At 40.3% G+C, this 448,133-nt stretch overlaps 8 protein-coding genes across 27 annotated transcripts; 4 read left to right on the top strand and 4 right to left on the bottom strand.

The window, feature by feature from the left end:
* Positions 1-12,260: 12,260 nt before the first annotated feature.
* tmem120b (transmembrane protein 120B) lies at positions 12,261-45,889 on the bottom strand. Of its 2 annotated transcripts, XM_078421658.1 has the most exons (12): positions 45,792-45,889; positions 41,122-41,240; positions 39,779-39,895; positions 36,892-36,951; positions 34,023-34,115; positions 29,901-29,990; positions 26,464-26,529; positions 24,097-24,158; positions 21,611-21,703; positions 20,662-20,726; positions 18,371-18,439; positions 12,261-14,831 (listed from the first exon to the last, which is right to left on the bottom strand). In XM_078421658.1, the coding sequence occupies exons 1-12, from the start codon at positions 45,852-45,854 to the stop codon at positions 14,718-14,720; spliced, it is 1,011 nt and encodes a 336-aa protein (XP_078277784.1). In that variant the 5' UTR covers positions 45,855-45,889; the 3' UTR covers positions 12,261-14,717. The 2 variants fall into 2 exon arrangements, with proteins under 2 accessions (XP_078277784.1, XP_078277785.1); XM_078421659.1 differs by lacking the exon at positions 18,371-18,439.
* A 415-nt stretch (positions 45,890-46,304) lies between these two features.
* Positions 46,305-65,142, top strand: morn3 (MORN repeat containing 3). Its single transcript, XM_078421656.1, has 6 exons — positions 46,305-46,436; positions 52,144-52,455; positions 53,996-54,153; positions 54,770-54,929; positions 59,856-60,040; positions 62,592-65,142. Exons 2-6 carry the CDS (start codon positions 52,311-52,313, stop codon positions 62,694-62,696), a joined length of 753 nt encoding a protein of 250 aa, XP_078277782.1. The 5' UTR covers positions 46,305-46,436; positions 52,144-52,310; the 3' UTR covers positions 62,697-65,142.
* A 1,154-nt stretch (positions 65,143-66,296) lies between these two features.
* Positions 66,297-84,262, bottom strand: LOC144605950 (calcium release-activated calcium channel protein 1-like). Its single transcript, XM_078421657.1, has 2 exons — positions 83,661-84,262; positions 66,297-71,836 (listed from the first exon to the last, which is right to left on the bottom strand). Exons 1-2 carry the CDS (start codon positions 83,772-83,774, stop codon positions 71,279-71,281), a joined length of 672 nt encoding a protein of 223 aa, XP_078277783.1. The 5' UTR covers positions 83,775-84,262; the 3' UTR covers positions 66,297-71,278.
* A 219-nt stretch (positions 84,263-84,481) lies between these two features.
* Positions 84,482-263,606, top strand: kdm2bb (lysine (K)-specific demethylase 2Bb). Of its 11 annotated transcripts, none has more exons than XM_078421645.1 (23): positions 84,482-84,644; positions 97,615-97,673; positions 107,621-107,759; positions 108,584-108,662; positions 110,475-110,521; positions 145,512-145,690; positions 149,028-149,134; positions 156,908-157,001; positions 158,712-158,865; positions 160,971-161,086; positions 171,908-172,034; positions 174,744-175,219; positions 194,109-194,195; positions 223,310-223,534; positions 230,314-230,457; positions 232,321-232,409; positions 242,623-242,893; positions 243,496-243,534; positions 245,292-245,959; positions 250,025-250,188; positions 255,421-255,582; positions 257,431-257,649; positions 260,824-263,606. In XM_078421645.1, exons 3-23 carry the CDS (start codon positions 107,681-107,683, stop codon positions 261,003-261,005), a joined length of 3,708 nt encoding a protein of 1,235 aa, XP_078277771.1. In that variant the 5' UTR covers positions 84,482-84,644; positions 97,615-97,673; positions 107,621-107,680; the 3' UTR covers positions 261,006-263,606. The 11 variants fall into 11 exon arrangements, with proteins under 11 accessions (XP_078277771.1, XP_078277773.1, XP_078277772.1 ...); XM_078421647.1 differs by lacking the exon at positions 97,615-97,673 and adding an exon at positions 84,885-84,972; XM_078421644.1 differs by lacking the exon at positions 84,482-84,644 and adding an exon at positions 84,906-84,972.
* A 1,309-nt stretch (positions 263,607-264,915) lies between these two features.
* On the bottom strand, positions 264,916-294,957 carry rnf34a (ring finger protein 34a). 2 transcript variants are annotated; one of them, XM_078421653.1, is made up of 8 exons: positions 294,786-294,957; positions 280,065-280,169; positions 277,700-277,918; positions 274,330-274,716; positions 271,992-272,048; positions 266,554-266,767; positions 266,443-266,475; positions 264,916-265,704 (listed from the first exon to the last, which is right to left on the bottom strand). In XM_078421653.1, the coding sequence occupies exons 2-8, from the start codon at positions 280,113-280,115 to the stop codon at positions 265,520-265,522; spliced, it is 1,146 nt and encodes a 381-aa protein (XP_078277779.1). In that variant the 5' UTR covers positions 280,116-280,169; positions 294,786-294,957; the 3' UTR covers positions 264,916-265,519. The 2 variants fall into 2 exon arrangements, with proteins under 2 accessions (XP_078277779.1, XP_078277780.1); XM_078421654.1 differs by lacking the exon at positions 280,065-280,169.
* Positions 294,958-298,320: 3,363 nt separating this feature from the next.
* On the top strand, positions 298,321-323,754 carry anapc5 (anaphase promoting complex subunit 5). 2 transcript variants are annotated; one of them, XM_078421117.1, is made up of 17 exons: positions 298,322-298,837; positions 298,925-299,004; positions 299,985-300,094; positions 302,038-302,242; positions 309,029-309,095; positions 309,438-309,539; positions 310,135-310,325; positions 311,047-311,128; positions 311,297-311,389; positions 312,887-313,068; positions 313,587-313,722; positions 315,583-315,657; positions 316,751-316,872; positions 319,564-319,671; positions 320,990-321,137; positions 321,794-321,956; positions 322,780-323,754. In XM_078421117.1, exons 1-17 carry the CDS (start codon positions 298,625-298,627, stop codon positions 322,983-322,985), a joined length of 2,283 nt encoding a protein of 760 aa, XP_078277243.1. In that variant the 5' UTR covers positions 298,322-298,624; the 3' UTR covers positions 322,986-323,754. The 2 variants fall into 2 exon arrangements, with proteins under 2 accessions (XP_078277244.1, XP_078277243.1); XM_078421118.1 differs by lacking the exon at positions 319,564-319,671 and having other exon boundaries at positions 298,321-298,837.
* Positions 323,755-325,570: 1,816 nt separating this feature from the next.
* On the top strand, positions 325,571-393,857 carry LOC144605940 (calcium/calmodulin-dependent protein kinase kinase 2-like). 6 transcript variants are annotated; one of them, XM_078421632.1, is made up of 17 exons: positions 325,571-325,694; positions 329,443-330,004; positions 349,330-349,377; positions 350,023-350,076; positions 351,241-351,292; positions 355,277-355,410; positions 357,846-357,882; positions 360,142-360,163; positions 362,748-362,836; positions 364,509-364,708; positions 365,675-365,728; positions 365,856-365,929; positions 366,151-366,238; positions 367,842-367,970; positions 368,798-368,895; positions 370,534-370,584; positions 376,469-378,601. In XM_078421632.1, the coding sequence occupies exons 2-17, from the start codon at positions 329,495-329,497 to the stop codon at positions 376,539-376,541; spliced, it is 1,713 nt and encodes a 570-aa protein (XP_078277758.1). In that variant the 5' UTR covers positions 325,571-325,694; positions 329,443-329,494; the 3' UTR covers positions 376,542-378,601. The 6 variants fall into 6 exon arrangements, with proteins under 6 accessions (XP_078277758.1, XP_078277761.1, XP_078277759.1 ...); XM_078421637.1 differs by lacking the exon at positions 325,571-325,694 and adding an exon at positions 344,883-344,939 and having other exon boundaries at positions 329,870-330,004; positions 350,023-350,113; positions 376,469-378,604; XM_078421635.1 differs by lacking the exons at positions 370,534-370,584; positions 376,469-378,601 and adding an exon at positions 393,596-393,857.
* p2rx4a (purinergic receptor P2X, ligand-gated ion channel, 4a) lies at positions 383,498-413,729 on the bottom strand. Of its 2 annotated transcripts, XM_078421638.1 has the most exons (12): positions 413,390-413,729; positions 408,378-408,525; positions 406,429-406,500; positions 402,008-402,080; positions 397,162-397,249; positions 395,260-395,340; positions 395,040-395,181; positions 392,372-392,505; positions 391,584-391,677; positions 387,529-387,594; positions 386,639-386,734; positions 383,499-384,507 (listed from the first exon to the last, which is right to left on the bottom strand). In XM_078421638.1, exons 1-12 carry the CDS (start codon positions 413,521-413,523, stop codon positions 384,484-384,486), a joined length of 1,152 nt encoding a protein of 383 aa, XP_078277764.1. In that variant the 5' UTR covers positions 413,524-413,729; the 3' UTR covers positions 383,499-384,483. The 2 variants fall into 2 exon arrangements, with proteins under 2 accessions (XP_078277765.1, XP_078277764.1); XM_078421639.1 differs by lacking the exon at positions 408,378-408,525 and having other exon boundaries at positions 383,498-384,507.
* Positions 413,730-448,133: the final 34,404 nt, after the last annotated feature.

Raw genomic sequence — 448,133 nt, 5'->3', positions numbered from 1 at the left:
ACACAAAATGCTGGAGTAACTCAGCAGGTCAGGCAGTATCTGTAGAAAAAGAATTGGTGACATTTTGGGATGAAATCATCAAAAACATAGAAAATAGATGCAGGAGTAGAGATTCGGCCCTTCGAGCCAGCATCGCCATTCAATATGATCATGGCCGATCATCCAAAATCAGTACCCCGTTCCGGCTTTCTCCCCATATCCCTTGATTCAATTAGCCCTAAGGGCTATATCTAACTCTCTCTTGAATACATCAGACAGAGTGAGGGGGGTAGGGAATCTAGAGGTATGAAAAGGTTCAGAACAAATCAGAGCTGGCACCGATGGCCAAGGAAAGGTGGAGCCCCCAATGGTCCATTGTTTTCTGTGGAAGATGTGATAGCGAAGGGAAGAAGGAAAAGTCCACAATGGGACCAAGGAATCGCTTCTTCCACAGTTTCTTTTTGGTAAGCCAGATTCTGCAGTTTCTTGTATCCACCTTGCAACATGTTCTTTCACGTGTTCATTTTCTCTCCCTGATTCTTTTACCAATCCTCTTGCATCAGAGCTAACAAAGGTGGTCAGACTTTGGGGTGTGGAGGGAAACCAGAGCATGGGGGGGGGGGGGGGGGGTGGGGGGCTCCAATGAAGCAGGTGTCTACTCTGCCCCAGCGGCACCCACGATCAGGGTTGAAGCTGGGTCACTGGAGTCGTGATGCAGCATCACTACCATCTAAAACCCTGGACAGCCCTCAATTGTAGGGCAAAACGTTTAAGGGGGATAAGAAAGGAGAGGGAGAGGATTTTGTCAGACCCTTCAATCCATTTCTGATCGTAGTTCATTGACTTAGAAACTCAAACCTGCTTTTTTCTTAGCTCCACAGATGCTGTGTGTAATATAATACACTTGATAGGGAAAGGTTTTACAATGATTGCCAATGACTATCACAAACACTCAGTCCCTGAAAATAAGCATGCAGGTACAGCAGGCAGTGAAGAAAGCCAATGGAATGTTGGCCTTCATAACAAGAGGAGTTGAGTATAGGAGCAAAGAGGTCCTTCTGCAGTTGTACAGGGCCCTAGTGAGACCGCACCTGGAGTACTGTGTGCAGTTTTGGTCTCCAAATTTGAGGAAGGATATTCTTGCTATTGAGGGCGTGCAGCGTGGGTTTACTAGGTTAATTCCCAGAATGGCGGGACTGTTATATGTTGAAAGACTAGAGCGACTAGTATACACTGGAATTTAGAAGGATGAGAGGGGACCTTATCAAAACGTATAAGATTATTAAGGGGTTGGACACGTTAGAGGCAGGAAACATGTTCCCAATGTTGGGGGAGTCCAGAACAAGGGGCCACAGTTTAAGAATAAGGGGTAGGCCATTTAGAACTGAGATGAGGAAAAACTTTTTCAGTCAGAGAGTTGTGAATCTGTGGAATTCTCTGCCTCAGAAGGCAGTGGAGGCCAATTCTCTGAATGCATTCAAGAGAGAGCTAGATAGAGCTCTTAAGGATAGTGGAGTCAGTGAGTATGGGGAGAAGGCAGGAACGGGGTACTGATTGAGAATGATCAGCCATGATCACATTGAATGGCGGTGCTTGCTCGAAAGGCCGAATGGCCTACTCCTGCACCTATTGTCTATTGTATTTGAAGTTAATGCCTGCTATTCAGAAATTTGTCCTGATCTTTTCCCATTAAGTTAGCTGGCCTTTTCACTACTGTTTATAGCTGGAGCCATGAGAGACTGCAGACACTGGAATCCTGAGCAAAACCAAATGCTGAAGGAACTCAGCTGGTCAGGCAGCATCTGTGCAGGGAATGGGCAGACAACATTGCAGATCAGGATTCCTCTCTCCCCCTCCCTGGAGCTGAGACCCTCTAATCCAGGCAGCATTCTGGTAAACCTCCTCTGCCCCCTCTTCAAATCTTCCACACCCTACCTGTAATGGGGACAACCAGAACTTCACGCAAGAGGTCCTTCTGTAGTTGTACAGGATCCCGGTGAGACCGCACCTGGAGTATTGCGCGCAGGTTTGGTCTCCTAATTTGAGGAAGGACATCCTTGCTATTGAGGCAGTGCAGCATAGGTTCACCAGGATAATCCCTGGGATGGCGGGACTGTCATATGAGGAAAGATTGGAAAGACTGGGCTTGTATTCACTGGAATTTAGGATGCGAGGGGATCTTATAGAGACGTATAAAATTATAAAAGGACTGGACAAGCTAGATGCAGGAAAAATGTTCCCAATGTTGGGAAAGTCCAGAACCAGGGGCCACAGTCTAAGAATAAAGGGGAAGCCATTTAAAATTAAGATGAGGATAAACCTTTTCACCCAGAGAGTTGTGAATTTGTGGAATTCTCTACCATAGAAGGCAGTGGAGGCCTATTCACTGGATGAATTTAAAAGAGAGTTTGATAGAGCACTAGGGGCTAGCGGAATCAAGGGATATGGGGAGAAGGCAGGCACCGGTTACTGATTGTGGATGATCAGCCTTGATCACAATGAATGGCGGTGCAGGCTCGAAGGGCCAAATGGCCTCCTCCTGCACCTATTTCCTATGTTTCTATGTAGGATCCTTCTTCAGACTGATGGACGGGGGGCCGGGGGGGGGGGGGGGTGGAGGGGGGGAGAGAGTTAGAAAAGAAAGGTAGGGGTGGGGAAAGGCCTGACAAGTGATAGGTGGATATGGGTGAGGGGGAGGGTGCATGGCATATGGGTCGACAGAGTGATAAGTCTAAAGATGAAAAGGAGACAAAACGGCATCAGGTATGGGGAAAAAAAGATGTGAAATGTGAAGCCGGATGTAAGGATATGTGTGGAAGGAGATGGGGGTGGGGGGGGGGGAGGGGGTAAATAAGAAAATAAGGGACAAAAGGGTCCCTTATAAGCCCCTGACACAAAACCTCATCTGCACATTCTCTCCTCTGATGCTGCCTGACCCGCTGAGTTCCCTCCAACACCGTTTCATAACCAGAGCCCAAGACACTGCAGATACTGGAATCTGGAGCAATACATCCAGTAAGTGTTTTACTGTTTGGAGCTGAAATAGCAAATATGCAAGCAGCTTTTTACGGGTAAATGATAATCCTTTGTGGCACTGGAATTTAGAAGGATGAGGGGGGATCTTATTGAAACATATAAGATAATTAGGGGATTGGACACATTAGAGGCAGGAAACATGTTCCCAATGTTGGGGGAGTCCAGAACAAGGGGCCACAGTTTAAGAATAAGGGGTAGGCCATTTAGAACGGAGATGAGGAAGAACTTTTTCAGTCAGAGAGTGGTGAAGGTGTGGAATTCTCTGCCTCAGAAGGCAGTGGAGGCCAGTTCGTTGGATGCTTTCAAGAGAGAGCTGGATAGAGCTCTTAAGGATAGCGGAGTGAGGGGGTATGGGGAGAAGGCAGGAACGGGGTACTGATTGAGAGTGATCAGCCATGATCGCATTGAATGGCGGTGCTGGCTCGAAGGGCTGAATGGCCTACTCCTGCACCTATTGTCTATTGTCTATTGTCTATTGACCTGGATGGTTGCTCAATGAGCAATGAGATTCAATGCTGCTCAAAGGCTGAATTAGAAAATTGAGATTGTGAGGCATTCTATAAACTAATCACATTATAGGAATGCAGTAATGTGCAGGAGACAGCATTGTAAAACGTGCCCCCGAAGTGGGAAAAGATGAAAAACAGGATCAGCGAGTTGAGCTCGTAACCACAGAAACTAAAACACTGCACAAGATCAAATCTGAGAGTTGCTGAAGGACAACCTCAGTTATCTTAATTCGGCTGCAAAAACTCACGTCTCCGTGTTCCTCGTTTTTGGGAATGCCAATCACTCACATAGAGATCTAATCTTCTTAAATTATTTCAGTAGTTCATCTGAAAGTTGTTCATTTATTTTGCAACAATTTTTTTTGCAACAAGGTTGTGACAATTCTTTGTGACGGTCTATTCTAACAGTAACAAAATCGACAGCATTTTCCAAATCTTAATTAAAAAAACAAAATACAAAGAATCTGTTGTCACTTTTATAAAATACTTTAAAAACGGAGGACACTGTTAAGGGAGCATCAAATTATCAAAAAACAATGAATTAAATGAAAAGTGACCAACTTTCAATCAAAGAATTATAATCAATAAAAATAATTAATCTTTACATGAATGAAATATCTCCCTAATATTAACCTACATTCAGGCAAGTGTAGATTTTTTTGTTTGCATACTTGATTTCAACACGGGTTGTGCCCTTTCAACATTCTTTTATCAGAACATAAAAAAAGAACAAAAAAATCCATCTTGCTCACATGTTGAAAGTTTAAACTGACACACCCATGTGAAGAATGCTTCAGGGATTATGTCATAGTTCTATGTTATGTGAATATACCATTCACATTCCTTTTCAGATGTTTAGGCTTGATTTCTGCCAAGCGATCTGATCTCACCTTGTGTGTATGAGGGCCACTACAATTAACTACTGAACCCTAGGATAAGGAATGAGAATGGTTGAAGTGCAGAAAAAATTAGTATTGTTTTCATTTTTGCTCAAGGCCACTTCATGTCCAACATCAAATGTGGGCAAGATTGGCACGCGAAAAAAACTAACTGTTGGAGGTACTCAGCAGGTCAGGCAGCATCTGTGAAGGTAAAGGGACTCTTCTTCAGACAAATCCCTTTGCCGCACACCTTCCTCTTTTTTCCCCTCAGCTGTCATCCAAGATTCCAACATTTGCAGTTTCTTGAATCTGTAAGATTAATTTAGTTTATTGTCATTTGTACCAGTGAAAAGCTTTTGGTTGCATGCTATCCAGTCAGCAGATAGATTATACCCAATATAATCAAGCCGTTCTCGTACAGATACAGGGGAAAGGGAATAACACTTAGTGCAAGATATAAAGTCCAGTAAAGTCCAATTAAAGATAATCCAAGGTAAGTGGTATGTCAGAATCACTCTCTAATTGGCGATAGGATGGTTCAGTTGCCTGATAACTGGGAAGAAACTGTACCTGAATCTGGAGGAATGCATTTTCCCACTTCTGTACCTCATGGCTGATGGGAGAGGGAAGAAGAGGGGGTGTGACTCATTCTTGATTACACTGGTGGCCTTGCCGAGGCAGCGTGAAGTGTAGATGGAGTCAATAGGAGTCAATAGTAGGGAGATTGGTTTGCATGATAGTTTGGGGGGTTCCCACAATTCTCTGCATTTTCTTGTTGGAGCTGTTCCCAAACCATGCTGTGATGCATTCCGATAAAACGCTTTCTCCGGTGCATCTTTTGAAGTTGGTGAGAATTGTTGGAGACATGCCGAACTTCATAAGCCTTCTAGAGGAAGTAGAGGCATTGATGTGCTTTCTTGGCCATTGCTTCGATATGGCTGGTCCAGGACAAGTTGCTGGTGAAGCCATCCAGTGGATTCTTCCGGCCAGCAAAATAATCTGGTAATAAGGGATTCTTGGATATGAATAAGAACATTTAATTTTTTTTGAAGTCAGTCCCTACAGGGAGGGAGAAATTTGTGGTCATAAATTTGGGAAGTCATATTTGAAGGGAGCCTGTTACAAAATTTCCAGAGCCCAACATAATGATTATCACTGTCAAATGCTTACAGGCTGTTTATAAGTTTGACTTTTATTCAAATATCATTAGACAACAGGGTCAAAAGTTCACCAATTTTGGCACCAAAAGTAAAATTTCCATCCTGAACACAATCTATTCCAAAATAGGAGATAATAAATAGGAAGTATTGATAAAAGTAAATTTTTAAAAATGAAAACGGAGCACTACATTTTAAAGAACATATTTAGAATTGCACTCAAAATGAATGTGTTTATTCACCAGGTTATTGCATGAATAAAATTATTCATGATATCATGAGCCTGTATCAAAATGGAACTGTGCAGTCAAATTCTATTCTAACGCCATTTTCAAGTTTGCAGATGACACTACCGTAGTCAGCCAGAATTTAAACAATGGTGAGATGGAGTACAGGCAGGAAATAGAGAACTGGTGTCAAGAAAACCACTTCTCCTTCAATGTCAGCAAGATGAACAAGCTAGTTACTGACTTCCAGAAACCAGGCGATTTACCTGCCACAGTTAATATCAATAATGCCAAACTGGAGATGGTTGGGCGCTTGAAATTCCTCAGCTTAAATAGGTATGTAGGTTAATTGGCTGGGTAAATGTAAAAATTGTCCCTAGTGGGTGTAGGATAGTGTTAGTGTACGGGGATCGCTGGGCGGCGCGGACTTGGTGGGCCGAAAAGGCCTGTTTCCGGCTGTATATATATTATATGATATGATATGATATGATATGATGATTACCAACAATTTGTCCTGGACCAGCCACGTTGAAGCTACAACCAAGAAAGCACATCAATATTTTTACTTTCTCAGAAGCAAAGAAAGTTCAGCATGTCTCCAAAGGCTGTTACCAACATACACAGATGCACCATAAAAGGCATCTTATCAGGGTGCATTACAACTTGGTTTAGCAACAGCTCTGCCGAAGACCATTAAAAAATTGCAGTTGACGATGTAGCCCAGTCCATGACACAGACTAGCCTCCATTAATTCCATTTGCACTTCACGTTGCCTTGGGAAAGCAGCCAATATAATCAAGGACCATTTACACTCCAGTAATTCCCTCTTCTCCCCTATCCAATAGGCAAGAAGATACAAGAGTTTGAAATGCTTACCACCAGATTCAGGAACAGCTTCTTCCTCACTATTATCAGACCATTGAATTGATCTTTCATGAGCTAAGAATGTAGCCCCAATCTCTCTCTTTGCAACACATGGACTTTTTAAAAAAAACACTTACTCTGTAGCTGTAACACTATGTTTTGCATTCTGGTATTTTTCTCTTTGCACAACCTGTTGTACTTCTGTATGGCTTGATAGTACTCGGGTGGTATGATTTGCCTGGATAGCACGCAAAGATTTTCTGCTGTTTTGAAGTGCAAGCTATAAGAATAAACCAATACCAAATTAAAGAGTTGAAAGAATGTATGAATTTGATAATCATTCATACATATGCAACAAAGATAAATACGGAAAATAAATAAACCCACAATAAAGTAATACATCCAGAATATAAATATTACTGCCTGTTTTTAAATTCCTGCCTCTATGTTTCTAGATAAATATTTTGGACTAATACTCTACCTGGTGGATGGTGAATTCTTTAGACTCCTCACAAGGCTAATAACAAGCAAAGAGGCTACCAGGGACACAAAATATTGGTAATGGACAAAAACTTAATTGAGGGGACTGAAAATAGTTTTAAAGAAAGGAAGAAAAAGAAAGGAAGAGAAATTTCAGGAATTAACGCTAGACCTTTGTTCCTTGAAATCCAAAGGTTGATTAGCAAACGTTTCGCAATGAAAATCAGAGTTGTACTTACAATCAGAACAAAGAGCAAAAGATAACAGCCCTAAAGCAGTTTAGAGATATAAAATGGGCGAGGGCATGGAGTGTTAGAAATCAAGATGGGAAATTAAAAAAATCAAGCAGTTGCGACCGAGGAGCTAAGGTGAGTCAACAAGAACAGGGATAAGTTGTCGAAACAGGAACTGCAGATGCTGGTTTACACAAAAGGACACAAAGTGATGGAATAACTTAACGGGTCAGGCAACATCTCTGGAGAACATGGATAGGTGACATTTCCAGTCGGGACCCTTCTTCAGACTAATATGTTGATGTGCAGTTAAGAGTTTTTTGTAACCAAATAAAGGATAGAATGAGGAAACCGAGTCAGGAATAATCAAAATGAAATGAAGGACTGGAAGAGGATTTCAGTAGTGGTTAAGCTGATGCAGAGACAGAACTGGCAAGATATAACAATGAAGGCATTGATGTGTACTGCAAAACCTCATTACAGGGAGAAATAGCCTTGTAGGTAGAGAACAGATAACGCAATGGTGACAAAATACATTGAATTTGATCCTTCCTATATGGAGGTTTCTTCTCATACTGATGCCCATCAACAATAGAAAGGCCAAGCAATTAAATGGAGACAGTGTTTTTAGATTTGAGAGGGATAAGCTACACGCCAGTTACAATGGTACAATAACCAACCTACAAACAGCCCCACCCATCCCTCTCCCCTCTCCCCTCCCCCCACCTTTTCCATGCGCCCCACCTGGAAATGCACCCATAGTGGGAGAGTCCAAGACCAGAGGGCACAGCCTCAGAATGAAAGGACGTACAAGGTATGAGCGAGGAATGGTTTGGTAAATACACTATGTGGAGGTGGTAGGAAGCTAGTCTTCCCATTATAGACTAGCTCAGGAAGAGCTTTAAAAGCTTTTCGGTCAACATAGCTAACCAGTGTTTTCTTATCTTATAATTACCTCAATAGGGAGTGCGCGCCAGTTCAGGGTCTACCACAGCTGCACTTCACTTGGGGCATCGCCCTTGAACAAGCCATTATTTAGCTCATTTACAGTAGTCCTCCCATGAAGAGAAATACCTGGTGGTTAACAGTATCATATTTTTGATTCCAAGAAACTACTTCCTAACATGTGTTGGAATCGCAGTGGAGAATGAAGAATGAAATGCAGTCTGAAGAAGGGTCTCGACCCGAAACGTCACCCATTCCTTCTCTCCTAGATGCTGCGTGACCTGCTAAGTTACTCCAGCATTTTGTGATACCTCCTAACATGTGTAGGTCATTATTGGCCAAAATCTATTTTTATTCCTCTGGAAACCAAAGGTTTTTAGGAGATCTTGAATCCTACACTGTGATCCAAAAATCATCTGCACATCCTATGATGTTTCAATCTAAGTGGTAGAAACATTTGACAGGCATTCAATTCAGATAATTATCATCTAACATTGAAAACTAATCCATAAATTAAGTAAGGAATAGGTAGATATAATGAACACAGCCAAAAAACTTGACAAAACTGACAGCATGCAAGAAAAAGGGCGGCACGGTGGCGCAGCGGTAGATTTGCTGCCTTACAACGAATGCAGCGCTGAAGACTCAGGTTCGATCCTGTCTATGGGCGCCGTCTGTACAGAGTTTGTACGTTCTCCCTGTGACCTGCGTGGGTTTTCTCCGAGATCTTCGGTTTCCTCCCACACTCCAAAACGTACAGGTATATAAGTTAATTGACTGGGTAATATGTAAAAATTGTCCCTAGTGTGTGTAGGATAGAGTTAATGTGCGGGGATCGCTGGGCGGCACGGACTTGGTGGGCCGAAAAGGCCTGTTTCCAGCTGTATATATATGATATGATATGATGATAAAGGAAGAGAAATTTCAGGAATTAACGCTAGACCTTTGTTCCTTGAAATCCAAAGGTTGATTAGCAAACGTTTCGCAATGAAAATCAGAGTTGTACTTACAATCAGAACAAAGAGCAAAAGATAACAGCCCTAAAGCAGTTTAGAGATATAAAATGGGCGAGGGCATGGAGTGTTAGAAATCAAGATGAGAAATTAAAAAAATCAAGCAGTTGCGACCGAGGAGCTAAGGTGAGTCAACAAGAACAGGGATAAGTTGTCGAAACAGGAACTGCAGATGCTGGTTTACACAAAAGGACACAAAGTGATGGAATAACTTAACGGGTCAGGCAACATCTCTGGAGAACATGGATAGGTAACATTTCCAGTCGGGACCCTTCTTCAGACTAATATGTTGATGTGCAGTTAAGAGTTTTTTGTAACCAAATAAAGGATAGAATGAGGAAACCGAGTCAGGAATAATCAAAATGAAATGAAGGACTGGAAGAGGATTTCAGTAGTGGTTAAGCTGATGCAGAGACAGAACTGGCAAGATATAACAATGAAGGCATTGATGTGTACTGCAAAACCTCATTACAGGGAGAAATAGCCTTGTAGGTAGAGAACAGATAACGCAATGGTGACAAAATACATTGAATTTGATCCTTCCTATATGGAGGTTTCTTCTCATACTGATGCCCATCAACAATAGAAAGGCCAAGCAATTAAATGGAGACAGTGTTTTTAGATTTGAGAGGGATAAGCTACACACCAGTTACAATGGTACAATAACCAACCTACAAACAGCCCCACCCATCCCTCTCCCCTCTCCCCTCCCCCCACCTTTTCCATGCGCCCCACCTGGAAATGCACCCATAGTGGGAGAGTCCAAGACCAGAGGGCACAGCCTCAGAATGAAAGGACGTACAAGGTATGAGCGAGGAATGGTTTGGTAAATACACTATGTGGAGGTGGTAGGAAGCTAGCCTTCCTATTATAGACTAGCTCAGGAGGAGCTTTAAAAGCTTTTCGGTCAACATAGCTAACCAGTGTTTTCTTATCTTATAATTACCTCAATAGGGAGTGCGCGCCAGTTCAGGGTCTACCACAGCTGCACTTCACTTGGGGCATCGCCCTTGAACAAGCCATTATTTAGCTCATTTACAGTAGTCCTCCCATGAAGAGAAATACCTGGTGGTTAACAGTATCATATTTTTGATTCCAAGAAACTACTTCCTAACATGTGTTGGAATCGCAGTGGAGAATGAAGAATGAAATGCAGTCTGAAGAAGGGTCTCGACCCGAAACGTCACCCATTCCTTCTCTCCTAGATGCTGCTTGACCTGCTAAGTTACTCCAGCATTTTGTGATACCTCCTAACGTGTGTAGGTCATTATTGGCCAAAATCTATTTTTATTCCTCTGGAAACCAAAGGTTTTTAGGAGATCTTGAATCCTACACTGTGATCCAAAAATCATCTGCACATCCTATGATGTTTCAATCTAAGTGGTAGAAACATTTGACAGGCATTCAATTCAGATAATTATCATCTAACATTGAAAACTAATCCATAAATTAAGTAAGGAATAGGTAGATATAATGAACACAGCCAAAAAGCTTGACAAAACTGACAGCATGCAAGAAAAAGGGCGGCAAGGTGGCGCAGTGGTAGATTTGCTGCCTTACAGCGAATGCAGCGCTGGAGACTCAGGTTCGATCCTGACTATGGGCGCCGTCTGTACAGAGTTTGTACGTTCTCCCTGTGACCTGCGTGGGTTTTCTCCGAGATCTTCGGTTTCCTCCCACACTCCAAAACGTACAGGTATGTAAGTTAATTGACTGGGTAATATGTAAAAATTGTCCCTAGTGTGTGTAGGATAGTGTTAATGTGCGGGGATCGCTGGGCGGCGCGGACTCGGTGGGCCGAAAGGCCTGTTTCCGCGCTTTATCTCTAAATCTAAATCTAAAAAGGCTTTCATGATGTTATTTTGGTCCAGATCCAAAAATTAGATCCTTCATCTATTATTAAATGCATGACAGAGACCAAATGTTTTGGTTTCTTGTTCACAATCAAAAAGAACTTTCATTCTTGGAGAAAAAGTTGAGTGCCTAATATCTTACGCTAATTGATCATTTCTTTGTTTTCTCAAGAGAGATTGTTGCATGCATTATCACCAATATAGATCATTCTAAAAAAGGAAGAACAAGTCAAGTTGAATTTCTTATTAAATAATCACGTACACAGAAACCATTCGGGCTAGGTACCAATGGAAGCAAGGTGTTTTGCAACTGCACTTCAACCAATAACGCAAGTGGGAATATCTAGAATACTTCTTTGTTTCCTCTCTCAGTTGAATTATCACTTGCGATAAATAATTTAAGTTTGGAAAAAAGGATATGGATGTTTGAAACTTTATATTGGGTGGTTTCATTGCTTTGTATTTGGAGCCAAAGAACAAAATAAAATAAAAGGCTTTTACGGCTCAATATTAGTAAAACTTGATAAAAGTAAAATTAGTGGAGAGATGAAAATGAAATATTGAAGCTTATTGCTAATATGACGAGCTGCAATTTGAACATTTAGCAAAATGTCTGAATGGTGCTTTTCATCAGGTTGTCCTGAAGGAAAAAATAATCAAACAGCAGAAGATGTTTGCATACTGGTTAATATACTGGTGAGAATTCTGAGAACACTGTTAACACGTGTAGAGGAGGTTCTCCAATCATGAAAGGTCCTTTTCAATGTTGGGCATTATCAACTATTAACCCATTGATTTCCATCACACAATGACCAATCTGTATAGATTTCAGTTTTGTATAGTTTCTGTTTGAATTATATTTTGTTAAAACTGTCAATCATACAGCAAGGAAAAGGCTGTTCGGTCCAACTTGCCCACGCCGACCCATTTTGTGGAGAAGTAAGCTCTCTGACAAGACATACAAAGCAACTATTTTAAGTTGCATTAATGCAGTATCTTAGTTGTCATAATGACAAAGGCTTACAAGCCACTGTAGCAGACCCATGTTAATATTCATAGATACATAGCCAGAAAGTGGTTTTCCTGAAGTGGTTTATTGTAAATGAGCTTTCCACACAAACGACAGTGTAGTAGAAGTTAACACCCCACATAGAAGGTCAAACCTTCTCACTGAGTTGGTCACATCACAATCATAGAACTCCAGATTGTTTCTTTCAATTCTATTTCACAGTAAACTTTACAAAGGAAGTGCAACTGAAAATGTTTAGACAAAATGACCCAGTAAACACACATTCACAGTCAGCATTTGCTTAAAAAAAATTCAGCTGGGAGATACAAGGTTGAGGAGCTTTTTAATCATGGCTTGCATTTCTGTGACTGTTCCATTTAAAAGTTTCTTGCTATTATTATATTATGGAAGTTTTCATCAAATATACACGACTGGTTTTCCACAAATATAATTACTTCAAGTTTAATTCTCTCATTATTTGTTCTTTTTCACCTTTCTGTAAAATAAGGCATTAATTACACTCTAATGTTGCATACTTGTATCTTCCTTACACCATGTGTTACATGCGACTAATTTTAAGCCTTTAAAATATTCTCCTGGAATCCAACTGAACTAAGTTATTGAATATTTGTGGATACCATGGTATTGCACATCGGTAACAAAATATTTCAAATGACATTTGATAGCGTCAAATAGCAGGCAGACCTTCGGTTGTTCCTATTTTGCAAAACAAGGTTTCAATTCTATTCAACAAAATCATTAAATACAAAATTCACTAATGAACAATATCTTTTTCAAACGCCATCAAATAAAAATACAGATTTAACTGCAAAAAAATTAAGACTTGCTAATTGGAGGTTGGTTTCCAATATGCAGACGTCAGAGTGACAACGGGACATGATTTTGTTTGACACAGGCCTTTGAAGCTTTTTGCACAAGTTACAAAGTTAATATTCAGCTTTAGGAAGTCCAATAGGAATGTATGCTTCTCATCAAAATTGCAATTACAAGTATGTGCCGTTCACAATGTCACAGGTTCTCATTAATGCTTACAAATCCTCTTTGCTCATAAATGGTGTCTAAGCTTTGACTATTTTTGCACAGATTTCATTGGAAAGTGTAGATGTTTCTATACAACATTATTCACTCCATGATTCAGCTCGAGAACAAGTCAATTTCAGCGTTTGTGATGTAGCTGCAGTGTATGACACTCAAATCAGTACGTTAACCATTCTCCACTTTGGAGGAATAACATGCCCTTCCGAAGAAATTATTAAATTTCCAAGTGGACATAACTTCACTCGCACATGCTGCCTGACCTGCTGTGCCTTTGTAGCATTTTCCGTTTTTGTGGCCCAATTTCGAGTTATTACATTATCCATGTATGTGCTCACTTAGCTGAGAAACAAATATTTCTCTTGATTGTTCATTATAGGTGTTGTATCAATTTCAAACAAATTCAAAAGAATCTAGTTATTTTAGGGCTTATGTCATGTCCATCTTCACTAAAATGAGACAATATTATGGTCAGCTCATGCTGCAAGGAAAGAAAAATTCCCTTGGATCGAGTGCAAAAGAAAAACTAATGTTCAAGTGGGGTACAGGCTCTTCCATGATTACAAATGTCCATTCTTTCAGAGTTCCTTTATCAACAGTCAGCATTACATCAATCCCAGGCACTTGGCCAATTTTAGAGAGGCAATTTAAAAAAAATCAGTTACCCTGAGTCACTCTAAATACCTCCAACTAGATCATGAGTGGAACTAGTAAACATTTGAAAAGGAGGTAGTTTGTCTGAAAGTAGAACTGCTTGTTTGGGAAAAATAAAAAAACATCCTTAAAAAAGAATCCAAGGAAAAGAAAGTAAAATGGGAGACAAATTAATGAGTGGGTTTTTAAAAAGCAAATGTTATCCACAGAGCAGGACAATTAAGTAATTTGAAATACAATCTAAATTACAATATACATTTACATTATAACATTACATCCACAAGGGCTGAACACAGAGTATGCATGCATAAATAATGTGAATATTATACTTAGTATTAAATTTTCACTTGGGTACCAACCCTTTGTATTAGCCAATTGAGACTAATGTTATATTTCAATCAAAATTTTAACATTTGCTGACAGCCCATAAAATATCTCACAAGTCTAATCATTATGAAGGTTGAGCCAAATTACATTCATTTCACAATTGCATCCTATTTTGCACCCAAGTGCCCCATGGCAGTAGAAATCGCATTTAGACAGTAACATCTCATGGGAGTGAAAGACTAACACCGAAATGAAAAACCACAAACTTGTTAAGGATAATGAGCCACGCTAACTTCATCTAGTCCATTTCTCTCACAATGAATAGAGAGAATGCAGCTACCATCAGGATTCTTGTAAATATTTGTGCGACCGTTGTAAATCCTGCCTCACTGATTGCAAGTGTTCAGGTTCAAATCCAGCAGCAAAAGTTAAGGGGATTGGAAAATATTGCCACCTTCCCCAGCAACACTGTTTACTCAGCAGGATTCAGGCATTCACAGCTTTTTCAATTTATCTTTGTTCTTCTGAAATTTTTGATGTACAACTTTCAGAGTTGTAAGGAAGTTCCCGAGAAATAGCACCAGGAATGTGAGGGCCAAGACAAAAACCTGAGACAAGAGAAAAGTGAATCAAACAGACCAATAGAAAAAACAATACAAATAATAAAACAGAAGCCCTTCACCTGTAAACATTATCATTTGCTAGGTATTGTACCATCTCCCACTTTCTCTCCCCTACTATGATCAGTCTGAAGAGGAGTTGGACCTGAATCATCACCTACCCATTCCCTTCACAGATGCTGCCTGATCCGCCGAGTTACTCCACCACAATCAATATGCTTGCCCTATGTTTCCCTTTTATTCCCCCTTCTATCCATATTCCTCTCTCCAGCTTTATATTTCACTTTCCTTACCCAATACCCTTCTGACTACTTTTCATCTCTCACCTTTTCACTTACTCCACCCATCTGCCAATCACCCACCTCCCTCACCTGTATCTACCTATGACTTGCCAGGCTTTGCCCTACCCCCACTCTTTTCCATCTTTCTCTCCCCTACACCATCTGTCTGAGGAAGGGTCCTGACCCAAAACGTAGTCTGTCCATTCCCTCCATAGATGTTGCCTGACTCGCTGAGTGTCTCCACCACTTTAAAAAAAAACTAGGTTCAGCAGTTATTCAAATTGTGACTACCCCCACCAACTTCTAAATGCAAGAAAATTAGTTTCTCCACAAGAAAAATTGAAAGTGCATTGAAATAGATTATTAAATACATTTGCTAGAACCTTCATTGCTCACTTGGGGATATGCAAAGCTTCAGTCAGGCAAAATTCACGTCAGATTGATTACCATGCTCCAGTAAGAGCTTATATTCATGGATGCATGATTTTCAATTAACTGATCACAAAAGTACTCTGGCAGGAATTCTGAAGAAATTCAGTCAGACCTTGTAGTAAATAACAGCTTCAAGATTCTCTAGTCTGCCCATCTGTAACTCTCTTAAATTTAAGAGAACACAAGGTAATTTTTATTGGAACAAAATTGTGAGAGTGCTGTGAATGACCCACTGGGGTGTCAGAATATAGAATCAGGGGGAAGATTCAGGTTAGAAAGATACACTTTACGCAGTGGCACAGTTGGTAGAGCTGCTGCCTTACTGCGCCAGACTCCCACGTTCAATCTGGACCTTGGGTGCTGCCTGCACAAAGTTGCACATTTTCCTTGTGACCACATGGGTTTGATCCTAGTGGGCCAGTTTCCTCCCACATCCCAAAGATATGCATTGGCCCTATAGTGCGTCGGGGTGTGGATGAGAAAGAGGGATAATATAGAACTAATGTGAATGGGTGATCAGTGGTTGGTGTGAACTCAGTGGGCCCAAGGGCCTGTTTCTGTGAGAGACAGAACTACAGATGTTGGTTTAAACCGAAGAAAGACACAAAAGCTGGAGTAAGTGGGACAGGCAGTATCTCTGTCTGAAGAAGGGTCTCGACCCGAAACGTCACCCATTCCTTCTCTCCAGAGATGCTGCCTGTCCCGCTGAGTTACTCCAGCATTTTGTGTCTATCTTCCATTAACTTTCTTTCTTTGATTGAGTTATAGGACATAGGTTGAACATATGAGGGGACAGATTTAATAGGAATCAGAGGACCAGAGGGTGGTGGGATCTGAAATGAGTTGCCGGAGGTAGTTGAAGCAGAAAGTATAATAACATTTAAAAGACATATGGACAGGTACATGGATAGGAAAGGTTTAGAGGGATATATGCCTAATGCGGGCAGGTGGGATTAGTGTAGTTGGGGCACCTTGGTTGGCATAGGCAAACTAGGCCGAAGGACCCATTTCTATGCTGTATGACTCATGCAAATCTTCTCTCAGGGAATCAGTGAATCACAGTATTCTCTGTCCTAGACAACGGGGAAAGTCAAGCCATGATGAATATTCCACCCAGAGGTGGCTCCTTTTTTAGACTACGGGTTTAATCAATAGTCATTGGTGTAAAAGAAAGCGATCAAGGTTATAATACTGGGCCTCCTCCAGTGCCATAGTGAGGCCCACCAGAAATTGGAGGAACAGCACCTCATATTTCGCTTGGGCAGCCTGCAGCCCAGCGGTATGAACATTGACTTCTCCAACTTTACATAGTTCCTCTGTCCCTCTCTTCCCCTCCCCCTTCCCAGTTCTCCCTCTATCTTCCTGTCTCCACCTATATTCTTCCTTTGTCCCACCCCCTGACATCAGTCTGAAGAAGGGTCTCGACCCAAAGCGTCACCCATTCCTTCTCTCCTGAGATGCTGCCTGACCTGCTGAGTTATTCCAGCATTTTGTGAATAAAAAGGTTATAAATAATCTAAGTGACAGCATCACTGGCTCACGGTTTAATGGCCTACTTCTGATTATGTTCTTATGGTCTAAGTTATATTCTTTCTGTCAAATGGAAAATCTAGGAGAATATTTGTAGTGTAGGTAGTGTGGGTTTGAGGATGTGGAGATGAGATTTTAAATCCCATGGAAAACACAAAGTGCTCGAGGAATTCAGCAAGTCCGGCAGCATCCATGGATGGACAATGATTTGGGTGGGGACCCTCCTTGGTTGGATTGAGGGAGGGAGAGAAAGCTGTAACAGAGGTTTTCCAGCTTTCTCCCTCTTATCCCATCAATCTGAAGGATCCCAACCCGAAAAAAACAGCCGTTCATTCCCTCCACAGATGCTACCTGACCAGCTGAGTTTCTCCAGCACATTATTTTGCCTCTGCAGTCTTTGTTCACAAGATACTATAGTTTAAATCCCACCGTTGGAGATTAAAAATTTTAATCACAGTTAATTAAAACAATTCTGAAATTAGATACCTAATAAACAATAATGTAGGATTGTGACAAAAGCTCAGTTAGTTCATTGATGTATTTTTAGAGGAAAGATATCAGTTGTTCTGATTGAGAATTTGGGAAAGATTGGACAGTGTTGTACACTGTGTTGTACACTGTCGTTTTGAGGAGTAACAAGGAATTGGATTGAAACAAAGTTCTGAGGAGTCTCGACAAGATGGTTGGTGAGATTATGTTCTCTGTTTTGGGAGAATCTAGAACTATTAGTCACTGTTAAAAATAGAGTTTAAGTAAGACAAGATGAGGTTTTCTGAGAATTTAGTGTTTTTGGAACTCCAAAGGGTGAAAACAGAGTATTTGACTATTTTAAGATTGATATTGAGATGCAGGGGGGAGGATGGTACAGGTTTAGGTAGGAATGCAGAGTTGAGGTTAAAACCAGATCAGCCATATCATATCATATCATATATATACAGCCGGAAACAGTCCTTTTCGGCCCTCCAAGTCCGTGCCTCCCAGCGATCCCCGCACATTAACACTATCCTACACCCACTAGGGACAATTTTTACATTTACCCAGCCAATTAACCTACATACCATGATATTATTAATGGCACAGAAAGCTTTAGGGACTGAATGGCCTATTCCTCCTCCTAATTTGTATCCTAATATGTGAGGGAGGCTTTGTTTTGGCATTTTATGATGATACAATATGGAGCATCATGTAAACTCTCACAGTTTGCAGCAAGGTCTGGACTATAATTGGAATCTGCTGGAGGTCAATCTTGGAACAACTTCATAAAAGCAATTTTACTGTACTCACTTGCCATTCTTTGCATCCTTCATGTTGAGAAAGTCCAAAAAGTGTGAGTGAATTGTACAATTGCCAAAACTAAAAAAAAAAATTTTTTTAATTTAATACACATGGATAAACTGGAATTTTATGTTGCCGTTTTTTCTCTGCTACGATGTCCACATTCTTGCTGGAGATTTACCTTTTTCCTCTGGCAGTTTCAGAAGCAACTAATGAGCTCATCTTGTAACTTGCAAAGACAAAGTGACAGGGGACATTTTCCTCGTCCAACTCTGCCATCCCTCAACATGCACCCATGCGAACGTCCAGCTGAGATCAGTGGGAGCCAAGGATAATAACTTGATAATAACTCTGATCTAATTGCAAAGCTAAGAATGCCTTTGTTTTAACTGCTAGATCTGCAGATACCAGAGCCCAGCTATCGTGTAAAGCCGATTTATTTGCTGGATAAAATTCTAAGCCATCATGGGATTACTATCACCTTAAGGCAGCTTTTAATGTGAACTTGCTTTTAATGTGAAATTTAATGTGAAATTTATCTCCACACATTTATCTCTGTGTGGAGATAAATCAGCACTATTAGCATATCATATCATATCATATCATATATATACAGCCGGAAACAGGCCCTCCAAGTCCGTCCAAGCAGCGGTAATAATGCTGATAAATTTAAGCAGATGGTATAAATTCCACACAGTTCCATCTCATGCAAAATGATATTCCATTTAAGAACTTAGAGTATTTCAATATAAGGGGAACAGTAAATTGGAACCAGTATGGCCTGTAAAACCGTAATTGAACAATCTTCAAGGTGCAGATATATTTGTAGCAGTCCAGGCACATTCCTATGAGAGACGGGTAGTTACCAGCGGTATGAACATTGACTCCTCTAACCTCAAGTAACCCTTGCATTCCCTCTCTCGCCATCCCCTCCCCCTTCCCAGTTCTCAGACCAGTCTTACTGTCTCAGACTACATTTTATCTCTAATTGCTTTGTTGTTACCTCCCAACTAACAATGATCGATTCTACATTTTCCTTGATCTCCATTCCTTTTGTCCTGTTTTCACACCTTACACTTCCTTACCTATACACTTCCTTATCTATGTACCTCCCACTCCCCTGACATCACTCTGAAGAAGGGACTCGACCCGAAACGTCACCCATTCCTTCTATCCAGAGATGCCACCTGTCCCACTGAGTTACTCTAGCATCTTGTGTCTATCTTCGAGAAATTAAAGTCAGCTTTAATGGACAACCATGAAGTGGGCACGCAGTGACGCAGCCGGTAGTCCTGCCAGCCTTACTGCACCAAAAACCCAGGTTTGATCCTCCCCTCAGGTGCTGTCTGTGTGGAGATTGTATGTTCTCCCGGTATCCTCCAACATCCCAAAGATGCGTGGGTTTGTAGGCTCATTGGTCTTTGCAAATTGCCCCTGGTATGTAGAGAATGGATGAGAAAGTGGGATAACACAGAACTAGTGTGAATGGGTGAGTGATCATCGATGTGGAATCTGTGGGCTGAAGGGCCCATTTCCATGCTGTGTCTTTCAATCAAATAAAAACATTTTTAAAAAGCAGTAAAGAAAGTGTGACAGAGGCTAGATTGTTAACACAAACAAAAATAAAGCTAATACAGAAAATTCAGAAGTAAAGGAGGAAAGAGTCAAAGAGAGAGCAAAACAATAGCAGCAAATTGAAGAGGGAATCTAAAAAAATGTATGGATGTGTGAACAAGAAGTATTGTAATAGGAGTTAGGGCCTGGCAAAGGAGAGAAAGAAGATTCAACAAAATAGTTTTAGGGATAGAGGGCAAACATGGATAGACTACTGAAGTTGGAGTTATTGTCTATGAAACAGAGTAGGTGGTGCGAAAATCTGATCAGGCTGTTTAGAATCACGGTATGGACAGAATAGGTAGAGAGACACTGTTCTCCCAGGCACAGCCATCATTTAGGGACACAACAGGAGGGCGACTGGCAAGAAAATTCTAAAAAACGTGAAGAAATGTAGTTTCTCATGAAAATCCACAGCAAATGATGAGTAGTAGGTGCAGAGATAGACCTCAACATTTATAAAGGGCATTGGATAAGTATGCAAAAGGAAAATATTTGTAGGGGGTATGGTGAAAAGGGTAGGGAGCGGGTGGGGACTAGATGAATTATGGTTGTAGAGAGTTAGTACAGGCTCAATGGGCCAAATAGCCTTCATCCATGTTGTAATCTCCATGTGTTTGCAGTGATACCATTTCAAAGCCTTTTTCCAATCTATTATTAACAAAGATTAATTTTGTTTCACTTACATGACCAAAGAAAAGAAATGGAAGTAGAAACGTCAAACCTCTCCACATCCATGACTGAAATCCTTCTGCAATAAATAAAAATAACCAACACACAGAAGTGAGATATGAGATAGGTATGGGGGAAACTTGCAGTGAGGGCAGAATTCACTGTAAATAAAATAAAATCCTGCACACATGAAAAATATACAAAGCCAACAGATTTAAAATGCAAACTACTGCATGCATGCTTTCTAAGTTAAAATCATCAAATACAGCGGCACAGTGGTGCAGCGGTAAAGTTGCTGTCTGACAGCACCAGACACCAGGGTTTATTCCTGACTACGGGTGCTGTCTGTACAGAGTTTGTACATTCTCCCCATGACCACATAGGTTTTCTCCCACATTGCAAACACGTACAGGTTTATCGGTTAATTGGCTTTAGTAAGAATTGTAAATTGTCCTTAGTGTGTGTAGGATAGTGCTAGTGTATGGGGATCGCTGGTCGGCGTGGTCTCGGTGGGCCAAAGGGCATGTATCTGTATCTCTAAACTAAACTAAACATCTAACATTATGGTGGAATAATCTTCATCACATTGATTGCAATATTTCAAAATTACTCGAAGGCAGCTACGAACAGACAATAAACATCAGCTTTGACCACATTGATAATGAGCAATCTTTTTTAAACAATTAGCTGTGTGACTCTTACTTAGATCAACAGGTAACCCATGAAAAGTACCAGGAATTCACTCAATATGAAAAAAACCTCCCACACATTGTGACAGCCAGCACCGACCGATAAGTTAGTGATTGGGGAGTAAAGAAAGAAAGATAGAGCCGATGATGCCCACATTCCCTTCTCTCAAAGGTATGGGGACCACAGAATGCCTTTTTCTTTACTCAAGACAGTGTGGTTAGATTGTAACCATTTAAGGTCTTTAGGTAAACAAATCAAGGCTAAATCACATACCAACGGTAAGATCCATGTGATCCCTCTCTCCCAAAGCCCGCAATCTATAAAGGCAGCCACTTTGGTAATAATACTGCAAAAACTGCACACAACCTAAATGAAAATGGAGTGAAGATTAAAATCCAAATCATACATTCTCGGCAGACAATATGTTTTTACAATCTTTAGCAGGTTTTACAATTACTTTGCTTACAAAATACCTATATTGTTTCAAATCTTCTTTAGGTTCTGTTCCAAGTAGCCTGTCCTGCCGAGGTAATATTGTTTGACCCAAGCTGGTGTTCCAATGCACAATCCTCCAAAAAAACATGCAACTGCTCCAAAGTGCAATATTGCCATTAAAATACAATTTTCCATCAATATTTTCCTTTTGTTTTGCTGAGGAAATTGCCTTTGCACTTGACGGCTACTTGGTGTTTATGTCCAAAAAATTCACAGTTTAGTTTATTGTAAAGTGTACTGAGGTACTGTGAAAACCTTTTGTTGCATTGTAATCAGTCAACGGAAAGACTATACATGATTACAATCAAGTCATCCAGTGTACAGATACATGATAAAGGGAAGGATGTTTTGTGCAACGTTTAGTGGAACTTCTCCAATTGTCATGTTTAACAACCACTGGGATTTTGAATGCAATGCTGTGAATACCACTATTAGTAAAAGGGGGGGAGAGAAGAAATTATAATTCTGGCAGAAACTAAAAATTATCTTAAATTTGGAACATTTTGACCTAGCCCATTAATAAGTTCAGCTTTTCCTCTGGACATTTCAAACATTCCTACAAATCAATTTTTTAAAAGGAAAGAATTTAGTAATCGTGTTAAATTAGAATCAAGATTCTTGTTAAATTCAAATCAAGAATTTAGTAATCTTGTTAAATTTTAATTCAACAATTAGAATCGACTGGACTTTAGAATACTAGTAAGCAAAAAAAATCTTGGTAACTTATATTGTTGATCTGCATTACTGGTAATATATTAAAATCTTAATTCAAACAGGCTTAAAAAGGTGGAAATTCTATGAATGCATATTCCCTGAAGCTAGAGTATTACTGGTCAGAGAAGAACAATCACAAACTGAAATAAATAGCAAAGGATCTTTCCTTACACCTTTTATTTCCAATCAAGGCAAGTCAGAGACTTTGCTGCAGATATGGAATAATAAATGGGTAAGTATTAACAAAAAATTGATTCGTTTTCAGCTGGTCAACTATCAAGATCCCAATGAATTCCACTGTCTAGCGTACATACATGATGTATATCCTCTGCAGAGGAGACAGCAGTATGAGAACCAAATAAATAGTACAATCACTTGGAAGTAATACATGACTAGCTACTTCATCTCAAAAGACGGTCCTGGCTGAGCCAGTGTTGGGTGCCTAGAACTTGCTCCTCGGGGTGGTGGTGGATACAACCCTATACAATACTGGAGTTTCAGATGTTTTTAGTAGACACATGGATATGCAGAGAAAGTAGGGATATTGATCTGGTGCAGCCAGATGAGATTAGTTTATCTGACATAGTGTTCAGCATATTGTGGGCCATAGGGTCTGTTCCTGAGCTGTACTATTCTATGTTCTACATTAACAAGGTAGAAACTCCTGTTTTAGGTAAGAGCAGAAATTCAGGAAATCGAGCAGTCAAGGCTTTGTCAGCCATTGTTGAAGGATACCCACAATTAAGGCAATAGATACATCATAACAACTGGTCTGAAGGAATAGAAAAACTGGGAAATGGAATGAGTCTTTACAAGATGTGTGGGTGAGACAGTGAATAGGAAGCACAGTTGGGTCAAAGAAGAACCGCAAAGGAGCAGAACAGAAACCAGGAACAAAAAAGAAAGCCTATGCATGGACAGAAAGTGGAAGTGATACTGTCAGTAAATATAACGGAAAGAGTGATGAAGGTGGGACTTTGGCACTGAATTCATCAATTTCATATAAACAGCCATTCAACCTCACATTCTAGAAGTTTTTCATTTAAAAAAAATTAAAAAACACCCCAACCCGATTAGATCTGAAATTATTCATCACCTGTAATTTATACCCCACCAGACATATCTCTTCTTATTTTCAAGCCTTTCAGCTGCCTCCATCAACAATGGCTGCTATCCCATCATAGTTCTACCTTTTTCGTCTTTCTGCTCTTCTCCCTTCAAATCGGCAGGCAAAAGCTTTTCTCAGTTGCGATGGATAGGCAATTAACCCAGAAGATCAATTGTTTCTGTCTCCATGGTTGCTAATTAACATGGTTTCAAGTATTTTTCATCATATAATCATCCCATTATTCCCGATGCACCCACCAATTAATTTACCTTAAACTCTACAGGAGAATACACAAAATTTCTATTTTGATGCAAGATCAATAGGCAACCTTTTCTTAATGGATACATCTCACAGTTAAAGCTCCTTCCTTTCCAAGTAGGTGAACAAATCTATCAGTAATAAATTTCAAAAATCAAGAGAAAGAAAAAAATCAAATACTTACTCTGATAAATAGAAAATGCTAGAAATTGACTGCGAAACATTTGATACATTAACCCATTTGGCCTTAAAAACAAAAAAAAGTAAAAATAAGGTTCAGAAGGATGCATATAAAATTTGCTATCAAACTGAAGTGTTAATTACATTTGTATGCAAGTAATACGTGCAATTCGGAATTTAATACCAAGATAAAACAAAACAAAAATAACAAGTAGTTTCTAATCCTGTTTTTGCCTTGAAAGCATGGTTTAATAGTGAAAGAAAACTGATTAGTGAATTGTGGACGACAGCGCAATTAAATCTTAGCATTGAAATGGAGCAGGCCATTCAGTGACAATCCAAATTTTCGAATTCGTTCATCATAGTTGATGTCTTACCATTCACCGATCTGATTCCTCATTCATCTATATACTAAAACTCTAATTTGTTTGTTTGTTTGTTCCTGAACTACAGTCAAAACAGTACACAATAGCGCAACAATTTTAGGCCCACCTTACTCACCATCGTTCCTTTGCTGCTAATGGAAGAAGTTTCATTGAAATCGGTGTTATATTTTTTAAGTTATTCACATTTTAAAGTTTAAATCTATCTCCTAGGGAGGGAGGTGGAGAGATGGAATGGAGGGGGGGGAGAAGGAGGATAAGGGGGTTGAGGGGGCTGGAGAGGGGAGGGGAAGAGAAGGGGGGAGGGGGAGAGGGGAAGGGGGAGAGGGGAAGGGGAGAGGGGAAGGGGGAGAGGGGAAGGGGGAGAGGGGAAGGGGGAGAGGGGAAGGGGGAGAGGGGAAGGGGGAGAGGGGAAGGGGGAGAGGGGAAGGGGGAGAGGGGAAGGGGGAGAGGGGAAGGGGGAGAGGGGAGAGGGGAAGGGGGAGAGGGGAAGGGGGAGAGGGGAAGGGGGAGAGGGGAAGGGGGAGAGGGGAAGGGGGAGAGGGGAAGGGGGAGAGGGGAAGGGGGAGAGGGGAAGGGGGAGAGGGGAAGGGGGAGAGGGGAAGGGGGAGAGGGGAAAGGGGAGAGGGGAAGGGGAGAGGGGAAGGGGGAGAGGGGAAGGGGGAGAGGGGAAGGGGGAGAGGGGAAGGGGGAGAGGGGAAGGGGGAGAGGGGAAGGGGGAGAGGGGAAGGGGGAGAGGGGAAGGGGGAGAGGGGAAGGGGGAGAGGGGAAGGGGGAGAGGGGAAGGGGGAGAGGGGAAGGGGGAGAGGGGAAGGGGGAGAGGGGAAGGGGGAGAGGGGAAGGGGGAGAGGGGAAGGGGAGAGGGGAAGGGGGAGAGGGGAAGGGGGAGAGGGGAAGGGGAGAGGGGAAGGGGAGAGGGGAAGGGGAGAGGGGAAGGGGGAGAGGGGAAGGGGGAGAGGGGGAGAGGGGAAGGGGGAGAGGGGAGAGGGGAAGGGGGAGAGGGGAAGGGGGAGAGGGGAAGGGGAGAGGGGAGAGGGGAAGGGGGAGAGGGGAAGGGAAGGGGGAGAGGGGAAGGGAAGGGGGAGAGGGGGAGGGAAGGGGGAGAGGGGAAGGGAAGGGGGAGAGGGGAAGGGAAGGGGAGAGGGGAAGGGAAGGGGGAGAGGGGAAGGGAAGGGGGAGAGGGGAGGGGGGAGAGGGGAAGGGGAGGGGGGAGAGGGGAAGGGGAGGGGGGAGAGGGGAAGGGGAGGGGGAGAGGGGAAGGGGGGGAGCGGGGAAGGGGAAGGGGGAGCGGGGAAGGGGAGGGTGGGAGAGGGGAAGGGAGGAGAGGGGGGGGGGGAGAGGGGAGAGAGAGGGGGGGCTGCACCAATGCAGGAGAGGTTTGGGCCCAATGGGTCCACTTGGTCTAGTGTGCCATAAAAATCTACCAATTTTAGCCGGAGACTTTCAATTCACTTGGCCTCAACAACCTTTACACACAAAAAAAAATAGAGTTCTACTCTCCCACTAATCTTTAATGTGAAAAGTTTCCGACATCATTACCAAGCAGCTCAGCTTTAATTTTAAGGCTGGAATACTTAGTATCATACTGGCAAAGCTATACTGCAGGCTTGGTGAGAAAAATCCTTTTGGGTCCCAGAATGGAATTAAGTTGCCCACTCTGGTTTAACTAGACCTTTACACGACCATGACATAACTTCCAACCCTTTGTATTCCAGTCCCCTTGTACAAGGGCTAACATTTAATCTAATGTTTGCACATGCATAAATCTATATTTGTCTCTCAGTATCACAAATCAGGCTTAGAGATGCACTTTGCTTTCTGCAAGTTAACTGCTGAGTCAAGACTGATTAACACAGGGCATACCAGAGGTTGGACCTTTGAGCCATTCTGATGCAGGACAAGTATATAAGTAGTGATCTGTAATCCACTGAATAATTGGGGAGGGGAGCAGGTTGCTATGAATTTTATGTCAATGGCTTGAAACTTACCATGTTAACATTACCCCCGAGAGAAATGTGGACACATAATGATGAGACACCCACCAGCCTTTAATTCTATCAGATAAAAGAAACAATATAGGAAAAGATAAAATATTAATGCTTCGACTCTAACAAAAACACTTCCAAGTTCACTTATAATGCAGTGTGCACAATCGAGAACAAAAGGCATCAAAACAGATGCAAGTTCTCTGATAATGCACCATGAAAGTTTTAACAACTTAAATAATTCTGTGAATAAGGAAACAAAATGTAAATTTATTTTGCCTACCCAGTAAGAAATTTTATTTAAAAATCTGCAGATGTTACGATGGCTAGATTTGTTACACCCATGCCATTTCTGAATAAATGCCTGTTATATCTCTATTAAAATCATCAATCCAAACTGTTAAGTTGTGCACATTCATATTCAAATCCCAGACTTTTAATTTTAAATAAACGTGTAGGCCAATTATCTTTCCAACCAAATAACTTCCACATCCACAAGTCCATAATTAAACAAAATTCAGAAATTTACTATCACTGGCAGGTCCATGAAAAGGGAAATCATGTTCACTTTTTAATCTAACTTTCCAATATATCTTTGGGTGCAACCAACCACGTGGCTAAAACTGATACTGATCAAAATCAACAAATAATTGATGCCCTCACAGAGAGAGTCATGCAACGTGGAAACAAGCTCTTCGGCCCAACTTGCCCACACTGACCAACATGTTCCTTCTACACGAGTCCCACCTGCCTGTGTTTGACCCACATCCCATTAAACCTATCTTATCCATCTACCTGTCTAAATGTTTTGATATTACCTGCCTCAACTACCTCCTCTGGCAGCTCGTTCCAAATGCCTATGTGTAAAAAAATTACCACTCAGGTTCCTTATAAATGATTCCCCCTTCACCTTAAATCTATGTCTTCTGGTTCTCGATTCCCCTACACTGGGCAAGAGACTGTGCGTTTACCTGATCTATGCCCTCATGATTTTGTACACTCCCATATGATCACCCCTTATTCTCCTGCGCTCCAAGGAATAGATTCCTAGCCTGCTCAACCTCTCCCTATAGTTCAGAACATTATTTCTCCACATAACACTGATAACGCTAGGGTGTGGCAGACTTGAACAAAGGACTGTGTGTCAGTTGTTATTCATGGGATAATTTTCATTGTTGAGAAAGCAAAGGAACAATGTGAATGTCATTTTTGAACAATCACGGTTCATTTGTAACTAACCACTCAGTCCTCTGAACTACAAATTATGACCACAGGGTTGTCAGGTGCTCTGGGGGGACAGGGCTTTCTCCATCGCTGCTCCCACCCTATGGAACTCACTACCCCAAAACGTTAGAGACTCCTCCACACTCACCACATTCAAAACATCGCTGAAGTCTCACCTGTTCAGTACTGCCTTCAACCACTGAAGGTCACCTCACCTTCTGTCTCCTTTCTCTGTTCGTCTATTTATTTACTTATTTATCTATTTATTAATTTCCCTATGTTCTCTAAATCTCTGTAAAGCGTCTTTGAGTATATGAAAAGCGCTATATAAATAAAATACATTATTATTATTATTATTATTAATGTAAAATAGGAATGAATAGTTGAAGTATTGAGGTATTGTAAATTTGTTGTAGATGAATATGCATTGATGAAAATGCCCCAAAATTGACATAATTGAGAAAGTCATTTAAACCCTGTAAGCTACAACATTGTGATGCACTTGAAATCAACTGGTTCTAAAAATTCAAAAGGTTTAGTTTAGTTTATTGTCACGTGTACCGAGGTACAGTGAAGTGCTTTTGTTGCCTGCTAACCAGTCAGCGAGCAAAGGTACAAGTCAAATTGCAACATATGCTATTCAAAGTCAGAGACTGTGACTACATCATTTTCAGCTCTTGTTCGACACTCATTTTTGCTCTAATAGCGCAGACTAGTTGCAGAACAATCCTGTTACAAAAATGAAAGCAAGGCAAACGTGTCACAGGGCGGCCCGGTGGTGCAGCAGTTGATTTGCTGCCTTACAACGCCAGTGGACCCAGGTTCGATCCTGACTATGCATGCTGTCTATATGGAGTTCGTACGTTCTCCCCGTGACCTCATGGGTTTTCTCAGAGATCTTTAGTTTCCTCCCACATTCCAAAAACGTACAGGTTTGTAGGTTAATTGGCTTGGTTATAAGTGTAAATTGTCCCTAGTGTACATCGGATAGTGTCAATGTGCGGGGATCGCTGGTGGGTGTGGACTCGTTGGGCCAAAGGGTCTGTTTCCGTGCTATATCTCTAAACTAAACTAATATGGGCAAACATTTACAATCTGAATGCAACGTGCAATTTCCACCTTCCTTCAAGATGGAACAGAATTCCAAATGTTTGTTGTTTCTTTGCAAGTTGATAAATAACTTGTACTTTGAATTCCAATGCAGATATTTTTGTTTTAGAGTAACAAAATCGTCTTAGGCTGATGCAAACTATGCCTGAGTGAGTTACTTTCTCTTGTTGTGGATGATAAAAATCAAATCAAATATTTTTCTCGTGAATCAAGAACTACTTACTGCCATCCAACTGAATAAGGTTCAACAAAATCTTTGAGATGCTCGAGACAAAAAAAGGTGTAAACTAAAAAGAGAAAAAAATATTCCTTAGGGAATTATTGGGTTCGATATAACCAAAGGCATTAGTGTGAAGAAAACATAACATTTTCTGTACTCTCCATTGGTAGAAAGCATTTAAAGAACATCTTATAGGTTATATGTGCAATAAATTCTTGATGACATGATCTAGCAATGCTAAGCTTCAGTAGAGCACCCTGTACTGTATAAGCTGAAGCTTGCCTCGGTGACCGTGATTACAAATGTGATTGTGGGCTACAGGGACCCGAGAATCTGCATCATTGTTCTCCTTTTCGAAGCATGTGTATAACACATTCAACTTGTCCAGGAGTGGTGCCTCACTATCACTGGAGCTGCCACTTAGTTTTCCCTTGTAGGAAGCCATGGCATGCAAGACCTGCCACAGCTGCTAAATGTTCGTCTCACTCTCCAATTTAGAATTTACAAGTTTTAAAACCTTATGGGTAGTGAGCATGTACCTATTGGCTGATTGCAGGCTAAGCAAAAAGTAATTTTTGAGAGTGCCTGGCAGATTAACGCAAAACTGGGAGTGGGTGCAAATATCATCCACAGCATCCACATAGCTGATTGTTGTGAACGTGATACCACATATAGAAATTCCCCCTGCCTTCCAGTAAAAGAGATGAGTGTAACCAAGTCTTGACAATAATTCCTGGAATGATAAGTTGAAAAAATAGAAACAGAGCATGTTATGTTGTTAGTGTCAGGGGAAATAATGGGTGGGTGGGTGGGGAAGACATTTGCAATGTGTAGAATTCTCGTTTAAATGTATTAAAAAGGTATCAAACACCAAGTGTCATCTTACCTTGATCCATTGCTGATAAGAACACTCTCCCTTATTGTTAAGGTGCAGTAATACCAGACCAACAGGAAGTTAAATATTTCATCAATTACCCTGGGGAAAAAGTGTAAATGTTACCAAAAATAGTTCAATTTACTCCGGTTCTTACTACAACAGAAAAAGATTGCATGATGGAGAATAAACTTTCAAAAATGAATTTGAAAGATATGTTCAAGTTTCCCCTTAACACAAATATAGGCTACAATCCATTCTAATCTTCCATTAAGCAACATGGTCTAATTTCTACCAGAACATGCAGTACATTATGGATTGGACTAGTGCCAAAAAGTGTAGATGCTTCTACATCCTCGCTTATCAACAGTTCTGGAACAACTTTTCCCACCCATGTTATAGTTGTTCTTTTCTGCCTACTCAAGTGAAGTTCATCATTGAAATATTCTTACTAAATGTGTACTTTCTCGTAACAAAATATTGGAGCCAAAATACTTGTCAGCCTTAGCACTGATATGAACTTGCCTAGAGCATATCATTAATAGATGTGGTCACCTTAAGAAGGGGGGTGCATATCAGGGAAAAAATGTTAACTGTAATACAGTACTTTTGTTGAACACAGAACAGTTCGGGTACACACAATTAATAAACATGTCATGTGGCCGGAAAATTAAATAATGTTGTTTAACTTTTTTTTATAAAGATGACGGTACGCCGTAGTCATGTACCATTACAAAAACAATTACCGATAATACCTATGAAATGAATTTATGGGGTTTCTTCTGTTGATTTCTGCATCATAGAGGAATTTCCTTTATCTGGGTTACTCCTATAATTTCTGTCTATCTTCCTCTTAAATTATTTCAGCCATCAGGAGAAACAACATTGAAATTCCCAGCAATTCTATTTAAGAGGATTCAATTGTCTTTTTTTTGGCTCAACACATACAATTTGATATTGCCACATTGAGTATAACATCAGGGATAGGATATCACTGCATACATCCAACTCTGGTAGTTCCAGATGAGACTAAAGGAGATTGCCATTCCAACCTTGAAAGGAGAAACTGATCTCCCTGACAGCACTGCCAGGGTTGGAAAAGCAGCAAACCTATGACAAGATGTGACTGGCAAGGAAGGAATAGGGATGACCAACTGTAACAGCATACTTTTGATAAAGTGCCTGAGCATGTCCTTGCGTTTAAAAATGTTCTGTTGCAGAAAAATAAGCACAGGACATCACACCAATATTTGTAATGTTCTTAGGAGTGGGAGGGGGGGAATTATTTAAATGATGAGGTGGGAAGTATATTTTGTAGGACAAGTTGGTGGTGTAATGAGAAACTGATAATTCGCAACCTACAGGAACAGCAAGGTGTCTACAGCTCATTGGGCTGCCACCTACACAACCACCAACCATGAAAAGATGTTGGAGATGAATAATCACAATCCATCAGGTCTGATTTGTCGAGAATTACTAGGAGCTAATTAACAAAACACGGTGCTCCAAGTTTGCAAGCTTTATCTTCCCTCAAGCGAAAAGAAACCACTTGTGGACAGCCAAAGTTAGAGGACCAGCATAAACTTGGGATCTGAAAATGAGATGGTGGCAATCAAGAGCACAGGAGTCTCAGAAAGCTGCCAACAAATGTGTGGGCTCTTCAGTACTGTTGAAGCCATGTAAAATTCCAACATAGGTGAACTCATTATGGACAGAATGTCTGTCAACTGCCCTTGGATATAACACTCCAAAGACTTCCTCAACATAAACACACAATTTTATCCCCTAGCAGCCTTGCTCCCACACCTGACCATCAAGAATGGCAAGACAGTCATATTCCAAATGAAAAATAATAGCACCTGAGGAGCCAAACGTTTCTCCACTGAAATCCAGTCTCAGGAATGACACGACAGGCACTAAACAAGAAAAACGAGAGTAGCAACGACCACCATACAGGGTCTGTTTTGACCTCAAAGCCTTTGACCCCATCAACTGGGAGGGCATAAATACCCTTCCTAAATTCAGCTGCCCTCCGAAATTCATCTTTATTACATACTTATTCCATGACAGCATGCAAGCCAAAATATTTGCATATAAACAAACTGCTAGAGAACTCAATGGTCAGGCAGCATCCGTGGAGCGGAATGGAGAGATGATGTTTCGGAACAAGGACCTTCTTCAGGACTGAGAGTGGAAAGGGAAGATAATCAGCATAAAAAGATAAGTGGGAATGGTAAGACAGGGGCCAGTGGGTGACTTGTGGCTCTGAGTCACTTGCATACTTGATACCAGACTCCCAAAACAGACAATCTAGACTAAGCAACAAACAATCTGCTTGAGGAATTCAACAGATTAAACAGCATCTGTAGTGAGAAACAAAAATGTTGATGTTTTGGGTCAAAATCCTGCTCAGGACTAACAGTGAAGGAAGAAGATAACTAGTATAGAGAGAAGAGGGGGAGCGATAAGACAGGAGCCAGTGGGTGATTGGTGGATAGAGGTGGGGTGAAGGATGCAGGCAGATGGAGCCAGATCCAAGGAGGGGTGAAGTTTGGAGACAGAGGCAGATGAATGATTGATAGAGGCAGACAAAAGAAAGCAGACAGACAGAACCAGGGGAGGGGAAGGTGAAGGTCAAGACAGTTACTGGAGGGTGATGAAACAAAGGCTACTAATGCTGGAAATCTAATAAAATAGTCCATACTATGTCAGGGGAAGAGATTACCAGGTGATCGAAGTAAACGATTCGAAAAAAGTGAAACATCTCCACCAACTCCAGGGAAATTCTGGCCTATTACTGGCCAAAGTGGAGTAGGAATATTGAAGATGGTGTTCAAAACAAAGGCTTTGCACAAAGAACACATAGAACCCTGCATGTGCCAGGAGGAGTGGACCACTTCAAATACTAGAGTGATAATTATCACAGGTGCAAACCATTCATCTTGGTGTATAATTCAGATCATGTTTTTTCTTCCTCCCCCACAATGGAAGTACTGTGTGAAAAACTTAATTTATTGAATGGTTTATTTAGCACATTTAAGTTCCAAAGCACTGAAAGATCGTTTATTTCTAGTGAGTTGAAATTCCAAGGATAGTGGCAGTCCAATGGCATCTTCAAGTAGACAGTGTACAGGGATGAACCTAGATACAGCCAGACGCAATCTCTTTCACACCACAACTTTTCATGGATGGTTGCCCAGTCAGCTTCCTTAGCTTAGAATTCAGAGATCAATTTTATTGACTCCATTGAACTTCAGGTCACATCAATTATTTTATATGAAGAAACGTGCAATTAAACACAGATCACATTATTGCCCAAGAGATTAAAAAATCAATTTAAATTGCAACGGGTAAATTTCCAATAAAATGCTGATAGTTGAGATTTGCCCGCCTCTTATGCACTTGCCCAGCTTCTATTTTTGTTGCCTTAAATAACAATAAAATTAATAAATTGTGCTCTTTACATCATACTGAAGTTTGTGTTTAAAATTGATTTAATACTTATTTAAAAATCAAAAAAAATAAATTTCAAATTAACTGGCCTTTTCTACATTAACATTATCCATTACTATCAAACTACTTGTATATCAAAGATCTTTTACACAAAAGTGTTTTTGATGGCAATCCTATCAAGAAAAATTAAATAAAAAAATTGATTATTTTCTTTGCACAAAATTGGAAACTTATTCTTTTATCACAAGATCCTCAGTTTAATTTTTGTCCAGACTGCAGCAAAGAAATTCTTCTCCACCTGGCAAGTACAGAGTAGACAAAAAAAAATTCAGGTTTGTATGGGTAAGAAGTTATAATTATAATGTTCCAAAATGCTGAGAAAACTCAATGCAGTAATATGGAACGCCATTTTTCCAATTGAAAGTAAACCAGTTTGCAGGGTGCAGTAACATTTCATACTGGCACCTTGAAAAGTTAGATGACATTATTTTGTTTTAAAGCCACATGGCACGCATGTTTATTAAAAGGTGCCTTTTGTTTATAGACAAAAAAAGATTGGCATGATGCACGAGAATTTTGACTGTAGCTGGCCAATGCAGAAAGCTGCGACTAGGCCCAAGTTAAAACAGTATGTTTATAGTTGCCCTCCAATTCAAGGATGGACCAAATAAAAAGCCTTACCTATTCAGCAGAAACATGCAAGATATTGCACCGAGCAACAAGATAATTGTCAGATAAAGTTTGAATTTTTCATATTCATCTTTGTAAGCAAATCTGTGGAAACAAAACGATTAGCATTAATGTAAATGAAACAAGTTTTTGTTTATTTGACTATTTTTTAAATCTGGTTTCTGATGAACAAATTTAAACTCATTTATACATTTTGTATAAAATTTAGTTTTTATTGATACAAATGAGCATACATTTAACCATAGAAATCCATTTAGCAATATTTTCAGATCTTTGGGAGTGGGTGATACTGTACATAGAAACATAGAAAATAGGTGCAGGAGGAAGCCATTTGGCCCTTCGAGCCAGCACCGCCATTCATTGATCATGGCTGATCATCCACAATCAGTAATCTGTGCCTGCCTTCTCCCCATATCCCTTGATTCCACTAGTCCATAGAGCTCTATCTAACTCTCTTTTAAATTCATCCAGTGAATTGGCCTCCACTGCCTTCTGTGGCCGAAATTTCCACAAATTCACAACTCTATGGGTGAAAAAGTTTCTTCTCACCTCAGTTTTAAATGGCCTCCCCTTTATTCTTAGACTTTGGCCCCTGGTTCCGGACTTCCCCCAACATTGGGAACATTTTTCCTGCATCTAGTTTGTCCAGTCCTTTTATAATTTTATACGTCTCTATAAGATCCCCTCTCATCCTTCTAAATTCCAGTGAATACAAGCCCAATTTTTCTTCATATGACAGTCCCTCCATCCCAGGGATTAACCCCGTGAACCTACGTTGCACTGCCTCAATAGCAAGAACTTCCTTCCTCAAATTCAGACCAAAACTGTACACAATACTCCAGATGTGGTCTCACCAGGGCCCTATACAACTGCAGAAGGACCTCTTTGCTCCTATACTCAAATCCTCTCATTATGAAGGCCAACATGCCATTAGTTTTCTTCACTGCCTGCTGTACCTGCACGCTTACTTTCAGTGACTGGTGTACAAGGGCACCAAGGTCTCGTTGCACTTCCCCTTTACCTAATCTGACACCATTGAGATAATAATCTGCCTCCTTGTTTTTGCCGCCAAAGTGGATAACCTCACATTTATCTACATTATACTGCATCTGCCATGCATCTGCCCACTCACTCAACCTGTCCAAGTCACCCTGCAACCTCCTAACATCCTCTTCGCAGTTCACACTGCCACCCAGCTTTGTGTCATCTGCAAACTTGCTAGTGTTACTTCTAATCTGCAAACTTGCTAGTGTTACTTCTAATCTGCAAACTTGCTAGTGTTACTTCTTTTGATACAATTTGATTAAGGTGTTGGAAACAACTATCTCACATTTAGACAAGTTGCCTTTCACTTTAATTCACCAACCACTAACAAGGCCTCTCTTGTGGTCAAATCTTTATTGGGCATAGCTACAAACAGTGTAATAAATATTTTATGTCCAATCATTGTTTAGTGTGTTAATACCAATGATAACAAAACAAAATGAATTAGTATTAACAGAGTTGGACTATTCACCTACAGAGATGTGGGGGTGGGGAGAGAGAGAAAGAAGAGTTTTGATAGCACTTTGCATGTCCTGGGTAAACTGAAAAACAGTTAAACTATTAATTTACATGATTTTGAAAGTTCTCAACCACATGTAAATAGTTCTATGACACATATTTAACTTTGACCTCAAGTTCTGTGTGGACATTGCATCATCTCTTATGACTGCATGGGTTTCAGATTTCCTCCAAAGAGAGCTGGTTGTTCAGCAAATTACAAATGCAAATCACGACGCGGGGGCTTCGACCACTGGCTGGGGGAGCTTCGATCGCCCCGACTGCAGATGGTTCGACTGCCCCGACCGCCGGAGAATAAAGAGGGAAGAAGATTAGACTTTATTGCCTTCCATCACAGTGAGGAATGTGGGGAATCCGCTGTGGTGGATGTCTATGTTACCTTTTATGTAGTTGTGTGTTTTGTTACTTTTTTTTTTAGTATGGCTGTACGGTAATTCGAATATCACTGTACTTTAATAATAATAATAATAATAATAATAATAATAATAATAATGCCTTTATTGTCATTGTATTTAGAGATACACCGAAATTAGGAGAGCTACTCCTGATCAGTGCAACCAAAACAAGTTAAAACAAGTTAAAAACACATCCAATATGTAATTTAAATGCTTAAAGTAGTAAATGAATATATATTTATCACACCTAGGTGGAATATTGCTCTTGGGAGAATATTGCACTTTAAAATGGTACACGTGACAATAAAAGACCTTTGAACCTTTGAGTGTTTGGAAAATTGCTGGGAAAGGGTTGGGTTTGGCTATTAATTCAAATGAGAAAATAGGTCAAATGAAAATAAATTAAGAATTGCTGTTATTGGTATTACTCGAAGAGTCAGCACAGGCTGGACTTGTATGGCCTCCTGTTGTCCGAATGCCAAATCCCTCCACAACTTAAAATCCTCCCACACCTGCAACGTATTTCAGTCCTACAAACCTCACATCTTTAGTTCCTCTTTTCTGGCAGAATTGTAAATGGGAATGTCAGCAGGCAGCTTCACCTTTCACGGCCCTAGGCTGAAGAAATCCTTTGGCAGGGGACTTGAATAAATAGGTAAACACAAACTGTAAATCTGGGCCAACAATTACAAAAATGTTGGATTGGTCTCATTTGTGGAGCTATATTCAAATACGCCACTGACATACTTCTAACTCAAAGATCATTTCATGAACAAGATGCACACAATAGATTTTTTTAATCTATAGAAATATAAACTAGAAGCTTAAAAAATTATATTTTGCAAGTGTTCAAAAAAACATGTTAGCAGTTGCCAATGGAACAAACTACAAATTGATATTACTTAGCCTGTTTGCTGAAGAGAGTTACATTCACGTTTCCAAGCACCAGGTTTAAGTACAACCTGAAAAAGAAAAAAGCAATAAAACAATAAAATGTGCATGATTTTACTGGTCACTAAATATTAGCATTTTCAAAGACAATAAAAAACACAGTATTCAATTAATTTACACAACTGATATAGAATGTAACTACATGCAAAGTAATGTAAGAGTAAAATTCTTTATTACAACGAGTCAAGAAATACAGGTTTTGTGATATTTACATTCAAGATCAAAGAATTTGTGCACGTCATCACAAAGAGCTCAAATTAATATTCCCCAATTTCTTCCCATTTGCCTCTTGGAAGAGCAAATTTGACAGTTGGATATTAAGACTGTCCATTTCACTTAGAATGGTAAAAAAAATGCTCATAAATCATAAAGTAAGGGGAAGGAGGAAAGAGGTTTAATTGCAAGTGAAATGATGAAGGTACTTCCACAGAACTGTTTGCTGGGGAGTTCCAGAAAATAGATCAGTGACAATGAAGCAGCAATGATATATTTCCAAATCATGATGAAGTGTAATTTGGAGAAAATTTGTGCACAAAGTCCTTCTTGATAGTAGAGGTCAAATGCTGTTGGTTTTCAGAGCAATATATTTTATGGACAGTACACATGGCAGCCACAATGCTTTGGTGATAGACAAAATGGATGCTTAGAGTGATTAATGGGGTATCTATCTAGCAGGCGGCTCTATCCTTGATTGCTTAGGATTGAATGTTTGAGAATTGTTGGTTGTACTGGATGCATCAAGTGAAATGCATTCCGTCACACTTCCCATTGCGTCTTGTGGCCAGTGGGGTGTCAGGAGGAGGGTTCCTTGACACCACATTTGGTTAAATGCTAACTTGTCAAGAAATATCTTTCCTATTGTATCAGTCCTGTACCACTTGATTTTTTTAAAGTTTATTTTAGAGATACAGCGCAGAAACAGGCCCTTCGGCCCACTGAGTCCGCACCGACCAGCGATTCCCGCACATCAACACTACCCGACACACACTAGGGACAATTTACACTTGTGGGCTGAAGGGAAGCCAATTAACTACAAACCTATACATCTTTGGAGTGTGGGAGGAAACCAAAGATCTCGAAGAAACCCACACGGAGAAGGTACAAACTCCGTACAGACAGCATCCATAGTCGGGATTGAACCTAGGTCTCCGGCTCGGCAAGGCAGCAACTCTACCGCTACGCCACCATGCCGCTCTTCAAAAACCAACTTTCAATCCATCAATTTTCCTCAGTCATCACCCCCTTTCTTACCTCCATGATTAAACGAGAAAGGAAAACCTATCACCTTTCATATCATCGATAAATCCCAAAGTGTTCACTGTTAATTAAACTTATTCTCAAGTCCAGTAACTGTTGTAATACAGGGAACTGATACTGCTAACTTTAATATCATCAAGATCCCCAACACACCTGAGGTTGAATACATTAAATGGCATTGGTCTAGAGCAGAATATTAACCACACAGTTTAGTACATTCCTTAGTCACTAAAAGTGAGTGCACTTTTATTTTTAAATTCATGTAGAGAACATGGTCATCTAACACATTGCCTTTGTCCAAATGCCAGTGAACTGAACAGCTTACAGGTCAGTAGTTAAGAGTTAACTTGGGCATGCTCTCAAGGACAGAAGACTTTTTCCCTTCTTGATGCACATCTTCCCTTAGATGCCAAATTAAAAACCAGGACCACCTTTTGCTGAGAATACAGGCACGCTTCCATCTAATCCAAATATTCATATTTCCTTATTAACAGTCAGAGCACAGAAACAATCCCTTCAGCCCATCAAATCCATGCCGAATATCAAGCAGCCACTTAAATCCGCCCTATATTCAAATCATCACCCCAGATTCTACCACTCATCTACCAGGGGGAATTGGATGGCCAATTAAACTAATATCATATAGGCTTGCAGTGTAGAAGTATTAACATCTATTTAATAATGTAATCCCACTAATGTTTTTGAATTTTAGTCACTTTTCTCAGAATTTTGGTTTAAACATTGGACAGCTACAGCTAATTCAGTTGCACTACAAACAGTTATTTCACTCATTACAGGGTCGCATCGGTAGTTGCTGCTGTACAGTGCCAGTGACCCAGAATCAATCCTGACCATGGGTTCGATCTGTACATTGTTTGTGTATGTAGTTTTCTTCCTGAGGTCATGGGTTTTGGTTTGGGTTGGTTTGGTTTGGGTGCTTTGGTTTTCTCCCACATTCTAAATATGTGCAGGTTTGTAGGTTAATTGGTTCCTGTAAATAGTCTTTGTGTGTAGATTAGAACTGGTGTACAGGTGATCGCTGGTTGGTGCGACCTCGGTGGGCTGAAGGGCCTGTTTCCACATTGTATCTCTAAACTAAACAAGATTCAGCCCATTATGTCTATTTCAGCTCTCAGACCTCTTCCCGTTACTCGTTCACACATACCCAAAATGTGTCTGATTCCCCAACCGCCCACTTCTTCATGGGGTAGGTTATAGTAGCCAACAAACTTATTGACCTATTTGGGAAGTGGGAGGAAACTTATGCAGTCACAAGGAAAATGTGAAAACCTCTCACAGACAGCACCAGAGATCAAAATTGTACCTAGGTCACAAACTGCAAAGTTGTATTATCTGTGGAGAGAAGGAATGGGTGACGTTTCAGGTCGAGACCATTCCTTCTCTCCAGAGATGCTGCCTGCCCCGCTGAGTTACTCCAGCATTTTGTGCCATACCTTCGATTTAAACCAGCATCTGCAGTCCTTTCCTATACAAGCTGTATTAGCTGCTGTGTCAATGTGCTACCTACAGCTATAGTCATTTATTATTTAAAGGATTTTTCTTGTTCAGGGAAAAACATACCCATTTTTCTTCGGTAAAAATGCTTCCATATCAAAGAAAACATTGCGTCGCTCTTTAATATCATCATTAATTCTCTGCATGACTTCAATTTCTTCTGCATTAGCTGAAAGCTTACATCTGTAAGGTGGAGAAAAAATTATTAGTTTTTAAGCAGTCAAATGGTAGTCCTTATTCTGATTTTTCTTGTAAGTACTATACAACAAATTTCAAATATTTTTCCAGACTTTCCACTATGGCATAATGTTTTAATTGTGAAAGCCAAGTCTAACATTGTCTTCTAACTGTGACCTTAAGAGGCAACTTATTAACAAAATTTGTTTGACTGAAACTTTGTTGCAAACACCTTTTGCAATCTCTATTCTTCCATTCTAGGCAAGACCCCATTCAAGACTACACTGGGGAAATGCCCTTCTTGAGCCACTACAGTCCATATGTTGTAGTTACACTCACTTCAAATTTTTATTCTATCAGTTCCCCAGTGGTACTTTCCCCAGAACTATTTACTAACACTCAAAAAACCCCATAAAATACAGCAGAAATTATAGCTAAATCATTGCAACTGGTTGATAAAATGCAATTCATTAAAAAATATTTCAACATAAATTCTTAATATTCTGTACAAGACTGAATTTAGGAATTTTTGTTCGAAAGAGAGTATTTCTAATGAAATCGGCCTTTTTTAAAAAACTAGTTACTCAGATTTGTTAACATATTGAAACCTTAAAGGATAGACAAGTAAAGAGCAGAACTGGGAGAGTGTACATGGTGTATGTTGGATAATGTTTTTCTAAGTTATGCCACGTACATTTTTTTCACGAACCCTCTAATACAGAAAAGATGTTGTAACAACATATTGACAGAATAATTTATAACAAGATAAGAAAATCAGCATCTTAGGCTTCTGTACAATGAAATCTGCAAAATATCTCCTAAATCAACATGATTAAAATAATTGAAAAAAAACCTGAGGTAATCAGGGTGATCTATAGAGAGCAAATTATGGTGTCAAGCCCAGTACAAAGCAAATAAAGAGAAAGGATTGGAACAAACAAACAACAAATTTTCAAAACCTTCACCAATTCATTGAATGAGTTGATTAGCTTTATATTATTAAAGGCATGCTCAAACTCTTAATTACCAAACTGAACGTGCCATGGCCAGATTAATGTGGAAAGCCAGCAAGTTATTTTTAATTACAACAGGAGTCCAAAGATAAAATACAATCTGTGCAAACCAAAATACAAGTTCTGGTTCCAATCCTAGTGTCACCATTCATCAAGAAAAATAACATTGGCACTGGAATTAAGAAGCTGTTCAAATAGTTGTCATTTTCATTTTCTTACCTTCGGAGACTGCACGCAAGGTCTTTTAGTCTTCGTTTTTGTTTACTTATAGAGTTGCTACATATAGCTTGAAGATTTGTAAGTTCATCCAGTTTATGTCTATACACTTTGTGAGTTTCCTAGGACGGGAAACAAAACAGAAATTGTACAAAATGACCCAGAAAACAAAATAAGACTAAAGCAAAAGATAACACAATGATAGTCAAAGTACAGATATCTGGACAAAACTTTTGTCAACCCCCAGCATTTGTGAGTGTGCAAGGTTCATTTGTGTGCACAAGATAAGCTCTGAATATTTCTGCAGAAACTTGGCTATTTCTTCCTTCACTTTAAACAATATAGTCTAGTAAACTGACTTTCTTTGTTCAATAGATAATTGTTTGATGTGCGTTATATGCCCTATCCACCTTCAGCTTTCATCCCAGTTCTCCATCAGTCTGAAGAAGCGTGGCACAGTGGTAGAGTTGCTGCCTTACAGCGCCAGAGACCCAGGTTTGATCTTGACTATGCGTGCCATCTGCACAGAGTTTGTACATTCTCCCTGTGACTGCTAGAGTTTTCTCCAGGTGCTCCGGTTTCCTCCCACACTCCAGAGAGGTACAGGTTTACAGGTTAATTGACTTTGGTAACGGCGCATTGGGCCAAAGAGCCCGTTTCTGTGCTGTATCTCAAATGTCTAAAGGGTCCCAATCATGACACTGCCCATTCCCTCCACAGATGCTGCATGATGTGCTGAGTGCTTTCAGCACATCCTGTTTTGTTCAAAATTCCAGCATCTGCAGTTTTTTCTGTATCCATTTTACTGAAGGATGGGATTGTCTTTGGAGCCACCTTTTCTAATGTGTTGCTTAGTTGCCCATCACACAGCAGAACTTTCATTGACCTGCTAGTTGTTAGTTGTGCCCACTGCATGCTGTGTCTTGCACATGAATAAGTTTATTGGCCAAGTATGTGCATATACAAGGAATGCGCCTTGGTTCTCCGCTCACAAATAACAACACAAACATACAGTTAACAATTAAGAATAAAGCATAAACACATCAAAACAATAAGGATACAACATTACGGTCTAAACGAGGGTGAAAATAAACCAGAGCAAAAAAAAACTAATGCCTTTGGTTATTACATAGAACTACCACTTGTGGAAAAAAGCTGGTTCCACGTTGGAGCTTCATCACATTGGCTCCATATTTATAGGCACCGCTCCTGGCACACCCTTCTGCACTCTTTAACCTCTTTCCTTTTTCTATTTTAAGATGCATCAAAGTGCTATAATAAATGCTTGCTAGGCCATGCTAGAAGCAAGTTCAGAATCAAGCATAATATTGCAGTTCGGGAGTCATTGTCATCTCAGCTGATTGAGGATGATAGATTTCCCTTCCTGAAAATGAAATAGGAAAATAGTTTTTTTTTTAAGTGGCAATTTGATGGTTTTACAGTCGTCTTTACTCAGTGGTATGTTTTTAATTTAAAAACAAGATTAATAATGATCAATTTAAAATCCTATGATTGTTTTGGATGGATTTGATGTCATGCCTCCAAAATGTTCATCAAAATACCTTGGTTAGACGTCTGTAAATTTTGCAACCATACGGTGACCATTAGGAATCTTTCTCATGTATTTAATTACATACAAAATTCAGCTTTCATATATTTTCAAGGCTGGTGGTTGATTCATTTTGATATTAGTACTTACTAAAAATGTTAATTTATAAGTCAAGATACTCCAGACCCAACCCTGTTTCCAACCCTGAATGCATGTTCATTACGATAATGTGGCTAAATAGATACAAAATAATGCAGTAACTCAGCGGATCTGGCAGCATCTCTGGAGAAAATGGATGTGACATTTCAGGTCGGGACCCTTCTTCAGTCTCAAGAATCCAGACCCAAAATGTCACCTGTCCATTTTCTCCAGAGATTGCTGCCTGACCTACTAAGTTACTCCAGCATTTTTAGATTTCTTTTTAGATTTAGAGATATAGCGCGGAAACAGGCCCTTCGGCCCACCGGGTCCGTGCCACCCAGCAATCCCCGCACATTAACACTATCCTACACACACTAGGAACAATTTTTACATTTGCCCAGCCAATTAACCTACATACCTGTACGTCTTTGGAGTGTGGGAGGAAACCGAAGATCTTGGAGAAAACCCACGCAGGTCACGGGGAGAACGTACAAACTCCGTACAGAAGGCACCCGTAGTCAGGATCAAACCTGAGTCTCCGGCGCTGCATTCGCTGTAAGGCAGCAACTCTACCGCTGCTCCACCGTGCCGACTTTGTGTCTACCTTTGGTATAAACCAGCATCTGCTATTCCTTTTTATTACATGATACCATTACATGTCTTGCTGGCCAAGACCAATAATTATGATTTAGATTGACCTTGATGACAAGTCATCCCTTTGCATATAAGAAATCCCACTAAAAGGAATTTATGGAATGGTTTAAGTATCTTTCTTAGAACATTTCTCTAGCCAAAGGGCACGCTTTACTGGACTTGGTGATGTGCAACGAAATAGGATTAATTAATGACCACATAGTGAAAGCACCACTAAGTATCAGCAACCGTAGTATTATTGAATTTTATGTTCAGCTCGATGGAGAGAAGAATGGGCAAAATGTCAGTACATTAAATTGAGATAAAAACAATGAGGAAGAGAATGGCTAACTAAAATGAACTGGCAAATTAGATGGAGAATTAGTTAATCAAGACGTAGTGGCAGATATTTAAGGAGGATCTTTCAGAGCATACAGAGTACATAAATTCCAACAAGAAAGAAAAATTCCAAGGGGGGAATCCACCATTGTATGAACTAAGAGCTCAAAAAATGTATCAAACATATTGAGAAACATATGATAGTGCACATATATAATAGTGGGGGGTGGGGGGGAGCAGCCAAAATATCTGTTAATTGGCAATTGAAAAGGGAGAAGTTTAGGAAAATCACCATAATCAGACAGGTGACACTAACCCAATTGTTGAAGCAGAGGACTGACAGGTTCTTGAATCCTGATCGACTCTATCCTGACATCTTAAATGTGACCGATGAGATGGCTGATAATGCATGTCATGAAAGGTGGATGTACCATATTTAGATTTTGAAAAGGTTGTTTATGATTTATCTTCTCTGAAAAATGTTTCACCGGATAAATAATTGACTCTGCCTTATTGCATGTGGCCAGATCCGAAATAAACTGTTTCCTGATCAGTTGCCCAATACAATATTCCAAAGGAAACCAATCCAAATATTTTATGAATAAATCCCCATAGATCCTTTGCCAATCTGACCTGTCCAGTTTAAAATTATTATAGTCACATGATTTTTGCAGTATTTTCTGCCTCTGCCCCATTATCTCCCAATTTATATTGTCCTGCAGTACAATTTTTCTAATGTTGTCTGCCAACTGCCACCATAATCTCTCTCCTTTGCCATTTCCCACATCTTCTTCCAAATTGATTCTACCTTGATCACAAAAGTCAAGATCATTTCTCTGAGCCCATGTCACCCTTCATCAACTACCCCACCTTTTTTTCTCCACCCGCTATGTGTAGGATCCTCAAATACAGGTTCCTAGCCTTGGTCATCTTATAACCATGTCACTGTAGAGAGCAATCAGAGAGCAGTGCTGAACTATTATCTACCTCTTTGACGTCCTCAGACTATCCTTGATCGGAATTTGCTGGCTGTACCTTGTACTAAACATTAGTCCCTTATGTATCTATACGCTGTAAATGGACTGATTGTAATCATGTATTGGCTTTCTGTTGTCTGGTTAGCATGCAACAATTATTGCAACAGTGGTTGTACTTATCCTAAAATGTACATCACATTTGTTTAATATTTTCAAACCAAACTTTGGTCTTGAAACAATTAACAAGAAGTTATGCAACAAGTCTTAAAATATGTGCACCTAATTTCAAGATCCTGTTCCTATTTTGTGTGTTCTTATATACACTCACAATTTTAGTGTACCAAATTGATAATTAAAATAGAGTACTTTAAACATTACCTTGAAACCTTTTGAGTGCAAAGGACATTCAGATTTAAAATTTGTTCTCACTCTTCACTGAACAATCTGGCAACAAATTAAAAACCCTCTGGCCACAACCAAGGTTTAAAAAATATATAATTTAGTGTCACTGACAGCACCATATCCTGACAGACAATTAAACCAACACAAATTGAACTGTATCTTTTTCTATATTTTGACAACAGGGAATTTATGGGCGCTGTACAGAAATTATATTCTGATAAGTGACTTAATGAGATTTATTGACACTAGGAAACTTAATTGTACTGAAATGTTATTGTTTTAAGTAAATGGATTTGTAAGACCATAACCCTAGAGGGTATTATTTTTATAATAAGGAAGAATTAATTACTGTGGAGAAAATGCACAATATCATGTACCCTGTTAACCGCAGTAAGCGCAAATTTATGAACTAAAATATTATTTCAAATCTGGTCAAATAGCTTTCCAGCCCAGGAATCTGCCAGCAACAGAGAGAGACAAAGCCTAGGGGAGGCAATGTGATTGGAGCTCCAAGCAGCATTGCAAAACTAAAAAGTCGCGCAGAAAAGCTTCGGCGAGACGATGTCACCGAATGAAACCTATCGACATCTAATTGATTCTCCCTCCCGGTTAACGCAGGCGGTGCCATTTACCTGCAGCTGGTTAAATTCTTTGTCCAGCTCTAGCCACTCGGCATGGAAGCGCTGCAGTGACATTGTCCAGCCGGCTCCGTGCTGCAGGGGCTGCTGGGAAACGGTGACGTCTGCGACCCGCTGCAGCAACGCGAGGATCCGGGCGCGCGCCGCCCAACCGCCGGCCCACCTACGCTCTCTCTTTCGCGCCGCCTAGCCGCCGGCCCGCCCACACGCACTCTCTCTCGCGCCGCCCACACACACTCTCTCTCTCTCTCTCTCGCGCGCGCGCCGCCTAACCGGCCGGCCCGCGCTCTCGCGCACCGCCGGCAGGCCGGCTCGCTCTCTCTCTCTCTCTCGAGCAGCGCGGGTCAGCCGCCCGGGACGAATGGCCGCAACGGACAGCAGCGCGGGTCAGCCGCCCGGGACGAATGGTCTCGGCCTTGGTGAACATCGATCACCCATTTAACATCTTAAAACAATTGCAAAGTGCACGAATAACCGTCCTAGCGGATCAGGCAGCATCTGTGGAAGGAATGGACGAGGTTTCAGATCAAGCTCCTTCATCAGAGAGTGTGCAGTAAAGGGTCAAAAGATACTGGTGCTCCACAAACTCTGGTTCTGGTTGATAAACACCTCATAAGTGGTTATCTCGCGCAGGTCGGAGTGAGTAGAGTAGTGATTAAATTTTGAAGTGGGCCTTTTTGACCAAGTTGAGATCTAAAGTTGCTCAATCCCCTTTTTAAATGACAACATCGTGTGTTGGGTGGTAACATATTCCATTCCCTTATCGTCCTATGGGCAAAGGGAATATTGGTAGCAAAGTTTATTGACATTTAGCGAGTTGATGTAGGGACCGCTATTTTGTCTTGTTTCATGGCAGTTGGTGCTCTGGTGCCTGCAGGGTTTAGTATTTCCATCATTTTTCTTTTAGGACTTCCAGCAAGAGGAGTAAAAGGAAAAAGGATGTCTTGCCTTGCACGTCCTTATTGAGGCCACAAAATTGGAGTATTGTGTACATAAGAACATCATAAAACGGGAGCAAGAGTAGGGAGACTTCAGAGGGCGAATGGCCTATTTCTGCTCGATGTCAAAAGTATTCAATTCCCAGTTGTACCCACAACAGAATAATGAAAATTTTAGTTGCTGTAGGTCTGTATACGCAATCACACAAGATAAATATTAATTATTTTTAAAATTAATAAATTAATATCTAATACATGCAAACCCTAAATTCCTTAATGCCATCAAATACATGCTCATAGCTATTGAGGTTAGTATTATATTATTATGTTCTAATCAATAGATAGGGTGGAATAAATTGGGTCAATGCACAGTCTTTATCACAGGGTAGGGGAATCAAGAACCAGAGGACATTGGTTTAAGGTGAGATGGAAAAAAAAGAATTTGAGGGACAACTTTGTCTCTCAGAGGGTGATGGGTATGTGGAACAAGCTGCCAGAGGAAATAGTTAAGGCAGGTACTATAAAAGCATTTAAAAGATACTTGGACAGACGGATATGGACCAAAAGTAGATGGATTACCTTGGCTGGCATGGACGAGTTGGGTCAAAGGGCTTGTTTCTCTGTTCTACTATAATTCGTAGTACTTTTTATTTCAAAATATGACCTATAACTTTTAGAAACACCTCTGAGTAACAATTTTAAGTTGTATGTTTCAGTTGATGCATATATTTGAAAAACAAGAAAATAGCTGGACAGAAATTAAAAGAAAGAAACAGCATTGATCAGTTTGTATAAAAATAGAAATTGTAGGAAATCCTCGGGCATCAGATGTGCTGTGTAAAGCAAGAGTTAAGATGGCAGGTCAATGACCTTTCATCAAAAATGAGAAAACAATACTGGTGCTTCACAGCCCCTGTCTGATTGTTTAGTTTTTCCAGCCTTTTTCTTTTGGATTTCCGGCAAGAGGACTAAAGGAAAAATGACGCCTTGTCTTATATTGGACCTTAATGAAACCACATTTGGAGTATTGTGTACATAAGAACATAATAAAACAGGAGCATGCCCCTCAAGTTTGTCCTTCCATTCCATGTAATCATGACTGATATGCCCTAGATCTCATGTAAACTCATCCCCAGTATATTCCTGTTTTCTCCTATCCCTTGTGTATTGGCACAATTTCTATATCCTAAAAGCCTGTGCAACTAGAGAATTTTCTTATGTTGTGGTGTCACTCCAATTCTGAGCCTATCACGTCAATGCACCAATCACCATTAAAACAATTAATGTCTTTAACTTTGGTCATTTTCCCTGTAATAGTCCTCATCTGTCTTTGCTCATGAGCAAATGATTACCTCAACCATTCACCTTAAGATCTGGTTAGGTCATATTAGGCAATATTGGTTCTTCCTCTCACTAATTGGTCACCATTACGTGACCATCCTTGATTGCAAAGACACCCTTCGGCCACTTTACTGTAAACTGCCTCTTGAAACTCTTTTCCCTAAACCTCTACTTCTAACTGGTGACAGGAGCTTGTGGACTTGTATTGCCACCAAGATTGGCACTATATTGTCTTCTGCTTCTGCCATTTTCCTTCCTTACCACCCCACTGGTCCAAACTTCGATTGTTTCCCTATCTCCAAACTCACAACCTTCTCTAGTTTTTCTTGTTTGTCTCACAAATTCTGCAAATTCATCTCATACAACGAAAGCAACCAACTTCTTCAAACCAGTTCCCACTTAATTACCAACCATGCAACTTCCCTTCCTGGTCTGTATGTTAGTTGATATAGTTAACAATTCTCTCTTATGGAGTGCTGCTCTCCTCTCCTTAAATGAAAATAGGAGCAGGAACAGGCCACTAGGGTCTCTTAATCCTGCCCTGTTATTCAATATGTTCATGACTGATTTACACTGGCCACAGCTTCTCTTCTGTGCCAGTTCCCTAGAGCCCTCAATTTCCCAATGTTTTGAAATTTTATCTACCTCTACTCTAAATACTTATGATCTGGGCTCAATAGCCCTCTCAGGTAGAGAATTCTAGATATTGATTACCCTCTGCAAAATGTCTACACACATCCATTTTCAATGGCAAGACTCCTGTGACTTTCCTCTCAAAAATCTTTGATATGATTCTACCTGAGAGACATTCTTGAATTCTTGAATCCCTTTGATCAATAGTCTTTGTTTCTGACACAGTACAGGACCAATCAAAGTCTGGCTCTGATTGCATCACCTTTTGGTTCATTTACTTCTGAATCTAATGGGTGCTTTTAAACAAGTAAACACACCGTACTCTTCGAAAGCCTCTTTATGCTGGATGAAACTTACCTAGTTTCTGTCTTGCCTGGTTCTAACGCGAGATTCAAAATAATGGCTTCCTATCCCGTGCATACACCCTAGCCACTGGTATCCCCAAGGATCAATCCCATCTACATGCTGGCCTTCAGTAACATTGATAACACAACAAGAGTTTCCACATGTACAATGTTTTACATCATCTCTCTTTACTCCTTTTCTGTCTCTATACCGTCAGACTATTTTTTCAACAGTAATTTCCTCAAATATCAGGAAGACCAAAGCCATAATCAATTGCAGAAACAAGGAACTGCACTTGCACAAAGTGCTGGAGTAACTCAGCATCCCTGGAGAACATGGATAGGTGATAATAGGTGCATATCCAGGTGGGCCACAGGAGAAGGGAAGGAAAGAAGGGGTGGGGGGGAGGGGGGTGTAGTTAGAGATTACCCATAATTGGATAATTAAATGTTCATACCAGGTAGTGTAGGAAAATAACTGCAGATGCTGGTACAAATCGAAGGTATTCACAAAATGCTGGAGTAACTCAGCAGGTCAGGCAGCATCTCAGGAGAGAAGGAATGGGTGACGTTTCGGGTTGAGACCCTTCTTCAGACTGAAGAAGGGTCTCGACCCGAAACGTCAACCATTCCTTCTCTCCTGAGATGCTGCCTGACCTGCTGAGTTACTCCAGCATTTTGTGAATAAATGTTCATACCAGTGGGTTGTAAACTACCCAAGCAGAATATGAGGTGCTGTTCCTCCGGTTTGCATGTGACCGTACTCTGGCAATGGAGGAGGCCCAGCACAGAAAGGTCAGTATGGGAAGGGGAGTTAAAATAGCTAGCAACTGGGAGATCCGTGAATTGCACGCAAGTGCTCGGTGAAACCTAATCTTTTGTCTTTATCACAAACCCCATTCCATCTGTAATATCAAAGCAAACTTAGCAATTAAAAAAAAAAAATTTTAACCTCGTAATTTGAAACAAATATTTATATCATCTCCATAAGCAGACATTGGGATCTTTAAAACAGAGCCAGCCTCTACTAATCCGTTGCTAGAATGCTAATTATTGTGACAACTTCATCTAATCTAATCATCTAATCAATCATGGTATGCTTTACTATCCATAAGCTTAAAATTAACATAAGTGTGGTCATAACACATTTTCCATTTACTCATTATCCCCATGTTTGCTGACATATCCTATCTCTTTGTCAAACAATGTTTTGATGTTAAAATTCCTATTTAATTTTCAAATCCCTCCAACTCTAAGTTTAGCTTGCCCCCCTTAGCCTGACTAACCTTCCAAATGCTCCACCTTTGTTGCTGAGGCTCCAAACCAAGTATTTATCTCTCTACCTCTCAACCTTTAATTTACTCCTTTGAAAAACTAATTAAAACCAAACTCTTTACTAAGCATTTTGTCATATATCTCATTGCCTCACTCTGAACCTTATTGGCCACTCTTCTATTGAAATGCAACGGAATATTTTTGTTACATTAAATGTGTTCTATAATTGGAGTTATTATTGTTTGTAGACCTCTGTATAATTTCTACTGTGGGCTTGTAATTAATATAAAGAAATTGATAATTTTCCTTCTTTCTTTTTTACTTATGGATTATACTTAAATGCATGATTTAATTGCAACATTTAAATATAATTGAAGAGACACAAAAAGCTGGAGTACCTCAGCGGGATAGGCAGCATCTCTAGGGAGAAGGAATGGGTGACATTTCAGGTCGAGACCCTTCAGACTGGTTAGGGATAAGGGAAACGAGAGATTTCGACGATGATGTGAAGAGATAAAGAACAATGAATAAAAGATATGCAAAAAAGTAACGATGATAAAGGAAACGATGATAGGGTGAAAACGAGCAGTTAGTGTGAGTTGGGTGGGGGAGGGATAGAGAGAGAGAGAGGGAATGCCTGGACTACCTGAAGTGAATTAAATCAATATTTCTACCAAGCGACCCAAGCGAAATATATGCTGTTCCTCCAATTTGCGTTTAGCCTCACTATGACTTTGGAGGAGACCTAGGACAGAAAAGTCTGTGTGGAAATGGAAAGGAGAATTAAAGTGTTCGGCAACCGGAAGATCAGTTAGGTTCAGGAATTCCTTTTTATTCCTTTGAAACATTGCTCCGCTATCTTATTGGGTAATGATACAATCATCACTGTTAGGCTGAAAATTATTGATTCATGACTGCCACTAATAAGTTATCAAGTATCAGTAGCAGAAATGTACCCGATGTTCCAGAAGTACCTTCCCTCTTTCACCATAAAGCAATATATCCATACGCAAGTGTGTAGTTTGCAGAGATGTTAACATCCAATAGATTTTTTTCCGTTTTGAAGGCGTAATTTTATCGTGTGTGGCAGTGGAGCTGGGCGGATTCTATAGACGATCAGCATAAATTGAATGCTATTACAACCTATTGGAGGCCACCGACTTCAAGAAGTGAAATTCAGTTAGATTAATAGATAAAGTGTAACACGGTACCATTGTTCACAAAAACAATTCGCATTAAATACTAAGTTCATAAAATGTGTAGGAAGGAACAGCAGATGGGTCTTGACTCGAAACATCATCTACTCCTTTTCTCCAGGGTTGCTGCCTGACCCGCTCAGTTACTCCAACATTTTGTGTGTATTTTCACTTAAGTTCAAAAACTTTGAAGATCGAAACTCTTCAGGCACTCGAACCTTTAAATGTGTTATTTGTACCTTATTAAAGTACATAAAAAATAATTTTAAAGTCGGTATTTCACATTCAATGACATACACATCGAACCTGCAGACTGCGAACTGGACAATTCTCAGATGGGCAGGGCTACATGACAAACGATAACGTAGCCCACCTGACTTTATTGTAAAACATTATTTTTATGAAACAGCTTAATTTTACCACGTTTTGTGTTTTTTTATTGTTGTTTGTTTTAAAATTAAAAAGCAGGCTCCACGAGTGGTAAAGCGCAGGGCATACATCAGTTGCCCTAGTAACGAGGCGCACATTGTAGTCCCTTAGGAGCGTCAGTAACTACATGGATTGTTGCTAAATATCCTGCTGCTTTGATGCTTGAATTTATGAAATGATTTGTTGCCAGGTCTTTCAAGTACTGGTTTCTGAACTTTTCTACTTTGAAAACTGGTGTGACGCATTTGCAAAAAAAAATAGCCAAACCTGTTGCCTTGGCAACATACAAATCCTTTAACGCACACATGGTCGGAAGTGTGCAGGCTACATCCTTACCTAAAGCCCCATCAATACATTATGCCTTTTCTGAGACCTCGAAAGCCTAAAGAAAGTCGTTGGAAAGATTGGGATAAAATTGCGCAGAAAAACGGATTGAAAAAAACCGTTTACACAGTGGACGGGAATGAATACACAGGAGAATGGCGGGACAATAAGAAACATGGTAAGATTATTAATCTTCCGATACATTCCATTTTGAGTAGAGTGTTAAAAAACAAACTGAACAACATTTGTAGCAAATCTGTGTCATGTTTCTTTCCAGACTTTAAAAAAAACAATTATCGGGACCTGAGTGGATCTGGTAACATAAATACTAAACTACAGTACCGTAGGAATATATATAAGGATAGAAGTTTGAAGAGCTAAAACCAGAATAATTAAAGGAAAATTGTTCACAGAAGTGGATACCAATAGAAACAGAACATTTTCTACTCTTACCCCTGGGAAGTACTTACATAACACATTACGTGTGTTCCCTTCAGAAGAGGTCAAATATAAATTCCTCTCGGTCTCATGTACCCAGGTCTAAATTATTAATTTGGTGATTACTTTTTTTATGTGTTCACAATTCAGCAATAAATAAGATTCCTTTAAATCAACTTTAACGTTTTTGTCTTAACTATGACCACTGCCCTATTGCCAGCTCACTATCATGCTGTTAAAACCATTCTACACACAATACTTAAGAAATGTGAAAATGTCACCAAATTCAGTTCATCAAAAAAAATTATATGGTGCAAAGAAGATATCTTCAGTATCTATTTTTCTGAACAATTTGCCATTTGACAGAAGATCCTTTGCACATTGGAAAAAAAGTATTCGATTCAGTGCCTGCATAAATTAAAACAACTAGATTTTGCTAATATTTAAAAATCGTAAATAGGAAAGCAGTTGCAACTACTCCATTATGTCAACAGCAGAAGTGCTGTAGTAATTAATTGCATTTTTAAATTTATTGCAGCGCAATAAGCATTTTATCATCAAAACCATGTTTTGAGCCTGGAAAACCTAGAGAAATAGGCCAGTAAATTTGTTCATTATTTTGGAAAAAAATCAATCAAGCAAATAATATGGTGTTTTTTGTTTACCGTTTGTTCAATTACTTTAACCACTTTTATGTTTTCAAATTATTACAAATTTAATATTTCCATTTTAAATTTATAATCTAGAATCTATGGGTCACCTGATATTGCGTCAGTGGGGGAATATTAGGGGAAAGCAGTCAGTGGTCTATGAAGCTTTCTTTAAAATGCTTGACACTTCTCTGCATCTCAGCCCTAATGTCAAGAAATTTAAATATTTTTTTGTAAAGTATTGGCTTAAGTTTTTAATTATATGGTCTAAATTTCATTTCTTCACAACTGGTTGTGTTTGCTTATGATGAATCATCTTTTGATATAATTATAGAGCCACAAAGCATATTTTAAAAAACTCCAGCAAGATATTGGGTTGTTTTTGATGCGAAAAAATCTTTCACAATTGCCCCAAAGGGATGCTGTATCAAAGAATAATGTAATTAAAAACGGAGAACCTTTTTTAGCACAGTAACACTTGTGGTGAGTGTTGTTGGTTGTTGTAAATTTGGTCAATGTTACAACAGATGAATTTTGTTTTTAAAGATTGGTTTGAAAACTGCAAAAGAAGAAAACATTAATTCCCAACTCTTAAATCTTTTCCCATTATTTATATTTTATTGCAAACAGGAAAGGGGACACAGAAGTGGAAATCTAACAGAGCCATTTATGATGGTGATTGGCAGTATGGAAAAAGAAATGGCTTTGGAACCTACAGTTTACCAGATCCAGTCAGTGGAGAATATAAAAAGGTTTATTCGGGCGAATGGAAAAATGGGAAAAGACATGTGAGCACAGAGTGATTTCATAATTTACTAATTTCATAATTCACGGTTTCAATTAATTGCTCTGTAAGGATGATCATAGCATGTCTTTAATAACATATTAAGGAAAGAAAAGTATAGAGTGAGAGGAATCTAAGCAAAATTTAAAAAAATAGCCAGTAATAGATTCTACAGTTTGATCCAAATATTAGCAAAAGTTACATGTGTCCTTTACACACTAAGTTAGACTGGGGAAATTATATTAGGAAATAAGGAAATGGCAGAGCTATCAAATAAGCATTTTGGAACTGTCATCACAAGAAAAGAGATGGAAAACCTCAGAAATCGTGGAGAAAACAAGGAGCTGAAATAAATTAGGTAGCCACAAAATGCTGGAGTAACTCAGTGGGATAGGCAGCATCTCTGGAGAGAAGGAATGGCTGACGTTTCGGATCAAGACCCTTCTTCAGACTGATGCTTTATTAGCTTTAGAACAAGGTATAAATGGGACTGAAAGACCTTCAGATGACTTTTAAAATTTGTTACCTGTATTTTCAGTGGACGTGCAAGTGTCATTAGTTATTTTTCTTGCAGCACAATTATTTCGATTTTGATCTTTGTTAATACTATACATTTGCAGGGCTTGGGAACCAACTTTTACTCAGATGATGACATTTATGAGGGCCATTGGTATTTTGACAAGAGAGATGGCTGGGGTAGAATGTTTTATGCAGATTGTTCTGCATATGAAGGTGAATGGTTTAATGACTTGCCCAATGGTCAAGGAATGCTCCGTCTTGGTAAGTAGTGTTTTACAAAGTACTTACTCAGATTATTTGAGACTGTCACAAATTTTCTAATGACAAATTGGCTTGAATACAGTAAAAAAAAAGTTTGCTAAGAAAAAAAGTTCTGCTGATCAAATCAATCCAGTTCTAGAGCTCATCTATGTTTGATAATGGATTGTATTTTACCTGCTCTCCACTAACCACTAATATTGAACCACTAATATTTTTTTGGAATACGATATTTATTTCTAAAACTATCCTCAAACTACAGTTAATTTATCATATTTATATCTCTATACTCTCCAGTTCCATTTTGTAACATAAGATATTTCAACTCCTTTTTGGGTTAAATTTTGTGAAATTAAAATCGTACAATTGTACAGCATGGAAACATTCCATTTGGACTGACTTGTCTGTGCTGACCAGTTGCAATCCTTTTAGTTTTAAGTACCTCTGATATGGGGAAAAGTTTCCTGCACTCTACCCAATCTATACCCATCGTAATTTTATATACCTGAGTCATGTCCTCTCTTAATCTTCTCGGCTCCAGGGAAACAAACTTAACTTCTCAACCCACATCATATCTCAACTGTTCTATCACAGATAACATCCTGGTGAATCTTCTCTGCTCCTTGTCCAGTGCTATCACATTCTCAGCAAAGTGATACAACCTTTATAATCTCTATCCATATGGCCTCATTTGAGGAGTGTTCTATTTTATTCATCAATAGTGAAGTAATGCAATATTTGACCAAGAGTTCAATAATACCTCTTCCCTTTTACTCCTGCTCTGTCTCACCAAAAAAATCTATATCCTGAAGAGTTCTGTCTTACAGCACCAGAGACCTAGGTTTGAAACTGTCTACAGGTGCTATCTGTACAGAGTTTGTACATTCTTCCTGTGACTGAGCGGATTTTCTCCGGATGCTCCGGTTTACTCTTACAGTCCAAAGACGTACAGGTTTGTAGGATAATTGACTTCTGTAAATTGTAAATTGTCCCTAGTGTTTAGGATAGTGCTAGTGTACAGGGTGATTGCTGGTCATTGCGGACTCGGTAGGCCAATTGTTTCCATGCTGTGTCTCTAAAGTCTAATGTGTCTTTTCCTAGTTCCCTATTGTACATGTTGGGAGGAAAACTTTCATTAAATTCCCAAACTAGCCTGAGGTTTTTGAATTGTGTTCAACTTAATGCTCATTACTCCAAGTTAAGTTGTTTACTTTCAAGCCATAGCCATTTTACTATTGTCAGTAATAAATTGCATCTTGTCATAGAGTGAAACAGTGTGGAAACAGTGTAGAAACAGGCCCCTCGGCCCAACTTGCCCACACCAGCCAACAATGTCCCAGCTACACTAGTCACACTTGCCTGCGCTTGGTCCATATCCCTCCAAACCTGTCCTAACCATGTACCTGTCCAACTGTTTCTTAAATGATGGGATAGTCCCAGTCTCAACTACCTCCTCTGGCAGCTCGTTCCGTACACCCACCACCCTTTGTGTGAGAAAGTTACCCCTTGGATTCCTATTAAATCTTTTTCCATTCACCTTGAACCTATGTCCTCTGGTCCTTGATTCACCTACTCTGGGCAAACACTGTACATCTACCAATCTATTCATAGAATAGAAACATAGAAAATAGGTGCAGGAGTAGGCCATTCGGCCCTTCGAGCCTGCACCGCCATTCAATACGATCATGGTTGATCATCCAGCTCAGTAACCTGTACCTGCCTTCTCTCCATACCCCCTGATCCCTTTAGCCACAAGGGCCACATCTAACTCCCTCTTAAATATAGCCAATGAACTGGCCTCAACTACCTTCTGTGGCAGAGAATTCCTCATGATCTTATACACCTCTATAAGATCATCCCTTATCCTCCTGCGCTCCATGGAATAGAGACCCAGACTACTCAACCTCTCCCTATAGCTCACACCCTCAGGTCCTGGCAACATCCTCATAAATCATTTCTGAACCCTTTCAAGCTTGACAATATCTTTCCTATAACATGGTGCCCAGAACTGAACACAATATTCTAAATGCGGTCTCACCAACGTCTTATACAACTGCCACATGACCTCCCAACTTCTATTGACTGATGAATGCCAAAGTGCCAAAAGCCTTTTTGACCACCTTAACTACCTGTGACTTGACCTTCAAGGAACCATGCACCTGTACACTTAGATCTGCTCTACAACACTGCCCAGAGGCCTACCATTTACTGTATAGGTCCTGCCCTTGTTCAACGTCCCAAAATACAACACCTCACATTTCTCTGTATTAAATTATATCAACCATTCCTCCACCCACTAGGCCAATCGATCCAGATCCTGCTGCAATTGTTCACAACCATCTTCACTGTTTACAAAACCACTAACTTTTGTATCATCAGCAAACTTGCTAATCTTGCCCTGTATGTTCTCATCCACATTATTGATGTAGAAAATGCAAATAATAATGGGCCTAGCACCGAACCCTGAGGCACACCACTAGTCACAGGCATCCAGTCTGAGAAGCAACCTTTCACCATTACCCCTGCTTCCTACCATGGAGCCAATTTGCTATCCATTCAGCTATCTCTCCTTGGATCCCATGCGATCTAACCTTCCAGAGCAGCCTACCTTGCAGAACCTTGTTGAACACCTTACTGAAGTCCATGTACACAACATCTACAGCTCTGCCCTCATCAACCTTTTTGGTCACGTCTTCAAAAAAAATCAATCAGATTTGTGAGACGCGACCTCCCACGTGCAAAACCATGCTGACTATCCTTAATCAGCCCTTGCCCATCCAAATGCCTGTATATCCTATCCCTCAGAATACTTTCCAGTAACTTATCAACTACAAGTGTTATGCTCACCGTCCTAAAGTTCCCAGCATTTTCCTTGCAGCCCTTCTTGAAAAAGAAGTACAACATTTGCCATCCTCCAATCTTCCGGCATGTCTCCTGTATTTAAGGACGACTCGTAAATTTCAACCAGGGTTCCCAGCAATTTCCTCTCTGGTTTCCCACAATGTCCTCGGATATATCAGATCAGGCCCTGGAGACATGTCTACCTTCAAACATGGCAGTACCTTCAGTACTTCTTAAACAGCAACCCTGACTGCTCCCAAGACCACTTTTAGTGACTGCTCCAATTTAATCCATTCTACTGTCATTCTCCTCGGTAAATACGGAGGAGAAACTAATTTAGGACCTTGCCCATCTCTTGTGACTCCACACAGAGGTGACTGCTTTGAGTCCTGAGAGGTCCCTCTCTCTCTCTAGTTACCCTTTTCCCCATTATGTATTTATAAAATCTTTTGGGATTGTCCTTAATGCTACCCCCCAGAGCTATCTCCTGGCTCCTTTTTGCCCTTCTGATTTCCTTTTTTAGTTTACTCCTTAGCTCCCAAAACTCCTCCAGGGATGCACTTGATCCCAGCTACTAAAGTCTGTTATCTCAATCTGAACAATCAGTGGAGGAATTATTCTGATCAATTGTCTCTGAATTGTAAAAAGCTCTACATGTAGTCTGTTGATCAAAATAACTTGCTAAACTTAATGTGCCATCATTACAACATATGTTGACATATAACCCTCTCCTTGCAACATGATATGTATTATGTCACATGAATGATTGCTGTATATTGTACAGTGACCTTACAAAGTGAAGTCATGGAATAATCCCAGATATTTAGGTAATTTGGCGGCTGATGCAATTGCCAATCAAGCTTCAAAATAGAGATCAGAGAAACATGAAACTGCAGATGTCAATTTACAACCCCCCTCCCCCACAAAGTTCTGGAGTAACTCAGCGGGTCAGGCAGCATCTCTGGAGGACATGGGTAGGCGATGTTTCTGGTCCGGACCCCAAAATATCCACTTACAACCCTTTCTCTGGCTTAATATTTCACTCTGCTTCTCTCTTTATCTTGTACCCTTTTGTCTAATTTTCATCTCTAACCTTTGTCTACCCATCTCCGGCCAAAACCCCCCTCACCTGGATCCACCTATCACTTGTCAGGCGTTGTCCCGCCCCATCCTCTTTCCCAACTTTCTCCCCTCTACTGCAATCAGCCTGCAGAAGGGTCCCGACCTGAAATGTCGCCTATCCATATCCTACCTGATCTGCTGAATTCCTCCAACACTTTGAGGTTTGAAATAGGACCATGACATTTGTTTATTGTTTGTTTTTCAAGCATGAACTTTTAACATGAATAAACATAGAAAATCCTTCAGTCTTGTACTTATCTGAGAAATTGATCCAAATAGCTTTTCAAAATTAACAGTTAGCATAAATAGCATTGTCTACACAAAATGAACGGAGACTTTGCTTAGTTATTTGTCTCTAAATCAAGGCATACGAATTGGGTGGTAAGTTTTATTACATATGCTTGTGTCACAAAAATCTGCAATACCTTTACCTTTTCTGTTAGGTGAAATATTCAGTTGTGAATTACAGCAGGACATAGATGAACAATAATTATTCATTCTTAATTTATTTAATTTATCTGTGTATTGTTGGTGGAAATCTATCAAATTTCCTTTGCCATTTCCCGAGTTTGCTACCAATTGATTAATGGTCTCTTAAGTATGATGGCGATGTTTGTGTAGTATAATGATGCTGCCTAATTGAACAGAATTCCTGCCATGGTGTTCAGCATAAACATTCATTTAGTTGGATCCCCGACACAGGTTTACACCGAAGGTTTACTATTGGCCAAACACCTCCATGTACCTATTGTGGATAGAACAAGTTAATGGTACAGCTGGTTATTAATGCATGATTGAAAATTAATAGTTAATGTCACCAATATTTTATTGACATCATAGAATGCTGAAATTCTAAAGAATACCAGTGGGATACTGTTTTAAAAAAAAAATCTTGTAGCTCTTGAACTTGTAATGCAATAAATGATTTAAAAAAATTGTATATCATTTTAATCATCCTCTATTTAGCTAATGACAGTCGCTTTGAAGGCTTCTGGAAAAATGGAATGAAACACGGGGCAGGAAAGTTTTTCTTCTTTGAGAAAGGTCAACTATATGATGGTGTTTGGATAGATGACATTCCAAAGTGTGGGAAAATGATCGACTTTGGCCGAGAAGATGCTATTGATCCTACTCTCTATCAAATACCACAGGTATCTTTTACAGCTGGTTTATTTGAATGAGTATCCCTCCCTCCTCCCACCAAAAAACACACACAATTTACCTTCATTTTTAGAAACAGGAATTAAATGGCAAGATGCCATTCAGTGTATTTAATTTGCTGAAATAAAGTAGCACATACGGTTAACTTTGGTTACTTAGACATTCTAATGCACGTTAAAATTTTGAACGTTGCCATTATCCTTTGTCCCATCTGACATGTCATGCACTATTTAACATTGACCTCAGGGCCATCCTGGTCCAATCACTTACAGTACAATGGTTTCAAAGGTCACTTTTAAAAGAGTAAGTACCATTAGATCAAATAATATCAAATGATGAGCCTTAAACCATAAAATTCACAGTAGAGCGAATTTTCCACAGATAGCTCACAAATGTAACTGACTTTACTTTTTATTGTTTTTTTACACACTTTTGTGGTATTTTACTTCACTCCTTTGTTTATCACCAATGTCCAAAAGATATTCTTGAACGTTCCTTTACTTACATAATCAGATTCTCTAATATTTTTAAAGATGCACAATTTTACGTCTTTTCAAGCACCTCATTGTGCTTCTTAAAGGCTTCTTTAATTGAAAGATAGCGCTTGGAAATGGGCCCTATGACCCACCGAGTTCACACTATCGATTGCCCGTTCTGTTATCCCACTCTTATCCCATTCCCTACACACTAGGGGCAATTTACAAAGGTGAATTAACCCATAAACCTGCACATCTTTAAGATGTGGGAGGAGACCGGAGAACCCAGATGTAACCTACGTGGCCCCAGGGAGAACATGCAAACTACACAGACAGTGCCCGAGGTCAGGATCAAACCCAGGTCTCTGGTGCTGTGAGGTACTGCGCCACCCATTTCTGAAAGCTGTTATTCTGGAAGTTATTTCTGCAAGATTATTTTAGTGGACCCTCTCTAAGCACCTGTTTTGGTCATTGCATCATTGACATTCATATTATTTGGATTACGTATTTTGATAAAATGGGCTGCACAATGCTTTCTAATGTGTGCTTTTTATTTCCTTGGTGCTAAAATTTGCTCAACTTTCCTTTTAATTTCTTAAATTATCTGCTGCCACCATTCTGCTTTGCTGTATTTTTCTGTGTGTATAACAATACGTCCTCCTCGGGTTACACATGCCCGGCTTACAGGCACCCAGACATATGATCGAATGTTTGGGAGACCAGTGGGATGGATGGCATGGGTCTGCCAGATGCTATGGGGCTGCAGGCTGGCAGATGGGAACAGAGCATTTCGCTCCCCACCACAATCATCCCCCACCCCACCTTGAGCCACAACAACCGGGCAGGTCAAGCGCAGCAGAACTGGAGGTGCTGAGCAGATGTTCACTCACTGAGTCGGGGAGATTGCTGGCAGCCGATCTTCCCATGCCTGCTCACACTCTCACACACTTTCATTTATTTTCAAGTTACAGTTTGGGTTATGAACAATTCTCAGGAACAGTACCCTATTGTAACCTGGGGACAGCCTGGGGATCTGCACAGGCATTGGTTTTGTATTCTCCCTGAAAACCAACATGCAAGACGCATCCTTGTCACTTTGTGTAACATTGTGATTACCTTCAGTTCTTCATTCCAAAATCTACTGATCTCATACAATCTGTAAATTAACCTTCCTAGGCAAAACCTTTGGAAACTTTTAATAAGAAATGAATTCTTCCTTTTGTTTCTTATTGTCAACAAGTTATGACATTCATTTCTAGCTGAACACATTTGTTTATTTTTGTATAGTACTTCTGAATATAGATTGATTTTATTTAGCATATTCGATTCCAAAATATATAGGTAGCCTTCTGAGTGGTGATTGAGAATATCGGCCATGCCTGTATAAGAAATGTGAGATAGAGCTCTGGTTTTACAACACAGGCAAAGAATGATTCTTCTGTCTGAAGAAGGGTCCTGACCCGAAACGTCATCAGTCCATTCCCTCTTCAGATGCTGCTTGACCCACTGAGTTCTATCAGCACTTTCTGTTTTGCTGTATCAGTAGGTTACCCAGGCCACTAACAGTGAAATACAAGACTGCAGATGCTGTAAGCTAGAGCAAAATGTAAAATGCTAGAGGAACCCAGTGGGTTAGTGCATCTATGGAGGCAGAGGGGTGATCAACATCTCAGTCGAGAACATGCATCAAGGCATAGATTCAGGGCACAAGTAGTAACTTGGAGTATTCACTTGGCATTCCATCCGTTTGAGTTCTCCCGATTTATTTATTATATTAACACAACTAAAAAATATTAAAATATTATTAGATTGCTGCTTCATGTACCATATTAATTCCTTGGATCTTATTTCAACCAAATGTGTGATCTCTCAAACTCTTTGTAAAACCTTTTAAAAAGTTGCCTCACCTTTGCTTTTTATAAACTAAGATATGAAATCTTTGATCTAGATGTATTCAGTTTAACAGCCACTCCATGTGTTAACCATGGTTAAATTATTCATTTAAAAAAATATTTTGCACAAGTGTTGTAACTGTTGCAATATATTCCTTTTTTTTAAAATGCAGTTAAAACTACGAGACTCTACTGCTGTATTAGAGGCAGCCAGATCAAAGTATCTGGATGGCATCAATGAGAATATCAGTGAACATTTAATATCTTCTACAACTTAAAGATGACACGTTTCAACTTTCGCAACATTCCCGGTGAATGCCTGGCCTTTTCAGAATGACTTGCATAATCATTCTTCAAATAATCATCTGTTAGTGATTAAATAATCAGCTGTTAGTGCATCTGCAATTTGTAAAGATCTGAAATATTGTTGGCAGAACATTGTAGCACTTATTCTGGGTCACAATAATATGCATAATTAGAATACCCGATGGTTAAACATCAACTGCTTTGTAAAGGACTCTCCATTGTGGTGGTCAGTTATTTTGCATCCTTACTGGTAAACTTACTTTATTGATAATCAAGTAAAAATTTGATCCGCAAAGCAAGAATTTGTTTACATACTTCCATTTCCACCCGCCTTACCTATTCCATCGCGTCCACCAAACTTACCATCAGCAGTTCATGAAATACCATGAATATATTGAGGTTTCCAATTTTTGTGATGCTTCATATTTTCTTAAGCCAATTTCACCCGACATTTATAGATATCACAATTCTATTTCTCAGTCTACCAAAGCAAAAAATAAAATCCCAAAGTTTTTAAATGCGCCTAAATATTTACTCATCTCTTTATGAAGATCATCTTGCTGGACTCTGGGATTTCTTTTAATTTCCAGTTTCTGAACTTGTTTGTGTTTGCAATTAACACAAAATATATTCCAGCAAGTGATTCTAACAAATGTAACCGTAATAGATCGTTTTTAATACTGAAATAGATCAAAACCTAAAACCATTGCACCAATTTTCATCTGGGGAAACTATATGTTTAAACTTACTAAATATAAATTTGGGGGAAGGGTGAATAGAAACAAAAGATTCCTTGTGTGTCCAGCTCAATAACCAGTTGCTGTTTGTGTGAAGACATCTGTGGACAAGTGTTACATTACTTGACGCGGTAATCGTCACGTATCTAGAAATCACTCAAAGTTCACACTTGGTGAGGGTGCCAGGACTTGTAAGATCAAGTGTGATCACTTTGAGGATATTATTTCATTTAAAAATAAGTTTGTTCCAGAAACTGGTACAGTTTAAAAGGGAATGTTATTTAGCCTCAAGGCAGCTGAAGATTAAGTAGAATAATTTGGGCATACGCAAATACACTGTTAAAAGTTGACAGATTTCCAATGCTTATAGCTAAGATGGCTCCAGGTTCTGAAAATCATCTCAAGGGGAATTGAAGGCAGCAATACAGCAATTCAGGGAGCATGTGCAAACTTTTCAGAGACAACACCAGAAATCAGGATTGAACCTGGGTCACTGGGTGACAGCAACATTACCACTGTGCCGCCCTATAGTTCTTTATAACTTATCTACCAGATTACTTGGTGTATATTTCAGATGTTCTGTTTTTTTTTAAACCAATTAGAAAGTAAGATTAACGATATAACAAGGAAAAAAACATGTTACTACATTAACAATTGTATTGCACTACATGTTGATAATTGAAAACATAGCAACTTTATATTTAAAAAATAGATCAATATTAAATATTTTAATAAGGGTCCTTTAGACGGACCTTGAAGGCCTCAAGGGTAATTTCTATTGTAAGTATAGTTTCTATATTAACATCCCTTTTGAGCTGGATTGAGTTACTATAACGAGACCATAGTAAAATCTATTATTCGGAATGATTATTTTATATCATTATTCAGAAATCCAAATGGCTCTGTGTAATGTCTCAAAAAGGTGAATTAAATATGCATTGGGCAAATCTACCCGTCCAGCATCAGAGATCTGAGCATGCTTCACTGTACAGTGAATGAGAAGTTCATTGTACAGAAACCGATTATAATGATGTAAGAAATAATAGCTGTATTTAATATTGAAGTATTTACTAAATAGTAGAAAATTATGCACATTATGAAGCATGTATTGGAAATATAGTACAAGAAAAGTGTCCTCGAGCATTTCCACATTTATAACAATTTTTTATATATTCCAGAAATGCTCGAAACACTTGAGTCAAGCAGCATTTGTGCAAAGAAAAAAGGATTAACATTTCAGGTTGAATAATCTTTGACTTCAAATGTAAACTCTGTTTCTCTTTCCATAGTTGCAGCCTGTACTGTGTTTCCAGCTTTTTGTGTCTTTGTTTGGTTAACAGCATCTATAGATTTTTGATTTCAATTCTCAACTTATTTTATTTTGTTATATTATTGTATTTCTAATAAAATTCAGATGATGAACAGCAGGCATGACTTGTTATTAGATTAAAAAAGTCAGGGTCATCTGTAAATTGGAAACATTTTAAACTTTTAGTAAGCAACCCTTAACTGAAAATCTAGGTGGAAACTGGAATTCAAATGATTAAACATGTATGAAATTCCACTGTAAACATTGAGAATGTTTATTTTTAATTGTTGATGTGAAAAATAAATTAGGAAGTGTTTGTAGCTAGGTGCACACACAAAAAGTACTTTACACGTTGCAGTTTTTATAAAATGTAACTACATTTTGATATCTTAAGTATAAAGATTATCTTGCTGTAAACCTATTTTACTTTTGTGAACTTAAATTCAGATACTATCAAAAATTATTCTATTTTCTACTGATTAATTGCATGTTAAATTGCCAAAAATGTACATCTTGTTGAGATGGTCTAGACTCCCACATTTTGTGTTTTAGTTTTGGTTGTATTGACTAAAAAGGTATGTGTAGATATGGGCTGAAGTGATATAGGAAGTTGGGAATTAGATGGAGAGGAAATCAAACAAAAACTTTGTTATGCTTTCAAACAAAAAGACATACCCTAACCATTTTGCTAGAAACAGCAAAGCAGAATTGTTTGTTCATGAAAACCAGACGAATTCAAGAGAGTTAAAACTGCCATGTCAGTTGAGTTAGGTTCAACATGCAAGCAGATGGAGGCTCGACATCTGTGTTATGTAAACCTTCTTGCCTAAATAATTAAATATCCAACGTGCCAATTTTTCTTCAGCATAGAGACATGTTATTTTTGTGTGGTAACATCTGTTCATAAACTACCGATGCAAAGGAAATTACCAATGATTTTTTGCAGCCAAAAAGGTCCAATATATTGATATATATATATCAATTAAAAATTAACCTCCATTTATCAATGATCTTTTTCCATCAGCATACCGTCTTGATTTGGTGATGAGGTTAAACAAGTGGCAGATGTGTTAGTGGGGACCAGTTTGGAACTACTGTAGTGACCATAATTTTAATAGTTTCAAGATAGTTATGGAAAAAGGTAGCACTGGTCAAAAAAATTAAAATCCTAAATTGGGGTAAGGCTAATTGTGATGACATTACACAGGAACTTGAAGTTCATTGGGAGAGACTGTCAGCAGATAAAGAGACATCTGGTTTGGAGGACGCTTTTGAAAGTGAGATCGGGTAGTGTTCAGGGTCAGTGTGGTCCTGCTAGAGTGAAAGGCAAAGCTGGCAAGATGAGTGAACGCTGGCTGACAAGGGACAATGAGGCACCAGTCAGGATACAGGTGGTCAGGTATTAGCAGCTGGGATCAAGAAAATCCCTCGAGCATTATAAGGAACTAGACCAAGTGGACCCATTGAGCCCAAACCTCTCCTGCCTCCTCTCCCTACTCCTCCCTCATCCCCCTTCCCCCCCCGGAGATAGATTTAAACTTTAAAATGTGAATAATTTGAAAAATATAACACCGATTTCAATGAAACTTCTTTCATTAGCACCAAAGGGACGACGGTAAGGTGGGCCTAAAATTGTTATGCTATCGTGTACCGTTTTGGCTGTAGTTCAGGAACAAACAAACGAGTTTTAGTATATAGATGTAGGAGTGCCCTTAAGATAGAAATCAAGTCGAGTGTATTGTCATGTGCACAAGTACGGTGAGATACCAGTGCAATGAAAAGCTTACATGCAGCAGCATCAGTCATAGACTCAGACAACACAAAAAACATAAATTACAGGTAAATGATACATAAATTCTATGAGTGAAAACAAAGACGGCATTAAAAGCAAGATATTAGTGCAAAACCTCAACTGGAAAAAACAAGTCCATGGTTGTGCAAGAGGTAGTCTGTAATGTTCCTTTGCTGATGTTGGATTAGGGTTGCGCTAGTCAGTTCAAGAACTTGATGGTTGTTTGAAAGTAGCTGTCCCTGAACCTGGTGATGTGCGGATTCAAGTTTCTGTGCCTCCTGACTGTAGCAGTAAGAGGGCATGACCCGAATGGTGGGAATCTTTGACGATGGATGCTATCTTCTTGAGCAAGTACTTCACATAAGAACTTTTGATGGTGGGGAGGGCTGTGCCCATGATGGACCAGTTTGAGTCCACCATTCTCTAGCCTCTTGTGCTTCGGAATTGCTGAACCAGGTCATGATGCAACCAATCAGGATACTTTCCAATGTAAGTTTGTGTGAGTATTCAGTGACGAGCTGAATTGCTTTAAATTACTAGAAAGTAGAGGCGCTGGCACGTCTCCTTTGTAATTACATGTATGTCTTGGGCCCAGGATAGGTCAACAGGTTAACACCCAGGTATTAGAAACTTTAACTATCCTACAGAGATCAAAAAGGGGACACAAGGCAAAGGAGAATCCCAAAAGATTCTACGTATATTAAGAGCAGAAGGCAAGCACGGAAGAGTAGGTCCCCTTAAAGATTAGAGTGGGGATCTATGTAGAGAACCACAGGAAATGGGACAGGTCATAAATTAATACTTTCCATCTGTATTTACTGTGCATAATACAATAGAAGCTAGGATAATTCCAATAAATCACAGATCAGTGATGCAGACTCCTCTCGACTAAACAGAAGAGGTACTGATGGATTTGAGCCACATAAAGTTGATAAATTCCTGGGGCCAGGTCAAATTTGGCCTAGGACATTGAGGGAAGCAAGGGAAGAAATCACAGGGGTCCTTGAAAAGATACCAGCATCATCTTTTGGTAAGGGTGGGGTACTGGAAGACTGGAGAGTGGGTAATGTGGCCTTCAAGGACAAGACAAGGAATTACATACCAGTAAGCTTACCATCAGTGGCAAGAAAGTTACTGGATGCTATTCAGAGAGACAGAATTATCTACATTTGGAAAGGCTAGGACGGATTTGGGATGGTCAGCAAGGGATTGAGTATGGGAAAATAGCATCTCACAAATTTGCTTCTTTGAAGAAATGATCAAAAGAATTGACACGGTCAGGCTGGTTGACGTTGTCGAAATAGATTTCAACAAGACCTTTGACAAGGTCCCAGATGATAAGTTGGTCTGGAAGGGGAGATTGCTTGGGATACAGAGTGAGCTGGCCAATTAGATACAAAATTGACTTGGTGGTAAAAGTCAGAGGGTGGTCTTGGAGGATTGATATTCAGATCAGATATCTGTGACCAGTGGTGCACTGCAATGATCCACTGTTGTGATATATTAGTGATTTGCATGAGAACGTAGTTGGCAAGGTCTTTATCTTTTTAGATGACACCAAAATTACTTATGGCGAACAGTGAAGAAGTTTGTCTCGGGCTACAAACAGATCTTGATCAACTGGGAAAGTGGGCCAAGGAATGGCAGATGGAAGTTAACTCATAAGTGATGCATTCATGCAAGTTAAACCAAGGTAAGACATGCAGAGTGAATGACAGAGCCTTAGAACATTGTTAAGGGTGGTGGTGGTGGAGGAAGACACTTTAGTGGCATTTAAGTAGGTTGAAGGTGTGAGGGGAAAGATTTAAAAGGGACCACTTTTTTCCCCACACTGAGAGTGGTAGGTATATGATTCAAGTTGTTTTTGGAAAGTGGATAGGTACATTTAACAGATATTTGGACAGGTACATGAATAGAAATAGGAAAGCTTTTGGGGAATCTAGACTAAATATAAGCAAATGGGACTAGCTCAAGCAACCACCACAGTTAGCATGGCCAGGTTAGGGTGAAGAACCCTGCTTCTGTGCTGCATAACTCGGACTTAATCTTCCTTGTGGTTTTTCCAGTCACCTCCATTCTATTTGTAGGGTCTTTAACTTGAAATAACTTCATTTCACTTTCCACAAATACTGCCTAAACAGTCAAGTTTTTGTTTTAAAATCCTATTTTCAGCATCTGTAGTTGATTTATCATTATTCCAAATCCCAATCACTAACCCTACACAAAGTATCGACCCAAAGCACCGTCTATCCAATCCCTTCAGATGCTGCTCCATCCACTGAGTTTCATCACTTCGTATTATGCTCTAGATTTCAGCGTCTTCGGTTCCTTGCATATCCACACTTCATTTTGTGAGATCCCCTTATAGCCACCTTTGTTTGAAGGAGAACCGCTTCGTTTTTTCCCTAGTCAGTGAAGTTCTTCTGCATTCTTTCAAATGTTTCAGAACCGGATTAAAATGTTTTTAATCCACATTGGACAGACTCACGTGGCACATGCATAACCCCCCCCAAAGGCTTTCTGCATCCTTAGCAAATTTGGAATTGTTATATTTGGCCCACAAGGTACATCACTCATGTTCATTGTCACAAGTTGTCAGTGATATCGGTGGTCACAAGTTGGGGCAGAAGCACCAATCATTGCAGTAGTTCTTCACAAACCACAGCCACAGATTGTTTGAACCCATTTATTCCCACTCAGTTTTCAAACCATTAACCAACTCTCAATCCATACAAGGGCATCAGAGATGTCCTCATTCTTTAGGAAACAGGGTTTCCCCTCTTCCATTATCGATGAGGCTCTCACTAGGGTCTCCTCAATATCCCGCAGTTTCGCTCTTGCTCCCCCTATTTGTAACAAGGACAGAGCCCCCCTTGTCCTCACCTTCCACCCCATCAGCCGTCGCATACAACGTATTATCCTCAAACATTTCCGCCACCTCCAACGGGATCCCACTACTGTCCACATCGTCCCATCTCCACCCCTTTCTGCTTCCCGCAGAGACCGTTCCCTCCGAAATTCCCTGGTCCACTCGTCCCTTCCCACCCAAACCACCCACTCCCCAGGTACTTTCCCCTGCAACCACAGGAGATGCAACACCTGTCCCTTTACATCCCTCCTCAACTCCATCCAAGGACCCAAACTGTCTTTCCAGGTGAGGCAGAGGTTCACCTGCACCTCCTCCAACCTCATCTAATGTATCCGCTGTTCCAGGTGTCAATTTCTTTACATCAATGACACCATGCGCAGACTCGGCGATCGTTTCCGCTCCGCTCAGTCCGCCTTAACGAACCTGATCTCCCGGTGGCTCAGCACTTCAACTCCCCCTCCCATTCCCAATCTGACCTTTCTGTCCTGGGCCTCCTCCATTGTCAGAGTGAGACCCAGCACAAATTGGAGGAACAGCTCCTCATATTTCGCTTCGGTAGTTTACACCCCAGCAGTATGAACTTTGACTTCTCTAACTCTAACCCTGCTTTCCCTCTCTACCCTCTCCTCCTTCCCAGTCTTCCCACTAGTCTTCCTGTCTCTGACTACATCCTATCCTTGTCCCGCCCCCTCCCCTGGCATCAGTCTGAAGGGTCTCGACTGAAAAAGTCACCCATTCCTTTTCTCCAGAGACGCTGCCTGTCCCGCTGTTACTCCAGCATTTTGTGTCTACTATCAATTGAGATTGTTAGATCATTCCCAATTCTACAGGAGCTAACCTTGTTCACCAGTCTCCAAGAAGGATATAAGGCCTTCTGAGAATCTAGTTACACCACTTTCCTGGTTGTCCCTCATCTATTCCATTAGATAGAATAGAATTCTACTGGTTCTCCATCCTTAACTCAATAGTTCCCAGAGCAATCTGCCTGCCAGTCTTTTATCAAACTACATTTCCTTTCTCATTTCCCCTAAACAACATGGTATCTAGTAACAACCTTGAATAGAGGGGGATATACTAGACTGGTAAACAATGCCAACTGACTAAAGTTAAATGAAAGATATTTAAAGGCTTGACAGAGAATACACCATACACCAACAGGATGGTCGGTGATATGTGGCACAGATTTAAAGTGATTGGCAATAAAAGAGAGAGGAATGGGATGAAATAAAGCAGTGTGATTTAGTATGTTGTGTTCAAAAGAGGCAACTTAAATCTCTCAAAAAGAGGGCTGGCACAGTGCTGTACACAAGGACAGATATTTGTATGGATAAAGGAAGTAGTTAGTTCTTGGACAGTCAAGAGACACTTTATCACACAGCGCAAATTGTCAATTATTTGTTTCTGACCAAAGTAAAAAAATTCCCTCACAACTCAATCACAGGTTAGCTGCAAATGACAGCTGTTGCTTGAATGTCACTTCATATCCTATAAATCAATGCTTTATAAATGATGAAACCTGTATATTACATTAAATCATCTTATGGTTATCAAGACACTCCATATAACACACATACACGCCATCTCTTTAATAATGAAAGTTTCAACAATCCAATTAAAATTCTGTACAAATCCAAGTAAATGCATGCACTTTGTCATTTTAATTTTAGCTTATAAACGAGGGACAAAAGTAGTGGTTTTCTCCACTGGCTATTGTCCCAACATATCCAAGAGTAGTATTGAGGATTTGGCAGTTCCTGTAGACTGATTGTACAACAGTTCAGTCATCTCACACACCGAGTACTGTAAACTAGTCATAAGGCTATTCCTCCAAGAGTGGACAACTAATCCTATCCAAAGTGAGAACCAGTAGGGTGCAATGTGTCCCCTCTGTCCAGCTGATCCTGCAATTGCACAAGTACATCTAATTCTCTTTCCACTCGCTCAGTTTTGTGGCTCACCAACGACCGATAGAAGTGAACTGCAAAAATGATAAAGATTATTCCAGAGGGCACCATAATGACCGTGGAGGTAATAGCTGCTGCTTTTCCAGGCGATATTGATGTAGAATTACTTTCTATATTCTTTTCCACAGGATGCGTCTTTAATGGAAGAAACTTAACCCAACATAGCAGTACGACTTCCGCAAGGAAAAGAAAGGTCCCGATAACGGTGGAGAAGGCCCACGCAAGTTCAATGTGCCTGTGCATTCGCTCGTGGGGCGACTCGTGGACAGAATTGAGATTGTGGACGTTGCTGACGGCCTCGATGTTCGGAAGGATGCAAGTGCTTATCATCAGAGCAAAAAGGTGCACTGCAACAAGCACAGTTGTGCAGGCACTGAAAGCAATCAAAAGACCTGGTGGGTAATTGTGCCCAGATTCAAGTTGCACTTCCACCATGGCTACCTACAAAGAAAAAAGAAAACAATTATTTGTAATTAATCCTGCAGTACATGAAATAATTGTTGAGTTAATAGTTCTGGGTGTGTTTCTGTGCTGTACAACTTTATTTTCTCTGGGCTTCGCACCTCATTTATAAAATTCAAATTTTACGGTCGCATTCACAATTCTTTACTGACTACTGCATAATAATCCTGAACTAAAACGTCTCGTCCCTTCCTGGGATATTAGTTCAGTCCAAGACAATAACTAGACCCAGTTAAAGATCTTTAGTATTCACATTTGAGAAAAGTATATATAGAGTGGGCCCATTTGGATAGGGGAATCTTTTCTCCCCTTCAGGATGGAAATATCAAAGAGTAGGGAGCATTACTTTAAAATGAGAGGGACAAAGTTTAAAGGTGATGTGCAGACAAATTTTTGTTTTTACACAGAGGTTGGTGAATACCTGGAAAATGTGGCCAGGGGTGGTGGTGGTGGAGGCAGATACAATAGTGGTGCTTAAGAAGCTTTTGGATAGGCATGCGAATATGCAAGGAATGGATCATATGTAGGCAGAAGAGGTTTGTTTATCTTTGTCATTTATGTTCAGGACAGAGAAGTGGGCTGAAGGGCCTGTTCCTGTGGCTGTATACTTCTATGTTCTATTATTCCCACCAAATGGGTGAAATATTTCAATCTTTATTAATTTTCTTGGAATTAATCCTGAATGGCAGGCAGTAACTAGTGGGGTACTGCAAGTCTCGGTGCTGGGACCGCAGCTATTTACAATATACATTAATGACTTGGATGAAGGGATTAAAAGTACCATTAGCAAATTTGCAGATGATACAAAGCTGGGTGGTAGTGTGAACTGTGAGGAAGATGCTATGAGGTTGTAGGGTGACTTGGACAGGTTGTGTGAGTGGGCAGATGCATGGCAGATGCAGTTTAATGTGGATAAGTGTGAGGTTATCCATTTTGGTGGTAAGAATAGGAAGGCAGAGTATTATCTGAATGGTGTCAAGTTAGGAAAAGGGGACGTACAACGAGATCTGGGTGTCCTAGTGCATCAGTCACTGAAAGGAAGCATGCAGGTACAGCAGGCAGTGAAGAAAGCCAATGGAATGTTGGCCTTCATAACAAGAGGAGTTGAGTATAGGAGCAAAGAGGTCCTTCTGCAGTTGTACAGGGCCCTAGTTAGACCGCACCTGGAGTACTGTGTGCAGTTTTGGTCTCCAAATTTGAGGAAGGATATTCTTGCTATTGAGGGCGTGCAGCGTAGGTTTACTAGGTTAATTCCCGGAATGGCGGGACTGTCATATGTTGAAAGACTGGAGCGACTAGGCTTGTATACACTGGAATTTAGAAGGATGAGAGGAGATCTTATCGAAACGTATAAGATTATTAAGGGGTTGGACACGTTAGAGGCAGGAAACATGTTCCCAATGTTGGGGGAGTCCAGAACAAGGGGCCACAGTTTAAGAATAAGGGGTAGGCCATTTAGAACTGAGATGAGGAAAAACTTTTTCAGTCAGAGAGTTGTGAATCTGTGGAATTCTCTGCCTCAGAAGGCAGTGGAGGCCAATTCTCTGAATGCATTCAAGAGAGAGCTAGATAGAGCTCTTAAGGATCGCGGAGTCAGGGGGTATGGGGAGAAGGCAGGAACAGGGTACTGATTGAGAATGATCAGCCATGATCACATTGAATGGCGGTGCTGGCTCAAAGGGCCGAATGGCCTCCTCCTGCGCCTATTGTCTATTAAATTGTATGGTCTTTTCCTGCACTATTCATCTGCACTTCTTTCACTATTTGTTTTTCTCTGGAGTTTAATATCTTTTTTGTAACTTGTGAATCTGCAATAGCAAATGACTATTCAGTACTTCAACTACTTGAATACAAACAGCAACCTAGTGACATCCAATTGCGTACACGCCAAAGCAGATCTCTTCATTAAAGGGATATGATACGAGTGTTCAGCATTACGGAGAATTTAGATAGAGTAAATAGATGAATGGCAATAAGAAAAATACTGGGCAACAAAAAAAGGGGTAAAATGGATGTACTCTTTGGAAGTGATCAGATTCAATAGCCACTTGCACTTTACCGCGAATCTATTCCTGAATTGTAGAGATAAAGGTTAATGAAAGCCAAAGATAATTAGATATTAACCTGGACCTGTTATTTCCCCACCAAAGTATAATTGCACTAAAAAACTGAGCCCCAAACAACATATCAAACTATCTTGATCTGTTCAGTGTTTGATCTTTCTCCCCCCCCCCCCCCAATATCACGAAAGATCATAGAACAATGAACAAGGAACAGGCCCTTCAGCCCACAATGTCTGTGCTGAACATAATGCCATTTCTTGATTTCCTTTGCCTGCACATGATCCATATCTCTCTATTCCCTGCATATTCAAGGGCCTATCTAAAAGCCACTATTATATCTGCCTCCACCACCTTTACCACTCTGCGTTAAAAAAAAACTTGGCACACACATCTCCATTAAATCTTGCCCATTTCACCTTACAGCTCACATTTCTACACAAGTAAAAGGAAGTACATAAAATATTTAGAGGGATATGGACCAAACGTGGGCAGGTGGGACTAGCGAAGATAGGGCATCTTGGTCAGCATGGTCAAGTAGTGCCAAAGGGCCCGTTTCCATGCTGTATGTCTATGGCTAAGCACAAGTTGGCCTTCCATTTCCAGGCCCATTTTGTTTTTCATTTAGGTTTTTAGCTAATCTATTCTTCACTAACACAAATATTACTCCTCTTCTTTCCAATAGTTGTAGCCCACTGCCTCCGACACAGATCAACTGTATCTAAATGTCTACGCAAAATTTGGGACTGTATTTCCCTACCTTTAAGAAAAGCTGGACTTCAAAGTTATGGCACTGATCATGAAGTTCCAAAGCTGCAATGATGCTAAACAAATGCAGCTTTCACAAGCTTCCTGTGAAACCGGTTTCATTTTGAGTGCAGTTTCACTTGCACAAAACAGTTTCCTGACTTATGCAAGCTGCCACAACAAACCATGGACAGAACAGTAACATGAAAATCAACCGCCATTCCAAGATCAGCTGGCGATGATCACAGCCAAGATCTCCAAAGCAAGTGAAAGGCTTCTTGCCAGCACTAAACCACCGAGTTAGATGGTTCAAGAATACTTGTTTATTTAAACAGATGTGTTCAAATCCAGTGACTGAGAAAAATATGCAGTTTTATTAACTTAAAAGCAACTTCATTTGGTTGAGGGTATACAGCACTGACTTATTCTGCAATTAGTTCAAGCAAGTATCTTTCCAATGAAAGCATTCATCGAGTAACAAAAGGCTGCTCCATTTCACAATGTTATCCACTGCCACAGATGTAATTAGGCTACAAAACAAAAACACCAATGCTTTAGGGGACATTATTTTGTGTAATGATTTCATTCCCATTGGATTATTTATTCCTTTCTCAGTGTTTATCTCTAATTAGCCCCAAGAAGAATGCGTGAGCTTCCTTTATGAACCACTGCAATCTTTGTGAAGATACAGCCAGTGCTGGTGAGTAGGGGTGTATATTTCCAAGACAGTCCAGTGAGAGACATGGGTAAGGACTGTTGGAAAGCTTCTTGGTAGAATCTCCAAAACTAAACTCAAAGATAACAATAAACAATTAACTACAGTTTCAATTGTTATAATGATCTAAACTTTAACATTGAATGCAGATAAGTAACTTTGCAGAATTATATATTTACAATGAGATGCGCTCTAGGTTCCAAGACATATCTGAATGGTCAAACATCTTTGCTGGGACACAGTAATTCGAATGGATAAAGGCTTCTGAGGACAGAGAACCCAGATGCCCAAAATTAGTGTTATGAGGGCAGACTCTTGAGTATAGAACTATCCCATTTATTGACAGATTTACCAATTTACCAATGCCATTGCTTGATGTGTCAAATGACAAATAAGTCTGGTCTGGATGTTGCCTCCATCTCTATCACAAAGGTGTGAAATAACTTAAGTTGGAAGATCTCCGGTTGGATGCAAGACAATAAAGACACAAAGTAGTCTTTAGCCAGAGGATGGTGAATCTGTAGAAATCATTTCCACAGACAGCAGTAGAGGAAAAGTTGATTGGGTATTTTTGAAGCAGAGACTGATAGGTTCTTGATTAGTAAGGGCGTCAAACGTTACAGAGAGAAGACAGGAGAATGGGGTTGAGGGGGAAAAAATAGATCAGCCATGATTGAATGGTAGAGCAGACTCGATGGGCCAAATGGCCTAATTTCACTCCTGTGTCTCATGAACTTAAAAGTGCTGGAGTAACTCAGCGGGTCAGGCAGCCATCCCAGGGTTGGGACTATTCTTCAGATTCAACAGATAGTTGACTTTTCGGGTCTGAAGAAGGATCCCAACCCGAAATGTCACCTATCCTTGTTCTCCATGGATGCTGCCCGAACTGTTAAGTTGCTCCAGCACTTTGTATATTTTTTTGTAAACCAGCATCTGCAGTTCCTTGCGTTTGACATTTTCAATGATCTTAGTAGATAGTCTGTCTGTTTGCAAAGCTGTCCTTTTAATTTCAAGTTGATTACTGCTTTTGAAATGCATTGGAAAGAACTGCCGATGCTGGTTTAAACCAAAGGTAGACACAAAAAACTGGAGTAACTCCGTTTTTGGTTGAGACCCTTCTTCAGAAGAGTCTCAACCCAAAACATCACCCATTCCTTTTCCCCAGAGATGCTGTCTGACCCGCTGAGTTACCCTGGCTATTTGTGTTTACTGCTTTCAATGTACATGACAATATTCTGAAGACTAGTTCTTGTTTAGAATTAAAGAATGCTACTTTCACGTAAATTTATAACCCCCCAAATAATCCCCAACAATATTCCTGTGCTCCTGTTGTCCTCAATCTTGAAGGTTGTGGGATTGGAAGATTTTGAGTAGCCTCAGAAATAAAAGCAATACATTTTGTAGCAGCACATGCAACAACCACGTGGTGCTCATAGCAGGAAGTGCAATAGCTGCAGTGTTGGATGTTTCTAAAAGCCAGTTAATGGAGAAGATTATTAGAGGTTTTAAATCATTGAGGGAGGTAACATAGACAAAGGCTTTAGAGAAGTTACCATGGGCAGGGAAGTACAAGAAAGAATAACTAATCTCAGAGGGGGAAACAAGACTAGGTAAGAATAAGGAAAGTTACCATGTTGGGACAAATATTTGAGCATAATTGTGGTGGCAGAAGCCAGAAAATGTCATGAAGGGCAAGAATCAAGATTCTGAAATCTACCACTGTACGAGGAAGTTCCACTAATTTGCAGCATATAATTTTTCTGTAATTTTATCTTCAACAGTGGAAATTTGAGCTGATTATTGTGATCAAGACTTTGAGGGATCTTAAGGGAGTTTAATTTGTGTCCATGTTTTTTTCATGCTTCTTCCACAAGGCCCGTTTTACAGGGGGTGGGAAGGTTACATTCCCACTAAGCGGTCTGTATCAAGATTTTGCCATATAGTCCAGAAACACAAGGCAAGAAAAGTACTTTATTTGCCTCCAAACCCGCCACCGCCCCTCCCCCCTTTCCCTGCATGTAAATTCAGTGAGTGTATTTATTTCACATGAGGGGAATGGATAGGGTGGATGGAGAGAGTCTTTTACCCAGAGTAGGGGAAAATCAAGAACCAGAGGACACAGGTTTAATGTGAGGGGAAAGATTTAATAGCAACCCAAGGGGCAACTTTATCCCCCACAGAGGGCGGAGGATATATGGAACGAGCTGTCGGAGGAGGTAGTTGAGGCAGATACGAAACAACATTTAAAAGACATTTGGGCAGGCACATGGATAGGAAAGGCCTAGAGGGATATAGACCAAATGCAGACAGGTGGAACAGATGAAGCTGGGGCACCTTGGTCAATATGGGCAAGCTGGGTCGAAGGGCCTTTTTCCTTGCTGCATGACTCTACCTCAGATTTCTAGGTAGCATTCTGTGAATTCTGCAAGGGAGAATTTCTGTTAACTGAATGGCCGTAATGCAGGAGCCGCCTACACACTATTTGAAGAAGTAAACTTAAGTACATCAAAAAAGTGGACACAACTTAAATGTAACTTCAGATTCCCCAAGCCTGGATCACAAGGATCAGTCCAAATCTCTAGCACCGACAATAAACTGACAGAAAATGTCTACACTCCAGAAAAACTTTGACACTCCAAATTAGTTTCAAATAATTAAAAATCTCTTTTTTGATTTGAGAAGCATTAAATGCACAATATTAAGTGCCTAATATTGGAGCCCATTTTGAGTTAATAAAAACATTGGAGTAAAGCACTGGTCAAACAGATCACCAAGTAACAACAATGGTAAAAGATCAGAATTAATCATTTGACAAAATGCACTTTGACACAAATACACTCGTACCACACAAACAACTTTGTAAACAATGGCTTGCTACTTTGGTCAGATGCCCAAGCCAGCTTGAACATTAGTTTATTTCTTGTTAGAAAAAAAAGAAACCTCAGTAAATAACATTCTGACCACCACATACAATACAAAATGATAAAGTTCATTCATCCGCAGAGGGAAATTGGTCTGCCAACAGTCACAACACACAAGGTACACAAATTTATGTTCGAGAGAACGAACCAATCCGCATAGGTTTCAGAAGTTATTGAATGCTTCGTTTGAAGAGCAGATATGATTGGTCAAATCATGTCCAGTTATGCTATTTGATTCAAAAGTAGGTGCAGGGGACAGGAAATGTCATTTTGGCAGAATCCTGGCATCAAGTAAGCTATTAAAAAAACCCAAATCAAGACTATACTTGAAAGATTAACTTGCTATGATTTTTCCTTCCGCAAAACTGCATGTGCTTTAAGATTTTAGAATAGATTTAAGTATCAATACAAATACAATTTGTCTGAAGAAGGGTTCCGACCCAAAACATCACCTATCCTTTTTCTCCAGTGTTGCTGCCTGACCCATTGAGTTTAGACTTTAGAGATACAGCGTGGAAACAGGCTCTTCGGCACACGTCTTTGTTGAGTCCGTGCTGAGCAGCAATCACCCAGTACACTAGCACTATCCTACATTCCAAGGACAATTTACAATTTTTACCGAAGCCGACTAACCTACAAACCTGTACATCTTTGGAGTGTGGGAGGAAACCAGAGCACCCAGAGAAAACCCTCGCGGTCACAGAGATAATGTACAAACCCCATACAGACAGCAGCATTGTCAGGATCGAACCCGAATCTCTGGTGCTGCTTCTTCTTCTTGCGTTTGAGGCAGCAGAAGTTATGTAATGTCCTCCAGGCGCTGTAGCCAGTGCAATGTGCTGTTGTCAAGGGCCATGAGGTCTACCCCTCCACCAGGGGGGCGGAGGACAGCGCAGTCAAAAATGACGTGCTGCGCCGTTTGCTGGTCTGCTCCACACACGCAGGCTGCTGATGAACGCAAGCAGGGTGCTGATGAATGCAAGCAAGATGAACGCAAGCCCCAACGATGTATGTTGGCATTGAACCGGCCGACCCCTAGGCGGAGCCAGTTCAGGGCGACCCACTCTGGTGCTGCAAGGCAGCAATTCTACCGATGCACCATTATGCCACAGTAAAGACGTGACTACAGCACTTTGAGTCTATCTTAAATGCCATTTGCTTTCAATCTTCTCAGTATTTTATAGATTGTGTGGTTCAAATACAATAAACACTCGGTACAACTCCAAAAAGTTATGGAAAATCAAAACTACTATGAAAATGAGATGTTTTGAAAATTTGTTAAAATAAAATGCATCATTTAATATCAAATTCTGACAGCATTTGATGTTCTACCAGCAGATGGTGCCATGACAAACGAAAATAATTTGTTTCCAGGACTTAACTGAAATAATGCTCATGCCCACTGGACCCTGTATTGAATCAAATAGTGCAACAGGACATGATTTAACTAATCGTACTTGCTCTTCAAACGAGACATCCACACAAACTATTTCTATTTCTACTCCCTAGCGTTTGAGGCTCATTGAGGAGGCGCTGTGAACTGTTTGCGTGCTACTGTATGGTTCATTTTTATTTTTTTTAATTTATTTTTTTCCCCCATTGGAACCTAATCAGATGTACAGCACTTTGGTCAACGTGGGTTGTTTTTAAATGTGCTATACAAATAAAATTGACTTGACTTGACTTGACAAACCACTTACATGGGACATAAAGCCTGACACCATGGACAATTTCAAATGCGGCTGTAAAGTCAAACATCATCATGAAGAGAAGCCTCACATACAGATGTCAGAGGATTGACGTATTGATGGTAGAAAGAGGGGGAACAGGATTTTCTGCCATAGAACCTGGGGGAAAGGGTGCCAGTAAGGCAGGCCACAGAGTATGCTGGTTATATAAAAAATCAACAAGGTACACTCTGCATGGCTGATCGTACAGAAACACTGAAGAATGACTATCCCTACCGTCCAACGACTGCAGGAGTAAAGGAATAACACAAAGATGGAGAATTAGGCTGTTTCTGTGCACTGAAGAGGTTCAAACTTCAACTTGGAATATTAAAGGAGAAAAACTATATTAGAGGCAGGTTAGAGGCAGGTTAATGCCGAACAGTACAACCGAGGAACAGCTTCATCGGCCCACATTGTCTTTGCGGAACATGATGGTAGGTTGATGGATACACAAGGAACTACAGATGCTGATTTACAAAATAAAAAGACAAAGTGCTGGAGTAACTCAGCGGGTCAGGCAGCATCTCCGGAGCACGTGAACAGGCGATGTTTCGGATCAGGTCTGAAGAAGGGTCTGACCTGCTGAGTTACTTGAGCACTTTGTGTTTCCTTTTAAAAAAAAACTAGGTTAAACTAATCTCCTCTGCCTGCAAGTGATCCATGTCCCTTCTTTACCATGTGCCTATCTAAAAATCTCTGAAACTACACCCATAGGCATAAACAAAAAGCAGGGAAGGATCTTTGGGTAGTGGATAATTTTGACAGTGAGTCTTTTGTACTTAATCCCAACATACATGGCAGTGAATGGTTAAACTATTTCTGCAGCAAAAAAAACAACTAAAAGTCTGTCTCATGCTTTAGTTGGTTGATTTCATCTGAGTCGTGCAAAACCAGAGTACAAAACTCAGTTGATTCTCCAATACAATAAATACCATTCTGCATTATCAAGCAAGATACTAAATCAAGGCCCATCAGGTCCTTTCGTGAATACCAAAGATTTCAGGGCACTATGTTAAAGAATAAAGATCTATCTCCTGGTCAATACATCGTTCATAACAAAAAAAGTCTGTCCATTATTTCTACTTCTGATAAAAATTCAACAATCTTAAATGTTACTCGTTTTGCCCTCCACACATGCAACCTAACTTGACAAATATTTCCAGCATGTTGTTTTTACATGCAGATTTTCAGCACCTGCAACTTTTCCATTTTCAAAGGTAGACACAAAATGCTGGAGTAACTCAGCGGGTCAGGCAGCATCTCTGGAGAGAAGGAATGGATGACGTTTCATGTCAAGACCCTTCTTCAGACTAATGTCAGGGAGGGGGCGGGACATTGCCTGTTTTTCAATTTTCAATTTACATCCTTGTTGCCTTCCTCATTTCCTCCATTACACACACTGAACACACTTCTAAAGCACCTCTTTGGCTACTAACCAATTTAAGATTATCCAAGTACACAACAGGTATTAAAATAAAGGCAGTCTTTCCGAAATTAAAAAAAGCAATTTGAGAGGAGGAAACTACTGTACTATTTTAACTTTAGTCAAGATTTCATCTTTTTGGTGGTGACCATTTAAAATCAGAGTACAAGTACAATTAGGTTTGATAAATTTCCCAATCGAATTAAAATTGTGAATGGATCAAGTAGAAACCCTTCTTCAGCCTGTCCCGCTGAGTTACTCCAGCATTTTGCATCTATCTTCGGTTTATACCATCATCTGCAGTTCCTTCCTAAGCACCGTCTAGTGACTGGAGGAGATTAAAGAACACTGCTAAAGATGGATGCAAATTCCTTTTTGTATTATATTGATTTGGTGTATGAAAGTATGTTTTATCTTTAGAACCATGAACATCTGAACATCACAGTGGCGTAGCTGTCAGAACTGCTGCCTCAAAGCACCAGAGACCCAGGGTTTGTGTGGTGTCGACACGTTCTCCCTGTGACTGTGTTGGTTTCCTGCGGATGATCCAGTTTCCTCCCACATCCCAAAGATGTGCGAGTCTGCATGGTAATTGCCCTCTGTAAATTGCCCTTTGTGTGAGGAGAGGGTGAGAAAGTGGGATAACATTGAATTACTGTGAATGCGTGAGCATGGATTCAGTGGGCCCGTTTCAATGATTTTTCTCTAAAACTAACTTAATTATTAGCATGAAGTTATTTCCACAGATTTGCTAAATCCAAATTTTGATTCAAATTCACAAAAATATATATTCCGTATAAAATACTGCAGTTACTTAACATCTGAAACAAAAGGGGATTTTTTTAACAGCTCCTACAACATTACTAACTGAAAGAGTTAATATTTCAAGTCAACAACTTTGACTTCTGTTGGAAGATCACCATCCAAAATGTTAACTCCAAATCACTCTCCTTCTACTGATTGCAACAAAAATATTTAAAATAAATACTGTTTTTAAATCATTTTAATAGTAGGTTACTGAAAGTCTAGAATTCGTAAAGAAGGAGGCAACCAGGTACCAGTTTTCACTATCTTTAAATGATCCACAACATTGCTAAGAACCTTAAAAACACTCGTTGATGAGGTATATTCACTTGTACCAATATACTTGTGTTCTCCATAGAAACGTGACACAATTAACTTTAGAGCACGATGGGTGAACGGTGTAGAGGCGCGGGGTTAGAATTCTAAACCACAATTGCTCTGTACAAGGTGTAAAAAATATAAAAGGACTGGAAATTTATTTTTCATGTATTCTTTGACACGAATTATAAACATGTATTAATGGGCAATTTTGCACTGGAACGATTAGTTCTAATGGGAACATCTGTAATGTATTGTATCCAACTTGCAGAAATAATACACAATCCTCCGAAAAATAAAACCCTCTTCTCCCCTCGTAGATCTTTAGCCGTTGGCATTCAATGAAAACGACTTATGTAAAACGCTCCAATTAAAAACATGCATTAAATTTTTTTTTAAACCTTTCATTTCAACGGTGGAGTTGAAAAGCAAAAGTTGAAATAAATTTTGTGCCCTTGAAAATATATTTAACATTTGATTAGAACAGCCGTTTAAAAAAAGCATGTATACACGCGGAAATATACTGCAGTACTGCAGGGTTTTTCCTGGAAAGGGAACGCGTGAAGATTTACAAAGAAAAGCAATTCAGCAAAACGGTATGTTCGAATTATTTTTTTAAATTATCCTACAAATAACATTACACGCAGCGTATTAGAAATGAAAAGAAAAATGTTGCTGATGCCATTATTTGATTCCACCTTTCATTTCACTCCTCTTGTGTAACTGAATCGCACTTTTGCTTTGCATATATTTCCAGTTTGAAGATACAGTAAATTTACAGACATTTACAATCCAATAAAATGAGCTTTAAGACTCCTGCGCGGGAATCATCCACGGACTGCACTCAACGCAAAACAAGTGTGACCATGTTAATTTGTGACATTATTAGTAGCGCGTCCATCGCTACTTATAACCGGTCAATCTACAAAACACTCGCCAAGGAAGATTATTTTGGTGGTCGGTCGTTTATAATTAAAAAAAGGGAACAGATAATAAATGTTAAAATAACACTGGGATCACTTGATGGTAAACTGACATAACAACTCAGTGAATTTTTCAATCGTTCTGCGGTTGTAGAAACTTACCATGGCGAAACCAGACAGTAAAGCTGACGTTCTGCTGGAAGCTTTGAGTTTTGCCCTGCTTAGGTAGAGCTTCCTCCAGGACAGAGCTTGCATTGAATGCTCGTTCAAACTCATTTTAAAAACAAAACACTTTCCCCAATTCAATTCAGGTTATTTTTTTTTCTCCAGGCTTTAAACCACGGATAAAATGCAGTCCCAGCTACAAACAACACCAAATATCTCAGCAGGTGAGGTTTGCAGTGCGGTTGTTTTCTTTTTTCCTCTTTAAGGCGCAAATGTTAAGAAGAAAAAAAAAAGTTCCTTTGTGGCGAATGTAACTCCCGTTCCATGCACACCGGCTCCGTAAACGTGCAGCTATCAATTAAAAATAAACCCCCCACACACACACACTCAGGCCCGTAGCAGAATGGAGCGCAGCTATTAAAGGGGAACAAGCCCAGCCTCTGTGTCCGTCGCTAGTGAGCCAGCCGAACCCAGACCACGGCTGTCAATCAACCAGTCCGGGGCTCCATTCCAGGGTCGCACCGCCCAGTATCAACGAGATCGATGCAAACACTGACCCAGATTGCAATCGGTTCGCTGCACAAGGCACCAATGAATCCTTCGCAACCTTACTCCCCCCTCCCTCCCTCCCTCCCTCCCTCCCTCCCTCCCTCCCTCCCTCCCTCCCTCCCTCCCTCCCTCCCTCCCTCCCTCCCTCCCTCCCTCCCTCCCTCCCTCCCTCCCTCCCTCCCTCCTCCTCCCAATCCAGACCCTCTCACTGCTGCCGCCTCTGCCGGGTTGCAGTAAGCAGCATGCAGAGATGATGGTAGGAAGGACATAAAAAGTGTTTTGCATATAAACGGCTCCAGGAGCCGGTAGTAGCGGGGGTGGACTTTTTTTTTGTTTAATTCCATAACCTCTCCCCCCACCTTCCCAACCACCACCACACACAAACCTCCCATTGCAGTTCTCATATCAGAAGGAAATCGAGCCGATATCGAAGTAAGTTAGACCGATTCATGCGCTTTGCTGTGGTTTGTACACAGGCCTATAGTCAGTGTCACTTTAAAGATTCACGTAATGAGGGTTGAGAGGGTTTACAATGCAAAAAAAACCAAAGTTTATTATAAAGCAGTTTTCATTTTTGATTTATCTTTGCATTAAAGCTGCGTGGTAAGAATTTAGAGCCGTGCAAAAAAAAAAAGTTGCATTTGATCGTTTTATATTTATTACTAAATATAGTGACTGCGGGAAGAAAGCATGGCAGGACTTGGTGAAGAATCGTGAGGCCCCGGTGGAGATCATTGTGGGAGGCTCTTAACGTTTTCATGTAAATTTATTTATCCTTTTAATTTTATTGAAGCCTTGGCCTGTCTTGTGAATTCATCTCGAATCTGTTGAATTATGTTGGTATTCTCATAACTTAAATCTGTTGGCTGTTTTTGTGACTGGACATTTCAGCATAATGTTCACTCATATTCATGATTGCCTGTAATTTTTGCTGCCTCGTTAGACCTCACATGAGATCATTTTAACCTGCACCCTTCCCTTAATTATTCTCTTCCTGTTTTTAAATGCCACAGTGGCGCAGCTGGTAGATCCTGGTCTCAGGTGCTGTCTGTGCGGAGTTTGCACGTTCTCTGACCGCGTGGGTTTCATCCGGTGCTCCCACCCCAAATGCTAAAGACACGTGTAGATTAACTGGCCTCTGTGTGTGGTGAGTGGATGAGAAGGTGTGATAACATAAAACTATGATGAACGGGGGTGTTCGGTGTGGCCTCGGTGGGCCGAAGGATCAGTTTCCGTAGTGTATCTTCCAATCAGTCAATTAAAATGTAGTACAAAGGGCATATAGGTAAATGCCCACATTCAGATGTGTGCCATCCCAGTAGTGGGCAACATAAGACGGCAGCTGTAAAGGAGCCTGGAATAGAGGGTAATGCGGGATTGATGATGGCCGTAAACTGATCTCTGTGGGATTGCAAGAAATGAGTTATCAATAATCTATCTTTAAATTTATCTGTGGTTCTTTTTGAGTGAAAGTGTCAAAAATGTCAATCAGAAAGCAGTTGCATTTCAACCTCTGATTTTTTTTTTCTTGGCTTTTATTTGGTTTTTTTTTTAAATTGAAGAACATCGAATTTCTCTGGGTATCTGGGTAACTCTGGGTATTGGAACACGTTTGGAATTTGCAGGATTTGCCATTCTTGTGGTTTGATTGAATTAAACAGCTAGTCAGAGATACCCCTCTAAATAAATCTATTCAATATATATTTATATACTGAGCCTCTCTGCTACTCAAATGCAGTTAACAGGGAGGAGTTTAGCAACAGATTTCAGAACATAGATACTGGTGAATAAGGCAAATAAATGGCATGAGATTTAAAATTAACAAGTGCATAGTGGTGTATTTTGGAAAGAATGAATAGTGATAATATGAATATGACAGCTTGAAGATAGGTCCTGATCCAAAATGTCACCTATCCATAGTCTCCAGGGATGTTCTTCTGACCTGCTGAGTTACTCCAGCTCTTTGTGTCTTTCCAAGGTAAACTAGACAAGGGGCCTTTGCGTCCAGCTGCACTTAAAGCAATTTGGACTTTGAAAATGTCGCCAAAACCTGGCGACTCTTGTATATTGTCTCAGTGGACTATTTCCATACACTTTGTAAAATAATCTAGGATTGTGCTTATGTATAATAATAATTAGAATTGTATGCAAAAAAAAAATAATCTCACAGCACCTCAGTATATATGACAATAAAGAACTGTTGAATTAAAGAATAACAGTTTCAAAGAGGGTGTAGGAACTGAGAACTGGGGGGGTAGGTGTGCATGTACGTGAATCTTTGCTTTTATTAAGTTATACTACAATCTTTGTCGTATGTGAAGAGAATTAGTACAGATATCAAGGAATTATACAAAATATTTGAATCACTGGTTAGGCTTTGGTTGTTTGCACATTTCTGGCTTCCACATTGAAGGAAGAGGGTAAACAGAGGGTAATGAAGAATGTATTTCCAGGGATGGCATAGACCATAGTTCTTTTCGTCATATAGAGAACAGAAGCTGGGGTAAATGATAAGAGTTATAATTAACAAGTATTATGAACATCTAGGGAATGGACATCGAGAGGGTGGATTCTTATAAGTACCTGGGTGTCTACATCAACAATAAACTGGACTGGACTGAAAACACCGATGCGCTATACAGAAAGGGCCAGAGCAGACTTTATCTGCTAAGGAGACTCGGGTCCTTTGGAGTGCAGGGGGCACTCCTAAGGACCTTCTGGTTGCATCGGCCATTTTCTATGGAGTGGTCTGCTGGAGCAGCAGCATCTCAGTGGCGGAAGGGAAGAGACTCGACAAGCTGGTCAGGAAGGCCAGCTCTGTCCTGGGTTTCCCCCTCGACTCAGTGCAGGTGGTGGGAGAGAGGAGGAGGATGGCAAAACTAACATCGCTGCTGGACAACGACTCCCACCCCATGCAGGACACTGTTACTGCACTGAGTAGCTCCTTCAGTGACAGACTCCTTCACCCCAAGTGCGTGAAGGAGAGATATAGGAGGTCCTTCCTTCCCGCTGTTGTGAGACTACACAAACAGCACTGCTCCCAGCAGACGAGTCAACAATAGCAGCTAAGAATACACAGAAAACTGATTACAATTTATGAATCTTTTATTTATAATGAATGATCTCTTGCTATCCACTTTGCTGCTGTAACACTCCCCGGTGTGGGACGAATAAAGGAATATATATTATATATTATATATATATATATATATATATATATTATATCATATTATATATACATATATATATTACATCATATTATATATACATAGATTATATATATATATACATATTGCTTTATACAATGGCATTAAATTGTGTGGATCTAAATAGCTGGGAAAGGATAACTTTCCACGAGGGATTGAACCTGAACATATGGATAAACATGCTGAAACCTAACTAAAGGAATACATCTGCTTCAATTTGTGGATTGAATACAAATGCGTGGAAAAGATATTTAAACATCAGGATAAAATAAAGGTTAATTTTCATAATCATTAATAATTCAGATGCATGACTTCAAGTCAGTCACAACAGTTATTGAATTTAAGTTGCTTAATAAAACAAAAGTATCTAGAGAGTGGGAGAAGGTGCTTGGGAAGCTGAAAGGGCTGAAGGTGGATAAGCCACCTGGAGAGGATGGACTGCATGCTAGGGTTCTGAAAGAGGTGGCTTTAGGGATTGTGGAGGCATTGATAGTGATATTTCAAGAATCACTAGAGTCAGGAGTGGTTCCAGATGTTTGGAAAATTGCCAATATTACCCCACTGCACAAATAGGGAGCAAAGCAGAACAGTGGGAACAATAGGCCGATTAGTCTGACTGGTGGTTGCTAAGATTTTAGAGTTCATTATAAAGGATGAGGTTACAGAGTACTTAGAAGTTCATGATAAAATAGGCTGAAGTCAGCATGGCTTTGTGAAGGGGAGGTCTAGCCTGACAAATTTACTGGAATTCTATGAAGAAGTAAATAGCAGGACAGACAAATGAGCGTCAGTAGATGTTGTTTACCTAAATTTTCAAAGCCTTTAATGAAGTGCCGCATGGGAGGCTGCTGAGGAAGATGAGAGCCCATGGTATCAAAGGGCAGTTACTAGCATGGATAGCTCATTGTCTGGATGGCAGAAGGCAAAGAGTGGCAATAAAGGCGGCTTTTTCTGGTTGGCTGTCAGTGACTTGTGGAGTTCCGCAGGGATCGGTGCTGGGGCCGCTGCTCTTCACATTGCATATTAATGATTTGGATTAGGGGATTGAAGGCTTTATGGCAAAGTTTGCGGATGATATGGAAATAGGTGGAGGGGCAGGTAGTGTAGAGAAAGCAGGGACTCTGCAGAAGGACTTGGACAGGTTGGGAGAGTGGGCAGAGAAGTGACAGATGGAACATAGTGGAGCAAGGTGTGGAGTCATGCATTATCGTAGTAGGAATAAAAGCGTAGACTTTTTTAAATGGGGAGAGAATCCAGAAATTTGAGGTGCAAAGGGACTTGGGAGTGATGGTGCAGGATTCCCAAAAAAGTTCATCTGCAAGTCGAATCGGTAGTAAAGAAAGCAAACGCAAAGCTAGCATTTATTTTGAGAGGCCTTGTATACAAAAACAGTGATGAAATGCTGAGGGTCTATAAGGCACTGGTCAGGCCGCAATTAGAATATTGTGAGCAATTTAGGGCACCATATCTGAAGAAGGATGCGCTGGCTCTGGAGAGGGTCCAGAGGAGGTTTCCAAGAATGGTCCCAGGAATGAGTAGGTTAACATATGATGAGCGTTTGACAGCACTGGGGCTGTACTCGCTGGAATTTAGAAGAATGAGGGGGGAACCTCATTGAAACGTACAGAATAGTGAAAGGCGTGGATAGAGTGGATGTGGAGAGGATGTTTCCACTAGCGAGAGAGTCTAGGACTAGAGGTCATAGCATCAGAATTAAAGGACGTTCTTTTAGGAAGGAGATGTGGAGGAATTTCTTTAGGCAGAGTGGTGAATCTGTGGAATTCTTTGCCACAGAAGGCTGTGGAGGCCAAGACAGTGGATATTTTTAAGGCAGAGATAGATTCTTGATTAGTCTAGGTGTCAGAGGTTATGGGGAGAAGGCAGGAGAATGCCATTAAGAGGGAGACGTAGACCTGCCATAATTGAATGGCAGAATAGACTTGATGGGCATTCTCTGCCACAGAAGGCAGTGGAGGCCAATTCACTAGATGTTTTCAAGAGAGTTAGATTTAACTCTTAAGGCTAAAGGAATCAAGGGATATGGGGAAAAAGCAGGAACGGGGTATTGGTTTTGGATGATCAGCCATGATCATATTAAATTGCGGTGCTGGCTCAAAGGACCGAATGGCCTACTCCTGCACCCATTTTCTATGTTTCTATGATTGGCCTACTTCTGCTCCTGTCACTTATGATCTTATGAGTGAGTAATGTTTTAGATTAGGGAAAACAATTGATAATTATCTGAATACATGTTCCTCGCAAGGATTGTTGCCACTTTTGCATTTTGGTGATGGGAAGGAAAAAAAGATAGAGGCTGAAAGATATTTTTATCTTGATATAACCTAGATATTAAGAAATATTCAAGTAGTCAGGAGAGTGTCAAAATGCTCTCTGCTTTGTTGTTCAGAATAAATTCATTGCTTGTGAGAAATTAATATATGTGGGAGAAAATAACTGAATTGTACTTAGGTTTTCTTTTCTGTCTGGCTTGATTAGTGAAGTATTTCAGTCTGAATTAGAATCAGTGCTTACTTGTAGGCGAGGACGGATTACACTGGGGATCAAGTTTGAAAGGTGCTTCAGTACATGCGTGAAAACATTTGTTCTCTTTGCTATTGACTTTAACGTCCCTAACTTTTCATCCTATTGCAATCTAAAGGAAAGTGGTTGTCAGGTGAATTAACAACCGTATATTACCTCAATGTGGTTGCGTGGTGAGCGTATCAGGGAGACTCGATGGGTTTATGAGAAATAAATGCGATTGTCCCGAGAATCATCAGAGACTCACTGGGCCAAATGGTCTCCTGCAGTGTCGTATATAATATGATAAATATATGAATGTGTTGTGCCCTGTTTATGGTGTTGAAAAACTTTCAACTAGTTTACCCCCAATTTGGTATTTAAATGGGTTCAAGTTAAAGGAAAAATACTGTTGGGTAAAAATCACATGTTAAAGATGCACAATCAATATAATGTAGCAAGCAAACAATATGGTGATTGCTGAGACAGAGACTTGCATATATGTAGTACTTCCCAAACCACTTTGAAGTAGCTTGCATTTTGTACAGTATTCTTAAAATGTAATAGAGACACGTGGCTGCAGATGCTGGAATATGCACCAAGAAACAAGCTGCTGGAAGAACTTGGCAGGTCTGGCAGCATCAATGGAGGGAAGTGGATAGTTGACATTTTGGGTCAAGACTCAGTTTTAGATGAAAGGTCGTGACCAGAACATGTCGATTGTCCCCATTTCTCTCCACAGATGCTGCTTGATTTGTTGCATTTCTCCAGCAGCTCGTATTTTGCTCTTGACATTAAGTTACTGTTGTGCTAATAGACAATAGGTGCAGGAGTAGGCCATTTGGCCCTTCGTGCCAGCACCACCATTCAATGTGATCATGGCTGATCATTCTCAATCAGTACCCTGTTCCTGCCTTCTCCACATACCTCCTGATTCCGCTATCCTTAAGAGCTCTATCTAGCTCTCTCTTGAATGCATTCAGAGAACTGGCCTCCACTGCCTTCTGAGGCAGAGAATTCCACAGATTTACAACTCTCTGACTGAAAAAGTTTTTCCTCATCTCCGTTCTAAATGGCCTACCCCTTATTCTAAAACTGTGGCCCCTGGTTCTGGACTCCCCCAACATTGGGAACATGTTTCCTGCCTCTAACATGTCCAACCCCTTAATAATCTTATATGTTTCGATAAGATTTCAGAAATATGGCAACCAATCGTGTAGAGCAAATTCTACAAACAGGATTGTACTGAACAAGTAGTCTGAATTGGTAATGTTGACTAGTCATGGGGAATAAATCCTTTGCTTTTCTTTGCAATATTTAAGGGAGGCACTGTTGCACAGCTGGTAGAGCCTTTGCCTTATAGCTCCAGGGACCCAGATTTGATCCTAATCTTGGGTACTCTGCGTGGAGATTACATGTTCTTCCTGTGACTGCGTGGTTTTCTTCCAGGTGTTCTGGTTTCCTCCCAAATCCCAATGATGCACAGGTTTATAGGTTAACTGTTCTCCGTAAATTGCTTTTAGTGTGTAGGGATTGGATGAGAAACATAGAATTTGCGTGAATGGGTGATCAATGGTCGGCATGGACTGTGTTCTGAAGAGACTGTTTCCAAGGTGTATCTCTCAATTAATCAATGTCCATCTGAGAAGGCAGGCAAGACCCGGTTTTACCACAAGACACCATTTCCAACACTGTTACATTTCCTCTATAAAAAACTAGAGTGTCATATTACATTTTGTGCACCAATTACAGAAAACAAAGAGGCATTGGAAAGTTACTGAGACTTTTATTCATGCAGATGTTCATCTACATCTCCATGTCAATGTGGTTCATGTAGAATGATGAAATATAACTATGCCACAGACACTCATTTTCCATGAAGGAGATAATGTAAAGTCATCCTTGTCAGATGATTAAACCTCACAGCAGTTAGTATTCATGTGGAAGTACAAGAGGAGGAATTGAGGGAACGTAAAGCAGCATTGAATCCAGATTGCGACACAAATTGCTGGAACAACTCAGCAGGTCAGACAGAATCTCTGGAGAACATGGATAGGCGATGTTTCAGGATGACTCCCTTCTTTGGACTGATTATGGAGGTGGGGGGAAAAAAGCTGGAAGAGATGAGGGGCAGAACAAATCCTGGCAGGTAATAGGTTTATACAGGTGAGGAGGATTTTTTGATAGGAAGATAGTTGGGTAAAGGGCAGACATGGAAAGATAGAAGGTGTGAGACAAAAAGGTTGAAGAGTTGTGAATTGTGAAGCTAAAGGAATAAAAATTATCCACTGCTGTTTAGAAATAATTGATTATGAGGACAATTTATTTTGGAGTGCAGTTTGATTTAAACTTTCCTTGCAAAGAATTCTCACTTCCAAAAGAGGTCACAATGTGAACAGTTCAATTGAGTTGAAGAATTGTTGAGATGGAGGTGGTTACTCAAATAGAAAGGGGAGGGCACAGGGGAATTTGAAAGCCAGGATAAGAATTTTAACATTGAGCTGTAATTGGGAGCCAAATGAGTGTTGTGATGATGGTTGATGGTGTGGCCTAGCATGAGGAGAGCAGTTTTACACTTACCCAATTTTATCGAGGGCGGGGAGACTACATTGAAATTCAAGATTGCATTGAAATTCAAGATTGCATTGAAATTGTCAAATCTGGAAGTACCAGGCACGAAGGGGCACTTCAATAGTAGATGTGCTGAGGTAGGATCAGAGTCTGGCAATGTGGCCGAAGTGGCAATTGAGAATGGTAATCATGGTGCAATATCGAAGAGATCCCCCTCCCCTCCCCCCACTCACCATCAACAACACCATGGTCACATCTGTGGAGTCATTTAAGTTCCTTGGAACCATCATCTCCAGGGACCTTAAATGGAGGGCCACCATCGACTCCACAGTCAAAAAGGCCCAACAGAGGATGTACTTCCTGTGGTAACTGAGGAAACACAATCTGCCACAGTCAATGATGGTCCAATTCTATACTGCTATCATTGAGTCCATCCTCACCTTCTCCCTCATGGTCTGGTTTGGCTCAGCCACCAAGTACGACATCTGGAGGCTGCAACGGATCGTTCGCACAGCTGAGAAGGTTGTTGGCTGCAACCTTTCCCCCATTGACGAACTGTACACTGCAAGGGCCAGGAAGCGAGCGGGCAAGATCATCTCTGACCCCTCTCACCCTGGCCACAAACTCTTTGAAGCACTTCCCTCTGGAAGGTGACTCCGGACTGTCAAAGCAGCCACAGCCAGACATAAAAACAGCTTTTTTTTCCACGAGTGATAGTTCTACTCAATAGCCAAAGTCTGTAGTCCCTTTTTTGCTCTGGTTTATTTTAGACAATAGACAATGGACAATAGACAATAGGTGCAGGAGTAGGCCATTCAGCCCTTCAAGCCAGCACCGCCATTCAATGCGATCATGGCTGATCACTCTCAATCAGTACCCCGTTCCTGCCTTCTCCCCATACCCCCTCACTCCGCTATCCTTAAGAGCTCTATCCAGCTCTCTCTTGAAAGCATCCAACAAACTGGCCTCCACTGCCTTCTGAGGCAGAGAATTCCACACCTTCACCACTCTCTGACTGAAAAAGTTCTTCCTCATCTCCGTCTAAATGGCCTACCCCTTATTCTTAAACTGTGGCCCCTTGTTCTGGACTCCCCCAACATTGGGAACATGTTTCCTGCCTCTAATGTGTCCAATCCCCTAATTATCTTATATGTTTCAATAAGATCCCCCCTCATCCTTCTAAATTCCAGTGTATACAAGCCCAATCGCTCCAGCCTTTCAACATACGACAGTCCCGCCATTCCGGGAATTAACCTAGTGAACCTACGCTGCACGCCCTCCATAGCAAGAATATCCTTCCTCAAATTTGGAGACCAAAACTGCACACAGTACTCCAGGTGCGGTCTCACCAGGGCCCGGTACAACTGTAGAAGGACCTCTTTGCTCCTATACTCAACTCCTCTTGTTATGAAGGCCAACATTCCATTGGCTTTCTTCACTGCCTGCTGTACCTGCATGCTTCCTTTCATTGACTGATGCACTAGGACACCCAGATCTCGTTGAACTCCCCCTCCTCCTAACTTGACACCATTCAGATAATAATCTGCCTTTCTATTCTTACTTCCAAAGTGAATAACCTCACACTTATCTACCGCCCACTCACACAACCTGTCCAAGTCACCCTGCAGCCTTATTGCATCTTCCTCACAATTCACACTACCCCCCAGCTTAGTATCATCTGCAAATTTGCTAATGGTACTTTTAATCCCTTCGTCTAAGTCATTAATGTATATCGTAAATAGCTGGGGTCCCAGCACCGAACCTTGCGGTACCCCACTGGTCACTGCCTGCCATTCCGAAAGGGACCCATATATCCCCACTCTTTGCTTTCTGTCTGTCAACCAATTTTCTATCCATGTCAGTACCCTACCCCCAATACCATGTGCCCTAATTTTGCCCACTAATCTCCTATGTGGGACCTTGTCGAAGGCTTTCTGAAAGTCGAGGTACACCGCATCCACTGACTCTCCCCTGTCAATTTTCCTAGTTACATCCTCAAAAAATTCCAGTAGATTTGTCAAGCATGATTTCTCCTTCGTAAATCCATGCTGACTCGGAATGATCCTGTTACTGCTATCCAAATGCTCAGCAATTTCGTCTTTTATAATTGACTCCAGCATCTTCCCCACCACTGATGTCAGACTAACTGGTCTATAATTACCCGTTTTCTCTCGCCCTCCTTTCTTAAAAAGTGGGATAACATTTGCTATCCTCCAATCCACAGGAACTGATCCTGAATCTATAGAACATTGAAAAATGATCTCCAATGCTTCCACTATTTCTAGAGCCACCTCCTTAAGTACCCTGGGATGCAGACCATCAGGCCCTGGGGATTTATCAGCCTTCAGTCCAATCAGTCTACCCAAAACCATTTCCTGCCTAATGTGGATTTCCTTCAGTTCCTCCATCACCCTAGGTTCTCCGGCCCCTAGAACATTTGGGAGATTGTGTGTATCTTCCTCAGTGAAGACAGATCCAAAGTAACGGTTTAACTCGTCTGCCATTTCTTTGTTCCCCATAATAAATTCCCCTGCTTCTGTCTTCAAGGGACCCACATTTGCCTTGACTATTTTTTTCCTCTTCACGTACCTAAAAAAACTTTTGCTATCCTCCTTTATATTATTGGCTAGTTTACCCTCGTACCTCATCTTTTCTCCCCGTATTGCCTTTTTAGTTAACTTTTGTTGCTCTTTAAAAGAGTCCCAATCCTCTGTCTTCCCACTCTTCTTTGCTATGTTATACTTCCTCTCCTTAATTTTTATGCTGTCCTTGACTTCCCTTGTCAGCCACAGGTGTCTCTTACTCCCCTTAGAGTCTTTCCGCCTCTTTGGGATAAATTGATCCTGCAACCTCTGCATTATTCCCAGGAATACCTGCCATTGCTGTTCTACCGTCTTCCCTGCTAGGGCCTCCTTCCAGTCAATTTTGGCCAGCTCCTGCCTCATGCCTCTGTAATCCCCTTTGCTATACTGTAATACTGACACTTCCGATTTTCCCTTCTGCCTTTCCATTTGCAGAGTAAAACTTATCATGTTGTGATCACTGCCTCCTAATGGCTCTTTTACCTCTAGTCCCCTTATCAGATCAGGATCATTACACAACACTAAATCCAGAATTGCCTTCTCCCTGGTAGGCTCCAGTACAAGCTGTTCTAAGAATCCATCTCGAAGGCACTCTACAAACTCTCTTTCCTGGGGCCCATTTCCAACCTGATTTTCCCAGTCTACCTGCATGTTGAAATCTCCCATAACCACCGTAGCATTACATTTGTGACACGCCAATTTTATCTCCTGATTCAACTTGCACCCTATGTCAAGGCTACTGTTTGGGGGCCTATAGATAACTCCCATTAGGGTCTTTTTACCCTTACAATTCCTCATTTCTATCCATACTGATTCAACATCTCCTGATTCTATGTCACCCCTTGCAAGGGAATGAATATCATTCCTTACCAGCAGAGCAACCCCACCCCCTCTGCCCACCTGTCTGTCTTTTCTATACGTTGTGTACCCCTGAATATTCAGTTCCACATGTTTAGACCGTAATGGTGTATCCTTATTGTTTTGAGGTACAATATGCTTTATTCTTAATTGTTAACTGTATGTTTGTGTTGTCATTTGTGAGCGGAGCACCAAGGCACATTCCTTGTATATGCATACTTGGCCAATAAACTTATTCATTCATTCATTCATTCATTCAGAAGTGCAACATCAGGAATGTGAGCTGTCTGGTTGAGCCGTGATACCAAGGCATGAAGTCACAGTCCAGTGAACTGGGTTTGTGATGGAGATAACAGGCTTTGAGTTGGAGGAATTTCATGTTCATTTAACTTTGGTTGTCAAGCAAGAAGTGATTTAGATTAAGTGCAGGGTTTGTATGAGATGGTGGTGATGGTAACTCTGTGTTGTCAGTCAACATCAACAGCATAATGTGTTTACATATAATGTAATTGAGGGGCTAACTAAGTGTGATATAGTAGAGGGTACACAGCCAGACACTTATGGATTACCAGAGATGCCAAGAGAACCAGAAAGAGAAGCCCATTACGCGTGATTCTGTAAATGTCAATGGAAGCTGGCAAAGTAGACAAACTGGATAACGGGAGAGTCATTGAAAGAATTTGATCTGGTGAACACTTTCTAGTTTCACCTTATGTAATAAGGCAAATCGGGGTGATTATTACTGTAGGTTGATCAGGAAGTAAAGTAAGAACTTGCATTGCCACAACACCTTGTGCATCTTCATTACATGCACGTTTTCAACAACCAATGAGGTAGCGTGCTGTAAGCAAACATTGGAGCCTTCTCTACAGGGCTACTTGAGCTGCTGAGTGTGTTTATTTTCTTTTTTTCCCCCTCTGTTCACTCCATCAGTTTTACAAAGCAGAACACACAAGGAACTCCATGAGTTGAGCAACATTTTGTGGGGGGTGGAAAGGAGTTTCGCTGTTTCGGGTGGAGGTCCTGTATCAGGGCAGGTATTCTGTAAATATTCATCAACATATAAAATATCCTCAATCTTCTAAGAAAGTGGAGGCATTAATGAGGTTTCTTTGTGATTGTAACAATGTGCTGGGCCCAGGACAGATTTTTAGAAAAACACAGGAACTAGTTGACTCTCTTCACCACCAACTCATCAATGATGACAGGTTCATGGATCCTACATTTTCCCTTCCTGAAGTCAACAATTAGATCCCATTGAGAGAACGATTGTTATTCTGCCACCATTCATTCAGACTATCAATCTTCCTCCTGTACTCTAACTCATTGTTACCCATTATTTGTCCAACAATGTTGGTATTGGTGGTGAATTTAAAGATGATGTTGGATCTGTGACTGGTTACAGTCATGGATATAGAGTGAGTAGAGCAGGAGACTGAGCACAAACCTTGAGGTGTCCCTGTGCTGATGGTCATTGAAGTGGAAGTGTTGTTGCCAATTTGTACTGATTAAGTTTGCTGATGAGGAAGTCAAGAATCCAATTATATAGAGACGAGTAAAGACCCAGTTACCTGAGTTTGAGGATAAGTTTAGAGGGGATGATAACATTGAATGATCTGTAGTTGATGAACAACAGCGTTGATGTATGTGTTCTTATTGTTCAAGGGGTCCAGTGCAGAATGGAGAGCCAGTGCGATTGCATCCACTGTTGATCTGTTGTGACGGTAAGTGAATTGTAATTGGTCCAGGTCCTTACCAAGGCAGGAGTTGATATGCGTCATAACCAAATTCAATAAGGTAACCTCTCATTCTTCAAACTCCAATGGAAGATTGTTCAACCATTCCCCGTAATGGCCCCAATTGGTATTGATTCCATTGAAGCCTTTTCCTATCTACTCTTTTTGAACCTTATATTTCACAAATTATTTTGTATTAATTAGTTTTAAAATAATTAGCTGCTTTAAGCAATTTGGATTGGTGCTTCAGTGACTTTCTAATCTGTTTTGTCAAAAAGCACTTGGCCTAAACTCTGAAAATTGTTTTACAGCTACACATTTTACAGAATACATTTTTCACCACTGCCTGGAGGAACAAGTATTTTCACAAGCATGTTTTTCCCTCTCCTGATAGCCCAGTTAAGTTCTAAGCAGCAGAACCACACAGATGTTAAGTTACATTTCTGAAATCACCAAATACATTGCTTGTGGCAAATGTAGATTAGGAACGGCAAATTACCAGACTATTGCTTCTCTTGATTTGAGGTTTGAAATACATATTTTGAGTTGGTAAAGAAACAGTGGGCTCAATAATGGAGTCTTCATGTGGCAATATGGTTGAAAACAAGTTATGGGACAGTTGTGCCATAGATTAGTTCATATTCCATTGAGGAACAATTAGATATCTTTAATATTTTGTCATATATAATTTAGGAAACATTGCAGTGAGACACAAAGTGCTGGAGTAACTCAGTGAGACAAGCAGCATCTCTGGAGGACAAGGATAGGCTATTTTTCATTTTGAGAAGAGACACAAAAAGCTGGAGTTTACTCAGCGGATCAGACAGCATCTCTGGAGAAAAGGAATGTTACGTTTCGGTCGAGACCCTTCTTCAGGCTAAATGTAGTTTGGGGGGGGGGGGTGAAAGCTGGAAAAGAGATGAGGGGTGGATCAGAGGCTGGCTCTGGTAAGTAATAGATGTCCCAAACAAAAATGTTGCCAATCCATGTCTTCTGGTGATGCTTCCTGACCCAGAGTTACTCCAATGCTTTGTATTTTACTCAAGATTCCAGCATTTGCAGTTCCTTGTGTCTACATTGCTGGTATTGCGGTCTTGTCAATTCGTAAAGCCTCTATAAAATTGGGTGCACCCGTGCTATAAAATTGGGTGCACAGTTTCAGATGGGGGCATGTAATAGGTTTATCATTGTGTTGAAAATGAATATGTAATTCACAGTGAAATATCCTGCGGTACCAACGAATTTCATTGAGATAATTTTCCCCTCTTCTGGAAGGCATTTTGCCCAGGAATTTATAAGCTTTTGTTTTAAGGAATAAAGAAAGTTTCCTTTAATACAAAAGAAACTGTAGCTGCTGGAATCTTGAGCAAAACACAAACTGCTGGATGAACTCTGTGGATCAGGCAGCATCTGCAGAGGGAATGAAGAGACGATGTTTCAGGTTGGGGACCCTTCTTCAGACTGAAGATTGGAGTCAGAAATTGCCAACTGTCCATTCCCGCCATGATGCTGCCTGACACACTCAGTTCTTCCAACATTTGTGTTTTGCTAAAGTTTTCATGGTTACTGAGTTTTGAGTTCGATAGAAAATTATTAGCCCTACTTTTGGACTGAACAACAGAATATTAGGTTCTTGACTTGCTTAAGACCAAAATTACAAAACTGATAATCTTTTTGAAGCCAATTCGATTCACTGGCACATTTTTTAAAAGTAATTAGGGAGAGATTTGAGCATTGATCTAACAATTATCCTAAATTATCTTTTGATTTTTTTCTTTGATGTATGAACAATTTTGCATACATCATTTAAAAAAATGCAACGTGATAGCGATGCAAAATTGATATTTACCAGTGTGTAGAAAGAAACTGCAGCTGCTGGTATATACCGAAGATAGACACCAAGTGCTGGAGTAATTCAGCGGGTCGGCAGCATCTCTGGAAAAAAAGGATGGGCGATGTTTCACGTCGGGACCCTTTAGAAGGATCTATCTTTGATATTTACCAGTGTTTATTAAGGGATAAATATTGGCCAGACTCCCCTGCTATGTTTTTATTAGCAACATGGAATTCTTTGCGTCCATCTAAACAGGCAGATGCAATTTCCATTTAATATTTCAGCTGAAGATGACATCTCCAAAAGTGCAATTCTCCCTCCATCCTGCACTGTTAACTCTCTGCAGTGGGATTTGAATCCACGGCCTCTTAGGTATGAGACCTACTACTGACTGAGGATGAAGTTCTCGCAGAAAGGAATTTACCCGCCTTTGTCTGAAAGACCCTCTGAAGTTAAGAGTCACACAGAAATACAGCAAGGAAACAAGTCCTTCAGCCCAACGAGTTTTATGCTGTCCTCCAACCATCCATTTACACTAATCCTATTTTTTAGTTTCTCCACTTTCTCATCAATTCCTCTCAGGGACAATTTATAGGGGCCAATTAAACTACCAATCCTGACATCTTTGGGATGTGGGAAGAAATGGGTGGAACCCCTGTGGTCCCAGGGAGAGTGTGCAGACTCCACACATACAGCACCCAGGGTCAGGATCTCTGGCACTGCGAGGCTTTCCTAACAGTACCACTGTGCTGCCCGATTGGTCAGCTTTAAATTTGTGAATGATTTTCTTTCTGCATACTTCAGAAACTTTCAGTCTTTCTTTTTCAGCTGGCCAACTCAATAAAGATTCGACTTCTGAGCCCATCCTAAAGCTCTTAATTCCAGGGACTACGGCTGTTAAACTGGTGAAAATTTTCTAATTGTACTGTAAATGTCTGTTAATGGAATGGACCAAAACAGGCCTAATGTTTATCAGGGTTTTTCTTAAGGAATCTGAATTGGTGCTTCATTGGATTTCCAAATCTGCTTTTCTTTTCAAAAATCAACTGGCATAATTTTTTTAACTGAATTTAATTTACTAACAATCTGATGGAAGTTACAATGAAATCCTTCAACCATAATGTGCCAATTAGGCCAAAGTATATCATTGGCTACTTCTGGAGAGCTTTAAACTAAGCATGAAGAAAACTGGTATTTTCAAAAGCCGTACCTAAAAGAAATTGGTTTCAGTCTATTCCTTTAGCACATATGTTGTCCGGATGTGCAAAGTTTGAGCATGGACTGATTCATTATTCAGTTGCCTTATGGACATATCATCAGATGGTGCTGAATCTGTCTGTTACTCTCCACGTTGAAGTTTAATCCTCAGCTGAGGCAATAGTAGCTGCTTCTCCATCATCTTAAACAATTTGCTCTTTTGGCATGCATCATGAGTAGGCCAGGATCTAGGTACTTGGTTCAACTTGGACAATCCAGAAATTTCTCTGCTTAGTCTTTTGAATAAGACAATGGAAGTATTCCAAGTGAATTGTCCTACAGTTATTTGTCCCCCAAAATAACTCGGAAGAGTTCACTAAAAGATCCTCGCATCAGTCTGAAGAAGGGTCTCGACCCGAAAAGTCACACATTCCTTCACTCCTGAGATCCTGCCTGACCCGCTGAGTTACTCCAGCATTTTGTGATACCTTCGATTTATACCAGCATCTGCAGTTATTTTCCTACTCACTCACTAAAAAATCTGTACCCTTCCATAGATATTACTTGAGATATTAAATGAAAGTTACATCTGCCTGTTCAGATGGACGCAGAAATTCCATTGTTATTAAAATCATATCAGGGGAGTTCTGATACTCAGGGGAATGTTACTCCAAGACTACCAACATTCAATATACAGTGGAGTGTTACTCCAAGACTACCAATATTCTGAAATGTTCTGGCAAACTGCTCAGGCAAATTTTGTAGATGGACAGTCACCTATTCCTTTTGTCTAGAGATGCTGCCTGACCTGTTGAGTTACTCCAACATTTTGTGTTTATCTTTGGGATATACAGTGGCCTTCTCTTTGATATTCACATTGCATGAACCAATAAGTAAACCATAACATGACCTTGATTTTGTACATTGTGTTTAAAGCCATGGATTCTGATTGCTTTTATTCCAGTAACTTTGTCACATATGGTCCTGAATGTACTGTTATTGAAAATGCTTCTTAAATGTTTATGTGGGACAGCCAAAACGTTTTGAGAGATCTTGGCTAGAGAGGTTTTTCTGTGCTTTTTTTTTTCCTAATAAGAAGGATTTAGTTTAGTTTAGAGATACAGCGTGGAAATAGGCTCCTCGGTCCACTGAATCCATGCCGACCATCAATCACCCTACACTAGTTCTATCTTACACACTAAGGTCAATTTACAGAAGCCAATTAACAGAAACCTGCGGGATTATGAATGTGGGAGGAAACTGGAGAAAAGCCACATGGTCACAGTGAGAGTGCACAAATTCTGTACAGGCACATGTAGTCAGGATCGAACCTGGGTCTCTGGCGATGTAAGGCAGAAACTCTACCATTGCACCACTGTGCCTTGTTTCATAAGGTCTGGACAAAAGTGGCAGCAATAATCCATAGAAACATAGAAAATAGGTGCAGGAGTAGGCCATTCGGCCCTTCGAGCCTGCACCGCCATTCAATATGATCATGGCTGATCATCCAGCTCAGTAACCTGTACCTGCCTTCTCTCCATACCCCCTGATCCCTTTAGCAAAAAGGGCCACATCTAACTCCCTCTTAAATATAGCCAATGAACTGGCCTCAACTACCTTCTGTGTCCAGTGGAAGCTTGTTTTGTTGAAGTTGTGTTTTGTATTCTCTAGAAATTGATTTATGTTAATAGTTTAAGGATCTGTTTGGGCAAAGCAAACTCATCCTCACATTGAGCATTGTGGGACATGGAAGAGCTAGGTTCACCCCTGCCCACAAACATCTTACCACTATCTGGGAAAGGGCTTAATCTTAAAATTTAGATTTCTGTTTTGGAAAAAATGTGCTTCAACACATGCCATGAAGAGCCTTTAAAGACTGAGAACAACAACTGATTCATTTTGTGATGTCCAGTTTGTCATTCAGAAAAATGAAAAGAATTACAAGTTTAACATTCCTTTAAATTGCATAATGCACCGTGGTAGTGTGACTGTCTCTACCGGGTATCATCAAGTGGGTGTCTTACTCATCGTAGAAGGATGGACAAACATGTATTTTCACCCACCATTTCCAATGGTATTTCTGTTTGGAGCTGGAGATTGTTTGTAAAATGTATAACTTATTGGAGAAAAGGATAACATATCACTGAGTAGGGAAATTGATGCAATGAAATGATCCATCAAGAGTCTTGGGCTCTTATTTAAAACATACACTGCCTTCACACTTTATGGCTGGGGAGGCAGAATTTTCAGTCCAGCGGTGACATGAAACAAGCGGACATTTATCCTGAAAAGAGTAGTGACATGCTAAGAATAGGTTTGCAGGCTGTAAAATTAATTGAGGACTTCAGAAATATAACTTGCTGTTTTCAATGAGGACTTTGTTGTGAAAAGTTAAAATGACTGCTGTCGTTTATCAACAGAGAGAAACCTCAAGTTATTGCCATTCCTTTCACAGCTGAATTAATTACTGTAAATCAGATGATCATAGGTTACCAATATTAAGATAATTTCTTCCTGGGAATTAAGTAAGGCATGGAGGGAGAGAACATGTTGTTTATACTTAATTGTTTTGTACAATCATTTAATAATATTGTAATTCTAATTGAAGAAGGCTGTGGCTCACCCAATAGTCAGTGAAGATATGGTCCAATCAGGTTGAGAAACGCCACAGATTTATAGTAGGTTGCAGGCTTGACCTTATGATTAATAACAATGGATATGTTGCACATAAACAGGAGAAGGGATAATATTGTCAGCGAATGGAATGGATCTTCAAGAACCTGTGTACATCAATCAAGTCATTTTATTTCCCTATTGCCTTTCATGGTAATATGTTCTAATTTGCCATTCTGATTTGCAGTGATATAATTGATCTGTCCTGTCAAGATTACGACCCTTAAGACAGTGAACTTAGATAAGGTCAGATTAGTTTATTGTCATATACATCAGGTTTCAGTGAAATTTCTTGTTCACATTAAGCTCAGAGTAAACAGTGTACATACAGTGATCATAAATACAACAATGAGTGCAAATCAGCTGAATGGTGCAAGATTGTTGTGCAATTTAATACAATAAATATTAATGTTTGATATTGCGATAACCGATTGAAGCAGAGATGAGTGCACGTGGCATCAATTCTGGGTAGGGAGTGTGATAAAAATGATTGGTTCCGGAGTCTGATAGCAGTGGGGAAGAAGCTGTTCTTTAGTTTGGATGTTCAAACTCCTGTATCTTCTTCCAGAAGGTCGAAGAGAGAAAAGGGAACAGCCAGGGTAACAGGCTTTTTGACAATATTGCCAGCCTTCCTGATCAATGCACCATAAGAATGGACTGGATGGCAGGAAGTGATGGGTCTGTGATGGACTGGCTGTGTTCACCACTCTGCATGTTCATGCAGTCAAGAGCAGAGCAATTGCCATATTGATGCTTCTCATCAAAATACTTTCTGTAGTGCCTGAAAAACTGAGAGAAAATCATTGTGAACATGCCAAATTTAGTTTAGATTGACAGCAAGGAAACAGGACCTGTTTACACTAGTTCTGTTATCCTACTTTGTTCTGCAATCCCAACGCATTAGAGGCAATTTACAGAGGTCAATTAACCGACAAACCTGCATTTCTTTGGGATGTTGGAGGTAACTGAAGCACCTGGAGGAAATCCATTTGGTCACAGGGAGAACATGCAAACTCCATACAAACAGCACCCAAGGTCAGGGTTGAATCTGGGTCTCTGGCCCTGTGAGGCAATACCTCTAACAGTTGCACACTGTACTGCCCTCAAATCGTCTAAGAAATATGCTGACATTTCTATCGTATGTGTGCTGCCACATCAATATCCTATATTTTCCATTTAATTTCATTCCCCAGTGAAGCAATACTTATGACGTAGATGGAGTAGAAAATTATGTGAACTATGCTTAATTTCTTTATAGAGATTTGTTCATTAGTATCTATTATGACTGAATATTTTATATAATGGAAACTTGCAGAATTTTAAAGATATTCATATTAGTAAATAGCCTTTAGTGAAACTGTGCAAAAGGATGGATTTGTTAGCTCTGTCAGACATCATTTTATTTGACTGGTAAATTAATCAGCTTTTGTTTTGGCATGGAGACAAAAATATATATTTACGTAATAATTGATACTTTTATAACAATTTACAGCAAGAATATCATTACAAATTAATTATAAGTAAATTTAAATACACTTCGTGATCATGAAAGTGGTATTCTCAGTATGCTCTGCTCGAGATTGCACTATTATTACTTAAGAATTTGAGACTTGAACATTTAGAGTGAAGTGAAAAACTTCGGATTCTCACAAAACAATGCAGTATACAATATAATTTGTCTTTATTGTCATTGTACAACGAGATTGAGAACGCGCCTCCCATACGATGCAATAAATTAATTAGCTAGTTAGTATTAATTTAAACAACCCAATGAAACAAATTAGAACCGTTTTAAAACAGAATAAAGTGCAAGTAGATCTGTGCCGGTTTGAATTGAATGCGAAGATTTACCAGTTATGTGAAACATTGTCCCCGTCTCACACATACAACCTACACGTCTGTATTTATTTGCGGCTATCCAAAAGGGAAAGTATTTTCCCTGTGTCATTTAGTTGATTAATTGACTCATTCCACCGACAACCCAACACACACGATCAGTTGCATGCAAACACATACATCCAGGTCTGCGATCACACAGGGTATCTATTCCTCTCATCTCCCGAAGAGGATGTACCGTGCGCGAAACAATCTCTCCCGTACCATGATGTCTGCAGCTCCTTGGTCTTGGAGAAAGGGAAGGATGCGGGCGGGCAAAAGAGCCGGGACGTCCGCAGCTGGCGCCTTTTCATTCCGTGCGGCATGCGGACGCGGTGGGAAGGAGGGCGGGAAATACATTCGTCTGCGGCTCGAGCGAAGTCAGGAGGGAGGGAAGTCAGCCGCGTGCGTGCGCGCGCGCGCTCTTTCGAGAGCGTGCGTGCGTGTGCGCGCTCTCCCGTCCCGCGGGGACGCGCAAACCAACCCCTCTGATGCAAATTTGCACGGGAGGAGGTGGAGAGAGAGAAGGGGAAAAATATATGGTTTATTTACAACAGCATGGAAAAATGGGGAGGATTTAGTGTGACTTTATTTTTGCACGTTGGTCACGGATAGAAAATGCTTTATTTAATAATAGGGAAAAAAGGCGTGACGTAAGGTGTTTTCTGGCTTTGGAAATGTATGACGTCATATGCAATAGAGTCCTTTAGAAAAATGGTGTCTTTTTACACGGGCAGTAGAGTGACTGAAAGTTATTTGGATTCACAAAATCCTGGGTGATGCATTGGTGATTTAGAGTAATGGTCTCTCAAAAATGGATGTAGAGAAAGAGTCTGGACGAAGATTGGTCTGTAGTTTTTTGTAACGTAACGAGTTTTTGTGCCATATTAAAGCAGAGAGAGAGAGAGAGAGGGGATCTCTGCAGCTACTTGTAGTGATATCGAGGGGAGGGGGAGACGAATCACCGTGTGACTGAAGCTGAAATGGCCTCTTGTTTTTTTTATTTTATTTTCTCTCTTGAGTAGTGACTTCCTGTTTGAATTTTTTTGAGGGTGTGGGGTGGGAGGGGACTTTATATTAAAAATATTTTTCTCTCTTCTCCACACCTCCTTTTCCTTCGTTTGTTTATTTTTTTTTCGTGTTCCCCCCAGCTTCCAAGTTGTGAGGGAAGTGGCTGGAGTGAGAGGGCTCGGGTATGTTGACAGTGTCTGCGACTGCGGGACGGAAGTGCTGCTTCCCGCTGGCCTCTTCCATCCCACCACCAGGCTCTTCGGCCTAGTCCTGCCTCCCTCACCCCCCAAACCAAAACATTTTACAGTTCGCCTCCGAGTGGGGTTTTTCTCCCCAGTTATTTTCAAAATATATTTGGGAGAGACGAGCGGAAAAGCCGAATACCGAAGATTGGGTTGTGCTTTCCGAACTCATCTCGAAGCGGACGCCTAGCGACGAGAGAGCTGGGCACAAAACAAAAAAATATTGTGTTTACAAACCTCTGGCGCCTAAAATATACAGCTTAAAATCAGGAAGCCGAAACTTCACCTTTCCGTTTTGATTTTTGTTTTGCATGAAAACTCACCCCGCCTCTCATTTATGTGTGATTTGTATTAAAAATAATTAAGATCTTGCTGGGTGAAAACTCGCTTCGGTACAGTTACTTGGACCAGACGACCAATTGGTTCCAAGACTTTGATGTTTGCAAATGTTTTGCAGAAAATTGAATTCCAGTACCGTTTGGATCTTTATTTTTGTTTAGATAAATAGCCGATCACTTAACGGACGAGCCAATTATCCTTATTTGTAACACAACAGGTCTGAAAGGTTACTCGGCAGCAGGAGTTTAATACAAGGTGTATCCGAGTTGCTTTAAAAAAAACTGGACCGCCAGTTGTGAAGTCGTTCCAACAATTGTAATTTTTTGTAACCTTAAACGCACTTTAACCACGATTAAAATATAATTTTACGAAGAAATAACTGCGGTGGGACGGCTTCATTAAAATTCATATTTGCTTAAGTGTTGTAAATGTCTTTGAATTGATAAATGGACGTTTATGAATCTATCATGTTAAATGCACTTCTAATTCATCTTCAAGGAAATTAGTGCTAATCGTGATATATTTACATAGCGAGTTCGTTGTGTTCCACCTGTCAGTGCCTCCGTCTCGTCAACAAATGTAAACTTTAGTTCTTTGTATAAGGTGATACTGTTTTCGGGAGGAAGCGTGCACATTCATAAGGTTAAATTTAATATGTAGGCAAAACACATATAATGTCTCATTTTTAATCTATTCTTTGAATTGGCTGTAGATTCTACACTGGTGTCGCGTTACATATAGGTCTGGTTCTCTTCTGTTTATAGCGCACATTTTGTAGAAGGCGGTATGACAATGAGGACCTCTCAGACGATGACATAGCCAGCATGAGGACTTTTGATGTGGAGGAAAAGCTTAGTAGTGACTCATACAATTCAAGTTACGTGCACTTTATGAAAGGAAAAGGTAAGAATTGCGAGATAGGTGTGCTTTGTTTTTTTTTTAAATGTTTGTGTATCCAGTCCACATTGCGAGTGCAGCAGCAGTACTGCAGCTTGGCTGGTCACTGGACTCTGCCTCTCGAATTTCCCGCCGTTAAGGCAAGTGATGACTTTGACGAGTTTCGTCATGATCTCAAATGCAACTCTTGTTTCCCGTGTATAAAATATTTTGTCATGTAAACCATTTCAAAATGAAATGTCATCCGAAGTATTGGGAAATCGTTGAGGGATGTATTTATTTCCTTAATAAAAAATACAACGCATGCCCGTGTTAAGGGGAAAATGTTCTTTATATGTAGCTGTGTGGATTGTAAATTATCGTAACATAGCCACCAAATAAAATAACCACAAGTAGACCTACTGATATCGCTTATTTTCTTTTGTAATTTGCATGTTTGTTATCTGACCCGTTTGTATTTACAGAATTTTATCCAACAGGGATTTGGCCAGCATTAGATGGAAGCGGGGTGGAAGGGCGGGGGTGGGAAAGAGCGAATCAGCCAATGCCAATTGTTTTTTTAAACAAATGGAAGCCAACTTGCATTCAATGTCGAGATATTGTTAAGCAGCAGTTGAATTATTCGCTCCGCGGATTCCCGAATCATCACAAATATTATTTGGACTTAATATAGTAAGAGTAAAACCTAAAATACGAGCCCTGGGTAAATCCCTGTTCAATAACATGGTAGATATGTGAAGCGATTACATCTCTTGTTAATAATTATATTACTGTTGAGATTTTTTCTCACTTCTCGTCCTAAAGTTGAGTTTTACTGTATGTTGCAACAGATTTTACCCTTGAATATGTGCAGAGAGAGACTATCAAGGTCCCCATTATCTTCAGGGACAAAGATGGTCTAGGAATCAAGTAAGTTTCCTAAAAGCTATGTTTTGATTGTATTTATCTGCTACTGTTTCTTAACTTTTCAGCCAATGCAATCGATATGTTTGTATTCAGCACGTATTGCCCTCATTTATTATACTTTCAAAACCAGAAATTGCCCGGAACCGACGGAATGGAGATTGAGCTGGTGTGTAAATTTCTGGACCGTTAACGAAACAGAATTGGTCCCTTTAAGCCTGCCACAAATTATTCTCGACATAAAGGAAGGAGAAACTCTAGTATTGGAGCAACGACCGAACAAATGAATACTATCATTTTCAGAGCAATATTGAAGTTTTACTTTCTAGATTATGTTATATTTCTTCTGCGTGTATGTCGAATAATAAAACCAATAAACGCTAGGATTTACTACTCCCTTAATGAAGATAAGTATTTGATCCCCATTCGAGTCTTGTTGAGGTCCCCTAGTTCAGTACCCACCGTCCAGAAACTCCCATTAACCATTCCCTCCACAGATGCTGCCTGACCGGCTGAGTTCCTTCAGCATTTTGTGTTTTGCTCAATGAGATTATGTGTCCTCATTAACCTCGTGCCCCATTAGCTCAATGAAAGAATGCCAAAATGAGGCTGAAGTGCGGAAACTTGTCCGCGTCTCTCCATTTTCAACGGAGTCAGCAGTTCTAAAAGTTTAACTGCTCTTGCACATTGGCGGAATGTGCACTTGGTCCCTTAAACCGTGAAGTACGTGCCGCTTCCCGAAAATAAAACGGGAACGTGTTTCTGGAGGAAAAATACAGATGTATTTTCTTTCTGTGATATTCTTCACGTGTATCACACCTAAACCATATACCCCGTTGCGTCATTTCAGCCGAGGCCTTTTGAGCGTAACAGTGGGCTTTGATTTGTTTCAAGACGGTGATTATTTCGGAATCTTATTTCAGTCTGGGAAATTCAATTGCTTGCCACATCATATGCCTGTTAGCATTACCGAGGGGAAACTAACTTTAGCAAGATACAGTTAACGTCGATCCCCACGATCCTGAATTAAGGTTGAGAAAGATCGTGTCACATGCAGTCTTGCTATCACGCCTCGCAAGCATTTTCGTCCGGGAGACGAAATCTAGACGAAAATCCCTTTAAACACATTAATTAAAGTATTCAAGGTGGTTGGAGATCATCGTAGACTTTAGATGCGATACAATTGAGCACTTCTCATATCCACTCACCAGGTCGTTTTTAATTAGAAGGGTAACATGTCGACCGCTGCTGCAGAAGATTCCACCTAAAAACGCGCTGATCTCGTAAGATCTCAATTTCAAAGGGGGGCCTTAAACAGGACAAAACTATAGTGATTTTTAGCATTGAAACAAACCATAAAGGTATAAAGTGGAGGATCGCTAGCAACCGCGGTATTTTACCTTTGTCAGTGAAAGATCGTGTTCATTATACAATCCTTGCCCTTACCGCGATGGACATCGTTAACAATGACCAGGATAACCAAGCAGAATTCTTGTAACCACGATACCACCGCACAAATAGACAGGTGGACTTGTACCAGTAGCTGGGATGGTACCTTCGTGGCCAATTCTGAGTCATTAAACAACATATAATTCCCTGGAGCTCAAGGTTCAATCCCGGGTCCGAAATGGAAACCGCCTATTGGACAAAACTGAACAGCCATTCGTGCAATGTAAAATAATAATATAGACGCTTTGTAGGTAAATGTGCTTACGTTTAACTGTAAAAACCAGCTATTGGCACGTGGCGTCGCTTGTTTTAAAGCATTTTTTTTAACGGAAAGGAGACTGAAACTGATATCTTGTCTTTTTACCACAGAACACCAGATACCGATTTCAGTATTAGGGATGTAAAACTCTTCGTTGGTAAGTAAAATTGGAAATGCATGAACTTGTATTATTTAGTGAAATATTTTTTAAGTTTGAACATTTGAACGCCATTTGCAGTAGTGAGAGAAAAATAAATTATTCTTAAATATTGCGATATCCATATATGCGATATCCACGATAAATCATTCGAAGCTTATTTGAACAATAATCAGGACTAGTAAATTCCAAAATATTCGTAAATACTTATCGCAGCTCTGGTTCGAAAATATTATTTGTTTTGTAAATTATGCCTATAAATAATTTACTGGTTATTTCATGTTTTAAGTAGAGTTTTAGTAAATGTATAGACCCTGGGGAATATATCGACATAATCTTGTTGATATGCAATGTTCAGTGAACAATTCATTGGTTTGCATGCCCTTGTAATCTACCAATTATGCTTTCAGATTTATATCAGTACTATAAATAATTTGATTATAATTACTGCAGAGTAGGCTACAATTAAATCAGAGTTTTGTGATCATGTTGGAATACTTTGTTGTGTATTGCCAAAAAATACAAGACTGGAGTAGGCAGTTCAACATCTCAGATCTATTTTTCTTTTTATTTAGCTGAAGGCTTATGCTTCATCTCTAAGTTTCACTTCACTGCTACTATTCTTACAAACTCAGTATTGAAAAATCAATTCATCCAGAATTCGTAGACTTTCATTGCAATTTAGGTGGAACTAACTGCCAGTATCCACCCCAGGGTGGTAGAGCTCTAGTTCTGAGACTATGATGGCATGTCTTGACACTGCATATTCCTCCTCCACTATCATCTCCACCACCATATGTATCTGTCCTACCAAAACTTTAAACACTCTAAATTACTGAATTAAATCCCCTCTCAAATGGCTAGGCTATATTAATGCAGTCAATCCTCATACATTTAGCTTGGTATCCTTCTGGTGAATTGTACTGTACTCTTTACAGGTAGTGAATTATTCCTGAGGTTTAGCATCCAAACTGAATGCAAAGCCCCACATGGAATTTAATGTAGGTTCTATGAACTTGAGGCACCACCACCTCAGTTTATTCACAAAATGCTAGAGTAACTCAGCAGGTCAGGCAGCATCTCAGGAGCGAAGGAATGGGTGATGTTTCGGGTTGAGACCCTTCTTCAGACTGATGTCAGGAGGGTGGGACAAAGGAAGGATATAGGTGGTGACAGGAAGCAGTGGGAGATCTGGGAAGTGGGAGGGGAAGAGAGGGACAGAGGAACTATCTAAAGTTGGAGAAGTCAATGTTCATACCACTGGGCTGCAAGCTGCCTAGGCGAAATATGAGGTGCTGTTCCTCCAATTTCCGGTGGGCCTCACTATGGAACTGGAGGAGGCCCATGACAGAAAGGTCAGACTGGGAATGGGAGGGGGAGTTGAAGTGCTCAGCCACCGGGAGATCAAGTTGGTTAAGGCGGACTAAGCGAAGGTGTTGGGCAAAGCGATCGCCGAGCCTGCATTTGATTTCGCCGATGTAAAGAAGTTGACATTTAGAGCAGCGGATGCAATAGATGAGGTTGGAGGAGGTGCAGGTGAACCTCTGTCTCACCTGGAAAGACTGTTTGGGTCCTTGGATGGAGTTGACGGGGGAGGTAAAGGGACAGGTGTTGCATCTCCTGCGGTTGCATGGGAAAGTGCCCGGGGATGTGGTGGTTTGGGTAGGCAGGGACGAGTGCACCAGGGAGTTACGGAGGGAACGGTCTCTGCGGAACGCAGAAAGGAGAGGGGATGGGAAGATATGGCCAGTGGTGGGGTCCGGTTGTAGTAGCCATGCCCTAGATTGTCAGAAGAATTTGTATTAATTCATTGTTCCTGGTCCACCCCAGGAGAGAGCTGGCGCCAAGTAAGGTAGATTTTCTTGCATCACTCTGTCCCCTCAGAATCTTATCACCATCTGTAGGACTGTGCTATAGAACTGTAGTGTGTAATGACACAGAGTTTAAGAAATGGGAAAGTCGTTAATTGATCCTCTTGGGATCTTCATAATCTATTAAAATGCATTTTCCAAATAATCAACTTTGTGCTCTTTATGCTTGTAAATATTCTGCATTTTTAAGCGAGAATCAATTGTCCATTTGTTATGTAACCAGAACATTTGTAGAAATGAAGGATTTCTTTTATTTTCTCAGTTAACTCAATTGCATGATTCTATGTACATGAACACATTCTTTATTCCATTATTTTACCAAACATGGTTTTTTTCTTCCTCAATCTTTCATTTATTCTTTTCTTTGAGTATTTTTAACAGCCCTGTCACATTTATGCACAAAGAAACCAATTTTGAACAGAGTAAGAGGAATAAGGTGAAAGCAGATGAAGTTTAAATGCTTGAGAATTACATGAGTAAGGGATGGGGAATATGCAGATACATAATATTCACAGCACTCCAGGAAATAATTCACCACATGAAGTTCTTTAAGATGTTCCAGCATAGCAGAGCAATGGTAAATGCCACTATTGTTAAGAATATTGTTAAGTGATAAGTTGCCCAACACTGCAAATGGAGAGAAGAACAATCTGGTGGATGGCGTATTAAAGTTTAAAACAAAAAGGAGAGTAATCTTTCAAGGAACAGTGACTAGTTGATATTCAATGCAGTACAATTAGATGTGGGTGAAAGCTGATTAAACTTCATTTTTTAAAAAAAAGGAACAGCTTCGATTTCTTTGGGAATAGGTCAGGTAATTAACTTCAGTCATTTGGGACAAAGTGTTAAATAAGAGTATCTGTGAATTTACTTTTGGATAACAAACAGAACCTGTTGTATTAGAATTGAAGCATGTAGTCAAGATATCTGATTTGTGCTTGAAATTTTGAAACAGTTTTCAGCTGTTTCGTAATTTCTTGCAAATATTTAATCAATTTCTCAGAAGTCTTGGTGAATGTACACAATATTGCAGGGTCATCATTATTGAGAAAATGACAGAACAAATATGATTTCTATATTTCAATGTCAAAAAATTTTGAATTTCAAAATAAGCATGAGGGGAATGACCATATGTTTGGTAATATGGACAGGAAGCTAAGCAGATAGAATTAAAATCATTTTCCATATGATTAATATCTGAAATAATGACCCCCCTCCTAGATGATCTGCTGATGTGGACAATAATTTTACCTCTAGTTTGTAAGTGTGTGGCTTCTTTCTATGTCTTATAGAAAAGCAGATAATATGTTACTACAACCAGCGGATTAGAAACACCTTTAATCACTGGAGACTACAGTGAATATAAATAGAGAATGACAATGGCACAGCCAGCCACTCTTCCTGCTAGCTAATAAGTATAGCATACTACTTCCTCTAGGGGAACAGCTGTTGATAAAAAAAATAGAAATCTTTTGTGCATTTGCGTTCTTTGTTGCATGATGGGGCTTACCTTGTAGTGCAAATGAAGTGGTCTTCACAGTGCTATTGCTTGTTAAAGAACTATTTTTACTTCAAACATTCTTCTAATAGATATAATGTGTGGATGAGGAGGGGTGAAAGAACTTCCTTAAAGCTTAAATGGTGCATTGTTCAGTTTTAGGAAACATCAGTAGCTCAGCTTGGGTGTAACAAAATTGGTTAATCATGTGTCTGTTTAAAAAAAATGAGGGAGACATCTGTTTTTCCTATTATAAATACTAACAACCAAAAGTAAGCTCTGACTATTCATAAATTGTATCTGTCCAAGCTTGTTTGATCCATTCTCAATATTTGAATCTTGAGATTATTTTCTGGGTGGCAGCAATTTTTGAGTAGATTCTTGCAACAAATATTACCATGTTTTCTGTGTTTTTTTTTTCATGTTATAGAAAAGATTTCAAGATCTTTACGTGGCTACTTTATGTGATCACTTCACTTCACGTTGCAGAGTGATTTCAATGCTCTGGAAAAAGTGCATAGGAGATGTATATGGAGTGGAAAATTGTTCCTACGTAGAAAGATTGGATATGCTATGATTATTTTCTTTGGAACAGAGGAGACGGTAAAGGGTCGGGGAAGCAAATTAATTGAGGTATATTAAAAATTATGAGGAGTATGGATAAAACAGGAAGGAACTGTTTCAGAAAAATAATTTTCTATGTCTTTGCCATGTATAGTGTTTCAATAGTTAGGTACAGGTCCTGCACCTGGAAGGTAATGTAATCAAATCTCAACATAGCACTATGCAAACTTGAATACAGTGGTATTTGTAATATAATCATTCTTATAATTTGTATGTTAGCATTCGGAACAAAAAATAGATAATGGAAGGTGCCGATAGGGTATTTTAAAAAAAAAAGTTCACTATTCTCTTTTATCTACCCACCCTATTACACTCGTATTACAACTTCTGATTTACATTATTATACCTGGTTGACATTTAAATATCCAATGTGGCTTAAATTGTCACGTGCCTAGGATGGGTGGCAAGTGCTAACTTTACTCACATCCCAAGAATGAATTGTGTATATGTGTATGTATATATGCATGTACATATGTATACACATATAATCACAAATACATATATGTATGTGTGTATATATTTTGTGTGTAAGATTCAACAGCTACTTTTCTGAGACTAAGTACTATTAATGGTTTTATTGGATACCATACCACTTATTACTATCAAATCATTTCTATGACAGGTACTGGATGCTGACTTTGCACTATTTTACTTATAGCAGTTTAGCATTTGTTCCAAGAACTACATTCATTTGTAGTGCAGATAAACTGTCCAAATTAAATTAACACCCGTACGGTCTGGGCGGGAGACGGGGGTGGTTGTGTGAAGAGTGAGGGTGCAGAGGGGGGGGGGGACAAGATTATTTTGGATATCAGGCAAGCAGATTGGAGACAGCTGGTTTGCCTGAACGAAATGAAGAGAAAACCAGTGAAATAAATGTTAAAATCAGGAGCAATAAGGTCAGAGAAGAAAATGTAATCACTGTGCAGAGAGTGACTTCAGCCTGCATTCAGAAGACTGAAAAGCCAGGAGGAAGGGAAAGTGAAACAGGACAATGATGCAACAAAAACACTGATTATAGATGCATTACTGAAGATGCAACAAATCTCATAGCGCATAAACCACACAGTGGGGGCAAAGCTACAGTAAGTTGAGAGTAGAGGCAAAGCTCGGGGAAATGGTAGGTAGACCGCAAGATGGATTTGGAATCATTTGGGAGCATGAGGGAAAATGGCAGAATAGCTGATGACACTTAAGTTCTACATTGGAGCTGGAAACAACAATGACATGGTCATCTTGCTTGGGAAAGAGAGATGAATGGATGGTGGTCAGAGCAGAACTGAAACAAGGTTTGTTCCACTTATTCCTCAAACATTTTGGCATAGTCTGGACCCATGCCAGGCCTTTCATTTGGAGAAAGTGAGTGGAATTAAGCAAATTGTTCAAAGTGAGAACAAGTTCCGTTAGGCAAAGGAGGGTGGTGGTGGTTGGACGGACCTCTCATCAAGATGGAATGAAAGGACCTTCAGATTGTACCAGTATAGAGGGACTGACATCCTTGGTAAAGATGAGCTGGTTGGGACTGAAACAGGAAGATTTCAAAATGGCTGAGCCAGATAATTTTATAAGTGGTGATCTTTGGGATGTTAAAGCCAAAGGACTGAAGATGTTTCTTGTAGAATTCATTCAGAGAATGTATCTTCATTGAAAATGTGAAACATTGAAATGTTTTCCAGAGTCTTTTATTTGGCAATTACATTTTTGGTAAGCATTGTGTATGATTGTCTGCAGGTCATTTTTCAAAATAATTATTTTTAAAAATGGTTTAGCTTTTGATAGTTTTTTTTGCATTCTATCTTAATATCCTCAAACTCCAAGCAATTGGGCATAACCAGCATAATTAATTTACATTAGCTATTTTGGACCTTAATTCCCTGTTTTTGTGTTTAACTGTATCACCAATTTAGTGAGCAAGGGTAAAATGTTTATTTGTTCATATTATTGATTAAATCAAAGCTAGAATTCCAGAGTCACAAGATGGTTTAGTTTAAAAAACATCTTATTATATATATATATGTTTGGAGGACTTTTAAAATGGTCCAGGATTATGTATTTAACAGTTAGCATTTTTCCAATATGGGTCCAGTAGTTCACTGACCTCCTTTGATCTGAAGTAGTATCTGAATTTCATCCAAAGGTTTGCTATGCTATAATATTTTGCTTAAGCTATCACAAGGTCTCGGCAGTTTCCACATTTGTTTCCCAGTGTAAATTTCTTCTCAGCCACAAAATTGATTCACTAGCTCTCGTGCATGGAAATAATGCAGTTTGTCCTGATGTGGATTGTGGTTGAGAGATGCTTGGCTTAAGAAGAAATATTTGATTACTGTTGATTTTAATTTCATGAAGGGATTCATTTTCTCTGCCTTGCATAAGCACTCTTCCGGGACTATGTCAGCAACATCTTGAGAAAATCTAAGAAATAAAAATCATCCACAGTTATCTATGAAATTAAAAAACATAAACACTTCATGTCCTCCGTTGCCCAAGGGCGTCCAGCAGCTCCAGCTATGTGATGCATTTATAACGGTTTGAAAGCTATGATATTATAGTACATGGGGTTAGGCTGATGGGTTGACTTTTTTTTAAACCGTTCTGCACAGTCCTCCTTGTACTTTTTAACGATCTAAGAGAAAAAAGAGTGATTTCCTGCTTTAAAGTCACAGGGCATTAGGCATAGAAAGAGTCTCTTTGAAGATGATCTCCAAATAAATCATTGTCCATCTTTTTCTCTATAGTACTAATTGTTTGAATTTCTTCAGTCATGCAAACTGACCACATTTGAACTCATGGTCAGATTTGAATTGAATTGGGCAATGTTGCCTGCTCGTGTCATAGTCATATGATATCCTTCTGCTATTTTAACAAGCGTGTTTCGATTGAACCTAGAAAAGTGAGGAAAAAAATTTAAAAAGCTGATGTGGTCAGTGATGATATTACAGAGTATCTAGTCAAATCGGTTGTTACCTGTCACATTCAATTAATAAGTTTACATTTTTTTTTACCCTTTCTCCCAAGAAGGAAGCAACGGCTAAATGAGGTGTTAACCAGAGACCCCTAAATGTCCTCCCAAGGTGGATTTAAAGGAAGCCACTGTACTGCTAGTGTTTCAAAGAGTGACGTCAGATTCTTAAGAGTCTTGACCAATTGTTCATTCTCAATTGACACCATTGTAACAGATGGTAATTAAACGTCAAACAATAAATATTGGAAACTAAATTGGAATAGGCTCATTATATCAAGTTGGGTCCTAATGAGACATAATTAAATATCTTGAAGTGAAGGATCTTCTGGGTAGAAGTTGAAATGAGGAATTGCAGATGCTAGTTTACTTTTTTTAAAAGGCACAGTGCTGGAGTGCTGACCCATTGAGTTATTCCAACACGTTGGGTCTTTGGGTAAGAGTGTTCAATTTGTGAAAATTCAGTCAGACACCTTTGCCTTAAAACAAAAGTAAATGCAATTATGGTGCCATGCAAGCAGAGTGGCTTGAAGTAAACTGGGAAATATATGTAATGTTGCGAAATAATGGAGAAGGATGACCCATTAATGGTATAGGTTGAGTGGGCAAAAAATTGACAGATGAAGTGAGGAAGGAAATGTGAGGTTTGCACTTTGGTACGAAGAAGAAACCTCTCCATTGTTTCCAGCTATGCTTCACGCTGCCAGCATAATCACAGGCTTGTTCCACCCCTGGTCATCCCTCCGTCTCCCTGCTTCCTTTGGGCGGAAGATACAGAAGCTTGAAAGCGCGCACCACCAGACTCGGGAACAACTTCTTCCCCTCTGTTATCACGCTTCTGAATGATCCTTCCATATTGTAAGGCTTCCATCTTTTTTGTGATTTCTCTTATAGCACTAAAATAATTTATCACCAATAAAAAGGTATCTTTATGCCTATCTCTCTTTTTGCCTATTTAATTGGAACGAACTGGGTGTCCATGCATAAGCAATACTAGGTGGTTAGCAGCATTTAAGCAAATAATGAGGAGGACATAAGGAATATTGGCCTTTCTTATAAGAGAGTGGAGTACAAAACCAGGGAAGTCTGTATAAAATGTTAATTATATTTTTCAAGGAGGAAAATGCTTGGTTTGGAAATAGTGCAGCGAAGGTTCACTGAATTGTGGACATAAGGAACTGCTGATGCTAGAATCTTGTGTAGAACATAAAATGATGGAGTGACTCGGCATCTGTGGAGACAATGGACAGATGACATTTTAGATTGCGATCCTTCTCCCGACTCCAAGGATCCTATCTGAAGAAGGATCCAGAGCTGAAAATTTGTCCTTCCATTCCCTCCACACTTGCTGCCTAACATACAGGTTCACTGGATTGTTTCCTGGGATGAAGGAGTTATGAAGAGAGGTTGAGTAGATTGGGAACACATTTTAAAACTTTTATAAGAATTAGGGAGATTTTGTGAAACCCATTCTAAGGTGGCATGACAGGGAAGACCCTCTGAGGCTGGTGGATGAATCTGGTATAGTCTCACGATAAAAGGTTCAGATATTTATGGCTCAATCTTCTCAATAGATTGTGAAAAAGTTCATAAGTTGTAGGAGCAGAATTTGGCCAATCAGCCCATCAAGTCTACTCCGCCATTCAATCGTGGATGATATATACCTCCCATTCAACCCCATTCTTCTGCCTTCTCCCCATTACCTCTGACACCTGCACTAATCAAGAATCTATCAATTTCCACCTTAAAAATATCCATTGACTTTGCCCCCACAGCCTTCTGTGGCAATGAATTCCACAGATTCATTACCGTCTGACTAAAGAAATTCCTCTTCATCTACTTTCTAAATGGCCTCAGACTCTCCCAGTAGTGGAAACATCCTCTCCACATCCACTCTATCAAGGTCTTTCACTATTTGGTAAGTTTTAATGAGGTCCCCCTTATCCTTCTAAACTCTAGTGAGTACACACCCAGTGCCTTCAAACGCTTTTCGTCAAACGAATCTTTGGAATTCTGTGCATCAGGGCAATGTTGATGCCAAGGCACACTTTTAGATTACAAGATCAAAGTGGGGGGTTGTGGAAAGGCCGCCAAACAGCTTAACTAATATTTTATTGAATGACAGAGCAGGCCAGGCTTGAAGGGCTACAGGGCCAACTTCCCGTATTTCTTACGTACCCACCTTTCTTCTGTTTGCGATATGCAGTTTTGTCTTTTCTTTCATTTAACTTGACTCTTGATTCACTTGTATTGCTTGTTTAGCATACATTTATTAATTTTATATATTGCCCAAGAATGAGGCAGATTAGCCATATGAAGATGGGATAAGTTTTGTAATTTTTAGATTGAGGCAGAACACTCTGGGGCAAAACTGCTGACATGTTAATGTTCAAAGGTTGCTGGACTTGTATGGCCATGTCAAATGAGATTCAACGTCCATATGATGTAAATTCTACTATATACGCGCGGTCCTCCCAGAACACTGAAGTATGTCTTAACCAGATTTAACTAGTTTAGCTTTAGCCTGTGCTAGTTAAAAGACTCAATTTTATCTGTGCTGCTGTCTGGAACTCTTGGAGGCATCCATGTTCCTCTTTCTAAGTGGCTTTTTGAACTTTGTATTGTCACAGATTTCTCTCAATCTTAATCTTCTCAAACCGACCCTACCTGCCAAGTGTTTGCCAAATACTTTTACTCCACCTCCAACCCCATACTTGTTCATCCTGATCTATGACATTTCTCTCCTACGACAATTCTCCGCAAAAGGGCAACCTATTTCCTATTGAGCTTCAAGTGTATTAGAATGTTGAAGTTTCCTTCTTTCAAGGAAGCTCCCTAACAGCATGTTACCCCAGTAGTGGTCGTGGGCTAAAAGGTTCTTGGATTCCTGGTCAACATGAATCAGTTTACTCATCAGTTTACTTCACTGATCTCTACAGAGAGCTATTTATGTATATTTCGATCCGGCGAAAAAGGATTGGAATTATAGGAATTGGGAATTAGTTGTTGAGTGCTGGCTGGGATTTAAACCAGCTTAAGCATGGAACATGTTCCTGATGTGAGTCTCATGGATGTTATTAACTTTAACTCAGTACTTGGGTTGTTCATAATGGCAGATGGAGGTCAGATTCCAGGATGAACACATTATCCTTTTGGCACAGCAAGCAAGATATCTGTCACGTTGGCAGTCCAGTTGCAATCAAACATAGTTCTGGAGTGTAAGGAGATGATTTCATTCATTGTTGTTTGGCAGCCACAATTGTCATACTCCCTGCTTTGACAACACCCTTTAAAAATTTCCTGTACTAAGTCAAGCCTGCAATCTGCTGCAGAGCAGCCACTCGGTTAAAATAGTCCCCTGGGAAGGAAAGCTTCAAAATACAGAAAATACGCAGTGTAAGAGTTTACATTCTCACAATGTGTATCCCAACCAAGTAATCTGAAAGTTGTCCAAAATTTTCAGCTCCCTGAGGAATCTTTTCAAATGAATTTGTAGATGTCTTTATTCTCCCATTTTAAAAGATCACTCGGACAAATGTTTACTTTGGTGGAGTGCAACTGATCTTGTTGGCATATGACTGTAATAACACGCAAGAGAAAAATAATAAATATAAAATCAGTACCAAGTGTCCAATATGGATAACTGACAAAGTAAATAAATGTAACCAAGATCCACTTGTCTTTATGAAAGTAAAATATGGACAAAGGAAAATAAAAGTTTTATTCCTGAGACAGTTGACAATTGAAACTAGCCATAAAGTTGACTTTTTAAAAATGTCCTTGGCTCTGAGTGTTGCTGACTTGGCCAGCATGTATTGCTCATTCCGTATTGCCCTTGGGAAGGTGGTGATGAGCCACTTTATTAAACTGTTCGATCTTTCTGGTGAAGTCACTCGCACAGGATTTAGACCTAGCGATGCAGGAACTACAGTATATTTCTAAGTCAGGATGGTATGCATCTAGGAAGCAAACTGTCATCATATGTCAACAATACCTGTCTCACTTAAGGGTCATTTATTTGGTTGGTTGTGTTTGAATAGGCTGCAGTGCATTTAGTAGATGGTAGATACAGTAGACACTGTGTTCTATTGATGGATGTATTGAATGTACCAATGCAGTGGGCTGCTCTGTCCTGGATGATTTTAAACTGCCTCAGAGATGTTGGATCTGCACCTATTCAAGCAAGTTGGGAGTATTCCAGTACACCTGTAATTTGTGGTTTATAGATAGTGGAAAAGCTTCAGGATGTGAAAAGGTAGATTGCTTGTTACAGGTTACTCAGCCTTTAACCTTGTTTTGTGATATTTAGCTTGCTGGTCTAGTTGAGTTTCTTGTCAATTGTGACTCTTACATTGCTGATACTAGGGGATTTGGTGAAGGTAATCCCATTGAATGTCAAGGTTTAGACACTCATTTATTGGAGAAAGCCTGGAAGCTTTATGGTATGAGTGTTACTTGGTATTTCTGAATGTTGTATAGATCATGCTGCGTTCAAGCAAGGACAGCTTCTTTTGCTGAGGAAATGTGAAAAGAATTTAACATTGAGCAATCAGCAAATAACACAATTTCTGTGAAGGAATGAAAGTCATTGATTAAGATGTTGAAGATGATTGGGCCAAGAACACTGCAAAGAAGGAGTGCAGTGAGTGCAGTGGTGATGTCCTGAGACTGGAATGATTGATCTCCAACACTACCATTTTTCTTTGTCTGAGTTATGCCTCCAAATAGTAGACTGTTTTACCTTTGATCCCCTATTGAGTTCAGTTTTGCCAGGATTCTTTGATGCTGCTTCGATCACTGCTGCCTTAATGTTAAGAACATTCATGCTTGCCTCATCTCTAGTGTTCAGCTTGGTTTAGACTGTAAAGTCTGACATTCAGTTTTACATTGAAGGTTAAAATCACATTTTCCCATGTTAAGTAGCAGGTAAATGATCTGTAGCAAAAACAGAAAATACCAGGTGTACTCAGATGGCCAAGATCCGTGGAAAGTGAAAATGAGTGAATATGTGAAAATCAAAATCCTTCGTCAGATTTAGGAAAGAGGGAAATTAGTTTTAAGTTTCTGAGAAGATTGTTTTGGGGGGGATGAAAAGAACAAAGGGTATATCTGGGATAATATGCCAGGTCAAATGGATTAATGATTGTAATAAGAGAGTGATTACACCACATTGCCAGTGTTATGTGTTGACAATTGCAAGGATATGGGAGGTGTCCTAACGGGTCAGGCTGTACTGATGTAGAGAGAAAAACTGAGCCAATTACACGGTTGGAAAGAGTCATTTCTAATACAGACAATGAAAGTGAGTTACCTAAAGTTAGCGAATTTGATATTGAGTTTGGGAGGCTGTAGCATATCCAGATGGATAATGAGATACTGTTTTTCAAACTTGTGTTATATCTCCCTCTTCTTCCATGAATGGAGACCCAACCATAACCATGTAAGTTTCCACAGCTATGCCTGTGGAATAGTCTTTGTTTCAGTCCGTCAATACTCTATCCAATACATTGGTCCTGTTTCCTACACTCGTACCAGATTTGAAGTTTTCATTACTTTTGCTGACATTTTTCACTCTGCTCTCACCTTCACATGACTCTGCTCTGACTCACTTTCCTTTTTGAATACCTCCATCTCCATTTTAGGAGATACGTCAGCTATAAACAGCTATTGCAAGCCTACAGACTTCCATGGTATCCTGAATAAACTTTATCCCACCTGTCATTTCTCAGTTCCCCAGTCTCTGCTGTATTTATTCTGATTAATTCTCAGCAGTGCCTCTGAAATGTATTCTTCCTGAACTGTTGTTTCCCATATGTTACAGTGAACCAAGCCCATATCCACATCACATCTAATTCCCTTGTTTCTACTCTTGCCCTCTCCCCTCTGGATAGAACAAGAACTGAGTTACCCTGATCCTCACCGTACACGCCCCCTCACCCCCCACCCCATCCCCCAAGTCTCTATATTCTACAAGTTGTGCTTTGAAATTTTGCCAGCTCCATATGGATTCCTCCCTCCCACTCTCTTTCTGCATTCTGAAGAGATTGTTCTGTTTGCAGGTCTCTGGTCTGCTCTCTTGTTCCCGTCATCTGCTTTTTTGAACAGTATTTTCCCACACAATTTTGCTCTTTCCATCTCTTTCCTTCGGATCATCCTGAAGCCCAAATTGCCTTTCCATGTAAAGTAGTATTTCACTGGTGTGTTTTCCTTTTAGTGTTCTGCATTCAATGTGCACAATAGAGAAACAAAATGCAGGTTAGATTAATACAGGAAGCTACTTTAGTTCCCCTTCTCGCCTCTATACTGACTTATCAGTCCGTGGCTCTTATATCATGCAAACTTGCCTTTTTCTTGGAATACCAATCTTGCGTCTTTTTGTTTAATTTTTTTTTCTATTGTGACTAAATCTATGGGGTATTTATAATCCTGGCATTTTATATTGGCGAAGGACCATATTTGTCAGCCACATTGGTGATTGTATTTAGTTACATGGTGCTAACTCACAGTGATGATTGTTGATCAAATTCCCGCAGTGGACCCCATTGACTCAATCAGTCCTTCATCCTGGAAATTGATGTAATTTCCTGAAGTTCAAGTAGACATGCATTGCAAATTGTTTAAGATGATTTTAATCTAATGATGATTATTTAAGTAACATCATCAAAATGCTACTTTATCCCTGCTATTAAAGCAAACATGATTATCACAAATATTAGCAGATGTTAAACGTTTTTAAAAGTTTAGATAGTTTATGTTTCTTTCCCAAGAAATAAATAAATATGCCCATTAATTTTTCTATATTACTGCAATTAATTGAGTTAATGGTTTCCTCAATTTTGTGTGTCTCGTGAGCAGGTCGTTCATAATCCTTTAGTTCTTGCATTTTAGGTAGAGCCTTAATGAGGAAGGAATCCGAAAAAATTGGTGGATTTAATGTAAGAGATGAGCTTGGCAAAGGGAGGAGAAAAAAAAAATAGAAGTGGCAGATGCGAATTCAATGGGAAGCTGAGTTGATGTTGGGCAATGGGGAGAAGGAGGGAGTAAGTTGTTATAGAAGTGGATTCATTAATATTGTCAATTTTAAATATGAAAAAAATTAGAGACTTTTCGATGCAGAATGCAATGATTGACATGTAAGATTCATCTCAAAGTGAGTGCTGTCACATTGTGTTGGTTTGAAAAAACAAATAAACTTGTATAATACACTCATGACTTAACTCGAGCTTTAAAAAGCAAATGAGAATTCTGGGATAAGTCCATTTTGCCAACAGCAGATTGATCAACAAAAGTGTTCATTCTTGTTGGCCATGACCGAATTGTTTTTTTCTTAACTTTCCTACAAGATTTAGTGGAAGTACCAAATATTTAAGTACGTAAGATTTTACATCTCTTAAATTTTGTGGTTGAAATTTCTTGCAGGCAAATGTTTGTTCTCTACGCTGGTTAGGCTAAAATAATGCCAAACAGAACTCTTAATCTTTCATCTTGTTATTTGTTGCATTTTCCTTGCTTGAAAGCTTTAACTTGGTAGTATTGTAATTTTCTAACCACTACAAACGTCAAGGCTGATTCTGCATTTGTCTGTCATCTGTGCAGAAATATTGGAACAGATGGCCTTTTGTAACTTGAAAAAAATTAGTTTTTTGTTTCTCTAAATAAATCGTACCTTGTGCTTTCAGAATTTATTTATTTATTTTAAGCTTCACTTGTTGGTGGTAAATCGAGCCAGGATGTTTAGGCGCTAAAAATCTCTGAAATAGGCAGGCAAATAAGCATTATAAAATTGCAAAAAAAGGCACGAAAAAGGCATTTATTGACCAAAAAAGGCATAAAAAACATGTATTTCCACCACCAAAATATGGTTAAAAATAATAATATAAAGCTATACTACATTAAATGACCAAAATTGCCTGGTTGCACACAGTTACCAGCATTTTTTGTCAAATTATCTGGTGTTAAACTATGCCGTCTGTCAGACAGAATATGCTTCAATGAAAAACTTCTTTCTACCCCAGCTGAGGTCACTGATGCATTCTTGAAACAATCTACAGACTCTATATTCATGTCAATATCTTGTGCATAACAACTACCTTGGAGAACTTTAGCTATGTTTTGTATTTCTTCAAGATCTTTGTTACCAAAAATCACTCTCTCACATTTTCCTTGTATGTTTTTACCTTCATCGCCAGGAACTTTACGAATATCGTCAGTTACCTTGTTGAAAACCTGCAAGTTATTCACTAATGTTTTGCCACGTTTCTTAAGGGAAGTGATAGCTTGTGGGAAGTTTGCAAAGTTGGAAGCAATAAACACAAGATCGCGGTGGAGGGACCTTTTCTGCATGATTTCACTGACAATCCTGACTGCAGCAGATTCTTCTTCAAGACAGTTGACGATTTCTTTTATCTTTTCAAAATTTGCAGCATAGTAGAGTACAGCACAGAGCCATGTACCCCACCTAGTCAAAACGGGCTGAGGAGGTAGCGGAATCTCGGGTGCCATTTCCTTGAACAACTGCACAACTGCTTTGAGGAAGATTTTCTTGACATTGGAAACTAGGCGATCGACATTTGGAAACAAGCTACGTATGTGCTCGGCAATTCTATGGAGTCCGTGAGCTAAGCATGTCAAATACAACATGTTGGGGAATAAAAGAGCACGAGCAGCTTTTTTCATGTATGGAACAGCATCAGTCACAAACAGACAAACATTCTCGTGTTTTATATCTTCTGGCCAAAGTACAGCAAGTGAAGATGTAAACAACTGAGCAATAGTTGAGCTGTTTGACTTCTCCAATACTTCCAATGTCAACAAATACTCCTTTGATGGTTGACCTGCCTTCAGGGTACCGATGACTACATTGGCAACATATCTCCCCACAGCATCGGTTGTCTCGTCTATTGAGATCCATATTTTGTTGCATGCATCTTTATCTCTAATTTTCTGCACAACAATGTTGAAGTTGCTGTCAACATAATTTTTCTGTAATGATGACTTGCTCGGTATATGTTCCTCTGTGCATTTCTCTAAAAAACTTCTGAGAGATTTGTTTTCCAATTTCCACAGTGGAATTCCAGCATCAATGAATGTCTTGTACAGATCACTCGAAAACTCAGATTTGCGACTGGAGCCAGCAGTAAATGTAGTGAGGAGACAAGCTTGCATATTTCGCACCTTCAGTTTCTCTGCCGCCGACTTGTGTTTAGCTGCCTGTACATGCTGGGAGACAAAATATTTCTTCTCATGATTCACTGCTTTCTCACATGCTTTGTAAAACAGCACATAGTTGTCTGTCGAGAATATATCAATCACGTATACTCTCACCAAATCGTTCAGTTTTTTACAAGGCGTTGACTTGACTTTAGGCATTTTGACGCTTGCAGCGGTAGCTCCTACAGGAGCGGGGATGCAGACCTCTACAGGCAGGCCAAGTACAAGCTGAGAAGAGGAATCAGAGCTGCCAAGGAAAGGTACTCTGAAAAGTTGAGGAGCAAGTTCTCAGCTAATGACTCTTCAGTTTTGAAGGGCTTTCAAGAAATCACAAGCTACAAGAGGAAATCCCCCCGCTCCTTGGACCAGGTCAACTCCTTGGTCAGCTGGCCAACGACCTGAACGAGTTCTCCTGCAGGATCAATAAACAGAAACTTAGCCCTGGTACCCCCTCCCCCCCCCTCCCCAACCAACATTTCACACCTACTCACAGCCTGACTCCAGTTTGAAAAGACTGGACCCTTGCCCTCCCACCCCTCTCCAATCACCACTTAACACCCACTTATAGCCTGACTGCAAAAGACTGGGGCCTCGTCCACTACCCACAAATGAACGACCGATGGTTTTGCCCCAGTGGTGGAAATTTTCTTGTAAGTTACGTTAACAGGGCAAAAAAAAGGCTGATTAGGCACTCGATTGTGAAAAAGGCATTATCTTGCTGAAATCATCAGAAAAGGCACTTATGGCAAAATCCTGGCTCTAGTGATAAATTTGTGTGTTCTGCCCAACGGTATATAAATGTTTGATTCACCCTAGTTCAGTGTTTCTGCAAGGTTCAATGTGTGATGGTCAATGTGTGATGTTATTTTTGATGTAGCTGATGGTCTGCAGTGAGTAATATCTCTTGCTTTCTCAGCTAATCTGCTTTCAGAGAGCAAAGTAGCTGACTCAAGCTTTCCAAAATTGGATTGTGGTTAACAAGAAGCACTCAACTAGCATATTAATATTTTTCTTTGTCTTTGTTGTCCAGCGGATCTTATCAGCAACTTGTTACAACTCCCTCCACTTTGCAAAGTGCCATGGGATCTTTTGGATATCTATCATGACAAATTGAGTTTCTGTTTTACAAATAATTTCAAAAGGTAGAATTGCTAACATTACAGCAGGGCTTGTGTAAGAAAATAACTGCAGATGCTGGTACAAATCGAAGGTATTTATTCACAAAATGCTGGAGTAACTCAGCAGGTCAGGCAGCATCTCAGGAGAGAAGGAATGGGTGATGTTTCCGAAACGTCACCCATTCCTTCTCTCCTGAGATGCTGCCTGACCTGCTGAGTTACTCCAGCATTTTGTGAATAAATACCTTACAGCAGGGCTTGCTCAGTACAGTGCTTGGGTAAGAGTTTGGCTAATGAGGTCTATAAAATGGGCTATCACAGAAATAAATGTGACATTTGGCAATTGGGATTTCTGCAGTGTTTGGTGGAGAGAGGCCAATGGCAGTGTGGCATCATGGGGTTGAAAGAGGAGTGACAAAGGAAGATCACCAAACTGTTTTTAGTTCTGATGAGTGAGGACAGTGGCAACTTATACATTTAGGGTGCAAAAGGGAATAATGTTGTTTTTTCTTATATTATGGTGAAGGAAATATTGATTCAAACAAAATGCTTGAAACACTCAGCAGATTCAGGCAGCATCTATGGAAGGGGAAATAGAATTAACATTTCAGGTTGAAGACCCTCCGAACTGAGAAAGACAAAACAACTTGGTTTTCATGTGTAAGAGTTAACTTTGAAACATTATCTGTTTCAGCAATTTCTGTTTTTCACTTTATATGTTCAGCAAGTGCAATTTAAATTTTTTTATTGAAATTTTGATTCATCTTGGTTTTGGTCATTTACAGCCAGTGGCATAACCAGTAGAGTTTCTGCCTCACATTGCCAGAGACATGAATTCAGTCCTGATCTCGGGTGCTGTCTGTATGGAGTTTGCATGTTTTCCCTGACCATGTGAATTTTCCTCGGGTTATTCCAGTTTCCTCCCGCATCCCAAAGATGTGCGAGTTTGTAGGTTAATTAGACTGTGGAATTGCCCTTAATGTGTAGGGAGTGGTTGAGAAAGTGGAAAAACAGAACAAATGTGAACAGTTGAACAAGGGTCGGCATGGACTCAGCGTGCCAAAAGGCCTGTTTCCATGCTGTATTTCTAAACTTAACTAAACATAAATAGGCCATGAGGAGAGGGGAGATGAAAAAAACCCACAATGTGTTTAACCAGCATCCTGTAATGTATGCGCAGGGCATAATTCAAGGTCAACTTGCTTAATATAATATCAGCATAGTGACACACTAACTTCTGTTGGTGGAGTCAGATGCTTATTTTTATGTAGGATGTCCAAAATCAAAGTAATGTTGGGCCACACTCATATGAACATGTATTCACATCCTCGTTGTTCTTACCATTCGATTGATTGATTACTGCATGGACACTATGTTACACTAGTTATTGCCTACGTATCAGTTGTGCTTCTACCTAATGATATGAATGAAAACATGTAGAAGTTTTCCAACATATTGCAAAGTGCCGACCTGCAAGTGGTAGAGGTTCCATTCATGATCAATCAGACGTCCTTGGTTAAAATACTTAGTGTGATAGCACCCCCAATTGCTTGACTGGTCTGCTTGACAGTGAGAAGAATTATTTGCTGTACGGAGAATGTTAAGATTGTTCATCTTCAAGTGAAAAGGTGACATTTCACATTGTGACAATCACGGGTAAATTATCCCTGCTGTCAGCAGCCAGAAAAATTCTTGCTCGAGTATATCACAATAAGCTATCACAACAGGTTTTCGATGAAGTAGACTATTCTGAAGAGTTGGTGAGGATTACAGGCCAATAGAGACACAGCAAATAACATTTTCAAGGCCAAACAACTTCAGGAAAAATGTCAGGGACAGAATTGTTACCTCAGCAACATTTCAGCCTACCTTACAAAGGTATTGAGTTTGCAGCAGGGTTGGTAGTTCAGATGAAACGCTGTCCAGACAAATTCATATGCATTTTGAGCTCAAATGTATATTAACAAATGTCATGAATGCTGAAAACATTTCCAGAACTTTCAGTGAGAGTTATGGAATCAAACAAAGCCATGTGTTCGTACTCTGACAGTTCAGTATCTTTTTTGTATTAATTAAAATGCTTTCCATAATTATAGCTACAATATTGTAGTTGTATTAATTACAAATGGCTCAGTATTTAACTACCTAAGTCTGAATGAGAACCAACACTGACTTGGTTTTGGTTGAGGACACTTAGCTTGCGGGATACCTTGTAATAGATATACAAAGACAATTGGACTTTACCTCAATTATGCAAAGTCTTTGATCACCATCACCTGGAAAAAGACCAAAGCATTGTTCTAATTGGAATATTTGGCTCTAGCCATGACTTACTATGAAGATTGATGTTTATGAGTAGCGAGCAATAGCTAAGCTATCTGCAAAACACCAGATGTTTGGGTCATCATTAATGCTGACGTTAAAGTTCTTTTAACAAGTTTTTTAAAGCAGTCATTGTTTTGCGATATTTCACCAAAGATCTACAGAAAATACATGACCTAATTATGAAGACCAAAGTTGATGTCTGAAGGGCCGTTGTGCTAACAAGACCATTTACTACCTGTGAGACTATTTATCGCTACCACATTACAAAACTCTGCTTTTGATGAATAAGACCGATATTGTCACAGGACAGAATTCCAAACACGGCTATTTTGGAATTTTATATATTTTAGCATTGCCAGGATAAAAGTATTTAGAATTTGTATATTCCATCATTACAGCAAGGACGGTACTCCAAGGGAGATCTGAAAAAGAGGTACAAAGGCAGCTCAGAATTGATCTGAAGCCTTGTAGAATGGATGAAAGGACAAGGGGAGGAACGGCAAAGAACATAATTACTTGGCACATAATCTATGTACCTCATTTGTAGTTTACAGGCACTCCCCAACTTGCATATGGATTACGTTCCATGAACCCTTACATAAATCAGATTTTACATAAATTGGAATTGCCCTCCCCAGCCTGAAATGACTCACTGAGAGTATTAACTGTCTCAGTGTTGGGGAGTGTCTGTACAACGTTAAAAGTAACCAAGTAAAACTCCTCAAAGAAAAATAAGTCCATTTAATTTTTTCACAATGAACTGGTGGAATATGTCCCAAGATCAGTCTGAAGAAGGGTCTCGACCCGAAACGTCACCCATTCCTTCTCTCCTGAGATACTGCCTGACCTGCTGAGTTACTCCAGCATTTTGCGAATAAATACCTGGTGGAGTATGTCTGTTTGTGGATCATGAGTTGGCTTTACATTTCACGTCTAAAGATCAATGAAGATCTGTTTTATCAATGGCTCAGTCATTGACTTTTCAGCACTACTTTTAGTTGCTCAACCTTTGACCCTGATCTGGAGACCAACTGGTGACGCTTCTATCCACTTATTGCCCATGGTCCAAATATACCTTCCACGTGGGATAGTAAAGTTTGCCTGCTCCATCTCACTCACTGAATTATATTTATTGTTCAGGGTACATTTTCATCTACATTAATGATGCATAAAAATACAATGTAATAGAAATGAACCGTAGATGCTGGTTTACATCAAAGAAAGATGGAAAATGCTGGAGTAATGAAGTGGGTCAGGTAGCATCTCTGGAGAAAATGGATAGATTCTGCGAAGGGTCACGACCAGAAACATCACCAATCTATTTTCTCCAGAGGTGCTGCCTGACCTGCTGAGATACTCCAGCATTCTGTGTCTATCTTTGCAGAAAGATACAATTGTTTGCTAGGCACCTTCACTCTGTTTGCATTTAGAAAGGTGTTTTTCCTTATTTTACCTGTGGTCAAAATGTATTAATAATTAGGATTACATCATATTATGTCGATATCTCCTTACATTCTTTAAATCCATTAGGCTTATTATAGTCTATTGTCTGACACAATGAGATAAACATCATAATTTCCTCATTAGCTCAAATGACGAAACAGACTAATCAGTTCAAGTATAAATAAAGCAAGCAGCTGGTCAAAGACTAAGATCTTGCATAAAACTAATTCAGTTGCTAAGATATCAATCTGCTAGAAACAGCTGCCATGTAATTTATCAGATATATTGTTCAATTTATTTTATAAATTGGTCTCAACCATTTTCTCGCTTTGTAATCTTATAATCCAACTAAATATGCATCCACAAAAAAAAATCCATGTGTAAATCTAAGAGTATATCAGTAGATAAGGCTAGAAATTACAAAAGTAATAAAAGGATAAAATTGGGGCTCTGCACCTGAACATTCAGAGCAAAATAGATGAACGGAGCTTAAATAGAAATAAATATAGCCACACAAGAACATGATATAGATTGGAGATAGACACAAAATGCTGGAGTATAGATATAGATTGGGATTTCAGTTTTGAAAGGCTGACTTTTAGGTAAAACAGAAAACTATGAAAAGGTGGAAGAATGGCCCAGTTTATTAATAATGGTCTTTCGTAATAGATGAGAATGACTCAAGCTCAATTAAACAGAGTGGGTGGAGATAAGAATAAAATAAGTCGCGTGGAAGTGAAGTATTGATCTCATAACATAGATCATGTGATAAGAAAGGATACAAAAGAGGAAATACTGAGAATTTATTGGAAAGTACATCCCGTAGTGTTTTGGGAGTGGATGTGAAAATGGGATAACATCGAACTACAGTAGTATGAATTGTTCAATGGTTAGTGTGGACACGTTGGGCTGAAAAGTCTGTTTCCATGCAGTATTTCTAAACTAAACATAACTATTTTCAGTGAGGTGGAGAACTATCTAACAGGTCCATAGCTTAATGAAAACAAAAATGCACTAGCCAAATTGTATAAATAATTAGCTCCTTGTAGTTTTGAGAAGGAAATAGTGACCATGGCAAGAGAAATTTCATTTAAAATTGGTGTCAATGAATATTTAACATCTACCTGATGTAGCTGTATAAAAACTAACTTAGCATATTTTATGAAGGATGAACTTTCTACAGTGTCACTGACCTTTGCTGTTAGATTAGATTATTAAACTGGTTTCATATGGGTAGTGTACTCTTCTCAGAAGCAAGTGTCATAAACTGAGCCAAGCTGATTAAAGACTTGCATTTTGCTATATTTCCGGGTTCAACTTTTGACTGACATGGAAATGATTTCCAAAAACATCAATTAAATGTGAGATGGAAACTTGTAAAAGGATAGGACAATCACTTGTTAAGGATAGGCAGAAGTTGGCAGTAATATTTACCAACATAAGCATGTTTTACCCTGATGACCTTAATTGTTCCTGGTGCAAGCACAGTCATGTCAAGCAACTGAAAGATGACAATTCATTCCTCCTGTAAGCTTTATTTCACTAATTTGATACAAAGTTCCCTTGCACCCATCACTAATTTTTGCACATCTTTCTGCTTCCCTTATTTTCATTCAGAGAGTTTTTCCCACAACTCCCATAACTTAACACAATTTTCCCTGCTAAAAGTATTTTAGAGCACTTTTATAGAAGAATTGAATCTGACTGCAGGCCTCATCGAATGATACATGAATCACCAATAGCAATGCAATTGATAAACTATTAACAGATTATCAGCTACATTGCTTTTCACGAGTACCAAAATCTAAGAAAATATATTTTGGGCATCACAATTATTTGGAATCTGTACTAAAGATTATACCAACTTTTGGGCCTCAATGTTTGAACTAGAGGCGCGATACATGTAGAATTACTTATGTGGAGATCTTTGTAAAAACAAATGCCTGTGTGAGAACCTTTTTTTTTCTCATTTCACACTGCTGCTTTACAGCGAATGCAGCGCCGGAGACTCAGGTTCGATCCTGACTACGGGTGCTGCACTGTAAGGAGTTTGTACGTTCTCCCCGTGACCTGCGTGGGTTTTCTCCGAGATCTTCGGTTTCCTCCCACACTCCAAAGACGTACAGGTATGTAGGTTAATTGGCTGGGTAAATGTAAAAATTGTCCCTAGTGGGTGTAGGATAGTGTTAGTGTACGGGGATCGCTGGGCGGCACGGACTTGGTGGGCCGAAAAGGCCTGTTTCCGGCTGTATATATATGATATGATATGATATGATATGATATGATAGGGGGAGAGTCTAGAACCAGAGGCCATCGCCTCAGAATAAAAGGACGTATCTTTAGAAAGATGATGAGGAATTTCTTTTGTCAGAAGGTTGTGAATCTGTGGAATTCATTGCCGCAGATGGCTGTGGAGGCCAAGCCAATGGATATTTTTAAGGTGGAGATTGACAGATTCTTAATTAATGAGTGTGTCAGTGGTTATGGGGAGAAGACAAGAGAATGGGGTTGAGAGGGAGATAGATCAGCCATGATTGAATGGTCAAGTCAAGTCAAGTCAATTTTATTTCTATAGCACATTTAAAAACAACCCACGTTGACCAAAGTGCTGTACATCTGATTAGGTACTAAGGAAAAAAAATGAAACGTACAGTAGCACGCAAACAGTTCACAGCGCCTCCTCAATGAGCCTCAAACGCTAGGGAGTAGAAATAGGTTTTGAGCCTGGACTTAAAGGAGTCGATGGAGGGGGCAGTTCTGATGGGGAGAGGGATGCTGTTCCACAGTCTAGGAGCTGCAACCGCAAAAGCGCGGTCACCCCTGAGCTTAAGCCTAGACCGCGGGATAGTGAGTAGCCCCAAGTCGGCCGACCTGAGGGACCTGGAGTTAGTGAGGGGGGTTAGAAGATTTTCGATGTAGGGGGGGGAATGTCCATTTAGGGCTTTATACGTGAATAGGAGGAGCTTGAAGTTGATTCTGTACCGTACAGGGAGCCAGTGGAGAGAGGCCAGAATCGGGGTGATGTGGTCCCTTTTATGGGTACCCGTCAGGAGTCTCGCTGTGGCGTTTTGGACCAGTTGCAGGCGGGACAGGGAAGATTGGCTAATCCCAGTGTATAGGGAGTTGCAGTAGTCTAGGCGCGAGGAAATGAAAGCGTGAATGATTTTTTTCTGTCGTCGAATTGGAGGAAAGGTTTGATTTTAGCTATGGTTCGAAGTTGGAAGAAGCTGGCTTTTACCACAGCGTTGACTTGCTTATCAAATTTTAATGCAGAGTCAAATATCATGCCGAGGTTTTTGACATGCGGTTTGACTAGGCAGGATAGACTTCCAAGACTGCCTGTTATCGATTTGACGGAGTCGGGGGGGCCGAATAGGATGACCTCAGACTTGCTCTCATTTAATTGGAGGAAGTTCTGTGCCATCCAACATTTTATGTCCTCAAGGCAGTGTAAGAGGCTGTTTAAATTTGACTGGTTGTTGGGTTTCAGGGGGAGGTAAAGCTGAGTGTTATCGGCATAGCAGTGGAAAGAAATGCCGTGCCTTTGAATGATTTGGCCAAGGGGGAGCATGTATAGAGAGAAGAGAATGGGGCCTAGGATGGAGCCTTGTGGAACTCCGCAGGAGAGGCTAGCTGGAGCAGAGGAATAACTGCCTATGTTGATGGTGAAACTCCTATCTTTGAGGTACGAAGCGAACCAGCTCAGGGCAGTGCCATCAATGCCAACCGCGTACCGGAAACGGTCAATAAGGATGGTGTGGTCCACTATCGAACGCTGCGCTGAGGTCGAGAAGGAGCAGGATTGCACAGTCGCCGGTGTCGATGGCGAGAAGCAGGTCGTTGTGTACCTTCAACAAGGCAGACTCTGTGCTGTGGTGGGCTCTGAAACCTGACTGGAAACTTTCCAGGATGATGTATTGGTGCAGGTAGGGCACTAATTGGTTTAGAATTGCCTTTTCAAGGACTTTTGACAGGAATGGCAGTTTGGAAATGGGTCTGTAGTTGCTAGGCAAGGTGGGGTCTAGGTTAGGTTTTTTCAGTAGGGGCTGGACCACCGCGTGCTTGAAACTGGTTGGAACAGTGCCAGTGGCCAGAGAACTGTTGATAATAGAGAGGATGCTGGGACCGGCTATTGCAATGACATCCTTCAGAAGGGCAGTGGGGGCAGGATCAAGGGGGCAGGTTGCAGGTTTCATAGCGGAGACAAGCTTTGCAAGGGAGGATAGAGTGACCGGTTGGAAGCAGTCCAATTTAGATGAACAGACTAGTGAGACAGCTAGGTCACGGGTGGGAGGGGAAATGTTCATTCTAATGTTCTCAACTTTGTTGGTGAAAAATTTAGCGAATTCTTCGCACTTAGCAGGGGACCCAACTAAGCTGGTACTGAGGGCGGGACATATGACAGAGGTAATTGTTCTAAATAGGACCTTGGAGTTATGAGAGTTTTTGGAAATAAGGTCGGAGAAGTATTGTGCTCTAGCAGACTTTACTGCTTCCTGGTATTTAAGAAGATTGTTTCTCAGAATTTCGAAGGAAATTTGAAGCTTGTCACATTTCCACCTCCTTTCTGATTTTCTGCACTCCCTTCTTAGGGCTTTGGTAGTGTCATTGAGCCACGGCCGACCTTTGGGCTTAGGCTTTTTCATTTTAAGGGGAGCGATAGAATCCAGGATGGAAGAGCAAGTGATATTAAATAAAGAGGCGAGATCTTCAGTGCTGAGATGGGGGGGAGAGGCCTCAATAGTGCAGATGTTGGGGGCAGCTGTGAGAGCCTCGGAGAATTTACTGGCAGTCAATGAATTTATGTCGCGGGAGTAGCGAACAGGGAGATGAGATTTTGCGGGAGATAAAGGCAGAGATGCGTCAAAAATGATAGCGCTGTGGTCCGATAGACAGGCTTCAGTAGTTTCAATGTTGTTGATTGGGAATCCGGACGATAACACTAGGTCGAGAGTATGGCCTAACTTGTGAGTGGGTCCCGTGGTGTGAAGAGTCAGATTGAAGGACTCAACCAGGTGCATAAATTCACTCACAAGAGGCTTAGTGGGACAGCAAACATGAATATTAAAGTCACCAAGAATCATGATCCGGTCAAATTTGGGCAAAATGCTAGAAATCAGATCAGCAAATGCATTTTTGGTGGGCGATACACAAGAACAATTAAGAGGGGATAGGCTAGGCCTACTTTAATTAGTTGCACCTCGAAACTGGAGAAATTATCAGCGTTCAGGAGGCGGCAGTTGAAATGTTTCTTAAACACAGTGGCTAAGCCCCCACCGCGTCCGGAGAGCCTAGGCGAGGTGAAGAACTTACAGTCATCAGGACAGAGTTCCACGAGTGGAGCAAGCTCACCAGGGTTAAGCCAGGATTCTGTGAGCAGTAAGAAGTCCAATCCACGGGTGGTGAAGAAGTCGTTGAGGATGAAGGTCTTGTTCTGTAGGGATCTTGCGTTGATCAGGGCCACTTTAGCAGGGACAGCAGGGACAGCAGGTGAGCTTCGGTCTGGTAGTGGCTCCCACGCCAGCGGGCGGAGGTTCAGGGAGACCATGCCGCTGCGCTTCACAGATGGCCTTGCTGGGAGCCCACGGGCCGGCAGTCCAGGGACCGGGATGATCGGTCGAAGAGCGGCATACCTGAGCTCGAGGGAGCGCCGGTGGATGGAGCAGTAAGGTCGACCAGGTCCGACTTCGCAGCGCTGGGCGAGGTAGGCCGCTGTTGGATGAGCGCGAGCGAGGTTTTATAAATTTTCGAATGTTCCCGCGCGTTTACCCCGCCTCCTAGCGCGGTGCGTGCGGCGGTGGATGTAAGGCTGGGCCCGCACATCTACCGGGAGTTGATCGAGGAGCGATCGCTGGAAGAAACTTTGTCCGGGACCTGGACTGAAGAAGTCGACGACGGAGGGTCGGATCAACAGGAGGGTTCGGCGGTCGTAAACCAAAGTGGCTTTGGTGGAGTAGACTTGATGGGCCGATTGGATCGACTCAAAACATCACCCATTCCTTCTCTCCAAGAGATGCTGCCTGTCCCGCTGAGTTACTCCAGCATTTTGTGTCTTTCTTCGGTGTAAACCAGCATCTGTAGTTCCTTCCTACACATGTGATCTGTTGGCTTGGTTATACCACAGGGTGTCTCAGGAATTAGTGCTGGAACCTGAATTATTTACAATCTCTGTTAATGAATTGGATGAAGGGACCATCTGTACTTTGAGCAGATTTGCTGATGTTACGTAGTTGGTAAAGCAAGTTGTGAGCAGGATAAGTGGGGCAACATGTTTTGGAACATAAGCATAGGTAAATGTAATAGGGAGAATAGACAAGTGGAATATTGTTCAAATACAGGGAAAATGCAGATTGCTTTAGTACAAAGGGATCTGGATGTCACTGAGCCATAGAGAGTCATGGAACTGTACAGCACGGAAATGGACCTTTTGGCCCACCTTGTCCATGCCAACCAAGTAGGTGTATCGGGCAATTCCCATTTGCCTACATACGACCCATAGCCTTGTCAACCCTTCTTACCCATATATCTGTCCAAATGTCATTATATTCAATTAAATTGCTTCTTCTGGCAGCTCATTCCAGATTCAGACTTGTCCTTGTATTAGTAACAAGTTCTCATGCAGTGCAACAATTAATTAGGAAGTTAGTAAAGTGTCCACCATCAGTTTAGATGGTCATTCCTAAAGTTTAAATTTCAAAGAAGCATTGTAGAACAATTCCATGGTATACTATCAGCTGAATTTACGAAAAACAATCAAGGTGCATGTTGTTTGACGGATTGAATGTTGGTCTCAATAAAATAGGGATTACGTATAAAAGAAGGGAAGTCTTGCTACCACTAAACAGGGTATTGGTGAGATTAGATATGGAGCACACTATGCTGTTTTAGTTACTTTATTTCAGAAGGAATGAACTCTGCATTAGAGGAATCCAAAGAAGATTTGGATGTTTCCAATTCCACACAGCCATCCATGGTTTTTGGCAGATGTTCGCCTCTTTGCTTTAAAATTCCCATGCTAAGTTAGTTCCCTTGTCTGCAAAATGTCTGCAAAATTTACATCCTCAAAATAACCAATTTTTTATGTTCAGATATTTCTGTTAACCCGCCCACTCCTGTTGTGAAAGAGGGCAAGAAGAATACATCACCCTTTTAACTACTGCAAAGATCAGTTAAGAGCAAATTTATTTTAGGATTCCTGCCTGAAGCATCTTATTACAGCGTTGTCCTGCCTTCTGGTCACACCAGTTCTTCAGGAGATTAGTTTTGGAATGCAATGTAACTAAGTCCCCATCTGCATTATTGGCTAAACCAGGAAGTGTTCATGTTCTTAAGCATCATGGGAAAATATTTTTTGATGTAGAACTGGATAATGTTCCATACAATTTGAGTACAGTCATTGGTTCCTTACTTCATACTTTATCTTGTAATAAAGAAAGGGGGGGAAAATATCATCCAGAATCTTAGATTTCAGCAGCTTTTCCATTCTGAATTCCACATTTTTCACACTAATCAACTTCTGTGATTTCTACCATGTGTTATTTTATTTTTTTGTCCCTGTAGTTAAGCTGTGTAGCATTTACTCAAATGTTATAGCTGTGAGGATGTATGTTTAAGTTTCACGGTTTGCTGAGTTCTATATAATCTACAACATACACAAATATAATTGTTTTATACAATTGGCAAAGATCTGAGAACTTTCTTCAATTTTATGTGTATGAAAACTTGAGGTATTATGAACTCAATGTATAATCTTCCAGAAGCCACTTTTGTTTAAACATTTTTTTTTCTTTAACAAGTTCATGCAGCTGTGGTCGAAGGACTTCAATTTATCTGTCCCTATTTATGATACGTTTTTGTAGCTTCATTTTCTGATTGATCTGTGAGAAATTTGCAGCCATGTAATGTGGGTCATTTGGTTTATATAATCAAATTATGCTTCTCAAGGTCAAATTGAATGGTTCTCCGATTATCATGCAGGTGGGGAGGTTCGTGTTGACAATCAATGCTGTGGCACACAAAGGCTTTAGTGGATTGGAATTTGAGCAACAGAACTGCTGTATGAGTTGCCTCCAATAAAAGTTTAGTTATTCCATACCACTGCTCTCTGAAGAAGAATCATTTGTTGATATTGTCAGCTCCTATTGTTTATACTGAAGCAAATGGGGCATAGGAAATATTTTTTATCCCAAAGCCTTTTCTGTGCTTAACCCTTAAACCCCAACTATTGTACCTTTATAGTTTCATGATGCTCCTAAGCAAATAAACACTTGACTATAGAGATATGGTTCCTAATTCACAATGTATTTGTTTCATGCTGCAGCCTTTAGAAACCAAATTTAAACATTACAGATCTGACAAATAGCAAGACTTAAAGTCTTTTTAACTACATCAGAAAATCAATCCTTTACAATGTTCAAAGCAAAAGAAGTAAGAATTGCTGCATGACATTAAAAGCTGTTTAAAGTATATAAATTGTGAGTGTTTTTGAAAGCTACTTTTTTTTTCCCAACATACTCCGCTTGTTTACATACCTGTTGTGCTGCTGCAGAATTTCAGTGTTTCGGAACATATGACAATAAAACATTCTTGACTTGATGAATACTGCATACTCTTTCAACATACTCCTCCATAAATAAGTGGAAAATAAAATAATTTTGTAATTGCTTTAATAGCTTTATTACAGATGTGTACACAACAAAGCTGGACTGGATAAACTATTATTAACATACTGCAGTCTATTAAAGATGTTTTGGGAATTTATTTATTCCTTATAAAGTTCTGAGTGATTTGTAAATTTGATTTAGATAAAACTTGGTTGGTTTGCGGTTTTTGTTGATGTTAAAGTTGAGCTTCCTAAGCGTGACTTCAAGCATACATTGTGTCTAACTGAGAAAAAGCAAATCATTCACCATAACTTCAATGCCTGACTATCCCAACAAAGCATTAGAGTAAAGCTAGTTTGTAGTGTAATCCTGCGCAGGGATACAGCTCACCATGTCCATGTCAACCTTTCAATACTAATCCATAGAGTTGTACAATATTAAGCATGTTAAGGATACATTACGCATGCATACAATACAATACAATATATCTTTATTGTCATAGTACAGGGGTACAACGAGATTAGGAATGCACCTCCCATACGATGCAATAAATGCTGTCACCGAACTGTATGCAAAATAAATTGTATAATGTATTATGTGATGTATAAGAGTATAAGAATGTATTATATGATGTATAAGAGTGTAAGATAGGACTGTAAGATGGTAGACCACACTGTCAGTACACAACAGACTTTAGGTGCCATCTATTTGAGAATAGAATATAAATGTTGCAATAATCACAGTAGGGATTTTAAAAAGTATATAATAATACTAATAAAAGTATATAAAGTATCTTATAAAATCCTAATATTCTAGGCGTTTTGATTCAAATCAAAAGCATTTGGCCTTAAGCTTTCAACATGGATGTGGTGAAGAAATATGGTTGAGGTGTGTTTGTGCAACTGCCTTCTGGTTATTCCTAGTTATTCATTGACCTCTTGTGGCCATCTTCAAAATTACAGCATTTCCCTTTTTCTATCATCCTCTGAGCTTTTGAGACTAGATTAGAAACAGTGTTTTGTCATATCCATTGGAAATTAACAGGAACCATTAAACTTTTGTTTGCTGCAGCTTTATAGACACATTAGAAATAAGCATTCAAAGAATGATCAGTTCATTAGATCATGGTGGTGCAAAAACCAGAGTGCATAGAGCAACCATAGAAGTACACTGTAGTACTTTGGTCCTGAGGGAGGGTAGTGGTTTGTGTTGCGCAGGGTAGTTCAAGTGGCGGATGGTTGATGGGAACAAGTTGTCCTTGAACCTGGTGGTAACAATTCTCAGGCTCCTGTGCTTTCTTCCCGATAGCAGTGCGAAGAGAGCATGGCCGGGGTGGTGAAGGTCTTTGATATTTTTGCCGCCTTGAGGCAGCACCTGTAGATCTCTTCCATGGTGAGGAAATTAGTTCCCATGATGATCTGGGAAGTGTCCAGCACTTTCTGCAGCCTCCTTGGATATGATGGCATGAATTACTGAACTAGGCTGTGACGCAACCAGTGTGATAGAAGTTCGATGGAGTATTTGGAGACGTGCTTAATTGAGACATAGAGCATGGAAACAACCTCTTTGGTCCAGCTTGCTCATGCCAACCAAGATGCCCCATCTCCAAGTCCCACCTGCCTATGTTTGGCCCATATCCCTCTAAACATTTCCTGTCCATGTATCTGACCGAATGTCTTTTAAATGATATTTTAGTGCCTGCTTCAACTACCCCCTCTGACAGTTTGTTCCATAAAAAGTTACCCCTTAGGTTCCTATTAAATCTTTCCCAGCTTGCCTAAATCTCTTCAATCGTGAAGTTGAGGCATTAGTGTGTTTCCTTTGTGATTGCATGAATGTGCTGGGCCCAGGACAGATCAGAGATCTGCACCCTGAAACACGCAGGTGTTGACCCTCTCCACTACCATTCCGCCAATGAAGGCAGATTCCTCGGCTTTCCCTTCTTGAAGTATATCGTGTACAGTTGATAAATCCTATAGTTGATAAATATATATCAACCCCGAATGTTTGCATTTATAGCAACGTTTGAAAATCTAATTCTGATTGCGGATAGGGAAATTCATAATTGAGCTCTTGAATACAACAGTAAGTGGTGACTGGATTAACATAACTCAAATGCAGCCATTAAATTGATGCCTCATTTTTGTGAACCATATAACTTGCAGATTTATGAACCACACACTGGCAGCCAGATAAAAATAGTGGTAGATATTATATCTTCAAATTGGTGTATCCACCACCTCTTGGGGTATTTTTCTTTTGTTTTAAAAACTATACTTTCAGTGCAATGGATGTCAGCCCAGCTGTTCCCTCAGAACTTGTCTTCAACTGGCTGAGTGTATCTCTGAACCATATTGCGCTGGTTACACGACCCTTTATTCTAATTGCTCATCGGCTTTCTTTCTTGAAATCCTGATTAATTTTAATTATCTCTCTACCTAGACTACCTATCTACAGAGATATGTTTTGTTACTCTGCTACATATCACATATTCAGCTTTGCTAAGTGTTTCTGCACCTATTTTTCTGTCTCCAAGATATAAGCATTTTGGGCAGTGCAACAAAAGGTTGTTTCATAATGGACCTGTCATGATATATTCAAGAGTTGTTTATAGTTTTGCCAAGATTTGTGTTTATCAAAAAAATGAGACTAGAAATATTCAAGTGAGTAAGCACTTTGACAGGAAGTACGCAGCAAATGTTCCACAGATGTCGAGTGTCTCGCTTTTATTTTTGATGTTATTTAATGATTTTTTCCATCTATTATAGCTATAATTTGCAGTCATACAATTTATTTGCTTCTTTGTTTCATAGGACAAATTTTAGGCTGTTCATTTCGGTAGAGTGCAAAGATTTTAGAAAGTAAACTTTTATCTTTTGCAATATCAAGGTTGTAGGTGGAGTTGCAGTTCTGTGAAGTTTTTACAATAAGCAGTTTAAATGAATGTTAATATGGTTTTAATCTACCAAATGTTAGGAAAGTCTTACTCATAAATTGTATTCTCAAGTGGATAATTAAATTTTCTAATATAACTTTTTTAATGTTTAATTTTATTAGGTGTTAGTTATATTTAATTCTGATCACCCTCCAAACAGCTATTGGGTTTTGCGAAGATTTGGATTTACACGCCAAATGCTTTTTTTAATCCTGGTGACTAATGTTCAACATGCTCAGTACTATTTTTCTTTTATTCCTTTCTAAGTTATAAAAATAGCAACACAACAATTGCAGTTAAATAGGAAGTAATTTCAGATCTAACTAAAAGATGTTTAATGTTTGTGCCTTTACATTCTCTCAAACTAAATTATCTGGTGGAGTAAATGTCATGAAGAATGAAATTGTTTTCAATTACTGAAAATACATTGTGCATTTCAGCGAGTAGCTGGCTGCATCATAAACTTATGCTTATTGAATTGAGCAGACGTGTAAAGACAATTAGATGGCTGATCCATATGCCAAAAAGGTACAATTACACTCAGGAAGTGAAAAACAAAATCAACTTTTTGTACTGGTGTAAATGCTCATTATAATGGATCAATTATTGTTCCATGTCTTGCAGCTTCATTTAAAAAATAAAACCTGCTTTGAGCATGTTGCAAGATACTCCATCTCATCATTGTCACTAATGCGGGAGTGCGATATGAAAGTGTCAGACAAGCAAAGGGACATTGGAGTATTATATACAGTATTTTCATTATGTTTTCAGTGAAATACCAATTGCAGAGTTTGGAAAGAAGACCTGATTCTGCATTCCTAATATTGAATTAGCTGCTTGCCAGGTTGATAGCTAAATGGAAATCGCATCATTCAGCATTGTCCCAGCTACATTTCTTGCACCTCAAATAGAACATTGGCTTTCAAAGTGAGCTGTATTTACCTGGCCTCCCACTACTGACAGGTGACATAGGCAAAGGAATGTGGGCGTTGCAAAATTTAGAGAAGGAAGATAAGACCAGTAGGTCATTCTACCCATGTCCTCCACTCCCAGAAAATAAAGGAAAGGGGAAAAAATCTGAGCTAGTATTATAGATGGATGACTTTAGGTAACTAGATTTTTCAGTCATCGATTTGTAGTATTTGCTTTTTTTCCTTTTTCTCCTCTTTGGGAGTTGATGATATGTCTAGCCTGACCTGTTGGACTTGTCCTCCTGCTCTACATTTTGCAATTACCACATTATTTTGTCGAGGTTTACACCCCTCTAATTACTTCAGTCACACATTGATCAGATGACCTTGTTTACAGTTTATCTTCATGGTCACCGGTTTTACCCAGTTTGAGACATTCCCCTCCCTGGCATCTCTGAGGATTTACTAGCTGCTTATATCTCCTTTACAGTTCTGACAAAGAGTCTCCAACCTGAATTGTTGAATCTGTAGTTCTTCCCACAGATGCAGCCTGACCTGCTGTGTACTTCCACCATTTTCTGTTTTTTTTTTTGATTTCCAGCAACTACTTTAAAAAAAAATCCTTTAAAAAAAAAAAAAAGACCCAGGTGGTTGGAGTAACGTTCACAAGATTAGAATAATGGTGAAGAGACAGAAAACAGGATAGAAATAATTGGATCATATTGTTAGGATTTGAGTGAAAGAATGGTGTGCAGGAAGATCTAATATGCTAGTTCATGGGCAGAGAAAATAAATATGCAGTGCAACAAGTGATCGGGAAGACAAATGTTCTGTTATCCTTTTTTTTTGCTAGGGAGTACGCAAGTAAAGTTGTCATGTTTAAATTGTACAGGGCTTTTGTGAGACCTTATTTGGTGTGTAGGTTTGGTCTCTATTGAAAGAAGAATTTACTTGCCATGTGTGTGTGCATCATAGATTTAATTTTCCTGGGTTATGGTGGGTTTTGGTTTGTGGGCATTCTATATACAAGCAGACATTTAATGGAAATTGGAAGAGTGAAATGAGATGTGATGGATGACAGGGTAGATACTGTTTGATGAAGATGGTGAATCTAGAACATGGTCTGATGAGGAGGCAGTCAGTACTGAGATGAGATTTCTTTGCTCAAATGGTTGCAGATCTTTGGAATGCTCTATCTCAGTATTCTGTGGTTGTTTGGCTCCCGAGTATATTTTTGAAGATGAAGAAAATTGATTTACTTTAGGATTAGACTGGAAAGTGAACTTGAAATGCAAAATCAGTTGCAATCTTACCGATGACAGAATACCTTTGAGGGGCATATCTCCTAGTTCCATTCTTGTATTACTGAGATTTCTGTTTGCATTACTAAATAGTAATTGTGTTTATAGGTTTATTATAGCAATGATAAATCATGAGTGTTCAAAAATTGAATTGAAGTCAATAGAGATGATTATTTGTATGTGATTCAGGGAGTCGTCGTATCGTCGATGTCATGGATGTGAATACACAGAAGGGGATTGAAATGAGCATGTCACAGTGGGTCAAATACTACGAAACACCAGAGGTTGAAAGGGAGAAGCTCTACAATGTCATCAGCCTGGAATTCAGTCACACAAAACTTGAGAACCTGGTCAAGCGGCCTGATGTGGTAAGGAAGTTATATTTGTGACAAACCTATATTTTAATAGGATCTGAAGCTGATTATTGTTTGATGACTCTTGCCCCCTTTTATCTTTCGGAAGACAATCTTTCTTTACAGAAATGTTATAACTAGTATTGTTTTAACAACATAAAGTCTCCATGCACTAATGTAGTTTGTGTGATCTTATTTTTTTAGAAGGTGCATGAAGAATGTTAATTCTATAAGTTGAAGAAATTCACTGACAATATATCAAGAATTATCAATCAATAATGTCAATTATATTTTAACTCCATGCTTTTTCACTAGTTTCTAAAATATTTCTAAGAAATCCAATTGCTTCCTTTTGTAAGTACTTTAAATTTGTTTAAATTAATTTTTGAAATGAAAGTTAGCATTTTTTCAAAATTTGCAAATGTGTAGATGACATGAAACTTAAATGTGTGAATCAGTGAGATAAGTATTAGACTTGAATAGGCTGGTGGAAAGGGCAGGTCATGAAATCTAATGGTGAGATGCATAAAATGATCAATTTTAAATGAGAAATTGGCAAGCCAATATACACTAAATAGCATGTTTATAAAAGAAATGTAATAACAGAGGAACCGTTGTATGGAGACATGAGGAACTGCAGATGCTGGTTTAAGGGAAAAGACACAAAGTGCTGGAATAACTCAACAGGCCAGACAGCATCTCAGGAGAACATGAATAGGTGACATTTTGGGTCAAGGCCCCTTTTCTCACTGGTTATGGTGTGGGGAGGAGAAAGCTTGAAGGGAAGTGGGGGTAAGACAAAGTCTGGCAAGTTACAGTTGGGGGTTGGGCGGAAGGTTGATTCGAAGATGGTTGGACAAGTGCCAGGGATGGAAAGACAAAAGTGTGAGATAAGGAGAGAAGAGGTATGAATTGTGAAGCCAATGGAGGGTGGAACGGGATGGGAGAGAGGGGGAAGGGGGGAAATGTGTACGGTGGGGCTCAGGGGAGGAAAAAAGGGATGGAGCAGAAGATTATCTAAAATTGGAGAATTCAATGTTCATACTGTAAGCTATTCGTGCAGTTTTTCCAGTTTGAGTGTGGCCTTGCTTTGGCGACAGAGGAGGCCAGGACAGAAAGATCAGTATGGAAATGGGATGGGGACTTAAAAATGTTTAGAAACCAGGAGACCCTTGACCATCAGAGTGCAAGTGTTTGGCGAAATGGTTGCCTAGTCTACGCTTGGTCGTGCCGATGTGAAGATAAGACTGTTTTGAGGAAGGACATTCTTGCTATTGAGGGAATGCAGTATAGGTTCACCAGGTTAATTCCCGGGATGGCAGGTCTGACAGATGATGAAAGAATGGATCGACTAGGCTTATATTCACTGGAATTTAGAAGGATGAGACGGGATCTTTTAGAAACATCTAAAATTCTTAAGGGATTGGGCAGGCTAGATGCAGGAAAAATGTTCCCGATGTTGGCGGAGCCCAGAAACAGGGGTCACAGTTTATGAATAAGGGGTGGGCCATTTAGGACTGAGATGAGGGAAAACATTTTCACCCGGAGAGATGTGAATCTGTGGAATTCTCTGCCACGGATAGCAGTGGAGGCCAATTCACTGGATGTTTTCAAGAGAGAGTTAGATGTAGCTCTTAGGGCTAACAGAATCAAGATATATGGGGAGCAAGCAAGAACGGGGCACTGATTTTAGATGATCAGCCATGATCATAGTGAATGGCGATGCTGGCTCGAAGGGCCGAATGGCCTACTCATGCACCTATTTTCTATGTTTCTATGTTTTATATTTGCATGAACCTTTGATAGTGACAGGGCAGGATAAAAAAAATGAATAAAGGATGTGGATCCCTGGGCTCCATAATTAGGGACGCAGTACAAAAACTAAGCAGTAAAAAACAAAGTGCTGGAGAACTCAGTGAATCAAACAGCATCTGTAGAGTGAAACGGACATACAACATTTCGTGTCTGGTACCTGTCTGTTTCGCCTGCCTCACTGAGATCCTTAACCAATGTGGTTTTTACCCAAGATTGCAACATCTGCTGTCTCTTGTGCTGACAAAAGTAGATTATTTGAATCTATATGGAACTAGTTAACTAAAAGTTGTTTGTTACGGTTGTAATGTAGGAAACAGGACAACCAATGTAATAATCAAACAGCATGTTTTAGTAATATTGAGTGGGAGATTAATAGTTTCCAGAAGAGCGGGTTAACTTTGCTAGTTGTAATGTGAATGCAATTTTCTAGCCGCTATTACACCAGGGCTCAATATAATTAGAACAAGGTCATTTTACAATAAATGCCAATGTACTATTTACCTTTAAAATTACTTGCCAGTGCTTCATATTAACTTAGTGATTCATGGGCAGGGGCACCTTGGTCTCTGTGAACATCAGCATTTCTCACCATTTAAAAAAAAAGCTCTATCTTTCCATTTATTCTATTAAATAGTTAACTTTGTTAATTAACTAAATAGTTAATTTTTTCCACATTTTATTCCATGCATCATGTCCTTGCCCATTTATGTCGGCAATCCATATATATTGAAACCTTTCTGTGTGTCCTTTGCAGCCCACATTATCATCTAGCTTTGTAGTATTTGTAATGACATGGTCAGCTCCACAAGTGCAGACAGGTTACTGGGATAAATCCGCCCAAAGTTTATATGTGTGGAATGTAACCAAGATGGGGTTTGTGTGCAAATGGAATAATGTTTCTAACTTTTCTATCTGAGAGATTTGTGAAAAACATGATGAATCACAGTTTAACTTTTAAAACACAGAAAAGTAATAATTATTACTGCATATTAACATTTACGTGCCAGGGGTAATTATTATGATTTGACTTTTATCTGATATTGGCTACAACTAATTGTCCATACCGTAAGTTCAAGGTTAGTGCTTGTAGACTCGGAGAGACGTCATAATTTGAACTGAGGCAGAAAGAGGTGTATAGATTCCTTGTGGGCTTGTGGGAAGCTCTTCTGCCGACAAAAACATTTACAAAATAACCTCCTTTATTGGCTTCTTCGTAACTAAACTGAGTTTGGGTTCAAATGTAACGCAAACTGACAATTGTGCAAATTAACTGGATGTTTTAATTTGTCAGAGGTTAAAGTCAGTAAATGCATTCTATTCATTCCAACTTGAATTAATATCTGGAAAAATTTCTTGACAAACATTGTTTTGAAAAACGTTTACTAAGCATTAATTGGGTTTCTATTTTCTAATAAAATGAACTATGTGGAGTGATCTGTTAATAAGTTAAAGGTTTAATTTTTTACTAGTTTCTTGGGTCCGCAATGCCGAATATTTGATGTAAGATTTAAAAAAAAAGATTCATCGGTTGTTTCAGGTGGACTTGGTAGACTGGGTGGATAATATGTGGCCACGACACTTAAAAGAAAAGCAGCTGGACTCCACAAATGCAATTGCAGAAATGAAATATCCCAAAGTTCAGAAGTAAGTGAAAGTGTTATTTATCATAGTGAAAGTGGACATTTGGAATCCACGTTTTTGCTATCGTTGTAATGTCACGAAGCAGAATTGCAGTATGTTTTCTTTTTAGAATTTTTCGAAGGATCTGATTGTGATATTTTGCACTAAATTGATGATGCAACTGTTTGGAACAGCTGCAATGATTCTCGTTCATGGGTCCTATTCTAAATCCGAAGAATGAGATTAATTACAAGGGGAGAGCTGAACTGGTCATTCAAGGTTTATTCTCATTCTTGATTGCAGGTGTTTTTCATTGAGTCATTGTGCCCACTGACATTCTGATTAGCATTTTGATAGAATTCATCTAACTCTTAACTAACAGCAGGTATAATGAAGAGGTGCACGTGAATCTCTGTCTCATCTGGAAGGGCTGCTGGGGTCCCGAGTCATTTTCATTTGTCGAAACTGTCTGCAGATTTTCTACTTGGAGTTGCAAAGCGTTATCTTGAGCATCTTCCACAAATTGAGAGACTTTGAGAATGCTTGTCAATGAGTTACAAAGAAGTACTGTAGAGGCATTTCCATTATTAAAAAATAACATATAATAGGCAACCCCAATATCTTTGGGCAACCCCCACATTGTCATCAAGTCTATTGACAGAGGTAGTGTTGTTTGGTATCTACTTCACAGTGACAGCATTTAACATCAGGATATTGTCTCTCAGACAGTCATTGTCCCCATTTCCTCCTTTCCGAGGGCCATGAACAGGATTGGCCTGGTAGACCGATCGTTTCAGCCTACTTTGATGAAGATATTGGTGCTATTTTTTTACTCTTTTGTAAATAACTCAAGTTTCATTGACTTTGTTATTAATGTCCATCCTATTTGACTCTTCCCTTTTTTGATTTAAAAAAAAAAAAGCCATCTTGGATAAGTTTGTGACCATTATACGTTACAAATTAAAAGAGAAAATTCTACTAATGATGAATAGACAGCATTTGTGGAAAAAGAAACAGTTATAGGTTTCAGGTCAAAGACCGAAGCATTAACTCTAATTCTCCTTCCGCAAACATTGTCTGACTTTCTGCGTGTTTCCAGGATTTTCACATTTTATTTTAAATTTCTAGCATTCATAAAGTAGTTATAATAGGGAGCTCCAAATATTCCAATGTAAACTGCGTCGACAACATTGTTAAGGGGAGAAGCTTAAGAGCTTTAAAGTGTCCACTGGATAATTTTCAAGAACAATATGTTTCTGATCCAACAAGGAAGAAGGCATAGCTCGATGTGGTTCTGAAGAATAAGGTGGGCCAAAAGCACTGAGTTTTAGTATGGGTACATTTAGGAGATAATAATCATAACATCATAATATTTAGGTTGGCTGTTGAAAAAGAGGAGCAATACAAAGTAAAAGTAATTAATCGTTGGAAAGCCATTTTCAGAGGGGCGAGAGAAGGGTTGATAGAGTTAAATTGGAACCAAATATTGGCAGGCAGAACTGTAGCAATACTGTGGTCTGTTTCGAGGAAGAGATGCTTCAGGAACCATTGAAGCACATTCCCCTGAAGAGCAAAGAAAGACTAGACAAATCCAGCACACCCTGAATTATAAAAGATATGTAGAGGACACAAAAGAAAGTTGCTCATAAGGTTGTTAATCGGGTTGGTTCCAAATGAATTTGAAAAGTGCAAACCAAAATAGGAGAGGAAAAGAAAACATGAAAAATGGTTAGCTGCCAATATAGGAGGAAATCCAAAAGAGTTTTAAAAACATATAAATAGTAACAATATGTGGAGGAGTGGGTTTTATTAATGACAAAAATGGGAACTTGTGCATGGATGATGAAAGCTCTGAAGGTGGTGGATTAATATTTTGCATACATCTTCAGGGAACTAAGTAATAGTTCCTGAGTAATAATGATGAAGGAGATAGTTGAGATACTAGATACATTAAAAATAGACTGCAGGGAGGCATTAAAAGAGTTAAGTGAATTTGAAGTGGGTAAGTCACCAGGATGGGATGCACAGACTGAAGGAAAATGCAGGAGGAAATCGTGAGGGTATTGATCATGATCTTTCAAGGCTCTTCGGATTAGGGAGTGGTGTCAAAGAACTGGAGAGTGGCAAACATTACTTCTTAATTGGAGAAAGAGTAAGATAAAGCCCAGGAACTAGAATGTGGTTAGTTCAACCTTGATGGTTTTTGGAGACATTGAAGGAAAGTAGTAAAATTAAGATAAGCCAACATGGAAGGCCAATTTGTATTTAATGTACTTAAGAGTTCTGATGAGGTTATGGATGGAGATGCTGAGAGTAATTCAGTTAATGTGGTTCACATGAACTTCCTGAAGGCTTTTGATAAGGTGTCACATAGAAAGCTTATTAGCAAAGTTCAAGAATATAGTTAAAAAAAGGATACAGTAAAAGGGATACTGACCTCAGATATGAAGCTGGTCAAGTTGCAGACCACAGAGGGGCAAAACGAGTAATTATTTTGAGCTGTTGGAAGATGAATCGTGGCACTCCCCAGATTACTGTTAGGACCATAGCTTCTTTGATCTACATTATGGGTTGGACTTGGGGGGCCCAAGACACATTTTCTAAATTTGCATGGTAAATGGTAAAGCATGGTAGTATTGCATAACAAAAAAGATGATTGTGATTGCTTGCAGTCGTATGCAACAGACCAGTAGAACAGTGAAGCTCAATGAAGGGAATTGTGGGGTGATGCATTGTAGTAGGAGGCAATATATAGTAAAGGAATGTATTTGAAAATATCTGCAAGGGCAGAAAGAACTGTGGGTATTGGCGCTCTAATAATGGAAAGTAACAGGTCTGATTGAGGAAGTGGTTGAAAAGGCATACATAGCTTTCTTAAGATTTTTTTTAGATTTAGATTTAGAGATACAGTGCGGAAACAGGCCCTTCGGCCCACCAAGTTCGTGCCGGCCAGCGATCCCCGCACATTAACACTATCCAACACACACTAAGGACAATTTTTTTACATTTACCCAGTCAATTAACCTACATACCTGTACGTCTTTGGAGTGTGGGAGGAAACCGAAGATCTCGGAGAAAACCCACGCAGGTCACGGGAAGAACGTACAAACTCCGTACAGACGGCGCCCGTAGTCAGGATCGAACCTGAGTCTCCGGCTCTGCGTTCGCTGTAAGGCAGCAACTCTACCGCTGTGCCACCGTGCCGCCCTTAAGAGATACAGAGTAGACAAAAGATGGAAGGTCGCACTGAAATCTATATAATTTGGTGAAGAATTATGTTCAATTTTGTATTATTGATACATAATGTTCAAATTGTTCCTACCCATGTGCATATTGAAAAGTCAAAGTAGAATAAATAGTTTACTGACTTTTCTCGGTTATGCTGAGATGTGAATGATGAGATTGTGCAATTATAACTGAAGCTCTTCACTTGAGTTTTTAACTTAGCAGGCATACCATCTTCCCCCAACATTATTATTATTTTTTTGCATGATATGGACTTTCTAGCGTCAATCTAGAGTTGTGGCAAGCTGGACTGATTTGGCTGCTGTGAGATGGAGTCAAGGACACCTCTTTATCAAGTCACAGCCCTTCCAGTGGAGGTTGACTGCCTCTCTGTCCTTGGTTTGTTCACTCCAATCTTGTTTCTTCGTGGGATTGGGCCTTGGATAGTGGTGTTGGATTGTAGATGGCCTCAACATCCCTAAAGAATCTGTTTGTGTCAAGGTTGTCAGCCATTTGCTGGGTCTCTTGATCTCTTTCCACCCACTATCTGTCCCTTTTGGTCATGAGTTTTCTTCGGCCTTCAGATACTGAGAGAATGGTTTACCTGGAAATCTTGCACTCAACGTTCGCAAGATAATGCTCCACAACCATCCTGAACTTGCTGTGCAGTATTGCCCATTCACCTGTTCATGCCAGTACCCCAGAAATCATGGGTCTCTTCTGTATCTTGCAAGCTACTTCTCAGCCAAGACAGGCATCAATGACAATCTCCTTCAGTATAGCTTTTTAGCTTTAAAAAAAGTTAACCAGCTCTCATACTCTTTCTGTTACAATAAATACAAACATATCTAAAGAAAATCAATTAGAATGACTAATGCACCCAATACTTCAAGGAACAAAACACTGAACTACAAGTCAATTGGGCTTTTTATCAAATCCAGGTGTCAGCTAAAGAACCATGGGCACAGTAGGAGAACATATTATCTCCATAGCAAGGAAGGAAAGACATTAGGAATTCCAACACATTTATTTAATGAGGACTATTTGCATGTCATTCCTTCTGAGCGTACACAAACATATTATCATGGGACCATTTATTTCATGATTTTAAGAACCAAAACATTTATTCCAAAAAATCCACACTGAGCTCGCTATCCTCGGTGTGACAGATGGAAAAGTTAGTTTGAAGATCAGAACCTTAACACTGGTACGAAGTGTGTGACCAATCAAGTAACAGTGATCCCTAGCTGCCTTTGAAAAATCCTGAAATCCTAAGAATTCCTGGCCCACGATTTCTAAAAAAAATAGTAATAGAGTCATACAGCACGTAAACAGGCCCTAAAGCCCAACTCATCCATGCTGACCAAGATGTCCCATTTAAGCTAGTCCCATTACCTGCATTTAGTCCATATCCCTCTAAACTTTCTTATCAAGGAGGATAAGCATTCAGGATGGCTCTGAGAACATTGTGGATATGTGTTGGGAGTATGTAGAAGATCAACTTAAATGGAAGTAGGAATGCATTACATCACAAACTACTTGATTGCCCTACAGTCAGATGCCGCCTGCCATGCCTGTGTAAAGGTCTCAAATCACATGTTGGCCTCATCAATTACCTCGCAGTCCACTGAACTGGAGTGGAAGAAAGTCATCTTTGATTGCTAAGAAAATGTCTAATTGAAGGAATTGTTCTCCAACTCAGCCGATTGCAATTTTCCATCTGCCACACAGAGGATAGCTAGCTCAGTGTGGATTTTTTCGAATAAATGTTTTGGTTCTTAAAATCATGACTTAAATGGTCCCATGATAATAAGTTTGTGTACAAGCTCAGAAGGAATGCCATGAGAAACCCGCAAATAATTCTCAATAAATAAATGTGTTGGAATTCCTAATGTCTTTCCTGCCTTGCTATGGAGATAATATGTTCCCCTACTGTGCCCATAGTTCTTTAGCTGACACCTGGATCTGACAAAAAGCCTAATTGACTTGTAGTTCAGTGTTTTACTCCTTAATGTATTGGGTGCATTAGACATTCTAATTGATTTTCTTCAGAAATGTTTGTATTTATTGTGACAGGAAGAATGTGAGAGCTCGTTAACTTTTTTGAATTGTGTTATTAGAGTCTTAATCCTGTTGCTGACATTGATGGATTCATTGCTTGATAGCCTACGTGTGGGAAGAGAGTATATTTGTATGATGGAACCCTTAATTTCCATTTCTGGCTATGGAGAGTTATTAAATTATTAAAATACATTGTAGATGATCAAATGTCGAACATTATGTAAAATGATCTGAGTGATAAGATTAAAGGCAGCATAAATACTAAATACTAATTGTCTTCATTCAGGCTTCGAGACCCAAGTCAGATGTTAGAGTGGCAAATGTTGTGGATTACAATGAGTTAACAAACATGAATACAAAATATATTCCAACAAAAATGTTGAGTTTTATTTTTATGCGAGTTCTGCATGTGCATTTTTCCAGTTTTCTTTCAATCTAGATCAGTACATATAGTTGTGATTACCTTTTTCGATGGTCAATGCATTTTCTTAAAATGTTGATTTTTAAATTCATTTTTTCGAAATGGGCATCATGTGAATCAGAAATTGCCCTTGAGCAATTGCTGAATAATTTGTCAGCACATATTTTAAAAACTAAATTCTAAAAATATCATTTTGTGAAATTAATGCCATCTGTGAATTTATTTTGTTATTCTGATTTCCATTTAAAAAATAGTATTTTTACAAGTTTATTTGCACCAAAATTCTATGTTTAGAAATATTATTTCTTTATCTTTTAATATGAGGTATTATATTCCAATTTGAACTAAAATCTCAAACACTAGCACCTGCATGCTTGCATAGAGAGTCTGACTGTGTTTGATAGAGCTGAACCACATGGAGGCTGCCTCTTTAACAGTGCAACAACAGAACCTAAAACAGATGATTATGTAAGCACTAGCTTGTTTCCTGAAATAGGTTATGCAGGTTCACCACAAGTTGTGGTATGGATGGGCATCAGGGCCTCTCTGACAGTTGCTCTGAAAGAAACATGGAGGGTCTTGTTACCATTGCTGAGTCAGGAGAACTGTAACAGTAACAATGGGGAACAAAGACTATTAGACCCTGCAAATTGCCCAAGCCGTCTTCATGACATCAGTGCATATCTTTCTGTCAACCTCAATCCTGGATCCTGTTGCTAGGCAGCGGACTTCTCCTTAACCAGAAGCAGCTCTGATCTGCAGACTGCTGCTGTTGCCACCTGGTACAGTCCTTCACAGCCTATCAGCGGACGAGTGTGTGCATTGCCTGCATACTGCTTAGATTCTATCTTTAAAATGAAGGCAATAAATGAAGAGGAGATGAGGCAATAAATGATCCTTAGAAGAGTTCACCAACGCTGACACAACATAACCCACAAAAAGCAACATCGGCGTAATGGTGGGTTCAGATTAACAGCTGAATTGTTTGTAAGGTGCATGAAACATCAGTATGATTCAGCCATTAGTTACAGCTGATGGCTGCTGCTGAATCTAAAAGGACTGGGGTTTCATGCAGTGAGTGGAAAGCAACAAATGTTTGCAGCAGATTTAATTGATTGACCTACAGATTGGGAATCAGATTTTGATTAGTTTTGTTTAGAAATACTTGGGTATAGGTGTTGACCTCTGATGGTGTTGGAAATGCTTTTGATGAGTGCTGGAATATGATTACATTGTGAATATTTTGCGTGGCTGTGAAATAATGTAAGCAGGACACTAATTGACGTTTTTGCTTCATTTATGAGACTGAGTGCAGCGGCTATAAGATATGCAATAGAAATGCAGGAAATTATTTTCCTCACAGAAAAATGTGTAACAAAGTTCACATGCTTGTAAGCCAAACATTTTCAGCTGGATTCTTAAACTAGTGGAGGCATGTACAAGTAGAATTTGTATGTTAACAGATGGAAGTAATTTTATAATAAATTTGCCCTTGCCATTTGAGAAAGCATTACAAGAACACTTACTCAGTTTTCTTTTTCCAAGAAGAGGCATGTTAAAACTGAGTATTTGTTTTTATTTGAATGTTTCGTGACTGAGATCATTTAAGGCTATTATCTCTTTTGGAAAATCAAGATTTATTGTATAATTTTTAAATGTTAAATTAATTTAAATTCATCTCTTTAATCTAATTACTTGTAACCAGTAACTAAATCCCATTTGCAAGTTGGTTCATTATTGCACTGATTTTATTTTGTAGCATGTCAGTCTCACTCAGTCTTTGAAACACACCTGCAATATGGTTCTCATTGATGCAGTGAGGGGTAAATGTCATTTTCTGTTTTCTTTAGAGGACAACAATGTATATTGAAATGCAAAACCAAAAAACTGAAATGTCCTGATATTTGTTAGAATTAATAATTTATGTTCAAACTAGGCACCTTGGAATGGTCCATTCTTGTTGACCTCCATTATGTAATTGGAGGATATAACTTGCTGTTGTTCTTGGTCATGATGAATCCTCATTTGGGCCAGCAACTTGCTGATTGTTAAAGCATGGAATTATTAATTGTTAAATGTTTTCTCTGCAGGTACTGCTTAATGAGCGTCAAAGGTTGCTACACCGATTTTCACATTGATTTTGGTGGCACTTCAGTCTGGTACCACATTCTTCGAGGAGGGAAGGTGAATAGTGCTTGTTTTTTTTCTGCTTTCGAACTGTTATTTCAGTTTGATAACAAATATTGAGCAATATTTTATTTTTTGGATCAGTAGCACCAAAATGGTTAATTTTATGTACAGCAAATCAAAACCAAAACTGTAGTGGTTTATTGCCGATTAAAGGCTATGCCTAGAGTAATTTTGAACCCCACAAATTCTTATTTGATTCATGGATTCTGCAGTGTTCGTTGATTTATAGCAATTTCATTTACTCTCCAGTTCCTCCTCTTGGGAAGTAACATGTTTTGATGTCAAAGTAATAATAGAATGTGCTTGAATAAGATATTCTGCAGGGTTAAGAGTGGCGAATAGCTCTGGTGCTTATTGTTTAGGTTCTCACCTGCAGAATGGTAAGTTCAATAAGGTCTTTGCTCGGATCAGTGGATGCTGGGCTGAGTAAATTGTAACTCATTGTGGATCAATCTCTGCAGGGTTAAGAAATGGGTAGCCAAAATTCTGCTTAGCAGCTTAAAAGGTGACAGTTGTACAAATAGGCTTTTCTAAAGAATGCCTCGCCTACAAATCAGACTCCATAATGACATGACATCTTTTGGAAGAACATTTTCAATATTTTCAATATAGTGAAATAGTCATGCTGTATGGTTACACGACAAGTAATAAAAGTGGAAATTTTCCACCTTTTCTTTTCAAATGTGTCAGAATGTTTCTCCTGGATTTGAAAGCATTTAATAAATTTAGTGTTTTACTTTCAAAGGATGGAGATAAATTAATATAACTTGCAAAAATCAACAATAAGATATCTTACTTACCATCAAATTGGCCAATACAAGGTTCTTTGCGCCAGTATTTTTCGGTGCATGCATCGCAGAGAATTGTAAACTTTCTTTTATTTTTTATTAATACTGTCTTAATTTATATTCTCTACCCTTTTTTGAAATGATATAAACTGTGTGCGATTCCCCCAGAAAACAGATTTAATATGTAACCTTTATTGCAGCTCTGCTGTGAGTAAAATCTTGAATGAAGAGGAGTAAATTACTCTAATTTTTTATATTTTTTTCGCTCCATTCCTCAAAAGTACCTCCCCATCAAGATAGTGGAACCGAGTTTGGATCTCATAGTGGACCAATGCAAAAATCTGTGACATGTTTTCTGATGCATCCACAGACTTCCTTGTTTTGGAAATGGCATTATTCAGTAGCTTGGTGCAAAGTTGTGGGATTAGGGAATAATGTTATGATCTTATCATTCTATGTAATTATATTTCCAAATCTATTGACTTTAATTGATTGCTCTATTTACCCATAACTATAAAAAATTGGAGCGATTCAGTATTTAATTACATTTACCGCTGCTGAAGTTGACCTTGGGTAAAATCACCTGAAATGCTTAACAGTTGTGTTTTCAGACTTACATTAGTGTATATCTGAATATTGGTATTTTGTCAACATATTTTCAGTTATGCTCCGGAACAATTTTGAACCACAGAAAATAATTAAATTTGTATAAAGGATTTTTAAAACTTGTTGAGCAGTTAGTTAGTAATTTGTTCAGAGGAGTTGGAAGAGTCTGTATTTTGTTATGCATGATTTGGTTGTCATGATGTCCATGGACATCAATATTGCATTCCTCAAATTTGAGCTCAATTTGTACTACAATGGGAAATATGAATGCTCCAAATACGCTCGTTTTACAAGGAGTCTGTCTCATCAGGTGTTCTGGTTAGTCCCACCCACATCGCACAATCTGGAGATTTATGAAGAGTGGGTTCTTTCAGGAAAGCAAGGTGATATTTTCCTTGGGGACAGAGTGGATGGATGCCAGCGAATTGAGTTAAAACAAGGATATACCTTTCTGATCCCTTCAGGTAACTGAAGATTGTTGCTTTTTTGTTTATTATTTTTATATTATTTACATAAATAGATTGGAAAGTAAAATTGTTTGCACAATCTTATTAAATTTGGAAAGAGAGCTGTTTTATGGGTGCAACCCTTTTTGTTTTTGTGTTAAATGTGTAGGGGATTGTGTATTGTAAATAATTTGGAAAAATCTGGATTATTATCTTCAAGCCATTTATATTTGAATAAATAACTTCAAATATCATTGGCAATATAATCATAATTACTTTTGCTGTACTTATGTGTCTATCATGCACTTAAAATCTTAGTGATATGCATTTTATTTGTGATATTCAAAGCATTTTCATTCAATTTAATCTATTTTCTAGTTGGAGGGTCAACCTCTTACTTTCCAGTGGCCGTTTACCTTGAAATTTAGTTTTAAATTAAACTTCATCTGTCGTATTCCGTTTATGGAATTTTGGTAAACTGCCATTATCATCTGTAAGATAGATATTTGATGTGTTTTTAAGTGGCTTATAATGAACAATTCCAAAAGATGCTGCTGCTTTGGTTCTATTATCTGCACTTCATTTGACATTACTGCAAAAAAATATCTCCTTATTCCTCCCCAACAAAAATAAATTTCTAGCTACATATCTTCAACATTCATCTTGCTGTGGCAGTGGCACTTTCTACAATAGTTATAAGAGCGGTTGAAACATTTGAAACGTTTGCAGAGAACGTACATCTTTTTACCTTTTCTGATAATGTGTATGGTGTAATGGTAAAGATTATCATACAGCAATACCCTGTATATTTTCTACATTACCAAGATACTGGTGTGCTTTGCTTATTTAAAAGAGGTGACATGTTCTGAAAACATGTCGAAAGTCTGAGGCAATACCAACAGCTCACACTGGCAGTTTCTGTGCATTTAAGGGAGAATGTTCCTTTTTTTTAATTCAAGGTTTTTGCTTTCCTATTTATCTTTATTAAAACATGTGGCTGTATAGATTGGGGAATTAGTTTATTTTACACAATGTCATATTGTTTTTACAAGCATTTAACATTTAGAAGATTGCGTCTAAATCATGGTGGCCAATTTTCATAGTCTTGTTATTGAATTGAATGTATTTGCAAAGGAAGAAGTACACAGCTAGTATACTCCTGGTGTGATATGCTGTTGGAGTTGCATACAGGTCCTGCCCAGGTTATGGCTGGAGTTCGGGTCTATGAACTGTTTGTAACCTGGAGAGTTCGTAAATCGGAAATCAGTCGCGAACTGAGTTACCAGGCAGCCGAAGATGCATTTGGCAACTGGTAAATCCACCCTACCATTCTCCCAAACGATCAATTCTATGTAAAGGCTTTGAAACCTTGGAAAGACGTATCCATATTGCATTGCTGTGTACTGTCGAATTTATTTTCATCAAACATGGACTTAATCAGTGGCAATATAAGGTATGTTGTTGAAAGAATTTTGAGGGAAATAAATAGTAATCAGCAGGGACTAATCAGAGATGGATAGCTTGGCTTTGTCATGAACAGATCTTGTCTGGCTAACCTGAATGAATTTTTGAGAGGGCAATAACGTGTTCTGATGAGGACAGTCGAAGATGTAATTTACATTGACTTCAAGTTCCCATGTGGTAGACTGATCCAAGAAGTTAGGGCCTGTGGAATCCAGGGCAAGTTGGCAAATTCGATCCAAAATTGGCTTGGTAATAGGAGACAAAGGATGATGGCAATTGATATTTTTTGTAATTGAATGCCTGTGACTAGTGCTGTTCCACAGGCAACTGGGCTGGGACTCTTGCTGTTTGTAATATACATGATTGATTTGGTAGTGCGTGTAGGTGGCTTGATCAGTAAGTTGACACTACAATTGGAGTTGTTCAATGTGTGGAAGGTAGTCTTAGCCAACAGGGTGATATTGATGTGTTGATGAAATGGCAGAAAGAGTTTAATCCTGGTAAGTATGAGATGAAGCATTTTGTAAGTACTAATGAGCCTAGGGCATGTATCATGAATGCTGAAGTCCCAGAAAATATTTAGGAACAAAATGCTCCCTGGTGTGCAAGTTCAAAGATCCTTGAAGGCTCATTACAACAAATTATTAATTTATTTTCAGGATGGATCCATGCAGTGTACACACCTGTAGACACATTGGTTTTTGGTGGAAATTTCCTGCACAGCTTTAATATTCCCATGCAGCTTTATATTTATGGGATTGAGGATCGAACTCGGGTAAGTCATCTCCATGGAAATTCTATAATAAGTGGCAATTCAAAGAACATTTTCCCCTTTTACTTATTTCCTTATTTCTTTTCAGGAATAAAGTTCCATAGTACTTGCAGTATTCATATTATCTAGGCTGTATTTCCGTACATTTGGCGGCACGGTAGCGCAGCGGTAGAGTTGCTGCTTTACAGCGAATGCAGCGCCGGAGACTCAGGTTCGATCCTGACTACGGGTGCTGCACTGTAAGGAGTTTGTACGTTCTCCCCGTGACCTGCGTGGGTTTACTCCGAGATCTTCGGTTTCCTCCCACACTCCAAAGACGTACAGGTTATGTAGGTTAATTGGCTGGGTAAATGTAAAAATTGTCCCTAGTGGGTGTAGGATAGTGTTAATGTACGGGGATCGCTGGGCGGCACGGACTTGGAGGGCCGAAAAGGCCTGTTTCCGGCTGTATGTATATGATATGATATGATGATATGATATATGATTTCGTGACTGTTAGCAAGCATCTCATTCAGTGGTGAGGTAGATTGCTTTGTAGTGAACATTGATCCTTTTCTTAGTATAAGTCTATGTAAGTGAACTTTCTTGCGTGTCATTAATGCTTGCAAAATTTAATTGTTTTTAATCAAATAATGGGAACATTCGGTGAACTCCATTGACAGGCCAACTGAGATCAACAAATGATATCTGTCGAAGAGCTTAATATGTGATTTTCATATTTTGTTATGCTGCAGCTCGTTCCATGTACTCACCACGCTGTGTGGAAAAAGTTGCCCCTCAGGGCAATCTTTCACCTTAAACACATCTTCTGGTGCTTTATTCCTCAACTGTGGGCAAAATTGTTCATTCACCCTATCTATTTATAATGCTCATAATTTTGAGGCTTTGACTTCAAGTGGTCATACAAATACTGTTTAAATGCATTGAGGAATTCCTCCATAGCTCTCCTTTTATTGTGTGAAGAAAAAAGTTATTCAAGTACACTATTAAATTATACAGTTGTAGAGCATGAAAACAGGCCTTTCAGCCATCAAGTCTGGCTGGCCATTGTCCGCCCATTACTTCTGCAAATTACTTCACATTTTGTGATCCCAGATTATTGGCCTCTTTACTATTAGAAATAGATATCTCCTAATAATTCATTGCAGAGATAGCACAGTGTTGTGCAACTCAATTAAATCTTTTGGCGGCCTCATGTTTAAACGAAAACAAGCCCAATATGTCTTCTCACCAATAAAACTGAGGTGAGAAGAAACCTTTTCACCCAGAGAGTTGTGAATTTGTGGAATTCTCTGCCACAGAGGGCAGTGGAAGCCAAATCACTGGATGGATTTAAGAGAGAGTTAGATAGAGCTCTAGGGGCTAGTGGAATCAAGGGATATGGGAAGAAGGCAGGCATGGGTTATTGACTGGGAATGATCAGCCACGATCACAATGAATGGCGGTGCTGGCTCGAATGGCTGAATGGCCTCCTCCTGCACCTATTTTCTATGTTTCTATGTCCGTGGAACTAAGATTCTCTTGATGATATATTTGAAAATCTAATCTACAGCCGCTCTCCATAATGCTGTCACATCCTTTCTTGCTATAATTATACACGGTCCTGTTCAGACCACACCGAGAGTATTGTGTGCTCATTTGGTCTCCTCATTCAACAAAACATATATTTGCTGTAAAGAAGCAGTTTACATTTTCATTCCAAATCTGCTGTATTTCACTTAATATCAGAAGTGATGTGCCAGTGTTGCATACACTGCTCTGATCCCCACTTCAGGTCGCTTTTCAGATATGTATGCATGAATGTGTGGTGAGAATGCAATACGGTTCAATTGCACCCTCTATTGTCATTTATCATCTGGGCTCTTGCTTGGACGGTGACTGTTTGATGAAGTACCAGAAGGCTGCTGGCACCCATTCATGGTGAACTGAAGTTAACATCGCCTGGGGAAAAGGCTATAAATGAAGATTTTGGATTTTGTTAAAGTAATTTCTGAGAATGATCGTTTTGATATAGTACTTGCGAAACTATGAGCCGATTCTTGAATTGGTAACCTGTCGCATCCTTTCCAGTTATGGATATAGAAAGTATTTCTCTGCTCAAGGAGCTTGGAACTTGCAGACTAAAATTGGAAACTTAGCAAAGAATTTTGTAATCTTTACGAAGAGTCATGAAGTCATTGTATAGTTGCTTATGTAACAACATTTAGCAGCTTCATTCAGAAAATTCAAAAGCTTGGAAAGTAAGATACAATGTAGAAATAGGCCCTCTGGCCACTGAGTCCACGCCGGCCAGCATCATCCACACGATCACCCCATACACGAACACTATCCTACACACTAGGGGCAATTTACAATTTTTAACGGCTAATTAACCTGCGATTTTGGAGTGTTATAGGAAACCGGAGCACCCGGAGAAAGCCCACAGAGTCAAAGGGAGAACGTACAAACTTCGTATAGACTGTACCCCTAGTCAGGATCGAACCCGGGTCTCTGGCACTGTAAGGCAGCAGCTCTATGCCACTGTGCCACCCCAATTTTATGCCCCTACAAGTCAAGAACTATCAATGCCTCCCATTGCATTAGATGATATTGAGCATCCAGAAAATATGGCACTGCTTTGATCTACATTCTTTGGTAAGTAGGTTCTTGACAATGTCATTGGCGGACACGCAAAAATGTATGCCTTTTTCCAAACAAGAATGGAAAATTATGAGATGGGTTTGCCTTTTTAAATTGATTACCAGTCTGTCATTAATCTATGTGCATGCCAGCTGAGATCAGGGCTGCTGGTGATGGCTTTTGCTGCCAAACAGCCGGCCAATAATTGTTAGCAAAGTTTTGAATGTGAGGAAGGATGACGAGTTTTGGTAGCTGTGGAATTGCATCTTGCTGTGTATTGGACAGGGAAAGTCTCCTAAGTAGCACACATAGAACATTTCCAATTAAGACTTGTGATAACTAGTGATGTAGCACAGTTTTGACATCAATTATTGCAGTAAGGTATGGAAGGAAATACTTGCACTGAGACTTTTTAAAAAATACTACAAGATTAAATCCATCAGTGCATTGAAAATAAAGTTAATCAATTGTTTTAATTGGAAAAAATAGCTGACATTATTCTGATTTTTTGAAGCATGGTCTGCCACTCACACGATCTTGGTGGCACGATCTTCTAGCTCAAATATCATATTCCCGTATACTCACTGTATCATTGATGTCTTTTGTCAGGAAATCTGTTTACCTTCTCCTTACATATGCTCAGCGACTTTGCCTCAGCTGTCTATCGATATTGAGCTCTGAACATTTACAAATGATTTAAAGAAAGGGTTTGTGACCATTACCTTTCCCCTTGTTTTTTATCTAGATGTTGGGGCAATGAGATTCTAAGTAAATTCAGAGAGGGAAGAGTAGAAAATTGGTTGGGAAGCTTGCCTGCATCATTCTTGACCTTGGTTGGATAGCTCTTTCATGATCCATTTCTTTCATTAGACTTCTAGTGGACCAAATGAACACCCTATATCTAGGGGAATAATTAATGTTTTAAATAGCCTGTCAGGTGATACATTTAAAACTAAATGCCAGCCATCTAAGAACATGCCTTTTTTCAGCGTAATGATTTTAAGAGCATTTTTCTAAAAATATATATTTTTAGAGTTGTGCTGGAAGATTGACTCATTGTTGAAATCAGATAAGAATAGTCCATTCACTAAATATAAATAAATGTGGTTTCTTGTTTCACAAACTCCAACATTTTCAGAATTATTTGACTCAGGAATGCAGATTTTCAAGAAGAAGAAAAAAGTTTGGTTATCGCCAGCAGTCATTGGCCCTGTTCTATGTCACCACCACCTGCCACTCCAAAGAAAGCAACAGAAAAGGACAGATTCAGGGGGAGAGAACATAAAGAAGCAGACAAATGTAGGTGGGGTGCTCATAAGGTGATATGAATATGACAGATGTGTAAGGGAGGTTAGCAACACCATGGGAGATCCAACAGTATGTATATTATCTTTTGGGAGATGGATTTAAAAGCAGAAATATCACGTTCACACTGTGAAAATCAATTCCTTGGTATAAAATTCCTTTCAGCTTTTAATATGCTTGTGAGATGGGCAGCCTGGTGAGTCTTTTTGATTCTAATCTTCCCATGGGATAAATGCACTAAAAATTGTGATAGATCATCGTGTGAAAGGTAAAATGGAGGCAGTGATTATCCTCGCTCCTTAGGGTGCATGAAACCGATTACAGTAGCTAAGGATCATAGATAAGACTGCTTTAGCTTATTCACAGGATTATGATATTCTAAATTTAAAATTAAGGATCTTTTGCATAACCTAGAGTCTGATTCTGTATAAATTCTCATACAATACAATACAATACAATATATCTTTATTGTCATTGTACCCAGGGGTACAACGAGATTGGGAATGCGCCTCCCATACGATGCACTAATTTAGGTAATTTAGACAGCAGCAACCCAACGAAACGAACAGTTGTAACAGTTTTGGACAGGGTAAAGTGCAAGTTGATCTATGCGTTGTGGCCATCCGGCTCAGCAGGACCGGTTCATAGCAGCTATGGCCCTGGGGATGAAGCTGTTCCTGAGTCTGGAGGTGCGGGCATAGAAGGCCTTGTATCGTCTGCCCGATGGAAGGAGTTCGAACAGACTGTTGCAGGGGTGTGAAGAGTCTTTGTGGATGCTGGTGGCTTTTCTGAGGCATCGTGTGTTGTAGATGCCCTCCAAGTCTGGTAGCTGTGTTCCGATGGCCCTCTGAGCTCTATGGACTACCCGCTGTAGAGCTTTCCTTTCTGCCTCCGTGCAGCTGAGGTACCACACAGGGATTCCATGCGTTAGGATGCTCTCTATGGTGCAGCGGTAGAAGGTCTTCAGCAGCTGTTGGGGTAGACCAGACTTTTTCAGTGTTCTTAAGTAGAACAGTCTTTGTTGTGCCTTCTTGACCAGCGCAGCAGTGTTATTGGACCATGTTAGGTCCTCCGAAATGTGAGTGCCCAGAAACTTGAAGCTGGACACTCTCTCCACACTGACCCCATTGATAGAGATCGGGGCATATTCCCCGTTATGTGACCTACGGAAGTTGATGATCAGCTCCTTGGTCTTGGTGGTATTTAGGGACAGGTTGTTATCCGAGCACCAGTCCGCCAGGTTCTGCACCTCCGCTCTATAGTTTGTTTCATCCCCGTTGGTGATCAGCCCGATCACCGTTGTGTCATCTGCAAACTTGACAATGGTGTTGGTGTCGAATGCAGGAACACAGTCGTGTGTGAAGAGGGAGTAGAGCATGGGGCTCAGAACACAACCCTGTGGTGTGCCGGTACTCAGGGTGATAGTGGAGGACAGGTGCGGGCCCATTCTCACTGCCTGCGGTCGTTCCAGCAGGAAGTCCAGGATCCAGTCACATAATGACGAGCTAAGGCCTAGCTGGTGGAGTTTGGTGATGAGCTTGGTGGCATAATTAAGAAAGGAACTGATTAAATATCTGCAATTTCTGAAACATTCGTAAATCTATTTTGTAAATACTTTAGAAAATGCAAATACATTTATACTGTTATTGTGCTGCATCAAGAAAAAAAAAAATTAGATTTTAACATTGTTCCTTCGTCAAGTGTAGGGATGTTTTATCTCTAGTTTTGTATTGGATGTGCATATGCAATGTAGATTCAGAATTAAAATGATTTTTAAAAGCTTATAATTTTTAGAAACCAAGAACTGCAGATACTGCTTTACAAAAAAAGACACAAAGTGCCTGTGTTCCTGATGTGACCTCCTGTATATTGCTGAGACCAAACACAGACACGGCAACTATTTTGCTGAACACTTGCACTCGATCCGCCAAGGCCTTCTGGATCTTCCAATTGCCAACCATTTTAAATGCTCTTCCCATTCTCATATTGACCTTAGATAGGCACAAAAAGCTGGAGTAACTCAGTGGGACAGGCAGCATCTCTGGAGAGAAAGAATGGGTGATGTTTCGGGTCGAGACCCTCCTTTAGACTGAAGAAGGGTCTCGACCCGAAACGTCACCCATTCCTTCTCTCCAGAGATGCTGCCTGTCCTGTTGAGTTACTCCAGCTTTTTGTGTCTATCTTCGGTTGAAACCAGCACCTGCATTTCCTTCTTACCCTTTTTGACCTGAGCCCCGTCCGTTGCCAAAGTGAGGCCACACGCAAACTGGAGGAGCAACACTTCGTATTCCTCTTGAGTAGTTTACAACTCAAAGGTATGAACACTTTAGGTAACCTCAACCCCCCCTGTCCTGTTCTCTCCCCCCCCCCCCCCCCCCCCACCTTCCACCCCTCTCTCTCTCTCTCTGGTCCCAACCTGAAGCATCACCTATCGATATTCTCCAGAGATGCTGCCTGACCCACTAAGTTACTCCAGCACTTTGTGCCTTTTAGTTTCAATTTTCTGATGGTTTACTGTAATTAAGGGATAGAGACCAACGTAGAGACATTGTTCCAAGGTGTAGCTGTTTAAAAGTCTTAAATAATGGTTCTACAGCTTTTATTCATCATTGTATTCAAAAGCGGACTGTGCCATAGAAATGAACAGTAGTTGATGCCTATCAGTAATTTCAAGTTCTCCGGCACTAAATTCCAATTTAGGCCAGTTGTTGTTTTGGAGGCTTTGAATTAATGCACAACATGAAAGGACAAAGGCAGGAAGACGAGTAGGAAAGATCATTTGATTGATGGATGCTATGTTCATTTGTCTCTACTTCACTAAAGATAAAAAGTAATCTTAATTTTGACTTCATCGGGTACATTAGTGGCATTTGGAGCCATTGGTTAAAAGCCTCCTGGAACAGAGTTCTGAGCCTCTAGATTGTAGAATGTGAAGATGGTGCATGTGCATGGAATGTGAATGTGAAGATTCAGCAGTCCCAAGAGCATCTTTGGGGAGAGAAACAACAATGTTTCTGGGTCAATGATTTTACCTCAGAACTGTAAAAAGTAGAAAGAAATGGCTTGTAAAATGCAGTAAAAAGGGAGAAAGAAAGAGAGGAGCAAGGGAGGAAGTCTTAGGAAAATTAAAGTAACAGCAGGTGCTGCAAATATAAAATATATCCAGAAACTGTTTGAAATGCTCAGCAGGCCAGGTGGCATCTGTGGGGTGAAGACTTTTTGGCAGAATTGGGAAGGAGGGAAAATAAGGTAATTGACCTACATGGGGGGTGGGGGTTATCTAAGATGGGGTAAAACCAGGGCGATCATGACAAAACACTGTAAACAAAATTATCTGGTCAATGTTTAAAGGGGAGCACTTAGCAGTGAGAACAAAGACAAAAGAACATAAATATTAAAATACATTGAGTTGCAAAACGCAGAGCAGGAATATGTATCCGGCAGGTCAGATGGCATTCACCCCTCGCCTGAAAAAACCCCCCAAAGATGAACTAATATCACAGGTAGATCATTGATAAGGACAGAGAAATCAGTTACCTGAAGTTGTAGAATTCATTACTGAATTCATTATCCATGCCTGGACAGAAAGTGAGGTGCTATTCCTCAAGCTTGCATTGGGCCTCATTGCAACATTCATATAATTGGGTAGAGGCGATTTCAGTTGATCTAATTACAAGACTATCCTTGTTTTTTCGTATCTTACTCTGCATTGCCTATCTTCAAGCAACCTTCCCCTGTCCTGATGTGCCTGATATAGGTATTTCCTGAATGTTCTGTTTTGTTTTTAAGATTTCTGTCAGAGAAACATAGAAAAATAGGTGCAGGAGTGGGCAAGTCGGCCCTTCGAGCCAGCACTGCCATTCAATATGATCATGGCTGATCATCTAAAATCAGCATCCCGTTCCTGCTTTTTCCCCATATCCCCCGATTCCTTTAGCCCAAAGAAAATTCCACAGATTCAAAACTCTGGGGGAAGAAGTTTTTCCTCATCTAAGTCCTAAATGGCCTACCCCTTATTCTTAAACTGTGACCTCTACATCTGGACTCCACCAACATCAGGAACATTTTGCCTGCATCTAGCCTGTCCAATCCTTTAAGAATTTTATTTGTTTCTATAAGACCCCCTCTCATCCTTCTAAATTCCAGTGAATAAAAGCCCAGTCGACCCATTATTTCATAATATGTCAGTCCTGCCATCCTGGGAATTAACCTGGTGAACCTACATTGCACTCCCTCAATAGCAATAATGTCACTCCTCAAATTAGGAGACCACAATTGCACACAATACTCCAGGTGCGGTCTCACCAGGGCCCTGCTCAACTGCAGTAGGACCTCCTTGCTCCTAACCGCAAATCCTTTTGCAATGAAGGCCAACATGCCATTAGCTTTCTTCACTGCCTGCTGTAGACAATAGACAATAGGTTCAGGAGGAGGCCATTTGGCCCTTTGAGCCAGCACCGCCATTCAATGTGATCATGGCTGATCATTCTCAATCAGTACCCCGTTCCTGCCTTCTCCCCATACCCCCTGACTCCGCTATCCTTAAGAACTCTATCTAGCTCTCTCTTGTACCTGCATGCTTACTTTCAGTGATTGATCTATAAGCCCACCCAGGTCTCGTTGCAACTCCCCTTTTCCTAATGTGCTTGGTTTTGTTTCTCTGTCATCTCATTATTTGTCTTCATGAGTTTTACTTGATGAGCAACTTGTGTCAGGATTTTCTTTGACATCTTTGAGCACTATTGAGAGAAGCCTAGGAGAGCAGAGCTTGCTGACCACTTGCCAAGTTGCATTTATTAGCTTGACACATACAGGACAGATAAATTAATACTAGATTTGTATTTATCATAACCATGCTTGTAATTTTATGAAGAGTGGGATTTGAATGTTATATCTCTAGATTAAAATTGTGGAATGATTGTAACTGCTGTAAAGAATTGAATCCTCCAGATGTAACCTTGAAACAAATTCCTTTTAATACCTGTTTTGCAACAGTTTAAGCTGAGTGTAACCTGCTTTGATGTTGTGATACAATGTTACACTAATATTGATGACTGTCTCTCTTCGGGAAGATAATGAACCCTCGCATGATTCTAGGGAGGCAAAGGGAAGCATTGTGCAAAAACCAGGCAATAAATTTACAGATAAGAACAGACAATAGGTAGGAGTGACACTTGCACTTTGAGCAATGTTGTTACAGAGCAACCTGTTGGTCGCTGTTCCCCTTGGCTCAGCTGCTCATCTGGATATAAAGTTGAGTAAACTTTTCAAGAGTTGTCACCTTAGTTCTTTATCCTGTAGATGCTTTTTTGGGAGAAATTTAAAGATCTTAAACTTAAAATTAAGCTTCAAATAAAAAATTGCTTCAGATATTAAACCTTCAATTAATTTATGGACCCATCTGTAATTAATTCTCAGAGGGCAGACTTTCTACTTTTGTCCATTTGTGGCGAGGTGTCAATTATTAATCACAACTCCAGTAGTGCGATTCGCAATTCCTATCCCAAAACATTGCATATGTATTCCCGCCAGAGATTCTGCCTGACCTGCTGAGCTATCCCAGCACTTTTTTTTAACAACTCCAGTAGTTATGTCATTTAGCTTCTGGGCCACAATTACAAAAAGGATCGTGTGGCCCAATGTTCTCAATTATTGCTGCCATCGTCATAATTTTTGGAAGTTTGCATTGGATGAATACAGGGTTAGGCTTGGCTGGTTTGGTGGCTAAGTATTTAAATAATTTGCTGAAGCATATGAAACAAAGCTTCCTTAATATTTCTGCCAAACACTAAAGAGTAAGTCAGAATCTTTAAACCAAAGCCTATTAAGTAAACAATTATGGGAGCAACAAGTGAAAAATAGAAAATCTAGATTATATATTAATTAAAAGTAATCCAAAGTTTTTCTTAAAGGATTCATTTCATCAGTATATTAACACATTTTAAAATTTGGATTTTCTGTTTTATATTGTTTAATTGGTAGTCTTGGATATAACACTTGTTCTGGAGCCACAGTCAATTAACAAAATAATTGGTATTAAAAAGAGACCACAAAGAGACATTTCAAATAATCTGTGAAGGTGCTGATGAACAGCAATTAGTTTCATTTGGCTGGAAATTGTAACGTTAATACAAGTAATTAATAAATGTTCTCCCTTGTACAGCTTTGTCCACAGCTTTGTAATTTATGCTCCTCTTGAACAGGAATCTAATGCAACACCTCTGGGAGAACCCATGAGAATTCTCAAGCTTTCATCATAATTTTGAGGACAACTCCCCTCAACCATTGTAATAAATCTCTTTCACTCTCTTACGTAATGCTTTAACTGAATTTAGTCGGATAGACAAATAAATGAATTAAATAAATGACATTATTTTCACTTTGAACTTTCTGTTTCTCTCCATCTATACCCCATTAATGTAACCCCTCTACCTATTCCCACTTGAATACATAAGGTGGCACCTTGTTGGATGTGTTTGAAAAATGACAGACTGCATTTTAATATCCCAATTTTTGTTTAGCTATATGTTATTGATGTGCAAATCTCATCACTTTGTGAAATATGAATGTTGTCTAATCTGGGCACTGGATTTGAACAATGTGACGCCAATTTGCATATATTGTTGGGCAGCGATGTCTTCGGCATTGTTTGATGTCCAACATCTTAAAAAATGTTGAATGGGTTTTAGGCTTAAAGAAATTGCTTGTAAAAATATAACTGATTTATTTTTTGGTCCTGATAGAATTATTTGCTGGTGTAAACTGGCAACCTAAAAGAATATATATGGGAAATTTTAGCAATTTGGCTATCTATTAATTTACACTTAACATCATTGCGTATTAAAGTGCATATTATTCTATACCGCAATTTGTATTTGGTACATTTTCCTTGTTTTTCAGGTTAATGCCAAGTTCCGTTATCCTTTCTACTATGAAATGTGCTGGTATGTTCTGGAAAGATATGTGTTCTGTTTGACAAAACGGTCTCATCTCACCAAACAGTACCAGAGGGAATCAATGTTAATTGGTAAGCAACCAATATTAATGCATATAATCACGTGCTGTGTTGCAGGCTATTTATTTTGTAAGTATTTGTAAACAGTTAAATGGTCATTAACAATTCATAATAAAACATGCAGCGTCTTTAAGTGGACTAAAAATAGCTTGATTGTGTGGAAATAATTAAATTCATCCCTTATGGCTCAGCTGGTTTATCATGTGATAGCAAATCCATTTTAACCAGTAAGGTTCCTGAAACATCCTGTATCTGAACTAGGAAGTGTATAATCAGCCAGAGTTCCTGCTCATTGATGAGTAACCACTGCTAGCAAGTTGTATCCCTGTAATTAGAGTGCGAATTTTACTGGACTTTAGAAAAAACCCCAACTTGTTCACCTTAAAGACGAGAGAGTTTGTTTCACTGGGAATGGGATAAAAGCAGTAGAGAGGAAGGATCCTAGGTCAGTCAATTTGGTGGTTAAGAAACATGAAGTGAATACCCTTGTAGGGGTTTTATATAGGTCCCGAAACAGTAATGATAATGCCTACAATATTGGGGAGTATTTAATCTATACATAGACTGAGTAATTCACATGAGCAGAAATAGTGTGGGGGATGAATTTATCAAGTGTATATGAAATAATTTTCAAGATCTGTATCTAGAGGAACCGATGAAGGAACAGTCTATATCTTGGGTCTAGTATTGTGCAATGTGAAAGGGTTAATTGATGTTGCAGTTCCGGAGACATTTGGGAACAGTGATCATAATATATTAGAATTTTATATACAAATTAAATGTGATTTTGATCATCATGAACTGGAATCTTAGATATGAATAAAGTTGACAATGGAGGCATGCAACGGGAATGACCTTAATCAGGAAATTACATTAAAAAGTAGACACATGCACACACACATGTACACACATATATTTACAATACGATACAATAGAACTTTATTTATTCCAGGAGGGAAATTAATTTGGCAACAGTCATAAAAAACACAAAATACATGAAACATGAAATTAAAGTGATGTGGAAAAGCTTTGGGGATGTGGAAAGATTGAGGAGGTGGACGTGGGGGGGGGGGGGGGGGGAGGGATGGGGGGAGTCAGTCTCTGTCTGCCCCATGACAGAAGGGGGGGGGGGAGTTGTAAAGTTTGATAGCCACAGGGAAGAAGGATCTCCTGCGGCATTCTGTGCTGCATCTTGGTGGAACCAATCTGTTGCTGAAGGTATTCCTCCGGTTGACCAGTGTGTCATGGAGGGGGTGAGCGGTATTGTCCAGAATGCTCTGCAGTTTAAGGAGCATCCTCCCCTCCAAGACCACCTCCCATTAATCCAACGCCCCCAGGAGGGAGCCTGCTTTCCTACTGAGTTTGATTAATGGAAACTATATATTTTTCATTCATTCCTTAAAAAGGATATGGATATTTATATATATCCATATTCTGTTCAAGGCATAAATCCTCAAAAGGTTGTGTCATTTTTTTATAGAGAAGTTTAAAAATGGACCTGAATCAGAGGAAAAGGTTTATAACATTGCCAGAAAAAAAAACAATGAGCCTGATGCAAACGTTTCAGAATTTAGCATTGGATGACCAGAGCATTTATATAAGAAAAGGGAGAGTGGGATATGAGAATAGACCAGCAGGAAACATTTTAAAAAAAACAGATTGTAGGTACTCTAGGTATGCAACAAGGAAAAGATTAACTAAAGTTAATGCAGGTCCTTTACAGACTGAGTGAGACTGAGAAATTGTATTGGGAAGTAAGGAAATGGCAGGGAAATTAAAACAAATATGTGACTGTCTTCTCAGAAGGAAACAGACAATTTCCCAGATCAAAGGCGAATGAGGAGTCAAACAAATTAGCATGTTTAAAAAAATAGTTCGGGGCTGATGATAAATCAGGTTGATCCGATGAAGCACATGCTTGTGTTTTGAAAAAGGTTTCTACGGAGAAAGGATGTACTCATCAACCTGCAATCAAGGAAATGGTAATAGAGCGATCAAATTAAAGGTCTGAAGAAGGATCCCAACTGGAAATGTCGTCTATCTATGCCCTCCAGTTATTGCCTGACTACCTAAGTTACTCCAGCAATTAGTTCAGCGCATTATTCCAGCATCTCCAGTTCCTTCTGTTTGCATTCGGAATCAACGTGAATTTATGGAAGGAAAAATTAGATTTGACACATGTTAAGAGTTTTGAGTTTGTAACTAAAGGAAGAAATCAGTTGTGATGCTTTTGCAGTTTGAGAAGCCTTAGATAAGGTAGGACTGGTTTTCTTTCGCAGAAAGGTCAGTAACATGTATTTAGAAAGTATTTAGAACATATAACAGAAAGGACATGTATTTAATATAATTTATTTTAAAAATTAGGGGGAAATTATAGGTGTGTGTCACCCAAAAAGCGACGGGCATTTGTAATGCTCTCTGAAAGGAAACTAATTGCAGAAATGCTCATACATATTCAAAATATTTGGACAAGCATTTGAAATGTTGTGACCTCCAGCGGTAAAGATTGCAACTGGACAAGTGAAATGATCCCAAGTTGTTTCCTCTTTGACTGGCGTGTGCATAGTTAGCCTGTACGTGCTAGAAATTTGTGGTTCGAATTGTGTTTCTAGTCTCCTTATAGTAATTATCTATCAATGTAATCCATTATATAATAATATTAAACATTTTTATTTTCTCAATTAAGCTTGACATATTACATTTGAGTTTAAATGTTCTCAGATACAGAGAAGAAACCAAATACCGAGAGCCCTTCATCAGATTCTCGACTCGACATGGATGAAGAATCTTCTGATATACATGTCAAGGAGGAGAAAGATGAGACAAAAGATAAAATGAGCACACAAAACACAAAAGGATTAGGTGATGATTCGCCTTCTCCAGATAGTGCACATTCAGAAGGAAACGAAAGCACTGGAAAGACACCAAAACTGATGAGGCATTTAAAGAGGACTTTATCCAATGATTCAAATGATAGTACAAAGTCACCAATGCTAACGGACTGTCCAAAGACCCCAAGTGGATCTCCAGACCCTTCTCAGCCAGTATCTGAGGGGTCTAACAAATGGATTCACCTTACAGAGTTCGAACTGAAAGGGTTAAAGGCACTTGTGGAAAAACTAGAAGCCTTACCAGAGAATAAGAAATGTGTCCCTGAAGGGATTGAAGATCCTTATGCCCTTCTGGAAGATATGAAGGTTAGTTTTGTAAAATATATTCAGAGGCCATGACGCAGTTGTTTGTCTGGAGAGCATGGTTTTAATCAAATGGGAGTCATGTTGTTACATCTAGTTATGTTGCATTTATCTTGTTTCTATTTAAATTTTGATAAAGAATATATTTTTAAATTGGTTAATAAATAAAAAGCTTAATATATTAGTCACTGTTGGGACCCAGGGGTTTGACAAAATGAATTTTAAATTCCAGCAAGAGCTCCTTAAATTTGATACTTAGGACTTAATCTGTCAAGGATAATTAAGAAAATCCCATCAATATACTAAAGACGATAAGGACCTTCTCCTGGTTGGAAAATTGTTAGCCTTGACTACTTAATTATTCCATTTGATTTGCACCAAAGTTGAATATATGTATCGGATTTCCATGACGTACAAAATAGGATTATTTTTTAATACTGTTGAGGATGTATACTTTTAGATGTTATTTTATAACTATGACTAGTGGTGTGCCTCAGGGTTCAGTGCTGGGCCTGTTATTGTTTGTCATCTACATCAATGATTTGGATGCGAACATTCAGGGCAAGATTAGCAAGTTTGCTGATGATTCAAAAGTTAGTGGTTTTGCAGATAGTGAAGATGGTTGAGAACAATAGCAGCAGGATCTGGATCGATTGGCCAGGTGGGCGGAGGAATGGTTGATGGAATTTGATACAGAGAAGTGTGAAGCGTTGCATTTTGGGACGTCGAACAAGGGCATGACCTACACAGTAAATGGTAGACCTCTGGGTGGTGTTGTAGAGCAGAGGGATCTAGGAGTACAGGTGCATGGTTACTTGAAGGTCGAGTCGCAGGTAGATAAGGTGGTCAAAAAGGCTTTTGGCACTTTGACCTTCATCAATCAGAGTATTCATTATAGAAGTTGGGAGGTCGCAATGTTTCAGTTGTATAATAATGTTGGTGAGACAGCATTTAGAATATTGTAGGTATCACAAAATACTGGAGTAACTCAGTGGGTGAGGCAGCATCTCAGGAGAGAAGGAATGGGTGACGTTTCGGGTCGAGACCCTTCATACTGATGTCAGGGGAGGGGCCGGGACAAAGATAGGATGTAGTTGGAGACAGGAAGACAGTGGGAGAACTGGGAATGGGGAGAGGAAAGAGAGTGACTGAGGAACTATCTGAAGTTAGAGAAATCAATGTTCACACTGCTGGGGTGTAAGCTGCCCAAGCGAAATATGAGATGCTGTTCCTCCAATTTGCGGTGGGCCTCACTATGACAATGGGGGAGGCCCATGACAGAAAGGTCAGACTGGGAGGGGGAGTTGAAGTGCTGAGCCATTGATTTCTCTAACTTCAGATAGTTCCCCTGTCCCTCTCTTTTCCCTCCCCCTTCCCAGTTATCCCATTGTCTTCAACTACATCCTATCTTTGTCCCGCCCCCTCCCCTGACATCAGTCTGAAGAAGAGTCTCGACCCGAAACGTCACCCATTCCTTCTCTCCTGAGATGCTGCCTGACCCGCTGAGTTACTCCAGCATTTTGTGATACCTTCGATTTGTACCAGCATCTGCAATTATTTTCCTACACACCTTTAGAGTATTGTGTTCAGTTCTGGGCACCATGTTATAGGAAAGATATTGTCAAGCTTGAAGGGTTCAGAAAAGATTTACAAGGATGTTGCCAGGACTGGAGGGTGTGAGCTATAGGGAGAGGTTGATTAGGCTGGGTCTCTATTCCATGGAGCGCTGGAGGATGAGGGGAGATCTTATAGAGGTATACAAAATCATGAGAGGAATAGATCGGGTAGATGCACAGAGTCTTTTGCCCAGTGTAGGGGAATCGAGGACCAGAGGACATGGGTTCAAGGTGAAGGGGAAAAGATTTAATAGGAATCCGAGGGGTAACTTTTTCACACAAAGGGTGGCGTGTGCATGGAACAAGCTGCCAGGGAGGTAGTTGAGGCTGGGACGATCCCACCATTTAAGAAACAATTAGACAGATTTAGAGGGATATGGACCAAGCTTAGGCAAGTGGAACTAGCGTAGCTGGGACTTTGATGGCCGGTGTGGGCGAGTTGGGCCGAAGGCCCTGTTTCCACACTGCATCACTCTATGACTCTATGACTCTTAACTGGGAGAAATGATGCTAGTTTACACCTAATCCCTTATTACAGCAATTAACTAAGTGTGAATTTATTATTTTATAACAATGCAATGTGGGAATAAGCTACAAACTCATTGAGTCATGTCTTATCTGTGGCATAACTTTGTCAACCTGTCCCATGCCTCTTAATACCTTTGGTTTACAAAAATGAACAATTGACCTAATATAGACACAAAAAGCTGGAGTATCTGAGCAGGACTGGCAGCATCTCTTGAGACCCTTCTTCAGGGTCTTGACCCGAAACGTCACCCATTCTTTCTCTCCAGAGATGCTGCCTGTCCTACTGAGTTACTCCATCTTTTTTGTGTCTATATTTGGTTACTGACAATATAATTAAATGGGATTTTTAGGCTATTTTCTAAATTATAATAGATTCGTAGGCTTTTATTCTCCTGTGCCTATTCATAAACTTTATGTGGAGAATCTACCTGTTGTCTTTTTGGTTTTTAAGGGCTTTGTGCATAGGGATAAATTAGGCATGATGAACCAGCAAATTATATTTTTCCCCAGGATCAGATATGAGGATCTAGCTATTTTCCAGTCCTATTGCTTCTGGGGTAGTTCAGAGTCACTAGGTAATCAGAAAATCACCAGTGTCTTTGGGCAAAACACCAAGTGTTGGAGAAACTAAATGGGTCAGGCAGCATCTGCAGAGGGATTGGACAAATTGTTCCCACTTATCACGTGCCAGTTTTGCTTCATCCCCACTTTTTCCAGGTTTTTTCCCCCACTACTTCATCAATCGGAAGAAGGGTCCTGACCCGAAATGTCATCTGTCTATTCCCACCACAGATGCTGCCTGATCTGCTGTTCCTCCAGCACTTTGTGTTTTGCTTAGGATTTATGCATCTGCATTTCCTTCCGTCACCTTTATCTTGGATAATGCGTGCAAGCCAACCAAAGGGTCTCGACCTGAAACATCACCTATTCCTTTTCTTCAGAGATGCTGTCTGACCCACTGAGTTACTCCAGCTTTTTGTGTCTATCTTCAGAGCAGATGACCATCTAGAATGCACCTATACATGCAGGTACCCATTTATCCCTTCCAAAGAAATGGGCACCCACTGACTGCATGGCCAAACTCTCTCAGCAGAAAATAGCACTACATCATTAATTGGGTGGGTGGGGGGGATTTGCCAGAAGTACTCAGCTACCAAAGCAACATTCTAAAGAGAGCAGCAGTCAATATTTCAGACCAATAACTCTTTATCAGAATTGAGTGCTTTTAGCATTTTCTATTTTGGTTTGGAATTTTAGCATTGCAGTTTTTTGCCCCAAACTTGTTTGGCAAGTTTGTTTCAATTGTTCCAGATTTATTTGAAGTTTTGTTGTTAAATGTACAGGAAGTAGTGTTTTTGATCATCAGGGGGAAGTATAGTCTCCTGATATCAATCCCTACATCCCTCTGACATTCTTGCAGAATATAGATGTGGTGACAATGAAAAGCAGTGATTGAGTTCCAAATCAGTCCAGTGTACAGCTTAGAGAGAAAGCTGCAGGTGATGACCCAGGTGTCGTCTACTCCCCCTGCCTAGCGTAGTCCAATTCTATTCACTTCTCAGTCATCTACTGACAATTTAGATTTAAAAAGCCATGGGTCCTTGATTCACAGTGATAGTTAAGTATGTTTCAATGGGGTTTAATGTATTCCTATGAACGTTTGCCAGCATCCTTATCTCCCCGCGTGTATGGGGACCAGCAATGGACATAGTATTGTAGATGTACGGAACAGATAATAGAGCAAAGTTGGTGTGTTGCACAATAATCTACTTTGGCTATAGACCTGTAGTACTGGTTGTGATTTTTTAGGGACGCATTTTACAATATGTATCCCTCTCATCAGACTTGGATGCCTTGCCAGATGCATTACACTACATTTATCCAGATTAAATGTCTATGATACATAGGTCCATTCTCCAATTGCTTCTAGATCAAATTGACTTTAAAAACTATTTCTCAACATCAGCATGGACTTCTGTGCTACTACTGGCAGTAATCCTGGTATTTTTCTATGTCGCTGACATTAAAAAAAAAGAGAGGGTGCTGATCGTGCCGAAACTGCACTAGCAACTCTGTTTTATACAAAGGCTGTATCACTAATCATGGTCACTTTATTTGGAATGTTACCAATTCCTTCTCGGACCCAGTATGTGTTTTGAGGATGGGCAGGGATGGAGATGCACAATGTTATAATGATGGAGCAGGTACGTAGTTAAAGCTCTTCTCAAAAAGAATGTCAAAGTTATGAAGTACCTGGTTCAGTGCCAGACTGGCAAAGAAGAGGGATGGAGTTGATGACTAGGGAAAGAAACCTCTGGCAGAGAACAATGACATTGGTTTCAATGTTTACACTGTTTATATAGAAGAAGCATCACTGGTGGAATGAAGAACTTTGCCAGGGCTTGCAAATGAGTTTCACCAGGATGTTGTTTGGAATGGAACGGTTCAGTTATGAGGAGAGACTGGAGATGTTTGTTCTCCCTGGAGCAGAGGAGGTTAAGAGGGGACATGATTGAGCTATTTAAAATTATGAGTATATGTAGGGTAGATTGCAGGATTGATCTTGACGGCATGTATTTTCTGTTTCCAATGTTGGTTGCTGTCAGATATCATTCAACAGCAAAAACACTGTCAAACAGACTGAGCAGCCAATCAGGTTGTAGATATAACACACAGGTCATAAGTGATAGGAACAGAATTAGGCCACTCGACCCAACAAGTCTGCTCTGCCATTCAATCATGGCTGATCTATCTCTTCCTCCTCACCCCATTCTCCTGCCTTTTTCCCCCACAATCCCTGACACCTGTACTAATCAAGAATCTATCTATCTCTTCCTTAAAAGTATCCATTGACTTGGCCTCCTCAGCCTTCTGTTACAAAGAATTCCACAGATTCACCACCCTCTCCTCATCTCCTTCCTAAAGGAACATCCTCTAATTCGTACAATGTACAAGGTTATGTCCTCTCGTCCCAGACTCTCCCAGTTGTGGAAAGATTTTTTTACTGATGATGTTAAACAACTTAGACCATTAAATAAAATTTGGAACATGCATGTGAGAGGAAGATCAAAATTGAAATAATATGAACTTTTTAATAAAAGCAAAATTATTTTTTAATAGCATTTAAACAAAAATTGGCATGCAAATATTCTGGCTTCCCAGGTTGATCTGTCCCCTTGTCATTGTTTAGTGCAAACAATGCTTATTTTCTATTCATATTTCTTAACGTTATTTTGCTTCACTGATGTCCTTGATGAGAATTATATATTCTTTAAAAAACTTCCACTGGTATTCCTTAGGATATCAAGTGCTGCATTTTAAAACAACACCAAAACACCTGAAAACATAATATTGCACTTACCATTGTTAAAATAGATTACTTGAAAGAAACTCGCATGGATTTTGCAGTAATTGATTGCTTTTTCTCCCCAACATTCAAGTGACGTGTGAAATGATGTAATGTATGATCTTCAGCTGGCTGCTTAACCAACATATACTTTTGTTAGATATTAGACATCTTGTATGAGATAGTGAACTTTCGAGATGTACAGTCTGATGAAGGGTCTCGACCCAAAACATCACCCATTCCTTCTCTCCAGAGATGCTGCCTGTCCCGCTGAGTTACTCCGGCTTTTTGTGTATCTACAGTTTTTGCCAGTTTGTGCGCAATTTCTCCTACTTTTGATTTATTGTCGAGGTTACGGTTCTATGGTTGCTGATAGTTTGACAGAAGATTGTAATTCATTTGTAAGCCTGGAGATTTAAAGTGAGGTGTACATCAGTGAGCATACATCACAGATGTGTCTGACCCTGGGCTTGATTAATAGAGCAATGTACATGATTGCTTTCTCTAGCCATATTTTCCCTCCAAAGGTAGGAAAACTGTGGCCGATTGCCTCTACTGTTCCCTTACACCTTAGCTAGCACATGCTGGAGTTACTACATGGGAAAGTATGCTTTTTAGATTTGATAACTCTGGGAATCATAGGGAATCAACTGGGAATCATAGGGAAACCTCCTATCTTTTTGGCTTCTGCGTGTGTTCAGACCCAAGATCAAACTGGGGCTTGAGAAGGAATTGTGGCATTTTGCATAATTCCCATTATCGTCCCTCTTATTTTCTTAAACTGGCTCAGATTCTGAAGAGGACATAGATTAATTTGGCAATATTTCAAATATTTTTCTGAAATAGTTTAATGTTGGGTGTAGTTGTCAGATTGTTTAAAAAGTTACCCAAATTCTTAGCAACTGAATTATTGGAAAAAAAAAGAAATAGTTACAGACTCGTCACAGGAAACCTAAATTCCATCACCATTTTGTTCTATAATTCCATTTATATTCCTTTATAATTACCATTATTTGATCTATGTTCAGCCATAACTCGCTTGATTGCACTCCTGTTTCTGAATCAGAAGCCTGTGGTTTCAATTCCTCCTCCAGATACTTGAACGTAATAATCTAGCTTGGTAGTTCTCAGGGAGCATTGTCAGAATTGTTGTCATTCAGATCGGTGCTAAATTTAACATGTCCCTGCTCTTTTGCATGGATCCAAAAGATCTCATTGCATTATTTTGAAGATCAGGACAGATATTCCAGATGTCTTGTCCATAACTAATCACTAAATAAATTGTAATAAACATTATTATTATCTGTGAGAGATTGTTGTGCACCGTTTGGCTGCTGTGTTTCCGATGCTCCTTGTATTTCAAAAATGATTCCATTGTTGCAAAACATTGTTCCAGCATATACAACAAATTATCCTCCAACATTTCCGTCACCTCCAATGGGATCCCACTACTGGCCACATCTTCCCATCTCCTCCCCTTTTTGCTTTCCGCAGAGACCGTTCCCTCCGTAACTCCCTGGTCCACTCGTCCCTTCCCACCCAAACCACCCTCTCCCCAGGTATTTTCCCCTGCAACCGCAGGAGATGCAACACCTGTCCCTTTACCTTCCCCCTCGACTCCATCCAAGGACCTAAACAGTCTTTCCAGGTGAGGTTCACCTGCACCTCCTCCAACCTCATCTACTGTATCCGCTGTTCCAGATGTCAACTTCTCTACATCGGCGAGACCAAACGCAGGCTCGGCGATCGTTTCGCTCAACACCTTCGCTCAGTCCGCCTTAACCAACCTGATCTCCCAGTGGCTCAGCACTTCAACTCCCCCTCCCACTCCCAGTCTGACCTTTATGTCATGGGCCTCCTCCGTTGTCATAGTGAGGTCCACCGCAAATTGGAGGAACAGCATCTCATATTTCGCTTGGGCAGCTTACACCCCAGTGGTATGAACATTGATTTCTCTAACTTTAGACAGCTCCTCTGTCCCTCTCTTTCCCCTCCACCTTCCCAGTTCTCCCACTGTCTTCCTGTCTCCAACTACATCCTTTATTTGTCCTGTCCCCTCCCCTGAAATCAGTCTGAAGAAGGGTCTCGACCCAAAACGTCACCCATTCCTTCTATCCTGAGATGCTGCCTGACCCGCTGAGTTACTCCAGCATTGTTACAAAACATTTTTTTTTAAACCCAAGGACGTGAAAAGGAAAATTCCTCTTTTGCTGTACTTCAAAGTCAGCATTGCACATTAGGGATCATGGAGTCAATTGTTGCAACCCAAAATTTCGAGTCCTGATGCAGGGTCTCCATCCAAAATGCAGACCATCCCTTTGTTTCCACAGTTGCTGCTCAACCCACTGAGTTCTTCCAGCAGTTATTCTTTTGCTCAAATTTAAACCTCCTGGAATGTCTGGAAAGTACAGGTACTATCTGGGGAGGGGAAGGGAGAGATGATCAATAACCACAAGAAACATTTTTGATTCTCCAGTTAATTGTAATAAAGCAGATCAACCAAGACAATGCCGACCAAAGTTTGAGAACAAGATGATCTTTGAACCAAACCTAAAGACATATATTGAGGATCGGGTTAAGTAGTTCGGCAGTTCAGTAAAGCCTACTTTGAGAAATAGGGACCATATCCTATACTGCCTGGGTTCTTGTTGTTACTTGCAGGCAATCATGCACTTCCCACAGCAGCAAGCTTATGTATTTTTATTTATAAAGAGCCGGCCCAGTCTGATCCAACTTGACCTGGTATCATTCATTTTGATTCCTGACCCAAACCAAACAGTCATGACACCATATTGCAGGCAATAAAACCTTTATCAAATTTGAACATGGTTTCTCCAATGTGCTCTCCATGTTAATTTGTACATCTTCCTGAAACAGTTGTGGTATAAAGCTGTTGATCTCCACAAACGCTATGACTATACCCCCACAAACACAATAACGATCTGAACAGGTACATGAATAGGAAAAGTTTAGAGCCAAACGTGGATAAATGGGACTAGCTTGGATGGTCTTGGTCGGCATAGACGGGTTGGGGCGAAGGGCCTGTTTCCATGCTGTATAATTCAGTCTACGTGCAACAAATTGTAATTAATAGTTTGCAGCTTTTGTTTTGAAAAGTGTCGGGCAGCATTATATGCAGAACATTTTAACACTGAGCAAAGCCACTGTGACCAAACTCAACATTTTCATTGTTACCATGACAACAGTTTTTTCCACCGTTTATCTAGAGAATATAAAACCTCTCAGTGCTTGCTCCATTAAACGACCACTTGACGAAGTACAGGCAACAAATAAGCTTTGAAGCAGCCAGCTGGTTGTCAAAATGAGCATATTACTGACTGGTATAATATCTCAAGAAACAAAAGGCACCCCTGCATATCAATTTTAACTTCCCTTTTAGGATGTCCCACAGCACTTGGATATCAGTTTTGTAACATAGGAAACATAACAGCCAATTTGTGTCACCAAGCTGCGGCAAAGCAGTGTGATAATGATTACATTGATTTATAGAATTGGCCAAAGATGTTTATGTGAGTAAAGGTATGAAAAGCTCTTGGGCGTTGCAGGGGGTGGTGTAGAGAGGAAATCCCAAAGACAGATAATGGAGTGGCAGCCTGAATGCTACTGAATTTCAGGTGGAGGCACAGAAGTGTGAGGTGGAAAGGAAGTGATTGAAGGAGATGGATTCTCCATGACCTGGGTGGAGTAATGCATTGAAAAATAATCGGTGTTCCGTGGGACAGCATTTGGAAGGAAGCTGCCCATAATATAATGGTTGAATCTTCTCATTTGAATTGGATAGGAATAAAAATATTTTGTTCAGTTAATAAATAAATGCTTGGAATAAATTGTTTTAAAGACTGAGGAAAATGCCCGGGTAACAAAGAAAAAAATGGTTCTAAACAAAATAGGGAGCACCTCATTGTTATTGAGTTTTGTAAAAAAAAAACATTATTTTAAAGCAAAAAATCTACTGTGTGCCATTTGGCTGCTCGTGCTGAATATCTTCTTAATAATTCTTTGGTTGTTGAATATAATTTGTATCCTGTGGGCACAATAAGACAGTTTATAAATTCAGACATTCTCATTAAATTTTTTGAAAAATAATTCAAATTGCGATTTGTAGCAGGGGTATTGAACATTGAAACAAGAATGTATAAAACCATGATGCGAGAAATGGCTCAGACACTGACCTCTGCTTCACAGAGTTGAAGCAGTGGCTACCACCCAACCAAATAACCAGCTGCAAGTTTTTGTCAGCTTTTTGGAAGGGTAGAAATTGCAACCATATCCAAGCTCAACCAAGGAATGCTAGCTGTAAAATAAATGTGGCCATGACAAATAATTTTTAAAAGACAGGCAGTCAGTTTCAATCAATGCACTGGTGAAGATCTTAAATTGAATATGATACCCGAGGAAGAAATTGGAATTTTAATTCATTTTTCAGTAATGTTATTAAATGATCTGAGGAATACAAAAACTGAGTTGTGTTGCTTTGGCTTACACATAGTCCTGTATTTCCCTTGATCCAAAATCAGATTTGTGTCTAAAATTGTGTTTTTATACATAATTTTAATACATGCGATTTCTGCTTCAGTATAATTTGACATACACTTGGATTTGAATAGACAGATCTCAAAATTGACTCAAGCTGAAAGGAAAAAGCGCAAATCCAGATAGAAGTGTGTGCTGTCTAGAAATAGATGGCTGGACAAGGACAGTTTCTTCCCAGCTGTTGTCAGGCAACTAAATGGTCTTCTCGTCAGTTGGAGTGCAGTTCTGACCTCCCGTCTACCACATTGAAGACCTTTGAACTACCTTCAATTGGTGTTTATCTTGCACTAAATGTACTCTTTATCTGTAGCCGGCTTGATTGCAATCATGTCTTTTTGACTGAATAGTACTTAAACAATAGCTTTTCACCGTACCTCTGTAGGGGTTATGGGGAGAAGGCTGGAGAATGGGGTTGAGAGGGAAAGATTGAAGAGCCATGAATCTAAAAATTGGCGATGGCTTTAGTACTGATCTTTTAAAACATAATTTTATGAGGAAAAAAAAAGAATTTTGCAAAATGAATAGAATGTGTAGGAAATGTAATTAACAGTATAAGTAAATGGAGACAAGATATCTGGATTTTCAGAAGGTATTTGATTGGATACTAGCCAAAATTTGGGCTACAAGTTAAAAACTTGTGTGATTCAGGGTAACGCATTAACACGGATAAAAGACCAGTTTAAAAAATAAAAAAAAACAGAGCACGAATTTTAAGATTGGCTTTTGCTATTGTGGTGTTCCACAGAATTTGACTTGTCCCTTCTGCTGTTCGCAATCCATTGATGAAATTTGTTAAAAACTCAAAAATAATATATTCAACATTGCAACAGATATAAAGTTAAGTGGGTGAGTGAAGTTATAATGATGGGGGGGAGGATTCAGACAGGTTATTCATGCGAGCAAGAAGGTGGCAGATGGAATACAACCCGACAAAATGTGAGGTAGAAAGAATCAGCGAAGGTTAATAAGTACTAGACCAAGTGGACACGTTGGGCCCATTCCTCGTAGAGGGGGAACAGGGAAGGGGAGAGGATGTGACTGAGTGAGCCCTGGACCGAGTGAGCCTCTCCTGTATTGTAGCACCCTCAATCCCCCCCCCTCACTCAATACCCTTATCCCCTTCCTCCCCACACTGACCCACTCCATCCCCCTAACCCCAACCCCACGTGCCTCTTCCCTGCCCCCACCCCCACTCCCCCAACCCTGCCTCCACCCCCATTCCCCCCTCCTCACTCCCCTCCCCCCCATCCCCCTCCCCCACCCCCACTCTGCCCTCCTCCCCATCCCTACTCTCCCCTCCTTCTCTCCCCCACCCCCCGTTCCACCCACCCCCACTCTCTCCTCCCTCACCCCCACTCTCCCCTCCTCCCCACCCCCACTCACTCCTGCCCCCCACTGTCCCCCTTCCCCTCCACCCCCACTCTCTCTTCCCACCCACCCCCACTGTCCCCCTTCCCCCCCACCCCCACTTTCCCCCGACCCCTTCCCCCCCACGCACACTCTCCCCTTCCTCCCCCCACCCCCACTCTCTCCTCCCCCCCCACCCCCACTCCCCACCTACCTCCACCCTCCCCACCACCCACTCGGCCCCGACGCCCGCTCTTCTCCGTGGACCCGTTGGCGGCGAAAACCACTTACCAGTGCCCGTGCGTACAGCGCTGACTGCCGACGTGCGAGTCTCCCCCGGGGCCAGGAGAGAGGAGAGAGGAGAGGGGTGAGGGGAGAGGGACCCACTGACCCCGGGTGGGCGGCCCGCTGCCGGTGGCCATCTTGTTTGGCCGAGTGAGGAGAGAAGTGCAATTGAAGTCGTACCTGCCCCATTGTGACGCTGAGCACTTTCAAGAAATCAGTTAGAAAGGAAAAATTTAAACTTTAAAATCTCTCTAGCTTTAAAAATGTAGCTTCAATTTGAATGAGAGTCGTTTCAAATTGTGCCCAGGATAATGGTGAGTAAGGTGGGCCAAAAATAGTGGCGCTATGGTGTACCGTTTTGGCTGTGCGGAACCACAGTTATGGTGCACACATACACGCAAACAAACCGAGAGTTTTAGTAATATGTATGTATATATATATATACTAGACCAAGTGGGCCCGTTGGGCCCATTGCACTCTCTCCTGCCGCACCCCCTCCCCCCCACTCTCCCCTCTTCCCCTTCGCCACTGTCCCCCTTCCCCCATCCCACTCTCTCTTCCCCCCACCACCACCCCCCTCCCCCGCCCCCCACCCCCACTGTCCCCTTCCCCACACTCCTCCTCCCCAGCGCCACTCTCCCCATCCCAACTCTTCCCTCCTCCCCACCCCAGCCTGCCCTCCTCCCCAGCTCCACTCTCCCCCCCCACTCCCACTCTCACTCTCCCCACCCTTTCTCCACCACCCCCTCCCCCTCCCAAAGCAGCCCTCGTCGACGACGCCATCGGTGGAAGTGGCCGCTGAAGGAGGAGGAGAAGAAGCTGCCCGCTGCGGCTTGTGTGCGGTAATGGGCGGCGCGCTGGGGACGCTCGAGGACGCCATGGGTTGAAGGGACGGAGGGGAAGGATGAGTGGACCATCAGTCCGACCATCTCCCTCCTGCTCGGAGTGTCCCCCGGGTGTGGGAGAGTGAGAGGAGAGGGGAGCCCCTGATCGCGGGCGGGCGGCTCCGCTAACGGCGTCCATCTTGTTTGTGCGAGTGAAGAGAGAGGCCGTGCGTGCTCTGTGGTGACGTCATACGCACAGTACTTTGAAAAATGTGTTTAGAAATTATAGTTTTAAACTTTAAAATCTCTTTAACTTAAACAATATACGACCAATTTAAATAAAACTTGTTATAAACAGTGGCCAGGAGAGTGGTGATTAAGGTGGTGCAAAAATTGTGGCGCTATGGTTTACCGTTTTGGCTGCAGGGATTTGAAATGCATGGACAGCACTTAGGAAGACAGACATTATGTTGGTCTTTATTGCTAGGGGATTGGAGTGCAAAATTCAGGAAATCTTGCTGGAAATTGTAGGGGGACCTTGGTTTGGAGAAGCATGCAGTTTTCATCACTTAGTGTCAAGGGTGTTCAGATTCATGAGATTGATTCTTTAGATGAGGCTGTTACATTTGAGAACATTAGTCATTGGGATTTAGGAGAACGAGAGATTAACTTCTTGAGATGTGCATGTTTTTTGAGAGGGAATGACATGGGGCATTCTAAAAGTCTGTTTCCCCCCCAGATGAAAAGTCAAAAACAATGGGTGTAGTCAGAGACCAGGGGTTGCTCCTTCATTTTTGAAATGAGGAAAATCTTATTTTCAGAGGAATGTAAACCATTACAATTCTTTATCTGAGTGGCTGCGTATGCTAGGTGAAAACCAAAATTGTTGGATTTTTTGGATCCAAAGATGAGCTGGGAAAATGGACAAGATGTAAAATCAGTCGTGATCTTTTTGAATAATGGATGAGACTTAAGAGACCACATGACCTACTCCTTTACTCTTTTGTGTTCTTGTGTAACTAGATCAGGTTGGATTTATGGAGAAAGCAGGAACGGGGTAATGATTTTGGAATATCAGCCATAATCATATTGAATGGCATCGCTGGCTCGAAGGGCCAAATGGCCTACTCCTGCACCTATTTTCTATGTTTCTATTTAGCAGCATTTACATTGCAGCACATCCCAAGGTGCTTAACACAAGTGCAATTAATTTAAAACAAGCTACACTGAATCACAGAGAGGGAAAGTGATCAGCAGCTTGTCAGTTTGTCAGATGCAACTTACAATGGAGAAGTTTGCGGTGAAGAGGGAAGGGTTCTTGATAAACAGAAGGTGAAGTGTTAGCAGATTTGGTGGGAATATGAACTTGATGTTACTGTTGGATAAGCTATGATCTAATATGGAGAGCTGCCTTCTGCTAGGAAGTTGAATGCATATTGACACTCCTGATGTGTCTTGGATACAGTGTCATAAAAGGAAGGCACACAGACTGGCAAAATAGGTTTTGATCTTTGTTTGCATTATTTGCCAAGCAAAGGCTGAGAAATTGTCCGTCGACACAAAATCCTGAGCAACTCAGCAGGACAAGCGGTATCTCTGGAGAGAAGGAATGGGTACTTTTCGGGTCGAGACCCTTCTTCAGACAGATGTCAGGGGAGTGGGCGGGACAGAGATTGAATGTAGTTGGAGACAGTAAGACTGGTGGGAGACCTGGGAAGGGGGAAGGGATGGAGAGAGAGGGATAGCAAGGGCTATTTGAAGTTAGAGAAGTCAATGTTCATACTGCTGGGGTGTGAGCTACCCAAGCGAAATATGAGATGCTTTTCCTCCAATTTGCGCTGGGCCTCACTCTGACAATGGAGGAGGCCCAGGACAGAAAGGTCAGATTGGGAATGGGAGGGGGAGTTAAAGTGCTGAGCAACCGGGAAATCTGGTAGGTTAAGGTGGACTGAGCGGAGGTGTTCAGCGAAACGATCGCCGAGTCTGCGCTTGGTCTTGCCGATGTACAGAAGTGGATACCTGGAACAGTGGATACAATAGATGAGGTTGGAGGAGCTTCAAGTGAACCTCTGCCTCACCTGAAAAGACTGTTGTGGTCCTTGGATGGAGTCGAGGGGGGAGGTAAAGGGACAGGTGTTGCATCTCATGTGGCTGCAGGGGAAAGTATCTGGGGAGGGGGTGATTTGGGTGGGAAGGGACGAGTTGACCAGGGAGTTACAGAGGGAACTGCGGAAAGCAGAAAGGGGTGGAGATGGGAAGATGTGGCCAGTAGTGGAATCCTGTTGGAGGTGGCGAAAGTGTTGGAGGATTATATGCTGTATGCGACGGCTGGTGGGGTGAAAGGTGAGGACAAGGGGAACTCTGTCCTTGTTGTGAATGGGGGGAGGAGGAGCAAGAGCGTATTGAATCTATAGACTATATACTAAAACTCGTTTGTTTGTTCCTGAACTACAGCCAAAACGGTACTCAATAGTGCCACAATTTTAGGCCCACCTTACTCACTGTTGGTGCTAATGGAAAAGTTTCATTGAAATCGGTGTTATATTTTTTAAGTTATTCACATTTTAAAGTTTAAATCTATCTCCTAGGGAGGGAGGGGAGAGGAGGGAGGATAAGGGGGGTTGAGGGGGATGGGAAGGCGGGGAGGAGGATGGAGGTGGAGGGGAGGGGGGAAGGTGGGCAGAGGGGAGTGGGGGAGGAGAGGGTGCTGCACCAATGCAGGAGAGGTTTGGCCCCAATGGGTCCAATTGGTCTCGTAGTATTTAAATTGAGATGCACAAGATGAACAACTAAAGAAAGCATAGACGGAGAAAGGGCTGTGAGGAAAATCCGTCAGACCATTGTGAACAGAGGAATGGAAAAGCAAATGGGTACTTTGGTGAAAGAGGTAGGGTGTGGTTGAATTTTACCTCTTGTGAATTGCCGGTTCCAATACTCTTCACTCTTGATAAATGCAGGGACACAAAGTTTATTCGATTGTTGTGAAAGGCTGTGCATTGGTGTACGAGAGTGAAAGAGGAGGTTAGAAATACAAGACACCATGAGTCCTTATTGCTGACAATATTTAGTGTAACCTTATGCCGGCCGAGCAAGTGTGATGGCTTTGTTTCCTTTTGTTAACGCCGCAGAGGTGGAATTTCAAAATAAATGTTATGTGCTTAGCAATATGGATGCTTAGTTTTTATAAACATGTTCATGTGAATGATTAACAGTTCTGAAGTTTCGAATTATGCGTTTCCTCTCAACCCCGGTGTATTCAATCTGCTGGGGCAGGGCAGTTGCTTATTCTTTCAGACTCCCAGGAGCCAGTTCTCTCTGTTGCTTAATGGAATCTGGAAAATAACATGTGATGAGCCCTGGAGAATGTAATAATGCAGTTAACCTTTTCTTCCCCGCTACATTTATGATTATGGTAATGTTAACCAATTGGCTGAAACTGCACATTTTCATATATAAATGAGTACATTTTGAACAAATGGACAAAGTTTATATTTATCCTTATCTGGTTGATTTTTGAAATGAAAAGTTCCCAAAGCAAATACTTGGCAACATGTGGGGGAAAAAGAAAATGACTTTAACATTTAACGATAACAAGGTGTGATTAAGAGCCACTCAGTCTCGCTTGGATAACTCAACTGCTTGTTGAGGCATTTCATTTGTGGCATTCCAAGGCAATTGAAGGGCATTGTTCCCCCAACTCCTGTATGTGGAATTTTATACTACTTGTTGAGTTGACTTTATGTAAAGAAAAAAGATCCAAGCCTACATCAGTACCATCTTCTAACCTCAAATTACATCTTAATTCCATTTTTATTTTTCAATTGAGATATTTTTTAAACTTTGTGCACTTAACAATTTTGTCAACATTTGAAATGTATGTCTAGCGTTGTCAGCCTTGGCTTTGTTGGTAACCCCTGAGAACGACTGTTGTAGGATCATTTCCACCCTGGAGACTTTACACAAAGACCACAGCATATATTTTGTTGCAATGCCAAGAACCAACTGCACTAAAGGAAGTGTTTCTTTTTGGCTGAGATATTAAACTGGGGTCTTGTCAGTTCTCTCAAGCAGATGAAACAATCCAATTCCACTATTTTGAGGAGATGTAAAGAAGTCCTTGGAGTATCCTAGTCAATTTATACCTCTTAATCAGCTTCACGGTCTGGAGGACAGATTACCTCATTGTTATTGCATTGCTGTTTGTGAGACCATTCTGTGTGCAGGTTGACTGCTGCATTTCCCAAATTATAATCATCATAACACTTAATGTGCTTTAATGACTGTAAAATTCTTTGTGGCATCCTGAAGTTGTGATAAATGTTCTGTTAGTAATTTATTTTTGATCACCATTTATTCACCCAATTTTCAGGCAAGTTTCTATTCTTAAGTTGAATGGCTGGATTAGTCCGATTGCATTTCTTTCTGATTAGTCTGATTGCATTTATAAGTAACTGCAAAAGCTAGTTTACAGAAATAGACAGTGCTGGAGTAACTCAATGGGGGTCAGGCAGCAACTCTGGAGAACATGGATAGGTGATGTTTCAGGTCAGGACCCCTCTTCAGACAGACTTTTTGGGTCAGGACCCTTATTTGGGTGTGAAGGGGGTCCCAGCCTGAAATGCCACCTATCCATACCCTCCCGAGATGCTGCCTGACCTGCTGAATTACTTCAGCATATAGTGGCTTTTTTGCATTTCTTTCTTCTCTGTCTTCAACATTCGAATGCCTCTTTTTGATAGCAACTTGATGCAGCTTTTAAATGCAGCCTAATAAGCAGTAGTGTTTAATTATCATCTAAGCTAGTTGACATTCCAATGTTTGACCATGTGGTTCTCCATCATGTTTGGTTTGCTGATTGCTGTTCTGCATGAGCTGGACTTGCTCAGTACTAAATCTACAGAATTCTCAAAATCTTTTGAGTTTCATTCATAATTGATATGGCTGGACTATCATACCTTGACCTGCATATGGCTTTAGTTTCATCTGTATCTGATTACTTTTGTTCTGCTTCCTTTTCTAACTCTACATATCTATCAATATAGAGCAACCTCATATACCACCTTTGGAATAATTTGCAAAACTAATCAATTTACATTAGCTTTCAAATTGTGGTAATTGTGTAAATTAGAAATACTCCCAGCGTCTGAAACCTGGGACACCAATAATATTTCTTATCCTGAAGATAGACACAAAATGCTCGGGTAACTCAGCGGGACAGGCAGCATCTCTGGAGAGAAGAAATTCGACCCGAAACGTCACCCATTCCTGCTCTCCATAGATGCTGCAATCCCGCTGAGTTACTCCAGCATTTTGTGTCTATCTTCGGTTTAAACCAACATCTGCAGTTCCTTCCTACATATTTCTTATCCTTCTCTCTCCTGCTCTATCTCAACTATCACAAGGGCATTCTTTCTCATTTGTATTCTTGCTTTCTCTTCATCAGCTTGTTCATTACTTATTTGTGGTGTTTACCTTTTGAGTTAAAATTAACTTTGTCAGAGATTTATTTTTAAATTTGGACTTGCAACAGTACGGTCGCAACTTCTTGGCATTGAAGAAACTGATCAGAATTTTTTCTCCCTATTTAACAAACAATTCGCTTGTGTGTCAGGACCACATGGCCTGCAGTGTTTATGTATCACTAGCAAAGTGCCAGGGTCCAGTTATTAATCTTGCCTCAGTGATGATCCAAGCCAAAGGAATAATTCATATTCATAATAAAACTCTAAGCAGTTGCAAGCAGACAGAATGGCTTGCATGGTCCAAACAGTTTCCAGATGGGGCAGGAGAGGGGCTATTTGACCTTCAAAGGAACTGCCTAGGTTAAACATAGCTCTATTATGAAAGCTAAACTGTTTCCAAGTCACATCCAAGCAATTCTTTCAATGACTTACTAAATTATTTTTTTAAAGCAACAACAACACTTGCTTTTGTGAAATGTAATAAAATTCCGAGACACTTCACAGAAGAAGTATCAAACAAAATTTGATACTGACAAGACACCGGAACGGATTAGATAGGTTTCCAAGAACAGAAAAAATGAGAGTTTAGTATGTGGAGAGGTTTTTGGTTAGAATCTACAATTTAACATCTTAGTAATTGAAGGCATGATAGACAATGTTGTGGCACTTGAAATTGAGGAATAAATTCAAGAAGCAAAGCTTTCCAGTGGGGCTTTTAAAGATTATAAGCTTAGACATAGCTCTATTTCAGAATAGAAGCATTGTTTAACCAGGTAGGAAAAAAGTTAATCCAATGACATCACAGAGACTGAAAGAGACATTTAATTTAGACTTACATTTAATTTTGTTTTCCTAACTAAAGACAATAGAAATCAATCAAATTTATTGTGGTTTGATACCAAAATATTCTTTTTTCTTTTGTGAATGTAGACCGTGCTGGAGGAACATGCCGATGATGATCAGAAATTGGCTATCACTGGGGTCCCTATTGTAACATGGCCAAAAAAGACAGTGAAGGTAAGAAAAATGTCTGAATCTTAAACTGAAAGTAATGCTCAATTATGTGTTTTTTCATTAATTGTTGTCAATTGAAATTTTGATGGTTGCAGAAGTGCAAATGTTTAGTTAATTTAACCAGGACCTTAAAGAACAAATGGCCTGTTTACCATCTCTAGGATTTTCAACTAATTTAAAGATGTTATTTTTGATCGTTCTTTCCAATAATTCTTAAGCCAGTTATGATGTCTTCATTTAAGATCTAGTGCTGGGATTTATGAAGGAAAGTTGAACAGTCGTGATTTCAAGTATCAAGCTGCGTTGCATATTAAAACCATTTTTTTTTGGTAGTGCAATTTTGCCTTGGGAATTTGTAATCCAACGTGATTGATATTATCTGTTTATGCAATTTTGAATTTTGCATGTATTGACTTGTCCCAGACTCCCAACCATTGCAATTTTAATATAAATTCAGCTCTCATGTTATCCATGTACAGATTGGAAAAAAAATTGGCTTTGTAAAGATTATTAGCTTCAAATAAAATCAGAGTCATAAAGTTGTACAGCAAAGTGGTCCTTTGGCCACCATTTCCAACCTATTTGCTCTACATTGATCCTATTTACATTAGATTCAGATCCATCTAAGACTTGCCTTTTCAAGAGCATGTCTAACTGCCTCATAAATGTGATTGTATCTGATACCACCACCTCTTCTTGTCAGTAAGTTCTAGATATCAACCACTCTCTGTAAAAAAAAAAATCACTCAAATCCACTTAAAAAAATTCTACCTTTCACTATCAACTTATGCCTCCTTGTTTTTAACACCACTACCATGGAGGAAAAAAAAGATTGACTATCTTCCTCTATCTATGCATCTTCTAATTTTATATACTTCCATTTGGTAGCCCCTCAACCTCCTTCGCTTCTGAGAATACCAATATTTTGGTTAATCTCCTTTACACAAAAGGGTGATAATCAGAACTGTACAAAATACTCCAAGTGCTGGAGGGCCGAATGGGTAGGTAGTATGGGACCTGGTGTTGTCGCCCTGCAAGGCTTTCAAGTGATTCCAGTGAAGAGACTCAAGATCCTCGCTTCCATTTTAGATGTCCCTCCATTTTGAGGGGTCATGGGCTGGGATTCACACAAGTTGGCGGGGTTGTTACATCTTCAAGAAGGCATTGTTTTTCCCCTGTCCTGCAGGGAAATCTGTGAATGAGGCAGGATAAATTGATAAAGCAAGATAGCAAATGAAATTCTTGGCTTTAAATATAGGACAAAAGTTAGAAATTCCATAAAACCTTGGCTAAATATCATGTCCTTTTCTGTTCATCACAATTTAGCAAGTATATGAAGATCTTGTTAGCCTGTGGAATTTTGGTTTTCTTTTAAAATACTGAGGTTAGGAAGAAATTTAAGAGGTTTTGAAAATGATTTAGTTAATAGAAAGATTATTTTCAGTTGCTGAAGGATCAATAACCAAAGAACAGCATTTAAGATGATTTTGGTAACGAAAATTATAGTGTAAACAATTATTTATTTCACTCTGCTTGATCTGGAGTGCACTGCTGGTAAAGATGTCAGAAACAGAGTCAGATTATTTTTAACAAGTAACTAGGTATATTCTTGAAATAGGCAAAGAAGGAAATATTGAAGGAGCAGCACCAATTGGATAGCTCCATCAAATACCCAATGCTGGCAGGATGGGCTGATTGGCCAGCTCTAGTGCTGTATCATTCACTGATTTTATGGTAACGGATATTGTATCATGAATCCTAAAGTACATCCAATATATCCTCGAAGAATGTGCTGGTGCCAAGATAAAAGATGGCTTCCACCTATTGGATTGTGGCTCGAGGTTCCAGAATGAAAGGTGAATGTCTAACCCAGCATTTCTCAACCGGGGTGCCCCGGAACACTAGGGTTCCGCTAGAGGTCTCTAGGGTTCCGCGAGAAATCCCCCGCGCCCTGGAAGTCTCCCCAAAAATGTGGCACCTAGGCCGGGCCTCAATCTCAACTTCATCGGGACTTCCATGGCCGATCGGTGGGTTGAATTTGCAACCTGCGGCCGGGGCTCTGGAACTCCAACCCAGCTGGAGCCAGCACATGTATCCCCATAGCCGACCTCCTTGGCCGGCTTTGTAGGCCGGTATCTCGCCTCCTCCCCCCAGCAGCCTAGGTGGAGCGTTCTAGTACCGTTATACCCCTGTCGGAGGCCGTGACCTCCTTTGGTCAGGTAAAATAGATAAACCATTTTCTGATTTTCTGGAACCAAGAGTGCCAGAAAATCAGTGGTGGAAAACTGCAATGAGAAAATATTAAATTTAAGTGCAAGATTATATAACTATATTAATTAATTAAGATATGGTTAAAATATAAAACATAGCAGAAAAGCCAATTGCCACCTTTTTGGGCTGATTATCAATTTATGTGTGAATTTACTTCAACAAGTACTTCAATATGTACTTTTATAAGCAAGATGACATTATACTCTAAGTTACTGCAATTAGTGGTCATATGTGGGTTTGTTATCCCCAGGACTAGAACCAATGTAGAGCAGAAATGCACATCCTCGCTAATCATATGTAAATGCATTTGAGTCATTTTTATGTTTAATTTCATATTCGTAATTTTATTATACACGTACGGCATATTCTTGGAAAATTCTTATTATAATAAAGTCTTATATTATTATAATAAAGTCTTCAACCTGTTATGTAATTTAAAAGTATAATAATCATAGGGAATATATTTAGCGACGTCTATATGGCGCCAGTGTGAAACGGCCTTTAGTGGTCAGTGGGCAGGAGCTGTACGTGATGAATTTTTATGTAGGGGTTCCCTGAGACATGAAAATTATTTCAAAGGTTCCGCAAGGGTAAAAAGGTTGAGAAACACTGGTCTAACCAATCATGTCCGAAGAGAATTAAAATCTAATTCCTGACTTAACAGAAAGCAGTTAAGGTTCTACTGTCTGTGGCAAAAGTAAATTCACGTCAAGTTTGGCCTTTGCGGACTTTTTAAGGAGGGATACATATTAATACTCTGCTCTCTTAATGAGGAGAAATTGTAGATGTACTGATTGTTGACATTGTGCTTTGGATAATGTGAATGTTGAATATATGTATAAATGAGAATAAATATTTGGTTGAGGAAGCTTTGTGAACTTGGGGATGAGGTCTAGATGTGGGAATGTGAAGAAAATGGGCAGTTCATGCAGCAATTTATGCTGATGCTATTTTGCTATTGATGCCAATAGTATGGTACAATTTTTGAGGTTTGATCAAACAGGAAAATTATGTTCTATGTTGTCTGTTCTTTAAAGAGGAATGGATACTTAAAAACATGTGGAGAGCTTAATCTACAACTTTCTTCTGTCGTTGCAATCTAAATACTAGAATGCACATGGAAGAGATTGTTGGAAGTTAGCAAATAATCCTCTGTTGATATTTATGTGTGTGCATCCTCACTTCTAGAGCTCTCAGCTCCATTGTTGCTTATTTAAATCCCACTCATGGATTGGGGGAGTATTACCTGTCTTTCATTCCTATCTATGATACTCTACACCTATTAGCATTAAATTTAATCTGCCTTTTGATGTTTTTATCTTTCCCTTACCTTAAAAATACCTTATTGTTTTTATTTTTAAGCTCAGCCCAAATGTTAACCTCAATACCAACATTTTCCTCCTTTACTAAATGTGAAGAGTAGGAAGAAAGGCAGAGAGTATTTATTAGATTGCGTTCTTCGAGTTGTGAACTGACCCTTACATGTGGCTTTTACTAATTTGTATAAAATAGAATCCTACACAGACTACTACTGGTAGTTCATTTGGTGTATCTCTCAATCTTTCCTCACTGTGGATATAGAATCATAGAGGATAGTGCCAGTCTTTGTAGTGAAGGTGCACATCCCAATTGTGAGAAGGACATTCCTTTGACTTGAGTCTCCTTGTGATTTGTAGTCTGTGTTTTTAACTTAGCTGTCTGCTACTGCTTCATCTGTGAACATTTTATTTTCTACTTTCTGTATCTGGTATCTTTCATCTTCATATTACTTTCATATTACTTTTGCTAGTTTTACAACCTGTAACCTTTTTAGGGGCTGTTGCGCCATTCAATATATACCGTCACTGGTTATTTTCATATGAATGAGTTATGTTTGACATATCTATTATTGAAAGACCATTTGTGAAACAAAGGATTTGATGTTTAAGAGAGGAAGGAGCCAGGGGGGGGGCCCTGACATCAGTCTGAAGAAGGGTCTCGACCCGAAACGTCACCCATTCCTTCTCTCCCGAGATGCTGCCTGACCTGCTGTTACTCCAGCATTTTGTGAATAAATACCAAGGATTATATTACAATCATTACCCATTTCCAAAATTTATGTTTAGGTTCACTATTGTCATGTACATAGGTACACTGAAAAGCTTTGTTTTACCTGCCATCCAATCAAATCAGATAATCTTCTTACTTCTTAAGCCCTTTGATCCTCGGGAGCATAGGCCTTTGACAAATGTCCTCCACCTCACTCGGTTGTTGGCGGTTCTTTCGAGGTCTCCCCAGTTGAGCCCACTCCCAGACATTTCTGCCTGGACACCTCTTCTTCAGCGACCTCTTTTCCTTTTTCCTTGGGGGTTCCATTTCAGGGCTTCCTGGATGATGTTTGTGGCAGGTTTTCTGAGGGTGTGTCCAATCCAACTCCATTTTCTCCTTCGAATTTGTAAGTCAATGGGATCCTGGCTTTTTCTTTTCCACAGGTCCACATTGCTTACTTTGTCTCCACCAGATGTTTAGTATTCTCCTGAGGCAGGTGTTAGTGAATGTTTGCAACCTGTTTGTTGTGTGTTTTGTTTTCCACGTCTCTGATCCATACAGCATTACCTGCTTCACATTTGAGTTAAAGATGCGTATTTTGGTGTTGATTGAGATGTATTTTGAGCTCCAGATCTTCCTGAGCATGTTAAACACCACCCTAGCCTTATTGATTCTGCTTTTATGTCTGCATCTGCCCCACTGGTGGTGTCCACAACACTGCCTAGGTATGTGAATGTTTCTACCTCCTCCAAGGCAGTGCTGTGCATGAGGATAGGGTTGCTGGTTTTGGAGTGGATCTTCATCACCTGTGTCTTTGCTGTATTGGGTGTAAGACCAAGTTTTGTTGCAGCTTGTAAGAGTCTGTCCGTCTTCTCCTGCATTTGTATCTGTGTGTGTGAAAGGAGAGCTATGTCGTCTGCAAAGTCAAGGTCATCTAGCTGCTCCCACTTTGTCCACTGGATTCCATTTATTTTCCCTTCAATTGTTTCCATCATGATGGAATTTGTAAATTTCCCCGGTGTGGGACGAATAAAGGAATATATTATTATTATTATTATTATTATGATCCAGTCAATTGCCAGGAGGAACAGGAATGGTGACAGTAGACATCCCTGCTTGACGCCCGTCTTGACACTAAAGCTCTAGGAGAGCTAGCCTGCATGCATAACTTTGCATAAGGTTCCATCATACGAGTTCTTGATTAAGTTTATGATCTTGGTGGGAATTCCATAGTGGTCCATTAGGCGCCATAGTGTTGTCCTGTCTAAGCTGTCAAACGCTTTCTCAAAGTCGATGAAGTTGATGTACAGGGACGTGTTCCATTCAATAGACTGTTTAATGATGATGCGTAGTGTTGCTTTGTGATCTGTGCCTGAGCGATCCTTCCTTAATTCTGCTTGCTGGTCCCATAGCCTCTCGTCTACAGCTTCCTGTAGACGGTTGAGGATGATCCGGTTGAGAATTTTACTGGGTACAGAAAGTAGGGTGATCCCTCGGTAGTTGTTACATTTTCTTAGGTGACCTTTTTTTGGCATTCACAAAGTATTCCTCTGCCCATTTTGTGGGTGTCTTTTCCTCTTCCCAAATTCTCCCAAAGAAGCCGTAGAGCATGTCTGTTAATGAGTCTATATCTACTTTAAGGGCTTCAGGTGGAATATTGTCAGGGCCAGCAGCCTTGCCAGTTTTCAGTTGCTTGATTGCAGCCTTTATTTCTGATATTGTTGGTCTACCACACTTAATATGTAGTGGTATCCTGGTTTTGGGAATATGTGGCTGTACGGTGGTGGCCTGTTTAGGACTTCTTCGAAATGCTCTACCCATCTGTCGAGCTGCGCTTCCTGGGTTGAAAGCAGTTGGCCGTTCTTGTCTGTAATTGGTTTATTACTGTGCAGGTATGTCCCGGACAATTTCCTTGTGATGGTATATAACTCCCTCATGTTCCTTTGAGTCGCCGCAATTTCTGCCTCCTTAGCTAGCCTCTCCACCAGTGTTCTCTTGTCCCTCCTAATGTTCTTTTGCACTTCTTTGTGGTATCTGTTGTACTCCTTTTGGGCCAAAGCCTTTTCAGCTCTTGTTCTTTTGTTCACTTTCTCTTTGAACTTTCTCCTCTCTTGGATTGTGTTGAGGGTTTCTGGTGTTATTCATTCCTTGTGCTTTTGGGTCCTTCTCCCTAGGGCCTCCTCACAGGTTGAGCTCCAAGCAGCTTTTAGGTGTTCCCACTCCTCATTTATTGTCCATCCTTCCTTCCTTCCTCCTCAGATAATACTACACATAAATACAATCAAGCCAAACTCGAGTGCAAAGGTAAAGCAAAGGGATATTTCTAACCCTATGCCTTGATAAATCTTTTGAACACCCATACTGATATATAGAGTGCAGCATATAGTTCTCGGCATTGTCGCACGCCCAGGGCCGGACTCAGCTAGTGCGGGGCCTGGAGCTAGGGTTGCCAACTTCCTCACTCCCAAATATGGGATATGGTGATGTCACCGCCCCGTGCCCCACGTGACCTCACCCAGCCAGCAGCCAAGTGCTCCCGCTCCACCAATGGCGGCTGCCCAGGCTGGGAGGCGAGTTGCTACACAACCTCTGTTAGGCGGCGCCTGGGCCTACAGTGTCCGGAGATAGACACAAAATGCTGGAGTAACTCAACGGGTCAGGAAGCATCTCGGGAGAGAAGGAATGAGTGACGTTTCTGGTCGAGACCCTTCCAAAGGCGGCGAGGACTTCGCCATGGACGACAAGACCGATGAAAATATCCACAAACTGAAGGAGAAGGCGAAAAAGAGGAAGAGTCGAGGGTTTGGCTCCAAGGAAGGCGCTTGATCAAGGCTGCGAGACGACTACAACTCTGTGGAGCAAGACGGCGACGAGCCAGGCCTTCAACACTCGGTGGAGGGTAGATCCTGTTTATGACCGGGGTCCACGAGTAAGCCACTGAGGAGGACATCCACGACAAGTTTGCCGAGTTAGGTGAGATCAAGAGCCTGCACCTCAACTTGGACCGGCGCACCGGCTACCTCAAGGGCTACGCCCTGGTGGAGTACGAGACCTAGGCTACAAGGAGGTGCAGGCAGCCATGGAGAGTTTGAACGGATCGGTGCTGGCCGGGCAGCCCATCAGCGCGGATTGGGGCCTCGCCGGGGGCACCCTAGGTGCAATAGGCGGAGTGGCCGCAGGAGAAGCTGGAGCCCGGACCGGAACCGTCACTGAGCCGGGAAGGAATGCGGAGCGAACGGTGAGACGGAGCATTTGGTGCAGGACCCTGGAAAATGCAGGGCCCGTAGCCTATGCTACTTTTGCTACTAGGTTAATCCGGCATTGAGCACACCAATTCTAGAGACAGAGCAAAATATCCAAAATGGGGTAGAGGAGAATCAGGCAGTCCCCTAGCTTATGGAGGGACCATTCAGAAGTCTGGTAACAGAAGGGCAGAAGCTGTTCCTTAGTATGGTGGTGTGTGCTTTCAAGCTTCCGTATCTTTTGTCTGCCGGACGTGGGAAGAAGACGACGGAGTGATTGGGGTGGGACAAGTCTTTGATAATCTTGGTTGCTTTTCCAAGGCAGTGTGAAGTATAGATCAGGTTTAAATTTTACTTTCCGTCTCTAAGGTATGTCAATTGAATATTTCACTTTCTAGTCTGTACAATCCAATTCTCCACAGAGTAGATATATTATAATAAAAAGGTTCATTGTCAAAAGAAAGTTTTTTGTTTCTTTTTGTTCTTAAAAAAAAGTGGTTTTCAATAAAATAAAGGTAAATTTAAAATATTTTGAGACTGAATGACCTTCACAATTTTATTCAAATGTTATTTGCATTCAGGTGACTACTTCCCATTTAAATACTTTTATCTCTCTTTAATAATAACTCCTGTCACCACTTGCATTTGGCCTTTGTGAACATTATGCTTATAATTGAATGTTCAATTTGAAAATGGGAGTGGGGGGATGAATGAAATATTGTATGATTTGAAATTTGTGGTCTAAAACAACCATTCCAGCTCTGAGTCCAGCTAGCTTTTCTCTTATTGTAAATATCAGAAAACAACCTGCACAACTAAACATGGAAATCTGGAAAGTCTTCTCTGAAATATCCTGTTCCACCAATAGATTTGCCACAAAGGCACCTTTTCGAGAGACTCAACATTGTTATTGTACTAACATAATAGATCACTCCTCAAAACTGGCTAGAATGTAACAGTTTGTCCATGCCATTAAGTAAGTAATTCATGTGTAATGCAAAACATCTCTGTTTAGCCTGCAAGGGTGATCCTTTGCTTCCAGTTGTCTGTCACTTTAATTCTCCACCCCACTCTCACTTCTCTATTTTTGGCTTCCTGCACTATTTCAACGAATCTCAATATCAGCTCGAGGGAACGCATGTCATCCTCTGACTTGACACGTCACAGCCTTCAGTACTCAATGTCGAATTCACCAATTTTAAGTACTCATTCAGTCCAGTCTTGAGAACATAAACATAAGAAATAGAAGCAGTGGTGAATCATTAGTATCTGGTTCCTGCTCCATTATTCAATAAGGTGGTATTGAACTTTTAATTCAGTGCCATTTTCCTGCAGACACCTTCATTTGCTTATGATCCTAATATTTACCAATCTGACTTTCATTCCACATTTGCAACATTCAACAATATTTTTATTTCTTGCTTTTTTTGGATTCCATTCATCTTCCAGACATACCATAACCACACTCTTTCTGCTGGTGCCATGATACAATAGCGCAGCTGGGAGAGCTGCTGCCTCACAGCGCCAGAGACCAGCGTTTGCTCCTGACCTCTGATGCTGCCTGTATGGAGGTTGAACGCTCTCTCTGTGACTTCATGTGTTTCTTCCGGATGATCTGGTTTCCTCCCACATACCAAAGACATCCAGGTTTGTAGATTAATTGGCCACTGTAAATTGCCAATAGTGTGTAAGGAGTGGATGCAAAAGTGGGATAACATAGAACCAGTATGAATGGGTGATCCATGGTAATCACGGACCTGTTTCCATGCTCTATCTTTCAATCGATCATTCAATTAGTATATAATTGAGTTTCACCTGGTGTTCATCCTGTCACAGACTCCTTTTATTTTCTGTCTCTTCCCCCTTTCTCTGCAGTTTAAAATTTGTTTCACTTTACACAGTTTTGACAGTTTTATTGATCCAAAGTATTAATTCTGTTTCTCTTCATTTTCACAGTTCTTTTCCCCCCCATACTCGAAATTGTGATTTCTGTTATATAGGCCTTGAGTTGTTTAAGTCCCTCCCTGAGCCTTTGCATATTTCTAACCCTTTGCCTTGATAAATCTTTTGGACACCCATACTGATTTCTGTGTAGCTCCAAATGTGTCTGATAATCCTCTGAAATGTACGACATTTTATGCAGTTAATGTAGAATATTTTTGAGGAGATGGATCTTTAATATAGTGTATTTTGATCTGCATGTCTAACGCCCTTCATTTTTCTGTGATTCCACCACCATCACTTCCACATATGCATATAAAAATAAACTCGACTTGACTTGGCATCATCTCTTAATGTATTATATTAGTTAGGCAATATGATACCAAAATATTTTGCATGTTCAATCCCTACTGCAATTTTAAATGTTCTCCTTTTCGAAGCAAGCAGAGAAAGCATTGAGCTTGTCTGGGAGTGATGGCTTGTTGTCACTTCAACTATTATTTGGTTGTGCCTGTTGGAAATGATGACTTGCAAGCCCTGTCACCAGCCACCCCATCAAACACAAAGTGCCCTACCTATGGCACAGTCTGCAAATCCACCCTGTTTAGGTCAGTTGAATAGGCAAAGATTAAAAGACTAGTAATCTGGAGTTTGAAGTAACAGTCCATGGACCAGAGTTTAAATATCACACTGCAGCTGTGCAACAAATTAAATTCGTTATGTGTTATTTTTATTGTTAATAATAATAATGATCATAGAACTGCTGGATTTTGTGAAGTCTGGTTCATTTTTCACTTTTGATGAGACAATCTACCATTCTTCAAATGGCATATACCTCATTCCAGACCCAACTCTCTTCCCTCTCGTGGACAAAATTGGGATTTGGGCAATAAATGTTGCCATTGCCAGTGATTACCAGTTGTCCAAAGAATTAATAATAAGCTAACTCAGAGCCACACAATTAGAGTGGTAGCAAATCACACCCAACCCTGAGAGACAGAGCCAGAGAGAAACTGCGTCCAAGATGAGACTACACTACGTTCAACAATCCATTATTGATGGAGTGCTTCGCGCCACGTTGAAATAGTTTTCAATTTATTTAGTTCATTTTTTTTTGTCGTTTTCTCATTTTTTCAAAATCTGAAATTGTCCATTGCCATTTTAATTTCCAGACTTCAAAATAAATATGCTGGCTCGAAATTGTATTGTCAGCATTTGGCAATAAACTGCTTTCTAAACCTCAGGCACTTTATTTTTTACATTAACCTCGCAGTATATTTCGCACAAAAAATAGCCAGGCTGCATATTTTGGTCGTCCGTTGAAATGTAATACTTGTTTGAGTATCGGTGGCTGTTTCAGGCAGCAAAGGCGTGTTTAGATCCGGGCTGAATCAGCACGAGAGTATTGCATAAATGGAAGCCGAGATATAGCTGTAAATGAAGTGTTCCTACAAAATACACTGTGATTACATTTCACTCGTTTTATTTACTCAGTGCATTAAACTCTTTGAGGCTCATTTGTAAATTAGTATTAGTAATTGTTGGCTATGGAGGGGGTTGAGGGAAGAGCTCTAAACTAATTTTAGCAGGATGATTTGTGAACGTGACGCGTGTGTGCCCTGGCAATGTCATTCTTCCTGCTGACTGCGGAGTCTAATCACAACCAGCAGCAGCTCTCTTGTAGGCTTTTCAAAATAAAACATCTGCTTATTTTTGATTGGTCAATTGAAACGGTTCAACCCTATCCTGACCTTCCCTTATGAATATTGATGAGCCTTGAATGTGAAAGCTGGGTTTATGGTGGAGTCTCGTTACTACAGCAGTCCAGCCATGTCAGTTTGTTTCTGGCTGGGCCCAGACTGAGAAATGGCCATGTCCCTGAGTGCAGATGATGAGGAATATGACTCAGACCCAGAGCAGGTCAGCTTTCAGCTTTGATTGTCGGCACAGTGGAAACATTTTCAATTTTTTTTAAACTAGAAAGCCCTTGTTGGGAAACAATGTGAGAGCCTAAAGTAGCTTAGCTGAATCCAGGCTCTGTTGTGCTGAATAATGATGGTGGCTGTTCATGTTTTTAGGAGAGCTGCCAATAGCTTGTTTTTTCCCCCTTCTCCTTCTGATACTGTTACTTTTAAAGTTGAAGCATGTGGCATTAAATCCTGTCTGTTTACTGAAGCAGGTATCCGTTACTGAGGTCACAAAGTAAAGTACTCTCCATATGGCATTTTGAGCTTCTTCCTTAAAGGCATTTAACATCCATTTTTAGTAGAACTGCTGCTTTGAATTCATAGGCAATGCATTGTACTGATCACAACCAAATCGACACATGCTGTTGCCAGGGATGTTTTAATATTCTCGTCACTATGTTTACATGCTTTATTAGCTCCTTATTTTGAACAGTGTGCCTGAAGGGAAGAATGAAATATTCTACTGTATTCATCTTTATTTATGGGATCTGAATGTGTGTCTTCATGTAAAGCCAGTTTTGCACTGCCGCCTGGCTCAAAGTACAGCAGTTGTTAAAATGTCAGACTTGTGGTTCTGTAGCCTGAAGTGCAGGTACAGTTTTCATTAAGGATATTAGCTCTGAGGAGTAGACCAATTAAACATGATTGTGCTTGCAAGCTAGATCTGTCTTGTTCGCTGCATGAATAAAGTGGGGGGAGGGGAGAGAAGAACCCTTACGTTTAACAATGAATAGTTCTTTAAATGGCCGTGGTTGTGTGTATTGTCCGAATGACGAATGCTTGAAGGTACTTTGGCTGAAAAATGTTAAGTAGCTGGGGTGTGTTTACCCAAGTTGACCCCGCCACCGCCACCCCCACACATATACACACTGTATCAGTTTGCCGACTACTCCGGCCTAAAAGAATCTTGTGCAGAAATAATTATTTCTCTAACTTGACTGTCTCGAAGGCATAGGTTTATGGCTACATTTCAATAATGTGGGTACTATGGGATTCGGACTTCAAACGTACAAGTTCCAGTTGATAAAATAGGCCTCTCACTTGACTGTTGTTCTAGTATCATTTAATATCCGTACCGATTTCATTGAAACGTTCGCCGCAGTGTAAGGCCTGGCCTCATGCAGTGTATAATAGTTTCTTTGTGAGTGCCAAAGGAAGTCTAATACCGAGCGAGCAACAGCGTTCCTTTGGCCTCTTTCCCCCCATTGGATTCAGTTTCCTCAAGCACAGAAGGTCCGGCCTAGAATATTATGACTGTCTTTAAATGTACTGTGTGAGTAGCGAGATGTTGAGGTTGCTAAACTTAATATTTCCATTAAAAAAAAATCTAGAACCTTTTAATACCTCATGCGGGATAAAACACACAGTTGTGACATCGTCGCACATTTCTGATCCCAAATTAAGGTCTGACTGTTTATATTGTAATGGCCTGTGGCGGCTGACAACCAGGGGGGATTTGTGTCTTTGTTGACACGGAATCACAGAGTCGATGGAAACACTCTAACTCATTTCTCCACTTTGTGCTCCTAGTTCACAATTCATTTCTGGATCAAGGCTATCCTCTGTGCTGTAGTTGGCACTGTGACAAATAATGGAAAACCTTATATTTGTATGTTTACTTTTCCCGTATACATACGTTGCATGTATGCACAAGGAGAACCCGACTGACCACCCGACCCCAGCTCGACAGAACAGTGACGGGTCGGGTGCTTATTCTGATCAAATGGTCAGGTCTGGCGGTGCAACGCAGCTCGGTACTTTATCCAGGTCAAGCCAAAAGACTTGTAGAAAGACAGACAAATGAATTTAGTGTTCCTCTTTCCCCCACCCCACTCATCCAAACCTCTTGAAAGTGCTGACATTTTGCTGTGAGGAAGTTGGGGAAGCCACTAGCAACTGCTTAAATTTTAAAATTAGTTATATTCCGTCATAACTCTTCAAAATGTGGCAGGGGGGGAAGTTGGGCATCCAGCACCGATGAGCTATTAGATAGCGATGACTGCTGTCTTCAGGCGACAGTGGTAGAAGCCACAGAGGTGGAGATATGCACTGTGGAAGTATGCCTGGAAGTATTACAGCAAGCCAAGTGGGAATTTATGAACAAGAACAAGGAGAACAAAATTGAGCAGTGGGATGACAATGAGGTGATAAATAAATGAGATAAGATGCTTCTGCAATGAAGAAACAAAGAACTGCAGTTTACAAAATATGACACAAAATTGCTGGATTAACTCAGTGGGTCAGGCAACAACTCTGGAAAACATGGATAGATTACTTTTCTGATAGAGATACTTCTCAGAGAGTCTGACTGATAGAAACATGGAAACATAGAAAATAGGTGCAGGAGTAGGCCATTCGGCCCTTCGAGCCAGCACCGCCATTCAATATGATCATGGCTGATCATCCAAAGTCAGTATCCCGTTCTGGCTTTTCCCCCCATATCCCTTGATTCCCTTAACCCTAAGAGCTAAATCTAACTCTTGATAACAGCCAGTGAATTGGCCTCCACTGCCTTCTGTGGCAGAGAATTCCACAGATTCACAACACTCTGGGTGAAAAAGTTTTTCCTCATCTCAGTCCTAAATGGCCTACCCCTTATTCTTAAACTGTGACCCCTGGTTCTGGACTCCCCCAACATCGGGAACATTTTTTCTGCATCTACCCTGTCCAATCCTCTAAGTATTTTACATGTTTCTTTCAGATCCTTCTAAATTCCAGCGAATACAAACCCGTCGACCCATTCTTTCATCATGTGTCAGTCCCGCCATCACAGGAATTAACCTGGTGAACCTACGCTGCACTCCCTCAACAGCAATAATGTCCTTCCTCAAATTTAGAGACTAAAATTGCACATAATACTCCAGGTGTGGTCTCACCAGGACCCTGTACAACTGCAGTAGGACCTCCTTGCTCCTAAACTCAAATCCTCTCGTAATGAAGGCCAACATGCCATTTGCTTTCTTCACTGCCAGCTGTACCTGCATGCTTAATTTCAGTGACGATGTACAAGCACACCCAGGTCTCGTTGCTCCTCCCCTTCTCCTGATCTGACGCCATTTAGATAATAATCTGCCTTCCTGTTCTTGCCACCAAAGTGGAAAACCTCACATTTATCCACATTATACTGCATCTGCCATGCTTCTGCCCACTCACCCAACCTATCCAAGTTGGCCTGCAGCCTCATAGCATCCTCCTTGTAGCTCACACTGCCACCCAGCTTTGTGTCATCCGCAAACTTAGAGATGTTACATTTAATTCCCTTGTCTAAATCGTTAATATATATTGTGAACAACTGGGGTTCCAGCACGGAGCCTTGCGGCACCCCACTTGTCACTGCCTGCCATTCTGAAAAGGACCCATTAATTGCTACTCTTTGCTTCCTGTCTGCTAATCAGTTCTCTATCCATGATCAATGCCCTACCCCCAATACCATATTCTCTAATTTTGCACTCTAATCTCTGGTGAGGGATCTTGTTAAAAGCTCTTTGAAAGTCCAGGTACACCACATCCACTGGCTCTCCATTATCCATTCTACTTGTTACATCCTCAAAAAATTCCAAAAGATTAGTCAAGCATGATTTCCCCTTCATAAATCCACACTGACTTTGACCGATCCCGTCACTGCTTTCCAAATGTGCTGCTGAAACGTTCTTTAATAATCGACTCCAGCATCTTCCCCACTACTGATGTAAGGCTAACTGGTCTAAAATTCCCCGTTTTCCCTCTCCCTCCTTTCTAAAAAAAGTGGAGTTACATTGACTACCCTCCAGTCCATAGGAACTGATTCAGAGTCGAGAGAACATTGAAAAATGATCACCAATGCATCCACGATTTCTAGGGCCACCTCCTTGAGTACTCGAGGATGCAGACCATCAAGCCCTGGGGATTTATCTGCAGACCATCAAGCCCTGGGGATTCAGTCCCAACAGTTGAACTAACACAATTTTCTGACTAATATGGATTCCCTTCAGTTCCTTCCTCCCACTAGATCCTTGGTCCCCTAGTATTTCCGGGAGATTGTTTGTGTCTTCCTCAGATGAGTCTGAAGAAGGGGCCCGATACAAAATGTCATCTCTCCATGTCCTTCAGAGATGTTGTTTGGCTCATTGAGTTCTCCAGTACTTCCCTTTTTAATGAAGTTGTGCATAAATTAGAGTTTGGGATTTTGCGTGGAATAGATAAATTATGCTACTACTGTGGGTAATCTAAATAGTTCAGAAGGGAAAAGGGTTTACTTCAAATATCGCTGAGACATGGAATATAAGAACAGGGAAATAGCTGCTTGATATGTGTAAAACATCAGTTAGCCTCAGCCAGAGTCTGCATACAATCCGGGTCACAACTCTTCAAAAATGTGAGGATATTTCTGTGAATGGTGAATATTATCTCTGAGAAAAGATTGGATTGACTGAGATAGTTTTCCTTGCAATAGTGAAATTTAATTGAGGTATATCAAAGTATATGAGTTGAATAGAATGAATGGAAATGACCTATCTTTCCTGGTAGAAAAGTCCATTACTCAGGAGAGTAATGTAGTTTGCATACACATTAGAAGCGGCACAGTGGGGCAGTGGTAGAGTTGCTGCCTAACAGCGTCAAAGACCCGGGTTCGATACTGACCAACGATGCTATCTGTACGGAGTTTGTAGGTTCTCCCTGTAACCACGCGGGTTTTCTTCGGGTCCTCCGGTTTCCTCTCACACTCAAGACGTGCAGGTTTGTAGGTTAATTGGCTTTGATTAAATTGTTCCTTGTGTGTAGGATAGTGGTAGTATGCGGGGTGATCGCTGGTCAGCGCGGACTCGGTGGGCCAAAGGGCCTATTTCCATGCAGTATCTCCAAAGTCTAAAGTTAAATGGCGGATGTAATGAAATGGTAATGTCAGAAGCTTTCATCACATGCAAGGGTTGATTCTTGATTAGTAAGGATGTAAGAGGTCACAGGAAGAACGCAGGTGAATGGGGTTGAGAGGGAAAGATAATTTAGACATGATTGGATGGCGGAGTAGACTCAATGGGCCGAATGGCCCAATTCTGTTTCTATGACATGAATGTATGTAAGTCAAAACTGCATGTTCACTTGAAATGTTGTAGCTAACTGGACCAAGGAAGTGGGATTAAGATGTATCATTGTTCTATAGACATGAATATGATACACTGAATCGACAAAACCAGTGACAGGGCTTAATCTGATGAAATAGGTCAGATAGTGCCGGCCTGGCTGGGCTCAGTACTTTATCCAAGTCACAATAAAAAGAACTTCCAAAGAGAAATACTCATACAGGTGAATTTAGTTTTGTTTTCATCCCTTCCACGCCCCCATTTCCTATTCTGAAAGTGCTGACATTCCTCTGAGGTATAGTTCAGGATGCTTTCAGCAACAGCTTAAACTAATATTGGTGACGCATCCAACGGTCTGACATGACAATAAACTTCTGTGATTCTATATCTAAGTGGGGAAATAGCACAAATATGGAAATAATAGCCTTTTCTGAATCATTTGGGTGCCAGAAAGGATGCTGACGTTTTTTCCAGAGTGAGCAGTGGGATGGAATGGTTGAGTAGAAGTAATAATTTCAGGTTTGTTAATGTTCATTAGATAAAGTTAGGGAGGGTACATGTACATTCTCCTCACCCGACTTGAAACCTCCCTTAACATCACCGGCACAGCCCTATCCTGGTTCAAATCTTACCTCTCTGACAGACACCAGTTCATCTCCATTAACAACTGTAAATCCCCCACCGCTCCCCTCCCCCAAGGTGTCCCCCAAGGCTCAGTCCTTGGCCCCCTCCTCTTCATCCTCTACCTGTTCCCCCTTGGTCAATTAATCCGCCGTCATGGTCTCAACTTCCACTGCTTCGCCGATGATATCCAGCTCCTCATCTCCACCAAATCAATCTCCTCCACCACACGCTCTACACTGACAAACTGCATTACTGAAATAAAATCTTGGCTTCAATCAAACTTCCTCAAACTCAATTGCAACAAATCTGAAATCATTATCATTGGTCCAAAAATGCTCACCAAATCCACCCAAAACTTCATCCTCAACATTGATGGTCTCCCAGTATCCACCTCACCTCACATCCGGAATCTTGGAATCATCCTTGATCAAACCCTCTCTTTCGACAAACACATCAAACACATCACAAAGACAGCCTTCTTCCACCTCAAAAACATTGCCAGTCTCCGTCCATCCCTCTCCTCCACAGCTGCAGAAACCCTCATCCACGCCTTCATCACCTCCCGTCTGGACTACTGCAACAGCCTCCTCTATGGCGCACCCTCAAAAATCATCAATAAACTTCAATACATTCAAAACTCTGCTGCCCGTCTACTCACACACACCTCGATCCGTGACCATATCACCCCCGTCCTTTATAAACTCCACTGGCTCCCCATCCCCCAGAGAATCCAGTACAAAATCCTCCTCATAACCTACAAAGCCCTCCATAACCTGGCCCCATCCTACCTGACCGACCTCCTCCACAGGCACACTCCCACCTGCACCCTCCGCTCTGCCGCTGCCAATCTCCTATCCCCCCACATCCGGACTAAACTCAGATCCTGGGGGGACAGGGCTTTCTCCATCGCTGCTCCCACCCTATGGAACTCACTACCCCAAACCGTTAGAGACTCCCCCACACTCACCACATTCAAAACATCGCTGAAGTCTCACCTGTTCAGTACTGCCTTCAACCACTGAAGGTCACCTCACCTTCTGTCTCCTTTCTCTGTTCATTTATTTATTTACTTATTTATCTATTTATTCATTTCCCCTATGTTCTCAAAATCTCTGTAAAGCGTCTTTGAGTATATGAAAAGCGCTATATAAATAAAATGTATTATTATTATTATTATTATGTAATGTTGCCAGATTGTCAAGACAACAATCGGAATGTCAAGATGTGTGGGAAGGAACTGTCGATGCTGGTTTACATTGAAGATAGATGCAACATGCTGGAGTAACTCAGCGGGATAGGCAGCATCTCTGGAAAGAAAGAATAAGTGAGATCCTTCAAACTGAGAGTTAGGGGAGAGGGAGACACAGAGATAAAGAATGTAAGATGTGAAAACAAGACATCAAAGGGGACGAAGCTCAAGGAAAATGTAGAATAGATCATTGTTAGCTAGGGGAAGGTGACAACAATGCATACAAAGATAAAAATGTAATCAAGGGGATAGTCAGACTGGTCGGAGAACTAGGATGGGGAGGGATGGAGAGCGAGGGAAAAAAAGGGTTACTTGAAGTTAGAGTAGTTGATATTACAACCCAGCTTACAACCCAAACTTACAACCAAGCGGGATGACTTTTTTCAAACTGCTCTCCAGAGATGCTGTCTGACCTGCTGAGTTACTCCAGCACTTTGTGTCCTTGTTGGTTAACTTGGGGGAAAGGCTGTGGCTATTCACATTATCCTTGCCCCTCATAATTATATATACCTCTCAGCACTCTGCTTTCTTCACTTCAGGAAGAAAGACCTAGCGCATCCTTGTAATTCAAACCCTCCAGACTCTCGTGTCTTTTTGCTCCTATTCCAATTTTCCTTCCTATAGTTGCGGAATCAGAACGGCCAACATCTTGCACAGCTGTAACGTGAAGTCCCAACTCCTATACTCAATGCACTGACTGATGAAGGCAATGTGCCAAATGCAGCCTTCAACACCCTGTCCAACTGTATTGTCGCCTTCATGGAACTATGTACCAGCATCCCTAAGTTCTGTGTTCTATAAGACTCCCCAGAACCTTACCATTTACTATGTGTATCTTGCCCTGATTTATTTTACTAAAATAAAACACCTCGCATTTGTCTGAATTAAACTTCATCTGTATTCCTTCACCCATTTGTCCAGTTGATCAAGATCCCGCTAAGATCTTAGATAGCCTCCTCCTTTAACCATTATACCACTAATTTTAGTGCCATCCGCAAACCAACAAACCTTGTCACGTATGTTTACATCTGAATAGTTAATATAAATAACGAGTGATAGTGGACCCAGCTCTGATCTCTGGTGCACCACTTGTCACAAGCCTCCAGCATGAAAACAACTTGCTGCCACTATTCTTTTTCTATCTTCAAGCCAATTTTATATCGCCCTCGATCCTATGTGATCTAGCCTTCCAGTCCAGCCTGCCATTTGGGATCTTGTCAAAGGCCTTGCTAAAGTCCATGTAGATAAGGTCTGCTAATCCAACTTCATCAATCTACCCAATCAAAACAAAAACGAATCAATTTGGAAAGATGTGAATTTCCTATGCACAAAGTGATGCTGACGATCCCAAATCAGTCCTTGCCTTTCCAAATGCATGTAAATTGTCTCATAATCTTCTCCAATAACTTCACAACCACTTTTGTAAGGCTTCACCTGTTTCCAGGCTGTTTCTTGCTGCCTGCATTCGAGGCTCAAAATTAGATACTCTCCATTCTTCTGCACCCCACTTGTGGCTATAAATGACACGAATATCTTTGCCAGGGGTTCCACATTTTCTCCCCTAGCTTCCTACATTTGGCTAGGTCCCGGGGATTTATCTACCTGAATGTGTTTTAAGACCCCAGCACTTCCTCTTCCATGTGTTTCAGCTCATCTACTAATGCAATTTTCATCCAGGGCTCTGATATGAAGGCTTGACTATTCCAATACCTTCTTGATCAGCTTCTTAATTTCCTCTGTGCTTTTTCATCCCTGTGTTCTGTACATCTCTATGCATTGGCTGCCTCCCGCCATATTTTAATTTCTCCCCAAGGTTTCAACCATCTTTCTAATTCTTTAATCTACTTCAGCCCGACAATTACATAGAAACATAGAAAATAGGTGCAGGAGGAGGCCATTTGGCCCTTCGAGCCAGCACCTCCATTCATTATGATCATGGCTGATCATCCACAATCAGTAACCTGTGCCTGCTTTCTCCCCATATCCCTTGATTCTACTAGCCCTTAGAGCTCTATCTAACTATCTTTTAAATTCATCCAGTGAATTGACCTCCACTGCCTTCTGTGGCAGAGAATTCCACAAATTCACAAATCTCTGGGTGAAAACGTTTTTTTCTCACCTCAGGTTTAAATGGCCTCCCCTTTATTCTTAGACTGTGAGCCCTGGTTCTGGACTCCCCCAACATTAGGAACATTTTTCCTGCATCTAGCTTGTCCAGTCCTTTTATGATTTTATATGTCTCTATAAGATCCCCTCTCATCCTTCTAAACTCCAGTGAATACAAGCCCAGTCTTTCCAATCTTTCCTCATATGACAGTCCCGCCATCCCGGGGATTAACTTCGTGAACCTACGCTGCACTGCTTCAATAGCAAGGACGTCCTTCCTCAAATTCTCCAAGATCTCTCCATTCTTTACTTCTCCTGTCTTTCTCCACCATTGTTCAGTTATGCTTACTTCTATGATGATGAATGTAGTTGCAAAGTAGGCTCAGCAACCAAGTTTCTTTTTATAGATTGACTTTGGCAGTGGTTTTTAAATGTGCATCATGTACCCTGATGGCTCAGCGTGTGGAGATAATTGGTAGCTTATTAGTTTATCGATTGAGCAACAGAACCATAGAATCATTCCTTTGCACTTGCTACTTATTGCTTCAGTGACCCAAGGTCATTGCTGACTTCAGGTGGCGCCTTTTTAGAGCTTACAAATTTTCCCCATAAATGCATTTGCATCAGAAGTCACAGTTTCCTCCGATATTCTCATGGCATGCTGGATTAATTTACCACTGTAACACAGTAAATTGCCCCTGGTATGTAGAAGAGTATTGGACTCTGGAGGTGGGGGGTTGTTGGGAATATGGTAAGATTAAAATAGGATTAGTTTAAGTGGGTCCTTGAAGGCTGTAACAGACTTGGTGGGCTGAAGAGCCTGTTTCCATGCTGCATTAATTTATGACCTTTCTTGAGTTGGTGCTAAGTCAACAACAGATGCTCGGGTTAAGGGAGACAAATTCAGGCAAAACCTCTGGTTTACTTGTGATCCTTTTGGAAAGTATAAGTTTTGTTTGTTGTCTATGATCAGGATTTAATTTGGTAATGATTGTTGAGTGGAATTTGCTGTTTGCTATTTAAGGATGGATATTGATATAAGTCAAGTTAAATTGAGTTTATTGTCATATGCACAAGTGTGGTGAGGTACGATACAATTAAAATTCTTTCTTGCAGCATCATTAAAGGTATATAAACTCAGACAAACATAAATTATACAAAAATCACACAATTCTGCAAGACAGTAAAAAAAGAAGATAGTCTAAAAAAACAAGACAATAGTATAAAACAAGAAGAAAAGAAAAGTCCATTGTGGCGTAAAAGGTGGTGCAAAGTGTTCTATCGTCGAAGTAGGGTTAGGATTGGAGTTGTAAGAAACTGCATATGCTGGAATCTAAAGTAAAATACAAGGTGCGAGAGTGCTCGGCAAGTCAGGCAGCATCTGTGCAGCGAATGGACAGGCAATGTTTTGGATTGGGACCCTTCGGACTTGGAAGAAGGATCATATTCGGAGACATCGTCCGTCAATTCCCTCCAAAGATGTTGCTTCGCCCGTTGAATTCCTGCTGCTTTTTGCTTTTTTGGATTAGATTTGTGTGGGTTGGTTCAAAAACTTGATAGTTGTAGGAAAGTAACTTCCTGAAATTGGTAGTGTGCGACATTAGGCTTCTGTACCTCCTGCCTGATGCTAGCAGTGAGAAGAGAGCATGGTTCCGATAATGGGGATCCTTGATGACAGATTCCTCCTTCTTGAAGCAGTGCCTCAAGTAGATGTTTTCAATGGTGAGGAGGGCTGTGCCTGTTATGGACCAGGCTGAGTCCTCTACTCACTTCAGCCCCTTGTGTTCCTCTTCGTTGCATTTGCTATACCTGACCCTGAATTGAACCTGGGGGAAATCCTGGACAAAAGTAATTGAATAAAGTTTGCGTAAGGAATGTTGCGTAAATTGAATGCGTAAGGAAAGTTTTAAAAAAAATGTTGAGAATTGAATGAAATTTAAAGCACTGCAAGCACCTATTCTTTGTTTATGGTTATTATCTTGCATATCTAATATAAAAATTCCTAGCTTTGTTTGTAGTTAATATTACAATGGATCTTCAAATCATACTCCATGGGGACAGAGCACTCTTCAATTTACATAGATGTCCAGGTTTAAAGATGTAATTTTTGTATTTGTATATAATACTGTGCTCCCTGTAGCAATATGTGTAACTTAAAACATGTAATTTATTTACCCAAATATGTAGGATCCAGCAGCACATAGAAACTCATGATCCAGAAACATGCATTTCATTTTAGCAAGAATCCAAAATGCATGTGTATTCAGATTTAGGATATTTTTAACCTATGAATATGCTTACTGGAGAATTCTAATATTCTACTGAATAGTGGAAACGAGAGAGAGAGAGAGAGATGTATTTATACATTCACAGTATTTTTGAGAGCAAGTGTTCAGTATCCACAATGAAAGTTGGATGTAGTCAGACTAGACTAGTTGGGCCAAATTCTGCTCCAATGTCCCATGGAAGTATAGCTTGAAATTGCCAGTAATAACTTCATAATCAAATGGATATTAATGCATTTTAAATAGTGCAAAATTCTAGTTTAAGTTGTTTGAAGCAAGAGAAGAACATACGCAATGGAAAAAATTTAATGTGAAAATATGAATATTGCATGTTTTTTACCTGATTCAGACCTCCCAACCCTTCCGAATTTGGCGGAAAGTTTCCGCTTTCTTATTTCAATTCCGCCATTCCGATTTCGTCTCACATTTTTCCGCAAAACACATGCCTCGCCGCTCGCCCTGCCTCTCGCTCTGCCTTGCCTCGCCGCTGGCCTCGCCTCGCCACTGGTCTGGCGTCGCTGCGTAGCGTGAGGCTCGTTGATGTTGAATGGGGATTGTGGGGTGGGTTGGGGTGTGGAGAGGGGGGCAGGGTCAGGTGGTGATGGGGCCGAGGAAGGGAGGGGGGTGGGGGCGGAGGGGAGGGGGGAGTGGATGTGGGGGGAAAGGGGGGAGGGGAGTAGGGGGGAGGGGAGGGGAGTAGGGGGAGAGGAGTGGGGGAGGGGAGGGATGGGGGAAAGGGCGGGAGAGGTGGGGGGGAGTGGGAGTAGAGGGGTGGGGGGGAGGCTGGTGGGGGAATAGGGGAGGGGAGGAAGGAGGGGACATAGACAAAGGAAAAAATTCTTTGTGTTGTAAAATATTTCTGTTCAATAACCTTTTCATAAATAGCAGAATAAACTCATGATCGGCCTGACATTGCATATGTAGTCCAAGAATTACAGACTGTTGGAAATAATAGTCGTTTTTCACACATGAATGTATGTGCATTTGGCGTGCGTACTTTTTGTTGCTGAAAAGTTGCATTACGTGCCATATTGTGAATTTTGACGTAAAATTCTGAATTTTGGACATCAAAGTTATGAATTTGTAAAATCAAATGTTGGGAGGTCTGCTGATTTCCCAAGAAAGCAGACTACCCACAAGAAGCAGCAACACTTTAAATATTGATCGTGGAGGCAGTGGTTTGCTGTTTTTAATTTGGCTTTTTCTTTTTAATCGTGGGGTGTGGCGCTTAGATCTTGATCCTTCTCATGTCTTTTTCATTGTGGCAAATCATTTCATTCCATTTACTAGACCATTTCATCTCAATTCATCTTTCTAAAAATGTACATTTACTCTTTTCTTTGGGAAAATAATCAAATGTATTTGCAATATTATTTTTGAGAGTCTTTAGCACAGGGGCCAGCAGCGGTGCAGCTGGTAGAGCTACCGCCCCACAGCGACAGCGACCCGTGTTCGGTCCTGATCTCGGGTGTTGTCTGTGTGGTGTCTGCACATTCTCCCTGTGTCTGCATGGATTTCATCGGGGTACTCTGGGTTCCTCCTACATCACAAAGATGTGTGGGATTGTAGGTTAATTGGCCTCTGTAAATTGCCCCTAGTGTGTAGGGAATGGATGAGTAAGTGGATAATGTAGAACAAGTGTGAACAGGTGATCGATGATCGGCATGGTCTAGGTGGCTGAAGGGCCATTTTCCATACTGTATCTTTTTCATCAATCAATCTATCAAACATAGGTAAACGTGGACTTGGAATTGAAATTAAGAAATGGTCCTGTTTCCACATTTCAAGTAGTACCAATTCTGTAACCATTCAATCCACTCTATCTTCCAGAGAGACTTGAGCTTTAAGAAGAGCCAAGACTAGTCTGGGCTCTTGAGCCTTGACAGCTACATCTCAAGAACATTTAAAACATATATTTGTGTAGTTAATGAGATAAAGTAACTCTAAAGTAAAATAACTTATTGGCAAGACGGTGTAGATTTATCACTCAGTAAGGCAGTTCTGAGATACACGTCAGGATCCTTTTTTGATAGGTTGACTGCTGTTCATGCAGGTGCCAGGAAGCTGACTTAATTTGAAAGAACAAAATGTTATAACGAGAAATCTTGGCATTGATAGTAGTTGCAAATTGGTTAAAAGATCAGTGGCAGGAAGTTGAGATATTAAATACATTATGAAACAGATATATCTAAATCTTTAGTTCCTGCATCTGGATAGATAGGCTGATTAGGGATAGGATAGTCAGCATGGTTTTGAAAGTGGGAGATCATGTCTTATGAATCGGTGTGTTTTTTAAAGAAGTGACCAAAATGGTTGATGTAGACATTGTCCATAGGAACCACAGCAAGGATTTAATGAGGTTCCACATGGAAGGCTGTTCTAGAAGGTTGGATTGCATAGCTGACCGAATAGAGAATGGGCTTCATGGAAGGAAGTGGGGGTGATGTGATGATGAAAGGTTTTTCGGATTCAAGGCCTGTAACTAGTGGTGTGCCTCTGGGATAGGTGTTGGGTCCATTGTTGTTTGTGCGCTCCAAGGAATAAAGTCCCAGCTTGCCCAGCCCCTCCATATAGCTCAGGCCCTCAAGTCTTGGCAACATCCTCGAATCTTCTTTGTACCCTTTCCAGCTAAACAACATCCTTCTTACAGCAGAATGGCCAAAACTGACCACAATATTCCAAATGTGGCTTCACCAACATCTTGTACAACTGTAACATAATATCCCAACTTATATACTTAATACCCTGACTGATGAAGGCCAGTGTACCAGAAGGCCAGTGTACGAGAAGGTACCAAACCTTCTTAACCACTCTGTCTACCTGTGTTGCCACTTTCATGCATGGCATGGTCTTTCAAAAACCAAGGTAGCAATAACCAGATTTTCTTTCTCAGTTGATTTTTAGTATTTGGGAGATATCAATTCTCTTCTTTCAGCAGTGTCTTGAGAACTTTACCTGCGAGGGGTCCGTGGTTTAAAGAATCATTTGAAAAATTGCTTCTCTTACAATGTAACACTCAATGCTAAACTGGCAACAAAAATATTCTGAGCTCGAGGAAAATAATGGGTAGTCCTGAGTGCTTCTGGCTGTGCAGTTGAGTATCTAGGATAGCTGAAGAAGATGAGGACATTGGCAAATGATACTAAGCCTGTTAGTAAAGCACTTGGGGAAGGAGCTGGAGTATCGATAGGTGGGAGAATATGATTTGTGTTTTTTAACAAAAGCTTTATTTAAAAGGAAGGTGGAAAAATAAGAATGTAAAATTGATGTACTGGTCATCAGGGTTTCCATCTTGAGATGTAGGAGAAGGGAAAAGAATGAGATTGGAGAAATCATCCAAAGAAGCCAGATGCAGATTGAATGACTGTTTTCCAGAATTCCTCCATTCAGTCTGCTAGGAAGACCAAGACCAATTTTCCATCGCACTCTCAATCTGACCTGTGTCTTTGTCCTCTTATATTATTTCAGCTGGGCCTGGCATAAAGTCCAGGAGCAGCACATCAACTTCTGTCCAGCTACATCACAGCCCTCAGGACCTGACATTGAATTCCGAATTGCAGATAACCGGCCTTTCCAGTTTAGTTTAGTTTAGAGATACAGTATGGGAAGAGGCCCGTCGACCCATTCAGACTCTGTTATCCCACTTTCTCATCCACTCCCTACATACCAGGGCCAATTTGAAACTGCCAATTAACCTACAAACCAGGAGTTAAGTGTGTCAGGATTGTCTGGTACAAATGTAATGTCATGCATCTAATACATTAACCTGTTTTCTGTTTCTAATCGTTTGACAACTGCTGTGCATTTCTGGCAATCCTGTGTATTTCAGATTTCCAGCAGTTTCTATAAACAGCACCTCACAAATACTGCACCATTTTCTTTCTCTGTCCTTATCATCTATTTACATTTCCACCTCTCAGATCAGCTGTGATTAACCATTCTGTCTCTCAGAAGCACCGACAGCATGAATGTCACCTGGAAACTCCTGAGTCTCCACACTTCCTTATTGTCGTCCCCACTCTTTCCCTTCTTTGCCTAATAAAAAGCTTGTTTTTTCATTTTTCCCATTCAAGTGTAAGGTCATTGACCTGAAACATTAACTCTTATCTCTGCACAATATTTATCCTGACCTGCAGAATATTTCTAGCAGTGGAGGCCAAATCACTGGATGGATTTAAGAGAGAGTTAGATAGAGCTCTAGGAGCTAGTGGAATCAAGGGATATGGGGAGAAGGCAGGCACGGGTTATTGATTGTGGACGATCAGCCATGATCACAATGAATGGCGGTGCTGGCTCGAAGAGCCGAATGGCCTCCTCCTGCACCTATTTTCTATGTTTCTAGTTTCATTTTTATTACTAAACTGGTATTATTGAGATCTTGTGCTAAGGAGGCTGGAGTGACAGTAAAATAATTACAGCCTTCTGATTCAGATTGGGTCTCCTGTTTAAAAATAATCCAAAATTGGGAGACTGATGGTTGTATTTGAATGTTCATTCATTCAGTGACGTTGGACATTGCTGATAAATTTCTCTGGGCATAAGAAAAGAATTAGGTAGCAGAGGAAGATTTTGGCTTCGGGATAAACATCCTAAGTGTAGAGGAAGGGGAAAGAGCTGGGGGGGAAGGAGAAAGAGTCAGGTTGGAGGAAAGCACCAAAGCAGACACAATTTTGAGGCATATACTCATTTAGAAATTGGCCACTTGAGGAAAAAAAATGGCTGTTTGTTGTACTTTTATGTTTTGCTCATAAAAAATATGTTTTGTGTTTTCCAACCTCAGTTTCAACATCATTGCCTACCTACTTCAGTGGGCTTCCTTGACATGATTCCATTTCTACTCAATTGGAAGCATCCATACATCTCCAGAAATGGTCTGTCTTCTGGTACCAAGCCTTGCAAGGATTTATCCCTTGGTCTATGCTCTTAATCATTCATATCTTGGTAACATTGATTGCAGGCATGGGGCAGCTTCCATATGTAGGCTGGCTGCATTCAGCTATCCCTCTTGGGTCTCATTGACCCAGAAACATTTCCAAGCTGCAGGCTGCATCTTACTCAGCTGCAAGAAATTTGGCAGGAAATTGCAAGTGAATAGATCTGACATAGGAAGTGTATTGTGATTGACAGGAAATGCACAATGTTGTATAATTTAGAGCCAATGATAGGCACCCACATTGAGTGCCAAAAGTCTTCATCAACATGAAGTGGTAATTAATTTAGTGCAGCTGCTTGTAAAGTGAGTTTTTTCCAAGTTTCTTCTGAAAGAATGAAAAATATGAAATTAGCAGCAGGGTTTATACCTTTCGTGCTTTTAATTTGAAGCAACTTTAAGCAGAGGAAGCAATTCCAAGGGGAAAGGGGAGTATTTAAGCTGTGATACAGCTGACCTCATTTACTTGTTGGTCAATTATAAACATTTAAAACATTAGAAGTGCTTTTATTAAGATTTCCTTGGGAGAAAGGATAAATGCTTTAATAGTGTGGATCAAGACATTAGGTATTTTTAAGGCAGGGATTGATAGGTTCTTGTTTAGAAAGGGCGTTAAAGGTTACAGGGAGAAGACAGGAGAATGGGATTGAGAGGGAAAAATAGATTAGCTGTGATTGAATGACAGAGTAGACTCGATGGGCTGAATGGCCAAATTTTGCTCCAATGTATTATGGTCTTATGGTCTGAAAGGTGCTTGCACCATCTCTTAGCGCTTGATACTTCTAGTAATACAATACTGTGATTCCTGTGTTTGAGATTATTTGTCATGGTTTTCCCACTGGAGAAGCAATCGAGCAGTTCAGAAATCAATTGATGAAACATTCTTTGGAAGGTCAAGTAAAACATTTTGCTTTAGTGTCAATTTGTTTAGGGGGTATAAATTTCCAGGCGTTCAGTTAGTCATGTTCTGTCAAGTCAGTGCTCGTAACTAATTGTCCTTGCGTTTGCCTTCCAATTTATTTTAACCTTAAATTAACAACCATATTTTTAAGATTCTACAGAGGAATACTCGTACTTTGATATTATCCATGAAAGTTGTTTGGTGACTTCATTTCTTTCCATCCTTGCGAAGCACAGTCATCTTAATCCATTATTTGTCTGCGCACTTCTCCACGCAGCTATTTCTGCGTTGGTCACAACTTTAAGTTATTCTGTATCCTCAGAGAATATTGTTTCTCCATGTCTACCTCCATGTATAAGGTGACCTCTTCAGCAGTTGCCTAAACTTTGCCCTCTCTTCACAAACATCTTCTAACCTCCTCAGACAATGAGTTTCTGCACATGCACCTATAAAATAGAGCACCTTCGATTTGAGCAAACGGAACTAATTGGGATTTCTTTTGGCTATTCTCAGCACCGGACAGTAGGACGACCAAAAGGAAAGCTTGGAACCTCTGCAGCGGTGAAGCTTGCGGCTAACAGAGCCACCGCTGGAGCACGCAGAAGGAGAACAAGATGTCGGAAGTGCGAGGCATGTCTCAGGACCGAATGTGGAGAATGCCATTTCTGCAAGGATATGAAGAAATTTGGAGGACCAGGGAGAATGAAGCAGTCCTGTATCCTGAGACAATGCATTGCAGTAAGTCACAAATGGGTGAAATATTTTTATTTGCTGAGTATTCTGTAAAGATTGATAAATGTAAAAGCTCCCATTGTTTGGATTTTGTTCTTACAATTCCTGCTGATCCAGTAATCCTTAGCAAAAAGGCAATTTTTAACATGTTTTCATGAGGGCATTCAGGCACTTGGGGCAATTTACAGAGGGCCAATTAACCTACAAACCTGCACGTCTTTGGACTGTGGTAGGAAACCGGAGAAAATCTATGTGGTCGCATAGAGAATGTGCAAACCCCACACAGGCAGCACAGATAGTCAAGATCGGACCCGGGTCTGTGGCGCTGCGAGGTAGCAACTCTACCACTGCGCCACTATGCCACCCAAATTTTCTAAATTTATACTGAAATCTATTAAAAAAAACTGCTAATATTGTAAGTCTAAAATGAAAACTGTTGGAAACACTCGCCATATCAGGCTGCATCTGTGAAAAAAGAAAGTTGAAGTTTCAAGTGAAAGGCCTTTATAGCTGTTGGGAAAGAAGGAAAACAAGTAAATTTTAAGTCGATGAGTGAGTGGGTGAGGCATGGATAGGTCAAAGGGAATATCTTGTAAGATGAAAGTCAGTGTTTTCAGTGGAAGATTATTGTGGTTGGAGCACAATTTGGTCAGTTCTAGAACATCAATGCAGGAGATCTTTAATGGTCGTGTCCAAGGCCCTGTTTTAAGTTGTAAATTGGAGCAGTTTATGCTCACGTGTGCCAAGATGGGACAACGTTCAAACGAGGGCAATTCACATTCATGTATTGGGTTGTCTGGGAATTTTGCTGGAAAATAATTTTCCATCGTAAAATTAAAATTTTTAAAATGAATGAAGCTGTTAAATGTGAATAATTGCTCTAGGTATATATACAAGTGTACTCTCAATTCAAAACAATTCTTCAGGAAGGAAAGGAATGTTGGTGCCTGTACATACAGCTTTTTCTTCCTGCAAACCCTCACTCCACAGTTGAATTAAAGTAATACCACATACTTTTTGACAGCCGTAAGGGAAAATTTATTAATTTGCATAGTGATTGAACTCTATTTTTGACAAAAAATGTTGACATTTAGCAGTAAAAAAAGCCAGTGTTTTAATCATTAGCAAACTTAACAACCCCATATCTCCAAAAGGCCTGCAGATGCTGGTTTACAAAAAATGCAGAGTGCTGGAGTAACTCAGCAGGTCAGGCAGCATCTCTGGAGGATATCGATATGTGACGTCTCATGTCAGGATCCTTCTTCAGATTTCCCTCCAAGGAGTCCAATAATCTATTACTTTTAATGTGTTTTTAAGACTAACAGAGAACATAGAAAAGTACAGTGACCTATTTTTCATTTTTATATGCAATTTACTGGCTTTGCACTTCCATTCGCTTTTGGTCAATTCACTCAAGTTGGTCTTCTTCATGCTAAGTAGAGCTAAGTCTTCTCATCCATTTCCCAAATGCCTCCCTCAATAACAACATCGCAAGCCGTCATCCACCCACTCCAATGGGTATTTCGTCACGAATAATACTCCAGCATTCCCTATACAATGAGAGAAAGAACCTGGGACAGTTTGCAGAATCATTGCAACTTTGTCGGAAAGTACACTGCAAAAATCTTATTCCAAATAAGGGAATACAAAATATGCAAAATAGGCCAAACATTTCCACACCGGCCAGCCACATGAGTCCCACCTGCCTGCACTTGGTCCATATCCTCCAAACCTGTCCTATCCATGTACTTGTCCAACTGTTTCTTAAGCATTGGGATAGAAACATAGAAAAATAGGTGCAGGAGTAGGCTATTTGGCCCTTCGAGCCAGCACCGCCATTCAATATGATCATGGCTGATCATCTAAAATCAGTACCCCGTTCCTGCTTTTTTCCCCATATCCCTTGATTCCTTTAGCCTGAACAGCTAAATCTAACTCTCTCTCAAAAACATCTGGTGAATTGGCCTCCACTGCCTCCTGTGGCAGAGAATTCCACAGATTCACAACTCTCAGGGTGAAGAATTTTTTCTTCATCTCAGTCCAAAATGGCCTACACCTTATTCTAAAACCGTGACCCCTGGTTCTGGACCCCCCCAACATCGGGAATATTTTTCCTGCATCTAGCCTGTCCAATCCTTTAAGAATTTTATATTTTTCTATTAGATCCCCTCTCATCCTTCTAAATTCCAGTAAATACAAACCCAGTCGACCCATTCTTTCATCATATGTCAGTCCCGCCATCCCGGGAATTAACCTGGTGAACCTACGCTGCACTCCTACAATAGCAATAATATCCTTCCTCAAGTTAGGAAACAAATTGCACCCAATACTCCAGGTGCGGTCTCACCAGGGCCCTGTACAACTGCAGTTGGACCTCCTTGCTCTTAAACTCAAATCCGCTCGCAATGAAGGCCAACATGCCATTAGCTTTCTTCACTGCCTGCTGTACCTGCGTGTTTACTTTCAGTGACTGATGTGCAAGCACACCCAGGACTTGTTACACCTCCCCTTTTCCTATTCTAACACTATTCAGATAATAATCTGCCTTCCTATTCTTGCCAGCAAAGTGGATAACCTCACATTTATCCATATTATACTGCATCTGCCGTGCATCTGCCCACTCACCCAACCTATCCAAGTCACCCTGCAGCCTCATAGCAACCTCATCGCAGCTCTCACTGCCACCTAGCTTTGTGTCATCCGCAAACTTGGAGATGTCACATTTATCTAAATCCCTCATCTAAATCGTTAATATATATTGTAAATAACTGGGGTCCCAGCACCAAGCCTTGCGACACCCCACTGGTCACTGCCTGCCATTCTGAAAAGGACCCGTTAATTCCTACTCTGCTTCCTGTCTGCCAACCAGTTCTCTATCCATGTCCTCTCTCGATTATATAGTCCCAGCCTCAACTACATCCTCTGGCAGCTTGTTCCATACACCCACCACCCTTTGTGTGAAAAAGTTACTCCTCAGATTCCTATTAAATCTTTTCCCCTTCACCGTGAACCTATGTCCTCTAGAAATCTTCTATATTTTATAAAATTCCCAATCCTTTAAAATTATTGTGTATACTGGTAAAAATTGTTAAAATGTTCTTCTACTTTCCCTGCTTCTTTCTACAAATATGACACATTGGTGCACTTTCTCTCATTTGGAGAAATTTGAGCACTCTGAAAATTGCTTTCATGCACCATGTCCAGCATCGGTGGCACCTTGGCTGTCAGTATCACAGTTAGGGAAACTGTTTCTTCCCATTCCCTCACTGAACTTTCTGTCCTGGGCCGCCTCCACTGTCAGAGTGAGGCCAAATGAAAATTGGAGGAACAACCTCATATTTTGCTTAGGTAGCTTATAACCCAGCGGTATGAATATTGATTTCTCTAACTCCACTTATCTCTTGCATCCCCTCTCAGCCCTTCCAACACCCTAATCGTCGTACTAATTTCACTGTTGACCTGCTGAGTTTCACAGTTTGTCTCAGCTTCTACACAGCCAACAATGGACCTTTGTGGGCTCCACCTTTCCTTGATCATCGTTGCCGGCTTTGATTTGTCCTTTTGCATACTGTTCATTCATTTTTTCTATGTATCTTTTCGTATCTCTTGTTTCCCTCTCACCTAATTGTCTGAAGAAGGGTCTTGACCTGAAATGTCACCTATTCCTTTTCTCCAGAGATGCTGCCTGACCCGCTGAGGTACGCCAGCTTTTTGTGTCTATCTTCGGTGTAAACCAGCATCTGCAGTTCCTTCCTACACATAAGGAAAATATCTGATTTAGAATTTCAATTGTGTGTCTTTAATTTCACCCATAATGGAAAACAATAAACAGTTTAAATGTGCTGTTAAGATAGTGATGCAATTTTAAAAAATCAGGAGATAAAGAACTGCAGATACTGGAATTTTGAGCAAAACAAAGTGCTGGAGGAACTCAGTGGGTCAAGCAGCATCTGTGGAGGGAATGGATAGGACCCTTCTTCAGACTTCATTTCGGATTGGAACCCTTGTTCAGACATGCGACTCTGGAGTAGGACATTCGGCGTTGCTAACTTGCTCCTCCAATCACCAAGATTATAGCTGATCTTCTTCCTCTGCAACATTTCCTGCACTTTCTCCATGATCTTTTCAATATTCAGAAATCTAACAAACTTTGTTTTCAAACGTTCAATGAATGAGATCTATGCTGAGAACTCCAAAGATTTGTCAACCTCATTTTCCTTTGTCTCAGTCCGAAATGGCTTACCCATAGTTTTCAATTCATTAACCAGCGAATCTGACTTCAAGCATCCACTTTGTTGAGTCCTTTATCTTTTTTTATCTGTTTTAATGAAACCACCTAAAAGCTACAGGCTATAGATTTCAATCAGTTTCATATGGTAAATCTGCATTCTCAGTCTTGTGAATCTTTGCTGCATGTCATTTGTCTTCATTCTTTAAGTAATGAGGACAAAACTGCATGCAATACTTTGGGTATGGTCTCCCCAAGGCCAATATAATTGCAGTATGTATGGTTCCTCTACTGCTGTCCTTAAATCGTCTCTGAATAAAAATGCTGCAGCTGCACATACAGCTTTCAGTGACTTTTGACGAAGAACACCCTTTGAGCATCAACATTTCTTTATCAGTGTAGGAAGGAAATGGAGATGCTGATTTAAACCACAGTCACCATTTTAAAAAAAATCTCTACTGTTTGTTTTGTGCCACCAAAGTGCATGACTTCATATTTTTCCACATCACATTCAATTTGGGATTTTTTTAATACTAATTATTAAAAAAATTAATCCAGTGCCCTGCTTACTAAAAAATAGACTTACCTATGGGGAAAGTCCTTGGAACAGATGTTTTTTTCTTGCACCCTGCAGAATCAGTTGCCATGCTATTTATTTTGCAATGATCATCATCCATCTATTATTGTTCCAGACACCATTTTATGATTATTTTATTTAAATTGTAGCTAATACGCGTACTATTTGTCTCTGTGCACCTTTCCTGGTTTCTTACAAAACTGAACCACTCAGTGGTCTACTGTTGGCCTAGAATTCGCTATGAAAATGAAATTAGCAGAAAATGCATGAGGTTAATAACCAGGTGCATTAATGGTGAATGTCAAGTTCCCTCTGCTCCAAGATCACTGCTTTGCTCTCACTTTGGAACATGTGTTTATATTTGCTATGCTTTTGTGCACTTACAGACTGTGCTAACAGTGAAGCCAGGAAGTCTATCCAGTTCAACAAATCTCTAATTGTTTAATCTAAGTGTTAAATAGTGTTCAATTAATGTGAATTTGCATTGGAACAGGGTAAATGAATCTCTGTATGCTTTCACTGTTTCTTTTTCTTGTCCTTGTTTCTGCTATATTTCTCAATATTAAGAAAATTACATAACTCTCATACGCATTGCTTAATTTGAAGGGGCTTAGTAGCATTTACTAATTAAGGCAGCTGGAAAATTCTGTAATTTGATGTTTAAAACTGTTTAAATTGAATAGTTATTTGCTGTAAGTATTCTTTCTCGTGTAGATTGAATAAAGTAATCCTGTTGTAGTCGTACTGAATGTTTGGCAGTAAGAGCATTCTGTCTCGTGGTGTTTAATTTGAGACTAGTACTATTGCATTGAATATTTTGCAATGTCAAAATGAAGATAAAATAAAGGCTCATGTATTTCCTTTTTAAAAAGACCCAAAGTGCTGGAGTAACTCGGCAGATTAGGCAGCATCTCTGAAGAACATGAATAGGTGATTTTTCAGCTCCGAACCTTTCTTCGGACTTGACCTGAAACATCACCTATCCGTGTTCTCTAAAGTTGTTGCCTGGCCTGCTGAGTTACTCCAGCACTTTGTATCTTTTTTTTGTAAACCAGGATCTACAGTTTCTTGTTTCTCCATGTTTCATTATTTCACTTTTGTTTTGTCTTCATTTTCAGGATAGTTAGATCCTGCTTTCTTACAAACTGCCTTTAACATGGTAAAACAGAAAATATGAATTATTGAAAGTGACCATATTATGGTCAAACAGGTTAAAGGTGGGATTTTGGATTGGAGCAATGATGAGGCAGAGAGCTCAAGTAGCTGAAGACTGACATTAATGTTTGAGTGGAGTAGGGTGTTAAAGCAGACTTGGAAATGTGCAGAGCTAGCATAAAAGTTGCAGGCGTACACTGCAGCTGTGGAGAGGAATTTTAAGTTCAATTAATTTATAATGGGGCATGAATGAACATTGACAAATTCAAGAGAGGCAATAGAAGGGAATGGTAATTGCTATAAACCTGCAAGGAAACCTAGTAAGGCGAAACAGACCTATTTGTTCATAGCTTATTAAACCTTGTTTAGAATTGAGAGTGCAGACAATTGAGCACCACAAGAGTTATTTGCCCATCTAGATGATAGTTTTGCACAAAGATTTGTGTTTAGCATTCATTCAGACAAACTAAAGGCTAAATACTTGCCTGGAAATGGTATGTATAACAGGAGAAAATCAGGTGTACACTGTTGGAAATAAAATTACAGTGGAAATTTTTATTTTTAGTACCAAAGATGAAAGTGATTTTAAGGTTCTGATGGAAGTGTTTCGTATTTATTTCAGATCTCCAGCATCTGCAGTGTTCTTGACTTTACAGTTAGGATTGGACATTTTTTTTAGAAATCGATAATGTATTATGGATACTTATCCAGAATAATGAATAGATCTGTGAGATGAGACTATCGTGGACTGGGAATGGTGGTTGGTTTTGATGGCATGCATCAGCAAACAGGATTTTTAAACTACTTGGTATCTCTTTTCCATAGCCAGTCCTGCCACACACAGCTGTCTGTCTCATCTGTGGAGAAGCAGGAAAAGAGGACACTGTGGAAGAAGAAGAGGCAAAATTCAATTTCATGCTGATGGAATGCTCAATTTGTAATGAAATTGTGCATCCAGGCTGCTTAAAGGTAAGACGACAAGAGGCAAACTTTTTCCCCACTTATTTCATCAAAGTGTTGCATTTTAGTTGCCACCTCTTTTTCATGTATAATTTTGATAATGAATTCTGCCCGATAATCAATTACATTTAAGATTAAATTGGAAGAAAGTGCCTCAAATATATCCTGCTGAGGATTTTGGTATGAAATAGAAGTCCACAGGGACTTAAAATATAAAATGCATTTCAATCATTAGTAGGTATTTTGTTAGCAATTAGCCTGCAATAAATGAACAATTCATATTGAAAAGTAATAGGGAAGAATTTTTTTATTTTTTTTAGGTCATGATATGATACGATATAACTTTATTTATCCCAGGAGGGAAATTTAAAGCAGTGTTTTGATGTTGGTCCATTCAGAACTGAACATTTTTTGATATTTTTTATTATGATATTCATTTGTCGAGAGATTACTAGTTAAATTAAACCTCTCCCTCTTTACCAAAAATGCTACAAACATATTGCAGGCATTGCATGGGTACACAAGGGCATTAAAAATCAATTTGATATTCAAGTACTGGTTACCATTATATTTTTGGATAGACTCATAAATTATTCTATTCAGATTTAAATGCATCTTATGTTCAAGGCTTTGAGCTGAGATTCAGAGATTCTTCACTGTGAACTGTACCATGGGTATTCTGGATTCAGTCTTAACGGATGTGATCCAAAGCTTGTAATATTGATATTGATATTTATGTTCCACCCCAAAAGAAATGAATTCAAAACAAGTCTGTTAAAGGCTTGTAATGAAGCTATGATTCAAATCATTTGTGATTTTTGCCTGTGAAACACACTTGTTTTTCACTGTCAAATAGAGAAATTCCAAATACAGTGTACAATATCTTTTTAGTTTGCACCTGTCGTGATTTATAGTTTGAGCTAGTTTTTCAATGTAGCAGCATAAGATGATAGGTTAAACAGATTGTACAGCTATCTAAACATTCGCTTCTATTTTAATTAGTTTAAATACTATTGCGGTAGCCACTTTTCTTCCTTAGTCACAAAATATTATTATGATTCACTAAGTTGTATAGCACCTGCAATCTCACCATTGGCAATTGGCCATTATTTTAGTCAAAGTTAGTGTGTATTTTAGCCTTTAAAATGTATCTTACGCTTCACCCTGCCTCTACAAACTTATGACACATGTTGTGCCTTGTGAATTGGTTACAGGCCATGATTCATGATTTTGATAATATATGCGTCTGCTTTTCTCTTTCCCAAATATGTTATTAATCAGATTCAGTGACTATTATATGATGTATTTTATACGGAACTAGACCAAGTGGACCTGTTGGGCACAAATCTCCTGCATTGGTGCAGCACCCTCTCCTCCCCCCTCCTCCCCCTCCTCCCCCTCTCCCCCCCCCCTCCTCACCCTCCCACCCTCCTCCACCCCCCTCTCCTTCCCCTCCCTCCATCCTCTCCCTCCCTCCATCCCCCCTCCCTCCTCCCCTCCCCCTCCCCTCCCCTCCCCCCTTCCCCTCCCCCCCCACTCCATCCCCCTCAATCCCCCTTCTCCTCCCTCCCTCCCTAGGAGATAGATTTAAACTTTAAAATGTGAATAACTTAAAAAATATAACACCGATTTCAATGAAACTTGTTCCATTAGCACCAAAGGGACGACGGTGAGTAAGGTGGGCCTAAAATTGACACGCTATCGTGTACCGTTTTGGCTGTAGTTCAGCAACAAACAAATAAACAAACGAGAGTTTTAGTATATAGATTATTTCAGTTGCCTACTTTGTTTTAGACAAAGTACTATTCTGTCATTTTGTATTGGTAAAGAATTATCAATTTTTATGGATATATTTCCTGTGTTTCCTGGTAGTTGCAGGATGGAGATGGAGTTGTCAATGAAGAGCTGCCAAACTGCTGGGAATGTCCTAAGTGTAACCATGAGGGTAAAACAGGGAAAGTAAGTATAACTAGAGTTTTCTTTCTGGCCTCTTTTTTTAAAAATTGTTGAGAGAATCAGAGATCTAGCCCTGATCTTCCACATTTGGAAACATTAAAGGAAGGCGAGGCCATTTGACCCTTGGAGCCTGGCCCACCATTCAAAGCGATCACGGCTGAGCAACCAAATTTGGTATCTTGTTCTTAGCGTGAGGAACTGATTAGTAATTCTGAGGTTAGTAGACCTGTTTTTGTTTTGAGGTCTTATTTCAACAATTACCTCATTCCCTATATTTAGCTTGTTGAACATCGTCTCATTTTTTCACCAATGCGGTTGAATTGTTTGAAAGATTCAGCGTGGAAATAGACCATTCGGCCCACCGAGTCCATGCCAACTATCAGTCACCTGTTCATGCTAGTTTTCACAGTAGGGGCAATCTTACACTGGCCAATTAGCCTACAAACCCACACATCTTTGGGATGTGGGGATGGGGAGAAACTGGAGCACCTGAAAGAAACCCACGTGGACACAGGGAGAATGTGTAAACTCCACACAGACAGTGCCCGAAATCAGGATTGAACTCTGGTCTGTGGCATCGTGAGGCAGCAGCTCAACCAGATGCGCTATGGTTGGTATTGATGTGAACCACAACCACATACTGCTCACCTGCCTCCTCTAGAATATTCTGTACCTAGTCTGAGAAATCCCTTTACCTTTCACCAGGGTGAGAACAAGCCATCTTAGTGACTAGTTTGTGGCTGCAGATGCACTTCTGTGTTTCCCTAGCAATTTAATCACTTATCACTATAAAACTTTCCTACAGAGCTGCCTGTGGTTTCATGAACTTGGCTTGACAAGGGAGGTGACTTCAATGGTATCTAAAGCAGTGTGTTAGAGAAGGTGATGCCATGGAGGGGATAGGTGGGAAGGGGGTTACACACATCTGGTGTATCCTACAGTGCTTGGTGTTCACTCTTTCCCTTTCTGCCTGTCAATTCTTTACTTGTAGTGTGACCACATCCTGAAGATGCATAATCCAGGTATCTTTTAGTATTTTGGGTACTCCACAATGAATCGATTAGTAATTCAGTTAACTGCAGCTTGCCACTGGATACTTTTCCTACACGCATTTAATTCTCAATACACCTGTGCACTATCAAAGGGCCTTTTACATTCCCCAAGTCTCTGCTTCCGCTTTTTATAAACACACCAAATCTCTGATCCTGCTCCTTTTAAATTCCCCGGACCTCTGTTCCTGCTGTTTTTAAATTCTCTGCTACTTTTCCCATTGTCTTTAAACTCCAGCAGGCATCAGTAGTGTAAAGGCAAGGGTGGGAGTTAAGGCTGATTCCTGTTTCCTCACAGTTCTGACCATTAAAACAAATCTTTGCAAATTGTAGAACTCAGCCCAGTACTGGACCTGAAACTTGATTGCATCTGAGAGGAATTGCATCGTCAATTTTTTGACAAGGTTTCATTATTTTTCTTTTAGAAAAAGAGATATTTTAAAATATTTGCAAGATTAACTCATAGTCACAATTGACTGTGTCCTTATTGTCAAATGAAAATATTTTCAGTTAAATCAGCATTACTTGGTTGAGCCAATTAACAAATTGTCGTTCATATACTTTGACGAGGTGCGGTTAATTGCATCCATTCACAGTCGCGGTTTGTTCTTATTTAGGTTAGACAGCGTTCACTTTTTTATGATGTATTTAGTGCTTTTTTTGTTGATTGTGATGATGCAAGCTGATGACATTATACTGCTGTCATAATCCCTTATGGAATGCTGTGGATGGTACTGTTCCCATATGTTCAGCTAACAGCTTTCAATTTGACCCATGGTTAGAATCCCTACAGATACAGCATAATGATGAACCTACTTATTGGTTAGCTCACATATGTCGATCTCATTGCTGTCAGTTTTGCAGCAAATAATGGATGTGGCACATGGTTCTATTCAAAAGAGTTAAACTAAATTATCGTTAATCCACCAAAGATAGGTGTCTCTGCGATCACTTCTTGTATCAAGGCTTAACTGATGTTATCAAACACAGACCAGGGAATGAAATGAAAATGTTGAAGCTAATGGAATGTATTAATTTGCTATGAAACAAGGCAGGGAACATGTTTCATGGAACATGTCTCAGTCTTGTAGGCTGAAAGTGCCAGAAGGATGGAAACATGCTTTATGTTTCGGAATAGTGCATGTCAAATTATCTTAAAAGGTTAAGGAGGTAACTGTGTGTGAAACACATAGATCTGTAGTTAATATTTTAATTAAGCTGTCTAGAACTTTTCTGTTGAATGTAATTAGGGTTTTTTTTGGAATGTAGATGAGGGGAGTGAACATGACCCAGTAGATATGTTTGATCTGGGTTTACAGTAAAAATATAAATAAATCTTCAGGATTCCATTAATCTTTCTGTGGAAATGTTAATGCTGTGGTCTTGCTACAAACAAGCAGAGCTATCAATTACTGCAGTTGGAGCCAGGTTATTTTACAGTGACCAAATGAACCAAATTTCATTTTAATTGTAAGAGGTTTTATTGTTCTCTTGGATTGTGTACAGTGATAGTTTTGGAAAATCAATTAATGTTCTTATCCTTGGAAAGGTATTTGGCTTTGCATCTTGCTTTATGACTGTGAAGTGTTTATGGGATCATGAAATTAGGAACACATCAGACACTAATTTACTGTGGTAGAAATATTTATTATATTGCGCTTTATGTGAACTTGCAAAAGCTGATTCGAGCAGGTTGTTAGCGGCAAGAGAGATGTCCAGGAAATAGGAGGCTTCTAAAAGTGTGATAGAGAGAGTTCAAGGTATACATGTTCCTGTTAGATTGAAGGACCAGGCCAGGCAGGAATAAGGAACCCTCGACGATGAGTGAAATCAAGGCTCTGGTGAGGAAAAAGGAGCTGGCATGGGTCAGGAATAGGATGGGTCATCTCTGGATGACTATCGGGAATTGAGAAGCATATGTAAGGAAATCAGGAAGGCAAAAAGTGGGACATGAGGTCAATCAGGCAGATAAGATAAAGAAGAATCTAAAGAAATGTTATATTAAGGGGAACGGATAATGAGAGGGAGAATCGGGCCCCTTCAGAAACCAAAGTTGTCATCAATGTGTGGAGCAGTATGAGAAGCCAAGGTCCTCAGTGAATATTTCTCCGGGGAAGACTAGGGAACTTGGGAAAGTTAATTACGATGTCTTGAAGATAGACCATATTAGAGTCTTGGATGTCCTCTAAAACGTATAAATATGGATACATCAATGGACTGGGCATGAATCTGATTTTTTTTAAAGTAACCAAGAAGGTTGATGAAGGCAGGGCAATAGATGTAGCCCATAGCTTGTATTGAGACTTTGACAAGGTCCCATGAAGGATGCAGGTCCAGAAGGTTAAGGCTCAAAGGATCCCTTAGATATGTTGATGAACTCGATCCAAAAGTGGCTTATTGAAAGGACCAAAGAGTAGAGGTCTCCCGGTGGCTCAACACTTCAACTCAGCCCCTCCCATTCCCAATCTAACCTTTCTGTCCTGGGCCTCCTCCATTGTCAGAGTGAGGCCCAGCGCAAATTGGAGGAACAACACCTCATATTTCGCTTGGGCCGTTTTCACCCCAGCGGTATGAACATTGACTTCTCTAACTTCAGGTAGTCCCTGCTTCCCCTCGTTATCCCCTCCCCCTTCCCAGTTCTCCCACTAGTCTTCCTGCCTCCGACTACCTCCTATCTTTGTCCCACCCCCTCCCCTGACATCAGTCTGAACATCACCCATTCCTTCTCTCCCGAGATGCTGCCTGACCCGCTGAGTCACTCCAGCATTTTGTTTCTACAAAGGGTAGAGGTGGATAGATATTTCTCTGCAACAAATTGTGTACTGCAGGAATTGTGCTTGAACCTTTGTTTGTATTATATATATATATATAATACAATGTATTATATATATATATAATACAATACAATGTAATACAATAATGTATTACAGATGACATGAAATTTGTGGAGTTGTATAACATTTAAAATAGAACATAATAAAATGCCTTTCATTGTTATGGAACTAACGTATATGTGAAGGTTTCATTGTGCTTTTATTCATAGGATTGTTGATTTGGTGAACTACTGGTCCCCCATCATTAATTTAAAAAAAGTTAGGAAGTAAGTTTTGAACAATGGGACAAACTAGTTATTAACCCAATGTAAGAACCAAATCTGTCTCCTTGAACTGTTGTTTTGTATTTTTCCCTCTGGTCACCCTCTCCAAAAGTTCAGTCGAGTGACCTTTCCAGAGATCTCTGGTGGAGCTAATTTTGGGCCAGCTGCCAAAAGGTTAATCAGCTCAGCGAGGACTGATTCATTTCTTAGATTCCACCTAGTGCTTTTCCCCATGTGTTGTAAAAAATCATAAACGCATGGATTGCTAAGTGGAGCTGCCTCAGATATTTTGTGGTTTCTTGCACCAATGAATAACTAACACACAACCAAGTGAACTGGGAAAGATGGTCGGCATTCTAAAAAAATAATGAACTGAATAGATAAAAGATGCGCTAATCAGTTTATACAGTAGCTGGAATACATTCAGCTTCAGTGCTGGTTCTGAGCAATGTCTAACACTTTAGTGATTGTTTTGCAAGAACACATTTATAGTCACTCACCGCGTTCTAATTTGACTGTATCTGTCTCTTTATGGTTGGCTGGCATTTGATTTGATCACTTCATTTATTTTTATTTGATTCCTTAATAACATGTTAAAATTATTACTTTTGTGCATGTACGACACCACCAGATTTTGCAAAATGGCAGAAGGCCACTAATATACTGCTTCAGTTTTATTGTTTTTATGCAAGATACAGTTAATATTATTAGCTAACAAAATGGAATATGCGTATATTTAATGAAAAGAATTACAGAAAGAAACAAAGATCATCATTGAACTAAAAGTCTGATACTGGAATCTGATTTGTGATAAATAATCTATATTCATGTGAATTTACTTTTCTTTAGATTATTGATTTATTTTGTATCTAAAATGTAAATTTCTGAACATGTCGATTAGTTTAGAACTAAGTCAGTAGGAGTAAAATGCTGTACTTTATAAAAGCCATGTGTTTTTTCAGACTCTGGACTAGTGGTTTATGACTTTATATTGATGTTTTTATGCGAGATACAATTAAATATTATTAGCTAACAAATTGCAATATGCATATATTTTTCAATTAAAAAATAATTACAGAAAGAAACAAAGGTCATCATTGAACTAAAAGTCTGATACTGGATTCTGATTTATGATAAACAATCTAAATTCACGTGATAAATTTGATAGGTTACAACTGAGAACCTAAATTGATGTTGCTGATGAGGTCCAACAAACTGACATATATTTGAAAGTCTCTATTTTACTTTGTTTGATAGTTAATGCTTTCTTAGTCATTATTTTAAAAAGCAATATGCAGTATTGCAAGCGGTAAATGTATATTTTAACAATGCTTAACAAAATAGATTATTACCACTACTATGTAAACGACTGCGGACGTTAACAATTTTGACCTAATTGGGGATTATAATTAATTTTCAGTTGTGATGTAAACAACAGAAAATGGGCTCTGTAATCTGTTATTTGCTTTATGATTCATGCATGATGTCTGAAAATGCGTACTGTACTCATTGACGATGAGTGCACTCGAGATTTTATTTGGCTGTGCTCAACAGTTTATTTTCTGAGTAATTTGAGAGAATTAATTTGGCAGATTTTAAGCATTTGAACATCTCAGACAGTTTTAAAGTTATATTGAAGTTTTATTCCGTTTTTTTTTAAAAGTCCCATTTTCTTCTTTTTGATTTTGTGCATACAATATTGGACAAACTAATGTCTCTGAAACGATGAGCAACCCGTTTATACACTGCCACCATGTGGCATGGAACAGCAGTTGGAGAAATACGTCCGTAGCTTTGCCTTTTGCCTGCAAACCTTTCCAAACGGGCTAAATTGTGGGAAATAACTAGAGAAAGAAAAATGAGAATGAGACGGTGTAAAGCTGATCTAATAAGATGGTCAGCCAGAATGTCATTGCAGCATTCTGGAATTGTCTCTTTCCCACACCCAAAACAAAATCAGAATAGGCTGGAAACACTCAATCTATCCTTGTTCTCCAGAGATGATGCCTTACCCACTGAGTTACTCCAGCATTTATCTCTAGGATGGCATGAGGTTTGGTGTGGGGCTTACAGAATCTCCAAAATCATCTGCTTGAGGCCAAGTCAATGTTTTTGGACAATTCTGTTTTATACTACAATCTTTAATTCCAACCTGTTGGGTCAGATCCCCTTCCAGCACACTGGAGTTAGCACATTTTCACATTGATTTTTCCTTGCCCTCCTCAACCTTTCCAAACCTAATGACATTGTGATTCAGAACAAGGGGCCACAGTTTAAGAATAAGGGGTAGGCCATTTAGAACGGAGATGAGGAAGAACTTTTTCAGTCAGAGAGTGGTGAAGGTGTGGAATTCTCTGCCTCAGAAGGCAGTGGAGGCCAGTTCGTTGGATGCTTTCAAGAGAGCGCTGGATAGAGCTCTTAAGGATAGCGGAGTGAGGGGGTATGGGGAGAAGGCAGGAACGGGGTACTGATTGAGAGTGATCAGCCATGATCGCATTGAATGGCGGTGCTGGCTCGAAGGGCTGAATGGCCTACTCCTGCACCTATTGTCTATTGTCTATTATTGTAAGAAAATAACTGCAGATGCTGGTACAAATCGATGGTATTTATTTCACAAAATGCTGGAGTAACTCAGCAGGTCAGGCAGCATCTCAGGAGAGAAGGAATGGATGACGTTTCGGGTCGAGACCGTTCTCCAGACTGATGTCAGGGGGGCGGGACAAAGGAAGGATATAGGTGGAGACAGGAAGATAGAGGGAGAACTGGGAAGGGGGAGGGGAAGAGAGCGAAACTTGAAGTCAATGTTCATACCGCTGGGCTCCTCTGTCGCTCTCTTCCCCCCCCCCTTCCCAGTTCTCCCTCTATCTTCCTGTCTCCACCCATGTCCTTCCTTTGTCCCACCCCCCTGACATCAGTCTGAAGAAGGGTCTCGACCCAAAACCGTCACCCATTCCTTCTCTCCTGAGATGCTGCCTGACCCGCTGAGTTACTCCAGCATTTTATGAAATAAATACCTGTGATCATTATTTCTAAGTACACCCCCACTAAAACATCTGTTTGCCTCGCTGCTTTTACTAGTACTAGATCAGCACCGTGTCTTGTTGGACTGGAAATTTCAGGTCTATACTTTATGGATTCCATGTACAATGTTATTTTAATAATCTGCTTCAAGAAAACCTTTCCTATAATAACTACATTGTAAGATTTCTTTATCTTTTTAAAATTTGCCTGAAAATTAGTTGCATTCTCTTTTCCACTCTTTGGCAGTGCTTATTGTATACCAACAGGATGAATATTAAATTGTTATTGAAGCAGACAAAATTACGACTTTCAAAAGACATTTGGACAGATGTGTCAAAAGGAAGGGTTGGAGGGATATACAGTATGTCAAACACAGGCCTTACCCACTGAGTTACACTGAACTAGCCCAGAATACCAACATGGTTGGCATGGACAGATTGGGTGGAAGGGCTTGTTTTCATGCTGAATAGTTCTATGACTGTTGCTTTAAATCTCAATAAGTAGATTTATATCCTGGAGAACATAATTCAATTCCCTTTCAGTTATCTTTGATTCATACTGCCTTTAATCCTTTATCTTTATTGGAAAGGCAAGGAAAGATTAGGGGTATTCAGTTTGGCGTGTGGGAAATATTATCTGATGAATTTGATTGAGTTATGTGAAGAGATGACCAAGAGGATTGACAAAGGCAGGGTGATAAAAAATGTCCACGTGGACATCAGCAAGGCTTTTGACAGGCCCTACTTAAAAAAAATTATTATCAAAAAATGTATTCAATTATTTAAAAACAATATTTACAATACAATAAAACAAAACAGAACCCACCACCAGAATACAATACAAACAAATATACCAAAATAAACTATTATACAACTATATTACAATTACAATTAGGGCGGTACGGTAGCGCAGCGGTAGAGTTGCTGCTTTACAGCGAATGCAGCGCTGGAGACTCAGGTTCGATCCTGACTACGGGTGCTGCACTGTAAGGAGTTTGTACGTTCTCCCCGTGACCTGCGTGGGTTTTCTCCGAGATCTTCGGTTTCCTCCCACACTCCAAAGACGTACAGGTATGTAGGTTAATTGGCTGGGTAAATGTAAAAAAATTGTCCCTAGTGCGTGTAGGATAGTATTAATGTGCGGGGATCACTGGGCGGCACGGACTTGGATGGCCGAAAAGGCCTGTTTCCGGCTGTATATATATGATATGGTAATCCCTATCCAGGATGCATCCAATCCCCCGCGGTGCCTAGCGGTCCTGGAAATCCCCCAGGATACCCGTGGAGACAGGTCCTACTTGGCAGGCTGCTCTGAAAGTTTAGAACACATGGAATCTGGGGTGAGCTAGTTAATTGACATGGTGGCAGTGGACAGAGGGTGGCAGTGGAGAGTTGTTTATCAATTGGAGGTCTGTGACCAGTCATGTGTCACTGGAATATGTGCTGGGTCCCTGTTTGTCATATATACTTCACAATTTGGATAAGAATGTATGTGGCATGGTTAGTAAGTTTTGCAGATGACACCAAACCTGGTTTGATGGTGCACAATGAAGAAGGTTGTCGAAGGCTACAACATGATATAGATCAACGGGGAAAGTGGGCAAAAGATGGCAAATAGAATTTAACTCAGAAAAATCCGGAGTCATGCGCTTTAGGAAGTTAAACCAGGGCAGGACATGCACTGTAAATAATAGGACTCTGGGGGGTGTTATAGCGGTACAAGTAAATAGCTATCTGAAAGTGGCGACACAGGCGGACAAGATGGCGAAGAAGACCTATGACACACTTGACTTCATCGAACGGGACATTGAGTACAAAAGATGAGATGTCATGTTATAGACGTTGGTAAGACTGCACCTGGAATGGTCTGCAATAATGTTCGCCATACTATAGGAAGGATGTGATTAAGCTAGAGAGAGAGCAAAAAGGATTCACAAGGATATTGCCAGGAATGGAGGGTTTGAGTTATAAAGAGAGATTGAATACACTGGGACTGTTTTCCAAGAGCAAAGAAGGTGAGGGGTGACCTTAGAGGTTTATAAAACCATGAGATGGATTGCCACAGTCTTTTACCCGGGGTAAGGGAGTCCAGAAAAAGAGAGCATAGGCTTAAGGTAAGAGGGGAAAGATTAAAGAGGCAAGTTTTTCAAAGAGAGGATAGTTGGTATATGGAATAAGCTGCCAGAGGAAGTGGTAGAGGTGGATACAAGTGCAACATTTAATAGACATTTAGACAGGCATACAAGTAGGAAAGATTTAGAGGGATATGGGCCTAATGCAGGCAAATGGGACTTGCTCAGGAAGCTGCCTAGGTCAGCTTAGACAAGTTGGGCAGAAGGGACTATTTCCATGTTGTATATTTCTGAGCTTATCTTTTTTATGAAGACCTTGTATCTAGAAACATTAACTATTTTGTTTGTCAGCTACGGTTATTTTTGTTCCTGTTTATGTAATAATCCTACATCTAATTTGTACAGTTCTCTCCCTTGTTAATTTGGAAATATCAACACTCACCTTTGCATTATTTTTTCATCTAAGTGTTAACCTAAACTGCTCCTGTTCATTAGCACATGGCACTGAGTAATTCAGAGATTTCCCCCTTTGAGGATAGGTTTTTTAAATTTTCAACCAATCGCTGAAAGCTCTGCCAGATGTCAAAAATCTCTTTTTATCATTGGATTTTCTATGTACTGTGCAGAATATTGTATACACAAGCATGTGCGTGCTCACACACGCTCGCACTTACGTACGTTTACACACATACGTTCACACTCATGTTCACACGTTCACACGCACACATGTACGTTCACACACACACACACACACACACACACGAACGTTCACATATATATATTTGTATGTGTGTAAACATATACACATGCATATATGTATATGTGTTTATATTTGTGTTAGTATTTATATATCAGCACTGATAATGGATGGTAGTCTGGCATTTAATTAATGATGTGCATATAGGCAAAATAAAACAATTAATATGACAATTTTGCTGAAGTACCAGAGGTATAAAGTTGTGTCTATTTTTTCTTCTGGTCTATAAGCAGAAAAGAGGGCCAGGATTTAAGTATGCCTCCAACCTCCCAGGTTCGCTATTAAAAGAACAGAGGCCGAACAAAGAGCACAAGGACAACATGGAAACTGTCAAGAAAAAAGGTGACAGAGAGGAAAATTCCAAACGGAAATCGGAGGAACATTCCAAGAAACGATCTGATGACTCTGTTCCCAAGAGGAAATCTGAAGATGGACTTATAATACGGAAGCGACGAATTGTTGATAGAACATCAGACCCAGTTATCAGGAAAAAGGTGGAACATAATTTGGCAATTGTAATGGAACAATTTTGTGATGTTTTTAATTAATGTTCCATTATATATTAATCCTACTGTATTTAATTCTGAGTAGTTGAAGGATTTATGAATTGGTGAAAAATAGTGATCAAACAATATTTTTTTAAAGCTTATTATAAACTTCCACGAATGAAGCAGATTTATATTTTAATAGGATCCTAAGCTATTATTTATGTAATATTATAGAGAGATGAATGTTCCCTCTGTTCTTTAAAAGTAATATCCATGCTGTTTTGTATGATTTAGTTTTAAAATAACGTTACCCAAGTCCTGAATAGTAATTGTGCTCTGATCTTTTAATTGGTGTTTTACTAAATATTCAGTGGATTCTATAATTATGAATTTAGTAACAGCCGTTATTAAGTCATCACTGTAAAATATCTCCATGTCACAGTGGAAAGTGTTGTCCATATTAACAGGGTAACAGGACATTTCACTCTGCCTTTCAAACATTTATATAAATCAGTGATCTAAAATATACAATAGGGATGTTTTCTGAAAAAGAATCGTAGCACATATTTCTTGTCAACATTTGTTGAAGCTGTATTTTTTTGTTGCAGTTTAAGATTGGAAGGGAAGAAAAGCTCTTGAGGAGAAAGGTATTTGATTATATTTTAAAACATTTGACCTATGCAGCAACATCTGGTTTCTCCTATTTGAATTGTTTTTTCTAATTGATTACTTCACTCTGCAACGTTAAAACTTGACATGTCATGGCGTTGAGAAGTCCTGGTTGGAGCTAACAGTTGATTAGCTAACGTTCATTATGATAGACTGGAATCTGTAGTTTATTCCACCAAATCCAATAAAGCGAGATGCTTTCAGAAGGTGGCCATGAGTAGGTATAGTTAGAACATTGAAAAGTAGAGCATAAGAACAGCCCTTTGGCTCCATAATGTCCGTGCCAAACACGATGCCAAGTTAAACCAATCTCCTCTACTTGCACATGATCCATATCCCTCCCTTTCCTGCATATTCATGCATCTGTCTAAAAGCCTCTTACATGCCACCATTGTATCTGTCTCCACTACTAATCCCGGCAGCAAACATAGAACTTCAACAGGTACTATTCTGGATAATCACCAAGTATTTTTCCAGTCCCTTGCTTATTTGGCAGCTTCGATAAATTCAATGCTTGCATCAGGTCATGTTGCTCTTTATTTAAAACTATTTTGAGTTTGAGGTATTCTGCTGTTTTTAGCAAGGTTCCTGCATGTGCTGTTCCAGGCACAGCATGGGTCAGAAGTTATTTTCATTTGGAGATTTGACCGTGAATGTTATTTCAATCAAACATGGGCCTTGAAGAAATAAAAAATCCACGTGATGTATTGGATGGATATACAGCACGAAAACAGACCCTTTGGCTAACTTGTCCATGTCGACCAAGGTGCCCCATTTAAGCTGGTCCCATTTGCCCATTTGTGGCCCATTTCCCTCTGTACTATTCCCATCTATGTCCAAATGTCTATTAAATGCTGTTATTATACCTGATTCAATTATTTCCTCCAGCAGCTCATTCCATATACCCACCACCCTCTGAGCAAATGATTTGGCCCTCGCGTTCCGAATAAATCATTCCCTCTCATTTTTAGAATATCCGTTGTATAAATCTTTGACTCATCTGTGGGGTTTTATGGATGCAAAACTCTGTCAAATTCTATAAAACTGCAGCTCAGCATTATCTTCTAATGCCAGACCATTTAACAAATTGTTTGTTGTATGGTCGATTGTAAGTCTCATAGCAGGTGACAAGAATTAATCCGTTGTGTGATTCTATACTCTTCCAGCAAGCAGCAGCTTGTACATCTGTTGCCTTGCTGAATTGGGTTCCTCTTTTGGCTGCATTGCTGGAGAAATATTTTGGAAATGTTTGTATCATGGGCCATACCTTTAGTTCATGATTCACAGTCACAGTTGGCTTCAGTTAATGACATTGAGGTTGGGGATAAAAGAAGATATTCACACAGCAAGAATGCCTGACTAACTATCTGCACCTATTGAGATATATTTGGTGTATCTTGTTAGCATTATGTAGGCTTTGAATAACAGAATTGTATTGTAGACACAAGGAAGTGTAGATGCTTGTTTACAAAAAAAGACACAAAATGCTGGAGTAACTCAACAGATCAGGCAGCATCTCCAGACAACAGGTCTTAAGAAGAATCCCGACCCAAAATGTCGTCTAAAGATATTCTCCGGAGATGCTGCCCGACCCACTGAGTTACTCCACCATTGTCTTTTTTAGAATTGTATTGTAATATATCACAATGTTGTCACATCATTTTCCTTTGAACTCTCTCGGCTCTTTGAAATGCGAAGCATATAAGTTGGTGGTGTATTTTATTTACTTTTCTAGAAAAGATCCTTGCATCCAAATGAAGATCGTCCAACGCCTGTCAAATTACTGCGAAATATCAAGCAAGAACCAGAGGACGAACCACCCGAGACTCCTCAGAAGACAAAGGAAAGTGACCAGTCTCGGTCGAGCTCTCCAAGAGCTGGTCCGAGCACTGAAAGTGCGGAATCCAAGGAGAAGAAGAGCGAGAGATTTAAAGAGAAGCGTAAAAAACGATTACACAACAAAGAACTTAGTAAAGAATTGAGCAAAGAACTCAATCAGGAAATTCATAAGACTGAGAGCTGCTTAGCAAATGAGAATCACCAACCGATTAAAACTGAAGGAGACAGTGAAAAAGTAGAAAAGCCGAAACGACTTCTGGCAAGCTGCGACCGGCTGCACAAGTTGAACGGAACTCCAAGGTTTAGACACCAACTTACGACGAGTTTGAGGCGGGCTCCCAGGGTTATTACCAGGCCACCCCCTTCAGTGTCACCAACAAAATCCATTCAAATGGAGCGACATGTGGTACGCCCTCCACCTGTCAGCCCTCCCCCAGACTCACTGCCCCTCGATGACGGCGAAGACCATGTGATGCAAAGGGAGGTGTGGATGGCTGTGTTCGGCTATCTCAGTCGCAAGGATTTATGCGTTTGCATGAGAGTCTGCAAAACCTGGAACAGATGGTAACTTCTTTCTCTTGACCCGGAACTGGGAGCGGTGGGGACAGAATGAATCCTCTATGTGCAAAAATTATAAGTGCTCACTTCAAAATATATTTACTATTTCAATTTGTTTACAAAATGTAGCACTATAATCACTACTTCAGAGCTACAGCATGGAAACAGGCCCTTCAGCCCACTAAGTCCGCACCGACTAACAATTACCCTGTACACTAGTTCTATCCTTCACACAAGGGACAATTTACAGAATTCAATTAACCTATAAACTTGTATGTCTTTGGGGTGTGGGAGGAAACCCACGCAGTCACATAGAGAATATGTAAACTCTGCACAGACTGCACCCATAGTCAGGATCGAACCAGGGTCTCTGGCGCTGTAAGGAAGCAAACATCCCACTGTGCCGCCCCACTTGTTTCACTACTTGCCGCTCTGTCTACCAAGGCCTGCTAGAGCTTCCGGTTGCTAACGTTATTTAGTGCCCTTCCCATTCCTCCATTGCCAGAATGAGACCGCACGCAAACAGGAGGAACAGTACTTAATTTTCAGCTTGGGTGGTTAACAACCCATCTTATGAACTGAATTCTCCAATATCATGTAATATTCAACCCTCTCCCACTGGTGCCCGCACCATCTCAATCATCCTGCTCCTTTCCCCTGCTTCATACACTTATCTCGCATGCCAGAGTCCCCATTTCCCTTTTATTTCACATTTTTCCCCTCCCTCCTGCCCCCTTGCACCCTTATCCCTCTCTTTGGCTTACATTTTACTATTCTTCTCTCCTAATCTGACACCCTTATCACCTCCAGCGTTTGTTACTTAGCCAATTACCTCCACCCCCTTGCCTGTATCCACCTATCATTTGTGTAGGAAGGAACTGCAGATGCTGGTTTATACCAAAGATGACACAAAGTGCTGACGCAATTCAATGAGTCAGGTGGCATTTCTGGAAAAAGAAACAGGTGACTTTTCGGGTCGAAATCCTTCTTCAGAGTCTTCAGTCTTTGTGTCCACCACCTCTCATTTGCCAGGCTTTGCCCCACCCCCCCCACCTCTCTTTTCCAGCTTTCCTCCCCTACAATCAATCAGAGACAGGGTTCCAATCTGAAACATCATCTGTCCATTCCCTCTTCCAGATGCTGCCTGACTCTGAGTTCCTCCAGCACTTTGTATTTTGCTAAAGATTTTAATGTCTGCATTTTTTAATGTCTTTATTACAAGGGCATATTGCCTTCCATTCAGTGCTTATGCAATGCTTTAATTTCTCTTCTCAAACCATATTGGCTGCTGCATTGAATATTTGATGCCCTAATTTTGCATTGGATATAAGTTGGTAATATATGCATGCTCATCATTATCAGAGTACAAGGATTATCTTTCAGTACTTACAATTACTGATGCCATGCACGATGTTATAGAAGCCAATGGAGTAAGTGGCCCAGAGAGACTTGAGTGCACAGCTGCCTGAGGCTCAGCAATGCATCTAACAGGTTCTTTGTTCTGAGGCAATGGCATTACATTTTGGAAAAGGTGAAATTCCCCCCCCAGCCAAAACATCTACTGGTCGAAAAGCAGTGAAATGCATATCACTACTAGTGCTCAGAAAAAGACACAAAGTGCTGAAGTAACTCAGCGGGTCAGGCAGGATCTCTGGAGAACATGGATAGTCTAGTTTAGACCATCTGAACTGGTCCTGACCCGAAACGACACTGATCCATGTTCTCCAGCCATGCTGCCTGAGCTGCTAAGTTACTCCAGCACGTTGTGGCCTTTTCATTGTGTGTTTTTGGGTTAGTTTCTTGGAACAATATGTTGAGGAAGTGCCCAGTGAACAGACTGTTAGATGTAATGCTGAGAATAATTCATAATCTCATAGAGAAGAATAATCATAGTAGGGTATAATTTCAGGTTCAATTTAAGTCTGAAATTAATGTCTTAAAATTAAGAACTGCAGTCCAATAAGGACAGTTGGATAAAGTGGAGTTTAAAACAGATTAAAGGGTAAGATGGTAGATCAGCAGTGGTGGGCATTTAAGATATTTCATAAAAGTTAGCAAAGCTGCAATTCTTGAGATTCAATGAGAAAGATGCACCGTCTGTGGATAACTAAGGAAGTTAAAGATGGGATTAAATTGAATGAAGAGATAGATCATGTTGCAAATCGTGGCATCAAGCCAAAAATTAGGGAATGTTTGGAAACGAGCAAGAAATGATTAAAAATACATCTTAAATAGAAGATGGGGTACAAGAATAATTTGATAAATATTATGAAGATAAGTTGGTCAATTGGCCTCTGTAATAAAAAAAATGCCTCTAGTATGTAGGGAGTAGATGAGAAAGTGGGATAATATTAGAACTAATGAATAGATGATCTGTGGACCCAGTAGGCTGATGGGCCTGTTTTTTACACTGTATCTTGCAACTAAACTAAACAGAAAGTAGGAAACTATAGGCCAGTTAGCCTACATTATCTATCTGCTATTGCATATTATTATTGGTATTTGGAAAGTGCTGGATTGATTATTAAGGAGGTAATCACAGGACATTTAGTAAATCGCTACATAAATCTTCAGAATCAAGTGCCAGGGCTGGTGGTAGAGACAGATACGACAGGGCATTTCATTGGCTTTCAGACAGGCACATTGGATATGCTAGGAATGGGAGGATAGGAATCGTGTGCAGGCAGAGCAGATCAGTTGAACTTTGCATCGTGCAGTGCAAATGTTATGGGCCAAAGCCTACCCCTGTGTGATACTGCTCAATGTTCTTTCAACAAGATTTTATGAAAGGGAAATGTTTGCTGCAATTCTTTTGTGCTGTAACAGGGCGGATAAAGGTGAATCTGTAGATGTGTGTTTGGTTTTCTATCAAACATTCATTAAGATGCCACATAAGGTGCAGGGGATTGGGAGTGATCTGTTAGCATGGATTGATTAACAGAGGATGGATGATATAAATTCCATTGATGAGATAACATCTGGGCTCCACATTGGAAGAAGGATAAAATAACACAGCACGGTGGCGCAGCAGTAGAGTTGTTGCCTTACAGCGAATGCAGCGCTGGAGACTCGGGTTCGATCCTGACTACGGGTGCTGTACTGTACGGAGTTTGTACGTTCTCCCCGTGACCTGCGTGGGTTTTCTCCGAGATCTTCGGTTTCCTCCTACACTCCAAAGACGTACAGGTTTGTAGGTTAATTGGCTGGGCAAATGTAAAAATTGTCCCTAGTGGGTGTAGGATAGTGTTAATGTGCGGGTATCGCTGGGCGGCGCGGACCCGGTGGGCCGAAGGGCCTGTTTCTGCGTTGTCCAAATCCCCAAATCTAAACACGGAACTGCAGTTGCTGGTTAATACCAAAGATAGACACAAAAAGCTGGGGTAACTCAGCAGGTCAAGCAGCATCTATGGTGAAAATCAGAAGGATCCTGACCTGAAACATCACTTATACATGTTCTCTAGAGATGCTGCCTGACACATTGAGTTACTCCAGCATTTGGGTCTATCTTTGGCTGAAGGATATCTTTGCATTGGAGGCAGTACAGAGCAGGTTCACTTGGTTGATTCCTGGCACGAAGGGGCTGATGTAGGCAGAAAGGTTGAGCAAGTTGGACCAACACTCATTAGAGTTTAGAAAAATGAGGAGTGATTGTAGTACAAGTTGAGATTTTGCTTAGTGAAAGGATGGGTGTTGAGAGGATGTTTCATCCGGTGGGGGTATCTGAAAACAGGGTCATCAATTTAAGATGGAAACGCGGAAAGATGTCTCTTGAAGATTGAACGTCATTGGATTTCTACTCCTGAAAATTGTGGAGGCGGAGAGGTTGAATAAATTTAACATCCATAATTTTGAATACACTCATATGACCAGTTAATTTTGTGAATTTAGAAGGTTGTTGGATTATTTTAAAACTGTTGAAGAATCATGCAAATAATATAATCTGTAAACGAGTAATTAATTGGATCATGCTCAATATAATGTTGCATGGTGAATATCCTGAGATCACTTTGATTTTATTAACACAAATATATGCACTTCAGCTGGAATGATTATTATGTTTTATCTTTTCAGGTGTTGTGACAAGAGGTTGTGGACCAAGATTGACTTGGGCCGATGTAAGTCGATCACACCGCTGATGCTGAGTGGAATTATTCGAAGGCAACCTGTAACACTTGACCTGAGCTGGACAAATATATCAAAGAAACAGCTAACTTGGCTAATCAACAGACTGCCAGGTAAGTGACTGAAAAATGCAGCTGCAGCAGTAGCAATTTGAAGGATTAAAATAAATTGTTCTCCTTTCATAACTTTTACAAATGAATTGTGTTATCAAGTCAGCATATTGTTTCAGCCATTGCATCATTTGAACTCCAGATGAAAGAACAAAATGGAAACCCAAAGATTGTTCCCATCATTTGTGCTGGATGTCCATAGTCACTCAGTGTTTGTCTTTTCTCTACTTGAACAGAGATACAGTTTATTGTACCATTATTTTGACATAGTTTAAGGATCAGTGGTTCTTTGACAAGGATCATCAATAAGATGTTGCCTGATGCACTGAGCTGTTCCAGCACTTTGTCTTCCTCAACAAGATTTCTTTTCAGTGGCTGAAATTATCCATGAGTCCCTCCACACCCCTCCCAACCCTTCCGAATTTGGCGGAAAGTTTCCGCTTTCTTATTTCATTTCCGCCATTCCAATTTCGCCTCACATTTTTCTGCAAAACAGTCGGTAATTGCAATTTGTCAATTCGGCTGCAAGAGGTCGCTAGGGATTCCGCGAGAAATCCCCCGCGCCCTGGAAGTCTCCCCGAAAATGTGGCACCTAGGCTGGGCAAGGCAACCAATCTCTACCTCATCAGGACTTCCATGGCCGAACGGTGGGTTGAATTTGCAACCTGCGGCCGGGGCTCTGGAACTCCAGCCCAGCTGGAGCCAGCACATCTATCCCCATAGACGACTTCCTTGGCCAGCTGGATAAACCAGCAAAGCTCTGGAACCAAGATTGCCAGAAAATCAGTGGTGGAACTTCAATGAGTAAATGTTAAATTTAAGTGAAAGATTATATGACTATATTAATTCATTAAGACGGGGTTAAAATATAAAACATAGCACAAAAGCCAATTACCACCTTTTTGGGCTGATTATCAATTAATGTGCGAATTAACTTCAAGTACTTCAGTATGCTTAGTCGAGTCGCATATATCAACTCTTTCTTCATAACTTAGTCATACATTTTATGACCATTGCTTTATTCAATACCAAGAGAGTTGGGATGTGTAAGGAAAAAGCAAAATAGAAAAAACAAAACAAAACATTTTTTTCTTTGTGTTGCAAACAGTATCTCTGTTCAATAACCTTTCCATAAATAGCAGAATATACTCTTGATAGGCCTGACATTGTACATGTAGTCCAAGAACTACAGATTGTTGGAAATAATAATGTGCGTTTTTCACACATGAATGTAGCACAATGCGTATGCGCATTTGGTGTGCATACTTTTTTTTGCTGAAAAGTTGCATTACGTGCCATATTATGAATTTTCATCAAAATTATGAATTTGTAAAATCGAATGTTGGGAGGTCTGCCTCCATTGTACCTCAATAGTAAAATTGAATGTGAGGGCCTTGACCTGACTCCATGTAGGGTTTTATGATATCTTTATCATGGATTTTCTTAAATGGTTGTGTAAAGGAATCTGGGTGTGGAGGCAAGGTGTTCAAGGGAATGTAATTCAGTCAAAGGGAGTTAATTAGAACATGCAAGACACGGCATGCATTGATTAGTATTGGTTTATTATTGTCACGTGTGTCAAGGTTTTGTGAAAAGTTTTTGTTTGCATGCTATCCAACTAAATGAGATCATATTCTACAGGAGTACAGACAAGCCATAAACAAGTACAACAGGTAGTGCAACAAGAAAAGTACCAGAGTGCAGAATATTGTTCACTGCATTATAGCATTACAGTTGCAAAGAAAAAGTCTAATATTTGCAATGAGGTAGGTTTTGAAGATCAGGATAATATTGTTGTTTTTGAAGTTAAGTGTGACTGATGCACAGCATTTAGCTTGTAGCATGGAAATAGTTGCATCTCAGAGAGTTCATGGACTGGAGCCCCAGAATGTTCTGGCCAGGTTCCTGAAAAATGATCCAACCCCTGACTGTTTCATCACTCTGCTGCCATCAGAAGATCAAGCTCCAATACAATGTGACATGAAAGTATTTAGGGTTGTGGCCGACATTAATCATGGAACATCACATCCAAGTGTGACTTTAGCCAAATTTTGTTTCAGATAGAAATCAGTCAGATTTAAGCTTTTTAAGAGGTTTCCGTTTCCATCACTGGTGATAATTTGCTTGTGTGTTAAGTTGTTGGGTTCCTATGCTCATTAAGTTAAATTAAATGCAGAACATTGATATCAAGGTTCATTCTGCTGTCGAAGCATTTTCACCCCAAACTTACATTTTTAAAATATAAAACACCATGCATAATTTTGAAAAATATTCTCATTGGATCGCAGTTAATTATGTAAATCTAGAAGATTGTTGGATTATTTAAAACTCAAGTCAGTTGAAGAATCAAATTAATAACTATTTATTGGAAATGTTTGGTTAAAGTATTAACAACTATATTTTCGTAATAGTCAGATTCAATATAATATTTGTTTTTTAATATTTTGTCATCTGCACTTCTTTAATCTGTTTTGCGTTAGTTTTATTGAGACATATCCTGCTTGTGGAAACTATATCAAGACTTGATATTTTTATTTATGAAAATTGCTTTACATGATATGAAATAAAAATCTATCCCATCTTTTGGCTGGCTGCACACAGTTGTACTAGTTACTTGGAAACAACCAACATTGTGATTACAGTAACAGAATTTTAAGCTGGTAAAATGCCACATGAGATTTAAGTGTGCTATAATATTGATGGGTTACGTGCATGTATACTTTAGCCCTAAATGTTAAATGCAATGATCAGTAACATTTTGTAATTGCAGCCTTCGGGGGGGGGGGGGGGTTGGGGGAAGGTAACAGAAAGAGATTGGGAGAGAGAAAAGAAATTAGCACATTTTGGGCTGGCTGAATGCCCTCAAGGATGTCACTTCAACTCCACAAAATGAGAATTGAGGCATTTTCTCTGACAATTAAAATGGTTGGTTGAATGGTGAAGTGAGTTTGTACATTTCCCGATTGAGTGAGCTGAAAGAGGATTATTTGTGTTGGATGGAGAATGGGTTGGTAGAGAAAATAATTAAACGAGGATAGGAACACCAAATTTTAAATTATTCGAGCCTTGGGCAGGGATCAAAAACTATTATCTATTGGTCCATTCTAATACAGTTCAGATACATTTTTAAGTTGGTACTCTTCATCTCAGATTTTTCTGTCTCAGTGATGATTTGCATCCTTGCACAACGGGTCCATTGGTGAGGTCAGTGCAGATTCTGTTCTATGACACGCTTTATCATGACTCGGAGAAATGGTTTCCTTTACCGATTGTCAGATCCTGTTCCGTTTTGAATGATTGGGTTATCATGGGCATTGATGTACAGTGAGTCAACTTGCATTGGAACATAATTTATGGTATCACAAAATGCTGGAGTAACTCAGTGGGTCAGGCAGCATCTCAGGAGAGAAGGAATGGGTGACGTTTCGGGTCGAGACCCTTCTTCAGACTGATATCAGGGGGGAGGGACAAAGAAAGGATGTAGTTGGAGACAGGAAGACAGAGGGAGAACTGGGAAGGGGGAGGGGAAGAGAGGGACAAAGGAGCTATCTAAAGTTAGAGAAGTCAATGTTCATACCACTGGTCTGTAAGCTGCCCAAGCGAAATATGAGGTGCTGTTCCTCCAATTTGCGATGGGCCTCTATGACACTGGAGGAGACCCATGACAGAAAGGTCAGACTGGGAGGGGGAGTTGGTGCTGAGCCACCGGGAGATCAGATTGGTTAAGGCGGACTGAGTGAAGGTGTTGAGCGAAACGTTCGCCGAACCTGTGTTTGGTGTCGCCGATGTAGAGAAGTTGACATCTGGAACAGTGGATACAATAGATGAGGTTGGAGGAGGTGCAGGTGAACCTTTGCCTCACCTGGAAAGACTGTTTGGGTCCTTGGATGGAACATAATTTATGTTCTGTTCAATGCAGGAAATGTTAACATTTATTACAAAACACCTTCAGCTATGGTGCTGCAGTTGTAATAAGGAGCAAATTCCTCTTTTTTGCATTGTTAAAATAGCAAAATCTATAAATAAAAAATCCCTATAAGAATTGCATCTTGGTTTGACTTGACCAGTGCTGTGTTGTTCCTACCTAAATTTTCTAACAGACGACAGGATCATTGATGCCTCAAGAATGCATGTTGAATAAAACAATTATAAATGTGAATTTTGTAATTCTGGTATGTAGGTGTTTTCAGCCATTTAATGTAGGAATAATCTAGACTCTGAATTGCTCCTGGAACCGTAGTATTCCTCGGACTAATCCAGTTAATGCCTTAGCATTACCACAGTTTTTCTGCCCGCAGCGGAGGCCTTGGATGCCATGGGAGATTATTCAGAGTGGACATATTTTTCATTTCGCTACTATGTAGATAGCTGCTCTCTTGTTCACAATTAGGTCTTCTAGACAATGGATGCATCTGAGCCAAATAGCTCCTTACTGAAAATAATGTCATACTGAAAGCTACTTTTTTGCTTTATCTCATGAAGGTATAGTTTGTCTGTATTTCAGTTTAATTATCTTAGGCAGCTTTTCAAAACACTTCCTGACTCATAATTCTGTGATCAAATGCTGAGAACATTCTTCCAATTAACTTGTGACCCATATCTCTAAGTATCCTCGGAGAACTTTATAGATTATTAACTATTACTGTGCATTGCTTAATTAAACTGAAAGCACTGCCCAGTTTCCTTTGTTCTTGGATGGTTGCTCTTAACTCTTTAAGTCACCTTTGCACTGTTCTATTTCTCTTCTCACAATAATTTGCTACTCGTGTGAGGTTGGCTTCTTTTCCCAATGCACTTTGTAGAGGTACAGAAAGATTGAAGGATAAAAACCATGCATGGGGAAAATATTTCAAAAAAGCATCAAACTATCTAAAAATTAATGAACAATTTTTCCCATCTAATGTGTAATAGATGTTAAATGTTACCTTAACTTGAATATAACTTGCCCTGACTGTTAGGATGAAATAGTGGATTTTTCAGGATCATCAGCATTGAACATGTTTAGGCCGCTATGACAGGGAATCTGATTAATTAGTTCTAAAATGGATATATTAACCAATTTGTTATGCCCTTCCAATAATAGCACAGCAGCGTTAGCATTTGTTCAGTGTGATTCTTTTTTGCTATGTGTTTTGTGATTAACATTTTCATTTTTTAAGGATTTAGGTCATTTTTGAACATTCATCAAGTACCTTCCAGCGCATTGGATTTAAATCTGTTCACCTTCATGTTTAGGTCTTAAGGACTTGATTGTTTCAGGCTGTTCCTGGGCAGCAATATCGGCACTTTGCAGTTCCAGTTGCCCCTTGCTCAGAACCATTGATCTCAGATGGGTGGAAGGATTAAAAGACGCTCAAATGAGAGATATGCTGTCACCTCCAACTGACAACAGACCAGGTAGGAAATCTTTCCATCCCCTTTGTGTTGTGTCTGGTTTCGAAGTCTTTATTGCTTAATTAAGGCTTGTATATTACACACGATATATTTCACCTTAAGAAAATATACTCAATGTTTCATGTGAGGAAAAAAATGTAATTGCAGGATCTTGGATTTTAAACTTATTCATAAATAAACGGCTTCCTCCCCATTGGCCATGAGGACAGGCATCTCTGCAATACACACCCAGGCTATTGAAATGTCACAAGAGTAGCTGTCATTCAAAGCTAATGATGAGGCACGACAATTAAGGTTTTAATCATTACAGTCCTATCCAATTATTTAAGTTAAAATTAACATTGAACCAGTTTGTCTAAATTAATTTTTCTCATCTGAGTGTTTCAAATTGTGTGTGTTCAGACAGTTTAATCCAAATAGGTTTCATGAGGATGATCACTATTTTTTAACACAGGCCAGCTTAGATATTTTATTGATATTGTCAGAGATAACGCAATATAATAAATTCTGCTCATGAAAAACGTATTTTGTAACATGCACCATGTGGCGTTTATTAAGATATTAACCAGAACCATCTTTTAAACTTTTTCTGGAATACCGTTGATGGCAAGTCCAGATTTAATGTTAGCAATTGTACTAATGGGACTTGGTTTCTGCAACCAACAATGGAAAAGCTCTCAGACTTTGCACGCATCAATCAAATTGATGTCAGGTTATTACCAATGTATTTCCATCTTAATAATAAATAACAAATCTTCCATTTGATTTCTGTGATGTTCTTAAATAACAAAACAGATGCAAGCATTAGTGCTTGGTTGAGCACTAAATATTGACCACACAATATGGTGCACCTTTTCATTTATGCCATTCATTTTATCATGTTTTATTTTTACAATCCAAAGTCTATAAAAAATAATTCAGAGGTAGCAAATAATCCCAGTTATCCTGATTAAGATTGAAAAATAATCTCAGGAATCTGGAGATTAAAGTAAAAAAATTATTTCTTGGTTTTATTTAGTTCAGAGATACAGCATGAAAAAACATGCCCTTCGACCCACCGAATCCATGCCGACCGTCGATCACCCATTCACACTAGTTCTATGTTTCTCATGCACTCCCTACACACTAGGGGCAATTTACAGAAGCCAGTAAACCTACAAACCGACACATCGTTGGGATGTGGGCGGAAACCGGATCATCCGGAGGAAACCAATGTTGTCACGGAGAACATGCAAACTTCACACTGACAGCACCCGAGTTCAGGATCGAACCCGGTCACTGATGTACTGAGGCAGCTGCTCTACCAGCTGTGCCATTGTGCTGCTCATGTTTTGTGTTTATTTGCTGTTCTAGTCTTTTAATAATAAACTTTAAAAACAAATCCATTATCACAGATATCAAATATGTTTATGTTCATAAGTAATAGGAGCAGAATAAGGCCATTCAGCTTATCATCTAATCTACCATTCAATCATGGCTGATCTGTCCTTCCCTCCAAACCCCTTTCTCCTGCCTTCACTCCATTGCCCGACACCCTTACTAATCAAGAATCTGTCAATATCCGCCTTAAAAATATCCATTGAGTTGGCCTCCACAGCCATCCGTGGCAATAAATTCCAGATTCACCCTCTAATTAAATAAATTTCTCCTTGTCTCCTTTCTAAAGGTACGTCCTTTTATTCTGAGGCTATGGCCTCTGGTCCTAGATGATCCTCTCCACACCCACTCTATCCAGGCCTTTCCATAGTATTAAGTAATTATGTTAGTAGTTATAAGTATCTATAAGTAGTTATATTAAGTAAGTGCAAGACTTTCAAAATGCAGTGTCTCAAATTTTGTTCTCTCTTAAAGGCCAGATTGACAATCGCAGCAAATTACGTAATGTGACAGATCTTCACTTGGCTGGCCTGGATATCACAGATGCAACACTCCGGCTTATTATTAGGCACATGCCGATCCTTTCTAGACTAGATCTTAGTTACTGTAACCATCTGACAGACCAGTCAATTAATCTTTTAACAGCAGTTGGTACAACAACAAGAGATTCCCTAACAGAAATCAATCTATCAGGTAAATGCATGTGATACAATATTTAATATTGAAATGTATGTCATTTGAATGATTATGTGCCACAATTTAGAATTTTATATTTTGTCATATTGTTAAATATATATTTCCCTTTTTCAACCCAGTCCAGTCAACAATTATAGATAAGATTTAAAAAAAATCTCAACTCAAACTTTTAACTGAATATAGTAACAATAGTTTTTGAGCTTCATCCAGTCCATCCAACCATCTTTATCTTGTTGACTATCATAACACCAATAACAAAGCACTTATCTATGTCAACACACAGTACGTCATAGATAATATCCAGGTTGACCGATAAATGACAGGTCACACCCTTGCTATCAAAATTTTGGAATTCACTATTGACCAGAAACTTTATCACCCATGTGATCAACATGACCAAAATCAACCTTTTTTAAAACCATTTACAATATTCATATCACGATTTTTAGTTTGTTCACCTCTTATGGGTGCTGTTAAATTTGCATTCAAAAAAGCCATCCAACACATGTTCACTCATTTTCTCAATTACCTTGCATCTAACATATAACAACTACAGCATGGAAACAGGCCTGTCCGGCCCTACCAGTCCACGCCGACCATTCTCCCTGACCTAGTCTCATCTACCTGCACTCAGACCATAACCCTCCAATCCCCTCCAATCCATATACCTATCCAATTTACTCTTAAATAATAAAATCGAGCCAGCCTCCACCACTTCCACCGGAAGCCCATTCCATACAGCCACAACCCTCTGAGTAAAGAAGTTCCCCCTCATGTTACCCCTAAACCTTTGTCCCTCAATTCTGAAGCTATGTCCCCTTGTTGGAATCTTCCCCACTCTCAAAGGGAAAAGCCTACCCACGTCAACTCTGTCCGTCCCTCTCAAAATTTTAAAAACCTCTATCAAGTCCCCCCTCAACCTTCTACGCTCCAAAGAATAAAGACCCAACCTGTTCAACCTCTCTCGGTAGCCTAAGTGCTGAAACCCAGGCAACATTCTAGTAAATCTCCTCTGTACCCTCTCCATTTTGTCGACATCCTTCCTATAATTTGGCGACCAGAACTGCACACCATACTCCAGATTTGGCCTCACCAATGCCCTGTACAATTTCAACATTACATCCCAACTTCTATACTCGATGCTCTGATTTATAAAGGCAAGCATACCAAACGCCTTCTTCACCACCCTATCCACATGAGATTCCACCTTCAGGGAACAATGCACAGTTATTCCCAGATCCCTCTGTTCCACTGCATTCCTCAATTCCCTACCATTTACCCTGTACGTCCTATTTTGATTTGTCCTACCAAAATGCAGCACCTCACACTTATCAGCATTAAACTCCATCTGCCATCTTTCAGCCCACCCTTCCAAAAGGCCCAAGTCTCTCTGTAGACTTTGAAAATCTACCTCACTATCAACTACTCCACCTATCTTAGTATCATCTGCATATTTACTAATCCAATTTGCCACACCATCATCCAGATCATTAATGTAAATGACAAACAACAGTGGACCCAACACAGATCCTTGGGGCACTCCACTAGACACTGGCCTCCAACCTGACATACAATTGTCAACCGTTACCCTCTGGTATCTCCCATTCATCCATTGTTGAATCCATCTTGCAACCTCACTATTAATACCCAACGATTTAACCTTCTTAATCAACCTTCCATGTGGAACCTTGTCAAATGCCTTACTGAAGTCCATATAGACAACATCCACAGCCTTGCCCTTATCAATTTCCCTGGTAACCTCTTCAAAAAATTCAAGAAGATTAGTCAAACATGACCTTCCAGGCACAAATCCATGTTGACTGTTTCTAATCAGGCCTTGATTATCCAAATAATTATATATATTGTCCCTAAGTATCTTTTCCATTAATTTTCCCACCACAGACGTCAAACTAATAGGTCTATAATTGCTAGGTTTACTTTTAGAACCTTTTTTAAACAAAGGCACAACATGCGCAATGCGCCAATCTTCCGGCACCATCCCTGTTTCTAATGACGTTTGAAATATTTCCGTCATAGCCCCTGCTATTTCTGCACTAACTTCCCTCAATGTCCTAGGGAATATCCTATCAGGACCTGGAGACTTATCCACTTTTATATTCTTCAAAAGTGTCCGTACCTCCTCTTCTTTAATCCTCCTAATTTCCATCACTACTCTACTTGTTTCGCTTACCTCACATAATTCAATATCCTTCTCCTCGGTAAATACCGAAGAAAAGAAATTGTTTAATATCTCCCCCATTTCTTCCGGCTCAGCACATAGCTGTCCACTCTGACTCTCTAATGGACCAATTTTATCCCTCACTATCCTTTTGCTATTGACATATCTGTAGAACCCCTTGGGGTTTACTTTTACATTACTTGCCAAAGCAGCCTCATATCTTTTTTTCGCTTTTCTAATTTCCTTTTTAAGATTCCTTTTACATTCTTTATATTCCTCAAGAACCTCATTTACTCCCTGCCGCTTATATTTATTGTATATCTCCCTCTTTTTCCGAACCAAGTGTCCAATTTCCCTGGAAAACCATGGCTCTTTCAAATTATTCTTCTTTCCTTTCCACCGAACAGGGACATAAAGACTCTGTACTCTCAAAATTTCACCTTTAAATATCCTCCATTTCTCTATTATATCCTTTTCATAAAACAACAATTTCCATTTCACTCCTTTTAAATCCTTTCTCATCTCCTCAAAATTAGCCTTTCTCCAATCCAAAATCTCAACCCTTGGTCCAGATTTGACCTTCTCCATAATGATATTGAAACTAATGGCATTATGATCACTAGACCCAAAGTGCTCCTCAACACATACCTCCGTCACCTGACCCATCTCATTTCTCAAAATCCATTCCGTCCAATATGTTTGATAAACTCTGAAGAAACGCATTTTGGTAACTTAACCACACATCTGTCCATTGCAACCTTTAACACCAAAAGCTGCAATGTCCCTATTTCATAACTTCCTGAGTGTCACACTATCATTGAACGCAATAGTGTCTTTTGATGTCACTGAACTTGTATCCTGGAATGTTGAAGCATTGTTATCCAAAGGACTACAGTTCATTGGAAGATTAATTTCAGAGCAATTTGAATAAGAAAAAGAAAAAAGTCGTGTGTGAATCTTTGCCATACTAAAATGCATAATATCTTTTTCAGTTTGCAATAAAGTCACTGACCAGTGCCTAACCTATTTCAAACGCTGTGGCAACATTTGCCGAATAGATCTCCGTTACTGCAAGCAGGTAACAAAAGAAGGTTGCGAACAATTCATAGCAGAGATGTCTGTTAGCGTTCAGTTCAATTTATCAGAGGAGAAACTGTTACAAAAACTTAGTTAACTTAACAAAGAGAGAAACTGGACACCAAACGATAAGGACATTTAATTTCATCAGATTTAATTATGAACAGCTTCTTGTTATTGCCACCAGACAAGTGGACAAGGATGAACTGTGCAAAGGACAGAAATTTACAGGTAGCAACAAAAGCTACTTACCCGAACAAAAATGTTTCTACATGTGAAAATCATTCAAATTTGAATTTATTTCATAAGTTTTAATAATGTATAAGAGATACTGATGCACAAGTGTTTTTACTTGGTACGTATAAACATGTCGGGAGAAGAATATTGATAAAACTAAGTTTTGTGCACGTTTTACAACTGAAGCATGTGCATTGTAAATTTTAATTTCTGTTCTTTTTAAAATGCCATCTTTAAAAAAGAGGTATCTTATAGATGCATCTGACCACACATTGGGATCACTTTGACCATGTTATAAATATTTTTGTTTTGTTACACTCACACATCATACATTATGCAGAAATATTTTTGTACAGAAATTACTTTATTGAGAGTAATGTGGAAATTTCAATGGTAACATTATTACTTATATACAATTGAAATGCAATTTATTTCAGATTTCCCTGTTTGTTACTTGTGGTTTAATCTCTGTATAGTTCCACATGTTTCACGTGGAATGATTTGTGACATTTGTATGTGCCATCATTGCATGCCTTTAAGGCAATCAGCTGTAAAATAATGAGATGTTGGTTTTCCACCAAATGTTGTTGCCATTTTGTCATTGCTGAATTTGTATAAAACTTTTGTCTTCAATACTGAACTATTGGTAAATTCATGGAGCAGCATTTTAAATGCTGTGTAGTACTTAAGCTGTTAACAATTTTCTCCAAAAGCAAGTAGGGATTTTCTCAGTTGTCTCCATCCATGTTGCAAGTCAGTAAGCATGGAAAGGAGTTGGAAATGAAAGTTTGTGTATTAAGTATTTCCATTTAGTCCATATAAAAGCAGTGTGGCCACTTAAATCTGAAATATTTTTGCCTATGGATCAGATTGATCAGCACAAAAATACTATAGAACAGGACCAGGTTTTGCAGGGAAATTCTAGGACATGAAATCTTAATTTGAAATCGCAGGATAATTGGCCCTTTTCACTTATTTCTTCAAAAAACTTTTGAGGCTCTTTGCAATTTATACTTAAGTTATAAGGGGTTGAGGTTTGCAATTGCTTGCAGTATCAGGAAAGTTGGGGCTTCATCCATGTTGAGAGGAATTGTAGATAGCAATACAATGAGGACTTTGGTACCATTTGATCTTTACTGTTTTCCCCACATTCAGTGTTAAACAGCAGTGTGTGAATTCCCTGATCAGAAAGGAATTATATTGGTAAAATGCTGTCGTCTGTTAACACAGAATTGTCAGTTATAGTGGCAATTGTTCTGAAACCAACATAATTTATCTGTTGTAGTCAGGGATGATAGTAAAGGTCCGGTAATATTGATATTGCCGCTACTTTAACTGCAACTTTAAGAGCTAGATTTAACTCATTTAAAGGAAGTGATCCATATGTGCTTTGTGATCAGTATGGCCTTTGTGCTTCCAATGTGTGTCAATATTGCCACCTACTGCACTCTCCCTAGTGTTCCTGTATGAATGGCAAAAATGTTCAAAATTAGGCAGACTAGTTCTAGTGAAGGCCAAAGCATTGGAAGGAGGATTCAACTGACTCTTAGGACAATTGGAAGAAAAGTGATGGATACCTTTTGGCAGATATTAAATTTTCATAAAATAATGCTTTCCCTTTGAAATGTTCTGTTACAATGTCTCAGAACAGCTGCTAGTCCATCATAGTGAGAAGTCAAGTGTTTTCCAATGATGACTGAACATAACAGGGATACTCGCTATTCTTAGAATCATATAGGCCTACATGCTGCCAACACTTCTGTGCACACGATGCACTCGGCCATTGATGTCAAACGAGCACTTGTTTGACAATGGTGCACAAAATTCTGTTGTTGAAACAGTTGATGCAGGTTTTAAGCAGCAAATTTAGTCTGCTTTGGTGGTAGTTGAAAGGATCCACGACTGGGCTGCTGTCTGACAATCTAAGGCATTAATCTTCCTCAAGATCAATGCTGCCTTTCAACCACGTTATTGCAGCCTACCTTCAGCTTACTGCTACTGTCCTCAACTATTTCATTCCCCTCAACCTCTTTCCTTAGAATCTTCTATCTCACTCATTCTCTGAAGTTTAAGCCATGTGTGCAGTGAAATATCAGATCCTTCACTTCTGGAGCATTCCTCTTCAACCGTATAAGCAAAGTTGATGCAGCCCTAACTGTTGTAAGAGCTATGGGACATATTTTATTGGAACATAGAATAAAACTCCTGCTTGCATTAATTATTTTCCCTGGTGCCAAAATTCCCAATAGCTTGAGGCTTTTCTCTGCCTAACTGTAGGAGACGATTGCTGGCAAAGACCATGATTGGGATACTTTATGCCTGGAGTACACTGAACCAGTCAACATCTAGAGAAAGGTGCACTCATTCCAGGCAGATTTTGATATTTTGAGTTATAATAGTGATTGCATAAGTAATCACTGCTTACAGGAATAACAATGTAATTTACATGCAGATTTTTTACACACATAATGTAAATAAAAGCTTATTAAATACATTTTAGCATTCAACTTTGTGTTATTCAAATAATCCCTGCCAACAGGGAGGCTGAAACAAAATCTTGGAATATATAAAGGGACAAAGCTCAAGTTGAAAGTATTTGTAGAACAAGATATAGGGAAAAATTGAGTTGCACTTGGTGCCCTTCAGATTCCTCCCCCTGGCACCTGCCTGAAACTCATCTGAACCAGCCACATATACTTCTGCTACAAGAGTCAAGGTTTGAGAATCTTACAGCTGGTGACTCATCTGTCATTCCAATTCTTTTCTATCAACTACTAGGGCTTAAGTCAACACTATAGTGGAACACTACTGAACACCTACAACTCAAGAAGCAAAAAACATCATTTAAGACAAAGTAGCCTGTTAACTCCTTTAAACATTAATTCCCTCCACCATCAGTGCAGAGTGGCTTCAGATTGTACCATCTACAAAATATACTAGTTTCTCACCCATGCTGCTCCAACAACTGTGTGCATGGGAATGCCACTATTTCCAGTCTTCCTTTAAATTGTACACCAGTCTGACTTGGAAATATAATCAACAGTCCTTTGTTGTCATTAGGTCTAAATCCTACCCTCACTAACTAACTGCACTGTCGGAGTTCCTTCATCAGAAAGAAGGCAGCAGTTCAAGGCAGTGGCTCACTACCACCATCTCAAGGGAAAATACAGATGAGCAATAAGTGCCAGGCTCACACAGATCCCGAAAATGAAAAAATCAATAAGGTAAGGATAAAGTCAGGACCTTGCCATTTGCCAAAGCTGGAATTGAGAGGAAACAGTTTTAAAATATCTCATGCAGGGGCTTTTTCAAGTATAATAAACAGTCCTGATGCAATGTCTTGACCCCCCCCTACATGTCGGCACATATGCCACTTGAAACAGTGAGTTCCTTCAGCAGTTATTTTTGCAAGTTATTTCTTAGTGTATTAAAATGTACTAAAATATTCAATGAAAGCAAAATTTTACACATTTTTGGAAATCTGGAATACAAGCAAAAATGCTGGGAAAAGGTCAGAAAACATGTATAAACACAATTTTGGCATTTCATGTTGCGGAATGTTAATCCACATCTAGTTCTCACTTCTCAAAGGTTGCCTGTCGCAAATATTTACAGCATTTTCTGATTTTGTGCAGTGGCATCAATCACTCAGCTTGTTCTAGTCTTAAAGCTGTTCTACATAAATCAAGGACAGATTGAAGAAATATTACAAATTATTCTATTATTTTCAGTCTGAGCCAAAATTTATTGATGATGGAAAAGCTACTCCGTTATATTAAATTTTTTATTAGTCAAATTGCATATGTGAATTTCAAAACCATACAAAATATACAAAGCAAAAATGAAAAATTATAACAAGGCAGTTGGCAGGCAATGACAAGATCATTCAATTTCCTTTGTCCAGACATCACCGTGGACAGGTTGGGCACCACTAAATGCTCAATTCATATCCAGCACGCATACAATTAAGTAATAGCTTGTAAGTACAACAACTATATTATGATAATCCACTAAATGGTATAAGTTTCGAGACTTATAAAAGTGATAGGAAAAGCTTAAAATAGAGTTTGCAATTTGTTTTCCAGCATATCCTTCATTTTGTCTTGATCCTATCTTTGATTAATCTTCAGGCTTAAGTAATTGGCATTTTTTGCATTTAAACATATGTTGTATTTTACACTGATTTAAGGCTTCAGTAATAAGCCAATGATAACTATTAGTAAATAAAAAGAAATTCTGTTCTTCTACACCATCCAAAGTAGCCACAACAAACTAGTGTCATTAATACAGTCAGAATAATTTTCAAATTGAACTTCATGTATCTTAACAAGGAAACTATATTCCTGATCATCTTTCAATCAAACACCACTGTAGTTAAGACTTAAAGACGTGCACTGCCCGCACAACATATTGACGACAAATAGGGCATTCATTCATGCGCTTTCCACATTTGGTGCAGGTGACCATGTGACCACACTCCAGTAGCACACAATCAATCACTGCATCCATACAGATTCTGCAGAGGTTCTCGTCACCCCCTAGCTGCATCTTTTCTTCCACTGAAAGGTAAATAGAAAAAGGTCACCATGAAAAGTAAAAACAATGCTGGGAACTGCAATAAACACAGTTTTTAAGTTAGTTTTTCCATTTGTTGCAGCATAACTTCTTGCCTCGCTAAAGATGTTCAGGATAATCATGATACAATTAGTCTATTGTCATTCTAGGCCCAAGCATTAACTTCTTCAATCTACTGGCATGCAATAGCACATTAGAATATAATTCACCAATTTTGGTTTTATTATTCCAATACAAGATTATGAAAACTTCAGGTCTTCCAGAAAGGTTATGCAAGATAACTAAATTTAAGTTTTATATCTGGAATTTCAGTTATAGTTATATTAATAGTTACAGTTATAGTTTTAGTATCTACCTTAGCAGGGACAAATGAAAACTTAAAATTTCAATTGCATTTGCAAGAATACCCCATTTTATAAATAAGAATGAGCCAGCATTGAAAAATTCAGTGACCTTTGCTGACCCATAGTTACACTTTGTAAATGTAGCTACTTTCTGCAGCTACTCAGTAGAAGATTATGACATCTTTCTTTTCAGTGAACACTGACAAAGGAATTCTCAATCCAGGATCGCTGGGAATAAGAGTATATACACTCTAAGTGTCAGAATTCAGAACATATTTTGTATTAAAATGGAAATATTCTGAACAAAATTTATCCATCTTGTCCTCTAACCAGTAAATTATTGATTTTATAAACACCGAGTGGGAAGCTCTAACTTACCAGTGGCTTCAGTGTGATTATTTCCATTTTCCACTGCAATAAAAGAAAAGTTTGAAAATCACATTTTGCATTGTTAACACATTTCTGAAAACATGTTGTAGGCAAACTTACAAAATTTGCGGTTTTCTTCTGTTTCTTTGAATAACCTGATCACTCTTTCCACCAATTCCCATTTTTCACAACACCCCGAATAACTGACAAAATTGCGAGCCAGTATTTCCTTCAGTTGACGAACAGTCAACGCTTCAACATCATCAGTACTGGATAAGTCTGAGAGTGAGACTCGTGTATTTTTAGGCTGATTATCATCACTCGTTCCATTTGCCTGCAACATAAAACACGCATGATTGGTATAAATAGGTTTTGCGTTGGAATATTTTGCATCTAAATGAACAGATGGACAGATGCTGCTTTTAATCTGCTAATAAAATATACAAATACATTTGTTACATATGAAATGGTAGAATTTCCCATTGGAGCAAAATGTCAGTTTATATTGATCTTTAATATACATTTCAACGTCAGTATTTCTTGTAACATAACTGTTGCATATTGATATTTAAAATGCAATTTTTAAAAATCTTGTCTTGATGTTTTACAGCACAGAATGCTTGCCACGTCTTATCCATAGTATACTTAGCAAAGGTACTAGTCATATTCTTGCTCAGTAAATATCCTTCCATTGAAAATTCAGAGTGAAATATTGAATTATGGACAAAGAGGGAAATAAAATTACATGAAATTTGTAGTACTTAAAATCCAGTTTAAGGGTGAGAAACTTGCATCTGAACCAATGCCCTGAATGTAAATAATGGCAATTACAACTGTATCAGGATAGAGGTTGGCTAAAGTAGAATGGGAATATAGATGAAAGAGCAAGATAGATCAACAATGGCTGACATGCAAGGAGGTATTTCACATGCTGTGAAGGAAGAAAGGCTCTGAGAAAATTGTGCCTTCTATGTCTAATGCAGGAAGTTAAAGATGGCATCAAATTTAGAGAAAAGCTTAGCATTTTGCAAAGATTAATGTTGGCTCAGATTTGGAAAGTTTTTAGAAACCCAAAAAGGGCAAATAAAAATGTTATGGAGGAGCAGAATGATAATTAACTCACAAACGATGTGCAAGAGTAAGAGTGTCTGTAGATATATAATAAATAGTAACTAAAAGTCAACTTTGAGGAAGTAATGAGAAAGTGAAATGTAGAAATTTTCTGATTTCAGATTATTCTTCATTACAGAAGATACTAAAACATCTCAATGGTAGTAAATCCTACACCTATGGGCAATGTGAAACTTTAAACAGCATCACCAGTTGCCCACTGCTTTTTCATGAATGAAGCTGGAGAGACAATTGATCTAGTATAAGAAAATAACTGCAGATGCTGGTACAAATCGATTTATTCACAAAATGCTGGAGTAACTCAGCAGGTCAGGCAGCATCTCGGGAGAGAAGGAATGGGTGACGTTTCGGGTCAGTCTGAAGAAGGGTCTCGACCCGAAATGTCACCCATTCCTTCTCTCCCGAGATGCTGCCTGACCTGCTGAGTTACTCCAGCATTTTGTGAATAATGAGACAATTGATCTTGTAATTTACCAAAATTCCCTGGGTTCTGGCGAGGTCCCAAAATCAGGGTGTAATGTTACTTTTCAGAAAAGGAAACATAAAAACAGGAAATTAAAGTCCTATTTGTCTAACATCTGTAATCGGGAATGCTGGGATCTATTAATGAGGTAATAGTACATTTTAAATCATAAGACAATCAAAAAGAGTTAACATGGTTCTCTGAAAAAATACATTTGCAGGATTTCTTTGAGGTTGTAACATAAAGATACAGATCCACTACCAATTTTCAAGCACCCTTGGTTCCATCGCTTTGCTGTATTATCCAATACTGATAATCATCAATAATGACTCAATACACCCCTGACCCACTAATTATACCCCTCCCATGTCTCTACAGCACCATAGACTGCTAAAAACATAAAACAAATATTAAATGTAAATTAATTTTACAACAAAACTTGCACCAGAATACGGGCACCAGTTCGCGATTTGCAGTCTGAAGTCCCGATGAGGGCGTATCGACTGCTGCCCATGAAGCCAAGGCTCTGCTTTCCTGGCAGGGCTACCAGGCCGACCTGAGACTTGTTGAAAATGCAGTACGGGGAACTCCTCCGCCACACTTGCTGTCCTGGGCAGGCCTCACAGGAACCCAACAGTACAAGAACGATCCGCCAAGGTCGCCAGGGGCCAAGATACTAGCCCGCAATGTTAGCCTCAGAAGTTGACTATGGGAATGGATCTGCTGGGCCAGGCCAGTCCAGTCCACAAGCCTCAGCCGCAGGGAGCAAATTCGACCCACTGATCAGCTGCGGAAGATCCAAGATCAGCAGCCACACTCGGCCAATGCGCCACATTCTCAGGGGGACTTCCAGGGCGGGGACTTCCAGGGCGGGGACTTCCAGGGCGGGGACTTCAAGTGCGTTCTCGAAATTATGTCTGGATTAAAGGAAGTGACGGACCACCAGTTGCCAGAAAATCAGTGGTTCATCTGTACATATCTTCAGCAATAAAGAAAGAGAAGATCTCCAGGGTTTTGATCAGAGCTACTCAAAAACATTAGTGCTTAAGGTTGTGGGTGCTTGAAATTATAGGCAATATATTGGTATGGATAAGAGATTGGCTAACTATCAGAAAACTAGTTGGAATAAATGGGAATTTTTCAGATTGTCAATTTGTAACCAGTGGTTACAGAGGTCAATGCTGGGGTCTCAGCTAAAGTTATCATTTGTACTGATGAATTGGGTGAAGGGACTCAGTGCAATTTAGGCAAATTTGTTGGTGGGCAAGTTAGCAAGATATGAAGAGGACACTTTACAAAGAGACACACACAGGTTAACAGGCAAGAATATGATTAGTGGTATATAAATCAAGGTCGGAAGTATTGTAGTACAAAGGAATCTTTCATGAAACAGTTACTATGCATATACAGTAAATAAAAAGGACAATGGAATATTGAAATTTATTTCACAAAATGCTGGAGTAACTCAGCAGGTCAGGCAGCATCTCAGGAGAGAAGGAACGGGTGACGTTTCGGGTCGAGACCCTTCTTCAGACTGATGTCAGGAGGGAGGGCCAAAGGAAGGATATAGGTGGAAACAGGAAGATAGAGGGAGAACTGTGATGGGGGAGGGGAAGAGAGGGACAGAGGAACTATCTAAAGTTGGAGAAGTCAATGTTCATACCGCTGGGCTGCAAGCTGCCCAAGCGAAATATGAGGTGCTGTTCCTCCAATTTCCGGTGGGCCTCACTATGGCACTGGAGGAGGCCCATGACAGAAAGGTCAGAGTGGGAGGGGGAGTTGAAGTGCTCAGCCACCGGGAGATCAGGTTGGTTAAGACGGACTGAGCGAAGGTGTTGAGCGAAACGATCGCCGAGCCTGCGTTTAGTTTCGCCGATGTAAAGAAGTTGACATCTAGAGCTGCGGATACAATAGATGAGGTTGGAGGAGGTGTAGGTGAACCTCTGTCTCACCTGGAAAGACTCTTTGGGTACATTGAATATTGGGTACGTGGAATATTGAAAGGAGTATGAAGTTTAAAAGTATGGTTTTAACCACACTAAGAGCACCTCATGGTTTTGGGTCCCCATATTTAATGAATGAATGAATGATACTTTATAATCATATGTGACATTTAACTGAAATTCTTTGTTTTGCATAATATACACAAAGTATGCAAAGAGTCGCCAGGTATAGGGTGCCGACAAAGTGTTCCATGTAGAACACTTAAAGAAAGGACATTTGCATTGGGTTCACTGGGTTCCTGGCATGAGGGATTCTTGATGCATGAAGAAAGTAGGCCGTAAACTCACTGCAGTGCAGAAGAATGATGCAAGATCTTACTGAAACAACATTCTCAGGGGGACTGAGTGTGGATAGCTAGTGAGGATACTGAGAATTAGGGGGTCGGTTTCAGAGTAAGGGATTGCGCTTTTTTTTTTTGAAGAAGAAGAAGAGCAATTTCTTTCCTCAGGGGACTCTGAACATTTGGAAATCTCTACCCCAAAGATTTGCAGAGGCAGTAAATATATTCAAGGTGGAGATTGACAAATCTTTGAACTGCTAGGAGAACAAGAGGTATAGGGAGAGCAGGAAAATGTTTTTGAGGATCAGGCTCAAGTAGCCAAGAGGCCAAATTATCTACTTTTGCACCTGTCTCTTATTTTCTATGTTTCTACCGTGATGCAAGAACTTCCACGTCAATGATTTGCTTTGAATTTTCAATGCTGCAATTTAGCTATGTTTAATACGACCCTAGCATTACAGGGGAAATTGCAGTTGTGGAAAACTGTCCTTATCATGATTTTTTTTAAGAGGAAATTTTTATTCTGTATCCTAATTTTTGAAAGCGATTTGTGGATTCTATAAGAGCAAATATCCGTTACCAAAATGAAACTTTTACCACTTAACTCACAATCCAGAAACATTCATCAAAGGTAAGTGGGGGAAATTGATTCACAGGCGACAACTACTTTGAAAGCATTATAAATATAACATCTTCACTTCATTACCTACATGCTTTATGTTGGAAATAAAAGCACCAATTTCTGTTAATCCATTTTTTTGCATTAAGGTAATCTGCTCCCAGATAAGAGTTCCCAACAGGTATACGTGTTAACTAAATTAATTACTGCTAAGGACATCTTAGAAAAGCCTTGATTCAATTTCTTATGGTTCCTGGAATTTTCTAGTAGAAGAGTGTTATATGTCCTTAAATCTTTTGGCTACTAAATGATGTGCTGAAAAGCATATTGGAACTTAGAGGTCAAAAGAAACATTACAAGGACACTCTCAAAATATTTAAAATTCTGAAAAAAACCGATATTAAAATTTGGTAAATTCAAGTAATGAAGAAATTACCCTGGTGTTTGGGACCCTTGCACTTTTGGGAAAAACTTAGCTTCTGAGGGCCTGGAAATAAAACTTAATCAATCATCAATCTTTATAACAAAGAAGCTCCACTCATAGCATTGATTCGTCATGAATTATTCAAATGTGAAGATAATTTAGATACTTCCTTGTTATTTAGAATATAGATTTTAGAAAAGGGTGTTATTTTAACATAAATTAAGTATTTTAACTGGTTCAGTTCATTAAATTGTCCATTCAATAATGAATTGATTACATAGAAAACTAACAGAAATCGGCCATTTGGCACTTGGTCCTTATTCTACCATCCAATCTCATCATGGCTGATCTTCTAAATCTGGAACGTGTTCCCTATACTCTTGCTGACTTAATTCTACAAATCTATCTCCTTAAATGTATTCAGTGACTTAGTCTCCAAAGCTCTCCGTGGTACAGAATTTCACTGGTGCACCCCCTATGTGGAGAATGTTCTCCTCACCTCAGTTCTAAATGTCTTACTCTGTATTTTGAGACTATTACCCATTATTCTAGACACCTACCAACCAAATTTGCTATATAGAGAACACACTATTTAAGTGATCATGGACAAAACAAAAAAATATAAACATGCACATACCGGACTTTGTTCTGATTCAAATCTTCTATCCATTGAAAATGATGCATCTTCTCTCACCTGAAAAGAAATTGAATATGCAAATATTCTAGTAATAGATAGTTCCAGAGGGATGACTGATTGTGTCCCATTTGATTCTACGGACTCCTTTTCATCATTCTACAACGTTTCTACAGAAAGCAAAGTCATCATAACTAGCGCAAAAGAAAACTGCTGGAAGAACTCAGCAGGTCAGGTGGCACCTGTGGAGGGTCCTGATCCAAAATGTCATCTGCCCATTTCCCTCCACAGATGTTACCTGACCCCCCCCGGTCCCTCCAGCAATTTACTCAAGATTCTAGAATCAGCAGTCTCGTGTCACCATGACAACTTTGGCAAATAAGGCTAGACCAGTTTGAGGACATAAGACCACACAAATTCTGCTGCAGTCTATAATAGTATAAAAATGCTTCAGAAGCTACAAAAAAAGAAAAAAGTCCCTTTCTACTTTATAGTAGAAACTCATAATTGTTAATAATTCAGCATTATGGCCAAAAGTAGAGCTGTCCACTTCACAGCAATTATTAGTAATTCTTTGGCTGAAAAAATTAGCACCCTCTACCTCCTGTAATCTTTATCACCAACAACTCTCTCCTCCCCCCCCCCCCCCTCAATCTCACCGTTAGGTTCCCCAGGGAAGTAAACACACCCGTAATGGCAAATGGGTATTCTTCACTCAGTTCCAAAGGTTGGTTGAACATCAAAAGAAAAGGGGTAGTAGTCATAATGAACATGCACAGTGAAATTCCCATGTCAGTTCCCCTCAGACTTTGACAGTGCCAGATAACCCAATTTTCTGGACGATTAAATGTTACTCCTATTAATACTGAAATGTATCTTTATTTCACTTTTTTTTAATCTTATAAAGTGGTTCAAGAATTTTTCCCGCAAAACCAGTGATTTTAATGGGAGTGAGAACGATTCAAGCACTCTAGACCCAAGCTCTGGCTAAAATGCACCCATGTTTCTGACTCCAACCCCAGCTCAAGATACACACTTGGCCTACACCTAGCTTTACAAGGATGACACCTAGATTAATGTAAACAATTCATAAGTCACAGGAGCAGAATTAAGCTATTTAGCCCATCAAACGTCATTCAATCATGGCTGATTTATCTTTCCCTGTCAACCCCATTCTCCTGCTTTCTCCCCATAACTTTATCACCCTTACTGATCAAGTACCTGCCAATATTCGCTTTAAAAGATAGAAAGACGGCCTCCACATCCGTCTGGAGCAATGACTTCCACAGATTCTCCAATCCCTGGCTAAAGAAATTTCTCCTCGCCTTCTTTCTAAAGGTATGTCCTTTTATTCTGAGGCTGTGCCCTCTGGTCCTAGTCTCTCCCATGTGGAAACATCATCTCCATATCCACTGTTCAGGTCTTTTGTTATATGGCATGTTTCTATGATATCCCCCGCATCCTTTTAAACTCCAGCGAGTACAGGCCTAGAGCAGTCAAACGCTCATTATTTCCCCGGGATTATTCTTGTAAACCCCCTCTGGGCCATCTCCTATGCCAGCGCATCCCTCCTCAGATATGGGGCCCAAAACTGCTCACAATACTCCAAATGCAGTCTAACCAGTGCCTACAATGCCTCAGCGTTACATCCCTGCTTTTATATTCTGGTCTCCTCAAAATGTATGTTAATATTGCATTTGCCTTCCTTACCACTGATTCAAACTGCAAATTAATCTTTTGGGAACCCTGCACCAGCATTCCCAAGTCTCTTTGCACCTCTGATTTCTGAATCCTCTCCTTATTTAGAAAATAGTCTACACCGTACACCTTTATTTCTACTACCAAAGCACATGACCACACACTTTGCTACGCTGTATTCCATCTGCCACTTCTTTGCCCATTCTCCCAACCAATCCAAATCCTCCTGCAGACTCCCTGCTTCCTAATGTTGTCCTCTACACTACCTGCCTCTCCACCTATCATTATATCATCTGTACACTTGGCCACGAATCTATTAATTCCATCATCCAAATCATGAATATACAAAGTGAAAAGTAGTGGACCAAATACCGAGCCCTGTAGAACTCCACTAGTCACTGGCAGCCAACCAGAAAAAGCCCCCTTTATTCCCACTCTTTGCCTTCTGCCATTCAGCCAATCGCTGAAATAATTGTTTGAATATCCCAACAGCAGCAATTTAAAACATTTGTGTGTGTGTGTGTGTGTGTCTGTCCTCACCCACCTCCTCTCTCCTCCTCTCCCCCCCCCCCCCCCCTCCCTCTCCAAAATATTTGTGATTTCCGGGGAAGAAAAGCAATAGATTTGTAAAATAATGAATTACCTGTTGCACGTTTGAAGTTCCTGAGCTCGGTCTTTGATTTGCTGAAACTCCCTGAGAAAGCGTCGCTGCAGAAGCTGAGGCAGCAGCGGAAGCGGTAGTATAAAATTGTGAACTCTGCGAGTGTGTACTCTCTGCGTCCACATCATCAGCACCTGATCCATGGTGGCTCAATATAAGCTGTACCAAATCCTCCTTCTCACAACAGGTGTCTATGGGTATGTTTCTCAAATTAAGGTACTGGCGTAGATCTTTCACCTTTAATTTCATAAGCTCATTACGCTGGAAAGAAGTTCGTTGTAGCAATTCACATGTACAGCATCTTCGTAGGTTTTCTTCCATCACCGAACAGAATGTACAGAAATTCTTCTTGCAATCCTTACATGTATACTAGTGAAGAAAATAATCACTTTGAGAGTATATTTAACTGTCTGGTTTAGTGAATTCACTACATTCGGGTGAAGAGAAGCTTTAAAAAAGATCTTTCAGGAATAAAAGATATCTCTCATCAACAAATATCATGGGGCATATGAGGATGTAGGAAGATGTTGAGGAGACTACACTTGGGAGTACTATGTGCAGTTTTGGTCACACAGCTGTTGGAAAGAATGCAATGGAGATTCACCAGGATGTTACAAAAGCTTACAGTGTTGAGTTTTCGGGAGAGGTTGGATAGGCTGGCACTTTTTTGGAGTGTCAGAGACTGGGGGTTGACTTTATTGATGTGTAACGAAGGGCCTGTATCCATGCTGTATGCCTCTCATTACACCATTCTGAGATCACCTGCTTCAAGAGGACCACTAAAGGTAGGATAGCATGCCTTAATGACTATTGTCCAGTGGCTCTGCCATACACCATCATCCCCAATTCCCAATCTCGTTGTACCCCTGGGTACAATGACAATAAAGATATATTGTATTGTATTGTATTGTAAGTGCTTTGAAAGACTGTCAATGGCACACATAAACTCTAGCCTCCAAGAGAGCCTTGATCCATTGCAATTAGCCAACTGTTGCAACAGACCCACAGCAGATGCCATCTCCCTGGCCCTAAACTCCTCTGGAACACCTAGACAATAAGGACACCTATGTCCGACCCCTATAGCTCCATCTTCATTGCCATAATCCCATCCAAACTAATCTCCAAACATCTGGACCCTCCTCTGCCATTGGATCCTCGACTTTCTGACGCAAAAACCACAATCAGTGAGGATAGGTAACAACATCCTCCACAATAATTCTCAACACTGGTACCCGCAAGGACGCAACCTCAGACCCTATTATATTCCCTATATACTCACGACTATGCAGCCAAATTCTGTTCTAACTCCATTTATAAGTTTGCAGATGACACCACTCTGGTGGGCCAGATCACTAACAATGATGGGATGCAATACAGGAAGGAACTAGGGAACTCAGGAGAACAACCTCTCCCTCCATGTCAGCAAGATGAAGTTGTGATTAATTTCAGGAAGTGTGGAGTACATGCACCAATCAGCAATAATGGTGCCGAAGTGAAAATGGTTGAGACCTTCAAATTCCTTGGCGTAAATATTACTAACAATCTGTCATGGACCAACAACATGGAACCGATAGCCAAAGGAGCAGGCCAACACCTCTACTTCCTCAAGAAACGGAGGAAATTCAGCACGCCTTCAAAAACTCTTATTAACCTTTACAGATGCACCATAGAAGGCATACTGTTGAATTGCTTTCCCAATTCCTTTTGGGAAATGCCTTGCCCAACACCGTAAGAAATTGTAGAAAGTTGTAGATATAGCCCAAGACCACAGACCAGACACTCCCAACATTAATTCCATCTACACTTCACACTGCCTCAGAAAAGCAGCTAACATAAATCATAGACCTTCCTCAGCCCAGTTATTCCTTTTACCACCCACTCCAGTTGGGCAGAAGATAAAGAAGCTTGAAAGCATGCATCACCAGACTCAGAAACAGCTTCTTCTCCTGTTATCAGGCTTCTCAATGGTCCTTCCATCAGATAGGGTACAGTCTGATATCTAGTTGCAGATATTGAACTTTGTTTCTGGAACTATTAAGCTACAATGCTGAGAACTATATTCTGCATTCTGTATTTTTACCTTGGCTCTACCTATTGCATGGATGAAGTGCCCATTTCTGTAATTTATAATTCTAAAGTCATTAATTTATTCAATTTCCACTGGTCAATAAACGTATTATCTATTCTGTATAATGCACTGTTATTCCCATATGCAATGCATATGAATTATACATATGACTGAAATTATCATAAATTTGGGGCCCTTCAATTGTGCAGTTTTCTAAATAATAATTTCATGATCCTTAATGCTTCTTTAATTAAGTGATCAAGGTATTACAATTTTTACTTGTGAAATGAAGCCAAGGAGTAATGGCGTAGAGTAGGCAGTCAGAGCCCTTTCTCCAGGGTGGAAATGTCACAAACCAGAGAGCACGATGTGAAAGCGGGAAAGTTTAAAGGAAATGTGCAGGACAAGTTTTTTGTCAAGAGAGTGGTGGGTGCCAGGATAGTGACGTTTATGAGGTTTTTAGATGGACACATGGATATGCAGGGAATGGGACACGGATTATATGCAGGCAGGAAGATTTAGTTTAACTTGGCATCATGTTCGGCACAGACATTGTGGGCAGAAGAACCGGTTCCTGTTCTGCACTGTTCTATGTTGAAAAATAAACAGGAAATATAAGTTAGGTTTTTTTTAATGTGAACCACGTTTCAAGTGGAAATGGAAATTACCCAGTAATTTCCAAAAAAAAAGCAACTTCCAATAGCAACCTAAAACAAACAGCAAATTCCATGGTATCACAAAAATATTGAACTATTCTTAGACTATCTATTTGCATACTCACCAACTAAAAACCTAATAATATCTTGGTCAAAAATTTGCGATTGTAAATGCACATTACACACTTCACTTGAATAAAATTTGTTAATGTTTGCTGTGCACATTATACATAGTTACATTTATTTAATTAGAGCATGCCATCCAAAGTATTCCTTAACTTTTTACTACAGTGGTTAGCAATAAAAGTGTTGTTGATTCAAATTCTCCATTTAGAGTGACAATTTATGAAATCTAACCTACTAAAAATTAATTCCAGTCTAATCCTATTACTATCTGTCACAAAAACATGGATGTTAACACTGAGTCTAGTTCACAAACAATTGAAAGAATTTAGTCACCGAAGTAGTCCATGTACAGTAGTCGTGGTCCATAGCATTACTTGTTGCACATTACTCACAAATGGCCTATATACGACAGTCTACTCAATCCCTATCATTTCTCCCTGTTTCAGTGCAGAATACCAAACTTAATAATGTACAACAGGTACAAAAATATTATCCAACGTACCTTTTTCCTAAAACGAGTAAATGCCTGACCACAATCTTCACAGACTAAATTTGGAACTTCAGGTGATGGCATGGGATATGATGAATACCCGGTGCTGTGGGCAAACCTGAATGGCCCTGTACCTCCACCGAATGCAGGTTGCTGGCCGCGTACAGTTCCAGTACCCATTACCTCATTTATTAAACCACAACATGAAGCCCACATTGATGTGGCCCCAGCCTACAAAACAGAAAAATTGATATTCTATTTAAGTACACTGCATGCCTCAGAAGAGGTGAAGTACAGAAATGTATGATACATAACAGAAGCAGCATTTTTAAGTTTGCCACTTAAACTAGAGAGTTTACATTGAAGAGAGGTAGACTCATTGACAATGCAAATCAAAAAGTTGCAACTTAAAACTGTTCAATTTTTACCACTGCAAGTTATTCTCCACGTTTTTATGCAACTACAACATCCTGCTCCCACGCAAGTCGGTATTGTAAAACTCTAATAATCCAGCACCTATGGTAACTTGATAGTGCTGACTTGCAGACTTTCAGATTGTTAGATGTTATTTCTACTAATATGCAAACATAGTTTGGATTTTGTTAATTTTACATACTACTGTAACGTAATACATTTTGGGCAAGTTGGGTGAGTTTAAAGAGAGCAGGAGATGTATAAATACTCAATCCTTGCTACAGCTGCAAATCTGCTCATGCTTCGAACCCCTGGAATATATGACCACACCTCGATTTGTATCCTTTTAGATCATGAGCATTCCTTCCAGTGTAAAAAACCTGGGTAACCAGTCACTGAAAGTAAACATAAGGTACAGCAGACAGTGAAGAAAGCTAATGGCATGTTGGCCTTCATAACAAGAGGAGTTGAGTGTAGGAGCAAAGAGGTCCTTCTGCAGTTGTACAGGGCCCTGGTGAGACCACACCTGCAGTATTGTGTGCAGTTTTCGTCTCCTAATTTGAGGAAGGACATTTTTGCTATTGAGGGAATGCAGCGTAGGTTCAAGAGGTTAATTCCCGGGATGCAGGACTGTCAGATGATGAAAGAATGGAGCGACTGGGCCTGTATTCACGGGAATTTAGAAGGATGAGAGGGGATCTTATAGAAACATAAAATTATTAAGGGATTGGACACCCGAGATGCAGGAAACATGTTCCCGATGTTGGGGGAGACCAGAACCAGGGGCCACAGTTGAAAAATAAAGGGTAGGCCATTTAGAACTGAGATGAGGAAAAACATTTTCATACAGAGAGTTGTGAATTTGTGGAATTCACTGCCTTAGAGGGCAGTGGAGGCCGATTCACAATCCCGACTTGCACGGGCGCAGAATGTTGTAGTTGCAGAAAAATGTGGAGAATAACTAACAGTGGTAAAAATTGAACAGTTTTAAGGCCGATTCACTGGATGCATTCAAAAGAGAGTTAGATAGAGCTCTTAGGGCTAGCGGAATCAAGGGATAATGGGGAGAAGGCAGGAACGGGGTACTGATTGTGGATGATCAGCCATGATTACATTGAATGGCAGTGCTGGCTCGAAGGTCCAAATGGCCTACTCCTGCACCTATTGTCTATGTATCTTTGTAAGCAAGAGACCACGTTAACCAAAAAGGAAAAACCATAAAGAAAGGTAAAAACTATGCATGGTGAGCAGAAACTAAACAAAGAATACAAAAGGTAACAAAAGAAATTGTACGTCACAAAAATGACATGTCGAAAAGACCTAAGAGATAGCTGGACAGTGGAATGAATAGAGAACACAAGAAATAGAAAGTTGGAGCAGGCCATTTGGCCCCATTCCTGTCCTCCATTTATCAGGATCTAGCCGTTCTTTTACCTAAAAGCTATTTTCTTGCACCATCCCCAGATCCAAAATACAATATACAAAAGTCTATTGGTCTGATTGAATGATTTCCATGACTAAGCCTCCACTGACCTCCAAGGTAAGAATTTTAAAGTGTCAGCACTCCCTGCGCAACGCAATTTCTCATCTCCGATCTGTGATTTACCCTTTATTCTGTAAAAACTGAAGGTTTCTGTGACATCTTACCCCCTTTCTTCTAAACCCTGTAGAATACAAGCCTCACCTACTAAATATCTCCTTATATGGCAAAGCAGTTAAAGATAGATTAGTGAATATTTTTTGTCCTTTTATAGCTGAGAACACTAAAACTCCAAATACTGTCTCAATGCTCCAAGTGCGGACTCATCCACAGAAAGGGAATAAGACAGTTTATCTCCAGTGCTCAAATTGTCAAGAAATAAAGAAGTACATACCATTGGTCTTTGGTGACCTGTGTACAAGGACACCGTGATCTCTGAACAACAATATTACCCAATCTCTCATCATTTGAAAAAATACTCACGTTTTTGTATTGTGCTTCAAAGGCACAAATATGGGTCTGATAGGTCGCCATGGACCGAAGTGCCTGTTTCCATGCTGTCTAATTCTATCACTCTATAGGAGCCCACTATAAGCAATGTAAATGGAAGCATTAATTAAACATAAATAATTTCAATGCAAGGAAATGCAAGGTCATTGATTCTGAACCTAAGTACCAAGTACTTTCTAAATAGTGAAAAGCCACAAGCATTGTGAGAGAGGGGGGAGGGAGAAATCAAAAATAAGATTAAAAACGATCAAAATATAACATGACAGAAAAAATATTTTTTATCTTATGAATTCTAATTTTTTTAAAGGCAAATTGGTGAACAGAGGGGAGAAGTGCACTGCAGTTTGTGAAAGCCCTGATAAACATCAGGAATTCTGAGAGCATCCCTGGGTACTACATTACATGAAGATTTTTTTGCCTTGAAGGATAACCAATGCATAATCACTAAACAATACTTGGAGATTGCCAAAATTAAATTGTAAAATAGGAATAAACAAAGGTTGCATTCTTTGGATTTTACAAGTTTAAGGCATTTTTGATTGAAGGTTAAGAAAATAAAGGAGAATTGATAAATATGAATGAAACTCTCCGATATGTGATAGGTAGTCTAAAATAAAACAAATAATTTTGGAAATTCACAAGGTCAAGCAGTATTTGCCAAGACAGAGTATACACTTCAGATAATGATACACTTCATCAGTCTGAAGAAGGGTCTCGACCCAAAACGTCACCCATTCCTTCTCTCCTGAGATGCTGCCTGACCTGCCGAGTTACTCCAGCATTTTGTGAATAGATACCTTCGATTTGTACTAGCATCTGCAGTTATTTTCTTACACTTCAGATAATGATCTTTCATTAAGATTTGTAACGTTAGAAAACAATTAAGTTTTAAGTTGGAGAGAAGGAATGGAGAATAGAACGATTGTTGTGATCGCATAAAAACAAGATGCATATGGCAGTGGTGCCAATTGGAGAGAAGCTGAAGGCTTGCTAATGAACCATCTGGTGGCATTGCACAAGGACAGAAAAAAAAGTGAAAACAAACAAATGATAGAATTGTGTGATACACGATTCGCAAGTTAACGAAAATGTGAAATAAAAGCAAATGCTAGAAATTCTGCAGGTGTTGTCAGACCTGCTGATATTACTACAAATGATTGACCTTTTCATTAGATCTGATACAAATTGGAAAGACTGATTATCTGAAATTGTCAAATTCAACACTGAATCTCAGATAACTCATTCAAGAGCTATAATATGCCTAGACAGAAGATCAAATGCTGTGGCTGTGCTTATTTTAGGCTTCTTTGTAAAGAAGTGAAAAATAGATTCAGAATGGGAATGGGATGAAGAATTAAAATGACAGGTAACTGAAAGCTCTGGATCAACGGTGCCATCTGAACAAAGCATTCACACAATCTGTGCTATGCTTAACTGATGCAAGGAAGACCACAAGAGCAATATACTAAATTGTTAGTACAGCCAATAAATCGATGGATCCACTGGCTTACAGGATGGTGGGAAGAGGCGGAAGGAGAGGTGCACTCACCTGCAATTTCATGGTGAATGACATGAGAAGCGGAGTGCATGTTAGAGAGGAATTTGTAAACCATGGTGCCGTAGAAGGAAAAGTGCCTTCAGAATGTTGAAAGGGGGATGGCAATAAAATATATATGCTGGTGACAATACACCAAAGGTGGCAGAAATTATGGAGGATAATTAATTTATAGTGAAGGCTGGCTGCAAGAATGCCCTTCTCTTGCTCTGGATGAAAGGAGGGTTAGTGAGAACAGAATGTGACAAATGGAAGAGAGATGGTTGCAAAATGGCATTCCCTCTAACATAGGTGAAATAGGTTCAGGAAAAATCTATCACTGACTTGGCTAGAAGTTCCAAGACTGCTTTCTGGCATTGTACCCAGTCTTGTACAACTGGATAAAGGTGAATGAAATAGAATATTTCATCACTCACTCCTAATTCAGCAACTAAGGTCTGTTCGCCCACAATTGTAGATTGATTTACTTTAAATAATTTGTTTTTCATACTAGAAACTTCTATACTTACAGGTAAGTCAAGAAAATCCTACTTTGTTCAGAGATGAGGCCATTTGGAAACGGTTTGTTCAAATTGGGAACTGCTACTAATCAAACAGATTTTTAAATTGTTTCCTAAAACAATGTCACCGATATCAAAAGTCAAATTATTTTGGATTTGAGGTGATCTCTGCCTCTTTTCCACTTATTTGAGGCTAAATGCATTGAGTATGTGTTCACCAAATGAATCAATCAAATAATCCAGATAAACAAGAAATTAGTGGTCAAATATGATGTGTTAGTCTGGCTGATAAAGCAATGCATGACATTTGAGAAGCATGTCACGATTTTACAAGATAGCTATCATATTCAGCTCCCTTTACAGTTGAAAGATCTTCTACTTGGGAGAAAAAATATAATCAATGTTTATTACTGAGTACAGAATATCTTTAAAAGTTAAAGATAACACTTAAGTCAGATAGTTGCCTCAATGTAGCCTTACAGTGGGGTACATTACAAAGAAGGTTTCAAGTTTTGCTTATCGCACTTTTGGCTTCCACAAATCAGAAGTGGGATAACCCTGTGCAGCGCTAATTATATTTCATTCCAATTGATTATTGAATGAATACGTTTATTGGCCAAGTATGTACACATACAAGGAATTGCCTTGGTACTCCGCTCGCAAGTAACAACACGAACATACAGTAAACAATAAAGAATAAAACATAAAACATTAAATAAAACATTACAGTTTAAACATGTGAGTGAAATAAACCAAAGCAAAAAGAGACTACAGACTTTTGGTTATTGAGTAGAGCTACTACTCGCGGAAAAAAAAGCTGTTTTTATGTCTGGCTGTGGCGGCTTTAACAGTCCGGAGTCGCCTTCCAGAGGGAAGTGCTTCAAAGTTGGTGGTCAGAGTGAGAGGGGTCAGAGATGATCTTGCCCGCTCGCTTCCTGCCCTTTGCTGTGTACAGTTCGTCAATGGAGGGAAGGTTGCAGCCAACAATCTTCTCAGCTGATCGAACGATTCGTTGCAGCCTCCGGATGTCGTGCTTGGTGGCTGAGCCAAACCAGACCATGATGGCGAAGGTGAGGACAGTCTCTTGGATGGCAGTATAGAATTGGACCATCATTGCCTGTGGCAGATTGTGTTTTCTCAGCTGCCGCAGGAAGTACATCCTCTGTGGGCCTTTTTGACTATGGAGTCGATGGTGGCCCCCCATTTAAGGTCCTTGGAGAAGATGGTTCCAAGGAACTTAAATGACTCCACAGATGTGACTGTGGTGTTGTTGATGGTGAGTGGGGGAAGGGGAGGGGGAGCTCTCCTAAAGTCTACAATCAGTTACACTGTCTTAGGAGCATTGAGCTCCATGTTGTTACGAAGGCCAGCTGTGTCACTTCCTGTCTGTGGACAGATTCTTCCCCATCCTGGATCAGTCCAATTAGGGTTGTGTCATCCGCAAACTTGAGAAGCTTGACAGAGGAGTCTGTGGAGGTGCAGTCGTTGGTGTAGAGAGAGTAAAGAAGGGAGAGTACGCAGCCTTGCGGTGCTCCTATGCTGAGGGTATGCGGGTCCGAGATGTGCTTTCCCAGCCTCACATGCTGCTTCCTGTCTGTCAGGAAGTTGATGTTTCACTGACAGAGGGGTTCAGGCACAGTCAACTGGGAGCGTTTGGAGTGTCGTAGCTCTGGCACAATGGTGTTAAATGCAGAGCTAAAGTCCACAAACAAAATCCTTGCATATGTCCCCTGGTGGTCTAGGTGCTGGAGGATGAAGAGCAGACTTAGGTTGACTGCGTCATCCACCGATCTATTGGCCCAGGCTGCAAATTGCAGGTGGTCCAGCAGGGGATTAGTGATGTTTTTCAGGTGGGCCAGCACAGTCTTTCAAAGGTCTTTATGACTACAGAGGTCAGTGCAACAGGCCTGTAGTCATTAAGACCAGTGAACCGTGTCTTTTTGGGTACAGGGACAATAGTGGAGACTTTGAAGCAGGCAGGGACAGTATAGGTTTGCAGGGACTGATTGAAAATGTCTGTGTAGACACTGTGCCAGTTGTTCGGCACAGAGCTTGAAGGCAGAGGGTAATATGAAACCAATGCCATTCAGCCTCTCAAGTGAGACATGAAAAATGAAAAAACATAGATGCCAGCCATCAACCCCCCCCCCCCCCAAGAAAATGCTGGAAGCAATCTAGCCACATAGCAAGTGTGGAAAATGTAACCGTAAACGTTTCAAGTAAAAAATACTTAATGAGTGTTTCCAACATTTTCTGATTTTATTAGTCATTCTTGGCTTGCATGAACACACTCAGAGAGCAGATTATGCTAACAAATTGTAGATCCAAATCTGTCATTTCACCATACCACGGGATTCCATGGTGTCCAATAATATTGTTGAGTTTTGCTGGATTCACAGCATCCTACATAATCCTCCTCCCATTGATTTCAATGAGTGAAAGATAGACTGGGTGATCGTTTTGCTGAACACCTTCGCTCAGTCACTTGGACATAGCTGATTTCCCGGTTGCCAAACACTTTAATTCCCCTTCCCATTCCCACACTGACCTTTCGGTCCTAGGCCTCTTCCACTGTCAGAGTGAGGCTAATTGCAAATTGGAGGAACAGCCTCTCATATTTCGCTTGGGCAGCTTACAATCCAGTGGAATGAATATTGATTTATCTCACTTCAAGTAACCCCTGTACACCCTCTCTCCATTCCTCCCCCACCCAAGTCCAACCAGGTTCCCGTTCTCACCTAGCATACAGCTAACAATGGCCTGTTTCCTTTATCAACATTTTTGCATATCTTTCATTCATTTGTTCTACATCTCCCTACATCGTCTATATCTCTCATTTCCCTTTCCCCTGACTAATCTGAGGAAGGGTCTCAACCCGAAACGTCACCCATTCCTTCTCTCCAGAGACGTTGCCTGAATTACTCCAGGATTTTGTGCCTTTCCACATTTCTGATTGAGTTCAGTTGGAACCCACTCCAAAAGTCCCAGTAATTATGGCAGTGTCTCATGAAATGGAACCATTCTTTCCCACACCATTTCTTCAATTAAGTATTCATGTCCTTGTCTGCATGTGTCTGTGCCAATTTAAAGAACGCCTAAATCCACAAGTTCTGTACTTTCATTTAACTCTTAGCCCCATTACTCTCTAAATCGTACTTCAAGATTTCTCTTTTCCATATTGCCTAACTGGGTGGTAGAGGGTGGTATTCTCATAACAACGCCCTGAAAACGATGACACAGGTGGACAATGTAGTGAAGGCGGCATTCAGCATGCTTGCTTTCATAGGTTGAGGCATTGAATGCAAGAGTTGAGATGTCATATTGCTGATGTACAAAACATTGTTCAGACCACTCTTGGAATATTGTGCACAGAAATTCACAAAGATGTTGCCTGAAATAGAGAGCCGTCGTCGTAAAGAGAGATTGGATAGGCTGGGTTTATTCTCATTGGAATGGAGGAGGCCGAGGTGTGACTTTCTAGAGGTGTATATGAGAGCCATAGATAGGATAAATGGTCAGAGTCTTTTTCCAAGGGTGGTGTCATCTGAAACTGAAGGGAAGTGGTTTAAAGTAAGAAGAGAGAAATTTAGAGATCTGTGTGACAGATTTTTCCAGTGGTGGTTATATAGAGTGAGTTACCAGAGGAAGTGGTAGTGGTAGATATAATTACAGTTTCTAAAAGATATTTGGAAGGTACTTAGAAAAGGTGAGGCAAGTGGAATTGGCATGATGGTTGGCATAGAAGAGTTGTACCAAAAATCTTGTTCTGTGCTCTACGATTATTTGACTCTATAACAATTTAATATTTAGGCAATAGTATTTGATAAGAGAACTCAAGGTAAAAGAGCCATTAGGAGGTAGTGATCATAATATGATACGTTTTAATCTACAATTTGAGAGGGAGAAGGGAAAATCGGAAGTGTTAGTATTGCAGTTGAGCAAGGGGGACTATTGAGGCATGAGAGAGGAGCTGGTCAGGGTTGATTGGAAAGAGACCCTTGCAGCGAAGACGGTGGAACAACAATGGCAGGTATTTCTGGCAATAATACAGAAGGTGCAGGATCAGTTCATTCCAAAGAGGAAGAAAGATTCTAAGGGGAGTAAGAGGTGATCGTGGCTGACAAGGGAAGTCAAGGACAGTATAAAAATAAAAGAGAAGTATAACATAGCAAAGATGAGCGGGAAGCCAGAGGATTGGGACTCTTTTAAAGAGCAACAGAAGATAACTAAAGCAATACGGGGAGAAAAGATGAGGTACGAAGGTGAGCTAGCAAAGAATATAAAGGAGGATAGTAAAAGCTTCTTTAGGTATGTGAAGAGGAAAAAAATAGTGAAGACAAATGTGAGTCCCTTGAAGACAGAAGCAGGTGAATTTATTATGGGGAACAAGGAAATGGCAGACGAGTTGAACAGGTACTTTGAATCTGTCTTCACTAAGGAAGACACAAACAATCTCCCAGATGTACTAGTGGACAGAGGTCCTAAGGCAGACATGTCCAAAGTCCGGCCCGGGGGCCAATCGCGGCCCGAGGTCAGATTTTATTTTTTTTTCTGAATAAATTTTTTATTGGAGATAGGTACATCACCCGTTTACATCTTTACAGTCATACATTTTTAAATTGATAATATTGTCAATTATTATTATATTGTCTCCAATACCTTTTGCCCCTTTTTTTTTTTAAACTAGATAGAACTAAAGAAATAGATGAAGTAAAGAAAGAAAAAAGAGAGAAGAAAAATAAAAACAAAAACAAAAACAGATTATAAAGATAAGGAAAAAGTTAGTTAAAGAAGAGTGGAGAAATTTATTAAAATAACAAAAACTTCATTCGAGATATATTCGTACATTTCAAAGTATAGCATTTCATCCATTCTTTAGTCCGAGTGCTAGTCAGGTTCCTGTGCTGAACCATTCTGACCCTTTAAGTAATCAATAAAAGGAGACCATATTCCAATAAATAATTCCTGTTTATCCAACAGGGAAAATCTGATTCTTTCCACGTTTAAGGTCTCCGTCATTTCTATAATCCACATTTTGATTGTGGGGGCCGTAGGGCCTTTCCAAAATTTTAGAATTAATTTTTTTCCTGTTATTAAACTATAATCCATAAAGTTTCTTTGTGTTGTTCTAAATGTTTGATTTAATTCTAATATTCCGAGTATAATTAATTTTGGATCTGGGTCCAATTGTGTGCTGGTTACTTTAGATATTATGCTAAAAATATTTACCCAGAATTTTTTAATTTTTATACAGTTTGCAAACATATGAAATAATGTAGCTTCTAAATGTTGACATTTATCACATTTAGGTGAGATATGTTGGAAAATTTTATGTAGTTTTGTTTTTGAATAGTGTAACCTATGTATTACTTTAAATTGTATTAGAGAATGTCTGGCGTTTAGTGAACACTGATGTATATGTTGCAAACTTTCTTCCCAAGTATCTTTCGTAATTACTTGGTTTAATTCTTTTTCCCATTTTTGTCTGTATAAGTCCGTGGAGGGAATGTCACTGTCTAATAAGATATTATATATATAAGATATTAATTTTTCTGTATTAGGATGTTTGTTCCAACATTCATCAAGAATTTCTGAATTTCTAATTCGAAAATTTTGGGAGTTCGATTTTACATAATCTCTAAGTTGAAGATATCTGAAATAATCATTTCCACGAAGACCATAAGTCTGTTGCAACTCCTGAAATGTCAGAAAAGTGCCTTCCTTATAAAGTTGTCCCATATTTTTAATTCCATAATCCTTCCATTGTGTAAAACCCCCGTCTACCCATGAAGGATTAAACAAAGGATTATTCACAATTGGAAGAAAAAGTGATAAATTATCTAAGGTCAGATTTTATAAGGCCCGCAGCTTCCGTTTTAAAATTTATTATTTATGGCCCGCCAGCACTGTCTAACAGAATGAAGGTAGGGGGAGAGGGGAGAGGGCGACTACACCGCCAGGCGGTCAGCACTGCCCGACCTTCCCCCCCCCCCCAGCGGGAGAGGCGACGGCGACTACACATCCCGGCGGTCAGCGCTGCCCGATCTGCGGATTGTCAGACGCGAGGTCCGGAGGGGGGGGGGGAGCGCATTAGTTAAAGGTCCGGGGAGGGGGGGGGGGCGCATTAGTTAAAGGTCCGGGGGGGGGGGGGGGCGAGCGCATTAGTTAAAGGTCCTGGGGGGGGGGAGCGCATTAGTTAAAGGTCCAAGGGGGGGGGAGCGCATTAGTTAAAGGTCCGGGGGGGGGGGGCGAGCACATTAGTTAAAGGTCCGGGGGGGGGGGGGGGAGCGCATTAGTTAAAGGTCCGGGGGGGGGGGGGGGGGGGGGAGCGCATTAGTTAAAGGTCAGGGGGGGCGGGGGGAGCGCATTAGTTAAAGGTCAAGGGGGGGTTAACAGACAACATCTAATTTCCCATGATAAGTTACCTAATGCATTTCCATTGGCCCTTGGGTATTTTCACATTATCAAATCTGGCCCTCTTTGAAAAAAGTTTGGACACCACTGTCCTAAGGTAACAGTGGAACTGAAGGAAATTCACATTCGGCAGGAAATTGTGTTAGGTAGACTAATGGGACTGAAGGCTGATAAATCCCCAAGGTCTGATGGTTTGCATCCCAGGGTACGTAAGGAAGTGGCTTTAGAAATCGTGGATGCATTGGTGATCATTTTCCAATGTTCTATAGATTCAGGATCAGTTCCTGTGGATTGGAGGGTAGCTAATGTTATCCCACTTTTCAAGAAAGAAGCGAGAGAGAAAATGGGAAATTATAGACCAGTTAGCCTGAAGATGCTGGAGTCAATTAAAAAAGAAGGAATTGCGGAACATTTGGATAGCAGTAACAGGATCGTTCCGAGTCAGCAAGGATTTATGAAGGGGAAATCATGCGTGTCTAATCTTCTGGAATTTTTTGAGGGTGTAACTAGGAAAATGGACAAGGGAGGGCCAGTGGATGTAGTGTACCTGGACTTTCAGAAAGCCTTTGTTAAGACAATAGACAATAGGTGCAGGAGTAGGCCATTCAGCTCTTCGAGCCAGCACCGCCATTCAATGCGATCATGGCTGATCACTCTCAATCAGTACCCCGTTCCTGCCTTCTCCCCATACCCCCTCACTCCGCTATCCTTAAGAGCTCTATCCAGCTCTCTCTTGAAAGCATCCAACGAACTGGCCTCCACTGCCTTCTGAGGCAGAGAATTCCACACCTTCACCACTCTCTGACTGAAAAAGTTCTTCCTCATCTCCGTTCTAAATGGCCTACCCCTTATTCTTAAACTGTGGTCCCTTGTTCTGGACTCCCCCAACATTGGGAACATGTTTCCTGCCTCTAATGTGTCCAATCCCCTAATTATCTTATATGTTTCAATAAGATCCCCTCTCATCCTTCTAAATTCCAGTGTATACAAGCCCAATCGCTCCAGCCTTTCAACATACGACAGTCCCGCCATTCCGGGAATTAACCTAGTGAACCTACGCTGCACGCCCTCCATAGCAAGAATATCCTTCCTCAAATTTGGAGACCAAAACTGCACACAGTACTCCAGGTGCGGTCTCACCAGGGCCCGGTACAACTGTAGAAGGACCTCTTTGCTCCTATACTCAACTCCTCTTGTTATGAAGGCCAACATTCCATTGGCTTTCTTCACTGCCTGCTGTACCTGCATGCTTCCTTTCATTGACTGATGCACTAGGACACCCAGATCTCGTTGAACTCCCCCTCCTCCTAACTTGACACCATTCAGATAATAATCTGCCTTTCTATTCTTACTTCCAAAGTGAATAACCTCACACTTATCTACATTAAACTGCATCTGCCATGTATCCGCCTACTCACACAACCTGTCCAAGTCACCCTGCAGCCTTATTGCATCTTCCTCACAATTCACACTACCCCCCAGCTTAGTATCTGCAAATGGATCAAGGACTTCCTGACCAACCGCCCCCAGACAGTCAAAATAGGCCCTCACCTCTCCTCCACCATTACACTGAGCACCGGCTCACCACAGGGCTGTGTGTTGAGCCCCATCCTTTACTCCCTCTACACTCACGACTGCGCCCCCACCCATCCCACCAACACCATCATCAAGTTCGCGGATGACACGACTGTGGTTGGACTTATCTCAGAAGGAGATGAGACAGCCTATAGGGATGAAATCCAAAGGCTGGCAGCATGGTGTTCAGTGAACAACCTGGTCCTGAACTCCTCCAAAACAAAGGAACTTATAATTGACTTTAGAAAAACCAGTGGAGATTACGACCCACTCTACATCAATGGGGTCTGCGTGGAAAGGGTACCAGCTTTCAGGTTCCTGGGTACGCACATCGCAGAGGATCTCACCTGGTCTACCAACACCATCACCACAGTAAAGAAGGCACAGCAGAGACTCCACTTCCTGAGGATCCTCAGGAAAACCAACCTGCAGGAGAAGCTCATGTTGTCCTTCTATCGCTGCTCCATCGAGAGTGTGCTGGCATACTGTATAACCACATGGTATGCCAGCTGCTCAGAAAAGGACAGGAAGGCCCTTCAGAGGGTCATCACGACGGCCCAGAAAATCATCGGCTGCTCACTGCCCTCCCTGGAGCACCTGTTCAGCCTGCGCTGCCTCAGTAGAGCAGGCAAAATAATAAAAGATCCATCCCACCCCGGCCACCGTCTGTTTGTTCATCTGCCCTCTGGTCGACGTTTCAGGTCAATCAAATCCCGAACAAACAGACTTAAGAACAGTTTTTACCCCAGGGCCATACGAGAACTGAACACTACCTGTGCACTAGGCAACACCGTTAAAAAATCTTGTACTTAATTTAATTGTATTTATGTATTTATTTGTTTTTGCATTTATTGCATATATGTTTGTACGCACCGTCAGGATTGGCTGTTTTTTAATTTCGTTGTACTCGTTGCAATGACAATAAATGAATATTATTATTATTATTATTATCTGCAAATTTGCTAATTGTACTTTTAATCCCTTCATCTAAGTCATTAATGTATATCGTAAATAGCTGGGGTCCCAGCACCGAACCTTGCGGTACCCCACTGGTCACTGCCTGCCATTCCGAAAGGGACCCATTTATCCCCACTCTTTGCTTTCTGTCTGTCAACCAATTTTCTATCCATGTCAGTACCCTACCCCCAATACCATGTGCCCTAATTTTGCCCACTAATCTCCTATGTGGGACCTTGTCGAAGGCTTTCTGAAAGTCGAGGTACACCACATCCACTGACTCTCCCCTGTCAATTTTCCTAGTTACATCCTCAAAAAATTCCAGTAGATTTGTCAAGCATGATTTCCCCTTCGTAAATCCATGCTGACTCGGAATGATCCTGTTACTGCTATCCAAATGCTCAGCAATTTCGTCTTTTATAATTGACTCCAGCATCTTCCCCACCACTGATGTCAGACTAACTGGTCTATAATTACCCGTTTTCACTCTCCCTCCTTTCTTAAAAAGTGGGATAACATTTGCTATCCTCCAATCCACAGGAACTGATCCTGAATCTATAGAACATTGAAAAATGATCTCCAATGCTTCCACTATTTCTAGAGCCACCTCCTTAAGTATCCTGGGATGCAGACCATCAGGCCCTGGGGATTTATCAGCCTTCAGTCCCATCAGTCTACCCAAAACCATTTCCTGCCTAATGTAGATTTCCTTCAGTTCCTCCATCACCCTAGGTTCTCCAGCCCCTAGAACATTTGGGAGATTGTGTGTATCTTCCTCAGTGAAGACAGATCCAAAGTAACGGTTTAACTCGTCTGCCATTTCTTTGTTCCCCATAATAAATTTCCCTGCTTCTGTCTTCAAGGGATCCAAAAAAAATGGTTGGCAGACAGGAAACAAAGAGTAGGGATTACAGGTCCCTTTCAGAATGGCAGGCAGTGACTAGTGGGGTACCGCAAGGCTCGGTGCTGGGACCACAGCTATTTACAATATATATTAATGACTTAGATGAAGAGATTAAAAGTAACATTAGCAAATTTGCAGACGATACAAAGCTGGGTGGCAGTGTGAACTGTGAGGGGGATGCCATGAGGATGCATGACTTGGACAGGTTGTGTGAGTGGGCAGATGCATGGCAGATGCAGTTTAATGTGGATAAATGTCAGGTTATCCACTTTGGTGGTAAGAACAGGAAGGCAGATTATTATCTGAATGGTGTCAAGTTAGGAAAAGGGGAAGTACAAAGAGATCTGGGTGTCCTTGTTCATGAGTCACTGAAAGTAACCATGCAGGTACAGCAGACAGTTAAGAAAGCTAATGGCATGTTGGTCTTTATGACAAGAGGAGTTGAGTATAGAAGCAAAGAGGTCCTTCTGCAGTTGGACAGGGCCCTAGTGAGACCACACCTGGAGTATTGAGTGCAGTTTTGGTCTCCAAATTTGAGGAAGGACATTCAAGAGATTCAAGATTCAAGATAGCTTTATTTGTCATCCAATATTGGACGAAATTCAGTCACCCACAGTCCAACAATAAAAGCATTGAGGGAGTGCAGCGTAGGTTCACTAAGTTCACTAAGTTCACTAAGTTAATTCCCGGAATGGCGGGATTGTCGTATTTTGAAAGACTAGAGCGACTGGGCTTGTATACACTGGAATTTAGAAGGATGAAAGAGGATCTTATTGAAACATTTAAGATTATTAAGGGATTGCACACCCTAGAGGCAGGAAATATGTTCCCAATCGAAGGTATTTATTCACAAAATGCTGGAGTAACTCAGCAGGTCAGGCAGCATCTCAGGAGAGAAGGAATGGGTGACGTTTCGGGTCGAGACCCTTCCTCAGTCTGAAATGCTGCATGACCTGCTGAGTTACTCCAGCATTTTGTGAATAAATACCTTTGATTTGTACCAGCATCTGCAGTTATTTTCTTATACAAATATGTTCCCAATGTTGGGGGAGTTCAGAACCAGGGGCCACAGTTTAAGAATAAGGGGTAGGCCATTTAGAACTGAGATGAGGAAAAGCTTTTTCACTCAGAGAGTTGTAAATCTGTGGCATTCTCAGCCTCAGAAGGCAGTGGAGGCCAATTCTCTGGATGCTTTCAAGATAGAGCTCTTAAGGATAGCGGAGTCAGGTGGTTTGGGGAGAGGGCAGGAACGGGGTACTGATTGTGGATGATCAGCCATGATCACATTGAATGGCGGTGCTGGCTCGAAGGACCGAATGGCCTACTCCTGCACCTATTGTCTATTGTCTAGTATTCTACATGGTTTCTTAATCCTGCTTGTTGGGGATGCCAAATGTCCAGCCTTAATTATGAAATTTCCACATGGGTAACATTCTAAAATGTAGATAGCAACATGCTTTACTAACACTTAAGCTAAAAAGTAAATAGAGTGGGATGTTAATTAAGTAACACTGACATTAAGTATATGATCAGAAAAGTAAACATTAGTCCATTCAGAAATAGCAACATACAAACTGCTGAAAGTAACTGACAAAGTGAGTTATTCTCCTAAAAGATCACATGACACTGTTCACATTTGTCTAAAACAAATGTCCTTTGTATCAAATTCGGATCTTTACACTATCAGACTCGATTTAAGACGATTTTGAAATTATTATTATTATAACTATGTCATTTTAGTAACTTGCTTGGACAGAAGATCACTAGTTATTGGAGACAACAATTTTAACAGCTCCCTTATATTTTGCACAAAAGCATTGACTGTGGCATAATCTCAGCACATAATCGGGTGTTTGGGGGGTGATTGGGCGGCACGGTAGCGCAGCGGTAGAGTTGCTGCTTTACAGCGAATGCAGCGCCGGAGACACAGGTTCGATCCTGACTATGGGTGCTGCACTGTAAGGAGTTTGTACGTTCTCCCCGTGACCTGCGTGGGTTTTCTCCGAGATCTTCGGTTTCCTCCCACACTCCAAAGACGTACAGGTATGTAGGTTAATTGGCTGGGTAAATGTAAAAATTGTCCCTAGTGGGTGTAGGATAGTGTTAATGTACGGGGATCACTGGGCGGCACGGACTTGGAGGGCCGAAAAGGCCTGTTTCCGGCTGTAGATATATGATATGATATGATATTAGAAACAAATACCAAAACTGAAATATTTTGAAGGCCATGTGTCTATACATGGCAATGGCTGCTATTAAATTATTCCTGATAATTTGAATAAATGTCAAAAATCAGACATTAACACCCCATGCTACTTATTCTCACTTTTTTTTTGTTTTTGATTCGATCCCAGTAAACGTATGTTTTGTTTTATGTGCAAGGGAGGTAGAAAGCTGACCCAGAGACCGAGGATGGAAAGCTTTACACTTGTGGAAATTCGTGGGAGGCCTCAGCTGAGACTGAAACTAAATCCCAGGCCTAAAACTGTCTCGAAAGACTCTGCTTCCCTCGCCTGTCGTCCAAAAACTCAATAAATAACAGGTTTCAACCACTGCCCGCGTGTATCTTCTCCGCCCACGATCTCCAATATAGCAATAAAAAGATGTCTGCAGATGCTGCTGGATCTGGGGAAAACCTGCTGCTAAACGACATACATGATTCGCGCCGCATTCTGCAGACAGTTGCCACCTGCGACGGTCGTCAAATGACGGGCGGCTGCCATAACAACAGCAACATCATCACCACCACCTCGCCGTCGACGATCAAAAAAAACCGGCCGGACAAGTACCTGCATGACAGTTGCTGTGCCTCCCCGCCCAAGCACTAGCTCTAGGGCGACATGTCGGCCGCGTTGGCGCCGCTGCTCGACTGTGATGAGTTCGGGCCGCGAGCTCGGCGATCGTTAAACGGACAACAGCTCGCGCGGCAGTGTCCGCCCACTCGTCGACATGCGCCTGATTGACAGTCGCCCTGACCAATCGGTGGGCAGTGAGTGTCGGCGCAGGAAGTGACGGCGGGTCGAATGGAGTGTCAGGCGTTGGTTTGTCTTTCGAAGGGGAAAAGGTGAATTACCTCAGAAAATGTCAACGTGGTCATAGGGGCTATTATTCTTTATGCTGAATTTATTCCAATCCGATGGGCCCACCTCTTGCTAGATTGTTCTTTTTCAACCACGCTCTCAGCTTAAAACAATGGCGCTAACATGGATGTCAAAGAAACCGCCCCACAAAAATCTTCCCATCTCTCTGACACGAATGTCTGAAGGTGCACTGAGTGATTATTAGGTGTGATATCATAAAGGTGACTGAGCAACTAATCACATTAAATAATTCTATCAGACGTCAAAGTAAAAAGGAGTGTTAAACAGCTGTAAAGGTGTGGAGTGCACATTATTACCATGTAAACTGAAACATTCAGATAAAACTTCTCAAAAGTTAATTTTTTTAAATTTAAAAATCCATTGTGAGATGTTTATCTTAAGGAATTAAAAACTAATAGGAAAAAACGCTCTTTCGGGCTAAGAGTAGTGTTGCTTAATTATTAATATTTTAATGCATACAAGGATAACAACCCCATTGTATTAAACAGAAAATAGGTGCCATTCGGCCCTTCGAGCAAGTTCATGATTTTTTTTAATGTTTATTTTTTTAATTTTTAATTTAATTAATTACAGTGCATATAACAACAACAGTAAACCCCATCCCTCCCCTTCCCTACATAATCATGAAAACAAACAAACAAAATCAAACAAATAAATAAATAAAAATAAATTTTAACAAAACAACTACAATGTGACAAAAAAGACAAAAGCACAAAAACATGAGGCAAGGTAATTTTCACAAGTCAAATATTTCAGTATTTTCACTGCTGGATTCAAAGAAGGTACAAAAGCGTGTGGCATTGAGGGGATAGTTTTACTTGTCCTTAATATGCTGCAGCACTGGGTTCCATATGTTGAAGAACTTTTGAGGGTTACCAGACAATTCATATCTCAACCTCTCGACCTGTAAGATGCCCATTAATTCTCTTAACCAAGTCTCAAACTGAGGATCAGAGTCTGATTTCCATAGTTTCAAAATACATTTGTTGGCAATTACCATACCATAAACCAAGATTGTGCGAGCATTACGTTCTAGCTTCTCGAGCGTTGTGGAATACCCGAATAGAGCAGTTTCAGGGTCAGGAGTTAAAGTGACGTTTAAAACAGTAAAGTACCATTGAAATAAAAGACACCAAAAGTTGTGAAGTTTTGGACGAGTCCAAAAGTGGTGAGCGAGTGTACCCTCAGCGGTCTTGCATCTATTACACAAAGGTGAGAGATCAGGAAAGATTTTATGCAGCTTAACTTTAGAGTAGTGTAATCTGTGTATAACCTTGAATTGAATCAGTTGTAGCCTAGAATTAATAGAACAGGATTTTATACTTTTCAGTACTACCTTCCAGACATCATCATCAATTTCAATGTTAAGGTCTTCTTCCCAGGTTTGTTTTATTTTTAAAGTAGATTTACCTAGTTTGTTTGAAAAGATACCTACAAAAGATGAGATTAGGTTCTTTGCTTCCGGGGGACCCAGCAAAATTTTGGACAATGAGTTGTCTTCGGGCAGGGACTCAAAAAGCGAATTGTTTTGTCGAACATAATTTCTCAGCTGTAAGTACCTGAAGAATTGAGTTTTGGGCAATGAGAACTTGGATTGTAGCTGATCAAATGATGCAAAGTGTCTATTTATGTAAAGATCTTTTATTGTAACTATCCCTTTACAGCTCCATTCTCTGAACGCTGTGTCTAAATGATGGGGGCAATGCGTGGTTATGCCAGATTGGGGCGTGTATTGACGTATTCGGAAGCTCACAAGCTTTCCTAATTTGGTGCCATATTCTCTGAGCATTGGACAGAGTGAAGTGATCCTCTCTAAGAGAGGTGAGAGATCTGGGTAATGAAAAAAGGAGAGCAGGGAGAGAAGTTTTTGGGGTTAAGCTTTTTTCAATCGCCAGCCAAGGGGGCAGGTCATATCCAACTCCCCGTTCATATGCACACTGCCAGTATACCATGACTCTAACATTGGCCGCCTAATAGTAATATAAAAAGCACGGTAACCCCAGTCCCCCATGTTCCCTCATTTTTTGAAGATAAGCTTTTGAGATCCTGTGTGCTTTATATCCCCAAATAAATGGCATAATGATAGAATCGATTAACTTAAAGTAGGATTTGGGGATAAAAATAGGGACATTCTGAAATAAATACAGAAATCTCGGCAGGGAGACCACCTTTACTGCGTTCACGCGGCCAATCAAGGAAATAGGCAATATTCTCCATTTCTCTATGTTCTCCTTTAGCTTGTTCAACCTTTCGGTAAAGTTAATTTTAAAAAGGGTCTTGGGGTTTTTAGATATTTTAATGCCCAGATATTTTATACTGTCCGGATTTGTTTTAAACTGCATGTTGGCTAAGAATACAGGGTCTAATTCTGTTGTTAACGATAAAATGTGTGATAACATTAACTACCCTCCAGTCCACAGGAACTGATCCAGAATATTTAGAACATTGGAAAATGATCACCAAATCATCCACAATTTCTAGAACCACCTCCTTGAGTACCCTGGGATGCAGACCATCAGGCCCTGGGGATTTATCAGCCATCAGTCCCATCAGTCTACCCAACATCATTTTGTGACTAATGTGAATTTCCTTCAGTTCCTCCGTCACCCTGGATCCTCTGTTCCCTAGTACATTTGGGAGATTGATTGTGTCTTCCTCTGGCAACCCAGCTTTGAATTGCTCAGCTCAAGCTACTGCGATAAGAGATTCTTCTTGCACATGTCTGGAACAGTAGAAGCATCCATGAGTTTTCACGCAGGGCAGAACGTGCATTCCATGCAGCCAAGCTGCACTGTCATATGTCACCTCCACTAATAGCCTGGAAGCTACAAAACTGTCAAAGACTCACAACCCACCTAATGTCTTGAACCTATTGTTGTACCAAAAGCAAATTTGGGGGTTTTCCTAAAAGACCCTACACACCAAAGCTCTCATTTTTAAGACCACTGGTGTTTGCAACATTTTCTATTGTTCAGATTTCCAACATCTGCAGTTCTTTTTTAAATCCCCTTTTCTATTTAGCTGAACCTTTATTAAGAAGACACAAGAAACTGTAGTCAAAGACTAGAGGGCATAACTTAAAAATGATGGAGCAGGTAGAACTGTTGCCTCAGCACCAGAGACCCGGGTTGGATCATGTATGCTTTGGAGCGCCTGGTACACATGCACACCCCTGCATCTGGCTTGAGTTCCCCGGTCTGAAGCAGCTTCCCGAGCACATCGAGTCATCCGTTCGCTCATGCATTGATTGGCAAGCCTGTCGCTGGTGTGTGGTGTTTGCCTGGTAGCGCGGCAGATTTGTCTTTTTCCAGCGATTTTATAAATCGCGAGATATGTGCTTTATATTGGCTGTACGTTAAAGATTTACAACGAGAATGTCGCTTGTTTATTAGTGAGCAATGCGTTTGAGAAATAGAAGTTATTTTCTGTGTATCCTTTCCACAAGGCCTAGACTCCGGCTTTGGACAACTTGATTTGGACTTGATTGCGTCGTTTCCTCACTTCAGTATTTGGTCCCATCTGCTATTATGGCCAGTGTTCACGAGAGCATGTTTTTCAACCCTATGATGGCGAATGGTGTGGTTCATGCAAACATTTTTGGAATCAAAGACTGGGTTACCCCTCACAAGATCTCAATCCTGGTTTTGTTGCACGAAATGGCCACTTGTCAGGGACAAGGAACGCCTGAGGTTGAAACGAGGCGTCTACACATGAACAAATTGAATTTACCGTTGTTGCAGGTGAGGGTACTTGGTAATACATTAATTCGCCGTCTATTTATTTCCTGTCTCTTAAACATATTAAACAATATTACATTTTCACCATAGGGTCCAGACATGACATTATTTCAGTTGTTGAAGACTATTGGAGAATGCTGCACTAAATTAGCAAGTGCTGTCAGTACAAGGTAAATGGATCGATAATGTGTATGTGTGCAAGTTCTAAAGTACTTAAGGATATTGTGACGACATTGAACAATGAACAGTCTGAATTGTAGAAATATGACCAAAGCCATTTGTGAAATTCTAGTTAAATAATCAGAGGCAATGTGTTTGGAAAATGTGATGTTTGAGATGCTGTGATAGATTTTGTCACCAAGGACTTCTAAAAGTTAATGCCTGATTCAATGATGGCTCCTGAAATTGAGTCAAACAATAGGAAAAAATGCTTCTGCAAGTATCACATACACTGACTCCCATTGAATCAGTACTCCTGAATGTTGAACATTGGGAAAAACATTGCTAATAGTAACATATATAGTGCAATAAAAACAAAATAGTAGAAATATCCAGCAGGACTGGCAGTATCAGTGGAGAATGGAATGGAGTCAATATCTAAAAGTTCATTGACCTGAGTTCATTTTTTCTCTCTCCTCAGTTGTTGCCTGTCTTCCTATGTGTTTTTAGCATTTTCTGTTTTTATTTCAGATTTGCACACTTTTGTTTTATTTTCAAGGAAAACAATATGCACTGACTGAGGAACTTTGATATCCACTACTGATTAAATAAGCTGCCCAATAGCACATAGCTGTCAATCGGGGATGGGTGTGGGTGGGGGGAGAAAGCAAACAAACAAAAACTCATCAAAGCCTCCTGAAGGATTGATAGGGATGGAAAATAAACACTGGCTGTGCCAGTTGTGCCTGCATCCTTTAATTTTTACTTTTGAAAAGGTTCTGGTAGGGAAGCCATGATACTATTCCAGTTTATTGACTCAAATGTATATTTTTAAAAAGCACATTAATCATCTTTAAATTGGAATAAGGTGAAAGAAAATTGCAATATTAGTTTTAAAAATCTACTCAAGGTCATTTTAATTACATTAAAAATTGTAGATTTCTTTTACAAAATGTATTTGAATAATATTTTCATAATTTCCCTTTCTCAGAGTGAAGTTGATGGCTGAAGGAGAGTTGAAAGACATGGAAAATTTCTTTTTTTCCCTCCAGCACGTTTTTAGTGGCACAGAACCGGCTGTTCATAAGACAAGCGTCATAGGTATGTATACTTTGATAGTTGGCTGAAATATTTCATAACTTGATGGCTACTTATATCATCTAAACGCTGGCGTTCAAGAAGTCTATGTAATGCAGGTTTTTGATATGCATCTTCAACTATTTGCCATTGTGTGGAGAAATTATTGGTTGACATGTTCGCACATATCCATTGCTGTCCTTTAAGTATTGTTATTCCTGTCTTCAATAAAATTATACTAACTGAAACGTTATTTTGAAGCTCGTCCATTCACTTTTTCATGTCAGTTGCAAAAGAAAGCCAAATAATTCTACCTGACTAAGTATCTCGCACCATGATTCTTCTGTTGTATACTTTGTGTACCGGATTTGTTGTATTACAACATTGTAATTGAAACTTTGCTGATTTATGTGGGGATCTCATCTTTTTTCTTTTACTTTTCCTATTTTATTTGTCCCTAGATATCCCCTGCAGACCTCCCAACCCTTCCGAATTTGGCGGAAAGTTTCCGCTTTCTTATTTCATTTCCGCCATTCCGATTTCGCCTCACATTTTTCCGCAAAACACATACCCTGCCCCGCCGCTGTCCTGGCCTGGCCTCGCGCCTGTCCTGGCCTGGCCTGGCGCCTGGGCTGGCCTGGCCTGGCCTCGCCGCTGGCCTTGCCTTGCCACGTAGCATGAGGCTCGTTGATGTTGAGAGGGGGGAGGGGGAGGGGAGGGGGGAGTTGCGGTCAGGGGGGATGGGGGAGCGGAGGAAGGGAGGGGGAGGGGGAAGTGGGGGTGGGGGGAAGAATGGGGGTGGGGAGGAGTGGAGGTGGGGGAAAGGAGGGGAGTGGGGGGGGAAGGGTGGGGGGGTAGTGGGAGTGGGGGGAGAGAAGTGGGGGTGGGTAGTGGGGGGGGACATGGACCGTTGTGATTTGCTGTTGAAGACCACTGGAGCAAGTATGTCTTCAAAGAAATTAGTTATGTGTAGTTTTAAATGAAACTCTTTCTTCATAACTTAGTCATACATTTCATGACCATTGTTCTTTTATTCAATACCAAGAGAATTGGGATGTGTAAGCAAAATAGAAAAAACAAATCAAAACAAAATTTTCTTTGTGTTGTAAAAAGTATTTCTGTTCAATAACCTTTCTATAAATAGCAGAATATACTCATGAAAGGCCTGACATTGTACATGTGGTCCAATAACTACAGACTGTTGGAAATAATAGTTTTTCACACATGAATGTAGCGCGATGCATATGCGCATTTGGCGTGCATACTTTTATTTTGCTGAAAAGTTGCATTACACGCTATATTATGAATTTTGATGTAAAATTCTGAATTTTGGACATCAAAATTATGAATTTGTAAAATCAAATGTTGGGTGTTCTGCCCCTGTACACTTTATGGAAAAGCCAGGCATTGTTGGAAAATTTTGATATCCAATAAAGGCAGATGATTGAAATAAAGTTTTCATTCAAGGAAATAGTTGTTGAACAGTTGGATAATCTGTTTCCTCCATTTCTAGTGGCACACAGAGAATGCTTTAGATTGCAACAGTTTCCCTTTTGCTTGAGATAACTTGTCCCTCAAAACCTTTTAGTGTAGTTTAGAGATACAGCATGGAATCCTGCTCTTTGATCCACCAAGTCCATTGCCGACCATCGATCAAATCTTCACACTAATTTTTTGTTGTCCCTCTTTCACATCCATTCCCTCCACATTAGGGGCAATTTTACAGAGGCCAATAAAGCTACAAATCTAATCACAGCCTGCTAGGACAGCTGGGCTGAAAGCTGAATCCACAACCTTCCAATTTCAATCTAAAAATATTATTACTAATTTAGAGTTAATTTTCATGTAGTATGAAAGCTAATCACTACATTTAATAATTAGAAATTATATTCTATAGTAATAATTTCAATCCAATGCTACAGTTTGTATTCTTGACAGTGGGTAACCAACCCTTAATGCTCTTGCAGGTCTGTTCTTGCGGCACATGATCCTAGCTTACAACAAACTGTCCTTTAGTCAGGTTTATAAGCTTTACACAGCTTTACAACAATATTACCAAGGCTATGAAAAGATGTCATCAAGAACAACAGAAATAGATGATACAGATATGGAATTAACGTCTTTAGATCTTGAAGGAAAAATGGAAAAAGAGGAATTGGAATTTCCATTGAGGTAAGATCATATAGTATTAACGTTTATTTCTAATTGCTTAAATTAAATGAAACGTGTGATTTAAAAAAAAAAAGAAAAGCATTCTTCATTCTGTTTATTTTTCTGTCAGTACCAAATATTTTTCAAATATTTCAACATTTTGACATGGTTTCCAGTCTTTGTGAATCATTGCTTATCAATATTTCCATGGGACGATGTTCAGGTGATTTAGAGGGGAAGGAACAATGAAGGGTTTATTGATTCATTGTATGAGTGAATAGTCAGTCCTACAAGGTTTTTTTTTAAAAGGCTCATTCAAGTGGATCCATTTAAAAAAAAAGTACTACTAGGTATTTAAATACTTCATGTTGTTGGAAAGGTACTTAAGCAAAAGGAATCCAATGTCCTCTGATTATTATGAGAATATTTCTTTACCTGAACCATCTTGGTTATTTGGTCTCCTGATTGCTGTCCCTGCAGCATCCAATTTTGGAACAATATTTGAATTGGAGTTGCTTTTTTTTCCTGCTGGTCCATTGACCTCTGATACCCTAAAGAGCAATTTTCTATTTAAAAGTATTTTAAAACTCTTATTTTGATTTGGAATCTTTTATTTTACAATTTAGAAATAATAGTTGACAAATCATACAAACTTTCAAGGAAATAAATGACAACTTATTTATATTTTATTTCCTATAAAAATCCAATATTTTATCAAAATGAATTTATTGAAAATTATCAGCGTGTCCTAGATGCACTCTGATTTTGTTTTAATAATTGAATGTGAGGTTTTAGTGGTCTGATGAATTTTACATTAATCTCGATTAGTGTAAGAGTTTTTAAAATATATATTTTTTTCATGAATATATGTAATTACTGGCAGTTGCAGGCTGCTCTAATTCCTTTCTTGTCAGTACAATTTTTAAAGCTAATCAATATGATAAATTTTCTACATTCTCATATTTTCAAAAAAGTCATGCTACTCAGCTTTTCTGCTTCAGGTCAATATGCCAGAATTGCTGGCACACACTGTGGACTGAATTACTTATAAATTTCCCATATCTGCTGACTGGTTTTGTTCTTCCACATTACTTTCCCGGAGTGGATAGAGCGCTGATCGCAATTTCTGCTATTTCTACTATTTCTGCTACTTCTGCTATTTATTATGTCTGTCTGTTCTCTTCATTCTGGCCTGTGGATTTAATTTGTCCCTCAATCTCCATGACTCTTGGTTATTTAACTTGGTGTATAGTTACAATACCTTGAAGAGAATCACAAAATTGTGACAAGTGTGAACGGTAAACAAAATCACTATCATCTGCAAGTTTCCCGATCAGAAACTTCATTTGTCCATTCCCTCCACAGATGCTGTCAGACTTGCTGAGTTCCTCCACCACTTTGTTTTGTATAAGAATCGTTGTCCATTTTGTTTGTTGGAGTTAGATTTAGCTCTTGGGGCTAACGAAATCAGGGGATATGGTGAAAAAGCAGGGACGGGGTACTGATTTTGGATTTATCAGCCATGGTCATATTGAATGGCGGTGCTGGCTCGAAGGGTCGAATGGCCTACTCCTGCACCTATTATCCATGTTTCTATGTTAATTTTGTTTAAATTGGATCATTGCAAATAAAACTTAGCATGTGATGTTGCTGTTAAGCTATAATATTTCAACTCGCTCTGTAGTTAGATATACAGTGCCTTCCATAATGTTTGGGACATAGACCCATCATTTATTTATTTGCCTCTACTCCACAATTTGAGATTTGTAATAGAAAAAAATCACATGTGGTTAAAGTGCACATTGTCAGATTTTATTAACGGGTATTTTTATACATTTTAGTTTCACCATGTAGAAATTACAACTGTGTTTATACACAGTCCCCCCATGTCAGGGCACCATAATGTTTGGGACACATGGCTTCACAGGTGTCTGTAATTGCTCGGGTGTGTTTAATTGCCTCCTTAATGCAGGTATAAGAAAGCTCTCGGCACCTAGTCTTTCTTCCAGTCTTTCCATCACTGTTGGAAACTTTTATTGCTGTTTATCAACATGAGGACCAAAGTTGTGCCAATGAAAGTCAAAGAATCCATTATGAGACTGAGAAACAAGAATAAAACTGTTAGAGACATCAGCCAAACCTTAGGCTTACCAAAATCAACTGTTTGGAACATCATTAAGAAGAAAGAGAGCACTGGTGAGCTTACTAATTGCAAAGGGACTGGCAGGCCAAGGAAGACCTCCACAGCTGATGACAGAAGAATTCTCTCTATAATAGTGATGAGAAACAACCACAGTTAAACATAGAAACATAGAAAATAGGTGTAGGAGGAGGCCATTCAGCCCTTCGACCCAGCACTGCCGTTCATTGTGCTGCCTGGCCCGCTGAGTTACTCCAGCATTTTGTGAATAAATACCTTCGATTTGTACCAGCATCTGCAGTTAATTTCTTACACATTCATTGTGATCATGTCTGATCCTCCACAATCAGTAACCTGTGTCCAACATCTCCCCATATCCCTTGATTCCACTAGCCCCCAGAGCTCTATCTAACTCTCTCTTAAATCCATCTAGTGATTTGGCCTCCACTGCCCTCTGTGGCAGAGAATTCCACAATTTCACAACTCTCTGGGTGAAAAAGTTCCTTCTCACCTCAGTCTTAAATGGCCTCTCCTTCATTCTAAGACTGTGGCCCCTGGTTCTGGACTCGCCCAACATTGGGAACATTTTTCCTGCATCTAGCTTGTCCAGTCCTTTTATAATTTTATTTGTCTCTATAAGATCCCCTCTCATCCTTCTAAACTCCAGTGAATACAAGCCTAGCCTTTTCAATCTTTCCTCATATGACTGTCCCGCCATCACAGCGATCAATCTCGTGAGCCTACGCTGCACTGCCTCAATTACAAGGATGTCCTTCCTCAAATTAGGAGACCTAAACTGTACACAATACTCCAGATGTGGTCTCACCAGGGCGCTATACAACTGCAGAAGAACCTCTTTACTCCTATACTCAAATCCTCTTGTTATGAAGGCCAACATGCCATTAGCTTTCTTCACTGCCTGCTGTACCTGCACGCCAACATTCAGTGACTGGTGTACAAGGACACCCAGGTCTCGCTGCACTTCCTCCTTACCTAACCTGACACCTTTGAGGTAATAATCTGCCTCCTTGTTTTTGCCACCGAAGTGGATAACCTCACATTTATCTACATTATACTGCATCTGCCATGCACCTGTCCAGGTCACCCTGCAACCTCCTAACATCCTCTTCGCAGTTCACACTGCCACCCAGATTTGTGTCATCTGCATACTTGCTAGTGTTACTTCTAATTCCTTCATCCAAATCATTAATATATATGGTAACTAGTTGCGGCCACAACACACAACCTTGCGGCACCCCACTCGCCACTGCCTTCCATTCTGAAAAGGACCCGTTTACTCCTACTCTTTGCTTTCTGTCTGCCGACCATTTCTCTATCCATGTCAACACCCTACCCCCAATACCATGTGCTCTAATTTTGCTCACCAATCTCCCATGTGGGACCTTATCAAAGGCTTTCTAAAAGTCTAGGTACACTACATCCACTGCTCCCCTTCATCCATTTTACCTGTCACATCCTCACAAAATTCCAGAAGATTAGTCAAGCATGATTTCCCTTTCATAAATCCATGCTGACTTGGACTTGTCCTTTTACTGCTATCCAAATGCACCGTTATTACCTCTTTAATAATTGACTCCAGCATCTTCTTCACCACCGATGTCAGGCTAACTGGTCTGTAATTCCCCGTTTTCTCTCTCGCTCCTTTCTTGAAAAATGGGATAACATTAGCTATCCTCCAAGCTACAGGAACTGATCCTGAATCTATTGAACATTGGAAAATGATCATCAATGCATCCACTATTTCTAGAGCCACCTCCCTGAGTACCCTGGGATGCAGACCATCAGGCCCTGGGGATTTATCAACCTTCAGTCCCATCGGTCTACCCAATACTATTTCTCGCCTAATGCAAATTTCTTTCAGTTCCTCTATCCCCCTAGATCCTCTACCCCCCTAGATCCTCTGTCCTCTTGTACATCTGGGAGATTGTTTATGTCTTCCTTAGTGAAGACAGATCCGAAGTACCTGTTCAACTCTTCTGCCATTTTCTTGTTACCCATAATAATTTGACCCGTGTCTGCCTTCAAGGGACCCACATTTGTCTTTGCTAATATTTTTCTCTTAACATATCTAAAGAAGCTTTCACTGTCCTTTATTTTCTTGGCCAGCTTCCCCTCGTACTTCATCTTTTCAGCCCGTATTGCCCATTTTGTTACCTTTTGTTGTCCTTTGAAAGTTTCCCAATCCTCTGGCTTCCTGCCACTCTTAGCTATGTTATACATCTTTTCTTTTAGTTTTATTCCATCCCTAACTTCGCTTGTCAGCCACGGTTGCCTCCTACTCCCCTTAGAATCTTTCTTCCGCTTTGGAATGAAATGATCCTGCATCTTCTGGATTATGCCCAGAAATTCCTGCCTTTGCTGTTCCACCGTCATTCCTGCTGGGATCCCTTTCTAGTCGACCATGGCCAGCTCCTCTCTCATGCCTTCTTAGTCCCCTTTGTTCAACTGCAACACTGACACTTCCGATTTAACCTTCTCCCTCTCAAATTGCAGATTAAAACTAATCATATTATGATCACTACCTCCCTTTACCTAGAGTTCTCTTTTCAAATCTGGTTCATTGGACAACACTAAATTCAGAATTGCCTTTTCTCTGGTAGGCTCCAGTACAAGCTGCTCTAAGAATCCATCTCAGACGCACTCTACAAACTCTCTTTCTTGGGGTCCAGAACCAACATAATTTTCCCAGTCTACCTGCATATTGAAATTCCCATCACCACAGTGGCATTACCTTTGTTACATGCCAGTTTTAACTCCTGGTGCAACTTACACCCTACATCCGGGCTACTATAGTTCTGGAAAAATGTCTTGTGGTCAGATGAGATGAAGATTAACTTATATCAGAGTGATGGCAAGAGCAAAGTGTGGAGGAGAGAAGGAACTGCCCAAGATCCAAAGCATACCACCTCATCTGTGAAACATGGTGGTGGGGGTGTTATGACCTGGGCATGTATGGCTGCTGAAGGTAATGGCTCACTTATCTTCATTCATGATACAACCAGGGCCGTCTTAACGCAAGGGCCTGATGGGCACTTGCCCGGGGCCCCACGAGCATAGGGGCCCCATGCTGATCTGTGTATGTTAAGTGACTTGCAATAAATAAATACTACTTTAAAAATGTAGGTTCAATAAGTGCATTTTTGGTCCCAGTGTTTTTTTCGCAACATTTTCCATCCCTAAGTGCTTCTCACACCGATCTGTTTTGCAACAATTAGCTCCCTAAGTGCTTTGCTTTTCCATCCCTAAGTGCTTCTCACAGCGATCTGTAAGTGCTTTTCGCAACAATGTAGCACCCTAAGTCCATCACTAAGTGCTTTTCGGTAAGTGCTTTTCGCCGGCACGACGGGGGGGGGGGCTGGTAGGGAAAGGGGGGTGGGGGATAGTAACGGTGGGGGCGACGGGGAGGGTGGGAGGAGGAGAGAGTGGGTGTGGGAGGAGGCAGAGTGGGACTGGGGAGGGGGACAGCAAGGGTGGGGGTTGGTGGTGGGGGGGGAAGAGAGAGTGGGGGAAATGGGGGTGCTGGGGAAAGGGGGGTGTTTAATTTTATCGACCATTTACATTTTTATTCCTGTGAGTAGTTGTCGTAGGGGCCCCAGTACATTGCTTTGCCCGGGGCCCATAATGCTGTAAAGACGGCCCTGGATACAACTGCTGATTGTAGTAGCATAATGAATTCAGAAGTGTATAGACACATCCTATCTGCTCAAGTTCAAACAAATGCCTCAAAATTCATTGGCTGGCGGTTCATTCAACAGCAAGACAATGATCCCAAACATACTGCTAAAGCAACAAAGGAGTTTTTCAAAACAAAAAAATGGTCAATTCTTGAGTGGCCAAGTCAATCACCCGATCTGAACCCAATTGAACATTTTGTTTTATATGCTGAAGAGAAAACTGAAGGGGGCTAGCCCCCAAAACAAGCATAAGCTAAAGATGGCTGTAAAACAGGTCTGGCAGAGCATCACCAGAGAAGACACCCAGCAACTGGTAATGTCCATGAATCACAGACTTCAAGCAGTCATTGCATGCAAAGGATATGCATTCAAAATACTAAACATAACTACTTTCATTTACATTACATTGCTGTGTCCCAAACATTATGGGGGACTATGTATAAACACAGCTGTAATTTCTACATGGTGAAACCAAAATGTATAAAAATTGCCTTTATTAAAATCTGATTGTGCACTTTAAACACATAATAATAATAATAATAATCCATTTATTTTATATAGCGCCTTATCACATGCTCAAAGCGCTTTACAAAAACAATTAACATAGAAACAAACAGACAAATCTCAAATTGTGAAGTACAGAGGCAAATAAATAAATGATGGGTCTTTGTCCCAAACATTATGAAGGCCCCTGTAACCGAAAATGATATTAAGGTTTTCTTTTATTTTTTTAAAAACATTTCTGCCATGCCATTCGGTCTGCTAATAATTGGGTGTCATGCGAAGGAACACTGTGTTTTAAAAGAAGTGGATTATAACTATTTTCCTTACCGCTATGGGTATATGAATGTCAACTTCAACAGCTGGAACTATTGAAATAGGAAGAGAAAATTTAACTAATAACCTCGACTTTGTTGAAAACTGTAGTTTTTCAAAAATAGTTATAATACAACTTCTGATGCTATCCAACAGAGATGATGAAGTTAGCGACAGAGGACCTTTATCTCAGAAACAAGCTGAATATTTTCTTGCTCAACAGGTATAGTACTTCGTCCTTTTTCTTCTCTGAAGATGCATTTATTTTTGCTTTTAACCATTCATGAATGAAAATAGATATCCTGGATGTCTCAGTGCCACAGACCAGGCAACACACTTTGGATTTTTCTGGTCTCTAGCTACCTTTTTTGGAATCTCTTAATACAAGTTAATAATGTGTGATGCAGGGCCTGTCGTTGTTCTTTTTGACATATAAATCTTCCAGAATAATAGAATTATGTCCTGCTTATGTAAAATAATATCATTAAACTAATTCTCTTACTGTCAGTTGCTGGGTTTACTTTGCTTGACAGAAATAATGAAAAATGGTTTTAATATTTTGTAGGCATCATTGTTGAAAAATAATGAAAATAAGGCTCTTTCACCAGCGGCTCTCCAGAAAGAATTGAATAACCTCCTCAAATTTAATCCAGATTTTTCAGAAGCTGTAAGTATTCAAATGTTATATTTTTCTGGAAGAGTTCACAAAGGTTCCATCAACTATTGCTGTTACTGCTAAGAAAATGAATGTTATCTCAGATTAACATTTGAATAGTAGGAGCATCATGCTGATGATTGAATTAAGCTCTGAGAATATGGTTTCAAAATTCTGTAACAGTAACATTTCATTAATTATTATGCAGAGTAACTTAATCTATTTCTTCACTCCAAGAACAGTTTGTATTTTATTCATTATAACCTTTCAATAGATTGGTTAGGTTTCTCTTCCCATGATTTGTTGCTAATTCCTTTGCTTTCTGCACAAAAGTTAATTTTGATTAACTATGCCAGTTTATTTTCTTCCCAAACTTTATTCTTCTTTCTGGCATTAATTTAAACTGAAGTTAATTCTAGTTTGTGGCTGTAGTATTTTAATTAGATGCTTGCCACACACCCCACTTTGATAAATTACGCAACAAAGAATTAAAGGTCATGTTTCTAGCAAATAAAAACATCGAAATTAGCATGAAGTCTATCAAATGTTTTGTTGAAAATTAAAACAATAACTATCAAGTTTTAATAACTTTATTTTGTGATTTCAGCATTATTTGAGCTACTTAAATAGTCTCAGGGTACAGGACTACTTCAGTGCAATGCACAGCCTCCTTCACTACTTTGATCGGTTAATTCTTACTGGCAGTGACAGCAAAAGCAGTGGAGAGGATGGGTTTGGAAGAAGTTTAAGATATGCAGCTCTAAATCTTGCTGCTCTAAACTGTAGGTTTGGCCATCAGTGAGTATTTTCTATTCTTTGAATTTAGTCATAATGCATAATGGAAATGTTTTAATATCTGTTGAAAAACAATGTTGTAATACTTTTAAATTAATGAAGAAACAAGGGACTGCGATTGCTAGGTTTTAAAAAAGACACAAGTACTGGAGTAACTCAGCGGGTTAGGCTACATCTATAGAGAACATCTCTCAAAGTGGGCACCAGGGTGAAGGAGGGGTTAGTGGCACAGGAGAGGGGAGGGGTTGGGTGTTGCTAAAAATTAGAGAAATAAATGTTCGTACCGTTGGGTTGCAAGCTACTAAGCAAATATTGTGATTTTCCAGTATAATGGAGATAGGATGGTGCAACAGTAGAACTGCTGCCACACAGCGCCAGAGACCTGGGTTCGATCCTGTTTACGGGTGCTGTCTTTGTGGAGTTTGTATGTTCTTCCTTTGACCATGTGGGTTTTCTCTGGATTCTTCGGTTTGCTCCCACATTCCGATGGCATGTAGGTTTGTAGGTTAATTGGCTTCCGTAAATTGCCCCTAGTGTCCAGGATACGAAAGTGGGATAATGTGGAACTGGTATGTAAGTGATCAAAAGTTGACGTGGACTCAGTGGACCGAGGGGTTTGTTTCCACACTGTATCTGAATGAAATTAAACAATGTGAGGCATGTAATATCATCCAAATAATTACGTGCTTTCTTTCCTTAACTTTATACTTGTGTGCTTATCTAGTGAGCAGGCCCAATATGCTCTGCAGGAAGCTATTCGCATTGCTCAAGAATCCAGTGACCATGTTTGCCTACAGCATTGCCTGGTAAGAGGTAGGGTAGTGGTGGAAGAAGAAAATGTCATTTGACACAGCTTTCAGTATTGCATGATCTATTAACTGAATAAATAGCTGTTACGTGCTGTTGTCAATTTATTTAATGTTTATATCTTAAGTGCAATGCAGGTTTGATGCATGTTGTGACTTTGATTGTAGAGTTGGCTTTACATACTGGAACAGATGAAAGGATCAGACAGTGCAGTTCTTGTTGAACATTCGGTGAAAAAGGCTGGGCAACTTGGTTTACCTGTAAGTAAATATTATTTGTATCTTAAAAAAAATGTTACGAAGAAGGTTAATACAATTTGTTTTAAGGTATAATTTCAATTAAAAAGAATTATAGTCCTTTACTGGTACCATGTAATGAATCTAAACCCACATTTAAAAATGTTTGTGTTGTGCTAGCAAATCTTCAATTTGAGTTTTAAATCATAGAAAATATGTCATGATGTAGGAGGTAACATTTTGCCACGGAGTAAAACTTGGCTGGCTAATGGGTCTATCTTTTAGTCAGTAAAATATAACGAATAGGGTGCTGCAGGGATTAATGCTGGGGCTTCCATATTTTCCAATTTATATAAATGACGTTGAAAGGAGTGAAGATGCAGTTGCTAAATCTGCTGTTTGAAATGTACCGAATAGTGAAAGGCTTGGATAGAGTAGATGTGGATGTTGTTTCCACTAGTGGGAGAGTCTAGGACTGGAGGTGATAGCCTCAGAATTAAAGGATGTTCCTTTAGGAAGATGAGGAGGAATTTCTGTAATCAGAGGGTGGTGAATCTGTGGAATTCTTTGCCACAGAAGGCTGTGGAGAATGGGGTGAGGAGGGAGATATAGATCAGCCATGATTGAATGGTGGCGTAAACTTGGTGGGCTGAATGGCCTAATTCTGCTCCTATCATTTATGACATGACACAAAACAGATAGCAAAGTACTAAAAGGGTAAAAAGGGTTTCGGTTAAATGAGTGGGCAAATATCTGGAAAAAATGATTATAATATGAGAAATTATTAAATTGTTCATTTTGTCAGTAAAAATAGAGGCATATTATGGTGATGGTGAGAGATGGGATGCAGTGATAGCAGGGTGTCCTAATGCATTATTTACAAAAGACAAATTAGACAATAAGATCATTGCTAAGCAAGGTGGATCAAAGATTACTGTGAATAGACAATTATGCAGAGTTGAGGGTATAATCATAGAAACATAGAAACATAGAAAATAGGTGCAGGAGTAGGCCATTCGGCCCTTCGAGCCTGCACCGCCATTCAATATGATCATGGCTGATCATCCAGCTCAGTAACCTGTACCTGCCTTCTCTCCATACCCCCTGATCCCTTTAGCCATAAGGGCCACATCTAACTCCCTCTTAAATATAGCCAATGAACTGGCCTCAACTACCTTCTGCGGCAGAGAATTCCACAGACTCACCACTCTCTGTGTGAAGAAATATCATATCAACCATGATCTTATTAAATGACTTGAGAGGCCAACTCCTGCTCTTTAGTTGTATATTTGTATTCTACCATTCAACCACCAGCATGATAAATCTGGTAATTGTAGGTGATGGGAAACCAAAATGCGTTAACGGCAAAGAGAACCTGTGCTCTGTATCAGGTCTGGCAAAAGTGGACATTCTCGTCCCTCTGGATAACTAAGCATTGTCAATAAACAATGGTTTGTTAGTGCTTGCCAAGGATCAAGAACAAACAAAATGATCTGCCCATTTTGTTTTTGTTTTTTGCAGTATCTGGCTTCTTTGGGCATCCAATCGCTAGTTCAACAAAGGGCCTTTTCTGGAAGGTCAGCAAACAAGCTAATGGATGCTATGAAAGATTCTGACATGTTGCATTGGAAACATGGACTTTCAGAGCTTATTGATGTAAGCATAGCACAGAAAACTGCAATTTGGAAAATGTATGGACAAAGGTACATAATTTCTTGGCCTACGAGAGTAAGTATATATGTAATTTTAAAATGTGTAAATTAAACCTATACACGCCTATGCTGTCAGCAGTAAGTTTGAGCGCATTATTTGGAAATCAGCGTGTAAATCAAGCTTTGGTGTTAAAGGAACCACGCTATTTTTAAAACTCATAAATCAAACATGTGGAAAACACAAGGTGCCTGGACGTGCTCTCTTGTGAGTATCAGAAAACTAATCTGTTGGCCAAGAGGAGAGGGACCTTCACAACAGAGCCCGGTGATTCTCCTTTTAGTATTTCTATCTTTTCATAGTGAATCACAGAGCACTTTTTACTTGTCTCCATTTCTGTGTTCTTTAGCATTAATCTAGAGCAGGGTTGATGCTGAATTGTGCTCTAGTTCTGCAGTTGCATGCTTCCTTGTCTCTTGTAGCACACAACAGATTTGCTAAAAATGTTCTGCCATGATTTCTTTAAAAAAAACTAATTACAGTAATGATTGTTTCATTTTCATTGTTGCAGCACAATGGCACTGCAACAAACACAGCTTCTTCTATACATGCACAGTTTGGAGTCTGTAAACATGGATACCCATCAAAATAACACTGAGGCAATGGCTGTGGTACTTTGCCACTTGGCAGAACTTCATGCAGAACAGGTGAGTTGGTTCCGATGGAGTTTTGCCTGTACTTTTTTGGGGTATTATCACCTAGATATACATATCAAACAATTTAAGTGGGAGACACAAGCAGCTGCACATGCTGGAATCTGGTGCAAATCAGTTCAGTTTAGATTATTGTCACATGTACAGAGGTACAGTGAAAAGATTCTGTTGCGTGCTATCCAGTCAGCAGAAAGACGATCACATGATTACAATCAAGCCATTTACAGTGTATAGATACATACCAAGGGAATAATGTATTGCCAGGTAGGCCAGCGAAGTCCAATCAAGAATAGTCCTATGGTCACCCAAAAGGTAGATAGTAGTTCAGCACTGCTCTCTGGTTGTGATAGGATGATTCAGTTGCCTGATAACAGCTGGGAAGAAACTGTCACCTGAATCTGGAGGTGTGCGTTTTCACACTTCTATACCTTTTGCCTGATGGGAGAGGGGAGAAGAGGGAGTGGCCAGGTTGCGACTCGTCCTTGATTATGCTGCTGGCATTGCCGAGCCAGCATGAGGTACAAATGAGGAATCAATAGAAGGGAGGTTGGTTTGTATGATGGTCTGGGCTGCGTCCACAATTCGCTGCAATTTTTTGCAGTCTTGGATGGTGCTGTTTCCAAACCAAGCTGTGATGCATCCTGATAAAATGCTTTCTATGGTGCATCTGTAGAAGTTTGTTGAAGGTTGTAAAGAACGTCAAACTTCCTCAGCCATCTAAGGAATTAAAGGTTTTGGTGTGCTTTCTTGGTTATTGCTTCAATAATGATTGGTCCAGGAGAACCAACGGTAGCGGCACGGTAGCGCAGCGGTAGAGTTGCTGCTTTACAGCGAATGCAGCGCCGGAGACTCAGGTTCGATGCTGACTACGGGTGCTGCACTGTAAGGAGTTTGTACGTTCTCCCCGACCTGCGTGGGTTTTCTCCGAGATCTTCGGTTTCCTCCCACACTCCAAAGAAGTACAGGTATGTAGGTTAGTTGGCTGGGTAGATGTGAAAATTGTCCCTAGTGGGTGTAGGATGGCGTTAGTGTGCGGGGATCGCTGGGCGGCACGGACTTGGTGGGCCGAAAAGGCCTGTTTCCGGCTGTATATATATGATATGATAAGTGGTTGGTGATATTGGCTCCAAGGAATTTAAAGTTTTCAACCATCTCTACTTCGGCACTTTCTTTGCAAACTGAGGTATCTGTACTCCTTCACTTCCTGAGGTCGATCACTATCTGCTTTGTCTTGCTGACATTGAGAGAAAGGTTGTTGTCTTAACACCAGGACCCGGAGGTTCTCAATCTCCTTCCTATTCTTTGTCTCATCATTATTTGATATCCAGTCCACAATGGTGGGGTTGTATGCGAATTTGAAAATTGAATTAGATTTGTACATGGCTGCACAGTCATGGGTGTACAGGAAGTAAAGAAGGGGGCTGAGAACACATCCTTGCGTTGAGGATCATCGTAAAGGATGATTTGTCCCCTATTCGCACTGAATTTGACCTTTTGCATATATATAATCGAGAAATCCTTGTATATTGGGACAACGTATTCTGTTCATTGTAATTTAAAATGTCAATATCCAGTAGAAATGTAGAAATTACTCTTGTTCCATTTAGCAACTTTCCATACAGGTTCACTATTTGATTAAGAACATTTATTAAAACTGGTCATCTAAGAAAACATTGAGACTTGAATAAATTTGTCAAATGATCTGATTTGCACATTTCGGATCAGTAAATCCCTTTCAAATCTGTTCCTATATTAATGAAATTGTTGACAGACTTGAACATCAAAATGCTGTAATAATTCAATGTTGGGTATATACTTGATTGCGCGTAATGCAGGTTTTCTTTTTGGACATAGGGCTATTACTCAGCCGCTTCTGAAATCCTGAAACACTTAAAAGATCGATTTCCTCCCCACAGCCAGCATGCAAAGGTATACAACAATTTTCTGTCTGCTGTTTAATGCAAACAAAAAATATTTTGATCGTTCTTAACTTATTTGTCATTTCACACGTGATGTAAATATACATAATTTTGTTGCTTCATTGAGTACAAGGAGAATTATTTGACAAAACTTTTACTGTACAAATATTTAAAAGTAGATAACAATTGGGTATAGTGTTTCTTTTATTCAAGGAATTTCTAATTATGGGAAATAGAGTTGTCCTTTATTGACATCTGGATAATCCTGCAGATTGCTGTTTATGTCTGGAGATTGACAAATGTATGATCTGCTTTTCGAATACTTGCATAAAATTCTTGCTGCAATTTTAGCCATCCTTACGTCTGGATAGAATTAGACTGTGCTGGCATCACAGTTAGTTTATGGGTTTGTGACATTTCCACTCCCCTCCTCCTTCACAACATATTAGAAAAGGAAGCCAAGAAGAGAGTGAGACTTCGGAAGCCTCCTGATAATTAAACTTCAATCCATCAATGCTCGGATTCCCAGCCACATTGGGTCTGTGATTGAGAGGTAGCACTGTCTTAATTAAGACTGAGTCTTAATTTTGGAAACACTTTCTTCTTATCTGTTGCATATTTCAATGGATTTGACCTAGAAGTCGGTGAAATTTGCTACTCGTATGTTAAATATGACTAGTTGAAAGGCATTTGGTAAAAAAATGAAGACATATTTGATTTTGAATTGAGTTTACCAAACATAGACCCAGGGTATTTTTTTCTCTTCATCTGTACATCTTTGAAATGTTTAGGAGAATCTAGTAGAAACCAGTGGTCGCCTTTGACAGTGTCTTGGTAGTAGGGGAGCTCATCGCACATGATCTAATAGGCTGTCCAAGTACGTTAAGGATTTCTTTTAAAAATGCTGTATGATTATGAACTAAGAAACTTGGTTTTAGGAATTTTACTAAGTCATGTAGGGTTCAATATGTGTATGTGTAACAAATTTATTTAAATCACTAAATTTAATGCTGGTAAATAATTGCCGCATTAGGATTTTAAAATAAATGTATGGCATTATTCATGTATGGTGCCTTTTAATGCTTTATTCTTGTTCCTAAAAGCTATGGATGCTATTTGACCAAAATATACAGTTTAATCGAGCTATGTGTGATGGGAAGTACCATATAGCTGACTCCCTCGTTCCTGGAATAGCTGCACTTAATGGGCCAGAAGGACTTTATAGGTAAGTGCAAGCAATAGTCTTACCAAACTTGTTCAGAACAAGATGAATATTATTAACTTTATACCAAGATATTCTGCACTTAAAGATGTAAATTGTGCAATATGTTTGTTGAAAGGACCATAATTTAAAATGGAATGGTGTAAAATCTTTGATCTTCTCACATCTGATTTTTTGATTAATTTCTTGCACAATGGAATCAATTTGATTGTATTGTACCTTTTTTTAAAATGTTTTTATTAAAATTAGGAAACCTGGTATTTTTTGAAAATGTAATTGGAGTTTTGAAAGCCCTCTCCAGTTTTATCCCTAGACAAGAATGGGTATTGTACTGTTAGACATCAGCTGGTGTGTAATTATCTTGGTTTGAAGAGTCTTTGGTATTTAAATTCTCCTGCATTTGCTGATAGACTACTTTAGTCTCTGTTCAAGTGAGTTAATTCCAAGGTACCTCTTTTTGATTGACTTAAGAGCATCATCTTTTTAGGGTGATTAGTGATGTCTTGAAAGATTAATGAGAATCTTGAGAATTAAAATGAAAGGATATATAAAAGCTGTGAAAGGCTGGCAAGAGCTGTAGGAAGTGCCCAGATCAGATGTTGCTGAACTATAGTTCAATAAGATTCAATTTCCGTGCCCTTCCCTTCCCTTCCCTTCCCTTCCCTTCCCCTACCCTTTCCAGTATTCCTAAAGGACCATACCCTTAGGCTTAAGATAGGCACAGTGCTGGAGTAACTCAACGGGTCAGGCAGCATATCTGGAGAAAAAGGATGGGTAACATTTCGGGCTATGACTGATTCTGAATCAACCTGAATTCTAATTCAACCCGAAAAGTCACCCATCCATTTTCTTCAGATATGTTGTCTGACCGGTTGAATTACTCCAGTACTCAATCTGAAACTGCAAGATTGTGAGTTTATCTATCTTTAGTGTAAACCAGCATCTGCAGCTCTTTGTTTCTACATACCCTTCGTCTTTCTGGTCTTTTTTTTTCATTTCACCATCCACTCTTTTTGAGGCATTTTCCCATGCAATTGCTAAGATGCAGCACTTTTGCCTCTCCTACCATTCAGCAATCCAAACAGTTCTTGCAGGTGAAGCAATGATTCACTTGTACTCTGAATTTAAGGTAATGGATTCAATGCTTGAGGATTGGTCTCCGCTACATCACAGAAACCAAACACCGATTGGGTGAGTTCTTCGCAGAGCATGTGTTTGGTATGCTGATTCCAAATTCCTGTCACTTTTTATTTCTCTATCCCACTCCCATTCTGTTTTATCTGTCTGAGCTTTCTTGCATTTTTCTAAAAACATGCAATGTAAGCCAAAGGAACTCCTTTTCTAGCTAAACACATAGCCTTCCACACTCCACATTCAAACTTGACAACTTTTGGGTAACTTGCTTTCTCTGCATCAAACTAGCTAGTTCTGCAATAGGTTGTACATCGATAATATAAACAGTTTTTCTCTACATTGATATTACTTGATCTGCTAGTCATTTCCTACACTTATTTACTTGTCCCTCTTGTTTCACTTTCTTACTGCCCTTATTACTTTACTGACCAAATGGCTTCATCAACACCACAGCAACTTTGACCTTGCTCTATAAGGTTTATCCATTCTTCTATCCATCTTGCCCCCACCGTTTCTGTAGCTAAACACTTATATTTTTCTATGATAGAGTGTGTAGGAAAGAACTGCAGATGCTGGCTTACACCGAAGATAGACACAAAATGCTGGAGTAACTCCGTGAGACAGGCAGCATCGCTGGATAGAAGGAACGGGTGATGTTGCAGGTCGAGACCCTCTTCAGACTGAGAGTCAGGGGAGAGGGAGACACAGAGACAAGGAAGTGTAAGGTGTGAAAACGAGACATTGGAGGGCATGAAAGGACATTTCTCTTTAGTAATAGAAATTAGTAATCTGGAACAGCAAGATTGTGAGTTTAACATCTACATAGCATAATTTGTTAGAAACACTCATGAAAGAGTATATAGCAGGGCACGCAGAAAAAAAGAAAAGCAATCCGGCAACTCATTGCCGGTTTGGGATGGGAATTTGTGATAAGCCAATTAATTGGATGTGGATAAAGGGGAAACCCATGAAAATAAAAGTTCATGGTGCAAGGGGTATTGATTATTTATTTTAACAAAAATGAAGATACTACTTTGGACTGGGAGAAGGGAGGAAATCTTGTCTTTGACCATGATCTCCAGGATATATGCAAATTAAAAATGTATATAAATAATCTGAACCGTAAAAATATTTTAAATTATCTGATTTTGGACATGTTTCAATTGACTTTCATTTTGAAGACTAGAAATTTTGACTCATTCTAAACTACTATCTCCCTCTTTTGTTTAAATATGTTTACATTTGTTCTGAGGTTTGATATCTTGCTGTAAATCATGGTGTTTGTGAAAACAGATTATGTGTATGGTTTACATTATTCATTTGAAACTAAACGTACGGAATTTGACCTTCAGGACACTGGTAAAAGTACAAATGGTTTCAGTTACCATAATCAGTGCTTTTGTGTCACATTGCATCATAATATCTATAAATAAGTATCTTGTATGACTCCTAGAACAAAAAACATTGCTATATAAACCAGATTGTGTTGTAGTCTATATGATAAATCAAATATCAGAGTACTGTTTTAAAAGATTCACTTGTTTCCCTTGGCCCTTCCAGGAAAGCACTTGTTTTGAAAGCACAGAATCAGATCACAGAATCTTATAGATTTCTGCAAAAATTATTAATCCATTGTCAAAAAAAGAAGTCGACAGAAATGTTGATCAAGTAAGTTGGTGGTGAATACTTATTCAAAATGTCATGAAGATATGATAGGTCATTAAAATCCATTTTCCTTTGCAGTTTTCTAAGTCTGTCGAAAGAAATGTTGGTTGTGTGGTGTAAAAAAGTGATGAATGCATTTAATTAATTACAAATTCACACTGATATAGTTTAAGGAACACAATATTTTGTGATGTTTCAATGTTGTTTTAATTTTCAAACGCCAGGACCAGTTACTGCGTAAGAAATTAACAGTCACACAAAAACAACAGTATAGGATAATAGTATTAATGTACTGAAACAAGATGAACGATAATCTGAAAGCACATTATCCGGAGCTAACAATTCAAAAGATGTATTTTGTGACGTGAGCTCCCAGATTATCACAGATTCCCCAAATAAGAAAGCATTTTATTATTGATGCCCATTGGCAACGTCATTATATCTCTGTTAGAATCTCATTCAACTCTGGATCTTAAATGGTACCTTTAGAGCTGCCCCGAAACTGGCCAGATTTAGCATAAACCAGGTGTTATATCCATATACCTGGATAAAATTAAATCGCTCCTTACCAAACTTTGTGGATGATATTGAGGAAGGCTATTCAGCTCTTTTTAATTCACAATCAGGAAGAGGTGAAATGCCAACCTTTCTCTCCTTTGTAAAACATGATTTGTTTCTTAATTGATTTTAAGAGCTGATGCTTTGGCTATTTCAAAGCCATTCCATTTGTTGGATCAATTTTTGTGTCAACAGATTTCCCAATGGCAATCTTAAATGTAATCTTTTTAATCAGTTGCTTTGAAAATAATATATGGAGGAAAAATAGGCAAGTATGTCTTTAACGGAAATGATGAACCGTGTGCTGAAATGGACCTCAATTTTTCCCAGCTCTCTGGTGCAATAAATGCATTTTGATGTAGTGAAATGTCATGCCCAGTTCTACTATTAGGATAATTGTTGATTTCTTGATATGTTAGAATGAGAATATTCCTGAGTGATATTGATACAGGCAGAAGTAATGCAAGATGCAAAGTAACCCAAAGGAATTTTTCATGGTACAAAAATAAATGCTAATATGGACAGATATCATGGTATTACAGTTATCAAAGTTATCGCTGACTGCCCTTTCTATAATATTGGATTGAAATGCAAGGGCTGCAGTTTAGTGATGCACTTTGCATTATTTTCAGAAAAGTGACACTGAAATTGATTTAGTAAAGAAGGAAAATGTAAAATTGGCTATATCTCAACTGGGAAATTAGATATGAAAATTAACTTCCTCAGTGAGTTTTGTAAAATGTATGTAACTTTATAATTGTAGGGTACTTATTTTGGAGGCTGAGCTTTTCTGGCGTTCCTCATGTCACACTGTAGCAGTTCCTTTACTCCTAAAAGCATTGGCTTTGAGTCGTGAATATCATTTGGAGCATCTAACATCAGAAGCCATCTTGCATTTGGCATTTTCGCAGGTAAGTTCTGTCACAAGTATAAAGTGTACACCTTACCATATACAGTATGTTTCATATAGATCAAGGAATGCATATTTTTGTTCGGATATAACTTTATATGGTTTGGTTACTTCGTGCCTTAAACATTTGAACACTAGCAATTAGTGACCTGGATAAAATTTGTGGAATATAACGCTCCACAAGGCCATTGTGATTCACTCTGAAGCAGTTTCTCAATAAGTGCAGCCATAGAAACATAACATCATTTCAAAACAACAGCACACTGTTTTTAAACCACTACTTTTTCACCAAACTTCAGTTGAAACTTACATTTTTAAAATCACTCAGAGAGCAGAAGAGGTTTTAAAAGTGCAATGGAAGCCACCACTGAAGTTGGATGATGCTGTTTAAATTGTACACCACCAGTGTACACACAGATTCTTCAATATATCCTGATTTTAATATTTTGTGCCCCATGTCAGGGCTATGTTATTTTGTTTTAATCCCAATTGCCTTCAGGCGAGGCTGCTGAGTTCCTTCAGCTCTTTGTTTTTTACTCAAGATTCCAACATTTGCAGTGTCTTGTGTCTCCATGGAATAATAATAGTTGTTCACTTGCAGCTACGACAGTTTAAAATGTGGAATGTTCAAGGAAAATATATCTATTTTTTATCTAGCTGATGCTTAGAATTCCAGACCAAGCTTTGAATGTGCTGCATATGACTATTGAACCCATTCTGGCTAATGGAACAGTCTTGGACAGTGGACGTGCGATGCTGTTGTTGGCAAAATGTCAGGTTGCTTCTGTAGCTTCTTGCTCTATTCAAGAAAAAGCCGAGGGTAAATATTTTAAGTTTTATGACTTTCACTTTATACATTACAATCTGCAATAATATTTATAAACAGAAGTAACATTTTGCTGTGAATTTTGGATTAACATTTGTTCTTAAATTCTGCAATTTTTCAGATGGACATGTTTATCATTAATCTTTATTAAACAGATCATTTTAAACATTGTTGGAATAATGCATTTTATATGTAGAATGACTAACGTATTGCTTTAAATCTCACATTCTGATGTGTTGGATGCAAAATCTGTCTAGTTAACATTTTGGATTATCAAAGCTGTAGTTTTGGAGTTGGTCTTAACCCTTTGGTATTTTATCTATGGTCATTATTGGAGTATTGGGTTGAGTACTGGTGCAGGATAACCAGTGCTTGCAGCTACAGTATTTAGCTATGCAGCTCTGTGTACTATGTAGCTGAGTTCTTGCTCATTCATGATCCCCATGATGTTGATCATGGAGGATTCCGAAGTGATAATGTAATTCACTTGGTTATACTTGTTGATGATGATCATCACCAGACACCTTTGACTCCTGAATATAAAGCCACCCGATGTCTTTCTGGATGCAAACATAAACTTCATTGTTTAATGTAAAATCTACTGATAAATGAAAGGTGAATTTGCATCATTCTTGTAATTTAGCTGAAGGTTAAATATTTAAAGATCCTGCAATTTGCAAGAAATTACATTTTGAGGATTTTTTTAATGTGCCTGTATTGAAATTGACATATTTATAATGGCTGAAATATTATGGTAGCATCCAATAATGTTGCCTGTTGGTGACTGACGTGCTTTCTATTTTTATTTCTCTTGAAGCTTTTGAATCAGCAATTCAAAATCTGAATGAAGCCAAGGGGTATTTTGAGAAGGCAGATTCCAATGAGCGGATTAGAGAAGTTCTTTATTTACAAGCAAGACTGTTCAACACCCTCGGCAAGACGAAAGAAAGGAATAAATGTGCTATGATGTTCCGTCAGTTGCACCAGGAGTTGCCAACCTATGGAGTGGCACTTCTTTCATGAGCAAATATGACATTTCAGTGCGGCTTAACATGATGGAACTATTTTGCTATGAAATTTTGAAATGAAGTTTCATAAGGTAGAAGAAAACTGTTAACATTACTGAAATTTGAAAAAGATCCTGAGTAATGATGGCACTGTGTTGGCCAATAAGTTGTCCTGTGTCAGTTAAAAGAAATAGGGGCCTATCTGGGCTTACTGCAGCTCTTGAAGCAAACAATACCTGCAAATTATAGCAAATAGTCTATTTACTTATTGCACAGCAGTGTGATTAACTACAACAAACACATATTTAATGCTTCAAATGAATCCAGTCACTAAGCCATGTATCTCCAGGTCAGATTGACTGGATCTATTCAATTATCTGTATTTTATTTTGAGTCAAATGCTGCTATGTGAAACCATTGAAAATGAAAGGCACATAATGGAATCAAGTGTTAAATTTTTAAAATAAATTGTATGATATGATTGTAACAACTATGGGTTAACAGCCTAATGTGCAATTGTTGTAAAAGCTTTGGTTCTCAAGATTTTCTGTAGCATAAAATAATGTTTTTTTAAAGTGTATATGAGGAATTGTGATAGTCCTGAACATTAGTTGTTTTATGATTTGAGGTGTCAGTTTGTTCACTTTTATACAGTGTATTCCACTCCAATGTCAATCAGTTCATTTTAGCAGAGGTATTCCAAATCCATATTCTCTTTCAATCCATAACGCTTTCACTGTTCCCAAATTCACAATAAATTAACTTCATTGTAATGATGTGATGCAAAAGTATTGTCATTTTAACAATTTTATTAAATTTGGTACACAATGTATCTTTGTCAATTCATTCTAAGTATCTATAACTATAAGCTAGTGAGATCTTTCAATGGTAGGGCGATCACATTGTAGGATATGCTGCTATGGCAATAGTGTTACAACATTTTTATTGTGTCAGGGAAAAAATTAGTTTGGTGTAGCACTGTATTTTGAGTTGTGTAAACATTAGCACCAAAATGTGAATAAAGCCAAGGGATGTAGCAATTTGATTCTATTCTCAAAATAGCTGTTAAATACTGAAATCCTTTTGTTAACAAGACTTGGAGTATTGCATATAGTTCTGGTCACCCATCCATAGGAAGGATGCCATTAAGCTGGAAAGGATTCAGAAAAGATTCACAAGGAATGTTATCAGAACTAGAGGGCTTGAGTTTTGAGAAGAGTCTTTGATAACTGTGTTAATGCCTGTAAGTTTTGGCTTCCTTCTGTCGGAGAAGGCTGCACATGAGCTTCTGAAGTAGTTTTAGATCACTCAGAGCAACTTTTGGGTTTCCGGCTTGAGCTGCACGTGCAAAATTAGTGAAGTTGCTGTTTATTTCACTTGGTAATGCCACAAAATCTGAGCCATTGTCTCCATTCTATCCATAAACTGTTCATACAAGTTCTTGGGTGCTGCTTACAGATTATTCCCACCCCTCTGCAGAATAATAAGTAAATAGCAATTTAACTTTAATTATTTAAAGTTAATTTAAATTATTAAAAAAATTATTTAACTTTAATTGAAATAGAAAATTTGAAAACATTTTTATAATATAAAAGTAGTGACAGCAGTGTGTTGATTGAGAATGATTGTGGCTGATCACATTGAATGGTGGTGCTGGCTCGAAGGGCTGAATGGCCTACTCCTGCACCTATTGTCTATTAGCTGCAAGAAATAGGGGGCTGTTTGGGCTCACCACAGATTTTACAGCAAACAAGACTTGCATATTGCAGCAATTTAAACAAATTAAACTTCCTTTCAAAAGTTACTGTTGAATTAACTTGACCTTTCCTGTGTTGCTGGATAGCCTGTAGTAATTTTACTATACCTCTCTCAACCTATTCATGTCCTCCAGAGATGCTGCCTGCCCCCCTGAGTTACTCCAGCACTTTGTGTCTTTTTTAAACCAGCATCTGCAGTTCTTTGTGTCTACGTCTTAATGATAGCAGAGTCAGGGGGTATGGGGAGAAGGCAGGAACGGGGTACTGATTGAGAATGATCAGCCATGATCACATTGAATGGCGGTGCTGGCTCGAAGGGCCGAATGGCCTACTCCTGCACCTATTGTCTATTGTTACGGCTCAAAAACATTAAACATTAGAAAAGCAATGTTAGAATTTTAACATTAGAAAAGCAATGTTACTTTTTTGTATATCTTTCATTCGTTGTTCTTTATCTCTCTACATCATCGTCTATTGTCTGAAGAAGGGTCTGGACCTGAAACTACACCCGTTCCTTCTCTCCAGAGATGCTGCCTGTCCCCCTGAGCTTTTTGTGTTCATAAGGGATAGGAGTAGAATTAGATCATTCGGCCCCTCAAGTCTTCTCCGTCATTCAATCATGGCTGATCTATCTCTCCCTCCTAACCCCTTGTCTATCTTCAGTCCGAAAGGTGAACTCTCTCCCTCTCTCCCTGCCTGGCTTGCTTGGTATTTCTGACAATTTTGTTTCAACAATGGTTCTTTCGGTTGCACTTTTTGCACCTTACGTCGTTCCCTCCCTCTCCACCTGCCAATTGGCTGCAGCGAGTATCGATCAAGCCTCCGGGGGCCCGGCCTGTGAGCATGCGCTGTTGATCGGGCGGATGCCAGGAGTTGGGCTGACGCCGGGCTCGAGCTTGTGTTGGCGGCGGCGGGCGCGACATGTTGCTGTCGTCCCTGGACAGGCGGTCACAAGCTCTGCCATGAAGGTATTGTCAGGCTGATGCTTTAAGACCCGACGTTTGTCGAGGTGTCTGGCATTCCCTGCAGTCGTGTCGGGTTGTTGAATAACCGTGGTGGATAACTGAGATAGCAGGAAACGCAGCAAGCAAGGGCTTGCTGTAGTTTCGAACCACCTTTCTCCCCGTTTGGGAAGCTCAGCAGCATCTTCATTCAAGCTTTTATTGTTGGATAAGGAGATCGCGGGCGGAGAAAATACGAGTGATTGTACCTCAATTTTGGAATTTGTACTATTTAAGCACAAACTAGGCATGTTAATTGTCAAGTGGATAGCGGAGACGGCGGCGGAGGGAAAGAGGGAGGGGTCTTTGTTTTAGGCCTGGGATTTTCCTCTGGTCTCTCTATCAAGACCAAACCTGTCGCCCAGGAAATTGTATAAATTTAAAGCTTTCCAGCTGCAATCTCTGGTTGGTTTGCCAGATCTTCTGGTCCTTTGCACACTGTCAAACTATAGGCTGGTATTTGCCATGTTCAATGCCAAAATAAGGTTGCTTCATTTTCCAATATTTACAGTGTTTAAATTGTCAAATTAAAAATCTCGAACTAAAGTAACGTATGAATTGAACTGGATTTGAACTTGTTTGTCATTACCATTCGAAGTGATATTTTAATTCTGCTGGTTTCTGGCTTCCACAATAGTTTCAGTGAGTAGGTGCTGTTAATCTGAACGGTTTAATGTTCCAGAGGCCAATGAGTTCAGTGAACTGGTAGATTTTTCTGAAGGGAGTTGAGTTCCACTTTGTTCAGTCCCATTGATCATCCTACTTTATGACTCTCCCAGCGGAGAACAAATGGAATTAAAATTGTCAACTGGAAAAATCAATGAGTTTTAGCGTCCTTGTAAAATATTAAGACCACATGATTTGCATGGCCTATAAACAATGTCCAGAAATGAATTAGCAACAAAAAAAAATCTTTGCAGTTATTTGTAGCTTTAGGTGTTGTGGAAATCCCCTAGGGAAAATACCAAGCGTACAAACATTGTGACAGCAAGAGTTATTACAATTTAAAGTTCAAAAGAAGCATGGAGGTGTTTTAAAGCATACACATTTTGTTTATTTAAATGTCCCATAGAATTTTTGGTAATTGCCACTGGAGAATTAATTTTTAATTTGGGCAAGTAATATTGGGCACAGATTTCAGAAATGGTTTCTATGAGTCTGCCCTTGAATTTTTAAAATTCAGTCCCAGGATCTGGGTGTGCCCATTCCCAAAATTATTGCCCATCTCCAATTGCACTGGAGATAAATGTGATAGTGAGCTGTAGATCTTCTGGTACAGGTACTCTGGTGGGCTGTTCAAAGATTTAAATCCTACTACCACCTATTTATCCTCTCCTTGTCTTCCACATTAGTAGAGATTATGAATTTGCCTAATGCTGTTAGAATAGCCCAATGCATTTTGTGGATCATGCACACAGCCACCATAATGTGATAGTGGCAAGGGGACTACCATGTCGGTCAAGTGGGCTGTTATGTCCTGGATGTGATTATTGAGTTATTTGAGCTGCATTCATCCAGGCAAGTAGTATCAGTAAATCATGCTGCTGACTTATGCCTTCTAGAGTAGAAATACTTTGGGATGTTAGAAGGTGAGTCATGCTGCAAGATTCATTGCCTGTGGCCTGCTTTAGCAGCAATGGTATTTATGTGCTGGTCCAGCAGAGTTTCTGGTTACTTGCGATCCCCAAAATGTTGATTGAAGGGGATGTGGAGATGGTAAAGCTGTCTCATATCAAAGATAGATTTTCACTTGTTGGAAATGGCATTCTATACGGTATGAAAATGATCAGCCCCTGCCCAATGTTGTCTCTTGCTGTATGAAAAGTTAAATGACTTCATTTGTTCAGGAATTGTAAATGGAATTCAATATTGTGTGTTCCTTAGTGAATATCCCCAGGTCTGCTCACCTGGGGATGAGGATCATTGATGAAACAGATGAACATGGTTGAAATTAGTTGTGGAAGTTCTTGAGGGCAATATCCAATGTTTTAGGGCTGGAATGACTTCATGATGAACTATGCTTCAACTAATGTAACCTGCCATGAATTGTCCAGTCTTATACCAAAGCGATAAAATAAGTGGAATTCTACATTCATCTCATTGCAAGCACTATTGCCCTTGAATTATGTTATTTGCCACATTTTACATGCCTATGATTTTGTTGTAGATAGTACTAGAACGCATAACAATAGTTATACCTTTTTCAGTAAATAATGCTCTGGGTGTCCCTGAATTGAAGCATGTATGTACCTTAAAGAAATATATTAAAGGGAAAAGCTCCATGGGACTGCACATGGAATCCTGCAAATGTATTAAGAGTTCTCTTCACTAAGATAAAAAAGATGAATGAAATTATTAAGAATTGTCGCAAAGCTAATTTGTGTCCCAGTCTTTCATAGAGCCGCACAGCATGGAAACAGATCCTTCATCCCAACTCATCCATGCTGAGCAAGATATTCCATCTAAGCTGTTCACATTTGGCCCATATTCTCATACATGTACCTGTCCAAGTGTCTTTCCTTTTGTGTTTTTTCTTGTATTTACGAGATGCTAGTACAATGATAAAAAACAGACTTTGATTTAAACAAACTATTCAAGTTAAGGCCAAAGGAAAAAAACATAACATATATGTTATAACTCTCAGCAGGTTCAACAGTTCAACAGAGCTTTATTTGTCATTCGGTACCAAGGTACCGAACGAAACTACATAGCAGTCATACAAAAAAAGAACACAAGACACATAACCCCAACACAAACGTCCATCACAGTGACTCCAAACACCCCCTCACTGTGATGGAGGCAACAAAACTTCCACCCTCTTCCCCACGCCCACGGACAGACAGCTCGTCCCCGACCGACCCGCACAGTCCCCGCAAGGGGATGGAAGTCCCCGCGGCCGAGTCGCACCGGGCGCTGTTAAGTCCAGCGGCCAAGCCGCACCGGGCGATGTTAGGCCCCGCGGCCGAGCCGCACCCAGCGCCGTGAGGAAGAGACCTAAAAGAGAAAAGTTTCCCCCACCCCCCACACCACCCACACCACCATCCCCCACACATACACAACCAAAAAAATACAAAAACCATCCCAACACCGACACACAACAAAAAAAAAAGGAAAAAAGACGAACAGACTGCTAGCGAGCCGCAGCCGTTAGGCGCCGCCACTTCCGGTATCATATAGACTGATGGCCCTGTACATTTCAAGGTTCCTAATTTATCTATGCCAATCTGGTTATCTTTATTATGGTAACAATTTTAGTCTGAACAATTTTGTTTTAATTAACTTCAACTTAAAGAATTAAGATCACTGAAAAGTACTTATTTAGCTTCACTGCTGTATGCTATGTAAACTTACCTTGAACATCTTGTGTGGATGAATTCAACCTTTGACCATTTTCAAGCCCTAAATGTAGTTGAAAAAGAATTTCCACAATTACTATCAAAATATTCTATGATCCTATTAATATCATGAACACTTTATTTTCCCCTTTTGCTGTTCATGGTTTTTTTGTTGAATACGGGCTATATTTGTAATAACTAAATGGAATATTTCCTTACTATCAGGTTGAATTCACATTATAGAATGTTTACACTGTCATTGGTGGTTCTCATTATGTTAATGTGATTTAAATATTTATTAATGGTTAATGTGATTTAAATATTTATTAATGGTTAATGTGATTTAAATATTTTTCCTAACCAACTTATCATTTCTTTAGGCAGCCCAAGGTCACGTGACCTGTCCATTTGGATGAAACTAGCTGAGGCACCATGTCATCATGTGTCTCAAGCAGATCTGCTGCTGAGAGGCCTATTAGGAAAGATGAACAATATGGTAACAACATCAGTCAGCCAGACATTAGTAGTAGTTTATCATCCCTAAACATTGACTTAGGCATGGAGTCTTTCATTATTATAACTGAATGTGATCAGAATGTCACTGGCAGTGAGCTAGGACAAAATGAAGAAGAAATGCTGGAAGATGAACCTATGCAAGAAGGTAATGAAGAGATCAGACCATTCTGTGCTTCTGGACGATTAGAAAGAGCTCAATCAGAAGATGTCCGAGTACCTAGAGTCAGGCTTAATATGTCCAATCGGAAGCTATCTCTTCAAGAAAGATCTAATTTAACCCAGTCACCTGGAAGCTGCTCAACCATTAATGGACGTTATATTTATCCTTCTTTACCGTGTTCTCCGCTTGCATCGCCACATTCCTCTCCTCGATTGCCTCGTCGGCCTACAGTTGAATCTCACAGAGTTTCAATTACAGATCTGCAGGTTGGTGCAACTTCCTTGATATATTAATGTATCAAAACAGTATTTTATACTATATTTACATGAAGGTATCACAAAATGCTGGAGTAACTCAGCAGGTCAGGCAGCATCTCTGGAGAGAAGAAATGGGTGACGTTTCGGGTGGAGACCCTTCTTCAGACTGATGTCGGGGGCGGTACAAAGAAAGGATATAGGTGGAGACAGAAAGACAGTGGGAGAACTGGGGAGGGGAAGAGAGGGACAGAGGAACTATCTGAAGTTGGAGAAGTCAATGTTCATACCGCTGGGCTGTAAGCTGCCCAAGCAAAATATGAAGTGCTGTTCCTCCAACTTGCGGTGGGCCTCACTATGACACTGGAGGAGGCCCATGACAGAAAGGTCAGACTGGGAGTGGGAGGGGGAACAGGTTGGTTAAGGCGGACTGAGCGAAGGTGTTGAGCGAAACGATTGCCGAGCCTCCGTTTGGCGTCGCCGATGTAGAGAAGTTGACATCTGGAGCAGCGGAGACAATAGATGAGGTTGGAGGAGGTGCAGCTGAACCTCTGTCTAACCTGGAAAGACTGTTTGGGTCCTTGGATAGAGTCGAGGGGGGAGGTAAAGGGACAGGTGTTACATTTCCTGCAGTTGCAGGGGAAAGTGCCTGGGGAGGGGGTGGTTTGGGTAGGAAGGGACAAGTGGACCAGGGAGTTACATTCTTTCTGACACAGTCAGATTTCCCACTTCAAAAGAGTAATTGGAGTGTGCATTTTATTCTCAAAGTATAAATTGAACTTAATTTTGTTGGATGAAGTTTGGGAGCAGCAGTGGGAAGGTCAAAACCAATTAAATGATTCATTTCATGCGTGGGAGTTTTCTGATTTCAAAACTGAGTTTTGGAGGAGGCCTCTAATTTTATGACAACTTGCTGGTAAATCTCAAAGGCATAAACATGATTATCTATCAGGGAACATTGTATGATGAAATATTTGGGATGTGTGCAAAAGTAAGTGTTTCAGCATCAAAACAAGTTTTACAACTGCATAGGTTTGATGCCACAGATAAGACACAAAATGCTGGAGTAACTCAGCGGGACAGGCAGCATCTCTGGATAGAAGGACTGAGTGACGTTTCGGGTCGAAAGTCAGGGGAGAGGGAGATGCAGAGATAAGGAAATGTAAGGCATGAAAACAAGACAAAGGGGATCTCCTGCAGTTGCAGGGGAAAGTACCTGGGGAGGGGGTGATTTGGGTGGGAAGGGACGAGTTAACCAGGGAGTTGCAGAGGAAACAGTCCCTGCAGAAAGCAGAAAGGGGTGGAAATGGGAAGATGTGGTTAGTGGTGGGGTCCCGTTGGAGGTGGAAAAAATGTTGGAGGATTATGTGCTGTGTGCGACAGCTGATGGTGGAAGGTGTGGAGTAGGGGGACTGTCCCTGTTGCGACTGGGGTGAGATGGAGCAAGAGCGGAGCTGCAGGATATCAAGGAGACCCTTGATGAGGGCCTCATATCATATCATATCATCATATCATATATATACAGCCGGAAACAGGCCTTTTCGACCCACCAAGTCCGTGCCGCCCAGCGATCCCTGTACATTAACACTATCGTACACCCACTAGGGACAATTTTTACATTTACCCAGCCAATTAACCTACATACCTGTACGTCTTTGGAGTGTGGGAGGAAACCGAAGATCTCGGAGAAAACCCACGCAGGTCACGGGGAGAACGTACAAACTCCTTACAGTGCAGCACCCGTAGTCAGGATCGAACCTGAGTCTCCGGCGCTGCATTCGCTGTAAAGCAGCAACTCTACCGCTGCGCTACCGTGCCGCGGAATGGAAGAGGCATCTATGATGGAAGAGGGGAACCCCGTTCCCTAAAGAATTAGGACATCTCTGATGTCCTGGTATGGAACACCTCATCTTGGGCACTAATGTGGTGTAGACAGCAGAGTTGGGAGTATTGGTTAGAGTCTTTACAGGAAGCAGGGTGGGAAGAAGTGTAGTCTAGATAGCTGTGGGAGTCAGTAAGTTTATCACAGATGTCAATCGATAGTCTATCTCCTGTGATGGAGACGGTGAGATGTTGGAGATGGTCCAAGTGAATTTGAGTGCAGGATGGAAATTAGTAGTAAAGTTGAACTCAGTGAGTTCTGCATGGGTGCCGGAGGTAGCACCGATACAGTCGTCAATGTCACGGAGATAGAGTTCGGGGATAGGGCCAGTGCACGCCTGGAACATTGATTGTTTGATGTATCCTACAAAGAGGGAGGCATTGCTGGGACCCATAGGAGTGTCCATGGCTACGCCTTGGAGTTGGAGGAAGTGGGAGGAGTCAAAGGAGAAGTTGTTAAGAGTAAGGACCAGTTCTGCTAGGCGGAGGAGAGTGTTGGTAAAATTGGCTGGTTCTGCAGTTGAGGAAGAAACGGAGGGTTTAACAGAGGACTTAAACTATGCATTTCCCCAATTGATTGTTGGTAGAGATATGGCAATAGCAGTCCTGTTGAAAAGATAACAGAAGCAATGTTAATTAGAGAACTAGTGATGACCAAGGAATCGAACCAGTCCAGAAGCTGTGCAAAATGGCATGCGTGGCTCAGATACCAAGAAAAATTGAAAGATTTAAATGATTGCACATAGGAATGCATACATGGAACCTATATTTCTTTGCATTTGTGGCAGATGATTTAGAATTAAACAATATTAAAGGGGTTGAAATTTGAAAGACAGATTGGCAGCTTTTTGTTAGGGTTTGGATATTGATACCTGCAGAGCAAAGGCAGTTAAGTGAGATTTTCTGAAGACTTGTGGCCTTTAATGGCAGCAACATACTATGTTTATTTGCTATTTTTATTACGTGATTGAATTTCTGCTCTAAAAGGATGGACATTAAGGGTTAATCACTTGGAAAAAAATAAACTGCTGAAAGAACATTTTTTTGTTCCAGATTTAGTAAATGCAGTTGCTTATTCTCTATTTTGATATTTCTGTTAAGAAAGTAGTCTCCCCAACCCGCTCTCACTAAAGTCCATAATTTTATGCAGCTCAATTAAATCTTCTCAGTCCCTCTGTTCCATAAAAAACTGTTGACCATATCTTGACAGTGTACTTGTAATGCTCATCTGTACTTTTAGTCCAGTCTCATCCTCCTGTTCATGAGACCAGAACTTTACGGTGGATTCTCATTGTGATTTAAGTAGGGGATGCCTAGCGTTTTATAAGGTTTCACCCTGACCATCTTACTCTTTTATTCCGTGGCCTTGTTTCTGGATTATCCTGTGTGCCTTCTTTAACTACTTTATCTACCTGACCTTTGGAATGTCTGCCAATACCTCTAAGTGACTTATCATTTATCATGTATTTCTTTTGTGATGTTTCTAAAATGTTAAATCCCTTCTGTAACTTAAATTCTACATATTTCAGCAATCCATTGATATCTTCTGCCAGTTCACAGTTCAAATTGAGCTTTGCGTAATTACAGTATTTATTAACAATATTGTACCAGCCAGTGAGTTGGTGTCAGCTAGGACTCACTGCAAAAGTTCACTCATATACCTTTTGTAAGTAAGGGATAAATTATGTGCATAAAAGCAATCTCTCTTTCAACAGAGAGAGAGAGAGAGAGAGAGAGAGAGAGAGAGAGAGAGAGAGAGAGAGAGAGGATGGGCACCATTTGGTCGCCAAGAGAATTAACCAACAATCAGTGTGAAGGATCTCGGTCCGAAACGTAATCTGTCCATTTCCTCCACAGACACTGCCTGACACACTGAGTTCCTCCAGCCTTTTGTGCTTTGCTCAAGATTCCCACATATGCAGTCACTTGTGCCTGTAATTATCCAGTCATCTCCTCTCTATCCAACTATATCATCATTACTACATGCAGTCTTGCATAATTAATTGTGTTAAATGAACAACGGTTTAGTGCTGCCAGAAGTATTTATACTTAACATTTTTTTTACAAGTTCCTAGGGTTTGCAGAGCCATGTTTTAAAATCCCTTTGTCTTGGTATCTCCCAATTGCTTGTTTAACTGTTTGATTCTAAAGAAAAGAAACAAGTTTGGAAGAAGAGTACAGTGATTATAACTTCAATCTTCAATTAATTTGTTCTGTGAACTGAACATCAGATTCTGCACGATCTCCCTGCTGGATGAGGGGAACAAGAGAAGGAGAAATCATTCCGGAGTAACACCTGACATCCCCTTGTAGTTAAGGATCAGTGCATTAGAAACGAGTGCATTGAAACAAGCTCACTAAATAATTAGTCAACGTTTTGATGTTACAGCAGTTGGACAAGTCCTGCAGCCCTACATTTTTAAGTGAGCTAAATTTGATTACAATGGGGATGGTCTTTCGCCTGCAGATACCAATTCTGCTTTCCACTCGTCATTATGTCCTGTGTTTTGCAGTCACTCATCCAATTTCTCATCAATCCACTTGGGTACAAATCCACGTATAGTCACTCACGAAACAAATCTAATTATTCAACCACCCACACATCAGCGTAATTATTCCTACACTCACATAAGCCTCATCCTTGCATAACCACTGTGTCCTGTTATTCCACGCCCACATAGTCCTCCTGTGCACAGGCATGAAAAACATTCAAATGCATTATTCACTTTTGAATAACCTTTATTTCACTTCTTAAGGACAGGACTTGGTGTACTCCTCAAGCATGATTTATCACCGTCCACAATGACATTGTAATGTTGAATCCTATTTCCCAGAAAATTAAAATTTAGATTTTTTTAATATAAGTTTGGCGCTAGTGACAGTATTAATTTATTTGTCAAAAGCTACATTTTTTTCTTTTTATGTGGGTGATGTTGCTGTGAAAACAACTGAATACTACTCTGTTTTTTATCTTTTCAAATTAGCTGAGGGGACAGGTTTTAAATTTTGTTTTGTAGAATGAATATAACCATCCATTAACTAAAGAGGATTTCGGGGAAGAGTGATCTTAACATGAGAGAATTTAAAGAAGATTTGAAATAATTCTATACACTCTGAAACAAGAGACAGTCAGCAAGCAACAGCTAATATTTAAATAATTAGTGCATAGTTTGCAACAAATATATATCCCTTTAAGGCACATAAACCCAACAGGAGAACTAGACCAGTCATTGCTGATAAGAGGGGTTAATTATAGTATCAGAGGCTGAATACTTGTGAGTTCAGGACTTGGAAGAAGTTGGAAGTGGAGAGACACAATCTTATTCAGATGATGATTGTCTTGAATCCTGATTTCAAATCCCCAGGAGATTATAAGCCATAGCCACACGTGTAAGCGACAGTGATGATTCCGAAGAGAATAGGCTTAAAATGGTGCAAAAAAAAAGGTTTCAGCAAAGGAGGATCAAGGAATTGATGAGGAAAAGGAAAGCATATGAGAATAAGCGAGAAACAAAAAAAAACGGTGAAAGGCTTTGAATATGAATTGAATATGAATATGAATATGAATTTAAAATTATTAATGTTGGACCATTATAGATTCAAGATAAGAAATCATATTGGGGAATAAAGAAATGACAAAAACATTAAACACATTTTGTATCTGCATTTGTGGTAGAAAAATCCAGGAAATAGTAGTGAACTAAGGAGCTATAAGAAATTGGCAACAATTAAAAATGAATCTCACTGCAAGCCAATAAATCCCTTGGAACTGATGTCTTGAATCCCAAGGTTTTGAAAGAGGTAGCCTTGGAGATGGCGGATGCTTCGATTGTCATCCAAAATTACATCCATAATACATCCATAATAGAATGGCTCCCACAGATGGGAATGTAGAAAGGATAAACTATTGGCCAGTAAGCCTGACATCAATAATAAGTTAGAAACAATTATTAGTAAGGAAGTGGAGAAGCACGCTTGAAATTTATCATCAGATTGAGCAGAGTCTGTGGACTTCTCAAAGATAAATCATATTTGACAAACCTGTTGTTATTTTGGTGTTGTGATTAGCAGAATAATTAAGGATGAATCAGTAGATGTGTACATGGCCTTTGATAAAGTATCAGTCCAATATAAAAAATACTTCCCTCAATTTAGTTGCAGAATTGTTTTTCTGCATATTTTTTTTCTGAGCAAATTAATTATTTATTTATCAACTTTAGGCAGTACAGTTGACTGCAGCTGTCCAGCGGCTCCAATGATCCATATTTGATTTCCAGCAAACTTCAGTATATTACATTTGATTCGTTCATCCAAACCTTTGGTGCAGCTTGAGCCCAGTACCCTACTGGTTATAACCCTGTAAATGACCCGTTTATTCCTGATCATTTTTCTGTCCATTAACCATTCCTTTATCCTTTATATATTAGCCGCAATCCCATGTTATTGGGAATTAATTAATTTTTATATTGACTGATCATACACAACGGCAAGTTAGGAGAAACAAGGAACTGCAGATGCTGGTTTACAAAAACATACTAAGTGCTGGAGTAACTCAGATGGTCAGGCAGCATCTCTGGAGAACATGATGGGTAGTGTTTCGGGTCATGGCCATCAAGACTCAAGTTATGCAGTTATGGGCTTTGTGATGCATTTGTCACTGCCATCCCTTGTTTCTTTAGCTGCATGTAAAGTGGTACACCAATGGAACCATACGGTCTTCTCTTGAGTATGCACACTCTGTTAATGGTTGAAGTGATTTGGTATTATTATTGCCTGTGTTAAATAGTTTAGATGGTAGTTTGGTTTCTGACAGAAACCAAATGTGTAACCATAGAAACAGCCATTTAGAGGTTTGAACTGCCCTTTAGTTCCTGATACAGATATTTAATATATTTTTTCCATAGCAACTGCATAAATTATTTGGTTTCATGCATAAAAAGCTTTTTATGTGCCACAATTTCAGCTTGTGCAGAGAACCCAGCAGGAACACCACAGACAAATTAATAGAAAAGAAACAATAAGCAGAGAAATAGCGAATATCATTAAATATGTGGAAGACACAATGATTTAACAATTCATACAATACATGTATAGGAATTATGATTTAGTCTTCAAGAATTTATCTTTATAATATTGGGCTGAATGCTTAAGACCTAGATTAGAAAAAAAATTGTTGCAATTCTAAAAAATATAATTCATAAAATTGCTATCCATCTACAAGAAGTACAGGAAAGATATGATCATCGGATTAGTTATTTGATCTAATTTACAGCACAAATTGTCATTTGTCATCAACACATGCATTTGTTAATGAGTTAGAAAGCCGAAGTCCTGCATCAGAAACATGAGCACTATCTAGGCTGAAGGTCCAGTTCTGTACTGTCAGTAATGCTTGTTGTATAATGAAATCTTTCAATAAAGCCCCTTTTCAGATTGGAGTAAATGATCTCAAGATGGTATTTAAAAGAAGGCAAGCATTGCCTTATTTCCCAGCCAATATTAATTTCTTTACCAGTGTCACCAAAGTAGAGATAAAGAAAAATCTCTACTTTGATGACACTGGTAAAGAAATTAATACTAGGAAATAAGGCAATGCTCATCTTCTTTAAAATAGCACCTTGATAATGATCTTCTTGTTTGAAGGAACTGGTGATAGTACAAATTTGTTGTTTGCTGTCTGTCCCACTGAATCCGGCGATTTCTGTTATTTTAAATTTCCATCTTTTGCAGTATTTTGTTTTTTTGTACAATCTGCCTCTGTCACAGATTTATTTCTCCACTGACACAAAAAACATTAGCTTCCAGATAAATTATACTTTGAACGCTGCAGGTGGGAGCCTGGCTTCCTAATTAATGTTGCCAGCAGAGATGAGCTCTTCCATTCTACAGGTTCCAGGCATGTCTCCCTAACTGTAGCATGTGTAGCATGGGGAAATGATGGAGGAACTCAGAAAATGTGCGATATCTATTGCAAAAAATAGATTTACGAATTCAAGTTGTTGACTTTCCTTCAGAACTGAAAAAGACTACTCTGTTTCGGATGATTTTCCTGTTCTTTGCACTCAATTACTAGACACAATATCTACAAATTAATCTGTCTCTTAAATACCTGAGAATGTCAAACTCATATTTTAGTTAATGATAAGTGAGTTTTTAATGGTTTAACATGCCTTAGTTATTGCTTTGGACACTCTGGTCTTTAATACACATACATAACTTTAGCTTTCATAACTCCGTGCACATCATGAAACAAATGGATTCATTTTTTAAAGAAGTACTTATCTGATATCAGCTTCAGCCTACTACGCTCATTTTATTTCATGCTTCGTAAAATCTTTAACAAAATATTTTTTTCTTCCTGGTTTGCTTTCTATGAAAATGCTTTAATAGGCTTGGCTTGGCCAATTTGCCATCATAATGACGTGACAACTGATGAATCCTAGGGATCCCATAAGTTTATACATGACAGCAATAGATTTCAGAACAAGTTTAGTTCAGTACAAAAGGAGTGATTAAGTGGCGAGGGTTCAAGATCAAGTGCTACAGTTAAAATTCCACATGTGGAAACTCACTTTTTGGGGTTTATTTCTCCCAGGGCAGTATGTACAGGTAGTTCTGCTATAATTTGTTAGTTGTGATCCTCACAAACCTCGCATTGTAGAAAATCGTATTATAAAAAACAATTGTGTCAATGAGGAAAAGAGGGGTTAGGGGGCAGAGAATTTCAGACTCTCAATAGCAAATGTATTTTACCTGCAAGATTTGCAAAAACCAAGGGCTTTTTAATATCTACTAGACCAAGTGACATGGGCCCATTCCTCTTAGAGGGGGGACAGAGAAGGGGAGAGGGTGCCACTCACCTCGGCGGGCCCATTCCTCGTAGGGTTTCCATTGTGACCTTGGAAAATTGCATTTTTTCTTTAAAATAAATTGCTTTAAAAAAAAAATGAAATGGATGTCAATGAAATAAAGATCCTATGTAAAGTAAAGAGACCGAGATGGATCCGAGGTTTTTTACCCAGAAATGTGCGGCCGGGCGGGGAGTGTCTGCTGGGGTCGTGGGCAGGCGAGGGGGGACAGGGAAGGGTATCGGGCGTCGAGCGGGAGGTCGGAGCCAATCATTCGACCGGACGTGGATACGCGGGCCAATGGGGCGTCGAGCGGGAGTTTGTAGACAATCAGTGGACCCCACGTGGGGTGAGCGGCAGGAGCAAATCAGGACTTGCCGCCGACCAATCGGAGCGGGGAGCGTCGGCGCTCCCCAAAACTTGGGACCCGGACCAATCTGGCGTCGAACGGGAGGTCGGAGCCAATCAATGGACTCCAGACCTCCCAATTCGGACCCAACCTCCGCCTCCGAGCCTTTTTCCATGGTAAGGACTCCCCACCCCCCACTGATGACCCCTTCTCCCGTCTCCAATGGACCCCCTCCTCTTGGACCCCCCCGTTTGGCCAACTACCCTCACTAGAACTTTTGATCTCCAACTGCCGGCGTGACATCAACCGCCTCAAATTCTCCACTCCCCTGACGAACTCCAACCTCTTCCCCTCCTGAACGTGCAGCCCTCCGCTCACTCCGCAACAACCCGGACTTAATCATTAAACCCGCTGACAAGGGAGGGGTTGTGGTAGTCTGGCGTGCTGACCTCTACCGGACCGAGGCCAGGCGACAACTATCAGACACCTCTTCCTACCTATCCCTGGACCATGACCCCACCGATAAACACCAGACCTTTATCAGCAGCACCATCACGGACCTCATCATCTCCGGCGATCTACCCCCCAGTGCCTCCAATCTCATAGTTCCACAGCCCCGCACGGCCCGATTCTACCTCCTACCCAAAATCCACAAACAGAACTGTCCTGGCAGACCCATTGTCTCTGCCTGCTCATGCCCCACCGAACTTATCTCTACCTACCTCGACTCCATCCTATCCCCCTTGGTTAAATCCCTCCCCACCTACGTCCAAGACACCTCACACGCTCTCCATCTCCTCGATAACTTCCGGTTCCCAGGCCCCCACTCCCTCATCTTCACCATGGATGTCCAGTCACTCTACACTTCCATCCCCCACAAGGATGGTCTCGAAGCCCTCCGTTTCTTCCTCGACTGTAGAACCAGCCAATCCCCATCGACCAACACTCTCCTCCGCCTAGCAGAGCTGGTTCTTACCCTCAACAACTTCTCCTTTGACTCCTCCCACTTCCTCCAAACCAGAGGCGTAGCTATGGGCACTCGCATGGGCCCTAGCTACGCCTGCCTCTTTGTCGGGTACGTCGAACAATCCCTGTTCCAGACGTACACTGGTCCCATCCCCGAACTCTACCTCCGCTACATCGACGACTGCATTGGTGCTACCTCTTGCACCCATGCAGAACTCACTGACTTCATAGACTTCACCTCCAATTTCCATCCTGCACTTAAATATACCTGGACTATCTCCGACATCTCCCTCCCCTTTCTGGACCTCACCATCTCCATCACAGGAGACAGACTAGTGACGGACATTTACTATAAACCCACTGACTCGCACAGCTATCTGGACTACACTTCTTCCTACCCGGTCCCCTGCAAAAAGTCTATCCCCTACTCCCAATTCCTCAGTCTACGCCGCATCTGCGCCCGGGATGAGGTGTTTCACACTAGGGCTTCCGAGATGTCCTCGTTCTTCAGGAAACGGGGCTTCCCCTCCTCCATTATAGATGAGGCTCTCACTAGGGTCTCTTCTACATCCCGCAGCTCCACTCTTGCTCCCCTTCCCCCCACTCGCAACAAGGACAGAATCCCCCTCGTTCTCACCTTCCACCCCACCAGCCAGCGGATCCAACATATCATCCACCAACATTTCCGTCACCTACAACGGGACCCCACCACTGGCCATATCTTCCCATCTCCTCCCCTCTCTGCGTTCCGCAGAGACCGTTCCCTCCGTAACTCCCTGGTCCACTCGTCCCTTCCTACCCAAACCGAACTGTTGGGGAAAGACCCCAAACCCGGGCACTTTCCCCTGCAACCGCACGAGATGCAACACCTGTCCCTTTACCTCCCCCCTCAAATCCATCCAAGGACCCAAACAGTCTTTCCAGGTGAGACAAAGGTTCACCTGCACATCCTCCAACCTCATCTATTGCATCCGTTGCTCTAGATGTCAACTTATTTACATCGGCGAAACCAAGCGCAGGCTCGGCGATCGCTTCGGTGAACACCTGAACTCGGTCCGCATTAACCAAACTGATCTCCCGGTGGCCGAGCACTTCAACTCCCCCTCCCATTCCCAGTCTGACCTTTCTGTCATGGGCCTCCTCCAGTGGCATAGTGAGGCCCATCGGAAATTGGAGGAACAGCACCTCATATTCCGCCTGGGCAGTTTGCAGCCCAGTGGTATGAACATCGACTTCTCCAACTTTAGATAGTTCCTCTGTCCCTCTCTTCCCCTCCTCCTTCCCAGATCTCCCTCTATCTTCCTGTCTCCACCTATATCCTTCCTTTTCCCGCCCCCCTGACATCAGTCTGAAGAAAGGTCTCGACCCGAAACGTCACCTATTCCTTCTCTCCCGAGATGCTGCCTGACCTGCTGAGTTACTCCAGCATTTTGTGAATAAATCAATGGACTCCACGTGGGTGTGAGCGGCAGAAGCAAATCAAGCGGTCCCCACCCCCTCACCCACTCCATCCCCCTCCCTCCCCCTGCACTCACCCACCATCCCCACTAAGCCACTCCATTCCCCTTTCCCTCCCTCCACTCACCCACTCCTGCCCCTCTCACCCCTCCATCCCCCCTCCCCTCCCACTCCACTCCCCCTTCCACTCCATTCCCCCAGTCACCCACTCCATCCCCCTTCCCCCCCTCACTCCTTCCCCCCTCCCCCCACACCTACTTCCCCCCCATCCCCACTCGCCCCCACATCCCTACCTCCACCACTCCCCCCTCCCCTTCCTCCCCACTCCCTTCTCCACCTCCGTGGACTCGTTGACGGCGAAAGCCACGTACCTGTGCCCCGTGCGTGCAGCTGGGGTCCGGCGGGAGCTGGGATTATACCTCCCAGTGGGCAGCGCTGCAGCGGGCGGTGCGCACGAAATGGCGGTGCGGGAGGAGGAGAAGAAGAAGGAGAGCGGCCGCCATTTGAAGCTGTCGGTTGCAGCGGGCGCTGGAGGAAATGTGGGAGGAGGAGGAGAAGAAGCTGCCCGGTGGGGTTGTATTTCCGATGATGGTGCGGGGCGCTGGGCCTGGGCGTGTGCGGGAACTCGGCGACGCCGCCGGTTGAAGCGGGCGCTAGAGGCGACGGAGGGGAACGACGAGTTGACGGGGATCATCTTCTGCTTGGAATCTTCCCCGGGTATGGGCGACGGGAGAGAGGAAAGGGGAGAGAGAGCGACTCATCTCGGCCCCAGGCGGCCCTCGCGGTGGGCAGCAGCAGGAGAGCGGCCGTCCTGCACCATGGGTGGAGGGTCAGGCGCGAGGCATGCCGGGATGGGCGGCGGTCCTCCCGCTGGTCCTCCGGGGGGGGGAGGGTGCATATTTGTTAAAGTCAGTGTATTGGCGGCGACTCCCTGGCCCCCTCCCTCACTGGCTAGCACTCAGGCGGGTCCCATTGTGACGTCACACGCTGAAAATCATAATGAAATCGGTTTAAAAGGTCATTTTTAAACTTAAAAATCTCTAACTTTATAAATATGACACCAATTTGAATGAAACTCGTTTAAAAGGGTCCCCAGGACAATGGTAAGTAATGTGGACCTAAAATTGACGTGCTATCGTGTACCGTTTTGGCTGTGTAGAGGGCATGGTGCACACATAAACACATAAACATATACACAAAAACAAACCGAGAGTTTTAATAATGTATATATATATATATATATATATATAGATAGATGGATAGAATATAGATAGATAGATACATTTACTTTGTGAGAATATCAAAGGCTATGTGTTGCATTATTAAATAAAGGATCATTGCACAAGTGGCCATAGAAGCAATTGCTTCTTAATTTCAATGACCACCTATGATGAAACTGACAGATTGTGTTCTTCAATGGTGTCTGATAATAGAATCGAGTTACATAGAAACAGGTTTTTTTTCTCCCCAAGACAGCGTTTTTTCACCGTGTCAGTTTTCCAGGTAACTTCTTAAGGTTCTCTTGTTCTTGATCAAAATTGCAATGTACCTAGTTTGGTTTGCAAAATGCAAATTGTCTTCTCTCATTCATCAATAACATTATCTCCAAATCGTGCTTTGGAAAAACTGATAATAGCAGAACTATCTGTACCAGCGCAACTGGAAAAGATCAAGGATAAGACATTGGGATAGAACCAGTAATATTAGGAATAGATGCCATTTGCAGATGATTCTCTGGTTGGGAGGAGCAAAGAGATGCAAAGAAAGGAATCAATGATCTTGTCCAAGGATTCAATGGGAGTTTTGACGTAATATAAAATGGCATGGTGGTGGAGTCACCAAAATTGGAGTCACCAAATTCTTATCAAATCAGGGTATGATTTGGTGATGAGAAGATAGGATGAGGAGAAGATGCAGTGAAGGTTTTATCAGGATGTTACCTGGGAGGAAATGTTTCAATTCTGAGGAGAAACTGGAAAGGCAGAGGAGGCTGAAGGAGAACCTGATGAAAGAATACAAATTATGAGAGGCGTAGATAGTAAGAAACTTTTTCCCATGGCAAAGGTGTCCAAGACTGGAACGCATATACACCAATCAGCCAAAACATTATGACCTGATGAGCCAAAACATTATGACCACCTGCCTAAAATGCTGTTGGTCCTCTGTATGCAGCCCCATACGCAGCAGGGTGCAATTCTCCTGTGACCACAATCAAATATTTTTTAATCATAATTTTTTTCTTGGCTTATCTGTAGGTGGTTTTCATAATTAAATAGATTAAAAATTTATTGCCATTATGCTGAATCAAGTTGATAGTAGTTTATGCAGAGTTAATGTCAGTGGGATTTAGCAGTTTCAGGAGTTCATAGCATTACATTGGGGTCACAAATGCAGACTGTTCGATTTTACTTTTAGCCCTTTAATTGCAGATTTCATATATTGGACTCTTAGATGTTTGGATTGCTCCTTTAGATGCACAGTTAATCTTCCCTTTAAGATTGTGTCAGTAACAAATCCAAAACTGAATGCAGCAGTGTGACACTGTCAAATATGATTATTTTCTTTTTAAAACTTTTCTTTTTAAACTGATAATGAAAAATACTAAATGGAATCTGGCTAAATACAAGTAACTTTTCTTTAGGTCAGGAATTATGCTCATTGACCATTGATCACAGATCATTCCAGTCCAAGCATCTGAATTATTGATTATTTGATCAACATCTTCCTTTAAGGGAATAACCAAAATTGTTTACAGTAATGACGGGCGGGTTGCAATCCATGGATTTAGTAAACCAAAGAGCTGGATTTCAAGAGGGGATTTGTTGTATTTACCCCACCTCTCCTTTATTTTAGAATGTTTATTGATTAACTAATCTCTGTAATAGCAGGATCCAATTCACAGGAAATCTCTTTCTCTTGTGGTGGAACCAGGACAAGGATCTTCAAAATAGCACCAGACCATGCAGGAATTGAAGAGGAAGTATTTTTCCCCACAATAACTGGCAATCTATCTCCATAAATATTTTGGAAACGGGATCATTTGAAGTTACCAAGACAGAGATTGAAAGCATTGCCATTCATTTTCAAAGAATATTCTCACATGTGGTTGAGCCATAAAGCTCTTGTGACTGAATAGCAGAACAAGCTTGAATGTCTGAATGGACTGCTCTCTTCCTATGTTCCTAATTTCAGTACTTTCTGCTATTTTCATTTCTCTTGCATATACCTAGTTCATAATTTTATACCCTTCTTGCTTTCTGTTGGATTATAATTTTTTTTCACCATTTCTTTTCAGTTTATCTTCCATTGTGTATTCATTAGTTCTGTTGCTTTTTAATATTAGTTTTTGCATTTTATTGATATTTTTAATTTTGTAATGTTTTCTCAGATTTCCTTTCCTTCGCTCTACTGTAGGAAGGATCTTCTTCCACTAGGACTGTAATTGGTGAGATTTCTATCCTTATTTGTACACTGCAGTGAGAATGCTTTAATGGAGTAGTCTCAAAAAACCAGCTATCTTCATTTACATTGCACCCAAATTTCATACCATGAATGCAATTTTATGTGGTCTGGATGCTCCTATTGTGACTACAGGAATGTATTTTATAAAGTAAATTTGGTCACAGAACTGATTTCTCCCACATTTTGGACTGGTTCCTCCTTAAAGGGAAAATGTAACAGCAATAACCAATAAGATAGTTGCCATATGTTAAATCATTTTGAAAGGTGAGTTAATAACTATGAATAGATACAAATGCATGCTTCAAGTATTATCCATTCAGTGTTTTCAGAGCTTTTTTTTTCATTCTTTTAAGTTTCTTCTGTGCTACAGAGTGAAATGCAGATTATTTAGAATGATGGGCAGATAATGGATTAATTTAAATTACCAAGGGCCATATTTACTGCAACAATAAAGGGCACAAGGGGGTCCAGTTAGTACACAAAATAGTGAAATAGTTCAAGAGGATAAGGGATGAACATTAGAATGGTGAAATATATCCACTTACTAAATTAGTGAGAAGGCCAGACTCGGGATCATAAGTGAAGGATTAGTATTATAAATGTAAAGGAGTAGTTCAACAGGAATTAAAATGATCCAGAATATTTTATACATGAAGCTGATAATACATACAATTTGTGTAAGAAGTTAATGCAAATGGGAAAAGTGGAGAAAAATCTAATTACAGTTAACAGCATGAGGCCTTCTGTGATGAGAATATTGTGTGGAGGGGTGGAGGGAAGAAATCCAAGTACTCTCAAACCTGTTGTGTTGTAATCTTTGTATTTCGCCTCATATATTGCATTTACGTCATCCAGATTGCTGTTGACATTTCTAAAAAAAGAACACTGCCATGCATTCAGATCTGTTCATTACACAATGCCAATTTTGTAATTAAAGTGTGTTCTCATGAAAGGTCATCAACCGTTAGGATGAACTCTTTTTCTCTATCTGCACTCACTGAATATTTTCAACTTAATTGTATTTCACACCACTGTTGTTATCTCTGCTGGAGAGCTTGAAATCTTCTTTTCCTCTGTTTTATACACCATGAGTATGTTGCCTCTTGCCCTGTCCTTTTGAACCAACTATTTTGAATGTCTTTCCTTCCTCCCACTTTGTTTTCAATTTCTTTCTTCCAAATTTGTATTATTTCAGTGGCAAGTCAATTAAAATGAATAAGATTGGTACCATATTTTGGACTTTCTTCCTTTGCGCACCAATCCTTTTCCATGTTTATCCCATTTTTGAGAAGCCATATATGCTTTGGGTCATGACATCACTGGCAATAAGTTACACTTCTCCAGTTGCAAGAGCTAACACTGTTTAGTAAAGTCCTGTTCTTGGCTGTTTTGTTGTTAAAACCTTTGATTCTTACATTAATTCTTATTTAACAATCCTGAGCAGGAACTCTGAAGCGAATAATTGGGTGATCTAGTTGAAATCTATCGAAAATGAAAGGCCTAGATAGTGGGCATGGAAAGGATGTTTCCAGTAATGGGAGAGACTAGAATCAGAGGACATAGCCTCAGAATAAGAGGATGTATCTTTAGAAAGACGATGAGGAATTTATTTAGCCAGAGGGTAGTGAATCTGTGGAATTCATTGCTACAGATGACCGTGGAAGCCAAGGCATTGGATATTTTTAAAGCAGAGATTGATAGGTTCTTGATCAGTAAGGGTGTCAAAGGTTATGGGGAGAAGGCAGGAGAATGGGGTTGAGGGGGAAAAATAGATCAGCCATGATTGAAAGGCAGAGTAGACTTGATGGGCTAAATGGCCTAATTCTGCACCTATGTTTCATGGTCCTAAGATTAATTTTGCTCTTCTCCACTGAGAAAAGCTATCAGTTGGGTCAACATCAATGCTTTAGATGTAATAAGCCCAACACTACCTAGATCTGGATCTTTTGGTGTACTTTTTATTGAATATGGTTCATGCCTAAAGAAATATGATGAGATGGGAAACTGAACTGACTACATATACAGTGGTCACTAGATGGAGGCAGTGTACTAACTTTTATTAAAAGTTCAATTTTCAAAGTACAAACCTTGGGGAAGGGTGAAATAGAATGTGCAAACTGAAGGATTTTTTTTCCAGATGTATTTCTACACAGTAGTTTGAGATTTAATTTTATTAATTGTGGGGATAGATCCTACAAAAATATGCCGAAAGCAGAACAAGGCAGCAAGAATATATTAAAAAGGAACTGCAGATGCTAGTTTATACCAAAGATAGACGCACCTTGCTGGAGTAAGTCAGCATCTCTGGAGTCTAAAGAAGTGTCCCAATCTGAAATATCATCTAACCATTTTCTCCTGAGATGCTGCCTGACCTGCTGAATTACTCTAGCATTTCATGTTTATTGAAGGTAGCAAGAATACTTTGGCAACCAAATAAGGGGAGTAGAATTTGTAAAACTCAATTAATGCCATTTCATGCCAATTAGTCATTTGTTAAAAGAAAATTTCAAATATCTGTGTACAATCTTAATTTGTAATTTTGCATTAATCTCCACCAACCTCAGTATTTATTTCATTTTCCTGAGGGGATTATGATACAAAATAAACCTCAATGTATATTGGTTTCTAGTATTTCTTGAGAACATTAAAAAGGATTTGCAAAGAACTGCAGGTTGATATATGTCATCTTAGTAACATATTATTTCTGAAATTTTAGAGGGAAATTCCTGAGATCAAGAAGGGTTGTGATAATTTAAAATGTATGTGTTTTGTTTTATGAAGAAAGTAAATTAATTTTCCTTTCATAAAATGGAACATGCACCATGAGAATGGGCTCGGCAGTCCTTCAGATAGTCGGTTTGGTGATATATTATATCTCCTAAAGTTTAACTTATTTCTTTGCACAAAATTAGAAAGCATTATTTCGTCCTTCACCTCATCAAAATCACATCCATGTTGTTTCAAGCACTGTTGGAATTGAGTAATGTGCATTGTGAAATCATATTAATATTCTCGAGTTTCAAGAGTCAACAGTGTTTTATTGTCATGCCCCAGATAGAACATTTAAATTCTTACTTGCAGTAGCACAACAGAATATGTAAACATGGTACACTATAAACAATATAATAAACGAGAAAAAAAGTTCAGTGTGTGTGTGTTTTTATTTATATATATATAGACATATACATTGGTGACCCTCGAACTATGCTTGTTCGGACTTTGCTGGCTTTACCTTGCACTAAACGTTATTCCCTTATGTACTACCTATACATTGTAAACTGCTTGATTGTAATCATGTCTTTCCGCTAACTGGACAGCACACAACAAAGCTTTTCACTGTACCTCGGTACACGTGACAATAAACTAAACTGAACTGACATACATACGCACACTCGCACGTGTGTGTGTGTGCGCGCTCGCGTGCACAAATATCACTGTTTGGATTAATCAACTAAGCTGATTGATAACCTGAATGCCAGCTGGTTGTTTAGTTTTGTGTTGTGGTTTTATCATGAGAATAGAAAGGGAATGTTGTGATATGATGATGACTGAGGTAGCACAATTTCTCTTCATCCTCATACAATCATATAGCAGACAACAGGCATTTTGGCTCACTGAATCCATGCTCACCATCAATCATCCAATTACATTGTTCGTGCATTGATCACATTTTATCCTTCCCACCTTCCCATCAACTTCATCCAGATTCAAAAACAGTTTCTTCTCCGCTGTCATCAGATAATTAAACCCCCCATATGCTCCAATATTTCAATCTACCTTGTGGCTCTCACACCTTTTTTAATCAACACTTTCTCTGCAGCTGTAACATTATTTTCTGCATTACCTGATGCACTTATGCATGGTATGATTTGCCTTGATAACAAACAAACAAACAACATTTTTCACTGTATATTGGTACAAATGACAATAATAAGCCAATATTAATACATTTTATCATTTAGTTACATATTAAGGGCAATTTACAGTGGCTAATTCATCTAATAACCCTCATTAGATCCACTAGAGGTAACCCATGAGGTCACATGGAGAACATGCAAACTGCACACAGCATTGGAGGTTAGGAACACAGTCACTGTATTTTGAAGCAGTAGTTCTACCAGCTCTACAACTGTACCGAAGAAGTGGGAATTAATGTTTGTTAATTGTTGCTAATCTGTGTGGAGAAGGGTAAGTAGAGGAAGATAGATGAAAGACTGTTAATCACACTGGATTCAACAAGTAATCAGACACTAGTTCTGATTTCTGGTGTAAATAATAAACAATTGAAGTATATTTAACTCATTGCGAAAGGTACAGAATTATTGTGAGTCCTGATAATATTTTATTCGTTGTTTGTTTACTTTCCTAACTAGGATTGTGTCCAGTTAAACCAGTACCAGTTAAAAGATGAAATTGGAAAGGTGAGCATCAATATATATATATATATATACACACACAAAATAATTATGAACGATTTTTCACTTCTGTTAAATTCTCAATCGTGCTTTTTAACATTTGTCTATGTAGTGACACCTTGGCATTAAATAATAGAAATATAAAGTAGAATTATAAAGTTGTTTTGTTGATGGCTTGTATGTTAGGGAAAAGAGTTTATAAAATACATTCAACAATATATTTCCTTCAGTTTGTATGAGAGAAAATAAAAATTATATTTGTAAATATGAAATATTCAGCAAAGACTGTATCTCCCTCCTTGCTAGTTTCAAGGCAATATTTGGGTTGTCCTGCCCTATGATTGGCAAACCATGCCAACTGTATTGGACTAAATGATTTCCAAAGTATAACATGAGATCAATGCTAGAATTTATTTTCTTCTCAACATTAGCACATATGTTGATTTTAATAATCTTGAGATCAATAATTTATGCACTAGATGTCAATTAATTCTATTGTTCCAACAAAGGAGTCTCTCTTTTTTCCAAAACTACCCAAATTTACTCATTGTGCATTAATTTGCTACATGATTTGGGCAGCTTTTGGAGATAGCATGCTTTCAATTGATGTAATTGATTTCTGAAAGTATTTCTTTTGTTCTTTTTGTGCAGGGTTCCTATGGAGTTGTCAAACTGGCATATAATGAAGATGATAACACCTACTATGTACGTGTTGGGAAAACTCAAAAATTCTTCCTATTGGGTATACTAAATCAAGAATTTGATCTTTCCCGTTACTTGCTTTTATGTTGATAGACAACCCAAAAAAAGAGTGTAATTCTATTCTCATAAATAATGAGCCATTTAATGTTATCTTAGTGCTTAACTCAGCACCTCCGAGCAATCCCTAAATCTGCAACAACCTTGTAAGCACTTAGAGTGTAATGGAGAGCAAGGCCTCGCAGAGTGGAGGCGTCTGCAAGTGGCAGTAAACTCTTGGGTGGCATAATCTGTAACCCTGTCCATGATGCGCAATTTTAAACATTGAAATAGATTTAAATAATTTTTTTAAGTTAAAAAAAATGTATTTAAAACATTTAACTGGGGGAAATTAATTAAAAGATTAATTAAAACATTAATATTACTTAAATTAAAAAAAAAACCTTTTCAGTTTAGTATGTTGACCCTTTTCAGGTGAACAGTGCTGGACTAGAACACAAGATGCTGCTGACATAAAGCTGAGGGCAGCAATGAAGTACACCTTGTTCTGCAGCTGAAAACATTTGTACCTTGCCACTGAGTTCAGCACCAGAGCAAATGGTCAAATGCTTTGGCGTTTCTTAGTTTAGAGATAAAGCATGGAAACAGGCCCTTCGGCCCACTGTGTCAGCGCCAACCAATGATCACCCGTACACTAGTTCTAAGTTATCCCAGTTTTTCATTCTACACACTAGGGGCAACTTACAGAAGCCAATTAACCGATAAACCTGCATGTCTTTGGGGCAGCATCTAGGTAGGGAAACAACGATTGCTCTAACTGACATGCAGCAACTTTGCAGATACTGCCCCTCTAAACCAACAAAATTGTCCCCAAAATATTTTTTGTACGAAGGATTCTCTATTTGATTCTGACAATATTGAATTGTATGCAGAACAATGAAATGTTTAGTTTGATCAGTTTAATGCTTTTGATTATGTGTATTAATCATGTCTGTTTTAAAGCTTATTAAAGATGTTTTTTTGTAAAATAAATGATTTATTCTAGTTTTAATATTTTAAATACTAGGTTATGTAAAAAAATTAATCTCTCCGTTTTGACATCTTTGACTTTTGTCTAGTGTTTTAAGCTGAAATGTGAATTAAAAACTTCGCTAATAATTTTCTTATTAGGCAATGAAAGTCCTTTCTAAAAAGAAGCTAATTAAACAAGCTGGATTTCCCCGTAAGTAACCTGTTTTTATATTGTACCAATATTTCTGTAGTCATAGAAATTAGAACGTGGAAGTGGAGCAAAATGGAAACGATTGTACTCCTTTGGAGGATGTGGAATCGATATGGGTAGAGCTGCGAAACACTAAGGGGCAGAAAACGCTAGTGGGAGTTGTGTACAGGCCACCTAACAGCAGTAGTGAGGTTGAGGATGGCATCAAACAAGAAATTAGAAATGCGTGCACTAAAGGTGCAGCAGTTATAATGGGTGACTTCAATCTACATATAGATTGGGTGAACCAAATTGGCAGGGGTGCTGAGGAGGAGGATTTCTTGGAATGTTTGCGAGATGGTTTTCTAAACCAACATGTCGAGGAACCAACGAGAGAGCAGGCCGTTCTAGACTGGGAATTGAGTAATGAGGAAGGGTTAGTTAGCAGTCTTGTTGTGCGAGGCCCCTTGGGCAAGAGTGATCATAATATGGTGGAGTTCTTCATTAGGATGGAGAGTGACAAAGTCAATACAGAAACAAGTGTTCTGAACTTAAAGAAAGGTAACTTTGAGGGTATGAGGCGTGAATTGTCCAAGATAGACTGGCAATTGATGCTGAAAGGGTTGACGGTGGACATGCAATGGAAGGCATTTAAAGGTCGCATGGATGAACTACAGCAAGTGTTCATCCCAGTTTGGCAAAAGAACAAACCAGGAAAGGTAGTGCATCCGTGGCTAACAAGGGAAATCAAGGATAGTATTAAAACAAAAGATGAAGCATACAGATTAGCCAGAAAAAGTAGCATACCAGAGGACTGGGAGAAATTCAGAGTCCAGCATAGGAGGACAAAGGGCTTAATTAGGAAAGGGAAAATAGATTATGAGGGAAAACTGGCAAGGAACATAAAAACTGACTGAAGAGAAAAAGATTAGTTAAGACAAATGTGGGTCCCTTGCAGTCGGAAACAGGTGAATTGATCATAGGGAACAAGGAGATGGCAGACCAATTGAACAACTACTTTGGTTCTGTCTTCATTAAGGAAGACATAAACAGTCTGCCGGAAATAGCGGGGGACCGGGGGTCTAATGAGATGGAGGAACTGAGGGAAATCCAGGTTAGTCGGGAAGTGGTGTTAGGTAAATTAAATGGATTAAAGGCAGATAAATTCCCAGGGCCAGATAGGCTGCATCCCAGAGTGCTTAAGGAAGTAGCCTCAGAAATAGTGGATGCATTAGTGATAATTTTTCAAAACTCTTTAGATTCTGGAGTAGTTCCTGAGGACTGGAGGGTAGCTAATGTAACCCCACTTTTTAAAAAGGGAGGGAGAGAGAAAACGGGGAATTATAGACCAGTTAGCCTAACATCGGTAGTGGGGAAAATGCTAGAGTCAGTTATTAAAGATGTGATAGCATCACATTTGGAAAGTGGTGAAATCATCGGACAAAGTCAGCATGGATTTACAAAAGGCAAATCATGTCTGACGAATCTCATAGAATTTTTCGAGGATGTAACTAGTAGAGTGGATAAGGGAGAACCAGTCGATGTGTTGTATCTGGACTTTCAGAAGGCCTTCGACAAGGTCCCACATAGGAGATTGGTGTACAAACTTAAAGCACACGGTCTTGAGGGTTCAGTGTTGAGGTGGATAGAAAATTGGTTGGCGGACAGGAAGCAAAGAGTAGGAATAAACGGGTCCTTTTCGGAATGGCAGGCAGTGACTAGTTGGGTACCGCAAGGCTCAGTGCTGGGACCCCAGTTATTTACAGTGTATATTAATGATTTGGACGAGGGAATTGAATGCAACATCTCTAAGTTTGCGGATGACACGAAGCTGGGTGGCAGTGTTAGCTGCGAGGAGGATGCTAGGAGGCTGCAGAGTGACTTGGATAGATTGGGCGAGTGGGCAAATGCATGGCAGATGCAATATAATGTGGATAAATGTGAGGTTATCCACTTTGGCGGCAAGAACAGGAAAGCAGAGTATTACCTGAATGGTGACCGATTAGGAGAAGGGGAGATGCAACGTGACCTGGGTGTCATGGTGCACCAGTCATTGAAAGCAAGCGTGCAGGTGCAGCAGGCAGTGAAGAAAGCGAATGGTATGTTTGCATTCATAGCAAGAGGATTTGAGTTTAGGAGCAGGGAGGCTCTACTGCAGTTGTACAGGGCATTGGTGAGACCGCACCTGGAGTATTGTGTGCAGTTTTGGTCTCCTAATCTGAGGAAAGACGTTCTTGCCTTAGAGGGAGTACAGAGAAGGTTCACCAGATTGATCCCTGGGATGGCGGGACTTTCATATGAAGAAAGACTAGATAGACTAGGCTTGTACTCGCTGGAATTTAGAAGACTGAGGGGGGATCTTATAGAAACATATAAAATTCTTAAGGGGTTGGAGAGGCTAGATGCAGGAAGATTGTTCCCGATGTTGGGGGAGTCCAGAACCAGGGGGTCACAGCTTAAGGATAAGGGGGAAGCCTTTTAGGACCGAGATGAGAAAACATTTCTTCACACAGAGAGTGGTGAGTCTGTGGAATTCTCTGCCACAGAAGGTAGTTGAGGCCAGTTCATTGGCTATATTTAAGAGGGAGTTAGATGTGGCCCTTGTGGCTAAAGGGATCAGGGGGTATGGAGAGAAGGCAGGTACAGGTTACTGAGCTGGATGATCAGCCATGATCATATTGAATGGCGGTGCAGGCTCGAAGGGCCGAATGGCCTACTCCTGCACCTATTTTCTATGTTTTATCCCATCCTTTATTTCACATAGTCATAACTTCATACGTGATAGGAGCAGAATCAGGCCATTCGGCCGATCAAGTCTACTCTTCCATTCAATCATGGCTGAACTCTCCCCCTCAACCCCATTCTCCTGCCTTCTCCCCATTACCCCTGACACCCGTACTAATCAAGAACCTATCTATATCTGCCTTAATATCCATTGACTTGCCGTCCACAGCCTTCTGTGGCAATGAATTCCGCAGATTCACCAAGCTCTGACTGAAAAAATTCCTCCTCCTTCCTAAAGGAACATCCTTTTATTCTGAGGCTATGACCCCCGGTGCTTGACTCTTCCACTAGTGGAAACATCTTTTCTACATCCACTCTATCCAAGCTTTTTATTATTCGGTAAGTTTCATTGAGGTCCCCTCTTTAGTCTTTAAATGTATTTGAATATCAGATGCGTTTAAAACAGTGATCGATGTTGAAAGTGACCAGTGTGGTACAAGGTGATGGTGCAACTTGTTCCGGAACCAGAGACCTTGTCACCGCTTGAGACCCCCTGTGCCTCGGAAGATCCATCAGATGGAGGCCCTCAGTGCAGCTCAATCCATAGACGCAGCCATGGGACTGAAAAAGAAGCCAAGTGCAGGCAACGTTGGATTGTCCATGATCCATTCAGATTAGTTTATTGTCATATACGCCAAGGTGCAATGAAAATCTGTGTGCGCATCAAGCTCATGATATTGATAGATATGACAAATACCACGACTAATGCAGAACAGCAGAATGGTGCAAAGATTGTAGTGCAATCTAAAGTAGTGCAATCCATTGTTTTACTTCCTCATTTAAACTCAAAAGTAGATCACTTTTTTTCGTTTAAACAACCATATATTTGTTATAGCATTTATACTAGCATTGGACTCTTCGGGTGAATGGCAGTTTTTTTTTAAGATGCTGTTGTTCATTTGAGGATGAAATACAAATGGAGAGAAAGGATAACTAATGCACAGATACTTAAATGAGTAAAAGGACACAGTGCTGGAGTAACTCAGCGGGCCAGGCAGCTTTCCTGGAAAACATGGATAGGCAATGTTTTGGGTCAGGACTTTTTTTCAGAATGAAGAAGGGTCCCAACCTGAAATGTCTCCTATCCATGTTCTCCACAGATGCTGCCACACCCGCTAGCATTTTGTGACCTTTTGTGTAAACAAGCATTTGCAATTCCTTGTTTCTACTTAAATGGGTATAGAGCTACCAAGTAAATAATAGTTCTTTACTGCTCATTAGGTCGTCCTCCACCTAGAGGTGCCAAAGCAGTTCCACAAACCTCAGAGCAAATTAAAGGACCTTTGGATTGTGTGTACCAAGAAATTGCCATTTTGAAAAAGTTGGATCATCCAAATGTGGTCAAACTAATTGAAGTAAGTTTTTACTTTTCTCTTATCTGCTATTCAACTACTAGGGACACTCCAAAGTGTCTTTGGAGGAGACAATATTGGTTATCAGGTTATTTTAAAATCTGCATCAACATCATTTGTTACCTTAGCCATTCCCAAAATCCTATATTGTATTGCAAGCACTATTTATCCTTTTTAAAAATAAAACCGAAAGGGTTGCAGCATTATAAGCTAATTTTGCCAAGTTTTAGCATTTTAGCTCCTTCAAAAATAAAGCTATAAATTCTCTAAAATATGTTATCTTTATATGGTTTTATGCCGGTCAAATCAAAACCAAGCAGCTTGGAGACTCCTTCAGGTCAGAGGTAGAATTATTTTAAATAATAAGTTTGCCGGAGAACATGAGAAAAATAGCTAAACACAAAGTGCTAGGGAAACTCGTCAATCAGGACAGATGATGTTTCAACTTTTGTTTTGCCCAAGATTCCAGCATCTACAGTTTCTTGTGTCTCCATGAGAATAATAGCATTAGAAGGTTAATAATAGCATGACAAGGAAACCGTAGTAGTAGGGAATTATTCATGACATAACTGGCAAAAAAATGAAATGGTAGAGTCCAAGTGTCATTTATAAATTGCATCGTCATAATGCTATCATATGTTTGTACACATTCAGCATTTGTGAGTATGCTGGCACAATGACATCGATTCTACAAGTTGGTGCCAGCAAGTCGGGGATTTGCATTTGTGACACGATATCCTGAATTTACTCAGTGATGGTTTTTGTGCCTTATCTATTGTCCATTGGTGGAGCTCTGGAGATTACACTGGGGATCTGGCTGTCAGATCTTGCAGCATTAGATTTGACAAAAGAGCCTGTGGCCCATTAATTTCACTGGGGATTGTAAGAACATGGGGGGGGGGGGGGGGGGGGGGGGGGAAGAGAAAAGTAAGATGGCAAGATACTTTTTTTTACTTGTTTTATTTTACACGAATTATTGGAAAGATTTAAGCGCTTTAACTGATTTTTTAAAAAATAGATAATTTAAACGTTTACTTTTAAGTCGCATTCAGAAACATTCTGAGACCCTGAGAACTATCAACGCCTTCAGGGTATTTTTATGATGTCTTCTCTAGTGTGCCATTCATAGCCCTGCTTTCTGCTCAGATTATTAAAATCTGAGATGCATCAAACCAGCAGTATAAACCCAGGTTGGACCAGATAATCCTGAAAGTGAGAGAATGCCTTCACTGCCAAAGTCTTACCCAATCTGATTTTGCTCTAATACAGTTTGAACAAGTTATAAAAATTTGGAGTGTAGTGAGGGTTCAAATTGTTTGTAGATGGGAACATTACAACAAACAAAAAGTGTAAGTGAGCAGGAGTAAAATGATGCAGTTAATGTCAGATTTAGCTTTTTATCACCTTTTTATCACCAGTTTAGTTTTGGTATCATTTATTTTTTTGTTTCTTTTCAGGACAGTTATTTGTTCTTACATATATCATTTAATATTATTCAGTTTTTGAGCTATAACTTTTTTTTAATAGATGTGCTGAATATGTTAAATGGTAAGGCTAATAAAACCAAGAATATAAACTTGAGCCGGGGAACTTGAGTCAACTTGAGTAAACTTCAGATATAAACTTGAGTCAAAGACAGCCTGGGAAATTATATGCATAGGAAGGAAATGCAGATGGTAGTTTAAACCGAAGATAGACACAAAAAGCTGGAGTAACTCAGTGGGACAGGCAGCATCTCTGGAGAGAAGGAATGCATGACGTTTCAGGTTGAGGCCCTTCTTCAGACTGGTTAGGGATAAGGGAAATGAGAGATATAGATGATTGTGTGGAGAGATAAAGAACAATGAATAGAAGATATGCAAAAAAATAATGAAGATAAAGGAAGCAGGCCATTTGGGAGCTGTTTGTAGGGTAAAAACGAGACGCTAGTGCATCACTTGGAAATTATATTCCCTTATTAGCAATCTGTCAGAAACTAACATTAATAAATGTATTTAAAAAACTATTTTATTATTTTGTGACCAATAACAATGATCTTGAAGCACTGAGATTGGTACCAATTTCTTTAGGGATGGAAATTTGTCTGCAACAGATCTTACAACTTCAGTTTCACAACTTTAATAAGTAATCAATTTTAAACTTTCCTTTGAAATGACAGAAGGGCCGAATGGCCTCCTCCTGCACCTATTTTCTATGTTTCTAAGTTTCTATTAAAATTGTAGCAAATCACCACATTATATAAACGGATTCAAGTGGGTCCACTAATAACATTGTAATATTTTATTGCTAAAAATGATAATAAATGCTGATCAAAATGTTTTATAGTCAGGTCCACGATTTGAATATTCTCTTAATTGTGGCTGTGTGTTCCTACCGTGTGCTTCCTTGACTTGGTTTAAGTAAAGGCATGCTTAAATGAAATTGCTCCTCCATTGCAGGTAGTTGATGACCCCAGTGAAGACCATTTGTATATGGGTACGTTCTAATGAAAACCTTCCATTAGTTCAAAAAATATGTATTCCAGAGTAGCATACAAATAGTCCAATCTGAAAAATCTAGTAAGTAGCAAATGTTCATGAATTTTCTTTGGTAAACTAGCATCAACAGTTATTTGTCTCCATGAATTTAGAATGGTTACGATGTACTTTGCATCCTAATCCTCAGCCATGGTCGATATAAATCTTGTGACCATTAGTCAATACAAATGGGTTGATAATCTTGGGTAAAAGTGTTTGTCAATATTTTTAATTAACTATTAACACTTTATTTCTAATTGCTTTTTCATCTTTATAAATATTGTTAAAATAAATTATGGCTGTTTTAATGGTTTTTGCACATCTCTGATTAGCAGAGATGGATAAAAATGGTCTCATGACTCTCGACAGTGGCAGGCTATCAATGGGGAGCCAGGGCATAGAATTGGAAGGAGTCTCAGAAACTATCACCAGAAGTTTTAATGTGATTTCTATGGGAAACTAGAGAACCATTTGAAAGTTACTTTGGAAATAGACAAGCAGTAAAGAAAGCTGTCTTGGGAAAACAAACTTTCCATCTAACTTCCCTGCAGTAATCTGACACTATTGTCTCTGAAGAGCACAGTGTCACAATAGGTGGTCATTGAAATTGACATAATTGCTTCCATTCAGCCAAGTAAAAATATTGACTTGTGCAATTATACTTTGTTAACATGCAGCCTTTTGTATTTTTAGCTTGCAGTAACAAAGGTCACTTGTAGCTATTAAAAATACTTATTTTTTGAAAATCCTGTGGTAGCAACAACTTTGTTATTGCAAGCTGAAACCCTCCAGCCCCATACCCACTTTCCCCCAATAACGGCATTGTCATCATAACATGATTTTCTATAACACTAGTCTTCTTAGGAACACAACTATCGTGTTATAGCAGAATTACTTGCATTTCTAAATTTCATAATGCTGGAAAAATGTAAGGAGATTATTTGTATTGTCTCAAAGTATTTCAGAAAAAAACACCAATCCTTTTCATAGAAACATAGAAAATAAGTGCAGGAGGAGGCCATTTGGCTCTTCGAGCCAGCACCGCCATTCATTGTGATCATGGCTGATCATCCACAATCAGTAACCTGTGCCGGCCTTCTCCCCATATCCCTTGATTCCACTAGCCCTTCGAGCTCTATCTAACTCTCTTTTAAATTCATCCAGTGAATTGGCCTCCACTGCCTTCTGTGGCAGAGAATTCCACAAATTTACAACTCTCTGGGTGAAAAAGTTTCATCTCACCTCAGTTTAAAATTGTCTCCCCATTATTCTTAGACTGTGGCCCCTGGTTCTGGACTCCCCCAACATTGGGAACATTTTTTCCTGCATCTAGCTTGTCCAGTCCTTTTATAATTTCACTGTGATGGATGTTTCTTTTTTTTAAATTTTGTGTTGGTTTGTGGTTGTGTATTTGCTTATTTTATTGCTCTTACTGTTGGACTGTGGGTGACGAAATCACGTCCAAAAGACTTGTTTTTTGGGGATGACAATAAAGGTAATTGTGATTCTGATTCTGAATTCTGATTCTGATATGTATGGAATTTAATAAAATGCAGTAAGGGTGTAAAGTGGATATTGTCTCATATTTTGTTCTGTGTATGTATGTGTATTTCCTTTTCAATATTTGATTTGTTAAAAGAGTAAGACCACTAGCTTAAATATTGAATTAGTATTGAAACAGTTAAATATTATGGTGGGCAAGGTATATTTGTCGGTCAGTGAAGGGGGTGAGAGAGAAGCAGACCTGAGGAAATGCTGATGTCTTCCTTAGTAATACTTGACGTGCATTTTTTCAGTCATCCTGGGGTAGGTGGAAAATTTCATAAAATACAGACCATCTTTTCAAATCAAAGAATTGACAATATTTAGTTGTTTCTGAAACTGGCAGAGGAACACACTTTCAGAGCAAGTACTAGTCACTGGTTGGTAGTTTTACTTGACCACTTAAATGAAGTAAATCCATAAATGTGGCTGAGTTGAATTCAAGTTGGACACTCTTAAAAGAATGCCGCCAATTGAATTTAGGATATCTGGGCTGTGGATTCTTTGCAAATGTTTTATCATGGATATAATGTATGTAAACAAGTGAAAATGAATTTGACAAATATACATTGCTGATGTAAATCACATAAAAATAAGGTACCATCATAAAAATATAGCAATAACCTGCTTTTATGTGACCAAGGCACATAAATATAAACTGTTATTTCTTTTTCAGTCTTTGAATTAGTGAAACAAGGGTAAGTATTTTTCTTTTATTCTTTAAAGTTTCTGCCAAATCCAAATAGTGCTGTAATTCAATGGAATAAATTTTATTAGCCAAGTATGTTTACACACAAGGAATTTGCCTTGGTGTTTTGCTCGCAAGTAACATCACGATATACAGTAAACAATTAAGAATAAAACCTTATAATTTAAACATGTGAGGAATGAAATAAAATACCCAAGCAAAAAAAAGCTACAGACTTTTGGTTGTTGAGTAGAGCTACTGCTCGTGGGAAAAAAAACTGTTTTTATGTCTGGCTGTGGCGGCTTTGACAGTCCGGAGTCGCCTTGCAGAGAGAAGTGCTTCAAGGAGTTTGTGGCCAGGGTGAGAGGGGTCAGGGATGATCTTACCCACTCGCTTCCTGGCCCTTGCAGTGTACAGTTCGTCGAGGGGGGGGGGGGGGGGAAGGTTGTAGCCAACAACCTTCTCGGCTAATTGAATAATGCGTTGCAGCCTCCGGATGTCATGCTTGGTGGCTGAGTCAAACCAGACCATGATGGAGAAGGTGAGGACAGACTCTATGGTGGCAGTATAAAACTGGACCATCATTACCTGCAGCAGATTGTGTTTTCTCAGCTGCCGCAGGAAGTACATCCTCTGTTGGGCCTTTTTGACTGTGGAGTCGACGGTGGCCTCCCATTTAAGGTCCCTAGAGATGATGGTTCAAAGGAACTTAAATGACTCCACAGATATGATTGTGGTGTTGTTGATGGTGAGTGGGGGGAGCGGAGGGGGAGCTCTCTTAAAGCTCATAATCTAAAGTAATAATCATTATCAAACCAATGCTCTTCATGAATCTCCCCCAAAGACAATGTTGCTGTTTTTCCCACTTTTTGTCCCAAAACAATTTCACATTTCTGCACATTATAATCCATTTCCAGGATCTTTGACCACTCACTTAACCTATCTATATCCCTTTGTGATCTCCTCTTTATACTTAAGGGTGTTTTTCAGTCTAGATACCAGAAGATACTTGCTAAGACATTATACTGAATAATTCTGCAGTAAACAAATAGTTGGTAACATATTGTTATGGGCAATTCTTCCCACCCTGCTTCCTGCAAAGACTCTATCCCCTACTCCCAATTCCTCCATCTACGCTGCATCTGCGCCCAAGATGAGGTGTTCCATACCAGGACATCCAAGATGTCCTCATTCTTTAGGGAAAAGGGATTCCCTTCTCCCATCATAGATGATGCCCTCACTTGTGTCTCCTCAGTGCTCCGCCTTTGCTCCCCCTCCCCTGGTCGCAACAGAGACAGAGTCCCTTAGTCCTTACCTTCCATCCCATCAGCCGTCACATACAACAAATAATCCTCCGAAATTTCCGCCACCTCCAATGGGATCCCACCACTAGCCACATATTCTCATCTCCACCCCTTTCCGCCTTCTGCAGAGACCGTTCCCTCCGCAACTCCCTGGTTAACTCATCCCTTCCCACCCAAACCATCCCCTCCCTAGGCACCTTCCCCTGCAAACACAGAAGATTCAACACCTGTCCCTATACCTCCTCCCTTGACTCTGTCCAGGGACCTCGACAGTTCTTTCAGGTTAGGCAAAGGTTCACTTGCACCTCCTCCAACCTCATTTACTGTATCCATTGTTCAAGATGAGGACTCTAATACATCGACAAAATCAAACGTAGACTGGGCGATCGTTCCACTGAACACCTTCGCTCAGCCAGCCTGAACCTACCTGATTTCCCAGTTGCCAAACACTTAAATTCTCCTTCCCATTCCCACACAGACCTTTCTATCCTAGGTCTCCTCCATTGTCAGAGTGAGACTAAATGCAAATTGGAGGAACAGTATCTCATATTTCGCTTGGGCAGCTTACAGCCCAGTGGTATGACTATTGATTTCTGTCATTTCAGGTAGCCTCGACATTCCCTCTCTATCCCTCCCCCACCCAAATCACAAGCTTCTTGTTTTCACCCAACAAACAGCTAACAATGGCCTGTTTCCTTTATCATCGTTACTTTTTTGCATATCTTTTATTCATTGTTCTTTATCTTTCCACATCACATCTATATCTCTCATTTCCATTATCCCGAACCAGTCTGAAGAAGGGTCTCGACCCAAAACGTCACCCCATTCCTTCTCTCCAGAGATGTTACCTGTCCCGCTGAGGTACTCCAGCTTTTTGTGTCTATCTTGGGTAGAAGAATAGCTGGTTAACAAGAAACAAAACATCTGTCTTCAGAGTTCTAATAAATTAAAAATAGTGGCTGTGGAAAGGAAGTATAAATGATTGTATTGTGTAATCAAGTTTTGTTCACACCACACATCCTGACTTGAGTCAGTATGGTTCTTCAACCTGTATACAGAGTCCAGGAATATCATAGTTACTCCAGCATTTTGTGATAACCAGAAATGTCATTGGTGGTTAATGATTTCCTCATTCTGTTTTTATCCATCTAGTCAAGTGACAAGTGTCTAATTTTTCCTCGTTTCATTGCATTTATTAAAAATGTATTGTCTCCATTTGTTAGCGGCCCTTATTAATGTTGGTACTCCAGACCAACCTACTTGTTTTCAATTGATAACGTGTTGTTTCAGCCCTGTGATGGAAATTCCAACTGATAAACCCTTGACAGAAAAACAAGCACGATTCTACTTTCAGGATTTGACTATGGGAATTGAATTCTGTAAGTGCATGATTTACTCCTTTGCATGCCTCTGAAGAGGGTGGGTTGAACAAAAATGAAATGTCCTAGCTGACGGTGTTAATTGCCCTTTTTCATTCCCTCTGACTAGATTTGCTCTATCATGTGCAATTCCTTGGATGTTAGCTGCTGAAACAGGCCAGATTGATTCCTGGGATGGCAGGACTTTCATATGAAGAAAGACTGGATAGACTCGGCTTGTACTCGCTGGAATTTAGAAGATTGAGGGGGGATCTTAGAGAAACTTACAAAATTCTTAAGGGGTTGGACAGGCTAGATGCAGGAAGATTGTTCCCGATGTTGGGGAAGTCCTGAACAAGGGGTCACAGTTTAAGAATAAGGGGGAAGTCTTTTAGAACCGAGATGATAACGTTTTTTTTCACACAGAGAGTGGTGAATCTGTGGAATTCTCTGCCACAGAAGGTAGTTGAGGCCAGTTCATTGGCTGTATTTAAGAGGGAGTTAGATGTGGCCCTTGTGGCTAAAGGGATCAGGGGGTATGGAGGGAAGGCAGGTACAGGATACTGAGTTGGATGATCAGCCATGATCATATTGAATGGCGGTGCAGGCTCGAAGGGCCAAATGGCCTACTCCTGCACCTATTTTCTATGTTTCTATGAACTTTTCCCTGGGTCTTTGCTGTCTGTAATTAAGAGATATATGAAAGTTGTCCAAAATAACACTTCCTCCTTGAGGGATGGTGAGATTGGAAACTAGAAGTGGGAAGTTAGTAGAAGCAATCTTCCCCAAAATCATACTTTAATATTAGGCAAAACACAGTTATTCAATAATTCTGCAGCATTTCGAGCTGGATAAACTAAAGAACATTTTTCGTTTAAGCGGCCTAAAATATCAAAAATGGGGATGGAGATAAAGAGATTTTAAGAAACAGGGAAAGAGGTGGGGTAAGGAGAGAACAGAAAGTAAGGTTGAGATAAAGCAAAAGGCAGGGTAAAACAAAAATATGTTCACAGTGCAGGAAGAAAGGGGGATTGATGAATAACAAAAGGGAGAATTTGGAGGAAGTGGAAATAGGTGAAGTATAGTTATCAGAAATTACCAGAAGAGTAAGATTATGGCTGTTTGAATGTGAAATTAACAATCTAGAATTGCAGATTACCTGAAATTTGTGAGGTCAGAGTTCACCAAAATAATAATAACTCCAACCATATACACTTGCCCATACCTCTTCCCTTTCCTTCCTCCTTTCTCTGACCTTAAAACCCTATAATTTTCTCTGAAGGATCACTAACCTGAAACATTAACTGTTGATCTCTTCACTAAAGCTATCTGACCTGAATGTTTCAGAACTTTATTCTAATAATAGTTTTCCCCAATTGGCATTTGTAATATGCTTAGAATTACTCACTAAATTTGACACTGAGGTTTGCTGCTGCTTGATAGAAACATAGACATAGAAACATTGAAAATAGGTGCAGGAGGAGGCCATTCGGCCCTTCGAGCCAGCACCGCCATTCATTGTGATCATGGCTGATCATCCCCAATCATTGATATTTAATTACCTCATAGGGGAGCATTACCCTGTCCCTCCTGCCCTGAGACATGCTGCTGCCCAGATAATTAACACAATGAAAATAATTGAGATAAATTTAAATGAAGTATGTTCTGTAGTTATTTGTGTGTGTTTCTGCAGTGCACTATCAAAAGATTATTCATCGTGACATTAAACCTTCCAATCTCTTGGTTGGAGAAGATGGCCACATCAAAATAGCTGACTTTGGGGTTAGCAATCAGTTTGAAGGAACAGATGCTCTTCTGTCCAGCAGTGTGGGCACTCCTGCGTTTATGGCCCCAGAGACCATTTTAGAATCCAGGAGGAATTTTCATGGCAAGGTAACAAAAAAGTAAATTTCACTTTCTCTGCAAACAAAAAATATCCTTCAACATACTTTTATCTGAAATTCCTACATTTTTGCTATTTAGATTGAAATTTCATGTTAGAACTGAATTTTAATTCTCTCATTGAGTCGGTTTTTGCAAAAAGTATGACAATTTTACCTGTCGGCACGGTGGCGCAACTGTAGAGTTGCTGCCTTACAGCAAATGCAACGCCGGTGACTCAGGTTCGATCCTGACTATGGGCGCCATCTGTACGGAGTTTGTACGTTCTCCCCGTGACCTGCGTGGGTTTTCTCCGAGATCTTCGGTTTCCTCCCACACTCCAAAGACGTACAGGTATGTAGGTTAATTGACTGGGTAAATGTAAAAATTGTCCCTAGTGTGTGTAGGATAGTGTTAATGTGCGGGAATCGCTGGGCGGTGCGGACTCGGTGGGCCGAAGGGCCTGTTTCCGCGCTGTATCACTAAATCTAAATCTATCTTTTTTCAGATCATAGTCATAATTTGTAACCCATCTATTTTAGTGGGCAACCCTTTCCTTTCCCAATGCTTATTTTTATGTTGAGAAAAATGTTTAAAATACATTTAAAACAATATCATTGTAGAAAAAGTTATGCAAGTTATTATATCATAATGATGCACAAAATACAAATTTTATCCTTGATTTTGAGGGAAAGTCTAATGGTCTTGAGGAGAAAAAATAACAATGTATTAACAATATGATAACAATACAAAATGGAGGGAAAGAATTACTGGTGGAAATTCTACAACGGAAACACGTTTCCTTTGAAATTTTCATTGTTGGGAAAATCAACATTGGACCTTTCTACATTTGAACGTATATTGTTATGTTTTATGTGCAGTGAACTTTTTCAAGATATTTTCTTCAGATTTTAGTTTCACAGCTGCAGCATGTTGTAATGCATTTGGATTCCGATTAATTCTGATTTCTCTAATTAGGCTTTGGATGTTTGGGCGATGGGTGTCACACTATACTGTTTTGTTGTGGGGCAAGTAAGTAAAAATAATGAATGCAGCAGTTACAATAAAGCTGCGTAATTTAACACCTTTATATTAATGGCCGCAAACCAGGCTGTAAGAGAATGGACGTGAAAATGATAAAGTTCTGTTTTTATGACAGTGCCCCTTTATGGATGATCAGATATTAAGTCTGCATAAAAAAATTAAGAACCACCCTGTGGAATTTCCTGTGCAGTAAGTATTTGTCAAATCTATACTTTTTTATACAATTTAACTTTTTTTTCTAACATAATTTGTGAATTTTACTATTTCTCACTTGATCAAACTTCTTATTCTCATTCAGTCATTTTTATTTGCAAGCTTCTTTGAGTTGACAAGTGTAATAATTTGAGGGGGAAAGTGGGGTTTCTCGTAATATAAATATTTAAGTGTTATTTTTCAATTTTTCAAACTAGGCCAGAACTGTCTGAAGAGGTGAAGAATCTAATTTTTAAAATGTTAGATAAAAACCCAGAAACAAGAATCACAGTTTCACAAATCAAGGTAAAGTAGATAAATATTATATTTTCAATCATTCTGGAGATACATTGTTGATATTTTTTATCAGCCCATTCATCTCCATATTATAAGATGTAAGATGGAAGAAATTTGTTAATCTATCAGTTAATCTATACGCTATGCACAGAATTTTCATGTTGAGAAGGATATTCATGAAGATGATGGAACGACATCCCAGCATTTCCACATTGATCATTGGAGGAAAAGGTCAAAGTGAGGATCAATATGAAATGGATAATCAAGATTGTCATTTTGTAATTTCAAGTGGGGATGCATTTTGGATTTTGCTTTTTTCCCCGGTAGTTTCACAAGGAACTTGTGCACTTCTTAGGTGAGTTGCCAGTAAATAGGATTCACTTATGAATAAACATGTCCTGAACTGACTGACCAGGGTCAGCTGGTCATTTTCTAACACCTGGACTGTCCCTGGAGATTCTTCAGAACATGGAGAATTTATGGTCATAAACCCATTCATTCATTGGATTGTGAATTGTCTGGCTACTGGGATCAAATAATTTGTTTTATATTTATGGACATGAAGTGCTGGAGGAACTCAGCAGGTCAGCCAGCATCTCTGGAGAACATGGATGGGTGATGTTAGAGCAGAATTAGGCCATTTGGTCCATCAAGTCTGCTCCACCATTTATCATGGCTGATCTATTTTTTCCTTTCAAACCCATTCTTCTGCCTTCTCCCCATAACCTTTGATGGCCTTATAAATCAAGAACCTATTAATCACCGCTTTAAAAATACCCTATGACATGGTCCCAAAAGCTGTTTGTGGCAATGAATCCAACGGATTCACCACCCTCTGGCTTAAGAAATTCTTCCTCATGTTTAAATGTTAGTAATTATTTATTTCACTTTTAATAGGATTTGGATGTTTCTGAACATTTGAGATGTTCGGGGATATTGAAAACCTTGACACCTGGAGGTAGGGCTTTGCATGCTGCCAAAGGCTCCAATAAGTGATGGTGGTCTTGTACTTGCCTTTGTACATCCCAAATGCCACAATGTTGGGATTGTAATGCAAGGGTTAAACAGACTATGTCAGCTAAGATGAAGTCAGCTAAATTAGCAGCATAGCGTTCCAAACCCTGCTTAGGAAAATAAGTAGATGTTTTCAAAGAATACTTGGGCTAACTGAAAGGGACCAGTAAAACATAGTGGCATTCATGGCCTACTGCTTCACAAGGCCCTAACCTTTGGTGACAGATTTCTCTACATCCGATATTAGTGAAGGTATGCTTGGGAAAATGCGAAACAAGGGCAGCACGGACTTTTGGTGTTCGGGTATTATGGTGTTTTGGAGAATAGGGAACATGGAGGAGAGAGATAATTGTCAGTTCAATGTGGAGCATTGGCATTCATGGGATGTGAAGCAGATAAGCTGGTTTAATCAGAGAAAAAACACTCTACTTCCAGCCCACTAGCCCAAAAGTCAAATTTGTATAACTGTAAAAACTAAACTATTTCCAATTTAATGTTTGTATAAGAAAAGGTGACCAATTAATACTGTGACATTACAGTGAATGTGTAAGAGTACACTGAAGAGCTTATTTTTGTGTTTGTTTCTGTTAACTTGCAGTTGCATCCATGGGTGACAAGACATGGTGCTGAAGCACTTCCTACAGAGGATGAGAATTGTGTACTAATTGAAGTAACTGAAGAGGAGGTTGAGAATTCAGTCAGACATATTCCAAGTCTAGCAACAGTGGTAAGAGATTATTACATTAATTTAACAAGTCACAAAGTAAATCATTACATGTCCAATAAATATTGTCCGTGCAGATAATGGCTGTATTGGATGTGCTTGGTAAGAGTCTTCAAGTCTTAGAAACATCTTTATTTATTAATCCAACTGTCATGTAAATCTCCAAAATGCCCTTTGTAAAGTTCAGTACTTTCTGGGATGCACTAATAAAAATTCTTCACTTTAGTGTACCATTAACCCATTGGCCAAATGTGGATCCATGGTTCTTTTATAATCATTGTCACCTGCAAGGCTTTGCCCTGTAGACTATTATTCCTAAATTGGCCATATTTCCAAAGATGAAGGTTCCAAAGAATTGTACAATCCTTAGTTTCACTGAATAATTTAGGTAAGCATCAGCCAACACATTCGCAGAAGATAGTTGCTCTTGCCCTAGATTAATTTCATACTTTTTTATTCAAGAAATTCAATAATATTGTGTGATTGTTTCAAACTTGCATGCATTATGTAATTCCTTTTTCTACACCTGCATCTTGTAATTAAAGTAGAAAATTGTGGATGGGAAAGTAAATTAATGACGCTTGGAAATAAATTCACAAACTTTAATGGTATTTTTTTCTACATTGTATTGCTAAAGTTTTGCTATATTGTTTTATATAAAGTTTTGTTAGTACTGTTTAAACGTAAACACCGAAAGTAAATTACCCGTCATGTAAATCGACAGCCTGAGTTATCTAGAACATGTTTAATTATGCTTTCCAGAGCATGAAGTGACTGAATTTCAGTTTGTTACAGATTGCAGATTTACAAAATTGTTGCTTTTTCTACAGATTCTCGTTAAAACAATGCTACGAAAACGTTCCTTTGGGAATCCTTTTGAGGTAAACAAGAGAGAGGAACGACCTATGACTGCGTCAGGAAGCCTTGTGTAAGTAGACAGTTACTTTTAATAGTAACTAGACGTTACTGTTATTAATTGTTTTAAGTTTCTAGGCAAGTTGAGTATATTGTCATATGCACAAGTACGCCAAACCAGTTGCTTCCACATTAGATAGATTGCAGGGATTTCTTCTTGGAGAAAAAAGGGAGAGTAGGGCTCTAAGGAGGAAGTTATATCAGGGAAGATGTTGAGGGATCAAATGTCCTTTGAAGTTCAACAACAACAGAAGCTAATAAAGGAAAATGTAATTGAAATCTGCTGCAACCATATTTCTAACCTCAAAGAAGTGGTTAGAAGGTGGCCATGCATCCAGATACAGTGTCTTCCAGGCTACTGCTCAGGACATTGACAACATCCCTCTACTTGTCATGGACCTCTGCACAACACAAGAACAACTACTGGAATTCAACGGCTCAAACAGCATCTGTGGACGCAAAGGGATGGTTGTCACTTTGAGTCGAGACACAGCAAACAGTGCTGAAGATGTGGAGGGAGAATAACCAGTCTATAAAGGTGAGAGAGAAGGGTGAAATAGAACCTGATGGACGGTGTGGGGAGTATTAGGAGAGGCTGCTCTTTAGACTTGTCTGCAAAATAATAGTCAGCAATAAGATTCAGTTCTCTAACAGATCTGGCGAAATAGACTTGTTATTCAAGTACTGACCATGTGTATTACTCTTTGCAAATTATTTGGGTAAGAATGCCGAATGCACCCAAGTTATAACTTCAATATGGGAACACTCAAATGGGAACACTCAGCACTGTAAGCAGAACGGTGCGTATGCTAGGAACATTGTTGATGTCCCAACTACAAATTCTTACAACTGTTCTCTGTATTAAATTTTATTTCTAGGAACTGCAGAAATTAAGATAGCTTTTGTATTTCATATGTGTAATGAATTTTGTAATATCTGTTGAAAATGAAAATCATATTTAATACTATTTTATGCAGCTTAGATCTGCAGTCATCAAGACTGAAAATGATTGTGCACATTCAATGTTTTACTTCTGTAATTTCATTGGTATCTATTTAAATTGGCAACATAAAGTTTATTACGATTTTTTAGAGTTCAAGCCTTTTTAAAGTGACCTTGTTTTCATCAGCAACTCACCCTCCAATTATGTGGCAATCAGCACAGTGCCATTTAGGTTCCGGTTTTGTAAGCATTGTTTGTCTGTGGTGTTAGCATAGATTTACTTTCTTACTGCAAATTTTCTGTACCTTTTGTTAAAGTCATGTGTAATTTAAGGCTCATAAAACAGCACCTTGTGTGGTGAGATTCCCTATTTCTCTGGTCTTTGATCAGGTGGTTAGCTGTTATTACATATAATAGAAACAATTCCTCTGAAGCTCGATCACACAAAAAGATATATATTATAGACACAAGAAACTGTAGATGCTGGCTTACAAAAGAATATACAGACCTGCTGAGCCACTCCAGGACTGCACCTTCTCAAGAAAATATTGATATAATCAAAAATATTGTGGTTTAACATCCTTGATTATTAATTTACAATGCTGCTGTCACAGGAGTGTTAAATATTGTTCACAAATTCAATATAGAAATGAAAGTATAGTTTTCAAATGCTTGTTTATTCTTGTGTAAACTTTCCCCTAATTTCCAGAAGAAACAAGGCAGGAAATGTGAAATACTGCTACTTGCATAGTAGTCAAAGGTAAACACTTAATTTGAGTCTACAAGTCTACGAGTTATTTCATGCAACCAGTAACTTTAATTGCAACATGTTTTCTGCCATAATGTGTGAACCAAGACCGTAAAGGGTATTCGAATGGATCATTATTTCCCTTTTGAATTTTTTACGGGTTAAGTAAAGAATTCTCTTCATTTAAAATTCAAATAGTCACATCATGTATTCTCTTGTATAAAAAATATTATTTCCACAATATTTGCATTTGACATTGACTATATGCATGCATGTCACACTTTGTATTTCACAACAGCTTAAATGTGTACAGTGGAGCACATTGTACCATCCACAAAGTTTATATCAGATTTTGTATTAATTTACATACGTCCCTAACTAAAGGTCTCAACAGAACCCAGTGTTCTGATTTTATATAAATTTAGCTTTGAGACCAAAGAGCCTGTTAGCCCCTAAGTCAGTATAATTAAAACATTGCAAAATAGGAGTTAAGAAGTATGCATGCCACTGAACTGTCTCATATACAGTGCCCTCCATAATGTTTGGGACAAAGACCCATTTTATTTATTTGCCTCTGTACTCCACAATTTGAGATTTGTAATAGAAAAAATCACGAGGTTAAAGTGCACATTGTCAGATTTTAATAAAGGCCATTTTGAAACATTTGTACAATTACCCTTAATTTGTAGGGAGTGGACGAGAATGTGAGATAACAGAACTCGTGAACAGGTGATCAGTGGTTAGCGTGGACTTGGTGGGCCGAAGGGCTTGTTTCCATGCTGTATCTCTAATCTAAAACAAAACTGAATAATGGTAGTTACTGACATAGAGTTTTAAATTAAATCTACATGAAGTATATTTACCCATACTTTATATGTATACGTTATACTGCATGTTCACAATTAAAATTAGTGCATTATGGTTAAATGTTACCACTGGTACCCATGGTGGTTAGCTGCTTTTTGCTAGACAACAGTGGCCCAAAACGCCAAACGATGCAACCTTTTAAATTCATCAACATAGAAATGTTTATTATCCTTCTATTGAAATGGATCACACATTATTTAAGAGGGCAGTTATTTCTGAAGATTAAGTAATATACTTTTGTTTGCCTGCATGATGCTTCCTAAAGCATGCTTGCAAATTTGAGAGGTATTCAACAAATATCCTGTCACCGCCACAGTGTTGATAGCATGGTGCTTATTGCTTGCATGCACAAGTTTGTATTTTGCCAGTAATCAAGTTCAATAAAAAAAATCAGTTAAGCCAGATCTGTCATTTAGTCAGATTCACCATTCTTGCAACTTGCTGTACTTAGGGAGTACAATGTAAATTCATTGTTGAGCAGAGTTCCCATAAAGAATTCAGAATTTTTCAATGAAACCAGGAGAAATTTTCATTATTTCCATTTCTTCCTCCATTTTATTTGGTAAATTTGTTTTCTAATCAACATCAAAGACAAGTAATAAGTTTCATGATTTGTATTTGATTAAGTAAAAGAGATTAAATGTTAAATGACGGATGGGTTTTTTTGCCATGTGATGCCAGTTTTCTTGTTTATCAAAGAAAATGTTTTAACAATGTCCCATTTTTATGTGTGTATGCCTGCGTCACTTATCAGCATGGTACTTGATCACAGCCTGTCGATGTTATTCAATGTTTAAGTATCGATCGGTATATCCTTTGTATATGGAAAGGACCAGGTGCTCCTGTTTTCTCCCACATCCCAAAGACATGTGAGTTTGTCGGTTAATTGGCCTCTAAATTATCCCGAGACTGCCGGGAGTGGATGCGAAAGTGGGATAACATAGAACTAGTGTGAAAACATAGAACCAGTGTGAATAGTGATCGATGGTCGGTGTCGCCTTGGTGGGCCTATTTCAAGCTGTATCTTTAGAAATTATTTTATTCCATTTATCATTTCGCTATATCCCAAATAATATTGTGGATTTATTGCATGGTGAATTGAATGAACATTCTTTTAATGATGAATAAAGCACAGAAATGTATCATTATTTGCTATAGGGATCACTGCAATGTGATTTATCTGTCCACCACTCTTAATTCTGCTGATGCCAATATGTCCAGCTTTCCTGTTCGCCAAAATGTTTACCCATAAAATGTACAAACGGTTCATGTACAAACGCTAAATACAGTTACAGTACAATGGCAGCGGGTGGGAGAGAAATGGTGCAAGTTAATTGCCCTCCCTGGAGTACCTGTTCAGCCTACGCTGCCTCAGTAGAGCAGGCAAAATAATAAAAGATCCATCCCACCCCGGCCACCGTCTGTTTGTTCATCTGCCCTCTGGTCGACGTTTCAGGTCGATCAAATCCCGAACAAACAGACTTAAGAACAGTTTTTACCCCAGGGCCATACGAGAACTGAACACTACCTTTGCACTAGGCAACACCGTTAAAAAATCTTGTACTTAATATAATTGTATTTAATTGTATTTATGTATTTATTTGTTTTTGCATTTATTGCATATATGTTTGTACGCACCGTCAGGATTGGCTATTTTTTAATTTCGTTGTACTCGTTGCAATGACAATAAATGAATATTATTATTATTATTATAGGAACAGTGAAAAAACAATGTTTAGTTAAATGTTCAAAATATCATTTAATGTGAAGAAATTTTTTATTATCGTACACAAATTAGATGAGTTTGCAAGACATCAAGAATATAGTTGTGTTTTGTGTTCTTGTCACATGTTGTCTGTCACATATTCTTGACATATTGTAGAGTTTACACTTCAATCTATGTACAAATCTAGTGTTACTGGCAAATTCAAACCCTGCATGAAGTGAAGTGAATTAGAATTTCTGTTCAATAAATGTATTATGTCTACTGAACATAATAGTTTGATCATGTGGGGAAGGTTTTATTTATCTACATTAACATACAAAGAGATAAAGCAGCTGTACAAAGTGTCCGAAGTTTAACCTATAACTCTTTAATTCATTTTCGGTGATGATGTCAATTGTATTGTTCAACTCGCCTTGTCACATTGTCTACGATGTTTTTCTTTTAGGTTGTGCGTGCCAAGTAATCTGAATTAATACTCTAACCAAGCCAAGTTTTGTAAATCCTTGCTTCATAAAAATTCATTGCAAATTAATAAAAGGTAGTGCAATATTAAGGGGAAGAATTCCGAGAAATGTTGGAAAGTGTTGATGTAGAAATCTCAAGGAAGATGACTTGAAGAACCTATAAACTTCAAGATTGGATTGCATGGTGAACAAAGAAAAAGGGCATTGAAGAGAAATGACAACACTATCAGTAAATAGAATTAAAGATTGTGAACAAACATTGGCTTGAATTAGTTGGCTGAATTAGGATGTATAGATTGAACATTGTATCTTTTATATATTTCTAGGTATTTCTAGGTAACAAACAGTGATTTAAATCAAACAGTGATTTAAATAAAAGGGGTAAAAACTTGGAATTTGACAAAAATATATGGGCTTTCAATAAAATGCAGTAAATTATCTAATGTCCAAAAATGTATTCATTTGCCATTTCATTGCAAACTATCTCATTTTGTTTTACTGATAAATTTTGCTTTATCTTATTTTATTTGAATTTGAAGAAGAAAAATCATTATAGAATAGAATTCAATATCATTATAGAAAGGAGATGTGGAGGAATTTCTTTAGGTAGAGGGTGGTGAATCTGTGGAATTTATTACCACAGATGGAGGTGGAGCCCAAGTCACTGGGTATTTTTTAAAGGAGAGATTGACCGGTTGTTGATTAGTCAGGGCATCAAAGGTAATGAGGAGAATGCAGGAGAATGGGGTTGAGAGTGAAAAATAGATCAGTCACAATCAAATGACGGAACAATCTCGATGGGCCGAATGGCCTAAATAGAGTCATAGAGTCCTACAGCACAGAAAGAGGCCCTTCGGCCCATCGTGTCCGCGCCGCCCGTTACCAAACACAGTCTAATTTTAATCCCATTTTCCCGCATTTGGACCGTAGCCCTGAATGTTGTAGCATTTCAAGTGCCCATCCAAATGCCTCTTAAACACTGTGAGTGTTCCCACCTCCATCACCACCCCAGGGAGTGAGTTCCAGACTCCAACCACCCTCTGGGTGAAAAAGTTCTTTCTCACATCCCCCGAAACCTCCCTCCCCTTACCCTGTATCTATGTCCCCTCGTTGTTGAACCTTCCACCAGTGGAAGAAGTTCCCCGCCATCTACCTTATCTATGCCCCTCATGATCTTGTACACCTCGATCATGTCCCCTCTCAGCCTTCTCTGCTCCAGGGAAAACAACCCCAGTCTGCTCAGTCTCTCCTCATAGCCAAGGCCCTTCATCCCTGGCAGCATCCTGGTGAATCTCCTCTGCACCCTCTCCAAAGCTATCACATCCTTTCTATAATGTGGTGACCAGAACTGTACACAATACTCCAGCTGTGGCCTCACCAGTGTTCTGTACAATTCCATCATTACCCCCCTACTTTTATATTCGATGCCCCGGCTAATGAAGGCCAGTAACCCATATGCCTTTTTGACCACCCTGTCCACCTGTCCTGCTGCCTTCAAGGACTTGTGTACCTGTACTCTAAGGTCCCTCTGTACCCTTGTCTTCCCTAGGGTCCTTCCATTCATGGTGTACTCCCTCTCCAAGTTATTTCTGCCAAAGTGCATCACCTCGCACTTTTCAGGATTAAATTCCATCTGCCACTGCTCCGCCCATCTGACCATCTCATCTATATCTTCCTGCAGCTTGCAGATCCCTTCCTCGCTATTCACCACCCCCCCTACCTTTGTGTCATCTGCAAACTTGCTGATCATGCCCTGTACGTTAACATCCAGATCATTTATGTAGATTACAAAACATTCTGGTCCCACGTCTTATGATCTCATAAGATATTGCAGTAAGTCCAGGCTGTTACCACAATATCCCTCTATACATCATAGGAGCTCCACATTCTTTTGACGTATATTGTATTAAATATAACAACAAAGTGATCAAACCATATAATCAAACTTTAATTAAAAATATATGTAACGGGTGAATCACCATTAACATTCATCTTTACATCATCATCCATCTCTGATGGTTTTCAGTCAATCTGCCATTGATGTTCTGATACGGACCTTTATCTTTTGCCTCATATTCCAATATTCTTGCAACTTTAAGCTATTACATAATTTTTAATTCAAGCAACTAATTTTTACTTTTATAGAGTTAGCTATTAATGTAACACGTATATATCACGCTTATTTTAACCATAGTTAAAAAAATATTGCCAGGCTGCACATAATCCCTGTGTTTATTGATTACATTGCCTCATTTTGAATTTTCTAATTTTTGTGTTTGAGTCTGTCTATAATATATCTTTCCATCTTTGTAATGTTATCTGGCCTGACAACTCTCCAATATTCTTTTTTGACCTCTGGTGTATGCTTGATTTCTTCAATCCCCTATTTGCCCTAATGCCTTCACCTCTGGAATTCTCTTCTTATGTCTTTCTGTTATTTCTTTGTTATTGCACAGAAAACATCTGCTTTTGGTCAAATGTTTATTTGTAGCACTGTTTTAAAGTGCTTTGGGTTAATTCACTGGGTTATAGTTCGTATGTCAACTACACATGTCAAATGTTGTTCTAAATGGTGGTATATGGGAGATATCATACAACGAATGCAAATAAAACATTGTACAATATTTTAGGCAATACATAGATGCAATTTACAATGTTTATAACATGCAATTTAAAACATTCTCTGTTAGCTTTCATCGACAACTACTTGGTAATTCTGCACTTTATTAGGTTCTTTACCTTGGGATCAAAAATTAACAACATGTATTTAAAATAGAGATCAGATCCCAATTGATGCCTTTGTTCCAAGCTGAACAGGATGTATATTTTATTTCAACAGAAAACAAAGTAGTGGAGATAGTATGAAGAATTCTGAACTGCCAGAAGTTGGAGAGGATGAAGTTTTGCCATGAGATTATATGCAATAAAGGACATATGCATGTTTCATTGGGTTCCCAAAAAATAATCAGCTGCTGTGGTGTTAGAAGCCAAATGAATACATCAGTATAATATTTCCTAAGATGTAACTTACCAGTTGCATAATTAACTCAGTAAGTTTAATGTATTTTGCGCTTTTGCATGGAAATTCTTTGAAACACACAATTGCTTAAGATACTGATGTATTCATTTTTAAGGCATGGAGGTAGTTGGTGTATGAGTACAGATGTTGGATTGGTCTTAACATTTTAATAAGTAAACAATTTTATATTTGTGGTACATGTTTCTTAAAGGCATTTGGGGCCCAGAATTTCACCTTTAAGAGGAAATTGTAGATAATTAGTGATTTTTCACATCATGATATCAATCAGAATGCATATTGCAAAATGTTTACAGTATTTGCTTAATGTAAAAGTCTGCTTTTAACTTTTAAAATAGTATTTACAATGTAATATGTCAGTTAAATCCATTATAATATCAAGAATAATGCACATTATTGGCAGTTTAATTTTGTACTATTCCATTAGTTTGTATAGGCTATGTAGTTTACTAAACATTATTTAGCTTAATAAAAAGTATAGTGAAGACAAGTTTTAATACTAATTATCATAAATAACGTAATTCTCCATGGAAATGCTAGATCCATGGTAGACTGAGTTGCTTGTTATTTTTGAAATTATTCATTTTTATATAGTGTGGCTATTAATGTAACACTCTTTCACTCGTATTTCACTCTTATTTTACCCATGGTTAGAAAACATATAATGTTATAAAGCTGGCTGTAAACGTTGCCTCTTCTTGGTTGTGTGTTTCCTCTAAGCATTTCAATGATCGAACCTTCCCCCTTTTCGGGGAAGATATAATTATTGCAAGAAAACAAAGTGCTATGATTTCTTAATAATGTTTTCCCAGAGGGCAAGTACCTGTTCTATGATGTGCAATATGCATCATTAATCATTGAAAAGCAAGGAACAGATGCTCTATTTTTGATGTGAGTTTCTCAGTGTGAATTCTGTTCAATATGTTGTAGTGTGGGCACAGATCTTTCCATAATACACAATAATAGATTCAATGTTGTAAGTTTCACTGTACCTTATTTGGTGCGTGTGACAATAAACTGACCTTGAAACCTTGAAATACATGCACGGGGAGAATGATGCTTCCGTGTAAATGGTCATATGAATTTGATGCAGTGTGCATTGTATTTAATTAGAAACTAAGTTTATTACTTTATCAATGAATGATGAATAGTGGGCATAATGTAGAAACATATTTTGCTATCGATGTAACAGTTTGAAATGTAAGTTTCAGCGAAACCTATCCACTGCTTTAAGATACTCTTTAAAACCTACCTCTTTTAGCTACTTATCCTAATATGTCCTTATTCGCGACTGTTAGCTTGTGTCCAATTACCTTGAAGCAATTTATTGATTTAAAGTCATTGTGTAAGTGCAAGTTGTTGATGAAATATCTTTTAGCATTTTGAGAACAAAGGACATAGTGGCCTTCGATCCTTTTGTGATATTTACAGTTTTTAAGTGTTCATGTAAAAGTTAGTTATGATATTGCTGCAATATTTCTGGTATTTTGCCAAATATAATGTATATTTACTACAACTATATGCTGATGTTTTATACAAATGGCCAAATATTATCTGTATTATGTATTTATGAAAACAACCATATTTAATATCAGTATTATTCATACATGATGTTCCCTACTCGTATTTGAAATTTCATTCTCAAAGGCTTTGAATTTATATGTATAGATTAATTTTAATTAAACCGCTTATCTTAATGTCTTACAATATGGATGTTATTTTTGGAACTGGGGGGCACTGTTACTTCAATTTAATTAAGTTGCATAATGAAATTATATAAATATGGAAAATTGTGTGATGGACTGCAGATAAGTGAATGTTTAATGTCGATAAGGAATATCTTCAGTTTTATTCATTAAAATAGATTTAGTAGTTGTAAGAAAATCATATTATTTACATAATAAATTGATGTTTTCAGCCACAAATACATTTATTATGGTTTTTGATATTTTGTAATATTTTTAAATAAATCTGCAGCTCCCAAAACATGTTTTTGAAATATTGAAGGGCAGATAATTAGTTTAGTGAAAAAAATAGAAATCACAACACAAAAGCAAGCCATTCAACTAACCTGTCCACTTGAGCAGTAAACATAATTGTTTTCACTGTAACCACCTATAAAACAACTTTTAAACTAATCTTTATCAATGGTAACCTGCGAAGCTGATGGTGATTGCGTTCTTCAACAGCAGCAGCCTTTAATGATGTTCCAATCAATATATTATGTGGGAAATTACAAATTTCTGATGACTGTGCAAGTAAGGAGCAAAGAAATTAAGCTGTTAAACAAATTAAGGAAACTGACTACTGTAGGCTTTGTCCACTCCTGGAAAGTGTCCAAGTATAAAACACAATGATTTGAAGCTCTTGGTAACAGAATTGTGTTTAAGCTGCCAAATCATTTTAGAAGATTTAAAAACAGCGCCAAAGGCCGAGTTCGGGTGTTTTCCATGAAGGTCAGAGAGAAGCAGCGAGAGCGAGTATTGGCTGGAAGTAGGTGAGTCAGAGGGAAAAAAGATTTATAAAGAGTGCCAAACACCCAGGTTCGAGCAATTTACAAATTTGCGTGAAAGTAGTTGATTAGGGAACAGATAAAGTGCAGCTGTAGCTGAGCTGCCTTGTTGAGGTGACTTGCCTTGGGAGGTAATTGGTAAGTTATCTAATTAGTCAATTTAACAGGCAATATAAGCAAGGCTTGCTCTAGGGGAGTGGCCTTGTCGAGGGAAGTGGCCTTGTCGAGGGAAGTGGCCTTGTCGAGGGAAGTGCCTTGTGAGAAAAGTGCGAGTCTTTAGCTTGCGTGTCTTCAGCAAGGAGACTACGCCAAAAGTTGGAGAGGGTGAGACGCTGTACGGAAATGACAGGTAAGCTGAGTCAGTGTGATGTTTGCAGGATGTGGGTGGTCAGGGACACCGCTGGATCTGAATGTGTGGCTGTGGAGCTGATGCAGGGGCAAGGGATTTAGATTCTTAGACCACAGGGATCTGTTTTGGGACAAGGATGAATTGTACAAAAGGGAAGGGTTGCACCTCAACAGGCGGAGGACCAGCATTCTGGCAGGCAGGTTTGCCACTGCTGCACGGGTGGTTTGAAACTAAATAGTGGGGGGGGGGGGTGGGGGTGTCAAATGGGATAGACAAGGATGGAGTTAAAGGGAAAGAGGGTATAGGAAAAGTTAAGAAAGACCCCAGAATTAACAGGACAGAAAGCTCACGAAGGGATAGGAGGGTATGGCCAAGTGTAATTAGAATCTATGAGAAAGGTGAGATGAGTAATAGATTAAAAGTATTATATATGAATGCACAAAGTATAAGAAATAAAGTCGATGAGCTTGTGGCTCAGAGATTGGTAGATATGACATTGTGGGGATTACAGATACAGGGCTGCAGGAGGATCGGGACTGGGAACTGAATATTCAGGGTTGTACGTCCTACAGAAAGGACAGGCAGGTGAGCAGAGGAGGTGGGGTAGCTCTGTTGGTGAGGGGTGACATAGGAACTGACAATGTAGAGGCACTGCAGATAGAGTTGAGGAATTTGTAAAGGGAAGTAGACACTAATGGGAGTTATCTAATGGCCCCCAAACAGTAGCAGATATAGGGTGTAAATTGCAGCAGGAGTTAAAACCAGCATGTAACAAAGGTAATGCCACTGTGGTTATGGGGGATTTCATTATGCAGGTAGACTGGGAAAATCAGGTTGGTTCTGGACCCCAAGAAAGGGAGTTTTGTAGAGTGCCTCCGAGATGGATTTTTAGAGCAGCCTGTACTGGAGCCTACCAGAGAGAAGGCAATTCTGGATTTAGTGTTGTCATATGAACCAGATTTAATAAGGGAACTCAAGGTAAAGGAACCGCTTGGAGGTAGTGACGATAATATGATTAGTTTTAATCTGCAATTTGAGAGGGAGAAGGTTAAATGAGAAGTGTCAGTGTTACATAGAAACATAGAAAATAGATGCAGGAGAAAACTGCAGAAGAACCTCTTTCCTCCTATACTGAAATCCTCTTGTTATGAAGGCCAACATGCCATTAGCTTTCTTCACTGCCTGCTGTACCTGCACGCCAACTTTCAGTGACTGGTGTACAAGGACACCCAGGTCTTGCTGCACTTCCCCCTTACCTAACCTGACAGCATTGGGATAATAATCTGCCTCGTTTTTGCCGCCAAAGTGGATAACCTCACATTTATCTACATTATACTGCATCTGCCCACTCACTCAACCTGTCCAGGTCACCCTGCAGCCTCCTAATATCCTCTTCGCAGTTCACACTGCCATCCAGCGTTGTGTCATCTGCAAACTTGCTAGTGTTACTTCTAATTACTTCATCCAAATCATCAATATATATGGTAAACAGTTGCGGCCCCAACACCGAGCCTTGCGGCACTCCACTCGCCACTGCCTGCCATTCTGAAAAGGACCCGTTTACTCCTACTCTGCTTCCAGTTTGCCAACCAATTCTCTATCCATGTCAACACCCTACCCCCAATACTATGTGCTCTTATTTTGCTCACCAATCTCCCGTGTGGGACTTTATCAAAGACTTTCTGAAAGGCTAAATACGCTACATCCATTGGCTCCCCTTCATCCATTTTGCTTGTCATATCCTCAAAAAATTCCCAAAGATTAGTCAAGCATGATTTCCCTTTCATAAATCCATGCTGACTTGGACTTATTCTTTGACAAATGTACCATTATTACCTCTTTAATAATTGACTCCAGCATCTTCCCCATCACCGATGTCAGGCTAACTGGACTGTAATTCCCCGTTTTCTCTCTCGCTCCTTTCTTGAAAAGTGGGATAACATTAGCTATCCTCCAATCCACAAGAACTGATCCTGAATCTATTGAACATTGGAAAATGATCAACAATGCATCCACTATTTCTAGAGCCCTCCCTGAGTACCCTGGGATGCAGACCATCAGGCCCAGAGGATTTATTAACCTTAAGTCCCATCAGTCTTCCCAATACAATTTTCACCTAATGCAAATTTCTTTCAGTTCCTCTATCCCCCTAGATCCTCTGTCCTCTAGTACATCTGGGAGATTGCGTTTTCCTTCGTGAAGACAGATTCAAAGTACCTGTTCAACTCTGCTGCCATTTCCTTGTTACCCATAATAATTTCACCCGTGTCTGCCTTCAAGAGACCACATTTGTCTTTACTAATCTTTTTCTCTTAACATATCTAAAGAAGCTTTCACTGTCCTTTATATTCTTGGCCAGCTTCCCTCGTACTTCACCTTTTCACCCCGTATTGCCCGTTTTGTTACCTTCTGTTGTCCTTTGAAAGTTTCCCAATCCTCTGGCTTCCCACTACTCTTTGCTGTTTTATACATCTTTTCTTTTAGTTTTATTCCATCCCTAACTTCCCTTGTCAGCCACGGATTGCCTCCTACTCCCCTTAGAATCTTTCTTTTGCTTTGGAATGAAATGATCCTGCATCTTCCGGATTATGCCCAGAATTTCCTGCCATTGCTGTTCCACCGTCATTCCTGCTAGGATCCCTTTCCAGTCGACCTTGGCCAGCTCCTCTCTCATGCCTCGTAGTCCCCTTTGTTCAACTGCAACACTGAGACTTCCGATTTAACCTTCTCCCTCTCAAGTTTCAGTTGAACAAAGGGGACTATGAAGGCATGAGAGAGGAGCTGGCCAAGGTCGACTGGAAAAGGATCCTAACAGCAATGGTGGGAATTTCTGCGCATAATCCAGAAGATGCAGGATCATTTAATTCCAAAGAAAAAGATTAGTAAAGACAACTGTGGGTCCCTTCAAGGCCGAAACGAGTGAAATTATTATGGGTACAAGGAAATGGCAGAAGAGTTGAACAGGTACTTCGGATCAGTCTTCACTAAGGAAGACACAAACAATCTCCCAGATGTACTAGGGGTCAGAGGATCTAGGGAGACAGAGGAACTGAAAGAAATTTGCATTAGGCGAGAAATAGTATTGGGTAGACTGATGGGACTGAAGGCTGATAAATCCCCAGGGCTTGATGGTCTGCATCCCAGGGTACTCCAGTGTTCAATAGATTCAGGATCAGTTCCTGTGGATTGGAGGGTAGCTAATGTTATCCCACTTTTCAAGAAAGGAGCAAGAAAGAAAATGGGGAATTAGAGACCAGTTAGCCTGATATTGGTGGTGGGGAAGAGGCTGGAGTCAATTAAAAGGTCCCACACGGGAGGTCGGTGAGCAAAATTAGAGCACATGGTATTGGGGGTAGGGTGTTGACGGATAGAGAATTGGTTGGCAGACAGGAAAGGAGTAAACAGGTCCTTTTCAGAATGGCAGGCAGTGGTGAGTGGAGTGCCGCAAGGCTCGTTGCTGGGGCCGCAACTATTTACAATGTATATTAATGATTTGGATGATTGAATTAGAAGTAACACTAGCAAGTTTGCTGATAACACAAAGCCGGGTGGCAGTGTGAACTGCGAAGAGGATGTTAGGAGGTTGCAGGGTGACTTGGACAGGTTGAGTGAGTGGGCAGATGCATGGCAGATGCAGTATAATGTAGATAAATGTGAGGTTATCCACTTTGGTGGCAAGAACAAGGAGGCAGGTTATTATCTCAATGGTGTAAGATTAGGTAAACGGGAAGTGCAACGAGACCTGGGTGTCCTTGTACACCAGTCATTGAAAGTAAGCGTACAGGTACAGCAGACAGTGAGGAAAGCTAATGGCATGTTGGCCTTCAAACGAGAGGATTTGGGTATAGGAGCGAAGAGGTCCTTCTGCAGTTGTATAGGGCCCTGGTGAGACTACATCTGGAGTATTGTGTGCAGTTTTGGTCTCCTAATTTGAGGAAGGACGTCCTTGCTATTGAGGTAGTGCAGCGTAAGTTTACGGGGTTACTCCATGGAATGGGGGGACTGTCATATGAGGTAAGATTGGAAAGACTGGGTTTGTATTCACTCGAGTTTAGAAGGATGAGAGGGGTTCTTAGAGAGATGTATAAAATTATAAAAGGACTGGACAAACTAGATGCAGGAAAAATGTTCCCAATGTTGGGGGAGTCCAGAACCAGGGGCCACAGTCTAAGGATAAAGGGGAGGCCATTTGAAACTGAGGTGAGAAGAAACTTTTTCACCCAGAGAGTTGTAAATTTGTGGAATTCTCTGCCACAGAAGGCAGTGGAGGCCAAATCACTGGATGAATTTTAAAAAAAGTTAGATAGAGCTCTAGGGGCTAGTGGAATCAGGGGATATGGAGAGAAGGCAGGCACAGGTTACTGATTGTGGATGGTCAGCCATGATCACAATGAATGGTGGTGCTGGCTCGCAGGGCCAAATGGCCTCCTGCACCTATTTACTATGTAATACTATATTGCATTATTAGTCCAGCTTCTCTACTTTCAATTTTGAGAACAAATGTTCCAGTTCGGGATAGAAAGAAAATTCTGGCTTTCAGGTTTTTCCATTCAACACTTTAATGTCCATCTCAAAGGGAAAAACTGATCCACGTTGACAACAGGTCTCAAATGATTATTTTCAACAGATAAAACCTGTTCGTACTAACTTTCTGCATGTCAACTACTGTTATTTTTATTTCAACATCGAAATTCATTAGTTAATAATAGCAATACAGAATAATTTTTCCCTTCTAAGATTAAACATACTTATAAAAATATATATAGCCTTGAAGTGGACATGTTTGTCAAAGGCCAAATGGAAAATGTAATTTTTACACCAAGTCATGTGTAAAAGCCAGTTTGGATTTCTGTAATTCGGTATCATTCCAGCGAAGCCTATTGATAGACACAAAATGCTGGAATAATTCAGCCGGTCAGGCAGCCTCTGTTGAAAACTGGCAGGTGATGTTTTGGGTTAGGACCCTTCTTCAACCTGAGCCTATTGATTTTCAACAGGGGAGAGAAAATAAAGTTATACTTTCCTGGATTTTCTTAACCATAACACATTCTTAAACTAGTTTGGGAATTTCTTATTTATATCACACTATCATAATGTCAGATTCAGGAGGAAAATAGTTTGAAATATGACTCAATTTTTTTTAATAGTTTATTAGACAATAGACAATAGGTGCAGGAGTAGGCCATTCAGCCCTTCGAGCCAGCACCGCCATTCAATGCGATCATGGCTGATCACTCTCAATCAGTACCCCGTTCCTGCCTTCTCCCCATACCCCCTCACTCCGCTATCCTTAAGAGCTCTATCCAGCTCTCTCTTGAAAGCATCCAACGAACTGGCCTCCACTGCCTTCTGAGGCAGAGAATTCCACACCTTCACCACCCTCTGACTGAAAAAGTTCTTCCTCATCTCCGTTCTAAATGGCCTACCCCTTATTCTTAAACTGTGGCCCCTTGTTCTGGACTCCCCCAACATTGGGAACATGTTATCTGCCTCTAATGTGTCCAATCCCCTAATTATCTTATATGTTTCAATAAGATCCCCCCTCATCCTTCTAAATTCCAGTGTATACAAGCCCAATCGCTCCAGCCTTTCAACATACGACAGTCCCGCCATTCCGGGAATTAACCTAGTGAACCTACGCTGCACGCCCTCCATAGCAAGAATATCCTTCCTCAAATTTGGAGACCAAAACTGCACACAGTACTCCAGGTGCGGTCTCACCAGGGCCCGGTACAACTGTAGAAGGACCTCTTTGCTCCTATACTCAACTCTTCTTGTTACGAAGGCCAACATTCCATTGGCTTTCTTCACTGCCTGCTGTACCTGCATGCTTCCTTTCATTGACTGATGCACTAGGACACCCAGATCTCGTTGAACTCCCCCTCCTCCTAACTTGACACCATTCAGATAATAATCTGCCTTTCTATTCTTACTTCCAAAGTGAATAACCTCACACTTATCTACATTAAACTGCATCTGCCATGTATCCGCCCACTCACACAACCTGTCCAAGTCACCCTGCAGCCTTATTGCATCTTCCTCACAATTCACACTACCCCCCAACTTAGTATCATCTGCAAATTTGCTAATGGTACTTTTAATCCCTTCGTCTAAGTCATTAATGTATATCGTAAATAGCTGGGGTCCCAGCACCGAACCTTGCGGTACCCCACTGGTCACTGCCTGCCATTCCGAAAGGGACCCATTTATCCCCACTCTTTGCTTTCTGTCTGTCAACCAATTTTCTATCCATGTCAGTACCCTACCCCCAATACCATGTGCCCTAATTTTGCCCACTAATCTCCTATGTGGGACCTTGTCGAAGGCTTTCTGAAAGTCGAGGTACACCACATCCACTGACTCTCCCTTGTCAATTTTCCTAGTTACATCCTCAAAAAATTCCAGTAGATTTGTCAAGCATGATTTCCCCTTGGAAATAGACATTTGTAATAGAGAACAACTGTCAAGATTTACTATATTTTCAATTGAATTGGTATTTAATATGTTTATGTTAAAAAAATAATTGGAGTGTACTCTCGACATCTGGAGAAAGCAAAAATCACTAAGCAACATATCACAAAGAATTTGTTGGAGGCAGGAAGACAGTTCACCCAGTCTTCCTGTCTCCACCTATATCCTTTCTTTGTCCCGCCCCCCTGACATCAGTCTGAAGAAGAGTCTCGACCCGAAACGTCACCCATTCCTTCTCTCCTAGATGCTGCCTGACCTGCTGAGTTACTCCAGCATTTTGTGATACCTTTGATTTGTACCAGCATCTGCAGTTATTTTCCTACACAAATAATTTGTTCATCAACAATATTTTTATCATGTTTTTGCAAATCATACTATTTAGCAGGAATACTATCAAATAGTTTAAATCGTAGATGAGAGACTGCAAATGCCCGGAATCTTGAGCAAAACTATGTTGGAGGAACTCAACAGACCAGGCAGCTTATGAAAGGAAATGGACAGACAACATTTCAGGTCGCGACCCCTATTCAGCCTGATCCAGTTTAAGTTAATTACTGCAAAATAATCTGATTTCTACTGATTAAAAATACTTAATTTCTAAAGTTATTATTTGTGGAGGGAATTTTTTTCACTGGCTTACCAATTCACTGTCTTTAATACATTTGTACTTCTTTCCTTCATAATAATGTTTTTTTTTTAAGATGTTCAGGGCAATTATATCACACGCAATTGTTGCCTGAAAGGGAACATTTGAATTATGTAGTGACTTCAAAGATATTTCGATCTAAAATAGCTTAATATAATATCTGACTTTTATAAACATAAAATCCAATAAATTTCACTGGTACACTGTACAGCTGCCTCATTTTAATTGTTGTTTGCCAATTTAGAGTAATATAATGCATATACAAGCTCTTTCGGCCATTAAGGCTACACCAATCCCAATTTTATTCTCCCATCATTCTCATTAACTCCTTTCAGATTATAATATCCTGTATACCACTCAGAACAGTTTACAGTGCCTAATAAAACTACTATATGGTTAAGATGGCCATAAAAGCAAATAAGGTAAAGTGGGAGTGCTGCTGTATAACTTTAACAGAAGAGCATAAAGATAACTTGAAGGATCAAGAATGGGTTTAACTTTGGGAGCTAATGACTGGGATGGAACAGTTGAGAGCAGTAAAGCATTGATGACTAATATCTCCATGTGCCAAACACATAAAGATAAAATAATAGTAATCCATGCTTAATGTGCTGCAAGTGGAGCTGTGTGCACTATAAAATGAAGAACCTGGGTCAAAAAAAACAAACTGGTTGCTTTAGCTGAATGTTTTGGATATGGTTAGTGCTAGTTTGATTTGTTTTCCTCAATTTTCACTGCAGTATGGGCCTTTGAATGTAAAGGAAAGAGAAAACTATCAAAGCAACAACATTGATCTATAAAGAGTTTATTTGCTGTAAAGAATGCACAAATTCACACACCTTAACTATTTCATATATCTGTTTTTAAAACACAAAATAACTTACCATTCCCAGTAAGGCTAAGCCAGATCCTATATTTATCATTGTTGGGATAATGTTAAATTTTCCAGCCTGTTGAGAATAATAGTTTTAAAGCAGTATTTATCAACACTTTATTGGAAGCATGGATTATACATTTTTGTTATAAACAATATGAAGGTAGACAAAATGCTGGAGTAACTCAGCGGGTCAGGCAGCATCTCGGGAGAGAAGGAATGGGTGAGGTTTTGGGTCGAGACCCTTCTTCAGACTGATGTCGGGGGAGGGGGTGAGACAAATAGAATATAGTCAGAGACAGGAAGACTAGTGGGAGAACTGGGAAGGGGGAGTGGATAGAGAGGGAAAGCAAGGATTATCTGAAGTTACAGAAATCAATGTTCATACCGCTGGGGTGTAAACTACCCAAGCGAAATATGAATGCTGTTCCTCCAATTTGCGCTGGGCCTCTGACAATGGAGGAGGCCCAGGACAGAAAGGTCAGATTGGGAATGGGAGGGGGAGTTGAGGTGCTGGGCCACCGGGAGATCAGGTAGGTTAAGACGTACTGAGCGGAGGTGTTCAGTGAAACGATTGCCGAGTCTGCGCTTGGTCTTGCTGATGTAGAGAAGTTGACATCTGGAACAGCAAATCAGGTTGGAGGAGGTGCAGGTGAACCTCTGCCTCACCTCTGCTCACCTGGAAAGACTGGGTCCTTGGATGGAGTTGAAGGGGGGGGGGGTAAAGGGACAGGTGCTGCATCTCCTGCGGTTGCAGGGGAAAGTACCTGGGGAGGGTGTGGTTTGGGACGAGTGGACCAGGGAGTTTCGGAGGAAACGGTGTCTGTGGAATGCAGAAAGGGGTGGAGATGGGAAGATGTGGCCAGTAGTGGGATCCCATTGGAGGTAGCGAAAATGTTGGAGGATAATATGTTGTATGCGACGGCTAATGGGGTGGAAGGTGAGAACAAGGGGGACTCTGTTTGTAACTCTGTCAGAGTGAGGCCCAGCGCAAATTGGAGGAACAGCACCTCATATTTCCCTTGGGTAGTTTACACCCCAGCGGTATGAACATTGCCTTCTCTAACTTCAGATAGTCCCTGCTTTCCCTCTCTATTCCTGTCTCCGACTACATTCTATCTTTGTTTCGCCACCTCCCCTGACATCAGTCTGAAGAAGGGTCTCAACCCGAAACGTCACCCATTCCTTCTCTCCCGAGATGCCGCCTGACCCGTTGAGTTACTCCAGCATTTCGTGTCTCCCTTCGATTTTAACCAGCATCTGCAGTTTTTTCCCTCCCCATAAACAATATGAAGATGGACTATAATCTCCAGAGGAAACAATTCATCCTTTTGGCCTCAGCCTGAATTGTTTAGTTTTCAGCAGATTCATTATCTTCTAGCAAGTTCACTACTTTCACTTTGAGAGTTAGAACAGTTCAAAACTGCACTAACATTAATTGTCTGAAATTTAATGATCTAATAGGCCCATTTTTTGACACTTAGCTGACAATTCTAAATGTTTAGTCATAAATTCACTTATTTAAAGTAAATTGTTGGGGATTGCTTAGGCCGCAGTGACCATGGAGAAGGACATGATTATGGAGAACAGATTAATAGATCAGAAGTTAATTTGGAAGTTGGGAATAGAATTTAGGAATAATATTGGTCAAGCAACCAGAACAAAATTTAAAATGGTGCCCAACAGATTAGAGGGAAAATATAAATAAAATAATCTAAACACTCATGGCATAGTAGATGAATAAAGGAATAGAATAATTAAAGGCAAGATAAGATGCATACATTAAATACACAGACACAGACAAATACACAAGATGCATACAGAAATACACAGAAGAATGCAGAATACAACCCATCAAAAAACATAAGGAAGTTGGAGGAATCATGAAATTAAATTAAAGTAAGGAAGCAAAATATTTCACTGTTACACCAACAAAATAAAAGCTTGGAAGGATTAGGAAATGGCAGAAATATTAAATCATTTACTGAAGAGATAACAGAGGTGGACATAACATTGGATAACACAACATTTGAAATCAAGAAAGGGGGACAAAATAAAGAAAATATCCCTGATTCTGATGGATCACTCACTCATTTTAAGAGACGAGAGAGAAAACAAAACTATAAATATTTGATAAACTACTGGATAAAAGGTGTCATGCCTGAGGATAGATAATGTTGTATAAATTTTAAAAAATAGAGTCCTACTAGAGGAGATAATAGAAAAACTAGAAATTGAAAAAAGCAATAATGAACATCCAGCGTTGTTTTTTTAAAAGGAAGGTATAGTTTGACCAGTCTTACAAAAATTATAGGAATGCAATTTATTCTACTTTTTTTTTAGATTTTCTAAAGATTACATTGTACAGCATTATAACCACTGAGTAGGGTAAGAAAATACATTTCAGGTGGAAAGTAGCATAATAGATTACCATCTGACTTTAAGTAGAGTCAGAATAAAGTAAAGAGTAGAAATAAAGAGTGAAAAAGGTGGGCAATCATGATACCAAGTGCTGGGCCCACTTGTTCACATCAATGACCTAGAGTTTGGAATTGTAACTGCTGTTATAGTTGGGCCAAAATATTCATTTCTGCACCATGTATTCTATGTATTTTTAAGAGTTTCTCCTGTACTGTTTAAAATAGCATTTTTCTTTTGAGTGCAGCTCAAGTGAATTTCAGAACCACCACCTCCGACCAAAACACAATCCAATTAGTTCTTCCCTTGCATCAGTGGATGTCACTTTTTAATATGACTGATGTGGAAATGCCCAGCTGCGAGTTTAAAAACCAGAATCCATTCTGCACCTCATCAAATTTTAGCCAAAAACTGTTCAACAATTTTAAATTTGCTATGATCATACCCTCAAAATAGAATTCAACATCACTAGAAATGGATCTTGTGTTTTGTGAATGTTATCTTTGAATAATGTTTTTATACATTTCATACCCTTTCCAAGACATCCTAAAGCAATTTAAAATTAATAATTTTTAATAACCTTTCAAGGACATTGGAATGTTCAATAGCAGCTGATATCTGTACATTTATTGGGATACAGTAATGTATTGTGTGTTGTACAGATAAGGAACCCCTCACAAATAGGGGTAAAGACAAAGGCAACCAGGAAAGTTAACTGCCTCTTCTGTACAAATTTTTGAGACAATTTTATTTTATGCTAGCCCTGTCAACAGATTAATCTGGTTATTAAATACTTCTACAATTTGATATTAAGTCATCCCATTTAAATAAATATAATGTACCGCATTATGCCGATATTGCCGAAGGTTGTGGCTAAGTCACTGGCATTGAGCCATTGAAACTGAAAAAAGTTATGGACTTAAGTATATTGCTGTAAAATGTGGAAGTCTGGGACTTGGCTTAAGATCTGTGCCTAAAGCAAGACCTGGTCTACATTCAAAAGGCTGATAAACTCACAATGGTAAGTCTTTCCCACTTTTTCATCCACTCCCTCTACACCAGGATCAGTTTACAGAGGCCAATTAATCTACAAACCTGCACGTCTTTGGGATATGGGAGGAAACCCACACAGTTACAGGGAGAACATGCAAACTCCACACAGACAGCACCCGAGGATAGGATTGAACCCAGGTCTCTGGCGCTGTGAAGTGCGCTGCACCGCTACATAGTTTTCCCTCATAACTGTCTACTTATTTCCTCTCGGTAGTTATCATTATAGCCTCCAATAATGTAATTCAACCAGTCATACACACAAGGTCAGAAGTTAGACTTGTTAAAAATTGACACGGCAAGATGGTGATAGAATACTTGTCACTTGCCTGGATTAATACAATTGGAACAAAGTCGAATACATCTATCATCCCTCCCTCCTCATGGAATATCAACTTGAAAAATAATTATTGTTCTTTTGTCACTGGACCAAAATCATAGAATCATTTACTTAACAGCACTGTGATTGTAACTACTCGGCATGTTCAGGGTGACAGTTCACCAATTCAACACCAATTAGAATGGACAATCTGCTGGTCTTGTCAGGCACAACCAGCACATCTCAAGAATGAATAGATAAAGACAAAAATCACTCACCTTACCAAAAACGTCAATGATGAATCGTATACCATATGCTTTGAATAATGTTCTTGACACTGTTCCATTTTCATTTGTGTTGTATTTAGCAAATCTGTTTTATATTATCGTTCAAGTTAGGAAACCGTATCTTATCGTTAAATGTAAAATTCAAATATTGGTTTAATCACATGCCATTCAAACAAAAAATCACTTTAGCTCCTGAATGGTCCTCCCAAAACAAAGTGCATCAATGGAAGGGTGATGGGGAAATGTCAATGTTCAGCGAGACTTGAGTCTTTGCACATAATTCACTGAAAGTTAATACGCAGCTCACAATTGGGAGAAGGCAGCATGTGTATATTTGTGAATGGGCATTTTTGTCGCTCCATCTTACAAAACTATCAAAATGTTGGCCTCATTCTAGTACATTCTGTGATCGCGTGGGTTTCCTCTGGGTTTTCCAGTTTCCTCCCACATCCTAAACTAGTTTCGAGATAAAGCATGGAAACAGGCCCTTCGGCTCACCGTGTCCGCACCTACCATCGATCCCCGCACATTTACACCCGGGGCAATTTACACTTATACCAAGCCAATTAACCTAAGTTGGAGGTTTTTGGAGTGTGGGATCGAACCAGAGTCTCTGGCGCTGTAAGCAACAACTCTACTGCTGCGCCACCCTGCTGTAAGCAACTGCTCTGCCACCCTGTAAAGAAGGTGAAGAGGCTAGGTCTTTGTTCTCATTGAAAACAGAAAGTGTAGAGACTGATGATCTCTTATTTGATAGATATTTTGAAGTCTATACATACCTAAAATTATAACCAGGCGACACTGCTTTATTTGGACTTTTGTCAAGCCGGCGAAAGTTGTACACTGGGACGCATTCAGATGCCGGTCGATCCAGGTTACACGTCCACTCTATTAAAATACCCATCACTCCACCCTGAATAAGAAATGATATTCGAAGTACAAATTTTGTTAGATTAAAATGAAAGTTTTCTAGCTCATATCAGCTAACTCAACCCCTTGCTTAATTGATATCCACAGATCAGCTAAAGCTCTGATTTTAGTTTTAGTTTTGAGATACAGCATGGAAACAGATCCTTCATCCACACCGACCATCAATAATCACCCATTCACACCAGTTCAGCATTATCCCTCTTTCATCAACTCCCTACTCATTAGGGGCAATTTGCAGATCAATTGACCTACAAACCCGCACATCTTTGGGATGTGGGAGGAAACCCACACGGTCACAGGGTGAACATACTCAAATGAGGCCTACATTTTGGTAAAATGGGGACAAAAATGACCACTCGCATGTCAATAGGCCAGGTAGACTACACATTTTATTCTTGATCTGTGTTCACCACGTTCTTCTCAGACCACCAGAAAATATTTTAAAGGACCCAGTTTTTCCTCAGGCCTTGTGATACCCAGTGATGAGTTTGTGATAACACACAGGGATTGACATCTACTGTGGTGGAACCATGCAGGAGATTTCCCTGCCAACAATAGCTTGGTGATCATGTGAATAATAGAGCCAGCGTGCACAAGTTAGAACAGTACCAGCATCAAGCAGTTTGGACATTTTCCACACCTCATTCTGCAACTCCAAATAAGGAGGAAAATACAATTAAAAATTAAACAATTGAAGATACAAAAGAGGAAAGGGATGAAATGTAATGGCAAAAAGATAGAATTAAGTAGCAAGCAAGAAATTCTGATCAGTTTATAAAATGAGCGGCATAGATGACACCAAGTACAAACCTTGATATAGATCAACTATAGAAATGGGAGGAGAAATGGCAGGTGAAGTTTAATTAAAGCAAGTATGAGGTGTTACACTAAAGGAGGTCAAATGTAAGGGGAAAAAATATAATTAGTGGCATGACTCAAACAGCATTGATGTACAGAGGGATCTTGGGGTCCAGGTCTACAATTCCCTGAAAGTGACGACAAAGTAGACAGAGTAGAAATAAAACTATCATGTCCCTTTAAATGTCTGAATTTGTTTTTTCAATCTTTCACAGGTAATTAATTGGCCTCTGTAAAACTGACCTTAGTTTGTCAGGAGTGTGTTGTGAATGGATAAGAAAGTGGAATAACAGACCTAGGAAACGAGTGATCGATGGTCGGCATGGACTCAGTGTGTCGAAGGGCTTTGTTCCAAGTTGTGTCTTTAAATTAAACCTTCCTCTGTCAACCATTGTAGCTTTTTCATAATCATAATAATCATAATCATACTTTATTAGCCAAGTATGTTTTGCAACGAGGAATTTGATTTGCCATACTGTCATACCAATAAAAAGCACAAGACATACAAAATACATCTATATACTGAAACTCTTGTTTGTTTGTTCCTGAACTACAGCCAAAACGGTACACGATAGCACGACAATTTTAAGCCCACCTTACTCACCGTCGTCCCTTTGATGCTAATGGAAGATGTTTCATTGAAATATTATATTTTTAAAGTTATTCACATTTTAAAGTTTAAATCTATCTCATAGGGAGGGAGGGGGGAGGGGGGAGGAGGGAGGATAAGCGGGGTTGTGGGGGATGGAGTGAGGGGGGAAGGGAAGGGGAAGGTGGGGGGGAGGAGGGAGGGAAGGGAGAGGAGAGGGTACTGCACCAATGCAGGAGAGGTTTGGGCCCAACGGGTCCTCTTGGTCTAGTTTTAACATAAACATCCACCACAGTGACTCCTCCACATTCCTCACTGTGATGGAAGGCACAAAAAAAAAGTTCAACCCTGCTTTGTCCTGCGGTCAGGGAGCCTCAAACCTTCCGTTGACAGGACAATCTTGGCTCCCATAGCCGGCGGTCGGGCCCTCCACGTCGGGGCGATCAAGCTCCCGCATCGGGGGATCTCAGCTCCCCCACGCCGGGCGATCGGACCCCGGGTCGGGGCTGGTCGAACCTCCTATGACTTTGGAGCTTCCCGACATCAGTCTACCCGAGACTGCGAGCTCCTCGATGTTGAAACCTGCAGACCACGGTTGGAGCGTCGATCCTAGGCAAGGGATTGCAGGCTCCGATGATAAGTCCACGGCCCCGCGATGGGGCTCAAAGTCAGTCTCGAGCAAGGCCGCCAGCTCCATGATGCTTGGCCGCAGAGCGACCGGAGATATGATCCGGAAAACAATTGCATCTCTGGCAAGGTAGGAGATTGAAAAAAAGTTTCTCCCGACTCCCCCCCACCTCACATAAAACAAACCAGAGAACATTAACACAAACTTTTAAAACACACTAAAAATAACAAAAAAGACAGATAGACTATAGGCAAGGCTGTCATCGCTGACGGTGCCACCCAGTGGACAGGAAGAATTGTTTAGCAAGTGTAAGACAGTTTTGCTTCAATTATAACATGATCTTGCAAGATATCAGTTGCTCAGAGTAGGTTATGGTATTACAGCCTTCTAGATGGATTAATAAATATCTAAATAATACAAGATTGAGATAAATAAAACAAACCTGAACAGATAATTCCTGAAAATTTTCTCCTGCTTCTCGAACCATATCTCCCAGGGTAAAAATTGGACAGAACGGATCAATTTTCGGATGGAACCTACAAACCTTTAAGTAGCTTTTATTTACACTTGACAATATATTTCTCCTGTGGTAAGAGAAAGGGATGTCTGTTAGATACTTGTTACATTATGAGTATGTATTATATAAATGGATATAAACTTACTTTGAAAATTGAAATTTGGGGAAGGTAATGCTGTTCTTGATTAACACCGTGAAATTTTCAGCTTTTTCAAGAATTGCAGGCCTAAAATGAAAGATCGTTTATATGATTGATATAAATATCCTTAAACTTTTACTTTGTTTTCTTCTAAAGCTCTCTTGTTGTTCAGCATAGTTTATTCTGAGGAACTATATTGGTAATGTATAGGGTGTAAAAGTCTTCAAATTAATTTGCAATTTTAATATTGAAAAGAGAAATTGCTTACTTTAATTTTTGTAAAACTTTATTTTAATTACTATACATTTTTAAAAGTTGAACACATTTCAAATTACTTTTATTGATTTATTTTTTAATTGGACTAACTACTCACACGATTTCCAACTATTGTTTAAAGTCCCCAATCATCAAAGACATTTGCAAATAACGGAAAAGGGCAGTTGGCCGTGTTCACTATAAGAAGGGTGACTTTCTGCTGCCTGCAGCCCCATCACCACAGCATGGAGATTACCAGGGCATTGAGAGACAGTGGTTTCGAAAGCACGACTACAGGCTATGTCCAAGAACCCAATGCGAGGCGCAGGCTGAGATCTAGATCCTGAGATCTGAGATCCTGTCTAATATCACAAAGCATTGGAAGATAGTAACAAGGACTTGCATTATTAATGACTTAAAAATCTTGCTTTAATTGCTGGGTGTGGGGTCCAAACCTTTTGTGGGGCAACACAAAAGATCACCCGAAAGGAGAGGGCAAGATTGATGCAAGCCTGATTGTTCATAAGGGTTTGTTAGAACATTGCAGATCTGAAGGACAAATACTTGGATTTCGGGACAATAATTCTCATGCAATAGCTAATTCAGAGAGTGTGTGCCAATAAAAAGGATTGATATATAACAAAGAAAGACAACATACAATATTGGTGTATCAGGTTTCATGCTTAAAAAGCCACTTAAGTTCCAGAGGAGTCAGTAATGAGATTTAGTTTATTCTTATTTATGATGGTTGTTAAGAGTAGAAATTGGATAGTGAAATATGGCAGGCATCTTGGCTTTCTTTCACCCCCATCATCTTTCGTACTGTTCATTCCTTTCCTCTGCTCCAGCCCCAGCTGCCCTTGTATTTGCTTATATCCTGCTACATTCCCACATATTTTCCAGTTCTGATAACCAACAGAAACCTTAGCTCTTTTTCTCTCTCTCCACAGCCGGTGCCCCATCTACTGAGTATTTCCAGCATTTCCACTTTTTCAATTTATCGGCATAGTTTTTAATTTTGCTTGGAAACACAAAGAACTGCAGATACTCCAATCTTGAGCAAAACACACAGCGTTGAAAGAACTCAGCGGGTCAGTCAGTATGTGTGGACAGAATGAATAGGCAACCTTTTGGATAGGGACCAGACTGTTTCAAGAAGGGTCTCAACCCAAAATGTCATCTGTCTATTCCTTCCACAGATGCTGCCTGAACTGCTGAGTTCCCCTAACACGTTGCGTTTGCTTTTGATTTTGCTTACTTTTTGTAATTGGTTTAATTATGAAGACATCAAACTTCATGTAATTTAGTAATGTAGAACTCCATAAGTGACAGTGGTGCATGCAAGCCAGTTGCAGGTCACTTTTGGCAATTTATAATTTGAACCTTTAGTTCAATGTGCAGTTCATTCAGTAGTAAAGAAGACGAATAAACTGCCCCAAACTAAGTGTGCATCATAGGCTAAGGAAATATTAAAGTTGTGTATGGCATTGTTGAAAGTCTGCATAGAGCTTCAGATCCCTTATGGTTGAAAATATGTGGAAAGAATGCAAAGTTTTTGAAAGATTCCCTCAAAACTGGTAGCTGGATTATTTTAGGTTGACGTAATAATTGGCAACATTAACTTAAACAACATCAAATCATAATTTCACTAACTTGGGAATAACAGAATCATCCTCCACAGGGCACCATCCATACATTTCACACGTGGTTACGTGTTTATTGCATTTTCCAGTTAAAATGCCTGAAACAAAATCAAATCTCAAAATTAGTCACATTTGCAATTGAAAACTAACAGATAAATTTCTCAATGGGTCAAACGGGTGCTCGATTCAGCCAGCCACCCAGAATCACCACCTGCATTCTCCCCACACCTATACCATCCTTGCAAAAATATATGAGTCCATTGTCTGGGCATCCCAGTACTGACATCAGACACAAAGGCTTCACAAGAGAATGCCCACAGAACACCACCAGTGGTGCAACGGTAGAGTTGCTGCCTTACAGCGCTAGAGACCCAGATTCGATCCTGCCGGCGGGTAGTGCCTGTATGGAGTTTGAATGTTCTCCCTGTGACCGTGTGAGTTTTCTCCGGGTGTTCCGGTTTCCTCCGAAATTCCAAATACATGCAAGTTTCTAGGGTAATTGGCTTCTGTAAATTGTCCCTAGTGTGTAGGATAGAACTATTATACAGGTGATCACTGATCTGCATGGATTTGGTGTGCAGAAGGACCTGTTTCCACGCTGTATCTCTAAAACTAAAATGTGCTGACCACACTTTTTTTTGGCTTTGTAATCTTTTTGTAATCTTTTTGGCTTTGTATATGTCTGGCCTATGGACACATTTTAAAACTAAAAATATTGTTTTAAATGTAGAAACAAGGAACAAAAGATGATTAATTTTCATAATTTATTTTTTTAAAACAATTTAAAGCAATATTAGAGACAAAGTGCTGGAATAACTCAATGGGTCAGGCAGCATCTGTGGAGAACATGGATAAATGACATATCAGGTTGGCAGTCTTCTGATGAAAGGTCTCGACCTGGAACATCAGCTATCCATGTTTTCCGGATACTGCCGGGCCCGCTGAGTTACTCCAGCACTTTGTGTCGAACGTTTTAAAATATAAATTATGAAAATGTAATTAAAATATTGTTTTAAAAACTTACAATTTTATTTTTCTTCGTCACTGCCAATCTGGGATTCCCCATTCATATGACTAGTTAGGTCTGTCTTGCACAAGATTACGGATACGTATAGCTCATTGTACTGGCGGGAATTCCCAGCACAATATAACTGCATCACAACAAAGCCAAGTGTTGGATACAAGATTGTATGCAGCTCAGCTCATTCCAGGCCTTCAGTGCACAGGCACAAGTCTGGGTTATACACTAAAGATCAGCTGAAGGGGTAGGGCCAGATTGAAGCACAATGAACATTGGTGGTCCCCATCAGAACCACTGGCTGCAACCAGCCTAATTTGGCGCTATAGATATTTTTGGTAAGTAGTTGTGAATCTGTGGAATTCTCTGCCTCAGAAGGCAGTGGAGGCCAATTCTCTGAATGCATTCAAGAGAGAGCTGGATAGAGCTCTTAAGGATAGCGGAGTCAGGGGGTATGGGGAGAAGGCAGGAACGGGGTACTGATTGAGAATGATCAGCCATGATCACATTGAATGCCGGTACTGGCTCGAAGGGCCGAATGGCCTCCTCGTGCACCTATTGTCTATTGTCTATTGTAATGAAAACAAAATATTTAAAAGGCACATTTAATTAAAATAACTGACAGAAAAACAAAGCAATGGAGACCTACAGCATGATGAAAACTTTGTACATCCCATTTGATTTGGTGTTGTAGAGCAGAGGGATCTAGGAGTGCAGGTGCATGGTTCCTTGAAGATGGAGTTGTAGGTAGATAGTGTTGTCAAAAAGCTATTTGGCACATTGGCCTTCATCAGTCAGAGTATTGAGTATAGAAGTTGGAAGATCATGTTGCAGTTGTATAAGAGGTTGGTGAGGCCGCATTTAGAGTATTGTGTTGAGTTCTGGGCACCATGTTATAGGAAAGATGTCAAGCTGAAAAGGGTATAGAGAAAGTATAAGAAAATAACTGCAGATGCTGGTACAAATCGATTTATTCACAAAGTGCTGGAGTAACTCAGCAGGTCAGGCAGCATCTCGGGAGAGAAGGAATGGGTGACGTTTCGGGTCGAGACCCTTCTTCAGACTGAAGAAGGGTCTCGACCTGAAACATCACCGATTCCTTCTCTCCCGAGATGCTGCCTGACCTGCTGAGTTACTCCAGCACTTTGTGAATAAATCGAAGGGTATAGAGAAGATTTACAAGGATGTTGCCAGGGCTACAGGGTCTGAGCTATCGGGAGAGGTTGAGTAGGCTGGAGCGCAGGAGAATGAGGGGTGATCTTATTGAGGTGTATAAAATCATGAGAGGAATATCAGGATAGTATACTGGCATAAATTTGGAGAGGAATAGATTGGGTAAATGCGCAGAGTCACTTGCCTAAAGTAGGTGAATCGAGGACCAGAGGACATAGGTTTCAGTTGAAGGGGAAAAGATTTAACAGGAATCTGAGGGGTACCTTTTTCACACAAAAGGTGGTGGGTGTATGGAACAAGCTGCCAGAGAAGGTAGTTGAGGCAGGACCAACATTTAAGAAACAGAGAGGTACATGGATAGGACAGGTATGGAGGGATATGTACCAAATGTGATGTACGAAATGTGAGCAGGTGGGACTTTGGGCAAGTTGGACCGCAGGGCCTGTTTCCACACTGTATCACTCTATGACTCTATACCTATATTGTCAAGCACTGAAAATGGGATTTGCAATTAATTTCCTGGTTAGAAATTTTGATCTTGGTTTAATTCAAATTACCGTACCAAGTTCTGCAAAATGTTGCAGGTTTTATTCATCAGAGAATTGGTCATTTTTGGATGAGGAGGCAGTGACCTGTGGGTGTTGGAGACATTGGTTCTTGGGACCCAGCTGTTCACGATCTATATCAATGGATTGGATAAGGAATTCAAGTACAGTACATCCAGGCTTTCTGCTGACAACCTAGAGAAGAATTCAGAGTGGCTTCCCCTGGAAGATTTTCAGGTTAACCAAATGGGCAAAACCTAGACAGGTAGACTATACTGCGAGGTCATTCATTTGTTGAAGAAAAGTGGGTTTTTTTTAAATGGCAAGAGATTCAAGGTGCAGAGAGGGACCTTGGTTTCTTTCATAAATCATTGAAAGGCAGTGATTTATTTATCAACAAAAATATGCCAGTATGCATGATTAATAAATATATGTGCCACATGGCCAAAAACAAAATAAAGATATGTAATTTTTTAAGAGGCACTGTGAACCATCACAAAAAAAGCACCGTTGAAAAATATTGTATCAATTAGAAACATAGAATCATAGAAAATAGGTGCAGGAGGGGGCCATTCGGCCCTTCGAGCCAGCACCGCCAATAACAAATTGCATCATTGACCTTTGTTGCAAGAGCATTGGAGTACAGAAGTAGAAATGTCTTGCTCACATTATATAGGCTCTTGTGAGACGTCATCTGGAATATTATGTCTCCTATTAAAAATATACCTGCTATAAAGGGAGTGTTAAGAAGGTTCATTATGGGTTTGTCTTAAGATAAGAGATCAAGCAAAGAGCCCTTGCGCTTAGGAGAATGAGAGATAATTGCAATGAAAGACAATGATTTTAAACAGGGCTTGAGATGGTAGAAGCAGCTACAATTCTCTCCCCTTCCACCTTCAGTGGGTCCCCTCAAACTAGGGTCATAATGTCAAAATAAGGAGTGAGTTGATCAGAACAGTCAGAATAATTATTTTTCACCCAGTGAGTGGTAATCGAGATCGATGGAAAAAAGAATCAATATCTTATCACAAGATCATCAGACATAGGAGCAGAATTAGGCCATTTGGGCCATCAGGTCTGCTCCACCATTCGATCATGGCTGCTCTATTTTTTCCTCTCAACCCCATTCTCCTGCCTGCTCTCCATAACCTTTGATACTCAATTTCCACTTTAAAAATTCCAAAGACGGCTTCCACAGCAGTCTGTGTCAATGAATTCCACAGATTTACTACCCTCTGACTAAAGATCTTTTTTCCTCATCGCCATTCTAAAGATGTATCCTTATATTTTGAGGCTGTGACCTCTGGTCCTAGACTCTCCCACTACTGGAAACACCCTCTCCACATCCACTCTATCTAGGCCTATCATAATTTGATAGGTTTAAATGAGATCCTCCCCCCCCACTTTATCCTTCTGAACTCCAGCGAGTACAAGCCTTGTGCCATCAAACACTCCTCGTACTTTAATCCAAACATCCCCAAGATCATTCTCATAAATATCCTCTGGACCTCCAATACCAGCACATCCTTTTCTCAGATTGGGGACCAAAATTGCTCACAATATTGCTCACAATATTCCAAATGTGCCTTACAAAGCATTATATCCTTGCTTTTATAATAATAATAATAATAATAATATATTCCTTTATTTGTCCCACACCGGGGAAATTTGCAGTGTTACAGCAGCAAAGTGGATAGCAAGAGACATTCATTATAAAAAAATAAATTTTTTTAATAAATAAATAAATACAAAATTAAAGATTATATTCTAGTCCTCTCGAAATGAATGTCAGCATTGCATTTGCTTTCCTTCCTAGCTTGTTTACTGAAAATTGGAGAATTCAATGTTCATACCGTGAGCTCATACCCAAGTGGAATACGGGGTGCTGTTCCTACAATTAGGAATCCTTCCAGGAGGAAGATAAGTGAATCAGATCTGATTTTTATTTCCAAAATTGAAAATTCTTTGGGATTGTCCTTATTCTGCCCACCTGTGCCACTTTGTGCTCCTATCACCCTCCTAATGATTTTTTTTTTTTTTTAAAGTACTTTTCAGGTATTTTACTTTTGACTAGCATTTTGACCAGCATTTCACTCTTCATTACACCTTCAGTAACATACCATTGCTCTGTGAATCAAGATATCCAGCTGTACAATTACTGTCTGATTTGCATGTAGTTCTTTTACTTGGTAACTGGAAGAGTAAAACGTAGAAAACTTGTCAATAATTTCTAAATTAATGTAATAAATGGTATTCTGACAGAGCATATACTTTTACGGCCTTTACGTATCGATTCAGAGCATATTTAAGAAATTACAATTAGTTTGTTGGATTCAATCTACAGATTAAAATCAAAATGACATTTTAACATATTGTGAATATTGTAAATATAAAACTGAATTTATATACAGATGTTTCCATAAGAGTCTTGATTTTTAATTCAGTTTGTCAAAGCACAAGTTCACAACTCAGACCCAGCAGAAACTCTAGCCAATATTGACGATTTGGTGTTATTACTTCTAAAGCAAAAAACTGCATATATAAAAATCTAAAGCAAAAGCAAAATTTATTGAAAGCATTCAGCATGTCCAACCACAACGTTCACTTATGGTAAATATCCAAGATTTACAGAAAACCCACAGGTCAATGGGAAGAATCTTCCTTAGGTGGAGTTATTGCTCATTGCTTCCAACTTCTGCACTCAGCAACGTGTGCAAATAGAGACGTACTTGGAGATGGATGGCTCTCCATCAGTCAGTTAACTCCATGCACAATGCCATGTGAAGTTCACTGAGGGAATCCAGTCTTACTAGATTTCCCCAGGTTTATGGTCTGCAAATGCCTTTCCGATCCCATGCCTGTTCCGTCCGACCTGACTTGGGATCAGATAGCAGATGGATTTTGAAAGGAATTCCAGAGTTGTGAATTAAGAAGCAAAGAAGTGGAGGAAGTAAATTGCTTTTAGTTAGTTAACTGTTGAATGTGTTGAATTCTTTCTGACATGTCATTGATTAAAGATATAACTTCATAACAAATGTTTAATAGATTTTTTAATGAGCAGTTTTGATATATTCAGTCTCTTACTGTTTGAGACATTTAAAAACTGTTAAAAAAAACTTGACAATTCTGAAGTTAGAAAGAGCTCCATCACAGTCTTTGCTTTCTGTCAAAGCCTGAAAGGCAGATTTTAAGAGTGGGGTCACAACTTAGGATGAGGCTGCTCTCCCAGATCTCACTGATGGACATGGTTGTGGGACGGCCATAGAGATCAGCCTTCAGTGTAGGTCTGGGATAAGTGAAAAGACCACAAATTAGATATGGCCCAATATTCATTTAAACATAGAAAAGTAGGAGCAGGAGATTCACCTCCACAAGCCTAACCCATCATTCAATATTATCATGACAGTTCTGCTCAAACCATCTTCTCTTCTGTGCCTGTTTGCCCAAGACTTCAATTCCCCAATCTTTCAAAAATATGAGCTGTGGGCAGCACAGAGGCACAACAGTAGCGTTGCTGCCTTTGTAGAATCTTAATATCCTAATCATAATACACCCTCTCATTTGTACTTGTATAATTGACAAATGTGGATACCTTACTTTCTGCCTCGTCATCATGTTCATTAATAAACTGTAAATAATTGAAGGCCAACAACTGATCCTCGGGGCACTTACTGACATTCTGAGAAAGACTAATTTATTCCAATTTTTTATCCTGAGTAAATACATTTACGTAACCAAACCTAATATGTTAAAATCAATTTACATAACAATCTAATATGTTCAAAGTGGCCCTAAAATATCAAGACATTTCTGTATTTGGAACTAAACTGCACACATGGAGGATTCTGAAATATTAATTTAGTTTCTCATTCCAAAGAATGTAAATACTGCCCAACCTGCCGAGTGTTTCCAACATTTATTGTTGTTATAAGTAAAATACTAAGATGGATTGACAGGGTTGTTGGCAAGAACTGCTTTTCATCTAGCCAGAGTCACAACCAAATCGCACCTGAGCTTAGATTGATTTTTTTTGTATACCTGTGCAGGATATGGATGTTACAGTGAGGCCAGCATTTAGTGACCATGGACTACATTTGAAAAGTTGATGGTAGGATCATATTACAGTAAGTTGCTGATGTTCACATGGTATAGAAGCTCCCATAGTTAAAAGGATATTTGGGACTATCCCAGCTTTGAGTGCTCATTTGTTGCATGTTGTCAAAATTTATATATTTTTTAAACTTAGAGAGTAAAGAGATAAATTGAGAAGGTGTGGAAGTGATCAGCCTTAATCTACTGAATGCTAGATCAGCTTGCATCAATTCCTTTTCACGTTTCTTACAGCAAACATAAATTATCATATCATATCATATCATATACATACAGCCGGAAACAGGCCTTTTCGGCCCTCCAAGTCCGTGCCGCCCAGTGATCCCCGTACATTAACACTATCCTACACCCACTAGGGACAATTTTTACATTTTACCCAGCCAATTAACCTACATACCTGTACGTCTTTGGAGTGTGGGAGGAAACCGAAGATCTCGGAGTAAACCCACGCAGGTCACGGGGAGAACGTACAAACTCCTTACAGTTATAGTGTTGAAAGATTGCTATATTATTTTACGAAGTGGAATAGGGATGTTATTGGGTGTGAATGTTTGGCAAATATTCAAAGCATTGTTTCTTTGTCGATATCTGCCAAGACAAATAGATCAGTGTTCATAGAGCCTCAGAATTTGTAGCTAAAACTATGGCAGCACAGCAATACTGACAACCCACAGGGCACCGATGAGATCAGTGTTGCATGACCACATTACGTAAAGAGCAGATTACCTGGGAAAAAGTCAAAAATATCTCAATTAATTGGGGATATTATACATTATGGTATTAGCTTCTGAGCACTTAGGAGATTCATAAACCATGATGGGGACAGATGCATGCCAAGATAGGCTTTTTGTTTAGACTATGTATACTTCCATGAGGTAACGTTTAACACTAGCAAAAGGGACTGCAACGAATTGGGGGAAATCTGGTGTTATTGTTGAGAAATAGGAGACAGAGTGTAGGTGGGATGTAACAAGTAGCTTTCTCCAGGAATCAGTGAGTTTCCCCATACACATGAAAGAACTAGACGAATAAATAGGATGTTTTCATGTTCTTGTTCTATGTCTGTATGAAACTTTGCAAGTCTTCAAGGTACAACAGAGGTCTTTATTACATTAACTCAATACTGGCAGCAAGACAACTAAAAATGGCTGCAAACACACAATCTGACTGCACACTCCACACTGTGTACAGCCAAGATAACTATGTACAAAACATCTCCCTTTGTCCTGTGCAGCGCCACGTGCTGCATGGGAGGAGCAACAGGTCCTCCAACCCTACAAAGTACACCATCACAGATGCTTTAAATAAATTTGCAAAGGCACAAGATAGGAGCCATAGTAAGTAGTGTAGATGGGAGCAGAAAGTTACAAAGGGACATGGACAAGGTGAGAGGATAAATCTATGACAGGTGGCATTCAATTTGGAGAAGATCTACTTTAGATCCAAGAAAGACAAAATTGAGATCTTTTCTTAATGGTAAGAAGTAAGGAGATCGAGATGAAAAAAATATTCCATGTATAATAACAATTAAAAGCTAATGCACAGGCACAAACTACAACCTAAACAATGAATGAAACATTGGGATTGGCTGAATAGGATTCGAATTCAACAATAAGTAAATGGGGCTTCAATTGAACAGAACCTTTGTTAGATATTTTGGCACAACACCACAGGAAATGTATCTTGACTTTGGAAAGGATATGGCATGGAATCCTTAGAATTATGTGAGGGACTTAAAGGTTAAAATAAGGGGATTAACTCGGTATGCAAGCTAACTGAATTGTCTTAAATGATAGAGAGATTCAATAGTGTTAGCAAACTATTTCCTCATCTGTCAAATGAAATTTGTAAAATTAGATTTATGATTTTTTGTTAATTGGAGTAAAGGTGTGTGAAGACAAGAGGCACATATCATTTGGGAGTTATTTGAAGAGAAGAATGACAACCCAGGAGGTGAGAGATTAAAATTTGGCATATGTACACGAAACGAAAGCTCTGAAACAGTAAATCAAATATTAAATTCCTAACTTCAAATGGTCTATTGAAAACTTGTATATTTGTTGTCAATGGTACTTTATTGTCACATGTGCCTTGGTACAGAGATATTCCTTTTTTTGTGTATAATTCAGTAAAAATCTTACTATACAGGCACAATCATAGATTGCAATAGTCCTACCCTCCTGTACTTAAGAATTAATGTGCCTAAGTATACATTTGTATACTTATTACTTTCTGTTGATAAAACCAAACTAAAGGATTGAGGGACTAACTACAAAGATGAATTAATTTAACATTTGTGACTTGGTGGTCAGATCTTACATTGTGATAATATGCTCAATATGAATTGTAAATGCTGATTGATGCAAATCTATGTTTAAATATAAAGATAGTCACAGCCATTCAGCATCCGATGTAGCTGTTGGATTTTTACCTCAGAACATAAGCCTTGCACCTGATTCCTGGTAAGAATGACATTGGTCATAACAAAAAATGCAGATAGTTCCTGTTAAGAGAAAAAATGTTTGATTACATACAAAATTTTAAAGAAATTACAGTTAAATGACATGGAGACAGGACCTTTAGTCCATTGAGTCTGTGGCAACCATTGATACCCAGTTGGACTAATTGTATGTTACATTTTATTCCTTCCACATTCCCATCACCTTCCCCAAGACTCGACCACTCAACCAACTCATTGTCCCTATGAGGGAGGATACTGGTGCAGCCACTGGAAACCCACACGGTTGCAGATAATGTGGAAAGGGGGGGGTGGGGAGGGGGGAGGTGGGGGGAGGAGGAGGAGGAGGGGGGGGGGAGGAGGAGGAGGGGGGAGGAGGAACTAAAATGCAACATCAATTTGCAGTCTGAAGCAGCATAAACTTGAAAAAAAACATGGCATTTTAAAATAATTATCTGAGGAATTTATACGTTAACACATGCATGATTAGATTTCTAGGGCTTGAGAGGTTCTAAGCCGTTAATATGGTTACGTATGTGTTAAAAACAGTCATATCTTACACAATTTAAAGATAATATTTCTTGACTTTTTAGAAAAACAGCCATTATAAATAGTTGACATGATTTCCACTGATTATACCAAAAAGGTTGCAACAATGATTCCTATCATTATTGCCAACAGCATCTTCTGCATTTTTGCATTCAATTGCTCATGTACATAATCCAGAAGTTGACTATTATAATTATGGGCAATAACCCCATTGCTATTTGCTTATAAATTTGGAGCAATCCTCTGCATTTTGCAGCCCGAATAACCAAATATTGCAGAACTATAGCATGTATTGCTTACATGTGTAAGAGATAGTTGTAATGAAAAATATACACACAATTACTGCCTTCCTAAGAATTCTTTTAAAGATTTTAATAATTGTAAAAGTAATTGATGGTAACTCAAACCACCATCACATGATAAAACATGAAGTATTTGATTATTATATTATTTAGTCTAGTTTTTTTAGTTTAGAGATACAGCACGGAAACAGGCCCTTCAGCGCACCGAGTCCGCACCAACCAGTGATCCCCGCATATTACCACCACCCTACATACGATATGGATAATTTTACATTTACACCAACAAACTCCGTACAGACAACACCCATAATCAGAACTGAACCCGGGTGTTTGGTGCTGTAAGGCAGCAGCTCTACCGCTGCGCCACCATGCCGTCCTATTATTGATACGGACTGATTCTTAGTTATGAACTATGGTTTTGTTTGTCTAAATTAGCATTGTGTTTAGGGTAGATTTTTTTGGCTGTGCAGCAAAATACACATTTGTTTCTTCTTGCTTCAGCTAACAATTTAAGATATTTACATCAAATGTGCAGCTTTTTAAAAATAGGTAAAAACTTCAATAAAAAGTGTCAAATAAAGATATCTGACAAAATTACTAGAGGTTACATTAAAAGTAGTAGAGAAGATTTCAACCTCAGAGCCATACTGGGCTTATGGAACAGGAACGCACTGACAGTTTTCAAATGGGTTTGGTTCAGTTAGCTTATGGGGAGACAGACCCGTGTTAAATATCTCTCACCCCAATTTCCCCTCTTTAATCAGCATCTTCCTCCATAAAAGTATTTAAAGTTAATGCAGTAATTGCTGCATTTCTTGTTACCTGGATATCTTTTTTTTTTTTTTTAATATTTTATTTTTGAAAAGCATATGTACAAATCGAAATAAGAAACCTGGATATCTAAGATCATGACAAAGTTAATCTATTTCGCAAGTGTCCAACATTATATAATTGGAAAGGACTAGTTGAAGCTCAAACTGTAGAAATTAAATGAAATTAATATCCAGAAGATCAAAAGCTTGCCTGTCCCTCCCCAGTGTATCCCTCCCCCAAGCCATTTGAAAACTATACCTGTGGAGGAATAACATAATCAGCTGTATCCCATAGTTGTTCTTCAAACAGACTGGAATTTGTATAGGCAATCCCTTTCACTTTGGTGGTGACTGAGCCAGTGGGAGAGTCAAATTCTTGGTAGCCTTTCTCCCATACAAGCACCCATCTGGAATATAACAACAACAAATGGAACTGGTCTGGTCATTATGTGATAATATTCTCAAAGTAATGTTTGCTTAGTAATTCTAAGGGAAATGCCAAGCCATGTGCATATGCATTGCAATGAGTCATGTTCGCAGTAAAACACCTTTAAGCCAATACTCTTGAGACTTTAGTGCTGAATTGACAGAATTTTTTGGTCTATTAAATTCAATGAATATTTAAAAGCACATTCGGCAGTCCACCGCCGAAATAGGGGGAAAAGCAGGTCTAGACAGGGCGTCAGCAACGGCATTCAGCTTACCCACGATATGACGGACATCTGTGGTAAATTCTGAGATAGCAGTCAGGTGCCGCTGCTGGCGGGCCGACCATGGGTCAGACAATTTCAGGCAGCAGGTCAGGCAGCATCTCAGGAGAGAAAGAATGGGTGACGTTTCGGGTCGAGACCCTTCTTCAGACCCTTCCTCAGTCTGAAGAAGGGTCTGGACCCCGAAACTTCACCCATTCCTTCTCTCCTGAGATGCTGCCTGATCTGCTGAGTTACTCCAGCATTTTGTGAATAAATACCTTCTGGTGTTTTAATCTCTCTATAAATTATGGGCATCATCTGCGAAGAGTCGATACTATGATAGATATGTCATCCTCCTCTTGATCAGTCTGAAGAAGGGTCTCGACCCGAAACTTCACCCATTCCTTCTCTCCTGAGATGCTGCCTTACCTGCTGAGTTACTCCAGCATTTTGTGAATAAATACCTTCGATTTGTACCAGCATCTGCAGTTATTTTCTTATACTATATGTCATCCTTCTCTTTATAGCTAACGTTTCTCACTTCCTTATTTGCAAAGGAACACACTGATTTCTTACCCATTGCTTCAGTAGTAATATTACAGCGTCGGGACAAGCGTTAAACTGCATGGTTTAAACGGCCTTGTGTGAGCGCAGGCCGGCCTGGGCGCTTTCGTTGCCCGGCAACCGCTCGCTTCCGCTCATAGTAAAACTATTTCTGGTAAACAACTCACGGTTTCCAAGCAGCTTCGTTCAAAGAGTTTTAAATTATCCGGAACAAAAATCCCCCTGTAAGTTGTCTGTTGTTATTTATTTACTTAATCTTACAACAGTTGACGTTGTGGGTAAATTAAAAGTGGGCGCTGCTCACCCGTGATATCAAGTCCTCCTCCAGTGATGGAGGCCTCAAGGCTCAAGCACCCAGCAACGAGCATCTGATGGTTAATTTTATATTGTCATATAATGTTTATCTGAAGAAAGGACCCAACCCAAAACGTCCATTTCCATGTCCTCCAGGGATGTTGCCCGATCTGCTGAGTTATTCCAACACTTTATGCCCTTAGGTTTTCATGGAGTGTAAGAACCACAGCCTCGATGTGATCAAAGTATGTGCAGGATCTAGGGTCATAGTTTATTAAAAGGCGAGTGGAGAGACTGTTAAAGGGAATGTGGGAATCAATGTGGGAATCAATGTGGGATCTCTGCACATCTTTGAACACGCAGGGGTCCTAGTTTAGTAAAAGGAATGCAGTAACAAGAGCCTAGTGATCCAGATCCTAAGCCATCACGATCTTTGAATAATTGGTTAGCAGGTTATTTGAATTTTGCCTTGTATCTACTGAGATACAAGGAAAATACAGTGGCTTCCACTTCCAATTCCAGCTGTGCAACTAGGGACGTACAGCACCCGTAGTCAAGATCGAACACGGGTATCTGGCGTTGAAAGGCAGCAACTCTACTGCTGCACTACCGTTCTGGCCCAAAAACATAATAGTTAAAGAAAAGTTCCCAAATGGCAATTGGAATGGCGGTTACTGCATTCTATTGTTCTTCATGTACGTCCCAAATAGAGAAGAGTTGTGCCTTCCTTTTCCTTCAGTTCACTTCATTATCGCCCAATCATCTTATTACCACATAGTAGGTGAAGCCATCATGATACTGGGTTCTGAATATAACGCCACTAATTTTGACATCCCTTGCCACATTCTGCAATGCGTGAGAATGGTTCGATAAGAACATTGGCTTCATCAATCAATAGCATATTCAACCCGATTTTGCATGGCTTAGCCGGTTAATTGTTTGCATACTGCAAGTCTATGTTTGGGGTTACACCCTGGAGTCATTAGACATACTGCCAATAATTAATGTAGCCATTTAATTTGTTTTGCTGACTTAAATGTAACTGCACAGCAAAATAATTCACAAATGAAAGCAGCATTACAGCATGAATTATTGTCTATGGCCACAAACCAGCCTGAAGTTAAAGAAGTTGAATCAATTTTAGTTTCGATATTGAACTAAATTGGCATGGGTTGCCTCATAACAAGATGTGCATCATCAGTGGCAAGTTGCACCACAGGGAAGCCTATTTTTCAGAAATTTCTCTCTGCATGCATTTGGTAATGGAGTAGTGAGCTTGACCCCCAGAGATGTTTGAAATATTTCAAATCCCACCCTTGAAAGAGCCAGACACATAGTAGTTCTTAACCACAGTCATGTTGTTTGTGACTGGCAAAAACGTCCTTGCTCTGCGGGGTTGCAATAATGGTGCCGGTAGGCGGTTAGAGTCATACAATCAGACAGCACGGAAATAGGTCCTTCAGCCCAACCCATCCATACTGACCAAATGCCCCATCTAAGCTAGTCCCATTTGCCCGCATTTAGCCCATATATCCCTCTAAACCTTTCCTAATCATATACCTGTCCAAATGACCAAATATCAGGTAGCTAATAATTGCTTCCTGAATATTTTGTATACACCGCTGTATTTATATATTTAAATCATTAGAATAACTTGCATACCCAAGATTAAACAATGGTATCCTATGTAATAGGCCATCTTTAAAATGACTTGTTTGCTCCTGTCCCATTTTCAGTAACCATGGGTGAGGTACCATAAAGCTAGAAGGTGGCTAATTTTGTCCCTTTATATAATGGCTGCAAGAACGGGCTAGGGAACTACAAGCCAGTGAGCCGCTTACTATAGAAAAGATGTCATTAAGCTGGAAAGGGTGTAAAAAAATATTCACAAGAATGTTCCTAGGACTAAAGGGCTTGAGACTGGATAGGCTGGAGCTATTTTCCCTGGAGCATTGGAGGCTGAAGAATGACTTCATAGAGATATATATAATTATGAGAGGCATAGTTAAGGTGAATGTTCACTATCTTTTTCCCCAGGATAAGGGAGCCTAAAACTAACTGGCATAGATGTGTGCTGAGAAGGGAAAGATTTCAAGGGCATCTTTTTCCACATGGGTGGTGAGTATGTAGAATAAACTGCCAGAGGAAGTGGGAGAGATAAACACTTAGACAGATATAAGAAAAGAAAAAGTTTAGAGGAATTACAACCTTAAACCTTTTAAGCTAATTACATCCCTTAAAAGGCATTTGGAATAGATGGGAAAAGTTTAGAGGGACATGGGGCAATTGCAGGAAAACTGGACTAGCTTGAGTCACCATGAACAAGTTGGGTCCAAGGGCCCGTTTCCATGCTGCATAACTATGACTCAATATTTGCATATGTAGGTAGGCAAATGTGTTTCCTTAAATACATAAACACTTCATAATTGTTAAAGCCACATTACTTGCAAAAACGTAATGTGCAATTGATCCTGTTGAGAATCAGCTGCCACCACAGAGCACACTGCACTAATGAACCAGATTCTGCTATTTCATTCCCAAATCTTAGAAGAAATGGATGTCATGGCCCCAACAGTCAACGCAATCCAGCTGTACAGTGGATCCCATTATGCCAATGGTGCCTCTCATTGTTTATTTTTGGATTAACTCAAAAAACCCTTAGTAAACAGTCTATCAGTGCCATTTCCCCCCTCCCCATTATTTAACAGATGTTGACCCCATCGCACTGCACCCACCCAGGCTGTTCTGCATACTATCACCTCTCCCTACCTCCCATTGTTTCTCCCCCTCCTTTCTCAATCCTTGATTAATGTTGGAAACATTAACAGAACGCGATTTTTTTGAAGGTTGCACAATAACTATCAGTTCCCATTGATTATTGTAGCATAGGAGGGTAAGCGGGCCAACACGCAGCACAGACGCTGATGACCCGAAACGTCAGCTATTACTTTTCTGCAGAAATGCTACCTGACCCGCTGAGTTACACCAGCACTAATAACCTGATGCAGTAAACCTATGGTTAAAAAAGGCCTATTACACATGATGTACATAATTACAATTTAAGTGAGTACCTTGAAAAAAAAAATCGAATAAAGTGTAGAAACAAGGAACAGAAAGAAGATGCTGCTTCACAAAGTGTTGAAGTAACTCAGCGGGTTAGGCAGCATCCTTTGGAACGTGGATAGGTGACATTTTGGGTCCACACCACTCGTACCCCACCGCCACGAAAGAATTTTGCTCCTCCACTGTCAATACGGTGTACGATCTACGTTATGAACCAACCTGTCTCGGAAATATAAATTCATTCCTTCTCAGAGCTGGCTCAAAATTCTGGAGTTCCGATACAATAAATAGCACCTTATACTTACCACAACTGTTCAGAGCGACGACCCATGACCGTTATCAAGTAGAGAGGGGAAATAAAGACCTACAACACACGTACTCATAAATTAATACATATCCGTACGAAAATCACTGTAATAGGACTAACTCGCAAACATCTCAAAAGCAATTGGCAATTAACATCAGCATTGAAAAAAAAAACTGCTTAATGAAAAAAAATTAAAGAAATACACATGAAATGTTGGTTAATGGTCGAAGGTCTTTTCCTTCGGGATTTCGTAACTGAAAGTAATTGTGCAACACGTTATGTTCACGTTTCCACATAATTCTAACTGGTTCTGCGACCGAAAAGTACAAAAGTATTTTAATTAGAGCTCACCCAATAACGTACGCAATGATTAAGCATTGAATAAACCTGTTCACGACTCCAACTGTTTTGTTTTTGATGATCAAAATCCTGGGAGTATCATAATCCGCAATTGAATCCCACACTGAACCACAGAAGCTTTCCATTGTTCCGTCTCTGGTTAAAAGAAGGATCTGAATAGTTTAAACGCGGATGTGACCATCTCCCACTGTACGATCCCATTCATCATGTGATTGCTCTATTCTGTTCCTCATCGAATTACCAGTAACCGCTCCAATGAATTACACATAGTTGTTTTAGGACTATGAATTTTGATCGGCCGTTTTAAATCTTCCAGAATCATACCTCAAGGCGGCACTGTGTTGCAGCGGTAGAGTTGCAACCTCACAGCGCCAGAGACCCGGGTTCGATCCTGACTACGGGTACTGTCTGCACGGAGTTCTCGATGTGTCTGCGTGGGTTTCCCCCCACATTCCAAAGACGTGCCGGTTTGTAGGTTGTGTAGGAAGGAATAGTTTACACCGAAGATGGACACAAAATGCAGGAGAAACTCAGCAAGACAGGCAGCATCTCTGGATAGACGTTTCCTTCTTCAGACTGAGAGTCAGGGGAGAGTGAGACACAGAGATAAGGAAGTGTAAGTTGTGAAAACGAGACTTCAAAAGAAAAGCAGTTCAAGGAGAATGTAGAATAGATCTTTGTTAGCTATGAGACTCCCTGGTTAACTGTCCCTTCCCACCCAAATTACCCTCTCCTCAGGTACTTTTCCCTGCAACCGCAGGAGATGCAACACCTGTCCGTATACCCCCTCCCTCGACTCCGTCCAAGGACCCCAACAGTCTTTTCAGGAGAGGCAGAGATTCACTTGCACCTCCTCTAACCTCATCTCCTGTATCTGCTGTTTCATGTGTGGACTCCTATATATTGGCAAGACCAAGCGCAGGCTCGGCGATCAGTTTTGCTGAACACCTCCGCTCAGTCTGCCTAAACCTACCTGATCTCCTGGTTGCCAAACACTTTAACTCCCCCACATTAACCTATCTGGCCTGGACCTCCTCCATTGCCAGAGTGAGGCCCAGCATAAATTGGAGGAACAGCACCTCATATTTCACTTGGGCAGCTTACACCCCAGCGGTATGAATATTGACTTCTCTAACTTCAACTCGCCCTTGCTATCCCTCTCTCCCCATTCCTTCCCCCTTCCCAGTTCTCCGACCAGCCTGACTGTCCTCCTGATTACATTTTATCTGTGTTTGCTTTGTTGTTACCTTCTCCTAGCTAACAATGATCTATTCTACATTTTCCTTGTTCCACGTCTCTTTTGATGTCTCGTTTTCACACCTTACACTTCCTTATCTCAGTGTGTCCCTCTCCCCTGATTCTCAGTCTGAAGAAGGGACTTGACCCGAAACATCACCCATTCTTTCTATCTAGAGATGCTGCCTGTTACTCCAGCATTTTGTGTCTATTTCTGGTTTGTAGGTTAATTGGCTTCTGTAAATTAGTGTATGGGTGATCGCTGGTCGGCATGGACTCGATGTCGTAACTGCCTCCACCACCACCCCTGGCAACACGTTCTAGGCACCCACACTCTCTTGTTAAAGAACTTGCCACACACACACCTCTTTTAAATTTTGCATTCACTCACATGACAAGATTCGGCATGTCCACGAGAATACTCTCAAACTTCTAGAGATGGACTTTCGAGTATCCTGATGGGATAAATCTCAGCCTGGTATGGCAACTGCTGTGCTCCTGACCGCCTGAATCTGCAGAGAGTGGTGAATGCCCAGCCCATCACAGGCCTATTACTTCCTTCCATCCAATCTTTCTTTACAGTATGTTGCATCAGGAAGGCTGGAAGTTTCATCAAGGATGCCTGTCACCTTGACTATTCCCTTTTCTCTCTTCCAATCTGTGGAAGAAGACACACAAGCTCAAGCCTGGACACCCAGCCTTAACAACAGATTCTTTCTCACTGCTACCAAATTTTAGAACAAATCATCTTTCTCACACCCCATTCCTGGAGGCATTGTCACATACTCTTACTCTTAACTCTACCTCATTTGGTTATTCCATTTGTGCATTTCAGTGTAGAAACCAAGAACTGCAGATGCTGGTTTATACCAAAGAAAGACACAAGGTGCTGGAGTAACTCAGCAGGTCGGTCAGCATCTCTGGAGAAAAAGGATATGTGATGTTTCAGGTCAGGACCCTTCTTCAGACAGGCACATGGATATGGAGGGATATGGATCACGTGCAGGCAGAGGAGATTAGTTTATCCTGCACTGTGAAGAAGGGTCTCAACCCGAAATATCACCCATTCCTTCTCTCCAGAGATGCTGCCTGGCCCGCTGAGTTACTCCAGCTTTTAGTGTCTATCTTCCGTTTAAGCAAGCATTTGCAGTTCCATCCTCCACAAGGTGCTATCCTTGTTTGACTTCCAAATTGCAACATCTCACACTTACCTGCATTAAACTCTATTAACTAGCCATCAGCACACTTGCCCAGCTGATCAAGATCCTGCTGTAATTTTTGATCTAGAGGAACATGGATCACGTGCAGACCGAGGAGACTAGTTTATTTTGGCATCATGTTTGCACGACCATTGTGGGCAAAGGGCCTGTTTCTGTGCTGATTCTGGTTCTGGTTCTGGTTGATTACTGTGCCAACACCTCATAAGTGGTTATCTCGTGCAGGTCGGAGTGAGTAGAGTCGTGATTAAATTTTGAAGTGGGCCTTTTTGACCAAGTTGAGGAGATCTAGTTGCTCAATCCCCTTTTTAAATGACTGAACATCGGGAGCGGCACAGGTGTTGGGTGGTAACACATTCCATTCCCTTATCGTCCTAGGGTAAAGGGAATATTGGTAGCAAAGTTTATTGACATTTAGCAAGTTGATGATGTAGGGACCTGTATTTTGTCTTGTTTCATGGCAGTTGGTGCCCTGGGATGACGGAAGATTTGATGGCGTGATGTTGTGAATCTCTTTGTAAATTGCAATAAGTCTTAGCCTGATTCTGCGGAGCTCTAGGGTATCCCATCCGAGAGGTCAGCATATTATTCACGCTTGATTTGCGCTTGTAGTGATCTTGTTGTTGTTGTTGAAAGGATCCCATATCGCTCCACAAAACTCCAATTTGGGCCTAACCAAGGACTTGTAGGCGTTCTCTTTGACGGATGTACTACATGCGTGGAAATTTATTTTAAGAAGGCCGAACGTTCTATTTGCTTTGTTAGACACTTGACCAATATGCGTCGCCTAACTTAAATCTTTGCTTAATTCGACTCCTAGATATGGTTGATGGTCGTCAGCAAGTAATGTATGGCTACCCATGTTGTATTCCAATAAAAGTGGTTTAGTCTTGTGTGAGACATCCACGGTGAAATGTGCGCATGTGCGGGACTCTCGGGCAGGTGAGGCCTGCGGAATCAGTGATAATTTCCAGAAGCTTTGAAGATATGTATTACAGAAATGAGTTGCTTAAAGTTTAAATAAAGTTTAAGTAAATTGGAATTTTCATTTGCCTCACAACAATTTAAGCAACTCAATCTCAGAAGTTAAGCAGTGTGACATCGAGATGGAGAAACTATTGAAACCACAACGCTTGGATCTGGATCCCAACTCACCTACTGCAGCAAAGGAATGGAAGCACTGGCTTCATACACTAAATAACTTCTTTGATGAGTGTGGCGACAATGCACCAGGCAAATTCAGGACATTAATAAGCTCTGTCTCTTATGATGTATATGATTACATAGAGGAATGTACAACTTATGATTCTGCTATTGATGGAGTCTCGACAGGCTCTTTCCCGGACAAGAAGTGTGGGTCACGGATCAAGGACCTGTGAAAATGGGGGAAACGCCTGACGAAAAGGAGTTGTTTGAGAATACAAACATCTATGTGGACATGAATGTGACCTGTCGAAGGAAGAGGTGACCTTTCTTGGTCATGTCCTCTCCTCCAGTGGCATTAGTCCTGACCCGAGCAAGACTGAGGCTGTAAGGAAGATGGAGGAGCCGACCAATGTGAGTGAGCTGAGGAGCTTTCTCGGAATGGTTAACCAGCTGGGGAAGTTCATCCCGCATCTAGCAGAGAGAGACAAGGCTCTGCGAGACCTCCTGTCAAAGAGGAACTGCTGGCTGTGGGGCGTCGACCATGGCAAAAGCTGGGAGCTGACTTGTTCACACCAGGAAGCAAGAACTACCTGCTGGTAGTGGATTATGCATCGAGATACGTGGAAATCGCTCCACTCAGCCCCACCAAGTCGACAGATGTAATCCACCACCTCAAATCAATGTTTGCACGTCATGGCATTCCGGAGACATTGGTCACAGACAATGGGCCTCAGTTTGCCGGAACCGTCTTTGCTGCGTTTGCAAAGTCGTATGGTTTCCGCCATGTCACAAGCAGCCCGAGATATCCTCAGAGTAACAGGGAGGCCGAACGTGCAGTCAAGACAGTGAAGGGTCTCCTGAAGAAAGCGGTGGATCCCTACCTCGCTTTACTTGCATATAGAGCGACCCCACTGCAAAACGGGTACAGCCCAGCCCAACTCCTTATGGGGAGAAGGCTTCGCACTACGGTACCAACACTTCCAGCCCTGCTGAATCCTGCTCTTCCCGACAATGAAGTGGTTGCGTGGAAGGAAAAGGAGAAGAGAATCAGAGATGCACAACGGCACAACCTGCGGCATCGTGCACGGAGTCTCGACAGGCTCTTTCCCGGACAAGAAGTGTGGGTCACGGATCAAGGCGAAGCTGGAGCTGTGATCGGCAGCCACACCGCCCCCCGCTCTTACATCGTGGAGGGACCTCACGGGACGGTCAGGCGAAACCGTCGCCATCTAATTCCCATGAAACCCTTGCCGGACCCACGGAGTGGGGGTGGTATGAAAGAGCAACTCCCGGGTTGCATTCCAGAGCAGAGCTCAGCAGAACCACCAAAAGAGAACATTCCAGAGCAGAGCTCAGCAGAGCCACCAAAAGAGAACATTCCAGAACTGCCATCCACTCCCAGAACCAGGTTTGGGAGAAGAGTGGTGAAACCAGATAGGTTGAACTATAAGTGGAAAAAAAAAAGAGTTTCTAAAGAAAAATGTTTTTCTAATTTAGTGAAAAGGGTAAAATCCTTTTCACTAAGACAATGTGTTTACATGTACTTATGTTGAATTAATTTAGTTCAGATAGAAACAAACCTTCCAGCTAAAGAGGCAGAATAATCCTCTAAGGTCTGGTGAATCAACCGCAGTCTACCGATTGATTCTAGAAAGGGGAGATGTGGTGTTATTGCAATGTGCCTTTAAGACTACACAGGTCTATTGGTAGGGGGTCATCAGAGGGCGACAGGGAGGAGCCCGGGGGAGCAGATGGCGGTTGAATAAACACTCGCGTAAAAACACAGTCGGACTCACTGTATCTTTTTAAAGAACACAACACTAAGCAGGCTCTTCGTTAAGACACCCAATGTAATATTTGCTCGACACCTCCTTGCTACTCGTAAACAAAAACCTGGTGAGTCACTTGATGAGTTTTTACAAGAACTTCAAAGACTTAGTAAAGACTGTGCCTTCAAAGCAGTTACAGCTGATCAATATCGACAGGAACTTATTCGAGACTCGTTTGTCAATGGTTTGGCATCGCCTTTAATACAACAGAGACTATTAGAAAACAAAACCTTGGATTTAGAGTCAGCTTACAATCAAGCTTACTCATTAGACTTGGCTCAGAGAAATTCAGATGCTTATGGTTCATCTAATGCGTATTCTGCTGCAACTACCACAAAAGAATCTCACCCAAGTACTAACATGGAGCAAGCTGAAACAATTTCTACTGATAAATGTGCCCTTGCTGCAGCATATACTTATCCAAAAAGGAAGTGTTACTTTTGCGGGGGTAATATTCATATTAGAGAGATATGTCCTGCTCGAGAGGCAACTTGTAATAGTTGTGGCAAGAAGGGACATTATTCTAGAGTATGCAAGTCCAAAGCAACTACTAAAAGTGTGACTGCTGCCATGTATATGCCTTCTTTATGTGCAATTACAGCTGCATTTCCTCAGAGCTTGTCTCACGCAGCTACAACGGTATCCATCAATGGCCATACACTTAATGTACTACTTGATTCTGGCAGTTCAGAAAGTTTTATAAGTGAACAAGTTGTGTCTCGACTAAATCTAACTATAATTCCTTCAAATAGAGAAATCTCGATGGCTCTGACATCTCTCAATGCTCAAATTATTGGATCTTGTATTGTAGACTTTATTCTGAACAAAACTAGTTATAAATCTATATGTCTTGGTATTTTGGAAAATTTGTGTAGCAATGTAATTCTAGGTCAGGATTTTGAGAAACAGCACAGATCACTTCAAATAATGTATGAAGGAACTATGCCTGATCTTGTGTTGTCAAAGCCACCAGTATTGTATGTTTTTTCTGCTGCATCTGTTGAATGTCTTTCATTATTCACTAATTGCTACAAAATCAAGACATTTTAGTAAGGATGACAAAAACTTTAGCAACACCGAAGTAACTAATCTTTTACGGGAAGGTATCATAGAGCCCAGCTCTTCCCCTTGGAGGGCACAAGTTGTCGTGGTTAAGGACCCCTTGGAGAGACATAGAAAGAGACTGCATTGATTACTCTCAAACTATAAACCAGTTCACGGAGCTTGATGCATATCCATGCTTGATGCATATCCTCGTATAGAAGATATTATCAATACATTAGCTAAGTATAAGGTGTTCTCTACTTTTGACCTAAAAAGTGCTTACTACCAAATTCCTTTGAAAGAATCAGAAAAGAAATACAACGCGTTTGAAGCAAATGGAAAATTATATCACTACTAAAGAGTTCCTTTTGGTGTAACTAATGGTGTGGCAGTTTTTCAGAGAGAGATGGACAAACTTGTTGAACAGGAAAACCTTAAAGATACTTTCCTTTATCTTGATAATACAACTATTGCAGGAAAAGACCAAACTGAACATGACAAAAATGTACAACGGTTTTTAGAAGTTGTACATTCTAAAAATCTAACATTAAATGAGGCTAAGTCAATAATATCAGTGTCATCAATTAATATTCTTGGTTATTGGGTTGGAAATGATATGATCAAGCCTGATCCAGAAAGACTCCGCCCACTCCGAGATACCTGTTCCAGCTACATTAAACTCTCTACGAAGAGTTCTGGGCATGTTTACATATTATGTTAAATGGATACCAAATTTCTCTGACAAAATTCAACCTTTGATTAGAGCAAAATCTTTCCCCCTTGACTCTACAGCAATTGGTGCCTTTACTTCTTTAAAGAAACAATTAGAATCTGCGACATTACACGCCATTGATGAGGATCTCCCCTTTGTTGTTGAATGTGATGCCTCTGACTTAGCAGTATCAGCAACATTAAATCAAGGAGGACGACCAGTGGCTTTCATGTCTGGTACTCTCCAAGGTAGTGAATTGCATTACCCACCCGTCGAAAAGGAAGCTACAGCAATTATTGAAGCAGTGAGAAAATTGAGTAATTTCCTTGCTCGACAGCACTTCACTTTGATAACAGATCAGCGTTCAGTAGCTTTTATGCTAGATAATCGGAAGCGAACGAGATTAAAAACAGTAAAATTCATGAATGGAGGATTGAATTATTTGCATATAGTTATTCAATTGAGTACCGCCCTGGTAAGGATAATGTTGCTCCGGATTCATTAACTCGAGCATTTTGTGCCTCTGTTCATTCTTCTGCACTCACTGATCTTCACAATGGGCTGTGTCATCCTGGAGTCACTCGTATGTTACACTATGTTCGTTCCAAAAACTTACCTTTCTCTACAGAAGATGTGAAGATGACGTGTGCTTCATGTAGAATCTGTGCTGAATTAAAACCAAGGTTTTTCCGTCCTGAAGAAGATTGATCAAAGCTATTCAACCTATTGAACGTTTGAGTATTGACTTCAAAGGGCCTTTACCATCCTCCTCTCAAAATGTTTATATACTTACCATAGTTACTGAATATTCGAGGTTTCCATTTGCCTTTCCTTGTCCAAATATGTCAGCTGCTACGGTTATCAAATGTTTAGATCAACTGTTTTCATTCTGTGGATTTCCAAGTTACATACATTCTGATAGGGGCACCTCATGCATGTCAAAAGATTTAAAGGACTACCTTTCTAATAGAGGAATTGCAACAACACCATATCACCCTATTGGAAATGGTCAGGTTGAGAGGTATAATGGAATCATTTGGAAAGCAGTGAAACTGACTTTAAAGTCAAATGACATACCAGATCAGCAGTGGGAATGTGTTCTACCAGATGCATTACACTCCATCAGATCTCTACTGTCAACCACTACCAATACTACTCCACATGAGCGGTTCTTTAACTTCAAACGGCGTTCTTCTAGTGGTACTTCTCTGCCATCATGGTTGACTAGCCCTGGGCCTGTGTTGCTTCATTGATATGTCCGATCAAATAAGAATGAGCCCTTTGTTGATGAAGTTGAACTGACTGATGTCAACCCTTCTTATGCAACTATCAAGTATCAGGATGGACGTCAGTCAACTGTCTCACTTCGTGACCTTGCACCATGTCCATCTTCTCCATCAACTCCATCACTCCTTGATAATATTAATCAAGAACTTCCTTCACTTCCATCATCCCCTATGAAAACTTCTATAAGTAATTCTAAAATTGAAAATGTAAATAACAATATGAGTGAAGTTGATGACCAATATGACAATATATGTCCCACCAGCTATTGAAACACCATTATCTCCTGATGCTCCAGTGCTGCGACGGTCAAGACATACTAAACCTCCTGACCATCTCAACTTATAAATAGGAGGGGAGAATGAAGTGTGCGCATGTGCGGGACTCTCGGGAGGGCGAGGCCTGCGGAATCAGCCATAATTTCCAGATGCTTTGAAAGATATGTATTCCAGAAATGAGTTGCTTAAAGCTTAAATAAAGTTTAAGTAAATTGGAATTTTCATTTGCCTCACAACAAATGGTATGACATTTGGTTGTATTGAATGACATCTGCCAGGTTTCCCCCCACTCACAGCGAGCATCCAGATCCTTTTGTAAGGAAAAGCTGTCTTCTGGTGTTTTAATGTAAGAAAATAACTGCAGATGCTGGTACAAATCGAAGGTATTTATTCACAAAATGCTGGAGTAACTCAGCAGGTCAGGCAGCATCTCAGGAGAGAAAGAATGGGTTATGGCGAGTCCGAAACTTGCTAGTTGTAGACGAAGTTTATTGCAGCCGCAATACACGAATACAGAGTCAAAACAACAAGTTACAGGACAACCAATATAAACTTACTGTCTTCCTTGAAGACTTCGCCGAACTGCCTAAATCGGGCGCCAAACGCGCACCTGACATCGCTGGCCAATCAGCGATGTCGTTTCCTGGACCAATCCCCATGGTCGCGTTCCCACGTGACCTCGCTGGCCAATCCGAGGGTTCGACGACCTGGACCATTCTCTATGGTCGCTACATGACCCCCCCCAGAACCCGAGGTGCGGAACCTAGCAGGGAGCCGGATTTCGCGACCATAACGAGTACGGAGAGGGACAGCCTGAACCACAGGAGCCGGAGGTTCCGGACTTGGTGGAACAGCCGGAACGGGAGGTTCTGGAGGAACTACCGGAACGGGGGGTCCTGGAGGAACTGCCGAAACGGGGGGTCCTAGGGGAACTGCCGAAACTGGGGGTCCCGGAGGAACTGTCGGAATGGGGGTTTGTGGACTGGGCGGAACTAACGGAGGTCGGCCTCTTCTAGGGGTTTGACCGACCAGGACTGGTTGATCCGGGTCCAAATGGGCAGGTTTGAGCCGGGACACCGAGACGAGTTCACTCTTGCCGCCCATGTCTAAGGTGAAAGTAGCCGTTCCCTTACGTAAAACCCGAAACGGCCCTTGATAGACCCTCTGCAACGGGGCGCGATGGGCATCTTTACGCAAAAAAACAAACTCACAGTCCTTCAGGGAAGACGGTTCATGTACCATGGGACACCCATGACGTGAAGTCGGCACTGGAGCCAGGGAGCCCACCCGTTCCCGGAGAGCTGCTAACGCTGATGGGACTGTAGGGAGCAGGGCTGAAGTGTCCGGAAACAGATCTCCAGGTACTCGAAGGGTCGAGCCATATACCAGCTCTGCGGACGACGCACCGAGATCTGGCTTAGGAGCCGTCCGGATGCCCAACAGAACCCAAGGGAGTTGGTCTACCCAGTCTGGGCCTTCAAGCCTTGCACAGAGGGACGCCTTAAGTTGGCGGTGGAACCTTTCTACGAGTCCATTTGCCTGGGGGTGATATGCAGTTGTGGGTTGTAATTTGGACCCGTACAGTTCCGCCAGCGCGGCCCAGAGGGACGAAGTGAACTGTGGTCCTCTGTCAGTTGTAATAACTGCCGGGACCCCGAAACGAGCTACCCAATGAAGGGCCAAAGTCCTAGCACAAGACGCTGACGAGATATCAAACAATGGGAAAGCCTCCGGCCACCGGGTGAACCGATCCACCACCGTGAGGAGGTGGGTGTAGCCCCGGGAGGAAGGCAAAGGCCCGACCAAATCCACGTGGATGTGGAAAAAACGAAAAGCCGGGACTTCGAAATCCTGTACGGGGGGCTGGACGTGGCGCTGGACCTTAGCGGTCTGACAGGGCACGCAGGAACGTGCCCACCCCGCTACCTGTTTCCGCAGGCCATGCCAGACAAACCTCGCTGCCACCAAGGCAGAGGTGGAGCGGATGGACGGGTGCGCCAGCCCATGAATGGCATCGAAAACCCGGCGCTGAAGGGAGGGCGGTACTACCGGCCTGGGGCGAGGAAGAGAAAGATCGCACCAGACTTTCGTGCCCTCCGACCCACAAGCTACCTGGGCCAACTTCAATCCCGAAGTGGTGGACTGGTACGTCGAAACGGTATCCGCCAGGAGCTGTGCCTCCGCGAGCTCCTGGGGATCCACTTCGCAGTCCACCGCCGAAATAGGGGGAAAAGCAGGTCTAGACAGGGCGTCAGCAACGGCATTCAGCTTACCCACGATATGACGGACATCTGTGGTAAATTCTGAGATAGCAGTCAGGTGCCGCTGCTGGCGGGCCGACCATGGGTCAGACAATTTCAGGCAGCAGGTCAGGCAGCATCTCAGGAGAGAAAGAATGGGTGACGTTTCGGGTCGAGACCCTTCTTCAGACCCTTCCTCAGTCTGAAGAAGGGTCTGGACCCCGAAACTTCACCCATTCCTTCTCTCCTGAGATGCTGCCTGATCTGCTGAGTTACTCCAGCATTTTGTGAATAAATACCTTCTGGTGTTTTAATCTCTCTATAAATTATGGGCATCATCTGCGAAGAGTCGATACTATGATAGATATGTCATCCTCCTCTTGATCAGTCTGAAGAAGGGTCTCGACCCGAAACTTCACCCATTCCTTCTCTCCTGAGATGCTGCCTTACCTGCTGAGTTACTCCAGCATTTTGTGAATAAATACCTTCGATTTGTACCAGCATCTGCAGTTATTTTCTTATACTATATGTCATCCTTCTCTTTATAGCTAACGTTTCTCACTTCCTTATTTGCAAAGGAACACACTGATTTCTTACCCATTGCTTCAGTAGTAATATTACAGCGTCGGGACAAGCGTTAAACTGCATGGTTTAAACGGCCTTGTGTGAGCGCAGGCCGGCCTGGGCGCTTTCGTTGCCCGGCAACCGCTCGCTTCCGCTCATAGTAAAACTATTTCTGGTAAACAACTCACGGTTTCCAAGCAGCTTCGTTCAAAGAGTTTTAAATTATCCGGAACAAAAATCCCCCTGTAAGTTGTCTGTTGTTATTTATTTACTTAATCTTACAACAGTTGACGTTGTGGGTAAATTAAAAGTGGGCGCTGCTCACCCGTGATATCAAGTCCTCCTCCAGTGATGGAGGCCTCAAGGCTCAAGCACCCAGCAACGAGCATCTGATGGTTAATTTTATATTGTCATATAATGTTTATCTGAAGAAAGGACCCAACCCAAAACGTCCATTTCCATGTCCTCCAGGGATGTTGCCCGATCTGCTGAGTTATTCCAACACTTTATGCCCTTAGGTTTTCATGGAGTGTAAGAACCACAGCCTCGATGTGATCAAAGTATGTGCAGGATCTAGGGTCATAGTTTATTAAAAGGCGAGTGGAGAGACTGTTAAAGGGAATGTGGGAATCAATGTGGGAATCAATGTGGGATCTCTGCACATCTTTGAACACGCAGGGGTCCTAGTTTAGTAAAAGGAATGCAGTAACAAGAGCCTAGTGATCCAGATCCTAAGCCATCACGATCTTTGAATAATTGGTTAGCAGGTTATTTGAATTTTGCCTTGTATCTACTGAGATACAAGGAAAATACAGTGGCTTCCACTTCCAATTCCAGCTGTGCAACTAGGGACGTACAGCACCCGTAGTCAAGATCGAACACGGGTATCTGGCGTTGAAAGGCAGCAACTCTACTGCTGCACTACCGTTCTGGCCCAAAAACATAATAGTTAAAGAAAAGTTCCCAAATGGCAATTGGAATGGCGGTTACTGCATTCTATTGTTCTTCATGTACGTCCCAAATAGAGAAGAGTTGTGCCTTCCTTTTCCTTCAGTTCACTTCATTATCGCCCAATCATCTTATTACCACATAGTAGGTGAAGCCATCATGATACTGGGTTCTGAATATAACGCCACTAATTTTGACATCCCTTGCCACATTCTGCAATGCGTGAGAATGGTTCGATAAGAACATTGGCTTCATCAATCAATAGCATATTCAACCCGATTTTGCATGGCTTAGCCGGTTAATTGTTTGCATACTGCAAGTCTATGTTTGGGGTTACACCCTGGAGTCATTAGACATACTGCCAATAATTAATGTAGCCATTTAATTTGTTTTGCTGACTTAAATGTAACTGCACAGCAAAATAATTCACAAATGAAAGCAGCATTACAGCATGAATTATTGTCTATGGCCACAAACCAGCCTGAAGTTAAAGAAGTTGAATCAATTTTAGTTTCGATATTGAACTAAATTGGCATGGGTTGCCTCATAACAAGATGTGCATCATCAGTGGCAAGTTGCACCACAGGGAAGCCTATTTTTCAGAAATTTCTCTCTGCATGCATTTGGTAATGGAGTAGTGAGCTTGACCCCCAGAGATGTTTGAAATATTTCAAATCCCACCCTTGAAAGAGCCAGACACATGGTAGTTCTTAACCACAGTCATGTTGTTTGTGACTGGCAAAAACGTCCTTGCTCTGCGGGGTTGCAATAATGGTGCCGGTAGGCGGTTAGAGTCATACAATCAGACAGCACGGAAATAGGTCCTTCAGCCCAACCCATCCATACTGACCAAATGCCCCATCTAAGCTAGTCCCATTTGCCCGCATTTAGCCCATATATCCCTCTAAACCTTTCCTAATCATATACCTGTCCAAATGACCAAATATCAGGTAGCTAATAATTGCTTCCTGAATATTTTGTATACACCGCTGTATTTATATATTTAAATCATTAGAATAACTTGCATACCCAAGATTAAACAATGGTATCCTATGTAATAGGCCATCTTTAAAATGACTTGTTTGCTCCTGTCCCATTTTCAGTAACCATGGGTGAGGTACCATAAAGCTAGAAGGTGGCTAATTTTGTCCCTTTATATAATGGCTGCAAGAACGGGCTAGGGAACTACAAGCCAGTGAGCCGCTTACTATAGAAAAGATGTCATTAAGCTGGAAAGGGTGTAAAAAAATATTCACAAGAATGTTCCTAGGACTAAAGGGCTTGAGACTGGATAGGCTGGAGCTATTTTCCCTGGAGCATTGGAGGCTGAAGAATGACTTCATAGAGATATATATAATTATGAGAGGCATAGTTAAGGTGAATGTTCACTATCTTTTTCCCCAGGATAAGGGAGCCTAAAACTAACTGGCATAGATGTGTGCTGAGAAGGGAAAGATTTCAAGGGCATCTTTTTCCACATGGGTGGTGAGTATGTAGAATAAACTGCCAGAGGAAGTGGGAGAGATAAACACTTAGACAGATATAAGAAAAGAAAAAGTTTAGAGGAATTACAACCTTAAACCTTTTAAGCTAATTACATCCCTTAAAAGGCATTTGGAATAGATGGGAAAAGTTTAGAGGGACATGGGGCAATTGCAGGAAAACTGGACTAGCTTGAGTCACCATGAACAAGTTGGGTCCAAGGGCCCGTTTCCATGCTGCATAACTATGACTCAATATTTGCATATGTAGGTAGGCAAATGTGTTTCCTTAAATACATAAACACTTCATAATTGTTAAAGCCACATTACTTGCAAAAACGTAATGTGCAATTGATCCTGTTGAGAATCAGCTGCCACCACAGAGCACACTGCACTAATGAACCAGATTCTGCTATTTCATTCCCAAATCTTAGAAGAAATGGATGTCATGGCCCCAACAGTCAACGCAATCCAGCTGTACAGTGGATCCCATTATGCCAATGGTGCCTCTCATTGTTTATTTTTGGATTAACTCAAAAAACCCTTAGTAAACAGTCTATCAGTGCCATTTCCCCCCTCCCCATTATTTAACAGATGTTGACCCCATCGCACTGCACCCACCCAGGCTGTTCTGCATACTATCACCTCTCCCTACCTCCCATTGTTTCTCCCCCTCCTTTCTCAATCCTTGATTAATGTTGGAAACATTAACAGAACGCGATTTTTTTGAAGGTTGCACAATAACTATCAGTTCCCATTGATTATTGTAGCATAGGAGGGTAAGCGGGCCAACACGCAGCACAGACGCTGATGACCCGAAACGTCAGCTATTACTTTTCTGCAGAAATGCTGCCTGACCCGCTGAGTTACACCAGCACTAATAACCTGATGCAGTAAACCTATGGTTAAAAAAGGCCTATTACACATGATGTACATAATTACAATTTAAGTGAGTACCTTGAAAAAAAAAATCGAATAAAGTGTAGAAACAAGGAACAGAAAGAAGATGCTGCTTCACAAAGTGTTGAAGTAACTCAGCGGGTTAGGCAGCATCCTTTGGAACGTGGATAGGTGACATTTTGGGTCCACACCACTCGTACCCCACCGCCACGAAAGAATTTTGCTCCTCCACTGTCAATAAGGTGTACGATCTACGTTATGAACCAACCTGTCTCGGAAATATAAATTCATTCCTTCTCAGAGATGGCTCAAAATTCTGGAGTTCCGATACAATAAATAGCACCTTATACTTACCACAACTGTTCAGAGCGACGACCCATGACCGTTATCAAGTAGAGAGGGGAAATAAAGACCTACAACACACGTACTCATAAATTAATACATATCCGTACGAAAATCACTGTAATAGGACTAACTCGCAAACATCTCAAAAGCAATTGGCAATTAACATCAGCATTGAAAAAAAAAACTGCTTAATGAAAAAAAATGAAAGAAATACACATGAAATGTTGGTTAATGGTCGAAGGTCTTTTCCTTCGGGATTTTGTAACTGAAAGTAATTGTGCAACACGTTATGTTCACGTTTCCACATAATTCTAACTGGTTCTGCGACCGAAAAGTACAAAAGTATTTTAATTAGAGCTCACCCAATAACGTACGCAATGATTAAGCATTGAATAAACCTGTTCACGACTCCAACTGTTTTGTTTTTGATGATCAAAATCCTGGGAGTATCATAATCCGCAATTGAATCCCACACTGAACCACAGAAGCTTTCCATTGTTCCGTCTCTGGTTAAAAGAAGGATCTGAATAGTTTAAACGCGGATGTGACCATCTCCCACTGTACGATCCCATTCATCATGTGATTGCACTATTCTGTTCCTCATCGAATTACCAGTAACCGCTCCAATGAATTACACATAGTTGTTTTAGGACTATGAATTTTGATCGGCCGTTTTAAATCTTCCAGAATCATACCTCAAGGCGGCACTGTGTTGCAGCGGTAGAGTTGCAACCTCACAGCGCCAGAGACCCGGGTTCGATCCTGACTACGGGTACTGTCTGCACGGAGTTCTCGATGTGTCTGCGTGGGTTTCCCCCCACATTCCAAAGACGTGCCGGTTTGTAGGTTGTGTAGGAAGGAATGGTTTACACCGAAGATGGACACAAAATGCAGGAGAAACTCAGCAAGACAGGCAGCATCTCTGGATAGACGTTTCCTTCTTCAGACTGAGAGTCAGGGGAGAGTGAGACACAGAGATAAGGAAGTGTAAGTTGTGAAAACGAGACTTCAAAAGAAAAGCAGTTCAAGGAGAATGTAGAATAGATCTTTGTTAGCTATGAGACTCCCTGGTTAACTGTCCCTTCCCACCCAAATTACCCTCTCCTCAGGTACTTTTCCCTGCAACCGCAGGAGATGCAACACCTGTCCGTATACCCCCTCCCTCGACTCCGTCCAAGGACCCCAACAGTCTTTTCAGGAGAGGCAGAGATTCACTTGCACCTCCTCTAACCTCATCTCCTGTATCTGCTGTTTCATGTGTGGACTCCTATATATTGGCAAGACCAAGCGCAGGCTCGGCGATCAGTTTTGCTGAACACCTCCGCTCAGTCTGCCTAAACCTACCTGATCTCCTGGTTGCCAAACACTTTAACTCCCCCACATTAACCTATCTGGCCTGGACCTCCTCCATTGCCAGAGTGAGGCCCAGCATAAATTGGAGGAACAGCACCTCATATTTCACTTGGGCAGCTTACACCCCAGCGGTATGAATATTGACTTCTCTAACTTCAACTCGCCCTTGCTATCCCTCTCTCCCCATTCCTTCCCCCTTCCCAGTTCTCCGACCAGCCTGACTGTCCTCCTGATTACATTTTATCTGTGTTTGCTTTGTTGTTACCTTCTCCTAGCTAACAATGATCTATTCTACATTTTCCTTGTTCCACGTCTCTTTTGATGTCTCGTTTTCACACCTTACACTTCCTTATCTCAGTGTGTCCCTCTCCCCTGATTCTCAGTCTGAAGAAGGGACTTGACCCGAAACATCACCCATTCTTTCTATCTAGAGATGCTGCCTGTTACTCCAGCATTTTGTGTCTATTTCTGGTTTGTTGGTTAATTGGCTTCTGTAAATTAGTGTATGGGTGACCGCTGGTCGGCATGGACTCGATGTTGTAACTGCCTCCACCACCACCCCTGGCAACACGTTCTAGGCACCCACACTCTCTTGTTAAAGAACTTGCCACACACACACCTCTTTTAAATTTTGCATTCACTCACATGACAAGATTCGGCATGTCCACGAGAATACTCTCAAACTTCTAGAGATGGACTTTCGAGTATCCTGATGGGATAAATCTCAGCCTGGTATGGCAACTGCTGTGCTCCTGACCGCCTGAATCTGCAGAGAGTGGTGAATGCCCAGCCCATCACAGGCCTATTACTTCCTTCCATCCAATCTTTCTTTACAGTATGTTGCATCAGGAAGGCTGGAAGTTTCATCAAGGATGCCTGTCACCTTGACTATTCCCTTTTCTCTCTTCCAATCTGTGGAAGAAGACACACAAGCTCAAGCCTGGACACCCAGCCTTAACAACAGATTCTTTCTCACTGCTACCAAATTTTAGAACAAATCATCTTTCTCACACCCCATTCCTGGAGGCATTGTCACATACTCTTACTCTTAACTCTACCTCATTTGGTTATTCCATTTGTGCATTTCAGTGTAGAAACCAAGAACTGCAGATGCTGGTTTATACCAAAGAAAGACACAAGGTGCTGGAGTAACTCAGCAGGTCGGTCAGCATCTCTGGAGAAAAAGGATATGTGATGTTTCAGGTCAGGACCCTTCTTCAGACAGGCACATGGATATGGAGGGATATGGATCACGTGCAGGCAGAGGAGATTAGTTTATCCTGCACTGTGAAGAAGGGTCTCAACCCGAAATATCACCCATTCCTTCTCTCCAGAGATGCTGCCTGGCCCGCTGAGTTACTCCAGCTTTTAGTGTCTATCTTCCGTTTAAGCAAGCATTTGCAGTTCCATCCTACACAAGGTGCTATCCTTGTTTGACTTCCAAATTGCAACATCTCACACTTACCTGCATTAAACTCTATTAACTAGCCATCAGCACACTTGCCCAGCTGATCAAGATCCTGCTGTAATTTTTGATCTAGAGGAACATGGATCACGTGCAGACCGAGGAGACTAGTTTATTTTGGCATCATGTTTGCACGACCATTGTGGGCAAAGGGCCTGTTTCTGTGCTGATTCTGGTTCTGGTTCTGGTTGATTACTGTGCCAACACCTCATAAGTGGTTATCTCGTGCAGGTCGGAGTGAGTAGAGTCGTGATTAAATTTTGAAGTGGGCCTTTTTGACCAAGTTGAGGAGATCTAGTTGCTCAATCCCCTTTTTAAATGACTGAACATCGGGAGCGGCACAGGTGTTGGGTGGTAACACATTCCATTCCCTTATCGTCCTAGGGTAAAGGGAATATTGGTAGCAAAGTTTATTGACATTTAGCAAGTTGATGATGTAGGGACCTGTATTTTGTCTTGTTTCATGGCAGTTGGTGCCCTGGGATGACGGAAGATTTGATGGCGTGATTTTGTGAATCTCTTTGTAAATTGCAATAAGTCTTAGCCTGATTCTGCGGAGCTCTAGGGTATCCCATCCGAGAGGTCAGCATATTATTCACGCTTGATTTGCGCTTGTAGTGATCTTGTTGTTGTTGTTGAAAGGATCCCATATCGCTCCACAAAACTCCAATTTGGGCCTAACCAAGGACTTGTAGGCGTTCTCTTTGACGGATGTACTACATGCGTGGAAATTTATTTTAAGAAGGCCGAACGTTCTATTTGCTTTGTTAGACACTTGACCAATATGCGTCGCCTAACTTAAATCTTTGCTTAATTCGACTCCTAGATATGGTTGATGGTCGCCAGCAAGTAATGTATGGCTACCCATGTTGTATTCCAATAAAAGTGGTTTAGTCTTGTGTGAGACATCCACGGTGAAATGTGCGCATGTGCGGGACTCTCGGGCAGGCGAGGCCTGCGGAATCAGTGATAATTTCCAGAAGCTCTGAAGATATGTATTACAGAAATGAGTTGCTTAAAGTTTAAATAAAGTTTAAGTAAATTGGAATTTTCATTTGCCTCACAACAATTTAAGCAACTCAATCTCAGAAGTTAAGCAGTGTGACATCGAGATGGAGAAACTATTGAAACCACAACGCTTGGATCTGGATCCCAACTCACCTACTGCAGCAAAGGAATGGAAGCACTGGCTTCATACACTAAATAACTTCTTTGATGAGTGTGGCGACAATGCACCAGGCAAATTCAGGACATTAATAAGCTCTGTCTCTTATGATGTATATGATTACATAGAGGAATGTACAACTTATGATTCTGCTATTGATGGAGTCTCGACAGGCTCTTTCCCGGACAAGAAGTGTGGGTCACGGATCAAGGACCTGTGAAAATGGGGGAAACGCCTGACGAAAAGGAGTTGTTTGAGAATACAAACATCTATGTGGACATGAATGTGACCTGTCGAAGGAAGAGGTGACCTTTCTTGGTCATGTCCTCTCCTCCAGTGGCATTAGTCCTGACCCGAGCAAGACTGAGGCTGTAAGGAAGATGGAGGAGCCGACCAATGTGAGTGAGCTGAGGAGCTTTATCGGAATGGTTAACCAGCTGGGGAAGTTCATCCCGCAACTAGCAGAGAGAGACAAGGAGGAACTGCTGGCTGTGGGGCGTCGACCATGGCAAAAGCTGGGAGCTGACTTGTTCACACCAGGAAGCAAGAACTAACTGCTGGTAGTGGATTATGCATCGAGATACGTGGAAATCGCTCCACTCAGCCCCACCAAGTCGACAGATGTAATCCACCACCTCAAATCAATGTTTGCACGTCACGGCATTCCGGAGACATTGGTCACAGACAATGGGCCTCAGTTTGCCGGAACCGTCTTTGCTGCGTTTGCAAAGTCGTATGGTTTCCGCCATGTCACAAGCAGCCCGAGATATCCTCAGAGTAACGGGGAGGCCGAACGTGCAGTCAAGACAGTGAAGGGTCTCCTGAAGAAAGCGGTGGATCCCTACCTCGCTTTACTTGCATATAGAGCGACCCCACTGCAAAACGGGTACAGCCCAGCCCAACTCCTTATGGGGAGAAGGCTTCGCACTACGGTACCAACACTTCCAGCCCTGCTGAATCCTGCTCTTCCCGACAATGAAGTGGTTGCGTGGAAGGAAAAGGAGAAGAGAATCAGAGATGCACAACGGCACAACCTGCGGCATCGTGCACGGAGTCTCGACAGGCTCTTTCCCGGACAAGAAGTGTGGGTCACGGATCAAGGCGAAGCTGGAGCTGTGATCGGCAGCCACACCGCCCCCCGCTCTTACATCGTGGAGGGACCTCACGGGACGGTCAGGCGAAACCGTCGCCATCTAATTCCCATGAAACCCTTGCCGGACCCACGGAGTGGGGGTGGTATGAAAGAGCAACTCCCGGGTTGCATTCCAGAGCAGAGCTCAGCAGAACCACCAAAAGAGAACATTCCAGAGCAGAGCTCAGCAGAGCCACCAAAAGAGAACATTCCAGAACTGCCATCCACTCCCAGAACCAGGTTTGGGAGAAGAGTGGTGAAACCAGATAGGTTGAACTATAAGTGGAAAAAAAAAAGAGTTTCTAAAGAAAAATGTTTTTCTAATTTAGTGAAAAGGGTAAAATCCTTTTCACTAAGACAATGTGTTTACATGTACTTATGTTGAATTAATTTAGTTCAGATAGAAACAAACCTTCCAGCTAAAGAGGCAGAATAATCCTCTAAGGTCTGGTGAATCAACCGCAGTCTACCGATTGATTCTAGAAAGGGGAGATGTGGTGTTATTGCAATGTGCCTTTAAGACTACACAGGTCTATTGGTAGGGGGTCATCAGAGGGCGACAGGGAGGAGCCCGGGGGAGCAGATGGCGGTTGAATAAACACTCGCGTAAAAACACAGTCGGACTCACTGTATCTTTTTAAAGAACACAACACTAAGCAGGCTCTTCGTTAAGACACCCAATGTAATATTTGCTCGACACCTCCTTGCTACTCGTAAACAAAAACCTGGTGAGTCACTTGATGAGTTTTTACAAGAACTTCAAAGACTTAGTAAAGACTGTGCCTTCAAAGCAGTTACAGCTGATCAATATCGACAGGAACTTATTCGAGACTCGTTTATCAATGGTTTGGCATCGCCTTTAATACAACAGAGACTATTAGAAAACAAAACCTTGGATTTAGAGTCAGCTTACAATCAAGCTTACTCATTAGACTTGGCTCAGAGAAATTCAGATGCTTATGGTTCATCTAATGCGTATTCTGCTGCAACTACCACAAAAGAATCTCACCCAAGTACTAACATGGAGCAAGCTGAAACAATTTCTACTGATAAATGTGCCCTTGCTGCAGCATATACTTATCCAAAAAGGAAGTGTTACTTTTGCGGGGGTAATATTCATATTAGAGAGATATGTCCTGCTCGAGAGGCAACTTGTAATAGTTGTGGCAAGAAGGGACATTATTCTAGAGTATGCAAGTCCAAAGCAACTACTAAAAGTGTGACTGCTGCCATGTATATGCCTTCTTTATGTGCAATTACAGCTGCATTTCCTCAGAGCTTGTCTCACGCAGCTACAACGGTATCCATCAATGGCCATACACTTAATGTACTACTTGATTCTGGCAGTTCAGAAAGTTTTATAAGTGAACAAGTTGTGTCTCGACTAAATCTAACTATAATTCCTTCAAATAGAGAAATCTCGATGGCTCTGACATCTCTCAATGCTCAAATTATTGGATCTTGTATTGTAGACTTTATTCTGAACAAAACTAGTTATAAATCTATATGTCTTGGTATTTTGGAAAATTTGTGTAGCAATGTAATTCTAGGTCAGGATTTTGAGAAACAGCACAGATCACTTCAAATAATGTATGAAGGAACTATGCCTGATCTTGTGTTGTCAAAGCCACCAGTATTGTATGTTTTTTCTGCTGCATCTGTTGAATGTCTTTCATTATTCACTAATTGCTACAAAATCAAGACATTTTAGTAAGGATGACAAAAACTTTAGCAACACCGAAGTAACTAATCTTTTACGGGAAGGTATCATAGAGCCCAGCTCTTCCCCTTGGAGGGCACAAGTTGTCGTGGTTAAGGACCCCTTGGAGAGACATAGAAAGAGACTGCATTGATTACTCTCAAACTATAAACCAGTTCACGGAGCTTGATGCATATCCATGCTTGATGCATATCCTCGTATAGAAGATATTATCAATACATTAGCTAAGTATAAGGTGTTCTCTACTTTTGACCTAAAAAGTGCTTACTACCAAATTCCTTTGAAAGAATCAGAAAAGAAATACAACGCGTTTGAAGCAAATGGAAAATTATATCACTACTAAAGAGTTCCTTTTGGTGTAACTAATGGTGTGGCAGTTTTTCAGAGAGAGATGGACAAACTTGTTGAACAGGAAAACCTTAAAGATACTTTCCTTTATCTTGATAATACAACTATTGCAGGAAAAGACCAAACTGAACATGACAAAAATGTACAACGGTTTTTAGAAGTTGTACATTCTAAAAATCTAACATTAAATGAGGCTAAGTCAATAATATCAGTGTCATCAATTAATATTCTTGGTTATTGGGTTGGAAATGATATGATCAAGCCTGATCCAGAAAGACTCCGCCCACTCCGAGATACCTGTTCCAGCTACATTAAACTCTCTACGAAGAGTTCTGGGCATGTTTACATATTATGTTAAATGGATACCAAATTTCTCTGACAAAATTCAACCTTTGATTAGAGCAAAATCTTTCCCCCTTGACTCTACAGCAATTGGTGCCTTTACTTCTTTAAAGAAACAATTAGAATCTGCGACATTACACGCCATTGATGAGGATCTCCCCTTTGTTGTTGAATGTGATGCCTCTGACTTAGCAGTATCAGCAACATTAAATCAAGGAGGACGACCAGTGGCTTTCATGTCTGGTACTCTCCAAGGTAGTGAATTGCATTACCCACCCGTCGAAAAGGAAGCTACAGCAATTATTGAAGCAGTGAGAAAATTGAGTAATTTCCTTGCTCGACAGCACTTCACTTTGATAACAGATCAGCGTTCAGTAGCTTTTATGCTAGATAATCGGAAGCGAACGAGATTAAAAACAGTAAAATTCATGAATGGAGGATTGAATTATTTGCATATAGTTATTCAATTGAGTACCGCCCTGGTAAGGATAATGTTGCTCCGGATTCATTAACTCGAGCATTTTGTGCCTCTGTTCATTCTTCTGCACTCACTGATCTTCACAATGGGCTGTGTCATCCTGGAGTCACTCGTATGTTACACTATGTTCGTTCCAAAAACTTACCTTTCTCTACAGAAGATGTGAAGATGACGTGTGCTTCATGTAGAATCTGTGCTGAATTAAAACCAAGGTTTTTCCGTCCTGAAGAAGATTGATCAAAGCTATTCAACCTATTGAACGTTTGAGTATTGACTTCAAAGGGCCTTTACCATCCTCCTCTCAAAATGTTTATATACTTACCATAGTTACTGAATATTCGAGGTTTCCATTTGCCTTTCCTTGTCCAAATATGTCAGCTGCTACGGTTATCAAATGTTTAGATCAACTGTTTTCATTCTGTGGATTTCCAAGTTACATACATTCTGATAGGGGCACCTCATGCATGTCAAAAGATTTAAAGGACTACCTTTCTAATAGAGGAATTGCAACAACACCATATCACCCTATTGGAAATGGTCAGGTTGAGAGGTATAATGGAATCATTTGGAAAGCAGTGAAACTGACTTTAAAGTCAAATGACATACCAGATCAGCAGTGGGAATGTGTTCTACCAGATGCATTACACTCCATCAGATCTCTACTGTCAACCACTACCAATACTACTCCACATGAGCGGTTCTTTAACTTCAAACGGCGTTCTTCTAGTGGTACTTCTCTGCCATCATGGTTGACTAGCCCTGGGCCTGTGTTGCTTCATTGATATGTCCGATCAAATAAGAATGAGCCCTTTGTTGATGAAGTTGAACTGACTGATGTCAACCCTTCTTATGCAACTATCAAGTATCAGGATGGACGTCAGTCAACTGTCTCACTTCGTGACCTTGCACCATGTCCATCTTCTCCATCAACTCCATCACTCCTTGATAATATTAATCAAGAACTTCCTTCACTTCCATCATCCCCTATGAAAACTTCTATAAGTAATTCTAAAATTGAAAATGTAAATAACAATATGAGTGAAGTTGATGACCAATATGACAATATATGTCCCACCAGCTATTGAAACACCATTATCTCCTGATGCTCCAGTGCTGCGACGGTCAAGACATACTAAACCTCCTGACCATCTCAACTTATAAATAGGAGGGGAGAATGAAGTGTGCGCATGTGCGGGACTCTCGGGAGGGCGAGGCCTGCGGAATCAGCCATAATTTCCAGATGCTTTGAAAGATATGTATTCCAGAAATGAGTTGCTTAAAGCTTAAATAAAGTTTAAGTAAATTGGAATTTTCATTTGCCTCACAACAAATGGTATGACATTTGGTTGTATTGAATGACATCTGCCAGGTTTCCCCCCACTCACAGCGAGCATCCAGATCCTTTTGTAAGGAAAAGCTGTCTTCTGGTGTTTTAATGTAAGAAAATAACTGCAGATGCTGGTACAAATCGAAGGTATTTATTCACAAAATGCTGGAGTAACTCAGCAGGTCAGGCAGCATCTCAGGAGAGAAAGAATGGGTTATGGCGAGTCCGAAACTTGCTAGTTGTAGACGAAGTTTATTGCAGCCGCAATACACGAATACAGAGTCAAAACAACAAGTTACAGGACAACCAATATAAACTTACTGTCTTCCTTGAAGACTTCGCCGAACTGCCTAAATCGGGCGCCAAACGCGCACCTGACATCGCTGGCCAATCAGCGATGTCGTTTCCTGGACCAATCCCCATGGTCGCGTTCCCACGTGACCTCGCTGGCCAATCCGAGGGTTCGACGACCTGGACCATTCTCTATGGTCGCTACATGACCCCCCCCAGAACCCGAGGTGCGGAACCTAGCAGGGAGCCGGATTTCGCGACCATAACGAGTACGGAGAGGGACAGCCTGAACCACAGGAGTCGGAGGTTCCGGACTTGGTGGAACAGCCGGAACGGGAGGTTCTGGAGGAACTACCGGAACGGGGGGTCCTGGAGGAACTGCCGAAACGGGGGGTCCTAGGGGAACTGCCGAAACTGGGGGTCCCGGAGGAACTGTCGGAATGGGGGTTTGTGGACTGGGCGGAACTAACGGAGGTCGGCCTCTTCTAGGGGTTTGACCGACCAGGACTGGTTGATCCGGGTCCAAATGGGCAGGTTTGAGCCAGGACACCGAGACGAGTTCACTCTTGCCGCCCATGTCTAAGGTGAAAGTAGCCGTTCCCTTACGTAAAACCCGAAACGGCCCTTGATAGACCCTCTGCAACGGGGCGCGATGGGCATCTTTACGCAAAAAAACAAACTCACAGTCCTTCAGGGAAGACGGTTCATGTACCATGGGACACCCATGACGTGAAGTCGGCACTGGAGCCAGGGAGCCCACCCGTTCCCGGAGAGCTGCTAACGCTGATGGGACTGTAGGGAGCAGGGCTGAAGTGTCCGGAAACAGATCTCCAGGTACTCGAAGGGTCGAGCCATATACCAGCTCTGCGGACGACGCACCGAGATCTGGCTTAGGAGCCGTCCGGATGCCCAACAGAACCCAAGGGAGTTGGTCTACCCAGTCTGGGCCTTCAAGCCTTGCACAGAGGGACGCCTTAAGTTGGCGGTGGAACCTTTCTACGAGTCCATTTGCCTGGGGGTGATATGCAGTTGTGGGTTGTAATTTGGACCCGTACAGTTCCGCCAGCGCGGCCCAGAGGGACGAAGTGAACTGTGGTCCTCTGTCAGTTGTAATAACTGCCGGGACCCCGAAACGAGCTACCCAATGAAGGGCCAAAGTCCTAGCACAAGACGCTGACGAGATATCAAACAATGGGAAAGCCTCCGGCCACCGGGTGAACCGATCCACCACCGTGAGGAGGTGGGTGTAGCCCCGGGAGGAAGGCAAAGGCCCGACCAAATCCACGTGGATGTGGAAAAAACGAAAAGCCGGGACTTCGAAATCCTGTACGGGGGGCTGGACGTGGCGCTGGACCTTAGCGGTCTGACAGGGCACGCAGGAACGTGCCCACCCCGCTACCTGTTTCCGCAGGCCATGCCAGACAAACCTCGCTGCCACCAAGGCAGAGGTGGAGCGGATGGACGGGTGCGCCAGCCCATGAATGACATCGAAAACCCGGCGCTGAAGGGAGGGCGGTACTACCGGCCTGGGGCGAGGAAGAGAAAGATCGCACCAGACTTTCGTGCCCTCCGACCCACAAGCTACCTGGGCCAACTTCAATCCCGAAGTGGTGGACTGGTACGTCGAAACGGTATCCGCCAGGAGCTGTGCCTCCGCGAGCTCCTGGGGATCCACTTCGCAGTCCACCGCCGAAATAGGGGGAAAAGCAGGTCTAGACAGGGCGTCAGCAACGGCATTCAGCTTACCCACGATATGACGGACATCTGTGGTAAATTCTGAGATAGCAGTCAGGTGCCGCTGCTGGCGGGCCGACCATGGGTCAGACAATTTCAGGCAGCAGGTCAGGCAGCATCTCAGGAGAGAAAGAATGGGTGACGTTTCGGGTCGAGACCCTTCTTCAGACCCTTCCTCAGTCTGAAGAAGGGTCTGGACCCCGAAACTTCACCCATTCCTTCTCTCCTGAGATGCTGCCTGATCTGCTGAGTTACTCCAGCATTTTGTGAATAAATACCTTCTGGTGTTTTAATCTCTCTATAAATTATGGGCATCATCTGCGAAGAGTCGACACTATGATAGATATGTCATCCTCCTCTTGATCAGTCTGAAGAAGGGTCTCGACCCGAAACTTCACCCATTCCTTCTCTCCTGAGATGCTGCCTTACCTGCTGAGTTACTCCAGCATTTTGTGAATAAATACCTTCGATTTGTACCAGCATCTGCAGTTATTTTCTTATACTATATGTCATCCTTCTCTTTATAGCTAACGTTTCTCACTTCCTTATTTGCAAAGGAACACACTGATTTCTTACCCATTGCTTCAGTAGTAATATTACAGCGTCGGGACAAGCGTTAAACTGCATGGTTTAAATGGCCTTGTGTGAGCGCAGGCCGGCCTGGGCGCTTTCGTTGCCCGGCAACCGCTCGCTTCCGCTCATAGTAAAACTATTTCTGGTAAACAACTCACGGTTTCCAAGCAGCTTCGTTCAAAGAGTTTTAAATTATCCGGAACAAAAATCCCCCTGTAAGTTGTCTGTTGTTATTTATTTACTTAATCTTACAACAGTTGACGTTGTGGGTAAATTAAAAGTGGGCGCTGCTCACCCGTGATATCAAGTCCTCCTCCAGTGATGGAGGCCTCAAGGCTCAAGCACCCAGCAACGAGCATCTGATGGTTAATTTTATATTGTCATATAATGTTTATCTGAAGAAAGGACCCAACCCAAAACGTCCATTTCCATGTCCTCCAGGGATGTTGCCCGATCTGCTGAGTTATTCCAACACTTTATGCCCTTAGGTTTTCATGGAGTGTAAGAACCACAGCCTCGATGTGATCAAAGTATGTGCAGGATCTAGGGTCATAGTTTATTAAAAGGCGAGTGGAGAGACTGTTAAAGGGAATGTGGGAATCAATGTGGGAATCAATGTGGGATCTCTGCACATCTTTGAACACGCAGGGGTCCTAGTTTAGTAAAAGGAATGCAGTAACAAGAGCCTAGTGATCCAGATCCTAAGCCATCACGATCTTTGAATAATTGGTTAGCAGGTTATTTGAATTTTGCCTTGTATCTACTGAGATACAAGGAAAATACAGTGGCTTCCACTTCCAATTCCAGCTGTGCAACTAGGGACGTACAGCACCCGTAGTCAAGATCGAACACGGGTATCTGGCGTTGAAAGGCAGCAACTCTACTGCTGCACTACCGTTCTGGCCCAAAAACATAATAGTTAAAGAAAAGTTCCCAAATGGCAATTGGAATGGCGGTTACTGCATTCTATTGTTCTTCATGTACGTCCCAAATAGAGAAGAGTTGTGCCTTCCTTTTCCTTCAGTTCACTTCATTATCGCCCAATCATCTTATTACCACATAGTAGGTGAAGCCATCATGATACTGGGTTCTGAATATAACGCCACTAATTTTGACATCCCTTGCCACATTCTGCAATGCGTGAGAATGGTTCGATAAGAACATTGGCTTCATCAATCAATAGCATATTCAACCCGATTTTGCATGGCTTAGCCGGTTAATTGTTTGCATACCGCAAGTCTATGTTTGGGGTTACACCCTGGAGTCATTAGACATACTGCCAATAATTAATGTAGCCATTTAATTTGTTTTGCTGACTTAAATGTAACTGCACAGCAAAATAATTCACAAATGAAAGCAGCATTACAGCATGAATTATTGTCTATGGCCACAAACCAGCCTGAAGTTAAAGAAGTTGAATCAATTTTAGTTTCGATATTGAACTAAATTGGCATGGGTTGCCTCATAACAAGATGTGCATCATCAGTGGCAAGTTGCACCACAGGGAAGCCTATTTTTCAGAAATTTCTCTCTGCATGCATTTGGTAATGGAGTAGTGAGCTTGACCCCCAGAGATGTTTGAAATATTTCAAATCCCACCCTTGAAAGAGCCAGACACATGGTAGTTCTTAACCACAGTCATGTTGTTTGTGACTGGCAAAAACGTCCTTGCTCTGCGGGGTTGCAATAATGGTGCCGGTAGGCGGTTAGAGTCATACAATCAGACAGCACGGAAATAGGTCCTTCAGCCCAACCCATCCATACTGACCAAATGCCCCATCTAAGCTAGTCCCATTTGCCCGCATTTAGCCCATATATCCCTCTAAACCTTTCCTAATCATATACCTGTCCAAATGACCAAATATCAGGTAGCTAATAATTGCTTCCTGAATATTTTGTATACACCGCTGTATTTATATATTTAAATCATTAGAATAACTTGCATACCCAAGATTAAACAATGGTATCCTATGTAATAGGCCATCTTTAAAATGACTTGTTTGCTCCTGTCCCATTTTCAGTAACCATGGGTGAGGTACCATAAAGCTAGAAGGTGGCTAATTTTGTCCCTTTATATAATGGCTGCAAGAACGGGCTAGGGAACTACAAGCCAGTGAGCCGCTTACTATAGAAAAGATGTCATTAAGCTGGAAAGGGTGTAAAAAAATATTCACAAGAATGTTCCTAGGACTAAAGGGCTTGAGACTGGATAGGCTGGAGCTATTTTCCCTGGAGCATTGGAGGCTGAAGAATGACTTCATAGAGATATATATAATTATGAGAGGCATAGTTAAGGTGAATGTTCACTATCTTTTTCCCCAGGATAAGGGAGCCTAAAACTAACTGGCATAGATGTGTGCTGAGAAGGGAAAGATTTCAAGGGCATCTTTTTCCACATGGGTGGTGAGTATGTAGAATAAACTGCCAGAGGAAGTGGGAGAGATAAACACTTAGACAGATATAAGAAAAGAAAAAGTTTAGAGGAATTACAACCTTAAACCTTTTAAGCTAATTACATCCCTTAAAAGGCATTTGGAATAGATGGGAAAAGTTTAGAGGGACATGGGGCAATTGCAGGAAAACTGGACTAGCTTGAGTCACCATGAACAAGTTGGGTCCAAGGGCCCGTTTCCATGCTGCATAACTATGACTCAATATTTGCATATGTAGGTAGGCAAATGTGTTTCCTTAAATACATAAACACTTCATAATTGTTAAAGCCACATTACTTGCAAAAACGTAATGTGCAATTGATCCTGTTGAGAATCAGCTGCCACCACAGAGCACACTGCACTAATGAACCAGATTCTGCTATTTCATTCCCAAATCTTAGAAGAAATGGATGTCATGGCCCCAACAGTCAACGCAATCCAGCTGTACAGTGGATCCCATTATGCCAATGGTGCCTCTCATTGTTTATTTTTGGATTAACTCAAAAAACCCTTAGTAAACAGTCTATCAGTGCCATTTCCCCCCTCCCCATTATTTAACAGATGTTGACCCCATCGCACTGCACCCACCCAGGCTGTTCTGCATACTATCACCTCTCCCTACCTCCCATTGTTTCTCCCCCTCCTTTCTCAATCCTTGATTAATGTTGGAAACATTAACAGAACGCGATTTTTTTGAAGGTTGCACAATAACTATCAGTTCCCATTGATTATTGTAGCATAGGAGGGTAAGCGGGCCAACACGCAGCACAGACGCTGATGACCCGAAACGTCAGCTATTACTTTTCTGCAGAAATGCTGCCTGACCCGCTGAGTTACACCAGCACTAATAACCTGATGCAGTAAACCTATGGTTAAAAAAGGCCTATTACACATGATGTACATAATTACAATTTAAGTGAGTACCTTGAAAAAAAAAATCGAATAAAGTGTAGAAACAAGGAACAGAAAGAAGATGCTGCTTCACAAAGTGTTGAAGTAACTCAGCGGGTTAGGCAGCATCCTTTGGAACGTGGATAGGTGACATTTTGGGTCCACACCACTCGTACCCCACCGCCACGAAAGAATTTTGCTCCTCCACTGTCAATAAGGTGTACGATCTACGTTATGAACCAACCTGTCTCGGAAATATAAATTCATTCCTTCTCAGAGATGGCTCAAAATTCTGGAGTTCCGATACAATAAATAGCACCTTATACTTACCACAACTGTTCAGAGCGACGACCCATGACCGTTATCAAGTAGAGAGGGGAAATAAAGACCTACAACACACGTACTCATAAATTAATACATATCCGTACGAAAATCACTGTAATAGGACTAACTCGCAAACATCTCAAAAGCAATTGGCAATTAACATCAGCATTGAAAAAAAAAACTGCTTAATGAAAAAAAATGAAAGAAATACACATGAAATGTTGGTTAATGGTCGAAGGTCTTTTCCTTCGGGATTTTGTAACTGAAAGTAATTGTGCAACACGTTATGTTCACGTTTCCACATAATTCTAACTGGTTCTGCGACCGAAAAGTACAAAAGTATTTTAATTAGAGCTCACCCAATAACGTACGCAATGATTAAGCATTGAATAAACCTGTTCACGACTCCAACTGTTTTGTTTTTGATGATCAAAATCCTGGGAGTATCATAATCCGCAATTGAATCCCACACTGAACCACAGAAGCTTTCCATTGTTCCGTCTCTGGTTAAAAGAAGGATCTGAATAGTTTAAACGCGGATGTGACCATCTCCCACTGTACGATCCCATTCATCATGTGATTGCACTATTCTGTTCCTCATCGAATTACCAGTAACCGCTCCAATGAATTACACATAGTTGTTTTAGGACTATGAATTTTGATCGGCCGTTTTAAATCTTCCAGAATCATACCTCAAGGCGGCACTGTGTTGCAGCGGTAGAGTTGCAACCTCACAGCGCCAGAGACCCGGGTTCGATCCTGACTACGGGTACTGTCTGCACGGAGTTCTCGATGTGTCTGCGTGGGTTTCCCCCCACATTCCAAAGACGTGCCGGTTTGTAGGTTGTGTAGGAAGGAATGGTTTACACCGAAGATGGACACAAAATGCAGGAGAAACTCAGCAAGACAGGCAGCATCTCTGGATAGACGTTTCCTTCTTCAGACTGAGAGTCAGGGGAGAGTGAGACACAGAGATAAGGAAGTGTAAGTTGTGAAAACGAGACTTCAAAAGAAAAGCAGTTCAAGGAGAATGTAGAATAGATCTTTGTTAGCTATGAGACTCCCTGGTTAACTGTCCCTTCCCACCCAAATTACCCTCTCCTCAGGTACTTTTCCCTGCAACCGCAGGAGATGCAACACCTGTCCGTATACCCCCTCCCTCGACTCCGTCCAAGGACCCCAACAGTCTTTTCAGGAGAGGCAGAGATTCACTTGCACCTCCTCTAACCTCATCTCCTGTATCTGCTGTTTCATGTGTGGACTCCTATATATTGGCAAGACCAAGCGCAGGCTCGGCGATCAGTTTTGCTGAACACCTCCGCTCAGTCTGCCTAAACCTACCTGATCTCCTGGTTGCCAAACACTTTAACTCCCCCACATTAACCTATCTGGCCTGGACCTCCTCCATTGCCAGAGTGAGGCCCAGCATAAATTGGAGGAACAGCACCTCATATTTCACTTGGGCAGCTTACACCCCAGCGGTATGAATATTAACTTCTCTAACTTCAACTCGCCCTTGCTATCCCTCTCTCCCCATTCCTTCCCCCTTCCCAGTTCTCCGACCAGCCTGACTGTCCTCCTGATTACATTTTATCTGTGTTTGCTTTGTTGTTACCTTCTCCTAGCTAACAATGATCTATTCTACATTTTCCTTGTTCCACGTCTCTTTTGATGTCTCGTTTTCACACCTTACACTTCCTTATCTCAGTGTGTCCCTCTCCCCTGATTCTCAGTCTGAAGAAGGGACTTGACCCGAAACATCACCCATTCTTTCTATCTAGAGATGCTGCCTGTTACTCCAGCATTTTGTGTCTATTTCTGGTTTGTAGGTTAATTGGCTTCTGTAAATTAGTGTATGGGTGATCGCTGGTCGGCATGGACTCGATGTCGTAACTGCCTCCACCACCACCCCTGGCAACACGTTCTAGGCACCCACACTCTCTTGTTAAAGAACTTGCCACACACACACCTCTTTTAAATTTTGCATTCACTCACATGACAAGATTCGGCATGTCCACGAGAATACTCTCAAACTTCTAGAGATGGACTTTCGAGTATCCTGATGGGATAAATCTCAGCCTGGTATGGCAACTGCTGTGCTCCTGACCGCCTGAATCTGCAGAGAGTGGTGAATGCCCAGCCCATCACAGGCCTATTACTTCCTTCCATCCAATCTTTCTTTACAGTATGTTGCATCAGGAAGGCTGGAAGTTTCATCAAGGATGCCTGTCACCTTGACTATTCCCTTTTCTCTCTTCCAATCTGTGGAAGAAGACACACAAGCTCAAGCCTGGACACCCAGCCTTAACAACAGATTCTTTCTCACTGCTACCAAATTTTAGAACAAATCATCTTTCTCACACCCCATTCCTGGAGGCATTGTCACATACTCTTACTCTTAACTCTACCTCATTTGGTTATTCCATTTGTGCATTTCAGTGTAGAAACCAAGAACTGCAGATGCTGGTTTATACCAAAGAAAGACACAAGGTGCTGGAGTAACTCAGCAGGTCGGTCAGCATCTCTGGAGAAAAAGGATATGTGATGTTTCAGGTCAGGACCCTTCTTCAGACAGGCACATGGATATGGAGGGATATGGATCACGTGCAGGCAGAGGAGATTAGTTTATCCTGCACTGTGAAGAAGGGTCTCAACCCGAAATATCACCCATTCCTTCTCTCCAGAGATGCTGCCTGGCCCGCTGAGTTACTCCAGCTTTTAGTGTCTATCTTCCGTTTAAGCAAGCATTTGCAGTTCCATCCTACACAAGGTGCTATCCTTGTTTGACTTCCAAATTGCAACATCTCACACTTACCTGCATTAAACTCTATTAACTAGCCATCAGCACACTTGCCCAGCTGATCAAGATCCTGCTGTAATTTTTGATCTAGAGGAACATGGATCACGTGCAGACCGAGGAGACTAGTTTATTTTGGCATCATGTTTGCACGACCATTGTGGGCAAAGGGCCTGTTTCTGTGCTGATTCTGGTTCTGGTTCTGGTTGATTACTGTGCCAACACCTCATAAGTGGTTATCTCGTGCAGGTCGGAGTGAGTAGAGTCGTGATTAAATTTTGAAGTGGGCCTTTTTGACCAAGTTGAGGAGATCTAGTTGCTCAATCCCCTTTTTAAATGACTGAACATCGGGAGCGGCACAGGTGTTGGGTGGTAACACATTCCATTCCCTTATCGTCCTAGGGTAAAGGGAATATTGGTAGCAAAGTTTATTGACATTTAGCAAGTTGATGATGTAGGGACCTGTATTTTGTCTTGTTTCATGGCAGTTGGTGCCCTGGGATGACGGAAGATTTGATGGCGTGATTTTGTGAATCTCTTTGTAAATTGCAATAAGTCTTAGCCTGATTCTGCGGAGCTCTAGGGTATCCCATCCGAGAGGTCAGCATATTATTCACGCTTGATTTGCGCTTGTAGTGATCTTGTTGTTGTTGTTGAAAGGATCCCATATCGCTCCACAAAACTCCAATTTGGGCCTAACCAAGGACTTGTAGGCGTTCTCTTTGACGGATGTACTACATGCGTGGAAATTTATTTTAAGAAGGCCGAACGTTCTATTTGCTTTGTTAGACACTTGACCAATATGCGTCGCCTAACTTAAATCTTTGCTTAATTCGACTCCTAGATATGGTTGATGGTCGCCAGCAACCATGATAGATTGATGGTCAACCAGCAACCTAGATATGGTTAATGGTCGCCATGTTGTATTCCAATAAAAGTGGTTTAGTCTTGTGTGAGACATCCACGGTGAAATGTGCGCATGTGCGGGACTCTCGGGCAGGCGAGGCCTGCGGAATCAGTGATAATTTCCAGAAGCTCTGAAGATATGTATTACAGAAATGAGTTGCTTAAAGTTTAAATAAAGTTTAAGTAAATTGGAATTTTCATTTGCCTCACAACAATTTAAGCAACTCAATCTC

Source organism: Rhinoraja longicauda, chromosome 25 (genome assembly GCF_053455715.1).
Source record: "Rhinoraja longicauda isolate Sanriku21f chromosome 25, sRhiLon1.1, whole genome shotgun sequence".
Classification (NCBI taxonomy): domain Eukaryota; kingdom Metazoa; phylum Chordata; class Chondrichthyes; order Rajiformes; family Arhynchobatidae; genus Rhinoraja; species Rhinoraja longicauda.
Note: the sequence above shows the minus strand (reverse complement) of the source record. Positions and strands in the feature narration are given on the sequence as shown.

Excerpts from the sequence above, each read along its gene's own strand:
- tmem120b (XM_078421658.1), bottom strand. The coding sequence starts at position 45,854 with ATGTCACTGCAGCGCTTCCATGCCGAGTGGCTAGAGCTGGACAAAGAA. Across the intron at positions 36,952-39,778 it reads TTTTTACCGAAGAAAAATGG|GTTGTACTTAAACCTGGTGC; the intron begins GTATGTTTTTCC and ends TTTCTTTTTCAG. Across the intron at positions 24,159-26,463 it reads TCGGGGGTAATGTTAACATG|GCCAAATGGGTTAATGTATC; the intron begins GTAAGTTTCAAG and ends TTTGTTTTTAAG.
- morn3 (XM_078421656.1), top strand. The coding sequence starts at position 52,311 with ATGCCTTTTCTGAGACCTCGAAAGCCTAAAGAAAGTCGTTGGAAAGAT. Across the intron at positions 54,154-54,769 it reads GGAAAAATGGGAAAAGACAT|GGCTTGGGAACCAACTTTTA; the intron begins GTGAGCACAGAG and ends ATACATTTGCAG. Across the intron at positions 60,041-62,591 it reads CTCTCTATCAAATACCACAG|TTAAAACTACGAGACTCTAC; the intron begins GTATCTTTTACA and ends TTTAAAATGCAG.
- LOC144605950 (XM_078421657.1), bottom strand. The coding sequence starts at position 83,774 with ATGAGTTTGAACGAGCATTCAATGCAAGCTCTGTCCTGGAGGAAGCTC. Across the intron at positions 71,837-83,660 it reads TACTGTCTGGTTTCGCCATG|GTAGCCATGGTGGAAGTGCA; the intron begins GTAAGTTTCTAC and ends TTTTCTTTGTAG.
- kdm2bb (XM_078421642.1), top strand. The coding sequence starts at position 106,079 with ATGGATGTAGAGAAAGAGTCTGGACGAAGATTG. Across the intron at positions 158,866-160,970 it reads TACCTTTCTGATCCCTTCAG|GATGGATCCATGCAGTGTAC; the intron begins GTAACTGAAGAT and ends ATTTATTTTCAG. Across the intron at positions 242,894-243,495 it reads ACCCAGTTATCAGGAAAAAG|TTTAAGATTGGAAGGGAAGA; the intron begins GTGGAACATAAT and ends TTTTTGTTGCAG.
- rnf34a (XM_078421653.1), bottom strand. The coding sequence starts at position 280,115 with ATGGCGACCTATCAGACCCATATTTGTGCCTTTGAAGCACAATACAAA. Across the intron at positions 277,919-280,064 it reads TTGAAGCACAATACAAAAAC|GCTGGGGCCACATCAATGTG; the intron begins GTGAGTATTTTT and ends TCTGTTTTGTAG. Across the intron at positions 272,049-274,329 it reads GAACTTCAAACGTGCAACAG|GTGAGAGAAGATGCATCATT; the intron begins GTAATTCATTAT and ends ATTTCTTTTCAG.
- anapc5 (XM_078421117.1), top strand. The coding sequence starts at position 298,625 with ATGGCCAGTGTTCACGAGAGCATGTTTTTCAACCCTATGATGGCGAAT. Across the intron at positions 313,069-313,586 it reads TGGAAAATGTATGGACAAAG|CACAATGGCACTGCAACAAA; the intron begins GTACATAATTTC and ends TCATTGTTGCAG. Across the intron at positions 313,723-315,582 it reads CAGAACTTCATGCAGAACAG|GGCTATTACTCAGCCGCTTC; the intron begins GTGAGTTGGTTC and ends TTTTGGACATAG.
- LOC144605940 (XM_078421632.1), top strand. The coding sequence starts at position 329,495 with ATGTCATCATGTGTCTCAAGCAGATCTGCTGCTGAGAGGCCTATTAGG. Across the intron at positions 330,005-349,329 it reads TTTCAATTACAGATCTGCAG|GATTGTGTCCAGTTAAACCA; the intron begins GTTGGTGCAACT and ends TTTCCTAACTAG. Across the intron at positions 370,585-376,468 it reads TACTTGCATAGTAGTCAAAG|AAAACAAAGTAGTGGAGATA; the intron begins GTAAACACTTAA and ends TTATTTCAACAG.
- p2rx4a (XM_078421638.1), bottom strand. The coding sequence starts at position 413,523 with ATGGAAAGCTTCTGTGGTTCAGTGTGGGATTCAATTGCGGATTATGAT. Across the intron at positions 395,341-397,161 it reads GATGATTCTGTTATTCCCAA|GCCTGCAATTCTTGAAAAAG; the intron begins GTTAGTGAAATT and ends CTTTCATTTTAG. Across the intron at positions 395,182-395,259 it reads CCCAAATTTCAATTTTCAAA|GAGAAATATATTGTCAAGTG; the intron begins GTAAGTTTATAT and ends CTCTTACCACAG.